Here is a 476,600-nt window from a genome sequence, read left to right as displayed (position 1 = left end):
GACCTTAACTTTTCCCAGGAGTCTCGCATGAAGTTGTACAGCTGCTTAGGTGGTGTCATAGCAATAACCTGGACTTGAACATAAAGAAAACGAAAGAGCTAATAGTGGACTTTCGGAGACACAGGCCACACACTCACAGCCCACTCAGTATTGATGGAACGGAAGTGGAAACAGTCACCAGCTTTAGGTTTTTGGGAATTCACATCTCTAAAGATCTAACCTGGACTGTGAACACTGACTCTATCATGAAGAAGGCTCAGCAGCGCCTTTATTTCTTGAGGTGCCTCAAGCGATGGGGGATGCCAACACATGTGTTGGTGAACTTCTACCGCTGCACTAGCGAGAGCGTCCTCACCAACGGGATCACCGTGTGGTATGGCAACACCTCTTCGCGAGAAAGAAAGGCACTGCAGAGAATGGTCAATATGGCCCAGAAGATCATCGGCTGCGGTCTCACCGAGATTAAACAGCTCTATGAGGACCGCTGCCGTGGTAGAATTCTGGCCATCACAGAGGACAGTCACCACCCCGGGCATGAGCTCTTCACCCCACTGCCCTCAGGCAAGAGATATAAGAGCATACGGACACTTACCACTAGATTCTTCAATAGCTTCTATCCACAAGCAGTGAGACTGGCGAACACATTTAGCCATCCCCCTCGGACCACACCTACACCATCACCATCTACCTCATTGTAATTTATTAATTGTACGTCTCCAGTCATTGTTTACACGTCTGTATTGTTTACAGTCAAACTGTCTGCATGTTTACTTGCACATTGTCTATTGTTTGTTTGTACATTGTCTTGATGCACTGTTTGCACTTTGTTTTGTTTTTTACACTTGTTTTATAATCGAGAGACTTTCTGTAAGTAAGAATTCCATTGTACCAGTACCGGTTACATATGGCAATAAAGTTCAAGTTCAAGTTCAAGTTCCAGGTACTGGCCAGGCTCACACCTGCTGGGCTCCAGTGGGCTGCCAGCAGTGAGCTGTGTCTCTTGTCAGCAGGAACTGGGAAGCTGGTCATGACTGATGGAGACATAGATGGAGCAAATTCTGGTAAATCATGAAGGAAAACCAGTTTCAGACTTAAAAAAAATTGGACAAATATTCATTTCTCAACGGGACAGTGATCAAAAGCATAAGGTCAAAGCTACACTGGATTGGCTTGAGAATGAGAAAGGGAATGTCCTGACATGAATCCTGTTGTGAATCTGTAGAAGGACTTGAAAACTATTGTCCATAAGAGATCCCCAAGCAACCTGAGATAACCTCAGCAAATCTGCCAAAGAATAATGGATACAAATTGCACCAGGCTAGTGTGTAAACTTCGTAGAAACCCAAAAAGACATTTCTCGATACAAATCTACCATATCAAGTTTTATTTGCAGATCTGGTTACTTTTGTGAAAACAATCGTTATGTTTGTGAAGAGCAATCTATTTCCCCTGAGTCCTGAGGAGTCTAGCTGGTGTCAGTGCCTGGACAGTACGCAGTCTCCTCTGATCAAATAAACAGAAGGAGGAGAAGGTTTGATTGTTCAAATCAATTATAATTGCACTAGCTCACAAGTTCGATTAACTAACAGTAGATATTACGGCTTAGATCTGTCTTCCTTCTCCCCTGTTTAAATCGACTTGTACACATGCGGCCATATAGCTTTCACGCTTCTGCCTATAGCGCCCCCTGGTGGGCATTATACACAACAGTCCGTCAATACTGAAATGCTGTACAGCGCTTGTTACTTCCATTTTCAAAACCAATAGATCTTGACCTTCAAAATAAACTTTTCGCTACATTTATGCATGCATGTAGAAAAAGCAAGTACATGGTTTTGGTTTTTGCATTTTTGGCTTGGTTTTTGTTTGATTATTCGTGGTTGATACACCTCATCACTGAGAGACTTCCTTGGGCACAGGTGCTGTTATTTATTCCACCTGGGTCAGATACCAAGCCTGGTGAGAATCAGGAATGAAAAACACAGCAAGGAACCAGTCTGCACATCCTCTCAAGAGAACAGCGCCTCTATTCTCCTCAGCACAGGGGAGGCTGAACTGTGTGTGTGTAGCTGCTGTGTTGGTAGTCCTCAGTGTGGGAGATGGGGAGGTCCAAGTGTTGCACTGGGCATCACAGAGCTGTGCTTGTAGTGATCACTGGCAGCCTGACTGTACGCCACTGCATTGACGAGGATCGGGATATGATATGTGTTGATATGCCGGCAGCCGTATCACCCTGCAACTCACTGCTGGCAGCCCACTGGAGCTCAGCAGGTGTGAGTCTGGTCAGTACCTGGATGGGAGACCTCCTGGGAAAAACTAAGGCTGCTGCTGGAAGAGGTGTTAGTAGGGGGTGCTCACCCTGCGGTCTGTGAGGGTCCTAATGCCCCAGTATTAATAATAATTAATAATTACTTACACTCATACAGTGCTTTTCTGAACACTCCACTCAAAGCACTTTACAGGTAATGGGGATCCCCTCCACCACCACCAGTGTGCAGCCCCACCTGGATGATGCACCAGTACACTCCCCACACACCAGCTCTCAGTGGGGAGGAGAGCAGAGTGCACCAGTACACTCCCCACACACCAGCTCTCAGTGGGGAGGAGAGCAGAGTGATGAAGCCAGTTCATAGATGGGGATTATTAGGAGGCCATGAAGGCCAATGGGAAATTTGGCCAGATTGCCAGGTTTACACCCCTACTCTTTTCGAGAAACGCCCTGGGATTTTTAATGACCAAAGAGAGTCAGGACCTCAGTTTTACGTCTCATCCGAAAGGTAGCGCCTTTTTACAGTATAGTGTCACCGTCCCTATACTGGGGCATTAGGACCCACACAAACCACAGTGTGAGCGCCCCCTGCTGGCTCCACTAACATCTCTTCCAGCAGCAGCCCCAGCTTTCCCAGGAGTCTCCCATCCAGGTGAGATAAGATAAGATTTTATTGTTCCCTGAGGGAATTGTTTTAGGGACACCCAGCACTCCTGTACATTTAAATAGAATGCAAACAAAATAAAAGAAGAAAAGAAAAACACTGCACATTATTCTATCATTCTAATAATAATTAATTATTATTAATTATAATTATTATTACAAAAAATAAGAAACACATTGCACATCACTCTATTGCACATGTACAGTATAACACATAGCAACATGTAACACTTATAACACATCACAAAATATATCGCACTCAAGTGGGCTGTAAGAGTCAAAATTGTGTTTATCCTTGACATCTGCGTTGACAGCTTTAATGGATAGTGGAACAAAGGAATGTTTGTATCTGTTTAACTTACATTTGGGAACCCTAAAACGTTTGCCAGAAGGAAGGAGTTGATTTTCAGGGCTGATGATGTGGGAAGGATCTGATATACTTTTTCCTGCCTGTTTGATTAGGGATTTTACAAAGATTGTCTGCAGGGAGGGGTGCTGCTTCACTCCCATGACTTTCAAAGCTGTCTGGAAGAGGCGGGTAATTTGCGATTTTAAATGAACTGATAGATGACTAAACCACACTGTAATACAATACCTGATAACGCTCTCGATTACAGCACGGTAGAAGAGTAGTATTACTTCCTGTCGAACCCCAAACACTCTTAGTCTTCGCAGGAAATATAAGCGCTGCTGAACTTTGGAGCAAACACCCTCAACATGAGTAGTCCAGCACGGGTTACTGTCTATGTGTACTCCTGAGTACTTATTTGGATCTACCTGAGTGATAAGTTCATTGTGGATTACTACATGCGAGTGATCACCAACTGCTCCGGGATCAAAAACTATTTCTTTTGTTTATTTAACATTCAGAATGAGGCTATTGTTGTCACACAATTGCACAAGCCTTTGGATTTCTGACATGTATACAGATGAGCTGCTACCTCTATACATTAAGCCCGGGAACAGCTGTATCATCTGAGAATTTGAAAATGAAGCTGCTTTGACTACTGCTTGTACAATCATTTGTATAAAGTGTGAACAGAACTGGAGAGCTCACACAGCCCTGAGGGGCACCTGTGCTCATAGATCATGACTCGGAAACAGTTTTGTTGACCCTGACATACTGTGTACGATTTGTTAAAAATAAATGGTACCATCTTATTATGTTATGGTTAACAGACGTACTGACCAGACTCACACCTGCTGGGCTTCAGTGGGTTGCCAGTGGTGAGCTGCAGGCTGATATGGCTGCTGGCGATTGATGGATACCTGTTCAATAAAATGTCACCATGCCTAATACAAAAAATAATCATCTGCAACCAATTGGACAGAGACTGAGCAAGTTTGGAAAGGAGAACGAGTAAAATCTTACAGTGTACAAACCCAGTGTGCAAAGTCACTGTGCAAAGTCTTCTCAAAAAAACCAACACAGCTTTAACTGCTAGATGTGCTTTTACCAAGTACCAAGAATTGAATTATTTTCTTGGTAATTAAAATAATTTTAATTATTCAGCAATTTAGGTGGATGCTGCACATTGGTGGTGGTGGAGGGGAGTCCCCATTACCTGTAAAGCGCTTTGAGTGGAGTGTCCAGAAAAGCGCTATATAAGTGTAAGCAATTATTATTATTATTATTATTATTATTATTATTATTATTATTATTATTATTATTATTATTTCACCTACAGTATGAAAGTTTTGAAACTGTGTGAAAGTGCATTTAAAGCTCAGGCTGTTCTTGTTACTCATATTACACAAAAGGGTTTGTTGTGGTCCAGACATATTGTCAAAATTGATTCCCTTGCTTCTTCCAAGAAACAGCAGAATAAGCTCCTGGGATCAAGGCTCTTTGTAGTTCCCTCCCGTTGTACGAACTCCAACTCCCAGAACCGCCCGTGTGCGCCGTCACGGCCGGCTCGGCCAATGGGGGGCGGAGGAAACTGCCCCCCTGCTGTGACGTGGAGGGTTGATGTGGCGCTGCCGTTGTTTGCCAGCTGAGCTGGTGGAGATTTTCCAGTGTCGGCCACAGGTAGGAAGATGTCTGACCCGAGCAAGCAGGAGATTTCCACGATCTTCAAGAGGCTTCGCTCCGTCCCCACGAACAAGGTAACAGCTCAGGGGAGGTGGGTCCGGCGATTGCTCGCGTATTACTCTTTTTTTCTCGAAGAAAGCTGTTAGTTCACGGAGGGGTTACAGAGCAGGAAGTCTGCGCAGGAGCCCAGTGGGTTTGACACGTCGCAGTTAGGAGCCGAGGCTCTGCCAGTGTTTGGGTAGCTCTGCGACCGACCGCGGGGGTCCAGGACAGCCGGGGGACCTGCTCGCAGCACGCCGGTGGGTTTTGTGAATGTGCCGAAGCGGCCGCTGGTCTGGACCTGGAAACGGGCCCGGCCGGGGTTCGGCCCCCGGGTGGGGGTGGTGCCGTCAGCGGGCCGGACCCCACGCGAGTTCCGTGCCCGTGGTGGTGGGGGTGGTGAACCAGGTGTCCTTGCGTGACGTGGACGCACAGGTGGCTGCGCATCGCCCCGGAGCTGCCCAGCAGCTGGGTTCGGCCAGCGCCTGACCCGAGCGGGCCAGCAGGTCCCGGGACCCGGAGCGAATCCGGAGCGGCGTGGACGTGGGGGTCGCACGATGGCGCAGTTCCCCAGACAGGGGGGCAGCGGGCGGAGAGCGGTTTCTCTCCGGATCAGATCGGTTTAGTCGCCCCTGGCTGTGGACGGAGAGCTGAAACCGGACCGCTGCCGTGAGGCGGGCCCCAGGCGCCCTTTAGACTGGACACGGACACGCTGGATACGGAGGCACCACGTCGTTGTCACGTTATCCTGAACAGATAGGGGGGTTGCTCATTTGTTTTGAAACAAAAACTGTTGCTCGGTGCTCTGTGTCGCTTTATAAACCTCGCGCCTCTCGTTAATCTGGTTCGCTCGTATATAGAACATGCCCGCTATCTTTATAGCGACTTTTCATCAAAGGGTCCAGGATGGTCAAGCCCAGTGTGTAATTAATCCAGGACAGCAGGGTGGACATCGGTTTAGACTCATCTGAAGGACGGTATCTGGGCCTGCACCTGCTGGTCTTCATTCCAGCTGGCCAGCATGACCTCCAGGCAGCCTTAACTGAACTAAGGGGTCGCTTGATTGGAATACTGGCAGGCTTTATTGTTTGGCATTTTCTTTTGCTTGTGAAATATAGTAGATAACAGGCAGCCTCCGTCATGTTAAAAGCTGTGTATTTCCAATTAAGCCTTTTGTGAAGTCAGTGAAGAGTTTGGTTTTTGTAAGTGGGATCTTGCGTTGAACAGATACCTTCTGGGTCTCCAGGACCAGAATTGATGACCCCTGTTTTATAGCAGTGTGCCTGGTTCCAATAGTGGTGCACTGGTCTGTAAATCTGGCCCAGAGATAAGAACACTACTTACTGGTCCACCAGCACCAGTTACAGCAACAACCTAGTGTTCCTTAGACATCTCCCACCCCAGGACTGAGCAGGCCCAGCCTGGCCCAGCTCCAGAGATCTGGTAGCACTGTGACCGACTAGAACCTTGTTTAGGTGAGAGAATATTAACATGCTATGGAGAATTCTTGCTGCTGAGTATGGTGTTATTAAGCTTTGCTTAGCATGACCCTTATTCTTCATGTCCAGACAGACCTTGTTCGGAGTGACTGACCTATCCACGCGCTCCATTGGGTGTGGATGCAAAAGGAAACCACAGGTCTAATTCTGAGTTTCACAATAAAATTAAAACTATGGTAACGAGAAGCACAGTAATACTGGTTAAGGATGCACCACCCTAAAATAAAAAATATTTTAAGAGTAAATTGTCTCTGTTGTTGAAGAGCTGTCATTATTTAACTAGAATGTAGAAGCCGGAGCTCAGAACAGAGGCTGAAGGTGACCTCTCTCCTTCTTGGGCCATTTTAATAAGCTTCCTGGCACATTTCTGCTGGCACCTTTATAGCTGATGTTCTGCAGACGCAGAAAGCCGACTGCAGAATTTCCCAGTGCCTCACTATCAATCCAGCCAAATACAAATGCTTCAAGATGCAAAAAAAATTCTGAACGTAGTAAGAGGAAGTGACATTTTGTTAGCCGTTATCTTGGTTTATCTTGGTTAAATTCTGGCAGCCATGTTAGAGTCATTGTGGATGTCTTCTACTGAAAAGCATGACCAGTGCCAACCTCACCTGGTGTGACTGATGGAGATGGAACACTCTTTAAAAGCATTACGGAAAAAAAGGCTTCTAAATAACTTTGGGACAGTGCACATACTTGTCATGCGCTTCATACAGACAGCGTGACCTTGCTCTCGCTGACCAAGTTGAGATTTTTGTTTTTTTTAATTGTCACACTTGCTGCTGTACAAATTATAATACAAAGTCATGTTTGCAGGCTGACTTCCTGCCTTTTTTCACAGTGCCCGACTCTTGAACTTCCTAGTGAGTTCCTGTCCGTGTTTCCCATATTACAAAAAGAGAATGCTGTTCACCTCTCTCTCGCACTTGCCACGTCTCCAAAACCTGTTCTGGCTGCTGCCTGACGCCCCTGAGTGCTGGTGTCCTAGTGGCTGGTGTGCAGGCCCAGGGGCTCTCCTGTGCTCTGTCCCGCACAGACCAGGCTCTTTATCCGCCCTGGTGGAGGATGTAGACGCTTTGCGCCTCGACCTGCCTCGCTCGCGAGACTGCGGTCTGTCGTTGTTCTGTGACGTGGTTGGTCCGCTGGAGCCAGCGGTGGCTGATTCTGGTCCGGGAGAGAGAGAGCGGGGGGATTTTCTGCAAGGCCAGCAGCCGGCTCACGAGGTCCGTGCGCCCCAGATAACCGTGTGCCTTCTCTTCCTGCCAGTCATGCTTCGACTGCGGAGCCAAGAACCCCAGCTGGGCCAGCATCACGCACGGGGTCTTCCTGTGCATCGACTGCTCCGGGACGCATCGCTCGCTGGGGGTGCACCTGTCCTTCATCAGGTGGGGCCTCTGCGCTGGTGCGTGTTTGCACATGGGTTTGAAGGGTCAGAGATAGAGCCTCCATTTGCATTTAGAAGCGTCGTTGCAGGCTTTCTGTTTAGCCAATTTGAGTTTTTTTTTTACTCCCAAACTATTAAAAGGACGATGGATTGAAAATGAAGTGACCTTTTGGGGATCTAAAGTTATTCAGCCATACGAACTGGTGGTGGTGTAAGAATTCAGTGAAGTTCAGAATACTTTATTCACCTCCACGAGGGCAGTTGAAGAAGGCTCTGTGTTTGTTAGGGGCTTGGCTCCCTGGGGTCCATTCTTACTGGTGAGCTTTGCATTGTTTTATGTATTTAACAAGCCCTGAAGGAGGGCCGTATAGATAGGGTGTCATAAAACCGAGATGCTGTATCTGCAAGATTCCAGCTGTAAGCCGGAATCATTCCCCTTTAAAAGCCTGGTTTTTGAACGCGGCGGTGCTGTCTTTCAGGTCCACGGAGCTCGATTCCAACTGGTCCTGGTTCCAGCTGCGGTGCATGCAGGTTGGCGGGAATGCCAATGCGGTGAGTATTTGAATCCAACTAATGAGTAAAATACTGGCCCCGCTAACACCTCTTCCAGCAGCAGCCCAGCAACCCCCCAGTCTCCCCTCAGGTACTGGCCAGGCTCACACCTGCTGAGCTGCCGTGGCCTGCCAGCGAGTGACCACCTGGCAGAGGGTCGTACGGCAAATGTGTGTCCTCTTGCCCTCTGGCTATAACGGCTGAGTCCAGATGTGTGTGCTCCAAGTCACAGAGCAGTTCTGGTCTGCAGTCTCCTGCTGGACTGAGGTCGAGACAGGAAGACAGTAATGTGCTCTGTGCTGCGAGAGTGGAAGAAGACTCGTTCGTTCCTGTCCCCTCCTGCACTTTGTGTTTTCAGGGTGTGAGAGGGGGCTAGGGTCCATTTCGCTTATTTTTTTCTGCTTTCTTCCCCGCTAGACGGCTTTTTTCCACCAGCACGGCTGCACGACCAGCGCCGCCAACGCCAAGTACAACAGCCGCGGCGCCCAGCTGTACCGGGAGAAGATCAGGACGCTGGCCTCCCAGGCGACCCGGCAGCATGGCACTCAGGTAGGCGTGTGCTCCGGGCCGGGCGGCAGCCCTGACTGGGGCTGCTCCGGCTGCGTCAGTCTCTGCGCAGATCCTCGCAGTCATGACGGTCCCGTTGGGCCGATCGCCTCCATCCCCGGGGCGGGGGTTGATCTCGGGTCCCGTTCCTCGGGCGTCCCGTGAGCCGCAGCCTGGCCAGGGACGCGGGCTGACGTGTCTGTTCCTTTGCAGCTCTGGCTGGACTGCGGGGATCACGTGCCCCTGTCCCCTACGTCCCCGCACAGCAAGCAGGAAGACTTCTTCGCAGTGCACACGCAGGTAGGGGCCCTCCCCAGCCCTCGGCTGGCAGTTCTCATTCAGGGGGTGCGGTTCATGATTTAATGACGTCTGACTCGAGCTGCTTTCCCCACTAAGGTTTTTTTTCCCCCCCCTCCCATACGTATAGATCACGACAGATGACAGACTGGAGCAAACAGATCCCGCGTTAGAAGAGGACCTCTCCCTGGCCGTCCGGGGTGCAGCAGAGGGTGAGCTCCTCGGCCGCCTTCTGCTTAGGGCCTGCACGCAGGCACCGGGTCCTGGGAGATTTGCGGCCCTGCAAGCTGTCAGGCACAGCCTATCAGCTGGCCGTAGGAGTGATCGCCCCCCTGTTAGAGCTCTTGTGGTCATTGTTCATTAAGGCTGAAAATGCTGCTGTGTTAAACCTGTGATCCCTTTTGGAGGTGGTGAAGACAAGAGCTGCGCTCGGCCGCAGGGGGGAAGGAGGTCCTGCACGCTGCTCCCCCAGCGCTGTGGCTCAGAGGCGCTTCGGGATAGTTTGGGGTGTTTCCTGGCGGCGCCGGGAATGTTTCTGACTTGAGCCTGCTGAAATGTTTTGCAGGCGAGCCGGAGCAGGGCCCTAGCGTGGATCTGCTCAGCATGTCTCCCAAGGCTGCATTAGGTAACCTAAGACAGAATAAGCACTCCTGTTGTCCTTGCTTACTAACGTCTTCAGTCCATTGTTGTGTGCAGTTTGCCTGTGTGTAGTGCGATAGTGTGTGTGAGTTTGATGTCTAAATAACATGGGTTCATGTGGGGCTGAAAAGACAAATCTGCCATATTCTGTCCTGAAAGTTGAACTAATACCAGTCTAGTGCTTATTTGTCTGACTGAGACTTATCTTTCCTCATTTTAGCTGACCCAACATCCACAGGACTCGCGCATAGCAAAGGTAGACTGGTAGTTCTTGTAAAACACAGCTCCCACCTCCAGTCCTGGAGGGTCAGAGTCCAGCTGGGTTGACAGCTGAGGCCTGGCCTGTCCGGTTCAGCTGCCGCCGAAGGGCTGAGCTCTCCGGGGCTGCAGGTGTGCTGCACTGGTGTGGAACTAACCTCTGCTGCTTGTCCCCCTGAGTGGATGGCCCTGCCCTGGGGCGAGCGCTTTGCCTACCTCAGTTATTTTGCATTGACTAACGCACAAGGCACCGTTTTTTTTTTAAAATAAAGGATAATTTTTGCTTATGTTTGTCAGTTTTATAGTTCTTGCCTTTTCAGTTAGAGTATGCAAAAAAAAAACATTTTCAAGGAACTGAGAAGTGCAAGCTATCTCAGTAGAACGCACATTGTGACCTAGAGTAAGTGTTCACATTCGGAGGGAGCTAGGAGAACCGTTCCCTCGAAGACCAGGAAAAGGCAGGTCAGGCTCCTGGGCATTGAGGTTACCTGTGAGATATGGTAGGGATGGGGGCTGCTGTCCCACAGCAAAACGCAGCGCTGTAAAATGCGCCTGCTTCCAACAGATGATGGCACGAGGGGCCTGTGTGGAGCCAGGCTCCGACAGAGGGCGGGACGCAGTGCAGGGCCCGTTGGAGGTGCATTAGGGAGTAGAAGAGTCTGTGTGCATCCCGCCTAGTGAGCCGATTTAAGGAAAAATGAGAAGAGGCAAAGGCTTGCTTTTTTGGCAGCTCTTCAGAGCTATTTGCATCTCCCCGCTGTGTGTGCGGCTCTCCCTGTGTCCCCGTGTGCCCCGGACTGACGCTCTCTCTCCCCCCCTGCAGAGAGCTCCTCGCTCCTCAAGAAGAAGGCCGCCCCCTCCAAGAAAACGGTATGTGTGCCACACTGCGTCACATGACCCGCGGGAACTGAGCGCGTGTATTTAAGAGACACGGGAAAGGGGAACGATGAGATGAATGAGATCGTGTGCTTTCCCTTACGAGGAGTCGGCAGTGCAGCTGCAGGTCGGGCTCCGTGGTTCAGGGTTTGTGCCGCACGGCTCCAGACGGCCGCTCCGGCGTGCGTCTGGCGGTGCTCAGCTGGTTTCGGGGGGCTCTGTTTGCTTTCCTAGCTCGGCTCCAGGAAGGGCGGGCTGGGGGCGCAGAAAGTGAGCGTGCAGAGCTTCACCGAGAGCGAGCGGCGGGCCCAGGCGGTGGACAAGATCCGAGAGCAGGAGGACGTGGGGGTGAAGAAGGCCGCCGAGCAGGACGAGCCCATGTGAGTGGAGCCGTGACGGACGGACAGACAGACAGACAGGCCGGCTTTTCCTCCAGGCCGCGCTGGCTGGCTTCTAACGTTCATGTCTCTGATGTCTGTTGTCGCATTACCTTTGCACCAGCTCAGTTGTCTGACATTATGAAACCCTAATGATTGAGAAGCAGTGAACTGACTGCGAGAACCAGGCTGAGGGAGGACTGGAGCTGACCTCTCTCCCCTCCCTTGCGAGACTCCCGCTTGGCCTTGCAGTTCTCTTCAGTTTTGTTTCACACGTGCTTTTTCGGCATTGTAAAGCGTTTGTTTGTGTTGCGTCTCTAGAGTGTCGTCCATGAGGCTGGCCTACAAGGATCTGCAGGTCCAGACCAAGAAGGAGCAGGAGATGCTCAAGAGCCTGGGGGGCAAGAAGAAGGAGCAAGCGGAGAGGCTGGGCATGGGCCTGGGCAGCAGGAGGTGAGCTCATGGGGAGCTGGAGGTGTTCAGTGTTCATAATAATTCCTTACGCTTACGTCGCACTTTTCTGGACACTCCACTCAAAGGTAATGGGGATCGCCTCCACCACCACCAGTGTTCAGCCCCACCTGGATGATGCACCAGTCCACTCCCCACACACCAGCTCTCAGTGGGGAGGAGAGCAGAGTGCACCAGTCCACTCCCCACACACCAGCTCTCAGTGGGGAGGAGAGCAGAGTGCACCAGTCCACTCCCCACACACCAGCTCTCAGTGGGGAGGAGAGCAGAGTGCACCAGTCCACTCCCCACACACCAGCTCTCAGTGGGGAGGAGAGCAGAGTGCACCAGTACACTCCCCACACACCAGCTCCCAGTGGGGAGGAGAGCAGAGTGATGAAGCCAGTCTAGAGATGGGGATTATTAGGAGGCCATGACTGGTAAAGGCCAGGGGGGAAATTTGGCCAGGACGCTGGGGTAACACCCCTACTCTTTTCGAAAAACATTCTGGGATTTTTAATGAACACAGAGAGTAAGGATCTCAGTTTTACGTCTCATCAGTATAGTCCCCGTCACTATACTGGGGCATTAGGACCCACACAGACCGCAAGGTGAGCGCCCCCTGCTGGCCCCACTAACACCACTTCCATCAGCAGCCTTAGTTTTTCTCAGGTGGTCTCCCCTCCAGCTTTAGTGGGCTGCCGGTGGTGAGTTGCGGGATGACATGGCTGCTGGCTATATGTGGATGTGTTCACACTTCCCCCCCGTTACCTGCCCCCAGGCTCCAGGCTGTAAGTCTGAGACCCGATATCTCGCAAACACTCAGTGGGCTGGACTGACTGGAAGGTACGCGGTCTCCTCTTTGGTTCCTGTTGAAACCCCTGTGACCTGCCCCTGCTGTGCGCCTCGCCCCGGTGGGTGGGTGGGCGGGCTGGCGGGCAGGGGGGTGACGAGCCTGCTCTCTTGCAGCGGCGTGTCCCACTCGGTGCTGGCGGACATGCACACCATCCGGCAGGAGGCTCCGGGCGGGCCCCGGCCCGCGCGCAGGGCGTACGTGGAGGACGAGGACGAGGAGGAGGGCTCCCTGTTCTCCTCGAGGACCAGGTAGGGAGCAGGGGCTCGTCGCTGCGGGGCCCGGGGTTCGCCTCTCGACTGCTTGAGAAGCACCGGCTTCCAAACGCCTTTACCGTCGGTTTGAGTTGGTTTTCCACTCGGCTGCACGAGTCTGTCTGTGAACTTGCGAGCTGGTACAAGGAATGCTGTGATGGTCATACACAGAAATAGTTTGAACTGTATATATATGTCAGATTGCCAGGGTTCAAGGTGATTTAAGTCAGTCTTAAAAAGAAGGCAGCACCCAGTTGCACTGAGACTTGACTGTGTAGGTGTTTGGGTCTGCGCCAGTGCCTGCACTACAGAAGGAGCTGGGCTGGTGCAGAGCTCCTGGCCACAGCTGTACGGAGGGTCCCTTTCATCTGGAAGGACATTAAAAAGGAGAACAGAAGGCACTTCCTTGCACTAAAGAATAGATGTCTAGATGGGCCGATTGGCCTCCTCTTGTCTTGTCTGTCACTGTTCTTGTGGAAGTTGGCCCTTAAAATCCTTTGACCTGGTCTGTGGTATTGAGCCACGCTGCAGTCTCCTTCCGCAATTCTTAAAGTGCTATTAGTAAAACGGCCGGTGCCCGCCTGCAGTTTTTGATAGGTACGTTTCTCATGCAACGGTGTCGGCAGAAAAATATTCTTTGTCCTGACCTCTGTGCACCGGTGTCTTCAGAGTGCCCTCGAGATACACGGACGAGCCCGCAGAGACGTCCAGCAGGTTCTTCTCTCAGTGGGAGGACAGCAGTGACTCGCTGTGGAAGAAGGAGAGCAGAAAGCTGGAGCAAGACATCCTCCTGACGTCAAAGAAGCCGGCGTCTAATGACAGGTACAGGCGTATTTCCCCGTTTCAAGCATCGCATCACTGAACAAGGCTAAATGTCCCTTAGCCAGTGGATACCACAGTTAGGAAATCAGTATTTCCAATAATGTAAGACTGAAAGTCCCTCTCTGATGAGTACTGTATTCTGCCAGTGCTCGGATTGCCTGGATAGGTCCTTGTTTCTTAGTCTGTAGAAGGAGGTGTCTTGCTCTTTCATGGTCTTGACATCTCTCTAGTCTGAGATGTCTGTCCCCTCTCATATGAGATGATTGCAGTGTCTGAAACACTTCCATCTCATCCCTGTTTCCATGTCCGGTTTTTCCTGACTTGGGGGCGTATTGTGTCCTGTACTCCCATCCTTGGAGGTGGCTGGGTGCCCTCGGAGCGAGCCGCTCGTTCAGTGTTGATGTTCCCAGAGGCTGACTGAACGAAGTTAACAGTTGATACCCTATTGGGCCCTGTCCACTGCCTGGACAGGACAGCTGTGTAAAACCTGAAGGTCATGCTCACTGTAACCCTCCTTTGGTAATGGGGGGGCTCTCCTTGGCTGCCCCCCGCGTGCGATGGTACTCGTATGCACGCATGTTGTTGTTCTGTTAATCTGTAAAGGCGTCTGCTTCCTGTAGGCCCACTAATCGAAGGAAACCCGAGTACGAGCACGGCGCCCACACGGACGAGGCTCAGAAGAAGTTTGGCGATGCCAAAGCCATTTCCTCTGACATGTACTTCGGGAAGCAAGACAACAGCGAGGCAGGTGTCCCGCGTTTCCTTTTATCCCCGGAGATCGGAGCGCTTCTCCTTCCAGTGGCGCTCCTGCTCTGTCGCGTGAGTCTTGAGAGAGCGATGTCCCTGTTGTTCGGCCTCTTACCGTTCTGGAGGACCTGCTGCACGACTGCTGGTGGTTATTTCAGGAGCAAACTGCACTGTGGCCTCGCTGTCACCCACACTCCCCTCAGCTGGTCAGAGCACAGCTCGCAATGTTCAAATACACCAATGAGAAAAGGTTTGTGAACCTCCGGTGTACTAACAGGAATTCGTTTCTCAGCCTGAACATCGCTGTTTCAGTTAAACAAGGGTTTCTTATACACCTTAAACGCTGCTGCCTGTCTCATAAGCGCCACGTCCATGTTTTTGTGATGCAAGAAGTAGAAAAAAGGAAATAATAAGTAAGCCCCTAATTTGCTTGATAAAATTAAGGGGGTCATTAGAAATGGGTGGCTAGATAAGTGGGTAACAAATAGACCAGGACTGCATTTGGGCATCTCTGACGGAGATAATGATCCGAAACATTGTGTCTTGGACTTGTACAGGGGAGTGGAAACATGCCTTGATTGAAAGTAATTTCAGAGGACCTCCAAAAGAGTAGTCGCTGCTTGTCATTTGATGGTTACAAAACCACTTCTAGACATTAACAGCTCCTTGCATCCACTGTCAATCAATGGACAATATTCAAGGCCAGAGTGACTCTCCCCAGGACTAGCCTTCCTGCCTGTACCATCCTGGAAAATCATCCAGAAAGTCATCGAGAACCCCAGAGCAACATCTAAGGATCTGCAGGCCTCTGTCACTGCTGCTAATGTCCATATTCGGGCTTCAACCTTCAGGAAGAGACTGATGGGACCGGTTTTCATGAGAAAGATGGGCAGGAAGAATCCTTTGCTCCCTGAAAGGATCATTGCTGCTTGTCTCATGTTTGGCAAAGAGCACCTGGATCATCCACGGGACTGCTGGAAGAAGGTTCTCTAGACAGAAGAGTTGAAAGCTGAACTTTTTTACCACAGTGAGAGATGTTTTTGTGTGGTGAAAATCAAACACTTCCTACAGGGAGAATATTATCCTGAGCGTCAAGCTGGGAGGAAGGAGGATCAGGGTTTGGGCCAAGAGGGCTTGTCATCATTGTCATCATTGGTCCTGAGTCATGGGCTGGTCACCATGAATCCAGTGTTGTATCAGCACTGGAGGCGAATGTCAGGCCAGCCAGTCGTGCGCTGAAACAGACGAGCGGAGAAAAAAGGTCACGAAGCAAGACGGTGATCCTTAACATACAAGCATATCTGCAACAGAACAGAAGGAGAAGAAATGTTGCATTTTCTTAGCTGGATGTTGAAATATTGTGGGGGGATCTGAAGGGAGCTGCTCATGCAAGGAAACTTTCAGCTGTCACCAACATGAAGTAGTCCTGCAAGGAAGAACAGGCCAAACTTTATAGAAACCAATGAGAGAGACTGAGGAACAGGAGACATGTGGCTGAAGTCATTGCTGCTGAAGGACTTTCCACCTGTCACTGAATCTAAGGACTCACGTACTCATTCACCCAACAGTGTTTACTGTTGAATCGTTTTGGTGAATAATCCAAATTTGTCGTGGTGTTTAAGATCAATTTTGATAACGACTTTCATGAAGACCCAACTGGAGGTCTAAAATATATGAAAATTAGACCTACCTATGGGGTTCACAGACGTTTTCTCAGCGCTGTGTTTTACTGTGTGTGGTTGAACTGCCCCTGCCAGATGCCAGCAGTAATATTTTGTCTGCGAGCGTCATGAGTACCAACTGTGCTTTGTCCCGTGTCCAGTACGAAGCCCGCAGCCGGCTGGAGAACTTCTCTGGCAGCTCCTCCATCAGCTCGGCGGACCTGTTTGACGAGCAGAAGAAGCAGACGGGTGAGGAGGGGCCTGGGGGGCGAAGGGCAGGGGAGCCAGACGCTCGTGGAGGCAGGGCTGTCTGAGCAGTTTAGCTTCGCACTGGTTTTCGAACCCGTGTCCATTCGCGACTTTGACAGCTTGCGTGCTCTGTTGTACTTCGAGTGCCATTGAACTATGAAGAGTTGGTCAGATGCCGTTTCCAGAGCCTCAGTGAAACGGATCCCAAACAGCTTTCCGAAGAACTAGCTGTACTGGTTAACCTGGATGAAATCCATGTCCCTGTTAAGACCCGATTCCGCTTTGTGAAATGAAGTAATATTTCATTTCAAAACATGACTTAATGTATTTGACTTAATGTATTTCCACATTTAACTCCCCACATCTTTGATCGCAGAATGCAAACAGTTCTATTGAATGGCTATGGTAAACTAAAACAAAATATGAAAGAAGAAAAGCTAAACATTCTATGAGTATTTCAACTTGTAAACTATTTCACCAATAAATGATTGTCGGGGGGGAGAACTAGTTCTGATGTGGTGTGGGGAAGACGATGCGCTGTTGAGTGGAACGTGGTGCTAGTTTCTGCTGTGTGCCGTTTCGCAGGATCGTACAGTCTGACGAATGTCCTGCCCAGCGCCCCCGACATGTCTCACCTCAAGCAGGGGGTGAAGTCCGTGGCGGGACGGCTGTCTGTGCTTGCCAACGGCGTCATGTCCTCCATTCAGGTCTGTATGGCATGAGCAGGCTGCGGGATCAGTCCCTGCAGTGCCTCCTGCCCTGTCTCTGCGTGTTCCTGTTGCTTCTGGCGCTTGGCTCTACACAGGTCTAAAAACGTCTTCTGTCCTGTATTGACGAAAGGTATCGTCAGTTGTATTGTTAAGCGCCTTGGGGCAACCTTGTTGTGAAAGGTGCTATATAAAAAAAAAATTGAATTGAATTGAATAAACGTTTAAATTCCCGAAAACAGCCGTAATCCGCAGGTCTTCAGCCACTGAGGAACAACCGTGCCAAGTTTTGTAACTCTGTGAATTAATAGCTTGTGCATATAAGTGCATGGCCTTTTTTAGTAAATGAAGGTACCGCTCGTTTGTCGAAGAGCGGAGATTGAGGAATGGTGACAGTCGCCATCGATGTATTTGATAAATCTCACTTCAACATAAAATTCGGCCTCAGAGACTCCTGTGCTTTTTAACCTGCGAGGTGGGCTCAGTTAACAGCAGAACGCACTAACCCGTTGTGCCTCAGAGACTCCTGAGCTTTGTGCAGTGGCCCTGGCTCCGTCTGTACGGCATCTTCACTCCTGTGTTCTCCCTTACAGGACCACTACAGCTCGTGAGCTGCAGGGTGTTGGATACTGCGGTCTGCTGGTGCTCCAGCACGGGGCGGCGGAGCGAGCAGTGTGATGCCACACTAGCGTTACATCTGTGTACAGTGGAGTCTGTGCTCGTATACCAATTGTGAAGGAAGCTGCATTCTGAGAAGCAGCAATTATTTTTTTGATGAGTGCATGTGTGTCTTTCGTGTAAACAGGGGGACAAGGTGTTATTGAAATCTTTGTATTCACACATTGGAAACTGTAGTCCTAGAATACTGAAACTGTCAACAGCTTCTTTAAATATACCGAGAAGGTTATCATGTAAGGTTTGGGTTCAGCCATTGCTAAAAAAAAAGTTTTAAAACATCTGGGATCTGTTATGATGGCCTTACCATTAATATTTGACAGCAGAGGGTTTAATCTTCTGTGTAGAATTAGTAAAAAGGGTGGTGCAAGTTTTCTCTGCACCTTCAAAGAAGTCTCTGGTGCCTTTCAAAGATGAACAGGCTGACTTGCCAGCCAGGATATGTGTAGTTTTAAGTTATCATCAAAGTGCACTTAAGAACTTATGTTGTTGTGACTATCAGAAAAATTGTAATTTGTTAATGCGCCTCATTATTCATAAAAAATAGGACATGAACATTGAAGGACCATATATATATATAGGTAATGTACTGTACAAGGTATATTAACTAGGTAAGACTGATGGGAAGCACTTTTTTTTTGTGTTAACAAGATCACATTCACAGAAACACTACAGCTGGTCATGAGCACCAGCTCATGGTCCGTAAAGTCATAAGATTGAGGTTCCCACTTCCTAACTCTTTCTAAGCAGAATTCAACTCTCTTTGTATGCAATCCAGTGGATTTTAGGTTCCAAGTCAACTTACAATATTGCTTTTGATTGCAAGCTTTTTCTTATACTTACAGTAAGCTAGAATTCCTGCAGCTCGAACCTTAACGCAGGTCCTTTGAGTTAAAAATTCAATTGACTATCTTTTGCATAGGATGTGGTCTGGGGTTAGTTTCCTGGGTCAGGGTCCATATAAGGATTTGCTGGCAAGGTCATGCCAACCGGGGGGTGAAGAAGCCACTTTGTTAATGATCACAGATATCCTAGGGTGTAAAAAACGTACAGGGATAAGACTGATGCCAAAGGGTGAGGAAAATGAAATACTCCGGTTTGGAGTTCCCGCTTGTTCAGAGCACCGGAGTGTGTCTGAGCGCCACTGGCTCTGCCGTGCTGCACCTGTGCCATACTGGTGCGAGGGGACAGCCCCTGGCACACCAGGAAATGGGCATTTCTGACCCAGAGCCGGGCACAAGGACCTGGTGGTGTTGGAGAGACCAGATCCTGTAGTAATTGCCGTTTCTGAGGTCCGGTGTGTATTCAGACTGGGCTCTGCTTCCATAGGGTGGATCAGACAGTAGTAGTAGAAGTAGTGTCCTATTTGCGCAACTCTAGAAACAAAAAAGCAAACTTTCATAGTTATGATCTGCACGTTAATTAATTTGAATTTTTTTTTTGTATTCACACTTTAAGCCTCTGAGGGACAGCTTTTGCTTTTTAAACCTGTTATTTAGCAGCTGGTGCTTCACTGTCATAGTTCTTTTTCTTTGAATTCTTGATTTAAAAGTCAGAAGATTTTATTCCTGAACTGTAGGTTTGGCTGTAATCATACTGTATTTAAATGTCATTTGAAGTGGTTGCAGTTCTTATTTGTCTCTGTGCAGTTTGGTTTTCCTTGAAAGAGCCGACATTCCTGCGTAATTTTAAATTTCTCATTAAATGTTAAACTCTTGATCCTTTGTTTCTGAAAAAGCCGTATGGCTAAAGTATCCATCCTGAAGAAATTTACAGATGTGCTCAAAAACAAAGACCATCTGATTTGAAATCGATTTTGTACTGTTTGCAGTGCCTCTGTATTTTGAAAAAGTACACTAAGGGGCAACACATTAAGGCCTTGATTTGTGTAAAGGCTTCCCCCCGCACCCCCCCAACAGCCAGAAACCATAACAAAGATTATATATTTAAATTAATTACTTTGGGCTAAAAATACTAAAAGGAGCCCATTTTTGTTTCACAAACTGCCAAGAGCAAACGATGTGTATGAGGTTGTATTCTGAGCTGTATCTACCACTAGCCTAATGTGCAGCCCATGAGAACGGAGACAGAGGAACACAAGTTGTTTTTGCACATTTTGGCGAAATGGCTAAACTGATACAAGGATAAGTGCCTTAATCTGCTAGGAGAGGTAAAAAGATCTAGACAAGATGCTATTCATTTGTACCTTGTAATTAAGCTAGGAAGATGATGTATACTGAAAGAAATTTATATGATTCAAAATAAAAATCTGTAAAAAGCTCCAGTGTGTTTTCTTTGTGTTCAAGTGATGGTGTTTGTAAAGGTTTTAACAGTCGTTTTCAAGACCTGCTCTTGAAACGAGAGCAGCTCATGCAGTTTATTGAGCTTGTTTGGTCACTTGGTGGCTAATTGATGTCGCTTCTGCGGAGAAGCCGGGGTATCGCCGGGCCGCTTGTTCCAGACACCCACAACCCTTTGTGTACAGCCGTGCCTCCTGTTCTCAGATTCAAATGCACTTTCCACTCGTGTCGTCGGGTTAGTGTCGTACCGTTCGTTCCCATGAAGTCCTCCGGGCTGGCGGTGCCTCTGTGAGAACTCTGAATGCGCAGATCGGATCTCTTTCAGCCCGGAATTGTTAGGTTATTCCTCTGATTCCGGGGGGTGGGATTAAGTCTTGGGAGACCGGCGGTGGAATCATTTAATTCTGCATCTTTCGATTGGCTGACAGATGGCTGCCTCCCCCCACTTCCCCTTGGAGCCTGGCACCCCGTTTCCCATCCTAACCCCTCTTCCCTGCTCCCAGCCCATTCTCCCAATCTCATCACCCCCCCCCCACTCCCTCATGTCCCTTCTCTGGGCCCTCACACCTGGAGAGACTCCCCAGCCGAAACGAAACTTCCATCTAGTTGAGCCGGGTCACTGTTGGCCATATCATCCGGGTGGGGCTGCACACTGGTGGTGGTGAAGGGGAGTCCAGAATAGCACTATATGAGTGTCAGGGTTATTATTTATTATAATATTTCAGTAATGTAATTTGTGTGGGCAGCACAGGGGCCCAGTGGTTGGCGTCGCTGCCTCGCAGCTCTGGGGCTCTGGGTTCGAGTCCCGGAAGTGCTGTCTGTGTGGAGTCTGTATGTGCTATGTTTGCACGGGTTTCCTCCCACAGGGCGAAGACATACTGGTGTGCTAACTGGCTTCTGATAAAACTGGCCCTAGGGCGTACCCTGCCTTGCGCCTGTTGTTTGAGGGCACAGGCTCCGGCTCCCTCTAAGCCTGTACTGGAAAAAGGGGTGAGAAAATGCATGGATTTTACAAGCATTTCATTCTGACCCCATGCATGTTGTTCTTTCCTCGTTTTTCCTTATTGACTCCTACTCCCTCTGAAGATTCTCTGCCCTTCCATTCCAGTTTCAGGTATTGCTCATTTTCTCTTGAGCTCCTTGTCCCTAGCGGCCTCGGGTGCCCGTTTCATTCGGATGAAACCTGTCGGGTCTTTAATAGTGACCTCCGCCATCGGAAGGTGTCCAGTGGTGCTGCTAGCAGTCCTACAGAACAGGGGCGGTGTGCCGGCCTGCTGCGTCAGCACCGTCCCGGGGGCTCTCCGCTTGAAAGCCGAGAATGATGACGTTGGCAACAACCAAAAAAATGCAAAGGCCCCTTTCTGAGCATTTTACTTCCTCCCAGCATTAGACATGTTGGTATTTTGAAGAGTGTCAGCTTTGTAGCTTTTCGTTCAGCGTTTTAATGATAATATTCCAACTGGAACATTGGGAGAAAAAAAATTGATTCACTATTATCCCGAACGCACAATCCGCTAGCTGCGCCACTCCGCCTGCCCTTTCTAACTGACGTGGTGTGGAAAGCGTACTCCTCTTTCCCCCAAAGTTTCCAAACTAGAGGAACCGTCCATTTTGGGATTCACAAAAAGAGTCGTTCAAAAAAAAAACCCGATTATTCAGATTTTGTCTCGTTTTACATTAAAGATATATATAAACCTTCTGGCGCCCAGACTTTATAAAAATGAATTGGCGTTTGTAAAAGTCAGTAAGTTTTCCGAAACCTCGGCAGGCGGATTCGTTTATTTCCCTGATTTGCGCCAAGGAAGGGACTGGTCTTCCAACGCCGCCCAGAGTTTAGGAAGGAGAAATACGGTACGGGGTTTGGAAACCTCAAAATGCCTAGTAATGAGCTGAAACAAAGGAGGAAGACGACGCAAGGAAAACCTCATGAGCAAACGACCGAGACAAAACCGAAGGCCGAGCCGGGGAAAGGGGCTGATGAGCCGGACCGAAACAGCCAGACGAGCGCGGCGTCTCCTCCGTCGGCTGTGGACATCAGGACCATAACCTGCCTGCTGTCCCTGGCGGTGTGCCTGGTGCTCACTTGGTAAGGTTGCTTTCTCGAAAACGTTTAGGAAAAACAAAGAAACAAACAAGCGGATTCGATCCGAAACTTATTTACCGAAGTGCTTTTCTGTAGTGGGAGATGACAACTGTATCGTTACAGTGTTATCAAAAGCGCACAAGCAGTTCTCACGACAGAACGAAAACACAGCTTCTCCATAGCTGGGGTATTATGGATACAATAAAAAACAAACAAGACCGTATATTTGTTATCTTTTTGCCACACACAAGCTGTATCGGCCTAGGTACCCCTACAATTTAATTAGGGAAATAACTGTAATCGATTTATAAATCTACCCTTTTACAAATGCGTGATTTTTTTATGCGACCATCTGAGCTGGGAAACTGCTAAAATGTAAGACTGACCAAGAGTAACAAGATATACTGAAATAGCTGTGCTAGTTTTTAGTCTGTTCCCTTTAAACTGTGTGTGAGAGACTGAGATTGTTAAGGGTGGAGAGGGGTCGTGTCGTGTCGTGTTGGCATTAGAGCCGTCCTTCCCTTCAGACTGTGTTTCGAGGAGGCGCTACCCGGATAGTGCAGGATGCGTTGAAATGTTGTACATTGTGTATAAAACTCGCTTGAATATGAGGTAGTACGGCCGTATCCAGGGGCAGTAACACTGCATCTCAAGGTGCGCGACCAAGGGCACAGCGGTGCTTCACACACCGGCTTTGTTTGTCGTGCTGTTAGACTGGAACCTGGGTGGCCATTAGGGGAAGGGCTGGGGGATTTTAAACCGACGTCTCTTACTATTATTATCCTCAAGGAGCAGGCTAGCAACAACATTAAACTGGGGAGTCTCCAGTCCCGGAACTGGAGAACCCTAATCGATTTAATCAATTATATTATTATGTTATATATGGCCAGCACCCATATCACTCTGCAACTCACAACTAGCAACTCACTGAAGCTCAGCTGGTGTGAGCCTGGTCAGTACCTGGATGGGAGACTCCTGGGAGAGCTAAGGTTGCTGCTGGAAGAGGTGTTAGTGGGGCCAGTAGGGGGGGCTCACCCTGCGGTCTGTGTGGGTCCTAATGCCCCAGGTTAGTGACGGGGACACTGTACTGTAAAAGGGTGCCGTCCTTCGGATTAAACATAAATCGAGGTCCTGACTCTCTGTGGTCATTAAAAATCCTAGGGTGTTTCTCGAAAAGAGTAGGGGTGTAACCCTGGTGTCCTGGCCAGATTTCCCCCCTGGCCTTTGCCAGTCATGGCCTCCTAATAATCTTCATCTCTGAACTGGCTTCATTACGGTGTCCTCCTCCCTACTGAGAGCTGGTGTGTGGGGAGCAGACTGGAGCATCATCCAGGTGGGGCTGCACACTGGTGGTGGTGGAAGGGAGTCCCCGTTACCTGTAAAGAGCTTTGAGTGGAGTGTCCAGAAGAGTGAGAAGATGATTATTATTATTATGATTGAATTTTGACTGGCCAGGAAGGATAGTTTTCACGTCACTTTTTGCCCCATGCTCCTGAAATCGGCTCCAGGCTGTGCTCCTGAGAAAGGCTTCGGGCTGTTCTCTGGAATACACTCTGGGTAGCTGCTCCTCTCACCACAAATCCTGTGTTTATTCCACAGGGTCGTGCTTCTGCAGGCTGCTCGGTTTGCAGACATTGAGGAGAAGTCCAGACTACTGTATGAAAAGGCAGCAGACATCGAGGGCCTGAGCAACGAAATCAGTGAAATCTCCAGAAAGGTAATTTTCTTCCTCCATTAGGCTGGCTCCAGAAGCCCAGCCGCCTTCATGCTTGGTGTGGAAGGTGTTGAACATGTTTAACACTTCAGGAGGCTGGAGGAGAGGCTGCGCTGTGCGAGAACAGACCCACTAGAAAGCTTTGGACTTCATGAGAGGGAGTTTAGCTTCAAGGTGTTTTTTAGTTTAGTTACTGGAGAAACTCCACACATATAAATCAGTTTTTGAGCCAGGACTCTGTATGTGATTTTATTCCTTTTTATTTAAAACCAAATGCATAACATGAGGCGGACATTCAAGTTTCTGAATTGACTAACAGCTGATTGATTCTACAATATAGGTTCTGTTTCTCAGAAACCCTGACGACCGCTAAGCTGGATCTTTTGCATGTGATCTGATGTGTGTTAAGACATCTCAGTGCTGGATGATGATGAATCGCGAACGACATGATGGCATTAAAATAGACAACGCCTGTTTTATGTTGTGGATGCAGCTGGACGCCTCAGAAGAAGACCTCCAGGGGGCGCTCTCCTCCATGTCTTTGGTGGCCAAGATGGATAACGATGTCTCAGGCCTGCGCAGTGTTATTGCTGCCGTGCAGGGGGGCGAACAGTTCGTGTCGCAGAACATGCAGAGCATCAACAGGAGCTTCCAGAATGCGACGGACGTCTGGAGGCGGAGCCTTGAGGGAATCACCCAGGACATCGGGAATCTGAAGTCGGACTCCAAGGCCCTACACAACCAGGTGACCGCAAAGATAAACAAAGCGGAAAAGACAATGAGGTCCATCTCGGAGAAGCTGGAGGAGCTGGAGGACAGCACCAAGCGGAACGCCAGGGCGCTGGAGCGCACGGAGAGTGAGGACGTGGAGGGCGTGGAGGAGCAGGTGAGGTGGAACCGCAGGGAGATCGAGAGGCTGGAGGAGCAGCACCAGGCCCTGGGCAGCAGGGGCCGCGAGCTGAGCGCCAAGATCGCCGAGTACCAGCCCCGCGCCCGGCAGTGCGAGGAGCAGCTGCCCGTGGTGGAGGACGCCGTCCGCTCCATCCTCAGGGTGTCCTCTGAACTGGCCGGCCTGGAAAAGAGGGTGGAGGACCTGACTGTCCAGGTCTTCAACATGGAGGACAACATGCTCAAGGTCGTCTCCGAGATCTTGGAAATCAAGACCGCTCTGGATGCCCTGGAGGTGGACAACAGCATTCTCAAACTGAGAAACGAGCTGGGTGTTATCAAGGAAAAGGTGAGAGAGTTCGAAAGGGCCAGGAGGGAACCACATTCAGAGGAGCAGAGCAGAGAAGGAGCCGTGGAAAACTGACCAAGGACAAGCACGATCAACCTGGTTTCTACTGGTTACCCGGAGGACAAGTACAAGAGCTTTTTGTGGTTATCACAATTTATCACAACCACCATAAGCAGAGTTGCACTGTATATGCAATATATGTGCTTGTCGTAGTGTAGCCTCAATCACAGCTGAGCAGCAGTCATTTTGCTATGCAGTGTCTTCTTTCTAATAAGAAAATATCACTGGTGTATGAATGTATTGCTCACAAACTGCAATTAGCTTTTTTTTTTACATATTTGCCTATGTACCAGTTTGTAAAACTTTATTTAAAGTCCACAAAAAGTTCGGCAATTGTGTCAGAATCATTTTGGATCTGTGAATTAAAGGTGAATGAATATTACATAGAATTTGCATGGCCAGCTGTTAGACAGGCTGAGCAAGACTGCAGTCTCTCAGTGTTGGAGAGGGAGGGAGACAATCATTCAGGACTGGGGTGCTGGAAAAACACTTGCAATTCCAAAGGACCATCGCATTTGTGTCAAAATAAGCCTCACAGCATAGATATCAGATGTTATTCTAAGACTAATTTAGAGTACAAGTCTCAGTTGTAATTTCTCAGGTCGTCATCTTAAGAGGGACTTGTATTGTTACATTGAATGTCTGGGACAAAAGTTTAAAAGTGTTTAATAGCTGCTGGCTGTCCAGTCAGACTGTACACTGAATTTCAACTTAAGCCCTTTGTGAGATTCTTGAGGAATACTGTGATGACATCAAATCCTGTAAAGCTCAAATAAAATGTTTTTCCTAATTTTGTCTCTCTCTTTTCAACACAGAGAATTCATCCATTGTGTGTTTTCAATAAGTAATAATTCATTGCATTTTGTATAGTTAATTTTTCCCAAAAGATTCCGCGTAGACACTTAAAATACAACAGGAGAGGACCCCACTGACGTGCTGCTCCACCTGGGAGACACACAGCACTGCACTGCACTGCAGGTCAGGGGGAATGAGAAACTTTCACCTCAGTTTAAAGTCTCACACGAAGGATGTAACCTCCTACAGCACAGTGTCCCAGGTCACCTGAGACATCGATTTGGAATTTCAGGTCCAGATGGAAGAGCACCTCCTACTGGTCCACCAACACCACTCACAGCAGCATCCTGGTTTTCCTCAGATGTCTGTCTTACTACTGATCAGCTCAGCCTTGCTCAGCTCCTGGGATCTGAGGAGAACAGGTTACAGGAAGACAGCAGCTGTTCTGTTAGGTTTCAAGATTATTTTAGTCTGTGGTTTATCAGTGAAGTGTCTTCTTTTCTAAAATTGCATTATGAAACGGTTATCTGTGCTTTATATTCTTTTTCCGTTTGTTTTTTTACTTTAAAGTGCCTTCTCTTTTCTCTCCTCTCGATGAAGTTTGAAAGTGCCCAGCACCTTCTGACCAAGCTGAAGGGCCAGGCCAAACCGCCCGAAATGGAGAAACTGAAGCAAGACATCGCCCAGCTGACAGAGTGGTCAGCGAGCCTCATGGCGAAGAGAGAGGCGTCGGAGGAGAACCTGTCTGCGCTGTCTCGGGCCGTGGCGCAGATCGAGCAGAAGACGGCCTCGATCACGAAGGACGTGGCTGTGAAGGTGTCTGCTGTGAAGACGGACCTCAGGAGGATGTCCGGGCTGGAGTCGGAGGTCGAGGCCTTGTTATCGTCCGCCCAGCAGCTGGGGGAAAAGGTCAAGCAGGCCGAGAAGCAGATGGTCCAGAAGATCGGGGACCTCCTCGTCGGCAGCATCGCCCGAACGTCCGAGCTGAAAAGCTCCTCCGAGAGGAACTCGGACAAAGTGGACCTTCTCAAGCGGAAGCTTGCAGAGCTGAAGGAGGAAGACGCCAGGCTTTCAGAAAGGCTTTTAAACCTGGAAAGTGGGCGTGCCAGGCTTCTGAAGACCGTGACGTTCGCAAGCGACCTGAAACCCAAAGTGTTTACCATGAGGAAGGACTTCTCCCTGCTGGAGCCCCGCGTGTCAGACCTCACCCTGAGGATCGGCAGGCTGGCCTCAGACATACTGGAGAAGGAGCGGGAAATCGCTCTGCTGAAAGACACCTTTTCTAACTTGACAGTGGTGAAATCAGACCTCCAGCGTGTAAAGCAGCAGCTCACTGAAGTGCGAGAAGTTAGCGACATGTTTGCTCAGGGAAATCAGCCTGGTGAATAAACTCTTATTTCAGCATCGCGTTTTAAAAAACGGCAAAGAGCTGAGCTCAAGAGAGCTTTTGTCTTCTACTCAGTTCTGCTCCGATCTCTACTCTAAGAAAGGGCAAGTCATGGTGTGTGTTAGTGCTAGTCAGCTAAACGAGATCGATTTAGATTGGCCTTCAAACAGTTTTATTGACTGGTTAGGTTTCAGGTTGAAAATGGTCCGAATTAAAACCTTTTCTTTAGATCCAAGACTGTTTTGTATTTTGGGTTTTTGATAGAATGTAGAATGAATTTAGGTGTGTTCCGTAGGAAATAGCATAATGGTAAAGCGTTTTTTTAGAATCAAATCTAAATCTGAATAATTCTAATAGGTTTTGCACATCACATTACAGCAACAAATTATGAATGTGTGAACTGTTTGACGAGAGAAATATACTGATTTAAGAACTAATGGGCTGTGGATGTACTGTTTTGATTTAATTTTAATTTCCCTATTTTGACTGTGGACAGGTTCTGCTTAAAGACCTTTCAGAATATTTTGGCACAGCTGGGGTTGGTCTTCATGCCTTGTGCCTGTGGCTTGCTGGGATAGGTTCTGGCTCCCCGATGATCCTGACTTGGATGAAGAGGTTAGAAAATGGGTGGATGGGGTTAGTCTTAACCACAGGTGGCTCTGTGGCTCAGGATCTGCGCCTGTGGCTGGAAGGTTGCCGGTTTGTATCCCGCGGCCGGCAGAGGAATCCTACTCCGTTGGGCCCCTGAGCAAGGCCCTGAACCCCAGCTGCTCCAGGGGCGCCGTATAAATGCCTGACCCTGCACTCTGACCTCAAAGCTTCTCTCCCTGTCTGTGTGTCTCATGGAGAGCAATCTGGGGTCTGCGAAAAGACAAATTCCTAACACGAGAAATGGAATATGGCCAATAAAGGGAGCTTCTCTTATTCCATTTTAAGACAATGTCAAAAAACGATATGTTAAAATTGTACAATGCACCGGGGATTAATCATTTTTTATACTGTTGAATGTTACAAAAAACATTGTGCTGCCCAGGAATCAGTCCAGAGAAGTGCAGTGTCCCACACTGACAGGCTGCATTAGCAGAACCTTGAAGTGAAAAAAACAGGACGAGGGAATCTGATCAAGGAATTCAAAGACCTCAAGGGTTTTGTCAGTCCTGTGGATTTATTCTGAATCAAAGTGAAACACAAAACTATATGGATGTGCTGTACATTTTAAACCTAAAACAGGAGGCACTTCTTTACACAAAGGGATAGGACCCTCATTTAGCTTTTAACTTCCAGACAAGCGAGGGGGACAGACTGGCCTTCTCTCCTCTGTAGACTTCTGCAAGTTCTCGCCTACTACTGCAGTAAGCAGTCAAGTGCGTCCGTTGGTACAACGAGAGGCCCATGTAATGCAGGCAGTGGTTAGTACTGTATGTTCTTTTCACTTCAGATTATTGGCAGGAGTTTCTTCGTCCCATTCAGAATGTGATTTGTACTGTATTCAGATTTCTGATTTGAATGGGAGTGGGAGGGGAACTTTCTCTTACATACATTTCTTATAGACATTTCAGGATTTTGGAAAAGGAAATGACTTCCGCCAAGAGTTTAGGCAGCTTTATTGGTTCAGTAATTTGGCAGACACTTTTATCCTAAGACACATTTATATCCATCAATCGGGGGTACAGCAGAAGGGCCTCGCCCGGGTTTCAAACCTACAGCCTTCAAGGTCTCAGTCCAGAACACCAGTCCTCCTCTCGGCCCTCAGCTTCCCCACTGCCCCAGTCTGAGAGCAGCCAAGCTTGTTGGGCACTGACCTGAGACTGGATGTCGGCCTCTGGCAGGAGTATTAGAAACAACTGCCTGTTGTAGACAGCAGCTCAGAGGCTCTGTCTGCTTGAGGTGCCTTAACTCAGAAGACAGGAATCGTTTCTGCCCCCACTGCAGGATGTTGCTCTGCCCCTAAATTCAAACCAAACGATGATTCACAAACATCATGTGAATGGAAGAACTTGGAAATTGTTTATAAAAGAGTAGATGGAAAGGTTTTTTTCCTGGATTTTCCTTGACTGTTCTAGACTGATATTCAAATCCCCAGAACTTCTGTGTGAGAAGGGTAGAGAGGTGAAAGTCATTCCTATGACTATCCTGTGATATTAAAGTGAAAGTAATACAGGTGATATTCTGCACTCTGATGTACATCTGTGTTGGGCTTTATTGAAAACGGCCTTAATGAAAACAGTGAAATGGGTTACACAAGGAATAATGCATTATGGCTGAATAAATGAATAAAATATATCGAAAACGAATGTTAAAACCTGATTGATGAAAAATATATTTGACTGTTGTTTACTATGTGTTTCAAATGTCAGCTCTTTAATTATTGTATGTTGAATCCAGGTTGTGAAGTTATGCCAACGCACACACTACGGTTGTGTACGTGTCGCATGTCATTGCTGTGCAGCCTGTCCTGACACAGGGCTCTCAGCAGCCCACTGTTCTCAGCGTGGAGAGGGGCTGTGACTTGACTAATCGGGATTCTGCTTTTGGGGTACCACACCCCGAACGAACTTCCTCTGTCACCGCGTACAGCGATCACCCCAGGTTCCTCCCCGCCCGCCTGCCACGTAGCACTGCAGTCATCAGACACTCAGCAGCCGGCACCCCCCATGACATTACTGCCCCCTGGGCCTCCTCGAATGACATGGCTGTAGGAGAGAGTACACTGGCCATGAGCTGGTCCACAGCTTGATCTGAAATGGTGTTATGCCACTGGACCGCATGAATAGGAGCATTACTTGGAGATGTATTTTGACTGGAATGAGATGTAAATATCTAAATAATTATAATGCAAGATACTTTAGAAAAAGGTTGTCTTGGCCTGGGAGACTTGTGTGTCTGCTGTTTTTTTTTTCTTTAAATTTTCCAACACCTGAAGAACTGGAAGAACCCATTAAACTGGACAGCCCTGCTACAGACACACTGACCCTCCAGGACCGGGACTGGACAGCCCTGCTACAGACAGACTGACCCCTCTGGGACTGGGACTGGACAGCCCTGCTAGACTGGGGCTCTCCAGGACTGGGGGTAGGGACCCCAGGTCTAAATGTTCCCATTTTGGCATGGTACCTTCCAAAGATAATAAAAGGAATATGAGCTACTCTTGAGCTACCCCAGCCCCAGTCCCGTAGGAACACTGTCTCTATCCTGCTGCTGGAAGAGGTGTTAGTGAGGCCAGCAGGGGGCGCTCACCCTGCGGTCCACGTGGGTCCTAATACCCCAGTATAGTGACGGGGACACTATACTGTAAACAGGCGCCGTCCTTCGGATGAGACGTAAACCGAGGTCCTGACTTTCTGTGGTCATTAAAAAATCCCAGGGCGTTTCTCAAAAAGAGTAGGGGTGTAACCCCGGCGTCCTGGCCAAATTTCCCATTGGCCCTTACCAATCATGGCCTCCTAATAATCCCCATCTCTGAACTGGCTTCATTACTCTGCTCTCCTCCCCACTGAGAGCTGGTGTGTGGGGAGCGTTCTGGCGCACTATGGCTGCCGTCGCATCATCCAGGTGGGGCTGCACACTGGTGGTGGTGGAGGGGATCCCCATTACCTGTAAAGCAGTTGAGTGGAGTGTCCAGAAAAGCGCTATATAAGTGTAAGCAATTAATAATTATTATTGTTATCCCAGAGCTTCCCAGCCCCAGTCCTGTAGGAACACTGTCTCTATCCCAGCGCTTCCCAGTAGGAATTCCTACTTCCCGGTCCTGTAGGAATACCATCTCTATCCCAGGACTTCCCAGCCCCGGTCCTGTAGTCTGTCTGTCAGTCATTAAGGTAAACAGCTTGAGTAGAGGCGGCTTACAATTCTCTATGCTGGAGGTGATGGGAAAAGTTGAACTTGAAGTATTTTTGAAGCACTTCAGAGTGACTGAGTTTGAGGACTGAGTCCAGAAACAAGTCAACCAAAAGTCTAAGCTTCAAAATCAATGAAAAATTGCCGGTTAGCAGTGGGGATTCAGAGAACAGCTAAGCTAGAACACAACCAAACAGTGGTGCCGCAGGACAGGGCTATCCAGTCCTGCAGGGCCAGTGTGTCTGGGAGAACTGGGAGACCTGGGAGAACCTGCTAAATCTGTCCAATGACACTGATTCAGCCCGTTAAGAGCCGATTCTCACTGAAGACCTGCAGGTTCACCAGGACGGAGCAGCACTACCCAGAGCGCTAAAGACAGAACGGTGGCCGATTATGCAAAACAGGTTTTGTGGTAAAACTTTATTTTGTTAGAAAATTGTTGGTACACAGCCTGCAAACTCATCTCATTTTGTTAGTTCCGAAGGCCCTGTACCTGAGCTCATCCTGCAGCTCTTTGCAGTGGCTCTGCATGTTGAGAAACATTCCTTTCAGACAATGCGACAGAAACAAACCTACAGTGCGGTCCGAATGCGTGGCTTCAATTCAAACAACAGTAGTCCACCTTCTAATGCTACTTTAACTGTGTGTGGCAGTGAAGCCCTAGGGCCGTACTAGACCTTCTCCTGGACTAACTCTAGTTTAATGGAAAGTGCCTCCACAGAAGCTTTAGTTTCATCCATGAGAGTCTTGAGGGACCCGATGTCCTTCTCGTTCGTTTCAATCTTTACTGAGTAGGCCACGAGACTGTCTACTGCAGTCCTCAGCATTTGCAGGTCATTCTTGGCCTGGCTGACAGAGGCCTGCAGGTCCCCGACGCTGTCCGCCACTGTCTGCCCCTTCATGGCCTCCTCCAGCGTCGCCAGTCTTTGCCCGTGCTCCACGGCCTGTTGTTTCTGGCCCTCGTCCAGGGATGACAGCTCCTTTTGCGCGCGGTCTAGCGCTGCGACTGCGTTTTGGAGCTCGTCCAGACTGTTCTTCAGCACGCCGATATCACCGCTGAAGGCCTCCTGTGCCTCTGTTATCTTCCTCACTGCGCTGAGCACGTCGGTGTCCTCCGCTTCTGAGCCGGAGGGCCTGAGCGTCTGCAGGTCCCGGCTCAGCGTGGCCAGCGCGCTTTCGTGAGAGTCGTACTTGGACAGGACGGATTCTAGCTTTTCGGACTGCTCAGCGGCGGAGGCGACGAGAGACTCTGCGCTCTCCTCTACAGTTTTTAACCTGAGCTCCCAGTCTTCTCTGCCCTGAGCGGCGCTGGCGGTTTTAGCCTGCAGGTTTTGCTCCAGGGCTCGAAGGGTGGCTGTGGCCTCCTCGAGGCCGTCCTCCAGGGTCTTGACCTGTCCCGACAGAGACTGGAGGAAGGCCTCAGTGGCAGACAGGGACTCCCTGAGGGAGCTGGTCGTGACCTGCACTGCGGCCTTCACCTCCTCCATCTCCTGGACAGTGGACTCGGCCTCCCTGGTCCTCGTCTGAAGCTGTTCCTCCAGAGAGCTTACCTGCGCCTTCAAGGACTCTGCCACCTCGGCTTTACCCTCACTGCTGGCGCGCAGGTCTGCCACCGCCGTCGAGACGGCCAGAAGCTCGTGCTTCAGCGCGCTCAGGCCTTCAACGGCCTGCACCTTCTCCCTGAGGGTCTGCACCTCGCTCTGCGTTTCGCCCTGCACCTCGGTGAACGCCACGACGTTGTCGTTAATGGACTTCGTGAGCTCCGTCAGTCTCTCCTCCACGGTCTTTTCCAGGGATGAGAAGTCTCTCTCCCGGGCCTCCTTCACGTCCCGAATGCCGTCCGACAGGTCCTTCAGGATCTCGTTCTGCAGCTTGTGGAGGACCTCCTCGATCCGGCGCGTCTCCGCCTCGCCCTTCCTCACGGCCCGGTTGGTCTTGTCCAGCTCGCTCTGGCCGTCCTTTAAAGAGGACTCGAAGCTGCCGACCGTGAGCCTCATGGTGTCCACCTGCAATGACAAAGAGCCTGTTACTGCGTGGCATCCCAGACCGTAGCGGGCATTCAGCAAGCCTGTGCCTGACCAGCGAGCACTTGTATCCCAACGGTCCTGTGAAGTCTTAGCAGGCATTTTGCAAAAACAAAAAAAACAACAACAGTGGAAGATTACAAAAGAGAGGAGGCCCCTCAGCTCATCTAGCCTGTTAATTAGCTAATTAGTCTCATTTCTTGATCCCGAGATCTCACCTGGCTTCCACCACATGAAAGCTCAAATGAGTGCGAGCCTTGTGGGTCCAGGGGAACCCCTGCTGGCAAACCTCAGCACTGACACGCAGAGAACAGCAGAGTGTGACAGGAGGATTATAAAACATTACAGAATAGTGCAGGCGTTCGCTATTCCTGGTGAAAGATCTACAGTCCCAGTAGGCTTTAACTTCACTTTGTTTTAACTTCAGATTTGTGAGTGCAATGAATTGTTGCATGCTTCTTACACTTTTATACTGGAAGACTTTGTAACCATTAATGTGGTGTGGAGATGTGAAGTCGCTGCTAATTTACTGTTCAGAAAATTGTCTGAAATGTGATGCCAGCACTGTGGTTTGGCTGAGATCTGGCTTTGAGCAACAATCATAATAATCATCCCTTGCAACTTTATACTACACTTTTCACCCAAAAGGATCTCAAAGCTCTTGACACCTTGGGGGAAATTCACTGCAGCCCCTCTGCACAGATCACGTGGAGGAGTGAGAAAATCACTGAATGAGTTAAGGGGAGTTTTAGGCAGGAGCCTAAACAAACCTGGAGTGGATATTTAGTCAGGACAATAGGGCATATCAACCCTGCTCCTCTGAGAGATGCAGAGAAATACATTATATTATCATAGCCCTTTTTTTCCCAGTATCTGAGATAAGATAACCAGGAAGGACTATGGTACCTACAGAGTTGAGTCAGCCATCCCCACCTCGATTTATTCTATCTCTGACGCATTCAGAACCGCACCAGGTCACAGCCCTTGAACCTGACGGTGAATACACACTACTTGATACAATTATTTCTTCAGCAGGAAACCTTTTTCACCTCCTGTGATAATCTGAACTCCATTAAACAGAACGCATCGTTCTAACGGGGAGAATCGTCTGTCTCTACAGTACACTGCAGTGCGCTCTTAATGCGCATTGCTAACGAAGTCAGCTCAAGACCACAGTCAGCCCGAGTAATACAGATACCCCCCTTCCTCTGCAGGCGCGTTTCACCGTCACTCGGTTACTTCCACGATCTCGCTTTTTCCACCGTGATTTTAGAGAAGACAGATGGGAGTAATAATGATATTAGTGCAACAGACCTAAATCCACAAATCTACTGTGGGGAAGAAGATGTGAAATTAAGAGTGATTACATATCGCACTGGACGATTAGAACAAAGTTCAGAGACAAGAGGGGCTGGTCGTGCCGTGTAGCCGGTTCGTTAGGCAGTAGGTAATCGATCCAAGGACCTCTTCCAGCCGCCTAATTGATGATTATATAAATCCCTTTTAAACAGAAACAATCTAGACACCCGAGAGGTTTGTTGTGTATATTATTTCTACGCGTAAATCTGATTAATAGATCCCTGGACTTGCTTTGATGCAGACGAGGAAAATCGGATACCGACCAGCCCGCATTCCTCCCGTTACTCAGAAGTCAGTTTAAAACACAATACTTAGCGCACATTAACTCAGTGAACGTTTAACTCGGATAACTTTTATAAATTGCACAGATTCCACTTTGCAGATACCGGAACAATTAATACGGTATACATTTCAGTAGGCTTCACTTTTTTTAACGCATTTCTCAAAATCCTCAACTCGCTTCCGAGCTCTCTCCTCCCACGTTCCCCAGATGACTGATCCCCCTCAGGCGACCTCTTGTTTGGTTCGGACCTGATCCAACCCGCCTGTGCCCCCTTCAGTCAGTACCTGGTCGGGACGCGGCGGCAGGAGTCTGGGGGGGTGGGGTGCTTACCTGCTGCAGGACAGCCTCCACCGTCTTCGCCAGCTCCTCGGTTCTGGCCGCCGCCGCCTCCTGCCTGCGGCTGGTCTGGCTCAGCTCGTCCCGGACTCTCTGCAGGTAGAAGCCGGCGAGCCCCGCCGCCGCCGCCACCAGCGCCAGGTAAAAGGTGGCGGTCAGCGCCCGGCCCAGGAGCCCCGGGCCGGCCGGGCTGCTGACCCCCTTGGCCGCCTTGGGGCTGCGCTTCGCCACGTCATCAGGCGGCGGAGGGGAGCTCTTGTCGCCGGCGTTGGCTTTGGTCCTCTGCTTCGCGGAGGTCATGGTCGCTGGGCAGAGCGGCTGGGCTGCGAGTCGGCGGGCGGACCGAGCGGGTCGGGCGAGTCTCGGGAGGGACGGCGGGCGAGTCGGCGAGCGAACGTGTCGTCTCTCGTCTTCTGCCTCCGCAGCTGGAGTGTCTGCAGAGGAGGGGCAACAGCGGCCCGGAACGCAACCCTCCAAATTCAACTGGGCTCTGAGTCCGACTAGCCCCGGGGGGTCTCCACGGCTGCAGAGCTTCCTGAAGCCGAAATGCGAGCTGTATCCGTGGCCGGGTCTGGCCGTGAGAAATAAAGTCGCACAGATTAGCAAATAAACCTTCAGTCTTGATTTCGTGACATTTCAAGATTTTATGAATGGGAGTTGTCTCTTGTTTGCAGAGAACTCCTTCATTACATTCTGAAACAAAACAAACCTCCATTACCTTCCGTGCAGAACAAAAATCACAACCCTGGTGTCAATTTTTACCTGCAGCAGTCGTTTTATTACTAGAATTCAAGGTGTGCTTTTTGTGATGTTTTGTGGCGAGTATTAACAGTTTTATTTATTGTCAATAACAAGGGTTAGAGGCGACGCCTCGCTTGATGACAAAGGGTTAAAACAGCGCGATTTGTGTCAATCCGCAAGCAGTCCGTGAAGTTTCCGTCTCTCAGTCGGCTGCTTTATGAAGTTTCAGTGCCGGGGTGGAGCGCAGATGTTACACCCCTCCACCCCTCTTACGTGGCAGCGCGGAGACAGGAGCAGGGAGCTTGAGCGCATGTCGCCGGCCGAAGCGGGTGTTCCCCGGTGGGTTATATTGCTGCTTTCTGCCGAGAGGTCCTAGTGGGTCAGTTGCAATGTAGGAAAAGCAGCGTATTAACGGGGGGGTCGTCCCGTAGCGATTTTGTTGGCTGCTGAAATTAAGCTCCGCACTGAAAACCTCCTCTATTGCAGCGAACCCAGAGCAACAGCTGCAGCCCTCAAAATACGGCACTGGGTACACCTCCCGCTACAGAGACTCAGCAGTTCGGTGGAGTAGTAGGAGGGACTCTGGCCCGCACGGGAAAGTTGGCAGAACCTCAGTTTCATGTTTGGTGCCGTGCCGTGAACAGGATCAGCTGGCCGGCCTTTTTTCGAGGCGATTCAGCGAGCACCTGGGGAGGATCCCGCGACAGGGCCGTACTGACTCCGTGCTGGTTCGTTGCCATTGACCCAGCGATACTCAGGCCCCCACGTTGTGTGGGGAAGAGGGGAAAAAATCTATTTGAATGTATCGAATGGCATGATGGGAGGATGAAGGCGGGCATTTTGAAACTCCTAAAGAACGGGAGATTCCGCACTGAAAGGGGCGCGTTTTTTTTTTTTGTGCAGACGTGGACATTTAATCGAGAACCACTTTTTGGTAAAAGTCCCAAATTCGACTTAAGTCTTAAAAAACAATACCTGCCTGTAAAAATGCTAAGAAATTACAGAGGGTAAAATTACAATTACAAAGAAATGACAAATGTAGGTGTTAGAGTTCCAAATGTTTTGCCCACATTTAAAATCACCCAAAATAATGTCACCTTTTCCTGATAAGTACAAACAGTAAATTAATCATGATAGTTTTGGCCTGGTAGCACAATTCCAGGAAAATAAAGGAATACCCTATCAAAATAGCTTGTACCCTTGTCATTCATTTCCTGTAGTCTCTAGAATAGTTCTCAGGGCTTTGCCCTAGTGCTTCAAATTGGTGCCCCTAAACCATGCAGGTTCCCCAGTAAATGAAATGGGAATTTCCTAATATAAGATAAGCAAGCTCTAGATTTATCAGATATAATACTTATCAGATTACCTATCCAGAATCCTTTGCACAATGCAAGCTTTTGAAGAAGACGAGGATGATGGATGATGCTCATAATGTTCCTTCTTTTTTTCTATTTTCTCCTCCATTTTCTCTCTCTCATCTTCTAGTCTGTCTTGTAATCCCTATATTTATGCTGTGGTCAGTGTTATGGAAGCTTCTTAACAATGGCGCATCAGAGTTGAATGCTTATTCCCTAATATGGCAAACCTAATGACTCTGAGTAAAGTCAATCAGCAGGCACCCTTTGATCATTTGTCTCTTTCCTGTTTTTACTTGACAGCAAAATACACTTTGTCCTAAAAACACATTTGTGGGATTTCCCGTATGTATTCTGGTTACACAAAACGTAGAATATTTGCAGAACATGTATGTTGCAATTAAACTGGACATAGTTTAATACATATATGGTAATCTGTATGAAGAACCCAAAGGATAATTTCTAAATACAGTATATACTGGCCCTGAAATGCTCAAGAAGCTTCCCTACAAACTGACATTTCTTGGTGATTTTGAGCATGGCAGTTTTGCACTACACTGGCTGGAGAGAGACTAAGTAGCCACAAGTAAACCCTGCAGTGCAGGGCGCTGTGGAACAGTAAATAACAAATGGAACTAAAATATTATCACGTGTGAGAATGTGTGTGCTTTGACCTGCCAAGTATCTCTCTGCTTCACTTCTGTCTTCCTCAAGAGTTTCCGCAGATTCTTATCATGAGTGTTTGCAACAAATACTGAATATCCATCAGTCCAAACAGGGTGACGAAATAAAAGCTGTCAAAAGTCCGCACCTAGAATCCATACAGCACGAATCTAAAGTGAGCCGATGAGATTTTGTTTCCACATAAATGACTGTATGTGTAAAACTGTAATAAAGTTCAATTTGACTAAGATTAATATTTTATTCTCTGTGGCAACTTCTGTCCACTGCGACAGGCTAGAACATGAAACGTCCCCATTCGGCAAGGAACTGGGGGCGATTCCTTCCCGCGAAATCGTGCAATACTACAGCGATTCACTGATTTCACAGTGATTTGAACAGTTCCGCAACTGTGGACGCAACTGAAGCGCTCGTTTGACAGTTTCAGTACAATACTACGTCTGCAGGAGCAGAAGAGCGTCCGAGTCTGTTGGTGTTTACCTGGTGTTGCACAAGGCAGCAGCTCCCTCTACTGCTGTATCTACACAGGCTGCTGTGAAGAGGGGGACTTACACCTCCCCGCCGCAACCCATCCCTGGGTTTTACGCGCACTGTGACCAAGGGAAGACCCATCCTGCTGCACAGTTAAAGCGGTGAATTGCAGTACTATTTTATTTTGAAAAGAAGAGCAAATAAATAACTGTTAATACAAAACACCCAGCTACTCAGCAAATGTTGAACAGGGTTACAGGGGTACATTGTTCCTGGATCAGAGTGGTGTCAGAGTGAAAGAAGAGGGAACAACTTGCCACACACTTACAGGAAAATACTATTGAGGCCACTGTGATATGAGGTATGACCTGTGCAGTTTTCACATTTCGCTTGCAGCCATGACACGGTATCACCTTATTGATCAATAGAACAAATGTTTTTATAGGCAAAATAACAAAGCATTAATCAAAAACATAAATATCTGCATACTGAATTTTGCATTTCAGAGGCATCCTCAAACTAGGACATATTGTATTTAGTCTGAGGAACTCACTACAGGATCTTCCCCAAACCAACAGGACTGCAATATCCCTACAATCATGTCCGGATCACTGAGCCAGACTCTGGTGTCCAAGGAAGATCAGGACACGGCCCTCTCACGTTGCAGCAGCTCAGAGAAAGAGAAGGGTGACGATGTTCCTTCTTTCAGCGTCTCCTCTGTTTCTCGTTCACAGTCGAAGAGCCTGTTTGGCATGGCTGGTGAAGGACATTGTTACTAAAGTGAAAACAATTTACATTTCATAACACTGGACAGTTAATAAAGCATTACTATCTAACAGGCTCCTTGTCTGTTCCTCAGGCTGGGATAGGAGTTCACACACTGTATTATTGAGAGACAAGCTCTCTGTTCTTCAGGCTGTAACAGAAATATACGAACATACTGGGATGCAGCCCAGTTAAATTCCCTCCCCGCTTTCCCAGTAGGACTGGGAGTTGTTGTGATTCTGGCAGGTGTGGGAATTCTGGATTTAGATTAGTTATTTAAGGGAAGAATGTTTCTCTAATCCCAAGGTATTTCTCACAGTGCAGTAGGAAGTGCATCATTGTCACTGAGAGCACAGCCTGTCTGGTCTGCCTGTGTCCAGTTCCTTTGGCCAGGCTGTGGTCACTGGGCCTGTCCTCTCTGGACAGCCAGGTCTGCCTGTGTCCAGTTCCTTTGGCCAGGTTCCTGGTCACTGTGTTTTGGAGATGACCAATGTTTCTTCTGTATAATCACTGTTGGTGATTGGCTGTGACTTCATCAGGTGTCCTGTGCTTGCCCACCCTGCAGGTCCTTCAACGTGGCTCTGTTGTAGAGTATTTCATCTCTGGAGGAATCAGGAACCGGCTCATTTAAGAATGTCCTGGTTTGTGATAGTAAGGACCTACCGCTCATCATCTCAGATGCATTCCTGAGGGCTTGAATAAAAGAAGCAGTGCCAGGGTTATGGTTCAAGGCAACATATTTTAAATAATCTTAAAATCCTAAATCTTTAAAAGCTGTAGTAGCTTTTCTGCTACATCTAATAAATAACTAAATTGTACATACAGCTTGAGGTTTTGTGAAAACACACAGATTCATTTTTTTCTCCTTCAAAATTACCGATTCAGAATCAAGTCCTTCACTTTTTCCAGTCCAGTCCCATTCACGTTTTCCACTTGTTCCGTTATGTTATTTAAAAGATCCTGAGGGGTTGTGCGTACTGTCTACTCCAGCAAGTACCTGTAGATCTGAATGCACTGTCTCCAGCCCCCAGCTGTAATGCGAAGCGTAATTCTGGACCCTGTGCAGACGGTATCATCCGGGAGCAAGTGGAAAAGGACGACATGGATCAGGAGGGGGTGACAGACAGGGGGGCGTGACGATGGTGAGCTGGTGCTCGGGGGGCGTAGCCAGGGCGAACAAGTCCAAGGAGTCCAGGAGGGAAATCCGGGATGAAGTCCAAAAGTCCAAACCTGGGTGATCCAATCGAGATGGGACAAAACAGAATTAAAAACTGAAATGGGACCCAGTACAGGGACAGGGAAATAAAAGCAGGATGACGAGGCCAGGCGCTCTGAGTCAGGACGGCGATAGGAGGCCTGTGCCCTTAGGCCACAGGCGTAGGGTGGTAGGCGGACCTCCAGGGGTCTGTCTTCCAGTGCAGAGCCCAGAGAAGCGAGAGTGCCCGGCTTAAATAAGGAAAGGCAGGACTGGGGGCAGGTGCACGGAATTAGAGAAATACAAAAGAGCCGGAGCGCCCTTAAAAGGAGGGATTACGATCATGACACCAGCCCTGGAAAGATGCAGGCTCTTGAAGTTACTGCTTTAGTCTGGACAAGCTTCTTTAAAGAACCGGCTGCAGGAGGGCTTCAGAACAATTAGCTTATTGTCACGATCGCAAACCTCTCCTCTTCAGGGTGCTCCAGCCCTTCATCGTTTGCCTCTTCCCCGCACCTGTTCCTTGTTTCCACCCTGTTTCAGTTCACTCACTTCACTCGAGGCTCTGCACCTGATCTCCGCGTCGTGCGAGCCCGGGTCCTCGTGGCGCTTGGCTCCATTATGTTTTTAGCTCCCTCCGCCGGTCCCGACCCGGCACCTGTTTTTAATCCCTGGTTTTCGGATGGATTACACGGCCATGGACCTTTGCTTTCGTTTTGGATTCCCCCTTTGGATTTCTTCTGGACTGTTTGCCTCGGCCACACCTCCCCCGTGCACCAGCGCACTTTGGACACCCCCCCTGTTTTCATTCCCATATTCCTGCATGACTTTTTCCCCAGTGTTTCCTCACAATTCTGGATTGTGTCGTCCGCACAGGGTCTGGAAAGAACTGATCGTGACACTTATAGCAAGTAACCCAGATAGCCTGGACGAATGACCCTACCTGTTTGTACGATGACACCAAATTACTGCATGTCCTTCCATCAGTACTCACCCTGCCTGTCTGAACTTGTTGAATGTGACCAAGGACAGCACTCCAATAATGAGCAGAACGGCAACCACACCAGCAACCCACAAACCTGGAGAGAATAACGACAATTCCCATAATAACATTAAACATGACAAAGCACAGCGTGAGACATTCATGCATTAACATATCATACCATTATATATATCATCATGCATTCATTGAATTTAACTTGAAGTGTCTTTTATGTCAGGGAGATAACTGTTAAATATGAACTCTCTCTCCTGATTGTGAGCCAGGTCTATTAATGCTATTCGGCAGCTGGGGTGCAGTCGTCAGTTTCTGTCCCTTTTAAGATTGAAACAGATATAGGAGGAACAAACCGTCTGGATTACCTCTGGATTGTTTGCCTCGACCACACCTCCCCCGTGCACCAGCGCACTTTGGACACGCCCCCCTGTTTTCATCCCCGTATTCCCCAGTGTTTCCTCACTACTTCGGATTGTGTCGTACACATAGGGTCTGGAAAGAACGCTTTCATTACAGAGGGAGCCTGGTGTGCTCACCCCAGGGCTCTGATGAGCTCTCGCTCTCCTGGCCTGCACAGTGCATCCTCTTTCTCCTCTCTTTCCTTTAGTGTAGACTTTTTTTTAAAGATCACTTTATTGGTTACATACAATTTCTTGTATTATGAATTTGTCTTTTTGCAGACCCCAAATTTTTGCTTAATGGACAGAAAAAAATGTCCATAGTGAGTTTTCCCATCAGTTTCCCATTTTATTTTGCTGCTTTGAACAGAAAATTAACAGCGTGTGAGAAAACAAACCCCTTTTAGTTTAGGTATTGTGGGTAACAGTGCATCATAATATTAAAATTACCAATGCAAACAAGTTGATGAGTCAGAGAACACAAATTTGTGCACATTTTACTTTACTGAAGTACATGCAAGTTTGCAACATTAGTAACGGCCAAAGCTGTGTGCAACAAATCAAAGAATTTATCGTTTCTGTAAACTAGGTCAGAATTCTGTGCTTCAGTTCACAAATTTGCTCTGCTTCAGCATGAAGGCTACGATGTCTTTTATCACAATCTAATATTTAAATGAAGGCTATAGCTACAATACAGCTAAAAGCTAGACTGTGCTTTACAAACTTTTTGCAAACTTATGTCTCGTTTTCCAAACTTTTCCAGATCTAAAAGTCAGCCACTTTTAATTCCAGACTTTTCCAGACTTCCCAGACCTGCACAAACACCCCGGATAAACAGACATTACAAATGGTAAAGTGCACACAAAACACACAAACAAAGGCATGTTAGATGTGCAGGGGGCTCCAGTGCTTTTAAAGGGTTTAACTTCCATTAACCATACAAACCTAGTGTGGCAGAGATGCAGTAAGCCCCCTCCTCTATGTGATACACAATTTTAATCAAGAATTATTAGAAGGATACGCTTCTGAAGACTAACATCTCGAAATCTGTAACTTACCAAGAAAGCGTAGTTTCCTTTTGGGCTCTTCAGTGACTAACAGAAGAGAAGAGGAGAAAGATGACTGAAGGTATTAGATTGAAAACGAATGATTGCCATAAAGACTGAAGCTGTTCCTTCCCAAACAAACCTTTGCTTTCTACTGTATACACTTCTTAAAAGACCACCCTACTGATGCAAACAAACATCACACAAAGTACTTCACACGGATAGAAAGAAGGCAAATCTTTATGCTATTGTGTAACTTCATTCTAACTAACTCCCCTAGAGCTTGTCAATTAAAAATGTTCAGCTATTTCTGCTCGCCAACGCTGCTCATGAGCACCGAGGTCCTGTTTGGGGCAGAGAGCACGCAATGCTGACCAGACGAACAAAGCCAATGTTCAGAGACAGCAGTCTGACGGGCAGACCTGCCAACGGACATACTGCACCATGGCAAGCAGGGAAGGTTTCTCACTTACCTAAAAAGCGGAAAAAGTACTCCTTCTGCAACAGAAAAAAGTCATTTGTTTTTGTTTTGTCTTGGAAGAACTGTGTATAGGCAGTTGCACTCATACAGCGAGACCTAGGCCTTAATGAGTTTGATGGAGCATTGAGCAGCTCAGATCCTGCTGGACATGGGCAGGTGGCTCTGCAGAATGGAAACTGCTCACCTTGTTGCACTCGAGGTGCAGGGCGATGCTTACGCACGAATCCAGGACAATCTTGCGCTGAGACAGCTGCACCACTGGGCTCATGAATTCTGCAGTGGAGTTGTAAAAATAAGCCAGCTGAATGGAGTTGTTCTCTAAGGCCTGCAAAACAGGATTGTTTGACCAGGTTCAGTCTGTAGCTCTTGGTAGGTGTTAAAGGTTCAGATGCACCTAGTGAAAAACCAGTGGATCAAGCTCAAGTACCTACTGTACTGTATGAATGGAAGGTTTTTGTTCTGCTGAATGCAATAATATAGTCATGGGTTAATTGTGTCTGCAGTGCGTAACTTATAAACACGGGTTCAAGCGGGGAGCTGTCAGTGTGTGAGCCGTACAGGAACAGGAATTCCTGCTGAAAGGTAAAAAGGAAATTAAAAAATCATATTTTAGCTGTTGGGCCTCTTCAGATGCGACAACCCACAAAGCTTCTGTAGATACTTGTTCATTTTAGCATGGAATGCTTTTAAAACATTTTGGAGATATATGCATTTCAAATGAATGGTGCTCTCGGGATTTAAAGTAACACTGCAAGATCCCATTTTTTAAATGACCTGGAAGCAGAAGGATGGTAAAAAAGAGAGAGGTCACTGAAGAAACTCAGGAAGGCTCCTGGCCCAGACTCCGTTTCTCCTGCTTCAATAAAGTACTGTGCAGATCAACTAGCACCACTTTTTACAGACATTTTCAATGAGTCACTGGATCTTTGCACTGTTCCTGCTTGCTGTAAAAGTTCCACCATCGTACCTATTCCGAAGAAGTCCCAGATCAAGGATCTAAACGATTACAGACCGGTTGCACTGACTTCTGCAGTCATGAAAACCATCGAAAGGCTCATGCTAGCCCACATTAAAAGCATCACAGATCCCCTGCTGGACCCCTTGCAGTTGGCTTACAGAGCCAATAGACCTGTAGATGACCCAGTCAATATGGGCTTGCACTACTTACTTCAACATCTGGACCATCCGAAGACCTACCCCAGGATTGTATTAGTAGATTTCAGCTCTGCCTTTAACACTATTATTCCAGAGCTCCTACAGGCTTAGCTCTCCCAGCTGACCTTGCCAGAACCCATCTGTCGGTGGATTAGGAATTTCCTGACAGACAGTAGACAGTGTAAGCACACGTCAAAGACAAAAATCTTCAATATAGGAGCACCACAGGGCTGTGTGCTCTCGCCTCTGCTTTTTTCCCTATACACCAATGACTGCACCTCAAATGCCTGCTCTGTGAAGCTCCTCCAGTTTGCAGATGATACGACACTAATCCGTCTTATTCATGAAGGTGATGAGTCTACATACAGACAGAATCAACTGGTAGACTGGTGCTCTCAACACAAGCTGGAGCTTAACACCCCAAAAACTGTGGAGATGATAGTAGACCTGAGGAGACGCACCCCAACTCTTCCTCCAATATTCATTCAAGGCTCAGCAATCACCACGGTTTCGTCTTTTAGGTTCCTGGGTACCACAATTTCTCATGATCTCAAATGGGAAGTCAACGTCACCAAGAAAGCTCAGCAAACGATTTACTTCCCGAGACAATTAGAAACATTTGATCTGTTGCAGGAAAGGATGATCCAGTTCTATACAGCTCTCACTGAGTCCATCCTTGCTTTTTCCATTACTGTCTGGTTCGGCTCTGTAACCACACAGGACAAGAACAGACTCCAGCATGTCGTTAGGACAGCTGAGAGGATCACAGGCTGTGACCTGCCTACCCTCCAGGACCCAGACGCGTGCTGGCAGGATCATTGGGGACTTCTCTCACCCTGGCCATTATAGTTTTCAATGTCTCCCATCAGGGAAAAGATTTAGGTCAATTGACACCAGGAGCACAAGACACAAAAACAGCTTTTTTCTTCAGCAGTGACTCTCATTAATCACCCCTATTAATCACTGAACATGACTTAAATTGTGCTATCAAAATTGAATATTGATTACATACTTTACAACCACAGCATTACTTGCATTAATAATCTCATCTGTATATGGATATTTATTATGGATGGTTTATTTATCATTTTCAAATATCTGTATACATGTATATGGTTATCACACGTAGGTAGAGTTCTGACACAGTCTTGAAGTTCTGAAATGTATATCGTGTGTTACGCGTCTATGTCTATATGGTATGTCTGTATGTGTATAGTGTATGAGCGACTCACCAAGTCAAATTCCTTGTAAGTGAAAACTCACTTGGCCAACGAAGTGATCTATCTATCTGAACCCATCTGGCCTCATCCCCCCTGCAACACTCCTCGTTCTCCCCCGTCTCTCTCCTCTTCCTGTCTTACCGACACCGAAGACCAGTCTTGGTCACAGGAGTCCAGGCCCATGCCAGCCTCCTCCTCCGTCCCGATCACATACACGTCCCCCTTCCTCATCTCCTCACACGACTTCTGTCTCACCACAGGACTGACTCCAAACCAACCTAGGAAGACAAGGCCTCGTTGTTAAATTATTCCTTTTTGGCACGAATTCGTAAACTCGGATCCAAAGCGGGTGCAGTTATTGCACAAGTGAAAATGTTACAGTATATTGAAAATACTCACTTCTGTAAGCAACGGATGTTGCTGGAGGCTAGGGGTGATTGAGGAAAGAAGTGTGTTTTCCCCCCTCAGAGTTATTAAGGCCTTGATTCCCCTCTGTGCAATCTACATTTTCAATTTGAGTTGGAGTATTGCACCTTCTTTGGTACAAATGGAAACACTTACTGTACATTTCACAGAATGAAACCACCTGGTACGCTCTTAAATTGTTCAAGGATGGGTCAGAGTTATACGGGTTCCTCCTGGTTATAACGACCGTGTTCACATGAGCTACAAACTGTAACGTTATCATGACTGAACCCCATTCTGCAGCGCTGGACTCGGTCACCAACACTGGCCGCTGTTCAGCTGAGCTCTCGGTAGCTTCTAGGTGCTGTCAGTGCACAGCATGATACAGATTGTTCATACACCCACATGACCATTGGTATCTCGCAATTATGAGATCATTTCCTGTGTCATAATTATGAGATACCACATGAAATACATCAGATGAAAATAATATTTTCCCTGATGCTAGCAATGCAATGCCGCACACTTGTATATTTCCTTACTTAGGCTTTTAGATTATTGCTACTTGTCGACTGTTTTGTTTATAAATTAAATGTTAAAACTACTTAAAAGTTTTAATTTACAATTTCATTACATTCAGTTTCATTTTAAAAATTGTTTAACATAATAGTTTACTCTTATTTTTTACTGATTTTTAGATTTTATACTGAATAAAGTAGAGACTAAGACAATAAAGACATTGTGCTGATTTATTTATCAACCATGAGACTTTTTCCTTTTGTCTCTGTGCGGAACTGGAAAGTGCAGCTCGGGGAACATTACCTCACTCAGTTTGCCTGTCTTGAGGCACCGAGACATAATATTATTATTCCTTACGTTTATATCACGCTTTTCTGGACACTCTACTGAAAGCTCTTTACAGGTAATGGGGATCCCCTCCACCACCACCAGTGTGCAGCCCCACCTGGATGATGCACACCAGTACTCTCCCCACACACCAGTTTGGAGGAGGGAGGAGGGTAGTAGGGAGGAAAGCAGAGGGATGAAGCCAGTTCAGAGATGGGGATTATTAGGAGGCCATGACTGGTAAAGGCCAGGGGGAAATTTGTCCAGGACTCCAGGGTAACACCCCTACTCTTTTCGAGAAACACCCTGAGATTTTTAATGAGAGTCAGGACCTATTTTTATGTCTCATCAAAAGGATGGCACCTTTTTAGAGTACAGTGTCCTTGTCACTATACTAGGGCAACTGGACCCACACAGACTGCAGGGTGAGCACCCCCTGCTGGCCCCACTAACACCTCTTCCAGCAGCAACCTCAGCTTTCCCAGGAGTCTCCCATTCAGGTACTGACCAGGCTCAAACTGCCGAGCTGCAGTGGCCTGCCAGTTGTGAGTGGCAGGGTGATACAGCTGCTGGTTGAAATACAGACTGCTTTAGTCCTCACATTAAAGAAATAATATAATTTCTTGATGCATTAAGGATCAATAAAAAACACCATCTTTTACGTGGAGAGCATATGACTACACACAATTAATTGATTTTTCAGATACAATAAAACAATACTTTTGCACTTGAATGCTTATTTATTCTGCCATAGTAGCAGTACTAAGCTATTCAGTAAAGAAATAGTGTGTCAAAAAGCTCACTCCTCATAATTTCTATCCTTTTATTTCATTTTGTTGATGCGGTTTTGCACATTACCTGTTACCTTTTTGTTGTTTTGCATATTGCCTGTTGTTTTTGCACACGACCTGTTGTCCCTTTCTTTTATTATACAATTGTATTGTTGTTGTTTTTTGTACTACTTATCTGAGAGCTAGCTAAATAGCATTTCATTAAACCATATACCTGTATATGGGTATAATGACAAACTTGAACTTGAATGAGTCATTGCTTTCACATGTAAACGGATTATGAATTGTAAAAGGTCACAGCAGCTAACTGGGAATGTCCCTCTGCCTTTAACCAGGAGAACGAACTGATGCTGTGTAGACAGGAAAGGCAGCTCTTGAGTGAAGAACCCACAAATTACACAAAGAGGAAGTGCTTGTTTTAACAAAAATTAGTTTTTGAATGCATCGCTGACAAACAAAGGTGGGACAGAGAGTTCCCGTCATGAAAGCTCCTTCCAAATGAAAGCAGACACCTCTGAGATGCACATTCACCCAGGTCGTCTGATTTCAGTCAGACACTGGAGATAACAACTTTATCACTTCATCGCTGGCAAACATAACGAACCATGTCAGCTGCTCCCCAGGTGTATGTTACTCCACATGTGAATTAAATCACCACTGACAGAAATAGACACAGGGAGGCTTTATGAGCGACGTGAATTACTGTAATCAATCCAATATTTTTGCATTCACATTTAAAGAAAATCATGACGCTTTGGGTTATATGCAAACTCCACACGAGGTGTACAGGTTGAAAAAGCAGATGCTAATTTTGAAAGAAGCTGTTGTTTTTTAAATGCTGTAAAAGACCCTCCCTCAGTGCTCCGGTTCATGAGCCCTGCTCTCTTGAAAACCAGGCTCCTCTCGTTTACAGTCTCTTAATTGTGTAAATCTCCCACCAAGGCCTGTGGCCTGTAGAGGTCGAATACACCACAGCCACAATCCTGCTCCTACTGTACAGGCCTGACCTCAGAGTCAGGACACCTGTGTGAGCAAACCGGAGGAAAATGAAAAAGGGCGTTTTGAAACCTCTTTGAAGAGAGGGGTTTTGAGAAGAGGCTGCACAAGTGAAAAAGTGAGCTTCAGGCTCAGTGAGAAACAATCAGTCTCCTTGTCTGGGCTCAAGGTGAACGGGGAGGTTAGGGCCCTGGGTTTAAAACTGCAGAGCTAGGGGTCCCAGCTGCAATGAACACATCAGGCTGGCTGACATGCACTGTTACAGAAGCCACCCTAGATCAGTCCTGCTCCACAGCCTGTCCCCCCTCTGGGCCTCCGGCAGGGCAGTACCAGGAGATGGTGTGAGAGCCGTCTTCAGGCTGAAACGGTTTGCAAAGCACTCAGCTTACCCAGAGTCTTTATTTTTCAAGATGCACCCTGCGCTATTCCGGATCTATCAGTACTTGTAAGCTCAAGGCCCTGTAGCTGAAAGGTAGGAGGTGACCCAGCTGTTTTTCTCTTTATTACAGAGAGAATCATTCCGAACCTCTAAATCATGGTGACGCGCCTCCATTCTTGCTGAATTTGGTGGCGCTTCATAACCCCAATGCAGCCTCTTTATCACAGCCAGGTTTTCCTCGAAGGCTCGTCCCCCATCCACCCGCACCAACACGCCGCTATTTCGCGCCTCCCCGCCTCAGTCAGCAATTAATAGAAAATCATTCACACGTCTTTACAAAATAAAATATGCAAATACCAAAATCTCATGGTTTCTTACAAACGTCTCTCCCCGGCTGTTACCGTAAGCACCTCGTTCAGTGTGCAGCGATCGGGCGAAACCGCGCAGCAAACTTGTGAAACTCATTGACATTGATGAGAGGGCCGAGTGCAGCATAATACAAATAAATCTCTCGCACAAAACAATTGACAAAACTGTGCTTCTGTTTTGTCCCTGTTCCAGTCTAAACAAGCAAGCAGCTGCAATATGCCTATCTGCACACTTCCCACGGCGAGAGGGCAACGCTTTTCCTTACCTGAAGTACCGCAGTGGAGCACAAGGAAAAGTAAAGACCGACGCAAGAGCAGGCTCTCCATCGCGAATGAAAGGCGATGTTGTGAATGAACGACAGAGCACCGATCAGACTGTACGCCCGTTTCACTGTGGGACAGCTGAACAGGGCAGCTTCCTAAACCCCAACCTGACCATTATCACTCCTGTCCTGCCCCTCACCGCGCTGCCCAGGGCGAATCCGCTACAATATACAACCTGACTCTCATACAAAGCGGCGTTTCTTGCGTCTCAACTCGATACATGAACACAGTGTTTTTTTGTTTTTGCCCTGATCACTAACTCAAGACGAAGAGTCTTCAGTCAGGTGCTGTGTTCAACGTAAAGGGCAACCAGGAAGTATTTTTCTTTGCTTAAAAAAAATGAAGATTGCATCATTTAGGCTACCTCTATTTTGTTTGGAAAAAAAAAAACGCGCTATGGTATCTCGCAATTGCGACTAAGTATCTCAGAATTACAACCTCATATCTCGCAATTGCGACTTTTTGAAAACCTTTTTTAAAAAGCCCACCGTCCACTATTCCTTCCGGGTACTATGGAAGCCTCACTGGCGGAATTGGGATTCCATAAAAAAATCGTTTAATTAATTTGAGTTTTTAAGTCGCAATTCTGAGATATAAAGTCGGAATTCTGAGTTTTTAAGTCGCAATCGCGAGATACCATAGCGAGTTTTTTTTTACTCCCTGGCGGAAACGGGCTTCCATAATTTTGTATGCAAGTATCAAATAAAATAATAACCCCTTGTGTTAAACTGCATGATTAGAGTGGAATTTTCCACCCATAATTCAGAGGCATCCTAGCGAAGACCAGTCATGGAACTGTTACTCTGACTACAGAGCCTGGGTGCTGGGTTAGAGACTCTGGACTGTTGACCTGCAACATGTCCTGCCCGTGTCCTCAACCTGCTACAGAACCTGTGTGCACACTGCCTGCCGTTTCCCTGTCTCACACGGAGTGCGGGTTCACTGTACAAAAACAGACCTCTGCTTACACCACCGCAAGCAGGATGTGGCAAATTTTATTATATAATTAGAATTGTCATATAATTATTCCAACCAAAAATCAGCTGTCAGCAATTTTAGCACTGAAATCCATTTTTTTCCATGCATCCATTCTGTAACCACTTCATCCGATTCCGGGTCACAGGGGAGACACGGCGGAGCGGGAGCGATGGGCGCAGAGCAGGATACACCCTGGATAGGACACCACTCCGATGCAGGGCAAACTTTTCAAATAGGAGGAAAAAAATCACTCGTCCTAAACCTGACTTGTGCCCAAACTCCAGCACTGAGCTTAAAAATTGTCTAAGTAGTGTGTGAATGTTAACCCTAACCCTACCTGGGGTGTCAACTGAGCATTTCCGCTAACTATATCTTAGCCTCTCTGGGTATCGTATTTTTAATATTCTTTTTATTTGTTTTTAATAATAACAGTAATTGGTGTTAATAATAATAATAATAATAATAATAATAATAATAATAATAATAATCAGTAACAACAATTCGATCTACCTGGGTATATCTTGTGCAGACGGACTGGGGTTAAATACAATTTATTGAGAAATCTGAAATGGAGCATTGTGGATACTGCTTCTCACAGATTGTCAGCCAGTATTCCTCAGTAAATGAATGTCCCGAGTCTCAATACCAGGTAGTTTTCAGTGGTATGTATGATGATCTACAATTATTAACAAGCACACTATATAACTTTGATAACATGTTCCCCAAACCTAAAGGTATGAGAGGGAAACAATCAAGACCGTTAATCAATTAAATGAGATTCAGTAATTGCAATTAAATGAGATTCAGTAACACCTGGTGACTACTTTTAATAACTTTGACATTCCTCTAGAGCTACAGTACCAGGACCAGGACCTCTGCGGGCCTGTCCAATGTCTGTAATTTTGTCCGAGGGAAAATCTAGCCATTTCGGTAGCACTGACTGGAGGAATGTGACGAGCGGTGTAGAGCCGCCCGAGCTCTCCGGCAGGCCCAGCGTTTTCATGTTTTTTTACGCCGACCCCCTGTTTTCCAGATCATCAGTTTTATTTGGCATCTTCTCGATCTGCCGTTTCCAATTATACACCTGGTCTGCGATCGTGGAGATCCCATTTTCGGCTCCCGCCGCCCATCGCCTCGGTAGCGCTAACTCGCTCTGTTAAATGAGTGGGGGACCCGTGCACTGAGCTGACTGAAACAGCAATTGAGTCGAGTCGACCGTCGATAAACGTGTCTAGACGTGATCCGACGGCCCTGATCTCGGCGAGCACTGGGTCCGTTTGGGTGGCAGGTGGCGGCGGGCTTTCCTCAGCGACGTTTTGTCCTTCTGTTCTCTTTTCTGTGAGGTACTCCTGTGCGCTGGGAAAAAAAAAACTGGAAAATCTTGCACCTCCTGCGTCTCTGACATGTTAGAAAAATGTATCGGTGGTGAAACTATTAATTGGAAAAATGAAACGGATAAGTTTTCATAAAATAAAGAAAGGGTGGAGCGGATCTCAAACTCAAGCGGCCATCTTACCTCGGGTCACATGAAATTTAGCTTCTTTCTTGCTGAGCTGAGATTCAGCACTTTAACCGAGTATTTCAATTGTAAGTTCATCTGCCAGTGTCACTGTCAGAGACAGGAAATGTCCGGCCCTTTTTGAAAGCTAGCCTCACACTCAATTCATCAAACCAACTATCGTGACTTTAGAAATATAGGGGTCGCTTGAAAAAGTCTGTAGGAATGTGTTGCTTGTAATTTGTTTATGTATCAATCTCTTGTTCAATATTGACCCCAAATAAATGTAGTGCATATATTGCATCGTCTCTCCAGGTCTGTCTGAATAAATGAGAGCTGTAATTTCGATTTGAGAAGACACATGGGTACTGCTGTAATTATACGTCCAGCAGGGGGTGCTGTTTAACAGGAGCCTAGAGCAGCTTGCTGAGATTCCGGAGTGCAGAGTGCTGCGTAGCAATTTAATAATAGTAATAATTCCCTACCCTTATATAGTGCTTTTCTGGATACTCTACTCAAAGTGCTTTACGGTTCATGGGGATCCCCTCCACCGCCACCAGTGTGCAGCCCCACCTGGATGATGTGATGGCAGCCAGAGTGCACCAGTACACTCCCCACACACCAGCTCTCAGTGAGAATAGAGAATACAGATCACTGAACAATGATGAGAATTGATATTGGAGATATGCAGGGCGATATGGCTGCTGGCACATTTTTGACACTCCTCATTCATGCTGCGGGGAAGGCTTGTGCTGGTAGAGTAATCGTGTTAGTTTCATACCAAGCTGTGGGTAGGGTGATTCAGGGCTTTGTTTTTCCCCGAACGTAAACATCAGGTTTCTCTATGAATCATGTCATTCTTACACCTATATGAAACAAGCTTTGCACAAAGACCAAAGCAAAATGCAGTGATAAATGGAGTTTTAGCAACGACAGTATCAGAGTGATACCTCCCTGCCGTTCTGAACCTTTCATCTTGGCGTAACGGTTTGGTCAGAAATCTCTCTCTGTTTGATCTGTAGCCATTCCTCACTGCAAACCCTATTTGTATTGGGCGATATCTAGACATGTTGCCACTATTATACCTTCACGTGTGAACCCACAGATTCAAACTTCTCATTTGCTCTCATTCTCAGTTTAGAAATGCAGATATTGGGAATATTATGCGTCAGCGTTTGATTTCTGCCTCGGCTCTGCGGCACCTTCGGGGGTTTGCGGTGTTTGGCGCTTTTTCATTGTCTTTATCCACAGTTCTGTTGCCATCAGGATTTCCCACGACTGAGCCCCTCTTTGTTTTCATCTGACCGGGGTCTGTGAGCTTTTGTCATTGCCAGCAGAGGGTGTTATGATAGTAAGAAAATGCACATTGTTAATATTAAGAAGAAGCAAGATTTATTTTATTTTTTAACTCTGATGTTTATTGTGTTCAAACATTCAAGAATCACACTCATAAATAGGATTTGCTGTCAGTATTGGAAATGACTGCCTACAATACAGCACACCAGTTACTTACAGTATATCCATATCACTGTATGTACTGACGTCTTGCTTTTCCAATGTTTATTAACAGAGGTCATACATAGAATCCATCCATTTTCTTACCACTTTATCCAGTACAGGGGACACTGGAGCCTATCCTGGCAAGCAGCAGGTTCAAGGCAGGGTACACCCTGGACAGGAAGCCAGACAGTCACATGGCAGACAGACACAGACGTATACACACCAAGGCCAATTTACCTAGAAGCCAATTAACTAAACCACCAGCATGTCTTTGGGCTGTGGGAGGAAACTGGAGCACCCAGAGGAAACCCATGCGAACATGGTGAGCACATGCAAACTCCACACAGACAGCACCCCAGGCCTAGAATCGAATGCAGGGCCCCAGCACTGCGAGGCACCAATGTTAACCACTGCGACAGCATGCAGCCCTATTGCCGGTTATTGTTGGTAATAATTAGTCCATCCGCACAGAAGACATGAGCCTGTGCACAAGTTTTATTGAGCTTCGATATTTAAACGGCAGTGTATGTAAACCTTTAGCCTCAGAGTAAAAATGCATGAAGATACTGAACATTCACACCACACAGTCCCAAACAAACAAAATAGTGCTGAAATGAGCATTGCAGGCGCTTCATTACAGAATGCGGTCATCACCGATGGGGAGGTGGCCTTGTACAAACTGTACCAAAAAACACTGAATTCTACTTGCAGCGCCTTCAGAAAGAATTCAGACCCCTCCACTTTTTCCACACTTTTTTTGTGTTGTAGAGTCCACAACTTTGCAAATTCATTAAAAATAAAAGACTGAAATCTCTCATTTACATAAGTAACTTTACTCTGACACTCCAAATTTCTTTTGATCGTCTTTGAGATGTCTCTAGAACTTGACTGTAGTCCACCTGTGGCAAATCCACTCGATTGGACATGCTTTAGAAAGGCGCACCCCTGTCTTTAGAAGGCCCCACGGCTCACAGTGCATGGCAGAGTACAAACCAAGCCATGGAGTCCAAGGAACTCTCCGGAGATCTCTGAGATAGGATTGTGTCAATGCATAGATCTGGAAAAGGGTATTAAAAAATTGGAAATGCATTGAAGGTTCCCAGGAACACAGTGGCCTCCGTCATTGTCAAATGGAAGAAGTCTGGAACCACCAAGACTCATCCTAGAGCTGGCCGTCCAGCCAAATGGGGTATTCGGGCAAGAAGGGCCTTGGTCAGGGAGGTGACCAAGAACCCAATGGCCACTCTAACAGAGCTTCAGAGTTGCTGTGTAAAGATGGGAGAAGCTGGCGGAAGGACAACCATCTCTGCAGCCCGCCATCAATTAGGTCTCAATTCAATTCAACTTTGTCATTATACTTACACAGGTGCGTAGTATAATGAAAAGTGTTTCTCATTAGTCTCTCAGGTGCAGAATATATACAGGACAGCAGACAAGACAATAGACAGAAAATGCAATAACAATGTAAACAATGAGTATGGTACCAGTATGACAGTACCCATATCTGTTAAAAAACCGTGCAAAAGTACACAAACGGAGCAAACAGTGCAAAATAATACAGCATTATCAAATTGAACAACTCAGTCAAGTAAAGTTTTATGTTCCAGTCTGTCTTACATTCAGTTGTCGGAGGTACTGTATGGTGCATGTAGTGGTGTAGGAGTACAGGAAGAAGTGAGGAGAGCTCATAGTTTGGTGGGTGGGAGTGGGGGGGTCACCAGTTTGACGGCTCTGGGGAAGAAGCTATTTCGGAGACTTGTCGTGTGCGACTGGATCATCCAGAACCTTCTACCAGATGGTGAGGGGCAAACAAGTTGTGACTGGGGTGAGTGGGGTCGGTCATAGTTTTGGTGGCTTTTTCCGGACAGCTGGTGTTGTCGATTTCCCGGATGGGTGGTAAGGCACTGCGGATGAGGTGTTGGGCAGCTCTGACCCCCCTCTGCAGGGCCTTGTGGTTGGATGCGGTGCAGCTGCCGTACCAGACTGTGGGGTAGCTGGTCAGTGGCTGGACTGAAGCCACTCCTGAGTAAAAGGCATGTGACAGCCCGCCTGGAGTTTGCCAAATGGCACCTAAAGGACTCTGAGAGCATGAGGACAAAGATTCTCTGGTCTGATGAGACAAATGGAACTTTTTGGCCTGAATGCCGAACGCCATGTCTGATGAAAATCAGCTGCTCATCACCCGGCTAATCCCATCCCTATGGTGAAGCATGGTGGTGGCAGCATCGTGCTGTGGGGATGCTTCTCAGTGGCAGGGACTGGGAAACTGGTCAGTTTTCAGGTTTTATTTTTAATAAATTTGCAAAAAATTCCTAAAAAACGTGTTTTCGCTTTGTCATTATGGGGTATTGATGGCAAAAAAAGAATCAATTCAATCCATTTTGAACTGAGTGTACAACCCAACAAAGCTAGATATTACTGTGCACATAGAAGGTGCCCGTTTCATCAGCTCTCATACAGTATGTGACTGCAATAAATATGCTCAGAAAGCCTGCAATGATTCATGTCTTCACACAGTGAGTTCTCTGTTGTAATTCATCATTCATGTAGTGCAGGAGAACACATTCTGATTGAGAGAATGAAGTAATATCTACCAGTAATACAATATTCGGTCTCGTGCAAAACAGTACAAGCAGTAGAAGGTCTCATGTCTGTGATCTGCTCAATTTTATCACAGATACTTTGCTACAGCCCTGTGAAATGTCCTGGTCTGCACTCTGGGCTGGTGTCGGCTTCTTTAACAGCTGATTCTGTCGATATGTGTTTAATGGCTTGTTTACTCAGGACCTATGACTAAACCAATTATTTTTTGTCAGCCTGTATGTCAACTCCCTTAGTGTTTATCAGCTCACTGAGGGTGTATTCAGGCTCTGAGGTGGGTGGACCAATCGAGTTTTTGCTCCTTGAATTAAAATTGAAATGACTCAAAGAATTGAATCATAAAAATGTTTTAAGTCCAGGAGACTGGAAGTAAGTAAGAATCAAACTGCCTGTGACACTGAGAGGCATTTGGCTACCCTCCAAATACAAGTAAAGGTTTATTCCGTGCTGGAAAAAAAAGGCACAACGTTTTGTCTGAAGGCTCCACGGGCAAAACGTTGTCCCTTTTTTTTTCCTTTCAGCAGGGAATAAACCTTTACCTGTTCCTTTGCAGCCTATGCATGCTGACACAGCTCCCTACTTGAACTACTACAACCCTCTAAATACTACATATAAAGAAAATAATTTAAAATCTTGTACATGTAAAATAAGGATGCTCAGAATAAATCATTACTTGTATGAAGGGAACCTTGTTAAAAACTAGTACTAAATGGAGCATAATAGAGTATACATTAAATAAAAAAGAGAAACACAGTATTTAGCACTTTATTCCATTCAACTCAAACGTGATTGTCCCATTTGGGGAAATTCACTGTACGCTCTCAACATAACACGATGAGATTGATTAGTGCAGGGGCAGCCATACATAGAGGCAGTGGCAGAAAATGGCCTCAAGCAGGAGACACAGAAGAAAGTGATACGTTTTTCCAATATTATATACTGTACATTATCCCATCCAAGCAATGGTTTTGTCAGGTGCTTTCCCAAGATACTGAAAATAAATCCACCTGGTTTACTGGTTTCCTTTCGCTGTGGACTCTTGGTCAAAGCTGTTAAGGGTTAATGCGGCACACTTTGATGACGCTTTGACATCACACTTCACACCGCTGTGAAGATGATGTCATTGCCAGCATTCCTGTGAAGATGATGTCATTGCCGGTGTGCGTGAACTCACATGACTCGCAGCGCACTATCCCCCAGGAATCGGGGGCAGTACAGCCTCACCTGCTCCACTCTCGTGCTTTTTAATTGTTAAGGTGATCATTGTTACTCACCTGGGGAACACAGGCACACTGCTGGTCGGGCAGCCCTGCTCAGTGGTACAGACCTGACTCTGATAACGCCTGATACAGTTGGCGTTAGATGCCAAGTCAGATGTTAAGCCATTTAAGAGTATTAATTTGATCTGACACCCGAGCATCCGTTCTTTCGATTTAGAGTGGTTGTTACAAGCCTTGACAAGACCTGGTGTATGAGATATTCCATCAGTATCGACAGGAAGTTGTTGTGGGTACTGCTGTACAGTGAACTCAATGTGGAATTGGATTTCTACCCACGCTGATATGTTGGTGGTGACAGGAGACAACCCCCACATATTCAGAATTCTCTAAGGTACCGACAAAGTCCTCACAGCGGACTTCGGTATCAGCACCAAAAAAAAAAAAAACGGTCCAGAGGACACGAGCCGAAATGATGTGGAAGTGCATTTAAAACATGAAGGCGCGTCTTTACACAAAGAGTGGTGGGGGTCTGGAAGAAGCTACCCAGCCATGTGCTCAAAGCCGGTACTTTTGCTTCGTGCTGGAAACAGCTGGAAGAGATTCTTGGATCGATTAGCTTCCAATCGGGCTAATCGGGGTTTGGTCCAGACTCGGTTGTAACCTCTCTCAGGGTTTTATTAGGGAGCTATGATTGTCTGTCGGACCTGCTGGGAGGTGGATGGAGTGTCTGAAGGGTATCGAATGAGCAGGAACAATGTTCCGCTGGCCTGCCCCTCGCAGTATCCCACAGATATCACATGGGTGCAATAGAAAGGGATTTTTATGGCGTTCTGCTCCGTGCGAAGGGAGACTGTGAGTCTCTGCTGGTGAACTGACAGTGTTTGAAAACCAAGCCATTGCGGGTCGCTAAAACCACTTGACTTGGATTTTTCTGTAGTGGGGGTTTAGCACAATCTGTGTAAAGTAATGGTTGTTGTTGTTGTTATTATTATTATAAGTAGTAGTTGTTGTACACTCCGCTGTAAGATGTGTTAAAGACAAGCGGACCGATGGAGAACTGAACGATAACAGTAACTGCTCTTATCTTTACACCAAGTTGTTATTGCTGAAATCATACACAGTAAATAGGGAGGGGGTGGGGACAGCCCAGCCGGCTGGGAAGGGGAACAAGGAGACGAGGGCGAGGTCTGCCCCGCTTCAGTCAAACCCCGGCTGCCCGGCTGCCCCCGCCCGCCAGCGTGGTGCGCAGGCCGGGCCGGCGCTGGCACTCCGCGCCGGCAGGGGGCGGCCGTGTGCGCGGAGGCGGGGCCACGGTTCCGATTCGCGCCGGCTCAGGCGGGGGCAGGGACGCGTCTGCGGCGCAGGCCCGGTGCCCAGGTGGCGGTGTAGCAGCGGGGAGGAGGGATGGGGCCTCACGGAGAGCGGCGGCGGGTGTCGTGCCGTCAGTAAGGACGCGCTGCCAGGGAAGGACGGGAGCGGATTTCTTCTTCTTCTTCTTTTTTTTTTTAGTTGTTGTTGTTGTTGGTGTTTTTTTTTCCTCTCTCTCTCTCTCCGAGGGAGGAATAGGAGTCGGCGAGCCCTGTCTCAGCGATGACACCGGCTGCGGAGCTCACCTTGTAAAAAGAAAAAAAAAAGAATTAATCGCCGGGACGCGTCGCCGAAAGGGAGGCGGTCATGGCGGGACTCATCAAAAAACAGATCCTCAAACATCTCTCCAGGTCAGGGGTCCGGGCGGCGTGAGCAGGCCGAGCCTGTGCGGCGTGATTCACCCCCGCGGTCCCCGGGGTGTGCGTGGGGTGCCGTCGTCTTCGTGGCGTGTAATGGTCCGTGACAGTGTCCGCGCCTCGGACCCCTGACGGTAGCGAGGCGGAGGGCGGTGGGGTCAGCCGGGCCGGGGCTGCGTGTGACAAGACCGGAGGAAGCGCTTCTCCTTTTGGGGGTTTCGTCCACATTTTCCGCTCGCCCCTGTGTGTGTGTTTGTGTGTCTGTGTGTGTGCGTGCGTGGGGCTGAGCTCCGGCGTTATCTGCGATCACACAGTGCCCCCTGAAAATCTTGTTGTGTTTTTTCTCTTGTTGTGATCCCCCCCGGCCGCACACAAAAGCAGTCCTCGTTTGCGGTCCACCCGGGCACAGTCCACAGCCGTGCTGCGTGGGCAGCCCCGGTGCAGGGGAGGCGGCCGTGCCGGCGCTCGGTCTTTTTCACGCCTGGCTGCGCGTAAAGGTGACTTCTCTTCGTCCTGGGGGACGGGGGGCGCCTTCTGGCCGCTGGCCGTGGTGTCCGTGGGAGAGGTCCCCCATGGTCGCTTTCTCCCGTGACCCCAGCTGCAGCAGGCGGGCACCCACGGGCGAGCCGACTGCGTGTGCGGGATGAGCCTGGCTAAGACTTGACCGGCGGGGAGGCTGACTTTCTGAGCTCTGGGCTCTGGTGCCTCCTGTTGACCACGGGCTCTTGTTTTCCACGTAGTTGTGTTTTAAAAATAAACTGCAGCGTGTGTGTGTGTGTATGATGGCGAGACACTAAGGAGACGAGATGGATGACTTGTTAAGCAGGCATGTAAGAGGACCTTTTACTGAGCCGTACCGCTGAGCAGCAGTCGTGTGGGAGCCGAGCCTGCCCAGCCTGTGTCAGCTCGCTGTCCTGGGCCCAGCCCTGTGGACTGGATAGGATGAGCGAGCAGTGTTGCAGTTCACACGGGACAGGTGCCTGTTGCTACGGAAACGGAGACACTCGTAGGTCCCAGTGCTGGCCTTTCCGGAGAGCGTGACCGTCATGGCGTTGTTCTCCCGTTGACCTGTCCCACGCAGAGCGCCCCGGCGTGGCCCGGGCAGGGGGAGGAAGGGAGCTGCTGAGTCACAGAGCCTGTGACCAGACCGCCGGAGGCTGGGAATGGAGCCGGAATCGGAGCAGATAAGGGCTTCTGCGGAGCGGCGCCCAGAGAGGCGCGGGGCGTCCTGGGTTTTCCCCCCGGTAGGAAGTGCAGGCGTTGAAGGAGCTGCCCTCTCCTGAAGTCCAGCAGTGCACTCGGGACCGCTGCCTGCTGTCTGTCCTGCTGCCCGGCGTGTAATGAGTCACCCCCTGCGATTCCTAGTCGTCTCATTTGACCGCCTCTAGGACAGAAAAGGCAGCGGGATTCAGCAACTGCAGTCGTTCAATTTGACATGCTCTCCGACTAGAAGCCGTGCGGAGTCCTGCAGTGTGACTCCAGCTTAAGATGCTGCCTCATTGCGATATTTGCATTTTGTTTCTAGTCACAAGTGTGGGATTTTATTGCACTCACAAAATACAACGAGTTCAAGCTCTTAACATGTTTTAGAGCTGGCAGCAAACAGTTCACATGGCTGTGATTGTTAAGCCTGGAAGGTAAACCCGCAGGCCTGCGTCACCTGGACTGGGGCATGGAGCTGCTGTCGATTGAACAGCTTGCTCCCCGGACCGGTCGAGTCCTCCAGGGGGGCTGCTGAAGCTGGCAGTGCCAGCGGGGCTCTCTGGGGTCTCGGATAATGACACACAATCCAAGAGCGAGTCCTGGCGCTCCACAGCTCTGGAGGAGAAGTGTGTCCTGTAGTGCTTCAAGGGACGTCTCTGGCAGCGAGCAGGAAATGGCAGGCTTGTGTGGAGGGTTCAAATCCTGAAGTCAGGGACGCAGGCATGAGCTCAGGGAAATGTGGCCTGCCTGAGTTTCCTGGTTCAGACTTGTCTTTATCCTCCTTTCTCTGTGTGGCCCTGCACTTTGTCCCAGCTGTTGCAGGGAGAGCTGTGTTATTCGCGGTTAGTTGGGGTGTTTATTGAGGGTGTTTTTTCTGGGATTCAGATTAGCCCTGTCAGAACACCACTTGGGAACAAAGGCTTTGAAGCTGTTGGCTGTTGTTGGTAAAGTGTTCTTGACCTTAAGAACATAAGACCCTTGTTTCACATCTGCTGGCAACTTTTATTCCTCCAGACCACATCCCACTCAGTCGGCCCAGTGTAACACTCCCAGCGACCATAGGTAATTCCTGTAATCCTGTTCCAGGCAGTGTCCCGTCGGCACGCGGATAGGTATCGCGAGATTTCCTCAGCTGTGCTGAATAAAGGTTAGAAATGGACAGCAAAACACGTATCCTCGAGAAGATAATAACGGTTACAAATAAGGAGAGGTCAGTCTGACCCATTTGTTAGCAAGTAGTTTAATGATCCAGGGATCCCAGCTGTTTCTTGAAAGAAGTCAGGGTCTTGCCGTAAGTAAGTCTGAGTTTGTAACGTTGTCTTGAGTTTCACTAGATGGGTCTTTCTCCTCCTCTTAATCTCTGATGCTTACAGCAAGACTTCCTCACACCCCCACCATATTGAGGGAGTTATTCTGCAGCAGGAAACGTGCAGCTTGGTTAGTCAATACTCTAATTAGATTCCATCTCGCATGGAGAGGGACCTGTTCATGTTTGACATTTCAGACTCTGCATTCAAGAGCTTTTTCTTCCTTTGGTGTTTCTAATTAGACGTAATGGTGGTTCATTTAATCTTTTCCGCCTGGCAGCCCAGTACAGTGGTAATACAGGAGAGGTGTGACCCTGCCAGGCCGGGTGCCGGCAGCTCCTCAGACAGGCTGCTTCGTGATGGAGACTTGCCCGCAGCTCTGAAAGATTTCACAGTGGGCAGCAAAGCGTCCAGTGCAGCTGCCTGTGCTCATGGAGAAACTCAAGGGCTTACGACAAGCGTGGGTTGTTCCTGGTATGGGCTGCGACAGTCGCACAGTGACAGGAAAGCAGTCTGATCATTTTCTGGTTCGACTTCCGTAAACACCTGGGGCCAATTTCATTCTGTCTGGATTTATGATCTGGTCTAAATATAGAGCCATCGATTTTCTTTCCACTGTTTTCTGTGGAATATCTTCTGCTGGTGCCCCGGGTCTCTGGGCTGCTGTTGGTTGACATGCGAGCTGGGTGTTGTTTTCCTCCTGTCTGGAGACGAGCGGTTCTTGACTGTGAGCCGGGAGGCACTGCTGTAGGTGTGAGCAGTACTGGTGTCATCGGGGGTTCGAGTGGATTGAGATTGTCGTGCTGTTGTTTCAGCAGGCTGTCCTAACACAGGATTACCATTATGATATAGAAAAAAACATAGTTCCCTTAGTTCTCAGGAAGCTGAAAAATGGTCAAAAACGAAACTTGACTGTATTTAGGCGTCTGTTAAGTAAAGCACTTCCATATTTTAAGTTGACTTGTGGTGTCTCAGATAAACTGGAGGATTTTTTTTTGCGTGTCTGAACTTAATAATTTATGGTTTAATAATTCACCATATTTAAATAGCACTCTTCATCCTTATGGAACCCAAAGTGCTTAACAGACCCGAGACCCTCTTCATCCTCCACTGACGTGCAGCTCCACCTGGGCGACACACGGCTGCCCCAGTGCACTGCAGACCAGGGGGAGGAGAGAGGAACTGCCTCGTCGGGAGAAGCTGTTGAATCGGAGGGGGGGGAGCCTCAGGGAGGTCAGGTTGTGCTAGCCCAGGACACTGGGATCAACGGCGCTGTTGTGTACAGTGCCACGGAGTCACGGGTCAGTGACCGAGCGGCCAGGCCCTCATCCAAACATCTCATCTGAAGGGCGGCTCCTCCCACAGTGCAGTGCACCCTGTCATACAGAGGCATGAGACCTGCAGGTCTGACCGGGCGGGGGTCTCGGACTGGGCCCGGCCCCGCTCAGCTGACGAGATCGTGCTGCAAGGTGGGAAAGCTTCAAGACCAGTCGAATACCGCTTGTTCCCGACTGGCAGGGCTGCAGGCCGAGTGCGACTCTGTCTCCCTGCCTGACTTACGAGCCGTCCCGTCTTTGTGACAGCGGCCCCGGCGCCTGTGTGGAGTGGCAGGACACACTGTGGCACGCTGTGCGACTGGACCCGCACCTAACGAGCAGAATGAAATCAGCCCCCTGCGGTGGGCTTCCTCCACAGCCTGTGGAAAGAGGAGGAAGACGTTCGAACAAATCTGTTTGCAGGTCGTCTTGGGCTGCTGCTGTGTGCTGTAAGTCTGTGATCAGGCAGGCTTATCTAATGGTTTGTACACAAGGGCTATTTGTCAAGAGCTTTGCTTTCACAAGACTTGTTTATCTCACCTGACAGGCAGGACAGGTACCTGGAACACCAGCTCTTCTCTGAGATTGTGGTTCGTTTGAGCAGGATAAGCTCCTCGCCAACATTTTTCGGAGGTTTGCTGCAGTAATTGCCTGTCTCGCAGGGCAGCCCGAGTATTCAGCCTGACCTTCCCCTCCTGACTAAAATTTCCGTTTACACTATACTGCAGCTTCCTGAGGTTTCAGCTTCAGGGTGTCTGTAGGGCTGCTGGAAACAGATTGCTGTGATACTTTTTTTTCCATAGCCTGGACCTTGAACTTCTGGAAAAGGCCATAGCTGGGATTTCTGTGCTCAAGTAGTTAGTGGCTACACTTTTAGATATCAAAGTATTATCGACACTTTTCAACAAGTATTGTCAGCAATCTTGAGACTTATGCACACTCATTCTCCTGTACTTGTTTATGTTCAGTATCCATATTTTCACACAACTCCAAGCCTGTTGTGTGTTTGCAGCAGGGTTTATTTTGAAAATAGGAACAAGATTCCCAGTTGATTTTGTTCAGCGTTGTTTTACAGGCCTGGGACATTTCTACTGTTCCCCTCTGAATTGACTGGGTACTGGTGGACTAGCTGACGTTTGAGCTGTTCCGAATCTGGCCCTGTTTCGCAGAAGCTCACTGGCCCACGGGCCTTGTCTGAGGCTGTGCTGGGTCACCTGGGTTCTTCAGTGTTTGAGCGCTTCAGCTCAGTAAGGCGGTGTCACGTTTCATCGTTTGCCCTTCCCCGTGGGATCGTCTCCACACCTGGCGGTTGCCATGTCCTGACACTGAGCCCTTTACGCCCAGCCCAGCGGTACCTGTGTACTGTATAACAGGAGTGGCCAGTCCTGGGCGGCTCCGGCCCGGGAAGAGTTCGTTCCGATCCCGCGGGGCCTGTGAATTCCTGCACGGAGCGGGAGAGCTGCTGGAGTCGTGAGCTGCTCCTCTGTAGAGGCTTGTGAAACCGGCTGGACAGCGCCTCTCCACAGCCGATAAGATCCCGTATCTCCAGTTTGTCTGCCCTCTGCACAGTGGAGCTGCACGCCCGCCCTGCGACCCAGGCGGGCCGACGCGAGGAGGGGGCTGTGCTGCTGTCCTCTCACAGTGGGGCATTGTTTGCCCTGACCCTCCAGCAGCTTCCCCTAATAGAGCCGCACAAACATACGAAGCCATCGGTGTCTTCCACACCCAATGAACAGATGCAGTGTGAATGGAACGCAGGAGACAATGTTCGCAGTGTTCGATGGCTATAAAAAGCTTCTCGCGTCTTGTTTCCCGGGCGGATCGCACTGTGTGGTTAATCGCTGTAGACTCTGAAAGGTTTCCGGGGGCTCTGCAGAAGCTCCTCAGTGTTTCTGGATTGCAGTGCGTTGAGGTCCGGGAAGGGCACAGGGATCTCGCAGGGGAGCGCCTGCAGGAATCTGGAACAAGCTGCCCAGCCATGTGGCTGAAGCCCATACCCTGGCTTCTCACAAGAACTGCCCAGTTGAGATCCTCTGGTCAATTAACTAATTAGCAAAAGGTCTGAATGGCCTCTCATAACCACTATGTTTTTACGTAATGCTGTATATCTGCAGCAGGGGGGACACTACTACCTCAGAGAGATATGAAGGACCTCCTCTGTGTTTTAATTGTTGTGAAGCTGTGTTGGTATCTTTTTGACAACACACACTTGTTTTATTTGTGTCCCAAAGGTGTTTCCAAGCCTGTGTAAATTCCTCCTGGGCTGATCTGTGGAGATTTCCGCCAGAGCACTGACACCGGACACTGTTGCTATACCTGTCTGGCAGACATTGGCCGCGGGCTCGAGTTTCCAGATACCTGATAGGAGTACAGAGCTATTGATTCCTTCCCCGTTTCACGTATATAAATTTTTAAGCGAGTCTGGCGCAGTGTGATGCTCTCTCTCTCTCAGTCTTGCTGAGGACTGTGCTCTGAAGTTCTGACTGTGAGTTAGTCTTTATATCAGTATCTTGACAATGACAGGGTGCTCAATGAAATAAGGAAATAAGAATAAAACAAAATGGGGGAAAAAAGTTCCCTATTTCTTTGAATAACAAACAGTGTAGTAAGATTAAATTTCAATATTCTTGAGTTAAGTTTGAAAGTTGATTTTACAGAAAGATGTTTTCTTTAAGCAGTTTACAGTTAGTCATTTTTTAATTTGAATCATGCATGACCCTGAAATTGAAGACTTCTTCTTGTTTCTGTGCCGAATGGAGGCAAAATTCTAACCAGCTCACACACACAAAAAAAGTTTGATTATCTGGGTTTGTTTTGATGAGGTAAATACTAATTTTTGTTGTAGGCAAACTGACTTCCAGTTTAGCCACTCTTAGTTCTCTGTGTGGTTGGCAGTGAAAATCGTGCTGTTTGTGTACCGAGTTCCCCAAATTGACTCTTGCTCCTTGTTCATGAAATCAGAACACAGGGTGGGCCCTAAAGTTGGATGCAGAGCACAACTTTTTACTTCAGAAAATAAAAAAAACCCTTAGAAGCTGTCCTGATCTCACAGAACCAGTATCGAGTTACTCACAGGATGGAAGCCAGACACTTTCTAGATCGTTCAGAGGAATATGAGGTCTAAATGTGGCTGCCTTCATTTCGAATCCTCCTTCTGGGAATGATATCGACCAGTGTTTTCAGGCGCAGCTGGTTCTCGACTGCGTTGTGCCGTGAGTGGCCTGTTTTGTGCGTGGACATTCCTCTCGCAGGCGGTGTTCGTGGTGTCGTGGGCCGGTGCTGTGCTTTGGGAAGGGTCTGTCCTCTCTGCGTGGCCTTGGGTTGAACTGGCTGTGCCCATCAGGTACCAGCCAGCGAGGGAATCGATGCAGAAGGATTTTGAATTCCAGTGTTGATTCTTGCCGTTAACCACCATCTGTTATTAGCAGTAGTATTATTACCTTATAGCTTGATCTCATGAGACCTCAGGTGTTGAACAAACCAGGCCTGCTCAGTGCTGGGGTGGGAGATGTCTGAGGAACACTAGGTTGTTGCTGTAAGTGGTGCTGGTGGACCAGTAGGTTGGGCTCCTCCTTCTGGGCCAGTTTCACAAACCAGTGCACCAGTATGGTGACCAGGCACACAGTGCTCTGTTTGGTGCTGTCTGTCTACTGCTACAGGTCCTGATTACTTGGTCATTAAAGATCCCATGTCAGTACTTGTGAGAGTAAGAGTGTGAGTAAATACTAATTTACAGTGGTTTTCCGGTTAAACTGTACTCTTGATTTGTACAATCCAGCCTTTTTACAAGTGCCCCCTCCTTCAGTTGGCGAAGCAGTTTCTCAGTCAGCTGATCTGCTGTGCAGTGGGGCTGCAGGTGCATGATGACTTCTAGGGAGCTGAACGTCAGTGGGAGATGAAGTGGGTCCCCCCTTATATGTAAACTCTTTGAAAGCCTTTGGGATGTGAAGTGCTTTGCAAATGCAAGGAATTAATGATCTCATCCTTCACTGTGGAACGCTGTGTCTCTGAACAGCCGAGGGGAAGTTTGAATGTGTTTGATTCGATTGCTGAGAGGAGGAAACGCAAGTCCAGGCTGTGGTCACTGACCGCCACCCTGACTGTGCGTTTATTCGCTGTAACAGATATAGTCCAGAGGTCACTGGTAAACACACACCATACAAGAAGCGTTCTGTAATTGAAGATTCCTTATACGCTCGTGACATACACTGACGTTTTTGAAAGTGTGAGTTAGAAAATCAGGTGTGCAGCACTGCTGTAGGATGTACTGTACAGAACGCTAGCCTTAGCCCAGTGTAGAGCAGCTCGCTGTCCTGGGATGGCCTCGCACGCAGGCTGGGCTCACAGTCGGCTGGAAGGCAGGTGGACTAGCAGTGCATGACCTGAGGCCGGCTGCGTCAGTAGTACTACAGTGTACTGTAGTGTCTTCTCTGTGCGCTTTGGCTCGTGTTGAGTGGCTTAATACTGAACCTGTATGCAGAAACAGCTCTGGTTAAGGGCTCATGGCCAGACATGCTTGCTGCTGTTTCGCTGTGCAGTGGCGCCTCTGGGCGATGGGGGCAGGAGACTGTGCCAGATTGCTTCATGTTGAGCAGTCACAGCTCTCTGTGGACACATGTCCACGCCGGGCAGGTGCTCCTCATAGCCTCTCTGTGCATTAAGGAGTCAACTGTCCACTGTGCCTTTTCTCTGAGGTGTGGAGAGCTACTAGGAACTTTATGCTCCACTGGTAGCATCTGAGCCCAGTACCCTGCAGGCTTCACTGGTTGACCGATTTGCCGGTGTGCCGGTTTGAATGGCGTGCGTTAACAAAAGATGAGGAGAGGATTGGTTATAAAATGAATCATTTATAAGCATCGTGTGTCATGTAGATGCACAGCTGCATTTGTAGCTATAATGGAGAGTTTAGAACAAGCTGCCCAGCTGTGTCCTTGAAGCTGATACCCGGGCTTCTTTCAGCAAAGATCTGGATGAGATGTCCTCAGATCCTTCAGATACTAACTGCCAATCAGACCAGATGGACCGAAGAGATCCTCTTGTTTCTTCCATTCTTCTGTCAACAGGCTATTTCAGGTTTTCATGAAAAGCCAGCAATGTCCATAACTCTCATTAGTAGCAATTTGTATATCGTCATACAGAAAACTCACTAGGACTTTCATTGTAGCACATGGCAAGAAAAACAGCTTTCAGTCTTCAGAGTATCGCCAGTCTTCCAGCATAATTAATCTGGTCAGTGGTTATCCTCATAGTCACAGACCTAAGCTGTAATCTAATAAAGATTGGAGTAAATTTCCCCCCTGCGATGTGTTATGTGGGTGTTGGACATGCCTCTGTACCTGTGCGAGCACCGCAGCCCGTCGGCCTGGGTTTGAAATATAGACACATACAGTACGTGTGCAGGAAGTGAACTCTTCAGGTTTTGTTAGTGAATTAAAGGGGATCTGCAGTCCCAGTTTCTCAGACCGGTTATTAACTCTCAGTAACAAAATAGATTCATTGACATTATAGAAAAAAAATACAAATTTCGAATTAAGCACCAATCGTGAACTTTGTGAAAGTACTGTAAGCCGCCATGTTGTCACATTCGTTTTCCTATGAATTGTGACTTGAAGCAGCCCTTCCTGCTCACTAGTCGCTGTAATGAGTAATGTTGTGTAGCAGCCTTTTCACCTCGGAAATATCTCAATGTGATCTGCATGCTGAGTCAACAAGTGAGTAGTATTGTTGTCAAAACATCCATTGTTGTTGTGAAAACATTGACAGCAATATTTCTAGATTGAAAGAGGTGTGTTCCCAAGCCTGCGGGTTTATAATGTTATACAGCTGAAACATGCCACTGTGAGTGTTGCTGCCTCGTTCTGAATCACAGAGCGTGGCGCCGCGCATACCTGGAAGTTGTCTATTTTGTGATGTGATGTAACTTTGCAACTTATTGTGAACGTTTTACTTTCATTGTGGTTTGAAATGCCCTCACCGATGCTGATTCTTTCTAACTCCAAAGATATGAAAATAGCGCTGCAGATCCCCTTTAAAATAAACTTGATTAACAAATATTCAGTTATGTACCTTATGTGAGCTAGGAAGCAGTTTTTAAATTGGTGGAAAACGATTGCAAATATGGCCTCTGGAACAAAGTTCTCAGCAAATCTCCAGGCTGCCGTTTCTGTGGGGCGGAGCGGTGGCCCTGTGGCTCAGGATCTGCGCCTGCCTGCGGCCGGCAGAGGAATCCTACTCCGTTGGGCCCCTGAGCAAGGCCCTTCACCCCAGCTGCTCCAGGGGCGCCGTATAAATGGCTGACCCTGCGCTCTGACCCCCAGCTTCTCTCCCTGTCTGTGTGTCTCATGGAGAGCAAGCTGGGGTCTGCGAAAAGACAAATTCCTCATACATTAAAATGTATATGGCCAATAAAGTGATCCTCTGTGAACAGAGAAGGTTAGTGGTTTTGTCCAGAGGAAGGTGCCATGGTCTGCTGTAATGAAACAGACCTGCAGTCTGTGGTGGGATCTCTGAGTGGTGAGAGTCTCCTCCACGAGCCCCCGGCACGGCGCCGCCGTCAGTGTGCTGTGGGACCGGACCGGTCGGGGGTGTCTGATAGCGCTGGTTGAAATACAGCATGGTATGCCTCTTGCAGTAGTTTGCAATTGTTGAGGGTTGTGACAAGATTTCCAGTAAAATCTGTTGTTGATGGGGCGGTGGTCACGATTTTGATTCATAGTCCAGGGTTCGATTCTGGGGTGGCATTTGCATGCTTTGCTCACGTCCAGGTGGGTTTTCTCTGGTGGGCTCATTTCCTTCTCCCTCCCTGAGACTCGTCCAGACTAGGTGAACCGGTGTCCGTCTACAGACTCAGGACCTGTGCAGAAACGATGTAAATGACTGGCATGGAGACGGGTCGCTCTTGCTTTTGGCTGCAACAGTTTGCTGCATAAATAAGGGAGGTGATTATAAAACTGGCCCTTCACAATCAATATCCATCAACCTGTCTCCTCTGAAAGATAAAGAGGCTTATTCTAAATATTCTAAATGTAGTGTATAGAATTATAAAGGGCTTGGGAACGCTGATTTTTAGCACTTGAGGCTTTAATGTTTAAAGTCAGACATTCAAGCGCTGTACCCGAGAGCCCGACATCAGTGACGTGGGCGGAGCCTTTTAACCTTGATTTGAGTTGTCACAAAAATGGAAGTCCTGCGTCTCAGCGCCGATGGTGGAAAAACACGGGACCTGCTGCTTCGCATGTGTCGGACAAAACCCACCTGCCTCGCCTCGCCTCGCCTCTCTTCGGGACGAGATGGCTAGCCGGCCTCCCTGCGGGGGTCCAAGGACCGCGAGGAGTTCTGTATCTCCATCAGGACGCGAGAGGGGTCACGAACAAGGGAGGCCCGTCCGCTGGCTTGGTGGCTAGCAGCTTCCCCATTCCACCCTGTGACAACTGCGACACATGGCAGCATGATGCCAGCCATCGCCGCCTCGGCGTGGCGTGACTGCATGGCTCATTACTGCCCTGATCTTTTAATAGGGTTCCGCTTTAGAGCAAGTTGCTCTTTTAGTAAGAGTGAGATTACGCTTTAGTAAGATTTAAAGGTTAAGTCCATGCAAGCTTCTGGAACAACCGGATTAAGATTTTATTGGCAGTTCTTTGAGGATCTCTAAATATGTGGGGGGCACACCTCAAGCAGAAGCTGTTTTTTCTCATGAGCACCTTCAAAGGGATCTTCCATGTCTGGAAGATATTTCTTTAGGAATATGATGGAATGGGCACGGGGTATACTGCCTCAGCGGTAAGAGTCTGCAACTTGTGTCCGGTCCTGCTCCTTTGTTTGGTTTGCCGCGATGAGTACTGGGTAGCCTTTTCGGATTGCCTGCGGACCAAAAGCTGGGAAAAGGAGATCCCGAGTGTGTGACGTGGAAAAGGAAATCCCAAGTGTTTGAGGCGAAAGAGGACTGGTGCTTGTGTGGGCCTCACGTTGCCTCTGAACGCCTTAACAATCAGCGTTTCATGCTCAATGTGTGTGTCCTGTCGTGTTTTGTTCTTGCTGGAAATATTACTAGAAATATCTTGGGAAATGGAACACTTTCATCCCGAAGAAATCCTAAGATATAGCAACCTTCCAGCCTCCGTCTATAAATAGAGTGCCTCCTCAACTTCAAGTGTGTGGTGTGGCTGATGGAGCAGCTGATTCCTCTGGGATTCCAGAGCCCAGATATTCTGGGATTTTATGCGCTTTCTTCCTTTCAGCGCTGTCTGCAGTTAACCTTCAGTTATAGGAAGTGATTACGAGCGAGCCCAGGTCATTTGGGGCATCTAGCCCGTTGGTAGTTAGTGCAAATTCAGTTGCTGTTGCCATCCATGTATCTGTTTAGACTGCCAACTCATGCTTACAAGCACTTTGTAGACTTGATCTGTAACAGAACCATTTGCCTCGTTATGACTCAAATCTGTTGCTGGCACTGTGGACCAGGAGAGAGGGTGGAGCAGACTGTCGGTCTGTAGGGTAGGTACTGTGGACCAGGAGAGAGGGTGGAGCAGACTGTTGGCTGTAGGGTAGGTACTGTGGACCAGGAGAGAGGGTGGAGCAGACTGTCGGTCTGTAGGGTAGGTACTGTGGACCAGGAGAGAGGGTGGAGCAGACTGTCGGTCTGTAGGGTAGGTACTGTGGACCAGGAGAGAGGGTGGAGCAGACTGTTGGTCTGCAGGGTAGGTACTGTGGACCAGGAGAGAGAGTGGAGCACACTGTCGGTCTGTAGGGTCTGTAGGGCAGTACAGCTCTCCTCCTCCTCCTCACTGCTGGTATTTGAGTGCAGTCTTGCTCCTAATACAGTGAAGTGACTGTAAAAGAATTCTGTTTGTGGGGAAGCTCAGATTTTCTGGGAAACCTTGCTTTTACAGACGGTATATTCATAATGGCAAGTGTCATTGACAGTTTGTGTGGTGTTGAAGGAAATCAAAACACAGATGTGGTGATAGTGTACTCCTGTGTTCCACCTTAACACGTGAGAGGGGACTGAAATATTTTTGTCATGTGTCCTCATCAGCATCCTGATTATGGTCTGAACACACCTCCACAATTTGTTTGCTCTTTTCTTTTGTTGAACAAGTTGTGAGAAAAATGAAAAATATTCAGTGTTACAAATATACAGTGATTAGCGCATTGCGTTTGGCCCGTGGGTAGACTTGTACTTCTTGTGAGCATTACTGTGCCCTCAATTTTAAGTTTTGATACTTAGTTTTAATTTAGCAGGGTCCTTTTTTAAACACTCTTAACACCATGGAAAACACTTGTGTTTTTTATGTCCTATTTCCTGTTAATGAAAACTCCCTGCATGAAACACTGTAGTATTGTCCACAATGAGCTGTTTACCGAGGAGAACAAGATCATTTGTAATAAAAGACATCTGTCCTCTCTCGTATGGTGTTGGATGATTAAGGCGAGAGTGGGCTCAAATTTGTCTTGATGTTCCACTTAACGGTGCAGTGCCCAGAATCAAAACTGTTGGATTAGAGTTGAGAGGTTTCTCTTTTTATATCACAATAGCTAATTGTGAGACAGTGCAGGTTCTGGCACCAGCATTACAGAAACCTCTTCTCAAGTATGTCGACTGTCCTGATTTTTCAGGGTGTTGCTGTTTGATGTTATGGTTGCCTAGAGATGCAAGGAGAACGGCCTTTATTTTACCTAAACGAATGAGATGAGTAATTGGGTTACAGATTTGGCAACAGTGTGCCAGTGTGCTGCACTATGAGCTGTGATCTATAGTAGGGTTTCTTTATGCAAACAGTAACACAAATCACATACGTTGTGGGCAGAGTGTCTCAGCAGATAAACCACCCAGCAGCCTATAAATAGCACCCTGGGTTCAAACTCCTTGAAGGCGTTGATAAATTCAAGACTAAGCTGTCCAGTCCTGCTCCCAGGGTGCCGGTGTGCCTGTAGGTCTTCTGTGGCGCCAGTGCCTGAGCTGGGAGAAGCTATTACTCTTCTCCAGTTAAGCCACTAATGAGCTGATTTAGGTCATTAAGAACTGAGCTGGAATGATCACCTGCAGAAACACTTGTCCTTAAGGGTCCAGATTGGACAGCCCTGCTTTATAGCCAGTGAAAAGAGGAAAGTACCCACTTTGGCTGTTAAGGTTCCTGCATATAAGGTGATTTAAAGGCTGGGCTTTGTTTGATTCTTGCTATTTTGGGGGTTTTGCGTTGTTAGTACTTCTGCGTGCTGTAATAGAAAAAGAGAATCTAAATGGCTTCAGATGTCTCTACGGCACAGGGCACTTTGGGTTGGCCACCAGTAAAGCTGGTTAACTCGAGCACTGCCAGCCCCAACTATATCAGTAGCACCAGAGGCAATCGCATATTTGGACATGAAAACAACTTATGAGAGAAGCAGCTTCAAATCCTTCATACAAAACCGATTTTATTGGTGGAAAAGTAAAATGTTTTAGAGGCTTTTACCGTTCGTCGAAGACTGACCTTGGCTAATGAAGTTGTGTTGAAGAGAGGTCGATCTCGCTTTCCCAGCAGCCTCCCTTCCCTGCTCTTCCCCCTGCGTGGCAGTGCTGGAGTGACGCCCCAGGAGGTCCTGTTCCAGTGCACGTCTGTGGCATTAACGCCAGCCCTCTCCGAGACTGTGCTGCCCTTCCTGTTTGCCTATGGGCTTACTCTGAAGCTGCCTGCCAGGATGAACGCTCCCCTCAGACACCCCTCGACCCAAATCTCTTCGCCCCACGGCGGGGTTTGTGGATGAAAGTGTTTTTTTCTCTCTCTCCTCGGTTTCCTGGTGCTCGCGTGAAGGCTGAGGCAGCGGCACCCTGAGTCACCCCTGCTCTCGTCTCCTCTTCCCGCCGCAGGTTCGCCAAGAACCTGTCCCCCGACAAGATCAACCTGAGCACCCTGAAGGGCGAGGGCCAGCTGACCAACCTGGAGCTGGACGAGGAGGTCCTGCAGAACATGCTGGACCTGCCCACCTGGCTGGCCATCAGCAAGGTCTTCTGCAACAAGGCTACCATACGGGTGAGGCCCCCCCTCGGCAGCTCTCCAGCCCTGCAGGTGGCAGGTGTCCTGCAGGTGTCCTGCAGGCTGTGCCGGACTTGGGCAGGGTTTGATTCAGCTCATCTGGAGTCTCTTGACATGCCTCCGCCATGCGTGCTGTTTTCTTCTTGATGCTTTTTTCCGTTTCTCCTTCTGCCTGTCAGGAAAGATCAGGTTTGTGTGGTGCATTCAGGGGCTGAACCAGAAAGCTCACCTGCTCTCTGGAGTGAAGGTCTGTACACCTGGCTGAGGTGCCCCAGTTACCTGCTCTACAGCGTTTCTCTTTACAGATGGCTTTTGGGGGGTGGGGTGGTTCCGATTTTAGGTGCCACGGTATACTTTCTCAGTGTGAATGTTTTTTTAGTTCTCAGAGGAGAATCATCCTAGGAGTACCAACTCAGAGTGTGGAGGCTTTTTATACAGCAGTGCAGCTGATTAGCATATATTATCTGAGGAAGGGGAAGGTCAATGTTGTTGAGCCTGTAAGACTCAGCTGTTTTTTTGCAGTCAGGTTTATCTTAATTTTTAAATCCACCACTGTTGTTAGAGCATAAGTTGGAGGTGAAGCAGTATGTGTTTCTAAGCACTTAACATTTGATTTAATTTTCTGAAGTCTCATGTAACTGACCCAGGTGTGGCTGCGTTCATACCTTAAGCTTATTGATACTTCATTTTATGCTTGTACATGTTCCCTGCTGTGCCAGGGTGACCTCCTTTTCACTTGGGTTGAGTAGTAGCAGTTGCCTTTGGTTTAAGCCCCTCGAACCTTCGCCTGCACTGGGAACTGCAAACCCCAGTTACACTGTTTGTCCCTCTTCCCTGTGGGGCACAGTCCTGCAGCACAGCACTGGATTTGGGCTTTGATCAGTGAGGCGGAAGTTTGGAGTTGTGAGTGCTTATTTTTGTTTAGCTATCAATTTTATTTTTATTGGTGTGACACCTGAAGAAGGCTCCACGGCCGAAACGTTGTGTTTTTTTTCTTCTTTTTTTCAGCATGGAATAAACCTATTGCTTATTCCTTTGTAGCCTACGCATGCTAACGCAGCTACCCACCTGAATTTTATTTTTAGTTATTCTTTTTGCACACAATATTAGTATGTCGTCTGTGAAGAGCTCTTAAAAACCCCATCGTTTGAGGTGCTGGCCTGAATTTATTCTCCTTTTCCGTGTAAGAGAAATGTGTGTGATTTCTTGCACTTATTGAACATTTATTTTGTTGAGCAAAATAAACCTTTTTTAACCTTATTTGCTGCCACTACCCATCACCTAAACATTTCTAGCCCTACAGTATGGGTTGCAGCAGTACAATGATGTGTGACTGAAGATAACCAGTGTGTGAAAAGATTGCAGAGCTGTTCCTGTTGCCGTCACTGGGAACTGTAGCACGTACTGGGGCTGGTCTTGTGTCACTGTGCTGTCAGATTCTAAAGCTGTGTGCAGTTGAAAGATTTTGCTAAAACCAAAACCGTAACTCATTTGAACAGCGACCAGAAATGTAAAATATGGTCGGTCCTCTTTAATGTGCATTATGTTTCTGAATGAAATGATTGTAAATCACTCCCAAATAACACCCACTTTAAAAGCTGTAGTGTACTTCATTTCAGACCATTCGGGGCGTAATTTTAAAAATGTTCTGTGAAATGGATCCTAGAAGTGTTCTGACACAGAAGCTCCTTTGTCTAGAGAGCTAACTGGAGACTCAGTCACGCTGTCGAACAGAGCTGTTTGTTGGTCCTTAGTGACAGAATACAGTTTATGGTTGATGCTACAACGTTATACGTTTTAATCAGGCACACCTGTGAGTATTTCAGGTGGTCGGTTACAGCAAACAAAGTAATTCTCAGTGTGATCTGCTGACATGAGAATGTGAACTGCTCTCCACTCTGTGAGCTGGCGAGCCTGCAGTGCACACAAGGACTGTGTCCAGCAGCTACCCAGCATGCCTGCTGCGTTGTGCGTGTGCCTGATATTGACACCCGTGGCAGCGCACAGAACTGCATGGCGGGAGATACTGCCAAAGGTCACTGCTCCTTCCTGCATCCTTCAGGTTGCGACTAACCAGAGCAAAGACTGCCTTTGTCGCGACCTTTCTCCCCGATGACAGGCCGGTGAATTTGTTTTTTCCAGTTCTGTTTCTGGTGTATTTCCACCCGCTCTGGAAGTGCCGGTGGTTCAGCTTCCCCTGCCGCGAGTGGTGTGGGCACTCGGGGCACTCGCCCCACACGCCTGGCGGCGGATCCATGACCCGCCTGAGAGGAGGGCTTGTAGACAGCACCTCTCTCGCTGACGTCGCTGCGCGCCTGCCTGCAGGAGGCGCCGTTCCCCCCAGAGAGCCCCAGCAAGCCCGAGCCCGAGCTGTTCCAGCTGTGCCAGCTGTGGGACGTGCTGGACCGGGCGCTGACCCCACCCGCCTGCGCTCCAGTGAGGGTTCTGCCCCTTGGGAGACCTCGCAGTTTTCTTTCTGCCTTAAAGATGCTAATGCATGTTTTCAGGTACCTGCTGATGTGCCTGAGGAGCCTCAGACAGTATTTCTCCCCCCTTAGGAAGCACGCACTGAATGAGCTCTTAGTGTAGTCTATATCCTGGGCCATTTCTAATTCGAATGTTTCGCCACGTTTTACTCTTGTGGTTGTGCACAAATAGACAGTTTCTCTCTGGATTTTGTCATTTGCTTCCTTTCTAAAACCACAAGACTTGGTAAATCAAGAGAGGACTGGTTGTGCCTTTTTGACATTTCTGCTCCGAGGCTGTGGAAGTGGGGGCTGGGGGGTTTCTGGGTGGGTCTCTTCAGGAGCGAAGGTAGAGCCTAAAGTCTGGCACCATCCTCATCTCTCCAGGCTGAAGGGCCATCGCGTTACATTCAGTGATTCCAGACTGGGGTTTGGGGGTATAAAAAGCAGATGAACTGGCGATTTCATTTTTTGTAAAGCTCTTGGCCTTCAGCTCTGCAGGGGCCAGTGTCCTGGCAGGCTGAGCTGTATCACGACGTTTCCCCGAGTCAGACAAGGCAGAACAGAACGTTTCCACTGATGCTCGCGTGCGCAGCTGTAGGTACACCTGGCGCAGGCCGCTTGTTTACTGTTGACTGGATTGTCAAAGGCAGGCTGTGCTTCATGCCTTGCTTTGTTTTCTGAAACCATTGCAGGCAGCGCGTTGTCTGAACAGAAGCAAAACCATTTCCCTTCCTGCTTTCACTTTCAAGAGCTTTCCTTTCCTCAGTGAGTAACTGCGGAGCTCAAAGACAAAAACTGCTGTAAATTTTTTATTGTCCCTTGTACCTGAAATATATTCTTAATCTTGGAATAAAAGGAAAGAGAAGGAAAGCTTGATGTTTTCTTTGATTTAGCCCGTTGGTTATACCACAGTGTTATTTGGTATGCAGTTATATGCAAAATTAAGCAACCCCTGCTAGACCAGTACACAGGCTTCTCTTGAGGACCTTATACACTGCTAATACTGAGTAATAAATCATTGTGCCACGAATACTGTCATATGAAAAGGTTCATTTCCATTTCTGAAAGCTCTGCAGCCTTTGAACTCTGTATGCCTGGAAGCAAGTGGACTCCTGCAAGGATTTTTGGTGAAAGAGGCCCAGTCTTGCTCATGTTAGTGTGACTTGTAAAGTGTTACTAATGGTTTTATCAATACTGTGGATGTTTTCAGTAGAATGTTTTCTTGGATTGATTAAGGATTGTAAAATACCACGTGATGGTGAGAGGAGGTGAAGGAAGCAAACATTTTTGATTACAAGATAAACCATTATATGAGTTTAATGAATTTATGATATGCTGTTAGAATGCAGCCTTTGAACTGAAAGTGGGAGTAAACCTGTTATCCTTTTGTCTTGTACTGTGGTGCAACTTCATCATAGAATTTCAGTAGCTAGTTTTGTTTCTCAATATATGTATATGTAAATGCGTATTTATGCACAGTATATTTATATACCTCCACACACATCTTCATTGTGCCGTTCGGAAATCCTTAGTGTTGTCTTACTGCAGTGTGACACAGTCCTGCTCTGTGCAGAGCTGGTTCTGTGGGCACAGGCAGGCAAAGAAACGCGTTTAGCGGCCATTGACCAAGTCAGGTCCAACTGCAGCCCTGGCAGGAAAGGTGCCAGCTGACTCATTTTTCAGTGAAGGCAGCAAGGAACCTTTGACGTGCAATAATGAGAAAAACTGCGCTTTGGCTGAGTGACAGAACAGTGAATGGAGCAACTGATTCTTTCCCAGCTCCACTCTCTGTCAGGCGTAGGGAACAGAAAATAACTTCTGATTTCCGTAAGAGGTTTTTTTGTTGGTTAAAATTGATTAGTAGCATTAAATTGAGCTATTGTGGCGAAGAGGTAAGGGTGTCACCAGTGCTGTTGGGGGTGCTGTGTGTGCATACTGTACCTTCTCTCTCGGGCTCTCTTGGACCACAATGGGTGACTGAAACCAGAGCAGGCTTCCTGCCCTTATCTGTGAAGAATACATACCCTGAGGGGAGAAACCGTACAATAGAATTACAAAATGACTAAGCAACTGGGCTTATCGATTAAACACATTCTCTGTAAAACCCAGGGAGGTGCGGATGGAGAAGTGTATTGCTGTAGTGTAGAGTTTCAGTTCCTTGTACATTGACTGTTGTCTTTTAGAGCCCATTAGTAACTGGGAAATTGTGATGATGGACGAAAATATAAATGTAATCACGGGCTTCCTGTCACGTAGGAGATACCCCATTCCAGCTGTTTTAAGTTATAGTTTCCCCAGTTGGATCTCTCCTCAGATGTCTGTTACAGTATAGGTCTGTTGTTCTTCCTGATCTGCAGGGGGCGAAGTAGCTCAGATTGTGTGGGATACAAGAATCAGGGGAGTGGCACAGGAGACAGCTGGGAGAGAACTGCAAAAAGTCTTGGGCCAAGTGATGGATTCGGCAAACGAAACTGAGCATTGGTAAACACAAAAATTATCCCTGAAGGAAGTAGGGAAACACCCTTTTCCTGCAATAGCCCCGAACCTGATGACTGTTTTGTTAAAATGGTTCTCATTGCAAAGCAGGTGAACGTGCACCGAATCTACATGGGAAACACTAGATGCCTGCCCACAGACACCTTTGTCAGTGGGTCTGTAGATGAGAATTTGTCCTCCATTGACTTGATCTGGTTAAAAACACAGGAATACAAGAGTGTGCCAGAGAGTGTTCTGTCTCCAGATCAGTGGGGTTGACGTCTGCTGTCCTGGCCGAGGAGTCGGACTGATCTGCGGGGAGAGGAGTCACTGCGGAAGAGCTCTTCTCCATTGCCGTATCCGCCTGCCTGGTGGATTTGCGCTGCGCTGCGTTCGCGGGGCACCGTCTGCTGACGTCCCGCGACGCTGGCGGAGGCGGCAGCTGGTGCCGGCACCCCCGTGGGCTCGGTCTCCACGGCGCCCACGTTCCTAACGAGGTCATGGCAGATCGCTGTGTTCATTAAGCTGTCGCTGCAGCAGCGGGGATGCTGGAGCCCTGGGGAGGGCACAATGAGCTCTCGGCGCCGAGGCCCTCCGCGGCATCGCTCGTGTCAGAATGTCTGCTTTCAGTCAAAAGGCTCGGCGTATCTGAATTCATTTTCTGTTATGCGTTGAATGGGATTTTATTTTCTATTTCTTCCTGTTTGTCTTTCAACGTTTGCTTGAATTCTGAATGAGATGTCACCCAGAGTAAAGAGCAGAACACTTCCTATACAAGTTCAGAATAGTGCGTTCCACTTAGTGGTGATCCAGATGAGAGCGGGTGTGTGTTTTCGGTTCCGAAGATGCCGGCGGTGAGGTACAAGATTGATGTGCGAAAAGCTTGCAGCGGCTCACGGTTTTATAACCTGCTGTGGAAGTAGCCTCTTCATAGATTTCTTAATTTCAGGAGGAGCAAGAGGGCCTGGAAAACATTAATTTCTGGACGCAACTGACAAATGAAGTTTTCAAGTAGAAATGTATACATTAAATAAAGAGATCAGGATCTGACTTGTATAAGATGTTAAGCCCTGATTTTGAAAAGTAACTTAGGAAAAGAAACTGAGGTTTCTGTTTGCATTGTCTTAATCTATGTAAAGTAAGACTTCAGAAGTTGTGTAGGAATGTCACTGCATGTTTGAAGATCATGCAGTGTATTAACTCCTCATTCCTAATGCTGTTTATAATGAATTTGGCCTTTACGTTATGAAAAACATAGGTGCTCTAGAAGTGCAATTAGATTAGTTCTTGACCTTAAAGGAATATCAGACACAGACGTGAGGATACAGGTGCGGATGTTTAAGATTAGTGGCCCTATAACAGGAGATGCTTCTGTACACCATGATGTGGACTGCGGAACAGGCTGCCCAGTCGTGAATGTTGACGCCGATAGCCTAGCTTCTTTCAAGTAACAGCTGGGGGAGATCCTCTGATCAGTTAGCTCGTAACTATCAGAAAGGCCACATGTGCCAGATGGTCTCCTCTCCTTTCTCCTTATCATAACAACAGATTCCCCAAGCTCCTCCAGTAAGTGGCTGGTAGAGATACTCAAATCTGGAAGCCAATTACAGCCAGGCCTACACAATGGGCCGTATAGCCTCCTCTCTCTTCTGTTTCCCTTTTGGGCTCACTGGAGTGCTGGCTGGGGATTTGAAGCATCCTGACATCAGCTGGGTATGACTCTTCAGGCGTATTATTTTAAGTGCCAGCAAGCCCTGACTAAGGAGCTGTTGTAATTTGTAGTTAACCACCCCCTTTGCCATAAAATTATCTTCAGTAGGTTTGGTTCTTCTTTTACAATTAGATTTTAATTTTTACACACTTATTTTTTTTTAATTTGCTCTCTTAAGGACTCCCAGTGGTCGTATTTAGTTAAGCATCATGGTTCAGGCAGTGTGAGGAGGAAAATGAAACCGGCTGTGAAGGTTGTAAGTGCTGTCACTGGACAGTGAAGAGTTTTTTTTTGTGTGTGTTGATTGCTGTGAATTATGCTGCCGAGCAGGGTGCAGATCTGTGTTGCGCTGTCTTTCACCCACACAGCAGTTATTTGTGTAAGTAGCTCTCCTGCAGTGTATGTTAATTCATGGCAATTAGTCCAGGAGTCAGTGGATAGCTGTGCCTAAGAGGGATTACCATTAAGACATGTCATTAAACCAGCAGTGTGATTCACATAAAGATTAGTTGTTGAAAGGGTTTCTGTGCTCCTGAGATAACAGCACGCCTAATGAGGGAGGAGTGATATGGTATTGGGCTCTAGAGGCTGTGCATATTCTTACACACAGACAATAGCGGATGGAAAACCCTCTTCTAGCTTGACATATTTCCTCACCACTGATGCATACAATTCGTGCATTTCTTTTGCACGGGGTCAGAATTTGCTTCAGAGGAGTTTTGTATGTCTCTGTGACATTCCTATAACTTTATGTGTGATGTGACTTTTTCCCAGCGAGCTCCAGTCTCTCCCCGAAACTCTCCAGTCACTCAATGAGATGACTCTCCACTAACGAGCTCCAGTTTCTCTCCGAGACTCTTGTTCCTGTGGTTGAGTCCCTGTGCTGACTGGGGCACAGAGGATCTGCCTTCTATCTCCTAGACAGGCTGCCCACTCCCCAAAGGCCTCTGGGAAATCCAGCCCAGGCACTCTGAACCGGCCATGCTGCCCTTTTACAATTATACAAGAAAATAGTCCTTTTAAAAACGTTTACTTTTTGGCCCATTTGAATTGTTAACTTATTTAATATACTGGTACTGTTCTGCCGTGAACACTTAGCTTTTGCCCATTGAGTTCTTACTGTGGCCAAGAAATGTGCTTTGATTATAAATGCAGAATACCTTTGCGCATTTAAATGCAAATATGCACTGTTTTTTTTTCTGTTAATAATAAACTAATTCCTCAGCATAGGTATGATTGCGTACCTACTGTAACATTCTTCCTGTCTGTTTTCAGATACCATGGACGAAGCTGAAGACTCACCCCATCTCTCTGGTAAAGACAGTTTCCCCTCATTAGAGGGTGCCGTGTTTAATTCTCCTAAACATTTCAGTAATCAAGGGTGATGTCCTGAATCTGTACTGTAGAAAAAAATAGAAAATCCAATATTTTTTTTTATGGCACCGGTAAGACACTTCACAAAATCCTGCAGCTTAAAACAGTAATACTCTCAATTTGTAATACTCTCACTGTTGCAGGTGACAGAAAGTGGTGGCTTGCTTTTCAAATCGCAGCATGGTGCAGGCTTAGCTCTGGTTCAGATCCAGTTGATAAAGCTAATTACACCCTAGGTGAGTCATAATTTATTCTAGGAGGCAAATTCTGTGCTAGCTGATTCAGTCTTAGGTCATTTTTTTCCGCTGGTTTGCTCGCTGGTTGAAATCCTAAACCAGGCCTTTGCATGTCTCATTGCAATTCTGACCCACAATATAGTTCTGGGCAAAGACAGCTCCTGGCAGATGGTTAGTAGTTAAGGGCTGTCTTACGGTTTTTCTAACCATACTGTTATCTGTATAAACGCTCATGTGGTCTTCACTACCTTATTCTCTGGCACTTTTTTACTCCTCCCTCCCAAAGTTTTGGTGTCCAGTTAGTCTTTTTCTCTGCCCCGCTGTGACCCCTGTAGCAGCCCGAAGGGGTGAAGGGCCTTGCATGCTTCCCTCGGGGAGGGGGGGGTCACGTGTGGCCGGAGCTCGCGGCCCCCGGTGTCCCACAGGGCCTGCAGCAGAGCCAGCGTCTGCTCGCTGGAGGACTCCTGCAGCAAGCCCAGGGCTCCTCTCGTGGCCTGATCCCTGCAGCGCTCGGGCGATCCCGCGCTCAGCCTCCCGATGACAGAGCCCAGGCTGGCCTCAGTGACGTCCGGACTCCATCACACCACACCAACCCCAAGAGCGTTACTTCGTTATTGTAGTGTTGCACCTTGCATGCACTTCAGCCAAGTGTCCTGGAGAGCGCCAGAGCATTCCCTTCCCGGGCCTTGCTGTTGTGCAACCAGGTCACGATATCATCTGTGTTTGTTTCAGTACCTGGATAAAGTTGTGATGGAAATGAGCACCTGTGAGGAACCGCGGCCACCGAACGGGCCTTCCCCTATTGCTACAGCCTCAGGTCAAAGGTGAGGCTCATGGTGTACACACCCAGTACCCACTCTCTGCCTTTTAATCCCCGTCTTTCTGTCTTATTACTTGGTCTTTTCCGTTTTTTGTCTGGTACGTTAGGTAATGGATTGTAAAATGCTCTGCTTTGATGCTATCATGTCTTACACTTTCTGCTCCCAAGGAAAGCAGAGTGATGTACCCCATGTTCTCCAGCCATGTTGTTGAAGCCGATAACTCTGGCTTCCTTCTGGATCCTCCCATCTCTGAAAGCCTCGCAAGCTACAGTAAATTAGCTAGATGGCATGAATGGGCTGATTTGTAACCTTTCTTATGTTGTTCTATTGAATAAGCATTAACACACCCGCTCTGTGTGGTTGTTGGGCTCTGTGTTTTGTCTGGTAATGCATTTCATCTACAGTGGATATAAAAAGTCTCCACACCCTTATTGAAATTGCAGGTTTTTGTGATGTAAAGCCAGAAATTAAGATAAATCCATCTCTGACATTTTTTCATCTCTAATAATAATAATAATAATAATAATAAACTTTATTTTATATAGCACCTTTAAAGGTGGCTTCTCAAAGCGCTTTACAGGATGACAATAACAATAAATAAGAAGACTACAACAATAAATAAGAAAATTTCACAAGACAGGACACAATTATAATTACAACAATACAACAATAACAATAGAGGAGACCGTGGAAGATGGTATTAAGAAGAGCAGAGGGGTGAAGAATGGAAGCAGTTAAGTAAAGGCTTTTCTGAAAAGGAGGGTTTTGAGTCTGGATTTGAAGGAGTTTAGAGAAGGTGACTCTCTAATATCCTTGGGCAAGGAGTTCCAGAGCTTGGGGGCATAGCAGGAGAAGGCCCTGTCGCCCATACAATGTAGACGGGCTTGGGGGACAGTAAGGAGGGCAGAATTTGAAGAGCGGAGGTTGCGAGGTGGGGAGTAGGGCGATAAAAGTTCAGACAGGTATTGAGGTGCCAAGCCATGTAAAGCCTTGTAGGTGAGCATGAGGATTTTAAAGTCTATGCGGAATTTGACCGGAAGCCAGTGCAAGGACTCCAGGATAGGAGTAATGTGAACACTTGCACTAGATCTGGTCAGGATTCTGGCTGCTGAATTTTGGACATACTGCAGCTTGTTCAGAGTAGATTTAGATACCCCAGGGAGCAGAGCATTGCAGTAGTCAATTCGAGAGAATACAAATATGTTGATCAGCTTTTCAGCCACAGTTAATGATAGCATAGGGCGTAGTCTTGCGATATTTCTAAGGTGAAAAAAAGATGTTTTGACAGTATGCTGTACATGTGGGTCGAATGTTAAGCCAGAATCGAATATAACCCCAAGGTTTTTCAATTTTGATTGGAGCTCAAGTACAGAGCCATCTACAGACAGGGTTACAGGACTGGCTTTACGAAGTTGATGGGGGGTACCAATAAGCATGACTTCAGTCTTGTCACAGTTAAGATGAAGGAAGTTTTGAGTCATCCAAATTTTTATGTCAGAGATGCAATTAGATAGAATAGAGACAGCCACATCAGTGTCGGGTTTGGTATGGATGTATATTTGAGTATCGTCAGCGTAAAAATGAAAGCTGAGGCCATGTGATCTTAAAAGCTGACCAAGTGGGAACATGTAAATGCTGAAGAGCAAGGGGCCCAGTATTGAGCCCTGAGGGACACCAGACTTGACAAGACCAATTTCAGACCTGTACCCATTGAGAGAGACAAAGTGACAGCGATCAGTGAGGTAAGACTTAAACCATTTGAGGGCAGTGTCAGAGACTCCAAACACAGTCTCGAGACGAGAAAGCAAGGTGTTATGGTCAACAGTGTCAAAGGCAGCACTGAGATCAAGAAGGATGAGTATGGAAAGAGAACCAGAATCAGAAGCTATTAGGAGATCGTTGGTGACTTTGACTAGGGCGGTTTCTGTGCTGTGAAGTTGACGGAAGCCAGATTGGAGGGGTTCGAAAAGGTTGTTTGTCATGAGGTGGTTATGTAACTGAAGTGTGACAGCACGTTCTAGAATTTTAGAGAGAAAGGGTAAGTTGGAGATGGGGCGAAAGTTGTTAAGATTGTCGAGAGCCATGTTAGGCTTCTTTGGCACTGGGGTAATAGCAGCAGTTTTGAGGACCGTTGGTACAATGCCGGTGCTCAAGGATTCATGTATTATATTGAGGACAATGGGACAGAGAGAAGAGAAACAGGACTGGAATAAAGTGGTGGGAATGGGATCTAAAATAGATGTGGTGGGTTTCATGCGCGTAACTAGTTTGTTTAGGGATGCTGAGTCAAGAAGAGAGAAGCTGGAGAGACGGGAACCAGAGAAGTTGGATGAGGAGGGAGGAGGTGTGGAAATTATATCCGTAGTGGAGAGAATGTGATGCCGGATGTTGTCAATCTTAGAACTAAAGAAATCTAAGAATGTGTTGCAAAGTTGTGATGAGGCAGGTAATGTGGTGGGGCAGTTTGGCTTGAGCAGTCTGTTGATGGTGGAGAAAAGATGTCTGGGATTGTTTTGGTGATTTTCAATGATGTGAGAGAAGTAGGTGGATCTAGCAGACTCTATAGTAACCTTATAATCAGATAAGTAATCTCTCCAGGCCTGATAATGTACATTTAGGCCGGAAAGACGCCACCTACGCTCAAGTTTGCGAGAGGCTGCCTTCATGAAACGCAGATGGTCATTGTACCAGGGGGCAGGGCGAGAGAAGGAGATGGTTCGAGTTTTTAAAGGAGCAAAGGTGTCGAGGGTAGATAAAAGAGCATTGTCAAGTAACTGTATTTTGTCCTCTAGAGGGTCAGAGGAAGAGAAACAGGATAAGGAGGACAGAACAGTAATGTGACTAATGTGACCTTGCAACAACAAAATTCAAGAGAAAAACAAATAGATCCTTTTGAGGAAAATAATTGTGTAGACTTTTTATATCCACTGTAACTGCATACGTAAAAAAACTTTTAGGTGTTTCGTCGTAGATTTTTTTAGATCTAAACCCTGCTTTTGCTTTGTGTTTGAGATGGTCATTCAGAACCCATGTAGTTTCTCTGATCGGTATGTGAGAACAGACACACGACTGACCTCAGCTCAAACCTCCAGACCTCGCCCAGCGTTTCCTTCTGTGCCTGTGAGATTTGAGGGCCAAGTTGTATCTCTGGGGGTTTCCTCATCTGTCTCTACCAATTCGGCAAGAAGCGTTCCATTTTTTAAAGCACCCTTTTGAGCGTGACCCTGGCGGCTCTCGCCTTTCTCTCTCCTCGCAGCGAGTATGGCTTCGCCGAGAAGGTGGTGGAGGGCATCTCCCTCTCGGTCAACTCCATCGTGATCAGGATCAAGGCGAAAGCCTTCAACGCCTCCTTCGAGCTGTCCCAGCTGAAAGTGTACAGCGTCAACACCAGCTGGCAGCTGAGCGACCTGCGCTTCACGAGGATACTGGACCCCCAGCGAGGAGAGGTAACCGGCAGAGAGGATATGTGTCAAAACGCAGAGCACGCCATGGATCGGCCACAAACCCCCAAGCCCTGTACATGCTTATGGGGCTTGCTTTGTAACAGGACCCTGATATTTGTGCCACTGGTGTGAATGGCTTTACACCAGTATTTACACTTTACACTTTATTTTGAGGGTGCTCATTTTCATCTGTCAGGCTACTGCACTAACTTAGGTTTTTTTTTTAATTCCAGTCCAGTCTTTGATATTTCAGTGCATAAGAGGAGATCTCCCTTGGTTTGTGTTCATAGCCACAGGAGCAGTGTTGATCTGAATTCCTGGTGCCTGCTGGGGCCTGGAATCCAGGTCCGTTTCCGACTGGCTGTTGGGCCGACTGAAGACAAACGCAGTCTGCAGCGTGAAATAAACGCAGCGGTCTTTAACTTTGCAGGTACTGACGTTTAAAGAAATCAGCTGGCAGATGATCAGGATAGAGGCGGATGCCATCCAGAGTGGCGATCACGAAGTCCTGAGCGCACCGGTGCGGCTGATCACCAATCAGTCCAAAATCAGAGTCACGCTCAAGAGGAGGGTAAGCTGGTGAAGAAGAGAAGCAAAAGCAAAAGAGAGACTATGTGTGTTAGCAGTAAGGTTTCTTAAAATCCTTTTCACACAGAACAAGAACGTCTATGTAAAGTTTTTGGTAGTGGTCTCTTAATCTCTGTTTGAGAATTAAACAGACACACGCAAACCTGCTGAGTCAGGGTGTACGGTATATTATAAAACTAAGTTGAAGTTGTTCAGACAACCTGTTAAAATGTCATTAGGAGTCAGTGATGAGTCCCGTTTTAGGCTGAAACATTAAGCATTAAGTTTCTGTGCACTCATTCTTCGGTTTCAATAATTTATTTGTCTGAGAGAAACTGAATGAGCAGGTTTTATTTGCTTGAAGGTCGTTGTCTTTGACAGCAGTGCAGCAGTTATCCCTCATAGCTGATTCAGTTTTGGGGTGCATTCTGTGTGGGGTTTGCATTTTCTTCACGCGAGGTGAAGTGATATCACCCTAAGTTTATCGCATCTCCTACCAGTAATAAGCAGCTTTGTAATAATGGATCAGTTGGTCTCCAGTTTCACAGCAGCCCCATGTTTCTGTTCCTTGTTGTCTTGCCATGCAGTTGAAAGATTGCAATGTGGTGGCATCGAAGTTGATTCTGGTCTTGGATGACCTGCTGTGGGTGCTGACCGACTCTCAGCTGAAAGCCATGGTCCAGTACGCCAAGTCTCTCAGCGAAGCCATGGAGAAGTCTGCCCAGCAGAGGAAGAGCATGGCGTCCGAGTCCACGCAGGTAGGGCTGTGTCCTCTTACGGCCCTCAGCAGACACGCGGAACAGTCAATAAAAGCATGACAAGGGCCTCAGTTATTACAGTTGATTAGTAGAAGCACGCTATTCATTTGTGTTCAGTAACATTGTATTCTAGAGCCTAATTACACACTGGTTCAGTTGGGAGGTGCCATTAAAAGAGAAGGCTTTAAGTCAAGGAATGTTGTGGTAAAATTATATAATCCACAAGTAAGAATATCATGTACAGGCTTGGTTATCACCTTTCAAAAACAATATTGGTACTCTAGAGTCAGTGTAGAGAGGAACAACTGGATATGTTCCTGTGCTTAACCACTGAAACCTCACCCAGAGCAGAGTTTCTCTGGCCTGGTCCTAACTTGGTCCTTAATCGCCAGTGTCAGTATCTGAATCACGTGCTAGTTTAGTCTTCTTTCTACACTCAGTCCTTGGTCTCTTCAGCACGCAGACCTTTATGCAGTATCTCTTTAGCTTGCTCATTAAGACGTGTAACAGACATGCTCACAGTGAGCCAGTGTGCTGTTGGACCTGTTTTTTCTTCTCGTGTTAGTTTCAGCTGACAATTGGGTGACCTAACATTCTCCTCCAGAATCATCTGGTACAACACTGGCTTCATGGTTGTGTCAATGATGACAATGACTGGGACTGCATTTAGGTTTTCCCTGACCTATATAAAGGTCAGAAAAGTTGTGTCTTGGTCTTCACCATACAGGTGAGTGGAAACATCCCAGATCAAAAGAGATTTCAGAGGACCTCCGAAAGAGCAGCCGCTGCTTATCAGCAGTAATGGATACAAAAGGATTTCTAGACATTAACAGCTCAGATAGTCAACCAATGGAAAATATTTGCAAACAGAGTGACCCTCCCCAGGATCAGTCTTCCTGCCTGTATCTCCCCAGGAGTAACCTGGAAAATCATCCAGGAACCCCAGAGCATCATCCAAAGATCTTCAGGCCTCTCTCACTGCCGCTTATGTCCGTGTTCATGCCTCAGTCTTCAGGAAAAGACTGATGGGACTGGTATTCATGAGAAAGATGGGCAGGAAGAATCTGTTGCTTTCTGCTTTGCTGCCTCGGGACCTGAAAGGCTTGTCATCGTTGCTTGAGCCACGAGTTCCAGTGTTGCATCAGCACATTCTAGGGGACAATATCAGGTCACCCTTTCGTGAGCTCAGGCTGAGGCAGTAGTGGATATTGCCCATTCCTGGTTGGTGTTCAAGTCTTTTTGTAACACCTTTGCTGTTTCTAACTGCTGGTGCTTAAAACTGTAAGAGCAGACTGAATCAGTTCCAACAGGTGAGTGATTGTCCTCCTACAGTTTAGAGCTCAGTCAGATTTCCATGGTGCATTTCTGATTTTGGTGGTATGCACAGAGATATGCCCAAAGGAAAAAGCTGCAGTTCTGTTCTGATGACTATTAAGACTTTTTTACGCTCAGCTATGCCTGTATTTTACGGTTTGTGCCTAAAACGTTGGAAGATTGCCAAGGTGGTTACACCTTGGGTTCATAGAAGAGAGAATGTCTGAGCCCCACCTGTGATTTTTGTTAGGTGAAAATGCTTCTGAAATTTGAGCGCTTTCACTGTTTCTTCTATGAAACGGTACTTGTACTTGCTTGATTTTTCTTTTTGAAACACTTGTATATCATCTCTTATAATAACCCCATATAGTTGTTTTATGCAGTGGATGGCAGATATCAGAAGCTAGAACCCTGATTGGCCTGGTCGGTACTGGGATGGGAGACCTGTAAGAAAAACAGGTTCCTGCTGTAAGTGGTGGTGGTGTACCAGTAGGTGGCACTCTTCTCTGTGGGCCAGCATTTTCAATCCTATATAAATTGACAGGGGGCACTGCTGTCAGAGGAGCCGGTGTTTAAACGAGACATTAAAACGTGGACTGTTTGGTCATTAGATAACCCAGAGATGCCCCATGTTAGCACCAGTGTTCTGGCTAAACTCCACTCTGTGCTTGTACAGTTTGGGCTCTTGCGTCAGTTCATTTGGTGAAACAGTTTCTCACGCCTCCACCTGATCAGCTGTGCAGTAGGACCGCTGTGTCTCCCAGGTGCTGTGCTCTACTGGTGGATGAAATGTGTCCCCTGCTATATGTAAGATGCTTTGGGATGAGTAGCATTATAAAATGTATTAATTAATGACATTGTCATTAATTAATATAAATATTAATGACAGTATTAACTGCAATCGTGCAAATATGTTCTTTGTTTCATTAAACTCAGGTAGTTTGGACATTCATAACAGCTCAGAATTAAATTAACAAGGCCGCATGGCTGTTTTGCTTTTCTTTCATGTAATGTGTTATTGCAAAATGCTCTGAACAGTGCTGCATCCAGGACAGCTGCTCTGTGTGATGACACCTGTAGCTTCACTGTCACACTGACTGCCCTCAAGCCACAGCAGCTGAATGAGTCACATCTGGGCTTATTGCTTTTGCTCAGACTTATTACTTTTGCTGCAGTTTCAGTCCACACCTTGGCTCTATTAAGGGAGGTTGTAATAAGTACTGAGAGCATGATTGCAATGTTAAAAATTGATACGTTTTCAGGAGATTATTGACTGGGTGTCTTAGACTTATGTATGACGTGCAGTTGGACTTTGGAATTGAAGATGCACAGTACACATGAAAACAGCCCTGCGCCTCAGAAGAAGTGTGTACTGTCCGAGCCCTGTGCCGCGGTGAGCTCTGGTGTCTGAGCCCTGTGCCGCGGTGAGCTCTGGTGTCTGAGCCCTGTGCCGCGGTGAGCTCTGGTGTCTGAGCCCTGTGCCGCGGTGAGCTCTGGTGTCTGAGCCCTGTGCCGCGGTGAGCTCTGGTGTCTGAGCCCTGTGCCGCGGTGAGCTCTGGTGTCTGAGCCCTGTGCCGCGGTGAGCTCTGGTGTCTGAGCCCTGTGCCGCGGTGAGCTCTGGTGTCTGAGCCCTGTGCCGCAGTGAGCTCTGGTGTCTGAGCCCTGTGCCACGCTGAGCTCTGGTGTCTGAGCCCTGTGCCGCGGTGAGCTCTGGTGTCTGAGCCCTGTGCCGCGGTGAGCTCTGGTGTCTGAGCCCTGTGCCGCGGTGAGCTCTGGTGTCTGAGCCCTGTGCCGCGGTGAGCTCTGGTGTCTGAGCCCTGTGCTGCGGTGAGCTCTGGTGTCTGAGCCCTGTGCCGTGGTGAGCTGTGTGTTTGGAGATGTTGTGTTCTTGTGTGTTCTTCCAGGCTGTTGCCTTGACACAGTTGCCCATGAAATTACCATTCTGTTGTCTCAGAGCTCTTATGAGAAGCCATTCCTGTTGCCTTGATTACAGTGTACAGAGGCAGCGTTCAGGGTGTGCTTTGCTCTTACTGCAGAATTGGCACCTGTGATTTCCCTGTGTCCACTGTGGTAATCTCTCCACCCACTGCTTTCCAGTGACTTCATGTGGTGGGTCGGAAAAGAGCAGTGATTTCAGCCTCTAAACCCTTTTTCCTTTGTATATCCGCCTGGCTGACCGTGTGCTTAGCTGCGCTTTGTGCGATTTCAGAGATTGAATGCTTACCCAAGTGTTGAGAAATGTAGGACAGCATCTGCCAAGTGCAGGGGATAGTTTTTGGCCTGCAGTTTCATATTCCTGGCATACAGTCCAGGCCTTTTCACCCATCTGCCAAACGGCAGATTTGAATTCTGGCCTTATAAGGTCTCTCGATTTACCAGCAGTTTGAAAAAGCATTGTATAGTTTTTTAAAGAACTGATGGCCATTAGCCTGATACGGCTTTATCTGGAGTGTCTAATAATTGTCCTCATAAGCCACAGTTTATGCATCTTTTCTTGTTAAGAAGCACTGTTTAGATAAACCAGACAAAGCTACTTTGGTAAGGATCCAAACAACTGACGTGCTCGCTGTGGTTATTACAGTGGTATCTTGAGAATACTAGTCTGAATGTGATATTAATGACTCAAAAAGAATTCATCTGTAAAACAATGAAGTCCAGGACTAGGGAAATATGGTGTAAATAGTTTACTGGAGATATTTAAAAACATTCATGTGAATAGAATGATTTACAGACTGTGTAGAAGGACCCAAGATTCAGAGATGGAATAAGAATATACCAGGCTTCAGGAGCAGCTGAAAAAGATAGTTCCCAAGTGGGAGACAAAAAAACAATATTGCATTAGAGGAAAAACTGTTTTTCTTCATAGCTGCAGCACTAAAATTCTAATAGTAAAGAAATAGTAAACACTATTTCACTCAATTTTTTACAACCAAAATCATCAATAAAATGTCTCTGTAATAGAAGGAGTGTGTGTTACAAGCTTCGTCAACATAACTGAGATTGAGGTTATGACTAGGACAACTAAAAACCAATAACCTGCAAGGTCCTGATGGTATTTTCCCAGTCATTGTCAAGGAGGCGAAAGGATGTTATTTATAGATGCCTAGCTCTTACTTAGATTGTGAGCAGTACCTATAGGTTGGAGGATTGCTGATGTAACTGCAGTTCATAAAACTGTACTGAACAGTTCGTAGAACTGAACCATGAAAGTATATGCCAATCAGTCTTATTTCTGTCACAGGCAAAGTTTTGGAATTGACATCGGATAAATTTGGAATTGTACAGGATAAAGACATTAGAACATGGATGGACGGAAAATCCTGTTATCTAATTTGATAGAATTCTTCAAACGGGCAATGAGGAGGTAAAACTAAAGCAGACAACATAAAATACAGGAACAAGTAATAGGTTTATTCCATGCTGAAAAGAGAAGAGAGAAAACACAACGTTTCGGCCGCAGAGCCTTCTTCAAGTGTGAGAAGGCTCTGCGGCCGAAACGTTGTGTTTTCTCAATTCTCTTTTCAGTATGGAGTAAATCTATTACTTGTTCCTTTGTAGCCTACACATGCTGACGCAGCTACCCACCTGAACTGCTTTAACATAAAATACAGGTATTTACAGTTCCAGAAGGTGTTTGATAAGATACCTCTGGAATCCAAGGTAATGAATTCACTTGTATTGGCCAGATGTAAGCAGTGGTGTGCCACTGGGAACCATTTTAGGGCCTTTGTTCTTTGTGATCTATACAGTATCAACAACGTTGATTCAGCTAGAGTTGCCAATATAGTTAAATTTGCAGGTAGTACTAAAATAGGGGGAGTGGCACACAGACACAGAAGCAAGGGAATTACATGTATATTGAGACAGAACTGTGGAGAAGGCAGACACTTGGCAAATGAAATTCACTTTGACAAGCGCACTGTGAGTAGGTAGTAGGCTCATTCACTCTATGTTTGGCATGGCTGATTCAGCACCGCAGGAAGCGATGTACCAAACGGACCAGCTGTTTGTGTAGACTCGTGGGGAAGCAGTAACCAAAAAAAATAACCGTGGGCCTGCAGTATGGCTCACGTAATCAAATCGTTGTTTGTACCGAGTTAAGGCTGGGGTCTCCGAGTGGTGTCAGGTCAGTGGCGGAGCGTGACCCCGGGGGTCGCTGTGCCTCAGAGAGCCGCTGATGGAAGGCTGGGTGGGATTATTGGGCCAGGGTGTTCTTGGCTCCCTGTGGTACTGCTGGCGCGGGACTCCTCCTTCCACCCAAAGCTGAACTGCCCTGGACGGGCCAGTGATGCCCGTGACGTGGTGAAGGACGCGTGGCTGAGACTTAGCAGCCGCTCTCAGGAGGCTGGTCTATAGGACAGGATAGGGAAGCTCAGTCTCTTCAGTTTAGGAGGAACAAAGCAGGTTGGGAGGTGATTTCAGGTGCTGTATCTGTGATCTTAGAGGGAATAGAAAAGTTCAGGCCGGGGCACGGTTTTACACTCAGCACTGAAACAACAGCACAGGGTCACACCTGACAGCTAAGCAGGAATTCAGTAAGGATGAAGAACAGGAGGCCTTTCTTTTCATTTCTCAAGTATATGAGTTTCAGACTCTGTGTGCTTCTAAGAAATGGCTGAGTTAAACTTTACGTTGACTGTCAGACTGCCAAATGAGCAAAATGGGTCTAACGGGTCCTTTCATTTGCATTCTTTCTTAAACATCCTTCCTTATGTTCTTGAAATCTTAATCATTTTTGCACCGATTCCTTTTGCTCATGTTAAAACATTTGTGCTTCCATCTCGATGACTTGTGTTGTTGCACCACCTGCTGGTGGGAAATGGTGCTGCATGTTGGGGCTTCTATTGTCATCTTTAGAGCTCAGACCCTCAAAATCACATCTGCAGTCGTAGACTCTACAAAACGAACAAGGCCATTAGAAGGCGTTAAGAAGATTAGAAGGTAGTAACAATATCTGAAACGCCCAACCCCAGGCTATATGTGTATATTTGCCAACATGTTTTCTGTTTGTGCGGCATTGGTTTCTCAGATTATGGCAACCACAACAAGCAGTGGCATCATGAACATGCACCCTTTCATTTTAGTATTAGTATTGTGAATATGCACACTTAATTCAGTTTTCCATTGTATGGAAATCTCCGTGCTGCTTCTGTTATCATTGTTGGATTTCATATTTATGACAGCAAGGAATTGCATAAATCAGCATTTTAATACTCTGAAACAAGAGTATTAAACCCCTGCCCAGTGTTTTGCCTATGGGTCTACTCTACAGCTGCTCACTCCAAGCCTGTTTTCCCGTCCTGTTGCCTGCATGCTGCCCCCTGGTGTTTCCGCGCTGAACTGCGGCTGCGTTCCCCTGCTGTGAGGTTGCCCTTGTCTTGCAGGGCGCGATCCCGGCCCCGGCCTCCCAGCAGGTGCGCGCTCAGCAGACGCCCGCCGATCAGAACGCCACCATCGCCAAGCTCTTCAGCTCCTACGACGTCAGGGAAACCTCCCACCACCTGCAGATCACGCACCTCGACCTGCACATCTGCGACGACATTCACTCCAAGGACAGGGGTAACGTCCTGCGAGACGGGGAGCCGCTGGCTGCCGGTCAGCGCCGCGCCGCTCTTCTCCATTTCAGCTGCTGGGAGTGGGATTCTGTTCCGTTGTTCAATATATATCACCGTGATCGCACTGGGAGCAGCGTGACGCTGGTTCAGTGCCAGCTGGCTTAAGTTCCAAAGCGAGTGCCTGAGGGTGGCTTTTCAATGCATTTTATATCAGCAATCTATATTGCAATGCATTACTCCGCTGTGCGTTGCCAGGCGTACCTTTTGTACATTACCCCTGTAGAGTGAGGAAGTCTCTTTACTGCCCTGCTGTGCCATTTTTGTCAGGAAGCCGAGCTGTTCCTCCTGTTTGTATCCAAGGAGTCTTTTTCAGCCCACACTGCAGTGTTGCACGGAAGTGTACTGAATTGTAACATCACGCTGCAGTGGGATATAATGACTAGTTTTATACCCTGTATTCTGTATGTATGAATATTAATCAGCTTTGGCCAGCTCTCAGGGCGGAGTTAGATTCTCTTTAGATAGTTCTGATCTGATTAATATGCATACCCATGATTCAAAGCAGCTGCCTGCTCGTATTGCAGGCCATCATCTGGAAGGTGTTTGATGTGTGTGTGTGTGAATAATGGCAGCTGCAAAGCAAAACCTTCTGCTTTTGGTTCATGAAACATTTTTAATGTTTTATAATGTTTTGGAGGAGTCAGGAGTCCTGACTGTGAGATTTTACTTGTCTTAAATAACTTGAAGCGGGCTGGTCACAAGCTGATTTTCTGAGGGTTGAGGTAAGGGGCGGAGAGGTGGCTCTGTGGCTCAGGATCTGCGCCTGTGGCTGGAAGGTTGCCGGTTCAAATCCCGCAGCCGGCAGAGGAATCCTACTCCACTGGGCCCCTGAGCAAGGCCCTTCACCCCAGCTGCTCCAGGGGTGCTGTATAAACGGCTGACGCTGCGCTCTGACCCCCAGCTTCTCTCCCTGTCTGTGTGTCTCATGGAGAGCAAGCTGGGGTCTGCGAAAAGACAAATTCCTCATACAAGGAATTGTATATGGCCAGTAAAGTCCTTACCTTATCTTAAGTGCTTTTAACCATTGTTGGACCTGCAGTTCAGAGAGAGCTAGCTGTGAGGGTTCTAGCCCTTGGTGATGTTTTTTTTCTTTTTCACTGTAGGAATCAATAAAAGCATCACTGGGGGAGCGATGCAGCTGTCGTTCAGCGAGGTGACTGTGGATTACTACCCCTTTCACAGAGCAGGTGAGGCACACCAGCACTCGCACAGGGTGTATAGTCACAGTACAAGCAGGTCCTCCTGACTTTTCCTGTAGGAGGTGTTGCAACTGTTTTCCTTAATATGGTGAGAGAATTATGGACAGAAAAGACTTACAGTGCCTCTGAGGCAGTGGTCTTCAGCCTTAGACCTGGAGAACCAACAGTTCTGTAGGTTTTATAGGTCAACCTGAATCGCCACGCAAGTTCATTATAAATATAATAGTCTAGTTTCAGGTTGGATTAGATCAGAAGTGGTCAGCTCTGGTCACTAAGGGTGTTGGGGGATTGTTTCTGATTTTTATTTTATACAATCTCTAAATGACTTAATCGATCATTGAGCAGTTACTTGGCTGGCTAAGGTGTAGAAACCTGCTGGACTGGGGCTGTCCCAGAGTGGATCGGTCAGTCAGGGTGCTCTCTGGGAGTCTAGCAGTGCTTGTTAACCCCTGCTGCTGAGTAGTCCAGAGCCAGAGGGTCCTGGTGACGGTCCTGGGTCCGAGTGCAGAGCAGGTGACCGCTGTGTGGTGTGTAAGCATGCCCAGGCCTCATTCCTCTGCACTGGTAACCGCCTGGTAGTTCCACTTCCAGAGGGTATAAAAAGCAAACTATCAGATGGCTCCAAATTAAAAAAGCACTCATTTTTATACTTTGTAAGAAAAGATCTAAGAACGCAGTAGTGTTGCTACTTATAATGCAAGTCCAGAGGTGTGCATTCTCGTTTTCCCAGGTTTGGTGTATGGGGTCTCCCAGCACAGTACCTTCACGGGTCTCTGGACTTTTAAAGTCAGCCTCTCAGCCTGCAGTGTAACTAGCTCACCTCACCTGCACCGGGCCCGCCCGTGGATGTGTGTGCCGTGAAGTCAGCGCGGTCCTGTCCTGTCTCCCTGCTGTGCTCAGGTGAGAGCTGTGCGCACTGGATGCACTACAGTGAGGCGACGAAAGCCCGAGAAACCTGGGCCAAGAGCATCCTGGATGAGTTCCGGGCCAACGTGGACATGCTGAAGAACGCCGTGAAAGACCACCGGGTCTCCTCCCAAGCTCCGGCCTCAGCCACATCGCAGGGGTCTCCACAGCACGGCGCCACAGGTTCCTGGCTCTCCTCTGTCCCGACACTACAGAAAGTGCTCCGTGCAAATATTCCTGCAAAGCCTTCCTAATCTTCAGTTCTTATTCATAAAACTATCGTTGCCAGACTTATGGAGAAACTAATTTGCCCCCTTAGTCTAAAATGTCATTAACACTTCAAATCAAAACTCGATACAATCAACCTTTTATGGAAGAGCTTAGTATCTTTCTTATCTGTCTTGTTTTGGCTCGGTGTGTTACTCTTCGTGGATGGAAACTAAGACTCTTTTGTAAATGAAGGTTTAAATTGCTTTCTTTCTACAGGAAAGATCTCCACTACTTCAACCAATGCATTCTCCACACCCAGCCAGCAGCCCAAGACCCAATTAATATCCAGCTCCATTGTGCTAAGGATGGCAGACTTCAGTATCTACCAGGTCATTGTTCAGCTTGGTACCTGCTTGTACCTGTTTTTTTATTTCTGCACAGGAAACCTACTTGATAACGTTAGCCTGTTTTGAATATGGTGCTCAGTTTGATCCATCACATATATTGGGTTGCAGATATGAGTCATAGCTCAGCAGGTGTGAGCCTGGCCAGTGCCTGGATGGGAGACCTCCTGGGAAAGCTAAGGCTGCTGCTGGGAGAGGTGATAGTGGGGCCAGTAGGGGGCGCTCACCTCACGGTCTGTGTGGGTCCTAATGCCCCATTATAGTGACAGGGACACTACTGTAAAAAGGCGCCATTGTTTTGATGAGATGTAAAAATGGAGTCCTGATTCTCTGTGATCATTAAAAATCCCAGGGCATCTCTCAAAAAGAGTAAGGGTAATATTCTGGTGTTCTGACCAAATTTCCACCCGGCCTTTACCAATCATGACCTCCTAATAATCCCCATCTCTGAACTGGCTACATCACTTTGTTCTCCTCCCCACTGAGAACTGGTGTGTGGGGAGAGTACTGGTGCATCATCCAGGTGGGGCTGCACACTGGTGGTGGTGGAGGGGATCCCCATTACCTGTAAAGTGCTTTGAGTGGAGTGTCCAGAAAAGAGCTGTCTAAGTGTAAGGAATTATTGTGATTAAAAGAAGGGGTTATCTGATGTTTGTGTGCTCTGGCAGTAAGATAAAGCTAGGAGATTTGATTCTGATCTTCTAAGTCTACTGTACGTAATTCCATCTGAGGAGCTCAAATAGAGTTTACCTGTCCTTGGGTGCATCTTTTCAGATTAATGGGCTGTTTATGGTAGTTAGGTTGCTCTGATTCTGATTTGGAATCAGTTGAATTGAAGGAATATTAAACGTCTGTACTCATTATAAAGTGATCACTCTTGGGCAGTTCTTCCGGAGTCGGGTCTGGGTCTGGGCTGTGCCAGGACTTCCCCTGCACTGCACCAGAACAGTAACAGCTGCCTAACTTATCGTATTTGTGAAATGCACGTTTCTGATCATCCTTGTTTTAATGTGTTAGGTGTCCACCGCGGAGCAGCATCGTTCAGTCCCCAAAGCCATGGTCTCTTGCAACAAGAGGACTCTCTACCTTCCCCAGGAAATGCCAGCCGTTCATCTGGAATTCACAGAGTACTACTTTCCCGACGGAAAGGACTACCCGAGTGAGTGCCCAGTGTAGGGGTCACTGCGCAGTCCAGTGGAGGTTTGACACGGGTTTGTGATGAAAGTGGCCATATCCACTGGACATTGGGAGAAGACACACATCCCCCATAGTGTCCTGAGCTCCAGCAGTGTTGCAGACGGTTTTATAGTCTGGGACCAACCATGGTCGCCCTATGTTATCACCATGAATGGGTTTGTAAGAGTGACCACCATCAGCCCTATTGGGTCATAGGAAATATTTCCTCTCATGGCCCAGTGGCTTTTCCTGATGATGTTCTTCCCACCTTTCAGCTATTCCTAGGGTGTCATCTACAGCACGTATCGCAGTGACATGTCACTGAGAGCAGTCTGTTCACAGTGCATTCAAGCCAGGTCAGGAGTAATGACCCCAGGTCAGAGTCAGATTTCTATACCTGCAAGGCTTTTCCTCAGAATTCACGCAGATCTGTTCTTGATGCATGTAGTGCCGACCTGTCCCCCTTTTAGGGGGATTCTGACTTAGAGGTGTCCGATCATAATCCCAAAGACGGGAGCTTCACACGGTTGGCTCCTCAGTCAAAGACTTCCAGTGTCAGAATCTGCAGTTCCTGTCGTGCTGTGTAGGGTTACTACTGCAACAACACATCATCAGTGGGGTAAAACGAACCTTGATCATCAAACTAATGCATCATGAGTCAATTGAAGTGCTCTGACCATTTGTAGTAACATTGCCAGCATAACAGGACTAGTGCATCATAGTTTAGCACAAATAATGAGTGCTGATTATTCTATGTTGATTTATAGCTTAAGTTATTAGGGAAAAAAGGCAAACCACAATTTGGTTAAAATCATATCTTTGCTGTCACATCTGTGCTAGCAGTGGTGATGTACTGTACTCATATGCAGGGAAGTATAATAATAAAGCTGTGAAAATCCCAATCTAATTTCACAGCTTTATTATTATTCCATTTGCTTGATGCTTTGATCCAAAGTGACTTCTGTTTGTACCCATACAATATGTACTGCTGAGCAGTTCATTTCACCGGAGCAGTCTTGAGCAATGTACAGTACTCCAGGGGACACCAGCAGCTCCCCACCTGAGCCCCCCCAGTCTCAAGACCTGAGCCCTGAACACTTCTCCACTCTGCTGTCTTAACGTGTGAGAGAAATGGAACAAAGGCACACCTGCTAAATACAAACCTCGCCAAGACTTCAACTTTCCCTCTCTCGCTATGCCTCAGTGCTCAGGTGTTCAGTCCCTAAGAGTGTCAGAGAGCCACCTTCCCTGAGCGCATTCAGGTCGAGACTCAAAAGCCCCCTTCTTCAGGAAGGCTGCCCCTTGCTTCCTCCTCCGTACTCCCAACCCTTGTTTTCCAGTTGTGCTAGTTTTGGTACCTCTTCTCCTTGTTCCCTCTTTTTCTTACTGGAAAGCGCTTTGAGACGTAACTGTGAAAGGTGCTGTGTGGAGTGACGTTTACAAGCAGCAGCAGTAGTGGTGTTGGGGGGGTTATTCAATGTGAAGCGCTCCTGGTGTCTGAGGTCTCCCTCGCTCTCTGCAGTCCCCTGCCCCAACCTGTACGTGCAGCTCAACGCCCTGCAGCTGGTGCTGGACGGCCGGAGCCTGGTGTGGCTGAACCAGTTCGCGCTGGACCTGCGGCAGAGCCTGGAGCAGTTCATGGCCCTGTACAAGCTGGACGACCACGAGAAGCCCGACGAGCACGTGGACTTCAGAGTGGACGGGCTGATGCTGAAGGTGCGCCGGGCTTCACCAGGGGGCGTCCAGTCGAGATCCAGCTGCCCCGTTGCCGGAGCTGAACTAAACATCGCCTTTCTTAGGACACAATATCCTTGTAAAGGCGCAAAAGCATTTTGTAAAAGTTGATATGAAAGCAAACATTTAGAATGCAATAGGAATTTTGGTTCTCAATAGTCCCTTTTTTTGGGTGGGAGAGAGTGATTGGCTGTGTTGTGCTACATTGCAGGTTCTTCCGGACTTTAAATCTATTCGGTTGTTCCCCCTTAAGTTATGTTCATTAAGCCTCATCACTGCTTTTTTTTCCCCCCACTTCATCCGTGTCGTTCTTGTCCTTCTCCCAGCTGATCGTTCCCTTGGAGAAGGAGCTGAAGGGCCACCCAGACCTCCCGGGCTCCATCTCCGTCCAGACCTCGGAAATGGTCGCCACCAACACCAGGCACTCCTCCAAGTGCACGCGCTCCAGCCTGGAGGCCGTGCTGCAGGATTTCAAGGAGCAGGAGTTCTTCAGCAGCGCCTTCACGAGCTTCCCCAAAAGGCCGGACAGCTTCAGCGTCCTGCACCCGGTGTTCCAGAGGCACGCCCACGAGCAGGACACGAAGATGCACGACATCTACAGGGGCTTCGTCACGCCCAGCCTGAGCACAAACGCACTGAAGACCTTGGCTGCCACCGACCTGTGGGCTGTGCATTTCTCGCAGTTCTGGGTGGACTACGAAGGGATGAAGAGCGGGAGGGGTCGGCCGGTGCCCTTTGTGGACTCCTTTCCCCTCTCCATCTGGGTGTGCCAGCCTGCCAGGCACGCCCAGAGCCAGGAGCACCTACACGCCCCGTCGGGCATCCCGAAGAGCGAGTCGGCAGAGCTGAGCAGCCGGCTGCAGCGCAAGAAGCTCCTGAAGGATTACTACAGCACGGACTCCGAGCCGGTGACCAACGGCATCAGGAAGCCGCACTCCCTGGACGGCCTTCCCACGTCTTCCCAGTCCGCCCCCTCTCCCGGGGAGGCGGGCGTCCACGTCCTGGTGCACGTCCAGAAGCACCTGAGCCTGCAGGTCAGCCACTACCAGTACCTGTTCCTGCTGCGCCTCCAGCAGTCCCTCCGGACCCTGCAGCAGACCCTGCAGGGGGACCTGGAGCCGGCGGCCGGGACGCACAGGGGCCAGGGCGACGTCTGCGTGGGGCTGCTGCTGAAAAGCGCCGAGGTGGCCCTGCTGCTTCACCCGGTTCCCGAGGCCGAGACGGGGGGCAAGTTCCCCGGGTCCGACCACGTCAGCCCCGTAGACTCCGACACCTCCCCTTCCGAGAGCCGGGCGCAGCCGGGGCCCGGGGGCGAGGCTCTGGCGTGCGCCGGGAAGGGGGCGGGGGCGGCTCTCCAGAGCTCGTCCTCGGTCGACGACTTGCTGTGCCACCGGGGCGGGGGGGCGGCGGCACCCGGGCCGGCGCCGCTGCAGCCCACTCCGGGCTGCGGCACCAGGAGCTGCTCCGAGGGGTCGGACGGGGAGGACGGCACAGGAGCCGCGGCTGGGGACTCGGAGGACGCCTGCGGGGGTCCCGGCGACCCCCTTTCGGTCGGCGATCGCACCCACGAGGAGCAGGACAGCCTGGCGGCCGGGCGAGCGCCCCAGAACGAGCTCCCGGGTGCTGCAGACGGGAGGCTGAGGGCGGGAGACTCGGGAGACTCTCCATGCGACACCGGTGCCTCCAGAGCCGAGGCGGCCTTGCCCTCCAGAGACTGCAACGGCAGCCGAGAGAGACCGGGGACCAGGATGCCTCAGTCGATGTCGAGGTACTGAAAGGGTCCTTGTTTCTGCCGACGCTGCAGAGTGTTTGCCGGCGGCCACAGCCGTGTGTGGCGATCGAGGCACAGGTCAGGTATCCCAGGGTTTGACATCAGCCTGCAGGTTGCTTAAAGCTCTTATCTTGTGCGTTCCAAATTAAGCTCCTTAAGACTGGCAGGCTTGAAGTGAGCTACGTCCGTTCTTGACTTGACCTATTAAGTGCCCTTTAAATTTACAGACGCCTGTTGTATAGTTAGTAAACTTTTGGGAATAACTGAAAGGTGGGATAACCTGATTAGAAATTGCCACCATGCCATGTGCAGAAATATTTTGGATAGTTTTATTGCAAATGCACTGATCACTTCTAAACACCTGTTCCTGGTGAGAACAGAAAGTGACTGGGGCTGTACGTAGCTATAGATCTTTATGAAACGCCGCTTGGATTCAGAGCGCTGCAAGGGATTCACTTTTGTGTGCGTCTTCTTAAGCGTTTTCTGGGAAAATGGCCTTTTTCATAATGAATTAAAACTTTTCGAAACCTTCGCTGAACTGCGGCGTGGCATCTTGCATCCTCTGGTGTCTTCTGCTTTTTCATCCATCCGAGCCTTTCGTGACTTCATTGAACCCGGAACTGTGCTGTGTCATCGGCTCGGTTACCCCTGTGAGGATTCCCTGTTCTTTCCGTGTTGCGGATGTCAACTAACGCACAACGCGTTATGCTGTGCTTGCTCCATCTATGGAAATAGTTTAGATAGCCTGGTGAAGAGCACTTCAGTCCAGTTTGTTTAATATAAGGGCACAGCTGCAAATAAACCTCCTGAAGGCCCCTTGACCCAGAGCCATTACGTGGTTCTTCACCTTCTGTGGCCCTGAGAACGATGTCTTTATTCATTTCAGATTTTATCCGTCTCGTACTGGCAATCTGCAGACAGTTTTCATTCCATTCTGGGGACGAAAATCCCATTTTCCGCAGTGAAGAAAGGATACTATTGGTCGCTAGTATGTGATCAGTTTGTTGATCGTGTCCTGCTGGGTGTGAGCTTTGAAAACATGGCAGGGTAGCTTGTTCCCAACTCCTACAGCTGTGCAGGGTAGCGCTCAGTGGAGAGTGTACAGATGCAGCCATTCAAAATGCGCGGGCGATACCGCATTATTTTCCGGTACGCTGTACGCAGTCTACCGCAAGCTACCGGTAAATACGCGAGTTACCGGTAAATACCGCTAGTTACCGTAAATTCTCCTATAATACGACAAGCAAAATAATAGTATCCAGAATTTCCGCAAGGTGGAGCTAATAAAGCTCAACCTCTCATGTTTGAGCTGTGGCCATCAGTCTTTAACGACGATATTACTAATAGTATTAATAATGAATGACCTTGGACAAGCTGTAAGTGTAAATTCAAAGTATTGCCCTGGTCAACATTCTTGTTTTCATTGACCGTCTTTGTAAAAGTAACACCACAGCATTTCGCAATCACGCATTTGTTTCCAATCATGCAAAGTACAGTGATTCACCATGCCTTTCACATGCTCATAAAAGAGATTGATTTAGGAACATAAACATATTACCGTATGCAAACTGTACTGTATACAGTATGTATATGTATATTTAATGTCTTAACTGTGCCCGTTTAAGTATTGAATATTCATATCTAATTTTACCACTGAAGGGAAATCTTAGTAGCTGAGCATAAAAAGAATAGGAGCATACTGCAACGCGTGTGAAGGCCATAAACGATATTAATTTTGGAACATAAACATACAGTATATGGCTGGTCTCGGTACTTTAAAGAAAACATACACGAAACATGGTTTCATTATGACCAGAATCGGTCTTGAGATATTTTTAACTTGATTTATAGTATTTGAGAGGTATGTCTTAACACCGATACTACAGTGCGTAAATACTGCTCACGTATATGTTTCTAGGTTTATATTATGCATTTCATACGGTCAAATTACTTTTGAGCAACTAATAAGAAGCGCGAAACGGTATGCGTTTTAGTTTCGTTTTGTGCTGGGACTCTGCTTTTAACAATGTCGCCGTGGATTGATTAGAGATATCAAGTACATACAAGTCATTTTTTAAATGTTGTAGTTCGTCTTGTAAAAATGTTACGAGTACATCATCTATCAACAATTACACAGGTTCTGTTTCCATATTGCGGATTTTGGTTACGTAATATTATTTTCTAGATTTCACGTTGTGAATATATGATTTGGGCAAACAGAGCCGCAAAGAAGTACATTATGGGTTGTTGTTTTGTTTTTTTTTGCAGTTTTATCTAGAACAAGCGATGCTTAAACCTTTGTCTGATTCTTGTGAAACTATCCACACGACAGTTACAGTACCTAGGAGTTGACTTCAGTGATGTCACTGATGGGATGTTTCTAAAAATCCATCCTCTGTAAAACGTCTTCTCTAGTTGTCCTGCATATGTATTCGCTAATGAAACTGTGTGTTCTGAGCCTGGATCTCTACATTTCTGTATGAACCAGCTTAGAGGGCTAAAGACAGCTTGTGTTTAAATTGAGTGTAAGGTAATTTATGCTTCTAAAGTCATGGTCAGCATTTATTATTGTACTGTGCTGTAAACTTGTTCTGTGCCTAGTCACATTATTTTATAGCGTTTTTATAGCGTTGTCAAATCTGGTGGCGCTGTGTGTTAGTTTCCTGACTCCCATGTCACATGGTCTGTGATTGAATCCCATGGAACTATGACTTTATTTTTTAACAAACATTTCTTTGAAAAAATGAAACGTTTCCCTTGGTCAGAGATTAAATAAAACCTCACTCGCACCAAACAAATTTATATTTCTAAATATCACAACATGATCGAATTTAAGTCTTTTTAATAACAATGAATAGTCACCTATGCGTTACAAAATAAACATTTATATTGATTTGAATCGCGTTTTGATTTAAATCGTAAACGCGTGTTTAAATATGTGTTTAAAAGCGATATACTGTATAAAAGCGCTGATTCTTATGGAGTGTGTTCCGCGGGGGATTCAAAAAATTTTTTTTTTTAATCGCGTATCTAAGGAAAATTGCAGTATAACTTTGTTCATGCACAAACAGTGGCATGTTACATTATAATTTGGGTGTCTCCTCTTGCCAGAAAGCTCTAAATTGCAACGTAAATTGTAAAAATGCACTTGGAATCTGTCCAAGCCCTCCTACGAAAATTATTTAAACTGCGACACTGATCATTCATCTCTAAATAAACTTTATTTTATATAGCGTTTTAAGCGAATAGGTAATTAGATTGCTCATAAACCTAATCACTTTTTCTACATAAACACAGCGTGATTGCTCTCTGAAAATGCTTTTCCTTTATATTTAGGCTCAGATTTCAACTATAGATCGTATTATTATAAACTTTCTTGGAAAAATGTATTTTATGTAAACCATGTTTGCTATTAATTCATTTAGGGCTAAAATACGTTCATTGTCTTCCAATCGAGTCGAGTTGACATTGGAAGCTTGCCACTCCCGGACTATTAAACCAACGCATTAGCATGTTAAAGCGATTCTATTGAGGAGCCCAGCTACCACTTAACACTGTACTTCCTACTTTGAAAATACCTGTGAAACCGGTTTAATTCGTCACAGCCAGCACTCCGGCAGAGAGGGGGTTGTACTCGTAAAGTAGAAGCAGGCGAGATTTCCAGCGAAAGACCCCTCCCCCCCCCCCCCCCCCAAAAAAAAACCCAGTAAGCAGTAATGCTTTAAGTTGAAAATCGAGGTGGATTTTGAGGATGATAAAGAGGATAAACTGGGATGGGAGGAGGGTTTGGTTTTGCATAAGGGGCGGGATTATGATAATTGGAGGAATTAGCGAGAGTATAATGGTTTGATATATTTGATTTTGTATTGTGGTCGTTATCTATGTTTTTGGTTGGTATTATGTTTATATGGTTGTTTTTGTTGGTTGGTTGTTATTATGGTTATTAATAATACGATCTATAGTTGAAATCTGAGCCTAAATAAAAAGAAAAAGCAAGTGATTAGGTTTATGAGCAATCTAATTACTTATTCGTTTAAAACGCTATATAAAATAAAGTTTATTATTAATTTGCTAGACAGAGCGGTGAACATTATTATGCATAAGACAAAGATGACGAAATCTGTGTACGCTGTAAGGTTTTTACTTCTTAAACTTTTAAAATACACGTTTCGAACAGAAAGAAATCCTCTTCCCGGTACAGTACTGTATGTATAGCAAACCAGCACGTCTTTTTTCTCCAATCAGAGGGGTGTCAGATGGTGTCAGCCAATCACCATTCTGAAGCCCTACCATAATCTCTGGTATGGGGAGACCCCAGAATTCTGTCCCATAGTTTAGACAGATGATAGATACTTTTATTGATCCCGTGAGGGAAATAAAGTAAATCATTTTCATTTTAGGAAATTATTAAACGCTCGGTTAAAAGCAAAGGAGATTGTCTGTTATAGTGGACATAAAAACAAGAGTTCGCTGGCATTATATCCTAGAAGACACAGACCAGGAGAATGCCCGCAGCGTAAAAGAAAATGCCTGATGAACTAGGGATTGGACAGTTTCCAAGTGCTTGTACAATCGATGGAAATGTTCAAATAAATGTGCAAAAGAAATAAACAAAATAATCATTTATTTCTTTATCATATTGGCTAGCTAATGTCCTCTCTTTGCTAGTTAGTGGCTGTGTTTCTGCGTTGGGTAGCAACGGGTGACTGTTCTCAGGCGGAAGATGTAAACAGCTTAATTTTCGTGTTAAATAATTTTTAAAAATTAAAATTCATTCTATACAGCAATCACATATTTGGGTACCGTTTCATAAAACTTTCATGCTTAAAATGTTTAGGGAGAAATGGAAGACTGGTGTGTATTTTTTCTTTAAACTGTCAAGACCAGCCATACACAGTACAGTTTATGTACATACAGTAATGTTTATGTTCCTAAATTAATATCGTTTATGACCTTCAGATGCGTTATGCTCCTCTTCTTTTTATCCTCAGCTACTAAAATTTCCCTTTAGTGGTAAAATTCCATATAAATATTCAAAACTAAGCGGATTAAAATGTGCACAGTAAAGACATTAAATGATTAAATCTTTTCACTACCAACCAATGCACCACGAGTGCCCCTGTCGGTCATTTTGGCCAGCCAATCGCTTACCGCGGTGCCCTGCGGGTAGGTTACTGTACCGCAGGTTTTTACCGCGCATTTTGAATGGCTGCATCTCTACATCTGCTGTATTTGTTAAAGGCTCAGAATCAGGTCCTCTCTGTTCATACCCTGCGGTGATGTCAAAGCCTGTCCTGGGCACTTCAGACGCAAACATGTTTTGGCTGAGCGGCGAGGGGCTGATGAGCACCGACAGGGCCTGTCTGGACAGTAATGTGCGGAGTCTGTGTCCTGGCACATCCTGCAGCCCAAGACCACTCAGGGCTCCGCAGAAATCGGATGGGTTTGGACCTCAGGCGCAGAGATCGGATAACTAAAGGGTTCAGAACGAGGACTAAAATGGTCTTCTACAGGTTGTGCCTGCAGCCAGTCCCTTGATACGTACCAATCGCTGTCAAACAATTTACCCGTCGTGAAGTGTTCAGCATCGTTCACAATGCCGAGGACGTAATTCTGAAGAGGGTTTTGTCTAAATAAAGGCCTGTCTCATAGTCCAGCTGGAATGTAGATGGAGGAAATGTGCCGTGTCTTATGTTTGTGACTATGTGCTGGTCCCTTCACTGCAGAGAAGCACCTCTGTACTAAACTCTTGCACACTGTATTGGTATAGGAAAATGACTGAATCAGGAAGATTCAGAAGTTTCAGTTTATATGTTAGTGCCTTCAGGATTTTTTTTAGCCTTTTCTCACGTTATTTGTACAGTCATCTCCTTCACACTTTCCCACGCCTTGGCTCTGACGCCCCTCTCGAGCTGCCCAGCGCAGAGCCGGGCAGATGGGTGGCAGACGGACAGCCGAAGGAGGTCCTCCAGCCTCACCGGTCAGCCGCAGGCCTGTGTCCGGCGCCAGGAAGGCCCCACCGTGTGTGGACAAGTGGCTGTGCTGCTGTGTCCGTCCTCAGTCCGGCCCCGTCTGCTGCTGTCGGTCAGCGTCGCTGGCGTCAGAGATTTTTAGAATGATGAGCTTTTTCGTAACTGACAGTGCTTCTTTAGCAGTTCGTGTTCATTAAGCGTGTAGTCTCCACTCCTCTGTCCTTTGGTTGCCGTTTCGCTGTGTTCATTCTGGAGAAGCCCACTGGGTTGACGTTGTCGATGTCTTCAAAGATCTTGAACACAGCTGGGTCTCGGCATTAGCATTCAGTGGCGCAGTGCAGGGAACTTAATTTGAACTTCATTTCCTTCGGCCTGTCAGTGGACATTTCTGGACCAGGTACGTGTCTGGTCACCTACTGCACAATAAAAACTCAGAGTGTTTGGCTTTAAAACTGTTTGCCTCCTAACGACCTGGAGATGTAAGAGGCATGCACTTGAACTTGGCCTGCGTCAAGATAAGAGCGCTGATCATGTTAAAAGCCATGCAATAGATATAAACTGTAAAATTTAGAAAAGAACACTGCAGGTACTCCTCAACATATTTAAGTCCGACTTTTCATGAGCGCTTGCGTGCGGCCTCAGTCCTGTCTGGAACGATGTCCACCTCGTGTGCAATGTTGCTCCTCTTGTCAGAGCTGAAAACCAGCCAGCGCTGGGCATTAAGATACAGTGTGTGAAGTCGTTTTCTGCAAAGCCCTTTGCCCGAATTCATCTTTGTTATTAGACTAGCGTGGTGGGTGTCCCTTGAGTGGGGGGGTCAAGGCAGGCTTGTGGGGTTTTACTGCCCTGAATTAACAGGAGCCCCTGTCACAGAGAGGGGCTCAGAGAGGTCTTGCTCACCAGCGCCCCCTGGGATAAAAGGCAGGCGAGGCTGAAGGACAGTACTGTGTAGTGCACAGTGATAACAACATTGTATAAGTGCAGGAATGACAGTTTTATGTGTGAAGGTATTGTATCTGAGTGGGTTCTGCCTTACATTAAGTTCTCTTGGCTGTCACGGGGAGCACCCTACTGTATTTTTCTCAGCGCATTAACTAAGACCTGATTCCGACATCAGTGTTTTTTACAAGGCCGGACAGCAGAACCAGCAGTGTGTCAGTCCGGGCAGTCACTGTGTTTAATGAGCCAGGCTTCCACAAGGCTGACGCTGTTTAACCACTGGTGTCTCCCCGCCGGACAGCTGGGCCAGGGCCAGGGTCAGGGCCAGGGTCAGGGTGAGGCGACATTTGACAACAAATTTATGGACCCAAAGGACGTTTTAAACCTTTATGACGGATTAGAAAAGACCGCTTTCAGCAGTGCGCTGCAATAGAGAAGGTGTTTGTCGTTGTGTTTTGAAGCGGGAGGCTCATGAAAGAGAGATCGCAGTCCAGCTTCTCGGTGTCCTACAAGACCCTGAAGAAAAGCCCGTCCCTGCGGTCGCTGGACAACATCTCCATCGACAGCAGCCTGCTGGAGGAGAACATGCTGGAGAGCGACAGCAGCGACGGCTTTCTGCTCGCGGAGAGAGGTAAGGCCCCCGCGGCCCGGGGTTCGAGGGGCGGGGGGCTCTCAGTGTCGCGCTCGGAGACACTCCAGTATTGGTCTTGAGAAGATGAGGTTTCCGTATCTTCTCGGCAGAAAAGAGGAGGCCAAACGGCTGCCTGGTGGGTTTGTTTGTTGACATTTACATGTTGCTGCTCAGTGTGAAAATAGAGGTGACTGTGGGCTAATTGGGCTAATTGGCTGATTGTGACTGACGTGTGGGTCTGCTTTACCTTAACATGCATGTAGACTCTTTCCCGCAGGTTCCACTAGATGGCAGTAGATCCATTAAAACTCTTCTGCAGCAGAACTGTGGAGATTCAGGAAATGCTGTCGACTTCTCTGGTCCTCTGCTGATGTGCTGTGTAGCCGATTCTTCATAGAGCACACCAGCAAGCGTAATATTTTAGTACAACGTTTGATTTTTCCAGTAAGGACAATGAAAAAAGCAGCAAATGCAGGTTAATATCTTAGTGTTGTGAAGAAAGTATTTTTTACTTGCCCAGGTACTATAACTAGCAGTGTTTTAGCCCTGCATATTTTCACTGTATTTTTATTAGGAGGAATGTGTTTGTTATAAAGTATAAAAAATAATATGTTTGGGAAAGGAGTCTAGAAAAGAGAAACTGAGAAAATGCTTTGTTTGTGGTGAGCTTGGTTTGCTGATGTGTAGAAGAGACATGCTTTCAGCACGGACGTTGTGTCTCGAGATGTTTAATCAATATAGACGAGGCCTTGATTGCAGCAAGTGGTTTAATTAAAGGAAAACGTCGAACTTCTTGCCACAGATGGGCTTTCTGACGACGCGTCGGTGGCGGGCTTCAGAGACGCCTCGAGCGAGCAGAGCCCCGCGGAGAGCGCGAACGAGGCCCTGGGCCCGGAGCACGAGCGGGGAGAGTCGCCCGACGCCGTCAGTGCCGCCTCCCAGAGCGCAGAGGAGAGCTCCCCGGACCTGGTAACGCGCCCCTCAGCCCTTCCTGCGACTTGACTCGGTCCCGCAGTAAAGAGTGTGCGTCTGCAGCTTCCTGTCTGTCTTTCTAGTACCTGCTGTGTAGATACAAGAGTGGCTCTGTGTTGGGGGTCGGAGAGCTGGAGCCGACAGACAGGTGCCTGAGATTTCAGTTGATGGTTCGGCACAGAGAATTGATTCAGCGGGGCTGGCTCTGGCTGGAAGTAACGCCCCTGTGTTTGGGCACAGGGCAGCAGAGTTTCGCTCTGTATGTTACTTCAATTGCATTTGACTCGGTGAGACTCCTCACTTCACGTATAAGGACACCTATACTGTGAGATGCACCTCAGTAGGTGGTCTATAGGTCAAATGCTGCTCACTTAAAACTGAACTTTATAATCTTGTCTATTCAGTGCTCGTCCAAGATCCCAGCGTTCCCAGTGTAAGGTGCAACCTGTTGTTCCACTTGCCTGTTGGCCCTTCAGCTCAGGGCCTTTTCCGTGTCCTCGTCCCGTTCAAGGTGTCGGTGGTGGTGTTTAAGATATTTGGTGCCAACTGCGGCCTGGACATCAAGGGGGAGAGCCTGGCCGTGTACCTGGAGGTCAGCGAGCTGGTGACCAGTCAGCTGGGGAACGTGAGCATCCGGCAGTACCTCAGCAACCGCAGCCTGGGTAGGAACCGGCCGCGGGAATCGGGGTTTATCTGGATCCTGAGCTTTTTTCGGGATTCTCTGTGCCTTTAATCCCAAGATCCTACAGGAGCTCCAAAGCTTTTGAAGAGCCCATAGTCTCAGCTGTAAAATGCAATTCCCTACACGTGTACAGATGTCTTCGTTTTGAAACTTAGTTTTGACATGGTGCCTTGAATTGCATCTGTTTTACCATTTAAACTGCTGTCCACCAAATATCGTGTGATAACAGGGTTGTTTAAGACCGGCATATGATGTAGACCTCTCTCTGTCAGGGGGTGTCCACCTTGCGGTCTTTATGGGTCCTAATGCCCCAGTATGGTGACAGGGACACTATACTGTAAAAAGGTGCCGTCCTTCATATGAGATGTAAAACTGAGGTCCTGACTCTCTGTGCGTTTCTTGAAAAAGAGTAAGGGGGCTACTCTGGTGTCCTGGCCAAATTTCCTCCTGACCTTTACCAATTCATGGCCTCCTAATAATCCCCATCTCTGAACTGGCTTCATCACTCTGCTCTCCTCCCCACTGAGAGCTGGTGTGTGGGGAGTGTACTGGTGCACTCTGGCTGCCGGTGCATCATCCAGGTGTTGGCTGCACTCTGGTGGTGGTGGAGGGGATCCCCATTACCTGTTTGAGTGGAGTGTCCAGAAAAGTGATATAGAAATGTAAGGAATTATTGCGATTAAAAGAAGGGCTTATCTGATGTTTATGAACGAAGATGCTCTGGCAATAAGATAGGAGATGGGAATTCTGATCTTCTAAGTCTACTTTATTCTTATTCTTTTTCTATTACTTGTCATAGTCCTTGGTTGTCTTTTTGGAAGCAGCCACGGGTGTCTTTGTATTCCCTCAAGCCTTCGTGTGAAGAAGAGCCTCCTCTGTCTCAGCTGTGAATACGCCATTTCTCTGGGGTCCTTCCAGAGTTCGAAGGTCCATTCAGGAGGTCCATTCACTGGCTTCGCTTTGTCAGTGTCTAAGGGTTTGGGAGACTTGGTTCAGGTCTACTCAGTGTCTTTTCTGTTCAAGACTAAGGCATTTCATTTTCTTGGACCTCTGTGTGTAGGATGTTCCTTTAAGCTTAGGAATGCATCTAGGCTTTCCTATCTGAACTGATCCCAGCGGAATTCCAGTTCTGTTTTTAATGTAATGCAGTGATCACAAATGGGGTCTTGCTAGTGCATTTCTATCTTAACCTTCCTTTTATTGTATGATCGGCATTTGGTTTGATAATCATACCAAGGTCTACATCTTTAATATTAGAACAGTTGCAGTGAGGGCTTGGTAGTTAGCAGCTAATTGAACCAAGGATCTCATCCATGTGTTTCTTGAGAAAAGCCAGGCCTTGGTCTCCAGCTACATGCCTGGGCAGCTTGTTCCATACTCCCACAACCCACAATAAAGTTAGGAGGAGCCTCAGTCTTAAAATAGTTCCCTGAAGTACTGTTAATTATTGACATTAACAAGTGCTTGCATCACCTCAATTTGAGTGTTTATTTGTACCTTTTTCCTGTCCATTAACCTGTTCTTAATCCCCATACTGTACATGTTCTAATTGTAGGTTTTATAACCTTAATTGTAAAAAGAGCAGGACTTATTGGTCTTTTCCATTCAGTTGTCACATGTTTTAATGTAAAGGCTCTTTATTAGCAGTTGTCCGCTCGGTGGATATGACCACTGCCTCGAGAGGCTGCCAGAAGAGTTGAGTTAATGGGCAAGGAAGGGCATTTCTTCATTTCTGACGTGCCATTGGTAGAATGTCAATATTGGAACTGTTGCCTGAGCATTAAATTGCCCCATTAGTGAGAGCTGATTGAACACAGGTGATGAGCTGATCAAATCTGCGGAATGTGGAGCCTTGTGGAAGTCAAGAAGGAAGAGCACAGAAAAAACAGTATGTCCCCTTATCATGAGAATACCTGTGTGTCACTGGTGTGTTGGAGGCTGGACTATAGTGCCTTCAGAAAGTATTCAATCCCCCAACACCATACAGTATACAACAGTTTAAGGGGGAAAATATTATTTTATCGTGTAGCAAAAATGTATAAAATATCTTTACTGAAGTATTCACCTCCTGAGTCCTGAGTGCTGTGTAGAATCGCTTTTTGCAGCCGTTAGAGATCTGAATCTTCTTGGGTGTTTCTGCATCAGCTTTGCACATCTGGATTTGGGGATTTTCACACATGCATCTTTGCAGATCGTCATAAGATGATGCTGCCACCACTGTGCCTCATGGTGGGCATGGTGTTGCAGTGATGTTCACTTTGCACCAGAAAACAGAGACATTCAGGCAGAGAAAGTTCAGGTTTTGTGTCATCAGATCACAGAATGTTTTGCCACCAGGTGTGCCATGTGTCTCCTTGCAAACTCCAGGGGTACCCTGAGCTTCCGTCTAGCCACGCTCCCATAGAGGCTGGGTCTGTGCAGCACTGAAGAGGTTGTCATCCTCTGGGCAGGTTCTCTAATCTCAGCCATAGAGCTCCGTAGTTCTGTCAAGGTGCCCACTGGGTTCTCGGTCAGTGCCATCACAGAGGTGTACAGACAGCTCCATAGTCTTCATGGCTTTGCAATCCTCATGCACTGTCAACTGATGGACCTTATGTAGACAGGTGGGAGTGACCACAGCTGGACTTCACTCAGGTTTTAGAAGTGATCTCATGGAAGATGTTGATATAATCTGGTTTAATTTGGATTGTCGTAGCAAAGGGGGTGTTATTTTGGTGCTTCCTTTTAAATTGCATGTTCAAATTTTGACATTACTTTATAGTACTAATAGAATACTAATCAATAATCAATTGTATAATAGTAATTAATAATCAAATCAGTCATACTTGTAAGTCACTTTGACTTTACTGAATTTGTGTAGATCAGTGACAAAAATCCAATGCAAATGTATCCCTCTTCGCGTGGCAACATTAAAAATTGTGGAAAGATCCAAGGAGGTGAATTTCTGAAGGCACTCTAAGACCTTGTGAGCTATTTCTGCACCTTGGCTTGTTGTCTGGGGTGTTTCACAGCCAGGCGTTTCCAGCATGGCGAGATGTCCCAGCCAGATGTAGTGTGTTATTGTCTCTGAGATCAGTGGGCAGGCACGAGTGAGGCTCAAGCTGCTGCAGGGCTGATAGACATCAGAATGATGTGTGTGGCTTGAGGGCTCATTCGAAAGTGCCAGCTGTCCCGCGGGGCAGTGTGTCTCCGCATGCTGGTCCCGTAAGAATGGCGATGTTGCGGGGCGGGGATGTGACCGTTACTGTGTGCTCTGGATAGCCCTCCCTTCCAGACGTGAGCCCCACTGAACAGTGGTGGGATGGGAAGACCCGAGGCTCCCGGGGCTCAGAGACGGGTTCGACAGGAGGAATGGGACAGAACCCCACAGGCGTAGGAAAGGAGTTTATTGCCATCTGTTGGAATTCTTACAAGGTGCGAACTGCAAGCCAGGGCGGGGCTTGTGTCAGAGATGTACAGCTTGTAGCCCTCCCAAGGCTGCAAGCCCACAACCCCTAGTTGATCGAACTCGTTTAGAGCAAGTGTCATGCAGCATAATGAGCTCACCTGCTCCGGGCGAGCTCCATGTTGTTCACCAGCGACAAAAGGTGATGTTTGTGGTTGAATTTTAGGTCTGATTTCATGAGAGCTAATAAAATTCTGATGGTCATGATAGATTGATGGACGTAGTTGTGGAAGACAATTGTTTAAATCGGTCTGGCCTCCCAGACAACTGACTCCTTCAAATATCCAAGTTTGAAGATTAATAGTAGCAGTCAGTAAAGACAGCATTTTTGTTCATTGCCATACATTAATGTTAATACTTTTTAACAGCAGATGCACAAAAGCAGCTTATGGTACTTTTCCACAATAGGAGAAACAAGGTTGATAGATAGCACCTGATTGCACCTGAGTTGCTCCGTGTGATTCAGTAGCCTTTCTTGCCATCCAGAGTGACCTTCGCTGTGCTGCTGCCCTTCACAAGCCTCCCGTTCGGCAGAAGTTAATTAAAATGCCAATCCCAAGCCATTCCCATTCACCGCTGCGCTTTTCTCCACTTGCGGGCGTCGGAGGCGTGAGGGGGAGATGAGACATTTTGTGTTAAAGAAAAAAAGGGAATTATTTTTATGAATTGAATATGTACATTTTACCTAGTATGAAAATCAAGAGCAGGTTTGTAATGAAAGCCATAAACGGGGAGGCTCCTCATGCTTATTAATATTATTTATTATTATTATCGTATTATTAATAAAGAATAGAAGAGTTAGCATTTTCAGTTGGAATTCCTTTACTAGAAATTGCAACGTACTGAATCTTAAATCCTGTTTTCGGTCTGTTGGGGTTTATTTTACATGTTGTCTAGCGTGCTGCTGATGTAACTGGCAGGTTTGCTATTGCGGGCCTTTTGTGTTGCTGGGCTTGCTTCCCGAGCCCCACTGAAAAGACGTGTGGCTGTGTCTCGCAGGGGCAGGTGCTGCCACAGACCCCCGGCGCAGGAAGTCCACCCCGGAGGTCAGGCTGCGCCTGGACAGCGGGCCGAGCACCGCGGCCTGCTCCCCGCTGGCGGCCCAGAACGGCTTTCTGCAGTGCGAGATCAGTCGGGTCAGCTCCGACTTCCTGCTGTCCTCCATCAGGAACCTGGGCCGGCTCGTCGAGGACAGCTCCGCCTCCCAGGTGCTTCCTATGAAGGTCACCATTTCTGACACCCGGATTAACCTGAAGGTGAGTGAAGCACACAGTTGCCCCTTTGTTGCAGCTTTTTAACGCAGTAAAAGTTCACTTCATACAAATGTCCGACGTGTGCTGCAGCACTGCTACAGTTAAATAGCTTTTGAGCAGTCAAATGAGAATTTTAATTTGGGGAAAAAAAAAAGTTGTTATAGCCAGTCTCCCTCTTTATTTAAGATACAGGAACAATTTTGATTATTTTCAATTACATCTCAAATTAAAGTACAATAGATAGGGAGGTTAAGGTGTATTTTCTTCCACATCGCAGGGTGACTTAAGTGTGTGCATTTTAATTTCTCCAGTGCAAGTTCCATCCCCTGCAGGCTCTCTTTCAGGAAAACCCAGTTCAAGAGAACACCAGTCTTGTTGTGGGAAATGCTGGCGTTATTTTTATCCTCCTGACCGTGGAAGGGATTTTTCTGTACCTCCTGAGAGAATGTTGTGAAAGCGAGGCTGCTATTATTGCCGTCTTTATCCTCTTCCAAAAAGAAATCAATTTCACTGAGACCCTGTGGAATGATATTCAAAAGGAATAAATCCGGCTCTCTTTACAATAGGGGCTTGCTGGTGCTGTTTTTACAAATTCCATTACCATCAATGAAAAGAGAGTCCTGCAAGCACAGCCTCATTGAATAAAGGGAGGAGAGTATGGCGCTGTGCAGCCTATCTGCCTTTTATGGCAGCTGAAAATTGCACGGCAGATTTTAGCCTGAAGTCCTCCTGGTTCTCGCAGAGCTGTGTGTGAGAAAGCAGTGGGAGGCTTATAAACAAGAACTCTTCGCTGTACTCTGCTGTTCTTTGAAGCACTTTGGTGGTTATACGGGACACCAAGCCGAAACCGAATTATAAAAGGTGCTCCTCACTAAAACTTCAGTGCATTATAATTGTGAGGCACCTCCCATGCGTGAAGCCCCTAGTTTGCGGTTTTTCCCCCCGTTCTCTAAGCAGCTGAAGGTGATAACACGCCCAGGCATTGGGCTGACTTTCGGAAGGAGTGCATTTGCGGGTTCGAGGCAGCAGAGCCCCGTTTGCGCTGGGGAGGGGAAGTTTGAAGGGCGCCCCCTGCAGGCCCCTGGCCGCACGGTGCCGTCGAGCCCGGGAGGAAGGCCTTGCTGCAGGGCCCAGTGTGGCGCTGCTTTCAGCCCTGTGGTTCCTCAGGCTCGCCGAGATGGGCTTCTTTTTCCCGCCATTGTCGGAATGAGACATGCCAGGGGTTAGGAGTCTGCACCGGGGGAGAGAGGCCCCTACTGAGATGTGTGCAACTTTTCTCCTCGCAGGACGACGGCCCCCGCGGGAACGCCTCGGACCCAGAGCCCTCGCCGATTGCGGTGCACCTCGACCGGCTGCTCATTCACAGGAGAGACGATGGCTCCTTCTCTGTCGGAGGTAGGCCAGTCCTGGGAGCGGGACCCACTGGCACCAAGAAGGCAGCAACAATACAAGCACACGATGAATACCCACATTAAGATAACAAAAATATATATTCTTTTAGTCTGTGGTCAGAAATCACCTTGCCTGTCAAAAATGCGTGTATTTCACGCTATCTTGCACTGTGGCAAATCAGCTTAAGCAAGAGCTCCAGGCCTCCAGTCTTTGTAAACAGCTACACAGTGGGTTTTCATTAGGCTATCGATTAGATTAATGGTGCCGGGTATTTTCTGCACATGCATGTAGTTAAATGTGTTTGGTTTTTAAAGGGAGTGCATGATGCTGTTTGGTGGCTGGGGATATTTGAGTGCTGTCTTTTTCTGGTAAATCCTGGACATTAATTCTCTCGGCCACCATGAGGTCTTGTAAGCGCAGACGGATGGGATTTCCCGGGTTGGGGTAGGGTCATTCACATCCTTTTATCATGCTTTTTTCTGATCATGATCTTGATTGTTAGTCTGATTCTTTCCTCCATCTTTCCGTTCTGTGTAACGGTTTCTGTGATCACCGTAAACTAGAGACGAACCAGACTACAACTCCCAAGACTGCATCCTGGACGAGATGCCAGTCTGTTGCAGGATACACACACACCTGGGGCACTTTAGAAACACAATTTACCTAGACGGCATGTCTTTGAACTGTGGGAGGAAACTGGAGAGCTGCCTGTGACTACATGGGCTGACATGCAAACTCCACACACAAGGCACGGTGGTAGTCTGGCTTAGGGGAGACACCCGTGGTTCCGGTGGGGACCACACCGGTGCTCCCCCACCTTCCCAGGGAGTCAGAGAGCTGCCGGCACCAGGAAAGGTACTTGGCGTTCAGGAGTGTCTCCGGAAGAGCTGGGGTTACTGCTATAAGCAGCAATGTGCTAAAGCAAGGCAGTGGACAGATACTGGGGAGTGAGAGGGCAGTACTGAGAGGGCCATGGAGACGGTACAGGGAAACGCTCAAGCTGCGTACTTCTCCAGGCCGTCCCACAGCCGTGAGGGTGTGTGGGGAGCTGCCTTCTTGCTTCCTGCACCGAACCATAGCTCCGGGGCCCAGCCGTGGTGGTGACCAGGCCGCTGAGAGCTGAGTGCTCCACACTGACAGCGCCTTTCCCCTCCGCCAGCCAGCCCACTACAGGAGGTGAACCAGGAGCCTGTCTCCGGGGGTAGCAAGGGCGAATCAGCAGGTGGCGCTAGTGAGAGGGGGAACTCCTGACTGATGGAAGGGCTGCAGCTGTGGGAGAAGAGACTCCCACAGGGGCCTGAGACTGACGGAAATCCGCACAGAGGGAGTGTTTCCCCTTCCCCTGGACCTGGAGCCGCGGGTGGAGTCCTTCTCTGTGGGCTGGAGAGAGAGGAGCTGGGAGAGGGGAAGGAGGTCAGCCCAGTGGCTCAGGGAGAAGCAGAGCATCGAGGGGAAAGCCCAGCAGGTGACATCCAGCGTAGAAGAGTCACCCAAGCCTTAACGATTCGTTCTTCGAGTCTAGCTGCAGGTCCTCTTCATCACGAACCAGCAGCCTGAGTGGGAGCAGAATCAGGGCGCGAATGGAGATATACCTCCAAGCAGCCTATCAGTGGTGGCCCTGCTGCACAACCCAGGTGATCGTACTCGAACCAGGGACACCGGCGGTGAGACGGCAGTGCTTAACTTCCTTGGGAAGTGAAAGGCAGAGAGGGCCGTATTCACAGCAGGGATCGGCCTTGGAGGAACTGACCTGGGCCTGCCTTGCCCAGCTTCTGGAACTGGTTCTGACCGGTTTCCAAGGACGTGCTGCAGCCTAGCCTGCGAGTGAGGCGTGTTCTACAATCTCGGCCGAGGCGACTGCCACGGTATCTACTCTCTTCTCTGGGCACCGAATCGCACGGTGGAGATGAGATTCAGTTCATAGACATTGCTTCTCGCGCCACAGCCTTTTCATTTTTGGAAACTGGTGCTCACTAAAGCACAGGAAAGATGTCTTTGTCTTTAGCTGGTGGCGATGAGGACGGCTTGCAGCCCTTCACCAAACTGCCAGCGTTCATTTGCTGCGCTCTTGACAGTTGTCATACTGTCATACGAGGTAGCTGAGATACGAGGTAGCTATAGGCTGAAAACAGAACTGCAGGGAAAGAGGCTGTTGAAATGTGAGCCTCTTCCGTTGTGATTGAATGCTCGGTCGTGTAATGCGCAATGGTAATGTGCGCGTGGTGGTTAGGAGATGAAATTGTGAGGTCGCGCAGGCTGGATGTAGTGGTGGCCTCCGAGCGCTCGCCTGGTCCGCGGTGCCGGCGTGTACGAGGGGCTCCTCGAGTCCCGGCCTGACGGCCTCGCGCCCCTCCCATCGGAGTCGCTCCCGGTTCCCAGGCCTCCGCCCTCCCGCCGAGCGGCTTCTGGGAAGCAGACGGGTGTCTTTCAGCTGGAATCTGGAGGGACTCGTGAGCCAAGACCCGTGGCTTGGCGGTGGGGACCTGTCCCGTTCTCACGCGGCGCGTTTCTCGGCCCTGCAGCAGCGGACGAGCCCCCCGGGCCAGGAGAGCCGGAAGCGAGGAGCGGAGGACGGAAGTTGGGGGATGTTCCCAAGGTCCCCTGGGTCCCCTGCAGGTCCCAGGCCACTCAGACGACCCCGGACAAGCCCGACCCTACGGCCGCTCCACACGACCGGACGCCGGGCAGCGCCGCCGACGCCACGGCTCTCGGCACAGAGCAGGTGAGCAGAGCGCCGCCCTGCAGGAGGCTCGCAATAGCCCTGGACTGATCTGCTCCGAGCGCCCCATGAGTCAGCGTTTACTACTGCGCTACCTTAACGTGCCACACAGGTATTTCCGCCCGCTCAATGGCGATTACGAAAAGCAGCTGTTCGGTTTCATCCGGTCACTTTACGGGTGGTGTTGATTCCTCTATCAGGAGAGAGCGTGGTCATCTTTAACGCAGCGTCAGTCTTGTGTGAGCGTGGGCCTTACTGTCTTAGAAGTGTTGGAATAAACGGGGTCTGTGTGAAGATAAAATGTGAAAGAAAATACAACTGTAGTCGCAAGCTGTTGGTTGCCTGTTTTTAAACCAGTTTCCGCTTCCTTGTGTGGGATTTGGAATCATTTTATATTTGCTTGTCGAGTATTTCCCTTGACTTCCTCTGGTCAGTCCATTGGGCACGCTGGCTGCTGCTGGCACTAATACCGTACGAACAGAATTACTTTCAAAGCACGCTTTATGACTCAAACGAACAAAAACTGAGAATTTTAGAGTACAAACTTGTGGGGGGCAAATAAATAGCAGATTAGGTGAAAAGTTGATTAGGTGCAGTGACACGGACACTGCTCTAATATATAGTCGGCTGAATCGGTTAAGCACATAATCCTTTCCACATACTCGGTGTGTTATGTGAAACCTCTGCTTTTAGAAGAAAGAAGTGTCAACATTTTAAGATCTTTGAAAGAGATTTGGGGTTCTGTCATGTGCTGAAACACCTGATGGCTAATTGAAAATGTGTAAGACGAAGCGTCCCAGGAAACTCTGCTCATTCTCCAGCCTCCCTCCCTGTTCGGTTTATCTCGGTTGTATTTTTTTTAACTTGTTCTTCTGCCCACACTTCTGCCTCTGAATTACTCCTGCCAGAACTCTGCCTGCCTGGAGGAGACCCAGTGTGTGATGTAAAGTTGATAATGGGCAACAGCAAACACTTTTTACCTAACACGAATCCATTAAATAAAATCTATTTTTTCAATGAAAACATGCATTCATTATTCATACGAGTGCCCTACTTCTGTTGCCAGGAAACATTGATGCAGAAGAAAACAGAGAAGCAAGAGACGTACCTAAATACACGTTTGCATTAAAGAGGCTTAATTAAAATGGTGAAAACCAACCCATTAGAAGAAGTAACGAATCACAGGTGTTCAGTAATTAGAAATGCAGAGGCTAAAGCTTTGCTCTCCACGCTGGGGTGATTAAAGAAAGATTTCGGTCTCAGTCACCTGTCACTACAGCTCATTCCTTACTGATTCTAAAGTGACTTCAGACGCCAGGCCTGTGTCTGTCTGGAGCTGGGTTGCAACATACGTGTTCAGTTGTGCTTTTTAAACAGTCACAGTTTAATTTGTGGAAGACGGCATGTCTGTGCATCTCCCTTGGTTTTGTGTGACCTGGAGCTTTCTGGTTTACCATGCTTTTCTTGAGGTCCACTGTGCAAAAAGTGGTGGCAGTTGAATTGTACAGGTCTCACTGTAGCCTGCAAACACAGCCATCGCTTTCACTGGTCTTGTCTGTGAGGGTCTGTACCCAGAGAGTGGGGTCATGGGGTCGTCTTGTGTTTTTGTGTTTCTTCTGTTCTGCCGTGTTCTTATTGGAACGTCCGCTGCTGTTTCAGCTCATGGAAGAGAACGAGTGTCTGAAGCTGGAGCTTTCCAAAGCCAAAATGGCTCTCGCCGAAGCTCAGATGGAGAAGGACAGCTTGCTCCATAAAATCAAACGCATGGGCACCGGCAGCTAATCCCGGCTGGACGTGGCTCCCGGGAGCACCGAGGAGAGGAGACGCCGCCGCCGTCTTCCTGGAGAAGCCACAGGGGAGCCGGCAGCCCGCCTGGCAGCAGGAGGCAAGCGCAGCGCCGGGCGACGCTTGTGCAGAGAGCGCGCGGTTCATTCCGAAGAAACCTGTTCTCTGTATGTTGTTGTTACTTTGGTTGTTTTTGAATAAAGTTTTGCAGTAAAACTGCTACCTGGACAGCTGGGCATGGAAAAGGCTGCTTCGGGCTTGGGGATTGCCAGCGTCAGGCCAGAGACTGCACTGTACTGTACTACATCTCCTCATGTATTTAATACTGAAAAAGTATTTAGTTCATGAATGGTCTTTTAACCAATGTATTAAAGTGGAACTTTTGTGCAAGAGTGTTTTATAAAGAGATTTTTGATTGTCAGGCAGTGTTTGTCAGGGTTTTGCTGCTTTGAAGACAAAATTGATCATGTCGTTATAACAGGCATTTCATGACATTATTACACTATACTGCATTAAGATTAACAATAGTCTAAGACCTGGACTGTCTCCTATTTTTCTAAGTGTATATAGTCGTTCATAGATTTACCCACATAGTAATTTTTTTAATTATGCAATTGTAAATAACACTCCTGCGATGAAGGAGAATTCTGTAGATGACAGATTAGGCTTGAGTTGCCTCGTGTCTTATTTCAGTTTTTGTATGTATATATTTCTGTATTTTTTTCTGAGGGAGGAGATTCATGTGCACTTTTTCTTTCTCAATCTTTGCCCCTGTTTGTGCAGACTGACCGCCTGTTTCAGACCAGCTTTGCCTACTGCAAAGGACAACAAAATGTTGGAAGCTGCTGGAATACGTTTGGGTCTTTTAGGAAATATTTGTTTTCACTCGCACAATGATAAAAAGTTCCATGTTTACAAAGACTCCCATAACTTGTATGTAGAAATAATTTTAATAGTGCCTGATCTCTTCTGTTTCTTACTACAGCTGCTCGAAACACTTGTTGAAGGTTATCACAGGCATTGCCTCGGAAAACACAACTGTGAAATTTACTGGTGCTTGTGTGTATGCGTGTGTGACAAAGTGCCCACACTGGGACGATGGTACGGATCATCCCAGGTGTCCCCAGATTTACTGTGATGCTTCCGGACAGCGGCTTGGAATAAAGAGCCACACCACATTCGGAGCTGTCCGTGTTTCTGAGCAGACTTCACTCGGGTGCGTCTGATGAGTGTAGCTGTGGTTCATCATTTTCATTTCAAATGCATGCGTCTCTGATTGGCGTTCCGTTTTGGGGACAGGGCAGTGAGAGGCCAGGCTCGAGCCTGATAGTTTTTTAGCTGTTTGTTCAAAACTGATCTGTCTGGCGGCAACTGTAGTGTTTAAAAGATGAAAGATGAAATCCCGTTGCTGAAGCCTAAACACACCTGGTAAATGTGAAGGCAAAAGCTATTTCCATCTCGACCAGAATGTTATCACGTAAAACTTCCTGAGTGCCTCACTTATATGGGGGGAATTTTAATGGGGTCTTTCCCTGCTTTTCACGTAAACCCAAATTTCAATGAATGTCTGCTCAAAAAATAACACTTCTGAGCTTTATTTTGTATTTTTCTCTTCAATGGACATTATTAAAACATCACATTTTGTGAGACCACGAAACTTGAGAAATGCGATTGTACAACAGCGAGAGAGGCCTTTCATCTGTGCTCTGTGTCCTGAGTCCTGTCCCTTTCTGTTTGGCTGGCCTCCTGGCGAGATTTAGAACAACAATAATATGTAAAGGTCTGTTAAAGCTGCTTCAATGCTGTAAAATAAAGGGGGTTAAAATTGTGTGTAGGGTGCATTGTTTTTCTTACATTTCTTTTTTAAATTCAGTTTACTTCTCTTCAGGTAATACCCTGCAGAAAGTGTTTTTAAGTTTTGCTGTAAGAAAAAATTCAACTGCTGTCCACAGCTACAGCCAAAATACGGCTTCCGAGCTTCCCCACGAGTCCTGTAGAGGAGCGCTCATTGAGCACTGCAGAAGGAATGTGCGCTGTTTCTCCGGCCCACGTGTACGAGGTGTTCCTGCCCCCTCCGTCTCACCGGGGCGTGCAGCGATCCTTCCCGTGCATCCGCCAGCGCGGAGCACAGCAGCAGAGGCAGCCATCTTTGACACCGGCACAGTGACATCTATGGGCGCAGATGAGTAACGCGCTTCTGAGTGAGGTCTCTTTGTTACGGGCATTGCGTAACCAGAGGAGGCCCTCGGAGTGGCCAGCGCAGCGTGATCGCCCCTGTAGCTCACGGCTCCCCTGCTCCCTGACTGATGGTCCATATGTGAACCATCCTGCCCTCCAGGCGGTCCAGAGGAGTATTAAGCTGTGTCTGGTTGCACTCAGTGCTGTTCCCCAGTGTCCCACTGGGAATCAGGAGTCTCGCCTGCGTCCTCCTGTTGTTTTCGCCTGCCACACCTCTGTATTGAAAGCCGTTGATTTATTCAGACAGCCTCTTTGATCTCCCCTGTTTGTCGTTCCTTCGGGACAACGGGTCACCTCAGAGGTGGGGCAGCAGGTGGCAGATGGAAGGCCCTCGTTCCCCAGCCCAGCGCATGGCTCTCCAGCCCTCCCTCTGCTACAGCTCGCGCTCACTGATAATAATGATAATAATAATAATGTAATAATGATAATGTTTCTTTATTAGCCCTATACAATTTCTTGCATTAGGAATTCATCTTTTCGCATACCCCAGCTTTTCTCCATTGAGACACAGACAGGGAGAGAAGCTTGGGGTCAGAGCGCAGGGTCAGCCATTTATACAGCACCCCTGGAGCAGTTGGGGTGAAGGGCCTTGCTCAGGGGCCCAATAGAGTAGGATTCCTCTGCCGGCTGCAGGATTTGAACCGGCAACCTTCCAGTCACAGGCGCAGATCCTGAGCCACAGAGCCACCGCTCCGCAATCCTGTGCCCTGCCACACACCTGCCTGCCCCCGGGCTCTCCACCACTCCCCCTCCGCAGCGGTTTTCAGCTTTCCTGTAAAAAGTCAGCAGCCCTTCGCTCTCAGACGCCAGGCGCTGCACGGACACGAGACCTGCCGCCCTCTTCCAAACGGATCTGTATTCCGCGGCCGTCTCGAGCTGCCAGTGGGCCTTGAGGAGAATTGGCAGTGACTCTTTGCCACCCCGAAGTGCAGGTGCTCCGTCCCCAGAGCCCTGCGGCTGCGAACAGAGGGCCCCTTCAGGAGGAGAGGAGGAGCCGAGGCCGGAAGGGAGCTGGGGGACACAGGGAGGGGGCGTGCGGAGGACAGGGGAGCCCGCCAGCCGGACACCGGACACCTGTCCGAGGTGAGGGAGGCGGGAGCGCTCGCCTGCGACACAGGGCCAGAGACGCCGCTCTTGAACTGCCCTGAATCTCCGGAGTCTCAGCTCACATTCTGTCCCTGGAAAGGGGCCCCGCCGCGGGGGAGGACAGAACTCGTGGGCAGCCAGGGCGCCACCTGTTGCTCCTGGGGGCTCTCCCGAGAACCCGTCCCCGCAGCTCGGGGGCGAGGGGGCGGCAGGAGACCCGTCCTCCCAGCGGCCCCGCTGGCGCGGCCCGGCCCGACGAGGAGCACCATGGGATGTGTGCCTGCCTGGCAATGCCAGGGTCCCTGCTGCCCATTCCGCCGTCACGTGGGGGCTGGAAGTCATCGCGGGGCGCGTCAGTTCTCCTGGGAAGACACGTTCGTGGGGTGTCGCATAATAAAAAAACGACAATCACTGCTTTTTAAGCAGGGAGTCCCTTTCCTGTCATAGACTGAAGTCCCCCTCTCATTGTGCGCAGGGCTTTGTGCACGGAGCGGTCCCGTCACCGTGTGCTGTCTTTGCCCTCTGTGATAAACGCTCCAAATACTGACATTTCGTCTTCGTGTTCCGTGGGTGATAATTACTGCCCCGTTCGGCGATGGTCTTCCGCCCTCCGCAGCCCTATAAGCCCCTCTAAAACTAACAAAGAAAAATGACACGCGTGGGGGAAACCGTCGCTATTTGTTTCAGCCTCATCAGCAACAATAGAAAGGGGGCTTTTCGCCTTTTTTTTGCGATGATACACGCCCAAAGCTGTCGAGCGCTATCCCCCAGCCGAGAGAGGGGAGGGGGGCGGCAGCGAGTAGCGGGGAAAGGAGGAGGAGGAGGGAGGAGGAGAGAGAGAGAGACGGGAGCGGAGGGATGGGAGGCTCGCTGGCGAAGCGGCACACCGAAGCGAGCTGAAACAGCGTGAATGTGGATGTGTGCGGGAGAGAGAGGGGGGTGCGTGAGTGTGCGTGGACGCGCCAGCCAGGAGCAAAGCAGGAGAGAGGAGCTTGTGACAGTCCGACTGGGCAGTGTTTCCAGGCAACCGGAGGGGCGGACGGCTTGCTATCCCCCACTGCTCGCCCCGGTCCAGCGATCCGGTCCACCGGGCTGGCTCTGCGCTAGCTCCGGCGTGCGGTGGTGTCCGAGCGGCGCTCGCTCCACCATGCAGTAGGAGTCTGCGCAGGGCTCCCCGCCCGGGGCTGGAATTGGATATACACGCTCGGCACTGAAGAGAGGTCTCTTTTTATTTTTATTCTTTTTTTTTTTGGGCCGTCCTCCCCGCGCTCACTCACCTCGCCGGCATGGGGAAGGAGCAGGAGCTGCTGGAGGCAGCTCGCACGGGGAATGTGGCTCTGGTTGAGAAATTACTGAGTGGCAAAAAGGGATTACTGGGCACCGCGTCCGGATCCATACCGCTCCCGAGTTTGCTGAGGTATGTAAACACGGGCGAAGTATTTCTGCTCTTCTTGCTTCGTGCCGCGGTCCGGCTAGGCGGGGGGGGTGGCTTATCGGAGAGGAGCCAAGAGCTTGCGTGTATTTTAATACCTCTCCGTAAGGAATTTAAGCTTAGTGGAACAAAAAAAAAAAGGGAACTGACAAAGCGTGGTACAAAGCCAGGCGCGACTTGGGCTTTAAAGTTGTCCGGCGATAAAACAGGTCGATTTGACAAATTGCGTTAACAAACTGCAAGTCTAATGTGTGTCTTGTACTGATGGTTAGAGATTAATGAGGCAGCCGAGCGACTTTCTAGCACAGAACTTATGAATAATAAGCCTTTCGCTAATTGGCCAAACAATTAATTACAGCGTAGTACAGTACATGACTTGCCGTGTCCCTCTCCTCTCCTCGCCGGGAGTCGAGGTTTGAAGTTTTCAGTGGCTTCCCAGAGGAGACGCAATAACAGTTAAAGGCGAATTAAAAGGGCACGTTTTATTAACGATCTGAAATTCAGGCAGGTTCCGGGTGTCTAAAAAACACTCTTGTAGAACAGAGCCTTTCTGGTTTAAGTGCACAGGGTGATGCACATCAAGTCTGGAAAGTTTTGACGCGGTGCAGTGGTTAGGTTGTGTACAGTATATTTCCCCTTTTTTCAGTAAAAAAAAAAAATCCTTCTAGGACAGTACTGGAGCGGCTACAGCAGGCTCACCGGGTCTTTGACAAGCTGTGTGGCTTTGGTGGGGTGCGTGGGCCAGGCGTGACGACGGTCTCGCAGCAGAGCATCCCGAACTCTTCCACCCGGCTGTGACAGCTCTGGCGGCAGCCCGGGCGTGTGTGCTGGTGTTTAAGGCCGGGGGGAGGGGGCAGGCACTGGGGCCCTCGGTCTGTGCGAGGCCGGTGGGAGGGGGGGGGAGGCAGCCGGAACGGAGGCTGGCTCGGGCAGTCGGGTTACAGCCCCTCCCGGGCTGGCAAACCGCCCCCCCCCCCCGGAACGTGACTGTGGCAACGGCGTAGGGCAGGGCTGTGCAGTCCTGGTCCTGCGTGGCCAGCGTGTCCCCAGGCACCTGCTGGGTTAGCTGCTGGACGGGTGCTCTTTGGGTGCTGGTCCACTGACGAGGACTTGAAAACCTCCAGTGGCCTTCCAGAGCCAGGACTGGACCAGCCCGACTGAGGCACCTCGCTTCCCACGGGCTGCAGACCTGCACGCCCTCGGGAAAGCAGGGGCAACCCTTCCTGTCAGCGGACAGACTCAGCTGGGATCCTGCCATCCCTAGAAGCACATGTCTGTGCATAAGTATCGACCCCAGTTTGTGGTTTCTTAATGTCCGCTGTCAAGTTGCACAGTGTGCTGTTCTTCCGTGTGTCTTGGGTTGAAGCGTCACTGGGGCTGTGTGGCTTTCTGGGATTAGTGCTCTCTGTGCCGGCGGAAGCCGGCGCTGTGGCGCCTGTGTGAAAGGTGCATCGCTCCTTCTTCCCCAGCAGGGGTCGCTAACTCCCCCAGGACTCCGTAACGCCGCCGTCGTTGGGTGGGCCGCCTCCTACCCCGGGGGACGGTGTCAGCAGGAGCTGTGTTGGAGTCCGACCCGAGTCCCCGCCGAAGTGTCGCTCAGCGAAATGTGAACGTGGCTCAGCTGTGTCTTTACTTATCGTGCGCTCTATCGCCGGCCTTGGGACACGCGTCCGTTGCCCAGCGAAGGAAAGAGGCAGGCTGTGTGCCCACAGGGGAACTGGGAGCACAGTGTAACTCCTGGGTCGCAGGCCTGAGCCGAGCGCGCGACCCATGGGAGAATGAGGCATCGGGTCGTTTCAGGTCAGTTCGAGCAGGCGCTATGGCCACACGCCTCCGATCTGGGTGAAAATGGACACAACGTGACACAGTCGATTTAATGGAGAGTCCTGGAATTTGAGTGGTCGGTTCCCAGCAGTTCCTGAGATGAGACTCAGGAGAAGGGATGCAGTTCTTTTTTTCACATCTGTGACCGCACGTTGCGTGGAAGAGCTCACGCCTTTTGAAGTACGTTATGGCTGCTCAGATTCCCCCCCAGGTTCTCAAATTTTCATATTTAATAGAGGCTAGGTGAATAAGAGAATTTAACAGTGTCAGGTGGCTAAAAATGTGGCATCCACAAAATGATTTCTTTTCCAGAATGAGATCAATGTTCTGACTTTCCCTGTGAATCCTAGTACCTGTGGCCCATTTCTGTGTCACTCATCTGACACTGCTAACCAATAAATCCCTCAATAACCCATTGAGCCTCTATTGAACCGTGACTAGTGTGTTGTGCAATTATTTCAACGTGATCTTTCGAGCCTCTGACTGAAAATCTATTCGGCTATGAATTTTAGTGGCACTAATGTTCTTGTTTCATCATTTATTAGCTTTTAAAAATACTTTGTGCATTTATTCAGCACAAAGCAAAGTGTTCTTTGAAGGATAGACAGCCGCATCACAGCAACTACTAGGAGTAGATTGCACAGATTTTAGATTGTATTTACACAAAATCTTGTTTACTTGTTTACATAATGTTTTCTCCAAATGATCTTGGTAGATTTGACTTTGAACGGCCCTGATTTAAAATATCCTTTGCCTAGTTTTGGGTTGAGGGTGTGTCGGACATGCTACATAGCTATACTGTCTATTCTCACAACAATTAACTGCTAATTAACAACCCACTTTGTATGGTGTTGGGTTGGAATGCTGGCTCACTGACTTGGGGAATGGTTTGGGGCATTTCCCAGGAAGCAGTTTATTTCTTTTCTTTCAGTAGTGAAGTATCTGGACATCTGCTACCACCTCCCTGCTCGCATGCTGTACAGACTGCTCTCAAATATGCTGATGAGCTGCTTTCCAGGGCTGGAGCTGTGCTGAGGCTGGAGCGAGACTGTGCTCCCTGGAGTTTGTCACCTCGTCTGTCTGTCTGCTTTATGATTTACAGATGACGGTGAAAAGTTCAGAACTGCTCGAGTGGAATTTCAAGCTAAATTCGCTTTTGTGTGCGTCATTTGCTTTAAGATAAACAAAAGAGCTGCTCGCTGGTTACCACTACCATGTGGAGGTGACACACATTGCTCACTGCAGCTGAAAATCAATGCCACTCTGATGGTTTGATTGGATTATCTGTCAGGTTCAATCTCAAAATGCACTGTACATCATAACCTAAACATATTATGTACCTTAAGGCAAATTAGCTTAATAAGTAGCACACAAATGTATTTGGTTGTGTATTGATACAACATGACGTACGTTTACTATGATATACAGTAGCTCCGTTCAGTCCCAGACATCCTGATGTACTTTCCAAGAAATAAAAACAAGGCAGATGAAGAGTCATTCTTGAGCCTCGGGGGCTGTGCATCGAGAGGAGTTTTCACAAAGGCAACCTTGGCAGCTGAAAGCTTTGTGTCCAGTCGAGTTTAAATGGTACTGGTATGACCGGCCACTGAATGATCTGGTACATGTGCAGTAAGTAGCTCACGAAGGTAGGTGTGTGCTGAGCCACGAAGGGCTTTGTGTGTTTCTGCAATGAAGTCTGCTTGAATATTAATGGGTCACCAATGCAACGACTTCAGCGCCGGAGCAGCGTGATCAGGAAAACAGGTGCAGGTCTTCGGTATGACAGCAGCATTCTGTACAACAAGGAGAGCCTTTTGAGTTAGCAAATGGTCATTACAATAATCAGGACAAGGGGTTCTGGATGCTCGAACCCATAACTGTGCATCCTACGTATCCAGGGAAACTTGACTTCAGTGTTTTTCAGATAGTGAAAAGCAGCTGTAGTCACAGTCTTGAAATGCTGGTCAAGTGAAAGCCCAGAGTCCACAGTAACACCCTAATAATTGAGGACAGATAGAACTGCGGTGAAAATGTATCCTAGGAGGCTTAACTGCCTTTATGATTTGTCTGGGTTTAATTTCCACCGGTTTAGAGGTGGAAAGTGACGGACTTTCGGTCGAGCAGCTTGTGTAGACAGGCACTACAATGTCAGCGTGGGCTGGACATGACACAAAGGTCTGCGTTATCATCGGCCTAGAAGCGAAAGCCTAGATTACAGTTCCTGGTATTAGTGTGTAGACACTGACCAGCAAGTGAACGGTGACAGAGCCCTGAGGGTCACTGTACTTACCAGCAAGGGAACTGACAGAGCCCTGAGGGTCACTGTACTGACCAGCAAGGGAACAGTGACAGAGCCCTGTGGGTCACTGTACTGACCAGCTCATGCGACGCACTGACACCAGCGAGGGATAAGAGGACACAAACATGTCTAAAACTCTCTCAGACAGGCCAGAGTGAGAATGCAGCCATTGTGTAACAGTGCTGAATATAAATTAATTACTGGTGTAAAATCTGCTCGGTTACCAAGTGCAGAGTGTGGGATCCTGACTTGTGTTGTGCGTTTCTGATCTTAAAAGTATGCAAGACATGATTCATAGAAACTGTTGACATGAAAGTCATCCACTGGAGCTCATCTGCTTAAAATAAGAATGTAACATTTGCCTAAGAGACCATTCAGCTGTACTCCTTTTCCTTTCCAGTCTACTGTTTATTTCTTACCATAAAGGCTGAGAAAGGCCTGTGAAAATACAGCTTTGCCATCCTGTGGAGAAAAGCGCAGTGCCTGGTGGCAGTGAATGCCGCTGTCCTTTCCTTCCTCCAGAAGCAGTGATCGCATGCAGACCTGCGGTACGTGCTCTGTTGTCCATTTCTGCTTCTTTCTGAACTAGCTGGTGGACACGGTCACTCTGCGACGCGGCCTGTTTGCTGCCTCCTCCAGCGCTGCGCGCACAGGGTCACGTATTGATAATGCGCTCTGCTTCAAGGTCGCTCACAGGGTGAGGGGGATCTGCTTGCTTGAGCCCTGTGACAAGTGGGCTGTATCCATGCAAGCAAATGTTCTGTGGTGTGTTGTGGAATCTGCACATTTCCCTGTGGCTCGTACTGGAGGTCTGTGAGGCAGATGTGTGATGTCGTGTTCTGTTTGGGCAGCAGCACTTGGAATGCGACTTTTTGGAAAGCTTTATTTTGGAGGAGTTTTTATTTCTACGTTGTCCTTGTTCACGAGGTCAAACTGACATGCCAGCTCAAGCACGGGCGAGGTGTCGCTCTGCACGGTCTTTCTGAAGGCTGGACCTGAGCGCAGTTGCAGTCGTTCACCTCACGGACGACAGTGGTTCCAGAGTTTTGGGGAAATGCACACGGGGCGAGCTGAGGAAAGTGCCGCTTCTCCCTCTTGTAGTGTTGCAGTCTGTGGACGTGCGGAATTACACTGAAGCTCGGGACGATAAAGGATTCAAGAATTTCACCCATCTAGGTGTTTCGAAAGGTGGCAGAATTCAGGATCCTGAGACAGACCTGAACGTCCTAATCCCTCCAGTTCCACACAGGTTCGTTTAACTGCCCGCTGCTTGCTCTGAGGCCGTACAGTGCACATTGAATCGAATCATTTGTAACGTTAAACCATAGTTCAAAACCACAGCACAATGGGGCATGATTCATCTCCCTCGCAGACAGTCCACAGACAGAAAGCCAACGATTTAGTGACCCCAAGGACTGCGCCGTCTCGGACGCGGTTATAATTCGAGGCAGACGGGAAAAGTATAATACGTCTTGATCGTGGCATCGTGGCTGCGTCTCCCAGAGATATTTCACACCAGCTCCTCTGCCTCCCTCCCAGGAGCTCCTGGACAGAGTGGCACCAGCAGAGCCTGTCAGCGTCGTGCAGCCTGTTCGCAGGAGCTGACGAGCTGCTCTGTCGCTGGCCGGAGGGGCGGAGGCCTACAAGCTTAGCAAGATAACCTGGGCAGATAGTGGGGGGCCAGAGGCCTCTGACAATGCTTGAGGTCACCCTGAAGCAGGATCTGGACAGGCTAAACCTCTCTCTCCTCATGGAGAGCAAGCTGGGGTCTGCGAAAAGACAAATTCCTCATGCAAGAAATTGTATGTGGCCAATGAAGTGATCTTCTCTCTCCTCTTAAACTATGAGTGTAACTGGGTTAATAAACAGACACATCATGTCAATCAGTTTACCTTTACTGGGGCAAATAAAAACTTTGCTTTGAATTTGTTGGACCTTTCAGTATGTATGCAAATTAATACTTTTCTAGTTAAGAAGTTAAAATGTACAGTGTCTACGTTTTTCTGTATTGTTTTGGTAGTATTTTGTCTTGAGTATTTGAAATTTCTCTGCAGTGCTGTTTGAAAACATGGCTTTATTTGCTCCTTTGAACATATATATGTGTGTATTTTTTCTCTTAAAATGAGAAAATGAGAGCCTAAGAAAATATTCATACCAATAAGTCATTTCAGGATCATGTCAGTACATTATTTGTGTAGGAAGGACTAATTAGAAACATCCTGAGAAACCTGGATTGTTGAGAGCTGTGACCCCCTACTGTGTATCCATAGTTTATACTCTATCCATTCCCATTCCTCCAAACCGGAGCTGGAAACTTTAGGGAACACTGGGTTCTCTCCAGTAGAGCGTTATAATGAAAATGCGTCAAAGCAATTATTGCTGGAGCTCCTTCTAATTGTGGTCAACAATTTATCCATTTTCAGGCAGCAGAGTAATTGGTCACAGGAGCTCAGTCCGGGAGATAGTAGCTGTTTAGCTGAAGGATTGTTCTGTTATTGAGCTGTGCTGTGGGGTCAGTGTAGGTATGTGAAATGTGAACCAATTCAATTATTTTCATCCCAGACTGAGTCTGATAACGTCTAGGACCACAGAAGGTAATTCAGCCAATGAAGCCAAGCCTGTGTTCATTTTAACAGGACTATGAGCTGAAAAGTCCCCTTGTAATCCTGTGAAATATTCCATCTCTTCTGTCACAGCAGTAGACAAAATGTGCACCATGAACATAAGACAGTTATAGTCAAGAGGAGGCTACTCCTCCCATCCAGTACGTTTGGTAGTTTAGAGCTTATTGATCCAGATCAATCCCATTCTCCATTTTAAATGCACATCCTGCTGGTTCTGAGATAAAATCTCTGACTTGGTTTTGAGTTCCAGATTTTCTGTGTAGATGCACCATTTTAATTATTCTTGGACTTTACTGTCCCAGTTAGTTCTCCATCAAAGAATGCAAATTCCTCTTATCATTTAGAGTTAAATGGCCTTTATCATTTTAGAGGTATTTGGAGGTTAAATGATATACTTGTATTTAGGAACAACTTCAGGTGAAGCTGAAGAAGGCTCCACGGCCAAAACGTTGTGTTTTCTTTCATCTCTTTTCAGCATGGAATAAACCTATTACTTGTTCCTTTGCAGCCTACGCATGCTGACGCAGCTCCCCATCTGAACTACTTGTATTTAGTAGCAGGTATAACACACTGGGTGTCTGTTTTGGTTTGGTTAAATGTTGAAAACAGTTGCACTGGCCATCAGGACTTGCTGGTGAAGTGTTTTGATGAATTACAGTCATGTGTCTTGCACAGCCACTTCAATCCTGCATGGAGTCCGTCATAAAACAGGAAGACTACTCCAGTTTCCCTGCTTATGCTCTCATTTAGACTGGTGCTTGTGGACAGGATCGGGGGTCCTGGACTTTGGAAGAGAGGAGATCCTGGGAAGAGGGATCTGGTGGGCTCCGTCCGCCTCGGTTGTGAGTTCTCCACAGCTCCTCTGTCCCGCTGGCTGGGATACATGGGCTGCCCTCTGCCAGTCCCTATAGATGGAATGACAGCTTGTTATTCCCAGCTCCTGCAGGATTTTGCCAGAGTGATTTGTCATACAATAAATAGATGGTGTTTCAGAACTGGGCCATCTCTTTGCTGACTCTATAAAATATATAATCTAAAATGCAAATACTGTGTATATATAGCGAACTAAAGCAAACTAGTTCAGCACATAATCCTGAAAATTACTTTCACAAGACATGCATGTATTTACCCTGGGGCTGTGGACTGAGGTGTATGAAATGAGGCCTTTCTAAGCTAATTGCTGATTTGATTGTCTGAGTTGTAGAATGACAGCTTTTTAAATGACACAGAATACACAGGCTGTATAGAGGAAGTTCACAGCACGGTGAACAACCTGCTGCTTAAAGCTGGTGTCTGTATCCTCTGAAGGAGAAAAGAGGTTATCGATTCTGTTAAGTGTAACCTGCAGACTGAAAACGAATATGACACTGACAGTCCTTCCCATACTCTTTCTTTTGTTTTTAAAACCTGAGCGTGGATCTGAACCTGAGCTCGAGCACCTGGAGAGATGGAGAGCAGGTGACCACCAGTGTGTCTGACCCTGTGCTTCAGGCACTGAGGGAGTTCTGATTTGATTAGAGTGTATTAACTGTGCTAGTAAGGTGGTTTTCATGATGTTTGAGCGAGGAGTCGTGTCAGTGAGTGCTGGCTGGAAAGGAACAAATAAAGGTTGATTCTACACTGAAAAATACTACTTTTTTAATGAATAATTTTATACTGTAAATCTGAGCAGCTGAACTGTAATTAATTGAATCGGGGGAGTCTGATCCTGGCTTTGGGATTGATGTGTTTGCAGGTGTTCAAGGTTCAAGGCCTCTATAGCGAATCAACTTAATCCAGAGATATGATGTGTAAGGTCACCAAGAGGTGGTATGAGTTGGAATGAAAAGCTGCAGATGCAACTAGGATTCATCCTTCCAGTCCACTCAATTGCAGAATTGAGCTACACCTTTTCTGTTAATTAATGAATAATGACCAGGATCAGTATCATAATTATTAATTGTATCCTTGTAGTGCAGTATATTAGATTGGAAAAGATTTTTCGTTGAGTAACAATGATGTTAATTACTGCTGCTGTTTAAAAAATCAAAACTGGAACTCGATATAGTTTAAAATGTTTTGTTAAATAGGGGATGCATGCGAAATGAAGTTGGACAAGCCGGTTATTCAGACTTGCAGCAGCATGCAATTTACTCCACAAATGCCGGTTTAGAGAGGTCATCTGTGCCAGAACGCATTAACCTGATTTACAGCGTAACAGTTTTGAGGACCAGCATATGTTTTAAGAAACTCGATTATATTTTGTTCTAGAAACTCTTGCCCTGCAGGACAGCCTGTTTAACCGCAGGCGCGTTTATCCAAATCAAAGCTACTGTTTTGACACCACACAAACAGCAGCTAAAATAATGGGGGCTGTGATCTCTATTATGCCCTCCATTAGCCTCACGCCAACACCGACAACTACAACATTGTAGATCTTCAGGCCTGGACTCGACATTCAGCTCGACACATAACTTACCACAAAAAGTGTGCACGCTGCCAGGGAGCACAACAGAGTGGTTTTATTTGTGTGCCGGGAATAAAATTACCCCTAAATTTGTATTGATCATTGTGCTTTAAATTTATGCTATTAATAAATGGAGCTTCAACAGTCTCAAGCACTAGGATTTAAGGACGCTGTTGCTCCAGATCTGTGAGCAGAATGATTAAGCGCTTGTACATGCAATTTAGCTTGACAGCTTTTGCTATACAGCTTCATTAGCTTCCTCAGTTAGAGCCAAATACCCAGGGCAGAGCTACACCAAGAGCCACAGAGGCTGGAGTTTAAAAGCAGTAGTGGGAGTGGTAAAAGCAAACTAAAGGTTCCAGACTCAAACAACATCTCATCTTGCACACTAAAAGGTGGGCACTCTAAGAATGGAGAGATTTTAAATGTCAGAGATGAATCGCTCTTCTTGTAATGAGCTAGTTTTTACTGTAATCAGCATAAGAACAGGGTCTAGTTTCTTGGCTCCCCTGAGCATTGTGAAGCAGAGGTCTGTTCCTGTTCATGGGGGGCACACCTGTAGGCCCAGCTGTGGTCTCTGTCGCCCCCTGCAGTCTCAGATTGTACCGGGGCGATGGGGCAGTACTTCATTTGCTGTGCTTTGGAGTTTATGAACAACGGCTTCCAATTTATTGGACAAGGTTATTGCACTTCAAGTGCGCAAGACTAATGTGTTACGGGTGCCTCAAAAGTTCCCTTCTTTCGAAAGAGCCTCCCAGGAGCACATACCCTCTCCCAGCACTTTGTCAGTGCTCAGGAGCACTCTTTGCAGAAGATACTTGCTGGAGCACCACTTTCCTGCTAGAGAGATGAGTTTCTAGTTGCAACATCTCTCCAGGCCAGATAGCCATTTAATTTAACGTGACTCTTTCTCAACATGCTTTCCCCTGCTGTAGCGAAACATGACTGTGCGCACTCTTCATGCAAGTGTGCATTGAACATCTGCTCATAGCACACATGATGTAGGACTCAAAAGAGACACAATCCTGCCACCCACAGGTGAGGGGCACTGCGGTTTCATGGAGTCAAATGTTAAGTAACAGCAGTGTTGCTGACGTGCAGTGTGATCAGATCAGGTTTCAGCAGCTCAGCAAGCTGGGCCTGGACAGTACTGGGATGGGATCGAATACGGGCTGCCGCTGTGAGTGTTGATGATAGACCAGTAGGTGGCGCTCTTTCGTCTGGACCAGAATGTCCAAGCTCATGCCGCTGTGCAGTGGGGGCCAGTCTTTGTGTATGAAAATACATTAAATATTCCAGGACCTTTCCTGTACCCTTCCTGTAACTTTGAGTGTGTGTATGTGATATGTATGAAGTGTGAGTGGTACTTTCCTCCCTTTTTTCCCCAGATCGCTGCAGTGTTTTTTCCCTCATTCGTGGGGTGTGGTATTATTGATGTAACATTTCTGTTTCATTCTTATACTGTCTCATCAGGTCTCACCAGCAGTGCTAGAATGGCTGCTGACCTTAAAGGGAAAGGTTGCTGGTCATCTTCAATTAACAAACATATGTACTGTATATCTTCTTTGTTTAAATGTACTTTGTGTGTGTTTATAGCTTGTAAAAGATGTATTTGGATTTGTATTAATTTATTTCATTTGTTTAACCAGTATGATATAAATTTGCGCTGGACTGGAAGAACTCAGGAGGGAGTTGGGTCTCTGGGAGGAAGGTGGACTGAAAGAGCCTCTGTCAGTTTTTGGTGCAGTACAGCTTGTATTATTTAGAAGGAAATCAATTCAGTTTTTTTTGTAAATGAAGATTGCCACTAAACCCAGTCTACTGGGCTGGTGAGAAGGTGCCGTCCTTCAGACGAGACATTACCAGGTCCAGTGGCTTTGTCATCAGAGATCCCTTGTCACTGCTGAGAAGAGCAGAGCTCTTCACCCTGGTGTCCTGGATAAACTCCACTCTGTGCTTGTTGCACATTCTGGCTTCACCGAGTTCCCTTTTAATTCCACTGGTGAATTCACTTCTCACTTTTCCATCTGCTCTGTGGATCTGCTGGCACAGAATGGCTCTCAGGCCGTCACTCAGGTGCAAATGACTAAATAAATGCAAACAATATTCATCAATTAGTATTAAATTAACTTGGGGCATGTGATTGGCAGCCCTGTAAAATCTTCATTAGTAGTTGATTGTGCTGCTGGAGGACAAGACAGCTCCTCTGCTGCCCTGACACTTCCCTGCTCTGGTCAGGTTTGCACAGCACACTGTCACTGGCGTTAGCTCGGCTCTCTCGCATTCCAGCCTGGCTTTTTCAATAGTGCTGCATAACACGTTCTTCTTTTCTCCATTTACAGAAAACACCTGGCCTAAATTCCACTGATCCATTTCGATTTTGTGTCTCTTATCCCCACCTGTGTTTGGCAAATAATGCTACAGTATGTAGCAGAAAGATTGTTAAAACTGGCTTCTGCTCTGTGAAGCACCACCTTCTGAGACACTGAGGACGTTCCACAGGCAGGGAACAATGTGTTTTTTCATGAGGGAATTGACTTCTTCTTGCTCCGGGGGAAGTGTGTTGTCTTTAAAGGTGCTGCGAACTCACTGGCCACCAGCTTGAGGTGGAAAAGGGTGTCAGTCTCTGTCCTCTGGTCTGCCTGGAGCGACTCCAGAGTCAATTCCATCAGCACAGGAAGCAGGACGCCGTGCTGGTCTGGGCATTGACAGCTGTCCACAGGTCGGACCCACGCTGCCAGCAGGCCGATAAATGGCTTCCTGGAGAGGCACAGCGCACAGCAAGGCTCCTGTTGGAAAGACGCCCCCCAGGCTTGCACAGGGGCAGGCCCGGCCTGCAACGCCATGGCCGTGCAGCAGAGGCGAGCTGAGCTCTGCATCCCTGAGCCCATCCCAGAAATCAGCGCAGGGAAGGGGACTCGCAGCGCAGCTCCCTCTGTTGCGTGCGATGGGGACACCGCTGCAGGAGCGGGAGGCAAAGAGTGGGAAAGCATCCCACCATAATGACGGCAGCTGTGTCTCCAGGGAATTCGGGGAGTGTGAATGAAATTCAGCTGTGCGAGTGGCAGCCAAGCAGCTTTGCCAGATACCGTATGTATTTTAAATGATGTGCCTTCTGTTTCTGCAGTCTTTTAAGGAAAACTACCAGAGGCACCTTGAGCTTGGGGTGGCTCTGTGTCAGTGAAACCCGTCTTCATGTCCCAGTGCTCGCCGGGCTGTGGGGCCCGTTTGTTTTGCTTGTTTGCCGTTGGCGGAGCCTTCCTCTGCCCTGGGCCCGGAGCTGGCCTCGTGTGGGGAAAGGCAGTGCTGTGCTGCAGCCGCAGGGCTCAGATGGGGACGGGCGGTCCCGTGTTCCAGGCAGCGTGCGCTGCCGAGCCGGGATTGCTGGCCGAGAGTATCCTGTGTCCCCGGGATATTCTCACTCTCCCGAAAGACTGGCAGGAGTTCTGACTGCCTCCGAAAAGAGTCCTCCTCTTCACACCATGAGTAGTGTTGCTGCTGGGGGCCGTTCTTTAACCTAGACTGCCTGCTGTTTACGCACTCTGTTCAAGAAGCGAACAACTCTGGGTCGTATGACCAGAAATATACCCCTTATTGACTGCGTAGGTTTATTTCTAAAACGGAGTTTGTACATTTGAGCATAAACTTTAACAGCTGAGGTGCAGCGCATATGAATTTGAATAAACCTGTTTCTCAGATTGGAGCCCGCAGTGCAGTGTTTTATCGGAAGGCACTTCATCTAGATTAATTATTCTATTTTATTGAAGCGTTTTTGACTGGTGCAAAATCAGGCAGTGAATTAGCCAGTCTAATAAGTAGCAACAGGAGAAATATTTGTTAGTTCTGTCCTTGATATCATCAACACTTCTTTTCCAGTCTAAATAAGTTGAAAGATGTTATAAATATTTTACAGTGATGCTGGTGCCTCGAAGTCTAGCGCTTTATGTGGCTTTTCACACAGAGGGCCATAAATTATTACTGGAGCATCAGGCTGATATAGTGGATACATACTTGAGGTTACTGCGATTGTGAAAAGCAGGAGTCAGGACAGATTGATGAAGGCACTTTTTTGCTTTATTAGGCTGACCTGCACTGGTGAAATTCCACTCGCTCGAACTGCGTTATCTAAAAAATCTCTCAACATTTCAGGCTCACTTGGTCACCATTACTCAACTTTACTGCAGTTTTAAATATTTTGGAAATCCAGTCTGCTCGCATAGGTTTTCATTTACAATTGCGATAAAACTCATAACTCCCAGACTCCTTTTAACTATTCCTTCTTTGTGGGAATTACAGGAAGTCCTGAACTTCAGCCTGTGTGGTACATTTCCCCTAGAGTGCAGCGATGGGCATATTGCTGGGTTTTGGGGTGTCACAGCGGAGGGTCCGACCAGTCGCATGTTTGGGGGGGTCATGATGAGGTGATGCAGCTTGCTGGCGAAGGTTACGGTACGTCTCTTCAGAGAGGGTGTGAGCCAGTTTAATCAGCTGTGAACACGCCTGTCTCACAGACGTGTGGGTTTGCAGCCTAGGAGTGGCTGTGCCAACAGCTAATAGGCATTGAGCAGAAATCATGTTAGTAATGGCCTGGGAGGTATCAGCAGCACAATAGGATAAGTTGTTTATTTTGTAGCCATTTACCACAATGGTGTGCCTGCACTGTCTCGCCTTAGTTGCCACAGTTATGCTAATTACTAGCTTAGTGTGGCTCTGGGTTGCTCAGTCCTTGCTGTGCCAACACCAGAACTTCCCAACAAGCTGTATTCCCCAGTGGAGTGGCATTGAAACCTCTCAGATCCTTGTCCGTGAAGAGACTAGGCTGTGACTGAAGGGAAGGAACTGGCTAGCATGCTCTCTTCTCAATTGGTTTGCAGATGGCTTTGGTTTCATTGCTGGGTGATTTGCTGTGGCAGACCCTAGATTCACATACCTGCACTGTACTGCTACAGGACTGCACGGTGCTGAAATTGCACTGTCAGCTTGAGGTTGCATGTTGCACAATTTCTCTTTGCAAGTCATGCACTGTCTGTACTTTTGTTTTTTTAAATGACTTTTTTATTTAGATTTTAATAAGGAACTTCAGAACAGTAACAGTAACAAGAAACGATACACAAGAAATAACAGATTTCCTCCTCCCTTCCTGCATTGGCTGTACTTTTTACATAAAAGAATCATTGGTGCATTCAGCTATCACACCCCTTGTGTGGTACCCACATGTGCAGTCCCATAGGCAGTGTTTGCAGTAAAATAATCATTAGCTGTTTCCACCAATGGGGATGGAATCTGGGACAAGGCCAGTTTTATCTGATGAGAGTACAGTGGAGAGAAGGCAGTGATGCACCAGTTGTGCTGTAACAGGGAGGTTGAGATGTGAAACCTACACTGATCTCCTCTCAGGAGAAACAATGTCTCTTCACTCTGGGGCATATCCTTCTCTCCCTTTTCAACAGCACATGTACAAGTTCAAAAGTGCATGCTGTTGTGTTGTCCTGACTTGTGTACAGCAATGATCCTGCTTGCCGCATTGTAGAAAAACACTTTACAAATAAAGACATTTTCAAGAACTGGCTTGATGAGATTCTCGGATCAATGAACTGCTAACTAGCAAATAGGTTTGTCACATGCCTCATGTTCTTCCAAATTTCCAAATTCCACACCATGTATTCATCAGCAATCTGGTTTTCCACAGAGTTCTGTTCTAGTACTGATCTTCAAGTAGACTAGAATATCAGGCATTTTTCATTTCATCTTCTGAGGATATCCTAAAGTGCAGAATATGGATCTCGGGTCATTGATCAATCAGCAGTAAGTCAGGTTTTACTCCACCTTGGACAGTGCAATGCTGGATCCACCCTTGAACATCAGACCAGATGAAAGGTTACAAATAAGGAGGAAGCCATTTGTGTCACTACTGCCCAGTCGGTAGATACTGGATACTGCAGTGCTCTGGACTGGTTAGCAATTAGCTGACACCAGAAAGGAACGGCTCTGGACCACGCTGGGCATATGGCTCAACCCTGCAAACAGACCCAGACTGAGCAGGTGAACTCTGTTGGCTCGATACAGAGCAGCGGGCTGATCTCAGGGCATTCGTGACACCTGAAGGACAGGACATGGACGCTCTCTGCGCTGCAGTGTCACCCATGAAGATCACATGACCAGCACTCGTTTACCCGAGGAGCAGAGCTGTACCACCTGTCTCCTGCCTGTGCCTGCCTGTGCTTGCCAGAGGTGATTCTGACTGGTCTTTGGATCAGCAGTGTGGTGTGAGCGATAGCTTTCACATGTTTTTGTGTTTTGTCTCCTTCTGTCCCTTTTTTTGTGTGCTTGAGGCAGCTCATTAACATTTTTGAATTCAAGCGATTTGGCTTTCAGATTTGAGCACCCTTAAAGTGGTCAGCCAGTTTTATGTATAATTAAACAGGAGTCATTAAAGCATTATCTAATCTCAGATAGAAATCTCAGGATTGCAGTTAACATTTTTTCATCAATGAGGCTTCAGGCAATTTTACACGGCTGTTTCAAATGTGTATAATAAAAAACTAATTAAAATATCACAGAGATCCCACAGGCAGTAGAATAAAACTATCAAGCATTTTTAAATATTAAATCATTTATATGCATTCTTAGTAAGATTCATATATTACGATAGCCTATGTATACCTGAACAGTGTCTTTAAAAATAACAAATGCCTGTTGTCACTGAACTGTTTCTCAGCACAGTAGGTACAGCTGACACATTGCCGTTAGTGGCTTTATAACACAGAGAACTAGAAAGATCAGAGTTTGAATCTCTCCCGGTTTATTGCTCTGCAGTAGAGCGCACTCAATCACCTCTTCTCCAAGAGGTCTGAGCTCCCGGAGGTTAGGAACTGCTGACTTTGGAGAAGGAGAGAAGAATCACTGCACTGAGTCACAGCGGCTCTGAGAGCTGGAAATTCCCCATGTCAAGAAGCGTTTAAGTCTGTGTAAATATGGGGGAGGGTCATCTCGCTCGATAGTTAGCGTCAGGCTCTGCTCTGTCACCCAGGGCAGGAACATTCTTCCAAATGTGAACAGCCAGGATGGGAATATCCACAACCTCTGGGTCTCTTCCCAGATGTTCAGCATCCAAAGTCCTTCCCAGAGCAACAGATAATTAGGTACTGGGCTGAGATTCGCACCACATTTCTTTCGCTGCTGCCATCGAGTTCTTCCTTTCGTGTATGAGAGTAAGAGTGTGTGTACGCTGCTTGTGAACTCCGACCCCTGAGGAGCAGGCATGGGGAGGAGCAGCGTGGAGGTCATTCAGGGCAAATTACTCTTTCTGGTCAGCTTTCATACTACTGAGTGCAGTAAGTGAACTGAGAGTCAGTGGGAGATTCTCACAAGCAGAAGAGTACAGATGTGCACACACCTGGACCTCGGGACCGGGAGTACAGATGTGCGCACGCCTGGACCTCAGGACCGGGAGTGCAGATGTGCGCACGCCTGGACCTCAGGACCGGAAGTGCAGATGTGCGCACGCCTGGACCTCGGGACCGGAAGTACAGATGTGCGCACGCCTGGACCTCAAAACTGGGAGTACAGATGTGAACACACGCCTGGACCTCGGGACCGGAAGTACAGATGTGCGCACGCCTGGACCTCAGGACCGGGAGTAGAGATGTGCACACACCTGGACCTCAGGACTGGGAGTACAGATGTGAGCACCTGTAGAAAAAGAGATGCTGTAGCTTGGCGGTCTGCACCTATCTTGTGGTTTCTGACAAGAGCTCAACAATGTCTGTCCCAGCAGAGGGGACAAATGTGCAGTGGAAACGCTTCTTGTCTCATAGCTGAACCAAGACTGCTAGATGAACTGTCCCAGAGGAAGAGTGCCAGGTCAGGAGGCAGGAGCCAGGAGGGCTGGGTGCATGGAGCCTATGAGAGCATAAATCCTTCTACTGTGTTGGCCTTGTGAGGCACGAGGAGGAGAGTGCAGGGGCTTCAGGGGAGACCTTGGAAGAGCTCCTGTCACTTATATACAAGAAGAGGCTGTTCTCTCCGTCCAGCCCATTGGGTAGTTAGTAGCTAATTCATCCAGGGTTCTCAAGCAGCCGATTCTTGAAGGAAGCCAAGGCATTCACTTCAGCAACATGGCTGGGTAGCTTGTTCCATGCTCCCACAACCCTTTGTGTAAAAAAGTGCCCCCGTTATCAACTGGATTGCACTTGCAGGTAGTTTCCACTGGTGTCCATGTCCTTTCTGAATAAACCCGCTGGATTGACTGGTCAGTTTCTTGGAGCACTATGAGTACTTGGATCAGGTCCAGCTCATTGGCAGCTCCGATGCAGAAGTCCCCGATGAGTGTCCCCGGCTCGCCAGACAGCAGCCAGCGCTGGGAGCAGGAAGGTCCTCTGGGTCGGCTTTGTCGGAGGGCCATATTTTGCCCTGAGGATTTAAAGGTGTACCTGAGTAAAAGGTTGTGTTTTGTGTGGTGAAGCAGGCTTCACATTACACTAGAGGAGCGTGTGGGAATGAGTGCCGGCCTGTGGGAACAGGTAGGGGTTGATTCCTCCAGTTATACTGATGTGGCTCCACCAAGCTGATCAGAACATGCATGACACTCACTCCAGCTGTGACCAGACATGGGGCCTGCTGGGTCTGAAACAGGCACTGGGGCTCTCTGCTTGTATCGCTGGTTTCAGTCAGCGGTTCGATCGCAGGCGCTCCACACTGGTGCACTGGGCAGAGAGAATGGGTCTGGCGCCTCTCTTTCCTTGAGGCACGAAGCACCCTGGTGAAACCAACAGAAACTTTAGAACTCAAATCCAATGTTGAGGAGTCCCTTTCTAAAACACTTCCTCACATTTACAGTACATCCTGGGCAGTTTCTAGATACTTCTGTTTCTTCAGGGCTGTCCCACAATACTCCTGATGTCCTGGTGTTCCTCCAGGGCCCTTCCACAACACTACAGAATCGGTTCACAATGCCAGGAGTGTTTTGGGTGGGTGTTTTGCACACCAGCCTGAGGCAGCTCACTAGTGTGTGTTTCAGGTTATGCGTGCTTTGGCTGGATTTAGGTATACTCTTCCTGTTGGGGTTGTGCTGGTTTTTTGAAGTAGCTCTTAAGAGGGAAGAAAAGGAACGTTGGGTTCTAATTTTCACAACTCAGGAATGTGGTGAAAAAACAGAATTTGGCAACATATTTTCAATTTGTTTTTTTCTGCTAGTTGTTGAAGAGCAGTCAACAAATTGTTACCCAAAGGGGTGTTTTGTTTTTGTGTGGCAGTTGCAGATGGAAAGCCTGGTGTGCTTCCTTTTTTACTTAGAGGATTAAATAATTACATTGTCAGAGTGGTGATGAGGAAGAATTGGAGGAGAGGCCTGAGCTTATAAATTCAAGGCCAGCGCTGAACAAATGTATCTATAGTTTGCAAAATAATGCAGTTATTACAGGTAGGCCTGTGTGACCCTTTTTCTAAGCTTGTGGGCATCAATGCCTCACACTTTAAAAATACGTATTAAATAAAAGATATAGCAGTGGTGTGCTGGGGCTCTGGAATTAGAGCAGTGGATTCTAAGAGGCTGAACAAGCTCATCAGGAGAGCAAGCTCTGTCATTGGGTCTGACCTGGACCCCTTGGAGGTAGTGGCTGAGAGGAGAATGGTGTCCAAGCTAGAGGTCATCATGGACAACATCTCCCATCAAAAATGTTTGGGTGGTAATTCAGAATGCACAGATTTGTTGCACAGCTTCCTCTCCTGACCTGTAGTGAGACGACGACGGATGGTTTCTGCTAGTACCGCTGGTACCCAGGATGCGGCTGGGCTGTGCTAGCGGCGGGCGGATGGGAACCATGTGGCGCCCTGCGGCAGACAGCACACGTGATTCATGCTGGCCTCGACCGAGCCGAGGGCTGCTGGACATGGAAGAAAGCTTGACAGCCTGTGTTGTTAGCAGATCTGAGTGTGGGTCTCAAATGGCCAAGTTAACCGCGTTTTGCTAAATACTGTAACGCAACGGGGGCTCAGGCGGGCGCCCTTGCCGCATCAGGTTGGCCCCATCCCGACTGAGGCTCGAACCCGGGACTCCCGCGTCTCTCTGCAGCGACCCAGCACGGTGAGCTAAAGAGAGATCTCTCCACACCCCAGTAGCTGTAGTCCTGCTATCACAGGGAAGGGCGGTTACATCACCTGCTTTGGTACGCCGGCTCTTACACAGTGCCTGTCGGCCGTAAGCGTTACAATACTACACCATCATTTTTGGAATGAGAATGCTCTGAAATTTGTAATGTACCTCCTTTATACTTGAGCTTTTGGAGGCACATCATAAAAGTTTGGTGATTTATAGATCATGTTTCTGTAATGCATTTAGCAGGTTGTAATTAATTTGCTCTAGTGGTTCTTGGTGGTTCTGAAAGTTGCCAACTACTGTATGTGCTCTGAATTTGGGGTTTTACGTTATCTGGTGGAGTACCGCACGTGATGATCTTGGGTTCCAGTGTTTTTGTTATTTGCTTTGACTGATGTCTTCCACAAGAATAACAACCAGGCTCCCTCATGGTTTCTCTTTCATGGTCTGTTTCAAATTTAAGGGTGTATAAAGAATACACCCACCAGCTAGGGTAAATCAATTCTGAGACCATCTCTGAGTTGAGTAGTGTTTATCCAGTGACAGTCCACAACAAGTCAGTTAGAGCTCTGTTATTGTCTGTGGGAGCATATCACTGACAAGTCAAATTGAAAGATACCAGCTTTATTAATTCACATCCCTGCCTTTGAAATGGGCTACACAAGTCAAAAAGCTAAAATTTGTATTTGTATAGAACATAGTTCTTTTTAAAGAGCTGAGCAGTCGTCTTCGTTTTTCCTAATCTAATTATTTACTGTTTTTTTTAAAAGGGACATCCTTTTCTAAGGAGTAGCATGGAACTAGAACATTTTTAGTACAGAAACACCTCGTACTACAGATTTGGAGAACTGGATTCCAAATTACTGTAATGAAGTAATGAAGTTTATCAAGGTGCCCACAAAGAATAAAATACACACTGCCGTTTGAATTGCATAGTACTGCAAAGGGACACTGCTGCATAATAAAACAGAATCCCATCACGCTCTTCTGCTTGTATTTCCTCCCCCTGGCTGCAGGGTCTGACGTGTCTTAGAATTAGTTTAGTGCATTTGTTTCATTAATACAGCAGATATGTTGTAAGAGAACGGCAGCAACAGGCTTGCTTAACATCAGTTTTCTTGTTTTTTGATGCTACTGTTTGTGCTTTACTGGGTTTATGTTTAAAACATGAGTGGTACTTGAAACGGAAGCATGGATAGTTGAGGTCTTTCTCGTGTTGTATATTCCTGAGACTGCACTTTGTGTTTGTCGGAGGATAAGCAAAAAAAAATGTTTTCAGTATTGTACCATTTGCAGTCCTCATTTTTGCAAACTACCCAACTTGATCCCATCTTCTGCAAGTCAGAATCAGCCTCCCTAATGCAGTTCTTGAGGCAGGAGTGAAGGGCCTTTTTTACACAAAGAGCTGTGGGAGTATGGAACAAATGACTCAGCCATGTTGTTGAAACCCGAACCCTGTATTCGTTCAAGAAAAAGATGGATGGAAATCCATTGGTCAAATAATTAGTAGCAATCATATGGCAACTCTGGCTGCTGTCGCATCATCCAGGTGGGGCTGCACATTGGTGGTGGTGGAGGGGATCCCCATTACCTGTAAAGCGCTTTGAGTGGAGTCTCCAGAAAAGCGCTATATAAATGTAAGCAATTATTATTATTATTATTATTATTAATCAAATGAGCTAGTTTGTCTGAATGACATCCTCTTGTTTGTAAAATGTCTTATTTTCTTATGCTCTGTAGCAAGAACTCAATTTAGACTTTTTCACCAGTTCAATCATTATCTTCTGTAGCGACACTTGTTCATTAATTGTCCGAACTTCAGAAATGCCGATAGAATGCCTGTTGTGCCTAAGGGCTGTCTAAAACAGGGGTACCTCCTTGTTCTTTTCATGCTTGTGATAAATTAGAATTCAGATGTTTCATTCTAATTTCGCAAGCAGGGTTGGAAATAGAAAAAGGTTTCAGCAGCAGCTTCACTCCTCTAACAGAGCTTCTGTTTCAGCCTCAGTGCAAACGTCTTCCCTTGAGAGAAGTGACAGAAACATTGTGGTGGGCCAGTGACCAGGTTTCTGAGCTTGTGGAAGAGTTTCAGGAACCTCAACAGCATTATACCTGTACAGTAAGAAAGTGTGAAGCCTCAGTATTTTAACAGAGTCCCTTTAGAAGGCAGAATAGAGGTTAGCGGTGATTGTATTTTCTTGATAGATACTGTACTGGTCTTCATGAGCTCACCTTTTGAAGATTCCCTTAAATGTCAGGGTTTGCAGTTCCTCATAACCTCTCGGTGAATTCTTGATGGGCCTTTGTTAAGTGAGGACTGGTCCTTGACTTCTCCTTCTATCTCGTCTCGCAGAGGAAGACTTGCACTTGTACATTGTGAGGGAGGGCAGTCCCATGTGGGGTTAACCTGTCATCAGCCAGAGTTTTTTCATTTCTACAATGCTCTGCCTTGTGGCGGCTGTGACTGATGTTGCCAAGGAGATGGAAAGCATCGATCTGTGAGCTCCATCAGCAAACAGCATCAATACTTTGCCATCGGCCCTTTTTTCCATCGAGAGCTGTCCTCACAGGCATTCTCCAAACCTGCTGTCTCTGCATTGTGTGGAGCATCAGAGCCAGGGAGTGTCTGTGAACAGCGCTGTCTAGCCGATTCTGGGCGGCTACTAGCAATGCAGGACTTTGCAGGCTAAATCCTGACCCTTCGCAGTGGTGTCCTGAGCAGGTGCAGAGCTGTGACATGCTCACTCTGCGTTTCAGATTCCAGACGGCTATTTAAAACTGCATTCTGAGAATAAGAATAGGCTGCGCTGCAAAGTCTGATCTCACTCGTATCTCATTGCTTGACTTTTTTCTACCAACCCTTGTTCAAAATCCGTGCGTATCCTCGAAATGTACATTTGCAACAGTCAGTTCTCTTCCATTATTACCACCACTACAGTCTGAACGGGCATTTTCCAGTGCTCAAGAAACCTTATTGTTAGTTGTATCAGTTTTATGCCTGAGGAGACAGCAGAAATGCTCTATATGAAACGTGTGCAAATTGGTGGCAACTCTAAAAGCAAGCAACCATTCCTTCAATGTTCTTGTCAAAGTGAGCGTGGTTATTTCTACAGGGAGCTGTCAAAAAGCTTTCAGAAAATTACACTCCCTGCCATTTTCATGGTAGTTACCCCAGATTATGAAATTGGGCTATCCAGTATTTACTGTTAACCTGCAGCATGCCATCCACATACAAGAAGACAGTTTGCCAGTTCTGTTATCGTCCATCCATCCATTTTCTAACTGCTTCCTGTATTTTCGAACTGTAACTGTGTTCCTGTAACTGTATCGGCCACTTCTGTTTGGTCCTGAACTGAAGCTAGTACACAGAAGAGTCGACACCGTACAGTACTTACTGTGAAGAGCAGGAGAAATGTCACAGAGGAGAACGAGGGGCCATCTGCTTTTGTTAGGTTGCTGTAGGCTAATTAATCTGCACATCTAGCCCAGCCTCTTCTTGAAAGAAATTATTGCATCTGCTTTGATCACATTGCTGGGCAGCCAGTTCCATACTGCTTTAAATACCCCCCCTCCCCCCCCCGCTGTTTCTCCATGTGTGTCCTCTGGTTTGTGTTTCCCTCTTCATTCTGAGGAAGTCCTGGGGTTGACGTTGTCGATGCCTTTTAAGATTTTAAGAACTTGAATCAGGTCCCCTACTAGTTTCTTTCTTCTGTTAAAGGCTTGATAGTTTCAGATCGTGCAGCCTGTCAATGTAGGTCTTTCCTGTGAGCTCAGAGCGTATCTGCCTGCTCATGTCTGAACTGATTCCAGAGCAGCAGTTTTTTTTATCATTGTGACCACTTGACCGCTATTGTACACGTTATTCTGAGTCAGGTCTTGCTCCTGCGTGTTTAACATGCCATGCCTAGATTTAAATTCTACTGTTTAACTTACAGCACATATCCTAATATTCTGTTTGTCTTCTTAGTGCTTCTCCACGTACTCTAGATCAGGAAAATGGTCACCGCGAACACCTGCCTCTTTTCTTTAGTAGCTTCTTCAAGTTCAGTGTTTACCACCTCATATTTTTAGATTGTGTTTTATCACCTGCATGTAATACTTTGCACTTGCATTAAATGTCACGTGTGTGCAAGCAATCTACCCGGACTTGAATTCTAAACCTTTCTTCCTAAAATTAGCTCTTCTACTTCTTCAGGGTTTGTTCATCCTTCTATTTAGTAGATGTGGGAATTTGACTAGTTTAGTAATTCTATCAGAATCAAGATCATTGACATACAGTAGAAAGGCAGTGGTCCTAGTACAGATCCCTGTGGAACTCCGCCAATGACTGTTACGATCGTGTATTATAGGTCCCACAATCTGTAGTCAAAAGCCAAAGAGAGTTTGTAAAACCAGGAATCTGATTAAGTAAGCTAAGTGAATTAAGTCCAAGACGATATCCACAATCCGTAGTCAAAAGCCAGAGTTCGAGAAGCCGGTTATCTAATATCCAAAAAAGCTGAGAGCAACAAACCAGAAACAAAGTCAGCAAGCCGAGGTCAAAGGGAAGAAAGTACGAAAAGCCAGAAAGAGTTATCCAAGACGAAACGCAGAGAGTAAGCAGTTTAACAGGAGAGAAAGTCCAATGCTGAGTTTGTGTTCTGACAGTCTCCTTAAGAATAATAATTAATAATAATAATATAGTTATAATTGATATAATACCTGAAGGCCCTGGAGATTGATCTTAAGTGCTTTTGGTAGCTGTAACACTTTTGTCTTAAACACACCAATGTGATTTATTATAGAACCTTCCTCAGCCTGAAGCAGACTGTCAATTTCTTACTTAGTAAACAGCCCAGTTTATTTTATTTCAGACTCATTTTAGAAACTTTACCCGAAGAGTAGATTTGGAATATCATAAAAATGTTTGAGACATAGAAATAAAATAATTGAAATATTAATCTTAAATTATATTAAACCATCAACTTTAAGTAACAGCTAGCGTAAAGAGGTAGATAGAATTCACCGTGACACACAAATGCAGATGAATGATACGTCTCTGCTGACAGATGCCTCTGTTAACAATTGTTGTTAAGGTTTTTATTGAAAGGTGAGTTTTAAATTGTTCTACTGTTTTCTAAGATGAGGGGGAGATCAGTGATAAAATGAGTCTTATTAGATCTAGCAAGTCATTTGCAATGTGTCTTTCTAAACAAACGGGCTTTCAAATGAAGCCAAAATGAATTTCGTTGCAAATTTTGAACATTTACATTTAATGCTGTTTTATGGAGCCAGCGCACCTCGCCAGCATTGTGCCTGAAGTGTCCTGGTGTGGAACATCTCAGTGGTCCTCCAGCCATTAATTATGTCATTGTACTCGTTAGAGTTCCTTCCAGTCCATTAAGGAAGAGGGCTGGAGCGCAGACGAAGATGTCTGCAGCCGCTAATACAGAACTCTTGTATGTGGCTGTGCCAGACGGCATGACTCACTACAGACGCATTTATTTTAAAGCATAATTAGATTTTTCCGTTACTTTCTTAGAAATGTTCCTGGGGTCATATATAATGGAATATTGCGGAGAAGCAGCAAGTCAGCTGACTTAGTCTGGTGACCTGTTCCTTTTAGGAAAGCAAGGTGCGGTCAGTAGCCTGCTGATATCTGGCTAACTGTGCTCTGTGTTTTTTCCGTAAGGGACCAGAACTCTTCCTTGTCCTCTAAATAACCCCCTGATCAGGCAGCGGGAATGAAATATAGCCAAACAACGGCAGGATGCCCACTGACTGCCCTGGCAGCGCTTAACAGTAGCAGTGGGTCTGAACAGAGCGAAGCCTCAGCTTCCCCAGGAGTCTCCCATCCAGGTACTGGCCAGGCTGAGCTCCAGTGGGCTGCCAGTGGTGGGCTGCAGGGTGACATCCAGGTACTGGCCAGGCTCGCACCTGCTGAGCTGCAGAGTGACATCCAGGTACTGGCCAGACTCGCACCTGCTGAGCTCCAGTGGGCTGCCAGCGGTGAGCTGCAGGGTGAGAGGGTGTGTGTGAGACAGGTGAACCAGCACACCCCACCTGTATTCCTATCTGTGGTGCCTTAGGCGTTTAGGTGTGAGTATTATCGCAGGGAAGATGACTCCTCTGATCTGTGTTTAACAAATGGCCACACTTGCAGAAATCCAATGCAGACCTCGGCATCTGGCCACATTGGCTCAAGGCCAGCTATCTTTAAACCTAGGGGGTGCCTAGGACAGGTGGGGCTCTCCAAGGGGCTCATTTTGACACCTCTCACTCCTCAAGACCCACAGCTTAATAAAGAAAACTCCATGTTTAGTGACAAGTGCTGCGATTGCAGTAAGGGCCACATTTAATTTTGTTGTGAATTGTTTGCAATTTAATCTTTGATCATTTTTGATCATTCATCATGGAGTTGGGGGGCTTTAGGTCCAATGCCTTTGCATAACTCAGTTGTTTTATTTTTGTCACATGGTGTGCTATAGTTAAGTTGCACAAGAGAGGGACCTAATCCTTATGTTATTACATAATCCTTATATACAGTACTAAATGTATAGTACTGTATTAGTCACCTCTTCATATCTGTTTGAATGCCGGAAGGGCATAAATTATTCTTTCCTTTGCACTGAGACATACTTTTAAAGAGTGTTATGAAAGCTCACAGCATTAAGCAATAATGAGACATACTTGCAGTTAATGGTTCCTGGTTCATTACTAGGTAATATGCTGGCGGGAGCTGAGAAGCGTCTGCTTTAATCTTTTTTCACATGCTCCAGATGTGGCCACTTCGAGTTCATGCTGTTTCCTGCAGTTTGAGACTCCCAGACCATTTTCATCTTTGTATGAATGAAACATGCCTATTTATAATAAATAACCCTTATATTTACATAGTGCTTTTTTCAGGGCCAACCCTAGGACTGGGGCCCTAGGCAAGACCTTGGAAAGGGGCCCCGAGGTCATGATTTGCACATTATTACAGTGACTGGATTTGGCGTGCCTCTGTACCACCTGAAGGATGCGATGCCAGTACGCTCACCACACACCTGTTATCAGTAGGCAGGAGAGCAGAGTGATGAAGCCAGTTCTTAGATGGAGTTTCTTAAGAGGCCTTCTCCGAATGCCCACTTGGAAAGTTTGCTTCCCAAGAACAGCCAGTACCTAAACATAGTTCAAAATCTAGTTTGATATCCTCCTGAGATCCTGAAGAACATCACATATAGGTGATCACATACATGTGGTAGCCATTGTGCACCAGCAGCCCCAATGCACAGTAGGATGTTCCATTTCAGCATGGTGATTTTTGATATATTTAGTCTCTGCAGTTATTTTAGTTATATATCTGTTCCATTGGAATAGCAAATCGTACTGTACTGTATGTTGTTCATTTTTTCACATCTTGGCTTGGAGCTACGGAGCCTGTGACCGCACATGGGGGAGAGTGAGGAAGTGAAGGTAAACTCCTCCCACCCTCCCGCCCATCTTTGAGCTAGAGACTCAGTGCTGATTGGTTGAGAGGCACGCCCCTCATCCAGCAGCACCGCATGCCTGCAGGCGCCTGGGGGAGGAACCGAGGTCTCTGTGTCTCCGGGAGCCGAGCCAGCCCTGGTCCAACAATCCCACCCTCCCCGCTGGGGGAATCCAGGTCACTGTTGGCTCTTGACATGACCCAGATTGGAACCTGCAACCACAGAGGTCAGTCGGCGCTCAAGTAACAGCCCAGCAGGTTGTTGATCAGCAGCTCCGAACTACAGCCCTCAGCCTGTGCTCGGAGAGAGCAGAGAGCCTGGCTGATTCAAAATTGCAAGGAGCTTTTTTCCTGTGCCGTGTTGATCACTTATAGCTATCAGACTTCAGTGATTTACAAGCTGGCTGCATAAGCAGGCTAGTGGGTACGTTATGATGATTTCTTAATTTGGTTGGTAATTGATTTCCCATTTGTACATTTCTTGTTCCTCACTTACCGTAAGTGCAGGGTGAGAGAAAGGGAAGTGAATTACTCTGAATGATTACATTTAATGGCTTCTGATCTGGCTGATGCTGCGGTTTTTCGCAAGATCATGGCCGTGGCGGAGCAGAACTTTCACAGCACTGACAGCCTGTTGCAGCAGCTGCAGCTGAAATGGGGGACAAGCGAGGAACAGGCTCCTCCACCTTCTTTTAACTCCCCAAAAGTGCAGGATTTCTGCCGTCAGTGTTTACCTGAAAGCCGTCTACCTGAGCAGGTGTCCTGAAGCTCGGAGCCGCTGAGCGGGGGGCTCACGAGGACGTTTGTCGTTGTGGTTCAGGAGTGCCCAGGATAGCAGTGCTGCCTGGGGGTACAGTAGATCCGCACATTTTGTCCTTGTTTTAATTTATCATCCGGTCACCGCAGACACAATCAAATCTAACCCATCTCACGCATCAGGCAGTGGAACATACAGTACGCCATATACACCCTCTCCCCAAAGGTGTGAAAGATAAAAATCAGAATACATCAGGGAGAAAAATGAAAATACACAGGAGTCGGAGACATACATCCTGGGAATTATTCCAGCCTATTCTGTATTCTGTTCACCGTTAGGCAATTACTGTGCTGCCAATGCAGGTTTTCTTATTTACAGCACGTTCTCAAGGGGGATCTCCATCTCGAGACCTGCAGGAGGAGGGCCGATGAGCTGTCCACTGAATGAACAGCAAATTAAATTTGATGTGTTTACACACTGAGGTTAAGCAGCCAACAAAATGCTGAGCACGGTGTCTGTTCAGGGGGGACCCACTTCACCCACCGATGAAACGCAGCCCCCCCACCAGCGTGAGGGGTCCATCCAGCCGTGACTGACGCGCCGGAGGCGGGACTGCAGCCTGGACAGGCCCGGCTGTCAGGCCACAGCGTGGTCTTCGAGAAGCGCGTTGTCTGGCACCTCGTTTGCCCTCGGGTCTGGAGGGGGGATGAAATCAAGAAATCTTTTTAGCCCCCAGACTGTTTTGAGAGTCTGGTGTGCCTGTGAGGTTCAGGCGGTGGATTCAGGCAAGATGGAGATCCCTGTTGTTTGTACCACGTCCCAAGAAGCGTGGTGCAGACAAGCCTCCGCTTCCTCGAGTTCGAACAGTCACCTGACAAACCAGCCGGTCAGGCGGCTCATGGCGGCAGCTCATCCCGCACAGCGTTCTGGGGGATGTGGTCCTTCCTGTCTGCATCGACTCTTCTCTCGCCATGCCTGTGGATGTGCCAGTGGATCTGCACTGTGATGTCCATACGGACAGCAGGGTTGGCTGAACCTCCTCTGATAAACGTGTGCTTTCAGACGTGGGGTTGAATTGGCAGGGGAGGTGAAAAGGGAGGGTGAGGACGCTCAGTGCTGTTGCGTTTAAGTGTTTGGCCCATCTGGGTAGAAACCTCTGTGTTGTTCAGGAAGGGTGACTTGTGTTTCTCAAGCAGCGTCTCCCACAGCTGAAATTCCACAGGTTTACTTGGATCTCATTTGTTACAACTGGCAGCTGAAATTAGAGCATGTGACCCGCGCTGTGCTGCACAGAATTAAATCAATCAATCAATCAATCAATCAAGATGATCAAAGGAAGAAGCCTGCCCAACAGAAAGGGGAGCCTGCAATAAGCGCAGACTGAGAAGTACCCGCTTTCCCATTCTAAAGTAATGTAGCTCACAGCTGGACGCCTCTTTCTCCGCTGGCCCTGCAGATCAATTGTAAGGAGATTATAGACGGCTGTTTCTTGTGCAGGCTGTCGCAGAAAGAACACAATCAGGGCAAAATCTCCTCGCAAAAGGGTGCTTTGTTATCATGATACAATTAATGAAAAATTAATGAAAATGTTCATTCTACTGTATTCAGTACATTATTCCTGACTACTGTGATCGTGTCGGATCTGATAGGGTGCTGCCTGAGCACTGGCTGAGCGCTTTCTGTTCCTTTGTGTGGCGTGCCGGTGTGCAGTCGTCTTTGGAAGTGACTGTTCTCCGGTATACGAGAGGATACTCGACGATCGAAGAGAACAAGTCCTCTTGTGAATAGAGCACTCGGTTCAGTAGCCGGCTCGTGAACCCACTCGGTTCTCAGCTTGAACACCTGTCGTCGTGCGCGTGGGGATCTGATTAGGCTCCGGTGTGGTACAGTAGCTCCGCGTTCCCGCGCGCCGCGGACTGGGGAGTGCAGTGGGGGGTGAGATCCACTGTCACACTACAGAGGGACTCTTTCTCAGGTCTAGAAATGATGAGGTGAATTAGATTGGGGTGTGAGAACGAGTGCTCTAATGTCTTAGTCCCTGGAAGGATATTGTGTTGCTGTGCCAAGTCTCACCACTTATCTTGGAGAAGGGTCAAGGATAAATGTATTCCCATTATTCATCGTGTTACGGAGGGGGAGCTTGAGGGAGGCCAGGCTGAAAAAGCCCAGGGTGGAATCAGTGCTTACACCCCATACTCTTACAGTGTCCTGGGATCTTAAATAGCCAAGTAGTAGGAAACCCCATTTAACATCTTATCCAAAGGACACCACCTCCTGCAGTACAGTGTCCCAGGTCACCATACAGGGGCGAAATTTTGGGCCACAGAGGAGTGCCACCTACTGGTCCCCCATCACCACTGACAGAAGGTACCTGGATTTCCTTCCCAGTTCCTTTCCTACTTTTCCATCCCAGTCCTGCCCAGGCCCAGGCTAGACGAGCTCAGATGAAACTGTAAAAATTCTTTGTTGTCCTGTGTGTTAGTGGAGTCAGGGTAGAGGGTAGTTAGTGCCCAGTGGAATGTATCCAGTTTTTATGCATTTATATGTGAAAATGAGGTTAGCTTTTTAATTACCCTGTCTATTCTATTGACTCAAAGGCTGTTTACTGAGGTGTGGAGAGTGGAGTCTCTTGCACTGCTGTGTTGTCAGCGTTTCTTTTGTGTGCTTAAGTTCAGACAGTGATGCTTTCTGGTTGTCTGTTTTTTTCTGTGACACTAACAAACATTTATCCCGTCTGTTCTGTCCTGTTTCATTTGTTATGAAGCAGTATTAGGATAAGTAGAGCTAATTTGCTCGTATGTCAATTCTTATTCAGTTAAAAGGCTTCTTTATCTGCGTGGTAGCATACTGCTTTTCATCATATCGGCTATGGGGCCCTCTAACAGTAAAAGTCAAAACTGTTAATTTTTTTTTACAGTCAAGCAGTTTGTTTGTCGTAATGAGATTAATATGAATGATAGACAGTAATGTAAAACAATGGGTTCTGGACTTGGACTATAGAAGGTTGTGGCTTCAAATCCCTTGTCAGGCACTGCTGTACTTCAGTTGAATTGTTCCAGTGGCTTCAAGTGACCACACAGTATGTATTTGGAAAACATTCACTTTCAGTAAAGTACATTTTGGAGTGTGAAAGTCAGTATTTGCTTGCCTATCCCTTTGTGACCTGTTGAACCCACCGAATGTTGTGGAACCTACAAGATGCTCTGAGCTCTTGCCTCTTCTTGAGGTGCTCCAGCTTTAGTTTTTTCTTCAGCATGGGAAATGCTGCTCAATTGGATTAAATCAAAAGAGTGTTTTAGTCCACTACTCTACTACTTATAAACACTTGGATGCACTGGGCACTGTTTTGGGCCACTGTCATGATGTGTGGCAAAGTGCCATCTGATAGGTACAGAAACATTTCCTGTACATAAGCAGACAAAGTGTGTCTGCAAACCACAGAGTTCTTTCAGCAGCCTCTTGAGGTCGTCATCCAGCAGTCATATCACCCTGCAGCTCACCGCTGGCAGCCCATTGAGGCTCAGCAGGTGTGAGCCTGGTCAGTACCTGGATGGGAGACTCCTGGGAAAAAGTAAGGCTGCTGCTGGAAGAGGTGTTAGAGGGACCAGTAGGGGGCGCTCACCCTGTGGTCTGTGTGGGTCTTAATGCTACAGTATAGTGATGGGGTCACTATACTGTAAAAAAGGTGCCGTCCTTCAGATGAGACATAAAACTGAGGTCCTGACTCTCTGTGGTCATTAAAAATCCCAGGGTGTTTCTCGAAAAGAGTAGGGGTGTAACCCCGCCGTTCTGGTCAAACTTCCCATTGGCCCTTACCAGTCATGGCCTCCTAATAATCCCCATCTGTGAACTGGCTTCATCACTCTGCTCTCCTCCCCACTGAGAGCTGGTGTGTGGGGAGTGTACTGGTGCACTCTGTTCTCCTCCCCACTGAGAGCTGGTGTGTGGGGAGTGTACTGGTGCATCGTCCAGGTGGGGCTGCACACTGGTGGGGGTGGAGGGGATCCCCATTACCTGTAAAGAGCTTTGAGTGGAGTGTCCAGAAAAGCACTATAGAAGTGTAATTATTATAAATGATTATTATTTTATTTTCAGTACAGATGAGTGAGCTAGTTCCAGAGGCAGCCATGGATGCCCAGGCCATGACATAGCCTCAGAGGTGAGTTACCTCTGACTGGCCTCCTTGTTCTTGTCCATTGTCAGAATGGAGTTAGGAAATTTAATGTTAGTTCTTATGGCTTAAGGAGTAGAGCATTATATGTTTATAGAACATGATATGTAATGTATGTGTAACATTATATATCAAACATTATATGTACAAAAATGAGAAATCTCAGGCATCAGGGTGACAGATAGCCAAAGTGTACCTCAGTGCAGGCCGAATAGTTTTCAGCAGATGGTCCTTTAGGAAGAATTAGCATGAGTTCTCTGGAACTGTGGAATCTGCTTTCTACCATTCCTCTCTGCAAATTAATATGGTAATTTCGTTTCACACGGGCAGGCATTCCCAGGCAACCGTTCCATTTAGGTAAGAAAAATGCCTGCATTGAAACTGTTTGTAAGAAGCGTTGTTGTAAACTGGAGCAAGCTTCCACTGCAGCTGTGTGGTTAAGATTGCCCTGCTGGGTCCTGAAAGCTTTGTCGGGCAGGATATTAGTAAAATAAATACTCAGTGCAGCTCCAAGAAGATGGAGCTCTTTGCCACTTTAAGGCCGCAAGCTATCAGAAGGGTTTAGCAGCTCGCTCCACATTTGTTCATGAGCCAGAATGCTTGAAATCTGCTGTCACTTTTGTGTTTGCTCTCTCCCAGTGACAGTTGCAGAACCGTGGGACTAATTAAGAGAGAGTTTGCTGGCTGTACTGAGGAGCTCCAGCCCCAGCGCACTTGAAGTATGTGCTTGTTACACAACCTGGGGAACAGGCCGTGACAGTCGGCACAGGATTTATTCCTGAGCCTCCCACAGCTGTGGGGAGGTGATTTGTGGTAACAGTTCAGTAGAACCCAGAGAGTCCAGATTTATGTGCAGGAGCAGCTACAGTCGGTAAGTCATTTCCAAACGGTATCTTTATGGTGAAAGAGAGCAGTGTCCGGCCCTCTCTCTGATCCCGGGGAGTAATCCAGCCGAAGAGCCTCTTGCTACTGCGCCATGACGCTCTGTCCGGCTCGTTGCTCCCGACACTCGCTCAGCTGATCGTTTCGGCTGAGCTGCGGCGGGGGGGGCGGGTGGGAGCGGTTGAAGCCTGCGCTCCGGTACCCCACTCCCACAGTGCCTGTTGTGTGGGGTCCCTTCGGATTCTGGGGGTTCTGGGGTCATTCTTCCCTCACTGGGGGGTCAGTAGCACACCTAAGGTTCCTATAAATAACTGCGGCCATCGGAGCCACAGTCGGCAAGACCTCCTGGGTGTGGAGTTTCCCCCTGAACTACAGGTGTGGCACCAGTTAGAAGGGTATTATTATCGATACAGTGTAGAAGTATATAGTGTGAGCACAGTCTGTGCAGGGCCCAAGCAGTTTTTTAATATGGTATTAACCGGATAAAGAATTGAAAGTCCAAAGCAAAGTACAGTCTTGGAGTCCAATATTCAGCACACATTGAAAATGCCTGAACCGGAACAGTACCTGCACTTTGAGAAATGACCATAATAACACACTGTTCCTGTGTCACCACATGTTTTGATAGGAGATTTTCCTGTCATAGACCAGGTGCGTGCTGTACAGAGGTGATTCTTCCAAGAATACATGGTTATATTTCTTCTCCACCCTTTCCGAGAGCATCCTGGTGTAATTCTTTCTCTGTGGTTCTAAAACAAACTTTTCTGAACCCGTAGGACACTTTGCACGGAGGCAACGCTGACGCCAGCTGCGTTCTTCTGCTAAAATGAAAAAAGTATTTTCGGTGCTTCGAATTTTAAAAAAGGAAATATGTTGCACCTGTGTTTTCTGACAGTGCCTGTGCTTCATTAACCTCCGGAATGATGTTACCCATGCAAGTACAGGGACAGGGACAGTGCTCTCTGTATAAACCTGTGGACCAGAAGGACCTGCCCTGTGATGTATACTTCTTTCCCCTCCACATCACACGTCCGTGAGCACCTATTGGTACACGCTCTTAGTTCCGCACTTGGAAAGCACTGACAGTGCGTCTGGTGGATCAGGATCGTCACAAGACCCCTTGAGATCTCTCGTTTCATGTTCGGGCTTGCTTTGGATAACCATCCTTCCTAGCAGGACTTTGAATTCTGCTGCCTGATTGTGAATTTCGCTCACTGCTGCTCGACGCAGACCTCGAAGACTGGCCAGTGAATGGAGCTCACGACACGACATGAAGTGCAGATGAGTTTTGCATATTGATGTTCAGTTTGAAATTCATGTTGCAAGTCAAGTGCAGGGAGTTGATGACATTTAGTGTACTGATGTGTTTGGATGTGGAAGCCCATGAGCAGATAATTGCGGAGTTACTATTTCTCTCCCTGCTTGCGCCCAGTCGTGCTGTCTGCTTCATAATGTGTGCATGTGCTTAAATGACTGGAAAACAAAACAGCCCCAAGTACTGAGTGAAACGAAAGGCAGGTATGTTTGTTTGTTTTTTTGGAAATGAAAAAGAAATTCGGACAAATGGAAAATAATGACATAATGACATCTGAAGTGCTCAGCTGGCAGTTAGGTATTTAAAACACATGTATTAAGCATATATAATCTGAAATAAATAATAGTAAAAGAATAACTTTTCAGAATGTGCTGCTGGTCTTAAATCTTTCCTACAGTGTCTTGCCAAAGTATTCAGATCCTTCATATGGTGTCCCCTTTCGTGAAAGGATGCATACACATTATTTTAAACTTAATATTTTCAATTGATAACTGAAACTTTGATAAGATACATTGCTGTAAATATTAGCAAAAACCAAAGAGAAAAAAACTGAAATACAGTATATTGATAGCATAAGTATTCAGATCCATGAACTCGGTATTTTGTGGGAGCGATTCCAGGTCTTTTTGGATCAGTCTCTAACAACTTTGCGCTGCTGTTTGTTATACTTTTTGTCCATTCTTTTTTTCACGTGCTCAGGTTCTGTCGACTTTTTTGGGTTAGCTCATAGACAGATTCTCTTTATTATTCACGTCACGAACATTCAAGGACGTTCACTTTCTTAATGTTAAGCCACACCAGCATACCTTTGACCTTGAGCTTTGGATCATTGGGTCGTTGGATCACTGCCCTGTTGAAAGTGAATTTTTGTCCCAGTTTTAAGTCTTTAGAAGACTGTAACAGGTTTTCCTCTAGTATTTGCCTGTACTTTGCACAGCCCCCTTTCCCCAGAAAATTCCCAGAATTTTCCCTTCATTCCTGACAAACTCTTTCTGAACCAGGCATTCAACTGGAACAATAGGAACGTGAGCCTTGTGTATCTGGAGGCTCAGGAATGGGAGCACCTTGCTGCAGAATTGTCCCCTCACGCACTGTGTAGAGACTTCCTACTGCATGCAGTTCCTCATTTCAGCCACGCCGTCAGTGAACAGAAACACTGAGGGGAAAGTTTGACAAGAGACTCTGCAACAAATGCTTAAGCATGAAGTCTTTCCTCCAACGAAGTCTTGAACTTCCCCTCAAGAGCTATGAGGCAGTGCTGTCGTAATAGTTTTGCACTATGTAAAGGCCTTATAACTTATTAATACATCCATTATTTAAACTATCTTCCTGTGTTTAATAGAATATAAGTCTTGTATTTTATTTGTTTGTAATGCGTTTGGCACAGATGCTTGCCAAGTTTTCACATCTGTTGGTTTTAAATTACTGTTCACTCTCGGCAAAATGATTGAATTGGCTGAAACGCAACATCTAACCTTGTCGGACACATCGAAGAGAGTGAGCGAGCCAGGACACTTCATCAATACTCACAGAGGCACCTGGAGAGCTGCCCGACACAGGATTCCAGCGGATCTGCAGGACAGGAGCTCAGCTTTCCGGAGTTTTCTTCCGGGACCCTCGAAACACACACGGTCCTGAAAAAAATTTAATTTGAAGTGCTGTACTTTAATTACTGTGTTTTCGACAAACTCTTCTCAAGTGAGGTTCTTCTATGACCAGTTCCATCTTCCTTGCTGGATCTTAAATTGAGCTCTACAGGACCTCTTCACAAAATCGCTAGCGTAACGTGTTTTCAGGCTTGGCCTTGAGAAACGAAGTGATGTGTGAGAACAAATACAGTGGAAGTAAAAATGTTAGCTCAGGTGTTGACCTTGACAAGAATGGATCACACGTTCTGGAGTAAAATAGAGTTTAAGCAACTTCGTGGCTGTGTTCAGCAGTAGAGCCCAGCTAATTTCTGTATCATCCGGAGGGGAAATCAAACTTATGTTTTAAAAAGAGGGAGTTTGCTGTAAGCTGCTGAGTTTTCTTTTCGGATGTACTGTGCGGGGATCTGATACCAGCCTTCAGAATAATCAAACGTCAGCTCAGCAGACGTCTTCAGAATGAACTGTGAGACACAAACCAGAGGACACTGGTGGAAATGAGCTGGAAGTTCATTTCAAACAGAAAACAAGACATACTTCTTTAACCAAAGGGTTGTGTGAGTCTGCAACAAGATACCCAAGTTGATGACCCTGGCTTCCTTCAAGTAAGTGGCTGGATGAGATCTCTGGATCAGTTACCTACTAGCTGTGGGCCAGATATGCTGAAGGGCTCCTCTGATTTGTAACTGTTCTTGTGTTCCTATAAGAGGCATGGCTTAGTACTTCAGTGGAGAATCTTTTGTTATCCAGTCTTTGAAGTGGATCAATTAGTTTTGAGCCAGAGCAACGTACTGTCTTCCCTCTTCCTGAAGAGTATTTTCACATGAAATGAGAGGAAGGGAGTTGACTGCTGTTCTCGTGTCATTTTGTATCTAATTAGCGCTGTCACTGCAGTATTATTTACACTCATCACAGTTACCGCGGTACATCGTGTCATCTCAACAAATTAGTTTTTGTGCAGCGGACTGGCAACATTAATGATCAAAGGATCACTTTTGATCTTTTTAATTATTTCTGGCACTTCTTTTTCAAAGCCGCTGAGTGTGAGGTGACTTAGTGTGCGTGGGGAGAAGGCTGTCCAGGAGTTCTGCTCTCACATTCCCCGCCCCACAACCTTCACTCTTCTAACTCTGGTCTCCCGTCTGCTCCCCAAGCCCGTCTATACTCTGGGTGGCGCTGTTTTTGAAGACATCTGATCCCCAGTGTGGGGTCTACAATGTGGGTCACTAAAGGGGTTCATTTTAGCAGCCTGGAGCTCTTTTATTTCCATTCAAGTGTGTATCTGCCTACCCCCGCATATTTGAGCAGCTTAGCTTTTCAGCCTAAGTAGCATGGGAACACAGTTCTGACTCTGACATTCGTTCATTTCTTTGATTTAAAGGAATGTCATACAAATCCAGATTAAAGCAGGGATGGATACTCCTAATTCTAGAGAGCTGGTGTAGATGCAGGTTGTTCCAAGCAGAGGCACACAAAGAGCAAGGAGAAGCTGTTTATTGGACCTGTTAAGCAATAATGAGCTGATTTAGATTAGGAGTCGAACTGGAATGAAACCCTACAGATACACCAGCCCTCCGGGACCAGGACTGCCCACCCCTGAGCTAAAGGAGCGGACTGCTCTGTGTTTGAGGGAGTTTCATTCCCCAAATTCACACGGATGATGTCACTGGTGGACGCGGAGAGGAGGTACCTGCAGATCTGCGAACACTTCTTTGCTTAGTTAAAGGGGGAACATGGAGAAAAGTACCCTGGCTCCGGATTCGGGGCTCACACTGTCACTGTCGCAAGATGTGCTGATTTGTGCTTTTCAGATCTGCAGTGCTCCAGTGTGTTGTGTTGCGTTGCGTTGTGTTGTGTTGTGCTGTGCTGTGAGGCTGTATGGCGGGAGTTGACAAGGCTGCAGAGACATGCTCATGCGGCGGAGTTAAGCTCGTCTGCCTACTTGTGAATTATGAAAGCCAGAGCCCTGCAGTGAGAGAGCCTCACAGAGAGGAACACAGCCGATAAAAACCTATTTAAAAAATCAGCAGGTGAATCCCACTGAAGGAGTGTTCATTAATATTCCATTCCTGGATTAATCTCCCCTGGGATTGATCATTTCCCCACCTCGTTGTTTGTGGTTTGCCGGTTTCCAGATGCAGGTTTCCTGATTACAGGTGTTCACTGTCAGGGCAGGTACCGTCACCCCTCAAGAAGAGGCAAACGGGTCATGAGCCACGTGGGGCGCGATCAGGAAGTTCTGTATGTTTAAGAAGAGAAATTACAATTGCAAAACTCTATCCTCCATGCAAATACTTCCTTCAGCACCTTAAGACACGCGATTCATGTTTTCATAATCCTGGAAGGTATCTAAATTCTTAAATTAGAAGCATCCATAGCAGAAAAAAATAGAAATTGCACAGAGAGCTGTGGGGATCTGGAACACATTGTGGTTGAAGCTTGCTATGTGGGAGTCATTAAGAAATGCCTTGACTTTATTCTTGGGTCATGAGGTTAATAGGCACGTGAGAAAGATGAGAGGAGTACCCTACTCTCATTTGTAAACTTTCTTACAATCTTATTTGTTTGCACTGAATGTGGTGGTGTGGTGGGAAAATATACAAAAACAACATAAACAGAAAGTTACAGAGAGCTATGAAAGCCATAGCTTTCAATACATGTTATAAAATATGTGCTATAAAAGGTAATCTTAATTAGCAAGGAATAGATCTTGAAGCCCCCATTCCTGAAATACCTGAGCCCCCAATGCTGCACAGGGAGGGGTTCTTAATCACTCAGCTGGAGTTTGAGCAGAGTGCTTCTTCTGCCAGTTTTCCTTCATTATTTCAGGTTGACCTGATAGGCAGAACAAGAAATTCAGCACCACATTGTTATGAACAGTGACAGAAGCAGCAGATGGCATTCTGCTCTTCGAGCTGATCACTGAGGAAATGATGCAGTTTGAAGACTGCTGGGGTTATTTGCTGCTGTGATGATTACTCCTCGTGCCGAGAGCTGATGTTGTGATGCTCACTCGATATTGGCTGCAGCCAGTGACACATCTCACCCAAGCCTGCTGTTCGCGAAGCAGTTTTTAATTTGCGGAGAATTTAGCGTCTCGTAGCAGAATCAATAATTCTTAATTTCATTTTAAAGGTTAGCCTGCCTTTAAAACAGTCCAAGGTGTGAATGCAACTCTTGTGACTGTGGAGTTCATGCACTCGTTTGGGAAGCTTGTGTATCCACCTGAAGAAGAACACTTTAACAGTAACAGAATTCAACACTGCAGAACAGGTTTGTACGCTGTGAAAAAGAGCTCTGGGAGGGGAATGGTGCAGTGACCCTTTCTTAGAAGACAGAATCAGTGAGAAGGCAAATGCACAGTAAGTAGCTGAACATCTGTGTTAAATAAGAGCTCTGAGCAGCATTGTGAGAGATGTGAAAGCTCTGTATAGAATACTCTGGGAAGTCCACTTTAAATCCTTCAGTAGGAGCCCTGTGAAAGGCAGAGGAGACAGAAGCCTCTCTGAAGTGCCGCAGTCCTGTAGGTGTACAGGTCTGTCCGCATCATCGGATCCTAAGTCTCCGGAACAAATAGTGTTTGATGAATTTACCCACGAGTGAAGCCACCCAGGCTAATTCATCAAGGGCGCTGGGCAAAAAAAAGGCCAGTTGTGAGATTGTGAGAATACACGGTTTAAAAATGCAATTAAGGCTGTACTGGGGCTGTTCCTTCATGCAGTAACGACCTCAGTTGCACTAGTCCAAGAAGCCCGAGGCTGCTTCGCTGCTTCTGGAGGTATGCACAGAGCCGTAGCGAGGCATGTTCTGGGCAATTTACAAATCTGAGGAAGGCTTTCGGCCCGTCCAGTAATTACAGTGCGTATTACTGCGCTGATTGGACCATTACAGGTTACTGAGCACTATACTGCATCGGCTGGATCTGTCCAGTTTCACTGAGCCTGGCCAGTACCTGGATGGGAGACCTCCTGGGAAAAACTAAGGCTGCTGCTGGAAGAGGTGTTAGTGGGGCCAGCAGGGGGCGCTCACCCTGCGGTCTATGTGGGTCCTAATGTCCCAGTATAGTGACGGGGACACTATACTGTAAAAAGGTGCCATCCTTCAGATGAGATGTAAAACTGAGGTCCTGACTCATTAAAAATCCCAGGGTTTCTCGAAAAGAGTTAGGGGCATTACCTCAGCGTCCTGACCAAATTTTCCCCTGGTCTTTACCAACCATGGCCTCCTAATAATCCCCATCTCTGAACTGGCTTCATCACTCTGTTCTCCTCTCCACTGAGAGCTGGTGTGTGGGGAGTGTACTGGTGCACTCTGCTCTCCTCCCCACTGAGAGCTGGTGTGTGGGGAGTGTACTGGCGCACTCTGCTCTCCTCCCCACTGAGAGCTGGTGTGTGGGGAGTGTACTGGTGCACTCTGTTCTCCTCCCCACTGAGAGCTGGTGTGTGGGGAGTGTACTGGTGCACTCTGTTCTCCTCTCCACTGAGAGCTGGTGTGTGGGGAGTATACTGGTGCACTCTGCTCTCCTCCCCACTGAGAGCTGGTGTGTGGGGAGTGTACTGGTGCACTCTGCTCTCCTCCCACTGAGAGCTGGTGTGTGGGGAGTGTACTGGTTCACTCTGGCTGCTGGCGCATCATCCAAGTGAAGCTGCACACTGGTGGTGGTGGAGGGGATCCCCATTACCTGTGAAGCGCTTTGAGTCCAGAAAAGCACGATATAAGTGTAAGGAATTATTATTATTATTATTATTATTATTATCATCTAAATCGGTGTTAATTGGTCCCAGGATCTTATCCAACCATTTCTTGAAAGAATACAGAGCATCAGCATTAGCCATTGGGTAGCTTGTCCCACTCTCCCACAGCCTTCTTGACCATGATTATTTTGTCTAAATGTCACTGTGCACCTAGAGAATGGAAGAAGTTGTCTGGAGCAGTGAATGGGATGGAACCAGCTCGCTCTTCAAGAGGAATAAAGACAGCCATGGCTCTGCAGGATTTGTGGAGAGCTCATTTTATGACATGAGCGCCTCCTCTGCTGTTTCTAGCTGTCAGAGAGGTCTAAAAAGTCCTCTTGGAAAAAAGTCATGTGGAAACAGCTGCTCTTTATCAACGCAGAGAGCAGAAGATGTCGTTTTGTTTCTGCTGTGGTCTGGGAAAAATTCCCCTTTCTTCGCTACAGTCTCTGGTGTTTAGGAAAGTAGCCTCCTATATATATCACAATTGAGGCAGGGATTTTCCATTTTTAGGCATGATGTAATCTTATCAGTGAGCAAAATGACAGCAGTAGCTTTGATATCATTCAACTGCAAATATTTTTGTTTTGCCCTTTACTTGAATTGCACCATATTTAGAGATGGAATCCCTTGTGTTAAAGAGATTCATTGTGTACCTCATTGAGTGATATAATCCCCTAGAAAAATGGGATAGGGTTGAATTCTCCCCCAAGTGGAGGCCTGGCCCTTCGGCAAGGTGTTATTCAGCACTGTCTGAGAAGGTGTGGCTCTGAGCTAGGAAACAAACATGATTGAATCTCTACAGTGGGCAGAGCTGCACACTTCACAGTGGCACAGTAGTTTCAGACAGCTGGTCTTTGCTTTCAAGTGGTTTATGAACCTCACATGTTGCAAGGGTGACTACACTCTAGATATCTTCACTTCACAATGCCTGCAGTGCTTGGGCTAATTTATAAGTTCTGCTAAGCAGTAAGTGTTTTTGTTAAGTGAGTTTGAACTTTTCCTGACCAATTCTGCTAATCACAGCATTGCTAAGAACCTGTGAGTGTCTTATGGTATATTGAGGATTGAATATCGAGGACAGGACAGACAAAAGATGTTTGCTTTCTGAGCCTGTGCTGAGTTATGAGCAGATGCAGCTTTCTCTCAAATACATGTTGACATTTTGTGTTGTCCATCTCCTACTGTATACGAGTTGCAGATCCACAGAGGCAGTGAAGACAGTTCAATTAGGAGCCGTGGTGAAAGGCTCCAGAGAGGCTCAACCAGTAAAGGCGATTGCATGAACTCTTTGATCACGGGTTCGAGGTTGGGCCATGTCACTAGCTGACCGTGACCAGGATTCCCCGAGCAAATGTGCACCACAGAGGGGAGTGTGGGATTAGTTGGCATCTGTCGGACACCTGCAGCTCTTCCTGGACAGGGCCGCCGTGCCTGTGATGTGTTAAAAGAGGAAAGGCTTGGGGGAATCTGGCAACACTTCCTTACTCTCCCCTGTATGCATATACAGGGTTGTAGCCGTGCTGAATGAGACAAGATGTCACAAACACATGATGGGCTATTCCAAATTGAATTGGCCCACAGCAGAAAAACTACTAGAAATTCTTGGAGTTTTTAAAAAAATAATGATGAAATTAGACAAGAAAGACCGTGAGGTGCACAGATTCCAGCTTCGATGGATTTTCCAGTTCATTTATGCAGAAAAGCAACATGGTCTTCTACTTTCCTGGCCCAGGATTCTGCTGGTGTAACCACTCCTGCTGTTAAAGCCTGATTGCAGATCAACCTCATAGAGCTTCTGTGCTGTATTCTGAGAAGCTGATGACACAGGCTCATTGCTGGGCTGAGACAGGTGACAGCTGAACAGGGTCGCCTCTTGTACAGTGAGGGGCTATAGAAGAAAGCTTAAAGGTTCACTTGCTAATTCCTTTTCCTGAGGGACAGGGGCTGCATGATATAACTTGAAGGAGGAAAGGAAGTCTCTTAATTACCCTTTCCAGTGTTCCCATTGATTTTAGAATTAAGCCGCTGGCTATATCACTGGAGAGGAAGGCAGGTCACCAGGAAGGCAGGTCACCAGGAAGGCAGGTCACCAGGAAGACAGGTCCACAGGAAGACAGGTCACCAGGAAGGCAGGTCACCAGGAAGACAGGTCACCAGGAAGACAGGTCCACAGGACGGCAGGTCCACAGGAAGACAAGTCCACAGGAAGACAGGTCCACAGGAAGGCAGGTCCATAGGAAAACCAGGACTGCAGGCTTGGGCAGGACGACCTGTGTCTGGGTCAGTTTGCTGAGGGACGGGAATCAGTTAAAAAGAAGGCACAATAAAACAGATCTGTTTTTTTTTCCAGTGTGCTACAGGAACAGGATATTGTAACATTCAAACTGTTCCCCTAGCCATTTAATGGATGCTTTTACCCCAGGTGACCTCCAAGGACTAAAAGGTGACCTGTGAATCAATAACCACTCCTGGCGAGTTTCTCACAGCAGGACCTTGGTTTCATCTCAGATCCCAAGGATAGGGCACAAATAAGATGCATTATTTGGTAAGACAGGGCCAGGCTTGAACTGGGACATTTCTGGCCACAGGGCCTTAATCACAGCTGCGGCCCACCTGCTGAAGCCTCCTGTTGGTTTTCTAGTAACCTTTACTCCCACCCTTACAGAACAGGCGGCTCAGAATTATAAGACATTTTGTTCTTGAATATTTATGTAAATAATTTTCAAGTTATGGTAGAAGGTCTTGCCCAATATTTACTGAATGTTTTATTGTTTTAATTTGGTAGAACGTCTTAGTCAATAGTTTTTTATTTCTTTTAGAATCGGCGTTTCCTTGCTTTCACAGCCCAAATGAAGGATTTTGTGGTGGTTAGAAATTTTACCTTGAGAAAATCTGGGCTTCCAAGTTGTCACGCACACCATCTGAGGAACCCAGTTGTAGTAATCAGGAATGCGGGTGTAGTTACTGTACTGTATATTTTTCAAATGTAATCTAAAAATATAATTGAGTTAGCTTGTTTTACAATAACACAAGCTTTCTTACATTCTTATTGTAATCCACACCGCGAGACAAGTTCATTAGGAAACCATTTTATAGGGGAATTGTTCAGCTTAGCAATTCACATTGCTGCATGAACTTGCCCTAACTTTTTTCATTGGGACGCGTCGAGATCCTTCCCGTGAGGACAAGCAGGACGAGCAAATGCAACGTTTTCGCTGTGGAGGCTCGTCCAGGTGTGAGAGAAGGGCTCCAAAACCCAGACACGCTGGTTCTTCTCTCATCAAATCAATTTCATCCACCGAATCTCGCGATCAGACTTGACCTTTTTTTTTCCTCTGCAGCCACAGCCCTGGGGCTCCTCTTGCCTCTGTAGATTCAGAAGAGATTCGACTGTAATCGATTTTGTCAACGTTCCCCTGTTGACAGGTGAAACAGGTGGCTCTCCAGGACTGGTTTGGTCCTTGTCTGGGCTGTTTGAATCGTGGGGGTCAAGGGTGTGTCTGTGATGATGGCTGGAAGGTGGGGTTTGACCTCATTGTCTGCAGTGGGACTGAGACTCTGATCTGTGACACAGGCATTGCTTGCAGGGAAAGAGTGTGATCGGTCCTATATGGTAAAACAAGACTTTTAAAGCGACATCTCTTCCTAATTAACACGGGCTTTCATCTGGTGACCCGGGCTTCCAAAGTCAAGTTCCCAAGCCCCGACAGAATTCAGGTTCGTCACAGGTGACCACGGGTTCAACCTTGGTTGACTGTGACTGGGATTTTCAAAGAGGCGCTGCACAATCGGTAAAGTGCATCTCTTCAGATTGGTGCCGATCTCCCTGTTGCTGTCTGTGCAAGTGTTAAAGGGCGCTTGGCTCAAAGGTGGAAAGGTGGGAGGAGTCACTGTTTCACTCTCCCCTGTGTGCAGTCACAAGGTTTGTAACGGCGAACTGCGATGTGAAAAACGAACATCTGGAAATTCCAAAATCGGGTGGGTATAACAAAATATATTGTCATTTCTGAATTTAAAAGAATTCACAAGACATGCGCCTCTTTGGAAGGCATGTGGATTGATTGTGGTTTCCATCAGCAAATAAACTGAAATTTAAGACCCAATTTAAATTGATGCAAGAATAAAATAAAGCCTTGGGTTGTTTCACCATTGAAGGGAGTGCATGAGATCTCTTTTGGGAATCTTTCCAAATCAGAACAGTATGCTTAAATTTAGAAAATATATGCCCAGAATAAACAATCATTCATTCTGTTTTTAATCTAAAATCTTAAAATTTGGGGGGTTTGAGGACTGAGCAGTTAATCCCCTGAGGTCGTTTGCCTTGAGTGACCTGCTGGAATAGTTTCTCAGCTCTTCAGAAACAAACCCGCTGGAATGACTTCTCTGCCTGTTGTAACCAAGTGCACCTCCATGTGCACATTGTAAACTACACAGAGGATTATGGAGAAGGCAGGCTTAGCCACAACCAGCGTTCACCGAACGAGCCAGATGGGACTAAAGACCTCCTCTCGCTTTTGCAAACTTTCTTATACTGTTTTTGGCTCTTGAAATAGAAGAACTTCATAACAAAAGGCTCAGTTTAGCAGCATGTGCTGTAAACAAGAAAAGAGACCAGTTTTATCATTGGGACAAACTGGGATTAATCTGCAGGGTGTTCAGAAGGTGTGGCATCTGGTAACTTCAGTGCCTCAGAACGTTTTGAATGTCGCCGTGTCAGGATGAGTGAGATGAATGTTTAATTATCTTAGCACAATTACTATCGACTATTTTTTTTGTGTTTTCTTTTAATATTTAAAGCTGGCAGCCCTTATATGTATGAATGTTGGAACATATATATATATAAAAAAAATTGTATTTATTAAATACCAGCAAAGATCCCTTTTGATGTGTTGTACAGCATTACTTAAAATGTATAACAGAATATCATTTACGTCTCTTGTTAATGCAGTTTCAGTTCTGTGGCCTGGGCGGAAACCAGATTGGAATTTCTCAAGTATATTTTTTGAGTCCAGATATGATTGAAGTTGGGCCACAACTATTCTCTCAAGAATTGGAGATAAAAAATGGGACGTTTGAGACAGGCCTGTAGTTGTTAAGAACTTGTGGATCCAAATTTGGCTTCTTAAGGAGCGGTCTAACAACCGCTACCTTAAATTGATGCATCATTGTGTTCATCATACTAATTATAGATCCTGCCAGTACTTCGAGGGAATCTTTGACTAGCTGAGTGGGGATGGGATCTAGTGGGCAGGTGGTTGAGTTTGTCTTAATAATTAATTTCTTGAGTTCTTCTTCATTAACTAATTGAAAAACACTAAAGAGGTGCGCATATTGTTCCTGTACCAGACTTCTTTGCGGCTTATTTGATTGTGTTTGAAGTCCGATGGTGTTAATTTTATCGTTAAAGGAGTTCATGAAAACATCACTATTAAAGTGAGATGGTACTATAGAATCGGTCTTCTTTTTTAGATTAGCTATTGTCCTAAATAGGTAGCGAGGGTTATTTTTATTGCTTTCTATAAGTTCAGAGTAGTAAGCTGAACGAGCTCTATATAGGGCTTTCTTATATTGTTGCAGGCTATCAGTCCATGCTGACTTTTGCAGCACCCCTGTTTAAGAGATCATGTGTGATCATTAAGCCACGGAGAGTGTCTAGTGGTTTTGACTGCCTTAGTCTTTACCAGGGCTGTTTCATCGAGGGCCTGTCTGACCACTGTGTTATTGTTGTGTGTGATTTCGTCAACATTATTACAGGAGATGAAGCTAGCATTGTTCATCGTGTTCATGAAATTGAATGAAGTGCCCCCACTGATGTGTTGTGTTGTAATAGTCTTCTCCTTGGCAGCTTTCAAGGGCAGTCGAATCTCAAAAGTAATTAAAGAGTGGTCAGAAAAAAGAGTTATTGATGGGATGGACTAGTACATGATGAATATCAGCTCTGTGAGTGATAATTAAATCTAGTGTATGATTGTACACATGTGTTGGTCCTGTTATGTGCTGACTACAACCTACAGAGTCAAGGAGAGACAAAACATTTTTACTGAAGGTGTCCATATGTACAGTATGTCAAAGTTGCCTAATATTACATCTTTGTCTAAATTAATAACTAAATCAGAGAGCAGTTCACCAAACAATGCATATGGTCCTGAGGGTCTGTACACTGTACTGTATGCATGTAGATGATGTGGCTGCTATTTTAAGAAGCATTGCTTCAGATGTGTGAAAGTCATTATTCGTTTTTAATTCAATTCTCAGAGACTATGAGGCCATGAAACACCAGCAAAGATCCCTGTTGGTGTGTTTAATGTCTTTCACAACTGGAACCTGAATAATAAGAATTAACGTAAGAATAAGAGGGCTCTGGCATGCAGAGAGCCGCCAGAGTGGGGAGGGGGAGTTGATCTTCAGATTGTATCCCTGCCCAGGCCCTGCACCCTGGAGATCCTAGGGCACACAAACACACAAGGAGGAAACTGGAGCACTGGAAGAAAACCCACGGAAGCGCTGGGGAACATGCAGGCTCCACACGGAATGAGCCCCAGCCCTGAACCAAGCCCGAGATCCATGGGGCAGTAGTGTTAACCCCCTCGCTATCCACTGACATGATCAAAGAAAGAAATAAAACTGAAATTGTATTGCTCTTACTTTAATGGGCAATAATGGGTGGATATTGGTATTCTAGCTTTCCGATGCCAATTAAATAATGTTTGAGGCGCCGTTTGCAAACATGCCTTTCAAATGCTTGTGCCCATTGGTAATACCAGCAATAGAGTGAGTAATGCTTTGGCTGTTCGCACTGTAGGCCCTGCAGAGGAGGCGATTGTGTTGACCTCATTTTAGCTGTAAGCTGTGAATCGTATTTTACTCTGGTTACTTGCAGGAGTGTTTTTCTTCAGGCTGATCCTGTGTGATTTTCAGAAACAGGCCAGCTTTAAACAAATCCTCTTTTCAACAAGGGAAAGACTCCAATATGCCCTGACAGATGACAAATTAGGTGCTGCTAATATTTTGCTCTTTAAATTAAAGTAAAAAACTACAACCTTCTAATTAGAAAACAGTGTTACAGATAACATGCCCTTTCCATGAGTGCTCCTGTTGTTTTGAGATAGGCTACTGCTGGGTGAGATTTTATTCATTACACAGGAGATCTTCTACTGCAGAATGAAAAATATCTGCACCATACTGACCTGGAGTATAAATCACCATACCAAAAGATTTCCTCTTCCTTGCTTTTTGAAAATGGAAAGAAAAATGCTGGATGCAATGGGTCACAAGATGAGGTTGCCAAAGTCTGTGATTATTTCAATCCCCATATCAGAAGTATTTGAAATAGGGAGTCAGATTCTGGTTTCTGAGCACTTCAGCGGTGCAAGGCCTTAACCTTTGAGCTCATTCTTTCATTTCAAAGATTGCCAGAGTCTCTCATCCGACTCGCTGGCTGTTTGTGTCAGATGCGTAAGAAAACACAGTGATCTGCCTGGAGAGGTCTGGAGTACAGCTGGACAGTGGGAAACGACCCAGAAACAGAGTCTGCTTGGCTGTAGCTGGCAAGCTGTTGCTGAGCAGACTCCAGTGAGTTAATAGAAAAGGAGTTGTGCCACTTGACTGTAATTCCATTTGAGTTTTGTGCAGTGCGCAAATATTTTAGTTCCCATTTTACATTTGAGGAAATTCACCTCTAACCTTTTGCATTTGTGTGTAACTATAATAGTTACAATGGAAAATGTCTTTTCTCCAGTGTGGTAGCACTACTGTTCAACTTCATGTACAGTGTGCTCCGTGTACTCCTCATGTGCGTTCTGGTATGAAGAGATTACATAAGAGCATAGGAGAGGTTACAACCGAGAGGAGAGCACTGCGCCTGTCTAGTATGTTTGTTAGCTAAATGACCTGAGGATTTCATCCAAGAAACCTGGGTATCAATTTTAACAGCATGGTTTAATTTTAATACTCACTTTAGAAGCCCCTTTAGCTGACTAAAAATGTTTTCTTTCTCATTTTCATTTCATTTCTCATCATTCTCACATTATTCCCATTTACTTGTATTTGGGAAACAGTAGAACAACCTGTGAGCATCTAAAAAAATAATTGTGGTCAAAGTGTAATTCCTATGTACTGTCAGATTATTATTATTATTATTATTATTATTATTATTATTATTATTATTATTATTATTATTATTATTATATAGAGTCATGCAGGACTAAACAGTTTAACTCGGTTTCCTTTAATTTCAATTACCAGTATTGTAATAGATTTATATAAAATACACTTATCAGATATCTTCTGATTAATCCACGTTTTAGCACATCGTAGGGCTGACACGAGAGATCAGGGAATTTCGCTGTAGCAGAGCACGTGCTGTGCCTGCCGAATGGAGCTGAGTGATGAATTGGAGAAGAAGGTTTTGTAGTAAGAGACTCAGGGTGTGCACACCGTCGCAACCAGTTCACGTCTGGCAAGGCACCGTGGGCCGGTTAGTGGTGTGGAGCTTGCCAGCAGCACCAGGGCCTGGGGTTCGATTCCCAGCTCAGCCTGCCTTTCAATCTGTGGTTTTACTTTGCCTGTCCGGTGTAAGATTGAGGGAGGTCCGCCCTGTGTTCACAGGGACTGGATTTTGAACTTTCTCTATGATTGCAGGTGGGAGAATTGTATTCTCGGTACACAGCCTTTGCCAGGTTGTGATAGACACTAAGCAGTCGCCGTTTAGGAAATCCTAGCAATGCTGTCTGGTCCCGAACAAGAATGCGCAGCACTCGGGCTCATTATTCTTTTGCTTTCGGCATGTAGCGCCAGAAGCCTGTGTTTTTCGGATGCCTCACTGACGCCCTGGTATTTCAGCGATTGAATCGTCTGAGTGCTTAATGAACTGCTGCTGCTTTAGGTATTTTGGGAAAGTCTGTACTGCTTTTTTTTTGTGCTTGAGTAGCTTGTGTGAGAAAATGTGGGCGAAGCTGAGTAAAATATCAAATTAAAATCAAAGGGTTCTGTTCTTCACGGCCTGAATGTTAGTGCTCATGTATTACTGGAAGGCTTACTTTGATGGAGAAATGACTGGCAGTGGGACATAGATGTTGTGACAGGTCCCTCCGTACCCATGCTCACATTATACTTACGTTATACACTATTAGGTCATCAAAGGCTTGTATATATCGTTCTATCGTTCTATTACATAAAATTGTTTGTTTTATACATTTGTCAAGAATGATGAGTGAGCACATTAATAGAATAATGATCCAGCTCAAGCACTGACTCAAGAATTCAATGAAAAAAACATTTTATTTATATGCAGTGAAACAAACAAAAGCAGTACAGTGGAATATAAAACCCCATTGTTCAACCAAGGATAACATCAGCTGACTTACTGAGGTGTTTTGATCTTATTTTAGTGATTATCTGTATTAGTCTTTGCCTTGAAACTCTGAATCATGCATTATAGCTGTGCCTTCATGGTCTTGATTTAAGATCAGTCCCAGGGTTTCATGAAATAAACTAGTTAACATTTACAAGCTTGTAAATGAAGTTGAAAAGAAGGCTCCACAGACAAAACATTGTGCTTCTTTTCTTCTCAACATGGAATAAACTTTTATCTGTTCCTTTACAGCTTACACACGCTGACGCAGCTCCCTACCTCAACTTCTACAAAATTAACATAGCTATTATTGATCAGCAAATCATTGTTGTGTGTATTTTTAAATATTACCTTAAAATGTTAAAACACCATAGAAATGCTAGAAAAAGACATGAAATCAATCCATAAAATATTAATAGTTCTGATTTTGTTTTTTTCAATTAGACTCTTTTCCTGAGCCTTTGAAAAAGAAAATGATGAAAAACAGTATTGTGGAAGGGAAGGATGATACAAAAAGCAGATCTTAACGAAGGAGACCTTAACTCTTGTTGGAATATTTTGTTTAATGTAAGAAGCTAGTGGCTGTAATCTTCAAACAGCTTAAGAAACAAGCAAACAGAAGCCCCCCAAAAAGGTATTAGTCTCAGGTCCTGGAGAGGAGGGGTGGGATCTGCTTTCCTGCCTCTCTCTGGTGTACCAGGTCTTCCAGGTACCAGGAGGCGAGTGAGAGAGCAGAAGAACTGGCGCTGGGGATGAGTCTATTTTAAAAAAGGCCAGCAGCAACATCATCCTGCAACTCACAGCTCACCGCTGGCAGCCCACTGCAGCTCAGCAGGTGTGAGCCTGGTCAGTACCTGGATGGGAGACCTCCTGGGAAAGCTGAGGTTGCTGCTGGAAGAGGTGTTAGCGGGGCCAGCAGGGGGCGCTCACCCTGCGGTCTGTGTGGGTCCTATACTGTAAAAAGGCGCCGTCCTTTGGATGAGATGGAAAACCGAGGTCCTGACTCTCTGTGGTCATTAAAAATCCCAGGGTGTTTCTCGAAAAGAGTAGAGGTGTAACCCCGGCGTCCTGGCCAAATTTCCCATTGGCCCTTACCAGTCATCGCCTCCTAATAATCCCCATCTCTGAACTGGCTTCATCACTCTGCTCTCCTCCCCACTGAGAGCTGGTGTGTGGGGAGTGGACTGGAGCATCACCCAGGTGGGGCTGCACACTGGTGGTGGTGGAGGGGATCCCCATGACCTGTAAAGCGCTATAGAAGTGTAAGCAATTATTATTATTATTGTTGTAATAATTATTATTATTAAAAGGATGGGCTTTCATGCTGCCCCAAAAAGACCGAGCCATGCGTGGCTAAAATGATTAGGATCCTGCCAGAGCCGCTGCTCGTACCCGAGTCGTTGCTGTAGCCCAGTGAAAGGAAGCCGAGTGGAGGCTTGAGTAGACGTCGCTGAGCTCTGTCCAGTGGCCAGGCCCTGGATGAAGGGAAAGCTGTGCCCATTGTGAAGAAGCTGAGTGTGGGAGGCGTGCCCGGTGTTAGAAACCCCTTTCACTGTCACAGCTGTGAGAGCACGAGCACCAGGCTGGCAGGGTGCCGTGCCGTGCCCTCTCATCAGGTTTCATACTGTCAAATAAGCACCTTCCTAAACGCAGTGTAGCCGCATGTGAAGTATGAGGTAAGTAGCCTAGAATGTGCGCGTGACGTTTGGTTTTGGAGAAGGGTGATTGCAAAATGCAAATGTAGCCGAGGGCTGTGGAGCAAAATGGATTTGTCGTGTTGGGATGACAGACAGCTGGCGGTTCGTGTGAGCCCTGCTGAGAGCCGGAACGGAAGGGGTCTTGGGCCAGATGTCATTGGACTGTTCTGCTGGATAACATCCGGGCTTAGGTAGAAACTGAGAAACGGACAGGTTCAAGCGGGATTAATGCTTCCCAAAAGCGGCACGATTTTCAGAAGTATTGCTTTTACGGATTTAATCTTGTTTGCACTGTGTATATGCATGTATAATTCATCTGTGTCTCACAAATAAACTGAATGAGTCATTGAACCAGTTTGTCTCTCGGATATTGAGGCAATAATTATTACAGGACATCTCTGCTTTTTTTATCCTCTCTGGTGGGTGAAAACTGCTGTTTAGCATCTTTTCTGTTGGTTCGTTTTTTATGGTAATGTAATTACAGTATATTGAATCCTCTTCCCCAAAGAGAATATGAGCGCAAAGTTTTGTTGATTTTGAGCAATAGAGTGTGGTGATTGTTTAAGGTGAAAGTGTGTCGTGACTGGTTTATGAGCAGTCTCGTTGGTGATGTAGTCTCATTGGTGTGCAGTAAATTCGCCACTCGGGCTGCCTTCTCCGTTGAATGAATACAGCCCGCCAGCACTCTCGGTACTTTCTCTTCACTCTTCCCTCTGTCCACAGGGCGACAACTGCTTTCTTACCAGAGGCGCCCCTTGTGTGCTGTGTGCAGAGCGCCAGCTCATATAGGCGGGATAATTGTCTGGTGGCCGAGTCAGTTCCGGGCGGGATGAAGGCATGGCCGCGGGAGGCCCCCTTGTTCCCTGTCCCTAGGGGGCGCTGCTCTGAAGAGCGTGTGCAAGGCCCAGCTCAGCTCGGGAAGGTTGCGCGGGCCGGGATGAGAAGTATCATAGGACCCTATGCGGTACTAATTTTTGGCAGTTGAGCAAACGCATCTGTTAACCGTGAACCGAGAGTCGTCGTCGGGGCAAGATTCGAGCCCAGGAATGGAAGGACACAAAGCTAGGAGTCTGGTGGCCGCAGGAACTATAGCTCTTTTTGGAAGACCCAATACTGAGCACAGGAGGTCTACTGAGTAGCCCTTAAGTACTCTGGTTCAGGGGGGTGTGGTTGATTAGTTCCAAGGTTTGTGCCTTCTCAAATGAACCTGTGGATGAGCGCTCCTGGTCGCGGGCCCCTGATCTCCTAGCACATGGCTGTCGATCGTTCAGCCCTGGTGTCGTTTTGATCAGTTTCCCCACGCATTCCTGTATTCTTCTTGATGCCCAATATTTTACCTCATATTTGGTGATATCTTTCAGGTGTTGAGGTCTTTTTTTTTTTCAATGTTCAGCTGACGTCACAGTTAATGATGTCGCACATTTGTGTTTCCCAAAGTATACCCTAGACATGTTTTGGAGTCCTAAAGCGATTTACACGCAGGAGGGGGCCCGTTTCACTCACCCCTGGAGCGGAGGAGGGAGAAGCTGCTTCACCAGGTGAATGAGGGAGGCTGGATTGCACAAACCCAGCAGAGAATTTAGCCACTTGACACCCCTACTGTTCCAGGGATGAGGGATCTTTGGATAACCCTGGATTATCGTCTCATCCGGAGGACAGCACCTCCTAGAGCACAGTGTGCCTGATCATTCATTTGTGTCTCACAAATAGACTGAATGAGGCATTGAACCAGTTAGCAGAGGAACAAGTAATAGGTTTATTTCATGCTGACACACGTGAAGAAGGCTCCACGGCCGAAATGTTGTGTTTTCTTTCTTGTCTTTTCAGCAGGGAATAAACCTATTGCTTGTTCCTTTGCAGCCTACGCATGCTGATGCAGCTCCCCACCTGAACTAATCGAACCAGTTTGTCTCTCAAATATTGAGGCAATAATTATTACAGGACATGTCTGCTTTTGTATCATACTGGTATCATACTGGTATCATACTGGGCAATTGGTCTGGGAAGGAGTACCCCCTCCTGGTCCACCTCTGGCAGCGATAACCTGGTTTTCTCTGCTTACTTACTGACACCTGACCAGACCAGGCTGCCAAGTGGTGATAAATCTAGAACAAGTGCTGCTCTGTGAGGCTGCACATGGGTAACGGAAAGTGACAGCAGGAACCGATTTGAAACGGCGACCGCCATCCGAAGCTTTTTTGCTACAGTCTATTTTTTCCCTCCTTTTTTACAGTAGCAGTTGGATAGAATATAATTGGGACACTTGCACTGTCAGGAATTATATGTTTCTGTGAAGAGCAGAATCTAAATGTAAGCAACACGTCTTGATCCTGCATTTCTTCAGCCAATGAAACAAACCTGTTTTTTTTTCTTGCCACTAGAAATGTAAGTAAAAAAAAAAGCAACTGAGGGCTGATTCAGGAGCCTAATATAGACCAGATCTGGGGAGAAGATGCAAGCTAGATGCTCAGTAAAAATTTCCATTCAGATAGGCCAAATTAGTTCTGGAACAAAATGTGACTGAGGCAGACACCGGAAAAACAGAAACCAACACAGAGCTGTTCTCATGAAGATTTAAAGGAGTAAATAAATCTTGCATGTGGAAATCGCGCTCTGCTGTGCTGGTTCTGTGCTTCTGCGGCTTCACTGCTCGACGCACGTCTAACAGGCCAGGCCGGGGGTTACAGCCCCTGCCAGTGTCTGAGCGCAGTGCCTGTACACTTCCTTGGACTGCTGGACAGTGCTCCCAGTGCTGGGTCAGTGTTGAACATGACGATCAAGTGGCCGAATGACTCTAAGCTGGTTTACACCTCATGTAGCTGCAGACTTATGGGAAGCTGAGGCGATTCATGTATCTTTCAGGGTCATGTGAAAATGGCTTGTTACTGTAATTGCACACGTACAGGGCTCTACTCCTTTGGTGGATCAGAGTTCTGGCCTTGTGTGTTGGTGTTGGTGTATTCTGCTATACTTGAGTTACGATGAAGTGAGACAATGCAGTTGTGTAAGTTGGCCAATTGCTTCAGCAGGTTTTGGTGTGTCAGAATCAGTGATGCGCCGCTGTAAACTGTGTTGGACCGGGTCCTCTGCTCTGTGTAGAACCTTGCTCTGTCTAGGGCTCGGAGGGGGGTGGAGCGACGTCACTCCTGCAACTGGCTCAGCACAGGCGTCCTGCAACACCTGCTTGCACTCCGGGTTCAAAACGGCACAGACACAGGCTAATTGGCTAATTGGCTAATCAAACAGCACAACAGTTATGTACGCTGCAATAAAGGCTTGAAACATTCAGCATGTGGTGTACTGTAAACTTGTAAGAGTCAAAGAAAGCTGAAAGTCATTGTTATAGTTGTTGTGAGTTATCGTAACCTAAAGGTCAAAAGTTGTTTGACCTCGGACCCGGATCGGCCAGTTGTCCACTCTTCCAGCTGGTGAAGTGAGTGTAAGCAAGCAGACTGTGCTGCTGGTGTAGAGGTTGTTGCTAACTGTTCATGAACGTACAGTAAAGAGTGCTGAAGTTCATTAACGTGTGCTTATTGAAAGGGACCACAGTCGTTGAGAATGTTGCCTCAAGTCTGAGGTGTGCAGCGAGGAAGCTTGGGCGTTCCTGTGGTGCGCCGGTACCGTGGGCACAGCAGAGCGTGTCGCCAGCCTGTGGGACCTGGTGTGTGAACAGCGGATCTTAAACGGGCGGCTGGTGCCTCTGGAGACCCCTGGGTGAAGCCCACAGCCGGCCCCCGGCTCTCCGGCCAGCCCTGCCTGCCCGCTGGCACACTCGGGGCGCAGTGGCGGTGGGGTGATGGATGAGGACGGGCAGAAAGTCGCGTACGTCTGGGGCCTCCCCTACGCCAACGAGCTGTTCGGCGGTAAAGTGGCAGGCCTGCCTTTTCTTTAAAAGAGCATCTCCCGGCTTCTGAGCGTTCTGTGTTTAATTAAAGATCAAATCGAGAGGCAATTATTCACTTCCTCTTTGTTCTCCGCGCAGCCACTCAGTCGTGCTCACAAACGCGCTCTGGAAAGGTGGCAGTGAAGCCCTCATTCAGTGGTTTTCATTGTCCAGAACACACAGCATCTCTGAACACAAACCCTGCGCTCTCCCCAGCTCTGCAGCTGCTTGTTTCCTCGGCAGGGGCAGGGAAAGCCAAAGAAATATGGGATTATAATTTACTGTTTCTAAATCTTGTTTAAGAATTTAATCCCTGAGCTCATTAATTACGTAGTCCTGGCAGCGACAGTCACGTTTGGAAGGGAGATGTACAGAGCGCTCCTACTGTAAAGAGGTCGTTACTCTAGATTCTCAATATAAAATCAGAAAGCGTTTGCTAAATGTGGGTGGAATTTACAGCAATTCAGAGTCCATGAGTTCCCAAGGCTTAATCTAACTGGACTTGCTGCAACCATGTACAGCAGATGTGTTTGAAGTGCGCTATAGACTATTCCATATACAAGTATGTTTTAACAAGGCAATGAACAGTAAATATTGCTTTATTTCTAAAATTACTGCCAGTACTGTTAATGGCTACACCAACCTGTCGTAGATGTATCTTTTTTTTTTAAAAGGAGATTGGAAAACTTGGGCAATGAAAAATGTCAGCCTGATTTAACCTTCCTTCAGGACTAAAGTTAACTAGTTTATAGAGTTAAAGCTCATTAGTGATAACAAATGTTTCACAATCTGGTAACCAAAAATGTGACGATAAAGGAAAGACAGAAATAACTTTCTTTAGCATCCCAGCATCTCTCTCCACCCAGTAATACTGTACTTCTCCTGGGTTCTTTACTGTAGAAGTACTGTACACGAGTCAGGAGTAACAAAACTGATGCACTTGGGAGTCCTTTTAACTTCTAGCGCAAGTTACACAGTATCTAAAATGAGCCGGTTTGTTTCCGGTCATTATCCAGAGATGGAGTGCAAAACTCAATAAAATTACGGAAACAGTAATGAAAAAAATGTTATGAAATTAATTCAGAGGTTGGCAAATACAGCACGTCTACAAAATATACTGATATTTGCCCTTCTATAATCTAAATTGCTTGTCTCTCCCCACCTTGAAAAACTTTAATTTGATTATCTCAGGGAAGAACATTTTATTCCACGCCTTGCTTATAGTGTAGATTCTGCCTATTAATGAAAAGCCGCTGAAATGGTCGGTACATACAGAGGGTCCCATGACAGGATGGTTACATATAGAACAGGAATCCTGTGGGTGGTACCTGCTGAACTCGGGTGGTCACGTGAGCATGTCTGACCATATTGCACTCTGCAAGCGCGTGCAGGTGTGTGTCTGTTTTTAAATAAACTGCTGTGATTCCTCGGTATCACACATTTGATTGTGGTCACCTGTGAGCGATGGAACAGAACAGAACTGCAGTTCTACAGACAGTGTGCCTGTCAAAAAGTATTGGCTTGTGTCCTTACTTTGTTTTTCCAGTGTGGTACAGGACTCAGATGGCACAGTGGTTAGTATTACTGCCTTGCCACTCTGCGTGGAGTCTGTATGTTCTCCTTCTGTTTGTGTGGGTTTCCTCTACCAGTCCAAAGCTGTACTAATTGGCTGCTGGGAACATTGGCCCTGGTGAGTTTGTGTGTGTTTCAGTGTGCCCTGTCCAGGGTGTGCCCAGCCTTGTGCCCGTTGCTTGCTGGGAAGTGCCCCAGCTGCCCAGAGACCTTGAAACGAATAAAGAGGTTAGTAAATTGATGGATTTTGGTTTTCTTGCCAATATGAAATAAAGCAGTGATGCAGAAGGTTGAAAAGGGCATTTTTAAAGGATTCGACTTCCTTGTTCTACCTGACCTTCAACAGCGTGCCTTGGTTACATGCCTGTCACCGGCGAATACAATTTCATGACATGTTCTGGCTACGCGAGTTCCCAGTACACAGCAGAGAAATTCTGATGTGAGTAAAAAATGTTTGAAATTAGTTTTCATTTATTTCCCTCCACAATCTTCGCACATTGAATTTGCTCAAAGAAACCAAACCGTTTAGAAATGATGACTACACTCATGGCTGATAGTGAGGAAGCGTTCTCAGCTCAGCAGACCGACCAGCTCTTAATTGAGTGTGCTCATTTTCTTTTTTTGTTGTTTAACATTTTTTTATCCATTTAAAATGTCTGAGAAATAGCAAGAACAAAGCAATATCGCAGTCTAGTCCAGGGGTGACCAGATATTGTGAACAATGAAGATACAAAGAAAAAGAACAAGCCTGTTACCTGCACTGGGACGTTTCCAGGAGTGCACAGGTGCTTAGCCCCTGGATATGCTACAGGGATACACCAAGGACGAGGGCCTAGTTTGATATAATAATGCCTACGAGCTCAGGTATACTCTGTGAAGAAAACTGGCTGAATCATTTGATGACTAGGCACTTTGAAATCAGAATTTAGATTGTCCCAAATATCGTCCTGTGATTTTCCTACATCTGTAAATATAGCCTTATTCCAAGCTGTGAAGTCAACTAAAGGTTCGTTTGAAGTCTTTCAGAGAGAGATGCTTGCAGGGGAGACAGGAGTTACTGAAGACAGAAGCCAAGCGGGTAGTAAACCCAGTACAACTGTCCTAATCTTACCAGGAGCCTGGATATTATCTAGGAAAAACCGAGGCACAGAACCCTGTGTTTGCTACTCTGCCCATATATACTGTATTAAACAACCAGGTATTTGTCTAGTCTTGAAGTTTATCTCAATCTTTTTGCATCTTATTTGCTACTTCTATAGAATTGGCTCATACTTGGTACCATCTTGTGCACATGTTACGCTTACTACCTGTGCCAGAATTGAGATCATTGATGATTAAACCAAGAAGGCCATAAAAACAACATGATACAGGCCTTCACTGACCGGTCTCATTTGCCTGCCATGTAGTTACCGGTCTGGAGATGATTAGTGTTTGGACTCTTGTTCGGGTTTCCCAAAAGGAAGAATGATCTGGGAACCAGTAAAAAGTTTAAGGTCAGGACAAATGAGTCACAGAATGATTGTGGGCTGCTTTATCTGCTCAGCACTGGAGAAGAAATGTGTTCGGCGAGAGTCAGATCGTTCCTCATCTCAGCTGGCTCACTGGGGGACTTGGTGGACAGCTCCCGTGCACATGTAGTACATTTCCGAAACCTTAACGTCCAGGTGAAGCACAGGGGGACATCGACCGCTGTTGGTGAAGATTGCTGTGGCATAGCTCATGTAAAAATACAGAGCGAAGGCAACGCCCTGACCTTTTGACAGGATATCTGAAAAGGCTTTCAGTCCACAGAATGCCAAGCAACACTGATGAAGACCGATTTGTGACAGGCGTGTCCAGGTGGTTTCAGTTCAGAAGGGAAACTCATGCCTACATTTCTGTAACATCCACGGACATGGTGATAGTGAGAGTCACTATTTACTTCAGGCTGTGGATAAGAAACAGAAACATCTGGAAGAAAGGGAGACATCTCAGCACTTTGAAAGCAAGGTCTTCCACATGGGTGTGGTTCATGTGTTAGCCCCTGGATATGCTACAGGGATACACCAAGGACGAGGGCCTAGTTTGATATAATAATGCCTACGAGCTCAGGTATACTCAGGTATACCCAGCATGCTGAGGGTGATGTAAGGAAATGCTGGAAAGGCCTGGTTTAAGTCTGCAAGAGGAGACCTCCGTGAATTTGAAAGGGAGGGGATTGTGGGCGCATGTCTGGCAAGTGACCGAGATGGTTAAACTTGTTGATGTTTCACGAGCCCCTGTGTCTAAGGTGACGACAGCGTGAAGCTCGGAGGGAAAGGCACGAGCATGGAGTAGTAGTGGAGGAAGCTCATCCTCATCCTCCAGGATATCGAAGTGTGAGGAAAGACAGGCGAGCAACTGCTGATCGATTGACTTCAAATTTCACCTGGATCATGAGTAACCAGTTTAATCCAAGTTTAATCCAAGCCAGATGTGCCCAGAACTCCACAGAGCTGGATGCCATAGTCGGGCTGCAGTGTTCAAACCATGCATCACGCCTGGAAATGCATGTTTGTGAGTCCACTGCTGCGGTGACCACAGGCTGTGGACTGGGCAGTGGAGGAGTGTGATGTGGCCAGATGAGTCATCCTTCACCGTGTTCTCGCCAAAATAGACTAGTGCACATGTGGCACAGGCCTGAAGATCCCTTCAGCCTTCAGTGCTGGGTTCCTACAGTGAGGGGTTCTGGTGGTTCTGTCATGCTGTGGGGCCCATTTGTTAACATGGTTTGGGTTTTCTCATTCCCTTAAGAGGCAAGGTTGATGCTAATCACTACTTAATGGTCCTGAGGAATGGGATGACAGCGCTCCCGTCCACAGTGCTCACATGGTCGCCCAGTGGTTTGATGATCACGACACTCATGTTCTCTATAGGTCATGGCCTTCTCAGGCTCCAGATCGGAGCCCAGCTGAGTGGTTCTGGGATAGTCTGGGACAGTGTTTCCCCCCTCCATCACCCCCGAGTGAGTTGGTGGACTTTCTTGTTGCAGATTGGCGCCTCTTATCTCCTGCAGAATGCAGGAACGCTGGTGGACTCTGTGCCCCAGTACATACAGGTCATACTGGCCTCACATGGTGACCCAATGCCTTGTTAAGTGACTTTACATTGGTGTTTGCATTGTTGCCCACTAACTGTAGTTGCTGTACCATGAAGTTACTGTACCCCCTACCTTTTGTGTGCCTTGTTATTGGATCGTTTTTAGCTGTAAGTCCAGCATTGATTGACCTTGCTTTCTTATAGTTACATGCTAAAATATAAAATAGCAGGAAATGAAAGTACCTTGTGCGTATCGTGCTTGAGGATCACTTTTAAAAGGGAGAGAGAGAGTTGGAAATATCGTAGCTAGTCTGTCTTGTGTTTTAGTAGCATGTGCTGCCATCAGTGCTTTATTAATGACACAAAGTTTTTCAAAAAGCAGTCCAGTTCCCACTATCTGTGGTGATTGAGAGAAGTAATTACAGGGAAAGATAGGAGAGCAATTTCAGTGATTACTTAGCGCAGATCTACAGCTTCTCCAATATGGATAATTAATGAGTTTTTTCGCTCTGGTTCAGTGTAAGAAAACAGGCGTGTTGTCTCAAGTTTATCTCTTGCTTTTGTTCTGGCTCCAGGAATCAAACAGCCTTTTCTGGAAAGATGGATGAGTCATTCTTTTTCTCAGTTATGAGAACTTGGAAAGAATTCATTTTTCCCCATATTTGAAAACAAAGTCAATGTCCTGCCCATGTATTTCCGATCACCTTCATCACCCAGGAAGCCCTGAAATGTTCTGTGCGTGAAGCAGAGACAAAGGATCCCACACGGAGATCATTGTTAATGATCTCCGCATTTCCAAAGCCCCGTTTAAGCCAGGAAATCCTACTGTCAGAGGGGCTACACCGGATCTTTTCTTTTCCTGTAGAAGTTATGAGGATCTTTTCTTAATAAGAGCCTCGCGAGAGGACTTGCTGTTTGTACTGATGCTTAACTGAACATACAGCATCTGTCTCTCTTCACATCCTATGCAGGATCTAGGGAAATGCAAATGACTACCTAATTCATTTTTAAAATATATTTAATAGAATTATGAAGTGCCGGCAGTGTATAATTTATTTATAGATACTAAATTTTAACTGCGACAACAATTCAAAGCAACGAAACAATCAATGTTTCAGCTGTGGAGCCTTCTTTGGCTGCTCTGCTCCTGAGGAGGCAGTTGTACAGTATGATTGTCTTGTTTTGCCGCAGTTCCTGTTTCTTTCTCTTTACATGATTATGATTTCCTGTTTGGCAGCTATTTGCTTCTTACCACCTCTCTCGATTAGTGGCTGATGTGCAGTGTAATTTTTCAGCCATGGCTGTGAATGCGTTCACTGCCCCTTTAACTTGCAATCCATGTGTTTCTGGGATGACTTCATTAAGTGGTTAATTAATTGCAATTATATTGCACTTTTCGTCCTGGAGAATCCCAAAACGCTCTACATGTTCATCCACTGCAGAAATGCTGCCCCCCCGCGGGTGCTGCAGCCTCAGCCCCCCTGCACAGCAGATCAGGTCGAGAAGAGACTCACCACTTCGCTGAATCAAGCGAAGTGGTGAGGGTCCAAGCGTGCGAATGCAGAAAGGAATGTAGGACACCGAGATGTCCCCTGCTCTGCAGTAATGTCATTGGCTCTGTGATGACCAAGTGGTCAGCATTTGGACAGCATTTTCCACAGCTCAGTGTCCAATGTCCACCATACTGGGGCACAGGTTTTGACATCCTAGTCCAGTGGTCCTGGAGCCACACCCACCTGCTGGTTTTCTTTAATTACCTCGTTGAAGCCTTAATTGAAATGGCAGTTGCTTGGTGATGGGAATGCCTGGGGCTTTTGTTTTTCTTATGAAATGCAATGGTCAAAAGGTGACCTCCTTTAGACTTCTGCATTTTTAAAGAAATGAGCACAATGAACACAAGAGTTTAATATAAATTATTAGGAAGGTCTAGGGTTCGATTGTGTTCCTGCAGAACCGTGGGCCAGTGTGTATCTTCTGTGTCATTTTCCTTCTTGGCCCTCGTCATGCCCCTGATCCGGGGCAGCAGCTACACATCCCTGCTTGTGTAAGAGAAGAGAGCAAACAGTGACCGCCGTGCACTCATGGTAGCCAGCCTGCAAGTAATTACCCCTTGTCACCTCTTTGCCGGCCCTCTGGTGTTTACAAAGGCAGAGAAGGTGATGTTATTCCCACCCAAAACATTTCTTGTACAGTGATACTGTACCTCCTATCTCAGTCAGTCTCTGCACAGCTCAGCAGAGACATGAGTAAACTGTTCATCCAGCATGAACAGAAAGACGAGACCTGGGAGAAGCCTTTCACATCATGGCCTTTCAGAGGGACTCAAACAAGCCTTTGTTGCTGTGAAGAATGCAGCTAAAATTAGCTGTTTATCACATTCCTGCTATTATAAACAGCCGCACATGATGTGCAGGGATTAGAGTTACATTATTCTCGACCTTAATTACTGCATTCAGCACTGCAGACTGGCACACTGATGTGGTTCAGTGCTTCTAATGATTGAGAATTCGTTTATTTCTGCATATAAACTAGAAAAAAAGGAAACCAATATATCATATGGTACTGTGCATGTGGAAAAAGGGAACAGTCTGAAGTAGAGGGTTGTTACCGGATAAAGACACTGTTTAGATGAACAACTGTGCACAGGATACTGTAATTAAATAAGGAGTCTGAGTGGTGTTGTACTGGCACGTTGAAGATAAGAAAAGGAGAACGTGACTGTGTCTATTTTTCTGTCTCTGAGCTTTACTGGGAAGAAATGGTATCTAAAAATAAATCGTGTGACTGAAATCAAAAGATGTGTGCATTCCATTACTGTGAAAGAGCCTTAAAAAATTCAGGGGCATGGCCGTTAACAGATCAAGATTAAGAGTGTACTGTAGCTCGAATGGGTTACTGCAGCAGTCGATTCCCTGCGGTTGTTTTGATATTTAAACTCTTGGCTACTTTTCTTTAAATATTTGAATTCCCTTTCACATTTTTTTTTCAGCAGCACTGCTGTTCGGTTTCTGGTTCAGGAGAATTGTCAATCTGCTGTTTCATTCCTGCTGCAGAGCGGAGTGTGGTAATCGCTGTGTTTGCAGACGGCTCCTTCAGATACAGAGCTTCTCTCGCTCTCTTCTGCCTCTCTTTAACCACATGAGCAAACCTTTTCCTTGGTGCAGAGGAAACATGTGAAGATATCTCTTTTTTAAATCTGTGAAGCACCCAAAAATGAAATTATTATTACAGTACATTCCATTTTGAAAAGATTGGAAGTTGTTGTGCTGCTGCCATTTCTGAAGTGACTTAGGAAAGTTCTCAGATGTATTCCTTCCTCTACCGAACCTCGTTAGGCAGGGAACTGAAACTGTTAGCAAAAACACATCCTTTGTGATGGTATTTTTAGACTTGGTGGTGAGGGAACTGAGGGACGTGTCTTTGAGTCTGTGAATCCCGGAAGGGGTTAGATGACAGGAGTGCTCTTATGACGGTGCAAAGTCATTGTGAACCTGCTGTTTCGCAGCCATAAGAGAGGGCTGTCAGAAAATGAAAGGGGGTGCTGCTGGATTCAGCACAGCACTCACACTGGATTGGAAGAATGTGCTTCTTGTGCAAAAGGCATTTCCATTCTGGCTCCAGTCAGGATTGCCCTGTCTGTGGGAGTAAAAAGAAGATGTGAAGCTGACTTCTCAGTTGTCAACGATATGTTGATTTCAAGGATTAGCCTATTGATACAGATAAGGTTGAGCAGAAACTGTTAACAGAGAACATAATTGTATTGACATCCACGTGGGTCAGCTCATCTATAATGGGTCCTGTTGTTTGAGCACGTGACGGGATAGAATATACATAAGGGAAAGAGAACGGTTCCCAGCAAGGAGTGTCCATTCTGCACATCTACAGTAGTTTGTTTGGTGGCTTGCTTCTGATTGAAACCAGGAAATCGGCATGGTTGGGCAGTTTGCTCCAGCCTCCCACTGCCCTTTGTGTAAAGAAGTGGCTTGTGTTCTGTTCTAAATGCTCTTCACTGGAGTTTCCACTTTGGGCCCTCTGTGTCAGACCCTTTAAGAATTGTTCATATTTGAATGGGGTCCTCTTGTATTCTTCTCAGTTCAAGACCACAAAGGCTCTGCTGTTTCATCTTCAGTCTGTGTAGGATGATTTTTTTTTTTAAGCCCGGGAATTCTTGGGCTGTAAATATGTAACCCATTCTTTAAATTCTCTAGCTCTTAACTTGTGTCACGGCTGTGTCAAAGCTCCAGACTAATGGGTTTGATGAGCTCTTCGGACATCTGTGTGTGTGGGGTTTGCGTGTTCTCTCCTTGCTCATGAGGGTTTTGTTCAGGTGCTCCAGTTTCCTCCCACCTCGAGTTGCCTCAGACAGGCCTACCGAAGTGGCCTCTTGCTGACTTTGGTCTTCTGTGCGCAGTTTGTCCTCTGAGGGTCTGCAAGGCAGGCAGAAGGGGAACTGGGTTCGTCCCAGCTTGGATATTCGGGGTGTCGTGGCCGTGGGAGGTACAGTTGTCCCATCAAGGGACACAATGCTCATGTGTCCCTGGGCTCTAAGTCTCACCTTGTGCCCTACGCCTCTTGGGGTTTTTGTGCCGGCAAAATTAAAAACCGGATGCTCTGTAAGAGCTGTCATTCTTACAGTGTACGACTGTAGGTACATGACTCTAGGTACACATGGAATGTGGCTGTAAGGGCGCCACAGGCAGCAGGAAGGGGGGTAAGACTTGCCCTGTGATCGCCACCTGCTGGAAGCCGTGGTGCACTACAGCAGGTGGAAAGCAGTGTGTCACTGCCTTGCCAGGTCTGGGCCTTTTGTCCGCTGCAGTGACCTGGGAGCCAACCCCTGGCTTGGACTGCCCACCCCTCCAGCGCTGCAGTGCACTAAGCTCCAGTTCTGGAGCTGGTAGCGATTGCATTGGCATCTGGAATATGTACAGATGTAGAACTTACAGCGGGTGGTGGTTCAGTGAGATATACTGCCAACAAAGGTGAATGCATTACCTGTAGAAAAGGAAATCCAGAAATCTGAAACGATGTGCATGAGTCAGGACTAAGGCTGGGGCTGGGCTGAGGTTCTGGGATGGGCTTAAGGGGAGGGTTAGTCTTGCCAGGGGGTCTGGGGTTTGGGCTGGATCTGCGCTAGACCCGGGTGAGGTTTGCTCCAGCACACGCGTGCAGAACAAGAAGGCTAAAAGAATGCGACTAGGATGGCTCTGGCTTCTGGGAGAGCAGGTGTGTATTGCAGTATGTTACTGCTAAAGCACATTTTTACACTGCGGAGCTGGGGAGCGTTCAGACTTGGGGGGAAGAAAGGGGTCGGGGGAGAAAGACCATGCTCATTTATGAACAGCGCTGCAGACTGGTTAGGGAGACTGGAAGAAGGGCAGGAACAGTACTGTACATGCAGCCTGTCCTCAGTGGTGAACTGGGAGCGCTGAGGGAGGCACCTCCTCGACCTGCACAGTGATTTAAAGGCTTTGGGGAGCCTTTTTTTTCCCCTCACGAGGAAAGTCAGCACAGACGGTGTCTTAATGAAATGATCACTTTCATGATGATGTTCGAAGACTCAGACCAACCGGACGTTGTCCTGCTTTGCCTTTGTCTTCCACTGGGGTGTCTTGATTGTTTTGTGGAATTATTGTTCTGCATTTCCAGAGTTCCTCTGTCAGGAGGTTGTGTGTGGCGGCTGTAAAGTTTGTGATATAAAGCCAGTGAAGGCGGTGTCGGTTCCTTCCACAGAGACCGGCTGTGACAGAGTTTTGGAGCTGAATCCGTGCGGCAGTCCAGCGTGGCCTGTGAGTGCTGGGACGCAGCGGGCATGTTTGATCTCGACTAGCTCGGTGCCCCTGTGTGAGAGGGGCGTGCCTGCTCTGGGCTGGAACAGCGGCTCTGCTGGTCTGTACGACAGCGCGGCAGGCACCCATGTTTCATGACTGGAGGCTCCTGAGAGAAATGGTTGATAATGGAAAAGAAGTCGCTATCGTACCCAGTTCCTCATTCACGGATGGTGCATTTATGGTCGTTTGCGTATTTTTCAGGATTTCTTCGTGAGATGGCTCGGGCCAGGCTCATGACACTGAGTCTTTGAGCCTGTAACCATGTATTTACAGGGTTGCTTTTCATACAGATGTGAACTGGAGAATAAACACCTCCCTCACACCTCAGAGAAGACCGTTTGAATACACACTGCCACTACCATCATTTAGGAGATACACGGTTGGGTTGTCTATATACTGTTTGAACGATCCTCTCAGCACTTCAGTTGTTTTGTAAGACTCCTGAACTTGAAAGCGAGACATGTACAGTAACAAAAACATGAAGAAGGCAGGGAATAAACCTTTACCTGTTCCTTTGCAGCCTATGCCTGCTGGCGCAGCTCCCTACCTTGAACTTTATCAAAAAACATGACACAGATGAACTATCTTTTTGAAACATAATAACACACTGTGCACTCTAAACAACAGTGCAAGTGCATTAACATGCTTTGAAGGGAAATCACTCAATAACTGATAAATGATTAAAGTAAATTAAATAATTGCTTAGAGGGTGTTTTGGTGTGTGTTTCTCAATTGTGTGCTGTAAATGGAGCAGTGCACAGATAGACTGTTTATCTGCTGAGAGCACTGGCAGGAGTTCTTTGATGATTGTGGTGGGCAACCAGGCTGTTTCTTTCTACATTCGTTACCAGGTAACTCAATGGAGAAAAAAAATCTTATTTAGGGTAGATGACCTGAAAAACTATATTTTTACAACCCCTCAGGGATGCAACAGCAGCTTCCCACCTGGGACTCAAACCCCTAACCCTCTGGCATGGGGTCCAGAGCTCTAACCACTTTTGTGGAGCTGATGCTCATTGCTGTAATGTCTACCCAGCATGCTTCTCTCCTTTGTAGCATAGTGTGGGGTGGTGAAGTGCCTGTCGTCAGAGAGGATAGAAACGCTTGAGAAAGACAGTTTGCGGGCCGGGCTAGGTACAGTGTAAGACGGATCTCCTGGATTGTCTGTGGGGCTTCTGTCTGTGTTTGGACCTTGTAACCACAAAGGCAAAGAGAAACCCACAGGTGGCAAAGGACTTTGTGAGAGGTGAAAAGAAATGGCTCTTTACAGAAGGAAGTGAGAACACGGGGAAGGTTAGAAATGAGAGGTGGCCATTCGGCCCATCCAACCTGTTGGGCAGTTAGCAGCTAATTGATTTCCAGGATCCCACCCAGCCATTTCCCGAAAGAAGCCAGGGTTTCGTCCTCAACCGCACAGCTGGGAAGCTTATTCCACACTCTGAGGCTCGAGCACAGCGCCTCCTGGGCAGGCTCCTGGACAGGGTGAGCCTCAGTGCTGCTGTGGACCAGAGTCTCTGCCTGCAGCTGTGTTTGTCATAGGTTTAGCCAGCTCTCTGACATGTTATTTTTTATTTTGTCTCCTTGTGTACGTTGAACACTGGCTGAGGCTCTAACCTCAGTGACTGCACACGATGGGAACCGCCGGCAGGGAGCCCATGTGCTGGGGGCTCCTCTTCATGTGGTGGGGCCCATCTCTGCAGTGGGGGACGAAGGCAGGGATCCAGAGACCCAGACTATACAGTATTTCAGGGGCATATCAACACAGTTCAAGTTATTCATTTCACTACATTTTCGTATTTCTATATTTCTTGCAATTTTCTTAGCATTCGAACATACAGCATGTCTAAAATAAACTCCTGTTTATGCTGATTCTTCAGATATATGCTGGTAGCTACTTCTGCATCATGTACAGTAGGTACTAAACACACTATTAGATTACTCCATGTTCAGCAGTATACTGTTTACACACTGTGCGACGGAATGCTTTATGTAGGCAGGTTTTTCAATAAAAGCCTCCTCTCTGGGAGTGACAATATAATTACACTGTGTTGTCAGTCCCCTGCTTCCTGTTTGCATGTTGCTTGACAGTGTTGTGTCGCGCTAAACGGATTAGTTTCGGATTAAGTGTGAGTTGTGACAAAGGGCTCCTACTGCAACGTGCGTGCGCACTCTAAATGGGATAGTCAAAAGGCGTTGATAGAAAAACAAGCAAGGCTGGTTTTAAATTTGCATTAGAAAATGTTCTAAACTAATTTCTATTATGTTATCAGTGGACAGCTTGAAGAGTCTTAGAACTGTAGAAGAACATTTGGACAATAGGAGTCTCAGTGTGAGAGCTCTCAGCTGTGTGCTGACCCAGTGGGAGAGCTGAGCCCCGAACAATTCATCACACCCAGGCCTCTCAGTGTGAGAGCTCTCAGCTGTGTGCTGACTGTGGCCCAGCTGAGCCCTGGACAGTTCATCACACCCAGGCCTCTCAGTGTGAGAGCTCTCAGCTGTGTGCTGACCCAGTGGGAGAGCTGAGCCCCGCAGTTCATCACACCCAGGCCTCTCAGTGTGAGAGCTCTCAGCTGCGGGCTGACTGTGGCCCAGCTGAGCCCTGGACAGTTCATCACACCCAGGCCTCTCAGTGTGAGAGCTCTCAGCTGTGGGCTGACTGTGGCCCAGCTGAGCCCTGGACAGTTCATCACACCCAGGCCTCTCAGTGTGAGAGCTCTCAGCTGTGTGCTGACTGTGGCCCAGCTGAGCCCTGAACAGTTCATCACACCCAGGCCTCTCAGTGTGAGAGCTCTCAGCTATGGGCTGACTGTGGCCCAGCTGAGCCCTGGACAGTTCATCACACCCAGGCCTCTCAGTGTGAGAGCTCTCAGCTATGGGCTGACTGTGGCCCAGCTGAGCCCTGGACAGTTCATCACACCCAGGCCTCTCAGTGTGAGAGCTCTCAGCTATGGGCTGACTGTGGCCCAGCTGAGCCCTGGACAGTTCATCACACCCAGGCCTCTCAGTGTGAGAGCTCTCAGCTGTGTGCTGACTGTGGCCCAGCTGAGCCCTGAACAGTTCATCACACCCAGGCCTCTCAGTGTGAGAGCTCTCAGCTATGGGCTGACTGTGGCCCAGCTGAGCCCTGGACAGTTTATCACACCCAGGCCTCTCAGTGTGAGAGCTCTCAGCTGTGGGCTGACTGTGGCCCAGCTGAGCCCTGGACAGTTCATCACACCCAGGCCTCTCAGTGTGAGAGCTCTCAGCTATGGGCTGACTGTGGCCCAGCTGAGCCCTGGACAGTTCATCACACCCAGGCCTCTCAGTGTGAGAGCTCTCAGCTGTGTGCTGACTGTGGCCCAGCTGAGCCCTGAACAGTTCATCACACCCAGGCCTCTCAGTGTGAGAACTCTCAGCTGTGTGCTGACTGTGGCCCAGCTGAGCCCTGGACAGTTCATCACACCCAGGCCTCTCAGTGTGAGAGCTCTCAGCTGTGTGCTGACTGTGGCCCAGCTGAGCCCTGAACAGTTCATCACACCCAGGCCTCTCAGTGTGAGAACTCTCAGCTGTGTGCTGACTGTGGCCCAGCTGAGCCCTGGACAGTTCATCACACCCAGGCCTCTCAGTGTGAGAGCTCTCAGCTGTGTGCTGACTGTGGCCCAGCTGAGCCCTGAACAGTTCATCACACCCAGGCCTCTCAGTGTGAGAGCTCTCAGCTGTGTGCTGACTGTGGCCCAGCTGAGCCCTGAACAGTTCATCACACCCAGGCCTCTCAGTGTGAGAACTCTCAGCTATGGGCTGACTGTGGCCCAGCTGAGCCCTGGACAGTTCATCACACCCAGGCCTCTCAGTGTGAGAACTCTCAGCTATGGGCTGACTGTGGCCCAGCTGAGCCCTGGACAGTTCATCACACCCAGGCCTCTCAGTGTGAGAGTCCTCAGCTGTGGGCTGACTGTGGCCCAGCTGAGTCCTGCACATTTCATTGCATGGAGTTTTCAGTAAAATGTGTTCTGACAGGCGTCTGTTGCATTTCCAGAAAGGAAATTAGAGATGAAGGGTTGTTGGTCAGTGAAATGACAGCTATTCACCTCAGGCTTTTTCGGCATCTGTCCCAACTGCCTCTGAATTCCTGCTTTTCATGTGCAACAACAAAATAGAGGGGAAAACATTAGTTGCATAGATGACTGGAAAAAATAATGAATCAAATGTTTAAATTTTAGTTGTTTCATTTTTCATAAATATTACAAAGTCATATATGTTTCATATTATGTTATAATGGTTAAAACATAGAACAAATAACTGACATGCTTTTTAAAGTGTTCTTTTGACTTAAATTTAACAGCTTTTCACTGTTTTCTGGCCTTATTCATGTTTGTGGACTCTTGAGTGTTTGTCAGATGCTTAAAACCCAATGGAAAACTGTTTGGAAGTACAGTAGTCGATATCCGCCAAGGCAGAGACAGCCTGCGCCTGTAAGAAGAGCTGCCCTGTGGTTTGTAATTGTGCGCAGATGTAGGCTGGTCTGTAGGGGCATCAGAATGTGCAGCTCACTGCTCCACATGGCTTTGTGTTGCCGCCAAGGAGTGGGTATCTGACTGGAGGAGTTTATTATTAATGTTTTTTGCTGATGACTTTTATTCAAAGTGAACCACATATTGGTATCTTGCTCTATTGCTGAGTGAAGTACAGCAGTGTCCCACCTGGAATTCGAACCCACAGCCTTCCCGTTTCGAGCCCAGAGCTCACGACCACCAAGTCTTCAGGAGAGCAGTCTGAAGGTGAGGGGTTGTGGCCGTGGAGATACAGGCAAAATCTTCCAGGTTTCAGGCTTCTCGCCCGTTTCTGTCGGGTGCTGGAAACACCTTGGTCCTTTTTTTCTAAACCTTGTACTTTCAAAATTATTTTGCTTTTATTTTGTAATGAAGCAGAAGCAGAGACTAATGGAATGTCCTCCATGCCTCCTCACATTTCTATCCTGTCCTGCCCCTCTGTAAAGAATGAAAGATCACATCTAGGCTGGAAGCAGCTGTTGGGCAGTTTCACTGTGGAGGATGAAGTGGGTCTCCTCTTACATGCAGAGGGTTTTGAGATCCATTGGGATGGAAAGGGGTCTTTAAATGTGCAGTTATGTTCTGACTCAAAAAGCATTTTGTTATAGACATCTAATTCAACATAATGGTCAAGAGCATAAAATAACATGAAAAAAGCAGTAAGCAGTAAGCCATTTTTATTCTATTGTAGCGTTGAATTTTGAAAGAGCTTCATGAGGATGTGGATTGGGTCATAAAGGCGAGAAGTAATTGCTTGCATTGGAAGGGATCCCTAAGCTCTTTGCATATAGGAGAGAGTTAGTGTCATGCAGCTCCACCTAGGAGCTAGTCTGCACCAGCAGAAGAGAGATCATTGCAAAGCCGCTTGAATTCTTCTGAACTTAATCTGGCTAACGCTTTAACCAAATCGTTTGTATGAATTGATACAGCTGGGCTTTTTACTGTGAATTATTTTGTGATGGAAATGTCACAGGGCCACGCAGTAAGAGGGGTTCTGTAGACACTGTGCAGGGCTGCAGGGTGAGCTGAGCTCTCGGTCACTTCCCTCTCAGGGGCTTATTTGGTATCGCTTAGCCTTGTACACAGACCACAAGGCTGGGTTTGTTTAGATGAACTCATACAGGCATTTATAAACACAGAGTTACGCTGTCCACATTTAATATCTGAACAAAACGCAGAGCCAAGTAAAGACTGGTTTTCAGTAGTTTGCAGAGCAACAAAATTGTATGATTTTTTTGGGGCTTAAAAGACAGCTTTCCAGTCTGTCACATACTTTGCAAAGAAACAGAAGGTTAAAATGTAAAGTGTAGCTAAGAAAAACGTTTCTTTTCATTTCTCCATCCCATTAGCCTTCGCTCTGCGGAGATTGAGCTCCTGGGCTGCTACCAGATCATCAGGCAAAGCCCCATGGCTCATAGGAAGTTATTTGATTTCACATTCAGGCATCGTTTTGTGTCGGTGCAGGAAATATTCCTTCTGCTTGGTTAGGTATTTTATTTCCTTTAAGAGGTTTTTAAAAAAAGGGGTTTGAATGAACTGAAGATGTGTTTGCGATAGAAGCTCAGCACTACACACGCTGCTGGCAATGAAGCCTCACAACCAGTGCCAGGTGTCAACAAGTGGGCCTGCTGTACGTCCGAATCACGCTGAGACTGAAGGTTTGTGATCGGTTCCTGGAACTCCCAGACCAAAACACCTGGGGAGGTGATAGGAACGGCCCCCTCTTGTTTCTAACCTTTCTTCTGCACACGTGCAGCACAGCACAGGATTCTCCCCAAAACAAATAGAAATTTAAAAACAGGCAGTGGGCTCAGAGCAGTGGCTGATGTAGGACTACAGCCCCCCACCCCCTGTGCCAGACACACAGGGCAACTCTAAACAAAGGGACCCAGAACCGGAATCTTGATTTAGAAAAAGGTGCAATTTTGATGATCTCAGATTTCGATTAAACATAAAATATCCAAACCGTTTGCAGTAATTAACGTGTTCTGTAGTAAAGTCTTGTAGGTGACAAGAGTGAATATTATGTTAGAGTTGGAAATGCTGCATGGTATAGCATGGTAACAGAGCAACCTAAGGCAGGGAGAATTGAAAAGGGATTTTGTTGTTATAGCTGGGATTTCTCAATTGAAAAAGAAAGTGATGGTAACTCCATGGTTAGTCAATAGGTGCAATTGGAGGGTTGCATTTATTATGATAACTCTTATGAGATTTTTCTCCTCTCTAGTCATTTTAGAATTCCCTCTACTTCAGACAGTCTAGTCTTCACTTGTCTTAAGGCCTCTTCATGTTCCTGAAACACTTAATGTATTTGCTTTGATTTTAAATGATGTTGTATCCATGATCCATCGGTCAAAAGAATTGATTATCTTTTACAAAATGTTTTACAGGTATTATACAAACTTTGATCAAAGTATGACTGTTTAGCAGTAAAAAAGAAGATTATTTCCGCAAACCAGCAGGTTATGGATGCAACACAATCCAATGCAGAGCATTTTGAAATATTCCATATTTTAGATGTCTCAGATGCATGTGTGATGTGTTATAAGCGTAAGCTCATGCCTCTCATTGGGTTTCAGCTTGGCCACGTGGCCTACTGGAGCTCTCCTGTTCTTCAGTATAGTGCTAAACAGTTAAACAGAGACGTTTTATTTCACATTGATTTTTTAACAAGAGAGTAACTATACAGAAAGCAGCTTGCAAAAAAAAAATCGAGACACTTAAGAGCCAAGCTTCTTTAGAAGGCTGTCAGACAGTTGTAAAAAAGCAGTCACTTGCCCACAGAAGAAGCCTAGTTCCAGAGTCTTGTTACACAAGGTTACACAGTAGAATCTAAAAGAAAACCACAGAACAAATCCCGTGTCCCTCTGGAGATCTGTCTAGACTTTCATCCAGTTCCCCTGCCTGCTACAGCACAGACTAGATCCCGTTCCTACCCACACACCAAACAAGCCAGAATCACGAAACAGATCGTTTACCATGTAGGTCAGGCCTCGGTCTCTCCCTCTCGCACACTCTCTCAGTCTTGCCCTACAGGGCTTACACGCCTCAGGTGAGTCCTGATTTTCAGTGCCTACTCTGGGACTAGTTTTGGTTTGGCAGCAGTGATTTTAGCTCTGGGCCTGCGACTGGTCCCCATGAGGGATGAAGTGCTATCCTCCAGTGGAGGCCCCAGGCCCCACTCCCTCATTGTAACAGGATGAGAAACCACTTGTGACATTATTGGTCATTTTCTTTGATGTTTTTTTTCCGTGGGTTGCATTTAATGCATTGTAAAGTGATTGGAGATGGTTGCATGTATACAATCCGGTAGTTTTACTATGCGACGGCAATGCTGGACTGTCTGTGCAAGGGGTCGAGAGTTTGGCTGAGAGCCTCTCACCCCAAACACGTGACACCAGGGGTCTGAGCCTTACAGTTTTTACAGCGTGGGGCACCCATGAGGCCCAGCCTGATGCCAGGGGCACCAGGGGCTCAGAGCAGAGACTCTCAAGCCAACTCATTACAGCGTGTTTCCGCTGCAGCGTGATCAGCTGCTGGAGAGGCCAGAGCTGTGTTGTGAAGTGTAGACGTAGAAGAAGTATGGGGAGGGCAAGGAGTGTTCTCAGGATATATCCAGGGAATATAAAAGATGTCAACATCACATTCCCTAAAATGCGTTGAAAAGTGCCCACGGCGCCCTCTGGCCAAGGACGTACACGAGGGGCAAGGGACACATGGCGGGTTCGCTCAAGAACATTCAGGTGAATTGTGCACGGACGAGGAGTTTTGGAAGCCAGATTTCGATGATTGCAAACGCCATCACAGGATTTTGTTTTCATGTGTGACTCTGAGACCTGTGTTCCAGATAGTATCAACCACTGGCGGTTTCTGTGCTGTGTCAGGCAGAAGGACGTGAACAGAGGAGGCCAGTCCCTTTGTCATTCCCCCGAAACCCAGCAGATTCCGTGTTGGGTGTGCACACAGCCTCGCCCCCCAGGGGGCACCATAGGCGGACTGGAGATGGCAAGGCCTAAAATGAGCAGAGGCCATCCTCAATTAAAAGAGCTGCTAGAATGTAACTCCCTGTATTTTCCAAGGCATGGAAGAGAAAGGAGAGTTACCTGTAAGGTGTTTATGATTATGGAAAGCTGGAGAGTACTCGACTTCATGGATCAACCTACCACGTTTTAATTAAGTATGCAGTCTTCAATGTCTAATAATAATACAATTTTATTCAAGAGTGCTTTTCAAGAAATGCAAAGTACTGGGGAGCACTTGTATAAATTAAGCGTTGAAGTATCTGTGGAGTGATTGGATGTTCATAAGGTGAATGCCAGGGTACAGAAGCGTTAGGATTAAACCAAACAGTCAAACATAACACAAAACAAAATAAAATATGCAGAGCTAGGCCCACTAGAGACCATTCAAACTGCCGAAGGAAACTATCTTCCTTTTCCATATGGATTTAGAAATTCTAACATGCAAGCCACCCCAATACCCTACTGGGAGATTAAGAGGAAACTCAGTGATGAAAGAATTCAACAAAAGAAGCGCAATCATTTTTATTACGGAGACACTACTTGAAGAGAATTAGAAAAACGTGTTCACCTGTTTAAGACAGCACCAGATTGATACTGAAGTATTCAAATTTTTCACTGCATGAGGTGGCAGGGAGGAATTGATCTCAATAATAAAATATCTAGAGTGTTTAGCCCATGGCACTATAAAATGTAAACACATTTTTTCCATTGCTAAATTGCAAGGCTGAAATGCTGATTTTAACCAGCTAATTTTGCGCTCTGATAGAGCACCCCACTCTTGAACGCAGCGAAAAATACAACGCTTGAAGAGTCTATAGATCAATGCAATCACTTTTCTTACAATGCAAAATTGACACCCTCCAAAGCCAGGCTGTATCTTGTGATTCCACGTTTCAGAATAATTGATATACTTTCAGGTTTAGTGCATCTCGCCTTGAATGCCTTACCTCACTGTGTTTCCTGCCGGCTCTCCTTAGCAGTTGTCTGAGATGATCACTAAAATCAATCCCACCACATGTTCTGTGGATATTATTCCTGCTGCCCTGCTGTGTTCAAATTATGAAATTCTCTGCCTTGTTGTCATGCATATTACCAATCAATAATTAAAATCTGGAGGTGTTTTTTACCTTAACTTTCAATTATTATCAACTTACACTGAATTATACATGCTTCTAATTCTGCTTAAGTTAGCTGATTAATTTGTGTTTTTGTAGCCTTGTTGTTGCTTTTGTCTTGTTTTAATGTACAGCACCTTGAGGTAATGTATTTGGAAGATGCTACATAAAATGACTAACCGTGTTAACAAAACGAGATCCCATACCATAGATAATGCCACTTAATCCAGTCAAACACTTTTCTCAGTAAAGTTATTTATTATACGGAAGAGGCAGCAAACACTGTCAGATGCAAGATGCTGTTTGACAAAAAACACAGCACAATACTCCACACAAACTGTGTGATAAATATAAACATAAATATAAGCATCCCTCTAAAATTAACCTCTCTGACTGTTCTCATTTCAAAGCAAAAGAGGGATCTAGATGGGGCTAAAAATATCAGTTATTATTAGTAATATAACCCTCCAACTCACAACCGGTAGCCCATTGAAGCCCAGCAGGTGGGAGCCTGGTCAGTACCTGGATGGGAGACTCCTGGGAAAAACTAAGGTTGCTGCTGGAAGAGGTGATAGTGGGGCCAGTAGGAGGCGCTCACCCTGCGGTCTGTGAGGGTCCTAATGCCCCAGTATAGTTACGGGGACACTGTATTATAAAATTGTGCTGTCCTTCGGATGAGATGTAAAACTGAGGTCATGAAAAAGACCGCAGAGAGCTTCAGTGGGTTGCCAGATGTGAGTTGCAGGGTAATATGGCTGCTGGCTACAATCCACAGGGGTCAAAACTGAGAAGCTCTCTCTGTTTGCAAAGGGACGTTTGCTCTGCTTTAGAGTTGAAAAGCTTTAAAAAAGCTTTAAAAGGGTAAACTCACAGACCCATCTAATACTTACCTACTGTACCTGCTTTTGATATCATTTTTTAATCTGAACTAAAAAAATGCTGGGATAGGCATAATATAATATAGACCGTGGTATTATGTAAGTTGTCACAAATCATGAACTGTAGGATGCTGAAAGCCTGAATAATTTCTGGAAGCTTACATCATGCAACATTCTTTAGGATGTGACTCAGTGTGCTCCACCACAGCAAGCCAGCACCGATTCCCAGGTGGAATTGACAAATGCCTGCTTTTGGAGTGAAAATTCTTCATTATTGTATATTTTATAGTTCAAGATGAATTAGGCTACAGTCCTTTACAATATGTGCGGTTTTTATTTTAGGTATTTATTTTATTTTTTATTTTTTTATTTTATGTGCTAAGGATCTGCTCCTGTGGCTGGGAGGTTGCTCATTTGTATCTCGCGGCCGGCAGAGGAATCCTACTCTGTTGGGCCCCTGAGCAAGGCCCTTCACCCCAACTGCTCCAGGGGCGCCGTATAAATGGCTGACCCTGCGCTCTGACCCCCAGCTTCTCTCCCTGTCTGTGTGTCTCATGGAGAGCAAGCTGGGGTCTGTGAAAAGACAAATTCCTCATACAAGAAATTGTATATGGCCAGTAAAGTGATCTTATGCCTGTGGAACAAACCTATTCAGGTACAGTAAAAGGAAGAGCAGATCTCACCATTCCCCTCTCTCCCTCACGCCTGCGAGGCTCTGCTGCCAAAACCAACGCCGCAGCGCTGAACACCAGGCTGCCGGTGGGCTTCCGAACGTGGGGAAATTAAACCTGCAAATCTCAGAGCTGCGGGACTGATTGAAGAACATTTTGATTTATAGTAGAAGGGAAGTTTTTAAACGAATGAAGGCCATAGTAATTCTTTGATCCATTTCGCTGCACTTTATAACTTGAATATACTGACAGGTGCTTTAGATTATTGTCTTGCTGCTATCCAGATTTTTGCTCTATTTTTGCTTGCTCCTTTTTGATGTTGAAACTATAATTTTTCTGTGCACACAATACTGTTGTTAGGCACCAGCCTTTAGATGTTCACATTTTCTGTTTATCATTTCTGTTTTGTTTTAATGTGATCTTTAACTTTGTTAGCTATTAAAAGCATTAACATTTAGCAATCTAAAATATTATATTCACCTTTTACAACTTAACATATGGGTAAACCTGAATGTAATATTATGTAATGTAATTATGTGGGCTCTGTCACACTGTGTGAGTCTGGTCTTGGGCAGAGAGGGGAGACTCTGTCCCACTGTGTGAGTCTGGACTTGGGCAGAGAGAGGAGACTCTGTCACACTGTGTGAGTCTGGGCTTGGACAGAGAGAGAAGACTCTGTCCCACTGTGTGAGTCTGGTCTTGGAAAGATTAAGAAGATCTTAATCAGTAAACATTGTATAAAGAGCTGGACTATACTAATGTATTATGTAAAAAAAATATGACTGTGCCTTATACATCAAGAGAGAACCTTAAAGTCTAGTGTATGTTACATTGACTTGTTCAAGCTTTATAGCTCTGTAGCCATAAGATTTAGGGATTTTTATTCTCAACTCCTGTATGACTGTGTAAATATTTCTGAACAAAATGTTTTTTTATTTATTAAGAGGTGTTCACATAGTCATTCATGAATCATACAGGAGCTTCAGCAAGAAATACTTTCTTAAACTTGTTGATATTTACACTGTATGACTGGATTTTAATAAAGTAGTAAACACGGTTTTGTATTCAGTAGAATTCTTTTTAATGCATGTCTAGATCAGGAAAAAAACCTTTAAAAAATGCTGTAATATTTTCCCAGGCTTGTGTAGTGCTGATTTGTGTAGAGCAGCTCTGTGTTATATTGACATGCCTGAAGCATGTACCAAGGTGGCCGTCATGGCTGACAGTGCTGGGAATTTGGGATGGGCTCAGCGCACCTGACACTAGAGCGTGCACACTTTGGAAACCCAGCCCAGTCCACACTCTCCGAGCTCAGCTCTGAGCGTGCACCAAGCCCAGTCCTGCTCGCGACTGAGGCAGACCCATGAATATTTCATCCGACAAACCCCGGCGCTTTGAAAAGAGGGAGGCCGTTTCTTTTCTCGGCGCTTCATGTCAGAAAAGTTTTTAAAGACGAAGAGTAGAGGAAGTGTAGCACAGACAAACACACGGCACTGACATTACCTCCGCGCAGTTAGAAACGCCCCAGCTGCTTCAGCATTGATTGTCTTTAGAAGGCTGTGATGGTAGACGTGGCTGTGAGCGAGATGTGGAGCCTGACGAGATTAGTATTAGTGTTAGATGACACAGGAGCATGGTTGCTCTGGAAAAACGTTGACGTTATTTGGGGCGACGCCCTACGTTGCACTTCGTTGTCAGGTAATATAATTTGTTTCGATGTGTAGTTCAACTCTACATGATCCAGATGGTCTGCCTGGAGTTCCTGAACACATCGGACCACTTACACGTGCATTGTAACCATACCTGAATCACCTGCGGTTTGACTTTCAGGTGCAGTGACAGTCAGCAGATATTTCCCTGTTGAACTCTTTGATCTCTCTGCCTTTGATGGCAAAAAAGAGAAAACGTTTTTTTCAGGGGAGCAAAAAACCAAGCCCACCCCAGCAGCTCAGCACTGCACCTGCTCACAAGAGATCTGCTTCATCCAAGACAGTCCTGCAGTCATTACAGATTCAGCAGCCATTATTTTCTGCACCATCAGAGCATGAAGGAAGCAAACAGTGTCGCCTTGCTAGATTTGAACATACAGTATTGGCGAAACTGGAAACCGGAACGCACAAATTGCATTAACTGTGTTATTACTGTTTGATGTACTATGGTGCTGAATTCTCGTTCCCATTATTTCTTTCACTTTCTAAAGTTATTACTATTTTTAGTTTCCATCTTAATCTTGCCTTGAGGGAATGAATTGCAGCTGAACTTTAACAATTGATTTTTGGAACTTCGTGTGGAGAATTTATGATTTGGGATGCATGACAGTTTGCCCTCATTTAGGTGGTCTAACATGATAAAATGGAGAGACTGCTGTGGAGTTTCTAACCCACACTAAAGTGCATTTAGCACCCAGGTCTTCCCAGGTGTAGGTGCTCTTAAGTTGTAAGCTGTATGTATTTGGTTGGATGACATATCGAATGTCACTATCCAGAATTCTTTTGAAAACATGTACATGGAATTATTAAGTTTAAATTTCATTTAAAATTTAAATTTGATTAAAATATTTCACAGTTTTGTTCCAGTCCCGCTGAAAGGCCCAGATAGTGGCTGTTGTCATGGCTCGTTCTCTCCCTTCTCTGGGGGAATCTCGTTTACTGTGTGTGCAGAAAGCGTCTTCATTCTGCAGATAAATGACCAAGCACTCACGGCCCTAAACCATATAACCCCTTTCTTGTCACAAGAAGAGTATGTTTTGTGCGGTGCCTGTGAAGTTCTGCTTGTAAAATGCATTTTGTAGCCTGCTGAGCTGTGCTGCACCACTTTGTCTTACATACTGTGCCCAGATATAGCTCAGTTGTCTCAGCTTGCATGCCAGGTGTCTTATCCTTCCCTTGCCAGTGCTGTTTGAGTTCTGATTGAGCTGTTTATCACTCAGTTCCTGGTTGCACAGAATGGCAGCCCTACTGTAAATTTGATTTCCTGCAGTTTGTTTGGGTGCATCTGTTCTCAATGTGTAAGCCTTTACCATTGAAATCACACTTTACTTCTGAACCTTAAAGTCCTATTGGGGTAAAAAGTAAATGTAATGTCTGCGTCTCAACAGATAAAAAGTGTTCCTGGGGCTCCTCTTCTTCTTTCCATTTTCTTCCTTCAGAGCTGTGCTGCAGTGCGATTTAGGGCCTTATATGCATATTCCTATTAAAAGACACAACAGCAATAAATCATTGCAGCAGACAGCCCAGGAAACCAAAACAAATACTGTAGGACCGCATCGCCACCTCTCTCCTGGGGTCTGCTTTAATGATCTGAATAGCAAGTTGATTTGAATCCTGAATCCTGACTTCCCTAATGTAGTAATCCTCCTTAATATAGCGTAACTTTGCAAAAAAACACATACTGTACCTGTATACAGATATTAGAAGAAAGGTATATCTTGATTTTTTTCTGCCCTCCAGTATGTGGCAGTGGGCTTTGTAAACCTTTGCAGCAGCAGAGCCCCTAACTGGCCACCAAGTCCACATGGAGCCAACTGGCATCGTTTTTAGATAGACAGTCGCCCCAGGAGCCTCTTCAACTCCCCTCTTTCAGTTGGTCTGCCTAATCCAGCTACTGTGTTAGAGACCTGTGCCTTTCCTGACTGTGAGTCCGTTCACCACTGTGGGGGCTGCTGGGCAGCTCTCACCGTTGGGTAGGGGACCGTGTGAGCTGTCATCATCGGTGGCCCACTGTATATGTGTAAATCTGAGTCACAGAGTTGGGCTGCTACATGCTTACTGTATGAATGAATACATGTACTTCTTATTTTAATTGTGTGTTTTCAGTGCACAGCAGCCCATTGGTAATATCAGGAATCTTACTTTAAGACAGATGTGGTGAGGTAGTTATTTAATGCTGCTTCTAAATTGGCTCTTAGAAACTGAGCGATCTAAATCCATACTTAAACATTTCATGGATCCCAGTGCATGCCGTTTTCATTCCTGTGAATTTGTACACTGCACCCAGACTGGCAGCCAATGGGAATTCAAGTACATGTAGGTACAGTAGCTGCGTCAGCAGAAGAAGGCTCCACAGCCGAAACGTTGTGTTTCCTTTCTCCTCTTTCCAGCAGGGAAAACACCTTTGACTTGTTCCAATGTGAATTTTGACCCCCTCATTTTGTCTCTCTATGAAACAAATTCTTAGAACCTGGAAAGTGACTGAAGAGCAGGAGCAGGTCTGTGGTTTTCACAGGGGTCCTGTCTGCACTGTTCCTAGGTGAACAGCTGCAAATGGCCACATGGCTGATTCAGGGGTGAGCTGGAGCGGGACATCTGCAGCACAGTCCCGCAGTACGGAGATGGCAGATTACAGAGACGGGTCAAGGTCGACCTGCATCAAGGGTCTTCAAAAACAATCACACTAGAATGAGTGGAAGAAGGAGGGCAGCATGGTGGTGCAGTGGTCAGCAGTGGTCAGCATGGCTGTCTTGCAGTGCTGGGACCCTGGATTCAGGTCCTGGGTGCATATATTGTAATTCCTGATTGTGTCTATGATGCCTAGGTTTCTTGCAATATCTAAGGCGGTATATACAGTGAATATCCTAAACTTTATGTATTACATGTTGATATATGTATAGAATACTAGGTGGTACAGTAGCACAGTAGTTATCACTGGGTCCTTGCAGCTCTGGGGCCTGGGGTTCAATTCCAGACCTGGGGTGCTGTCTGTGTGGAGTTTGTATGTTCTCCCCATGTTTGCACAGATTTCCTAACAATACAAAGACTGGTAGGTTAAATGGTTTCTGGGGAAAACAGCCCTTGTATGAGTGTGTGTGTCTGTGTCTGTATTCTATATCTACAGGTATGTGTGCTCTACTGGGCATAAACATAAAATATATAGACCAGTTAAAATAATAGTGCAAAAAGTGTTTCTTTACTGGAAAGACATTGCGTGCCTGAAACATATTTAATAAGACATATTTAAAAAAAAAAACAGCATACTGCAGTTTATTTGAGAAATTTAATTCTAGCAGTTTTAACTTTTTACAACACAGACACTCCACAAAGACTTAGAGCAGCCTGACCTGCTACACACCATGGGGGCCAGGTTAAATGCTTTAAGCCCCGCCCCTAGGTCCTCCTGATGGACAGGTGAGCCTCCATTTAAACCAGAGGTGCAGCAGAGTCTGTAACCTTATATATAATGGTGGGCAGGCAGGCAAAGATAATAGTGTGGATCCCCAACAGGTAAGACAACAATACATTGATTAAATTAAGAAATATTTAATTCCAATTGCCACAGTATAATTACAAACTTATAGATACCGACATGGTTATTTCTTTGTTTTGGAATGACAGAGCTGACAGGATAATGCAGCTGGAGGTTTGAGAGATCCCAGGTGAGGTCATGTGATGAGTGCATTTAAAATCCTTCTGTTGCAATAATGTATTAGACCTAACTTTGTTGCTGTGCAATGAAATTGGATTGAAATGGAACCTACTGTACAGCAATGGTGTTAGAGAGCAGAGGCTGTACAGTGTAAACCACATTATTTCAGAGCGTTAAATAACTTTCAGAATTTACATTAGACCTGCAGTATGTGTAGCTTCACTGCATGGAGGGTGGGATGTCTGTGAGCTTGTGCAGTGTCTGAGCTTTCTTGGTCTTGGAGCATCACAAACCTGAGGTGAAATCACTCATCGGATCGCGGAGTGGATGTTCCGGAGCGGAAAATAAAGCAAGGAAAACGCTAAAGCTTTTCTGCTGAGCCAGCCAAGTATAAGGCTTTATTGAGAATTGTCCAAGGCAGATCACTGACTGTAACTGTGTACAGATATTTAATTATTGGAAATCTGTGAACTAACTTCTTGTTGTATTGGGTCAGGTAGGAAAGCTTCCGGTTCTTGTTGTACAGCAATGTTTGTCTTGGCCCTAGAAGGACTGAAACCTGCTCGTTTGGCTGTTCCAGCGCTCAGGAATGGGAGCTCCTCTCAGGAGTGGGACGCTTGAGTAATTTACAAGGGCAGTTAAAGGGTAGACATACTGACTGCCAGAGCTTCAGTGAAACTAATCTTGGCTTCACTGCACAGGCAAACTGACCACATGGAAAACTGTTGCGTTTGCTTGTGATGCATCCCATCTGCTCTGCTAGTGTGCACATTTGAGTTCATGCTTTAGCCATTTTCTGATTAAAGACAGTGATATGTGCTGTGCAAACTGTAACATCTTAAAACTGTGTTTTAAAACTATTAAATATACAGCAATCAAAATCACAGTGACATTATTTTGACCTCTAAATTAGTCCTTTTGCTTCCTGAAGTTGTACGTGAACAGTATTTGATTGGCTTGTTTTGAAGAGGCCTGGTGTTGTGTTGTGTCAGTGGAGATTTATCAAGCTGTGCCAGAAATGCTGTCCTTCTCAGTTTATTCCAGAAATGAGCTCTGTAGTTCATTACACTCCTGTCAAATGAGTAACCTAGGCAGACAGATGCTGTAATAGTGAAACTACTGTATAAGCTTTCCATCTGAGGGATACAGAAAAGAAAAAAAAAGTTTTCATTGCTCAATTCAAAGCTGATTAACCAAATTCCTTTCTATGACCTACATATCCAGGAGTTTCACTGTGATGGAGGGGAAATTAGTGTACGTTTTCAGCTCTCCTCTCTTCATTCCACATGGGTATGCATGAGTCACAGGGAGTGAGTAAAAGGACACATGTTTTGCATTAGCACACTGTGAATCGACAGAGCCCTATTGAATGTTTTGATAACATGATGACCTTGCTCATGGTACATGACAGGACAAATTAGGTGACCTATTAGATTAATGTTTTCCACACAGTGAAGTGACCCATTATTCTAGTAACTCCCATGGACATGGGTAATCAATAACAAATCCTTCATTCATCTGATTTGAAAACATGAAAAAAAATTAAACAAAAGATCAAAAACTCTTAATTTACGAGTTGAGGAGAGACAGTGGCGACAATATGCTTAAAGTATGCTTTTTCTTTAAAAAAAAAGAGCTGAGTGCAGGAACAGGTACAGTAAACACAGGTCTAAACATCAAGCTTATCAAGGCTTCAACTAGCACCGGTGATCACCAGCTCAGCTGGAGTGAAAACCCATAGAATTAGGGGTCCCCCCAGAGTAGTGTTGGGTTCCCCTGATCTGCGATATGCTGGAATCCCTGACTGGGAGGTTTTCTTGAGCTCTTTAAATCATCAGCACCTGAAGATCTCTGTGAAGTGCTACACAGGCCCAGTTTAGTTAGTTCTGATGTTCAGATCAGTCAGTTCAAACTAGTGGCTCAAGTGAAACAAAAATGTTTCTGTAGGTGTTGGAAACCACATGTACTGTTCTTGCTCCAGAGGCTCACAGTGCAGAAGGCAGCGTGGTTTCATTGTGTCTGAGTCTGCTTTGCATGTGCTCAGTGTGATTGCTTTGTCCAGAGAAATGGGAAATGGCTTCTTCTGGATAAAGTTGTCTCTGCAGCCAGCGGGGCAAAGTGAAATTACTTGACTGTAAATTTCCTCACAGACTGCAGAGTCTGTGGGCTCTGCAGCTTGTTGCTGCTGCCATCCCTGGAGCCTGGCGGTTTGTTCCAGTGCTCTGTCAGGGTCCCTGTGTCTCCTCCCCCTGTGGTCTGCAGTAGCGTAGGGCCTGACTCAGACACTGCTCCCTCCGGTGCTTCAGTCCTGTGCGACGGGTGGATTGGCGACCATTGACCCCGCCGTGTAGGTGAAGGCTTTATTATGGCGCGTTTGCCAGAGCTCTGGTCTGCCTGGTAGGGCACGGCAGCGGGAATTGATGAGGAAGGAAATGGATTCTGCATATAGAAGCTCCGCTTAATTTACCCAGCTTTGTTTACATGACTGCGCACATACAGTACCAACCTGACATGTTTACAGCAGGGCCCTTAGTGTGTCAGGAAATCGTTGTGAGGGATGGGCATTGATTGTCTCGTTACAGACTCTGGCCTCAGTGCCTGCCTTAGGAATATTGTAAGCACTATTAGCCTGGAGGGAATTTAGCCGAGCTTGTCTGAGGCTGACTGGAAGAAAGTGGCAAAAAAAAAACGCCCTATTATTTTGAGGAGAATTTTGCGTCTGACCTGCTGGATGAAGTACAGCTCAGGTGCTGTTGGGGGGGTTCCTGGTGTTGGCCTGGTAGGCCTGGTGTTGTGTTGGAACAAGCTAGGCTTCATCCCCTGCTGAAGTGCAGCTCCACCTGGGAGCTGCTCTGCACCAGCAGCCTCACTTGTTGAATTAAGAGGAACTTGATGGAGACCAGATCATACAAACCCAGAGTGGAATTTAACCAGGAGTTTGTCTTGAATTCAAAGGATAACCCCTCCCACAACACAATGTGCCAGACTGGGGTGTTGGTTTGGGTGCCTCCTACTGGTCCACCAGCAGCAACTGGGATTTCCTTAGAAGAGGTCCCTCATCCCAGTACTGACCAGGCCCTACCTTGCTTAGCTTCTAGTGTGATCGGGCTGCAGGATGATTTTACTACTGCCTACAGTAGTTATGATTTTAAGATCTTGCCAAGATGGTTTTTTTTTACACTACCCTGTAAAAGTGAAATGAAACTGCATTGGCAGTGAAGTACCACTGAGGAAAAAAGAGTGTTACAAAGCAGGTTCTGAGATCGTTGAATTTAAAAATACTCGATGATATAATTGTGTAGGTAGTCAAATGCTCGTACAGTACGTAGATTAGCTCTTTTTCACTAAGAAAGAGGAGCCAGTTTGTCAGTCAGTTCTCAGTGAGTGCTCCCTCCTCCTTATGCATCTTGTGTGTGAAACCGATAGAAGGAATGAAAAGCTGGTCTGAGCTTTGTTCTTGGACAATCACTGTGAGGTTAATGGCTTGAACCACGGAGAGGGCTGGTGCAGGTGAAACCAGCAGAAGGTCCAGGTGCAGAAGGTCCAGCTTGGACTTCAGGTGAGATTGAGTTCAGCAGGTGCACTTTTTATCAAAGATGTGTTGTCTCTTTGATTGAGGAGGTAGACTGGTGGACACACGCTGCTACTACATTCATTCCCAGAAATGGCATTACATTGACTTTTTATACATATTTTAAATGAAGAAATTGTTGCATTTTTCAAATGTTTCTGTTTAGGTGATATACAGTACATACTGTATACTGTATTAACCTTAACAACTGCCAGTAGAGACGGTTCTTTGGAATGGAAATATATACTGTAGAGATGCTTTGAAAATGCAACAATCGATTCCAAACCACATTTTATTTTTGTTTTTTATGCCTCAGTATGTAACTTGATAGTATTTTAGGAATGTAGTTTCACATGTTAATGGAAGAGTGATTTCTCACCAGGATGTGCTGTCTGATGAGCTGTGCAGTGGTTTCTTTAGTAAATAATAATAAAAAAAGATGACGTCACTGGTGTTTTTTGTAGTCCTGTGCTGCACGTCTGCTGTGGTTAATGTTAAAAAAGATCATCTTTCAGTCAGGGGCCCTGATACGTCATGTCTATCCCCAGTGGCCTGTGAGCTTTGCCATTCTTCTGTGGGGCTGTCATGCTTTGAAAGGCAGCAATGATTTATTGCAAAGAAACTTACTCAGAAGTTACTCTAAGTTCCATTATAGTCGCTGTTGAGATTCAAGCTTGTTCAGGTTTACTGTCTACTGTCCCATTCATGCTGTGATCCGCAGCTGAACTTGGGCAGTGACTGAAGTGTTTGCACTGACACTGTCCTGTCTGTTTACTGCTGAAAGGGATTAACGAAATCCATTTTCAGCCTTTGCTTGGCTTTCCTGGAGGCGTGTTGAAGTCTGTTTTTTCTTGCAGTTTTGTGAACCTATCTGTGGAGCTGCACGTTGTTGGCAGTAATGATTACTGCAGTAAAATCAGGGCAGTGCAATTCAGGCACATAACTGCAAGTGTGAGATATCTAGTTATTCTTATGTCAAAGAGGCTGTAAGTGAAAGAGTACAATGGTCTGCTGGCTTTAGCAGCCTTACCTGACTTACAGTGTGAGATACATGTGCAGTGACAGAGGGAGCGGTGGGTCATGTTGACAGCACAGTTCCAGCTGGGCCCGGCTCTCCTCTGGAGGGATCGCGAGGCTGTGGGCTGCTCTGGTGCGCTGTGCCCAAGTGTGTACTGCTGACTGCCGCAGCCGCTCCATGTCGTTCACACCTTACCCAGCCCTACCTGGCATTGAAGGGCTCCGCCACTTGCTATGCTGTTGTTCCCCCTCTGATCACTTGTGCCTGTGGAGAGTCTGTTAATCCCTTGTCATGCAATGACTGCAAAATGGGATCGGCGAAGAAGACCTTTGTAGTCCTGGCCTCTCTCCGCTCTCCCCGGGAGCCTCTTTGATGTGGGCCATTCACATCCCTGGCCCTCTGTGCTTTTGACCTAATCACATCAGAGCAGCAGACAGACGTGGATCAGCTTCTTCAGAGGGCCGGGACGAGGCGCTTTCAGCTCTGAGCTGTTCATGACATTCCAGGGCCAGGATTATTTACAAGAGCTTCAGTCTCGAAAAAGGTGCCACTTCCCCAGCATGAGTCTCACATTACCTTTACTCCTCTCTTCTCCCAATTCACGCGTTTTCTGTGCAGTATCTCCACATGCAGCTACAGGGGTATTCAAGAATAAAGAAGCCTTACTGAAAAGAGAAGAAAAGAGACACAGCGTGGAGCCTTCTTCGGGTGTGTCATCCGAAGGCATGGAGTAAGCCTTTACTTCTGTCTTTGCAGCCTGCGCATGCAGACACAGCTGCTGCCCCTACTTAAAGAAGCCTTACTGCTCTCAGAACATCATACAAGGCACATCTTGTATGGACACTGACCACCAGATTCCTCAATAGCTTCTACCCACAAGCAGTGCGATTGGTGAACACATTTGGCCACGCCCCTCGGACCACACCTACACCATCCACCTCAGTTTTATTTATTGCACATCTGCAGTCATTGTTTACACGTCTGCGTTGTTTACATTCGAGCTGTTTACTTGTTTACTTGTCTACTGCTTGTTTGTATATTGTCTTGATGCACTGTCTGCACTTTGTGTTTTTACACTTTTTTTTTGTAACAATCGAGAGACTTTCTGTCAGTAAGAACTCCATTGTACCAGTACCGGTACATACAGTATGGCAATAAAGTTCAAGTTCAAGTTCGTTTGACAGACTCTACCTTGGGGGAAACTATTTCCGTGTCTGTAAAAATGGTGTGATGTTCATAAACCATCTCTCAGGTACTTTGAAATATACCTAATAACTCTGGAGTCTAGTCTCCCTCAATCAGCCACGTACCTACTGCAGAAGCACAATGCATTCCACATATCCAGAGCAGTTGGCCATGTTATGGACTGCTTTGAGAGCACTCTGCTTGTCTTCTGTAATTCTGTATTTCATCAGAGCTTCTGATTTAAGATGTTCAGAATCTTTGTAAGCTTTGAAGAGAAGACTGGTATTCAAGTATTTACTGTAGACTCTTCAGTGGCAATGATAAAGTGGGCCTAGTACGAACATAACAATGGGTCAGAATCTTGGTGCGTTTCTGTGATTGTTTTTAATCTACACAGCTTCAAGTAATAGAGCCCTGAACAGGAGGACTGAAAAACAATTGGCCTTCATTTGGATTGATTGTAAGTATCGTACATGGAATTTTACCATGTATAGAATTTGAGGTTCCCAAGACAAGATCTCCAGTCTAAAACGACAATACAATTTTAATTCCCTGAGTTTTTGTATAGGCTGTCTTTATCTGACTGACTCACCTGAAGCAAATCACCGTGGCCAAGGATCCAGGTGGTACTGATCGGGAGCTCAGACTAAACTGATTTTCTGTTAAGTCATTAAGTCAGTCCACTTAGAACACCAATATTGAACAATGAGTGCATCGTACTGAGGAGGTCATATGGCCAGCTTTCATGTGGATGGGACATACCGTCTAGTAGGATGACAAGACCTCCAGGCAGGATAAATAGAGCAACATGGTGAGCAGGGAGGGTATAGGACCTCCACCCCCAGTATGTGTTCGGTAATTTGAAGACTACAAGGACCAGAGTCAGGTCTTAAGAGAGGGACTTGATCTCATTTAATATTTGTGTGATCCACAGGTGAAATATACCTCCCTGTTCAGTCATGGACAGTTTTGAACATCTGTTTAGCGAAATTTAAGAGGGAGGTTTAATCCTGCACAGAATCTTCGTTGGACTGGTCACAAGATCCCTCTTTCGCCCTTTATCGTGTTTGTGTCATCATTTCAGACAGTTCTGTGATTTCTGTTTCTGTTGAAGGCAGGAACCTGGAATCTGATGCCGGTAGTAATGTAAATAATTGTAGTGAAATGTTGAAGTGTTGTGAAGTTGTGTAATAAATCTTTGTCTTATTAGGTTATTGAAACGCCTGGTTATTTCTGTTTTACCAAGCTGTTCTGGAGAAGTCATGAACACGTGCAGTATGTTCCGTGACCCTTGGTCACTCTTCACTGTAGGTGTAATTATTATTAAACTTTATAATTTGCTTGTATAACAAGCTGGTATAAAAATCTGATGTTTGGTTTTATTATTGATTTGATATGTTGTGATTTTACCACAACTAGTTTGCAACAATACTGTATAACACGTCAGTTTGTTTTCAGGCTTCGTTTAGTTTGATTAACCAATATTTTTCTGGAACAAGGCCACTCTACTGGACCTTGTTAATCAGAATCTGCCCAGGTAAAGGTCTAATAAGGTCTTAAGGTGCTTCTTTTTCTCAGGCTAGATTAATTAATCTGTTTATTAATTGCATTTGCTTTCACATGGCTGAGCACTATTTCACATTTGAAATGAATAAATACTGCTGTATATTCTATAACAATGTGACAAGCCTGTGCACAGTGCTTTCATGATTGACACGTTTTCTGAATGGAATGATATAGTTTTCTGGTTTTTCGGGGGGAGTTCTTTTTCATAGCTTTGAATCTTGCTTTCAAAGTGCACAACATGCCAGTTTTTGTTAAGCTCGTTATTATGTGCATTTGATTTTTGAAAAATGACCATATAAATCAAGCCGCACACGATCGATCCCAGAACGCAGTACCAGCTCCGAGTCAATGCAGCTGACTTTGGAGTTTCAATGACAAGCTATTGGCTTACGGCAGGAGTGCATTCCATGGAAAGAGCTGACCACTATCCCCCAGTGAGCTGCTTTAATAAGGACCATCAGTCAGCAGCTTTGAGCTAGGGCTGTGCTACCATTTACATGACACCTGGTTCAAAACTGTACTGCTGCAGGTTGTGCCTTTGTCTCACTCTCTCCTTGTTTGTTTCACCCGGTTGGGTGGAGTGTGGCAGGAGCATTATAGGATTATAGGAAAAGTGGGGCTCCTGGCCGACATTCTGCCTGCTGGCTGTGTTTGCGGTGGGGGACTGTGAGGTCCAGCTGGCATGTACTTACAAAATTAGAAGCCAGCCTAGGAGCAAAATACTTCAACTGGCTCGCAAGCTAGAAACAAACTTCCCCGGCCGCATTAACATTCCAGGATATTGGGGTATCGGCCACAGAAGCAGGAAGCATGCCCACCACCGACCACAGGCACTGTAATCTAAGGCAGGAGGTTCCATTGTTAGTCTCAGTGGGGGACTGCTCACCATGGGGAAGAAGATTCAGGCTTCCTAACACTCGCCTTCTGTCTGCTGTGTCTCTGTGATGAAGTTAGGCCCATGGTGCTACCTGACATGCTGTTTCTGTTGTTAACCCTCCAGTTTGATGTCACGCTTGTATGCAGTATAAGTTTACCCCACCTATCCCAGCTAACTGGCGACTCTGTGCCAGCTGTGCCCTTCACCCCAGGAGATCCAGGAAGTCTGCTCTCCCGCCTCAGGGCTAAAGGAACCATCCTGGAAAACTTGCTCAGGCATTTGAGAATCTCCTGAATGTTTTCAACAGTAGCACAAACATGTCCTTAGAAATGCAGTTGTTTGGTTGTTTCCTCTTTCTCTTCTTTCATGTACAGAGTAATTCAAATCTGGCAGGGCACCCTGTTCTTCTCTTGCTGTCTGTCAGCACACGTGGTGAACATATTGTGTTCTGGGCAGGAACACCTTTCTGTTCAAAGACAGGACTTTCATCAGACTGAGAGACGCCGGCCACACCTCCCCATCCTATGGGTCTGGCCTCCCCGTTCCTGCTTGAGTCAGACGCGCTCGTAGGTGTCGCACTGTCAATAAACCGAATAACTGCCTGGGACACCATTCCTATTGCTGCGGCCTCAATGGTTCAACCTTCAGGGCTCAGGTTTCGTGAGTGTTATCCATGGCATAACTGTCACATCCTCATCTCGCAAAAACATTGTTCCACAAACAGAGGGCGGCCGTGGGCTGTCCTGCTGTAATGTTGTCACATCCGGAAGCTCAGACCTCCCAGGACTTGGTCTGTGTTGCCTCATGCAGTTAGGTTGCTGTCAAACATTAGAAGCGGAGCGCTGTAGTTGTCATTCCAGCCCGGAACATCACGCATGGCCCCCTGCAATTGTCTTGGCAAGGTGTCATGACGTCTGGCTCCCCAGATCGTCACCTGTCTCTGACAGGTTAGATCAGAAGATGATGGCTGTGAACATTATTCAGTCTCTAACCTACTGGTGGCACAAAGGTGCTGTTCTCTTAAGTCAGTCCATATCATTTCCTTTCTGAACTTCCAGGCTCCTTACCTGTGCCCAGTCAACTATCTGACTACTGAGGTGATTTAGTGATGACGCAACAGTCAATGCAAAAGTCCTAATAATTTAAAACCTGCAGGGCATTCCATTGATGATTTACACGGACGAGCTTGTGCACCCCCTAATGGAAGCAAAAAAGTTTTTTTTTAAAAAGAGCATTTTCAAAATAAGTTAGTAGAGATTTAATGAAGGATTTTGAATTTCTTGTGTGCAGTCCAGTTTGTGCAACTGCTTTATAGTGCAGACTGAGTGATGTTGGTCTCTTTGCCAGCCTCTGGATCCGTGCGATTGCCCACATGCAGGGATGCCGTGCCTCTGGTTTGCGAGAGGGTTAGCACCATGTGCGCTGAATGAGCAGCGCTGCAGAGATGACTGGTTACATGGGAGTGAACACCATGCTCGGGGTTGTCAGCTTCCTGCTCTGCCTGAGCGAGACTGAACACGACAGGCATCTCTGAGATCAGTTCTGGTGTGATGACCCCTGGTACGCCTCACAGACTGGAGTGTGTATCCGACACGACTGCAGTACCACCGGGGGGCCGAGGAGTCGGAGGGAGAGAGGGCTGTGTTTTGACGGGGCATGCAGTTTCTCTTAGTGAAGAGTGGTTCTGGACTGGTGGGTTAGTAGTCAGGCTCTTATGGCACACTTTAAGTCTTCTGTGGGGGTGTGACGGGGTGTGTGCTTGGCAGGAAGAATGTGTAGGAAGAACACCTGTAGGAAAGTCCTGGGAGGTGTGTTTATTGGGTTGTTGTTTTCAGCTCGACTGGTTCAGAAGAGCCCACAGCTGTTCAGTGGGGTTGGCCTTTGGGTTTGATCCCATTGTCTATAATCTTAGCTGATTGACCATGATACAGTAGGTCCTATGGCTGCTTCTTGTTTGCACCTAGAACCTGCAAGTGACCGGGGAATCGCCAACACCCCCTCCGGCATGCGAGAGTGATCGACACCCTCCTGTGCCTCTAGGAGAATCTCACTCCTGCTCAAGCCACGCGGTAGCTCCCCAGTAAACGTTTTGAACAGGTTGTGCAAGAGTAAAGCCTAGCGCCTTGCGCCTACTGTGAGAGTAGAACCTTTTACAGTCGCAAAGGAAGAGCAGCGCTGTGCACTGTGCCCTGTCTACTGCAGGGGTATCTCTCCCCTCCAGCATGGAGCCCAGCAGACAAGAGCCACATGGCCAGCTTGTACAGGAGGAGCAGTTCCTGCCAGTGTGCAGAGCAGACATCCCTGCTTGCTGTGGCCACTGCTGTTACAGCTGGCCTTTCTTCCCATTCTTCACTCGTGCGCTGGGTAAATGAATAAGGGAAACTGGAGAATGTGAGTACAGCGAAGATTTCCTTCCTCCCTTTCATCAGTGTCAAGAGGCCTGGAAAGATCATCCCATATGCATGGCAATTAATCCAATCACTCCATCCTCTCGATTGTTTTTATTAAAAGGCTCATCAGGGGCTGCTGTATCAGCGCCCTTGTACAGTAGGTACAGTATAAGACATCAGTCTCTCTCAAGCCTCTGTGCTTTATTACACTTCCCAGTGCAACTGTGGGAATGCAAGTGCCTCCTTATTAATGTGAAATTCATGAGCCTGCATATGGAACTGTTCTTTCCGATCTGGAAATCTCTTCCTACATGGAGAGAGAGATGCAAATGCTGTCTCAACTTACTTCAATATCCTGTGTTTTTTCTGTACTGTGTCTTTCCGTGTTTCATGGGAATAAAACATTCATAAAAACCAGATTTCTATTATACAAGGGAAATAAGAGTGTGGTCTTCTCATACTGTAGATGGCCTGATCAGAATGAGAGTGCTTTCTCCCCGGTGGGCCACAGGCTGTTAAATTGGGCAAGAATGTTTTTGGCTGGTACTGTACCATTTTGTTGAACCAAGCTTTTGAGTGGCAGAGAATCCGGTCATTTTTGACCTGTCTGTAAAAATACGATAATGCTGGAGGGTAAGTAGTTTGAACTATAAAATCAAACCCTGGACACTTAGCTGTCTGACTCACTACTTGTCTTATGATCTCAGTAGTTACCGACCTCAGTTATTATCCAGTTATTATACTGCACAAGGCATTATTTGACCGCAACAGCTAGTGTAACTTTATGGGATACATCAGAGTTGAGGCGACCCATGGTGCTGCCCGAGGAAGAGATTTGAACCTGAAAGGTGTTGCTTTTTGCTGTTTTCTGTCTGCATCAAGCCATCATTGTGTTCTTTGTGTTGTTGAGGCACTGTTGATTATTTTGCGATCATTGAGGTGATATGTCTTTCTTCACTTTGGAAATTAAGTGGCAAACGACAAAGGAACACAGTCTTTGTCTGTGATGGGATGGAAGCCCTGTGTTTTTTAAGGGTCAAGCTCCTCCCCATCAGCTGTAGTGCATGCAGGTGTCCAGTAGGTGGCGATCATATGGTAGTAGCCTTCCAATCACCCACTATCACAGCCACCCACACCCATGTGGATAAAGCCTTTGAATATATTTACATTTTAAATTATTCATGCTCCTGGCATGCAGAACAGGACTGCTGTATCCTTCACACAACCCTAGATGTGGTCTTCTGAGACTTATTTCCATTAATAAAGGATTTGTACAACTTCCAGCTTGATTGTATTTTATGATCTTACAGTGCTACAGTGTTCTGGGTAAGATGTTTAGAGAAGAAAGAATTCGGTGTCTAGCAAGTGGAATATTTCTACTTCTGTGGCTGTGTGCTTTAATGTGTGCGCGCTTTGTACTGTAATTCATTAAACATCAAACAAGACTACTCAAGAGGCCTGGTGAGATAATCTTGAATTATACTCCAATACTACTGTGTGTTGATATACTGTGTATTTATAGATGGAACTATATATTTTTAAATAATATCAATGCAAGGCATCTGGGGAACCATGGTCAGTTACAATAGCATCAGAGTTACAACAAAAGTAATTCTTACTGAAATTGCAATAGAAAAGGGTATTTCATTCTATTACAGATTTGCTCCGGCCTTCCGAGGATCAACAAACAGTCTTTTAGCTGCAGACTTTACGAAATGTCCCATTTCTCATAGAAGCCATTACTATAAAGGTGTGTCTATACAGTAGGTCGTTTTAGGAATGAGAAAATAATATTTATTTCTTCGTCAGTGTAACCTTGCTCGGCTCAGACCCTTGTTCTGTGACTGTTGTTATTGACAGTTAATTTGATGAGGAATAATTGAATCAATCAGGATTAGACTACTGTGTTGCTTTACTTCATAGGCTGCAGTATGTCCAGAATTCTGTGACTCGTGTTGCTTGCTTAAAAGTGCTCTGCATCGGCCCCTGAGTCCTGTCCTCTTCAAAGTGCACTGGCTCCCAGTGGAACAGACTGGGCTTTAAGGCTCTTCTGCTCACATAAAAGCTGCTGCTTGGCTCCAGTTACAACTTTATTTTACTCTTGGTTTTACCTGGTCAGCTTGCCGGGCTTTTTTTTCCCCTTTTGTTTTTACTTCCGCCTCATTTGTGTTACTCTGTAGCTATTCTACAGCGATGTGGGTTTCTGGCTTCCTGTATGAGCACAAATTGCATTATAATAGGCAATATGATTTGCCATGCATGAAATGAGCCATTAGGCAGCAAAGCAAACACTAATTTAACATTAGAACAAGAAAAAAAAGAGCAAGCTAACAAGGAAATAAAACCCCAGTGTGCCTCAGTGCTGGAAAATAAGCCCTCTTGCTGGTCTGGCGATGCTCAGCTGTGTCAGAGTACCTGGGTGAGGTCGTGTCCAGGCTGTGGTACATCTTCATCTGAGCAGACAGAAGCTCCTAAGGGGGTTTGAGCTGGGTCTGGTGAGATGGGATGATAGGAGATGGGGAGATATAAGTGATCTGCATGCTGCAGTGCAGAGTCAGGATTCATGACGAAGCACGGAGTCAAATCTATATCTAATCTAATCGATGAAGTAAAGCCCATCCATGAAACAGAACCGTGGAATCACAAACCAAAAATGTCTTATGTCTGTTATGTGTAAGGTTATGGAAATAATTCGGAATAAACTACAGGATTATCTGTAAGGCAGACGGATTCTAGGAGATACTCAGCATGCATTTTAAAAGGCTACATCTTGCTTAATTAGCTTGTGAGGATTTGTGGATATAATATACCATACAAATGAAGAGGTGTCTGAAATGTATAAGGCACTAGAAAAATCCCATTTAGAATATCATTTACAATTTGGGTCACCACGTCTCATAAAAGAGAAGCCAGTGTTCAGCACGAGCAGTGAAACATGAACTACAGGACACGAGTGGGAGCACGTTTAAAACGGAGACTTGGAGGCACTTCTTTACCCAAAGAGTTGTGGGAGTGTGGAACAAGTTATCAAGCCAAGTTGTTGAAGCCGATACCCTTTCAAGAAACAGCTGGATGGGAGCCTTGGATCTGCTAAATACTAACTACAATCCATCCATTTTCTAACTGCTTCATCCAGTTCAGGGTTGGGGGTCAGACTCGGAGCCGATCACAGCAAGCAACGGGCATCAGGCAGGAAACACCCTGGATAGGAAAGTGTTGTGGAAAGACACACACACAAATTCACGCCAAGGTCAATTTTCCCAGAAGCCAGTTAACATACCAGTAAGTCTTTGGACTGCAGGAGGAAACCAGAGCACCTGGAGGAGACCCATGCAAACGCATGGAGAACATACAGACTCCACACAGACAGCACCCAGGTCCGGTATTGAACCCAGGGCCCCAGCGCTGTGAGGCAGCACTGCAGAGCACTACGCCATAATAGTGATCTGGCTACTAACTACCAATCAAGCTCAGTGTCCAGCTCTTTTGTGAGTGTCAGTAATGTGTGGTGGTGATGATAACTACTGTATATGACACCGTACAGATTGTTACTAGTCCTAGTAAGAGCATTGCATTTCCAACGCCGATTTCAGCAGTGGTCCTTCTCTGTGTGACACAGCCCCCTGCCATGTCGATGGGTCGTTTCAGACGTAAACACAGGGATGTGTTTTTACATGCTGAGAAGAGCACAGCATGGTTTTTTATTTTTAATTGCAAATACTGTATTGAAAACGTAGAAAGTGTTGATAAAACAAGGTGTTTCTTCGTAAAGGTCGTGAGTGTTTTTCACCTGAAACACTTGGGTACATATTGATGGAGATTTTTACTTTCTATCTTAACATTTGGAAAATGAGTCTTCTCATCGGCATGCTTCTTAATCTTCACTTTCTTAGTACACAGACACACATGTGCAGTACATTAAAATAGAAAAGACTTGTCCACTTGCCTACTAATATTGACATATGAAGAATGTTTTTGGTATCTGCTTCTTCCTCGTTACAATTAGGGAATCATAGTTTAGTTACTGTACATTGGAATACAAATGCAGATATTAGGAACACAAATCTGCTTTGCATGTAACTTTTGCCCGGGTAAAGCTTTTCTGCAGGTGATGTAAGCAAACATTGATGTGTTTCTGTCTTTGCTTGTTTCCAGCATCTGGCGGGGACTTAATGTAAACTGCACAGACAGCTCGGGGTACACGCCTCTGCACCACGCCTCTCTGAACGGACACAGGTAAGAGTCCAGCAGCCCCAGCCTGTCACACATGTTGTTGCTTCACATTGCTGTCGGTCAGGGGGCTCTGTAAGTAAACTTGGAGGTTTTTCTTTTCTAGTTTAATCCCTCCAGGGACTGCTTAAGATACCACATTTCTCCTTGTGTACTACTACATTCCTACTCCACACAATGAGTCCAAAGGTGTTGCCTGTCCAAAATCTCTTTTTTCAGGTTGTGTCCACCCTATTTTTCGAATCCGAGCAATAGTCTCAGGCCTGCTGTTTTTTTAGAGGAGTTGGTGCAGAAAAGACAAGGCCCTGACTTGTCAAATCAGTCCAGCAGCACTCTGTAAGACAAGCAGTCCATCTGGACTGCAGGAGAGGTGTAAACACTTAATGTTGTTTATTCTTCTGCAGCACTGCTGTTGTTAAATGAATTTGTCCTGTTACTGTGTTTAATGTGGTGTTGTGACACGCTGTTCTGTTAAGGGCCAGGCGATTAAAGGCAGTGGATCCAGATTTGGGGAAAGCAGTAATGAAACGGGACCCTGCATTTGGTGGGATTCCCTGCATATTCTTCATTTTAAAGGAGGGCTGAACATCTCGGTTTTTTACTATCCAAAGAAGAAAAGTTGAGTGGCTTCCACGGACAGATCTCTGACATTGTTTCTCTTTAGTGTTTGAGCACAAAATTAAAAGAAAATGGTATATTGTATCTTTTTGTATCTGACTTTTTTACGGATGACAGACGACACTTCTACATTGAAGGATGTGGTGGGTTGTAGCTTGGGATTTCTGGAGTTGCCTCAGTCCAGAGGACGCAAGGAAGCCTGAGTCTCTGAGTCATGTCCGAGCCAGGGCTTTCTCAGCACAAGAGACAGTGACGCATCCTGGAGGATACAGTGATGGGTGTGCTTTGTCACAAGGGTAAAATCCCACTTGAGCAGAGAAACGCTTTTCAGGTGGCTTTACTGCTGGCCAAGCACAGCTGCATTGTGGGGGAATTAGCCGGCCTTTCCTTGGAACATGTGATAAAAATCTGGCTCAGACGTGTGTGCTCCAGTCAGAACCTGGTGCCCCCTCTTGCGGTTCGGGTGAGCCCTGGCACAGATCCCAGGGATGGTGCCAACAGCAAGGGGGCAGGGGTGGCGATTGCTGTGAAACCTAACTAGTTATAAAATTCAGACAACAGTAAGGAAAGAATCTTCCTGTGTGTCTGCTTAAACCTATGCCTAAACCAGTGATTCTGTATAAAGACACACTGTCCCTAAAATATACACAAAGAACTGTACATACAGTATAAACAAGGGAACATGAAATCGTTCTGACTAATTCAGCAGGCATCACACCAGAGCTTTTATGGACTGATAAATGTGAAAGTCCCTGATGCACTGTGCTAGTCTGTGCACTGCTGGTAACGAGATACATTAAGAAGTAAATGAGCTGGAGGCTTTTTACAGCTCAAATGCCAATGGCTCCAGTAATTCTGTCTGAAAATAGTGGATGTTCATTTATCAAACTGTCTGTCTTCTTTCTAGCTGAAGTGCAAGACTATCTGTTCATCTCAAAATTAAATACTGTGCATCCAGCTCACACTTTTTTTCTTTCCAAATTCTTAATTCAAACGGCACTTTTGTCTCTGCCTGTCACGCTCAGGGGCTCTTCAGTTGGCGGGATCTTGCAGCTCAGACTCAGATTAATCAGCAACTTGTTTGTTTTCTGTGCATGTTCCACCATAGATCCACACAGCTCAGTTTTGTGGTGTTCCTGCTGTTCGTTTGCTGTGCTCCCCGTTGCTCTGTCCTGGTTTCAGTTTGAGTCATTTTTTTACAACAATTTCTGTGTTTTACTATCCTTTGGTACACATTTGTGTTACAATGGCTGTCCTACAGTACTGTACATATAGACCTACCAGACGCCTTGGAAGACATACTACTATTAGATTCAATTCAATTGATTTGTATATAACGCCTTTCACAACAAGGTTGCTCCAAGGCACTTAACAAAGCTGTGTGACAAAACATGATGTTACAATACAGCAAGAGAAAAATCCAGAAGACAACGGAGGAGAGGAACCAAAAACTCCTCTGTAAGGAGAAACATAAACTCATGAGGTCCAAAGTCTACTGGCTGCCCAACCCCTCTGGGCATGCTAACATTATACAATTCTAAACAAGTACTAAATGTGGAGTATTAGGTCTTCCATCATGTCTTCTGTGTGCCAGTACTCCATGCGGTGCTCTGTTCACCAGCAAATCCTCCTAAACGATAGCTGTATCCATGATGTCCTCTTGGATCCATGGCAGTGATGCAGCATCCAACTCAGTTGGTGCCCAGCCCGGGCACCATCCGGACATGTGGGGAGGAGAATAGGATAGTTTGGTCAAAACAGTTGTACCTACCTGGTGGGCCAACACAGAGACACATAATGGCGTGTACAGCAGCACCAGCAGCCAAAGTGTAGTTGCAATGAGCTATAATGTAAGGTGTGAGTAGGCTAGGCTGATGGAATAGGTTTTCAGTCTGGATTTAAATCCTGAGATTGACTCGGCATCCCATATGTAGGCTGGTAGACTGTTCCGTAAACTAGTGGCCCTGTAGCTAAAGGCTTTACCCCCAGCGTTTTTTTAATTAATATGTGGAATAAGAAGAAGACCTGTGTTCTGTGATCTAAGTGGGTGACTTGGATTGTATACATTGATCAGCTCCATTAAATAAACAGGTGCCTGATCTCTGAAAGCCTTATAAGTAAGTAAAATAATTTTGAAGTCTGTCCTGAACGCTCCTTAAGCCAATGGAGAGAGCTAAGTCTAGGATTCATGTGGTCTTGCTTTCTACTGGTAACAATTCTAGCGGCCTCGTTTTGAATTGGCTGTAAGGTGTTGAAGCTGTGATATGTGCTCCCTGATAGTAGGGCATTACAGTAATCTAATCTGCCGTATACAAAAGCATGTATGAGTTTCTCTGTGTCTCGAGTAAAAATACCTAAGTTTTGCAATGTTTCTGAACTGTAGGAAGCGATCCTTTGATACTGCATTAACACGAGTTAAATGAAAGCCTTGTCTAAGATGTCTAAGTAACAATATGTGCCGAATCTTTGAGGCAAAATTTTAAACCAAAGAAATTCCAATCTGGTTTCTGCCCAGGCCACAGCACTGAAACTGCATTAACAAGAGTCGTAAATGATATTCTGAAGGCTCCACGGCCGAAACGTTGTGTTTTCTTTCTTCTTTTTTTCAGCAGCGAATAAACCTATTACTGTTTTCCTATGCAGCCTACACATGCTGACGCAGCTCCCCACCTTTACTTCATTAATGCAATTAACTAAAGTGACAATTGACGAGATGTCATTGGGTGTAAACGAACTGTATATTTGTGTGTCATCAGCATAGGAATGAAAGTTAATGTTATGCTTTAGTATTATCCTACCTAGCGGCAACATGTACAGAGAGAACAATACTGGTCCGAGCACTTATCCCTGTGGTACCCCAAATTTGACTGGTGACAGTGACGAAGCATTACAAATATTAGATGTTTGAACATAGTGAAAACGGTTAGTTAAAGAGGAGGTACTGTAAACCAACGACTCTTGTTAATGCAGTTTCAGTGCTGTGGCCTGGGTGGAAACCAGATTGGAATTGCCCAAGTATATTATTTGAATCCAGATATGATTGAAGTTGGGCCACAACTATTCTCTCAAGACTTTTAGATAAGAATGGAACATTTGAGATAGGTCTGTAGTTGTTTAGTACTTATGGATCCAAATTTGACTTCTCAAGCAGTGGTCCATCAACTGCTACCTTAAATTGGTCAGGTACAACGCGTGATGTGAGGGACATGTTCATACTAATTATAGGTCCTGCCAGTACTTCGAGGGAGTCTCTGACTAGCTGAGTGGGGATGGGATCTAGTGGACAGGTGGTTGATTTTGTCCTAATAATTAATTTCTTTAGTTCATGTTCATTCACTGTAATTGAAAAACACTGAAAAGGTGTGCACATTGTTTTTGTACTAGACTTCTTTGCGGCATGTTTGATTGTGTTTGAAGAATATATGGGGATGATTCGGAAGCATTGCCTCAAATGTGTGAAAGTCGTTTATAGTTTTTAATTAAATTTTAGAGACTTGTTGAAGATGGCTGCTAGGCCACCTCCACGCCCTGAGCAACGAGGTTTCTGTAACAAAGTATAGCCATCAGGTGAGGCTTCAACTAAAGGAATAGTGTCAGTGGGTCAGAGCCAGGTTTCTGTTAGTAGGCACAGGTCAGAGTTGGTGTCAAGCACCATATCATTAACCAGAACTGATTTGGTGCCTTATGAGTGAACATTTAACAGTGAGCATTTTAACAGTAGCTTCATGTTTTAATTGATTTGAGTTTACCAGTGGAATGGAGATTAAATTATCAGGACAAGAGCCCCTAAACACTCCGAAATAGCTTCTTCCCCAGAGCCATCGAGCTGGTGACCCCCCACCAAACTATGATCTCTCCTCACTTCCCCCTGTACCCACAACGGCTGTACTCCTACGCCATTACATACTCCATACATCCGACAACTGAATGTAAGACAAACTAGAACTTAAAACTGTACTTGATTGAGTTTTACTATTTGATAGTTGTACTGTTTGAAAATCGACATATTATTTTGCACTGTTTTGCTCTGTTTGTGCACAGGTTTTAACAGATATGGGTACTGTCACACTGGTATCATACTGTTGTTTACACTGTTACTTTTATTGTATTTTCTGTCATCTTGTCTGCTGTTCTGTATATATTCTGCACCTGAGAGACTAATGAGAAACACTTTTCATTATACTATGCTCCTGTGTAAGTATAATGACAAATAAAGTTGAATTGAATTGAATAAAGGAACGTCTGAATTCTAGTCTAGGTCTAGTGATAGTTGCTGTGCTCTGTCTATCCACAATCATTTCTGGTTCTGGATAGTTATGGGATTTATGGTATGCGGTGTAGCAGAGAACCAGGGTCAGCGCAGGAGGTGAACTAAAGGTGGGAGTAGAGACAGCACGCGATTTAAGATCGCCAGGCTGAGGCCTGGGTGGTGCTCTTTGTAGTCAAGCAGGCAGTTTGTCTGCTATATTTTGGGATAGAATTGATGATCCCCACCAGTTTGGGTGGAGACTGTCCCGTTTATAAAAGCCAGGCTGTTCCCCAAAAACCATCCCAGTTATAGATAAAGGTTATTCTATTGGATGCACACCAAGTCTCTAACCTGCGATTTAGAGAGTAGAGCCTACTATAGGTTACGTCCCCTCTGTAGAGGACTGGTAAGGGACCAGACACAATTAAATTCTGACACTGTCGTTGTGCTCTTGTGTACATAGAAATGAAGTTACTCTTTAACACCCCGGATTGTTGGTGCTTTATATTAGTTCCAGCGTGAACAACCAAGGTGGGGACGTCGTTGCTGGAAAATGTGTCGAGTTTCGCCTCAATGTCAGAAACTCGGGCCCCGGGGAGGATTTTTACGGAAACCGCTGCTTCATGACGGTTAGGAATTCTAACATTCCTGATTATCGAGTCGCCAATTATAAGCCCCCTATCCCCGCTGCCGAGAGCAGAGAACCTGTTGCTGAGTCCGATTGTTGACTGGTGTGCAGGGGGTCTAGTCTTTGAGCTCTTGGACCCCCGTCTGCCCGTGACCCAGGGCTGGCGTGTGGTTGCTGCTGGTGCCGGCACGAGCTGGAGACAGCTGGGCCGGGAGGGACTGCAGCCAATTCTGGGTCGACTGAGTGCTCCGACGGAGCTGAATCCATCCATCCCTCAATCTGTTTCATTTCAGAAGGTGTGCTACTGCGCTCCTCCAAAACACGACTTCTGTCCTCCCACTCTACTGTAGCTAAACTTTTCTGGCATTTAAAATGATCCACATTGTTGGTGGAACAGTCTCCGCTGTACCTGCTGCAGGACTCACAAAACACAGGTGTGCCCCTGGTGGGAGGCAGAATCGCAGCTCTCCCTTTGTCAGAAGCGCTGTCGGAGATCGTCCTTGCCCAGGGCCAGATGGCCAGTCCGCCTGTTTCAGCAGTTTTTCTTGCGGGGAGAAGCCGAGTGTCTAAACCAGTCGCTTAAAAACAGGCGCACTGCTACTGCTACTGCTACTGCTACTGCTACTGCTACTGCTACAGCTACAGCTACTGCTACAGCTACTGCTACAGCTACAGCTACAGCTACAGCTACTGCTACTGCTAACGCTGCTACTAGTACTGCAACTGCCACTACTAGTACTGCTGCTGCTACTACTACTGCTACTGCTACTACTACTGCTACTGCTACTGCTGCTACTACTACTACTACTGCTACTACTACTGCTACTGCTACTGCTGCTACTAGTACTGCAACTGCAACTACTGCTGCCGCTACTACTACTACTACTAGTGCTTCTACTACTACTATTGGTACTGCTGCTACTAGTACTGCTACTGCCACTGCTACTGCTGCTACTACTGCACTATTGCTGCTGCCACTACTGCTACTACTGCTACTACAACTGGTACTGCTACTGCCAGTACTGCTGCTACTGCTACTGCTACTGCTACTGCTACTGCTACTGCTACTGCTGCTGCTACTGCTACTGCTGCTGGCACTACTGCTGCTACCGATGCTACTGCTACTACTACTACTGCTAGTGCTACTGCTAATAATAATTCCTTAAGCTTTTATATAGAGCTTTTCAGAGCTCTATCTGGACAGCACTCAAAGCACTTTACAGGTAATGTGGATCCCCTCCCCACACACCAGCTCTCAGTGGGGAGGAGAGCAGAGTGATGGAGCCAGTTCAGAGAGGGGGGTTATTAGGAGACCATGGCTGATAAAGCCCAGAAGCCAATTTGGCCAGGACACCGTGTTAACACCCCTACTCTTTGAGAAATGCCCTTGGTTTTTTTAAAGTCTCATCCAAAGGAGGATTTTACGTCCCATCTGAAGGATAGTGCCTTTTTTACAGTATGGTGTCCCTGTCACTGTACTGGGGCATTAGGACCCACACAGACCATAGGGTCAGTGGAATTGTGCTGTGTTGATAAGAGCAGAAGAATGGTTTGAAATGAGAGGAGGCCATTCGACCCACCTAGGTAGTTTGGTCGTTAGTAGCTAATTAATCCAAGGATCTCATCTGGCTGCTTCTTGATAGACACTAGGGAACCAGCTCATACAACATGGCTGGGCTGCTTGTTCCACTGCCCCCCACTCTGCCCTTTGTGTACATATTTTAATAAAGTCCTCTTAAAACATCCTACCTATTTTTAAATTTCTTCCTTTGTTTAATCCTCATGATTATCTGTATGTATCAGGTACTACAGAGCAGCAGGGGCATGCACTAGGAACATCCAGATAACAGGTGCCTGTTGAACGGTATTACAGTATGCATTAAGTTTTTGTTGTAAAGGGCATTTTCACACATCCATGCAGTCGTCTTTGAATAACCCAGGGACTCGTATCACACACTTGCTGCAGGTCAGGCAGAGAGAGCAGGGAAACCCCATTCACTTGAATAACTGCCTGCCAACGTGTGTTGGGAACGGTACTCTATTGTAGCAGATCACCCCCAGAGAATGGAGAAATGACTCAGCTCTGTTTCAGTGCTATATTTAGCCTTGATAATCTGCCTGGTGAGTCAGTGAGGGAGCCTGTCAGGGTGGCTTCCTGGGAAAATCTTGCCAGTCATTTTTTTATTATGTCATTCCATTCCACTGTGTGGTCATTGTCATTGTAAGGGTGATATATAGTCAGAGGTGTGTAAGAAATGTTACAGACAAGAGGAGACCATTCAGCCCTGTCTTATCCATTCAGTGCTCGGAAGTTAAGGTCTCATCCAGCCTTTTCTTGAAAAAAAAAACAGGACTTCAACAAAGTGGCAGGCCAGCTCGTTCCGTTCTTCAACCACTCTTTGTGTAAGCCCTTTGTTAGGTACTATGAAAGGTTGTGATCTTTTTAAGGTGTATTGATCATCACCTGTGTTAAAGATGACTCCTTCTCCAAAATAAGTATTTTTTTGGAGATCCATGTGGAACCCTGACAAGATCATGACGAGGCTGGTACAGTATTTGTTGGTTCTCTCGAGACCCCAGAGCAGGAGTATATCGGAGGTTGGCTGATGTTGACAGCACCTGTAGGCTAATGCATGGCATAATTGTCAAGTAGGCTGTCCAGGTGATGCATTGTGGTATCATTTGTAAGCTCATAGAGATATAACAGTTGCAACATGTAGTGTACATATCATACATCCTATAAAAAGTCCATGAATTGTATGGCATCGTTTAGAAGTGTTCAGAGATCAGCAAAGGTAAAGCCTGCTGGGCAAACTGGTTCACGGTTCATGGCTTGGACATTGTGTCCAGTGTGTGTCTGCAGGTCTTCTAGGTCTCTTTAAAGCATCAGTAACTGGTGAGAGGAGCTGTTCAACTAGTCAAATTAGACCAGTGATGTGCTGACTCACTACGAACCCAGCTGGACTGAACACTGTAGATACACTGGTCCTCCAGGACTGGGACCCCTGCGCTAACTCATGGTGAAACTCTTCCCACCCAATGGAGACAATAGACGAGGGGGCTGAAAGGAAGGGGATTGGTTTAGGTGAACAGGTCAGCTGAGGCTTCCCCAGTCGGTCATTGTGGGTGATCAAGTGAGAAGGCCGAGGCCCTGTGTGAGATTTCGGAAGACAGAAACTCTGGGTGACAAGACCAAAGCTCCGTGGACTGCCCAAGGGCCTTGGACTCGAGAAGACAGGAGGAACTCGTGAGTGCTTGACTTTTGTGTGACTCCAAAGCTTTGTTAACACTGAAGCAGGTAAACGGCCAGCTGGATAGTAGTTGACTTAAAACTTATCAACAAAAAGCTAGGCTATCGTTTAGTTTATTGTTTTGCTTTGTCATGACGGTTTTGATCTTCCTTCAGCTTTGGAAATAAAGAGCACCGTCTGAAGCTTGCAGCTTGTGCTTGGGGTGTATCTGTTGGCTAGGGACCTGCCTTAAACAACCCCCCTTGTGTGGCCCACCCCAGGCGGCATCTCAGGACTTTATAGTTTGTTTTTATTACCTGCATGTAAAACCCTGCAACATTTAACATTTGCCCGGTGTTTTGGAAGAAAAGTTAAGACTATGACTAAGAGTGGTTGGCAGATTAGTCAGATTGCCAGTTTTGATGGAGACAGAGGTGATGGGCCAGTGAGTTAACCCACAGAATGAGTTGTGTGTTTCCTTTATAACACCAGGATTGGTTAGGATGTTATAAGGTGTAGTCCTGGTATTCACCCTGCAGGTCCGTCATTGATGGATCATTGTTTGAGTGCCGACAGTGACCTCTGATCCGTTGTCTTGGGCAAAGGGGCATAGCGGGCTGAAGGGATCTAGGCTGCACCATGGTGTTGTGGAATGAACACAGCTTTACAATGTCCTGCTCTGTGATCTATACGTGGAAAATGCCTCTTATCAGAGGGTCCCTTTTAGCTGCATTTCTCTGCTTTTACAGAGGCCCAACCTGCTCGGTCAAGGCAACAGAAGGATTACTAGAAATCTTTAATGAAGCTTAATTCTAAGTGTAATAACATGCCTTGCTCCTACACAACATCAGGCCTGGGGGGGTTCTAATCTTCAATGCTTCTAGTGCCCAAAACGCTCATGGCTGTTTTACGCTAATACTATATAATACACAACTTGGTCCTCCTGCAGCTTGGGGCATGCTGTAGACTTATTTCTTAGTGAATGAGTGAAATACTCTCATACATCAGCCATTTCTCTTTTACTGTGTACATTTTTACCACTTTAATCGCAGATATATTTTACTTCATTCCTAATGGTACATTTTCTGTTGTAGTTCAGAGAGAAATATATTTTAGCCTCCATTGCAATATTCCTTTCAGTCTCTCTTTTGGACTTACTTATACCCTTTTTTACCTCTGCTTGCAATTCATTGTGCTTTATGAAAAGAACTTTGAATCCAGCTGGGTTTTAATCATTAATAAATTGTTTTAGCATGTTTTTTGACAAGCTAATGGTTCTGTCCTCTCTTTGCTTCACCCTGTCTTGGTTGTTTGAAAAGTTGAGGTCAATACATTTTCTCTTATAGATGCTCTGACACACTGGGTAGGAAAGATGTCATTAACCATACCTATCTGCCTTTGGCTGCTGATATTCCCATATATCTTTCCCAGTCTATGTTTGAACAGTTGAAGTTTCCCATAAACCTTACCTCTTTTGCATATAGATTCTTCATTTTTATACATGAATTAATTTATTAATTGTAATTAACATGCCCATTTGGTGGACTAGAGCATGCTCCTAATATCTTTGGAATGTTTTTAATGAGCCTGGCCCATGTGTCTCTGCAGTTGAAGTGTCCTGTTTGAAACTGCTGCCTTCAGCTCAATCATCTGATTCCAGTTCTGGGAGTGAAGCAAATTTATTCAGCTCTTTGTTTAGACAGATCTTATTTGTTCTCGCCATTATAAGATGTTTTAACTCTTCTTTCATTACTTCAGATTTTCCTCGGGCCGCCAGATGATAAATTATTTGCAGTACTAATGTAATCCTGCCTGATTTTTGTAGGTGTCCTTATAGAATAGTGCAGTAAGGCAGATGTCTATGAGGAGGCTTTAAAGGTACATGAAGGTCATGTATAGACCTCACAACAGCTGGATTGCCAGACATGCACTGTTAGGTCCATACAGTGATGTTCTTACAGCCCTCTGGTCCTTAGTCTGGTTTGCTCCTCCATCGTGTCACTAACTGAGTGTCACCAGGGGTTGCCACAGTCCCACTATTAACACCACGTGCCACATGGCTTAGGGGTCCCACCATTGTTGCTGCGCCTGCAGCCTGCGAGCCTTGCCTGCGCCTCTTGCCCTTTCCCAGCTGCGCAGGTCTCCTTGCCGAAACCCAGAACCACCTGCTGTCTTCAGAACTAGACTTCCAGCCTGCGGGGTGTCACCCTTTTCAAAACATTATCATGACCTTAAGGATTTAAAACCTCCTCCCAGACACTGAAACTCATTCAAAAGGCTTAAAATGACAGCTGCCTCATTATAGACTCTATCCTGCGATGCCAGTGAACTAGAAGAAAAGTCAAGCACCCTCCGAATGCTGAGGGCCCTGTGGAGTTATTTAATGTGACAGAAGTGCTTGTCAAGCATAGCTGACATTTTAATTGGCAAAGGAACAAGTTAAGGTTTATTCCATGCTGAAAAGAAACGCAACGTTTCGGCTGTGAAGCCTTCTTTAGGTGTGTTTTCTCTTTAATTGTTGGCTGTTTCTTTTGTTTAATTCCTGTCCCCCAGGGATGTTGTCCTGAAGCTACTCCAGTACGAAGCCTCAGCCAACATTGCCGACAATAAAGGCTGCTTCCCTCTTCACCTGGCTGCTTGGAAGGGAGATGTGGAAATAGTGAAGATCCTCATCCATTACGGGCCCTCGCACAGCAGAGTCAACGAGCAGGTACTGGAAAGGGAATCTGTGTGCACAGAGGACTTTTCGTGTTATTTTCAGATCGTGTCATGTGGTGAAAATCAGATCTTGAGGATCATCTACTGTAGTTTTAATGCAAAGGCTATTTGGTGTTATAGAAGAAAAGTCAAAGTATGTGCTGGATTCTCTGTTGCTTCAGCTCAAGGGACTATTCCCATATCTGTGTTCTGGTGCCAGTAATCATTCCTATTCAAGAAGGTGCAGTCTTAAGAATGTTACTGATTGTCAAACAAACATCTTTGCTAGACAACTGCTCTTAATTTCCTGTTCATCTGAGTGGAAGCTCAGGCTAAATAAAAGCTTCGATCATGCTGACCATAGCGACTTACAATTCCAGTACAAGACGGTGGTATTTTTTCATCCAGATGTTTCAACCAGTAGAAACCTGCCATTAAATATAGGGTTTGTAATTTTGCTGCTGATGGCTGGATTGAGGTTTTAATTTAATCAATGCCTTAAAACAACAGGTCCGTAATACTACCAAACTGAAGTTTAAAATGCAAAAAGTGTTTTTTATTAGTGGTCCGGTGATAAAAGTTTTTTTTTACTATGCGAAACAGTGACTTTCCCTTATGGTGCCATCGGACTGTTGTGTTCCTTTCACATCCAAACAACTGAAGCCATTGATATCATTTATAATTACAATTCTTTGAATTTGCGTAGAACGTTTTGACCAAAGAGTTTTGACCAAAGAGCACTTTGCCTTACTGCACTGAAGAGCTGCTGAACCTAAGTGACCCACAGCAGCCTTTCTGCTCATCGGGAGGAGTGAGAAATCACTGGACTAGTACAGTATAATGGAGGGGGAGCTATAGGAAAGGATTATTTCTCAAGCACAGAGTGGAATTTAGCCAGGACGCCAGAGTTAACAGCCTTGAGAAATGTGCCCTGAAATTTTTAATGACCAAGTACTTGTTATGCAGTGATATATAACATAAGTTACATTCCAAGCGGCGAATTCTGTCAACAGGTAAAGTATTTTTAATAATCTTGTTGAATAAATATACATTTAGCTGTAATTATGTTTAAATCTATCACTATTCTGAATTATTATTTTATTTCTTTATCTGAATAATTTTTATTTGAGCTTTTCAGCATCGCATCTCTAATTATTGTGTTTCACTGTAAATATTTCCTCTCTGTATCAATGATGAAGGAAACAGAAGGTAGAAAAGGTGTTTAGCACGAGAAATCCACTGCTCTTCCTCAAGACAGAACTGAGGTTTAGGGGACAATATGTTTTAAAGGCTTTCAGATGTTAACAACCTCCTTTAAATTCAGTGCTCTAAGCGGATGATTTGTTCTAGCTCACAAATACAATAACAGCTTTAAGTATAAACATGATGTGAGCCATTTTATTTCTTTCTTAAGTACTAAACCTTCTGATTAAAAGGTAGTTTGAATTATAGCAGTACCACTGCTAATTATACTGGAAAAGCAGAGTGTGTTCTGAAACAACCACTTTTTAAACTGCTTTATTGAGTAGCTGATGCTCTATGCCTACTTAAGGCTGATGCACACTGGACGAATGCTGATGAGCAATGAAATGGTTTGACATGATGTGATGGGGATATACTGCATACTGCATTTTTTTAAATGAATTGAGAAAATGTTATATTTGGAAATAAAAGATACAGAGTTTTGCACCATTTTTCCTAAGACTGCCCTGTTATTCTGCACCAATTCATTGCATTTGTTGTAGAGAAGTGTTGTGCCACAGAGGCGTGTTTCTCCGCGATGCTGGAACCCTGAACAGCTGTGCAATGAAACGTATTTGTTTTCCGCCCAGTGAAGGCTGGTGGATCTCGTTGCACATTTGCAGAACCAAAATGGAAGGAGATCATATAAATATACTGTAAACATGCTGTGTAAATAGACAGAGTATGGCTGTCTGATGGGCTGCGATACAGCAAGATTCCTGTTCAGCGCTCTGAAAGTCTGGAACAAGCTGTCCATCTACTGTATGTTGAAGCCAATACTCAGGCTTCCTTCAAGAAACAGCTGGATAAGATCAGTGAGCTACTAATTAACTAATTAACGAAACAGGCTGGATGGCTGAATGACCTCCTCTTGTGTGCAGCTTTTCTGATGTTCTCAGTCGTAGAACTGTGGAATTAAACTAGACTCAGTAATATAAAAGTGCACAGTGTAGCACTTTGAAGGCTTTTAGTTATACTTTGTCTCTTCAAAGTGCTACACTAACTAATGTTGTGTAAAGCATATTTGAATGTGTATTTCAGCATTTTCGAGTAGCAATATGGTCAAAGCTATAAATGATAAAACACTTTGCAGGCATTCAGCGCTGGGCTGGGGCTCAGCGAAGAGAGGTGTTGGCTTGTCACTGCTGTGCAGGCTTCAATCTGCAGAGCCCAGTGAAGTTTCTTCTATAGTGTTGAGGCACTGCAATCACCCCGGTCTGGGGCGACTCTGAAACACTGTACAGCAATCTGTGACCTGGATTCAGAAGTAGACAGCTGTTAGATGGCTAACAAAAATAATAAAAAGAGGGTTTTCGTATAATAATGCTACAGCTTAGAATGTCCTTAGTGAATGTACAGTATACTGTGTCTGAATACAATCTGTCACATAGCTGCAGTTTAACAAGTTCAGAATCACTTTATTTGTCAAGCACGTTACATGTACAAGGAATTTGGTCTGGTTTCTTGGTGCAAAAACATAGACCGAGCAATTCAATAACACTTGTCCACTTTGCACAGAAAGCACACACAGGTCCTCCATTACTGTATATCCAGTACAGTACAGCACACAGTACTGTACATCCCATATTCCTGTGTCCTGACGAAGCAGGGAGATGGCCATGACGAAGAAGCTGTTCAGAGGCTAGGGGGGCGTTTGTTTTCATCCGCCCGAGGCCTGTTTTTGAAACAGATGGTGTCCTGGGTGAGAGGAGTGATCGACAATCTTGTCTGCTCGCCTCTGAGCAGTGTGGTGGCTCAGTGGCTAAAGATCCCACGGCCAGCAGAGGAATCCTACTCCGTTGGGCCCCTGAGCAAGGCCCTTAACCCCAGCTGCTCCAGGGGTGCTGTATAAATGGCTGACCCTGCGCTCTGACCCCCAGCTTCTCTCTCCCCATCTGTGTGCCTGTGTGTCTCATGGAGAGCAAGCTGGGGTATGCAAAAAGACAAATTCCTCATGCAAGAAATTGTATATGGCCAATAAAGTGATCTTATCTTATCTTTAGTCTGAGTTTGTACAGGTCTTCAGTAGATGGCAAGTGGCAGCCTAGGACTCCCTCTTAAAGGGGACAATGCACTGCAGTTTCCATTCAGAGTGGACAGATGTGTTGCCAAAGTAAATGGTTAGAGAAGCTGTAAGAATGCTCTCAATAACGGCTCTAATAAAACTGGATGAGAAGCATTGAGATCATTCAGTTGAGGCAGGAAATACAATCTCTGGTGCACATTCCTTGCTGATAACATTTGCATACCGTCTGAAGTTTTCAGAGACTGGTTACTCCTAAGAACTGGAAAGACTGCACCACACTCCCTGCGATCCTGTCAGTTTCTTGGACATGTGTTTTGGAGGGTTTTTCCTAAAGTCAACAAACACTTCCGCTGTTCTGAGATTGTTGAGCTTAAGGTTGTTGTTGACACACCATGTCTCCAGACGATCCACGTCTCTTCTTTACATTCAAATGAGACAGTGTGTTGTGGAGGACATCTGGGATGATGGTATTGAATGCTAAAGTCAACAAAGAGGAGTCTCACATATGATCCTGGAGATTTTAGATGTTGCAGGATATAGTGTAGGCAAACATAAACAGCATCATCCACTGACCTATTGGCTCTTTATGCAAATTGTAAGCGGACAAGATATGAATCTGTGATTGTTTGGAGATATCGGAGTATCAGATGCTCAAATGTAAGACTCTGTCATAATATTTCATTTACACCTCTGAGTGTTCTTGCAACATGAGTGCACTGCTCTAGAGACTCACTGATGCCTGTGTCTATCTGAGTTCTCCTGAGGGTAATATTAGAAAGCAGTTGTAGAAAACAGAAACACTGCCCTTCTGTAACTTAAACAGGCCTCCTCAGACAACAGCTGCCAGAGAGAAAGGTGTTTTTATTAGTAACAGAAGTTTTCAGCATCGGCTTATATGGAAGATTGCCCTGATGTAGGATCAGAGAAAGTTGATGTGGTATTTTTTGGCAGCTCTGAAGAGTAATACGTTTTGCAACAATTTACTCCACAGAAAAGTGTTTGAAGAATACATTTCTCAGAACAAAAGGTTTCTGTTTTGTCAGTGTCCATGCCAAGAGAGCTGTTTAATGTGCCTTTAAGTTTTACTTTGGTCTTTAGGATGGTTACACTGCCAAACTGTAACCTTTTTTGTGTAGGATTATTTAACTCAGATAAAAATTTCAGTTCAAGTTAGGCTTTATTATCTCCTGGGGAAAATTTGTTCTATGGCAGAGTCCAACACAACACTACAACAAAAACATCATCAACAAAGAATTTAGTACAGCCATGTTTCAGGAGAGCCACTTCACATTGTTTGAGAGTGAGACTGCAGCTTTCATCCCCTAGTTTTACACCTGAAGACACAGGAGGTTATTCCCAGATGGGAGGGGTGTAAATTCACAAGGGAGGGGGTGAGACACACAGACATAATGCTCTTGGCCTTCTTCAGCATCCTTTGTTTGTAGAGGTCATTTAAGTTTATTGTTTCTTTGTTTCTCTTTTTGTTTCTTTTTTAAATCCTTTTATCATTTCATATCCCTCACTTAAATATAGTGTGCAGAGTTGCCTGCTGTACTGAGTGGATTTTTTCACAGTGAATTATTTCAGTCTGGACACAGAGAGAAAACAGTGCCCCTGGTGGAGCACAGGCATATAGTCAACTCTTAAAAAGACCTGTGGGTCATGTACTGTACTTACTTATTGTCCCAGATGGGACATTTCTGACGCAGGGAGGTGCATGGCATAACACAAAACACAATATATTCAACACAACATGAACACGTTTTACAATAAGACAAATAAGACAAAATACATAAATAAGAAAAGAAAAAGAAGTTAACATCTTAAGTCATCTTTACTAGTTAGAATAAACTAAACTTATTTTTCTATTTTGTTTTGATATATTGGAGTACAATTGCACGGGTCTCAATTTTCCATGCAGTATGACTGCATAGGTAGCACTCTTCCTAAACTAAGGTCTAAGACCGATGAAGGGGTTTGTTCTAGGCCAGGAGGCCCAACACAGAATCACTTTCTTGTTAGAGAAGAAAGTTATCTTTGAAGAAAATAAGTGTTTTTTTTTTCCAGCAAGACTCAGTGTGAGCACAAGGTTTTCACTGAGCACAAATACTGAAGCTCTGGGCTTACCAGGGACCCTGGATTGGAAGAAACAGCATGGAAATGAAATGAATGGATGAAAAAAACTAAGCTGACAGAGTGAACAGTATCTGTGTATCTGTGTATCTGTTTGTGACAGCCCCATCAGCTGAAAGCTGAGAGGGGGTCCACAGACCCCTTCCATCCTCCAGCTCCTTTTTTAAACTTCTTCCTTCCAATAAAATATTGAATTGGACTAAAATGATCAAGTGAGGATTGAAACACAAATGGTCATAGAGCAGTCCGTTCAATGCAGAGCAGTGAATTACCGATGAGAAGGAAGTGTGGGTGGGGATGCGTTTTAATTTTGCTTAAAGACTCAGGGAAGGCAAACATCTAATGAAACTGGTAGCTGACCGGTCTGTGAAAACAGAAAGATGGGAGGGTTGAATCCTGCATGAGTAATTCAGCTCTCAGTTTGTGTTAGATCACAGTGTGATTGAATGAGGAAGAGAGGTTTCAGAGGTTGATTTAGTCTCTCCTGTGTTGGAGTCCAGTCCAGTGCTCTAAATATAGAGATAAACTGAGTGATATTAACATATATTCTGCTTTTTAATCCTTGTTTTTTTTTATATAAAACATTACACCAGAAATGTAACAGATCTGTATTATATTTTCAGATCCCCACCAGCAGTTCTGTCACACAAATCTTTTCATTTGGAAAATAATTGGAGATAGATTAGGATTGTTTAGCAATGGGAAATGTGAATAAATTCTCTGAAGTATTGATTTTTCATTTCACTCTGGTCTTTATGGAAAAGTATTGTAATTGCAGTACAGGAAATAAGAATAAAGCACTTTCAAACCAGGTCTACATCAATCTCCCAGAGACAGGCAAGCAAGGATAAACAAATTCAATAAGAGTGCTCTCGGCTCCTAGTCAAACACAAGGTGTTATTTAGACTGAAGCTAATTGCAGTGTTGGGTCAGTGGGCCTGTATCTTCACACAGCACGAGGTGAATCATGATTCGCTATTCAGCTCATGGTCTGCCGTCGGTCATGGGGTCAGGACAGGGCCAAAAATATATGCGAATGAGACAAAGTGTTAAGAAACTGAACAAATCATAACGAGACTAATCAATCACATCTAAAAACAGACAATTAACCTCAACAATCCCTCGTTATTCTTCCTGAATGGGCCCGAGGCTGGCTTAATTAACACTTTTTTCCAGCAAGTGCAATTAATGAATGTCCTTATAGGAGTCACAGTGCCTTCTCTCTGTGTAGTAAGGCAGCTCCTGTAACGATGTGGCTGTGTAAGCAAAGGTCTCCCCTGTGTGAGACAACAATCACAGAGATCTGGGTAGTGTCTTCAGATAGAACTCTTTAGCTCCCTTCAGGAAGACGAGTTGTGGTATTGTAGTCAGGACTCTTTTAACCAGATGGTTGTGGACTCACATTGCAGATTCACTGCTGTTTTTTCCTTGAGCATGGTACTTGGGTTATCATTATAAATGATAATTTATTCTCAGTTGACTTATCTGGTTAAAACCGAAATGTTTTTTTTTAAATATCTGTATGGTCTCTTTGCATGTTATAATCATTTCTACAGTGGGGTGATTGCTGGAGCAGCTTTGGGTGAACATGCTTGGCTCAAGGGAGTGTCTAAATATAGTGCTTCACCCAGGATTCGAACCCACAACACTGTGGTCTAGAGTCCCGAGTAGAGACGACTACTGCTTCAAAGATCAATAAAATGTGCTCTAGTTCCAAGGTCTGAAATTGTAAAGTTCCTGCTGTAAACAGATGAAATAATATGATAAATCACATGCAGATATACTGTAAAGAAGAAATTCTTACAAGCACTTGTGAAAAGAATCTGCTAAATACAATTTAAGTTACTTTTAAGAATTGGTTATTTACAATTCTTTCCATCCTTATTTTCTTTCCCATTCCCTCATTTCCTTGCACGAAACTGGGAGAATGCCATCATCTACATCTACCTGTTCCTGTTCCCTGTTTTCTGTTTTTCCTACTTGAGTCTACTTTCCAAAAATATAGTCCTAATTTTAGACTGAACCTATCTATCAAGGTTTACCATACTTTGATCACTACTCCTCAGTTCTTTGATCCCATACATTTCTTTAATTTTATCTTGGTTGTTAGATCAGTAAAACTGTAAGTAGTTGTCTGTACAAACTGTGTTAATTAACAACTCAGCTATATCAGTTTCAGCTGCTTTGTTCCCCATCACCAGTCTATATTTTGGACAATAGAAACCCAGTGCTGTAACACCACCTTTGCTACATAGTGTTCATTCTGTATTTGATCAGACAGTAAGCAAGCTGAGTTCACGTCTGCTTGTACTGGAAGCCTGTAGGAATGCGTGTGTTTTTGAAGCCGAGGGGAGCTGCAGATGGGCAGGACCAGACCAGCAGGTCTGTCCTGTAAGCAGGCTGGTAAACCAGCTGGAGGGGCCTGCTAGGACCTGCAGTAGAGCTTCAGTGGGTGAAGCCAGAGTCCAGTAACAGGGTCTAGTGGTCACTGAGCACCGAAGGAGGAGACGTACAGTTGTGAGAACAAGTTTGTGAACCCTTTGGAATGAGCTGGATTTCTGCATGAATATGATGTGATCTGATCCTCATCTCGGTCGTAATAATAAATAGAGACGGTCTTATTTAACAAACAACACACACGACGTCTGACATTTTAACACATCACATTTTAGGAGCCATTCATGCAGAAATCCATATCATTCTTAAGGGTTCGCAAACTTTTTCTCACGGCTGTGTAGCTGTCTAGCTGGCGGGAGGTAAGCTCAGGAATGACCGAGCACCGGACCAAAGGCGGGGTGAGCCTTCATAACTGGAAATGATTGTTGAATTAGTAGATTGGCTGCCTGAGTGAAGGCAGCTGGTTTCATGGATGCGTCCTAACTAACTTGGCTGATGGAGAAGCTCTCATGGGGATGCTGTGGTTGTCCCTGGCAACAGCCGGCTGCCTGCTGCTCCTAAGCAGGGTTTGGCATCGCCCTGCCAGTCCTGCAGCCCTGAGCCATCACTGCGCTGCCACCGACTCATCCAGCCACCCAGGCAGAGGGGCCCCTAGATGAGTCCCTCAGGGGCTTCATGACCTTATTATCAGCTCTGCGCGTTCTATGTGACACACTACAGCTGGGTCATATTAATATTGAACAGGCCACAGTCATCGTTTTGTAAGATGATTGATCTTCCCTGAAGTCGTTTGTTGGCCTAATTAATGATCTTTAATTACACAAGTCTCGCCAGATCCACATGTGGGAGTTGAGCGATCCAGGAAGGCAGCCTACGGTTACACTTCCAGGTGTGAAAGAGAGGTGCCTTACCTGCGAAGAAGGTTGAAGAATGTACAAACCGATGTACAATGAGCACATTGTTTCTGCTTGTTGAGCTTAGCATTCACAGAGGAGGTTAAGATCCTCATGTTGATAATGTCAATGCAATTGCAAAATATTAAAAAAAAAATAGTTTTTGTCTAAACCCCAAAGTGCGGATTGGTTTATTGAATATCTGATTTGTTTTTATAGCATGTTTGCAGTCTTGCAAAACTGGAAGTGTTTTGGCTTAGGATATTGTCTGTACCAACTGTCTTAGCCTACAGAAGTAACTCTTCTCACATCTAAGTTCTTAAGGGAAGATAAGAGCAAGCCAGCTACCAATCCAAGTATGATGAGCCTGGAGAGGAGACAAGACATGACCTCTTCTTACTGCAACTGATAAGCCCAGGTTATTTCCTCATATTAAGGGGTGGTACAGTGGCTCTATGGCTAAGGATATACGCCTGTGGCTGGAAGTTTGCCGGTTCAAATCCCGCGGCTGGTAGAGGAATCCTACTCCGTTTGGCCCCTGAGCAAGGCCCTTCACCCCAACTGCTCCAGGGGTGCCGTATAAATGGCTGACCCTGCACTCAGACCCCAAGCTTCTGTCCCTGTCTGTGTGTCTCATGGAGAGCAAGCTGGCGTATGTGAAAAGATGAATTCCTCATACAAGAAATTGTATATGGCCAATAAAGTGATCTTATATAAGAAGCTATTTTTCTGGAAGCAATGAGATGATTAAATAAAAACTGGACACCTGAGTCCTCAGTCCCAGTCTTTAAGAGCCAACAGGCTGTCTCCTTGACCTCAGTCCCAGTCCTTAAGAGGCAGCAGGCTGTCTACCTGAAATTTAACACCTCAACTTTTGTAGATACAAAATGGGAAATTCTGAGCTGGAAGAGGTATTTGTGAGAAAGCCTTAGGTGTTTATGTTGACCCATCACTGACATCTAAACTAGACTAAAAATAATCATTTTTAATCATATAGTGCCTTTTCAAACCCAAGTACATGACATTAGTGATGATGAAAAATACAATAAAAACAAACATACAAGAGAAACTGTAATGCAGTCCAGCAGAGGTCTTAATAAAAAGGTGACGTATTAAAAAGTGTCAGAGAAAACATGGTCATCAATAAGTCAGACATTTAGTCCCAGATACAACAAGCAGTAGAGCAGCATCAACTGAACAGGGCCTGTGGGAAGGAATGTGTACATGAAGGAGTTCAGAGATGTATGATGGGGCCAGGTTATGTATAGCTTTTTAAGTCCTTATCAAAAACAATTCTGTGTTGAATACATGACTTGACAGGCAACCAGTGAAGATGTAGAAGGGTCTAGTCTAGAAGGGAAGCAATTGAAATTTAAACAAAGGATGTTAGGATCTAGGGGGTCTGAGCATAAGTGTAGTGTAGAGTGTAGAACATAGAACAAGGGATGTTAAAATTCTAGAAAGCACGAATAAGACCTTATTTAGAATATTGCATAGATTTTGGTAACCATGTTACAAAAATATACTACTGTTCTGAAACCATTCTAGAGCAGAGCAACCAGGTTCATTCTGGGGATTATAATAAAGATTTGTATCAATTGGCTGCTATCTACCAAATGAAGTTGATGGACAGGTTTCCTTCACTGATTGCATTGCTCTTGTAGCAGGTGTGAATCTTGCATTTTTGAAAGTGCCCTTTCTTATCTCCCAATCGTTTCAGCGCTTCCGTTCCCTTGGTTTGTGTGTTTTTTACTGGGGCGCTCAGTCCCAGCTGTGCTGGAGAAGAGCAGAAGCAGTGTCTGTTCAAGCGGTGGTTTTGCTCTGTTCCCTGTGTGGAGGATCGCAGTGTGCCTGCCACTACAGATCAGCTGAAGTCAGGCAGTGCACCGATGCTATAATGTTTAAGCAGTGTGAGCGAACCCGGTTCATTTAGTCCCTTCTGTTCTCCCTGTGGCTCCCTCAATTTCTGCTGCTATTTCCTACTTCTTAGCCGTGTCATACCTGCCTGGATTCTGTTTCCTGTGGCAGTTACGTCCTACAGCAGTATTGGCTAAAACGTAAGCATCTTAACAGCTAGAATGATTAATCAGCAAAGAGGCCTTCTGTAGTTGTAACCTTATAGGTACTGGCATCTAAAGGTCTCATCCAGAGGAAGTTAAGTTGTATATTGGAAACATCTTCCTCTGTGAAAACCTGCGAATATGGTTGACACTGTAATTTCAGCTTCTTTTTCTAAAGGTGGTAGTGTGGGGTCAGCCCCTGATGACTGAGGGCTGTTTCTGTTTTGCTGTGCCGAGGTCTGATGTGCTGCCAGTTACATTTTAATGCTCCTCCGCAGCTCCAAGACTGTGAGGAATGTCGATGGAAAAGCGGACTGGTTTGGCTTCTGAGGGCTACTGGGATCAGGACAGCTCCCTGGCTGCGTTGCCTGTGAATATCTGGTCTTTGGACATGTGAACGGAATGTTTTGGGTCTCAGGAGAGACCGCGTGGTCAATTGTGAAACACCACTGGGACAGAGGAAGAGGGACAAGCAGGAAGCTGTTCCTTCTGTACCTTAACTATCTGCTGCGTGCCCCATACCCGTCCTGCTGTGTAACTGAGGAGCTGGAGTCAGCGTCGCCCAGCTGTCTTACCCTGAAGCGTGGTCTGGTTCAGCTCTCAGGAGCTGTCCAAGCTTGGGCCAGGTGCACCGCTGAGGAGAGTCAAGCTGGTGCTGTCTGCAGTGTAGAGGAGCTGGTGTGGTGATGTCAGCGCCCTCCCTGCGCGCAGCAGGGTCCTCAGCTGCCTGGGCTGAGGGAGGTCTCCTTTAGCTCACGCGGTTGGTGCCCTGCTGCGTTACGCCGGAGACCCGGGTTCGCGCCCCAGGTGTGGCAGGGGGCACGACCCCGCGCGGAACCGTGATGATCACAGCAGCATGGGTGGCCAGTAGGGCACCAGAGTAATTCATCCGCGGGGACAGGAACCGAGGCTCCACCAGCGGTGTAAAGAGCTTCCCAACCCTAACTGGGGTTCAAAGGTCAAGCTCCTGGAAAACCCACTTCTTCCTTCAACCCTGTGGGAATATGAGCTTTATTATCGTGGTGATTAATAATAATAATAACAATAAAGGAATGGATATAGAGTCATTTCATATATATTACAAGGGAAACTGACTCAAGTATTCAGCATTCTCCATGGCACTGACAGAGGCTTCCTCTGAGAAATTGTTGCATCAGGTAGCTAAGGACAACAAAATGAGTTTGTTGGGCTAAGTGACCTCTTCTCGTTTGTACTCTTTCTTGTGTTTCTACACAGCCGTGAGACTGAGATGGAGGTGACGAAAACACATCACTAGTTCTGAAACGTTCAAGATCATCTGGAAATCACAGAATGTGGTCACATACTTTTTTTTGAAGGCTGGAAAAGAAAACAGTCTGGTTTGAAGAGAAAAATAAGCACATGGTGTGTGTGAGAAAGTTGAGCTACGCAAGGATGAAACAGGCACATACTTTGAGGCTGCAGGGAAAAAACATGCTGTAGCAATTAAAGGCCAGATCTGCATGGGAACCTCTTCCATTTTCAGGGCTGTGACAAGTTCCTTACATTCTTTACAAACAGCTTCTCCCTGAGGGGCGAAACAATGAACAGTACAGCATCCTTCTGCTCTGCATTCACAGGGTCTTGCAAAAGTTTTCAGACCTTTCCAATGCTGTCCCCATCTGTGAGCTGCAAATTTTGAAATAATAAGTTGAATTAACTTGTTTTATTCAATTCTTGAGTCTCCACACCGAAGACTTCTAATGACAAGACATGTTGCAGTGAAGGTCAGCAAAGAGAACAAATGAAATCTGAAATGTTGATTGGGTATTTATATTCAGACCCACAAGCTCTGTATTTTTTACTTGCCCTGTGAAGTGCTTTGAGAGGCATACTTCTAATTGGAAGATGGATGGATAACTTTTGAACAATGGCAGCCCAGTGTTGCAACAGTGAACACCGCTGCTTCATACTGTACATCCAAGGTCCTGGGTTCGATTCTGCACTGGGGCACTTTGTAATGTTCTCTGTGCTCTGGTGTCTCTACACTTTCCAAAGACCTGCTGGCTTGGTGAATTGACGACTCTATGTTGACCCTATTAATATTCATCAACTGAACTCAAGTGGTCTAGAAGAATAAATTCCTGCGCCTGTAGTGCACACAATACATGTGAAGTAAAGTTCAGCAGCATGACTTTGTCAAACCAAGAGGAAGACACAATTACACAATAAAAAAAGCTTTTATGACAAGCTAAGTCTTTAAGCATTCTTGTTAATTATATAAAAAAGTTCCATTTATGTATGTAATAAACTGTAATAGTCATCTGCAATACAATTCAGTATATTAATTTTTAATTTACTTTATTGATGCAAGGTCATCCACGGCATTCAAGGAGAATTACATTAAAAGTAATCACCAAGCTATAAAACAAATAACGGTTTGAAAGTTGCATGGATTAGCATTCAGATGAATTCCACACGATGCAATAAATCAAACATAACAAAAATCAATACAGGACATGGTTATTAGGATGATATGAAGGATTATAATTCCCCTGGATAGCAAATGTGTCAGAATTAAAAAGAAAAGAAAACCTGTGTTTAATCTGATATTCCAGGGTGGGAAATGTGACTTAGTGCTGTAGCAGTGATAGTGATGCCAGGTGCAGACTAAGGTCATAAGATGATCAAGGTTAGACTGGATTCCCAATTCACTTGAAGCAGCTTGTGTCTTGCTCTGCAAGATGCTACTGAGGATTAATTAATGGTCAAAAATGCAGCTACCGAATATGCACTACGTATTAACTGATTAACCCCTGGGTGTGCTGTACCTTGATTATTCTCTCTTCTTTCTCTTTCCTGACCCGGAAGTTTGTGTTTTATCATGGTGAGGTGAAAGAGACATTCTCTCGCCCCGGACCGCATGTAAAGTCCCAGTGTTAAAGCCAGAGTGGGGCTTCACATTGCTGCAGCCCTGGCCCCGTGTGGCTCAGCGCTGGCCTGCAGAATCCCAGCGCGCTTCCTGTCTCTTACTGGTTGTACATTACTGGCCTCTGACCTTGACCACAGGCCCCCAGGGGACAGCGGAGCAGTGTGATTGGAAACATGTGCCGTGCGAAAGGGAGCCCATTCCTGGGAAACTGCTCCTGTGTTGACGACAGCAATGGATGCCTGTCGGTGAATGTGCATGTGTGCACAGGCTGGGTGAGCCTGTGACTTTTCCCCTGGTGCGTGGAACAGGAAGGGGGTGACAAGACAGATCCCCTGGTCCTCCGTGATCCAGGCTGGGTCCAAGTTATAGTCTCCCGCGGGGGCTGTAGGTATCACTAAGGAGTCCCAGCTGGAGGGAGGTCCTTCGGGGTGATGGTCTGCTTCCTGTTGACCTGTTGAACTGCCCGTTCTGCCTCTGCTCCGCTTATCAGACTCTGTCCTTCCCTCAGGCACTGAGGCTCCCCATCTCAGTGGGTACTCTGCCTTTCTTATTGAGAATAGCTTTCTCCCTCCATGTCTCCTGCATGCCCCAGGGGTGCGCTTCTTCTTCAGCTGGTTTATGTGATACAGCACAAGCAAGTATGGGGCTACTACTGCCTAACACTCAACATTTACTGTACATTTACATTTACATTACAAGCAGCACCTTTGAGGATTAAGAAGGCTTTCTAAAAAGCATGCAGTTGCTGTATATTATCAGTATGAATATGAATCAGCATTTGCCTTTTAACAATGCTTAGGAGAAGGAATCACCTTACAACTTCTTATTTTGCCTTTTGTATATATAAAATCAACATCATCAGCTAGAACTTCTAGCACAATCAGAGAAGCAGTAAAAAAGCTATTTGAACTGTATTTACCAAGTCTTGGTCTAATTGATGAGGTACATGTAAAATTAAAATGAATGATCAGTTGATTTTCTTCAAGTTACACTCCGATTATTGTCCCAGGATACTGTTTAGTCATTTCAGCTGCACAGGTGGGATTTTATACAGTATTATTGCTCACTCTAAAAAACAAAAGATGCCTTTAACGGTCTTTGCGATGCAGAGCCTTGGGTGTTTATTGCTGCTGTTAGATGCCCACTGTGAGCGCCACTCCGCCGTTGCTGAGAGAGTGGAAACTGACAGGCTTGCTGTGGCTCATGGTCATGGCACATGTGCTCCTTCAGGCCTTCGAGGTGAATAATGTGCAGCAGAGGAATCAAAGGAAAGACGCACTCCAGGTTCCAACTCGTGGGGAAATCTTTACCTTCTGACTCCCACCTGTTTTGGGCGAGAGGAGGCTGCCAGGAATCAGAACAATTACAAACATCCTCATGAGCTCAATGGGCTAAATGTTTGTCAGCAGTTAGGTTTTATGCGATATGAGATAATATCTGGTCTTGTGAAAATCTCATTCATTAAAGAAGCAGTGCGAAGTCACGGAGAAGAATGGAGTGTTTTTGTTGTGATTATGTGGGCTGATGGTAAAGAAGGATGTAGTCTTTTTCTCTTTCACTGGAAAGGCAGCCAATTGTTATCTGGAATAAATCCAGTATTTGTTTTCTGTCTATCGGTCTTTTCCATAATCCTAATGCCTAATCAAAGAAAATGGAGATTTGTTTCTTGCTCAGAGCCGAGCAGAGCTGGGCCTGGTCAGTTCTGGGACAGGAGACCTCTGTGGAAATTCTGGTTGCAGCTACAAGTGGTGTCGGCGGACCAGTAGGTGGTGCTCTTCACTCTGAGTGAAAATTTCCAACTAACCCAGTTTGACTGCTGTAGTTACGGAGAGTTAAACTGAGGTCCTGAATTCTTTGCCATTAACAATTTCCTGTCCATAGAGTATGGGTGTTAACCGTGGTATCCATGTTATCCTAAAAGTTTCCCTTTAATTCGTCTGGAACAGTAATTTTTCTCTCCGTCCCCTGATCTGCTCTGCAGTGGGGCTACTGTGTGTCACCCAGGCGGAGCTGCACTTCACAGAGGGATCCCACCTTCACGTGAAGCACGCTGGGATTGTTAGGGATGAGCAATACCACATATATAACACCGTTTATTTCTATGAGTATCACTACTATGCTCTGTTCAATTGTAGGTTTGTTATCTTGCAGTATCTTGATGTACTGTAATGAATGATTGGAACTGTTTCTTTTCTCATTTGCATTCTATTTCATTGCAGTGAAAACCACAGGAGATTCCTGCAACAATAACAGACAGTAGAGTAGAGAGAGTCTATATTATCCCCAAGGGGCAGTGTGTTTTGCAGCAGCAGGCAATTTAAAGAAAAAAACACCCTAATAAACAATACACACGTACTGTACCTGCGCAGTTCATATCTGCTGTATCGATCTGCAGTTGGAGGTTTCTTGACAGCGCTCTCCCCCTCTCTCTCTCTCTCTGGCCACAAGAACAACGAGAACGAGACGGCGCTGCACTGTGCGGCCCAGTACGGCCACTCGGAGGTGGTGGCGGTGCTGCTGGAGGAGCTGACGGACCCCACCATGAGGAACAGCCGGAGCGAGACGCCGCTGGACCTGGCGGCGCTGTACGGCCGGCTGCCGGTGGTCAAGATGCTGGTGAACGCCCACCCCAACCTCATGAGCTGCAGCACCAGGAAGCACACCCCCCTGCACCTGGCCGCGCGCAACGGCCACAGGGCTGTCGTGCAGGTGCTGCTGGAGGCCGGCATGGACGTCAACTGCCAGGTGAGAGGCTCCGGCCCCTCCGGAGTGGGGCCTGCGAGTGGACGCACGTTCAGACAGACCTGCAGCCCTGCAGAGCTCTCTTGCCCCGGGGTCTGAGGGTGAACGCTAAAACCCTCTGACAATGTAGCCGTGGTCAAACCTCAGCGAAGCACAGGGAGAGTGTGGTAAAACCTAAAGAAGAGAGGGGACTGGCAGAGCAAGGCAAACTGGGGAGTACTTGCATGGGAAAGGCATGGGGAACCTACTGTATGAATACAGCATGCATACACATTCACCTGGGTAGACTTACTGTACGTACATCCAGGACTTTCTGGAGACCTTTGACCTGTTAAATGCATCCTGCCTCTCTAAAACCACGCTTCATAAATTATTCATCTGAAATAGAGACCGACTGTTACGAACAGGCTCTATAGTCCGTGTCGGGTGTTATGTCAGACCCTTTGCGAAGCGGTAAGAGCTGAAGGAGACAGGAGGCGGAGTACGGGAAGACACACAGGGATTTAATGGTGCAGTAAAGTAACAGTGATAGTCGGTGGGACGGTGAACGGGGAGACAAAGAGAGGCTTCCAAGCAGGTCCGAAGGCAGGTCAGGGCACAGTCCATGAGTCCATCAACAGTAGATCCATCCTGGGACACAAGGTTAAAATTCCTGGGAAGGGGGAAAAAAAACGAACACACGGAAAACATGCAGGTCTTGGGATGACGGGGTGAGTTCCTCCAGACCCCGGGCTCAGAGAACGGGAGGTGTCGAGGACGAGGCCTGTGCCCTCAGGAGACGGACGTAGGGTATCCTGGTGCTAGGCGGGCCTGGTGACATCCGTACCCTAATGCTGAGCCCTGAGCCCTGGAGGAGCTAAGAATAAATAGGGGGAGACACAACAAGGCACTCCTGGAACACAGGCGAACGATCACAGGGGACTACTGACAGGAGCAAAAGGGAGTGCCCTCTAGGGGAGTTAACCCCAAACCTCTGGCCTCGTCACTTAATCCTTCACGCAGATATGGCCCTTCTAACCGATAAAACTGAAATCAGGAGACAGAACCTCAGGTCACGCACGAATGATCTACGAGGGAAACCCAGACTCAGGCCACACGAGGGCGAGAGTCTCCTGCAGCCCCAGGGAAACGCGTTCTCTTACTGCGCACAGCTGCGAGCACAGTGCTGCTGCTCCAGTGTGGACGACTCGGGCCACAGCAAAGCAGGAGGATACATCACAAAGTCAGAGATGAACTGGTACATGCTAAAACATGGAGCGCACAGGCTGCCGAGCAGAGAGTTATCAGGGCAAATGACAGCCGGACTAATCGGGAGAGATTATCTAAGTGGAAAAATATTTAACACCTTGGCGTGAAAGCTTTTCTTTAACCTGAGTCTTTGTAGATCTTTCTGTTACAATGATCTTTGCACTACAAAAATAGAAATCACAGATCAGGCTTACTTTTAATGAACTAAAGCCGTGACATGCTGGTGTAAGTACAGAGCAGACTTATCTGCACTGTAATTACAATGAAAAACAAAACTCACGTCACCCTGCTTTGTTCTGTGAAATTCCTGGGAAATAAAAGGGTAAAGTAAACCAATTAAAAATGCATACAGAGCTGAAAACATAAACAGGAAACCAGGTCAGAACTCATTCAGAAGTTATATTAGACAGTTTGTTAAACTATGTTTAATGTAGGTTTCTTTAACAACTTATCCCTGCAAAAGTGCAACTCTGATGTTGATTGAGTCAAATGATTTACTGTAAGAGAGAGCGTGCCAGCACTTGCATCTGCGATTTTGTAAAAAGTTTGTGCTGAAGACAAAGAGAGGCTTCCTTTGAGTAGGAGTGACCAGAATGAGAGAGTGATGCCAGTGCATTGTATCAGGCTGAATTCGGTTTAAATACTGTAGCTCCCGCAAGTCAATCTGTGCACTAGGCATGTGAGTGGCATGAACATAATGATAATTGCAGAATATGTGAGGCAATCCATCCTTGCACGAATCTGAATTATTAATGCATTTGCATCAGGATGTAGTGTTTCTTCAGGACGGCCCCAGTCGGAGAACTGCTGTATTCCCAACAGAAGCAATTGCAGTGGGGTTGGAGTGGAGAAGCCAAGTGCACTATGCATGCTGGGAGAGAAGCATTGTAACGAGGGCTGAGAGCCGTGCCTGGACTGGAGATCTGAGCAGCAGACACGAGCCGAGTGTGTTCTGAGAGGGCACAAGAAAGCCCAATAAGCGGCAGTTTTATTATGGGAGAATTATTGATGCTGTGACTGTTCCCATATAACCCACATATCTCATATACTTTATAATGAAGCCACTTCCACTGTGTCACTTAGTTATCAGTAAGTGGGAAAAATTGCCAGCATCCGTATTTGGTAACGTGGCAGTCTGACTAGACAGCAAGCGAACATACTGTACAGTGGCAGTGAATGGCTCGAGACGACACTGTTACAGGACTCTCAGGAGATTAAAAGGAACAAATGAGGAGGCCATCCATCCCATCTAGACTGTCTCGTACTGTGACAGAAGGGAAGAGCGCAGCTGCAGGTGTCTTTTTTCCTAATTGGAGTGTTAACAACACAAAACACCGAGACAGACGATTAGGTAAAGAACTGGCCTCTCCAGCACTTTTTAGATGAATACTTGTATCAAATAAGGCACAGCAACATCAACTAAAAAAAATAGCTCTTTCTGTTGAGCACTGGCTCCTGCGTCTGTTGGTTTGCTGCCTGCAGCTGAACAGCCAACCGGTTTACCAGCCCATTAAAGCCTCTGTCACGCCCTCTGCAGCCAGAGGGCGCTCCTTCTCTGTCCTGTCCCTAGTTTCCGGTCTGCTGTCCTTCCTGTCCCTCTCTTTCCCTTGGGCTATATATTTCCGGGTCTTGCACTCTGTCCTCGCTCAGCATTGACGTTCGGATGTCCTGAGACCCGCCTAGCACCAGGGCGCCCCACGTCCGCTCCCTGAGGGCATTGGTTTCTATACGGCATTCCTGAACTCTTTGCATTATGAGCCCGGGCCTTTTTCCCGTCTCGCCGCTACGCATATGGGTCTTTTTCCGCTCTCCTGCTCCCCACGGTTTGTCCCCTTGGACGTCCGTGACAGAATGCTGAGCCACCTAATGACCCCGCGAGCGGCGCTTTTTTTTGTCTTGCCGCAGTTTTTTTTTTTCTCTGGGCTGTTTTTTTTTTTTCAGTTCCTCTATTCTAATCACTGGATATCACTCCGATCTTCCGTGCCTGTGAGCGGGTCCTGTACCTGGCTTTCCTCGGGTAGATCACTCCGATATCAGTGATTGAATGTTGAGCTGGCTTGCCTATTCTCATTACTGGATATCACTCCGAGCTTCTGTGTCTGGAGCGGGTTCTCGTGCCTGGCTCTTCCTGTTCTGGCTCTCTCCGATATCAGTGATAGAATGGTAAGCTTTCTGCCGTTCCTCCATGCCTTTCGCTGGATATCATTCCGGGCATCTGTGTCTGTGAGCGGGCTTCGGTCTGGCTTTCCTCAGGTTGTCCACTCCGATATCAGCGTTAGTATGTGAACGTGCCCATTCGCCGTTCCTCCATTCTTTTCGCTGGATATCATTCCGGGCATCTGTGTCTGTGAGCGGGCTTCGGTCTGGCTTTCCTCAGGTTGTCCACTCCGATATCAGCGTTAGAATGTGAACGTGCCATTTGCCCAGTCTGCGGTATTTTTCCCTGGGGTTTTTGTGTTTTTTTCTTTCTTGTTTTTTGCCTTTTTGTTTTGATTTTTTTTTCTTCCTGGTTTCCCCTCCTTTTTGGTCCCCCCTGCTCTCTGTGTCTCGGAACTTTGGTTCCTACCTGTTTTTGGTTCCTATCTGTCTTGTGTGGTTTGTCTCCCTGGTCTTTCCCAGGTTTTTGTCTGTTGGGTTTGTGCTTGTGTTCTGTCTTGTGTGGTTTGTCTCCCTGGTCTTTCCCAGGTTTTTGTCTGTTGGGTTTGTGCTTGTGTACTTTTTTGTTTTAAGTCTCCGGAGCTCTTCTCTATCCCCCCCTTCCTCCACCCAATAAAGGTGTATACCCCGGAGGAAGGGGTAGCTCTCAGCCGTGGATTCCCGGAGGTTTCCTTTCAGTTAAATGAGGTTTTTCCTCCCCCCAGTGCTGTGCAGCTTATTTTTTTGTATGGGCGTCGGGAGCCGCCCATGAAGGGGGGGGTACTGTCACGCCCTCTGCAGCCAGAGGGCGCTCCTTCTCTGTCCTGTCCCTAGTTTCCGGTCTGCTGTCCTTCCTGTCCCTCTCTTTCCCTTGGGCTATATATTTCCGGGTCTTGCACTCTGTCCTCGCTCAGCATTGACGTTCGGATGTCCTGAGACCCGCCTAGCACCAGGGCGCCCCACGTCCGCTCCCTGAGGGCATTGGTTTCTATACGGCATTCCTGAACTCTTTGCACTATGAGCCCGGGCCTTTTTCCTGTCTCGCCGCTACGCATATGGGTCTTTTTCCGCTCTCCTGCTCCCCACGGTTTGTCCCCTTGGACGTCCGTGACAGCCTCAAGACAATACAGAACTATACAGATTAAAAGAAAAATGGTAACAGAATTGTCTGTTCCAATCAGGGGTCAAAACACAATGGGAAATTTCTCTTCTAACATTTTCAAGAGTTTCCAAAGTTAATTACGTTCTTCAAAACGTTCCAGTTTTTCTCTCTTCCTTCAGTGGTATATTAACCTCTCCTCTAACACTCTCAAGTAGCATTTTTATACCTGTAGTAATTACTGCAGTACGGGTAAGCGAGTTCAGCTGGCACTCATTTCCTTTTCTTGTAGCTAAGGATTCTGGACCTTTTAGTTCCCAGACTGCTCTACTCTCCATTTACAGGAATATACACTACCTGCCCTCTCTAACTCTTCTCTTCACTCTACCATAGTAGTAGACTACCAGTAGGTAGTCTATAATTATTTGGAACAGTGGATTTCTATTTCTATCTATGAAATTATATGACCCTGGAGTAGATTTCAAGATCCATACACAAGGCCGTATCACATTAGTTTTGGGCTCCTGAGCATCTCAGCCAGGGACAGCCTGTGCTAGCATTGCTGTCCAGGTTGCAGGTTCAGATTTGGGGTTGGTCATAAGGACATAAAGAAATAAGAAAGGTTACAGATGAGAGGAAGTTATTTTTAACCCATCTAGTCTGTTTGACCCAATTATCTGATCCAGACGTTTCTTGAAAGTATCAGCTTCAACCACAAAGCTGGGTAGTGTGTTCCACGCTGTCACAACCCTTTGGTTAGAGAAGTGCCTCCTGCTCTCGGTTTTAAATGCACTTCCATTGACTGTAGTTTCCTCTTGTGACTTCATATGATCTGCAGCTGTGAAAGTGAGCACGCACCTTTCCACACTGCATCACGCTAGGCCTGAGCGTGTTTGAATAGAATGGGTGTTACAGTGTAATGTAGAGTCAGCTTCGTGCAACACACAACTTTTGCACTGCAGTGATCACGGAATATGTTCAATGGAATGAACAATGAAAATTCAGGAGGTCAAACCCCAGATCTTGGGAATTGCCAGTTTATTTTAGGAAATACAGTACGAGGCTCTAGTTCACTATTTCCCAGAGATCATCATGCGAACACTCATCCCCAATGGTGAAGAAATACAGGAACCTCTTGGAACCTTATGGCCAAACAGTCATCCCTTAAACTATGAGAAGTCAAACTATCACCAGAACCTTCTGCAGTCCTATTGTTGGGATTTGTCTATATCTTCTGAAAAAGAGCTTGACGTTTGCCAGAATGCTCTGTGATGTGCCCAAGGATGCCCTGCTGTTTGAAACATGCCTTCGACTTCAGAGGGGCTGCTTTTTAAAGTCAAACTCACGGGCACTTTCACCACATCAGGGTGTGAGAGAACGACTCTCCTGAGCTCCTTCTGCACTGCAGCGAAACCCACAGGTGGAGCTAAACTGTCCGGAGAGCACATCCCCACATCTGTTGAGTTGCTGGAAAACCGTGCCGAGTAAATCGGTTCCCTTTGTGTGATCAGCCCAGGAAACACGACAGGAGGAGGTCCCGAAACAGACCAGCCTCAGCGTCCTGTGCTCACGATCGGGCGCCCCTTCTCTGTCACAGAGACCCCGGGGTTTCAGTGGCGCGTGCGTGGGCGGAGGGCGGGGTCTCCTGCTGTGCTGTACCTGCACTGGCTTGCAAAGGAGGGTAGCGCCCAAGGAGAAACGGGCTCTTTCTCACTCCTTCACTGGACGGGAGCGATCACATCAGCGCTGATCCACAGACTGCTGGGCGTCTTCGGTCGTCTTGCTGTGTCCAGGGAGTCTCGTGGTGAAGGTACTCATAGCTCTGTCATACATCTGCAAGGACCTGGGCCTGACTGAGCAAGTTTCTGTTCTTATTTACACTTCTGTTTTACCTGGCTGAGGCACATGCATTCAGAGCTCAAAACACAGCTATAATGACTCGGCTATCAAAGAGGAAATTTCCAATATTTTCACTTTATTTTATATACGGTAGTACCTTTTAAAAGTTCCATCTCGAAGTGCTTTACAGTAGGTGTAATCAACAAAATAAGTACATATAAGTAAGACAATCAGAAGCGCAGCAGAAGTTAGAAAATGGAGCAGACAAAGACACTAATTAAGCAAACGTCTTTTTAAACTGAAAGGTTTTGAGTCTGGATTTAGGGTAGCTGACTCAGTCTGGCAATCTTTCTGAGATGGAAAAATGATGTTTTTACAATCTTCTGCACATGAGTGTCAAAAGTCAAGCCAGGATGAGATATCACGCCTAAATTCTTCAATGTGGATTGAAATTCAAGCATAGTGCCATCCACAGACTGCATTTCTTACTTAGAAATGGCATTAATCAATTAGTTCAGAAAGATACTGTATGTTCTGTGTCCCTTTGCAAAGGAAAACTCAGATAGTTTGCTTTTAGATTTTTATATGAAGAAAGATATGAAGCCGTGTTTTTTTCACTTTGAAAGGGGCTTGTGGTGTATAATCATGTAGCTCATCTATGTACCAAGCATACTTATGTCGAGCTGTGGGTTAGTGATATGAATAGAAAATATGCTGGCTGGCTATTTTAATGCGCTCCTGTGTATCCTCTTAAAAAAACTCCTTATGTGAATGTAGCTGTCATGGTGGCATCTGTGAAGATCACAGGTTGAGATTAAGTCCGAGTAAAACAGAAAACCCGTAAAAAGACAAAGCTGTGACTGGGAGACACTGCTTAAACCGGTGAGCAAAGCAGAGCAACATGTCTGGTCTGGAGATGTGTAGGCTGCTGGAAAGGAAAAACGTCTCTCACGGGGGTTAGGCATTTCCAACCGGTGTGGTTAAAATGGTTTTTAAGAAGTCACGCATTCACACATTCACACATTCTGCTACATGACACTGCAGCCCAGGTTCTGCAAACGCGGCGGCTCATGACCTCGAAACGGAGTCATGTCTGAAGGAAGGTGAAACACCACAAAAAGTTTTTTTTTTAAAACTTTGAGTAACATCTCTGTTTTCCCAGCTGCGCAGGCACCAGACTCAGCTCTGCTAGTCCTGGCTGGGGGAGGGGGGGGAGATACAAAATAAAAACCTTAATATTCTGTGTTTCTCTGACCGTGTCCTTCTGTCCTGTTTGTGGTTGCAGACGGAGAAGGGCAGCGCTCTGCACGAGGCGGCCCTGTTCGGAAAGGTGGACGTGGTTCGACTCCTGCTGGAGACAGGTGAGCTCCGGACACGCCGCCCGCGTCACGTCGGGCACGGCCACACTCCCTCAGCGCGGAGAGGGGAGACTGAGAAGGGGGGCTTGGCTATCCTACCGCCACCCCCTGCCTTTTGTGCGGCAAAGTCCTCTTCCACCAGTTCCTCCCCTTCACCCAGCTTCGAGCTCCGAGGAGACTCGGCTTCCTTGCAGGCTCGTCATTTCGAAATGCTGCACGGTGCAGCTGCATGCTTTAACTGCTGTGGGCTCACGCCGCGGTGCCCTCCACAGATACTATCAGGGTATCCCTCACGCACACGCCTGGGGGCTGCTTTGTAGTTTTCCAGTTCTATAGCAATGGAAATCGATTTGGGGGCTTTTTAATTCGACAACGTTTACGGCGAGGGTCTTCCCCCCACACCACCCCGAGAAGAGGGGAGACACGTATAGACATCCCGATAAATGAATGAAAATCTCTCTCTCTAGAGCAGAACAAATCCAGTATGCAATGTCCATGATATACAGTACAGTATATAGGATTAGTATAGTAGGGATGAATATTAACCGTGCTGTCACCGTTACACAACGCTAAAAGCAGAGCCGAACAGACTTTGATTCTGTTTTGCGTGTATGAAATAAAAGTTAGCATCACAGACCGCTGCTGTTTCGCACTTGAGAGGGTACGTTAGCTTAGAGTAGCTAATTTTGACCAGGGTGGCGAGCGCATATACCGTCTTTGTCTTAGAGTGAGACTTATCGAAAAGCTTATGACCTGTTTTAAGAACAAGTAGTCGAAAAAAATAAGACGAATTGATATTTATTCCCATTAATCATAACGCTGACAGGTGTTCCTTGGAAACCCTGTATTTTATGCTTTTTTATTTCATATTTTTAACTTTTTATGTTTTTAGTCAAAGTAGGTTGTGCCCTTCTGGTGACAATAGCTGTCCCGGCTGCTGACTTTGTATACACCCATCATATTTAGACAACATTGACATGTTGTTATTTTCATGTTTTCTGTGTTCTGAGACACTAACAGTCAATTATATTAAATTAAATTTAGTCCCAACTACTGTAGGCACCACAAGTGCGTGCTCTTCGATTCGTTGTAACCCTGACAGGTGGTCCTTGTAATATATTTATACTGTATAAAGCATTTAGAGTAGGTTGAACTGCAGCGTGCAAAATATTTGAAAAGGAAAGGATGGTTTGTGCTGTGTACAAGATTACAAGGATTAAATACAATAATGTATTTTATGATCATTTAAATCAGTATATATGTATATTTTAGATGTACTATACTGTATAGCATATTATTTTATGTATCTGTTGCATGTATTCAGGATCTCCTGATATATGGTTATCGGAGCTCACAGCTCTTGGGTCCTGGTTCAATTCCGCCCTGGAGTGCCTGTCTGTGAGGAGTCTGCATGCTTTCCTTGGCCTCGTGGGTTTTCTCCAGCTGCTCCAGTTTCCTCCCACCTTCCAAAGACATACGTAGCTCATTTTCATCTACTCTCAACTTCAGGCCTGAGTCTTTTTTTTCCCGTTTGAGGATTGTTCCTCAGTGTTGTTCCTTGTCCCTGGGCCAATTCACAGTACTCGCTCCACGAAGATCCCCCCTCCCTCCCGTGCGTGCTTGTACAGTACGTGATCCCTGCAGGGTCGCAGTTCACTAAGACGCCTGGTCCCCGCTGTGTCAGGGCCGCGCTGTCTTGGTCTGGCCCAGGGCCGGGGCTTAGAGAAGCAGTGCTCATCTCTGTTCCCATAACCCTGGCGGGTCTGCTAGCAGGCTCGTAGCTCCTGCAGAGATCTGTCTGCTCGGATTTGCAAGAGGGGCCTGATTTCTGCCCCCTTCTGCTGCCCGGTAATGGACTCTGTTTCAACAGTGTTTGTCCGATCCGCTTCAGTACGTGGCTTCACCCGCTGTGTTCGCCGTAGTAAAAGAATAATTGAAGTTGTATTTCCATCGGATATAAAATATGCTTTCATGTTGAAAGTTGAGTCATTTTTCACACATTCCTGGGAATGCAGAGAAAGAGGCTCTGACAGGAGACAGTAAAAATACTGCACTGTTTGCAAAGGGAGAATTCCGTAACATGCTGAGGTGCACTTTTCCACAATTATAAAGATACGCTGAAAGACCACCATGAAGGAAAGCTTTCTGGCTGCAGATTCATTTCTTCTTAGAGAGATTTCAAAGAGCCATTTATGATGCTGCCTTCAGGTTTCTCCAGTAGGATTCTGGGGCCTTGATGTGAAATGCTACGACAGCTTTACAGGGGCACGAGAGCCATTAGTAATACTGTACACCTTACAATTTTTGTACTCTGCAGGTGACTGGGAATTAGACTACAAAGACAGTCAGTCAGTAAACCTACTGGGTGTTCAGCAAAGCATCCTCACTCTACTGACCCTCTTCTGTGACCTGAAGCAGTACTGTTTCTTTCTGGGGTGAGATAAAGTGCTCACACCCCCAGGGGCGTCTGTGCTTGCGGACAGAGGGGCAGTGGTTTAGCCAAAGCCCTCTCTTTTCTCCGTTCGGGTGAGAGAGAGTGACCTGGCTTCAGTCCTCGGGGAATGTGAGCTGCAGCAGCCTCGAACAGCTCTTTCTCTCCAGTGGACCCGTTCGTTTTTATTTCAGGGGTTGTGTTCGGTGTTGCCTCGGATACTGAAGCTCAGCAGGTGTGAGCCTGGTCAGTACCTGGATGGGAGACTCCTGGGAAAGCTAAGATTGCTGCTGGAAGAGGTGTTAGTGTGGCCAGTAGGGGGCACTCACCCTGCAGTCTGTGTGGGTCCTAATGCCCCACTATAGTGATGGGGACATTACACTGTAAAAAGACGCCATCCTTCCGATGAGACGTAAAACCGAGGTCCTGACCCTGTGATCATTAAAAATCCCAGAGCGTTTCTCGAAAAAAGTAGGGGTGTTACCCTGGTGTCCTGGCCAAATTTCTCCCTGGCCTTTACCAATCATGGCCTCCTAATAATCCCCATCTCTGAACTGGCTTCATCACTCTGTTCTCCTCCTCACTGAGAGCTGGTGTGTGGGGAGCAGACTGGTGCATCACCCAGGTGGGGCTGCACACTGGTGGTGCTGAAGGGGATCCCCATGACCTGTACAGCGCTTTGAGCGGAGTGTCCAGAAAAGAAAACTGATAATTGGAAGAATCTAAATACAACCGTATAAGTGCAAGGAATTATTATTTTGGTAATCAGGAATATTGTCCTGTAGGAGGTTGTATCCTTTGGGCAGGGTGTTAATCCGAGATCCCAGCTCCTTAGTGATTAAATATCCCCTGGCTGTGCTTGAGAGCCTGGATGCTGACCCCGGTGTCCTGGCTAAAGTCCACTCTGCAAAATACAGTAATTCATAAATGATATTGTTTCAAATGCAGTTTGTAGCACAGGTAAATAAAAATCCCTGAGGAGCTGATGTGTGTTTGCAGGTACTGGGGCTCCATCGTGACCTGTGTGTGACATGGTGTCTCTTTTGCACATGATCTCAATCGTCACCATTTGTCATTTTTATTTTCTGCGGTGGCTGCACTGCTTTTCATCCATCTATTTTCTTAACCGCTGTAATCAGTACAGGAACACAGAGCAGCTGGAGCCTACCCTGGCAAGCAATGGGTGCAAGGCAGGATACACCCTGGACAGGATGCCAGTCCATTGCAGAGCACTCACACACACACTCACAACAGGACCAGTTTTCCCCGATCCCGATTAACCTATCCTAATAGATAGGAAACCAGAGCACCTGGAGGAAACCTCAGAGAGAACATACAAACTCCACACAGACAGCATCCCAGGTCTGGAATTGAAGCCAGGGCCCCAGCACAGTGAGGCGGAAGTACAGAGCACTACGCCACCGTGCCACCCTGTGACAATACTTGAGTGGCTTAAAATTGAAGTTACACTGCAGACCACTATAATGTCTTCATTATATAAAAATATTAACATTTTAATTAACCATCCAGTCTTCATACTTTTCAAGGCAGTCTTTAGACTGTGATGGATGTAAAGGTTCAAGCAGTTCATGCTTGTTCCTGTGCATTCTTCAGATCGGTTTAAGGAGAAGAAGCTCCTGACTTCACATGCAGACAGTGCACACAAATATCTCCTTCTGAATAACACAGGTGCCTCTGGGAATCAAGCAGTTGGATGTATTTCAAAGAACGGGGAGATCTATCTGTGCAATTTGAAAAAATATATATATATATGTCTGTCTTTGCAGAACTTAAATATCTGTTGGATTCCTTTCTAGGTATTGATGCCAATATTAAGGACAGCCAAGAGAGAATGGCCCTGGATATTCTGAAGGAGCACCCATCACAGAAATCCCAGCAAATCACGGCTCTCATTCAAGGTACTGGGGACAGGGGAGCTCCATTCACCCATGGGACCAGCTGCTGTGACTTCAGTAGGGCTTTATGATTGATGTCCTTCTGTGGGGAGTAATTGGAGAAGAGAATAGTGTCTGAATTCAGGGCTCGAGCTTGTAATAGCTATTAATTAATTAAATTAAGCACCCCATCAATTGATACAAAATTCTACCTACCTACCAGGGTAGGAAAAATATTTTGCACTCCAATAAGTGGTGTCATGCAGGATAATAAAAGTTGAATGATTTGTGTTTTTAAGGATGTGAACACCATCTGCTCTGAGTGTTGAGTGCCAAGGTGCAGGGATAGATTTTGTTGTGCCCCCTCTCCGATTAGAACACTAATAATTGTTTCTGTCAGAGAACACATGCTAAAATGACAAAGTGGTTATTTTTGCTCATTTTAAATAAGCAGAAGATATTTTGTAAAGAAGTCTAATCTTTTTTGGTTTTGCTATTAATTTGATTGTGGAATATTCTTTGATCTATGTAAGATACATTGGCCTTGTCCTCCTGTAACCAGTTATAATTATCTTCTGATTGCATCATATAACTTATTTTTAAGTTTTTCATGTACTCACTCCTTGTGTGTATAACACCTGTTAGGAATGCATCAAATCAAACATGATTTCATTCTGTAAAAATATTTTAAAAACTCCTGGAAAAGAATTGAAAATTGCATTTTCTTAGTTAGTAAAAAGGACTGTGCATAAAAAAGAAATAAGACAGCTCTTGTCCTGACAATATTCCAAGCACAGCATGGCAGAAAAATCAGATTTGAGTGGATGGAATTTGGCCTTTACATTTTTGTTTCAAGAACATTTAGGACCATCAGACGAGCGTGCCAAGATTGAAAATAATCCTGTAGGAAGTAGCCATTCTCATGGCTCTTATCCTGTTTACTTAGTCATCCATCATTTAGACATGTCATAGAAGAGATAAATGCAATTCCATCTTTAATGCTCAGCAGGGTTCGAGATCAAACCACCAAATTCCTTTATGCACAGTGAGTAAGAGTTCTGCGAGGTCAGGAAATGACTGTGAGCCTGTGGGCCAGCTCTGCCCAGTAGTGGCTATATTCACACGGAGAAGCAGATGAGGACTGACGAAGCATTTGTCTTCTGTGACTTTGGTTTTTCCTGAAAGCTGACACATTCTTCACCGAATGTTCGTACACTGACACCCCAGAGGTGCAGCAGTATGTTGTGTCCATCAGTGTGGAGCAGAGAACAGGGAGTCACGGGTTCAGATCCACAGGGGCGATACTGCTGCTGTTGAACCCTTGTCCTTCACTCGGATTGTATGAACAGGTCTCTGAATGTCATTGTGAATGAGAGTCTGTTCTCAGCTAAGAGAGCTGGTTTTATAAAGGATTAAGCAAACACCTGTAGCTACATTTTTTTAAACCAATGACATTGCTCAGTTTTGTTTATACTTTTGAAAGTATTTTTTGATACTGTGTGCCTGGTTGGCGTTACAGTATGTACAGTATATAGCTCTTTTAGAAAGGAGGCTATCTGAAGCTGGAAGCACAACGGGCAATGCATTTTGCAGTTCAGAGCTGCTTCAGCTCTGGAGATTATCTTGTTTTCTGCTGAGCGCAGGTCTGTGCTCCTGAGCTCTGTACAGAGAAGGCATTTTTTTTTTTCCAGTGGAACTTTTTTGACTTATTTGTGAACTGTGACTGAAAACGCTGATGTGTGCACTTCCCACAGGTTCTAAATACCTTATACCTTATAAAAATAACTCAACAAAGTTTGAACCTTTGAAAAGATTCCTAAGACTGAAAACCACGGCTGCACAGCTGTGCCACTCCTCCCCCCAGAGTGCGGTCTCTCTCAGTATGACTGCGATTGCTCAGCGATTTCAAAACTCCGGGGGCTTCACGGAAACAAGGGTGGGGGGAGAAACTGCTTTCTTGGTTTCTTCATTTCCGAGTCAGTTGTGACGCCCGTTGTTCAATTTACTGTTTTTTTTGTTCATTTAAACTCTTTGGTTGTGATTTTTTATTCCTGTTTTTTTTTTTAAAAAAGGGGTCTCTGATCGTTTCACCCCCTTCATATCTCGGTTTAGAAGTGCCGGTCAGTAACCGGTACCGGCAGCTGCGCGTCTCTTCTACGGCATGCGTGAGGGCATTCGTCTTTACTGCGCCCCGCAGTCCCACGCGCGCCACCGGCTCGCCGACGCTGGCTGTGGTCGGGCAAGCTGAGGAAACTCGGGCGGCGCCTCCTGCGTCCGAGCTGCGGATGAGTTGAAACCCTCAGAGACATTAGCCGGTCAACCCAGTGAGACCAGAGTGGAAACAAATCGATTACGGGGGGTACCTCTTTACACAAAGGGCAGTGGGAGTGTGGAACAAGCTGCCCAGCCATCCCAGTCAAGTCACAACTGAATGTGATCATCAGTTTGCTTCTAAGTACCACATGTGCTAGACAGGCTGGCCATGCTTTGGTTTGCAACCTTTTTCTCCTCTGGTGCCCTTATGATCAAACCCGAATGGGAGTCTGCAGCTTGGCAGCTATGCCTGCACACGCTGTCACTACAGTAGCTGAGACGCTCAGGAGCCCCAAGCTAGTGTGATAAGACTCTGTACAGATCTTCAGTTCTGCTTTTGGTTCCTGTGTCGAGTAATTATAACAAACAAGAAAACCACTGTCCCGAAGAATTGTAAAAATGTAAAAATAGAAACAATCTGCTGATTTGGGTGATGTTCTTAAGTACCTCTTTCTAATGTGTCGCTTGCATTTCTGCATCCTTAACCAGGCCCCAGATTCTTTCTGTGATTATGCTTTTAATTTGTGTGTCTCTTTGCCTGGTTCCTTGCCCTGAGTTATCCTGCAGCTCCCACGCTCCCACCCCCGACCTCTCGTTATAGATCCCTGTGGGAGTGTGTGTGTGGTCAGCTCCCGGGCTACTCTCTATTCAGCAAATACAGTACATCGCTTTCTGTGACTGGTGATGTCTCTTCCTTTTCCAGAGAACATGTCGGAGAAGCAGGAACCAGTGAGTGTGGAGGAGCCGGTGAGACCAGTCCCCACACCTCGGTCCTCCATGTCCTCACCAGCCGCCTCACCATCCCATAAAACCAAAAGTAAGTCCCTCTCCTGCTGGCAGCCTCCGAGAGAGGGGCTCTCTCAGCCCGGAATGTGACCGGGAGCAAAGATTCTTCAGAACCTGAATACTCACATCAGAACCTTCAGAACCTGAATACTCACCTCAGAACCTTCAGAACCTGAGTGCTCAGACAGCCCTGGGCAGTGTGAGGGTCGTCTGAGAAGACTGTGGTGAGGCCTCAGTGGAAGGAGTTTCCACACTCCTTCATTGATAGATAGATAAGATTAATTGATTAATTAATTGATCCCGAAGGGAAATTGATGTGTTACAGCAGTCCAGCCCAAGACAAGCCGAAAAACAGACATCAGAATAGACGAAAAATTTGAATACGTACAGTAATACAAAATAAATATAAAATAAATAAATAAATAAAAATACATAGGTGTGTGCAAAATATGATCTTAGTCACTGTGAAAACAATAAAATATGTGCAAAAAGTGCATAGGTATATACAGATTGAGTGTCCCAAAAAAGTACAATGGAGCAACATGCTGTCCATAGACGAGCAAATGAAGGGCTAACAGTCCTAGCCTAGGGCAGCGTTAGAACTTAACGCCCAGGTGCAGCTAACTTTACGCAGATGAGCTTAATAAACCGTCGTTCAAGCGTTTGTAGGAGTGGGAGCGGTTGGCTTTAGCATGTCAGTTCAGGGAGAAACGCTGGTTGAACCAGCTGCTGAACAGACTGGCTGTAGGGGTCGTTTTGTATTAGTTTAGACCAGCAGCAGAAACGTGGCGCCGTGTGGACATTTTTTTAGAGCGATAATGAGAACAGAAGCATGTGATTGTGGCACGTCTGGGCCGTCCCCTGCCAGGATGGGAGGCCTGTGTTTTTGAGGCAGCTCCTGCGAAGCCCAGCCAGCGCCAGCAGCTCAGGGCGGCTGTGTCAAACAGAGCAGGGGACGTTCCCGGAGGGTCACTTCACCGTAGAACTTCATACAGCCGGGCCCTCCCCACGTCCAGTCACACGCTACCACGGGCAGCCTCTGCCGTGTTGAGTTGTACCGCATAGCACATGGAACTGCAGCGGGTTCACAAAGATATTACCAGCACACTGACAGTCGTCTCTGTGGCAGGGGCGCTGATATTTTCTGGAGCAGACCTGACACAGGCAAATTCACGATGCTGATTAACATGCGGCATCAACGGGGTTGGACATCGGGGATCGGTTGTGAAAGTAGCAGGCTTCGCACCAGGTGCACGTGCTGTCTTATGGGATTGTGTGCCACTGGTCTTGAAGAGCCTGCCGGCTGGTCTCCGAGCCCTGGGAGCCACACACCTTCCCAGCTCGTTCAGGACATACCTGCCGTGATCGCAGCTCACAGGAGAGCCAGTGTTAAAAAAGAGGAGCACGAGGACGAGTGCTGTCCTGCTGGAATATTCTCAGGTCGGGATGAGCCTACAGAGAGCAGCTAGTGAGGCCCCAGGTCTGGGTCAGTGTGGCACCATGCAGTCAGGCTGCCATTAATAACTACAGAACGGAGGGGCTGTTATCAACTGGACAGTCCAGACAGAGAGCAACACTGTGTTACTGGTCCAGCCGCCAACATACTGCTGGCAAAGAGGCGTTGTTCTCTTGATACTCACGCATATTGGTTCCTTTCTGGTTTTCCTTTCCCGATTTTTACCAGGTCAGACCTGGTCAACGAGTTAGCTCCCCTCCTCACCTGGGCCCACTCTCACTGCTGAAGTGCTTCCCCGCCCACACAGCGGTCACAGTCACTCAGGTGTGCTGCGGTCACCCAGCAATGATCAGGCGATAAAAGAAAAACCCAAAACATCGAGTCAATATTCAATCCTTATCTTCTTTTTCTAAAAACATGAATCTAATTTGAGTGATACAGTACATTTCTGTTGATTCCCAGTATCATATTGTGTTTTTGCATTAAAATACAAGTATGTGTGTCAGCCTTAATGATCATTCTGCACCTGCAGTACAGTATGTGGGCAACGTGTCTGTCACTCAGTGACATTGAGGCAGGAAAGACTGAAGTATGAGTTTAAACTTGAGTCTTATTCAGGGATAAAGTCAATGATTTTTTAAATACATACTACAAGCTTCTTCTGGTGCTCATCTGATTACCATACATTAAAACAGGGCATGAGGGTTCATCTGAAAAAGAATATTAATTTTTGTTTTTTTAACAAATGTTTTCTTTTTTAAATTCTTTGTTGTGAATACTTTGTATAAAGGGGCATGGAAGCCATATAGGATGCAACAGAAAGGGTAATTTTCATGCAGGAACAGAAGTTATAGGATTTTTATTTCTATCTAGTATATTTATTTCTATAACTTCCTGTCTGTGTTTGTCTGAAATGTACAGTATATGAATTTCTGTGTTTGTACTGCACAAACGTGCATGAAGAAGCTGACTCATTTTCCTCTTACTATACTCAGGGTAGCTTGAAGTTCTTTATTCTAAAAAAAAAACATTGCTTTGAGCTTCTTGTGAAGTTTCCATAAATGATAAGTCTGTTTAAGGTTGTTGTGAAGAGCCAGCAACACGTGGACTGTTTTGCTGAAGTCTGCAGTGCCTCTAGTGGCAGGATTTATATAACATTTCAGAGTGCTGTTGCAGTGTTATTAAAAGCAGTTATCTTTACTAAATGTTATAACATCAATGCACAGTGACTCTTAATTATTTAAATTTAAGGGAAGTGAAAACTAATTCAAGAAAGATGGAAAATATGAATGTTCTTATCTGTTTAGTTATTTAAATACTCTGCCTCCTGAGGGCAGAGGAACAATAATATTAATAATGATCGTAATTCCTTACTCTTACTGTATATAGCGCTTTTCTGGACACTCCACTCAAAGCTCTTCACAGGTCATGGGGATCCCCTCCACCACCACCAGTGTACAGCCCCACCTGGATGATGCACCAGTACACTCCCCACACACCAGCTCTCAGTGGGGAGGAGAACAGAGTGATGAAGCCAGTTCACAGATGGGGATTATTAGGAGGCCATGATACTGTAGGTAGAGGCCAGGGAGAAATTTGGCCAGGACACCAGAGTAACATCCCTATTATTTTTAAGAAACACCCTGGGAATTTTATGACCACAGAGAGTCAGGACCTTGGTCTTATGTCTCATCCGAAAGACAACACCTTTTTATAGTATGGTGTCCCCGTCACTATACTGGGGCGTTAGTGCCCCCTACAACAGGGTGAGTGCCCCCTACTGTCCCCACTAACACCATTTCTTAGCTTTTCCAGGAGGTTCCCCATCCAGGTACTCCAGCCATCCAGGCTCATACAGTACCTGCTGAGCTCAGTGAGTTACCAGTGGTGAGTTGCAGGGTGATATAGCTGTTGACTATGGAGCTCAAGGGTGTCCCAGACCCAGCAGGATCACTGGATTACGTCAAAACAAAACAAACATCTTTTGCACTTCTGAATATCCTTGTGCAGCAGTCTCCTAGTCCCTCCTGAGGTATTGAGGTAGCAGGGCATTGTGTGTCTTCTGGTGGGGCTGCTGGGGCAGAATGGCCACTGTGTGTCTCCCAGGTAGGGCTGCTGGTGCAGAATGGCCCCTGTGTGTCTCCCAGGTGGGGCTGCTGGTAAAGAATGGCCACTGTGTGTCTCCCAGGTGGGGCTGCTGGTAAAGAATGGCCACTGTGTGTCTCCCAGGTGGGGCTGCTGGTAAAGAATGGCCACTGTGTGTCTCCCAGGTGGGGCTGCTGGTAAAGAATGGCCACTGTGTGTCTCCCAGGAGGGGCTGCTGGTGCAGAATGGCCACTATGTGTCTCCCAGGTGGGGCTGCTGGTGCAGAATGGCCACTGTGTGTCTCCCAGGTAGGGCTGCACTTCAGTTAGGGGTGAAATGGGTCCTCTCCTGTATTCTGTAGATGTACTGTAAATAGGAGTTTTCCCTGTTTGATCTACATCCTGATGTCCATGGAATGGAGGACATGAGAGCATGTGACTTCCCCAACCCCGAATGGGACATTAGTCATATTCTATAAATATAAATATTTTTAATTAGCATTTTGAACACAGTCCTTTGATTTTCAGTACCAGAGTAGGTGATTGAAAGAACGATGAGCTCTGTTATTTTCTGTAAGCAGTTATGATGCGGTATGCCAGTCATTTCCTCTGTCAGCTCAGTGTCCAGGACGGGGACTGGTTACCTCATCTTTCATGAGGTCATTGTCTGTGCACAAAGCACCAGATGCTCTTTGTTTCTGCCCCTGGCTTTGATCTTCCGAGCTGGATGTAATCGGACGAGGTCATAGTGGGGTCTCCTGGGTGTTTCTTCAGATGAGCTTGGCTTCTCTGGAAATGTAATTGCTCCTGTGAAGTGATTGAAGCTGAGGTTTACACTCCGACACTGTATTAACAATTGAATAAATGAGCACTACACACACATCAAAACAAACAAAAACGTCCGCCCAACCCTTTTTATCCATAGTACTTAGTCTTGTTTAAAGTTAATAATACATTTCCTGTCTTACACAATGCATGTAGGAGACAGTACAAAGCTAGTAATATAATATTTCCTTCTGATTACAGTTCTGAAATATGTTCTTCAATGAAGGAAAACAATATTTGCTCCCATTCCTTCTGGTAAAGAAGTTCAGCCCTTACAGTTCAGTTTGAGTGACATGATAGAACTTGTTGGTCTATTACATTGTCTCTCACACCTCAGTGTCAGAATAGTCAAAAGATTTTATAATCAGGAGGGAGGGCCATAGCAATTCAACAGAAAGTTGAATCACTGCAGCTAAACCTTGTGCCAACTTAGCAGATGGGAGAATTTGACATTATATTCTGGCCTGTGTCCCTTTCCAGAGAAACCTGTTTGCTCTGTAATTTGTCCCAGTAAATACAGAGGGTGGGTGTGAGGTGACTGAGCTACAAGGGAGAAAGTGCATTGTAACAGCATATCTGTACAGCTGGCCATAGTTACTTACAGTATAATCCATCCATCCAGTTCAAAGTCATGGGGGAGCCAGAGTCTATTCCAGTAAGCAACGGGCGCAAGGCTGGGTACATCCTGGGCAGGACACCAGTCCATCGCAGGGCACACGCACACACAGACACGCATCACTGAATCCCTGTACAGAGCAAGCACATGAGGGCTGTGTTGAGAATGCTGCCTCCTGGTGAAACAGAGCCAGCTGTTTCCTCCTCTGGCCTGCGAGAGGCCTCCCCGACCCTTCGCAACAGTCCCAATGGCTATTTTCAGTCGCTGCAGCACAATCACAAACTCTCTAAGCGCCCGTATTACTTTATTATCAATCATCTGAGAAATAACGAGAGGTCTAACGCATCCTCTGATCTACATTTCATCAGTGTAATTGCTAGTGAGTGAACTTAATTGCATGAATAAAACGTACATGCGAGGCCAGAATAAAGAGCTGAGATAATCAGCTTGAAAGCAGCGGACGCACGATTAAAAAGAACATTTTGCTGCTGCTGATGGGGATCAATCTGCCGAAGCTGAGTTGGGTTTTGGAGTGTGTCAGTGTGCCAGCTGCCTGGGTCACTGTAGCAGAAGAGAGTAAGGAACTGCGCTGTGAAATCAGACCCCCTGTTCAAGTTTTACAAGGAGCAAGTCAGTACCCAGCTTCAACGTCCAAACCCTTTGCAGTGGATAGGTAGGACGGGGTCTCGTATCTAAACAAGGTTTTCCGATTTAGGTTTTCTTTTTAATCTTTTTTCCTTTTCTGGCCAGTTTAAATAAATTAGAAGTCGCCCTGGTGGGGGAAGGTGATGGTCGGTATCAGGTTTCTTTAATGTTGCAGCTGTAAGGAGATTTAAAAATAAGCACTGGCGACAAAGACTTCTTAATCATGTTGCACTGGCCGGACAGAAACACAGCCTTCTTAATCCATCCAAAGAGACGCACTCACAGAAGTGTTTTTTTTTTTTGTTCTCTTGCAGATGAAACGGTGACGGGGGAGCTGTCAAAATTATTAAACGAAATCAAAATGTGCAAAGACAAAGAGTATTCTTTCGAGGATCTGTGCCAGACCGTGGCGTCGCACTCAGTGGAGAGCTCTGGCAGCACCAGGCCTTCGGAGGAGGACAGGAACGGCAGCCTGACCAGGACGAGCAAGGTACAGTACCCCACTCCGCGGCCTCCTGAGTTTATCTCCCTGATGAGCTCTGGGCTGCATGTTCTGACCTTGAGCGCTCACGGGGTGAACTGGAGACAACATCTTCACAGGACTGTATTTAAATAAACCGCTACCCCAGCTGTCCCAGGAGATTTACTAGAGTGGATTATTACCGACCTGCTTGTGGAGCTTCGAAAATCTGCATGCTGATGTCCAGGAAATAGGACACAGGTCAGTCATCTTCGCAGAGGGACACTGACAATTTAGTCCACACTACGAAGCAACATAAGGGGAAAAGCTCCTCAAGATTGGCTTTTTAAACACACTATGAGGCATAGGTCACCACTGGCGTTCCCCATCGTAAACAGCTCACAGAGCAAGCAAAGATATAAATCTTTTTTCAAGAAGATGGCCTGTGGTGTATTTATTTTGAAACACTTGATTTTTGTCATTAAACTCTTCAATCACATACACATAGGCATAAAGTTTTAGCTGTTAAAAGCAATGCTAATGTCATGTCATACACATGAGTATGCTTGGCTCTGAAGTGCTGGGAAGTTGCCGTCAACTACTGTACTGTACATAAACTGTATAATCTGGGCTGTGCTGATGAAGTTGACACCATTGATTTGTGGAGTAAGATGCTGTTTCCTAAGAAGATGAACACTGACAGCCTCTTCTTTCTGTATTTGGTTTAACATGAATTCCAAAATTAACTTCACTGGTGAATGAAGTAAAGGAATTGCAGTATAAGCTCTTACCAAGTGTAATGCTTTTAAGTTGCTTGTCTCATGCATAGCGATGATGGGAGGGCAGCGTGGAAGGGAGCTCTTTAATGAACAGTGAGTAGTGGGTGTAAGAGATGTTGCCGAGCAACATCCTCTCTCTGTGCTGTGTATGAAGACCCTAGATGCAGGCCTAGCTGCTTTCTGATGGATATGAATCTGAATGGCCTCCTTTTATTTCCATCCTTTATTGATCTCATGGATACAGCCGGAATGTACAGCACATTCAGTACAGCCAGAGCTCATCCATATGGTCCTTGTGATCTTTATTCAGAAATTGAAGCTTCATGACTCAGTACTGAACCCAACAGAAGCCATAAAATTGCATTATTGTACTTCATGGTACAAGGAGAATATTCTCCTTGATGTGCAGTCTCAGAATTGAGTTCCAGAGATGTGTTTTAACCGCAGCTTGTGATGTTTAAGTGGATATTTTCTTAGCTGAAAGGTGCTGTGTTGCATGTAAAACGCATTGTGGAATAATAGGACAGTGCACTCTCAGAAGAGTGGGTTGTGGGTTTAAATCCACCGTGGGAGTCCCCTGTTGTACCAGTAAGTTCCATTGCTCAGACTGGTCCTGAATCGAATAAAAACTTTCGTTCATTCAAAAGAGCTAATCATGAATCTGAAATGCCTTCTTAGATGCTTCCATTCATCCATTTTCAAACCGCTTCATCCAATTAAGGGTCGCGGGGGAGCTGGAGTCTATCCCAGCAAGCAAGGGGCGCAGGGCAGGATACACCCTGGACAGGACACCAGTCCATCGCAGGGCAGACTGGCAGAGTCTGAGCAAACTAGAAGAGCACAGAACGTGAGAGACGTGTTCTGAATACGGTCTTGTAGAAACATGCCAGCTCTCACCAGGACCATGTTTCCCAGAAGCAGCATGTCTTTAGGCTATGGGAGGACACCGGAGAGCCTGAAGGAAACCCACACAAACACCAGGAGATCATCCTGGCCTGGTCTGTCCTGTCCTGGGCAGATTTCCCCCTGGCCTTTACCAATAATAACCCCCATCTCTGAACTGGCTTCATCCCTCTGCTCTCCTCCCCACTGAGAGCTGGTGTGTGGGGAGTGTACTGGTGCACTCTGCTCTCCTCCCCACTGAGAACTGGTGTGTGGGGAGTGTACTGGTGCATCATCCAGGTGGGGCTGCATACTGGTGGTGGTGGAGGGGATCCCCATTACCTGTAAAGAGCTTTGAGTGGAGTGTCCAGAAAAGAGCTAAACTGTATAAGTATAAGGAATTATTACTATTATAATTGTTGTTGTTAAAAATGGGGATTAATAGAATGCTAATCACAGCTCCACCGTGCCGCCCTCCTTAGCTACTTTTTAATCTTGACTGGCTGCAGTTAAAAGGTCATGTAAAGCTGTAACATTTTGTTTAATAATTACAGATGAGTAAATTGCTTGTTAACGGACCTTAACATATTAGATGCGATATTCATCATAGAGATTAAATCAAACAATTAATTAATTAATGTTGTGGAATCCATTTGCTCAATATTCCCAATACTCTGCTTATACTCTGTATTCTATTTATACTAGTGAAAGGGAAAACGTGTATCATGTAACATTAAGAAAGTCAAAATGAGAATGTTTCTGTTTTATCGGCTGGTACGTTCTCATGCAGAGGAATATCTGACCATTGTGATGAAGTCTGGATCATTAATGCCTGAAGCTGCTGTGCTGATGTGGCTGCCCTGCCAGCAGAAGATGTAGTTGTGTATCTTCTATACTGTACATCCTCTCACAGTCGAAACTAAAAGCTCTCCCTGCTTGAACGTCTAGTTTTAGTTATTTCTATTTTAACCAGCAGAGGGCAGTCTGTGCAAACAGGCTAGACCAGGGTGTCTTCTCTCTTTCCATTAACATTTCATTTCATGGCACAGTAGCTTCTTTCCTGCTTGACCAAAAATGTACATTGACATAATTTTCCACAGAGAAAAATAAGTCTTGTAGGCCTAAAGCTTTGTGCTCTACATGACATGTGAAAACACGATTAATATTAAGGTACAGAATTTGTTTATGTTTTCTGTTGCCAACACTTTCGTAGTGGCATAGAAGATAAGATTATTTTATTAGCCATATACAATTTCTTGCATTAGGAGTTTGTCTTTTCGCAGACCCCAGCTTGCTCTCCATGAGACACACAGACAGAGAGAAGCTGGGGGTCGGAGCGCAGGGTCAGCCATTTATACGGCACCCCTGGAGCAGTTGGGGTGAAGGGCCTTGCTCAGGAGGATTCCTCTGCTGGCTGTGTGGTTGTGAACCGACAATCACTCACAGCCCTGAACACCACAGTACACACCCTTACACTGTCCATCACTCACAGCCCTGAACACCACAGTAAACACCCTGACACTGTCCAACACTCACAGTCCTGAATACCATAGTACACACCCTGACACTGTCCATCACTCACAGTCCTGAACATCATAGTACACACCTTGACACTGTCCCTCTCACAGCCCTGAACACCACAGTACACAGTGATGGACAGTATCAGGGTGTGTACTGTGGTGTTCAGGGCTGTCCAGGGATGTCCATCAACTGAAAACAAGGGTTCAAATTTGCCAATTTGATGTCAGAAGGAAACAATCATGTGTTCTGGGGAATGGCAGTTAAACTGTGCTCCTGAATTTGTTTAAGGTTTTGCTGCAGTGATTCTGTGACTGTGAATATTAGTGCCGCACCTGTTAAGCTGCACTATGGCCATTTACAAAAAGCGTTTTAATTGTTATCTTTTATTCCTCCAGGCTAATGGAAGCCTGGTTCTCTCTGTACTCACACTGATCACCCCCGGCTAAATTGTGCTTTCTTCTCAGTGCAGTTCGAACATCGGAACACGCGTATTTAAAACCTGCAGCAGTGACGAAAGTGAGAGGCTGTGCAGCAGGAAGGATAATCACATTGCCAGCTCGCATTGTTGAGGAAATGAGCTTTGTGCTCCGAGGTGCTTTGATTGTATTGATTCTTTTCACGCAGTGCCTTGCAGTTCTGCCTTTTACTGTGAGCTTCGTCTTCCCTTATTACTCTCTTGAATTCTTCAAATAATTGAACAATTATCCGGTTATTTAGCACACGAAGAGCTCAGATGAAGCAGCCCAGATGCTCTTGGTGTTTGGTTGTGTGCACCTCTTAGGATCCTTCTGGCTGTCAGTCGGGATGCCACAAGACAGGAACAGCCTTAAGTCCCAGGTCTGGTCCCAAACAGTAAAGCATTGAGCTCACCCCAAAGTCTCAGAGGCACTGACGGAGTTGACCCTGCGTATTTCTTCAGAGTGAGTCAGGAGTAGAGAGGAACAGAGTGAGATCGAATGTACTGTATGTGGTAGTGCAACCACCCACCAAAGGATGGGGGGGTGTGGAACAAGCATACCAAGCCCTGTTGTTGAACCTGACGCCCAGTGTCATGCAAGAAATGGCATGGATGAGATTCGTGGATCAATATCTGTAACTACTAACTGCCATAGGGACTGCATGGGCCAAAAGGCCTCCTCTTGTTTGTAGCTTTTCTTATCTTTCTCATCTCAAGCTCTTAGGACAGGACCTTGTTTGACAGCATGTGTGTTGGACAGGACCCACAGTTCTAGAAGAGGGTGAAGATTTATTCATTAATGACAGTGAATAGTGAATGTACAGTATTTATCGCGAAAAGGTTTGGAGGGCCTGGTGTACTGGGAGGCACAGAGCTGGATTTGAGAAGCATCTGACTGCATGAGGAAGTGAACATTGGTACTTACCCCTGGCTCAGATGGACACGTACAGATGCCCATTTGTAGGGTCCTGACTGCTCTCCCCTACCCAGGCCTCCAGCCAGTCCTACATCTCTCTGAAGGCCACAGAAAGAATCAGGAGCAGTTACTGTATGTCATTACAGTACATACGTTTCTTATTAATTCAAAAATAACACAGCCTGTAAAACAATAATCAATATTGTAACAGGCATTCACTCTTGGGCGCAGGCCCAGGGATGGTACTAATAGCCTTTTATGGCCTGCTGGAAAGTCTTGGCCTTCAGGTGATGGAGAGCAAAGCTGTCCTGCAGTTACATTGGGCTGCAATGCCCTCCTGCAAAACACAGATCAAAACAAAGGGAATCTGTAAGTGTTGCTGTGCACATCAGAAAAAAATGCTCTGTGTTGACTTGAGAATGTGACATTGTTCTTTTGAAATATAGCCTTCCATTTCTCCTGTTTCCCCCCTAAGGGACACAGTAATCAATAAACTTTAAACTGCTTGGTACCCTACTGAGGCTGTTGAGCCTTCTGGTATTATAAGGAATGATGGATATGTTGGAGAAGGATTCCTCAGACACTGTCAATCAATACAGTGAAGAGCAGGGGAGAGAGTCACCAAGTTGTACCACTATAGAATTCTAATTTTTGTTTTCTTATTAAAAATGTATTTTCCCAGAAGAAGTTTGAGTGGGGAGCTGCACCAGTGGAATTGCTGCAAAAGGTTTTACTAGAATGTTTTTGAAACCCATCTTTTTTCGTGATGAATTGTAGCTGATGCGAATTCATGTTTGCAGTACAAAATGCTCTTCCTGCTATCAAGAGTGTCGTGGGCCTCCGTTTCGTATTTTTAATTTTAATGCTTTGTACACTTACAGTAGTGACAGGCTAGTATTTCTGTCTCAAATACAAAACCTTCTGGTCCCCTTTTATGGCCAAAGATCCTTCAGAGTTTAAGGAGACTTGCAGGGAAGAGTTCGGAAGCCTGGAGTGGTGAAAATGCTGAAGCACAGTGTTGGGGAGGGAATGATGTGCAATGCAGACTTGAAATGAGTCTCTCTTGCTTTGGGTTTTGTAGTCACCCCTTGCTGCTCATCAGATGTGCCTGCTCTTCTCTGTTCACTGGATTATAAACGGTAGCAGCAGCTTGTGAGAGAAGTACTCAAGTCAGCCTAGAGGGCGGCAGTGTGAGGCAGTTGCTAGGTGTCTGGATTTATTACAAGGAAGTTGTGGGTTCAAGTCTAGGTAGGACACTGATTTTAAACCCTTGAATGAGGTACTTCACGCCATTCGAAACATTCAAATTCTAAAAAAGTTATGTTCCTTCAGCCTGTCATTGTAGGATATTCCCTGTTCCCTTCAGCCAATATAATTTGTATAAACTTGGACCACATTTATCCATGAACTGGCTTCATCACTCTGCTCTCCTCCCCACTGAGAGCTGGTGTGTGGGGAGAGTACTGGTGCACTCTGCTCTCCTCCCCACTGAGAGCTGGTGTGTGGGGAGTGGACTGGAGCATCACCCAGGTGGGGCTGCACACTGGTGGTGGTGGAGGGGATCCCCATGACCTGTAAAGCGCTTTGAGTGGAGTGTCCAGAAAAGCACTATATACAGTAAGTGTAAACAACTATTATTAATTATTATTATTTAAGATGTGACTGGAATTAGGGTGTTGAGATCTCCATTTCAAAGCAGCACATAATGAAGGACAGTGTCAGTATCAGATTGATTAATAAGGGTGACCCATTACAGCTGCTGAATTAAGGCTCTCCGGGACCAGGGTTAAACTCCTTAGTCATATAAATTAATAAGAATACACAGAACCATGCACCTTTTGCTTCTGAAAAAGACTTCAGATTGTACAGAAATACACATAAGTACTTTGTGCTTAGGAGTGAACAACAGCAAGTTAGTATTTTATACGTTTGTATCTATGTAATGCTTGGGACGGATTTGAATAACATTTGTTTTTGGAAAACCCTTGGCCTTAAGTGCTGTTGCAGAGGTGATCTGTTTGTTTCTAATGGCCATGCTGCACCCTGAACAAAACCACATTGAAATAACTGAAGTAAAAATCCAGTGAAAAGTTTGTCCTGTTGTTTTTTGTTTCCGTTTTAGAAAATAGGGGCTCCTACAGTATAATTCATGTACAGTATGCAGAATGTTTTCCAATTTCTTTGAGATTGTCCAGCTGTCACAAGTTTGGTAATCAGCATGAACAAATACATGCACATATATAATTTGAACGATTATTTGTACAGAAGGTTTGCAGTCATACACTTGGATGTATTGATTGCTGCTTGCTGCGATTCAGCCAGCTAATTTAATGCGTGGGAAAGTAGTTGAATTTTTTTCCCTCAAAACAAAAGCACTGAAGGAATGAAAATATTTTTTAACAACAACCAAAATATGGACAAAGGCTTGTACTTGCTGGTGGCCGCTTCAGCAATGCAGAGATGACAGTATGAAATATATCATATTAATCCAAGTGAATTTACATAACTCATATTTTTAGGGAGAATGCATTATATGTACACTATTCTTTATTAAATGAATTAAACATAAGAGACAGTCAGCTTGCATTGTGTACCCATGGGGCAGCGCAGTAACTTTTTAATGCATCTTTTGTTTTTAAAAAAAAATTAAAACAAGTATTGAAAAAGCCATTAGTATTCAACTGAAAGGATAAAACAGTGTGGAGCAGAGGTTAGGAGTTTTGGACGTTTTGGTAAGTGGAAGGTTGTGGGTTCAAATCCACTGCTGTTGTGCTTTTGAGCAAAGTACTTCACACAGATTCAGTCCAAAATCAAATCAAGCAGCAGCCAGCTCAACCGTCATCACAACGTACAGTACATACAGTATTATTCATTGAAGTTCTTTCCTTTTGTTAAGACAGGGAGCCTGCTATGATTTAGAAAGGGCAGCGTTTCACTCCAGAGTTCTCTCCTGTCTTCAGTGCTTCATCCTGCTCAAGGTGAGCGGTGCTCAGCCTGGTGTTTTAGTCCCCTCTGTATCAGGGCGCCAATCTGACCCTCCCCAGCTCCACTGCCACACAGCGGCTGGGCACGGAGCCATGGGCTCCAGAGACTTCACGAGAGGAACAGCCTGATGACCTCCTCCCTTTCAATGTGTGTTAGTCAGGCGTGAGATATTCGCAGAGGCAAGGAGAAGCATCATTATTGCCTTTCTTTAAATATTGGTTAGAGAAACTTACAGAGCTGAACTCATGACAGCGACAGGCCCACGGAGTAGCAGCAGCAGCACCTTTCTAAATCAATTAATGAGGAAGGCAGAAATTCTACCCCGTATTTGATGCTTGATTGCAAGTGTCTGCTGCAAGAGTCACATTTTAACTAGCAGGCTGTTAGAAGGAACTACTAAACATTAGAATATGACAAAGGTCATCCTGACTCCTACTGTTTTTTTGGACCCTCATGTGTGTGGCCATCATCCTTCTGCACAGTGTCCCGGCAGCCTGGTCTCAAAAGGACAGCCTGTCAGAGAAGTAGCCCTTTGCTCAGTCACTGTGCTGTAGGGGGTGCCATTCAGCTGGGGTTCCCTTTTCTTGGTCCATAAAGATTCCCATTCGAAAACGTTGCGGCGTGAACCATGGTGTTCTGGCTGAATTCCACTCTGGGCTTGTAATGTCCAGCCCCTTCATTGAATTGACAGAGCAGTTTCTCTCTTCTGCACCTTGTGTGCTGTGCAGTGGGGCTGCTGGAGCAGGTTCGGTACTGCGTGTCACCCCCGCAGTGACAGTCTTCTAGACCAGAGGGGCTCTCAGGTGGAGATGCCCTTCAGTGAGAGGATGAAGCAGATCTCTTCTTATTTATTGTATGAAATGCTTTGCGATCCTTTGGAATGAAAGGAGCAATATAAATGCATGGAATTATTCTTCTGTGATTTTACTGTGAAGGTGGATATTCTTTTATGTCAGTTGTATTTTTTTTTTACTGATTCTTCTTCCGTTTACTGCATTTCAAAGATATGATTTCTGCTGCCAGTGCTGTGCAGTAAATGTTACCTCAAGGGCTTGGCTGAATTAATTCAGTTGCAGAGGATAAACAGCACCAGTTAATGGGGTCAAAAACAACAGTAAAAGTTCGGAAGACTGATTTATATAAACACAGAGTAAATTCTAGTGCACTCGCTATATGAAACAAACTTTGCACGATGACCAAACATGCAGTAATAAATGGAGTCTTAGCAACTGCGTACAGAATCAGTGTGATACCTTCCTGCCTGACGCCTACACACAGACTCGACACTCTCCACAGCTGAGTGTGGCGAGAACTTAAATTAGCTGTAGGTGTGTTCCATGTGTTTATGTAATTGGAACTAATAATTTAAAAATTAGATGCCATCATTTTAATGATCAACAGCCAAAACATTCACAGGCACCCTCCAGTGAATAAAGTCTGTTCTAATGTGTCTCTGGGGCACTTTCCCTTTCTAGATACAAGTAGGCAAATTGTTTAATTCAAAGGAGTTTTTAATTATTAGTCTTAAGTGCAATCATGATAAATTGTAAGTACACTGAGTAGTGAACCATTTAACATTTTTTGAAAACTAAAAAGAGAAAAGAATAAATAATCTGTGACACACACCTGAAGAGGCACCGCAGCCCAGGTGTTATCTTTCTGCTCCTTTCTTTTTGCTTTCCAACCTGGCATTAACTTCTGCTTGCAGCTCACACTCTGTTGCAGCTCCCTGCTCGATAAATAAGATCTACTTACCTAACAAAACTTAATGTTTCCGCACTTAACTGGGTGAAACGCGGTGGGACTGAGGACAAAGATGAAGAGCTCAGACAGGTGGTTATGTTGCAGGAGTGTGTGCACAAGTCTTCATTCTCCCCTTGCTAAATCACTGGAACTAGCAATTAGAACTGAGAATTGCTAAATTTGCAAATCCAAAGTTTGAAAGCCCCTCCAGCACTCTTTCTCACTGAACCCTGCTGTGCTGTGGATTGGACAAGGCTCCAGGGCGGATACAGATCGTTCAATGAAATACACTTCATCATCAGTTTTATTACAAACGGTAGAAAGTTCCAAAACATTGTGTTCAATTTATGGCTTGATACTTAAAAGGATGCATCAATTCCTGGTCCTCTTTTTTCTACGTGCCTGTGGTTACACAAACCTTGAAAAGGACGTTTTGCGAACTCTGGGTTCTGAGCTGGCGCTTGCTGTAGATCCTCTTGATCCAGAGCTGTAAAGGGCTGGATTCAAGCACTGTGGCACCAGGCTGGGCTTGCCTGATGCATGTGAGGTGTCTGAGGTGGACAGTGCTTGACTACTGCTCTGGCACTAGGAGAATGCAGGAGGAAGGCACTGGTTCTGTAAGGTAGCTTAGGTAAGGAAACTTGGTGTAGATTTGAGCCTGGAGAGTGGGGTCATCCACTTACAGTAGCTTGGTGACCTGGACTTTCGCATAGTTGGCACCTCAGATCTTTTGGCACAAGATCAACGGTGACCCTGAAGCCCGTTTCCTTCTCAGCAGAGAGTCAGGAGGATGTGTCTATCAAGACAGTGTCTCTGAATAATTCATTCCTCTGTCAGACTCAGACAGCTCACCCAGGGTCATATATCCGAAATTCGGTATAATTTCCAAGGCTTTACCACTGATGGAGTCAATAATTCAATTTTATATGCCTCTGAAGCACTTGAAGGGGTCATTAAAGCTGTCACAACTAAGAGCACATTAACACTGTGGAAAATGTAAGATGGAGACGTGGTCTCTCCGTGCTTTTTCAGGGGAAGACAAACTGGGATTTAAGGAAATCAAATATTTAAACTTCCAAGAAGTGAAAATGATGAGTAATATCAGTCCTCCCTGTGTAAAGTTAAGATGTGATTTTTAATTTGATACAATTATACTACTTTTACCATGCCTTTAAATTGTAGTTTTAAAAAATCTAGCAAAGAGTGCTTTTGGTTTTGTGCAAAGGAAAAAGTGAAAATTTTCTTTTCCAGTTTTAAAACTGTATATCTACTGTATCTGTAAGGGATAACTTTATACAACGCATGATAAGATCAGATCTTATCTTATCTCTTACCTTTAAACAGCACATGAAACCTGACTCCTGTCATTTCGTAAAACAAGATGTACTGTATGAAACCTTAATTAGCGTACCTCATTTATTAAATACAGTATAATAGTTGGAAAAATAAGTTTAAAAAATCTGAATGTAACCTTTATGAATCTGCTGCTCCTACTGCATGTGCTGCAAGAGCGTGGTAGATTCAGACCAGATGGAGGTCATTGTCTGGACCATATGCCCCAGAATGCAGTGGGGATGAGCTGCTGCCCTCAGTCACCTGACCAGCTGGGAGAGCTTAATTGGATAGATGTTGATTCACAAAATTAGAACGGTGGGATTTCAGGCATATGTGATGTTTGAAAAAGATAACAGATCCTGTGCTAAGCACCCCAAAAGGAGATCATCCACCCACCTGTGAGAGTTTGGTGCCTGCAAAGTTTTTTAAAATAATTTCCTCTCCAATTGAATTTTATGGCTGATTTTCTTATTTTCTTTGATCGTCTTCCTGTGGATGTTTAAGAATGAATCGTGACTTGATTGACGCTGCAAATGTGAAAACCAGGTTCTGCTTGTGCTGGTGGTCTACATCTGCACTTGTGTCCATCTCTTCCTGTGTTCATGCAATGTCCTCAGACAGCTGTCAGCTACAGTATGTTGCTGTCTGGAGATACAGCACTGTATCACTCTGTCAAGCATGCCAGACTCAAAGAGGAGGATGAGGTGATTGCCTTCCTAAACCCCCACCAGCCAACATACATAGTTGTGTTTATTATTACAAATTATTGCTCTTTAGACAGCGTAACGTAAAACAGCACTCCTCACAAGCCCGTCTGGCTGCCTCATTAAAACAATATCGCTGATTCAACAGTTCATTAATGTCTGAATTATGGATGCCACCCATTAGTGCGAAGTGTTTCAGTGAAAGATTTTTTTTTTTCCCTCAAAGCACACTATTTCCCTAATGTGGATCTTTTAAATCTCGGATTTGTCGAGTTATTAACTGCGTCTCTGGTTCGCGGCTGCACAGCGCTCCCATCTCATCATATTACACGGCTTGCGATCCGTGGGGCAGGGTGTTGGCGGAATCGGCCAGGGAGACTGAGGAGAAGGACGTGCGGAGCGGGGCTGGAGCAGTCCTGCGCTCGGTCCTCGGGGAGCTGGGGGTCTGCGTTTCTGTGTGGGCTTGCAGTTCGGAATGTGGAATTCCCGTCAGGAATGTCACCTTTAATGTGTGTTCGTGGAGAGATCACAGGAGACATCGGCAGGCCAAGCTTGAGAACTTTAGAGATTCCCAACACCTACATAGAGAAAAATGAGACCCCTGGGTTGAAAATCGGAGCTCGCTTTTTTATGTGCAGTTTCACTAATATTGGGAGGTTTGAGGTTTTTTTTTCCGAAACAGTCTTTCGTTTCTGAAAATGACTTCAGGGAGGATTTTTTTGTATTTCCCCTGTAATATATATTTAAAAAAAAGATTGAGTTGTTTATCTGGAGGTGTTGCTATTTCAGGATGCGGACTTTCTTGTTGCCAGCCCTCAGACAGAGCACATGTTGGCTGAACTGCGCGTCTCACCTCTGAAACAGACAGATAGCTGAGTATCAAAGCCCACATAACGCAGCAACAGTTGTTGGGCAGTCTTAAAATCACATCCTTCAATTCTTAAAACACCATATTTTGATGGTGTTTGTTTTCAAAATTCAGGAAAAAAATGAAGCAATGAATTTGTCTAAAAGCACACTATCTTCAAAAGACTGGAGGAAAGAGGCTCATTAGGCAAGTTCTGCGGATGAAAGAAAGACCCTGGCCATGTTTTTACACTGTCTAAAAAAGATTGAGGGGAATCTACTGGTCATAGTTTTGACACTAGCAAAATGTAGTGATGTTCTTCTGTCCATAAGAGTAAATCATGTAAATAAAGACAAACCCTAAATCGCACATGTACCTCACTCTCCACTCAGCCTTGTAAAATAGATTAAGTAGATTTTCTCTCTGCAAAGAGTAGTAGAAGCTAGTGGGTGAGAATATGGTGAGAATAGAGCAGTCATGTTGCCAGAAGAAAACCATGAATCACTCCATAACTCACGTCCGGTCTGGATGTGCAGGGCGTACATCCCCGTTGGAGGGAGACCTGCACATGGCTGAAATCCATCGAGACACATTTAGATCGCAGATAGTTTTAATGTCTGAGCTAGAGATTTCTAATGAGGTTCACAGGCCAGCAGTAGTGATAGATGAGTTTCAGCTGAGTGGCCCCTAGAGCCCGTCAGGGCCTCAATCGCTCGTACGCTAAATAGATTCACATGGGGTGAATAAGGTCATTAATCAGTTAATCAGTGAAGAGTGAGCGTCACCCTGTCACATGGGCTTCATTTAGCCTAGGTCCGATCTACAGTATCAAGTATATTGGTAAAGTAGGTTTCCTTTTGGGTTCTGTATATTTCAGAGCTTGACGTACAGTAAATGAATTGATGGAAACCATGTCTCTGTTTCTTCAAAGTTGTTTTCCCCCAGTTATGGTCTGTCCATGTACGCAGGCCTCACGAGCTGCCTTGAGCAGAGACAGCCCTGCTGTAGTCTCCCCACCTTATCTAAGCAGGAACAAAACCAGAGCTGATTTGTGTGACAAATAGATCAGTATGAAAGGGCCAGTTTGACCCCACAGCACCGGCACCAGCTCAGGTGGAATATTATATCAGACAATAGACAGCTCTTCCCCGCAGATTGAACAGCTGCCCTTAACTCCAGCAAAACTATAAGAGCATTTGGAAGCTCAGCGTTCCAGACCCCATCCATTTTCTGACTGCTTTATCCAGTTCAGGGTCATGAGGAGGCCGGCTAAATAACAGATAAAACATACTGTAATGTGTTTTATTTCAGAACGCTCTGTTTTATGAAGCCGATTCCTAATGTGGTGCTTGTGTCTCCACATGCTTTAATTTGTACGAAGGACCTCTTTGTTTGAAGAACTCCTGCATTGAAAGCATCCTGGCTAAGGTTCATCACCTGAACACAAAATTGTACATTTTCTTTCGGTGCTCATTTGAGCCGTCTGCTCTGGACATGATTTTTGATGTATTAGTTTAATGTTTCAATAGCTCCATTTATCAGGGCTTTTGTGTTCGCCACTTATAAAAGGGGCTGGAGGATACAGTAGCCGAATGGACATCCCTGTCCCTGCTCTGTGCTCCTTACTAGTTTTTCCCTGCACATTCTGGCCATGCGTACAGTAGCAATTGTTTGCAGCTGACTTAGAGAGCAGGCATGGCTGTTGTGGATAATTAGCGCAGTGTGAACCATTACAGTATTAAATTATTGAGTGTCAGCGTTCTGGGAGACATTAATCTGTGCTGGCTGTAGGAATTCAGCACTTCAGCTGAAGAACAGCTGTGAGAGTGTGGAACCAGCTCCCAGCCCTGTAGCTGAACAAAATACCCTGTTTCTGTGAAGAAACAGCTGGATGTGATCCTGGGATCAATCAGCTAACTGTAGTAACTCCCAAACAAACTAGAAGGGCCCAGTTGTCTGTTGCTTTTCTTGTCTTCTTATGAGCTCTGAAGCTGCTGTGCTGCAGAGCTCTCTAGGTCCACACGACACAGACCGAACTGTGAGGGTCAGAAAATCAGACAGGCAGCTCTTCAGCTTCAGCGGTGGCCAGCCTACGGCCATTATAATCACAAACAAAACGCGAGAATAAAACATTCTTGTGCAGTTAGTGCGTGTCTCTTTTCCATCTTCCGAAGGACAGTTCTCAGTAACGTGCTGTGCGTGGCACGTGAGCGTTCCCCCCAAACCGCCCAAAAGATGTCGGGACTTTGGATATCGCGCGTCCCGTCCGCGCGGGAGGGGGCGTGTACCTGCTCGGGTTCTCTCTGCGCCGCGAGACCCAGGCTCCGCAGGCCCTGAGCCCTGACCATGTGCTTCCTCCCTGCAGAGGCCTTCGCCGCCCCTGGCCCCCGCCGCGGAGGAGGAGGAGGGCGAGAAGAGCTGCGGGCCGGCCGGCCTGTGGGAGGCGCTGACACCCTGCAACGGCTGCCGAAACCTGGGCTTCCCCGGGCTGTCTCAGGTAGGCGCTGGCTGCTCTCTTCCGGGGCCCTGCACGCTCCAGGTTTTCACCACGCGAACAAGCCTGGCCGGAGTGCTCTGAGCTCTCGGAGGGGAGAGGTGGCTGGCGGAGTGGAGAATATGCAGGCGACACCGGTGCTCAGCCGACTTCCCCTCTGTTCTGTAGCTGTTTTTTTAGCTGCTACAAGGATTAACTTTCCTGAAATGCTAACAAGGTGGTGCCGTTCTGTATTGTGGCTCAATGGTTCTATGAGATCCGAATGGTGAAGTAATTATTGCCTTAAAATGCATTTTGCCTGATAAACTGAGTTTCTATGGCAATTTTTGCATTGTGTTTCTGTGGGTGATGAACAGTGATGTGCCCTCTGGTAATCCTGCAGTACCTATGAGGGAGCTGATTAATAGGAGAGAGAATCCAGTTGGTCCAGATTTATTTGGATTTTTCATCACAGTGGAAGAAACTACCTAATTCAGCAGCAGATTCTCGAGAAAACAAATAAACAAGACCCCTTGATATTCTTCTGTGTAGGCTGCCAGTCGAATGGTGATGAGGGGTACCAGCTCATGATGCGTTGGCACAACTTAATCTCCTTTGTATCAGAGCTGGTTACCATGGGAACGTTGTTAAGGAAACCAGGTCTGATTTTCTTTACAGGCAGCTCTAATATTTTCTACAGTATTACAGCCAGAACAGCTCTGCATTACATCAGTTAACACTGGATGCTGCTCCAGATTAAAAACTTGAGGAAGCTTTAGTGCCTCATTCCTCCCCGTATCAAGGGGTGGGGCTAACAATTTCAGGCCGGGACTATGATACGGAGTTCACACATAAACACACAACTCTAAGTACGCGTCAACCAAGGGGTCAGTAAATCAAAACTGTTTCTGGGACAAACGCCTGTATCGTTTAAATATATCAAAACCAGAAAAAAAAAACTGGCTGCCCCAAATGGAACAGCCTGGAAGAACAATTTTAAAAATGTCAACCAATGATCCCAAATACAGAAACATTATACCAGGGCAGTATTATACCAAAGCTATAAAAGATAACCACCAACCCTTAGACTCCCCTATCAGAGCGCAGGCGCTACTAGACAAACTCCAGGCACTCATAACACAGAAGTCCAAGATGGGGTCAATAACTTGATGCTGGAACACACCAGCTCAGGGCTGCAGTAATCCCTGCTCAACCTCTGGGTGTTTCCCCGAGCTCTGGAATCAGGACGGGTCACCCCCATTTCTAAAGGTGGAGACAGGCTTGATCCTAATACGGTAAACCGTAGCCCTTTGTAAGGGTGGCATGGAGGTGGAGATGATAGTGTGGCTGCCTTGCAGCGCTGGGGACCTGGGTTCTGCTGTATTTGTGTGGAGTTTGCATGTTCTCCCTTTGTTTGTGTGGGGTTGCTCTGGTTTCTTTCCACAGGCCGAAGACATTGCTGGTAGGCTAATTGTCTTCTGGGAAAATTGGCCCTGGTGGGAAGTGTGTGTGTGTGCCTGCTTTGTGACGGACTGATGTCCCATCCAGGGCGTACCCTGCCTTGTGTCCGGTGCTTGCCGGGATAGGCTCTCGCTCCCTGTGACCCTGAATCGGTTGAAGTGGTTGGAACATGGATAGGTGGATATCCCTTTTTAAATCGCCTCTGGCTGATACCAATTCCCAGTTTGAAACAGTAAATTTCTGGTAATTCCAAAATGAGGTGAGCTGCTTTTCAATGAACAGCAGCACAGCTGCTGATAGTTTTGCCTGAAGCAGAGTGTACAGGTGATGCTGATCACTAATCCCAGAGCCCTTTAAATTTGCATTTCAACCCTGCCGTTTATTGATGTGTGCCATGATTGCTCATTAATTTTCTCCAGTCGTTGAATGTGATGTCCGGACAATATTCTTTTCATGTACTGGAAGGGGTGTGCAATAATCACAGTAGTGATATTATGAATAATTCTGGTTAATGCTGATAAAAACAACCTATACTCAGAGGATAGAGAATAAGTTTCAATGTGCAGGGATCTAGTGAACACACAATGACTGCTAATTGCATTTTCAAAGGAGTAATACTTTAAAATAAAGAGCAAAAATGCAGAAAGCAGTACTAGATATACCGCATATACTTACCTCCATGCGTTTTTCCATTACTGTGACATGGCCAGACAAGAATGAGCACTGAGTCGATGTTGAGGAGTGGAGATTCTAGCCAATGTCTAGAACCAGCTTCAGGGTTGCATTTATTGGGCTCAGAGAAGCATTAGTGACAAAGACCGCGTTTTCTCTTGAACTGATGTTACGTCTTCATCTTGAAAAGGGGAGTCTCTCTCTCTCCGACTCTTTGCAAGGTCCCAGTGAAGTATTTTGAGTCAAACTGAGGTGTTTTAATCCTGAACAAACACTGACGTTTTGTAGAAAGCAAAGACTTTGCTGGCACCCAGCTGCTGCAATACAGCTTCACAGAACTCCTGGCATCCGTACTGTGTAGAACATTTCCATGCCAAGAGCAGAAATCTGGAGGCGAGCAGTATTGCTGGAGGTTGTTCTCCACCCCTGGAGCGATGGAGAAGAGGGAAGACAGCAGGAAGGTGGAGATGGACAGCAGCAGGGTTTCAGGGCAGGACTTGGACCTGAAGCTAATATAAAGGCTCCTGGAGTGCACAACCAGTGCGCAATCAGATAACCTAAATAATCGAATATCCTAAATAATAATATGAATAATTCCTTGGAGGGCGTCTAGCTCCTGACCGGAAGGTCCCGGGTTCAATCCCAGGTAGGGGCAAGCCAGGGAGCTTGCTCTGATTCCTTCCAGACGGCTCCTAGGTCCACTCTGCCTGCTTTCCAAATGAGTACTGGGGGTTAATCCTTTTCGGGGGTAATAGGAAAGCTGGAGTGTGATGCTGAACACATCACCTCCATCTCCAGTGTCAGAGTGTTGAGAAAAATTCTGGCCCTTACCCCCCCATTCCCCATGAGCCTTGATGGCCTGCAAAGGGATCTACTGTACCTACCTAATAATAATTGGTTACACTTATATAGCGCTTTTCTGGACACTCCGCTCAAAGTGCTTTACAGGTTATGGGGATCCCCTCCACCACCACCAGTGTGCAGCCCCACCTGGATGATGCGACAGCACCAGTCCACTCCCCACACACCAGCTCTCAGTGGGGAGGAGAGCAGAGTGCACCAGTACACTCCCCACACACCAGCTCTCAGTGGGGAGGAGAGCAGAGTGCACCAGTACACTCCCCACACACCAGCTCTCAGTGGGGAGGAGAGCAGATTGATGGAGCCAAATCATTGGAGCCATCTGAGATCTCAGCTGTCTCCCCACTGGCAGGGTGCTGTCAGGATGAGGTCAGTCCGGCCAGGGCTCTCTTGGCTCTCAGAGATATAGCGCCCCCTACAGTGCAGTTGGTGAGGAGGGCTGGGTATAGGGCTGTGTTGCCCGTGATGGTTAAAAGATGAGTGGCTCGGGGGTTACAGGCATCTGTCCACACTGCCTCACTCTCTTCCCTGTGCAGTTACAGGGGGCAGTGAGAGTAACCAAGAGAGATCAGCATCATTCTGTAACTGCCACAGCTTTGATTTAGCTCACGAGTTCCTCTTTATTGAACGCCTGGGTGATGTTTTAATAGGTCCTGTGTCACAGTGAGGGCATGAGGAACAGGGGTCCTGTGTCAGACTGAGACTGTGCTTCAGGCTGTTCACCTGCTGTATTCTTTCATCACTATTAACAGTTCAAACTGTTAGGGGAAGCAATTCAAAACAGAATGTCAGGAGATGTAGTTAAAAGTGTAGAATTTAAATCAAAGGATGTTATGTTAAAAATATACAAGGCACTAATAAGACCTCACATAATGTAGAATATTGTGTACAGTTTTGGTCTCTTAGCTTAAAAAAATACCGTATTCCTGCTCTGGAATCAGTTCAAAGACACGGCTGACACGTTCTTCGGCTTAAAGGAAGAATATTAGAAAGGAACAAGCTATCCAGACGTTATCGAAGCTGAAGATCCAGAAGAAATGTCCGGATGAAATCCTTGGACCAGTTAGCTACTAGCAAATTAACAACAGAGTTTCGCTTAATGGCCTTCTCTCGTTTGTGAACATTCCTATGGACAGCCCAGCGGGCAAATGTCTCACTTTACTTTATCACCAGAAGTCTTTGGCATTGATGAAGGGCAATATATGACCAGTGGCTTTGCTTAGGCACCTTTCTCTCTCCTTGTCTTTAGCTTACCGTGGCTGTACTGGTACTGACATGATTGCTTATGAAGCTAGCAGGGAGCTCGGGATTTGTAAAAGAGGTTTATTTTTGAGCCTCACTTCCACATTGAAGAAACATTAGGAGCCGCGTCAGTGCGGCTGTCATTCCTGTCATACCCAGCTCTGTCGGAGGTTTTGTCAGCAGCATCCACTGGCAGTGACTGGTGATGCCAGGATCTCCTTCTTCAGAGGCTTTTCCACTTGGGCTTCAAACAAAACTGACATGCAGTCATTGGATTTTTCAGAGGTTCTTTCCTGTTCTTGTTATTTGATTTGTCTTGTCCTTCTGCTGCTGAAAGCAGACTTGCTCACAGCGTAGTACTGATCACTGGCTTGGCCACATCGTCCACAGGTTTTGTCTTCACTTGTGCAGGTGTCTTGACGCCAGCGTACCAGATTTTTCGCTGAATTTCTTACGGTATATACTCAGCATGCTGGGGAGAGAAGTACTGCATGCAAAAAACTCAGATTTACTTCTCTCTTTTTCTAAATAAGTGTGATTTTCATTATGTGTTGACATTTTACACAAAGAACAGGCATCAAATGCATGAAAATGTCTGAAATGTGTTATCTAGTACTCAACTACTTGAAATTAATGACTTCTGCCACAAAAATGTGTTATTTTGGAAAGGGTTGTAGACTTTCTACAGGCAATGTATACGTATTTTTAAGGATTATCTCTATCCTGAAAGCCCCGCTCTGGTGTGAGAAGAGAAAATTTAAAAAATATATATTTTTAATAAACTCTTTAATTTATGAACATTGAAAAACTGCTGTAGGAAAAAAAAAAACATTGTTAGTTTTGTTTGACTAGATTCTGCACAGTTTTCCAAACTCTGCAAGAACTGAGGCTTTTTTCTGTGTGAGTTCTGCTCTGCTGCGACCCGTGCCCGTTTCGCTGCCAGGGTGTGGCGTTGTGAGGGGGGCTGATTCCCCGTCTCCCCCAGATTCGGAGAACACTGTGCCCCAGCCAGGCACGGGCTCCTCCGCTGTCGGGGTGAGATGGCCGTCACTCACAGGAAAACCCCACTTTGGCAGAGAATTCCGCTACACCGAACATCCAGGCCTCCCAGGGTAGGAGCATTAAGCACGATCCAGATTCCTGGCTGGGGTTTCGTCACCTCCAACAGGCTCAGTGCTCACAGTCCCAGTTCGTAGGCTGTGTGAAATCGGCTGTTTGTGTTCTTTGTGATGTCTTCTGTCTCACTGCCTGTTCCACACCTGTGGAGATGCCTTCTAGAGCTGGAAGTGAGGAAATGGGGGAGGATGCCAGCAGAGAAGTTTTCTTAGTGTGATCTTGCCCAGTTTGAAAGCCTTTCCTGTGTCAGGTCTTGGCTGTGCCCATGGGCGATATTGACAGCGCACACTCATCCCCGCAGTCCTCTCAGCCAGCGTCTTCCTTCAGCCTGTGTCATCTGTGTCATCGCAGTCTAAATGGAGCTCCTCAATCTGTTTTGCTTTTCCTATAACTTCCTATTTTATCCTCAGGTCCGGTTGCGTAATCATACTGCTGTCAGCTCCCATATGGAGCTGACTCCACGCCACAACAGAACTTGCCTACACGCGTTATTTTTTTACTAAAAATGCAAAAATGTTTTTCCTCAGCTATTCAAGGAGACAGTATGACTGTAAATCGCTGGCTGACAGGATTACCGGTCTATTTCTGTAACCCAGATGAACTTGAATAAACTGTACGAGACTGCTTTTGCATGAAGAAATACTGTATCATTTGTTTAAGTTCAGCTCTTGCTGTAGACTTGAAGAGTTTCTTTGTTTTATACAGGAGATAACAGATTGTGAATTGTGTCTTTCAGACATGAAGTCTCTTTAGCTGACAGAATTAGGTTGGAAAGCAGGAGGGTGGAGTTGTGATTAGCGCTCCAGATCGTTAACTGCAGGGTCATGGGTTCAGACTCTGGTTGAGCTGCTGCTGTTGTGTTTTTGAGCAGGAGCATTGCAGTCCCATCATTCCACTAGATGGCCTGCCGTCTAAAAGGGTCTCCGGATCATTGTTGTCAATGAGAATTTCTTCTCTGCTGACTTGCCTGGTAAGCTAAAAAAAATGATGAAAATGTGTTTTGAACTAGGTCTAGTAATTCTTCTTTTTGCATTTTGAGCAGGATCAGTGAAATCAAGGGACGAAAAGTGAAAATAAGATCTGTCAATGCAGCCTTGGGATGTCTGAACATCATACTGTAGATACATCTGACAAGGCTGTCATTGCTGAGCTTCAGTGTAGTATGTATTTTTTCTGGTAATTAACAGGGTTCTCATGACCTGATTGTTGAGAAGCATAGATTTACCTGCTGTGTGTGGAATGAGATTAAATACATTCCGTATTCCTTGCAGTCTCCAAAGTATTCATCCTGGCCAACACAAAATAACCTTGTCAGGAGCAGAATTATACTGCAGCTCTTTGACATTTTGTTGTATTTAAGCATCAAAGGAAAACCCATGAGCACACATTTTTCCTGTCTGCTGTGTGAGGCTCATACAATTTTATGCGTTCAAGTGATGCCAATAAAACACTTTGTTTTCACGCATGAATAGAGATAAACTGTTTTTCGCACTCAAGCACATCACACATTTCTTCTCTGCAAGTGTTTGCCTTTGAGAGGAGGCAGTTTGTCCGAATTGGGACTGACGTTCTTGTTCTGGGATAAGAACTAGACACACAGTGGAACTTTATCCTAATCCTCCTCATTACACACATCTTTCCCAAGATTGGCTACTGATCATTTCTCACTATAATAATCCCAGTGCCGACCCTTTCTTCAGCCACATCCCGCTAAACCCTGATCTTTGGGAACAGTTCCAATCCCACACAATCCCGCAGTATTACCTGATTCAAGAACAGACCACCACAGTCCCTATGTCTAATTGAAGATCTCAGGTTTTTGGTTGCTTTTAATTTAGTTTACAAAAACAAAGATCAATGGTAAGTAATTTAATTTAACAAATAAAATGAAACCTCAAGTGGTTCCAGTGTAAATCGTGCAGAGTGGGTTTTATTACTGTGAGTCATTGTCAGTTAACTACAAGGTTTATACTGTAGATGTCAATTGCAGGAAGTGAGGAAACTGCGTTTGTTTCATGCGGGTGTTGGCTCATTGTTAACTTCTGCATGTTTATTAGTAGAAAATACCAGGACCTGTGGTATGTGGAAGACCCCATTTGCTGAAGCAAGGGCTCAGGGGACTTTGACGCATAAACCACTCCATGCTCTGTATAAATAAATGGGACAGGAAGTTTCCTTGCTTTATGTAAGTCTTTTAGACTAACTGGAGCAGCTTACACTAGCGAACCTGAACAAAACCTTTTCTAAACTCTGCTTAACTAATACAGCCCTAACCCATCTATATTGTACACAAATTCCAGGTTAAAGTGGCACGCTACAAAACATCACTCAAACATTGCAGGTTAAGTGACTGTATGGTGAAATTAGTCATGAGGTCGTTTTGGCGTCCTCTGATGGCAGGCCTGTTTTTCGCCATGCCTCTGATCAGAGCCCTCTTTCACAAGTATCTTACGCATTTGAGCTGTTTTCTAAAGGTGTACTTTTGTGATTTTGTAGGATGGCTGTTTGGGAGTGCTGCGATGTTTATATTATGGGGGGGGGGGGGGGGGGATTTTTTAGAAGCTGCTTTGAAGCTGCAGATTGATTTCTCCCTCGCTAGCATCATTTCTGGTTTTGCTTCGATACACGAGTGAGGGAACCTGATCTGTCCGTAATGAAAAAAAATGGCAGCAAAAATGGAGAATTAGAGCCCAGCTGTAGTGAGCCTGGCGGATCCGCTTGGCCTGCTGGGACTCAGCAGGAGGTGGCGTGACCCTCAGTCCCTGCGGGCTGTGTGTGGGAGACTCCCCCTGTGGCAGAGAGAGGGAGCTCGTCACACTCCCTTATCTCATTACAGCCCTCATTTGCACACTCGAGTCTAATCAGATTTAATTCTCCGGAATGAGTCAAGGTGTTAGAAGAGTGTGTGTGTGTGTGTGTGTGTGTGTGTGTGTGTGTGTGTGTGTGTGCGCGAGGGGAAGAGGGATTTCCTAGCTACAGCAGGCAAAAGAAAAGGGGCTGGAACTTCAGCACTGGGCCCGGAGAAGACAAGTGATAAGCTCATCTTGGTTGCTAGGATACGCCAAATTCATAAACGGGAAGACGTGGGATATGTTCCCACTTTCCATTGACAAACCGGCACCTGGTCAAATAAAGGCCGATCAGATGTCCGCTGGCGACCAGCTCCGTGGGCGGCGAGTGGGAATGGCGCCGGAACGCAGGCATGGGATCAGGGCCAGCTCCAGTGCTGGAGCGCAGCCTCGGTTAGCAGCAGCCATCGCCTGGCACAGTAGGTCCCCCTCACCCGCTAGCCAGGAGTGGAGGGCCGGCGCACACAAACCCACTTAAAGCACGGTCTCCGCGCCTTTAAAATAATTTCTGGGGACTGATACCAACTGGGGACCAAGCCAGGTGTAAAAACCCTCCCACCCTGACTTGGTCTGTAACCCCTGTGACCCGGATTCCCCTGCAAACCTACTGTATTTCTCAAATGTCAGGAGAGCAGCGCTCCACTTCTGCCCTTAACCTTAAGGGAAGACCGTGCCTGTTTTACTGTTTAAACTATGAACCCCTCTTGGAGAGCTGGCGCTTTTCTCCTGCAGCTGTAGGGGGAATTCTGGCTCTCCTTTGCCTGGTCTAACCATAACCATTCAGCTGGTCTGCCTATCTGCCTGGTCATTGTGCTTCCTCCTCCTCTCCATCTGAAACTGTCCGTTCAGTCAGGAGTCACTCAAGGCCTGGCACCGTCCAGCCGGAGTGGTTTTGAACTTGCAGTCTGTGAACGTAGCGTCCAGTCGCACAGGGGTCAGCATTGCTGCGTCACAGGGCAAGGGGTCCGGCGTTCAATTCCAGACCCGAGGTGCAGTCTGTGTGGAGTTTGCATTTTCTCCCTGGGTTAGTGTGGGTTTCCTCTGGGAAAATTAGCCCTGGTGTGAGTGTGTGTGTGTGGGTTTGAGTGTGTGTTTGTTCTGTGTCCTGTGATGGCTCTGACTCCCCTGTGAATCTGGATTGGATGGTTTAGCTTGTCTATTAAGAGTTAACGCAAAAGACACATATCGTGCTGTAAGCTAAATGTGACGTTTCTATGCGCATCGCATCTGTTTTGTCAACTGTGTTATCTTGACGGCATAGACAATTTTAACAACACCTCAGGTTGCTTCTGCAGACAAGGCAGAAGGGAACATGATTTTAATGACACAGTCCTCGTATTTCACTTGTCTTTTTGAGGTGGAAATCATTGTGAGCTGCACGTAGAAAATAGATACAGATATTATATCAATACTTTACATTAAAGTTTTTACAAAATGCTGGTAGAGTGAAGTCTGTTGACAAACTTCGAATATGTAATTTGTTATATACAATAGCACCTTTCATAACAGCGCAGGAATATATATATGTAAAAAAATTGTTATACAGAAAATCTTACACAGCACCGGGGAGGAACCGAGATAAAAATGACATCATTAGATAAGGTAAGATTTTATTGTCCCCTGAGGGAAGATTTTTATGGACACCCAGCACACCTGTACATTTAAATAGAATGCAAACAACAAAAAGAAGAAAAGAAAAACATTGCACATTATTGTATTACAAAAAATAAGAAACACATTGCACATCACTCTATTGCACATGTACAGTATACCACATAACAACATGTAACATTTATAACACATCACAAAACATATCGCACTCAAGTGGACTGTAAGAGTCAAAATTTTAAATGTTTGTATCTGTATTCTAATAAAATTAGAAAAAATTAGAAAATTTTACATACAGTACATGTATGTTAACAGATCCCAAACCTCAAGCTCAAATGTGTCTTGGGAGATTGATCCACAGCCTATGACAGGCAGTATACTGCAGAAAACCCAGTTACAGTTCACTGTATGAACAGTTACAGGCTAGAGAAGGTCATTCAGCACATGTAGCCTGTCCATTGAAGCCTGTGTTTTGGCTTCAATAACATGAGCGGGTTTTTTATTCAATGTTCCCACATACGTTTCATATTCCCTTTGCATATACTGTAACTGTGTGTCCTGTCCTCAGATTTAAATTCACCTTCACTGGTGCGCTCCAGTTTGTCAGCTTCTCCACTGCGTGACTGAGGAAGAGCAAACAAGACCTTCGGAAAATGAGCCGAACATGTGCTTCAAACACAAGATTTGGATCAAAGATGATCCCAAAATGCCTGACCAGACTGCTTGGACTGATTTCAATAGCATCAGTCATCAGATTGAAGTTACAGAGCTGACAAGGACCACTGGTCAGTGTTACAGTATGTTGATCTTGTCTGAATTCAGATGTAATCAATTTTATCACTAGATCAATTTTTCCATCTAGTTTAAGTGGAAATAAATGTGAGATCTTCAATCCAATACCTCATCAAAAGCTCATCTTAGCAGTGTGACAAAGCAGAGAGTGCATTAATGTAATGTTAAATGCGAATTTCAATTTGGATCTTATGAAGACTTAAATTAAAACTGATGACATGTCTACATAGGATCTGACTTAGAGATACCAGAACTGTTCTGTTTCACCCCAAATACAAAGCAGAAAACGAATATCACAATTATTCATCTTATGCTCTCCTAAAAGACATTGTTATGCATTTAGTGTCTGATTAGACTGAAGTTTATTGTTGAAGCTAACCTCATTATCCAACATTGCATGTGGAGAATTTTAAATTCATTTTCTCTAACTCTGAGTAAATATTTATCCACACAGATTGCTGACATCTGTAATCAAATATCTTATATTTCTGACAGTTTCATGGGTGCACATGGTAATTTGCTGAATCTGTAATAGCTTTTGCAGTCCACCCCCTAATAATTTTATGCGTTCAGTTGCCTAATCAGATAATTCAAGGGGGACTTAAAATTAGTAATTACAGATGCAGTTCAGAATAAAACAACTGTAATCACACATCCATTTCTGTGCAGCAGTGAGATTGAAACACTGTCCTGGCAGAGGTATGGGCATGTGGTGGACTGTGACATGGGTGCACACCAGGTGTCAGGGGTGGGTGGCTCCAGAGTCACTGTTGAGCTTTTAATCTTCAGGGTCTTCACTGAGCTCCTAATGTGTTCTGCCTCTTCCGGAAATTTCAAACAAAAGCATATATATCTCACTTTCCTGTTTGACTGGGGATTGTTTTCGAGGAAAGACGCTCAGCAAATGTGCTTCTGATTTATACTGCTCAAGCTGCAGCAGAAAAAATTATACGCCTTTCAGAAGTGGTGGAGAAATTGAGACCTAAGCAATGACTGGAGGGAACAGTGATGTGGCCTTTCAAGCTCTGTGAGAAAAATGTGAGAATCTAAAATGTTGCCTTTGTATCCACAGCAGAATGAGCCAAGTTAGAAATTGTGATACCGGATATCTTAAAGCAACTTTAAGAGCGAGTCAGATATCCCATTGAGAAGAACAGTTACAAAGGAGAGGAGGGCAGAAGTAGATACAGTAATTGATCTCATCCAGCTGTTGCTTGAAAAATCCAGCGTATGGATCTGAAAGTCGTGGTAAGGCAGCTCGTTCCATACTCCCCCACACATTGGGTGAAGATGTCCAGTACACCCTGTTCTCTGTTTTGAATTCTGTAGGACAGGTCCTGGTGACTTATGTTTTAACGTCAACATGCTGTAGGAAAGGCTTGGCTCCTGTGTGGTCTTGTGCTGAACTCTTTCGATACATGCAATACTATTAATCAAAAACCTGGATTTATGAGTCTGTAGCGGACTGTGCCTCTTAATTACAATATTGCACAACGGGGAATGGAACTCTTTGCACTAAGCTGCAGTAATGCTTTGCTTTGTTTTCTGGATAATTATTATCAACACCACTGCAATACGTACAAGGAATAATGTAGGGCCTCACCCTTTGGACTGCTTTAGGTCACACAATGCTAAAATACCTGGTTCCTCCCTACTGTCTGTGGTCTAGAAAGAATTCAGCTTCTGTCCTGACGTCTTCAAAATAATTGCTTGGGCCAAGGGGCTTTCTTATCTGTTGGAAGTGAAGTTTGAAACGGCATTTAACGTAAGGCTAGGGTTACTGCAAACAGCAGACTATTGCCTTCAGACTTTGATGTGGAGCAGTGGCTAAGGACTCAAGATCTGAAGGGCTGTGCATTCAAGTTCTTGGTGAGCAGCTCAGTTACTCAGCACAAACCTGGATCTTCAGGTCATCATTGTTAATGAGAATTGGCTTCTGATTAAATAATGGATTACATTAAAAATAATTGCTGCTGAAATTTGCATAATATAACATAAAATGGTCTGTATTTTTGAAAAGGCACAATTAAGATGATTATTTCATTTTCTTATCGTGTCATATTTTCAAGTTCCTTTGTTATGCTGTGTGTCTTGTTATGTTATGCATGTACTGGGAATCTGTATTACTCTGAGGATTTACTGGCTAATCAAGAGCAGTAAATACAAACTACAAGTAAAAAATACATCTTTCAGCTCTAATTACATAAATAAAACAATAAACAGACTTGTTAACTGAATGAGAAGCTAGAAGCTTTTATTTCCTTGCTCCTTAAGGTCTTAGTTATTGGGACTGATTTGGTTTTTAATCAGCTGAGATGAATTTCTATGAAACTGATATTCTGTGAAATGCGTTTGTGCCTCATTTACTGTATATGTGTAGCCAATGAGGTTGACCTCCCCACTCTTTCTAAAGCAGTGTGAATTCCATTTAAAAAATCCACCCCACAAAATCCCCCCCAAAAGCTATTAAATTAAATACTGAGTTTAAGAAATTAGATTGTCTACTATGAGAAATAAGGCAAGTGCAGCAAGCACTGAGCAAGCCCCTTAACCCCAGCTGCTCCGGGGGCGCCATATAAATGACTGACCCTGCGCTCTGACCCCCAGCTTCTCTCCCTGTCTGTGTGTCTCATGGAGAGCAAGCTGGGGTCTGCGAAAAGATGAATTCCTCATACAAGAAATTGTATAGGGCCAATAAAGTGATGTTAAATATGAATGTTTAGTATGCCTGGGTGTGCTTAACCACTGGGAGGGCGTATATTTCTAAGATACAGCATAAACAGAGCTGTAGGCACTTTCAAGTAAGAAGTTTGTTAATTATTTTTGTGTGTTTTGTTTCTATATATTTCACAAGTGTGCTTTGATGTAGTAATTATTAATGTTGAGTAATTTCTGCGCTGGGGAACATTCATCGTGTGTGATGCCGTGAGGGGCGTTACTCTCTCCAAGCTTTTCACCTACCTTAGATGGCACACCCGAGACACGGCTCACAAGAGATCTGAATGCTGGCAGTCACCAGAACAGGGATCAGCTGTGCTTTAATATTTAGAATAAGGCCACTTTTTGTGTTCCATCACCTCATTTTAGGTGAGCATTAGTATTGGGATAAATTAAACTAGAAGTAAAATAAAGTACTACACGAAGCTTAGTACTGTATTTGGTTGTAAATCCTTTGCATGTAATTACTGCGTCAATCCTGTGACCCACTGACATCACCACACTCTTGGTTTACTCTTGTGAGTTCCTTTGCAAAGCCTTTGCTGCAGTAGCCATTTTTAGCTGCTGTTTTATTTTGGAGGCTCTGACTTCTTTCTCCTTTTCTGCAAATGAAATCCATGCTTGATTGGATTTGAATCAGGAGATTGACTTGGCCTGTCTAAAACTTTCCACTCTTTTCCCCTAATGAACTCCCTTGGATGGGTTGTGTTTTGGATCATTGTCTTGCTGCATGATGAAGCGCCAGCCTGTGAGACTGGAAGTGTTTTCTTGCACATAAGCAGACAAAATGTTTCCGTACACTTCTGAAGACATCCTGCTGCTACAGTCACTGTACATTATTGCTGAACATTATCAATGACGATGAGTGAGCCAGTTCAGGGGCAGCCATGCCCAAGCCTCAACACCAGCTCTGCCGTGTTTCACAGGTGAAGTGGTGCTTTGGATCATCTTCACCTGCCATCGTATTGCTAGAGCTTTATCTTGGTGTCATCTGTCTATAAACCTGTTTCAGAACCCAGCTGGCTCATCCCTGTACTTTTAAGCAAATTATAATCTGGCCTTTCTATTTTTGGTGCTGATGAGAGGTTTGCATCCTGCAGTGTAGACTTTAGTGTTCTGCTGTTGAAGTCTTCTGCAGACAGTAGATTGTGATACCTTCACCCCTGCACTGTGGAGGCTGTCGGAGATTTCATAGACAGTTGTTTTAGACCTTTTCTTTACAGTTCTGGTACATTTTCTATTATCAGCTGCAGTTGTTGTCCTCAGCTGATCTGGCTGTTGCTGATTGCTAAGCGCATTAGTGGTTTCTTTGTTTTTCAAGATATTCCGAATTGTTGATTTTGCTATGCCCAGTTTCTGGGCAAAGGTTCAGATTAAATTATTATTTTCTTTCAGCATTCAAATTGCTTGCTTTTCTTTCATAGATAGTTCTCTGGTCTTTGTGTTGGTTTAGGCCTGCTGACTCCTGCAGACACAGAAGAGAAGAGTAAATCCAGTTCACAGCTCTGTTATGTGCACAATCAATGCAACAAAAAACAACTGACCAATAAGAAATTCCTGGCAGCCAATTGTCTCGATTGCTATGCTCATTTGAGATGAGGTGATTGAACAGAAAAAGTGCTATTTTTCTAAAACTGTACATCATACCGTATAATCACAGCAATACCCAGAAATAAAAGGTAACATTCTGTACTTTTGCCTTATATTCATCTTTTAATCTCAAATCAATTTTTTTTATAAATTTCGACTTCATCACTGTCCCTATACTTATGGAAGGCACTACATACACACAGCTCTGCACACACAATGAAGCCCTGCTCCTGGCTGTCTGGGTGTCGCACTGCGCTGAATTCGCAGACAGCTCTTCCAGTGCTGGTGTTTCTCACCAAACACAGCTACTTTTTACTCTGCTGTGATCCCTGTTCAAGACTTTGCCAATACTGAGCTGAGATGTCTTTTCTGGCTTGAGAATTTAGCGAGCAATGATCCACTCAACAGCCAGTGTGCTGTTCACTTGGTCCAGCGCATAACTGAAAGAATGAGGAACAAAGCAATAAAGAGTGTGACTGCTCTGCTTTTAGATTCATAAGTCTGTCCAACAGATGGGCGTGTTTTTTATTGTGCAGCTGCGTCTTCATACATGCCTATGGATCCTAACCACAGGATCCTCAAGTACTTCACAATAATGAGCCCCAGGTGAACCAAACATCATTCACAAGTAAGAACTTCCCCTGTAGAGCACCTGGGTTTCAGGAACATCCCAGATTTTCTCAGCCTGGGAAGCAGTCTTAGTCATGTAATTATTGATAAGGTGAGACTGTTTTCCACATGCATTTACTTGCATTTATTTTGCACTTTTCACCCATAAGGATTCCCAAGTGCTTTTTTTCTGCACCAGCAGCCCCACCTGGGAGACACACAGAGGCCATTCTGCACCAGAGGCCCCAGTGGAAAGCAGATCAGGGGAGGAGTGACCTTGAATAAAGGGGGAACTTTAGGGAGGGCAGATTGTGCAAACCCAGGATGGAACTTAACCAAGACGGTGGGGTAAACACACTGTCACACAGTGCCTGAGAATCTTTGTTGGTCACGTAATCAGGACGTGTCTCATGTGGGGTAGCACCTCCTCACAGTGCCAAGTGTTCTTAGACACTGTAATGAGGCAGTGGTTTTGAATTTCTGGGCTAGACTTAAGTCCACCAATTACTGGTCCGCCAACACCCACAGCAACCTGGATTTCTATAGAGGTCTGCAATCCTAGGACTGCAGTCCCATCCTTGCTTAGGTTCTTGGGTCTGAGCAGGTCTGGGTACAAGGGGGAAACTCCCTAATGGGTTTCTCCATGACCGTGAGATCAGCAGCCAGTTGAATTTTGAGATCTTGGACTTTGCAAAAGGCTAGCTGTCACCCTCTTGAGCCTGTGAAGGATGAGAAACATTGTGCTAGACAGGAAAGACAGCTTCTGTATCTTTTACGAGAACCTGAATGCATTTGATGCCTTGACAGTAGTAAAACTGTACTTGCACTCTTGCAACATTTAAGGTGAATATGGAGACTACGTGTCTTGGCTGATAAGTGTGAGTGGTTCTGCTAATGCTCCAGCTCTCCATGTGGAGAGTGTTGGGTTAATGGCTCTCTGTCTTTCTCACAAATAATGGTCATCTTTACCAGCAAGAGGAGTCTTGTGAAATTGTATTCACCTTGTGCTTCCTTATTGTCCTGTGTGTCGGGAAGTGCCAGTATATGAGAACTCTCCCGATACCAGCTTTTCAATGTGCCTCTTCTAATGAGAGAGGGGATGAAGGAGGAGCTGTCTCGGAGCTTCCTGCTTTTGTGGAACTGGAAGCCTCGATATTCCTACATGATGTTGGCTGAATGATGTTAAAGTACCTTTATGGTTTGTCCTAGCTGTAAAGCATTACACATACTGTACACCTTCATTCAAGCTCACGCATGCTGAAGTTATCTAGGACCGATGATGCAACTTCAGGAAAAAAAGATTTCCTGTTTTGGTTTCTGACCTAACATTGGAAATTGCATGAGACGCACTAATTAGGGGTTGGAGTTAGTTTGTTTGTGTCTCTAGTGTTACAATATATCTTTGAAACTTGAAAAGCAAACAGATTGAAGCTTGATCCATTGACATGAAAGTCGTCTTAATAGGATAACATTTTCATCTCTCAGAATACAGAGAAAAATATCTAAGAAATCAGGTAATTAAAATTTCATTCTATTCGCTAGTATTTTAATTTTAGATTGGGCTTAGACTCTTGCTTCGTTTCTGTTCTGTAACAAATTGAAATTAATTAGAAACTAACTAGATTTTTCATATAAATGCACACATGTACTGTACATATCTAAAATACATTTTACAGTTTTTAGAATATTAACCTCTATATTATTATTTCTGGTGGAACAAGGACAAACCATTGAAGAGGATTTTGCAGAGAAATCAGAATTATAAATTATATATATATAATATCATTTGCATTTGGTGTTAATGTAACATTAATATAAGTGCTACCATTACTGTGCTATATTTTACCAGCAGTTTCCAGAGTTGTCTGTTCATTTGCTTATGTCCATTCTCCATGATTCTGACCTGACTGTGCTTCATTCTGGGTTTTGTCTGGCTGTGGCAGTTTCCACATGGTCTCAGCTCCTGCTGGAGCTCATTCCGATTCTCTCACAGGGAAAAGCCGGAGTTTTATTCCTAATTGACAGTGGAATACCACCTGGAATGCCACCTGTACAGTACGTGCTGCAGTGTTTGGCTCCTGATCTTCGCAGTGATAAGATTTTCAGGGTTTTACTCCCTATCTTATCCACGCTTATTTTCAATTCCACTGGCATCAGATTCCAGCTTATCGTACATTCGAGATCTTTCCAGTTCCGGAAGCTGCATATCCATGTAAATTGTTTCCTACCTTCGAGCTTAATCTCTAAATCCTCGCAACAGCTTGTTAAACTTTGCCAGGGTCTCGTCTGATAGTTCCACACTGCAAATCACTGTGATTGTTAGTACAGTCCACAAACAGATTTTTAACCATGTTATAACACAGCCAATATTATATGATGCTAATCGTGTTTGATAACACTGGCAGGCTGCTGATGTGATTTTATTTTCTGGCATCAGTACTGAACAGCACAGGGGTGCTGCTGTCTGTGCTGCCAGTGTTTTTGCAGTCTGGAGGTGAACACCAGGCACCCGTCTGTGCATTAACTATCTAGCCTTGCAGTGACTGCTCCTCTGAAAAAGGTTTCCTGACTTTTTGTTGAAAACATTGACAATGGTTACAACTTGTTGTCCCTAGGGCATCTCTTGGAAGTTCAGACTTGCAGCTCTTATGATTTACTTCAATTCGGCCCCTAGTACAACCGACCCTGGCCTGTGGGGTCTTGTCCGTGAGTCTTGAACTGTAGCCGGGCGCGGTGCGTGTGGAGCTGTGCACAGGACAGGAGCGCCCAGCAGGACGGGCGGTGAAGAGTGGGCACGGCGCTCCAGGTGGCGGGGGTGCGTGTGGAGAGGTCAAGCCCAGACAGTGGCGGTCCGGTGGCAGAGGGGAAAGTGACCGGACACTGGTGAGGTTTCGGCACGCCTCTTCGCTGTCCTCCTCTCTGCTGTGGTGTCGACTAGCTGACTCAGGGCTGTGCAACAGTCTTATTGAACTATTTCTCTTCCTGTATGGTGTTGTGCAGGAAGCGAGCTTGCAGGGGCATGAGCTTTTTTGCTCAGGGGTTGCTGACACACAAGTCCATTGTTAAACTGTTTCTTGCATTATTATTTTTTTTTCTGTTACCCAGATGGTTGAGTTGGTTACCCTGGTTATTTTTGGTTTGCTCTTTCTGTAGCACCTGAATTAATGTCTAGCAACTGAAATTAATGACGTTTGAGCTCTCCTGAACCCAGCTGAGATTCCTCAGTTTCGGGAAACATTATTACCATTGGACGGATCAGCGCTGCCTGTGAAGAGCTGCTAGGGCACTTTTCTTTCTGAATGAGCGTTTGAACAGTTTACTATGTCAGAAGACATGGCCCTTTGCTGAAAGCATGTTAAAAACTGGCATTGCCCGGGCGTCCTCTCTGTGATGGCAATGAGCAACAGCTTACTTTCAGACGAGAGGGACCCCTCTACAGCCTCTGCGTCTTCTCCTTCAAAAGTAGTCAATTGAAAAAAGAGACATCTTCCTCTTGAAGCACACGGAGGGATTTCCATTAATGGCCTGCTGTGTTGTCACTTGGAGACTTCTGATCAATTGAAAGTACATGTTTTAAGTTGATGATTACTAAATAACTGTTTATCTGCTTGGCTTTGACTGCTGACTGAAACTTTGTACATTTAGGGTTGCTATTCACCCTCTTATTCCTAGCTCCCAGATGTTCAGCAGATCTGCAGTGTTTATTAGGGAAGTGCTGTATAGAGTGTCACCAGACAGACTCACTTTCACTATGTTGATATGGTTCTCTGTAACCTTTGCTTTGTTAGCTGCCTTCAATGTCTGTTTGCAAATTGCACAGCAGATGTGAAACGTCCATTCTGGTTTGCAAATTCTTCAATCGTGTTCAGCATGGACCCAATGGCCATTTACAGTCATTCTCCTTAAGTACAGTACTGTGTATGTTTGTGTTTACGAGGGACAGTTTGCATGAAGTTGTTTTGGAAGTATCCTATTTTGTATTTGAAGGGAAGTTTAATCTGCTCATAATACAGTAGAGTGTAAGTCACATCTTCCTGCAATTTGTCAGGTGACTAAGGATATTTCTCCACTGCATTCTGGGAAATGTAGTTCTGTCAAGAACTCTTCCCATCTTTCCATCTTCCTGCTTCAATGCTGTTTCAGTTGCTGTGCAGCTTTTTTTCCTTTGGGCCAAAAATAACACCAGTTGTTTTCTTAGAAGTGTACTGTATGCGTATAACGGATTCAGCTTCTTCTTTATCAATCTTCATTCACAGTACTAAACGCTGCTGTCAGGACAGTCCAGGTCTGAGTGAACATCTCTTGTGAGTTTGTGTAATTAATATAATACACAAAAGTGTCAAATGAAACACAGCTATTGTTCAGAACAAATGCACAAAACTGCATCTGTTGCTTAAAAAGCCCCCCCCCCCCTCCTGATAAGAAACAGCTACTTGTATAAATGGGTGCAAAAGATCTCTTTCAGCAGCAAGAGGATGCTATAATGCAATTGTTGAAATGTTTATCTTTAAACATCTTGTCAAATTGAGGAGGTGGTGGTGCTTGTGATATGTCACACTGTGATATTAAGGCTTTATTTAAAGTCTCTGTAAGTATAATGTCAATTATTACAGTGAAAATACAACTTTGGTGTAGCTCCAAGTATTGATAAAGCAGCATCATCAATGACACGTTACTTATTTCTTTCTCTCTTTCTTGAGAGAGAGATGGCGGGGTGGCGGTAGGGCACGGTATACGGGAGATGATCCCAGTTCTTGCTGGAGACAGGAGGGGGCACTGGCAACCTGGAGGAACAGAAAGAACTGATGGACCCCAGGGAATCCAAGAGCCTTCACCCCACAGTAATAGTACTGAGGTGCTGACAGTGTGACCCAGGTGTAACGAACAGTTCTTTCCGGACCCTATGCGGACGACACAATCTGAGGAAGTGGGGGAAACACTGGGGAAACGTCATGCAGGAATACGGGGCTGAAGACAGGGGGGCGTGTCCAAAGTGCGCTGGTGCACGGGGGAGGTGTGACCGAGGCGAACAATCCAAAAGAGTAATCCTTAGAGGGTATCCAAAACACAAGGGTAAGTCCAAACCCAGGAGATCCATCAGAACAAGGAATTAAAACACGAAGGCCGGGTCGGAACCGGCAGACAGGGAACAGGAACGGGAACAGAGGTTAAAACCTTAACGGGACCAGGCGCTTCCAGGTCCCGGACTCGCACGGTACGGAAACCAGATGCAGAGCCCGGATGAGCGTCAGCGCCTGGCTTTTAAGGTGGGCTGGGAATAGGGAGCAGGTGCATAGAATACAGTCTTGAGTGAAAGGGCTGGAGCACCCTTAAGGAGGGGGGACTATAATCGTGACACCAGGGGGGCTCACATCCAGTGTGCTAGAAATTGCTGAAGGCTGAGTCTAAAATTAGGATGTGCAACGAAATTCTAGAAAAGCAGACGACGAAGTAACAAGGCTGGGCTTGCAAACAGTGAACTGGGGCGAAGGGATCAGTAGAAGTCGGACGGTCACACTTGAAAAACACAATCGTAAAGGATCAGAATAAATTAATTCCTTCATCAATTAAATCCACATGTAGGAAAATTAAGCCTAAATTATTTAATGGAGAAATTGAGAAAAAAATGTAATAGAGGGCTCCACAGAGTGTGAAAAAGGACCCAAGGTTAGAAAATAGATAAAGAGTATACAGTAAACTTCATACATTTCAGGCACAGCGGAAAAAAATAATATTTGGAATTGTGGAGGGGGAGAAAGTAAAGTGAATGATTCAAAGTGCTTTTTTAGAGGTATAGCAGTAAAACAATTGTAAGAGCTGTAGTAGAGAACTAGCTTTTATTTGTGAAATGGTAAACATGCTGAACGTGATGAGGATTTTGCAAAACATACAGTACAACTGATAATGAGGAGCTGTGGAGTATGTGGCTGCTTAAAACTAGGAGGCCACAAAGGCCTGCTGGTATTTTCCAGCTATACTTAAAGAAATGAAGGATGTTTGCTGTGTCTTGTGTCTTATCTTGTGTATTCTTCTTATTTATTGTTATTATCATCCTGTAAAGCGCTTTGAGAAGCCACCTTTAAAGGCGCTATATAAAATAAAGTTTATTATTATTATGTTATTCCTAAACACCTTTCCAGCTCTCAATTGGAAAGGGAGCTGCACTGCAGTGACCACATAACTCCTTTGTGACAGGATGCATTTTAAAACAACCCTTAAACTGTAGGACATGAATCTGTAAACTTGGCATGTCAGTGTTTGAGTGTAGAATTCTGATCAGCTGTTCAATATTAACCTGGGTCCAGAATCCAGCTTTTGAACAAATCTGTTACACTGTCCAGCTGTTCACACTGTCAGATACAGTAGTTGGCAGGAATAGTGTTTATATCGTCACCTTAATCTGCACCCATAGATTGGAGAACTGCAAATTTGACACCAATTCATGAAGGGAGACAGAACTTAATCTGACTAAATGAAGCTATAGACCAATCAGTCTTACTTTTGTTGCTGGTGATGTTATGCAATCAGTAGTTATAGCTAAACTAGAAGGATACTATACTTGACAACAGCATTTTAAGAGACATCAAAGACGGATTTAGAAAGCCACGATTTTTTAAACTTTGTTAGAATTTGTTGAATATAAGACCTTAGATAACACCATGAAATATATTGAGATTTCCTCCTCAGATTAAAAGATAAAGGATCCAAGATATTATATGGATAGAGAACTGTATGATAAACAGGAAACAGCACAAGGGCTGTAACCTCTTATGGGTTGGATGCAGTCACTGATGTGCTATGTTTTAAGCCTGTTGCTCTTCCCGATGTATTTCAAATATTTAGATTCTGATGTAGCTGGAAAACTAGTTAGATTTTCAGATGATACCACAACAGCTGGAGGGGTAATCTCAGAAGCACCAGCAGGGGAGTTACAGTACAAAGAGACCAGACCGGGCTCAATCAAGGGCAGGCACCGGGCCAGAGCAAAGTGATCCACACAGTTAGTGGAAACACGCGCTGTGCATGTTGCCAGGACTCTGGACACGAAGAGGGTCTGGGTGTTCACAGTTTGTGCATTCTCATGCGTCCTTGTGACAACACCGTGGGGATGCAGTTTACTGGGCGGAGCGGTGGCACTGTGGCTGGAAGGTTGCTGGTTCAAATCCTGCAGCCGGCAGAGGAATCCTACTCTGTTGGGCCCCTGAGCAAGACCCTTAACCCCAAGTGCTCCAGGGGCACCATATATATGGCTGACCCTGTGCTCTGACCCCAAGCTTCTCTCCCTGTCTGTGTCTCATGGAGAGCATGCTGGGGTCTGCGAAAAGACAAATTCCTCTTGCAAGAAATTGTATCTGACCAATAAAGTGATCTGATCTTATCTTATGTTATAAACAAAGCAAACGGAATGCTTGCTTATAGAGCAAAAAGTGTCAGATTCAAGTCCAGGGAAGTTAGACTTGAGCCTTCCAATGTAGACTACAGTTAAAATTGTTGTGCTCGATCGTGGTCATTGTACCACCAGGAAGATATTACGGCTTTCAAAAGACTTCAAAGAAGAGCAGCGAGGATGACTCCTGGTCTCAGGGGATTGTTGCAGACAGAAAGGTGAAGGGAGCTGATTTATTCCGTCTACAAAGGGGATTATGAAGAGACTTGATCTATGTACAGCACATGAAGTTCTAATGAGTACGGTCAGCCAAGGGGGACTTTTCTGGACTCAGTAGGAATGTACAATTGGAAACTAAACAGATATTTTTAGAACAGAAATTAGGATGTTTCTCTATGCATTTGTGTTGAGCATTTTGGAAACAGGCTTCGGACCCAGAAGGTTGAAGCCCTAAGTCTCGAGCTCCTTCAGGACATGGATACAGTTTGGATTGACATGGCTTTAAAACTAACAAATGAACAACAGTTCCCTACACTCACTGGGGCTGGGAAGCGCTGGGATAGAGACGGTGTTCCTCTGGGACTGGGGCTGGGAAGCACTGGGAAGCACTGGGATAGAGACAGTGTTCCTCTGGAACCAGGGGTGGGAAGTGCTGGGATAGAGAAGGTGTTCCTACAGGACCGGGGCTGGGAAGCGCTGGGATAGAGACAGTGTTCCTACAGGACCGGGGCTGGGAAGTGCTGGGATTGAGACAGTGTTCCTACAGGAAAGAGGCTGGGAAGCACTGGGATAGAGACGGTGTTCCTACAGGACAGGGGCTGGGAAGTGCTGGGATGGAGATGATGTTCCTTTGGGACCAGGGCTGGGAAGGTCTGTTTAACCTTTCCAATATTGCTAAGCCAGGATATTATACAGTAGATTGTAGGCGACAGACTCGACATTTGCGCGCCCCACCCCCACCTAAAGCTGAATTTGTTTGAGAGCTCACAGGATTTAAACAACTGTGTTCTCCGGAATTGTTTCATTAACAATAGTCCCTTCCCAAAGCAGACAGGAAGCGCTGTGTCAACACTGCCGTTCTGCGTATTGTCGGCCTCGCGTTCTCTCCCCGGCCCAGGGTTCTGTGTAATCATCTCCAGAGTGCATGACAGGTCTTCCTGTGTTGTTTTCCAGGACAACCAGGCAGTAGAGATCGTGCCGTCTCCCTCGCTGGACGTCTTCTCTCCCGAGGAGGAGGACAACCCCTTCGAGTTCGTGGCGACTGCGGTCACCAGGAAGCCCTGCTCTTTAGACATCTGCAGACTGTCGTCTTCCAAGACCGGTGAGTGGACCTTCTCAAATCACGGCTAGGCCGGTGGCCTTCATCACTCCTGCTGAAGCGAGGGTGAGAGAAACAGGCTTGTTTTCTTTGAAAAAATAAGTGGGGTACTTCTAAATAGGAGTCTAAAGCTTGCGGGCCAGCAGTAACTTGGGCAGTGTTATAGATTTGAGAAATTATGCCTTTTTCTACAGAGCTGTGCGAGCTATCTTCAGCTGTAAGTGAAGCAGCGATGTTTATGATTGCTGTTGCGAAATGTACAATTTGTACTGTTTATTTAAAATACACGTTTGTCACTGTGTTTCTCGATGGAGTAGAGTGAGTAAGTTCACAGAATGTGCTTTACTGACATTACTAATGAATGTAGATAAAAATAATATCAATACTTAAATACCAGCATGGGATAAAAAAACGTTTTGTTTTAGTGTCTGGCTGCCGTGCCTTAGTTACGACTTATTGAAGATTTTTGCTATGTAGAAACTTTTTGCTGTATTTTTGAGGTCGAGTGTTTAAGATGCTAGAGGTTTGCTTCAATAATGTAAAATATGGCAGTTCGAAAAACGCTATGGTTGGCGTCGATGTTCCTGAAAAGCTCTTGTAAGCCTTGTTCTGGTAAGGAAGCGATGAGTTGCTTCCCTGCACCGTCACACAAGGAAGACTGGTTTCTCAGAGGAGCACTTTCACAGGAAGCACCCCTCCTCCTCCCCCTGTGAGCGCCAGCTCTGCGAGTGTGGAGACCTGCACACGTGAGACAGCCCAGCGAGTTCTGAATCCCCCCCCCAGGGTCACTGGGGGAGCTCAGGGTGCGAGCCTGTCTCTCTCTAGGACTCCCTTCACGCTCCTTTCATTTCCCGTTCTTGTGCTCCCTGAGACGGGTCGGTCCTCCTGCTCGCCAGTCCCCGGGGGCTCCTCCCCCAGCCAGAGAAGAGGGAATTCGCTGTGCAGACGTCCTCCTTCCACGTTCTCCTGGGAGAGGATTGCTTGATGGGCGCTTGAGGAGCCTGGCAGAGCAGAGGGTGGAGCCCCCGCCAGTGGCTCGAGGTGGCATTTCGGTCTTTTCCCTGCGCCTCCGCGAGGCAGGAAGGACATGCAGAAGCAACCTGGGTGTGAAGGACTGGGGAGGGAGATCCTTCCCGTTGCTGTTCATCAGTGTCGTGTGCTTCCAGCATCTACTGTATCATATTTCCAAAATTCAGCAGCCAGAATCCTGACCAGGTCTAGTGCAAGTGATCACATTACTCCTGTCCTGGAGTCCTTGCACTGGCTTCCTGTCAGGGTTTGTGTCGACTTCTGAATCCTCATGATCACCTATAAGGCTCTGCATGGCTTGGCACCTCAGTACCTGTCTGAGTTACTATCGCCCTACTCCCCACCTCGCAACCTTCGCTCTTCTAATTCTGGTCTCCTGTCTGTCCCCCAAGCCCGTCTACACTCTGTGGGTGACAGGGCCTTCTCCTATTATGCCCCTAAGCTCTGGAACTCTCTGCCCAAGGATATCATGAGAGTCACCTTCTCTAAACGCCTTCAAATCCAGACTCAAAACCTTCTTCTTTAGAAAACCTTCTTCTTTATACTCCTACTGTATTCAGTACCCTCATCTACTGTCTCCTCTCACTGTGTATTCTCATCGTGCATATCTTATGTTTTTTTTTTGTCATTCTCTAAAAAGCGCTTTGAGAAGTCACCTTTAAAGGCACTATATAAAATAAAGTTTATTATTATTTTTTCTAAATCCGTGTACTTGGAAGGGTTCTGTTCTTGTTGAAGCATACAGTACTTGTCCTTCAAAGTATAATGAGCCACCCAGTTTAGACTCACTGTGCAGGGGTTCAGCAGACTGTGTGGGCCTGACCTCTTTCTGTAAAAATACATTGCCCGCTGTACTGAGCAGCCAGTGAAAAGAGCTCCCATAGTTAGCACTTAAACTAGGCAGTCTGAATAGGGAGGGCTGCTTTCCTGGCCCTGAACTAGGGTTCAAACCATGAGTATCCTTAGTGTGTGTATTTTTAAGTTGGATGATCTGTTTTCTAATGCTAGGCTTAGTTTTGGGAGTCCATTGGGGATTGTTTTCTGTCACCAAGTGTTGCATGTGGCTTGTGGTTCATTTCAGCAACCTCTGCTATATACTGCAGTTAAACTTTGATTGACAGTTGACAGTAATGTGACTACAGTAACGTTATTTGTCCTTAGGCATTTCTGTGACGCCTTGACTCCTTCATGCTATTTAAAGAAGTTTGCTCAGTTAACTCAACTTCTTGTTTAAAATTTTGCTCCATTAGGTCAAAAGATATTCTTGTCAGTCTCCAGCTCCAGTAATGTGTTCTACCTGAATGCGCCCATGAAAAAGATCTTTCGCTTGAGTTATGTGAGACACACGGTAGAACATGTCTCCTTGAACCTTCAGCGGCTGAGACTCTGGCATTTACATCTCCAGCTGGCAATGCATTAATGACAAAGTAGCTCTCTAAAGATGAACTCTCTCAGACAGGAAGATCTTGTTTTCTGGAGGCCTAGGATTTATGGTGACTGTTCTTTCCAGTATTTCACCTGGCTTCTACGTGAGAGATCATTAGGACTTAAATATAGTATTTAGCAGGTGGTAAATCTAAAGAAACAAGCTAGCTCTGGACTGGATTCATCTTTGTGGTAATAGAACCCAGGGTCACTGCTAGGGGTAACAGATATACTGGCACAGGGCCATGTGTGAGCAGACAAAAAACTGTCAGCATAAATAGAGACATTTCTACCTTAGGATACATGTAAAATGCCTGTTTTATCATTATATTTCTGTTGTTGTAAGGTACAGTATATTTTAATAGTGTTTTTTGTTTCTGTAAAATCTCCATTTGCAAACAGTTGCTTTTACTTTGGGCAGTGTTCCGTGTTCTTAACTCAATCTTGCAGATACTTTTGTTTCTTACGTTTAAACCCTCCTAACAAAAAAGCAAAACCGGGGCAAAAAGTTTTCCACACAAAAGCAACCTGTTTCGATACTGTATGTTCTCAGCCCCTCCATCAGGGGGTGGAGGAAAGTGTCAGCACCAGCTGACGAGAAGCGTCATGCTCTGGAATCTTGTCACCGGCCAAGTGACCAGGCTTGGCTCAGAAGAAAAGAAACTCCCACAAAGCAGTTTTCAAATGCAAACAAAACTGGATTTATTGCCCCCCCCAAAAAAAATAGAGATAACAAAAAAAAAAACCCTTCACAGGAGTTCTCTCCCCACCTTTCCTCCAAGGCACCCTCCTCCATACTGAGCTCTCCCAGTCCCTTTTATAGCCCCTCCTATCCCAGGGCCCTTCTCTCTTAAAGGGACTTGCCCATCTCTGGTGGACAATTTTTAAACAAATAAAGTACTTAGTACAAATCCAGAGTAACCTGTAAAGTTTAACAAAGTCATGCAACAGCTTTTATACCTTTAAATCAAACAAATAATCATACATTAGTTATTTATAGATGGCCTACTAGAAACCTTTCCCTTTAAGATCAGCAGTGTTTTTAGTACTGCTGATGTGGCAGTGTGGGGAACTACAAACTACAAACAGAAGGATACTGGTGGCCATGTTGTCCAACACAACACAATACTCCAACGGGGAACACTGCAGTGATTTTAGGGGAACAACAAAAGGGTAAGTATCATTCACACTTCATTCGTATCACATACACTCTCTCAAACATACCAGAAGGGTAGAGGGAAGTACTGGAGTATTTCACATTCAGAAAGAAAAAAATAACAAGCACTCTGTCACAAATCTCCAAAGGGTGGAGACTGAGCTGAGCTCCCTCACCTGGTGGCACACCATCGCCTGCAGCAGATGCAGCTGCTGGTACAAAGCCCCATCTTCCTCCAGCATGAGGTCCAGCCTGTGGCCTCACAGTGTCTTCACTCGCCCACACCAGGAGCCCCGTCTTGATCGCTTGTGGCTGCAGCATGCGTGGATCCACAGAGCCGCTGTGACCCGAAAGCATGCAGGGTTGATGTGCTAGCGATCATGCCTGTGACATTTCCACAGCGCTGTTTCGAGTTTAGACTGGGGTTTTTTCAGGAGTGTGGAATTCCTACTGCAGAAATTGACAGTGTGCTAACAGTGTCTCCTGGCTGAGGTCTGTTGCTATCAGGCCGTGCCAGAGGCGCTTCCTGGTTCTGTCTCCTCCTCTTGACTTGGCTCATGCTTGAGTCTCCACACCACTGACAACACCTGAACCTGGGCGTCTGTCTTAGAATTTCAAAGTCCTTCATTTCTCCTTCTGATTCGCTTGAAGGCAAATAGTGAATAAACCTCAAATATGTCTTTTTCTGGGGGGGTGACCGTGGTGGGGGGAGTTAAACTGAAACTGCACCAAAGCAAAGTGCTACTGTCTCAGTATGTTGTGTGTGACTCAGGTAAGCAATCAATACACCACCCCTTCGTAATTCATATTGACTGAGCTGAATAATCACTGAAGTTTATTGTTCTAGTTCTCCTTGAGCTACAGCGCCTTTGAAAATCCCCATCGCAATTAAACATCCGCCTTTGAAGGGAATCCAACGGTGATTAATAAAACAGTAATAAAATATTCATCACTTCGCACACCTCTCCCTGTAGAAGAGAAGGATGCTACCAGAGAGACAACTGTGATGAACAAAACCCCAATTTGTGCTGAAAATGCTTACCAGCTTTTGAATTTTGTCATGAATTACTGAGTGGTGAGGAGTAAAAGACCAGGAGTAACTGGGAACTGGATACACTGAAATCCCTGCGGTTGAGACTCTCATGCCCAGAGACTGAGAACAGTGGAGTCACTGGGGTTGAGACTCTCGTGCCCAGAGACTGAGCACAGTGGAGTCACTGGGGTTGAGACTCTCATGCCCAGAGACTGAGCACAGTGGAGTCACTGGGGTCGAGACTCTCGTGCCCAGAGACTGAGCACAGTGGAGGCACTGGGGTTGAGACTCTCGTGCCCAGAGACTGAGCACAGTGGAGTCACTGGGGTTGAGACTCTCATGCCCAGAGACTGAGCACAGTGGAGTCACTGGGGTTGAGACTCTCATGCCCAGAGACTGAGCACAGTGGAGTCACTGGGGTTGAGACTCTCGTGCCCAGAGACTGAGCACAGTGGAGTCACTGGGGTTGAGACTCTCATGCCCAGAGACTGAGCACAGTGGAGTACCCTTTGGAAACTACAGTATTGAAGAGAGAAAGAAAGAAGATGAGGAGGAGAGCTGGATGACAGAGTAATCTTTAGTGGAAGAAGAGTCCAGTGTGTAAGAAAGAGTTCAGGGATGAGCTGAAGAAGGAAAGATGTCTGGTCAGACTTTCTTGGAAGAGAAAGAACAAGAGAGCCGGGATCTTGGTGAAGTTCCATACATACAGTAAGAGTTAGGGGAACCAGGCCAGTAAAACACACTTAGTAAGTGACATAAGCTACTGTAGCATTGTCATACTTGAACCATTTTATTGTGGCTCAGTGGAAAAGCCATGTAAGGTGTAGGATATAAACTCATGTGTTAGACATTCATGTGTCATCACAGACAAAAGCCGTGTGGGACAGTAACAGCAGGAGCAGCTGTCCAACTCTGACATGAATTGACATGAATTGAGCCATGACTTAAGAATAAATCTTCCAGCAGATTCCTGGAATAAGAATGCATGAAAATAAATGAAATGAAAGCAGTTCTATAGAATGTAACAGAAGTGTGATAGGGGAATATTTTGACATAGTGTGCCAAAAATATAAAAATTATGACAATCAACAAGTAACACAGAGTACAAACTCTAAAATTAAAAGGGAACACGCTTTTTAAAATGTAGGATTTTTATAAATCACAGCCAGTTGCAGTCTTTCCTCCAAGTTGTAAGCAGGAATTTGCTCTTTTTTAATGATTCTTGGGATATGAAGCTCAGTTGCCCCAGACTATTTGGTGAGTATATAAACAGGAAGCCTGTTCAAAGGATGCAATATTCAAGCAGTCCAGTACAATTCTTCATTAGGCACAGTATTCAGGCTGTGGCTTCTTCTACTATCAACCCATTCTACAGAGGTTTTGGGTGAAGTGAGCAAAATACAAAAAGCTTTTGTATTAAATCTGAGGACCTTGCACACAGATAGAAATATCTTGAGGATATCCGTTTTTTACTTGACCTTGTACCTGAGCATAAATATTTCATCATGTTTATCCTTTTGTGTGTCTGCGTTTACATGATTCACATTCTGTTGTCATTTCCATCTGACCAATTTTATGCTCTTATGCCGTAGTAAATGAAAAGCTCTGTGCTTGTTTTAGGTCACCTTATGGACACATAAGAGCAAAGCACAGGAAATAAGGGAATGCATGTGGACTATCTGTAAAACAACAGTGTAAAAACACTTCTCGCCATCCGTGAGTCAACAGGAATTATGTAATTTGTTGCAGTTTTGTTTTTAAAGTTTGCTGCAATGCTGAGCTCCACACCTATAACCACACAGAAGCCTGAGGTTTATTCATAAGCTGTTTTCCAAGGTAGCAAACTGCTTTAATGACGCGTGTTGCGCCCTCGCCCGAAGTGTAGAGAGCAGCGAGCCACAGGAATGATTGCCTATCGGGAGCAGGTGAAGGTCTCCGTGCAGGGACCGCGCAGGAAGGAGTTTCGTTTTCTCCTTCGGTCAGTGTGCGAAGCTGAGGAAATGATCTGAGGTGAAGGGCTGTAGGAGAGTATGTGGATGGTGGAGGAGGTCTGTGTGGATCTGGCCTGCTGGTGGACTGGCAGCTCCTGTGTGGGTGAACAGACACTCTCTAAAGCTGCTCACTTTATCACACCAGCTGAGTGTCCAACAATATACAATACATCATTTCTGTACCACTGTTTGCTTCAGAGTGAGCTAGTTACAGTATGCACTGGCTATAGTAAAGAGCGAATCTTTCTGACCGTTTTATAAGTCATTTTCTCAAGGAATGACGCATCTTAACCTGTCTGGGCTCCGCACGTGAGACCAGGACAGCAGCACTGCAGAAGTAAGGGGATTGCTCATCTGAAATGCCTTTTTGAATGTGGGGTATTTTTTGCAAACTGGAATATGGCAATTTCAGTCAGAACGAACTGACGATTTTTACAGGGGTGTTGATTTGATGTTTGATAAAAACTGTATACCCTCATCCCCAAAGTCTGCCAAGATCAGCTTGTTGGTTGTTTCTCAGTTTCTGGCAGTGCAGCTCATCCAAGCGCTTGAGAACAGATTATGCTGAAGGTCCCCACAGATCCCCACAGACTAGCAGGTGGATCCTGTAACACATCTGAAGCTGAAAGACAAGCAGTGTCAATGTTTCGCACTGATTGTCATTTCCTGCTCATTTCAGTGCTGCTGAGTAACCCGGGGATCTACTGGAAATTCATGCACATCCCTTTCACTTTCCTTAATCGGGGATGAATGGACCCCTCAGGAACTTTCAATGTCTCCTTCCCTTTGTAATCCCACATTTTTAACTTCTGGGAGCAAAACAACAAGTCCAGGCCTTTAAATCAGTGCCATGATTCATGTACTGTTGTTTAATTCCAGTTGGAAAACCACCTGCCTCACTCTGTTAATTGAATCTGACCAGTAATTAAAAAAGACTTCTCTATTAGGCTATGATCATGCTGCTTATTTCAATCAATGCTTCCTGTTGTTGGTTTTCTTTTTGCTTGTTTTTTTTGGGGTGTTTCACTGGATTTGTGTCATTTTTCATTTCTATCCCACAGCTCTTGGAGTGCTCTAAATCTGGCTAGTGAAATAAATGTACTGTAGGTAGATTAAGCTACCCCGCTGACTGTTCTATGCAGAGAAAGTGGCTCAGAATTGAATTGTTCCAACCAGCTCTATTCTTCAGTGCTATCACAAAACCCCACTCGTTTTTACTCCCTTCAGGGGGTAGAAGGCCTGTTTTTTAAATGCCTTTCTCTTCCCACTCTTAGCTCGGACCCGCAGTCGTGTGCATTATAATTTTCTGTACTTTAGGTTTTTTTTCTGCATGTGATGCGAGAAATTGAGGCACTTTCCTAAGTCAGAAGAAAAGGGTCGATTCGGCTGCTGTACTGTAGCTTGTCCACGTGGTTGGCAGAGTAGGAATCGCACTGTAGCCTGTGGCCCTGGGAGGTGTGTGTGTGTGAATGGGAGGTGTGTGTGTGTGTGTGTGTGTATGGGAGGTGTGTGTGTGTGTGTCTGTATGGGAGGTGTGTGTGTGTGTGTGTATGGGAGGTGTGTGTATGGGAGGTGTGTGTGTGTGTGTATGGGAGGTGTGTGTGTGTGTGTGTGTATGGGAGGTGTGTGTGTGTGTATGGAAGATGCAAGTCTTGGGTGAGAGACAGTTTAAGAGCTGTGTTTTGCTTTACGTAACAATTTAACAAATTTAACAAATGAAAAAATGGCTTCCCTGTCTGAAATCCTTAGAATCCAGGAATCCATCTTGTAAAAAAGCTTTTAGTTACTGATGTATTTGGATGATGCCTTTATCCAAAGGAACTTCCATCTGCACCCAGAAATACAGCTGGGTGTTTTCCTGTCCAGTCTGGGGGAGGTACTGTGCCTCAATCACGGCTACAACAGCATTGTCTCACCTGGGCAGAAGTCCAGAACCCCAGCCACAGCCAGCTGCAAGCAATGGTAAGGTAAATAACCCAATCGTGATGAACACGGAGGTAAAGGAATGTAGGAAAGTGCTCGCATTTTCTTTAAGCTCATGAATCTTGCTTTCGAATAACATTTGTCTAACGCTTAAAAAATTGTGCAGCTCAGTATCTACCAATTATTTTGCTGGTTCAAGAGTCAGTCCGAAGCCACCTAGTGGCTGATACCCGTAACGCAGGTCCTGTTTGATGCAGGAAGAAGGAGAGTTGAATCCCGCACTACGGATCAGAAAGGCGATGCGCGGTGTTCCGGCGGAGAGGGAGAAAGGAGGGTAGCGGGAGGATCGAGCTCAGGAGAACACAGCACAGCCATGTAGGTCGTCGGTGCGAATGCAGGTTTATACAGTATCTCTGCTACCTTCCTCTCTCTCCACCACACTGGAAGAGGCTCAACAGGCAAAATGTTGTACTTTACCTTCTGTTTTTTAGCACAGAACTTTTAACTGGTTCCCTTGCAGCCATGGGACATGGTGGCTGTTTGGCATCATTAGTACAACTTTCATTAGCTCTTGCATCAGCTGACCCCCTGCCACGCTGGTCTGGTTTTAGCGATGGAACACGAGGCAGACCGGAGCTGGAGTCTGGCAGTGTCCCCATACTTAATCCCAGAAGCCGCTTAGAGCCCAGTGATGTAACTCATTCATGCTATTGTTTTTTTATAAACAAAGTTACGGGTATTAATTTTTTTTTTCTTTAAAGGCTATAGAGGAGCACAGGCTTTCAAGTAAATGACCTGGGGAGTTTCATTTTTCCTACACCTGGTTAAGTGCTGGGTTGCTATAGAAACAGAACCGTCTTCTGTTTGCAAAGGGCGATAAAATCCGGTGGCAGTGCTGGAAATCTCAAACACTGTATTAAAAATAGATCTTTAATATTTTAAGAGGTGGGTAACTGCAGTGTGGTCACTTTGGAAAATGTATGAAGTTTAATATCATAATCCCGTATTTTTCTGATGATCCCTTTCCCTGAGCGTGAGCTGTCTCCTATGCGAGGAGACACAGGGACACTCTAGTGCATGTGACATTTTCACATTGTTCAGCTGCGCACATTGCTGTTTTCCGGGAAGGAGTGGGAGACATGTTGCTGGCAGTATTAGTGAGGCCGGAGCTCAGACTGAGCAGTTCCAAAGGAGAGGAGCCATCAGCCCAACTGGCCCGTCTGGGAGTTAGTACAATAGCTAATTGATCCCAGGATCTTCTCCAGCTGTTTCTTGATAGAAACCAGGGTATCAGCTTGAACAATATTGTTGGGTAGCTTGTCCCACTCTCCCGTAACCCTCTAGGTAAAGAAGTACCTCCTGTTCTTGGTTTTAATTGAACTTCCACACAGTTCGTGTTTGACTGTTCATTCTGGAGAAATCCGCCGACATGACTTTGTCAGTGTGTTGAAGGATTTTGAATAATGTACAGTACTAGGTCCTCTCGTAGTTTTCTCTGTTTCGGTCTAAAAGGGTTCAGTTCATTCAGCCTGTCAGGGCAGGAAAATGACAGGTGTGTTTGTGTGCCCTGTATGTGGGCTCCGAGCTCTGAGAGCACGCAGGATGGTGCTCTCTGTACACAGTACACAGTGCTGCTGAACCTCCTGTCCAGCTGTGGGCAGTTTGGGACTCTCCTCTTTCCTCTTCCTTGGGGCTTCCTCCTCCTCCACGCCAGGCTCCATCTTAGAAGCAGATTCTAAGAGCCAAGATGCACAATTTTGTTTTCTTAGTGGTAATTTGTTTTCACTTTTATTATGCTTGATTCCCATATCTGACTTACTGTACAGGCCCTAACTGTCTTTGTTAGTGTGCAAGATACAGTAAATTGCAGCTTTTTTTCCCTCTGTGTCACTTCCTGCTTTGCTGGCTTGATCGGCCTTTCCTCTCCAGGATGAACTGGCCAGTGGTTTCAGTACACTGAGTCCCAAGACGAGAGCTTTCAGTTCTGTTGACATAAGAATACTTTTATATCTCATGACATTTTCCTCTGAGTTATAAATGCTTCTCCAGAGAGATTAGGTGTCTGGATCTGAGCACTGGCTGTATTTCTGAAACTGTGGCTAGAATACAGCCTGTTGCTGTTTAATTCAAATGTGAATCAATTTATTACCAGAGTAGGTTTTTATATAATAGATGTGTTAATTATTCCATGACTTAGAATAATTTCATTATATGATTTTGAACTTGAGATCTACAGTAAGTATCATCCTAAGAAAACACGTTTGTTTTGGCACTATCTTTTTATTAAGCATGTATTTGCATCAGTGGTGCACTGGTTCGCATTGCTGCCTTGTGCAAACAGTACACTCCAAGTGGCAGGAAGAAGTAGCCACTGTAACTGCATGATCATCTAGGCTCTTCGGCATCTGAGCCTTTCGGTGCCCTACCTGCGTTCTGGTATGTTTTCCCCTGGAGGGGGGGCTCTGCGTCGCTGAGTGCTGCCACACGACTGCAGCGGTGAGGAGATTAGCGCAGAATGATTTATCAAGCAGCAGCATCTGTTACCTGTCTTTAACCCTGCAGAGCATCACGTCGGCCCCTGATGGATCAGGAAGAGCTTCTAATCCTCGCTCCGCCCAGACACCTGCCGTGTCCAACGCCACAGGCAGACTCTCGGGGCGCCCTGCTTCCCGCTGGGATTCCAGGAGCCCTTCGGAATCCCATCGGCTGGGGAGACGTCACTTTTAATTAATCGATGCACTTAATTAAATATTTAATTTCATTAAAGTCATCTTATTCTGTCCAGAGGGAAAAAAAATCTAATTGAGAGTCACACACGAGAGCTTTGTCTGATCAGAGTTGGAATTCTAGATTGGTATCAGGCGCCATCACTCGCTTCATGGAATAATCCAGAGCAGATACTGTTTTGCAAACATTTGCGATAACAGATTTTGTTTTGTGCTGGCTGTCTCAGAGCTGGCTGATTGCCCAGGTGGACGTGAGCATACCGGCACTGCAGACAGCATGGCCTTGCGAATAGGACCGTACCTCCGTTCAATAACATCTGCCTTCCTCTGCTTCCTTCCCACTGTCGATCTCGCAGGCATCGAGGTACTCAGGTTTATACAGCTCCTTTTCCAGCGCCTGTTGTGAACAGTCACACTGATGCTGTTGAACAATACAATTAGCTGGGAATGCATCCTCTATAATGAATCTCATGCTCCATTGACTTCACGGACATCGTTGCGAAATAAAATTAAAGGAGCGTTTTCGCTTTATGAAAAGAAAAACATTAATTATTTGCTTTCAGATCAGGGCATGAAATCTCCCATTCTATCATCACTGCCCTTGTTCATGCATATTCCACGCAAAACAAGAAGCATTTTAACCAGAAGCGTCTTGCGTTGTTATTAGTTCCAACGCAGCATTACTCATAAAAACAATTCTAATTAAGGGAAAAAGAAGCAAGATAAAATCAAATGTGCTAAACCGCCGTCATACTTAATTATTTTTATATAATTAGTTGCAGGGTGAGGCAAGTTTTCATGAATCTCTCGGTGTATTTCACTTTCAGAACAGGAGCTGAGGAATTTCTTCTTCTGCCTTCTGGCGGGTATTATTTTTTTAAGGTAGTGTCAGGAGGCAAGTCCGCCATTTTTTTCCATTGTCATCTTTGGGGAAAAAACAATGTGTGCTCAACTGGTAAAGACTCATTCAAATTCTAGATCCGTGCCATGAGCTGACGTGACCAGGGTTCCTGGAAGCAGGAAATGGCCAAGTGCCAGCAAGGCCTGATGGGTCTGAGTCAGCCAGGGTGTCCACGGCTGGCAGTGTTGTCAGCAGTAGCTCCTGTACATCTGTCCTTCTGTTAATAGAACCTCAGCTGTAGGTTCAAGTAGGGAGCTACTTCAGCTTGTGTAGGCTGCAAAGGAACAGGTAAAGGTTAATTACAGTACGTGTTGCAAGGAAAATAGAAGAGACACAACTTTTTGGCTGTGGAGCCTTCTTCAGGTGCCACAAGTAAAGGCTGAAATGCTGTGTCTCTTCTTTTCAGCATGGAATAAGCATTAACATGGTCCTGTGCTGTGGGTGCCATGTGACTCACTATGCATGTCTCTCGCGAATTACCATTCTTCCTGTGACCCACACGGTCATACAGTAGGTCATAAGGTCATAGCTGTGCATAACGTTGATTGACAGCTGGTGATTCGTGCCAGTTTCATGTCAAAATTAAGGATACTCTCCATGTGACACAGTGCTGTAAAATGACGTTTACACTTATCCAGCGTTTCTTGTATAATCCGCCTACAGTATACCCTTTTGAGATGACTTGGAGCAGCATGTACACATAACTAAATCAAGTTATACCTAAGATTTAAGCTAAAGTATACAGTGATGTTCTCTGGAATTCCCACGGTATATCTTCTTGCTTCTTGGGCTGTTTTTCTCTTTCTCCTTCATCTGCTCTGCAAGACCTGAGAGGACTGTAACTCATTCCGACTATGAATGCTACAGCTGCAGGTTTTTCAGGAGTCACGTACAGCGGATATAAAAAGTCTCCACACCCTTATTGAAATCGCAGGTTTTTGTGATGTAAAGCCAGAAATCAAGATAAATCATGTTAGACATTTTTCTGGCTTTAATGTGACCTTAACAACCAAAAAAATTCAAGAGAAAAACAAATAGATAATTTTTAGGAAAAATAATTGAAATGAAAAAACATGGTTCCAAGAATTAAAGCTGATTAGGTCCTCATTTAAAAGAACAAAGGCATTATTTGCAGGCATCCTTGTTCAACAGCCCAACATAAGAAAGTGAAGAAGACCCTCAATGGGATCTCTAGCTGTCCAGTGTCTTCAGGGGGGTTTGCATGTCGGGTGTCTGAAGTTGTGCAAACCCTCCGAGTTTCGTCAGAATTGTGTCAGATTGCAACCTTTTTTTTTTTAGAGGTTCGAATTTCTCAGTATGTGACCTGCTGAGGAACAGGTAGAGGTCAATTCTGCACTGAAAATTAACAACATAGAACTAAGACCACACGACGTTTCTTTTTTCTTTAAATTTGTGTTTTTTTCGGTTCGCAGTCCTGCATAGTTCTGTGCGATTCAGCCGCTGCTGAGATCTGCTGTTGTCGTGACGCCCGGAGGTTCCCAGAGTGTCCTGGGAGTGTTAACGATCTCTTCCTGTGATGTTTACTGTATGTTGCTCCAGCAGTAAAGGTTCCCAGAGCTGATATTTAACATTCACGCCGCATGGCCTGTCACAGCCTGTCTGTGCGCCACCTGCCTGCTGCCTCTGTCAGTCCTTGACCTTGCTGTGTGTCGGCTCACAGCTCGGCAGGCGCGACTCCCTGGCCTCTGGGCAGAGCTGGGGCTCCTGCACTGATAGTCACAAGTGTTCCTGTCACTGCAGCCTGGTCGGACAGCTTTTATCCTGGAAGGTTTTCATCCATCGTCTTGTACCCATAGCCGGCATTATCATGGAACAGACCTCAGGAAACTGCAAATACTGAAACAAGAGAATGTTGATCAAAGCGCAGTTGTAGGGGGCTTTAAAATCATAGATCAAATCTCACCTACATTTTCCAAACAGGTATCAAGAATACAAACTTCAGATAAAAAATAGCCATTTGAAATACATTTTCACATGTCGAAGTAAACATCCATCCATTTTCTAAACTGCTTTATCCTGTACAGGGTTGCAGGAGAGGCAGGGCCTAACCTGGCAGGTTACACTCTGGACAGGACACCAGTCCATCACAGGACAGACACACACAAACACAGATACACACAGCAGCGCCGATGTCACAGGCGCCAGTTAACCTACCAGTATGTCATTGGACTGTGGGAAGAAACCGGAGCATCTGGTGAAAACCTTCTTATTGTAATTACAATAGTCATTTTAATGTGACAAGCTTGTTTGCTAAGGGGCTTTGCCAGTTAACTCTGCTGCAGGACACTAACAACTGCAAACTGGCTAAGGTGTGCTATTCGTTAAAGCTGCAGTGCACCTGATGCTCATTTTCACAACACTGGCAGTTTATATCTCTAGAAGCAGATCTTCCAATGAGACCTTTTATCTCTGCATGTCCCAGATTTGGTGCAGGTGCACCATTTACATTCCATTTTTTTTTGCATTCCTTGCAGAGCTCAGACTGAGTGCACTGGAACCCTTTAACAAGCATTGCTGTTCAGGTACCCTGCAAAATGAGCTGTGGTTCTGCTGTCAAAAACATGCTGTGCATTGTCATTATCTAACAAAAAATTAGAATGAACAGTAGAGGGTAATGTTTTTTTCCAATTAATAAGCATGATTACCCTTCCGAATGTAGAACAGAGGCATATTCCTGTCAATTTTAAGAGCACTATAATAGCAGCACTGTGCTGGTTCACATCTGTTGTGGAAGGCACTGTGTGTTATTTTTAAAGTGGAGCTTTAGCTGATTCTAAAAATAGCAGTAGAGTCACAAAAACCTTTATAATACTTATTCTGTAGTGATTTCTATTTTAAAAACTTTTATTGTTTTCTCAGAAGTCTCAGCTTTTTTAAATCCAAGTCGGTAGTGACCCTCGGTTTAGAGAGATGCTGTGTGGAGGCAAAGTTCAACAGAAATAGCAGAGAACCAGAATCTACTGGTGCCGCACTGGTCTGCAGTGAAGTCAGGAGCTCCCAGACCTCTCAGAGAGTCAGAGCCGTGAGCTGGACATTAGCAGGTCCAAACTGGAGGAGTTTAACTGGGAAGGGCTAAACAACAGCAAAGCAATTGATAGCTATTAGTTCTAAAAGACAGTAAACAAAACCTTGTTCTTCTCTGATCCAGAAAATATTAGGGTATGATCTGGAAATTATTAGGGGGAACACATAAAAAAATACCAGTGTGTATAAGCATCAACGATGTATTCAAGGTATTTTCTAGCTTAGTTTGGGTGAGAATAAATCAAGCTTGTCCATTAGCAAACTTTTAATTAAACACTCATATTGATCACAACAATTCAAGATACTGTACAAGGTACTGTAGTAGCTAAACCCTTACACTTACTACTCAAATCTAATTGGACTCTTTGTCAGCTCAAATTCCTCATCAATAACATCATTTGTTCCTCTCCACACATCCACAAAGCTAGAGCACTAATGTTTGTACATGCGATCAGGGTTTACAGTCAATTTATAATGAAATGGCAAAACATTCAGTAGAAATTCACAAAGAATAAATAGCATTTATTGTGTAGCGTGCAGTAGTGTGAATTAAATAAACTATGGCTGACACTGCATTGGGTTTGCTGTTGTGATACAGCTGGATGTCAATAACCCCCTATGTGTGAGATAATAGGGTTTGTTGTTATCGACCTTCTGAATTCATTGCTTATTATAACAAAACATTTCCACAGCTCAGAGCTAAATCATTATTTCCATACAGTATGCAATACTTTTTAAGTGAAGGATCTTTAGAATCTTAGTCTGGCGGATGTTGTTTTAATCATCAGCCTGGTTGGACCTTCATCACACTGTCCCTGCATGTTTTTAAAAGCTAGAAGGGCCCAGTATCATTGGAATTGATCTGTGAGTGTGAACTATCTCCACAGTTCAGGGGCTATAAATTGCTGTCGTAGCCAGGATCTTCAGAGCCTGGCGTGTCAGTACCTTAAGAGCGTAGGGATAGCGTTTCTGATGAGAGCAGAGGTTTAGCGCACAGTCATCTCTCCCTTCACACACGGTAGTTAGAAGAGAATGAGTGTGGCAATTTAGGCAATAATTAGATTACCATGTGCAGTTTGTTTTTTTTTACTACCGTGCAGATTTCATTATGGGAAAAGGCATTTCCACAGACGGTATTCCGGGATAATTACTGTACTGACTTTTGTTATCACTCGCCCGTCTTAATCGCCACGATCGACCTGCTGCCACCGTCTCTCTCCCCCAGGAGAGCAGCCTGACCTGTCTGTCAGTGGCAGATCTGCCCTCTGGCACTGCCCGTCCTGCAGGGTGATGCCCATTCGGCAGTTTGCCACGCTCACGGTCGTGGTTGGTGATTGTTTCTGGTACTGATCAGCGGGAATCCTTCTTGCTCTCTTCAAGCGGGTATGGTCCTTGGGGTAATTTGAGCAGCGTTCAGTCTCAAGTGCTGTAATGACTCTGACTTCGTGCAGCTTGCTGTCCTCAGCCAGGCCCTGAGTGCTCAGCTTGTTTCCTGAGCTGTTCGAGCGTCTTGGTTCCGAACTCTGGGAGGGATTATCTCGTCAGCGTCTGAGTTATTGAGACGGATTGCACAGGTGGTGGAGATATTGTTAACTACATGATACAATTAATTTTGGATCCACATGGCATGAGTCTCTCTCTGCTTCAAGCTTATTCTAAGCCTTTTTAATTTGCCTTTTAAAACCCTGAGCGAAGGTTGATAATTCTGCTGATGTGTTCTTGTATATTTGCCAGTTTACACAACTTAAATTATGTATTAAACATTTATTTCTCATTAGTCTCAGCCATAGTAGCACTGCTTAACATTTAAATACGACACCATTAGGAGACAATGTTCTTTAAAAAACATGTTGGAAAAAAACAGTTGATTTGTTTTATACAAGTACTTTGGGTAACCAAAATGAGCAAATACCTTTTTTGTGTGTTATACATCTCTCCTCGATGCATTGGAGTCCTCAGACAAAAATCATGTTCTGGACCAAAATGTTCTCCTGCCTTGATACTTAGCAGGGGAACCAGGGGATGTCAAATGCCACAGTAACAAGATGAGGGTTTCTAAATGAAAATGCAGAAAATCAGATTTTCAAAATATCTTTGTGTCCAAAGAAAATATCTTTATGTGTCCTACTTCAATCCTGTTTTTAAGAAAAATATAAAAAAAGGATTATACTTAGAAATCCTGAGAATGTGGATATTTCCCATTGCACAAGAGTCATAGAGCTGGACTAGGTCAGTAGGGAACCAGGCTTCATGACCTTGTATCCACAGTAAGTTCCTGAAATGGGACAAGAGATGTGTGATCCCTGGCTTGACCCGCTCTCACAGCTGAATAATTACTTAATGACAAATTAGTTCTCTCTTAGCATTTCTGCATTTCTTCCAGTGAGACAGCAGGAGCGAGTGCAGGGCAGAGGCAGGGGACCACGACAGCACCACAGAAACCCAGAGCAATGCTAGGGATCGCAAATAGCACAGGATAACCAGAAGATGAGACTTTTAATCTTTTTATTTGCTGCACGCATCTGATCCCACTTGCGAACAATGAACGTTTCAAGAGTTTCAAGAAAAAAAACACCTACAGTGTGTGGCCTTTCTCCTGCTACTACCTTTATATTACGTTTATTCAAGGATTGATCATGATGATGGTCTGACCATGAGGACCAAGTGGACAGAATTCCCTGTGGGGACCGAGACAAGGAGCTGTGTCAAGGGAACTGATAGTGCTAGCAGAGCAATTCTGGGAAGGATGAATGTCTTTACACACGGACAGGAAGTTACGTGGTTGGCACAAGTTGGGTTCACACAACGTGCCTTCTGTTTCTTAACTTATCTGAAATCTTGCAAGCCTATAACACTGTCTAACATTTTCACCTACATGTCAGCATGGCCTGGACTAATCCAGCCCTTATCCTCCATGCCCACCAGCACCACTCACTGCCAGCGTTTCGCCTTATCGTCTGGCTAAACTGTTTTGTTCAGACTCCAGGATCCTCAGGTCTCTTGCGCTGTTCTTCTTCTGGGGAAGACTGAGCACACAGCTTCCACCTCCAGATCTCCCCTGGTCTCTTCTCAGACACACACACACACCCCGACTCATCACACTCTCTCACACTTTGGTTTTTCTGTAGGTCTGTCCACCAGTCAATGGTGTATTCACTCTGACTCGCTGTGCAGCTGTGTTTCACCCGAGCTCTAACTCTTCCTCACTCTGCCTCTCTTTACGAAGCACTAAGTTCTCCATCCAACTTCCACGATCTTCATCTACCTCACACTTTTCGCAAATGTTCTTCCCCCAGCTCCTGTCTGTGGAAGATGAAAGTGTCATGCTGTGACATTACAGGACACACGTTCCTTTCCCTCTGCGTAGGCACTTGCTCTACAGCTTTGAGAGACGTCTTAGTGGCTATCTAGACCTCTAGCCATTACCTGATCGTCTCTGTTGCCTTTGCATCTGTATCTGGGATATTCTGTCAGAGATGAATGATCTGCACTTTAAATCCAACCTGTTATTTGTGTTGCATGCAGGCCTTAAGTTCTGAGGAGGAGGAAAAGAGCAGCAGGCCCTGGGGGAATCTGCTCATGCAATTGAAACATCTCAATTTTGTCTCCGTTGGATGTGCACGTCTTTCTCTTACCCTCATTAATTGATGAATATGTCCAATACTCTAATGTCACATCAATATGCAAGGGAGATATGCAGAGGCTCTAGCAGTGCTTTTCCAGTATCTCGGATATAAAGTTTCTTCCAGGCCGACAGCGATGAGAAATGAGCTGTGCAGGTCAAAGTGGACAGGAGTGACCTTCCACTGCCAGACTGAAAGCACAGCCAGTGCAGATTAAATCAAAAGTTCTATTTTATGGAACTCAAGCCAGGCTGTTCGCACAGGACACATAAATGTCTATCTGCTTGATGTGTGTCTGTCTCCCTGTGGTTAATAAACTTTGCATTCATTCTTTCAGTGTGGAATGAGTACCTTTGTATCAAACTCTCGCTGACAGTGCTCTCCCCTGGAACATTTCTAAACTAATGGATAATCTCCTGATCTATTTAGGTCATGCTCTTAATTCTGCCCAAATTAAGATTATTTTATGATAAGACTGATCATATTAATATTGAAGGTTAGTATTTTGGTAATGCCGTGATACATCTGCAGACACTGAGCGGGACGTGTTTTCTTTCTTTCTTGAACCCACTTCAGTGAGTTGGAAGGTTTGCCAGATGCTGCTGTATTCTCATACTGTTGACTGCTCATCGATAAATTTGCACCTCTGCCGTGGCTCAGTGTAAGCACTGTTTGAATAGCGGACATCTGGACACAGCTGTGCAGAGCAGGATTGCTTGTGAAGACCGAGGGAGACAGACTTAGTGTAACGAAAGTGTTCTTTCAGGACACTATGCAGACGACACAATCCGGGGAGGAGTGAGGAAAACACGGGGGAAATAAGCATGCAGGAGTCGGGAATGAAAACAGGGGGCGTGTCCAAGGTGCGCAGGTGTTTAGGGGGGTTAGTCTAAGGCAAACAATCCAAAAGGGAGTCCAAAGGGAAATCCAAGATGAGGCGAATGTCCAGAGCCGGGCGGTCCATCCGAGACGATGAAAAACGGGATTAAAAACCAGAGCGGTGGAGGAAATTAGCGGACACATCCTGAAAGCCAAAAGATACAGAATGGAAATAAAGCTCTTTGCAGTTAAATGCTTACTTAATTTGTTTCAAATGGGTGAGACGATTTCCCTAGAGTTAAGAGTTTTAAATAAAAATGTAATATTCAATAGCTGTGCTACACACTGAGGTTCCAAAATCCAGTGTCTGTCTCTCATTTTAAATTCATAGATAAATTCAGTTTATGTGATCAGCATAAAGTCATGGACATTAATGCATTAATCTGGAACTGATGTCATCCGACTCTATCTGCCAATCTGTTAGCTACAGTATAACGAGTACTCTGGCTAATATTACTCTTGCTCTGACAGAAAACTCTAACATCACAAACGTAAAAAGACTGCAGGTAAGAGGGGTTCATTTGACTCACCTTTTTCATTTGTTTAATTTAGTTTAGCTAAGCGAATCTAAACTTTCGTTCAGCCGTTTTTAAGTTCAATTTGTCAATTGGCTTTTCAAGGAAAAGAAAGAATATAACTGTACATGGTACAGTACCATATACAGTACCATAATGACAAATGTGAACAAGCATCATGGCATGAAAGACTTGATACCCAAACAAACTGTGTAAATCCAAGAATAATATCAAAACTGGAATAAATGAGTCGAAAAAGGAAACCAGATATGTGGAAGAGATATGGAAAGGAAAAAGAGAAAGAGAAATTAAAAAGGTAGAGAAAGGACAGTCTTCTGGGTCTGTCATGTGTCTGGGTGGAGCTGCAAGCTGTTTGTAAGGAATTACCCAGCGTCTGGGCCACAGTCACCTGTCTAGGGTGCCTGTTCTGGATATCCTCACTTTTATACTCTAGCTTTTACTTCTGTTTTAATTCGTGCATGCCATACACAGTCAGCATAGCTGTCTCTTTGGTTTGATGGTTTTGTTGTACAGCACCTTGAGGTGGGATACCATGAAAAGCCCTACATAAAATGAAAGTTGTTATTCTTATTATTAAAGCCAAAAAACATTTTTGTGAATGCTAAGACAAAGACATTGTATAAGAACCTGTTGCTGAGATTTCAACACAAATCAATGGCTTTCAAAACATTTATTTTCTATCACAGGGTTTGATCCTTAATAAGTGCCTTCCCCAGAGACCATGCTACACAATTAATTGCACCCCCAAGTTCATTTTGCACTCTTCATTCTCTGTGCCTTATTAAAATGAATCACACACCTGAGAAAACAATACGCTCCATTCGCTGCTGCCTCTGAATTAAAGTCCTTCACACACCAGCATGTCATACAGCTATCATCTGAGATTCGTTTCCCCACAAGAAACAGGTGATTTCATCAATTTAACAGCAAGCTCAGACACAGTAACCTGTTTTCTGTTCTCTTCAAAAATATAAAGAGACGCCATTATGTTTTTGTAACACATAGGGTGGTCTGTGGTTTTCAAAAAGTTCCACAAACTGCTTTAAAAAATCTTGTTTTGTATTGAAGTCGTTTGGGAAGGTTCGTCCTGCTGGTCTATTGTGGTGAGATGGCCATCTAATTTACTGTATATATACTGTACCATGGAGTTTGTCATTTGGAAAACTAGCAGACAGGTAAAGGTTTATTCCCTGCTGAAAGGAAAAGAAATGAAACACGGTGTTTCGGCTGTGGAGCTTTCTTCAGGTGCAAGAGGCTCCACATCTGAAGAAGGCTCTACGGACGAAATGCTGGGTCACTTTTCTTTAGCTTTCAGCAGAGAATACTCCTTTACCCTTTCCTTTGCAGCCTGCGCATGCTGTACCCACAGAAAGAGAAACTTCTATTGCATCTTCAGGGTACAAGCCCCTTTCTTTTGATTGCTCACTTCCCAGCAATACATGTAGTTTGCCGTATTTTAAAGCCTTTTTCACTGTAACTACAGATGCCGATTATGTACCGTACGACTGCGATAATCATTCTAATAAATCTCTGGGGGCTGAAGTGGAGCCACAGGTTAGCTTGTTAGCCCCTCTATTAAATCTGCCTCATCCTGCGGGTGAGCTGAGACAGTCTCCCAGAGGACACTGCTCTGCTCCGCAGGGCGGTGTGGTGGCTCTGTGGCTCAGGGTCTGCGCCTGTGGCTGGGAGGTTGCCGGTTCGTATCCCGCGGCCGGTAGAGGAATCCTACTCCGCTGGGCCCCTGAGCAAGGCCCTGAACCCCAACTGCTCCAGGGGCGCTGTATAAATGGCTGACCCTGCGCTCTGACCCCAAGGGGGCCAGAATTCTCCTCTTGAGAGCCAGGGGACCAGGTGTGGGTAGCGCTCCCGCGGACATTGTGATGTTGAGCTTGTGGGCCCAGAGGATCACACCACCCCCTGGCTTTGTGGGAAAGGTGCTGTGGGAGCAGATGGAAGGGGGCACTTGAGAGGGACACCACCAAGCAGTTTCTGCTTTATGGAAATGCATGCGCTCGTCCTAATGAAGACGGAGGAGGACAATGTCGCATGTCAGCCGCCAGATAATTTTTGATGTGTCATTTTGCAACAGCCGAGCTTGAATCTGCGCCTAATGGAGAAATCATTTACAGAGCTCGTCTCGCTGTGCGCTCTTGAGGACAAGGAGTCAGGGGATATCTCAGATTCCACAGCTGGTTTTACAAACAGAGTGCAGAGTAGGAACTATCACTGATAATTCCCTTAATCGCCAGCTCTTAGGTCCTTTTTACTGTTGTTCAGAAAACTGTATTGTTTTGCACCAAGGTTTTGCAGGTGATGACAGGATTAGCAAGTTTTACAGGTGCACAGATGAAGTAAGAAGTGTGTTAGGAGTTTGGGTTTTCAGTGCCAGTGTCACCTTTGCAGCAGGAGTGATGCCTTGCATTTCAGCTTTGAGGGAGATGTGTACAGAGACATGTTGTAGGAATGTGTTCAATTCAAATAATATGTGACTTGTAGTTTTTAATCTTCCAGAATGCAGCCAATGCTATGAAGCTGGTCTGATGTTCAGTGACATTAATGCACCGAACAGCTAAATGTGTAAATTTTTAAACTTGTTTTTATTTTCAATTTCAGACAATACACCCCACATAGCCATCGCTGAGCCTGAGCTCCGTAACCATGGAAACAGCTCCACAGGTCCAACTCCAGACTGCTCCCCTCCCTCTCCAGACACTGCACTGAAAAACATAGAGAAAGTCATTCGCCCACAGGTGAGTCTGAATGCACAGACAAATCTCTGTCCAGGTAACTGTCCACAGGTGAGTCTCAATGCACAGACAGCTCTCTGTCCAGGTAACTGTCCACAGGTGAGTCTCAATGCACAGACAGCTCTCTGTCCAGGTAACTGTCCACAGGTGAGTCTGAATGCACAGACAACTCTCTGTCCAGGTAACTGTCCACAGGTGAGTCTCAATGCACAGACAGCTCTCTGTCCAGGTAACTGTCCACAGGTGAGTCTGAATGCACAGACAGCTCTCTCTGTCCAGGTAACTGTCCACAGGTGAGTCTGAATGCACAGACAGCTCTCTCTGTCCAGGTAACTGTCCACAGGTGAGTCTGCACACAGACAGCTCTCTCTGTCCAGGACTGTCAGAGCTCTGGGCTTCTTATATCCTGAAGTCAGAAAGGAAGTTTCAAGTGTGTAAATTTGGAAAACAGAATATGCATGTATTTTTCCCCTTCGAAGATACGGTAGTTTGGTGGAAATCAACTAGAATTGATATATTTTGTAGAATAAGCCAAGGTACAGCTGCTTTAATCAATAAATGTTTAGTGACTTGGTCTCCAAAAATGGAGCACTTAAAAGCTGGTCTTCATTGCTGACCTGAGATGTAAGCTTGTTCAATGTTGTTTGTGCAATTTATTGACATATTTTTTATCATTAGAAGCAGTTTCTTAATATTAAGTAATTAATGTCATCCAAGGACATACTGTAGCAGAAGCTGGATGCTCCTGCATTTTTACTTCTTTAATTAATAGAAATATTCACAAATGAAAGTGTCAAAAATGATTGTGTCACTGTGGTACAATTAAGAAAAAACTGAATGTCTGAGTGGATTTCACGGCTCAGCAAACACAGATATTAAACTTCAACAATGTCATTAGCTGGTAATTTTCTGTTTCACGGAGGTGCTTTAAAGAAACAAATGGGCCGCAATCCTGAAAGTTTAATTTGCTGTCCTTTAAGAGCACATTGTTGATAATTTTTTGGACCATGCAAGTGTAACTGTGTTCAGTTTGCACCACTGCAGATAGCCATAGAGCAGGATGTTCCCACTTCAGCTCGGCTCGCTGTTGTTTTCTCAAATAGGTGAAATAACTCAATTTAAATGCCAATTTAATTCCACAGCCCACACCTGAGCCGGGGAGTCTCTTGTGATAACAGAGCCCCCACTGGCCCCTGTATCTTTGAACCCAATCAACATGCAGTTCTGAAACACTGCGTCTTGCGAAGGTACTGCTCACCCTGGGTCTCTGGTGTCATCAGGCGCCAGCGTATACAGGCTCTCTGTGTTATTGTGAGCAAAATCTGATGTTTCCATTCTTTGCTTTCAAGGGCATAACACCTAGAGAGATGAACCTCTGGGACCACGGGGCCGGTAAACTAGTTAAAGGTTAAATAACATTCTGGCATAGAAGCAACTTTTAAAGAAAAACTATTTTTATCTATCCTCACTGGTGGTGGTGGAGGGGATCCCCATTACCTGTAAAGCACTTTGAGTGGAGTGTCCAGAAAAGCGCTATATACTGTACTGGAAGTGTAAGCAATTATTATTGTTATTTTGGAAGACACGTGCACTGTCAATCCAGTTCTTCTGCAGTCATAATGACTGGCTGACACTGAGCTTTGTGGTGGGATCAGACCTCCACATTTCACACCAGCAGCAGCAACTTTGCAAGGCTCCATTCATAAAGAGCTGCACAATCCCGGGGGCAGGAACACAGGCCAATAAATGCTTCAGAGCATGCCCTCCTGTAAAGGTGGGTCATGCATCTTATTGTAGACACAGCCTCTCAAAATGAGACTCCTGTCATCCTTATTAGAGCGTTCCAGGAACGCCGTACGGTATGTGGGGGATTTGTGGAATTATCGTGTGCATTGTATAGGAAATTGTGTAAAGGAATGTGGTGATTCAGTGAATACATCCTGAAGGCACGCAGGAGTTGACCTTGCAATATCTCTCAATCAAACATGGTTGGAATTCATGCCTTTACAACGTAGAATATGTTTTTTTTTTAAGTGAACAGAATGTCTCGCTCCTGGAATTCAATGTAAGTGATTAGTGTGCCTTTCATTCTTTTCTTACGCTGTCTTCTCTGGGCGCGTGCTGAGCCTTGCGGTGCAGGTCTATTCTGAGAGCAGGCAGATGCAGTTCTTGCAGTTCTTGACAGAAACATCGGGCGCTGGAGAGAGCAGTTCACTCTCTTCCTAGCCCCCTGCACCTGAGCGTGGGGGTGTCGTCTTCATGACCAGGCAGCGTCAGCATTCTTTTCAATCCTCTTTCAGAATGGGTTTCAGGGTGTGAACTGGTTTATCCTGATGTTATTAAAGACAAGTGAGGTCAAAGCTGACAGCCTGCCTAAGCAGTTTTCCCAGGTAATAATGGAATATAATAAGCAACTCACAAATCTAATCTCACAATTCTTTTAAATTCCTTCATAATCTCCCTCAACAAGTTATTCTAAGCCTAACAAAGCATTTAAAATTCAGTCACCTACCTCTAAGAGCTCCCTGGGCTCGTGTTAGCAGCTCTGGGCTTAGTTATGCTGTTGTTTTTATTTTTTTCTTCAGATTAAATGTCTGAGGGAGATTACAGTATATTGCTTTCCTTCCTCTGCTACCTTTCTTTAATTGGAAGTACAGTAAGAAAACCTCTTCTTCCTCCGTTTAAAGCATCCCTGTATTCCAGGGTATAACAGCTGTGGTGATGTTTATGATTTATTGGAGTTGGCCAGCAGTCAATGATGCTGTTATCTGTTTTAGTGATTTTAATTACACCAGCTTTTCTTATTGTCTGGTTGGTATGACTTTAATTGCTGTTTTTCCAGAGGGGCTGTTTAACCTAGTGCAGTACTTGCCAGTAACGCTGCTGGCCTGTTTCATTACACAGGTTATACTGTGCTGGTACAGTGGAAATCTACAAAGCATACCTAAACATAGAACATCCAGTTCTGTCAGGATGGTTTCTCAATGGAAATAAGCAAATTGCAAATCTGGGTCTGTGTGTAGGTTGTACAGGGGATAATGTTAATAATAATAATAATAATATGTTTTATATAATATAATGAGAACTTTTATTTAAAAAGTGTCTTTCTAAATCCCAGGAAGCTATACATACAGTAGTGATAGAAATAAAAGACAAAAAGTACAGGTTCATACAAATAGAATGTAGGGCAATCAGACATACTGTAGGCCCAGTAAAAGGCTGAGTTTTAAGTTTGGATTTAAAGGGAGTTTGGGCAGTGCAGTACAATTTGAGGAAGGGCAGTCCATAACAGTGGGGCAACGACAGGATTTAGTCCTGGTACAGTGAGCAAAGGACCAGTCTCAGTTGAGCGGAGCTTATGAAAGGGAGTGTAGGCATGGAGGAGTTCAGAGATGTAGTATGATGAAGCCAGATTTGTTCAAGCCTTAAAAGTCGGCAGCAGGATCTTCCAGTGTAGTGGTAAATGGGCTTGTAGATCAGCACAGCGGTGGCCTGTGTTTAGTACTTGTGTATTTTCTGCAGAATGTTTGCTCCGCCTTCCGCATCCCTCGCAACCCCCCTGGGCCCAGCGGTTGGGCTTGCGCTGGGCTCGGCTGTGCCCCCTCTTGCCTCTGCCCTCACACAGCAGCTCCAGGGGCTCTCCGCCTGCCTCCACACTCCCTCTCCTGCTCTGGCTTGTGACAGGCCTGGGGGTACAGTGAACAACACAGGCTTCGAAACAGGGGGTTCTTCACTTCTCATAAGATACTTTTGATTTTAAACAGGTTTGGGAAAGATTCTTCATTCTATAATGTTAGGTTTCTCTTCGAACCCCCTCCCCCGGTATTCTCTGGGAGGCTGGTGTCAATCTGCCCACAGTGAAGGTTCCTGCAAAGACACATTGCTGTCCAGTGAAGACACCAGGGACCCCAGGCTAACCCCCTGATGCTGTCATCACTAGTTTAAAATCTACTATCCTTCATTTATCGCAGCTGTTTCTCCAAAGGCAAGGGCTTATTTTTACTCTGTTATGGGCTGCGGTCATAGCTGTGGTCCAGGGGCAGCGAGATTTCAGGGACTGCTGAAGGTTCAGGCCTCGGGACTTAAGATGTAGCTGGTAATCTCACTCACAGCGCAACGTCTATGGCAGGGATATAAGGAATGTCATTACAGATGAAGATAAAATCCATATTTTAGCAGTACAAGAACTTGATGAGTGTAGATGATAAGAAAACTAATAATGATATGACTTCTCACTGAGAAACAACAGCTTTCTGTGTTTTCTATTATTTGATTATTGTTCTGAAGGATCTTAAAGTACTTCACACACAGGAGGGGGCTCACTTTGTCTTTTGAAGTCGTGCCCCACCTGGGAGACACACAGTGGCCATTCTGCACCAGGAGCCCCACCTGGGAGACACACAGAGACAATTCTGCACCAGCAGCCCCACCTGGGAGACACACAGAGACCATTCTGCACCAGCAGCCCCACCTGGGAGACACACAGTGGCCATTCTGCACCAGCAGCCCCACCTGGGAGACACACAGGGGCCATTCTGCACCAGCAGCCCCACCTGGGAGACACACAGGGGCCATTCTGCACCAGCAGCCCCACCTGGGAGACACACAGAGGCCATTCTGCACCAGCAGCCCCACCTGGGAGACACACAGCAGCCATTCTGCACCAGCACCAGAGAAGAGATTGTGAATGTCCTATACGTAGGTTGGCTTTCCTGCAGGTTTAAAATGGGGAAACCAGGGTTTGCTCTTCCTGGAAGTTAATGTTAGATGGGGGACGCACAGAAATGTCCTCCCATCATTTCAAGATAAGGTTTAATGTTTATAGAACAAGCTACACAGCCATGGGGTTAGTCAATACTTAGGAAATAACTAATGTAAAATGTTGTGTTGGATTCCAATTTAAAAATATTGGGTTGAATTGTGCTCATTGTACATTGGTTGGTACTACATTGTAGTCTTAATGAGAGATCAAAGAAGAGTAACTAGGATGATTCTTGTTCTGAGGGTTTTGTTGTATACAGCATAGAGAGGTCAAAGGAACTACTGTAAATCTCTTTGGTCCAGGAAAAAAGGAGATTGTCTTTATACGAGCTGAGGATGTCTGGACCAGTCTCCCCAGCGGGGTGGTTGAGGTACAAACTCTGGGCTCTTTGAAGGAGTGACATGTTGACATTTTCGATTCAGCTGGGCGCTGAGCTTCTGAACAAGGCTGAATGACTGAATGGCCTCCTCTCGTTAGCAGTCTTTCTTATATTCCTTTGGCTGTAAACTTTGATCTAGGGGAGTGGTGACTGTTTAACCTTGCGTTCACATATGGCGTGCATCTAAGGCACATCATATTCTCTTCCAAAGAAGAGGAGCCCAGGGTGTGTGCTTCCAGTACACTTCCGACTTGTCAGAACTAAAAGAAAAAAATAATGATGTCCCCCTGAGCCCTGGCCGTGCATCTGCCTCTGAAAGAATTGCCTTTCTCTTTCTGTGGTTTTACTATTATAGAGAGAGCTGCACACAGCACACCTTGTGTCTGGAAGTCAAAACCGTCAGTGTGAGGGCTCTGTATGGGGCGCTGTTGACAGCAGCAGCACTGTGAAAAGCCAGCAGAAGGGGGGCACACGCACCCAAAGCAAGAAACAGCTACAGCACATTCCCAGAAAGACCCCTGGAGAAATGGGCTGATTCTGGAAACCTCAGAGACAGCTGTGTTTCATCCAGTACCGGGCCTTACCCTGTAGGCTGTAGACTTCCCCTGCATCCAGGAAAGACACCTTTGCAGTAAAGACACTGAACTTTTATTTCATTAAGAAACACCGGTTATGGATTTTTCCAGACTTCTGTGTAGCACCAAATTCTTAATGATTTCCATTACCGTTAAACTTTGATGATGAGATATTATGTACTATATATATATTCCTCCTGAAGGGTTTTAAATATTGATGTTTTTAAGGCAGTCTCCTTTCCCCCCAGCTCTCAGCTTGCATTGAGTGACTCTGACTCACGTCTTCAGTGCAAGTGCACACAACCTGCCACCTCATCCTTTTTAATTCTGCCTGGTAACGTCTGCCATTGAAACATTCGAACAATTTCTGAAATAGCCGCTCAATCAATATTAACAAACAAAATTAACCCTTTGCTTCACTGTGCGGTCTGTCAATAGCACACAAGAAAGGAGAGGAGGCGATTCGCATCTTCTGGCTTGTTTAGTTTCTTGTAGGTAAATAATAATAATAATAATAGCTTACACTTATATAGCCTTTATCTGGACACTCCAATCAAAGTGCTTCACAGGTAATGGGGATCCCCTCCACCACCACCAGTGTGCAGCCCCACCTGGATGATGCGACGGCAGCCATAGTGCACCAGTCCACACCCCACACACCAGCTATCAGTGGGGAGGAGAGCAGAGTGATGAAGGCAATTCACAGAGGGGGATTGTTAGGAGTCCATGATTGATAAAGGCCGATGGGGAAATTTGGTCAGGATGCCGGGGTTACACCCCTACTCTTTTCGAGAAACACCCTGGGATTTTTAATGACCACAGAGAGTCAGGACCTCGGTTTTACGCCTCATCCGAAGGACGGCGCCTGTTTACAGTATAGTGTACCCGTCACTACATTGGGCATTAGGCATTAGGACCCACATGAGCCACAGGGTGAGCGCCCCCTGCTGGCCCCACTAACGCCTCTTTCAGCAGCAACCTTAGGTTTTCCCAGGAGGTCTCCCATCCAGGTTTTCCCAGGAGGTCTCCCATCCAGGTACTGACCAGGCTCACACCTGCTTAGCTTCAGTGGGTTGCCAGTTGTGAGTTGCAGGGTGATATGGCTGCTGGCATAATGATCTGAGGATCTCATCCAGGGTATCAGCTTCTGCAGCGCAGCTGGGTAGCTTGTTCCACACTCCCCCAGCCCTTTCTGTGAAGAGCCGCCTGTTCTCAGTGCGTTTTAATTGAGTCTTCTAGGCACTTCTTTAGGTGAAAGTTGTGGGAGTGTGGGATGAGCTACCCAGCTACCCAGCCATGTTGTCAAAGCAGACACCTTGGCTTCTGTCAAGACCTGTTAAGCCTTCTTCAGCACACTTGAAGAAGATATAATATTAATAATAATAATAATAATAATAATAATAATAATAATAATAATAATAATATACATTATTTTATAGAGCACCTTAAAGGTACTGAAGAAAAAAAGTACACAATGAGAGGAGACAGCTGGAATACAAAATCACAGTAAGGTTGAAGGTTTTGATTCCTGCTGTGAAAGCGCTCAGAGAAGGTGACTCTCTGATATCTTTAGGGATAGAATTCCAGAGGTCTGGGGTGCAACTGGACAAGGCCCTGTCACCCATAGAGTGAAGACGGGCTTGGGGGACAGATAGGAGAACAGAACGAAGGTTGTGAGGTGGGGAGTAGGATGATAGTAAGTCAGACAGGTACTGAGGTGCCAAGCCATGCAGAGCCTTATTAGGTACAGTAACATGAAGATTTTGAAGTCAACAAAGTGAAACATGATGCAAACCCAGTGCAAGGACTCCAGGATAGCAGTAATGTGGTGATTTGCACAAGACCTGGTCAGGAGTCTGGCTTCCAAATTTTGGACATGCTGTAGTTTGTATGGGGATGTAGTTTGGCAATATTTGTGAGGTGGAAGAATTGTGTTGTATGTGTGTGTCAAACGTCAAGCCTGGACTCAATATCATCCCCCATGTTCTTCAGTTTAGACTTTAACTCAAGTACAGTTCCATCCTCTGATGGGATTACTGCATTGGCTTTTGATGGGAGGTGCTGAGAAACATGATTTCACTCTTGTTGCTGTTTAAATGAAGGTCATTTTGAGTCATCCATGTTTTGATGTCAGAGATACAATTTGAACAGTGTCAGGTTTGGTATGGTACAGTATGTAGATTTGAGTATCATCAGTGTAGAAATGATCATTTAGGCCATGTGATCTTAATAGGGAACATGTCAATGCAGAATACCTCTCCTTGTTTCTTTCGGAGCCCTAGACTTCCCACCTGAGCCCTGAGCACAGTAAATGCATGACGTACAGTACAGTGTAAGACTGCTACAACCCTGGGCAAACTGTGACAATCCTCAAGTCAGCTTCCACAGGGGGAACCCACTGCATGAGTGTGGAGAAGACTGAGCTTCTCCAGGATAAAATCAGGATGTTTGCAGCATAGCTACAGTATGTTGGAATGCTTTAGTGCTTTCCAGTTTTTGTGGCCACCCAGGGTAGAGCTTTTCTTCTAATTAATGTGCAGCTTATTAAATCCCTCCTCATCCACAGTGAGTATCCCCATTCTGTGTCCACAGCCCAGCTGAGCTGGGGAGGCCCTTACTGTACTCTGAGAGGGCTGAGAAAGAGGGAGGGAGATGTGTTACAATCGCTGAAGAAGTATTTCAATTTAATTATACAGTATATCGTATTTAATTAATTCCCGATATGTATTTTTTCTCATCCCATGTGTTGCAAGAGAAGCTTTGCGTAATAAAAGTTTAATGCCTTATTAAATCTGCCATAAACAAAAAATAAATCAACATCAAATCCAATTATTCAGGTTTTACATAAGATGGGAAATCTTGTGCCCAGTTTTTTTTTTCATAACAAAACAAGAATAATTTTATAGTACGAGTAAAAAGTACAGCTTGTTCATGAAGACTGTGAAGAGATTCTCATGTAGGATTTTCATGCGATTCTTTTTCATGACTTTTTATTTGTGTTTGTGTTGTTATATTTGGACAACCTTCCTAATGTTGTATAAGCTCATTACTGGTTTTATGTATGACATGCTTAAATGCCAGAAGAGTATCAGTTGAAGTGCAGAGTGAAGCTGCAGTTGTCTTACCTGGGGAAAAGACCAGAATGGGCAGTAAGACTGTCCAAGCTGGATCCTGGACTGGAGTCAAGACCATTACGGACAAGCCTGTTCACACTCTGCCTAAATCCCAATGTTGCTTGCAAATTAGTAATCAGCTGCAAGATGCATCTCTGCAAGGCTAGCAGAGGGTGTGCGCGTTTCACTTCCGTTCCCTCATTTGGTGCACAACCGAGGAAGCTGAACGGGAGAATCTTCATCCCACTTCTCTGACACCAAGGCAAGTGGAGGAACTTCCTGGTTGAGGTTTTTCAGCTGCTGCATGCGTCCTTGCATCTCAGCCAGATGCAAGTTATCCTCTAGCAAGAGAAGTGGAGTATGTACCTGTATTTCAACAGCAATGAGCCTGAGCCAGTGACAGGCGGGATCCACAGTGTGGCCGCACTGCTGATGTCTACCTTGGATGAAAACAAGGTGACTGAGTTATTCACAGGCACTTTGTCAGCGTGCCTTTGTCTGTGAAAGGCTAATAACTCTGAAATTGTGTTGCACGCTTGAACTGCATCTGCAGTGTTTTAACCTCCTTCATAACAGCTCACTGCACCTCTCTTACATGAGAAGGACCATTATTCTCCGTAAATAAGAAATCAGCAGAAATCAATGTTCCAAGCCATTCTCTTCAATGCCGATAGGCTTGCCATTTAAATTCTCATTAATCTTTAAACTGCAATAAATCATTCCTCCCTGCTTTTCTATTTACAGCCAAGGGTGCTAAGCAACTTGTTTTTATTGAAAATCAATGACAACTGATTATCTTTGTTTTCCTTTACTATGTGAAGAGAGGAAGCATTTTTCTATTGTCTTGACTGATAAAGGAGAGGAGGAGCAGGGACACAGTGTCTGAGGTTTTCTTCCCCTCTACCAGAGGAAAGGTAGAAGTAACAAGAAAGAAACAGCGATGGCATTTTCAGGAAATAAATACAGGTGGATGTGTTTTTAAAGTCAGGAGTGCTGAAGCATTCAACAGAATCAATATTGCTGATCTGTTCTTCATGAGTAAATACAGTAGGAAATACATGGTAAATGCAAGTTTACCGTGCTAATTAAACCCTCTGGCTCCTTATGTCTTTTTAACAGGAAAGCAGAGCGGGCAGTTTTGGAACGCTAGGAGAAGAAACTTAAAAAATTAGATATCTCGGCCCTTGCTGCCATTAGAATTTCCCTAGTCTAATTGCCCTGTGCTTTTCCTAGCGGAGAATGTAGATCGTATAATGCTGATGTAAAGCTGGTGTAATTGTGGGTGACAGTCTTTAGACTCTTATTGCTCAGTAGCCCTGATCGCAGTGTGATGGTGGCCGTGCAGGTAGGAGAGGAGAGTACCGTGCTGCCGGGGATGAGAGGTGTGTGTGTGGAGCTGTGTCTGTAGGCAGGAACAGTCAGGATGTGGGTGGCCTTTGGGGGCACCTTCCTCAGAATCATGCCTTCAAGCTAAAGCCAAAGAGAAGGTAAAGCCATCCTGCGTTTGTCTGCGGCCTGTACCCGGTGGGGAACCTGGGGGTAGAGTGGCCGTATCTAAACCGTGAAGGCGGAGAAGTAAGCAACTGCCTCACTGTTTGAACTCAGAGGGAAGATTAGGAGGACCAGGCATTTATTCAAGACAAAGGGTAAAACGCAAACCAGGAAACAGGAAGCCCCATGTGTAAGGGCATTTAAAACTGAGAACTGAAGGCACTTCTTTACCCACAGGGCTGTGGGCTTAGGGAATGAGAATCCAAGCTCCTGCATGTTATTCAAGTCTTTAAAGTCTTTCACAAAATGGCTGGACGAGACCTTTCGATTAATTACCTGCAATCTACCAGAGGGGCCGATGGCCTACTCTAGGTTTTAGCCTTTCTTATGTTCTTAGGCACATAACCAGCAAAATGTTTCGCAAGGACACCAGGATGAACACCTCCACCTTTACCAACACTGCTCATAGTTTCAGTGAATCATCTCACCACGAAGGGTGCCTCCTACACCACAGTGCTCCTGGTCAGTAAACTAAGGCAGTAGTTAGGACATTCTGGTCTCAAGAGAAGAATGCTACTGTACCTACTGGCCCACCACCACCACTCAAGCAGCAGGGACTTCCTCCTCGAAAAGCAGACCGAAAGAGAGACAAACTCATTGCATGAGATGATTTTCATAAAATGTGCACATTTGCAAGGATGACAAATGAGGGATTTCAGTTTTAAAAGAACACATTCTGTAGCAGAATATTGCTGCTTCATTGAGAGTTTAATGGAAAAGTAATGAAAATATGAAAAGCTTCAGCCTTATTATAAAAAAACAACAGGCATTGCTGCTGATTTTTGATGACAGTCCATGTCATCAATCCATGTTATTCCATGTTCTGCTTTGGGTTGAGGAATTCTTTTCAGGATTTCAATCCCTCACATTTAGATAATGATGTGTAAAGCTGTTTGGCAACAGATTGCTCAGCTTGATCCCCTCCTGCCTGCAGTACATCCAGGGGAGGGACCCTGAAAGGTGAGATAAGATAGTGACTCTCTCCTGTCTCTTGTGGGCTTTGTTTAATTTCCATGACATCTGCCATTGTACAGGTCCTAGAAAGACTGCTGGTGGTATTGATCCTTTCGGTCGTGGGTATGCTTTAGTGTCTAAAACCACGATGGTTTTCCTCTGAGATGTAGAAAATCCATTCTGTTTATTTTTACGTGGCAGTTAATAACTACCGTCGTGTTTCATGTCCTTCCATGTCATGCACTAGAGAATTAAGTCTGAGCACCTTGATTAATTTGCATTGTAAATGTTTTTATTTTCGCCATCATTGTGCAGTTCAGCGGAGAAGCGCAGTCTGGGTTTGTTGTCACGGCCCCTCGCCGCGTGTATTATGCTCTGTGTTGTTCGTTGCCTAGGCAACGGTATTTGGAATTAGCAAAATGAAAGTCCACGCTAGGAAAACGGGAGCTTCGGAATAACTTCCAAAACATCCGCGTTGTTGTTCTTTGCTGTGGAGAATTTGGCAGCAGTTGAGGTCACAGAGAGAAATGTGCTTTTTATTAAAAGTATCACTGTTATTATCTGTCATTTTGTACGGCGGTTAACTTTCATCTACTGAACTGTCTCTTACCTTATCTGTTCACGGCCGAAAGCGCACTAGATTAACACAGGAATTGCAAGGGTTAGACAATCTTGGCAAGAGACCCGAGCTGGGATTCGAAATTGCAACGTCGATCTGCCAGTGACTTGAACAAACCTGTGACTTGAAAAAAGAAAGTTGAAGTTGCATGTATTGATTCTTTTATTTTTCTTCAGTGCTTTATTAACAAATGGTGTCGTTTAACAGAAGTTCAGGGGGAGGTCAAATTGTAATCTTGCACTACTGCTCTCCTACAGTACGTATCAATACTTGCAGGCTGCCCACAGCTCTTTACTGCCACACACGTCTGTTCCAGCTTCCCTTGCTGCACTCTTGCAGCTGCCTCCCTGACTCATTCCTTGTGTGAGCTGTGACACGGATGATCTTCGGCCAGTGCTGTCATTTCTTCAGCCAGGCGAGATAATGCCGAAGTACTGAGTACACCATCCCTTTACGTTCGTCTACTCGTTTTGTTTTTATTCGCATTTGACCAAACTACAATAAATTAGCAATCACAACAAGTTGCCAGTACGGATGGGTTGTGCCTTGATCAGGGTTCAGTCGGAGCCACTGCTGGAGCTGCTCCCTTATCCTGATTGCCGAGAAGGAAAAATCCTCTGGGAGAATCCAGTCCTGAGTTTGGAGTCTGTCAGCTGCAAATGACTAGTGGAACAACTGGCCAAATTCAGACAAGCCTCCATGAGGTTTTAACTGTAAAAAATACATATTATCTGACCTAAAAGCTATTTAGTCTTGATTCAGTCTTCCCTGTACGCACAGTGTCCGTCAGCTGAGGGCTTAAACTGCGGCCCTGAGTTGGTCATTAATGATTCCAGGGCACTGTTCATAAGAGCAGGGGGGTTATCACCGGTGTCCTGGCCAGATTCCGTCCTGGGCTAATGCAGTCTGGCCGGTTATCTTGATTTTTAACTCCCTGTTCCTGTTCCGGATCCCGTTCTGGATTTTAAATTCATCTGCCTCTGATGGTTCTCCTGGTACCTGGACCCTGGACTGTGCCCCGGATTTCCCCCCCAGGGCTGTTTGGACTTGTTTGCCTGCACCACGCCCCCCCGAGCACCGGATCACAGTCGTCACGCCCCCCTGTCTGTCAACCTGTCCTGATCCCCTACGTCTTTTCCCTGTTGTCCTTCTCCACTTACTTCCGGATTATACCGTCTGCATGGGGTCCTGAACTATGCTTCACGGGAGCCCGGACTGGCTCCCGTTACAGTAGAAGAGCGCCTCCTGTTCTCATATTGCGGTCTTCTCCTCTTACTGGGATTGCACAGGTTTCTCCTCCTGATTCTGATGCAGAGGGGCCGCGGCGTGTCACCCAGGCTGCTTCTAAATGTGAAACACTTCGGGGTCTTCCGGGATGCAAAGTGATGCGTAAAATGCAAGCCGTTGTTATTTCTGCTACTACTCTAATGATTACAATTCCGGCAGGAAGCACAAAGCTGAGCACAACCAGATAACACCGCTGCTGTAAATAACAAACTCTTAAACAGCAGTAGTAGCCATTAGTAAATCAGTAGCTGCATTGGCACCAAAGCTGCAACTTTAAAAGTTCGCTTTCAGCGGCTTGATTCTTTCATGTAATCAAAGCACTTCACAGCTTTCAAGAACGGAAGACTCATACTGTATGTTCATATTAGAAGAACACTTCATTTCCCTAGAATTTTCAAATCATTCTTCATTATGTAATTAAGCTTTTCATGTCATCGCAGGCAGAACATTAAGATAAATGCAAATAATAGCTAGAAAGGCTGGTAGCTTTGATTATAAACACTTTTTAGTTATTGCCATTGATTGCCTGCGGAAAAAAAAGTCACCGTTAGTTCCCAGAGCTGATGGATATTTATCACTTCAAGCTACATGCAAAGTCTACATGCATTGTTCAGCCTGAGCACATCTGTAGACATTGATAAATGTTTTTCCTTCTTTGTGTTCCTGCCTTGTGATGCAATGCAGTTCCAGTAAAACACACCAACAAAGAACTCCAGAACTATGGGAATAATTAATATCCATAAAATTAGCACATATTTTACACATTGAATAATTTGCTAACCTAATGAGCCTGCCAATTAACATACTCAAATTGTGATCTCATAAAGCTTCTATCCTAATGCTGAATAAACTGGTGTAAACTTGCGATTTACTTTAATTCCCAAAGGGCAGGAATGCAGGTGGTATTAGGCATAGCAAATCATTAGTGCATTATCACAGACTGTAGACAAAAACAAAAAAGGACAAATTTAACTGTGTAAATGAATGACTTGTCACATATCACAGCGTTTGGTAACAATGCAGTAACAGAAACAAATCGTTGCTTTTTAATGAATAATTACTGTTACAAGACTAGCGGGGTTTTAAAAAAAAATGCAACTTTATTGTTTATGTTTCAGAATAGTGTGAAATAGTAATCCTGTCTAACACATTACTGCAGTATACCACAGTAGAAGGTGAAGGAAATCACTGAAGAATGATGTAAAGTCTTTAAGTGTATTGTGCACCGTGACACAGAGATGGAGATAAAATGTATGAATACTGTATATCATGGCATTTACTGCAATGAAGAGCTATACGTGTTAACTGTGATGAACTTTAAGAACGGTCATGCATAGCCTATAGTACTGTTCTGTGCATAATGTACACATTCATACTTCTTGCGAACTGAGACTAAATGTCAAAATGGGATTCAGTGAAGTGTTTTGTTATAAGAGGTTTGACCATTTGTGTTAAAATAGCTTTGACCATTTGAGCATTTGTGCTCACCCAAGGTATTTTTAAACTCTCCTATTTGCAGCTGTAAATTCCCTCCTGCAGAGTTTTGCAGATGTTACACGTGTAAAAAAAGTTCGCGTAAGAGAAGCATGCACTACTTTCTACAAGACATAAATAGAAGGATTGCAAGGCTTTTTTCTTAGAAGATTAATCCACATCGGGGGCCAGGGTGGCTCGATAGGGTCAGAGATCTCGATTTTCTGTAAGATTATTTTACAGGCGTGTGCATTTGGGGTATAAAAACATATCATTCGCCGCTCTGTACACACCAGGACTGATGTTTTCATATTTAATGAGCACTTAAAGTGTTGAAATACCACAAGCTACAAGCCATCACAAATGTTTCTGATCAAAGACTGCTCATCGACAAGCAAACCGCTCTGTTTCTTAAGGGGAGTTAGAAGGGTTGAAAACAGTGAAAGATAACGAAATGTTGTTTAGTAAGTCTGTAACCCGGGGAAACGAATGCTGGATTGCTGCCGGTGCATGTCTCTGATGAAGATCTCAGAGCAGAAACCCTCACAGCATGTCCTCAGTATCAAACAGCCACCTCTTCTTCTAGGCTAAATGGAAAAATAAACCCCATCTATTTTCACATTTCTGTCTTGCTCTGACAGCTTAATACTTTAAATTCATTTCCCCAGCATTAAGACTGCTTTATATGTTTTTGTACACATGAAGGATTTAATACAAATGAGAAGAGGCTGTTCGGCCCTTTTGGACTAATTAATAATTTACTCGAAGTACTTTAACTCGCCATGACAGGTTCCCACGATTGCCTGTTTAAGGAATTTACAGCACTGGTTTACTAATCTGTTGAATCCACAGTACCACGTCTAAACTTTCTGCGTTCTAATTTTATCCACTGCCCGGATTTCTGGAGACTGGTGCTCTATTAATCAAGGCTGATGGACTCCCGGTCTGCAGCAGTAGTGTTTGGCGAGATGAGTCACGGTGTAGTCATCTGAGTTCCCTGCCCTTGTCGGGAGAAAACCGCCTGCTCACCTGCGCACTAATGCACCCAAAGCTCTCCCAGACACACTGCTCGGCCTGCTCTCCCTGGCGTTCGGCAGTGAGGCCGTTCCTCAGTACGTGCTCCTGGGCTTCGATCAGATCAGTGTGGGCGCATGAACCGCCGTCACCTCCTGGCCTTGAGCTGCAGGAGGACTGCTGGCAGGACGGCAGGATCTGACGGGGCGGAATCGCCCGACGGTGATGTAGGTGACCGGGCCTGTTGGCGGAAGGATGGTCCGTGTGTCTCCTGCCACCTGCCCCAACGGCGGACAGCAGACAGTAGCGGGCAGTCCCCGTCTTCGGGAGTGTGTGGGCTCAGAGGTCACCGCTGCCCTGTGAAAAACTCTGTTCCTTTCTTCACGCCTCCTCCCGCAGGTTGGAGGTTCTGTCGTTGTCTCCCCCGGTTTGTGTCGCCCCTTCCCTCCATGCAGCCATGTGAGTTCATTCTCTGTCTTAAAGTGAACAAAATGTTTTTCACTCATTCTAAAACTTTCCAAATGAGTGTGTAATTGGACTATCTTTTTTTGCTCACTCTACGGTGACCTGAAAGCTCATTCTACAGTGTCGGTGAGCATCCCTTTGTGTACAGTATAGGAAACAATGTAGGATTTGCTGGTGCAATTCAGATTATAGTCTATTACATATAAAAGTATTTCATCTCGGAGAATTGTCTGTATTTTCTTTTTTAATCATGTCCTGGCCTTTAACTATTCTGTTTTTGTGTTTTGATTTTACGCCAGCTATAAAGTAAATTACTCATCTTATCAAGACTTTCATTGCTACAGCAATTTGAAAGGATTTTTTAAAGTGAAGTGTGCAGTGGGTATTATTTTATCTTAATACATAAGTACTGAGCAATATCCTTAATGCCCATTGTAGTGGAGAGGATATTTTAAAGTATTATTAAGTCTATTGTTAACCACAAAAAGAGATTACACGGGGACTGTGTAAATATAAACCTAGAATTCTCCTGTGAATCAGAGGACACAAATATAAAATAAGGGGGGAAATTGAGAATAGTAGTCAGCAGTTGAAGTCAAAATCTTGTCTTTTTTCAAAATTAGCTGGAGGTGATTAGTGAATAGCTGGATGGTCCCTTATACTTAACAAAGTTCATCTAACATTATACGTCTTTAATTTTCGTTCGGGATTTTGCATATAAATGAATCAGATAATCAAAGAAAGAAGAAGTTATGAACCTGATGTCCTTTACATTATGCACACGAGTTTAAAACACTGGGGGCTGCTGAAATGCATGCAGTTCTTGAACATTAAAGAGCTGTGTGCATACATCATGGCAACACTGAAAGATGAGCTCTAGGCCCTTGCCATCAGATATTCATTTTCTTGATCATTTCGGTTTTTCAGTAAGCTACAGGCAAAGTAAACGCCTCAGTTACTGCCCTCATTGCGCAGAATGAATACCTTTTGGGCGTGTTTGTCACTGTCCCATGCAGACTTTTCAAAATTAATTTTAAAATGTGAAAGAAACCCTGCTTTTTTTGCAGAAACAGCTGGATGAGATCCTCATCCAGGACCAGTCACTTGTCTAACAGCAACGAAACTAACTGAACATGCTGCGAGACCTTTTCTCATCTGCAAGCATTCCTATGTTCTTTTGTTCTGAAAAATGACTTTGAGATGTTCTTACAGTGCATTGCATTGTTCTTCACAATGGGCAGTGATACTGTATATACAGTACAGTGGAAGATAAGTACAGTAACGATAGTTGCTAGCATTTATGATCATAAATTAACAGTGTAGTTCATGGTGCACAACTCCAGACTTGGAGGGCTATGTTCTCTGTACTGTATGTCTTCATTAATAATATATCTAATTGTTGGCTTAACTAGACCCTTTCAACTAGTCCAGCTAGACTGCAGCTCTCTGGGCAGGAGATATAAATCCCTGGCATGACTGTTCACCATACAGTATGTGCATTAGCCTGCAGGCTGTATGTAGGGCTGAGAAAGGGTTTTGCCATCTCGCTGGCACAGAGGCTTGTGTCCAGGGATGAGGATGGCAGTAGCAGTGGCCTCTGGAGAGCGACTCCATAATGTTTGCATGACGTGGAAAGCAGGTCCCCAGTGGCTCAGGCTCAGGGAAGTTCCGGTCACTCGTGTCGAATGGTGTCAGCGCTCCTACTCGGTTGAGTTTCTTTCATCTCAGATTTTTATGCAGGACGTTGGCAGTTTCTCAGAGTAAAAAGCATTTCCTCCAACATGAACGTGACCCACTCCAACATGGCTTTTATAATTTTTTCTTCCTGGACCAATTAACGGTATAGCCTGAGTGGTGATACAATCCGAAAATCACCTGAGCTTGTTCCGCACTCACAGGCTGTCGCTTTCTCTGTACCTGGCTGGACTCCAGCTGAGCTGCCCTCAAGGAGGTTAAACCATCATGCTGCATCTACTAACAGGTGTGAAACTCCAAGTGGTTGGGGCGCTGAATCATGCAATCTTTTGTAAAAGAAAACAAAAGCAACCTCAACCAGTACTTTTATTTACAGCGTGGGGAAAATCAAGCAGACCACCAGAAACAAAGACCTAAACTCCACTTTTAACTTCTGACTGACTCCCTTGAAGTCCCTCATGATCAGTTACTGGATAGCTAATAAGCTGCTTACCAGCTGTACAATAAAGTCTTTCCCTGAGACTGAGGTTTCTCTCAATCCTCTTCCAAACATTAGTCTCCCTCCAAGGCTCTCATGTCCTGACTCGTCTCTCTGCTGAATCTGCACACAGCACCTCGGCCCTCTGTTCCCGGATGTCACAGGGCACGATTGGAAGACTCTGCTTCCTGGTTATTGAAGGGCAACCGCAGCGCTATCTTTATGTTTCAGGGTTAGAAAGAATCAGCGTTGATGAGTGCCTTTCCAACCACAACAAAAGTCAAATGTACACAGTTACACTGTTAAATCTTCCAATTGACATCACAAAATAGACACCATTTCCAGGTACAGTATGCAAGGCGCAATGCCCTATGATTTAGAAAGAGGCAACAAAACTTCTGGTCACAGAAGCAGGCTTGTGAACACATCTCTTTTAATCCAATAGAAATAATAATAATAATAATAATAATAATAATAATAATAATAATAATAACATCAATAATTGCTTACACTTATATAGCGCTTTTCTGGACACTCCACTCAAAGTGCTTTACAGGTAATGGGGATCCCCTCCACCACCACCAGTGTGCAGCATCCACCTGGATGATGCGACAGTCCTCTCACACACACCAGCTCTCAGTGAGGAGGAGAGCAGAGTGATGAAGCCAGTTTAGAGATGGGGATTATTATGAGGCCGTGATTGGTAAGGGCCAATGGGAAATTTGGCCAGGATGCCGGGGTTACAAATCTTGCGATTTACTGACAAATACTAATTGCAAATTAACTCTGCATGCAGATCACATTGGAAACTTTATGCAGAGAAATATCTGCTGCACAACCTATACTTCGCTTGTACTGTACATCACATTGCATTAGTCATTACAGAGACTATTGAGCAGGAAGGGCCACTTCACATTGCAATTTGGGAATTTGAATGCGAGTTTGTGACAACAGGACAACAGTACTTTCACCAATTTCAGGATTTTGTTTATTTTGAAATTTGTACAATTCTACAAATGACGTGAATGAATTTATTTTGTTACCAGGATTTAATGACTGGCCTGAGAAATCTTCACTGGGGTTCTCCTTTAAACTATCACCTGACGAATCATATTCGCAGAACTGGTCAGGTGGCTGGGAGCAGCAGCTCTCTCAGTACAGCATGCTGGGTAATGTGGTTCAGACAAGGATCTCCTCCCTGCGTGTGTCTGCTGCCCTCTTACAAGGACACAAGTTGTGAAAATGTGCATTTCACTACTGTAGGCTGCAAAGGAACAAGTAAAGGTTTATTCCACGCTGTAAAGAGAAGAAAAGACACACAACGTTTCGGCTCAGGAGCCTTCTTCGGTTGTAGAATTTCAGTATGGAATAAACCTTTACTTGTTCCTTTGCACTACTGTATATCACAAAATGTGCAAGGATTTATTACAACTATTATTCCATCCATCTCAGGCCGCTGTCAGTTTCATTCAGCAGTAGCAGTATAGTGTGGGGGGTGAGGGTGGGGCGGCTGACTGCAGCTGTCATTTAAATCTCAGCTTGCTGCTTCATTTTGTTTAGATGCCTCACCTGCTGTTTTGCCCCTCTGTTTTGTTTTTCTTTGGGAAGTTGGTAACAACAAGCTTTGCAACACTGCTTTGCCGAAAATCTGCCAGACAGAAATCAGTGTTAATGGTAAGAAACAACGCAACAGAAATCAGTGTTAATAATCAGAAGTCATGCAACAGAAATCATTGTTAATAATCCTAATAATTAATGAAGTGATTCTAAAGGCTCAGAATGTTGAATATTCAGTTCACCCTCTGTCCCATGACTTTTCAGAACACTATGCTACCTGCACCAGGACAGTAAATGTTGCCCCCTGTGTCTCAGAGATTACACTACAATAACATCATCACTTAATATCAAGGAACCCGAAATACATTTGAGACGCGGCTTTCCCAAATTGTGTTTTAGTGGCATCTACGGTGCACTATCCCTGCCACATTCATTGCTTGTCTCTTTTTAACTAGAAACTGGTGTTTAAATTGAATTCCCAGACTGCCAGACATTTCAGAGGAAGTTGCCTTTACTGTTCTGTGAGCCAGTCCGATTCTTGCAACCCAAGCTAAAACTTGTTTACAGTGTTTATTAAATGTCCATGGTGGGTTGCCTAAATATGTGGGGATTTCGTTTTGATTGCAGGTACAGTGACTGTGGAGCTCTGGGTGAACTGAGTGAGGATTTTAGTACACTGTGCTGATCAATGTGTTCTTGTTCAGCTCATTAGTGAGGAAAAGACTAAACAGTTCCGGCAACAGAATTACTTGACACACAGTAATCTAGAGTGTTTTGTGCAATTTATTAAAGCATCTATTATGGTTTCCCGTTGAATTTTTTCACATTGCTGCTGTTGCATTTGCTCGATGTCAAGATGTGTTGCAGTTTTCAATGTATTTGCCTGATGCTTTTTTCGGAAATCGGTTTATATTTGCAAGCTTACTGTATATACAGCTGGGTTTGATACAGAAGCAATGCAAGAGCTACCTTAAAAGACACAGCAGCAGTGTTTCACCCAGGATTTGAGCCCACAACCTTCTAGTTATTAGTTCAAAGCCCTAAGCACTGTCTGCGACACTCAGCTGCAGTATATAATCGTTTTCCATTGACAGGTTACAAAATCAGACATCAGGGCTTTTATAAGAATTGCTTCTAGGCAAGAAAAAGTGTTTTTAACTAGAGTGCAGCTGAATTTCAATTAGAGTTTTATATTCACTGATTACACCCACTGTTCGATACCCTGATCTTTAATCATTTTCCTTGCCCCATCTCTTCAAATGAAATAGCCCTAGCAGTTAGTTATTGATTCCAGGTGCATGCTTACCAGTTTCACCGATTCTGGAGGCACCGAGACAGAAACACAACACGCCTGACTTCATCCCCTCCTGACCTCAAGCACTCTTATTGAGGCAGCTTGCTGTTGCTGCTCGGCTCAGCCTTTCTTCGGGGGTTGTGTTTCGCGTGCTTGCGGGGCCTGAGCAAAGCCGCAGAGGGAGATTGCCTTGTTTGCACACGGTCGAAGTCACTGTACAATCCTGTAACACCAGTGCGGGACGTTTACCACTGCAGTATCCACCCCATCAGGCCTGTTACCTCAAGTTAGGAAAGTATCACACAACCGTCATGCTATAGACAGGTGCATCATTACCTACCGCTGTAGAATCAGAGGTGATAACCCTTGATCTATCTATTGAGCATTTCGAATGCCTTGCATGGATTCATTGGTTGAAGCTGTGGAAAGCTAAGTAGTTACCTCTTTACTGTGTCAGGAACTGCGGCATGTCTGACTGTGTATACGGTGTATGGTATGGTGTGTGGTGTGTGGTCCCTGTTGCATTCTTACACAACAGTGAAGACACTGTGACTTGAGTAGGGATTGATGGAACATTGCCCTTTTCTCTATCCACATCAATTACTGATTTTTGTTCTGTGACTCCCCACAGGTATGTGCAGTACTTTGCACCCTTCAGAATATTTGCTACAGTTGCTAACTTCTGCTCTGCCCGCAAGGTGCTTAACGGTTTGAGGGTGACTGGGTGACACCTTTTTGTGCGTGCTGCCTAGAATCACTTATGCAAATGAGTATGTTCATACTGTATATATTCATATACTGTATAATTATTTAGGTTCAAGCTCTGAAAGTCTCATAACAATCTGCCCTATATTTAACACTGAGCATATGCTGTGCCTTTCAAAGTGCCAACAAGATTCATGGTTTTTCTTCTTCAGCAAAGCTTAGCAACACAAATGTGACCAGATCTGTGTCTTAAGCTTTGTGCTGTGTGATTAAATACAAAAGGAGCCAGGTTACGATGCACCAGTGTTAATCATTTTTCAATTAGTACATGATTGATAATGCTGTGCCCTTGCCATTTGCTGTGATCAATAAGAATAAAAAATTTAACGGATGAACTGTCCTGGCAGCAAAGGGAATCACATTAACAAAATGCAGGGAACAGATTGTTATGTAATATGTAATATCTGAGACTGCAGTATTTGTTTCTGATGCATTTTCTTGTTTTTGGATTTCCCCTGTAACTGTGAAGAAAAGAAGAAAATGATAGACTTGTCTTGCCCACAAGAGTCAGGGACTGAAGTCCTGTGCTAAGAGCACTAGAACAGTGTGGCTCACATGCTGCTGTTTATTTCACTAATAAAGGCTGTCAATTTTCATTACGCAACCTGATCAGCCTGACTGAATGCACAGAGCTCTGAGAGTTTGGTTCTTCCTGCTGTGATTCACTTAGCGTGCCATCATTGTGTGGTTTTAATTTTCCAGACCTTTTCAGCTTCAACTTGCTGGATTCAGTACAATAAGAAACAAAGCCGTTCTGACAAATTATGGTAATGAGTTCATGAAAAGACTGTTTTTGCATCAAAATCATTTCCACCAAACATACGCTCTCACAGATTAATTAGTATGACACCTGTTCTTAACTGATGCAACAGGAAGTGGATTTCAGAAAGAGAAACAGTTATATAATCCATCCTGTCGTTATGCAACAGTTTGATTCTGTTTATACTGCTTGGTTTCTTTTATAAACATGGGGGGGTGTTTAAGAATGATACATCCTGCTAATGGAACAAATCTTCTTGACAATTTGTGTGTTGCAGGCATTTTTATTATCCAGAATCTCCTCTTTTATCATGACAGATAAACACACATCTCCTGGCAGGGCGTTGTAAACGCACTATAATGTATGCGTCTTTGGGGGAGGATTCTGACTCTCTTACCACCTTTCTCCCTCATTGATACAGAAAAGATGGGGCACAAACACTTCTTCTGTGCTGCATTCTGCCTCTTTGGATTCCTTCCAACAGCACTGAGGGAGAATAATGCCCTTCAGAAGTGAGCACTCTGTACACACCTGACTGACTAAACACGTTGCTGGTGCCATCAGTAAACCCGCTCCCAGCTGACTCATTTCTTTAAAACTCCGTTATAAAACACAAGTAAGAAATCCAGATCGAGTCAAACCCTCTGGCCCAGCCCTTTAACCAGAAGCGATGGTTACCACCACGACTGAACAGGTGCAGTTCCGGAGCTGGTGTTTGGGGATGCAGCGTGCCGGTGCCTCATCGCTGTCCTCTTTTCTGTCCCCGGCAGCCCAAGCAGCGCACGTCCCTCGTGTCCTCCCTGGAGGTGCAGCGGCCCAACCACAACTACGACTACTCGGAGGTCAGCTCCTCGCTAGGATACGCCAGCTTCAGCACCAGCCCCCCCATCAGCCCTGCCAACTACTCCATTGGCTCCGTCGAGGACTGCGACCTGACAGGTAGGACCTCCGCGAGGCGAAATGACTGAGCAGACAGGATGTAAGCTGCTTGTGCTTTTGAACTGAATGAAATTGAAATCTTCCCAAGCAGCTGATTTTAAGCATTTGTGGACCAGGGCTACTTTCCAGTCCAGTCGCTTTGCATGACTTGAACGCAAGCAGCCCCTTGATTGCGATATTGATCCTGCTCCTTATTAATTAAATAATCATGGAGCTGGTGGCAGGGGATTGTTTTTTTGTTCTAGCTGAGTACTCAACTAAACGGATTGTATTGATTAGTATTTGAACTTTTATGTCACCAAATAATAGGATTAACTCGAACGGTTTAACTGCTCTCAGTTTCTGCTGTACGTTTCATTTAGGCAGCCTTTTATCTGTCGCGTTTCATAAGTCTACTTAAAACTTGCAAAGGTTCCAAACGGGCAACACGTTCGCCCAATTGAGGATTGGGTTAAGTTAGGAGCTCGGCTGGAACGAAAACCAGCTGGTGTGGGGGTCCCCAGGAACCGGTTTGGGAACCCCGATTCAACAGCCGCTGCTGGCTCACAGGCAGGTACAGCAGGCAGTGGAAGAGTTGAGCGGGGCTGATTGCATCGCAGTTCAGAAATTGTGTTTGTCTGAAAACAATCACCTCAGTCAGAAAGGCTCCTGAACTGGCCTTCTGTGAACACGGTTTGAAAGCATTTGCGCACGTTTACTTGTAAGTCCTTTTCTCCTCTGCACACCGTTATGCAGACATTAAATAGACTTGTTAAACAGACGGGCCCAGAGCTGCGGTCTCATCTGCTGCTAATTGGAGTGGTTTGCAAGCTGTGCTGAAGCCCTGGCTGAGTCACCACACACTGGTCATGGTCACGAGCCACCAAGGGCCATGGGGCTCCCATGTGCTGCTGTGTTGCACAATCATGGCACGACCCTCCCCGGTTGTCTTGACTGGCGTCTGCGCCGACTTCGATATAGCGTCCAAGGAAATAGGACAGCCCCCGTTCCCAGAGCAGAGTCCAGGGCCACCTGTTACTGCCATCACTCTTGGCAATAGGCTGCGCACGAGCTTTAGGGTTACAAATGAAGAAAGCATCCTTGTTTGTCTTTACATTTTGGCAGATATTTGAAAACAGTGTGAAAATCAAAGAAAAGAAGAAAATGACCTCTATTCCATCCCTCCTAGAAGACACTTAATAAAACACTGATGTTAAGTTACCATCCCTCTTACTGCACATTAGATTATTAGACCGCTGTAACAGTTGAGCAGTTTTCTCAGTAAGTACTTAATGCTCATTATCCAGACAGAAGTCTGTAAAATCTCAGCACAAAGACAGATACGTTGCTCTTGAAATAGGCAATTTGAGTTCAAAGGATTTTTTATGGAGGTTTGTTGTAAGGGCAAATAAAATACCAGCGAGTTTAAGAAGCTGGTTGACAGACACATGGCCTGAAACTTCGCAGGGTGCTGATGACACACTGATTGCAACACAGAGGAGGCTGGAATCAGTGGACCATTATTGTGAACACCTACAAGGTGCTCGCCTGTGTGCTTGTCACTAGTTTTCAGTGTTGTTTGCATTAATAACTGAAAGAGTGTTATTAAATCAAATTTGATTTATTCCAGAAAGGCAAATTCTCCAAATTTCAGATACACATCTTATGCAGTATGTACAGTAAATGTCTGATAACTTTTCAGACACCAGTCTGTTCAGGAAACTGCAATTCCCCAAGGTGTCTGGAAACAGATGTTATCTGGGGGAAAGAAGAAGAGTTTTAGTTTGTCACAGTAGGACAGATCATGCATAGTGCATTTTGCTGCGAGGGAATGTTGGTTTGCTTTCATGAGAGTTTGCGAAGTCTGAGTAAATTTAAACTATTCCTGATTTAGAACTTGAAGCAGAGCGGTAGGACTGTATTATACACTGACAACGTGAAATCCGTTTAATCTGTAAGATATTGTGGCAGCTCATCCTTTGCCGATAGAGTGATGGTGGTTAGTGTGCATAGATCCACCACCAATAGCTGGGCCTCTGCGCTGTTTCTACTCTGGAGTGCAGCTGTACAGGGATTCTCTGAGCAGGTCTAGCCCTGGTGTCACGGAGTCACTGCCCCTCACTGATCTGGTCCCCAGCCCACTGATCCAGTTTCCCCCAGATTCCCCTCCTGTGCAAACCAGACAGGTCACCCGTTGCCTTACCTCTGGGCAATACCTTCACAGTATAAACATATTGGATTTAAGATGTCATCACCAGACCTTCTCCTGTGTTCTTTCTGTTTTGTATAGTAAATATATTTCTAGTCTTATAGTTTTTACAGTAAAACCTGACTGGAGCTACAAGTCCCACTGACACCTGCATGCTAATGCCTGCATGTTCCTCCTCCCTACGTCGCCCCCTAGTGGCTTAAACCAAGAACAGCTCGGGGAGACAGCTGTACTGCCACAGGTATCTATCTACAAGCACTGTCTAGTACTGATAGTCTGAAAGAGGAAAGTCTAGTTGCTTGTGGTTAAACCTTGAGAGGTGCAAAATGAGTCTGAAAGAGATGCTGAACAAGACAAAACAAAGCCATATCACCCTAGTCTACTGCACACAGCAAGAGCTTGCTGACAGTGTTTGTCAATGGCAAAACTCTTTCAGAAAATGAAATATACTGTCCGGCTTGACAGCGCCATGTTATTCCCAGGGTCCTCTACTGCTTACGTTAACAGCGAGTGATGCTCATGTGGCTGATGGCCAGCAAGGTCAGCGGTGTGAAAGAGTCCTTTATGAAGGTTTTTGTGTGTTGTTCTCTGACAGCAAAGTCTAAAACGTTGGCAAAAATCTCTCCACGGAGTGGGAGCAGGCAGACATCGGCTGGCCCTGGGTGCCCACAGGAAGTCTTTGCAGTGTCTCTCTCGCTGTGTTTCCTCCTGTCTTGCGCCGAGGCTCAAGGCGAGATGTTTAGCAGGTGTTCTCTTGGTGCTGCTCCGCCGTTTGCTTCTGGAGGTTGCTCATTCCCTGCACAGAAGCAAGGGGCTCCTCGTGTTGTCAGTCTGCCGTTCATCCCTGCCGGCCCGGGCCCGGGCCTGGGGACCCGCTCGTAGGTCACTCAGAGGTCAGTGTGGAATTGCTGGACGTTCGGCCGGAATGCCTCGGGGTTCATCCTCAGAGGCGCAGCGACAGGCTGAGCTGACTGGGAAACTCGGGTTCAACTGCTGCTCGTGCCACATCACCGGTCGTCTGGTAGTCTGTAGCCTGGGTGTGTTACTCCGAAGACCTGTGCCCTTTACCGTATCGCTGCGCAAAGCCCTGGCTCCTGTTTGACACTTCTGGAAGAAAGACATATTTCCTGATCCACCTAAAATCTTTTTGGCTGTTTATACTATAAAGACCTTTGCAGACAAACCTGACCCTGAATGATTTTTTATTGCCAAAATATAATTGTATATAGAATCAAATTGGTCTAAACTGGATATAAATAATTCCCAAAAAACATAAGACCAAGTCTATGAAGTGGCCATCCTATCCCATTAAATGTAGAAAATTGAAAAGGATAAATTAAACAATTAAAAACAAACTATGTAATCAATTTCCAAATTTAAATTCCGAGGTGTTAATCCTTCCATTTGAGGAATCTAGTGATTGATTTTTTTCTAAAAGCAATTATTATTATTTCTTGTCAAAATCCTGGTACTCTCACCTGCAGGTCTGTAGCCCAGCCCAGCTCTCAGTTACACAACTGAGCCTTTATTTCACATCTTAACAGAATGAATTTGACTGTTCCCACCTCTTAAACATGCTGGACACCACCGTTTAACCATTGTGTTAAAATCCAAAACGTATGTGCTAGGTGATTATTATTATTATTCCTTACACTAATATGGCTCTTTTCTGGACACTCCACTCAAAGCTCTTTACAGGTAATGGGGATCCCCTCCACCATCACCAGTGTGCAGTCCCACCTGGATGATGCACCAGTCCGCTCCCCACACACCAGCTCTCAGTGGGGAGGAGAGCAGAGTGATGAAGCCAGTTCAGAGATGGGGGTTATTAGGAGGCCATGAATTGGTAAAGGCCAGGGGGAAATTTGGCCAGGACGCCGGGGTTACACCCCTACTCTTTTCGAGAAACACCCTGGGATTTTTAATTACCACAGAGAGCCAGGACCTCAGTTTTACTTCTCATCCGAAGGACAGCGTCCTCTTCCAGCAGCAGCCTTAGCTTTCCCAGGAGGTCTCCCATCGAGGTACTGACCAGGCTCACACCTGCTGAGCTCCAGTGGGCTGCTAGTTGTGAGCTGCAGGGTGATATGGCTGCTGGGCTGTGCACTAATCAAAGGTTCCGTCATTGTCTGTCCACTAGTCTGTCTGGAGTATTTTATCTGCTGGCCCCTCTAATACCTCTTCCATTAATTAAGCAATTAACCTAATTATTTTCTTAATTAGACACATGCAGGTTTTTTCTTAAGGTCTGTTATAGTTGATTAGTGAAACAATACAGTACAGTAACCTATGAAAGACCTTCAAGCAAGATTGCAAGTATCAATAGTTATGCTTTTAATTAAATAATTAGCCCAGCTACTGTACAGTATGTAACTGAGAGCTGTGGCGGAACACAAACCAGCTTCACACTCCTGGGTTAGACGTTGAGTTTAGACAGTTCAGTTTCCTTAGATCCTTAGTTTCCTTAGTAGATGGTGGGCGACGAGTTCTAAAATTCCAAAACCAAATCAGTTTAGGTCTCTGTCGTGATTACATTTATCTAGATGTTATTTACCGTGCATCTGTCTTAGATTGTACTCTAGATTAGTTACTGCTTTTGGCCAGGAGAAGCCTTTAAACCAATCCCATTACCATCTTTAAATCGAAACCTAATGTTCTAGAAACAAGAGTGTTTCTCAAATATGGATTATAGTTGAGGCTGGAATAGGAAAAGCTGTGTGACCCAGTGAGAGCTCAAAGGATACGTGTTAGAAAAGCTAAAAGCTGGATTATTTTCCTTTCAAAATGTGTAAGAATTTACTCTATCAGTACATTTTCTGCCAGGTATTAAAACTGCCTGTGCCGCATCCATAAATACTGTTTCAACTGTGTTTTTCTTTTTTTTTTTGGAATAAAGAGATTTAAATGGTAAGTGGTTTGTTTTGTCATGCAGAAATATACAGCATTTCAGAGCTTTGAAGTCCTTTATCTTGTAAATGCAATGCCGTTTTCGCTGGCATGTCATTAACAATTATTAGATTCTCATTTTCAGATACTGTACTGTATGTGTCTTATTTACCTCTCCGGGCGCAGTTCATATGACTTTGCGTGACGGCCCTCCTGCGGGTCCACGCGGTAACACTCCTGAGTTCCGGAGTCCGGCGTGGCGTGAGAGGAGCGCGTCTCCAGTGGGGCTCGTGCTGCTGCTCAGTCTCGCCTGCCTTCCGCGCGCGCCTGGATACCCTGCGTTTTCACTGGGACTAACCCGTTATTGCAGTCACATGGGGGAAGCACCAATGTTTTTATTATTACTTGCTGTGTATTTAGTTTTGTGTTCTATTTCTGAACGCTACAGCAGAGTGGAGGCTACAGAAATGGGACGTTTTTAACTGTTCGTTAAAAGACCATTCTAATTTATTCACTACAATGCAGATTTTGTATGACTATGTGATGAGGGGGGTTTTCCTCTGTCTACCTCAGGGACTGCTAGCTGTAGCCTCTCTACAGCTCTCTATGCTCCTCTGTGATCAGCACACACACCCGTGTCCATTAAAGGACAGCAAACCCCTCCTCACGCACTCTCAGAGCTGGGGTGGGTAAGGGAGGGTTGCTGGAGGAGGGGTCATACATGTTCACACAGCGGTTAAGAAAGGGTCACTTCTGACTGACGTCAAATTCAGGTGATGGAAAGACTTGCAGAACAGTTACATGGTGGGACAGTTAAAACCAGACTCTCATTTCCAGCGCTGAACTGGAAAGTTATGTGTTTATGCAGCTGGGCATGATCCTGAAGCAAGCCGAGTGAAGTGTCTCACCCCCAGCTTTGAGCCCACAACCCACCAGTTAAGAGCCTTAACCACTGACGTCCACACTGCTGCTAGAAAGAAACTCATTTTTGTCTGAAATGGATGACGGAACACGGTTTTCCCTCTATACGCACTGGATTTTTCTGTATCCTGGCCCTGCCCTTTCGTAAGCCTTGTCTGGGGGCCCACACGACACGGGACTGCTCTGGTGGCCATGACTCTGACCATATACAGTAGCGATATACAGAAATATACTGACGCGCTGGGAGCAGTTTGGTATTAATACAACTAAAATTAACGAGGAAAGGAAGTCATTCAAAATAGGTAAATAAAAATGGTTAAGATTGCCATAATTCCCATTTACCGCAAATAAACTCTGCCACGGACAATAATAACAGATTTCCACTCATTTTTCTCTTTCTTTTCCCTTATTCCCTATGAGCTTTCGTGAGGTCTATTGTATTGTTGCCTTGGCAACTGGCAATGCACAGAGAACTTGTAGCTGTGTTAGAGATGGCTTGCATTTATAGGTGGATAAATCAAGCGATGCAATTTCTCAGCCGCACGGGGAGAGCTGTGCTGTCTTCCGGCTCGCCATATAAGGCGTGCACTTCCTGCTCCGCTCCGCTCAGCGTCAGAGCAGTGCCCAGAGTGGCACATGGGGCAGGCGGCTGGCGCCAAACGAGGTGCCGTGCGTAGTGACAGCGCAAAAGCTACACCTTCTGAGGAGACTTTGCAGTTATATGCCAAGACAAAAGATCAACCTGTGCATATGTATTTCATCAAATAGTACAGTACGCAGAAGTAGTTGTTTTTTTATTAAATGCTTGATGCAAGCTGAAATCATGCTGAAGTCACAAGAAGCAGGAATTGCTTTTCTATTTATAGAGTAATATCGTACTCGGGACATGTGTGCTGTATATATCTCGTCATCTGTATGTATCTGTGCAGAGACACGTGGGGAGACACATGACGTGCACCTGCAGTGTCTTTCCAGAAAAAAATGCCATGAGTCTGGTTGGTAAAGGTATCATTTCACACGTCAGATAATAAATGACCAGAGAATCTTCTTTTTATTTGTAGGACAAGACACTGGGCTCTCGTGAGCAGAGCACGGAGTGTTTTTTTTTGCAAAAGAAAACAAATAAATAATTCAATAAAATGTATAATAAGAAATGATATTTGTGCTCAAAATAAATATGTGTAACTCGACTTTAAAAAAAATAGCCGGCGTGTCATATCAATGATTTCAATATCGCGCGCTAATGAAGATCCTTTGGGATCGATTGATCATGAAAGAGCTGGATGAAGGAGATCCTTGGATGAACAGCAGCCAAACGAGCAAGCCATGCTGAGTGACCTTGTCTCGTCTGTAACCTTCTTCATGTTCGTATGAATTTCTTGAAAGCTCCTCTTGATTAACTGCAAAAGAGAGCAAAGAGGATGAATAATGGACTACATTAAACGTGGGCACACTGTGCCATCTGGCTCGTTCACAATCAAGGAAGGAGGAATGTGCCAAACGTTCTGCTTCCTAAAGATGAGCTAAGTGGTATTTAGATGTCCCTGCACAGGAAGCAAAAGGTACAAGTGATTCCTGGCAGACTGCACTGTTTTAGTCTTGGGGGGCGATAAGCTGTTTGCCCCTCACCCCCACTGTTACTTCAGCATTGCTTTTAAAAACTGAAAATCCAAACTCCCCAAACTGGACTGGACTCTGTCAAGAAATGTCTTGCATGAGACTTCAGGATGAATAAGCTTTGGATTATGGCCACGAAAGTCTATTTTTGACTCATTTGTCCAGAGCATGTTCCAGATGTCCTGTTTTTCCATCAAGTGCTGTTTTGCACATGTTCTTCTTGGAGAGCTGGGGTTTACTCCTGTCTATCCTTCCAGGAAAGCCATTCGTATTCAGTCTTTTCCTGGTGGTGGAGTCATGAACTCTGACACTTACCATAGCAAGAGAGGCCTGTAGATCCCTGGATGTGTCTCTGGGGTTCTTGGAGACTTCTAGGAGCATCACACGGTCACATCTTGGAGAGAGCCTGGTAGGATGGCCACTCCTGGGGAGATTGGCAACAGTCAACAGTTCCCACCGTGTTTTTACTGTGGAATGATGGACTTCATATTGTTTGGATAAGCAGCAACAAATCTTTCCCTAAGACAGACAGATTTCTTTTGATCTGGATACTATGTGTGGTGCAACCTCCTGACCAAACTGGCAATGTTTCTGTTTTGATATAGAAATGGAATCTCTTCCTGATTTGCATGTATTTTAGTGCATCTGATTTTACATACCCTCTTAACTGAGGTGGCGCTCTTACTTTTTCACATTGTAGCACCATCTCACATCATGTCATACCAAGCGCATCTCCTTTCTGAGGCATGATGGCATCACTTGCCTCTGCACTGTGCCTTGAACACACTGTAGGTACTCCACACCCCTTTTAGCAACCAATGAAATAGCAGTCTCCAGCTATGGCATTTAACTCGCACCTCGAGAGGATCATCAATTTGCTTGTAATGACTCCTCTGGTGGCCTTCAATCATTCTGTTTGTACCACTTGACCCAAGGCTGTCTGCATAATCAGCTGAGAACCCTTGACGTCATCCTTCCCAGTGGTTAAGACTGCATGACTGGAATATGCTGCTGGGCTTGTGAGCACTTTCCCTCAACACAGAACTCCTCTACTTGAAGTTGAAAGCTCTTTTTGTTTAATTTTGCTCCTGGAACAGCCTTTTTTTCAGTCTCCTCTGTTCTACAGCACAGTGAGGCCTTCCTTGTTCTCTCCTCCAGATCCCAGAATTCCCGCTGCGCAAGAGTAAGAGCAGGCCACACACTGGTTAAGGCAAGCTGAACTGCCATGAAGCTCACAAAGTGTCACCCACTAACTCGTGCTTGGGAAGATTGAACAGGGGGTTTACTCTGAAGTGGGATATGGAACAGTTCATGCTTTTCCACACTATGCACTCCTTTCAGTTGGCATTGAATGTCTAAAATACCTCAGTGTCTTAATTTCTGGAGTCTTGTTCCCCTTGCTGACTCACCCAGGCTGTAGGTGTTTGTTAAAATGAATGCAATGTGCCACATCTCTTGTGTATCCTAAAAACAAGCAGGAATGTGTGGGAAATGGAGAAATCAATATATTTCTAAATCTATCACTGTTTTTCTCCAGAGATCATTATTGAGCACATTTATTGATTCCTTTGCATTTACAGTAGTTCAGTGCCATTTAAGCCTAGACTTTATTTGGATTGATTAAGTCTGAATGGAGACTTCAGTCTGACTTTTGCAGAAAACTATGACAGGACCCTAAACAGTTAGAAAAGAAAGTCATTCACTGATTGGATGTATTGACCTATTAAACTATGAAACGCCTATTGAAAAGAGAGGAAATTGAATGGTGAGCTGATTCAGAATGTGAATTATGTCAAGAATGTGTCATCAGGTATTTCATTGTAGAAAACAGGAAAGAGCTTGAAATGTTTTTCAAGGCTATGCAGAGCTGGAATTTGGCTTCTAAAGGAAGCTGTTATACTGTTCCTGCACAATTCACCGAACATAGTATTGTTTTGTGTTTAATGTTTTTCAAAAAAGCCTGTTTCTACTTTGTTACATTCATTAAATTTCAGATATTTTAAGTTTTTCTTAAGCTGTTTGTTGTTAAATATATAGAAGCTCTTTGAGAAGATGTTCTGTGTTAATGGCTACTGTAGGTTCATTGAAAGTTGTGCTCTTTGCATTTCTTGTTATTATTATCAGGAATCATTACTAATGTATTGAAATATATTGCTCAAACAGCACATTCTAGAACAAATAAACTTTCACTATAATAGTGAAAATGCGGTATGTGGACAGGGTCTGGTAACGGAAGCGTTCTTTCCGGACCCTATGCAGACGACACGATCCGGGCATGAGTGAGGAAAACACGGGAAAAAGCATGCGGGAGTCGGGGATGAAAACAGGGGGCGTGTCCATGGTGCGCTGGTGTTCGGGGGAGGTGTGGCCGAGGAAAACAATCCAGGAATAAGTCCAAGGGGGAATCCAAGAGAAGGTGAAAATCCCAAACCGGGCGGCCCATCCGAGACAAACAGAATAAGAACAGGAACCGGGTCGGAACCGGCAGGAACAGGAACTTAAAAGCTTGACGGGACCAGGCACTGCCAGATCCCAGACTCGCCTGGGACAAAAACCAGTGCAGAGCCCGGAATAGCGTCAGTGTCTGGCTTTTAAGGTGAACTGAAAAGGGGGCTGGAACAGGGAGCAGGTGCGGTGGATGAGTAAAGAACAAGGAAGGGGTGTCCTTAAGAGGAGGGGTTTACGAACGTGAGAGGTCTATTCTCAACTTAGCTGTCCAAAAAGATTTCCACTGTAGGGTTCTTTTACTCATTAAAGTGTTCACCTTGAGGATTCAAGTACTGATAAAATTATTACACCATTGCTCAACACAATGGACATCATTAGAAGGGGGTGGATACTGTTGCCATGTGCTGTGTGGAAAGCAAAAACATGGTTCCCATTGGAGTATTCCTATGGAGTGTTGGACATCCTGTTGAGTATGGACATGTTCATATTGAGTGTTGGACATCCTGTTGAGTATGGACATGTTCATATTGAGTGTTGGGTATCCTGTTGAGTATGGACGTGTTCATATTGAGTGTTGGACATCCTGTTGAGTATGGACGTGTTCATATTGAGTGTTGGACATCCTGTTGAGTATGGACATGTTCATATTGAGTGTTGGACATCCTTTTGAGTATGGACGTGTTCATATTGAGTGTTGGACATCCTGTTGAGTATGGACGTGTTCATATTGAGTGTTGGACATCCTGTTGAGTATGGACATGTTCATATTGAGCGTTGGACATCCTGTTGAGTATGGACATGTTCATATTGAGTGTTGGACATCCTGTTGAGTATGGGCGTGTTCATATTGAGTGTTGGACATCCTGTTGAGTATGGACATGTTCATATTGAGTGTTGGACATCCTGTTGAGTATGGACGTGTTCATATTGAGTGTTGGACATCCTGCTGGGTATGGGCGTGTTTCTGTTATGTGTTGGACAACCTGTTGGGTATGGACATGCTTTCCTATTCAGTGGTTGGCATTTTGTTGTGTATAGACATGCTGTGAGGTGTCTGTCTGCATAAGAAATTTAATTCCTAATTGAAAAATAAGACATATTTTAAAGAAGTGTTATTTCTTAAGAAAGCTCACTAATTACTACTGTATGCCAGTAATTGTATTTTTACCCTGTAAGCACAACATCCTTACCCATTATTGAGTAAAACGGTGTCATTGAAGCACTGATTGGCTTTCTTTTGTAATTACCAAATACAATAATTTACTATATAATATACAGGCATTTTTCCTGTAGTTTTGTAGTTTTTTTACGCTTAAGAAATCATTAAAATCTCTAAAGCACTGTAAATTAAAAATGTAAATCTATCAAGTGTTAAAGAACAATCTTCAAAAAACCATTTAAGCTTTCTTTGATGGTGGTGTGGCTATCACATTTTCATTACAGATAAATTCCACACAGGAATTAAGATTTGAAAGATGCTGACTGGCTCTAAGTCAGATGTAATTTCAACATGATGAAGTGCTTTTGATTGAGGGTTGTAATGCAGAATATTTCTTTGTTATGATATTAGCGATTTAGGGGAAAACATAACCATACTGATATAGTCTTTGGTCTTATGATGGTACAAATGCCACGTTTAAAGGGTTTTTTCAAATACTTTGATTCATTTGTCGATAGCTACTTCTTCCCAAGCTCCCAAGAATACACACTGAAACACTAACCAGAGGACACAAGTGAAGTCCAAGAAGCACTTCTTTACACAAAGGGTAGAGAGGGGAACAAGCTGGTCGGTGATGTCGCTGAAGCTGATATTCTGCTTTATATATATAAAAAAAAAACAGCTGGATGCTCCTTTAGGAACCATTACTATCCTTCTTAAGACATGTTCAGTAGTAATAATCAGTCAGATAACTAAATAATACCTAATAGAGGCTGGGCTGCAGCTGACCAAGTATTAAACTCTTAACTAATAATCCTTATACTTATATAGCGCCTTTCTGGGCCCTCCACTCAAAGCTCTTTACAGGTAATGGGGATCCCCTCCACCACCACCAGTGTGCAGCCCCACCTGGATGATGCGACGGCAGCCAGAGTGCACCAGTACACTCCCCACACACCAGCTCTCAGTGGGGAGGAGAGCAGAGTGCACCAGTACACTCCCCACACACCAGCTCTCAGTGGGGAGGAGAGCAGAGTAATGAAGCCAGTTCAGAGATGGGGGTTATTAGGAGGCCATGATTGGTAAAGGCCAGGGGGAAATTTGGCCAGGACACCAGGGTTAAAAACACTACTCATTTAGAGAAATACTCTGGGATTTTTAATGACCAGAGAGAATCAGGACCTCGGTTTTACATCTCATCTGAAGGACAGCACCTTTTTACATTATCGTGTCCCCGTCACTATACTGGGGAATTAGGACCCACTCAGACCACAGGGTGGAGCCTGGTGGAGTCTGCAGGTCTAGTCCAGTTTACCGTAGATCACGTTGAGATATCTGATATTGGGTGTCAACTCCGAAAGAATGCCCTTGGCCTTATTCAATAAGAACCATGACCATTATAATCTGTGTAAAACTAGGTATTTTCTCAGGGCTCTGGATTTAGTACCCTGCTTATCTGAGTAGTTCTAGGGCATACTGTATTTGATCACTACTTGCAGTCTGGAACCTGGTTTAATGTCTCTAATATAACTCGTGAAAGGTCCAGCTTCAAAAGCACAGTCCCCCTGACGCTAGGGTGCTGTCAGGAAAGTTACAGACCTGGAAGAACAGTTCATTGCTGTATCTCGTGTTCTGGGTGTTTTTAAAATGTATCCCCCTTGATTAGAGGGTCTTTATTTTTGATTTAGTACTTCATTAATGACTTTATCAGGCCGACACATAACAAGGTTCTGTTTCTAAGGGTAGGGCACTCCCTTAAGAACCAGAATGTGTCTGGTGCTCTTCTCTGGAGCTGAAATGTCTTTTCTATGACATGGTGACTAAAATTGAGATTCTACAAGACGTCTTAACAGTGTATTATACTGTATGTTTTTAGTGCAACATCCTTTGATTTAGATTCTATGCTGTATATCGACATATTCAAACATTTTGTTTGCCTTTTCTGGTGCTTCCTCAAATGGAGTATAAGACAAAAGATCGGCCAAGTTCAATCCGACTCAGCTGTCAGTAATTTGCAATCACTGTTGATGTCATTTCCTTACCTAAAAAAACATTATAATACTGTATGTGATCCCCCATCTCTTCCTCGCGAGCGTCTCTTTCATCCTGCTTCCCCCCACCTCCCTCTGCGGGGGTCCCAGCCTCCTCGTCCTCTGGCCAGGAGGTCAGCCCCCGGCCAAGCAGGTTGAGCCAGGGTGTGACTGAAACACTCCTCAGCCCTTTCAGCATGCTTAATTCCCGGGTGTTGTTCTTCCTAATGAAGGTACTTTGGGATTCTTTGGGGTGAAAAAAGCGCAAACATTTTTCCTTGTTACGAAGCAGTATTCATTCAATATGCTGTTTTTATCCCCAAAAAGCTTCATCCATCTATTGGTGTTCTATTGAAAAATATATTATTCATTCTGCCATCCATCACAGTCTTCTTCTCTCTTAAACCTTTAATATCCTTTTTGCTGGTTCATTATGCCCCCTTTTCTTTTGATTATTTTGTGAGGTGCTTTACTGTATGTCTTTATGTTCTTAATTGCTTTATGGAATGGCTTGAGCCTCGTCTTGCTAGCCTCCGAGGTGCTCACCGCAGGATGGACAGGGAGGTGTTCTTTGACCTCCTGTGGGTCGTGACTAAGGTTACTTACAGAGGCCTCTGTTTTCCCAGATGACACAGGAAGTACTGTATAGGATTCCCACATTGCTGAGGTTTCAGTAAGCTGATTTTTTATTTAGACTGTTTTAGGTTTTCTGGAAGGGTGAAGAGTGTTTTATTTATGATCTTTACATGGAAATGAGGAAGAACATTTCATTAGTTTATTTTATTTTTTATTTTTTTGCACAACAGTGATTTGCTGGTGTGTACTGCTAAAGCTGTATTTTTTGGAAATTTTGGTTGAACAACCCGTCTTCATCCGTACTTGTCAGGTGTTTTCTATGTGCCCCATCAATGTACACATCCTTTACATGTTATAGAAGACGCATGCAACAGGTGCTCAGATGCATTGGAGAATGATCGTTCAAATCATTTTAGGATGATACCCAATTCTTACAGTTGGTTTTATTTGGGTTCCCCATTGCAAGTCTTTACATTACCCACATTGTACAAACTGTACTGTAAATCTAAGCCCTTTTGTGCTGAATTCAGAATGTGTCACATTTTGTGATACCGCCAATTAATTAATTTTTTTACCAAGATTTAATAAATGGTCTGAGAAATTGGGGCAGCAAGTCACCTTTAAAGAACCAACATGGTGCATTTAGTGTCTGCATACAGAAAACTCAACCAATCATAGCGTGACAGACCCCCACCCTAAGCAAAGTGTCTCAAGCAGTCTGAACACAAGAAAAACAAAGACTTACAGTAAGTTCAGTGAAGGAGTCTAACCACTGTCTAGAATCCAGCCTCCAGCTAACCCCTTGAGTCCCTTTTTATACTAAACAAACCATTCATCACCCCTGGTGAGAATGTGTGCTCTAAACCCACCGCCAATGATCGAATCATTTAACTAATTATCACCTGCTGTGTCTATTTACAGTATGTAGGTACCTCTAACGGGCTCTAGGGGCCGTGTGGCTGTTGAAACAGTCCTCACACAGACCCGGATGGTCACACAGAGCACCAAGTCTTTAATCTTGAGTTAGATGGAGGGAACACACTGGAGGCCCCACAGAGAAGAACAGGAGTGAGGGAGATGATCAGACACGAATCTTCAAATCAATAAACAAAACAACATCCCACAGAGCAGACATCATGTGGAAAAGTTTGCCTGTCTGCACCTGTGGCTGCCTTTATAAGCTGTCTGTCTTGTATTTCCATGTGTCCGTCTGTTGACTGGTGTTTTCACAGCTTATCCTGGGAGATCTGCAACTGTTATGCGTGTGTGTGTGTGATGGGGGCTACAAGGTTATTTTGAGTTGACCGAATGAGCAGTCCTCCTTCATTACTGAGCAACAGTCGTGATAGAAGAAGCTTGCTGGTGACTTTTGGTTAAAATCTTAAAACACTGTTGAATGTCCAGGGTCAACTGAACTTATCTGGAAGCCCTCAAATGACTCCAGTATAAAATAATGATTGACTCCCAGCATATTTTAGCAAAACGCATCGTCATGGCAACAGTTCAAGGAGATTTTTCCAGAAATGATATCTTTTGGCCACACGTTCAAAGGTGACATTGAAATATTAAGAGAACTCTGGTCTTTGGGGACTAGAGGTACTAGGGATTTGGTTCAGAATGATCTCTGAATTACTCCATTTAACAAATCACCTACTGAATTGAGCACAATAGAATTGTTCCAAAAATGTAACCCCCCTTAGAGGTTAGTGGCTTAGTATACAGGATATACTAATATATACTATACTATACTATAATATATGCTGGGCTGATTTGGAGACTCCTTTATTAGATAGTGTGTCTAGACCCAAAATGAGGTTTTCACATCTTTAAGAACAAACTTCGCAGTGGCATAAGAAGCTAAATTTTTTATTTTAATACCCAGACTGGGTTCTCTTGTCGTGTGGGAATCACTCATTTCACCACAGGTCAGGACAATATCAGCTGCGTCACTTATTTAGAGCCATCTAGAGTAGAGTCTGGAGTTTCCTACATTCTCCATATGAGAAAACCGCCAGCACAACCCCAAGATCTGCCTGGGGGCCTGGTAATAAAATCAGGTCTTTTTTCCCATGCTGAACTTTTCCTCCAGGGCCGGAATTGAGATCACCGCTTCGGCTGGGTTTGCATAAGCTTCTACTTTAAAAGCAGCGCTTCAGTTAGAAGAATCCTTCCTCTTGGTTGGCAGTGCAGTCTTCTAGACTGAAAATGCACCAGCTGAAAGAAAAGTGCATTTTCATTTCTGGTTTTGTTGTTGTTGTTGTTGTTGTTGTTGTTGTTGTTGTTGTTGTTGTTGTTTTCAGGTTGCCTCATTGAAAAAGCACAACTCTCTTGGAACATGTGCTTGTCCTTAGTTTTTAATGTGCCATCACAGAATGCCATGAACCTGAAAGGCAAGACACATCTCAGCTGAAAGGTTTTAAAGGAGGAGCTCAGGAAGAATACCGCTTTAGCGGAGTGTCAGCGGGGCTCTGTCTGACTCATCCAGATGCCTGTGGCAAACACAGGGCGTCAAAAACTTTGCGAGGGTTAATTAAAAATGTATATCGCAAATACAGAGCCAACAGCCCCCTGCTTGTAAATCTGAGTCTATCAGAAGAAGAGGGAGGTTAGGATCCAAGTTCAGACCTCAAATGAATAAATAATGAAGGCGGAGGGAGGGAGCCGGCCAGCAGGCAGGAAGGGTGAAATAGTGGCAGAGGGGTTTGCTTGCTGAGGAGGCTGGTGTGGAGGTGGGGAGGCTGGGTGGGAGGAATATTCATCGGCACAGATCACATTAGAATCCCACAGTTGCTACTCCTCATGTGTGAAATAATGATTCTGACATTAAAAATCTTTTTGCATTTCGAATATGACTAATAAGGGAGAGATGCTTTTACAAGTGCGCTTTCTCCTCCAGTGCTGTGCAGCAGCCGGCACACCTGAAGGCTCCTGCAGTCCCGTTCATTGTTATTTAGTGTTCAGTGTTTCTGGGGGGGGGGGGGGGGTTGCCCTCTTTTCTCTCTCCTCCTTTAAGTTTTTTTTTATTCTTTCTAAAGCCTTGTCGGGTGTTGCTGAGTCATATTGGAGAGATGATCAGCTGACAAAAATAAAAAAAGAGAAAGTCATGTTACAGAGGAGAGATTCTGTCTGTCTCCCCACCTGTCCATCCGTCTACCTGTGCATTTCTGTTCTGGGGAGCAGTCTGCAGACAGAAGAGACCTGGGGATACAGTGTCTGCCTGATTCGCACAATATGATTCACTGTTTACCTCTCCTGCTCTCTCTGTACAGGCATTCTCGCATTCACGTGCAGGAGCTGTGTATCGGTTGTGTTTGTTACCCAACAGCTTCCCACACAGTGTTTCTGTCTCCTTTATGCATCAATGCAGAGTGACGAGCACATCCAGTGGGGTGTTCTTCGTCACATGAAAGGCTTCTTATTGAAACCCTGCAGGTTTATTTTAAGAACATTTGGCACTGCAAGCAATCAGCTTGCCCCTCATATCAGAACCAGACCCCCTCATCTCTTTGAAGTGATTTGTTTGTCTAATACGGTTTCCGGGATGCCTTCCTAACATCAATGGTCATGTTCAGGTACTGTACTTCTTGTGGAGCACTTTGTAAATGTCTCGAACACAAGGCTAATTCACAGAAGGTGCTGAAGGATAAAGGATGCAGATGCACGTACTGTAGCCTGTTCTTAGTAACAATAGATGCAATAATATCATGATAAACTTCATTTACATCCATAGAACCTTTGATCTCAAAGCATCTCCAAGCATTTACATCCAATCGATTCAACTCAACATGCAAAACGATGTATGTACAGAAGGAATAATTAGCCAGAAACATACAGTATAACAGTAATCAAAGATTAAATTAAAACCTGCTGGATAAAAAAAAACCAATTCCATGAAGAAAAGGCTGTATTGTACAAATATGTTCTTCAACTGGGTTTTAAGGTTTCGGGTGAAGGTAAACCAAGGCCACAGCCTCTCACTCAAGGAGAGGACCTGTGTGGTCTGGCACCAGTGTGCCTTACGTGTACACCCTAGCTGATATAAACTCTGCCTTTCAGCTACATTGAGGTGGTGAAAAGCCGAAAAATAAACATATAGGAAAAATCAGTATTATAATATCAAGCTAAAAGTTGTTCCAAACCTGATCCATACTGTATACTGTGTGTGTATGTATATATACTGTATATACTGTACAGTGCCTGGCAAAAATGTGCAGATTCTTCCTGTAGTGTCCCACATTGTGAAATTACACAGTGATGCATGCACATTTTCTCAACAGACCGGAAATATGACAATTACACAAGTATCCAGCCCCATGACCTCACAGCCCCATGAAACACTTTTAGCAACAATTCCAGCTGCCAAGTCTGAGTTCTGCCCAACTTTTCAATTTTTTCCCCATTCTTCTAGGCAGATTCCCCTAAACTCTCAGGTTGCTTCGGATCACTCGTAGACAGCAGTCTCCCCGCAGATTGTCAACCCTATTCAAGTCAGGACTTTGAGTGGGCCACTGTGGGGCGATGACTTTCTCTTTCTCGAGCCATTCCATTGTAGTGTTTTGTTGTACTTTGCCCAGCTATGTTCCCATCAGTCTTGACACTCTTCCCAGTCCCTGCTGATGAGAAGCAGAACTGTGACATCATGCTGCCACCATGCTTGACAGGGGAATGACGATGGAGGGATACATTTAGACCAGAAAGTTCTACTTCTCTCTTGTCTGAACATACTGTAACACCTTTTGCTACGTTTTGGCTTCGTTGCCAAACCTCATACGTGCTGTGTTGCAAACCTCATGCAGGATTTGAGATGGTTTAGTTTTCAGTTCCATACAGAGAGTTGTGGAGTGACGGAGATATTGTTGACTTCCGGATATTTTCTCCCATCTTAGACACCGAGGTCAGTAACTCTTTCAGAGTCACTGCTTGCCTCACAGTGGCGTGTCGAACCCGTTTCCTCATGGCCTATTATATGGCCGTTTCCTTCATGTTTGAAGGGACAGCCTGATCTAGGCAGTCTGGGTGCCTTCCACTTCTTAAAGTCTTTGACTTCACCATACTAAAATAGATACTCTGGGTATTTTAAGTGCTTTATGCAGTATTTCTCTCCTGATCTGCGCCTTTATCCCTGTGTTGTTTGAAAGCTCCTTGGCCTACATGGTTGAATCTTTGCTTGAAATTCACTTCCTGACAGAGGTAACTCACAGTGAGAGGAATATTTACTCTGAAATCATCTGAACCGCTGTTATTGAACACATACAAGGGCCTCTAATTGTGTGACTCATTAAGGTCATTTTCTGCGCCTACATTAATTTAGGTTTGCCACAGCAAATGGTTTGAATATATAGGCAATCATGGCTTTTCCATTTATCTTTCATATTAATTATATATATACTGTATCTCTTCATACTTACACAATCAGTTATTTTCATTTTTTTATTTATTAATTTAAGAGGATCTGTAGAATTGTGTTTTCACTTTGAAATTATTAACTGCTTTGTGTCAATTAATGGGAAAACTAATTGATTCCTAATTAAATACATGATGATTCCATATTGTAACACAATAAGATGTGAAAAAGTCCAAGGGGATGAATACTTTTAACTGCCAATTAGACAGGTTACAGGCTTGACCTCTTCCACTGAAAACAACTCCACCATATTGTAGTGCAGATTTCATTCCATTGCTTTTAGCTGCCGTTCCCTACCTGTAAAATGTTGAGCCTGTCTGACCGACAAATTAGCCAGGTATGCTGCTACCATCAGTCACGCATCAGGGTCACATGCACCAACAACCATGCATCTAGTGCTAGTGAGGGCACTTACATCAGCGTTTATTAACAATTATAGCTCAGACATCAAGACTCATTACATACTGTATACTGTATTGTGCGCTGGAGAAGAGGGGTCACTCCTATGGAATATACCATTCTTATATGGTTAATTGTAATAGTGCAGGAAAGACTGATAAATTAATAGGCAGATGTTTCAGCTGAGCGATTTCTTCGAAGCTTTTCTGGATCCCAAAGTATAGCGAAAGTACTATGCGTGCCGCTCAAAGCAAACCTCCTTGGGGTTAATAATGGCTCACAATAGGCCCGTTTTGTACGCATGTGTATTGATTAGCTCTTGCTGTCTCACAACACAAAGATAGCATGCTCTTAAAGGCAGCCATAACCCTGGAGGGCACTCCTTGTAAGAGAGGCACTTCATCTTCCAGTCTTTTTGAACTACTTCCTTTTAAACTATTTTTTGAAGTTCAAAAGTGTCCTGACGGAGATGTGCTATATCCTAACCTGTACTTCAAATGGGATCTTATCTGCAGGCTTCCTGAACACAGATACCACACACAGGATGTTTCTTGCTTGGTTGTTATTTTGATGAAATTTTCCGAAACTGCGGAATTAGTCTGCAGAAGCTGAAATATAAAGAAATCTTCTGTTCAGTTATAACCTAAATATAGACCACAGAGAGCAGGAGGATGAAACTATTCAAAGCTCAGCTGTACTTCTGCTGTGCAGTAATGTTCACTTCAGACGTTTGCACAGATCCTAATAAGTGGAGTATAGAGGTGAAATGTACGAGAGGTTGTGTGGCATAAGGCTCCGAACAGAGAGAACAGCTGGCTTACTGTAAGGAGGAGGGTGACCATGTCCCCCTCTCTTTCAGGAGGAGTCAGCTGGGGACACACTCCCACAACCCATAGTGTAAAGGCCAGTTGTAGGTAGTTGTGTTAGTTACTGTAAATGCTTCTTTTGCATGCACGATTCTTCTATGTCTATTTTTTGTTTTCATTTCAATTTCTCATCGAAATATCCCTACAGTATGTACTGTATCTTTAAATTCTTGAAGCAACGTCTTAAGAATATGTAAGCATTTTTTATACTGTATGTAAGTTTTTGCTCGAAGAAACATGTAACATGCTTGTTGACAGTAACAGTGACCTTTTAAAAATGACGATATTTTACTAAATCATCACTGTGATTGTAATTTTCTTTACTTAGTACAGAAGCTGGGTAATGTCTTCTGGCAGACTCGAATGGTGAACTGCTGAGGCAGAAAAATCCTGATTGGCATGCGTTTATCAAGAAATAAGCTGATAAATATTTATGTAGTGCTTGATGAGTGAGGATTTTTTCTTTAGTTTTGTTTTGCTTTTTTCAACTTTAATCTTGGAAGTGACTGGCAGATCTGATATTGTTCTGTGTTTTTAATATCAAGTCAGCCGCATCACAGGATGGAACGACCTGGAATTTTTCAATTTTTCTAGTGGGTTCCAGATGAAGCAGACATATTAAATAGATATCTGGAAGGGAAATTCATTAAAAGAGCATTTCATTTTTTTCTTATCTTTATGCTTCCTTAATTTGCTCAGTTGTCTTTGAAAAGCAACTTTGTTTAATAACCATAATAGTCATGACATGGGTATTATGACTGAAATCCTTTAAAAGCACCTTTTATTTGCAATGTTTCACTCTAATGGGAATAAACAACAACTAGTCCCAGATGGGTCTGTTTTTCCCCTTTTACTCTACATTAAGGAGAACATCTCATCTTACACCTGCGCGTTGCTCGGGACAGATGACACGTCTCGGACCTTCTGTCCACGCAGGCGGGTCTCATTTCTGGGCACTGATTTGGAAACACATGGAAAACAATAGGTAGTGTGAAATCAATCCGTGTTTGTTGTCTCGTGAAGTGATCAGTGAGGGAACGGGGGACTCCTGTGAGGATGCTGGAGAAGGAAACACTCTTTTGATGGCCCTGGCAGTCGGGGGTCCGCAGTCTGACACCTTCCAGTTACAGTGCCCACCGCAGTGCCCCTGGACACAGCGAGAACAAACTGCGGATACCGCATCACAGCGGGGAATTCTGCGGCGTTTTGTTCTCCTTGGCAAAAATCGGCAGCCTCTCATTCAGCACATCCTTTCTCCTGCCTGGTTTTGTTTTCCTGCTTCAAGAGGGATTTGAGCTTGGGGAGTGCAGCAGGGACACGCACTGAGCGAAGTAGCGTAGGACTATCAAAGGACCCCCCTCGCTCTGTCCTCCCCTCCAGCGCGGCAGGGGGCGGATTCAGCCCACAGCCGGATCGGAGGAGCATTCATTCTGTGAGGGAAGTCCAGGAGGCGGTGTGCTGTGTGTCCCAGGTTGTTCTCTGATCGCAGGGCAACGTGCTGCCTGTTTCTGCCAAGGCTGCTGGAGTGGGCTGTGGTTCACGGGGAGGGAAGGCTGCAGCGAGTGATGTGGAATGATGTTCTGAACACTCACCTCAGTCCGAAGTAAGATGGATAGAGTAGCGCCAGTGTTGGTTATTAAAGGTCTGATTTGTATCGAGAATGAACATCGTATTAAATAGTTTTACTGTGATATGGCAGGTATAAAGGCCGCAAAACTGCTGTCACCTGAATATTAAAATAATAAGTTACCCATAATCAGAAGAGGGACTTGAGGGTCATCCATTAAATTCTTTGCCTCTTTAGATCAATGATGAAGTTTCACACTTATGCAGTTCTTTTTCACTTAAAAGGAATGTCACAGAGGAACGTGTGACTGATTTAAAGCCTAATGGGTCTTCAGATGATTCTCTATCCTATTCAGTCTTACTTGTTACCCTGCCAGATGAGGTAATCGTTTAAAAAATGCACTAGGATTTAATCCATCCCAAGTTGAATGCGCATACTGCTGTTGAAGACCTTGTCAGAAGAATTATGTCCCTCCTGGGAGATGTAAATAAAGCTTTTACCTTTATTGCACGGTCTCTTTGGAGAACAAAAGCTGTGTCTTTTGATCATTGAATAGGCAGAAGCCGACATTTGTATGTTAGTATTGTGCCTTGGTGCACGTGCTCTTTCTTTGAAACAGATGTTGAATTTTTACCACCTCTAACATTCTGCTAACCTTTTAATTGCATCTCCACATTGTCCAGAAGATGTAAATGTTGTGTCACTGTTCTGCTCACTATTCTGTTCCATTCACTTTCTTTTGTCTGAAACCTTTGGGTTTCATTTGCTTCTACAGTGTTTCCAAGTCTTCCTGATTTAGTGTCATCCGCAAGCTTGACTAGTTTACTAACTATACCAGAATCTAGAATTGCTTCACCCCAACTTCAGCTTTTACCCTTTATCTGCACGGAAGAATTGCATTAACTTCAATGTTACTGCTTGTAGATTGAGAATTAATCTTTTAAGGTTAGCTGTATCAAAAGCTTTATAGTTTTCATCACGCAGCTAGGAGTTTAGCCTGTGAAGGACCAGTGCCTGTTGAACCACTGCTGTAGAAACAGGCTCTTGATTTACACAAATACATTAATCTGAAGAACCCAGCTCTGATTGAGCTCTGATTTATCAGCATCATCGGAGTTGGTGCAGTAGTTCAAGTGCGCACCACAATTATCGGCAGTGAAGGCAGAATTATGGTCCTGTCTGTGGGCCCAGAAGCCTTACAGAACAAGTCTTCCCTCACCCTCTTCTCTAACAGGTTCTTTCTCACACCAGAGCTGCATCAGTCCTTGATGATTTTTTTTTTAACCCATCATTCCAGTCCACAAACGTTATGATGTCCTGAAGCTTTTGGCGAGACATCCGGAGACACGAGCAGGGTCTCCATGGCAACAAGCACACCTGTTGCTGCAGCAGCTGGGAGGAAGGATGTCTTGTAGGAGTCAGTGACGCATCTGAGGAAAGTTGGTGCAGAGGCAGCCATGGCATCGCAGGGTATTCAGCACTGACCCTGGCAGGGAGACTGGGGGTTGAGGACATTCACCCATGGTTGGATTTTCTCCTCCTGTGTATCAGTGCGGCATCTGGGGCTAACGATGCAAAACAGAACAGCTTCATCGGGTTTTCCTTCTTCTAAATGGCAAAACACGCCTGCGACAGACTGTGTGTGGTCGAGAAAACAGTTCAAATGCTGCAACCGTGTGCACTCGACCACTGAAGACAGAATGTGGACTCATTCCCCTCTGCCATAATAATAATAATAATAATAATAATAATAATAATAATCAAGCTTGTGTGAGTGTGCATTGCAAGGTTATCTGACCAGAAACGTTAAAAGACAAGAAGAGTATCTGGGCTGGAATAGTAAGAGACCCACTGTCTCACCCACGATTTCATGTTGTTTTTAATAATGTACTAAGTGGTATGTCCTTTTCTGGCAGTCTTACCTGAAGGAATATATTTGTACACATACTTGTTTTTAAAAAAAGGTTTAATGTTGTACTTTGAGCAGTAATAGAAATCACTCCAGTATGCATTAAAGTAATATTTTCCGCATTACAGTAATTTATACTAGTAATGAAGTAAAACTGCCCCGTTTGTTTTACTTGTGCTGTAGAGAGATCAAAATTGGTCTGGTATAGCAAAATCAAAGATGCTTCTCATGTTTATTTTTTTCCTGGCTGTCTGCAGTCCAGCTGTAACAGGTGCTTCTCGCTACACCTCCCAGGTTATTGAAGTTCAAATTTTAAAATTTTCCACAATCTTCATTGTGTGTCCTGGTACACAATAATCTTGAATCAGCCAGCTTGCGTTGAGGTGTTTCTGACTGGAAGACCTGCTGCCCCCTGCTGACGAGGAAATTGGGGTGACACAGGGCGGCATGGCGGAGCTGAGCTGTCCCAGTCTTTTAGGGCTTGTTAGAAGTGCCGTTGTTTTTGCATGACCTCAGGAACTGGAGAGAGAGCCTTTTACATCCAGTGAATGAGTTCATGGGGCGAAGTTAGGCCCAGGCTTGACATGGTGAGCAGGGTGCTATCATCAATTAATAAGATTCCTTTCTTGTTTTGGAGAGGTTATGTACAGTAATTCGGGCTGTCAGAAGGCTCCTTGTCATTGAAATTAATTGCAACCGTGTGTGCACAGCCTACACCCACTGTATTATTTTTTTAATCAAGTCCTTCACAGAAAACAGAATGCAGTATGCTTGCCGTTTGAAATGTGAAGAAGAATGAAAACTAGGGCAGCGCGTCACCTACGGTGTCCTTTGCAGTTCCTCTTCTGTAAAGAAGGACGTGTTTAATTTCTCCTGACCTGGGGTGGTTCCCGCTGTGCAGTGAATGCAGTGAGTGCGCCGCACTGATGAAGATATCTGAAAACAAATCTCCACTGACCAGAGCATTCTCACAGTCGTTTACCAGGCGCCCGCAGGCACCCCAGCGAGAGACACTGGGCACTTTCTTTATCTTAAAGCAGACAGTTTGAAGGGCACTTTGAATAATGATGTTAGTTTTGGATCTGTGTTTAACCTCTCCACACCTGTTTAGGTATTTAATATTATCTCCGCCATCAGTGGCTGCAATGGATTTCCTGTGAGATACTGTATGAAATCCTAAAATTAGCTGCATTTCACAAGAATGCCTGTCTTCTCTTTTCACTTAGTTAATAAAATATGGCCTGTCTTGAAACAAAACTGCAGTGATAATAATCTTTTCTTTCTTAGATCATTGAGCATTTACAATGACAACCTGGAGAATTCCCATTTTTACAGCAGTAGATAATACCGGAGTGATCCTAGTGAAGTCTCCTGTTCAGGATCTCAACAGCAGTGTCCCACTGGGGATTTCTAAAGCTTCCTGATATGAGTCACGAGGCACCATCCTGCTACAAGACGTTTAACAGCAATCAGCTGAAATTTGAAATTGATAAAACCACTCATTTAAAGAAACCAAAAATAGTGTAGTGTATGTGGGTGAATAGTTAGGTAACATAATACATTTCAGGAAGAGCACAAGCCTTTGAGCAGTGTCTTAAGTCCAGTTGCTCATATCTTGTCTAATGTACTGTAGCTGTTGATTTAACTTTTGTATTTTTTAGTTGCATTATATTTGTATTTTGCTATTTACATTGTAACATCAAGTCAGGTCCCAAGCTATGTAATCTTTTCTCCTCGGAGTGTTGCTGATGAGGCAACACTTCTTTGTCTGCAGGAGAGCTTGCAGCCATGAATGACTTTAATGTTTTGATTGTTATTCCCACGAACTCAGATGCGGTAGGTTTCGATTGTGAGTGATCTAATTCCAGCTTCCAAAGGGGCTCGGCTGCAGCAGAAACTTAAGGAGTATGTGCTGTAGCTATTTGCAGCCTTGCTGATGGGTTACATAAATACATTTTCTTCCAAATGAATGTCACATTTGCGATTGAATTTGTTTTGGTTCTGATGGGCTCTTGCTTTTAGTCTTGCCTAGTCAGTTTCTGAGCAGTTAAGCCAAGCTAAATTTTATATTTCTAAAGTCATCTACATACTGGAGCATCCCAAAGCACTGCTAACAGCTGCAATCCAAACATACATGAGATATAAAAGATGACGTGCAAGAATAAAAACGTTTACTGCTTTGACTTTTAAGAATTTGGTGTTTCGGTGTAATGCCGGGCAGACAGGGAGCATAACAATCGAATGCTCCAGTGGTTTTCTGGCAGAGATCCAGAGAATAAGTGACTGCAGGTCTCCGAGAGCATAACAGGACATGAAGCCCAGAGCTCCTGGACATATAAAGGATCTTGATCATGATGAGATTCGTAGTTTACGTACATATTAAAATCAATAATTCAACAGTAACCAGTGTAATGACTTTAGAAGTGGAGTGATATGTTGCCAACATTTAATCATCACAAGTCCAGCACAGGTTTGAGCGGTATATTTCTAAGATCGTGGAATGCCATTTTAACAAGTAATATTCAGCAAAACTAAAAAGAAGGCTTAGAGTCCAACGTAACAGCAAAATGTTTGTTCTAGTACAGTGGATTAGTAGTACTGCAGAGTTTCCATTGGGCATTACACCAGTGGAGTCACGGCTTCACAGTTTCATTTTGGAGCCAGTTAGCAAAGTTTCTGTTTTGTCATAATTTATCTTTAGCCATTTACATCTGGACATCAGTTAGGCATCGAGTGAGAGTGTGAATGCACAACAGTGCCTATTCACTCTCAGCAACTTGGAATCATGCGTGAAGCTCTGAGGAACTCCAGATAACACAGTTCCCAGCCCAAAGACCCAGTCACGCATTGAGACAGTGCACCAACTGGGAAGATAAGAAATAAATCCAAATCTTTGCTACAAAGGCCAACTAAAGACGAAGGACAATTTAGCAAAGCAATATGACCAATAATGTGAAATGCTGCTGAAATATGTAACAATGGTATATTGTTTTCTAGTAACTGCTAGAAGAACATGAGAAACGTCAATCACAAAAGCCCATCTACAGTAGCTTGATTGGGTGCTATCAGCTACCGAATCCAAGGATCTCTTCTGTTTCTTGAAAGCAGCTTGGGTTCTTTTATGAACCTTACAGCTGGATAAATGGAGTTTATAACAAGTGCGGGAGGGAGTTTTGCATCCCACCTCCACCCCAGCTCCACCTCTGCAGCGACCCCTTGGTCACCCTGCGTGGGGGTCCTGGTCTCCTTGTCCTCTGGCCAGGAGGTCGGCCCTCGGCCCTCAGCCTCAGTCGGCCTTAAGCCAATACCCATAATCCAGAATAGTTCATCGCGCTTTGATCTTGGGTGTTGTCGTTCCTAGTGAATGTGTTTCAGGTTTCAGACTCCCACAACTTCTCACTGTTAAATGTGCTTTCTCTTAGTTCCTTTTACTAGATTCCAATACTGATACATAACATCCCTTAACTTAAATTCTCTGCTTCTGACCTTGTATCCTGTTTGCCTTTTTTAATTGCTTCCCCACATTGTCTAGAGAAATGCTTTCCAATTCTGGAGAACTCCTGTTTATGTTTATGTTCGAAATGGGCTCTGACTCAGTAAAGCTTATTGAACTTGATTTTTAACTGTTTTCTGTACTCAGGTCTCACAAATAATCCCCTCTATGTGTGTCATTTCCAGGAAGTATAGTGAGCAGAATTCAGCCTGGTATTAAATTGTTGTTCCCCTGTAGCATTCCTGTGGTTTATCATCTAATCCTCTGCAGACACAGGTGGGAATGACACTATCAAACACTCTCATAATGAGACTTCTTAGTGCTGTATGAGCCCATAGGATCAATTCAACCCACAATCCACCTGTGTAAGAGGAGAGCTGAAGTCCAGGTTCAGACACAGGAGTCATGATCACTTCTAACATTTAAGAAGTGAAAACAGTAACAGTTCAGTTTAAGAGCTTTTTGATAAGGTATAGCTAGAATGAAATATAGTCTTGGATTTGTTGCATTGAAACTGAAATATTCTGATTTGTTTAATGTTTATTTGATTATATGTATTTTTATTTAAGAATAGTATTTAAGAATTAGTTACACTGAATAGTGAAATGAGCAACCACTTCAGAAGGTACATCTAAGATTAGCAGGTTGTTGTTTTTCATTTGAAATTGTTCTAAAACCAAATTGTTTAAAAGGTAGCCCATTAACATAAGAAATTAGTTCCATTAGCTTCTAGCAGCCAAAGTGTCTTGATGGGCCTAAATGGCCTCTTCTCATTTGTACCTTTTTTATATGCTTCTGTTCTCTGCTTTCAAGTGCTGCAAGGGCTGAGCATTTTTCAGTGAGACTCTTGTAGCTTATGGGCCTGGGTTGTTATGCATATACTGTAGATGGTCGCCCTGAAAAGGTAAGCGCTTGATAGCTTTGCCAGTTCAGAAAAGCTACAGAAGGGGAATACACACTGCCTTTCTTTCCAAATCTATTTACCTCTTCTTTAAACTCTTGTAATTTGATCTTTATCTCTTGTAAGCCTGCTCACGGTAACTGTTGCTTGCCTTTAATACCTCATGACAATATGAGCCCACAGTGGGTGAAAGGGCCTAAGTATCTTTGCAGTAGCTGGTGTTCCTTCCTCAGTGAAGCTGGCAGCTGATGTTCTGTCTGCTCGTGTCTCTCTCTGTAATTCTGTTTGGATAGCATATCTAACCATTACCATGTCCAAAACAGCATTTTCTTCCGAGTGGAACTTTAACATAATCTTTTTACTTTGACTAAAATGAACAAAACAAAAAAGTAGAATGATACTGTCGTGATTCATCACATTAATTCAAGCCAAACTAGTGAGGTGACGTTGAAATTAAAGGATGGCCTGAAGAAATGTGCTGTGGAACCAGGGAGACATAGAGGCAGAAGGAACAACAGCAGATCAGGTTCTTGATAATGACCATTTTGCTGTAGATCGTACAGCAACCAGTAAATTACTGTTTACAGAGAGCTTTGCTTCAGTGATGAATAAAAAACTATTTTCGAATACATGGTCTTTGATATTTGTTCGTATTCTTCAGTTTGTACTAGCAATGCGCTGGACACCTCATGTTTCCTGTCCATGGCTAGAATATTCCCTTGTATACCTTCCTCCATCGGGTAAAGACAGGATCCCCCTGAAATAACAGCAGTAAGGAGCCTCAGCACTGGTTTTTCCAGAACAGGGATAGGGGATAGCTCTCTGTGTCGGCTCGACCCGAGAAGCCAGTGAAGTAGAAGACTTGATCTTTGAAATTCTTTTTGGACTTCAGCCACTTAGTCCTGTTAACATTTATGCTGGATCCTGATCCCAGACCCCTGAGGATTGCCTTCCCCGAGCTCTTCCTGTATCCGGCTGAAGGATGTACAGTATCCCAGAATTCTGTGGGTCTTTCTCCCAATCAGTGGCAGTTCTGCCTGTTCAGTTGGTCCTTGCCTGAGAGCAGACCGGAGCTGCTTATAGGCTTTCAGGTGGCTTTTCCATGCTCCCCTCTGACTAACAGTGCAGTGTAAGTATACACCAGGGCTCAATCATCAAAGAAATGGTTAAGCACCAATCCCACTAGGGAATGTCTCCCAAGGTTAACCAGAGGGGTCCCAGTGGATTATTACAGTACATTCCTTAATGAATTATGGACCATGCTGTGCCAGGAGATGTTAGATTGTACTAATCTTAACTGCTGCCTTCAAATTAATGTAAGTATGCTAGTAAACCAGTGCAAGAATCAGACAAAGCCCTGAGTCTAAAAATCAACTCAGAGCCCCTTTTCTCAGCAATACATAAATTGGCACCTGCCAGTTATTTAGAAGTGTCACCTTCTCAGTATGAAGAATTCCTTTCAAAGGGAAACAGCATGAAGCAATGAAGCAAACTCCCAGGTGCATTTCAAGAGAAAATACTCCAGACAGACTAGTGGACAGACACTGACAGAACCTTTGATTAGTGCACAGCCCAGCAGCCATATCACCCTGCAGCTCACAACTAGCAGCCCACTGCAGCTCAGCAGGTGTGAGCCTGGTCAGTACCTGGATGGGAGACCTTCTAGGTAAACTATGGCTGCTGCTGGAAGAGGTGTTAGTGGGGCCAGTAGGGGGCGCTCACCCTGTGGTCTGTGTAGGCCCTAGTAGCCCACTATAGTGACGGAGACACTGTACTGTAAAAAGGTGCCGTCCTTCAGATGAGACGGAAAACCGAGTTCCTGACTCTCTGTGGTCATTAAAAATCCCACCAGCACCACCCTCTTCCAATGATGTCAGCGCTTCACAGAACATATTTACAGTTTTTGAAAATATTTTTAATCGAAACTTCAGGGCTCAAACTGGCAGGCACAGGGCACAGGGTGGGATCTAGCCTGGATAGGATGCCAGGTCTTCACAGGATAAATGCACTCTCATTCACCCAAACATCTCTATTCACTCCTATTTATCCTGTGAAGACCTGGCATCCTATCCAGGCTAGATCCCACCCTGTGCCCTGTGCCTGCCAGTTTGAGCCCTGAAGTTTCGATTAAAAATATTTTCAAAAAGTTTTCAAAAACTGTAAATATGTTCTGTGAAGCGCTGACATCATTGGAAGAGGGTGGTGCTGGTGGTGCTTCTGCGTGGCTCTGCAGGTGTGTCTATGCTGTACCCAGACAGGGTCTCTCTGTGTGGAGCAGGTTGCTGTTTTTTTGTGATGGGAAGTAGTCCTCTGCTTTACACAAGACAACACGGCTTTTCCTAACTGTCTTCAGTTGTCTTGTGCCGATTGATCTCCTCAGTCTGGCTTGGTGTTTGAGAGCCAAGAGGCCCAGGTGTTGAGAAGGCAGGGTTCAGTGATAACAGTAAATGACTGCTGGGGGGAGGGGATTGCTGGGACTGGGAGGTATTGTAGACAATTGTGTCACGGCACCGCAGGCCCTTGAACTGGAGTGCACAGAGGACGACAGCATAAGGAACACAGCCAGTGAGACTGAAAGACACGATGGTACAGGAGACCCTGACTGGGTCAGCCTTGTGTGGCGCTCTGTCACCATGGGAATAGATGCTTTCACTGCTGGGGGTTTTCCATCTTTCATTTTTATTCAAGGGGTGAGTGAGCTTCATCCATCCATTTTCTAAACACTTTATCCAGTACAGGCTGGCAGGACACATGTCTGTCTTTGTGACAGGGCAGTCGAGCACAAACAAAGACACACATGTACTCACACCAGGGCCAGTGTGCCCAAAAGCCAATCCACCTGCAGTAAAAGCATGTCTTTGGGCTATTTGAGGAAACCCAAGCAAATGCAGGGTGAACATACAAACTCCACACAGACAGGACCCCAGGAACTGAACCCAGGGCCTCAGTGCTTCAAGGCAATAATACTAAACTGGGCCACCCTGTGTCAACCTCTTTTCTTCTCAAAGCAGGTTGAAGAGACTGGAATCCCTTTCCAGAATGTACATACAGCATTTCACATCATGTTTTATTTCCTGTGGAGTTGCTTTAAATATTCCCTTTTGTCCTGGCACCTTGTCGTTAACTTTAATTTGTAAATCATTAAAACCAGCCACCATAATATGGCTACCAACAATATCGCTTATAATTAGAAACCGAAGTGCAACATAAAAACGGTCATTTAGAAAATTTAACTGTAATTCATTTCGCCTTCTATATACTAGATTTGTTTCTAGAAGAAAAGCACTATTTGTGATCCACCAAGAATTCTGACAGATTTAATATTGCATATTTCTAAATAAAGCATAATTCTGCCTATGGCGGTATTGAGCCCCGGGTTCCACCGTTTGTAATACTAAGAGCCGAGACCTCAGTCGCATGAAAGGCCATCTGCCTGGAAGGGGTGTGTCTTTAATCAAGATGTTGTCATTCTTGTTGCCAAGCTCCTGGTTATTAAAGAGGACACATGCAGTAAATGACTCTGTACCAGAGTCTTTGGATTCCTTTCGCTGTGCTGTTTTTGAATAATGAAGGCCTCCGCTTGACCTCTGGGCTAAATTCATTGGCTATTGTGGCCAATCTGCCTGTGTGGCCTGAGACTGCTCGCACCTTGGGAGGCATCCATCTGTGTATTATTCCAGTCCACCTGCCTCAGTCAAGAGCGCGGCCGTGAAAATCACCTCGGGTCGAGCGCACGATGCGAAAGGGGTCAGGTGGCATCCCTCGATACACACGCAGGGGAAGGGTGTCACGCCCTCTGCAGCCAGGGGGCGCTCCTTCTCTGTCCTGTCCCTAGTTTCCGGTCTGCTGTCCTTCCGGTCCCTCTCTTTCCCTTGGGCTATATATTTCCGGGTCTTGCACTCTGCCCTCGCTCAGCATTGACGTTCGGATGTCCTGAGACCCGCCTAGCACCAGGGCGCCCCACGTCCGCTCCCTGAGGGCACAGGTTTCTATACGGCATTCCTGAACTCTTTGCACTAATGAGCCCGGGCCTTTTTCCCGTCTCGCCGCTACGCATATGGGTCTTTTTCCGCTCTCCTGCTCCCCACGGTTAGTCCCTTTGGACGTCCGTGACAAAGGGGCTTCTTCACTGGACGGGGAGTGTTCTCGGAGTGCCTCCGTGGCCGGGCTGCTCTCACACTCTCCCCTTTCTTCCTCAGAGGACATCCTGTGTCCGCGAGAGGCCCCGGCCGAGGTCGACATTCCGGACGGCCAGATCCCGGAGCAGTTCGCCGGCCTTCTGCACGGCTCCTCCCCGGCCTGCGAGTCTCCGGACAACCCCTACCAGCTCTACAGCACCGTGAGGAAGCTCAGCGAGCCGGAGCCCGTCTCCATCTCCAGCCCCGGCCCCGGCGGCCTCCTGCCGGCCTCCGACTCCAGCGCGCTCCTGCTCCGCTCCGGCAGCGGTGCCAAGGCGCCCAAGCCCCAGGTCGTCTACCGGACCGTCTTCCACACCAAGGTCAACCAGGCCGCCCCCGGCCCCTGCCTCGGCTCCCGCAGCGTGAGGAATGGGTACCAGCGGGTGAGCGGCGCCGCCGGGGGCTTCGAGGAGAGAGCTTGCACTCTGGGAAGGATGCGCTCCATCCCCAAGAACGTCCTGGACCTGCAGCTCTGCAGGAACATCTCCAAATCGGACTCCAACCTCATCTCCTGCTCCCCCATCGAGGAGGAGTACAGGGCCAGCCGGGTCGAGCCGGTCGCCAGCAAGCCCATCCCGGTGAACCACCTGGAGAGAACGCCCTCCTTCACCGCGGAATGGGAGGAAGTAAGTGTCTCCCGCAGGCTTCTAGGAAAAACGCCAACCCAGGGGGACCAGTGGCCTCCTGTCCTCTTCAGAAAGTAGCAGGACGTCTGCCTGAGTTTGACTGCAGAGCAGGCAGGACGTTGGGAATCGAGTGGGAGAGGGGCTGTGGGCCTGGATTCGGTCAGAGCTGCTCCAGCTGGCCAGCCTCAAGCTGTCTCGTTTATGGGATCGCAGGCAGGTGAACTGTGTAGCATCTTCTGGCAAGCTTTCTTATCTCCCAGGGCAATAAATCGTATCTCCTCTTCTTCTGAATTGCATTCACAAAAAAAATCATTATGCTAACTTTCACTTTGTAGTCTGCTGGAGATAGCTCTTGAAATAGGTGCCTGATATCATACAGTATGTTACTGCTCAGGGGCTGGTCAGTGTACAAAACAGATCTGGTCCAGATAATGAGCACATCATGTTTTCTGCTCTGTTCAGGAAGCCTGTTAATAAGCTTTCATTTAGCTTTTATATTTTGTTCTCTGGATAGGCGTATATAACACTTAAATAAATGAATTGCTTGTGCGACAGAGCGGGTTTTGAATTTAATATTAGGGTTACTCATTTGTGTTTTAAGAGGTAAGCACATCTTCCGCCCTGCAGGCTCCTACATAAAGTAATATGTAATCTGATTGTTCAGCTGACGTGACACTGAAGGTCATGTTTTGTTCCATTCTGTCAAACATTTTAAGCCGTTAGCCTTTACTTATTGTTGTGTAGTAAAGATGCCTGAAGCTACGATGATACACACACACTCGGAAAGTATCTTTCGGTTATTATCTGGAGCGCAAAAGGAAGAGAAGGCATAGAGATTAGAAGCCCTGTGTGGATTTTCAGAAAACGAACGGGCACATTGGAATACCAGCGTTTACTTAAAAACTGCGAACTTTCTTGCCTTGAAAACATTAGCGAGGCACCGTAAGGATCAGGGAAGTGGGCCTCCTTCAGGCCAGAACAGCACAAAGTACTAATGCGTTCCCACTCTCTCCGAGGACACGGCCACAGAGCCCCAGCCCCTCCTGCTGTCCTGAGAGCCCCTTCCCAAGGGCACACATCTGCTCCCCCTCGGCAGGCGGGCTCTCTGCTGCCCCCTGCAGCGCGGCCGGTTTACTGTACATCATGAGCTCGATCCCGACTGCAGCAGAGCCCCCTCTTCTGGGTTTCCAATCCGTGGAATTTGCCGTTTGCACATCGGGTCATTTTTGTAACGTTCGATGTTAGCTGTTTAGTGCTGAGCGGTTTGAAGCTCTGAGTCGGTCAGTCTTCTCTCCGGTCTCTGCTTCTGCGGCTGCTCATTTGGCTCAGCCAGGTGTTTGTACTTCCGGGGGCCTCTCGGCACCCGTGGGTAAGGTCGGGGTGTCACCCCCCCAGTCCTGTTGTAGGCATCCCACTCTCCCTGTTGCGGGACCGAGCGAGTCTTCCTCTCCTGCGCGTGTCCGCTGTGCTGCTGCTGTTCCCCGCCGGGCCAGGCGCCCAGCAGGTCCCACAGCCTTGCGTCCTCCTGGTGGTTCCGGAACAGGACACTGGAGACCCCCGGGGTGTCCCCAGAGGCTGTCCAGGGTGGGGGGGGTCCCAGAAACATGGGCGAACGTTTCATCGCCATTTCACTGTCTCACGGTGGGTCTGCTCTGGCTGCACGGCTGCTCTTTTTGCCCTGACACTCAGCAGCAGGAACGCTGTGGTCATTGTTAATAATCATCGCGTATCTCAGTGTATCCAGAGCCATTTCTTGAAAGGGGGGTTTTCCTGCCACCACCTTAAATGGACCAGGGGCGTGACCATTCTTTTTATCTTCTTACGTGCAGGGTGTTTCTTGGGGAGGTTAGTGAACACCGTGAGAGCCCACTGGGCTTTGTTTCTTTTCTTGGGCCACCCAGGATCATTACTCGGCCAAGATCCAGAACCAGTCATGTGACACACTTCACGAGCTGGGCCAGAGGAACTCTGGGATATGTAGTTTTTTTTTATTTTTGAGAAAGAAAAAACCCGTTTTAGCTTATTAAACTCTGTCTCTTGTTTCTCCAGATTGACAAAATCATGAGCTCTATAGGAGCAGGGATCAACACGGGCCTGGAAGGGATTAAGGAGGACATTCCAGGTAAATCCAGTTTCTAAAGCTACAGTAATTACTGTGTCGGTGTGGGTGCTGGTTTTGAGTACGGTTTATCGAAATTTAGTTTATTATTGATGTTATTATTGCTTTTATAATGAGAGCTTTTGAACCTTTGACCATTTAATTCAGCTGCTGCGGTGAAACCTGCTGCAGAAGTCTTTACGGAACTATAACTTTTCTTTATAATCGATCCCCAATGACAGGGGTATGAAATTCAAACCGCTCCTAGTTGGCTGTACGTTAGGAAGTGTATAATCCAATATTTAGTGTCGCCATCGCAACTGGCTAAGACCCGACGAAAGGACTGCTGTGGTTCGGCAGAGGGATTTACGGGTTTGTGTTCTATCGTAAATGGGGATTAAAAAATAATTAATGTAACAGTGCACTTCCATCTTTGTATTTTGCCATTATTAGCCTCAGATTTATTTAAACAGCCTCTTTAATTATGCATAGAGAGTCGACTGCATGGAGCTGTAAGTTGTAGCGTCATTTGGAAGAGCGAATTGCATGGCATTGCAAATACAGGCCCCTTTCTGGTGTGACGTCTTGACATGTATCACCTCAGCAGACCATTTGATTGCGCTGTAAACTGCATGTTTTACTGTCTTAAAACTGGACAGTGGTTTTGAATGAAGCCTTGGAAGATGAAAGCTTTCTTTAGTGGCTGATTGTCGGCGACACACTGTTAGCGCAAAGAAGGAAACCATGCTTTTCCAGAGACAGTGAAGAGTCGCTGCTGAGAAGCAATTCTGTAGTGGCTGTTTTTAGACCAAACATAATTACTGCCGTAGCTAAAAGATTTGAATGGGTGTCTATAAATACAACACACATTACATATTTTTAATTAAAATCTAAAGGACTTTTAATATGACTGATACTAAGTGTCACAGCATAACCAATTGAGGAATTGAGAGAATATGTATTCATACAGTACTATATATAAAAGTGAAGAGGGGCAGGTTTTAAATTTCATTTGAATTATTTAGCATTTCTTTAGCTGCTTTGTGCTGTCCTTGTACATCATTTTTTTTTTATTTTCACCAGTATTCTGTCAGAACAGACGGCAACACCCAGCTCTTTTTCCCACACGCAGTTCTATTTTTAAATCGAAAGATGCCACTTCTTCATCCCAGAGAACACCGCTGCTGTTACTTAATGAAATTCCATTCTGCTAATATACGGCAGGACTCGTGGATTCCAGAGACTCTGAACTGTTTCATTTTCCCAGTGAAACGGGAGGCTGTGAGGCACTCAGAGAGCCCGGAGAAGAGTTGGGGAGGGATGAGATGAGAAATCATTATGTATGTAAAAGAGCTGGGGCTGTTTCAAAGCATCGCCAGAGGTTACGCTGTCAAGAAGCATAAAGATTGTGACGAAATCATCGCTCGGGCAGCACAGATCCGCGCCAAGATTTTCGCGATGAGAAAACAGCACACTTTTCGAATCAGATGCAACGTGTTATCTGGAGCTGTTGTTCTGGGACTTACTAAACGCCGGATTAGCGATTGTCAATGAAGAATCTGCATGTTTTACAGTGTTGATCTTGCCATCCATTTAAAAGAGGCTGAGAGGCTTCGCTTGTTGTAGCAATTAGAATAATAACTGTGCTGTCGATTTTAGGTGCTATCTTGAAACCGTAAACTTTTACTTCTCTGCCATGAGTTTTTGATTTGTCACTTAACTGTTTGTGCCGCCGAGTCTCTGGGCTGCTGTGGTGATGTGGTGCTCATCGATGACGGGTTAATTGGTTCAGCAATATCTGTTCGTTTCTCGCTGCTACTGAAACAGCAGGTGTGACGCTGCGCCCAGGGATCCTGCCAATAGCTCACTATCGGGGGGGGGGGGGGGGTCTGAATAATTATTTTAGCCGACAGGCGAGTCTTGAAAGACACAGGTGGTCCCAAACGGCAGTCCACATCCTGCTCGCGGTACAAGCCTCCCCTCTCCCCCGCAGATAAACCCTTCAGCTCCACGCTGTCAGACTCTCCTCTCCCGTCTCCCCGTGTGCCTGAGCCGCGAGCTGGGGCAGTTCTTCACCACGCTGGAAACACCAAAGGCCATTTTACTTACTTTATCACCCCACCCTACCCTAACCCCCCCCCCCAAGCCCCGCAAACACACACAGACACCCCACTTCATAAACCAGCACCCTCATCCCTGGGGGGGTGAGGAGAGGTGTGTGTGTGTGTTTTTTTGGGGGGGGAGAGGGAGAAAAAAAGAGAAAAAAAAGGCTTTTGAACTTTGCTATTTTCTGCATCTGTTTTGACTGCTCTCATCATTCAAGATTGGTGCTTGGGTGGGTGTGTAGGAGGGAACAGCAGCAGCGGCAGGCTCCCAGCTCCCAGACAAAGAGATCTGCCTGATCTGATGGCTATTATCGCGAATGCGAGGTGTAGCCAGGGCTGGGTAATGAACAGGAATGAGGGGGAGCGGGGAGCGTGGTGCAGCATACTGATGAGTGTAGGAGTACTTGATAAAAAGAATTCTAGCTGCCAGCGAAGCACTGCTCACTGTGGAGTACTCAGACAGCAGAGACCTGGAACCAGCAACAGCTGACAGCGTTCAGCGTGCGCTCCCCGTGCGATCAGTGGCTATTGATAACAGATCGATGACTACAGTTTAAGATGGTGATCGAATACCGGGCAGCACCTTGAAGTGGACTACACTCCAAAGCAAGATTCTTTTTCCCCACCCCCCCCCACCCAACCCACCCTCCCCTCAGCCCCCTTCCGGTTCTTAATTTCTTCTGGAGGAGCGGCGAACACTAAGATCTGTCAAGCTGGCCGGCTCTTTCGACAGCCACTTCTCCCGGAACGTGATGTGGCAGTGCCAGCTCTCCCAGCCGGACTGCCGGTGCTACCGGATAGATGGTTACTCTCTGCTCAAAAGACTCCCTCTTCACCCTCTCATAGGACCGCGGTGTCCCGTGCAGTCTGTGGGACAGTGGCTGGACAGCATCGGGCTCGTGCAGTACGAGAACCACCTGCTGGCTAACGGATTTGACAACGTGCAGTTCATGGTGAGTACAGCCCCGCAAGTTTCTCCCCTGGCACCGGCACGGGCGCGCGCTGCCTCGGGAAGGCACTGAGACGCCACAGCACTTGGGAGCTTTCCCCCTGTATGTTTGCTTTGCTGTTGTTCAGAAATGGTGACTGTGTGTGTTTTTGCCTGTGGGTGGTGGCGGTGGGGGGGGTGGGGGGTGGCTTTTGAATATTGTCATTTCTCTCGGACGGGGCTTCCTTCTTTCCTTTTCCTTATTTTTAATTGCATAATCACACATCAGTGACAGGTTATTCCATAGTTTGAGTTTAGATTCGCTATATGTTTATCCTGGAATAACATTCTCAAGTTCCTACCTTATTTGTTATGTAATAAGCCATGGGTGGTATAAAGAGCCTGTGGGTGCATTTTCACCTGCCCATTCCAATGTGCCCACCTAATTGTTTCAAATGCCAATGGATCGCATAGGTGCCTACACACGTCAGACTGAACATCTTTCATTTTCTCTGGTTGGTGGCGATGTGCTTTGCTCACTTTGCGGTGCAAAACACAGCTTTTAAAACACAGCATTTCTAAAAAGGATAGATGAGAGAAAACATTGCTTTTCTGAACAAATGTAACAATCTTTTTTTTTTTCTTTTCTGATACTTCGCTGTTGCCCTCGTAAGAATTCTAGCGATTATTGTAGCAGCAGTCACATTTGTGATCCTAACAATAAAGCTGGGAATGATGAAAGCTTTGTAGCTGGTGCTCCTAAAACTTGTTGGCGCGGAGTAATATGGATGCTTTTGAGCAGCGTGCGTTTCTTCACATTGTGCATTGTTTTGGTTTTAGGGGTGCTATCTGTGCGGAACGTCACATGAGCCTCTTTAATTAAACCCTCTGCCAATTATTTAGTGCCACCATTCCCTGCTCCTGCATGCTTTTCCCTGGAGCAGTGCACAACATGACCTGCATCCAGTCTTACTGTTGCCAAAGCAACTGGCTCACTCCTGTGGGCCATTAACCGTGATGTAGTGCCTCGTTCTGGGGTTGTTCAGTGCTGGACAGAAAGAGGTTTTGGGCTGAGATAATCAACGCTGGTAGAATTACACATTCTCACATTCATTAAGGGTCAGTCTCATTGTACTGTACGTGTGTAACAGTGCGGTGCTGTGCAAGATGATGTTGCGAGCATCTGACAACTTGGCTGTGCGTGTTCAACATATTCTTCTTTCCTCGAGGAATAGCTGGAGAGGGCGATCACAAAAATACAGACGAACGAGACAAATACCACATGAGCTGAACATGTCATGGTTTTGAAATCAAACTGTTATGTGGGAAAAGTGTTGAAAATGTCACATACTCTACCTGCTAAGGACAGTTTATTTCAGTTGTTTTGCATGCAGTGTCAGTTTCAATATGAACTTTCCTTCCACTGTCCTCATTCTTGCAATGATCAGAAGTGTAAAAACTTGAGATTTATTGTTTGATTACAAAGTTTCTTTTGTACAGAAGGGAGATGTAACACTTAGGCAAAGAAAGAATCAGTTCTTTCTCTCAGCTTCAGCTGTTGGTATTTTACAAAATGTTTGATAACTATTAATCCCTTTTTACGTTTTTTACACACTAAAGATGAAATTGATTCAATAATGTGCTCTCCATAAATAAAATGGAAGAATTCACATTTTATTCAAATAGAAACCTTGATGTATTTCGAGACATTATGGTTGCTTAAGAGCAGAAATTAAAATAGACATCCATCTAAAAAAAAGCTTCTGTCTTCTCTGCGTTACTCGGCAGGCTTCACGACAAGAAAATTATCATTTTTACATAACAAGCTTAGACATCAAGTGCTTTTAGTATTGTATTTCACAAATGAATGTTAATTTCAGTTCTTTGGCAGTGCTTCAGATGTATACATTGTCCTTATCTACCAAACAGTTCTGTTTTTAGCTGAGTCTTTGAATGTTTCCCATTTATCTAACCTTTCCCTTTGCTTAATTCTTATAAAAAGGGTGACGGAGTGGGGGAACATACTGTATGTTACAGGTCCGAAAGAAATAATGGGTTACACATTCAAAGTGAAGCATAAGCTGGACTTCTGAGATTTGGAATCAGAAGTGTCCAGACGTTCAGAAATTCCCCATGTCGGTATTCCCAGCAGGAAGATGCGATCGCTCTATTGATCCTCACATGAGTGTAGTCACCCAGTTCCCAAACACTTACCCCCTCCTCCCTCCACTCCATAGATTGATTAATGGCTGTGCTTCCATGTGACGCTGTAATTACTGTACAGTACATGTGCCTTTTTACTGCAACAGCAAAAGAAGAGGTGTCGGTTTGCTTTTGAGGTGCATCTACAGTAATACTGTATTAGTGGATACCTGCCAGTGTTGTCATTCTTAGCTCCTTCTGATGCTCACACCGTTATACATTTCCAGCTTTATTTATTATCTTAAAATTTATTTTTTATGTTAAGACGCAAGCGTCAATGTCCCACTGTAAGGGGACATCTGAAGTCACGTATGTTCGGATACACTGAGGGTCATCACATTTGGTCACAGTTGCCTTTGACTTGTGCTTTCCTTTTTCTCCTGAAATTGGAGTCCTGTGTTGCAGCAGGCACACTGAAGAACAGGGGATGGAGAGAGCTCTTTGTAAACCAGTTAAGGAGATAAGTACGAAAGAAAGGCTGCAAGTGAGAGAAGGCCACTCAGCCCATCTGGGCCCCATTGGGTCATTAGTAGCTACAGGAATGGATCCAGTTCTTCCAGTCACCTCTTGGAAGAACCCAGGGTTTCAGTTTCACCAACACGGCTGGTCTTCTCCCTCTCTCAGCCACGCCCCGGGCAGAGTTCACTGCCCTGTTCCAGTTCGCTGTCAGGCACAGTCCTGGGCAATGTTTCCATTTAAACAAAGTGCTCACAAAATAGAACTGGACCGTGAGACTAAAACCACATACAGTAAAGTCCGTGAAGGCTTGTTCCATGTTCCCACACCCTATGAGTAATGATGTGCCTCCTGTTCTCGATTCTTGGTTTAAAATGCTTTTTTGTGTAGTTTTAACAGTCTTGGCTTTCCAGTGAAACTATCGGAGCCAACAAGAATAACAGGAAGGCTAACCTGTTCACTAGTAGAAACAAAATCTGGAGAGGGCTTCCTCACTGACAGGGGTGACCTACCCATACTGATTGTCCCATTAAACATGTACCTGTATCTAATATTTCTTACTGAGCCAGAGACAGCCGTGTTTTGGTTAAAGCACTGAATCTCTCTTTATCTCATAATAATATTACTTCATAAGAAGGAAGACAGAAAACTCCCTGTCTTTTTCACTCAGATATGAAAGGCATTTTGTTGTAGTTTATTTGGTAACCCTTACTGAAAAAAATAATAGAATGCATGAAGGGTATGGGATAATAGATACAGTGGTTATTCTGTGAGATAAGAGGCTCAATTTAATTAGATTTCAAATGTGTTGAAATAACATTGACATGCTATGTTTTGCTATGATTGAACTCTAGTGCCATTCAGCTGATGTAAGCACAAACCTGCTGATTGCACCTCATGCATTGAACAGTCCCTCTGGGTTGCAATAGTGCATGTTTTCACATTGCTTTGTGTAGTTATTTGCTTATATCTTCCCTTTCACGTGTTAGATGCAGTCTACAATGGAGTTTCAGATTGATGTGAAGTGAAGATCTTAAAATACAGTTGTAATTGTGTGAAAGTTTCCTTTTCTGTAACAAATTTTCTGTGTCGCCGACAGTGTCTCCTAGTGGAGTAAAATAGCACTGCCCGTGCCTGCTATTAAGGTGTCTCAGTGCCTGTCAGCTTAGATCTTGCGGATCAGCAATGGAGTATTAGCTGTTTTTAGTCTCGCCTTATCTCTGCCTCCCTTTATCATGGAGAGAGGGCATCTGGACTTGTGCCACAGGACCAGAGACAGAGCTGGGTGTTCCTCCTCGCCTCCTCACCTTCTTCCTCTGGAGTCTGTCCTGCTCTCCAGCCAGAGTTGTGTCTGTGTGTGTGTGGTCAGGGTTAGACAGGCCTGTCCCTCTCTCCAAGCCACACCCCCGGCAAAGTTCACTGCTCCCTTCCAGGTCCCAGTCTCTACAGCCCACCTGTCGGAAACAGCCCCAGCACGTGTTCAAATTCAAACAACGGGCCCCCGAAAGAGAACTGAGCCAGGGATTTGAAGCCACAGATACTCTGTGAAACTGGGCAGAGACTGCATGATGTTTCAGTGACTGGGACATTGTAGTTAATTGAATACAAAGGCAAACTACCACAAATAAGAAATATCTGCAGTATTCTGCTAATCAGGTTAAGTACAGTACTAAACACAAGATAAGCAAGACCACAAGGAGAATAACCTTATTACACATTCAGATACATAGAAACCTTTACCTCAGATACACAGATACCCTCATAGTTTCATTGCACATGAGAGAGTGTGTGCGGCCTCACAAACTGTCTGTGACATCCGCTTCTTTCTTTGTCCTTCCAGGCCTGCTTAACCTGGCATTATCCAACAGAGCCAGAAAAGTACATTCATAGCAAGTGACTGGATGTCAGTTCTGTGTTTAGCGAGCTCTCCCATTTCATATTGTATGTCTGTGCTGAAACTAAAATGTTTTAAGCATGTATGAGCAAGGGTCATTTATTGTGTTGCACAACTTCCAGTAAGCTGCAGAAGCTTTGTCTGGCATTTGTATGATTTGTGGAAGACCTCATAGCTGCAGTTATGCAGTTATAGAGGAGATGAGACCGGACAGACAAGGCAGAGGCCATAGCTGTTTGTCATTAAACAGATCAGACTGCTGCCTCCAGCCATTGTACAGCGCCTTGCGAACATATTCAGGCCCTGGGACAGTTTTCACATTTTGCTGCCTTAAATTGGAAGTTGCAATATTTGTTTTATACACAACCGTCAGCCTACTCCACACATTCAAAGGAAAAAACAAGTGAAAGTAGTAAATAGAGAATTAGCATGAAAGAAAAATGGAAAAGTCTTGATTGCATAAATATTCAAACACCTTTCTGTGGCAAAATTAATGTAGGTACATAAAATTACTGTAATGAAACACGAAATGAGTTGTGTGGCCCCTGTCTGTGTTCAGTAATAGAGACTCAGCTGTTTTCAATGAAATTCACCTGTCTCTGTAGTTCCTTTAGTCAGGCTGACTCCAAGCACAGATTCAAGCATGAAGACCAAGCAGCTATCAAGACATCTCAGGGGTGAATAGGGACCCATCAGGAACAGAGGATCAACACATTTCAAAGAGACTTCATGGGGCGGAGCGTTGGCTCTCTGGCTCAGGATCTGCGCCTGTGGCTGGAAGGTTGCTGGTTCGCATCCTGCGGCCGGCAGAGGAATCCTACTCTATTGGGCCCCTGAGCAAGGCCCTTCACCCCCAGCTGCTCCAGGGGTGCTGTATAAATGGCTGACCCTGTGCTCTGACCCCAAGCTTCTCTCCCTGTCTGTGTGTCTCATGGAGAGCAAGCTGGGGTCTGCGAAAAGATGAATTCCTAATGCAAGAAATTGTAAACAGTATGGCCAATAAAGTGATCTTGTCTTATACTTCTTTGAACGTGGTGAAGTTAATCAGAAAGAGGTGCAAGACTCCCCAGTGTTCCTAGATCCAACTGAGCAGCTAAGCAGTAAGGAAACGGGCTCAAGACACCACTGTGAGGCCAGCAGTGACTTCAAATGAGCAACTACGCCCAGTGGCTGAGATGGGAGTCCAGGTCCATGGTTCAGCAGTGTACCACAAAGGAGGCTTGTATGTGTAGAAACCAAGAAATTAGAGCCTGAAGTGTTCGTTCGTCCAGCCAAGCTTTATTGTATGCATACAAGGAACCACAATAAGCACCATAATAGTTATAGTACCTATCGTAGCTCAAAGGGGATATGGTCCTACAGAACTTATATATACACGTTTCCCCCCCTCCTGTCTTTGATGTAACTGGAGGAAATAGAAACCTTCCTTTGTCATCAGGAGTTTAGTGTAAACATTTACCATTTGGGTAAACATTCACCATTTGGGGGTCAGTACAGGGGCGAAACCCTCTGTGATCAAGCAGGCGTGATGGTTATAGTTCAGCATGTAAAAGCCATTAGCAGGCTCCATCATATGGAAGTGTCCTATTTTCTCAAATCCCAAATACGTTTACAACAAAAGTCCTGACTAATACTGTAAATGTATGAAAAAAAGGTTTAGTGGTCAGTGTTTGTGTTTTTGGTTGCGTTAAGTTACAACTGACTTACACACAGTATAGTCCATCTCTCTCTGACAGCATCATGCCCGCTGTCAAGCATGGTGGCAGCATGATGTCACAGTTCTGCTTCTCATCAGCAGGGACTGGGAAGAGTGTCAAGACTGATGGGAACATAGCTGGGGCAAAATACTGACAAAACTCAGCAGAACACCTGTTTCACACCTAAAACTCGGACAAAAATTCACCGTTCAGCAGGGCACAAGGCCAAAGCTATAAAGACTGTAATTGCTGCCAAAGGTGTTTCCATCAGTTATTGAGCTCACAGGTCTGAATACTTATGCAATCAACATAGTTTAGTTTTTAGGGTCTTTTTCCTTACATTTGCTACAACTTATCTTACCCATGGAAGTCTGCAGCTTGAGACGTCTGGTTTTAAATAAAATCCTGAGCTTTAAGAAAATGTGCACACATCAGCTTGTAATTCCAATAAATGTGATTCAGTACCATCAGAAGGAGCAGAATGTTTTTGTAGGGCACTGTAGATACCATAGCGCTGTACTTTAAAGGGTGCAGATCGCACATGTCAAATGTAGTTGTTAGCACTACTGTGCTACCAGGTTACTGAAGCTGCATTCGTGTTCTCATCATGTATTACAGGTTATAAGGATTTTATGCAAGAATTTGCAGCCCCTGTGCTGAAGTGTTACCACTGCTGTTCAGATTTCTCACCATATTTATGGCTATTTGAACAGAGGGCGCCCTGTGCTAATTGATGCTGTACACCAGGTGTTGCTCACCCAGAACGCCCTTACTGGGTAGAGGACAGGCAGTTATTGCTGATTGATTATACCAGTGCTGGAGAGATCCTAGTCCGCTAGAAATTGCGGAAGATAAGCTCTATGACATATTAGCACAAACCGCAAGCCAGGAGTCAGCAGTTAGAGGTACTTATGGCTGATTTTCTCTGGCTGCTTAAGATGAGCGGTAGATAAGGTTGCCCATGTATTGTGTTGCCTGCCTGTGTGTTCATGCATGATGGAGGTTAGCCCCTGCCATTTAAGCTCCTGGTATTCAGTAGGTGGGAAGGAAAACCTCCACTAGCATAGTCGCACCTGCTTTTTTTGTTCCATGTCATTTTAATTTGTTTTCCATTTGTCTCGTCATTCTCTTTCTGGACTCCTTTGTCAACATGGGACACGCTTCCTGTTTGTGACACTGGCACGACAAGCACTTAAAGCGATCTCTGTTCCTTAAGTTCATTTTACGCATTTTCTCCCCTAGGCTAGGAAGAACTCGGGGACTGCATTTCTTCAAGCCATATTAAGTAGCATTCAAGTCAAGGCTGAAAAAAGAGTAAGGATTTTGCATGGTGCAGCCAACATTTTAATTAAAACACAAGTAGTAGCTCCTGCTTTAGGTCATTTTAGGATTGACCTACCATTTCTGCTCATTTTTCAGCCATTGACAATGATAGAGTACCACAGCATCCTCCTTCCAAACATTAAAGACTTGATCTTCAGCCAAGTCTTTTGCTTCTAAATAGAACTGCTACAGTATGTGCACAGTGGTAGCTATGGTAATTACAGTCAATTTCCAAGGTACAACAGTCATGCCAGTTTCATAATTACTCCAATCTCCTTGCTATTCTAAGATCTTTTCAGGGTTTTAAGCTTTGGAAAACTGATAAATGAACACGACCCCAGTTCTGTCTGAATTGTGTCAGATAATTTCCCTGAAAGGTGGGTGCAATCTATTGTTGTAAAAAAACAGAATGGGCCCTGCACCATTCAGTAATCAGTCAGTTTGCCTCGTGTTGCAGCAAAGTCACGCCAACAGGTTTAATCCAGAACAGAGGCCCCGGCTTCAGTGTAAGGAAACTGACTGAGAGCTCCAGACTGGGGTGAAATAAACCTTCTTGTGCTGAGAAGACTGGGTGACTGGCGCAGGGCGACTCTGCGAGGGAGTGTCGTGCTGTTGCAGTGATATGATGGTGCCAGTAAAACCTGACTGAAACTGACAGGGGGACTCATGGCATGAGAGTTGCACGTGCCTTGGAGAGCATCATGGGACATCACAATGCTGAGAGTCTTGTCATCAAGACGCGTCCACAGGGTAATCAAACACACTTGACAATGTTTTGTGCACTTACTCATCTCTGGATTTCCGTAAATCTTTATTACATTTATAAACCTGTTTTTTAAATGACGTTTATAAGTTCTGGAAGCTTCCCCACTAGTTGTTTCCAGCACAAATTTGCAAGGCATCTTTTTTTTTTTTTTTTTTTTTTTTAAATGATGTCTTTCAGTAGCAGACCATGCTAGACCAAGCTACTTGTACTAACAGTCCTGAAGATTAGAGTTTGCAGTCAGACAAGAAGGATTATTAAACCGTTCTGTGGTTAGGAAATGCATTTTTTCTCACGATAATCTGCCAATAAAAAACAAAAAAAACAAAGTTAAAAACACTGAGACTGGTACATGAATTGGTATATGAATTGATCAAAAAATAATCTATCAAAGAGGCAAATGGTGCTCATGTTTTACTTAATTAAGACCTGTATTTTCACAGTGTAGTCCGTGAAACACGATTAAACTCTTCTGCTTGTGACTGATCAGTGATGATTACACTACTATAGGTGTTAGCACCAGGTCATTCCCCATGAAGAGATTTTGCCTGATGAAGGCTGTCCTGCTTGCTGGGATCTGCTCTGGCTATCCCTCGACGCTGTCTTGGATAAACAGATCTTATAGAACTGTAACACAAATCATGCCTAGCGTTTTAAAATCGTGAATGTTAAGCAACGGTGAAGTAGAGCCATGATCTGGATATATACAGTAAACACAAAATATGATACCATTATCAACTTTTAGAATAAAACTTGAAAAGCCCAGAAGAACTAGTAATGTAAGTACAGGACTGAAATTATCCTACAATATGTACTAATTGCAAGACCATGACAGGCAGGTCATGTTTTTTGGGGAACTTAAGATCTTTGATTTCTGCATACTCTTTACAGTACACAGAGAAATTCACAGGTAAGAGATTAAAAAGAGATAAAAAAATAAAGCCAGGTGTTTATCTCAGGCTGTAGGGGAGCCCTCATCCTTCCTACCAGTGCAACAGCTGCTGTGATTTTCGAGTTTTCTATCAAATAAAGTACACTGGTGCTGTAGGAATCATATGGTTTTTATTTACTGTGATACACTTGCAGTCAGCAGTTCAAATAAAGAGAGTAAATGTTCTTCATCACACCCTCATGACTGGGCTGAAATCGTTCTGCATGCGATTTTCTCTGAAACTGAGCTTCCCGTGTTGGGCTGAAACCTGCCTCCTGAATTCGCTCAGATTTGGACCATCCTCGTGCTGTGCTGTATATCAGGACTGGCACTGATTAATTCTCTCCCTTCTCCTCTACTCCTGGCTTCTGTGGTTGAGTTCAGAATATCTCACACTTTTGTGCTTTGTTGTTTGTAATCAGTGGAATAAGTGGCTCACTTGTTCAACATGAACAAGACAAATAGTGGTTGTGTACTAGTGATAGTGCCTGAACATGACCTTTCCACCACTGAAAAGCGTTAGATGACAACTGAGAGGAGCCATTCAGCCCATATAGCCCATTTGGTAGTTAGTTCTCCTGTGGTTTTAACAATACATCTTAAACATATGTTTACCTTTTTTTATTGCTTTCCCACATTTTATTGATATAAATGATGTGTCAACATAAACCATTTTCTAAATAGCCTCTTCTAACTCCATGTTTCTATTTTGTATTTATAGTTTTTGTTTTTGATACCTGCATGTTATCAGTATACTGTATACAACAGTATAAAGAGTACTCATTACTGTTGTTAGTTGCCGAAAAATGTCTAGCACGTTAATTATGCATGATCTACCTTTTCCAAACCCATGCTGACTATTCTCTAGGATCTTATTTATGCATACTGTAACTTATTCTCTAATTTAATTCTAAGGTTTATTTCCTTACACTACCTCCTGTACGTGTAATAGAATTCAGCCCCATTGGTCTAATAAGTACTGTACTTGGTTCAGTACTTATGGTACTTATGGATGGGCAGTGGTCTAGTCTAGTCTAGCTATTCTCTAGTCCCTGGGCACAGCCCTGCCTTGAGAGACTGCTGGAAGAGTGGTGTCAACGGCTTCTGGGTGACATTTCCTTGGGTACAATTGGTAGGATTCCATGAGCCTGCTCCTGTTACAGCCATTATAAATGGCTGTGCTGGTGCAAGAGGTGTCCGCAGTGTAAAGAGAAGCACTTGCCAGACAGAATAGTATCACACCCCAGCTGCCAATTAAATAATTATGGACTTCTCGGAATAATTCTATTTACATCCACACTGTAGACGCCAGATTAAAAGCCTGCCTGAAGTAACATTGCTCCCCCAGCCCACTGTTCCTGCGAAAGATGACTGTTGCATAAGCTTGTGTAATGTGCTCAGTTTCCGCAGAGCCTTTATTTGAACTTGGTGAAGCTCTTGGTGCTATAGTGTTCAAGTATGAAACAGTGTTTTTAATGATTTTGAAAATAAACCTTGTTGATATGGAAGCAGTATTGGACAAGTGGTGCGTTTTCACTTGTGTGCAGTCTTGTCGTTGCTGCCAAAAGTGGGGTTGGGAATCTTCCTTCCTGTACTGTATGTATTCCCAGAATACCCCCACAGGAGCTAAGATTAGATATGAAGACACACATATGCAGCGTACAGATGGAGGCCTAACACTTCAGCTCTCTATGAACAGAGCCGGGCGCCTGTTCCTTAACCATCATCTGCCAAGGCTCTCGCTGTGGCCTGCCTTGTAACACAGCAAACTCTGGATAAATCAAAGGCATCTGGCATAACTTCTGCAAAGAATAACAGGCAGAAGGCACAAGCTCTTTCTCCCCCTGAAGCAGGGACGAATTGCTGCATTATGCATTATGCTTTCCTAAGACAGGTTTTAAGGGGTTGATTCAGACAGGCTCAGGTGGCCCATATTAGATGTTAGGTGTGAATCCACTGCAGAGTCTGCTGTCTTTCTGCTTACTTCACTATTTCTTTAGATTCACTGGTCTGTAATGAAAGTTTTGTAAACCCGGAAAGGGTAAAAACAAGAAGAGGTAATTCAGCCCATTTATAGTCCGTTTGTTAGGTTAGCTGGATGAGATCCCTGGTTACTCATGAACCACAAAGATCAACCCACAAGAGAGCTAACCAGTGCCAGCAGCAGGTTAATAATAACAAGCGCCGCCACACATGTTAATTCGTCAGCACACGGTCTACCGTGCGGCACGCAGCGCTATTTAAGCCATCTAGACTCGCTGTATTGTTTCCTCTCCTAGAGAGCTCCTGCCACGCCTTGTTTGAAACTTCCTTTCACCTTTCAACCACGAACTTGCCTTACGTTTTGGATTGGACGTCTGTTTCAGTATCTCTCGGCTTTCGAACTACCTTTTGACTCTTGACTACAAACCCGCCTAACGTTCTGGATTGGACATCTGCTTCAGTATCTACGTTCTCCTTCATCTGCATAGGATCCTCATACCTCATACCTTAAGAAGTGCCTCCTGTTCTCAGTTTGAAATGCGCTTCCACATAGTAATTGACTTGTGTTCCCTGGACCATGCATCTGCCAAGCCCGGGCAAGACAGAACTCACAGCCCTCAGCTGCCTCAGAAACCAGGCCCATTCCCACTCGGAGGCGCATTCCACTCGGAGAAATTAGGACTTACTCGAGTGGATTATCCCAGCCTCTGTCGTCCGGTTAACGGGTCCTTCAATCATCAAACCCCACCATTTAAGCCCTGCATTGCCACTGGTGTGGTGCTGTGTCATTGAGCTGCTTCCAAGACTATGATAGCGCGCTTAGTAGTTCTGCATCACCCAAGTTTTCTCTGCCTGAATCTGCCTGAATTCCTCACAGCAGCTCAGCCTCCCTGTCTGCTCCTGCCCTGAACACTATGTTTGCTATCAGACCAGTCCTGCTCTCAGCACCGCTGTTGAGTCCATATTGAGTCCATGAGTCTGTATCTCAGCCCCCACCCCCTTTCCCACCTCCGTTACTCTCTGCCCTGCCTCCGAGCTCCGCCAGCCTCCGGGAATCACCCAGCTCCTGTGTTTGGATGAGCAGGGTGTGGGCAAGACGCTTGTCACTTCCAGCTGGCCACGTCATGATGGTTTCACTGCAGAGTTTGAAAAAGTCCACAGGGTTGCGTGTCTTGTCTCTTGTCTCTTGAAATAAAGAGAGACGTTATGAGAGACTACTAGAGATTGCAGGTCCAATCCAGGCCTGACCAATCAGAGATCGACATTCTCTTAACAGCATTGGCTGAGCACAAGGTTTTGTCACGGAGCGTCTTTCAGCACCCTATACAGACAGCACAATCCGGAAGGGAGTGAGAAAACACAGGGACAAAGACTAAGATAGGGGCTGGAAGAAGAACAGGAGGTGTGTCCAAGGTGCGCTAGTGTTCGGGGGGGTGTGTTCCAAGGCAAACAAGTCCAAAGGGAGTACGTTAGAACCGTGGTTCTCAAACTTTTTGGACCAAGTACCACCCCTGATCAAACCAAAGCATCCAAGTGCCACCTACAAGTCATCATCTCATAGGAACGCCAGAAATTCTCAATGAACAACATGAGCGCGCGTGTGCACACACACTCACACACACACGCATATAATAAATATTATAATAATAAACTTTTTTATATATATATTTCCTTTTAAGGTGGCTTCTCAAAGAGCTTTACAGAAAAAAACAGGAACAACAACAAATAAAAATAAACAATAAAAAAACACCATTTCAGTGAGAGGAGTGAGCCTGTTTAGTCGAGCAAAGCAGATGTGAATTCATTTTTCAAGCCTTGATACAATTCACAACAGAGTCTAACAGATTTTAAATCGTCAGGCATTTTCTTGACGGCAAAGGTCTCGCGGTGGATGCTGCAATGCGTCCATTCATTTCTGGAGCAACCTCTCTAATTCGTGCAACTACACCGCTGTGTCGGCTTGTCATCGCTCTAGCACCGTCTGTACAAACTCTGACGCATTTTATCCAGTCGATGCCATTCTCTTCGATAAATTCATTCAGAAGATGAGATATGTGCTCTCCTGTAGTTCCTGTGGGTAGCGGCTTACAGAACAGAAAGTCCTCATGGGATGTACCCTCAAACCTGTATCTAACGTAAGCGAGCAAATTGGCCAAATCGACTACAGACTCATCTAATTGCAGTGAAAAGCATCTGCTCATCTTAACGCGCTCGATCAGCGTACTTTTGATATCATCCGCCATTTCAATAATTCTATGAGTGACTTTTTAAAATTATTTATTTAATTCGCGCGCGCTGTATCATAGTACGTAGGCTGCCTACATAGGCTGCGTATTCGACACGTATTAAAATAGAAAATATGAAAACCTGTCCCGATTTTCCCGGGGTCATATGGGGACCAGCTGGCGGCCCTCCACAGTTTGAGAACCACTGCGTTAGAATATCCTGAGTAAGCCCATGTCCAAAGCCGGGTGATCCATCCTGACACGAACGACGAACGAGGTTAAAAGCCGGAGCAGAATCTGGGGAAGGGTCGGGGGGGAAAAAGAGGGTAACAGGACCAGGCACTCCCAGTCCCAGACCCAGATGGTCAGGACGCCGTTGTGAAGCCTGTGCCGTCGAGCCCCTCCTGGACTCGCGGGTAGGCGGCCTTCCGAGCGTCCATCTTCCAAAGCTGAGCCCAGATTGGCAAGAATGTCTGGCCTTTATAAGACAGGGGTAGGAACCGAGGGCAGGTGCAGGAGTTCAAGAATACACAAGGAAGGGCTGGAGTGTCCTTAAGAGGGGGGGGGTTACGATCGTGACAGGTTTAAGACAAATACGGTGTAAATGGGATTAATATGAGCAGTATGAAACTTTTTTTAACTGAATTCTTCCCACCTGCTTATGGAAAGCGGTGCACAGTAATTTTCATATGCCGAAAGTAGATTGTGATTTAAGTGCCTCAATGTGATGACACAGATTTCATTTTTGAAAGAGGTGTGGTGATCGAGCTGAATTAAGGGTTACCTTAATATCCTGTCTCTGACTTTACAGGCCAGAACAGCTAGTGCACTTCACAGCGATAGGATCGGGTCATTACTCACCCCACTATACTGTATCTTTTCCACCACCAAACAGGAATCTGACAGGAATCTGGTAGCACCATGCGTCACATCTGTGGTGACTGTGGTGTGTTTTCTCTTTTGCGAAACAGATAAGTGATGGTGAGGTGATCTTCCAGTTGCTTTACTTAAACTGGCACAGGTGGTTTCAAGTGGAGCTTATGAGCAATTCTTTTTCTGCTAACGTGAAAAGGCAAGAGCTCTGTCTCTTTAAAAGGAAGGAAGAAGGGTCTTTGTGGTAGCTGTATGGATATTTTATTCTGCTAGGTCAAGGCCGTGCCTTGTGATCCGACTCCACTGTGATGCGTTTTTCTAAGATCTGCACAGGAGAAATGAATGTCACTCTCAGTGAGTTACTGTACCTTCAGCAGGAAGCTTGCAGGTCGGAGCAAAAGGGTTACACATTTGCATACAGCAGTAGCTCAGTGGCCATTTGTGGCTCTTTGTGCAAATCACAACAGAAAAGCTGTGGGTGTTTCAATAAAAGAAGGATGGGAATCGAAAGGGTAGAATTGTGTATCTGGGCGATCGCAAACGGTAAGAACATAACAACACCAGGAACACTAGAGGAAGCCATTCTGGCTTTTTTCAGCCTGTATGGTCATTAGTGGCTAAATGATCTGAGGAAACCTGGCAGAATCCCTGGGAGTGGGAGGGATTTGTGATAAATCACAGATGTACTGTACAGTGAAACCAGAACAGGCATTTCGCAGGCGAGATCAGGCTCATCGAGGTGAGCTCACCCCCAGGGAACACTTACTTACACAATCGCTTTCCTTCAAAAGTCAGATCCAGTCGATTTCTTATTTTTCCTGTCCAGACCCAGTTGTAAAGATCTGGGTCGTAGAGGTTATCATTGTGGGAACATTTCATGCATAACTTAGCAAGGTAATAAAATGTTACAACTTAATTGTACAATGTGTGGATTGAATGTCTCGAAAATGTAACTGCATCTGCAAACAGCAGCATTATCTGTAATTGACATTTGGAAGCAATCTTCCCCAAACACACACTTTATTCATTGCACAGCATGCATTCTGGCCTGCTGCTGTTCACCTGCTGCTCCCTAACTGGAATGAGCTCCGGTCTGACAGAGGGGAAGCCACTCCGGGAGTTTAAAACTGATTCAGCCTTACCCTTTCTCTTGTCCTCTTTTTCCATCTTCTCTAGGGCAGCAATGTTGTTGAAGATCAGGACCTCCTAGAAATCGGGATCCTAAACTCTGCACACAGACAGCGGCTTCTGCAGGCGATCCGGCTCCTTCCCAGGGTGAGTCCAGTCCTGGAGCAGAACGGGGCACCGTTCCAATCTTGGACACACGTGCACACGGACACATGGATATACAGAATGGACATACAGCCACATGGACACATGGGCAGAACACAGGCACCAGACTCAATGAATTTGTCTTCACTGACTTTGAAAAAAGAGCCATTCTGAGAGCAGCTGGCTAGTGCTGAGCTAATGACACTGCAACCAAGATACCTTAAGAAAGATTTAATGAGGGGAAGTTAGAACGAGGGGTGTGCCCCTTTGTTCAACCACTTTAACATTTGCTGCCCTTTGGAAACAGCGTGTACTGTGCAAGGATCAAATACCTGAAAACATACACAAGACACTGGGGGACAGTGGAAGGGCGCCCACAGAGTTTGCACACTTTTCCTTTGCAGTGTACAAGAGTGTGCAGACAGACAGGCCTGAATCGTACGGGCAGCGAGGTCAAATGCACTCCCTTCACTGTGTTAACTGTGGACATCTGGGAAAGCTGCGTTATTTTGGGGTCCATCTGAGAAATTAAAGTGCTGTATACTTTACAGTGCGTTGTATCAAATTATTGATCAGGTGGGAAGGTGCTGATCACAACTGCTATTGGGTTCTCTTTTCTTAGATGAGGAATGATGACTTTGGGGAAAAAAGAGTGAGGTCACCGGCCACCCTAGGGAACACAAACAAACGGCAGTCTTGCAAGCATGAACACAGCGTTCTGTCTAGGGAAAACAGATTGATGTTTTAAAGCTGTGGTACTACAGAGAAGCCGTTGCCTCAGAGCAGTTGTTGTTCATTTGTGTATTGGCTTGATTTTTGCAACTTCTTACTCAATGGGCTGCCTAACTGATACTAGACCCTGACAGCATATTGCACATACTGTACACTTCGGTGTCTACATTGGTTGCCTATAAAGTCTTGTATTCAATATGCGATCCTGTTACTGACAGTTTAAAGCTTTAAAGAATCAGGCTCCATCATACATCTCTGAACTCCACCATGCCTTCACTCAGCTGAGGCTGGCCCTGTGCTCACTGTACCGGGGACTAAATCTCTCTCGCAGGCTGTGACTTTGCTCTCGCTGCAACATTGTTGTGGAATGCCCTTCCTCAGACCCAGAGAGAGACAATTCCTTGACTCTCTTCAAATCCAAACTCAAAACTCAAATCTTTAGTAGGACCCTTGTCTTATTAACCTACTTTCCACTTGTATGAATCTGTATGTCCTTTCAATTTTGTTTCTGTACTTTACTTTTAATTGTCCTCAATAATAATAATAAGAAGAAGAAGAAGAATAAGAATAAGAATGACCCCTGACTGCACGGACACTAACACTGGCACGTTCTGGTGTTTTTTTCCACTCCTCGGCTCTGACAGTGTGCAGCAGGGCTAATACATGTCAGGTTTAAACAGCCTCTCAGGAATAGATATTTAGAATAGAATTTTTCTCCTACCTCAGCGTTTTTTCTCCTAGGCTAGATAACATATTCAAAGACAGCCATAAAAAACAGAACATCATTTTCTCTCTGTCTGTCTCACTCTCGGTGTCTCTCTCCCTCTCTTACTCTCTTTGGTCTGCATGAACAAAATGATGTGAATCGCCTCTATTATCTCTTTTTGAGATGATGAAACTACATATGAAACCTCTGCAGTTCAGGAGTCTGACAGAGAAGTGTTACATTAAAGCACATTAAAAATGTGAAAGTAGAGTGGGAAGCACAGTTTCTGTATCAGAACAAACACCAGATCTGTAGTGATGCAGGAATGGTTTTCTCTCGCCTTAGATTTAAGATTGCCTTATATTGTGTTAATATTTCCCAAACACTTTTTGTGTTTGCGTTGCATCGGCAGTAAAGATCAAATTAAGTGTGATTTTTTAAAAGAGGGCAGCCATTGTGGTTGTTAGCAGTTAATTGATCCCAGGATCTCATCCTGCTGTTCATCTGGTTCACCCTCCTTCATCTGAAAGAAACCACGGTATCGGCTTCAACTACACAGCTGGTTCCACGCTCCCACCACCCTTTGTGTAAGGAAGTAGCCTCCTATACTCATATATAATTTGTGAAATGCAGAAGTGTGGATCTGAGCCCCAGTGTGATTTGTTAAATAAGGCACTGTCCTGCAGTGCCCTTCCATTTTCAAAAAGATGACCTAGGTGTCCTTGCTTTAGCATGGCGATTAAAAAGGAAATAAATCTTAATGCATTTCTTTCAAGCGATCGTCTGCTGAGAGAATGTCTTCGTTCAGCGTTCTGTCATGTTTCGCCTCATTCGGCCTCTTTAAATAGCATTTCCCTCCACATGTGCAGCGCTGAGAGCTGAGAGTTTTACTACAGAAGGCCGTGTGACTCCGTGTTCGCTCCCGACCTGCCCAGCAGGACTGGCTGTGATGTACTGTGGACAGGATGAGGGGCAGGGTGGGGCTTGTGACCGCAGTGGACTTCGACGTGCAGACCTGCCTTGTTCAGTCAGGTGGATCTCCATCTCTGTTTGCCTGGCCATTCAGCCAGGGGCCTGGGAGTCATTAAGACCTCCTGTGCTCCTCCTTGCAGGTGAGACCGGTAGGCTACGATGGGAACAACCCCACCTCAGTGGCGGAGTGGCTGGAGTCCCTGGAGCTGGGCGACTACACCAAGGCCTTCCTGATCAACGGCTACACGTCCATGGACCTGGTGAAGAAGATCTGGGAGATTGAGCTCATTAACGTAAGTGGTGCGAAGCAGCTGGGGACATGCCTGACACCTGAAACTCAGAGGCGTGTCTCTTACACGCTGTTCTGTTTGACCTGTGGTTGTGTTGCTGTCCTTATTCAGGGAAGTCTGTTCTCAACACAGTTCAGCTAGGATTGCACAGAGCAAGCTCGCGTTCTTTAAGAATCAGAAGAATAAGCTTGTTCGACAGATTCACCTTCTATCCCATATCCACTGCCTGCTGCAAATCGGAATGTTTTCTTCAAAAGCATAATCAAAACGGTGATTTCACTGTTCTGAAGCATGCAGCTTTCCCTATGTCTCATTCTGTGCAGTGGAACGAAGACGGAGTGTGAGATGAAGTGGCTTTTGTTCCCTCTAGGTGGCACTAGAGAGGACGGCCGTGATGTACTGCAGGATGCTTGAGGCGAGAAACTCTTTGCTGCAGATTGCCACCGCTGAGGCACAGAGCCTCAGTGAGAGAGAATGCGCTGCCCAGATTTGTCTAGATAAGAATTCCATTGCATGACCAGGAAGAAAAGCCTTGCGTCGTTGATGATTGTTGTACATGCAGTATGTATGAAGCCTTCAGCTTCTACATTGATGAAACACAGTGTGTCGAGCTGTCTAAATGAGTTCTGTGCTGGATTAGTTCGTGTCTGTGGGGTCCAGTTCATCCCTGTGCAATGGTTTGGGCAAGCTGAGAGGATGTTCCATAGACTGGAAAAGTGGCAGTGGCAGCCTGTATTTACAGCAGCAGGCTACCCAGTGCATTCTGAGACTGTGAAAGCTGATAACGTGAGGGTATTCTAAAAATGCATGGGCATGACTGAGGCTGAGTATTTCTGCGATCATTTATCCCACTCTCTTCCTAAATCAGACATCTGAGGTCCCTGTGGAATGGCCCTCATATATTTTGACACAAACAGAAATAGCCCCCCTGCATTGTTCATGCAGCCCGATTCAGATAAAATAGGTCAAAGCTTATATGGAGATGTGTTAACGTCACATGGTAATGGTTTATACCTTAGACATAATTGTAAATGAAACATTGTGGTTTGGGAGTTTGGTTGCTTTGTACAAAGTACTGTACATGTACAGTATATGCAGTATACTATACGCAGTTGTTTTTTATTCTGGCATTAAGTAACAAATTGAAATTGATGGCTAGAGGCTTAAATGTTATTGGGGAATGAGTTATAGAAAGGTTACTGCAGATTGAGTAGAGCAGATTATTCTGACAAGCTTTAGCTATTAATTAGCTGTACATAATTCCTCTCCTCTTGCTGTGCTGGACCTCTTTAAAGCTGGAAATACAGACTGCAGGAATGCCCTTATAGGGCTGAGAAAAGAGATTTGATATGTTCTTCAAGAGCTACTGTACATACACTAAACACTAGTAAAGCTACATTGTACACCTTGTGTCACTGCCCAATCCTATTCTGTCATTGATATTTTTGGGACGTTTTCAAACAAACAAAAACACACACCGGCCTTTGATACTGGTGTATGTCCAGTGTGGGGCTTACTGTACCATAGCAAATATTTCATTCATTCATTTTCTAACCAGTTTATCCTGTACAGGGTCATGAGGGAGTCAGAGCCTATCCCAGCAACCTGTGGACGGGATGCCAGTCCGTTGTAGAACACACACACGAACACAGACACTCACTCACACTAGAACCAATTCTTCCGGAAGTCAGTTAACCTGCCAGCCTGTCGTTGGACTGTGGGAGGAATCTGAAGCACCTGGAGGAAACTGGAGCTCTGTGGCTCAGGATCTTTGCCTGTGACTGGAAGGTTGCGGGTTCAAATCCCGCAGCTGGCAGAGGAATCCTACTCTGTTGGGCCCCTGAGCAAGGCCCTTCACCCCAACTGCTCCAGGGGCGCCGTACAATGGCTGACCCTGCGCTCTGACCCCCAGCTTCTCTCCCTGTCTGTGTCTCCATGGAGAAAAGCTGGGGTATGTGAAAAGACGAATTCCTAATGCAAGAAATTGTATAGGGCTAATAAAGAAACATTATCATAATTATTATTACCCACACAAACATACGAACTCCACACACACAGTACCCTAGGGATTGAACCCAGTGCCCCAGCGCTGTGAGGTGTGCCGCCCTCCATAGCAAATATTACATGTTATTTTCTGTGCTGTTTCTTTGCAGTTATTTTTGCAGGCAGACAATCAAAGAAAGACAAGGCAATATTTCTCCATTCATGGAAAACTAAATTCCATGGATCCCTTAGGTTACTCTGCAGAAAAAAGAGCATTGCATTCCCTTACTTAAAAGACATCCAGTTAATACATGCAGATGCCTTAGGCAACAGATGCTACAGAGACAGTTACAATGAAACACAAAGCTCAATCTGTTGCGATTTAAAATAGTATCAATTATGTTAGCCTGATTTTCCATAGCTTCAGTAGAGCTTTTCATAGCTCTAGTATGATGGAATACATACTAGAGGTTCTTAGAAACAGATCCTTAAGCTGCAGAAGGTGATACAGTTTGACTGCTGTGTTGTATTTCCCAAACAATAGGTAAACCAGGGTCAGAAATGCTGAACTCGATACATTTCATTGAAAATTAAATATATAAATGCATTTTTCAAAAATGATCATGGTCAAAGCTGTAATAAGATATTGTTCCACTAGATGGTTCTAGTGTTTCTTAGATTCATTTTTTTTAAAGAAAGAATGCAAATTGGGAAAGAGAGAAAACGCTGTGTGAGTGTTCTGAAAACCACTTCATCTTTCATTACTGGAGGGTTGCGCTTTTATTTCTGTGTTACAGACATGTAATGGAGGCTTCATTTCAATTGGATGGCACAATGGCATGAAAGTCAGTGCTCGCTTCTCACAGGGCCCCGGGTTCAATTTCAGACTGAGGCATGTTCTGGATAGAGTTAGAATAATCCTTGTGTCCATGTGGGTTTTCTCCAGACGATCCAGTTGCTTCCAAACCCCTGCATGCTGTCTGGGTTAATTATAGTTAAAGAAATTAATTGTCTGTGTGTATACCCTGTAATCCTGTCCAAGGAGCAGTCCTGCATTGTGCCCTATGTTAAACTGGTAAGAGAGTGATAAACAACCAGGAATGTGAAACTGATATTGGATAGAAGTTCTTCAATCTAATAACTCAAGATTTATAAAATAGTTCAGAAAGTCTGCAGAGGTACAGGCCTGCAGCCGAGAATGAAGTCTTTTTATTTTATTTTTGTTATTTTTTATTTTATTTTTTAAATACACAGAACATCTTTTAACAGAAGAACGTTTTCAGATGAGAGGGGGCCGTTCAGCCCATGAAGCCAATTGGTAGTTATTAATCCAAAGATCTCATCCAGCTGTTTCTTGAAAAAAGACAGGGCACCGTCTTCAATCACATTGCTTGTTCCATACTCCCACCACTCTTGGTGTAAAGATGTGCCTTCTGTTCTTGGTATTAAACATTCCTCCATATCATAGTGACTTGGACTGATACCTGAGCGGCGACTGTTTTAGAAAATAAGGTCCATCACGAGGCTATGGCATCCCAGATTGAAGAAGATATAGAACAAAGGCTAATAAAGGAAAAGGTTAAATTGTTATTCTTTCAAAATCACAATGTATCTGAAAAGTATATGTTAGTGCTTTCTGGTTTCCCCTTGTCCTCTGGTGTGTGTTTCCCTTTTTGTATACTTCTTTATTCCGTTGGTCCCCTCTTAATCATTTCTGTTCAACAGTCAAAATGTAAAGTTACTTCAGTGTAGTTCATTGCTTTAAACTCCAGAGCAGCAATATCTTTTCTATAATGTGGAGAATAGAATTGCACTTTGTTTTTACTACCTGCATGCAAATCCCTGCACTTTAAATGTCATCAAACAGCCAGGTATTTGCCCAGTTATGAGTTTTATCTGTTCTAGCTTTGCACATGGATTAGCTTTAACACTGATTTTACAAATGAACATGGTCTGTTTGCTTTTATTTGGAGTTTTTTTTTAAGTAACACAAACTATATTATATCCAATTCTATTGTCAGTGTTTGTTTCAAAGTGAAAGTACTATCCTGTTAAGATGTTCTTCTCTCTGTAGGCAGATGACACGGTACTGTGTCTTCACTGAGGACAGATCAGGCTTATTGCATGATCGTGGCTTAGATTTCAAGCAGTTAATTCTATATCCTCATGTAATTAATTGAAGGATAATAATACAGCAGCACATGGCTCAGAATTACCTGCATACAGTATATATTTGGCATTTATTATCGTATTTGTGTTTATGGTAGTCATACAGACTATCGCCATGTGAACTCTCTACAGTGCCCAGATCTGTTTATTTCACTGCCTCTAGGTGCAGAATGCAGAAGATTCCAGTAGCTGTGTGGCAGCGTGTCAAGAAAAGAGTTTGGCAGATACAGAAACTATTCCGACATGAATAAACATGAATGCAGGCTTTTAATTATTTTTTGCCTGCAGTGTGAATGTGTTTCTGTGTTTTATAGAATTCCACAACAGGCAGTCACAGTGTTTTAATAATAATAATAATACTTATTGTATTTTTATAGGGCATTTCATCCTGAAGGTAGTGGAGGGTTTTACTTGAAGTTCCATAATGGGGAGAAATTGCTTCATCAGCTGAATTAAGGGGCCACATTCCGCAAGTCCACATGGAATTTAGTCAGGACACTGGGATCTGGGATAAACAACCCCTCCTCCTTCGAAGAAGCGGGTTGTCGGAGGTCCCGTCTTTCAGATGAGGGCCTGCTTATTGGGTCATTAAAAATCATGGAAGTTGCCCCGATCACCATTCTGAGACATTAGGTTGGAATTTCTGGTCTAGAGGAAATGGATCAGTCTGCCGGTGTTGATCTTATAACACCTTAAGAGGAGGCAACCTAATTCAAAAATCTTATCCAGCCTTCTCGCAGTCCTATTTGCATATCCTTTTCATTTTCATTTTTCCTCAGTTCTTTGTTTCACTATTAGAACGGTAGCTCTTTTCAATGGTCTTGACACTGTCTATACTGTATGTAAAACAAAAAAGTGAAATGAATGAATTCATGATTTGAATGAAAACAAAATATCAGCAACGCAGTGACATGTTTTCTTTAAACTCAATGTTACCTCTTAACGTATTCGCATTGTGTCATGGTGTTTTCTTATTAAACATAATGTACAACCAGATGGGAAGGAATTACAGCCCCTGTCTCTAGGCCAGAACACAGCGGGAATGGAAGGTCATTATTATTCGTGTTATACTGCTGTTACGTACAGCAGTTATTCTGCAGACCCCCTGTCCAGGGAAACGTGCCACATTCCAGTGTGTTATCTTTCATAAAGGCAGGAATGTTGTGGATCAAAAACAGACACATTTGTGTTCAGGTTAGCTGTCTTCAGGGTGTGTCCTGAACAACTGAATTAATTATTGCAGTGAACTACATTTGTTATCCATAATATGTGTAAAGACAAGGCTACTTTACTACAATATTTCATCAGTACGCTTGGCTGACAGTTTTATTCAAAGCAGCGTGCGTTATTTCTCGTTTGCACAGCTGAGAATTTTACAGGACGAGCTGGTTGAGTGAAGCACCTGGCTTAAGGGCACAACGGCGGTGTCCCACCTGGGATGTGGACCTGAAGCCATCCGGGTCAAAAGTCCTGACTTAAGTTTATAAAGGGGAACTTTTTAGACTTTACAGAGACCAAGTGGAAAATCCGTACATCTCACTAAAAGCTAAGACCTGTCTTCCCTTGTCCTGTTCCCTGTAGCAGGACAGAGAGAGGTGTCAGGAGAGGTGCATATATTCTTCCTTCAAGGCTCTATCAGCACATCAACACGCCGACATTTTTGTGGAATTCGCTCTTGCGGCGTCAGCTCGGCAGCATGAGGGAAAATTCTGCAAACTAAAAAAAAAAACCCTCTGCCAGTTGGAAGCCATGCTGTTTCTTCCCGGGATGTGTAGGTCTTGATTTGCAGGGCACGTACTGCTGCTCAAGAACATACCGTACCCATGCAGGTATAGTTCGCAGGCTCTTTGTTCAAGTCCTGAAATGGATGACTAGTATCTCGGATATGTCCAAATTTAGACTTTGTATCTGTGCAGGAAGTGAGTGTGAAGATTGCAATGAAAAGCACGGTAAAAGGCACCAATTAAGTAATAACAATTTTACTTCTGATGACCAGTAAGTTGTTGCCATGACAGCTACTGGTTGCCATGGAGACCAGAGCTGTGTAGAGAGCAGTTTCTGTCACTGTATATATTCAGCGGTTGTGTTTGTTCCTGGGAACTGTAATTTTATTTGAATCAGGAAGAATCAAATACACAAAGCATTTAGATTTGTTATATATACACACACACACACACACACACACACACACACACACACACACACTGTTTTGAATAATTGGCAGTGTTATGTTCTATTTCCAACACCATCAGCCTTCCACAATGACCCTCCTTTACATTCTTAAACCAAGATTCATTTCTCCTGCCTTAACCACAGCGGCTCCTAATTTCTCTGTGAAAGCACAAATTTTCCTCCACATGAACAACTGAAATGCACACAGACATATGAAGCATTTAATACTGATCACAGTCACGTACCATGGAGTGAACTTGCCTGTGGGTGAGCAGGGCGAAGCGCAGACATACAGCACGAGCCTGAGAAAGGCGACGAGAAGGAGCTTGATGGTTGTGTTTGAAAGAAGAGGTTTCGGATAGGACAGTGCCCGTTTAAAATAAAGGAGATGTGTTTTTCAAATAGCCCACATAGGCACTGGCAATGTTTAATTCATTGAAAAGAGGCAGACTGAATATAATCGCTTGCTTTTGTCTTCCCAGACATGCCTTCGAGAAGGCTAGAATTATGATTGAGTCTCGTCCAGCTGGACTCCATCTCCGATGAGGAAATTTGAATTGCGCTGTTGCCCCAGCTTCACTTTCCCTCCCCTGTAATGCACTAGCTTTGGTCTGTCTGTGCTTCCAGTCGAACCCCAGCAGATTCAAACTAAGATTGTTTAACCTTAACATTACTGACTCCTATATTGATCGCTGGTACCAGTCATGTTGTGAGACTACTAAGTCACCCCCGATATTCGGAAGGTGCAGCAAATGTGGATTCGCAGATGAGCCAGCCTAACACTTTTCCACTGAGACACAATACGTCTGGTGTTCGTACTGACATGTGGTACTACTATACAAATCCTAACAAAGCCAATTTTTCAAAGACAAATAAAAATCACTCCTAGAATTTCCCCTTGGGTAAATGTCAAGACCCACCAATAATCACCAGCTCGAGAGAGAGGGAGGCAGCTAGCCCGTGTCTTTGTGAAGACACCCTGCAGCACACCCAGCTGTCCAGAGGTGCAGTCCGGAAATGGAACCTGCATTCTGCAAGCTGCTGGACCTGATCCCAAAGTGTGGAGGCTGTATGTGCTCGGGAAGCCTTCTTCTTCACATTGAACTGACCGGGAACAAGTTCCTCTGCAGTCTAGCGTGTGTTTAATTGTGCAGCATTATAGGAGAAAGAGCAGAATATTCCTGCTGGCACACTTAAACTAATCAACCATGGGCTTGTATACAGGGCTGTAGAATGAAAATGGTGTTATTATTCGGTGTTACTGCAGGTTACATCAGTTCTCTCAGTTACTGAGTGTAACGAACAGTTCTTTCCAGACCCTATGCGGACGACACAATCCGAAGAAGTGGGGAAACACTGGGAAAACGTCATGCAGGGATACGGGGCTGAAAACAGGGGGGCGTGTCCAAAGTGCGCTGGTGCACAGGGGAGGTGTGGCTGAGGCGAACAATCCAAGAGAGTAATCCTTAGAGAGTATCCAAAAACACACGAGTAAGTCCAAAGCCAGGAGATCCATCAAAACAAGGAATTAAAAACCATGAACCGGGTCGGAACCGGCGGACTAGGAACAGGAACAGAGGTTAAAACCTTAATGGGACCAGGCACTTCCAGGTCCCGGACTCGCATGGTATGGAAACCAGATGCAGAGCCCGGATGAGCGTCAGCGCCTGGCTTTTAAGGTGGGCTGGGAATAGGGATCAGGTGCACAGAATAAAGTCTAAAGTGAAAGGGCTGGAGCACCCTTAAGGAGGGGGGACTATAATCGTGACACTGAGAGAATGCCAATGTCAAGTAATAAATTACAACTGAGACCAGCCTGATCACAGCCGGATCAGGTGATGTCCAATGACTGATGGGATAAATGAGTGGCACTGTTCATTCGTTGAAGGACAGCATTCGATCTGTGTATTCAAACTCGGTGTACACCAGAGAGTGTGTCGTGCGACCGCGTCCTCGAAAGACAGGAAGGAGCGAACCTTCCAGCGTGGTCGAGCTGTGCAGCCGGAGCCTCAGTGCGTCAGCCTGAGTTCCCTGCGAGTTCGTTCCGCTCTCTGCCTGCCTGACTGGCAGTTTGGCAGCTGTGGCGCCGAGCTGTCAGAGAGACCCCGCAGGAGCAGCTGCTGGCCACCCTCCGGGCTCCAGCAGTGCCCCCTCACAGCAGGGATTGCCTGTAATATCAGATTGCCCGGCTATAAACGGGCAGTACTAATGTTGGCGTTAATCTGCTGTGTGACCTCACCCTTGCCCGCGAGTGCTTATCCCTAGATATCCAAATAAATGTCACTTTGAAGGGCTTATACTCATTCCTGGGCTCGGGCAAGAAAACGCTTTCTTCAGGGACCTGGTGCAATCTGATGGCTCTTGTACACCAACGGGCACATCCGGGCGGCCCGCCCGCAGAAGCTGATCGTCACGAAGACAGACAGGCGTGTGGCCAAGGCTGCCAATCACACAGTATGATTTCAAAGGCGAACACGCCCCAAGCTTCACCTGTTCGGCTTAATCTCACCGTTTGTCACATCCGTAGCTGGAAGACTTGGCTCCATGCAGCCCCAGCTCAAACATCCCCGCGTACACGTGTGTTTCCCCATCTCTCTGTGGACTGCACTGTAGGTGGTTGCCACCTGGTTAGGACTTTTTTGTTTGTAAATAATCTACTTTATATCTAAGGGTTATCATCTAAAATACAGGAAAATATGCAGAGTCAACAAATTATTGTGCAGGATATATGAAAGCCTGGTAGTGATTTTGTTAACAGCGGCCTTTGTTTTGCAGGAAATAGAGAGCACTCATTCAAGCTCGGCCCTTTGCTTGCACATAACCTCAAACCGATTCATATTTTCATGCAGGTCGAGTCCTAGATCGGTGCACGCCAGTTTCTCGTGTGGCTCGATGATGCCTGCAAGACAGCTATAAAGAGATTAGGACTTTCCATTCTGGGCTGCAGCGGAGCTCTGGCATTTCCAGCTGCTGCTGCCTGTCAGGCTGCAGTCAGCGCTGTGCAGGGAGCTGCGTCCCCAGACAAAGGGAGCCGCGCAGCGCTGAAGCAGTTAAATCGTTGTAGGGCTGTGCTGCCTACAGAGAAGCTGCAGCACAGGCAGTGCACAGTGCACTCCCGTCACCTGTGCTGTGAGGGAGCGTGCAAGAGCTTGTCTCTTGATGTGGCAGAATATCCATAGTAACGTAGATGCAAAGAGAGAGAGAGAGAGAGTGTGTGTGTTAAAACACAAGAGCCTGCGCTACTGCTGACGGAGTTATTACTCTCATCACAGCTCAGATATTGATGCAAGACTCGCCCGAGTATGAGCTTCTCAGCGGCGAGGAGAGAGCAGCGTTTTAATTTCCCGAGCTGTCGTCACAGTCAAAACAATGGGAATCTGATTTCGAAGTGACGCCTCTCTTTGCCTGCGAGCCCGCGCTGTCGTGTGACTCATCCGTGGGAAGGAGAGAGGTGGCCGGGGAGGTAACAGAGTCTCAGCTGCAGATGTTCGCTCTTTGTCTGTAGAAGAAATAAAAAAAAGCGCCGAGACCCTTTCCTGGCTGAACTTCCCTGTGAGCGGACTGCTGGGCGCAGGTGAGTTTGAGATGCTGCAGCCTGACAGTGAGCACACCGCCTTGCCGTTCAGATTCACAGTGCTCCAGGTGAAGGAAAGTGCCAGGGTCCTGTTGGATCTCCGGCGAACGGCGACCGTGTGAACATCTCTGCACTGGCAGATTGTTTTGTTTTTCTGAATCGTGTCTTTCCTTAGCTCAGATGTTCTGGGGTTTTTTCCGGAGTCGTAACATTGTGCTCCAGCTGCCATCTGTGCAGGAGAATGCTGTTGAATGAGCGGTCGAAAAATCTGAGGAAAGGATAGTGCAGTGGATATAGTGCTTTTGGTGTCATGGCTGGCATGTGTTTGATTTAAAAATCATTTGCTTTATCCAGAAATGTAGTACTTGTCCCGTGTGATAATTGTATAGAATCGCTGCTCCTCATTGATTGTGACAAAGCCCCAGTAATCTGCAGATTGTTCTGTGCATGGTACAGGAAACAAGCAATAAGCAGGATATTCTAAATTTATAGGACTGGAATGCTCTGCACTAAGTATCGACAGTAGATTGACAGTACCTTTTGCAACACATCCCCCACACAGTCTAACAGTAGCATGTGGGCTGTATTTTTTTTAAGTATTTTTTTTAAGTTGCACGGCAAGAAGATGAATTCATTGACTGCTCTTTGGGATAAATTGCAAGACAGATGCAGCAAAGTTAATTTGGACTCAAGATGGAGCCACTGCATCACTCGGGAACTCTCTATTGCTGTCAGCATTCCTTATTAGGCCACAGTGCATTTATTAATGAATTACAGAAAATAGTAAAGGATGGTACTCTGTCAAATTGTAACAAGAACGGCAGTGAAAGTAATGCCCGCTCTTAAAAGGCAGCCGTTTTTATATTGCTGGTGTTGGTGCTCATCTGCACCCAGTTTTAGTGGCGCTATCCAGTGGGTGATATTTCGGATTAGAGTCGTCCTCCCAGTCTTGGGGTGGAAGAAGCGAGTCTTCTCCTGAAGGACACTGGGCTCAGGACCGGCGCGTTCAAGGCGACACCTGTGTGAGAGCACAGCCGCTCTCTGAACACACTCACGCGTCTTTCCCTGCAGGTGAACCCCAGAGCTGAACTCTGCTGACCACATAATCGACACAGCACATAATATGTCTGAAGGCCTGGTGTCGTGGTGACCGCTATATTGTGGGCTTGTATATGCATTCGTCTGTAAATGGGTGAAGAGAGTGAAAGAGCAGGGTGTGCTTGTAAGCATGAGAAGCAGATTTTTCCTCTCTTTCCGAGGCTGTGTAGGGTATTATCCCAGTTATCAGCTTCCTCGCTCTCCCTCTTCACACTGTGTCTCCTTATGGCTTTTCCGAGTGGGAAGCCGCTATGTCGAGCAGCGGGAAGAGGCACCGTCGGATGTGAGCTTGTGAATGATTGGTTTCACGCAGACTTCAAACAGCCACGTCTGTTTACGTCCCTCTCTGAGATGCGGTGGGTGACAGACCTCGGACCTTTCCTGGGTTTTCTTCCACAGCGAACGGCTGATTGAAAACGGTCGGAATGAAAAATTGCTTTCTAGGAACTTTCCTCGGACGCTATGGTGTAGTGGGATTGAGCTGCGGATGAAATGTCAGGATCTGACCTCGCGGGAGGGAGAGAGCGGCAAAGTTTGCACCATCTCTTAGAGGACACTTAAATGTACCATTTGCATTTCCTGCTCTGCACAAACAGAGAAGTAGACGTCATTAACGCAGGTTTCACTAACAGAGAAGTATAAATGAGCTTTGACAGAAAACACAAAAAATAGTTCTTGCAAAAAAAATTAAATTCCTTTTGCCGGCTCTGTCAGCTTTGTCTTTCGGATTACAGTATATTTACTGTATAAATCAGAGCTTTTTTGAGAAGACTTTCATGTTCCCACCAAGAAACATGACCCTTCAGCTTTGTGGTCAGAAATCCTCTGAATGAATTCCAGATTGCAAACGTTATTCAAGTCACTCATGTGATGCGCTGTGATGTCATCTTCATTGCGCTGCATCTATTCATATTATATCATTTTTTAGCCAGTTTGACCAATTTTCTGCGGAATTATTGACTGTGAGGCAATTGAGATAAATAACTTTACAAGTTAGTGTATTTCCTTTAACTTTAATCCAAAGCCAGCTGCAGTTTATGCATAGCAATAGTTCTGTACATGCTGTAGTTGCTAGGTAACAGAATAGCTCTTTTCACTTCAGTTGTCTTTGCATTACTTGCTGTTTAAAAATAGATTACAGGGAAAAGGTTTTCAACTCCGACCATAGAGTAGCTTGACTCTCTTCTTTTTGTAGTGCTTTTTTTTGTTTAAATATATGTGAATTTAGATTTTTTTTAAATCCTGCAAAAAAGTCCAGGAGGCTTCGTTGTCTATCCTGTGAACATAAGAACATAAGAAAGGTTACAAAGGAGAAGGGTCATTCTGCCAATCTAGCAGGTTTGGTAGTTAGTAGCTAATTGATCCAAGGATCTCATCTAGCAGTTCCTTGAAGGAAGTCATGGCATTGGCTCGGTGCATACTCCCACAACTCTTAGTCTAAAGACATGCCTGCTGTTCTCAGTATTAAATGCACATCCATATAGTTTCTATTTGTGTCCTCCTGTTTGGGTCTCACTGCTGATTCTGAAGAAATCTGCACAGTTGACTTTCAGTAAAATATTTATATATTCCTATTGATCAAAATGGAAAAGCAGGAATAAAACCACTTAAGAATCCATACGGATGTGTAAATATTAACACGTCTCTGAATGCAAAGCAATCCTTGAACGTAAATCAGAAAGGTTTCAAAATGGGATTCATTAAATCAAGTTTAAGGGACATCAGAAGGTTATGAGCTTTATTAAAATTTATTTTTGAAACATATTTATTAAAAAGCCCATTTATGGATTTATTGATTAGTTATTGATATGTTGCTGTATACCCACTTGTTTGAGTATGTTTTCCAAAAGCCTGAAGAATATTGAACAACAATAATGGCAGTTGTGCAGTGCAGTGGGCTGCAGCCAGCAGTTGCTCACACTGGGTGTCCTTGGAGTCGATATGGGAGGCTGGTCACTCATTTCCAGTCTTCCTGTCTGATTTCTGGCCATAGTTTGAGCATTTTTCCTAATACAATACACTTAATATAATTGACTCTTTGTGACAATGAGTAGCCCTATAATTAAACATTATTAGGATTTGGGTACTGTATTCTAGGTTTAAGATAGATAGATACTTTATTAATCCCGTGAGGGAAATCCTTTAATAAGGATGGTTTGATATTTCATATTGCCAGTGTTGTGCATTTACTCATCCGTTATATGTATATATGTATTAAATGGATATATGGATATGGATATATGGATATATGTATTAAAACACATACAATTCTCATTTTCACAGGTTTCAAGGCTTGTTGAGCAATTCATACTCTTCACTTAAGGGAAGCCTCTTCACTTAAGCATTAAATTAGGCACTGTTGGATTGTTCCCTTTTCCAACCCAAGTGAGGACAGTGAGTAGGCAGTCAGGTAAAAAGAATGATGCCCTTTCCATTAGGAGTCCTATGTGTCTTGACTGACAAGCCGGGATTTTGAGAGTCCATGTGAACTGCAGCCTGTTTCCATTAAGCTTTGCTGCGCGCTGTGAACAAGCAGATTCACCCTTGTGCACAGATCCACGTTTCCCTGCCACCGAGGGCTCACAGCTGACATACTCCTCCCCTCCTTCGAGCCACAGTTAATGGGAACGTTTTCCAGTTGTACCATTTTTTTTCCACTCGCTCAATGAAAACATCACACGTACAGGACGCGCCGTTCTAAGCAAAATGCCACTCGCACATCCCCCTCAGTGGAAAAATAGTACATTCCCGGCAGTCTGCAGTTCTGAACCCCTCCTGGTACCGTTTTGTGAGAGTTCACACTCTTAATTAACGCAGAAACAGTGCCAGTCCATCCCCAGTCTTTGGAGAGAAATCACAGGGATGTTTCTGGATCGCAATCCCCATAAGGCCACCTTGCATTTCTGTTCAGAGCACACTCGGAGTGCCAAAAATAAAATATTTGAGGAATGAGTTAAAACCCACACTTCAGCTGATGCTTTAGAATTTGCTGAGGGGTCCTTGAGAAATCAATATTGGAGTTTTGCATGAGAAAATGAACTGCAAAGTGAAGACAAAACTGATTTTAATTACCATCATTTGGTTTCCAGGGACACTGACTTCAGGCTGCATGTGCTCTCCAGCTACATTGAGCCTGTATGTGTTTTCTCATTTCGCATTGTTACCCACGCTGCAGTGAATACGCCATGCTGCTGGCACAGACTGAGCACAGAGAGTTCTTGATGTCCACTACACTGCCCTGATGGCATTGATTGTTTCATGATGTCATTAATTCAAGTATTAGAATGAATTAACTCTCCAGAAGAGTACGTCCTGCAAGGATCTGAATATTGTATGCCCATTCAGGCTTATAATTTGATATCGCACTTCATATTTGTAAGTCAAACAAGCTATGTTTCTGCTTGAGAGGGATTTGAGAGTATTCCAATTTGTGGGTTCATATATGACAAATGACACCTACAGTAGGTATGCATGCTACAGAGCATTCTGACCAGCAGGGATCTCTCTCACAATTTCCAAGACTACTTTAACTGGGCAAAGGAAGTGGCTTTGCACTTTGTTGGACCTGCTGGCAGAGGAGAACCACAAACAAGGCTCAACAGCAAAACAAAGGAGTTTCTGCAGTAAGTGTGATGTCACTTACATCGGACATCTTAGTTTTTGTACATGACCACAAACTGCACATTTCTTCATGTGGAATGTGCACTGGAAAGCTCTTAGTTTTCATACACTACAAAGTGATATAAATGCATAGACCTACGCACACACCTGTGGTTATACAAAGTCTCATGAGGCTCGGAGTTAAACATGTAGTAAAAAGCAGTGAAAGCAGTGAGTTAAACGTAGTAAAAACTGCAGAATTGTGTGAGAATTAGTGACTGTTAAAACAACAAGGCAAAGTGATTTCAAGCAGTCCAAGAATCAAAAGACATTCCCATCAGAGTATTGGATACTGACACAAAGTAATCCTGATGCTTTTGCAGAATTTCATTCATAGAACATGAAACATATACATCTCTGTTAGAGACAAAAGTAGTTCCAAGTGGGTAGCTGCGTCAGGCCCAAAGAAGGCTCCACAGCCAAACCATTGTGTTTCTGAATAAACTTTTACTTGTTCCTGTGTTAGAGACCTACAGTAGCACATGTTTTTTATTGCTTTCCTATTGGTATGACGGCGTTGTTGTTTTCAAGAAGCAAGCGATCATGGCTCTCCAGCATCTGCGAGGGCTACAGTGTGAGCTCACGGGTTTCTCACTGGTCACTCTCTCCACACACACTCCACCACTGAGCCTGTTGAGGAGCAGTTTGCTTTCACATGTGCTCTGCACATCTCCGGCCAGCTCCTCTCCAGCCAACCTCAAACCGAAAACACGGGGAAAGGCCCTTGAAATAACGTGACAAAAAAAAGGCTCGTTTTACACATGCTCTGTCTACATTTACACTACACAGTGGCACCTCCACCCTTGTAGAGTGAAGGACAAGCTGCAGTTTCCCATAAACTTCAGGTGGGGCGTTGGGAAGCAGGTGGAAATCCAGAGGTTTTTGGGTTGTACATCAAACAGAAGATGATGCTGCTGTTTTTTTCCCTTTCCCTTTCAATCTTGGTGTCAGGACACCAGTAAATAGAAATTATTAAAGACCTTGTGCAGGGTTGGGGTAGAGGTCGTAGAGAGAGAGGAGTACAAACACTGTACAGTACGTGTGTGTGCAGCTTGGGTTTAAAAAACCAGAGGCTGACAGAAACCATATGGGCTTGTGGGAATGAAGCCTATTATGTAACGGCGATGTAACTCACAAGCCCACCTCCTAGGGCCACACACTTCAGTGGCACAGACAAGGATTCTAGCTGGAGTGCAGAGAGAAGGTCGATGGGGTCCAGTCGTACAGAGATATTAGTATATCATCTAGAATATTGTACTCCAGAGGGAACGACTGGACACTGTGTGGAAGTGCATTCAAAACTGAGAACAGAGGGCACTTCTTCACCCAAAGACTTGTGGGGGTGTGGAAGAAGCTGCCCCATTAGTTGAGAGTTGTGGAAGCCAATACCCCTTTTTGTATCGGATTACATCTTTGGGTCAATTAGCTACTAACTTCGGCTGAAAGGCCGCCTCTCATTTCTCGCCACTCTCGTGCTCTTAGGAGGGCACAGTGGAATGGAGAGGCTTGTCTGTCCATGCCGAGTTTTAAATGCTATGTACATGGTGGATATTAAATAACAAACCATTCCACCTTTGTAACATTCGTCTGCCTCACTGCATTTTATAGAGATTTGCATGTTAACTAAATTAATTCTACCTTACACTGCTAGGATCCTGTACATACTCGAATGTTTTTATATTTACTAGCAGAACACTTCTTATGAAATGCTATAGTATGTTTATAATAGTATATTTTTATTTTCATTCATTTTAGTAGTTTATGTAACTTTTGGGACATTCTTAATCTGTTATAAATGTTATCACTGGAGTTTTGCCCCAAGATTTATTACAGTTCAGGACACAATGACAATAACTCCAACAATTGTCTTCCATGAAATGAAGACCTGGGAATTTGCAGATAGGGTTCCCGCATTGGTGTTAATAGTGGGATTGCTGGAGGTGCACTGACGCAAAGAATGTTGGGTAGGGAGTCTGAAGTTCCCGTATGTCTATGCTAGTCAGCAAGAGACTAAGGGGAGTTGGCACACTTTCTCCCAAGCTCTGAATGCGAACTATAGCATGACATACAGTTCACATAGGTCTTTGCTTTCTGCTTAATGAAAAAATGGTGATGTTGTTTGAATGGCCTTCATCATCTCAACAGCTGCTTGGTGTGCTAGGAATCCAGCTGGTAGAAAGTGGCAGGTAGTCAGTGAGAAGTAGGAAGGGCAGCAGAAGACACACATGAGATTCTCATGCTGGACACAGCGACGACGTTCCTGGAGACAGATTCTCAAGGGCTTTGAGGTGCCGTGCATGTCCTCAGGTAACTGAAGTGATCGTTTACAAAGACGCCATGAATGTTAGCTATGATTTAAATCTCATATGACCAGTAAAACACAGAAATGGTTGCAAGCAAGAGAAGCAAGACCATTGTAATCCCAAATTCTCATCCACCCCTTTCATGAAAAACACAGAGTATTGGATTCAGCAATATTGTTTCATACTCCCACAACCCTTTGAGTAAATAAGTCCCTTCTGTTCTCAGTTTTAAATGTGCTGCCATGTAGTTTCCATTCTTGCCATCTGGTTTGTCAGAGTTAAGTCATTGTTTTGATACTAGGAAAGAATCTGTTCTCTTTTGATTGATGCCAGAGTATCAATAAGGTTTTTTAGAAATGCGTGTACAGTATATTACCTCTTAATAGCATTCCAAATAAAAAAAGCTATAGAACAAAGGATATATTAGCCTGTCTTGTTTATGTTGAAGAAAAGGCAAGATCTTGTCAGAGGGAGGAACAGAAACAGAAACCTGGTTGGAACTGCAGGTTCCATCAGTTATTTTCTTTGGTGACCTGTGGCTTTTCCAGTCTAGACCGTATCCCACTGACCCCACTAACGTCTGTGAAGAGGGAGGCTCCCAGCTAGCTGGACTGGCAGCACACTGCCCTTGTACTGTAGCTCAAGACCACACTGCTCGTGTGGTCCTAGTACTGACCACACTGCTCACTGGCCTTGTGCTGTAGCTCAAGACACTGACCACACTGCTCATTGGCCTTGTGCTGTAGCTCAAGACACTGACCACACTGCTCACTGGCCTTGTGCTGTAGCTCAAGACACTGACCACACTGCTCACTGGCCTTGTGCTGTAGCTCAAGACACTGACCACACTGCTCACCGGCCTTGTGCTGTAGCTCAAGACACTGACCACACTGCTCACCGGCCTTGTGCTGTAGCTCAAGACACTGACCACACTGCTCACTGGCCTTGTGCTGTAGCTCAAGACACTGACCACACTGCTCACTGGCCTTGTGCTGTAGCTCAAGACACTGACCACACTGCTCACTGGCCTTGTGCTGTAGCTCAAGACACTGACCACACTGCTCACTGGCCTTGTGCTGTAGCTCAAGACACTGACCACACTGCTCACCGCCCTTGTGCTGTAGCTTAATAATTTTTTCACATAAATTATTAAGGTGCATTTTGGTCTGGAGTACAACCACTTCCCAGCTTGCTCTCAGATGCATTGAATATGATAATTAATAACCTCGGTCATGGCAACAGGTAACAGGACCGAGCCAGTTGGAAACAGGAATTCTGGAACCTGCAAAGCAAAATTGTGCTGCGGGAGGATTGCTTGAGAAGTAAAAAGTGAGCATTAACCCTTAAAACTCTATAGAAATCCTTGTGAAAATAGCCAGTCAGGTTTAAGGAGCAAAGAGCTATGCCAATGAAAACAGATCAAGTGATGTACAGTACTGTAAGCCATTTCACCTGTTCTTTAATCCAGTCTGCGCTTCTTTCTAATTTCCGCACTGTAGATAAAGTGCCGGCTCAGCTCTTAATCGTTATTCTGGGTGATATCCATGCGGGTATCAATTTCGGTGTCAGGGCAACCACAAAATGATGCATTCCTGTCACGTACTGCGAATCCACAGATTGCTGTCTTGCACATGTGCTGACTTAAAAGCAGAATCGGCAATCGGAATCGTAAGCCACAGTACACAGTATGCTACACGCTCTCGGAGTGGTGCTGCAATTGAAATGGGCTACATATGAAATATGAAATCCATGCTATCCAAGAGCTGTTTTGGGTCACTGCCGCTGTGAATGGGAGGTCCGGGTCATCGCTGTGTGGTTGTTGCCCTCACCTCAGGTTTCCATTCAGAGAGCTTCCTCCATGGTTGCCCCACACCATCGAAAGGGCCGGATGCAATGCTTAGCGCAGAGCTCCTCTCGGCAGTGCGATATTGAACGGGACCCCGGGGCTGGTGCTAATTGAGTCAGACTTACTGTCAGCCCAGCGCTGCCTTTTGGAGACAGTCTGGCCACCTGTCTGCTGGCCACAGGGGCAGAGCTGGCTGCCCAGTGGCGGGCCTGCAGCAGAGAGCGCAGGAACGCCAGCAAGGCTGTCCCAGCGAGACTGGGCACGCACAGCTCTGCGCTGCTCCGAAGACACGCAAGGCGAGCGCTGCAGGGGAAGGCAGCAGGAGGAGACACAAAGGACACAGCTCCCCAGAGATCTTATTCCAAAAAAGCCCAAGCAATTACACTGTGGCATTTTCTAGGTTTGTTCACTGTCCCGGGCACTAGAACAGATTCCACGTTTTGCACTCCGATGTTTTAAATCTCTTTTAATAGACACCACCAAACCCTGTCTTATCCGACTCCTTTTCATGCAGTCCAATTTTCAGTTTTATCTCCGGCTCCTGGTTTGCATTCTTGAGTCTCCTAGACTGGATTTTCTGGCCTTGAAGCGTGGGGTAGTCCCATTTCAAATTCAGCATTCTCACTTGCTCCATTCCAAAGCTTTAGGAATAAGTTTCATGATGTGTATCGTTTGAGATTCAAAAGAAGGGGCATTTAAGATGTTTGCAGGGCTTTGCAGTATTTTTGCTTATTTGGTGACATATGTGGGGCACGTGTGACGAGTTGCATTGGGGAGAGATGGAGCACTCTTTCGGAGCACACCTGACGTGGGCTTGGGTTCTGGTTCTGATATCTTCATTGAACATCAACATCCTGTGCGTTTCTTCTGGTTCTGCGCCTTGTGCTCTGGAGAGTAAAGCTGTAGTCTTTCGGTTCTGCAGTCGGGGAGTGTTTGCACACAGAAGATTGCTTATAAGCTTAATCTGTCTTTCAAATTAACAGATGCCTTCATGTAATTGTCAGGCAGGCCTCTGAGATGAAGAAAGAGATTAGTACTTCAATGGCATGAAGATGGAAGTGGCAGTTTGTCCCTCTGCAGGCTGTCTGCTGCTGTGAGACACTCCTCTGTGCGCAATTAAGCTCACAGCAAAGCAAGAGGTGCATTTGATTGTAATATCAGTCCCTGTTTCTTTGTTTGGTTTTACTGAAGTCTGGGTTCATTTTTATCTTCTTGTTGTCTGATTCTTGTTTGCGTGAACTAAATTCCGCAAGGTGCAGACTGATGCTGTTTTTGTGTTGCCACTATAATATCACCAGTCTGAGCCAGATCCTAACTCTTTCTGTAACTCCCTCTTCCTCTTGTGCACATTGGTTTATTTTTGTATCTGGGACGCACAAAGCAGGTTCCTTTCAGTTTACATAAAAATTTAAGAAGCAGGAGGAAATCGGAGTGCCGAGTGATGGAAGGTAGACTGTGATCCTCAGAGTTCAGTCTACTGTATGTAGAGTCCTGGCAAACAAAAAGGATGTCACTGCCCTGGGAGCTGGGAGACCTGCAGAAAATGTAGACATTAAATAAGAAGTAATAAACCACTTTTAAAAAAACCGACTCCCCACGAGCATGACATACTGTATGTCATGAACTGTATGTGTGAAGTTAACGAGAGATTTTTACAGTGCGAGAAGGTCACCCAGCCATGCCGGTCGATACCCTGGCTTCTGTCAAGAAACAGCTGGATGATCCTTGATCCCTGGATCAATTAGTCACTAACAGCTTAACCAGCTGAATGCTGCAGATGTCGGCCGCCTTTCTTATGTCCCTCTGCTCTTTCCTTCCCCATCTCAACCCTCTGAGCTTTCCCCGTGCTGGACCTCCAGACGTTGGGATAGCACACCTAGAGGACTGCGTTTGCATTTTGACTTTATGAGCGCGAAACAAGAAAAACACAAAGAGCAAGTCACCGGTTTTTGGTTTGTCTTTGGACAATCAGATTAGAATCTCGGTGCACTCTGGACAAACAAAAAGTTACGCCAACAGGACAAAAAGATGATGGGACGTGTTGAGTTTTTGTTGTTTTACTTGACCCAAAAATAGGGACGGATTTTTATCCATTTCCTTTTTTCTCTTTAATTGTGTAATCCACGTAAGGTGCCTGACAGAAAAAAAAAACAGTTCCATATGTTTCAGAATAATCTGACCTTATTGTTGTTTTTAACGGCACAGTACATAGATTCAAGGTGATTTCTTCATTGTTGTCAACAGGTCAATGGACATGAGTTCTACGATGATTTTGCAGCTCATAACAGTAGTTGCTTAGGTGCAGAGAAGATGTATTCTTCTCTGAAAACCAGGCCGGTGTGTCTGCCTTACAGACGTGGAGCGTGAGAAGTCTCTGTCGGATTTCTCTCCTCCAGCGCACAAACTAAAACTCCCACAAGCCTGGTAATGAAGACATCTGTTCCAGTATGAGTAGATTGTTCAGTCCTTTGTGGTCTGTTTGACTTTGGATCAGTGGTGAAAGAAGCGTTTACCAACTCTTTCTGCGTTTACCATTCTTTCGAGATCCTCTGATTTTCCCTGTCATGATGACGTCTGTCTCTGGCTGAGACACACTCCAGGTGGGGAGGCTATTGCTGACAGCTGCTGAACGCGGGGAAATGGAAAAGCTCTGATTTAGCCAAAGTGTCTAGTAGTATGTGAGCAATGCCAAAGCAGCCTGTCTGTCAGTGAAATTAAAGCTTATTAACTGCAAGGCCCGGGCAGCCCTGGACCTTCGACTGATGTTCTCGGGGATGCTGTCTTAGCTGAAATCTCCGGCATCCCTGCGAGCAGAGAAGCAGGGATGCAGAAGAGCTGTGGGTGGACTGAGGCGAGAGGAGAGGAAAAAGAACATTCCTGGTGGTTATGTAGCTGTTTAATTGTCAAATTAACATAATCACAACCCCAGATAAGTCCGGGGTAAAATGTAAAGAGCTCAGCCTTGCAGGGTGCCAGCGCTGTAGGTATAAAAGCATGCCTGGGTCCTTAGCAGCCACATGCCACTGGAAGCACAAAAGAGGAGAAGATGGGGGATCTGTAGAACGGCTGATACTTCATACCCGCGTCTGACTTTTCATCTTGCTCTGAGCAAGCAAGCAGGCAGTGGGTCTGTACAGTATGTATTTTTTCTCTTTCTGCCTCCTTAATCTCTTCGAAGTCAACAGCAGTAATGAAGTCTGTGCAGTAGGCTCAGTGCCACAGTAGCGCAAGTGGCCCCTGTTTTACAGTCACTCTGTTCTTTTCTTGTTGTCTTCAGGTGCTGAAGATTAGTCTTCTGGGACACAGGAAACGAATTTTGGCGTCTCTGGGAGACAGGCTACATGACGATCCACCACAGAAACCTCCGAGGTCCATCACCTTAAGAGTAAGTCAGCTGATAAAGGGGACTGCTGTTATGATGCTGGTATTTTCTCAGGCTGTGATGGATTTCAAACACAAACCTTGACGTACACCTGATTCAGTGCTGTTTGTTTTTAAAGAGCAAAAATCTAATTAAATAACTGTTCCTGTATTGCACAGATTTTGTTAAAAAACTGTTCTCCTGCTGTAAGCTCATACATATGGACACTATATTGAATTTTTTTTATATTTTTAAATATCGCAACATGTTGGAAGCTAAGTCATTTATTAATAATAATGAATAATTCCATACTGCTACTGATATTATTACTGACAAATATTATCGACACTATATTGTCATTACAAACATGTACTGCATGTAATGTCGGCCATATGGCGTACGCATTACTGAAGCTAAAAGCTTTTGTCACTAATGTAACCACTAAATAAAGACATAAATATAGAAATCCCTACATTACTACATTACATTACAACGTTTCCGAAATAACCACATGTAAGACTTTGATGCTTAAAATCTTTAGGGAGAAAGTGCAATACTGGTGTGTATGTTTTCTTTAAAATACCAATACCAGCAATATACAGTTTACATAATATGTTTGTGTTCCTAAATTAATATCGTTTATGAGCATGTGAAAGGCATGGTGAATCGGAGATTCTCAAGACTTACTTTGCATGATTGGAAACAAATACGTGATTGGATCAACGAAATGCTGTGGTGTTACTTTTTGAAAAACTAAAGTCTTTTCGTTTACAAAGACGGTTACAAAGAAAGTGGACCAGGGTAATACTTTGACCTTACAGCTTGTCCAAGGTCATTCATTATTAATACTATTAGTAATATTTTCGGTAAAGACTTTGATGCATAAAATATTTCTGCATAATTAAAATATTTATGATAAAGGTGGTAGGTTGAGTACTTTTGTCCAACTGAGCAATATTACTTTAATTTTAAAATATACCAACTTTTTAATGTATAATGATTAACATGCTGTAATACACAGTTTAAATTTAAAAGTCTAAAAGTATACAACTTAAATTCTTAATTGAATAAAGATTGTCCCTCAGCAGTGATCGGGATTCGAAACTGGGTGTTTTCTGGCGACAGCTCAAATGCTATACATGAGAGGTTAAGCTTTATTAGCTCCACCAGGCGGTTTTACAAGGCCATTCCAGATACTATTAACATAAATAAATTTGCATGCGGTATAATGCGGTATGACGCGATAGGACGCAATATGACACGTTGTGATGCGATACACCCACTGCGTTGTACCGCATCGCATCTCGCTCGTTTTGAATGGCTGCATCTGTATAGAGAGAAATCTGTTACATCCTTTGATTCACATATTCACAACTTAAGAAATGTTATGCAAGTGTTTATGAACTGGAGTTAACTTGGAAAAACAAATCATGTTAATTGAAATTCTGCATACAGACTGTAGTGTAACATGCATGCTAAATACGAGTTGCAGTTTGGGATTTTCTGGGGGTTTTTTTCTTGCTCGTTCTTTGTTCCCCTGATTTTCAATTGTAGGGAATGTTTGATAATGTAGTGCAAACACAAAAGGAGATTGCTAAATTAATAGGAATGCCCCTTGGCTGGCTATATCGCATTTTCAGGAATAATAGCGCTTTCTACAAATTCTTCCATCCCTGTCCCAGCGGGGGCTGTAATCAGCCGCCAAAACTCCTGTACCCCAAGCCTGTTCACATATCTGGGAAACCAGAGCACTGGTCTCTTGTAGACCCTTCTGCTCTGAACCGTGGTAGAGGAACTGTAACGAACAGTTCTTTCCGGACCCTATTCGGACGACACAATCCGATGAAGTGGGGGAACACTGGGGAAACGTCATGCAGGAATACGGGGCAGAAGACAGGGGGGCGTGTCCAAGGTGCACTGGTGCACGGGGAAGGTGTGGCCGAGGCGAACAATTCAAAAGAGTAGTCCTTAGGGAATAACCAAAACGCAAGAGTAAGTCCAAAACCAGGAGATCCATCAGAACAAAGAATTAAAAACCACGAAGGCCGGGTCGGAACCGGCGGACGGGGAACAGGAACGGGAACAGAGGTTAAAACCTTAACGGGACCAGGCGCTTCCAGGTCCCGGACTCGCACGATATGGAAATCAGATGCCGAGCCCGGATGAGCGTCAGCGCCTGCTTTTTAAGGTGGGCTGGGAATAGGGAGCAGGTGCATACAGTAGAATACAGTCTTGAGTGAAAGGGCTGGAGCACCCTTAAGGAGGGGGGACTATAGTCGTGACAGGAACTTGACATTCTGCCAGAATCAGGCACCTTCACATGTGTGTCAAGCATGGACATAAAAAAAAACCAACACCACAGATTCTCCAGCTGTAAAATTCAAGTATTAAAGGGAGAGTGTTATGTGTTCTCGAGTCAGCTAAGATGCTTACAGTACGTAATGTTACAGCGATGTTTGCCACAAGTGGATTTCTTTGTCATCTACTGTACTTGTGCAGGAAGGAACACGTTTTCACTCTTCCCTCATCAGAACGTTTTTTGTTCTTGTTAAGTGGAAGCCAGGAGCCTTGTAGGAAGAAACATCTGAGAATAAGTCTTTGGGCTCCGCTGCTACGCCTCAGCAGAGCCAGAGCCTCACACCTCAGCTCTGTGACTGTAACGAAAAGTTCTTTCCGGACCCTATGCGGACAACACAGTCCGACGAAGTGGGGAAACACTAGGGAAACGTCATGCAGGAAAACGGGGCTGAAGACAAGGGGGCGTGTCCAAGGTGCGCTGGTGCACGGGGGAGGTGTGGCCGAGGCGAACAATCCAAGAGTAGTCCTTAGGGAAAATCCAAAACACACGAGTAAGTCCAAAACCAGGAGATCCATCAGAACAAGAATTAAAAACCACGAAGGCCGGGTCGGAACCGGCGGACGGGGAACAGGAACGGGAACAGAGGTTAAAACCTTAACGGGACCAGGCGCTTCCAGGTCCCGGACTCGCACGATATGGAAATCAGAGCAGAGCCCGGAAGAGCGTCAGCGCCTGGCTTTTAAGGTGGGCTGGGAATGGGAAACAGGTGCAGAGAATGAAGTCTTTAGTGAAAGGGCTGGAGCACCCTTAAGGAGGGGGGACTATAGTCGTGGCAGTGACTGCTGGACAAAAGAGCTCCACTTTCTGGAAAGGGCAGGGAGCAGTTATTACCAGCCTCAAAACTGCCATGTTAAAAAAGTCCCACTGGGCTGTGAGCAGTAGCAGAGGCTGTAATGAATGTATTGGGAAAAGAAACTGTAATTTTCATTATTGGGTGTGAACTAAGAATGAACATTTTACAAAGGCCTAATCTGGAGTGGTGTCAGCACCTTTTTTCTCTCCTCTGTAACGAAATAAATAATTGTTAGTGCCATAAGTCAAGTTTAAATTACACAGGAGTACTCAATTTGCCTTGGAATTAAACTGTCACGTTATTTTTTGTTTTTGAAACTTCGGGGTGCCTGAAGAAAGAATCACACACAGTAAATACTGTTAGTGGATCGAGGCCATATGCAAATATCTTCACAGTGGGTGCTGTCCACCTGTTTTGGGCTTTATTATGATGGTATAACTTGCCAACAAAATTGCATTGCTTTATCTGTAGTAACTCAGTGAGTCTCTAATATATTGGGTTAAATATAGAAGATGTTCTGAAACGTGGCTATAATATTACAGTATATACTGTACGATTCTGTGCTGGTATACCAGTCTCAGGAACATCACAGGTATCTCCTCCTGTGTAAGCACTTTTACTGACAATTGATCGACAGCCTTTTGCTGATCTTCAATGTCATTTGTAATTTTACGTATATTGAGAAATAATAAATGACTTATCTTAGCACAAGAACACCAATTCTTAGCGTTCCAGTTCATGACTCCGCCAGTGTCACAGCTCATTTGTTCCACAGTGCAGCTGGTTGCAGTCCTGGTGCAAAACCCCTTCAGATGTGTACACACCAAGCAGGACAATTAGAGTACGTGTCATAATTATATAATGGAACAAGTATAGGTTTATTCCCTGCTGAAAAGAGAAGAAAGAAAACACAAGGTTTTGGCCATGGAGCCTTCTTCAGGTGTGAGCATAGTCTCATGACACGTGCCATGGCAGAGATGGAACCACCTACTCTGAAAACACCATACCTGGTGCTCCCTGGAAATCCATTATAATTATATAACCCTGCACTGTATGTTCGTAACAGACTTGGTGTGAAGTATTAATGCTACAAAAGGAGCAACCTTTTGCAACTGTTTGCAGCAACTGTTAAGTGTCTGTTGTGTTGAAGTAAACATGGTGATGCATGCAGAGATCTATCTATATGCAAAAAAAGATGGTTTAGAGATATAGAGATTTTAAGCTTTCTAAAACCGTGATGAAAATAATGTCTGTGATGTGCCCTTGATCAAGGGCCCTTGTAATCAATTGTAATTTCAATTATGGGGTCAAAGCCTGAGAAACTCCAGTCGGGATTCGAATTGATCCATTTTTTCTGCTTGAATACTGATGCCCTCTCCAGTAATTACATTTTCCTTTGAAAGGGCACAGGGTTAAAAGACCGACATTAGAGTGTTACGGTAAAACTTCAAAACAGGACGACTATTTAAAATCAATGCACACATCGGATTGTGTTGAAGAACATCAGCTGGCTGAAGAAGAGGACGTGTACTGAAACAGTACGGCTGAGGGCCTTGACAGATGGCGCAGTCTGGGGGCACCGCTCGCCTGAGCCCCCTCAGTTAGGAGTCCTGGAACCCCAGTGCACCCCGGGCCTGTGTGTTGGACTGGTATTCAGGGAAGAGGGTTTCATATGCAGATGGGGGAGGTGTGTGTGTGGGGGGGGGTACTGGGGACTGCAGCAGAAAGTGAAATGTGCAGAAATCCAAATAACAGAGAAAAATATCAGCCTCCTTTCTTGTTGTTTTTTTTTCCATGCGATGCCGGTGATGCATCAGGCCTTTTAACTTAGTGCATCATTAAAGCAAGTGACCTTTTACCACTTACTGGTTAATTGGCATCCAGGTGGTTCAGCTCTTTAGGATTACGGACGGATTTCTCACTTTGCGTTTGGAAGCAAACGAAGGCGCTCAGTGTGTTAGAGATCCTGCAGTGAAGCTGTGTGTGTGTGTGTGTGTGTGTGTGTGTGTGTGTGTGTGTTCTGGCAGGTTAGAATTAGCAATGTTTTTAAGATGGTTCTAAGGAACAGGTGTGTGTCTCTGATACACATCTGTTCAGCGCCGGGCAGAGAGATCTTTCCCAGATGCGGTGTCATTGTTCGGACCACCTCCTGGGGTTTTACTTCGCTGTCTCACATTTGCAACAAGATGACACTCATCAGATCTCGATAAAGGTTGCTTTCTTGTCGAGTCTTAATTTAATGCTCTGCCGTAACGAACAGTCCTGCCGGTCTGAAGGCTGTGCTCCAGAGTACAGACAGCTCCATCCCAGAGGGAAAGTTACTTTCAAGTCTGGCGTCAGACTGAGCTTGCTTGGGAAGACTCCTCTGTTTGATGTGGCTGTGTGCATCACTATTTGTCTGATTCCATTTAACAAATTAGTGTAATGCGAAACAGTATCACTTTTCCGATGCTGAAGGAGATCGATTTTTACTTGAAGCTCCCAACCAGAGGCTCAGGGCATAATGGGATTCGTCTCCCCAGGAAGCGGAAGGGAACGTGTCATTGATCCAACACTTGCTGGCTGCTAATATGAGATTTATTTATGTCTGGAACAGTGCCTCCGATGCAGGAAATGTTGTCCACAACCACTGAAATACATGATTGCATTCTTAAGCTAAGGCTGCTGCTGGAGGAGGTGTTAGTGGGGCCAGTAGGGGGCGCTCACCCTGCGGTCTGTGTGGGTCCTGATGCCCCAGTACAATGACTGCAGAGACTCGTGGCTGTAGTACTCTGATTCTAGTTTCATCTCTGTCTAGTTGACTAGTGAATGGTGCCGATTCCTGCCCTGGCGGGTGTTTGCCTCCTGTTCAGGACGAGACGCCGGCGGGCCCTGCCGTCACGGGGGGGCCCCTCGCCCCAGGGGTGACTCTGACGTGTTCCTCGGCTCCTTCCCCTTGGCAGGAACCCAGCGGAAACCACACCCCGCCCCAGCTCTCGCCCTCCCTCAGCCAGAGCACGTACACGACCGCCGGCTCGCTGGACGTCCCGCACATCATCATGCAGGCGGACGCCCGGAGGAGGCGGAACGAGAACTACTTCGATGACGTCCCCAGGTCCAAGCTGGAGAGGCAGATGGCCCAAGTCAGCATGGTCAGTACCCGTCCCCGGGGGTATCGGAGAGCCGCCTTCCCTGAGCTCCTCCATTGGCACACTCAAAACCTTCTCCTTTCGAAGGGCCTTCACTGAGCTGGATCTATTATGAACCCCTCTGCTCCTGCTGTACTCAGAACCCCGTCTACTGTCTCCTCTCATTGTGTATCCCCACTGTGTATTTGTGTTGTAGTCGTTCTGTAAAGCGCTTTGAGTATCCACCTTTATTATTATTATTATTATTATTATTATTATTATTATTATTATTATTATTATTATTATGCAAAGCAACAAGTAATGGGTTTATTCCATGCTGAAAAGAGAAGTTTCGGCTGTGGACCCTTCTTCAGGTGTGAGCTTCACGGCCGAAACTTTTTTTTTTCTCTCTTCTCTTTTCAACAGGAATAAACCTTTACTTGTTCCTTTGCAGCCTACGCCTGCTGACGCAGCTCCCCACCTGGCTTATTATGATTATTGTTATCATCATCATCACTACTTTCACTTCAGAAAAAAAAGTGCGCTCGGGTTTAGAAGCACAAACACGTCTTTGGGCTTTTGAAGTCGGCCTCTCTCCTGCGGGTGCTGGAGAGGACTGGGCTCAGACCACAGCCTCCCTACTGGGCGAATAACAGAGCCTCGGCCCCTGCCGCAGTTTCGGTGAAACAGAGCAGCTCAGTGAAAGGGGGCGGAAGGAGTCATGCCTTTCTCGCCCGGAATATTTTGCGAACAGTGTGAGGAAATACGGAAGCGCACCTCCGCCGCCAAGGGAAAAAAAAAAATCCTCGCCCTTATCTCGTAATTACGACAAAGTTATCTCGTAATTACGAGAAAATTCCCTCTAAATTGCGAAATAGTAAATCTGGCGTACTTTAAGTGATCACGCAGCAGCACAATTGTCGTATCATACAGTACCATATCGCTACACGCGGACTTGACGGTTTTAAGCATTGGGAGTCATTGCATGTACTGTATAACTGTTCATAACGGACCCACCATTGCTTTGATCTCTAAATCCCACAACACTGGTCCTCGTGCTTATAATGATTCTGTTCATATTTGCTAAAAATGGCCAGATTTCATAATGACTAAACTACAGTCGAAAGTAAATCCGTACACTGTATTCTGCAGCGCTGGCTATTGACAAGACCATGAAACCGCAAGAGCCAGCCAAGCTCACGGCGGCTTCAGCGAACAACGTAACAGGTTGTGCATACTGTACACTGGTGTGATCATTTCTATCTCGTAATTACGAGATAAGGGGGCGATTTTCCCCCTCCTTGGTGGCAGCAATTCGCTTCCGTAAGGAAAGGCTGTGAAATGTCAGTGTCGGGAGTCTTTGTTTGCTTCTGATGAATTAATCCATTAAACACAGACCCGCGGGGAGCAGAGTATCCATCTGGAAAGAGCAGAGCGTTCTTCAAACCTCTTTACCTTTTGTTGTATCAAATCGGAAACATACATTAAATAAAACGAGAAGATCGATCCCTTACATACAGTACAGTACAGGGGATCAAGTGAATGTTCCATAGTCGGACAGAAATGTCATATTTTGTATGTAGAGCACGATGGTGTTGGCCAGCCTGATCATTAATTGTGGTTGTATTAATTATTCTGACAGTATACACTATTGCGGCCCACTATTGTGGGTTGCTTTTTTAAAAAAATATTTTAAAAATCCATAGTCGCAGCTGGGTAGACGTGTTAGACAAATTAAAATGGCGGCGACGCTTTCAAAACATGGGGTTATTAGTTCCGTAGGTCCTGTCGATTCACATTCAGCAATCAAGATTTTTTGTTGTTGTTATTGTTGTTGTAATTTTCTCGTTTTCACCCCTGAGGTGAAGCCCGATATCGAGGGGATATCGGAGGGGCTGCCTTGCCGGACCTGATGTAGACATCGCCTGTAGCTCTAACCCCGCCTGGTTCTGGGCAGCCAAATGCATTACAGGTCTGTGCCCGTAGTGTTGCCACCGCTTGCCGTTTGACGACCCCGATCTCCCGCTTGTGATTTCAGCAAGGAGAGTGGTGCGAGCCCATCACTCTGCGGCCCCCCAACGAGGCCACCTCGTCCACGCCCGTGCAGTACTGGCAGCACCACCCAGAGAAGCTCATTTTCCAGTCCTGCGATTACGAAGCATATGTAAGTAGTACGGGCTCCTCCTAAATCCTTCGGTGTTGCTGAGTCGAAAACTGCTGCCCCCCCCCACCAAAAAAAGTGTGTTTTAATCAAAGTTGCTTTATCTATTTTGCTCTGATAAACGGCAAGCTCGGTCTCTTTGTTGCGCAGATTGATGGGATGAAATGTCTCGGCCGCTTCCCAGAAGAAGATACTGTATAAATATCGTGCAGCGGCCGTGCGGCGCCCAACGAAGCCCCCAGAAACCGAGCCGCCCGCCGCCCCCCGCTCACACCTGTCCGGCGAGCTGTCCGGTGGCGCACAGCGCAGCCCCAGAAACCGAGCCGCCCCCCGCCCCTCGCTCACACCTGTCCGGCGAGCTGTCCGGTGGCGCACAGCGCAGCCCCAGGCACCGAGCCGCCCCCCGCCCCTCGGTCACACCTGTCCGGCGAGCTGTCCGGTGGCGCACAGCGCAGCCCCAGACACCGAGCCGCCCGCCGCCCCCCGGTCACACCTGTCCGGCGAGCTGTCCGGTGGCGCACAGCGCAGCCCCAGAAACCGAGCCCCCGCCGCCCCCCGGTCACACCTGTCCGGCGAGCTGTCCGGTGGCGCACAGCGCAGCCCCAGACACCGAGCCCCCGCCGCCCCCCCGGTCACACCTGTCCGGCGGCTCCGCGCACTGACGCAGCGCGCTGCTCGCCAGACTCGTTTCCCACTTCCTGCGGCTCCGACTTCGCTTCCCAGCCTCGCTCGCCACTGGCAGGACCCTGCCTGAGTTTCAGAGGGGCTTCTCTTCACTTTGGTTTAGCTTTAAGCTGGAATGACGGGGCACAGTGCGGTGTGTTAAGGGCATTTATCTAAACATGTATCCTTAATATTTAATAACGTACGTGTGAGAATGGTGTTATTTCCCAGGTTAAGGAAGCTGATATATCCTTCATATTTTAAGTTCAGTATATCCTCTGTAGATCAGGGTTTTGCCCCAACGCTGAAAGGAAAAGTCAGCGTTTTTGAAACAGTTTTCCTGAGTGTGGCTTGAATAATTCAAGCAGAAAGCTGTCCGGATAAACTGAGCAGATAACGCAGAGAGAAAAAATAGAGACAGAGGTGCACTTCCCACTGCACTGTGACAGATACTCTGGGATTAGAGAAACATTCTTCCCTAAATTCAGAAATCTAATCCCAGAGTTCCCACACTTGCCAGAATCACAATGGGTGCCAATCCTACTGGGAGAGGGAGGAGGGAACTCAGTTGAACTGGCAGCCCAGTATGTGATCTCCTGTCCCAGCCTGAGGAACAGTGAGTCTGTCTCCCAAAAATGCTCCATTTGTCTACAGTATATGTAACTATTTTATGACATGTCTTTGTTGTAAATGTCTGTAATATGTGTGTAGATTTTATTTTACTTTTATTTTTTGTTTTGTTTCGTGTTAATCGTATTATTTTTATTTGCTTTGGCGACACTGCTTGTGCCCATCGGTCATACTAACGCACCTTGAATTGAATTGAGAAAAAAAACATCTAATAGAAAAACTGTGCCTTTAAATTACCGACAGCCCCTGCTCTTGTGGTCGAGAGGTCACAGGCGAGCATGTCCATCTGTGTGCCGGCCTGAGGGGCTGCTTTACACTGGCCGCGGGTCTCCAGCCCGATGACTTGCATCGCAGTGGGGGACAGGCCTTTCTGCCAGCAGTGAAAATAAAGGGCGATCCCCACAGGAAATGTCAAGCTGATATCCCCCCCCATGCCTGCCTTCGCCCTCGTCCACATCATGACGTTCAGCTTCTGTGTGAATAGGGAGAGTTGCGCTGGCAGCCGAGAGGTAACACCCAGGCTGCAGCGCTGGCAGGATGCTCAAGATCTCACAGTAAACACAACTTGCTTTTCTCACACTTCACCGTTGTGAAACGTACCGTCGGGGAGTTCGATCTTGCGGAACGGGCGCGCCTGCGAGTCGTGGGTTTCGGCTCGTTGTGTTCATGCGCGCTTGGTGGTGAGAGGCTCGCCAAAGCAAAAATCACCACAGGGGCTGTTGGAAATAAAGTGGCTGAAATTTCCTTTTAGCGGTGTAATGACTGGATCTCCTGTGCGTGTAGTCGTGTGAGCTGTGCTGTGGTCGGCTGGGGTTTCAGTGTTTTGAAGTCTTCTATGCTGACTAATTGCACTAAGGAAGATAAATGAGCTGGTGACAGACAGTATGGGTTGTAGATGAGATATTGATGTGTGAAAATTTACAGCGTGTCCTGAGCGCTATTCAGAGAGCATGTGTTGTATATAAATGTTTTTTTCTATAACTACAATGGATTTGTGTCTTTTTACCATTTTGTGAGGTGATCTACTGTACATGTTCTGTGTGGGACATGCTGGTACAGTACATTGTAGCGGTCATCTGACCAAGGCCTTAGTTCAGTGTCTGTGACTATACAGTATATGACTGTGTAAAGGCAGAGCTTGTCTGTGTGGTTGTTAGCATCTGAAGGACTGTACATTCTGCACAACTGAGCTTGTCAGGTCAGTGAATCTAAAGAAAAGGTAACTCCTTTCCACTGTCTGTAGTGAAATGGCATGTGTTTGTGGTTCCTCAGTTAAAGAAACGTAAATTGAACAATGGTAACAAAAAAAACTATAGTAACACACCTTCCTAGATCTTTCTTCCTTTCAATCTTGGTCAGATATAGGAGTTTAATTGGAATAATTGACATCCCACTTGTGCAGAACCTTGATAATTTTCTCTCTATTAGCCAGCATAGGAATGAAAGCACAGGAAATTAATATTTCCTTTCTGTGATCATTGTGGGCTTTGTAGAACAGTCACTTTTCTGTGTGAGACATCTCGCTTGAAATCCCAGATGTATCTTGCTGTTTCTGATAACATTGCTAAGTGACAAAGTTTTCTGCAGTGCTGAAACTTTGAAGCTACAGCAGACATGTGATATAGTATTCTCTCTAGCTACAGCCTTCAGAGTTAATATTTTAGCATACAAGAAGAATATGTTTTTGTGATATTCCGTACGGAATATGACCAAAACGTAGTGATCAGCTGATCTAACCCGAGACATGATAAGAAGCAAAGATTGTTTTTTTGGTTCAGACTCTGCAGCGCTTGTTGTTTTAGAACTCAGTTCTGTCTCCAGAAGCCTCTGTGAAATTAAATAGCATAACTATTAGCACGGTTCAGCTCTTTGTGGAATAAGAAGAATCTTGCTCAACACCTATGTAACACTTTTTTGTCAGCATACTGTATAACCAAGCAGAAATGCGCTGTGAAAAGTCTCACCTGTTTCCATCTGGCTCTTTGTCCTTCTCTTCTTCAGTACTTAGGTTCTATGCTGGTCAAAGAATTGAGAGGAACAGAGTCCACGCAGGATGCTTGCGCTAAAATGAGGGTAAGAGTCAGACTCCCGGTCTCTTGTTTGTGAAGCTAGGTCTGCTTCTTACTGCTCTGCTGAAGATTCTTCTTCGGCGTCTGTTTATACAGTATACAGTACTAGGACAAGGCTGCAGTACACTGAGCCACGTTAATTAGGTGTAAAGGTGGGTTAATGAGAAAAAATCAGCTTATATTTGAAGTGATTCATTGTGAATGTGTAAATAAAAGTTGCAGAAAGATATGTTTCTAGAGCAATTGTGGCCTTTCATGGATGTAAATAAAACATTAAAATATTTTCCTGGTACAGATTTTAATAAAGCTGAGATATCTAGGAATATATTTAATCCAAGACCCTTCTGTTTACTGTATTTATATTTCTTGTTTGTGTAATCAGCATCAAGGAGCTTCACTCTTGCCGAATGGGTTATGTTGAATGTTTAATTCATGTGTGGAAAGTCTAACATATCTGTTTAAATTTGAATTTAAAATATGTTCAGTTTTCTCACATTTTCTATGCCTGTCAGAGATTGTGGTGCTGTTGTCGGCTTTGTAGCACCAGTTGAAACTTGAGGTAGAGTCTGACAGGCATCTTGGACAGTAAAAAATGCTAAAGCAAGCAAAAGTGTCTGCAACAACAGCAAAAATATTGGAAACGTGCTTTGCATTCAGTGAAGTTACTAGAGGCTTACTCTGGAAAATAAAAAAAATCTACTGTCGTGACTTTGGCCCCTGGTGATGTGTCTATACCATCCCTGGCCTGGACAGTCACTGTCCAGGAGGTCTAAAAGGTAATTTTTACACCACCGTTCTGTGAAGACTTTGAAAACACGGGAGTGTTGATCAACTTAGTCAGCGAACTAACTGAATTAAGTAAAAAGTGGCCACCTGTGGCCAGTGGGAGGTACAGTACCGGATATTGTGGGTTTTCATTGCAAATGATCTCTAGACTGCTTCAATGAGCAAATCACCTGCTTCAGTGCTTAACGTAAGCTTGTTCCAGGGTTTTGAAATTGATCATTTAAAGGGGGTATGTGAAACTGGCTTGTGGCCCTGCAGGTATTACCACCCCTGTACTACAAAATACAACCTCCCTGCCCCCAACCTGTTTGATACAGTGATGTATTCAGAAGGACAGGTCATTTAAAGATCCATGCTCTTTGCAGTAGAACACTATGGGTTTTGCAAAAAGTAAGATGTGATAATGGGGAGGACCATAGTGTTGTGAAAAGTTGTTAACCTGTTTATCATATGTGGCGGGAGATAAGAAACTGGCCTAACAATGTCAGGTTATCAATGGATGTGTTCATAACTGTTATTATCATTGTGGGGCGATGCGTTTTCTGTCCATTTTTTTTTTTCACATGCAACCAATAGATACATGGATTCAAGCAGAGATAAAAGCACCTTGGACAGGTTTTTAGCTGCAGGTAGCAGTTTTTGTTGATGGAAATACAGGTACCTTGTCGTAAAATAAACCAAATGCCCTGTGATTGTATTGCACCTGATGATGGTTTGTTCATTGTTTTCTGATCTAATTTTCCCTGTTCTGCTTTCCAAGAAGTCTACGGAACACATGAAGAAAGTTCCCACCATAGTGCTTTCGGTTTCATACAAAGGAGTCAAGTTCATTGATGCCTCAAACAAGGCAAGTCCCACTCATGGCTCGTCCAGGGCAGTGAATGTACTAGCACCCACCCCTGCTTTCAGCACTTCTCAGTCCACTGTGGCTGCAATGGCCGTGTGTCTCAAGCACCAGTCAGAATGCCAGTTTGTTCACGTTGTGGATATTGATCGTGACATAATGTTGTTCCAGATTCTATTCCATTCCATTTATGTGTTCAGATAATACAGTTGAGGCTGTAATTCGATAGTGGGGATGAAGGACGCTGGTAAAATGTCATAGCTGTGTGGTTTGCAGAACAATCTCTGTAGGAACATTCCGTAAATGAAAGTCAGTAAGAGATTGATGTGTAAGAAGAATCATGTTAATGCCCCCATACCATCAGTACTGTACCTCTGTGACAGCAAACCACAGCAGCAGAAACTTGCAAAACCCACACAAGGGTTTTATATCAGTCCAGCCAGAATTGCATTGATGCTCTCCATTCTGGGTTCCTTTCTTGCCTTTCCTGGAGCATGTTAAAGTCCCAATCCAGCAGAGGGAAGAGAATAAATTAGAAAACCATACTTTGTGCAGAAGCCTGAAAAGCAGAATTGTGCTCCATGCTTGAGTGCAGGCACAGAATAGGAGATTTTAAAACGGAGTAGTCATAAAGAAAGCAAAAAGGAGAATCTTTAGTTTGGAGATAAGGGTTGCGTTCGTGCTGCAGAGGCTTCTGGATTCTCCTCTTGAAGCATCACACCTGACGCCGCACTCTGATCTCATCCCCCGCGTGTCCCTTGCTGTTGGCAGAACATAATCGCCGAGCACGAAATCCGCAACATCTCCTGTGCCGCTCAGGACCCTGAGGACCTCTCCACATTCGCCTACATCACGAAAGACTTGAAGTCCAGCCACCACTACTGCCACGTGTTCACTGCCTTCGATGTGGTGAGCGTCCGGCGCCCGCCGACCTCGCTGTGCTGCTGGGGGCCCGGGCCCCTCCCCCGCGGATTCCTGCGGAGCAGGGCGGTGTCACACCGTGGGGCTGTGTCACAAAAGCTTATGCAACTGAATGCACATTAAAGAATGAATCAAATGAATAAGGATGGACATAGCATAGCCTCTGCAGATGCTGCTTAATGGCACACCTTATAAAATCTCAATACCATAGTTCCAGGAATATTTGATCTAAAGTTTTTAGTTGAGCAAATGCACCATATCAGACCGAAACTATATTCATACAGAGTCTTTCTTTATATATAGACTTCTGCCCTTTTCTGTTGTCTTTAGCATTCTGCAGTCAGGTTATCATTATGTGTTTTAGCCCATTGCATTCAATTATAATATGTTTAAAATCAAATTAGTTAGCTATTGAAGTTAGTTGTCAAAACCTGACTTTATATATCTTTCAAATGCATTTTTTGTATTCGGCATTTAGCATTCTGCACTAAGATCCTTTGTCTTCTTGCTTTCTGAAGTATATTAATCCTCAGAAATAAAAATTACAGAGCGTGAATAAAGTATCTTATTTTAGACTTATCAAAAAAATTAAATCACCATCTCTAGGATTTAATTCTATTGTATTATTATAATTCTAAGGTTCTGAAATCAGTTAGTGTCTGTGTAAAGCATGTATTTATTTAATATTTATACACATAGTGTACTGGGAATCAGTCTCATAAACATATTATGATTGGTATTTTTTATGAGAAATTTGAATTAAATGCTAGAATGTTATTGATATATTTTAACTGACCACGATTACCTTAAAGAATCACTTTTAGAAATGGCAATTTGTCCCTTAAAATGTGTTGCATTGCAAAGTTTTTAAGCAAAGGAAAGATCTTTATGCCAATTAGTTCATAAAAGATGATCAGTTTGTTTTCGCAGAGCGGATAGATGTTTTCTTTCTTTAAATGGGTTTTAGTGTCTGTGATTAAAGAGATGCTCTGAGAGTTCAAGCACGTTCGGTGCACTGTAATGAACAGCTGCAGTCTTCAGGGACCTTCTCCTCACGGATAATGTGCATGGAATTTTTTCATCCTTCATCCCAGTTTTAATTCTAGGCAAGAATTTCTAATTAGAATGTGAAAGACTAGTAATCGAAAATGTGCGTGTATAAGGTTACCGTGAAACTGGTCTTTGCTAGTCTCTGCAAGTGTTTCTTCAGTTTAGAGTCCAAGTCTGTGTGGCTAACACATCAGTATTATTAGGGTGCTGGTCTGGTTCCATATATGAATCTTAAGGGCTCATATCTACTTGCTTTATTTGGTTATTCTTAGTTTCCTCAGTACCAAGGCAATATCCGTAGCAGGTAAATGGCATGCCGTGATTCCTCACTGACAAACGGGAGCCCTGAATTCTCCCTGTCCTGGGGCAGACTGCTCCTGCATTGATCTCAGCAGCTCCCCCAGACTTAACGTGTCTTTTGTCTTTTTTTGTTTTCCCCTGTGCAGAATCTGGCCTATGAAATTATTCTGACACTCGGGCAGGCGTTTGAGGTTGCATATCAGTTGGCCCTTCAGGCCCGAAAGAGTGGGCATGGCTCGTCCACACTGCCGGAGAGTTTCGAGAACAAGCCCACCAAGCCCATCCCAAAGCCACGAGTGAACATTCGGAAGTCTGTGGTGAGTAACAAGCATCTGTCTGATCATCGCCCCGGTGACACAGTCTCTCTTTCTGTGGAAAAAAACACCAGAGCTCAAGTCACAGGCAGTATTCTGGGTTTTCCTACATAATTAACTGTAATCAATGTCCAGATTTCCGCATGTTAGGTTTGTTCTGAAGGCAGTTAGAACAATCAGTTGGCCTAACAATAAAAGCATGTTTTAAGATCCAGTGTCTGCTGACATTATTTGGCCACTCTTAGTTTCCTCAATAAAAAGGCAATATCCTCCAACAGATACACGAGAGATTGGGTACGTTCCTTCCTGACCAACAGCAGATAACAGGTAACACTCCCATTGCACAGCAGAGAGAACAGCACCAAGTAAACAGTATCTCAAGACTCTTGCCTTATTTCATGTAAACTTATAAGTTGAGGTTAAGATGTGAACTCGAACAGTTTCCCGTCATGTTTCATGGGTGCAGTTTCTGCAGGAGCCCTTGAAACCTAAGTCAGGAGTCTTATATGTTACCCTGATCGAAGAGCTGCCCACCTGCATAAACTTTAATGTGTCTTTGTCCATCGCTGGTGTTCGGTGCGACACGCAGCTGTCGGTAACTCTGTGGAGGAATCTCAGGACCTCGTGGTGAGGTCTTCATCCTCGCCTGTGGTCCTCAGATGTACCAGGAACAGTAACACGCTATTGCACTGGTTTTTCACAGGAAACATCTTTCCTTTCCTGTTTTCCCCTCTTGTTGCGTTTCATTTTCACTCACGCCCCCCCGTGTCACGTGTCCATCTGTCTGTGCTCGTGTGGCTGTGCTCCGTGTGCTGTGGAAGCACACAAGTGGTGTGCGGCCTGGCACGCTGACCTCTCAGTAATGTGGCTTTCGGGACGTGAGGGCCTTCTTGCACCAGTGCAGAACCACAGTTATTAGATTTGTCAACTAACAGGAAGGTCACCTTTAGCGATTTCAAACGGAATCTCTGTTGTGGATCCAGGCCGTTTTTGCCCCAGTCTGCAGTAGCAGAGTAACGTGCAAAATGACTTTCAGTAATAATACTGTTTCTTCGCGCCTTTCAAGTTTTTCTCACCAGAGCTCTTTAACCTCCTATGTCTGGTATCTTAAGCACTTAGGATGCGTGCGTTTCTGATCATCCGGGTGTCGGAGTGGGATCTCTTTCTTGGCCGGGCTCCAGTGCATACGCCCTCCTCGTTTTTCTGTTCTTTGTCTTCCGCGACTCCCTAACTCCCTGCCTTTTCATGGTTTTCTGTTCCTTCCCATTCTTCTGTCTCATTCCTGGAAAACGAAACACGTTATCGAACATTCAGGAGTGGGTGTGCCTTCCTTAAAATGGTGCACTCAGTCTTGCTCTCCCACCAGTCGTGCGAGAGAGGGATGATTAATGGTGGCGGGTTTTTTTGCTAGAGAACTGTCTGTTCTGGCCTCCTTCACGAACCCCTGCTAGCTATTAATAGATCCCGTCTGTGGGAGGAGGGAAATGGCTGCTTTTCCCAGGATGCATGCGATGTGTCAGCCTTGTCTTAAGTGGCTTCTACAAGGGAGAGCGGTATTTTCTAATCACTGCATGTTACACAAGAAACCCCCTCTTTGACACCAGCGGTCTCTCCCGAGCTGGACTGCCAATTGACACCTCTTGTCACGTTAAAATAAAACTCTTTCTAACCTTGCAGTGGCAAGCACAGATGATGTGTTTAACATTTTCTCTCCTGTTGCTCAGTGATGAGAACCGCTCTTTTCAAGTCAAACCCTCCCCTGAGGGTTGCATTTCACCCTTACCCTGTTTTAACATTGCTTGAATTTTCTGCTCAGCTATTTCAAGAACTGGTTAGCATGCATGCAAGTCAGAGAATCTCTGAGAAGTCAGAGATTTTAGCATGATTGCTAATTTTGGTTGACAGAAGCAAACTAAAGGGTTATAAAGCATGTGCTGTGTAAGTGCTGATTGGCTAGCTAACAGGATATTAAGTGAAGGTGATTTTCTCTGCAGCAAATAGAGATATGCCAGTTTAATGGCTGCAGCAGTGTAGATCTGAGTGCCCAACACCTTCTTCTGAAGGAGATGGTTGTTTCCCTGGATCAGCATTCAGGAGGCCAAGCCTGTTAATGAGGAAGAGGTTCATCTGCATTGGTGGCTAAACTATACGTTGCATTCAGTTTATTAAAAGCAAGAAAATGTTTCTTGGAGACAAATTCCTTTTGAGAGCACATGACTGAAAATAACCCCAGACTAATGAAGTGGAATTCAGACGGCTGCCCTGCAGGAAATGTCATCATCATTTCTCTAATACAGCAGCCTGTAGTAGATGTTAGCGTTGCGATTCTTGAGGGTTTTCTGTGCTACACTTCATAGATTTGATTGAGTTCCTACTTCCGCGCATTCAGCAGAGTTTTGCTGGATCTCAGACAGGTTTGCACCCTGTTACGGGTCCCATGCCTGGCCCTCCGTCTGCAGGGGCCGACTAAAGCACGTTTTTGTTTTGATTTGTGATCTTTGAATTATTCTAATCTCTTTCCCGCTGGGAAATCTGCCACAGCTTGGCAGAAAAGGAGAAAAGCATTAATTGAACTTTACAAAGCTATTTCATAGGTCCATTGATTTTAAAAAAGGTTCACAAAAACTATTTATGCTTTATGTGTGTTAATAGTGCAGTGTTGTATATTGCAGTTTTGTAATCTTTCCCTAGAGAGCAATGGTTTCAGTCTTTTGAATACCTGTTTAATAATATTATATCTCCATGCCACTTGGTAATTTGTAATCTAATGAAATGTTCATATGATATAAAAGCACTATACATATATACAAAATGCAATTTATGACTTTATGATGTTTATATGCTACAAGCAAACCACAGTTTTAAATAGAGTCCTTTCAGCACTTTCCAATAGTGGGACAACCTTCTCCAAAGGAAGTCCGACTAAACGTCCAACTAAATTCTAAAAGACATTTGTAGTTTTCATCAAATTCAATTACTCTTGGCATATTTTTCCCTCTCTCTGCTGAATGCAGATGGGCGGCAGTCTGGCGTCTGAGTCACAGGAGCATTGTGGCCTCACTAGTCTCCCTCATGACCTCATTATCCTGAGAACTAGTCTTTGGAATCAACAGAGAAACTGCTCTTCACTGACTCAGGCCTCTGTCGAACTGCTGGATAACACGAACGCTCCCAAGTGGTAGCTTTCAATACAACATAACACGGCTGGGACCTCCCTTGGAGGGCTGATGATCACTGTGTTGGGGATGCTAAAACATAATTCTCCTACTGCCGTTGTCAAGTCAGTGCTAAGCCTTCTGCACAGTTGGGCTGCACTGACCTGCTCTGTCCGATCCTCAGAATGACCCCTTCTGCTCTGCACAGACGCCAGCCTTCTCCCCATAAGAGGGTCAGTAGACTGAAGGGACTTTGGATTCTTTCCAAATGGCTGTGCGTAGATTTTAGATAAAAACCATAAACAGCACATCTCCTGCAGCGTCCTTCTGAAATAATAGCATATAAAAATGAGTGCAAAAACAGTTCATGGCATATAGCTCGTTATCCTTAATATCTTTTCACAAAGGCAGAGATGCATTTTGAATGCTTGTTACCCACATCTTAAAATATTATGGTTACATTAGAGGAGACGAGCACAGTCAGCCAGTGTGTTGTGTGTTCTAGGCTTTTTTTCTGAAAGTGCGTTAATATCAAAACTGTAAGAAAGACCGTTTTGATTTTAATTAATGCATCTGCAGTAAGTGCATAAACGCCTTTCAGTGCACTGCCTCTGCAGAGGTGAACGCCAGCTGAGAACAGATTATTCAGCAGCTTCACTCCTGAATCTGAGTCTTTCAAGTAAAGAGCAATATTTAAAAGGTGGGTGAAGTTTGTAGATTTCAATGAAAAATATGAAGTGTGAAGAAGGAAATTGCTTATTGTACCATTGTGTATTAATGGAATTGGTAATGTGAGTTCTGGTAGTATTCATATGAACTGGAAAACAAACATTGTGTGTCAGTAGCAACCGTGAAGATATCACAGGACGTTTTCTACCTGTAGCACTGAGGAACAGGCAAGGTTACAGAGCACTTGGAGTAAAGCTTGCAGTGCTCACAATATTCTGTAACGAAGCCTGAAACCTTCAGATTTCTGAGCATTTTTTGTTTTGTTGTGCTATTGTTTTATCATTTTTTTCTCATGTCGTATCCTTAACCAAGTGCAACAATCCAACTGTTTTTTTTTCCTTTGCAGTTTCTTTCTCTTTTTCTTTCTTTCTTTCTCTCTCTCCTGGCTGTGTCGGTCTGTGCCCTTTGACCCTGTGCCCTTGTTCATCCCGTAGGTCATGCCCCTGTCTGGCCGCTGGTCCCTGGGGCACATTTACACCCCCCACAGGCCTCCACACCCTCCTGTTCCTCCTTCACGACTCCATCCTCACAAAGTTCACTTTCAGGTCTCCTCCCTTTTGCTCTCTGCCGCTACTTCTGTGGGTGCTGCACCGCGTGCTGCTTTGTTTCCCTGTTTCCTCTCCTCTGCTCTCCTCTGAAATAGACGCAGGAGATTTAGTGTTTCTGCCAACCCTGGAGCGTTTAAGGAAGAGTGTTTGTAACGTACTGATGGGCCCAGTCTTCTTTTAATTTCTTGAGTAAAATAAATAGTGTAATTGAGTGGTAGATAAAAGATAGTTGAAAATATCTAGAGAAATTATTAACAGGCAATACTGTAGCTTGAATAGATGGTTATTTGTATTTTTGTTTCAGGGCATTAAGGTCCTGTTTTTCTCCATACAGTATAGATGAGGTACATACTGTAGTGTGCATGCTTTCATTTTCATGGTCATATACACCAGTCACTCACACAGTGCTAGGCTAGCACAACAGGATTGAATGATATTAATTTGTTCACATGTGACTCATTTGATAGAGGAACAATTCCACAGTTAACCGTTATCAAAGCGATTTTGGTAACTTTGGTTACCAAACCTGTCATTCTGCTGTGCACCAGGGAAGAAGTTAATAAAATCAGAAAATTGAGTAGGAAAGCCAGCTTTAATAGATCTCTGTGAGCTTTGTTGCCTTTTTTTAAAGGATTATTCCGTAAAAGGCTGCCCCGTATTTGTGGGGTAAAGAAATTTATTTTTCTGAAAAAAAAAATTAAAACACCTTTTCAGGATCCCACGCTTCGAATAAACGAAAAGGTGTTTTGTAGCATTCAGACTATTGATGTTTTTCCTTTAGGGATAACAGTTTTTGGTTTGTGCTAATTCTGGTTATTCTAAGGCATAGTAAGGATAAAAAGTGACTTAGCTACATCAATTTGTGTGTGACGCAGAATGTGCAATAAAGCAAGTAATGTCTCCCGCAACATGTAGAAGACACTACCTGATCAGGGAATCAGGCACATTATGTGGGAAAACCTGAGCACGTCACGGGGCAAATCGGAAATTGGGAACACAGGGTTACATTTCCAAATGAGGGTATAAGAGGAGTATCAGTTCTCAGGATCTCTAGAAGGTGGAGGGAAGAAACAAAACCTGTAGAGTACAAGTCAGCGCCGAGCCCCTGGGAAAACCAGAGGTGTGTGCATTTGTGTGTGTGTGTGTGTGTGTGCGTGCGCGCTTTCCTGTGCTTTGAGATTGCAGAAGGATGACCTCACTGTTTCACTGAGTTCCCCCTCTGTCCTTCTCTTTCTCGCTCTGTGCCCAGCAGATCGAGCAGCCGTCGATGGAGCAAAAGGGCCACGCTAACGTGCCGTGGATTGTGGAACCCGGGCAAGAAGCAAAGAGAGGAATCAACACTAAGTATGAGACCACTATTTTCTAATATACACCCAATGTCCACTCTCCTCTCTGTGTGTGCCTTTGCACTCTGAGCAGTCTCAGCACAGCGCTTGCCCTGTGGAGACCTGTGGCCCAGTGGACAGGGAGCCTGCGCTGTCTGAGTGACCTTACATCATTTCCTCTGCTGCGTCCTGCCCCGACATTCCTCTCACAGTAGCGCAGCGGTGTCCCAGACGCATGAACACTGTCCTGAGATGTCTCTGAGGCAGTCTTGTCAGGAGGGCCTAACTCAGTGCAGTTTAGACTTGCTCTTACTGGCGACGTTGATGCAACACTTGTATCTGTCCGTTTTATTTTTTCGTTCCTTCTGTTCCGATCTTTTCTGAGCCCTTTTGGGATTTCCGAAGCCCTCCCCGACTGCCTGAATGAGAATAAAACCTAAATGCTGCTAAGAGCTGATATACTTTAAAAAGTGTTTTTATGTCCTTCACTAATGTTCTACTTTGTTTTCGGTTACCTGTGGTGACGATTGGAGAAAATCAAAGGTGTTTCGATCTGTTCTCCCATAATGCTCACTGTAGGGTGATCTGGTTGAAAACGTAATTGCTGTACCCTATGTAGCAAATCCGACTTTCTAAAACTACATGTTACACGTCTTTTACAAAACCTTCATTTAATATTTGTCCCTTAATTTAAAGCTGTGTTGATTTCTTTGTGGTTTACGCAAATTTCTGCAACCAGCACATTGTTTACTTGATAAAGATGTTTATTTTAATCTTTCTTATATAGAAAAGTCATTGTGTCCTCGGAATTTAAAAGGAGGCTGTTCATATGGTATACTATATTGAAACATTAATGAATACAAGAACACTGTGTATGAAAGTAACAAATAAAAAAAGTTCTTTTACAATGAAAAGGTTTTGAAAGAAACTTTTTGTTTTCATTTTGAAACTCTGTAGCTTAAAATATCCAGTGTAGCCAAAAGCTTGGCGCCCATGTTGGATTTGGGGAAGATGGCAGTCTTCAAAGCAGCAAGCACAGCATCCCAGCTGAGGCAGTGAATTTTCGGGGATACACTGGATAACTTAGAGATTTTCATATACAGGACAGTGCCAGACCACCAGTTCTTTAACTGTGGATGCAGAGAATGTAGCCAACCAAAAACTTAATTTCTTGCTCAAAGTATTAAGGACTGCAGAGTAAAATCAGTTTAATGGAAATGTATAATTTAATGCAAGCAAAAAAAATAACATGACTCGTCCTGATAAAGTAATATTGGTGTCTGGGTTAATGAGCCTGTGTTTATACAATATTAATGAGCCTACTAAAAACGGCAGTGAGGCTATGAGCCAGTAACTTTTCCAGTAACGGGACCTCGTGACAAATTTGTATCCACGATTTTCTTCTTAAGGATCGAACGGGACGTTTTTATCTGCGCATGACAGAGACTTGTCTTTCAGCCCTATTTTTTGTCAGGCCAATGGTATGAATATGCATAATGTGAATAGACACCATCCAAGTCTTTACTGAGCCAGGAACAGCTGTGCAAAGCGCACGGTCTAATGTAATCGGCAGTGGTCACCAAATAACTGCAGTGTCATCCATTTAGATATTCATATTGTGAGACATTTTAATGTTTAATATAGGACTATTATTATATTGCAATTCTTATTATTGTGTAATTATGGTCTAACGTTGTCTTAATGTTACATTATTTTTCTATGATATGCTGAACTAAGCTGGGCTTAAAAATAGCAGCCATCCAAAAGAAATGAATGTCTGGGTGGCAGAATTTAGCTTGGGTTAAAACTGAAATTGAATTGTATAATTTATGGTTGGACTGAGCCGTAATTCAAGGCAGTTGTAATCTTTTAATACAGTATTACAGTACTTGAACAAATGCAGTCCTCATGTAAATATTGTGCCAATTTATTGTTCATACATGTATGTAGTAAAACTTCGCAGTAAATAGCACTGGAAACATGGTACCAAAATTTCAAAGAAAAAAGAAAAATATTGTATGAGGGGAAATTAAATAGTGGCCTCACTGCAACTAATAAATGTAAATATGCTTGGGCTTCCAGTTAAAACAATTTTGTAATTTTAGTCATTATTTATATCCTTGTAAAAGCACATGGAATAAATAAAACTTGTACAACCATGAACACTGCGCTGTTTTTTGGTGTTAGCTCTGGCCTGTTATGTGTTAATGAAATGAGTGGGAACGTGTGCAGCTCCCCCTGTTCCCGCTGGGACTCGATCCCTGTCGCTGGCGGGCTCCGAGCTCACACACGCGCACGGCGGCGCTCCCGAGGCAGAGAGCCCGGCCCGGAGTCTCCCGCTGCCTGGAGCTCAGAGGGGGCAGACGGCACTCCTGCCACTGGCTCGGCGCACGGGTGCCGTCTCCCAGTGCCGAAACGGTTCGACACCGACCACGTCTTCTGTGAGTGAGTTTCAGGACGTCCTGCGCTGTCTGCTGCCCTGGCTGTGCCCCTGTAGAGTAGCTGCTTTTCCAGAGCACTGTGGTCTAGATCGGCCCGGCCTCCGCAGGGCTGACCCCCACCTCACCTCCCCATCCCGACACCCAGCTGCTTTCCTTTCAGTAGGACGGCCGGGCTGCTATGGCTGAAACATTACTAGTTTCCCAGCCCCGGCACACGGTAGAATTCAGTATCTCGGCAGGATTCCAAAGGCACTGAGGCGTGAAGCCTGAGGTGTTTCACCTCCCTCCTTCCTCAGAGAGGCAAGTCCATGGCCTGTTGGTGGCACCTGTGATGTTTTATGTGGGAAATCCCACTCTGCTGCACTGTGCACAGCTCTGTACCACTGTACAGACCCACAAGCCGCAGTAAAAATCCCAGGACGAACATTCATAGCTGGCACGTAGGTATGACCTCGAGACGTCACAGACGACGCGGGCACCAGCGGACAGTTGACCTCTTCCTTGGATTTCATGCCTCTTTTGCTTCAACAGTATCAATGACGTATGACTGAGTGACGCCTTTCGTCCACACTGCCTTTCCCTACCTGTAACTCCCTCTTCCTCTGCGGGCTCTTCAGGACGGTGTTTTCTCTGTGGCTGACGAGCTCCCAGAAAGAGTGGCAGAGGAACCACAGGCCGCATCTCGTCTCACAGGCATGGCCCCATGACTCAGGATAGCTGCAAGAGCACGCCGGCCAGCTTGAGAGCTCACCTTTTAGAAATTAGAGGCTTTGCTGCTCTGGGGCTTTTCTGGTCTTCCCAGTTCTCTCCCATGCTGGATTATTGGCCCTGAGCAGCAGCCCTTCTTCAGTCCCAGGTAATGTCAACCTGCGCTCTGAAGGTCACAACAGGCTCTCTTGTGGGGAAAACACTGGGGTTGTCACTGATGTGGGGATGGTGTATTGTATGTGTTGAACCAGTCATACCGAATGTGATGTTTATTTGTGTATGTGTATCTGTTGCTGTATGTGATGTTTATGTGTTACTCTCTGTACTGTTGTATGGTTTGCTAAACTAAAGAACACAGATACTGTGAAGCATTATGTGCTATAAAGATAAAGCGGAAACTAATAGGTGGTTTAAAAATACAAAACTATAATGCTCTATTAAAATATAAATATCCCATTAAAAATAAATACCATGAAAACACTACAGAACAGAGACAAATTAAGTTTCCTCAAAGGTACAAATTAATTCTTTACACTACTCCCGATGGCTTTTAAAAAAAAAATGAAGCTCATTTTGTTGCTATTGTGGAGACAATATTTTCTGAAATTGTATGAGGTACCTTTTAATGGGGTCATTTTATGGAAATACAGATAAATTAATACATATATCAAATTATTTGCCGCTTTGTCTTAGGCCAGGCTACCCATAGCACTGACTGTAAATAGCCACACCGGTTCCATTGCCCAAACTCAGAAAGGAATTTTATGAACAGGATGGTCACTAAAAATGCTGGTCTGTCAGTCTTAATTGTTCATATTTCATATGTACTTCTTATGTTAAAGCCTGGCATTTTAGCTTCCCAAGGTAATAAACTGTATATCGTATTGCATTAAAACCTTTCCTCCGAGGGGGTGCCAGTAACAGCTGTGTGGAGCAGGTGCTAAAGGTGTAGCCATTTCCTGTGCAAAAGCAACGCAACAATCTGATGGGCTGCCCATCGGCACTCTCAACACCTTCCCTTGCTACAGAGCGAGACCTTGTGTCGCCGTCCTCCATGATCCAGCCTCTGTCCGAAGATCATGGCTTCATGAGGATTTTCATGAGACTGAATGCACAAGAGCTCAAAAGAGCGGAATGCTTCTCCTAAGAACAGGAATCAAACCGAATGAGGGGCTGTCTCCTGTTTCTGGTTTACTTGCCCTTCTGGCGTTCTGGCGTGGGCTGTGAAGGAGGCCCTGCTCACAGTGGGCCCAGAGCTGAGCCAAGCCTTCCTGCAGGACCCCAGCAACAGTGCAGCAAAAAACGTGATCATGGGTGTGAGGAGGACAGTGCGATTTGCCTCTCACGTGAAGATCTGCAACACAGCTTTGGTAACTGTGAAATAAAAGGATTTGTCTCTTCAGCAGATAAGCAGGTTAAATACTCTTTGAAGCTTAGTCCCTGTGCTATACCAGACAAGTTAGAGAAAGTTTCTCTGTCATCCACAAGCTTAATATATCACCAATGTTTAAATCTGTGTTAGATGTGTCAAAGATGTGTTTTTTCAGCACAGAAGAGCACCTGCTAAAGTGAGATACCTCTGGTAAGAGACAACATGGGCAGGAAATCTCGCTGCTCTGAAACTGCACAGATGAACTAAAATAAGCAGGCACCTGTCTCCTATCTGGAGCGGAGGTCTTGAGCTTTTTTATCTGCACTCTGCTGCTGCTTCCGAGCTGAAGCCGTAGAGTCAGAGTGAAGCTGCATTCAAGCCCGTGGCAGTGTCTTAGAGCTGGAGTCAGCTGGATTCAAGCCCATGGCAGTGCCTTAGAGCTGGAGTCAGTTAGATTCAGGCCCGCAGCAGTGCCTTAGAGCTGGAGTCAGTTAGATTCAGGCCCGTGGCAGTGCCTTAGAGCTGGAGTCAGCTGGATTCAGGCCCGCGACAGTGCCTTAGAGCTGGAGTCAGCTGGATTCAGGCCCGTGGCAGTTGGAGCTGGATTCAAGCATGCCCAGTGCCCCAGAGCCAGGACTTTGCTCTGTCTGAATTCACCTCATTTATTCCCAGGAATGTACCTGATTTTTTTTCTGGACTGTTTCCAGAGCAGCAATATAATTCTCCTAACATGGTGACCCAACGTGTACACAATGTTAAAATCTTACTGCTGCAATGCAAGATTTGACCCAAACATCCCTAAAATTTCACACTTTAAATTCCATCCATTATCTACCTGCTATATCCAGTACAGGGTCACAGAGAGCTGGAGCCTATCCCCTCAGGCATTGAGCACAAGGCAGGATACACCCTGGACTGGGACACCAGTCCATCGCAGGACAACCATACTAGGGCCAGTCGTCCCAGAAGCTAATTAACCTACCAGTATGGCTATGCACTGCGGGAACCAGAGCATCTAGAAGAAACTCATGTGATCACAGAGAGAACATACAAACTCCACACAGACAGCACCCCAGGAAATGAACCCAGGGCCCCAGCTCTGCGAGGCACCACCGCGCCACTGTACTGCCCCTCCAAAGTTTATGTAATGGCTAAAAGTAAGATATCCACAAAAAAATATGCAATCTGATTCTAAATCTTTTATTTAATAATCTTTGCATTCCTATTAATTACAATGCAGGATACCAAATTAGCCAGATGGACTGCATGGTCTCCTCTGGTTTCCATCCTTTCTTCCTTGTGTTCTTCAAACACCGCACGCTAGCAAAACCAAGCAAACTGAAAACCATAACACAGCCTCTTGGCAGGTGAATATAATCAAGGAAACAAGGTACACAATATAAAAATTGCGCTCACGATGAGCTGAATTTGGAAACTAGTTTGATTTTTTTTTTTATCTTAGCATAAAGCACCCTACTGAAGTACTCTATTGAAAATAAACAACAGCATGGGTACTGTAAAAATGTATTTTCTAGTATTTAAAAGTTACTATGTAATCAATCAAACTTAGAATATAGTATTTTAAATGGAATGCAGAAAACAGAAACTTTCACCCTTTTATTAAGTAGTTGATTAAAAAGACCCTATTAGTTTAAGCAGTATAAAACTTGCATTTGTCATGTTAATTATCAGATAAAAGTCATATTTTACATCTAACCACTTTTTTACCGTGAAGCAGAGAATAAAACTGTATATTTTACAATCATTCAGATTTAGTTACATATTTCTGACACTATGACTGCCTCTTTAATAGTAATTACAGTGAAGAATTCTTCATACTGTACGTAGTTACTTATTTTACAATTCTAAAAGTTGTTCTGAGCTGCAGATGAAAGATTTTGTAGACAGTGATGCAGGGAACTGGGCGGCAACCAGGGAGTCCGTCTGAAAGGCTTTTCTATCCAGGAGAAGAGCCACCCTCAACAAAGCCATTTTCCAGAACTGATTCAGGAATTGCAGACTCAAGATCACTGTCTGCGACAAACGATGCCAAAACAAACCCTAGGATGAGAGGAAAGAAATACACTCTAAACAGGGGGGTTAAACCCAACCCCACAACAACAGGATTGTATCCATAACCAGATGACCAGAACATGCGAATTCTGAGTGCAATCGAGAATGAGCAGAATGTGAGAGCCTTTCATGTCAGAAAGCAGGTCAGGATGAGCACCATCTGGGGGATGGTTTTCAAGTATATACCTATACTTGTATATACCTATGCACATTTTTGCACATATTTTATTGTGTTTACAGTGACTATGAGCAAATTTTGCACACACCTATGTATTTATTTTTATTTTATATTTATTTCGTATTACTGTACGTATTCTAATTTTTCGTCTATTCTGTTTTTTGGCTTGTCTTGGGCTGGACTGCTGTAACACATCAATTTCCCTTCAGGATCAATAAAGTCTTATCTATCTATCTGTAGATAACTGTTATGGAGCTGTTCCACAAAAAAAGCAAGCTCCAGATGGCCGTGGAATGCAGAATTCAGCAACGCCAATGGAAACTCGTGAAACAGCTGCGATACCTGATAAATTGCTTGTTATGACATGACAGGAAAAATGCCATCGCCCATTTCTTACTAGAGTGTGTGTATAATAACTAAAATAAAATGAATAAAGTGTAGCTAGTCTAAAAATATGTTTTATTTATTAAAGCTGACCTGGGAGAACTACAGTATTTGTGTTTTGGTGTATTCAATGAAGAAAAGTGTATATATGTCTATATCAGCTTACAGACTGAAATGTAGAGCAGAACATTGTAGACATTTTTGGACACAGTTTAACAGAGACTTCTTCAGTATGAAAAATAAGATTGCTTTAAGAAAGATAGTATTACTTTCACTGCATAAATCCACTTTTGTTAATTGGATTTTAAAATGTAAAACATCAGTTGATCTCAGAGATTTTTCAACACTCATTAACACAGCACAATCTTGGAATATTTATAGTCAAGCAAAATCAATTAATAAACAACTTGTCATGCTCTTATTATACAGGATATTCTCAACACAATGTACAGTATCACAGTAGCGTGTGTTCATAACTTCCCCAAATCAGCTAGAAACGTAAGACACGCATTTTTCCCCAATAAGACTCCACTCTATAAAGATATGTACACATTTGTGAGTCACTGTAGTCTTATCTTCAACAAACATAGAAAACATAGATTTCTATCCCTTTAACAGAGACACAAAACACTTTAAAGGGGAAGAGAGGGATCATAAATCACTAAATCACTCTAAAAAAGTGTTAAATGAACAAGAACTTATTTCCCCATTCCACAATATTGAACATTTAAGTAATGAGAGAAGTCTTTTAGTCTGTAGATTGTGCAATTATTCCAACAATACAGTATAATATTAACATGCACCTCTCCGAAGAATGCAGTACTCTTCCAGTGCTAAGATTACCTGGATAGATTCTGGTTTCTTAGTCTGCTGAAAGAAATATCTCTCTCACAGTCCAATCAAATCTCATTTCTCTTTGTCTTACACTTTCTCTGTCTTTTTATTTCATTTGTGTGTGTGCTTTCTATCCTTTCTTAAAGCTGGTTTCCTTCAGTACTCTGTGTTCTCTATGTTGGAGCAATGTGTGGAGTCAGATCTCTGTGTCAGAGCAGTGAGTGAAGTCAGATATCTGTGGCAGAGCAGTGAGTGGAGTCAGATATCTGTGTCAGAGCAGTGTGTGGAGTCAGATCTCTGTGTTGGAGTAGTGTGTGGAGTTAGATCTCTATGTCAGAGCAATGTGTGGAGTCAGATCTCTGTGTCAGAGTAGTGTGTGGAGTCCGATCTGTCTGTCAGAGCAGTGTGTGGAGTCAGATCTCCGTGTCAGAGCAGTGTGTGGAGTCAGATCTCCGTGTCAGAGCAGTGTGTGGAGTCAGATCTCTGTGACAGAGCAGTGAGTGGAGTCAGATCTCTGTGTCAGAGCAGTGTGTGGAGTCAGATCTCCGTGTCAGAGCAGTGTGTGGAGTCAGATCTCCGTGTCAGAGCAGTGTGTGGAGTCAGATCTCCGTGTCAGAGCAGTGTGTGGAGTCAGATCTCCGTGTCAGAGCAGTGTGTGGAGTCAGATCTCTGTCAGAGCAGTGTGTGGAGTCAGATCTCCGTGTCAGAGCAGTGTGTGGAGTCAGATCTCTGTCAGAGCAGTGTGTGGAGTCAGATCTCCGTGTCAGAGCAGTGTGTGGAGTCAGATCTCCGTGTCAGAGCAGTGTGTGGAGTCAGATATCTGTGTCAGAGCAGTGTGTGGAGTCAGATCTCTGTGTTGGAGTAGTGTGTGGAGTTAGATCTCTATGTCAGAGCAATGTGTGGAGTCAGATCTCTGTGTCAGAGTAGTGTGTGGAGTCCGATCTGTCTGTTAGAGCAGTGTGTGGAGTCAGATCTCCGTGTCAGAGCAGAGTGTGGAGTCAGATCTCCGTGTCAGAGCAGAGTGTGGAGTCAGATCTCCGTGTCAGAGCAGAGTGTGGAGTCAGATCTCCGTGTCAGAGCAGTGAGTGGAGTCAGATCTCCGTATCAGAGCAGTGTGTGGAGTCAGATCTCAGTGTCAGAGTAGTGTGTGGAGTCAGATCTCCGTGTCAGAGCAGTGTGTGGAGTCAGATCTCCGTGTCAGAGCAGTGTGTGGAGTCAGATCTCTGAGTCAGAGCAGTGTGTGGAGTCAGATTTCTGTGTCAGAGCAGTGTGTGGAGTCAGATCTCTGTGTCAGAGCAGTGTGTGGAGTCAGATTTCTGTGTCAGAGCAGTGTGTGGAGTCAGATCTCCTAATTCCTCGCTTCTTCAAATGTCACTGCACCCAAAGCAAACTAGAAAGGAACCCAATATTGCTTGAGAAAACCCAGAAACTAATTTTTTACACTGAAATATTAATGACAGTGAAAACAGGTGAGGGGATGCAAGCTTGGAAACATTGTTTTCATGTTTTCGTGGAGGAGGAGGCTCAAACAGTATGCTTTCCTGTCTCCCACAACTGTATATAAATAATTCAGTCATATTTATGCTTATAATGGCAGGCTTTTTCACCTCCAGCAACTGATGTTGAGCTAATTGGCTTGATTAGTTATCAGCTCTTCTTACAACAGGTACTGAAGATCATGTGCCCGCTGTTCCTAATTTACATGGCTGCCACCTGAAGTCTACATTTCCCACTGCTGCAGAGTAGCATCATCTATTCTGAACACAGCACTGTGTACCTACGGGCGTTTTGAAACTCAGGGAATGAAAGACCTTAAAGATCTTCCAAATGAGTAGAAGGGACTTAAAATGTCATTAGCATGCACATTGGAGACCTCCAGGGCTTATGAACAAAAATGTTCACAGCTGTGGGGGAAGGGGGAGGGGGGAAGTTGGAGCCCAAATGGGATTTTTGTCAGCTTGTCCTTAATTATTTTACTCTCTATTTTTACTGTGTGTGGTTCAGTGGGCAAGGGAATTGTTAATGTTCTTACCAGCTGACTTTCCAATCGCACTCTTCGCTCTGCTCCTCTGTGCTTCAACTGGCGCGGGTGAAAAGTGCACACACAGCACAGTCTTATTATGTCGGCGATATCAAAGTAATCCCACCTTGAACCAAGGCCCCTGTTCCTCACCAGTGTGGGCACTGAGCAAACCTTCCACTGGTCATACTGACAGATCTCCCAGCTTCAAAACTATTAGGTGGTGTTTTAGCTGGCCTGCCCCTGGACTTTCTCCTCTCAATGTTTCACGCTTTCACTGCCAAACTGTACGATCCAAAGTCTCCAGAAGTGAAGGCTCTAGGGGAAGTTTTGTTTCTCTCTACCCCTGTGTTTTCTCTCTGCGCAGCACCTTTCGCAATGATCGGTAACCAACCTTCTTCTCCCCGAGAGATTTTCTCAGTTCCCGCACTGAGACAGGGATTCCCTCTCCGTAAGCAGCAGTCTGGGAGCTATCTCTTCCTCAACTCCATATCCCAGCAGTGCTCCCTGCCTACCGTCTCTCTTTGGAACAGGGGAGTTATGCCTGACATGGAGCTGCTGTCTCCCTGCCCCTAGTCTGCCACCGTCTAGAAGCCTCAGTACCTAAACCCTCTCTGATATCAGCACAAACCGTAACCTACGTCTTTGGAGAGGGAGACAAAGCCATGCCCTGGTCTCTCCTCTCCTTCATCTTTCATAATCTGTAATGCTTTTCACGTGCGCCGCTGATCCCGTTTGGCCATGGATGCTCCCTAATAACCAATGCCAGCGCCTCTGACACAGCAGCAACCTTGAGATCCTGTGTGATTTCTCCAACACAACTTAGAGGCTGCAAGCACAACCCTTTAAACTGATCACTCTGCTGCCCCTTGTGCGAATCCATGCACTTAACCAACTTGCAAATGCCTGCATCTATTTCTCTTTCCGAGCTTAATCTCTCCAGATGCCTCATCCACAAACGGCCACTCAAAGCAACAGCCGCCCTTATTAGTGACACACTTCTTGTTGTTGTCCTTGCATCATCCACAACACAGAAATATTATTAGAGTACTTTAAATTCAACCTTGCCTGTATTCTGACAGGACAGTGGAGCTGTATAGCAAGTGCCATTAATCTGCATTTAAATTAATCTGTTTCAAATGCACATTTCTACATCAGAGCCTTCTATTTAAACATCTTTAAGGCTGGCAGCTTTCTCTAAGCTCTGGCACTACTTGTGAGACATGTTCCGCACAGGGGCTCCCAATCCCTGCCCAGGAAACCCCTGCACTTGCTGAGCAAGTTTGATCTCGTGAATCATTTTCACTTCCTAAACATCTAGCAGGCTAACCTTTTGACTATTGTGTGTTTTTCTTCAGTGACTTTAAAGTCTCCAACTTTTGAGTAGTAGATAAAACTTGCAAAAGATTCCGCCCAAGTGACTTGTTGGTTCAGTTAAGGAGTCATTTACAGTAAGTCGATATCCCAGCTGGGATGAAATCCTGAAGGTATGGGAGGTCCCCAGAACCAGGCTTGGGAACCTGTGTTCCATCCCATTTACATGAGTGCCTGTGTGGGCCTTTCATAGTCCATAGTAGTTGTCCTCTGGAGCTTTATAACAGACCTTTGGGAAGGAGATTAGATCTTATTCTCACATTCTTCTGCTACTACGTCTACTGTACGTACATAACTGTCGCACCCAGGACCCTTCAGGTATCTTTCTCACATCCCTCACACCTCTCCATCTACACCCCTGCAGCAGCTCCCCAGCTCATTCCTTGCAATAGTGAGGGGGGTCCGGGCGGCCTTACCCTCACAGCTGGGCTGCCATTCCCCCAGCTGCACGAGTCACATCATTCATTAGGATCTCGCCAAACTTCTGGAAGTCCAGTAGCAGAAAGCAGTTCAAGTCATGGTCCTCTTCACTGAGCAGAATGCTTTGCCTCAGTTCAGGAGAGGTCCGTGAAGGATGGGCCTTTGTAGGGAAGTTCTGGGCTAAAGGTGTTAAGTATGTGCACAGCAGTACAATGGGATTGTCAGCTGAATTGCTCATAGCAGTAAAAGATACTGCCAGATTGCAGCCCTATCCAGGCTTTGTGGAGAACATTGAGAGCTTTCTTTGTAAACAGTAGTAGTGCCGTTTTCACGGTCATGAAAGCAAGATTTCCCAATCACCTTTAGCTCCTGCCTTGTTCTTTTTTTAAAAAAACTGTATATTTCCATCACCAGGCTTCCAGGAGGCTGTGTTTGAGAGTTTCAGATTGTCTTTCCTTTATGGTTTTACGGCATGAAGTACTCAAATTTCCATTCATAGATGAGTTATAAAAACTGAGAAGCCCAGGATTGTAAGAAAGTAAAATTGATATCTACTGCATGTCCCTCGTTATGTGTTGTTTAAATGTATTGTGAAGGAAAGTGTGAGTGTCAAGGTCACACCAATTAATATGTATGACCATTTCTCCATTGCTTAGTGTAGTCTAGGGTCCCTCAGTGGGAGCTGAGTGAATCAGTGATGGATTTATCAACAACAGGTTGATACACATCTTTGTCGCAGGGATTGACTGATGTCAGCCTGGGCGGAGCTGGACTCCTCTTATGGCCCCTGCCTTCTCACAGCATTAGGAAGAAGAACACACAGTGACCAGGTGTGTATTTACCTGTATCGTGGAATCGTTCCACCACGATCCCAACGTATTCCTGTCTGGATTGGTGCGTTTGCACTTGTGGTGTGTGTTCTAGCTCTGGAATGTTTTTGAGGAGAGTACAGAAGATTTGCCTTTAAGAATGCACGTTTAACAGCTTTCAATTGAAATGTCATTTTTTTCTTTAGAGCTTAAATTCCACTTCCCCTGGGCACACTCGTTTGCTTACCTGAATATCTCCTGAGGGGACACAAAGCACAGAGCCAGACTTGCAGGAGCTTCAAACCCTGACTGAGGGAGGCTAATGATATTGAAAACAGCCTGTTACTATGGTGCTTACTAAGCGCTAATTGGTGTTATAATGTGCAAATACTGGTGCTGACATTACTTTTCTCCTATGGCAATGTGTGATAATGAGGTTAGCTACTGGCCTGATGGCCAGATGTGGTATAATTGCAAAATATACTGGGTGATCCAAAAGGAGAATTAACTCTATCAACAATCCATGCTTTGTCAGAGCTGTGAAAAAACTGATTAATAATTACTGACACTCCTATACAGGTGTAATATACAAAAGGCCTGTGCACCTGGATGATTTCCACCTGTCGAACATGATCAACTCTAAGCCAGCAATGTGGAGGAGTGGCTAGGCTCTTGGCTGAAAACTGGAATAAGTGGGCTCAAATCCGAAAAATGCCCGTTTGTAGAAATGTAAGGAGCTTTGGATAAAAATGTCTGTTTAATGGACTTCACAATGAAACATCAGGAGGAAAGGACAGTGTCTGAGTCCTCTTATCTCTCAGAGGCCCTAATTTGCAATCATCGCTGATGTCATTTCCTGGAAGCTTGAAATGGAAGTTATTAACTGAAGTTGGGGAGGGACAACAATGACAAGTCAATCTCACACAGCTGCTCCTAATCACCATCATTACGAAACAAGCTACATAAACCAGACTCAGACACCTCCCTTCGCATTCATCTCCAACATATATATATATATATGGAGGCTCGTCTTAATCACTGTCACAGTCTTGTCCTTCAGAAGCTTAGAGGTGTAGATGGAATGCAGCAATGATGAAGGCACAGCCACAATTGCAAAGAAGTGCAATGGTGTTTATTGTGAGGAACTGTGTTCCCAAAGTCCACACCCAAACACCAAAGTGAAAAATACAAACTGACCAAGGGGGAAAAAAAACACAAGACTCTAGAACAAGAATATATTCATTAATTGATTTAAACAAACAGACCGCTGCAGACAGCTTCTACTCTACACTACTATCAACTTCCTCCTTTCTCCTCCTTTTCTAAGTTAAACCCCTCCCCCTAGAATATTCCACTATAAAGCAAAAACGAATTCTACAAAATAATAATCAGAATTCTGATATACACCTTTCTCCAGTACAGACACAATTAAACAATTAACATATTATTCACAAAAATAAAATGTCATTACTCCTTTTATGTACATAAAAATGTTAAGAAAATATTACCTCTTAATGGTATCTTCTTATAAATCGATCCATGCCTGCGCAACCCTGGACCAGACACACCTGAGGCAGCAGAAAATGTTTTGCCGGTGAAAAAACAAAACAAGGTATTTATTTAAAACACCAATTTAGTTCATTTCACTTACAAATCAAAGAAAACCGCGTGTTTGGTTTGAGTTAATGTTTAGTTTTGACTATACGTAAACAACCTTACTTTTCTCTGTGTGCGCCACAGAGCACGCAACGCTATCCCCGGAATTCCAGACTAGGACAAATTTGTTCACGTTTTAAACCAGTTTTAGATACCTTTGTTCAAGATAGTGAAATGTTTGCGTATGTCTGTGTGTGTGTGCGCGTACGTGTGGATAGCTCACGAGTGCCAGGTGCGCTGGAAACGTGAGTCTCCAGTCACAATCCCATTTCCCAGAAGCCAGTGGGACCAACTGGAGGAACTGGCACTGAAACCGGGAAGTGGAAGCTTGCGGTGGAGCTGTTGACCTCGGCAGGCTGGGGAGATACCGGAGCCTCTGTTAGGGGCTGCATCTGAAAAGAGTGTGAGAGGACAAACAACAACAACAACAACAACAACAACATAATAATAATAAAAGCCCTGACCCAAGCTGAGGCTTCCTGAGGAGAGACTTTGGTCTAAGGGGGAGACTTCATCACGAAGCTGCTATGCCGCTTAGCTGCCTGGTTGTTTCCAGAGAGGGCACAAGCTGTGCAGGTAGACCTGCTAACTTTTGCTCTCATGTGTGTTTGGGGGGGGTTGGGTTCATCTCTAGCACCTTGCAAGTAAAAGGAGCTTTATTTTTTTTGTTGTTACGGCTGTGTTTTTGTCAGCACCCTACCCCTACGTATGTAATATACTTCAGAGCATATCGTAACACGATCACAGTTCCCTGATCGTCTCACTGTGAATGACATCAGTCCAGGCAAGCCTTGTCAACCCTTTCTGCTTCAGCTGCTGTCTCTAATGGGCTTCCCAGACTATGTGAGGAACACTAAAATGCCCCCTGATAACCACACCTTTCTTTTACGCAAACATTCCTGATTTTCGTATACTGTATATGGGTGCAGCCGAACTGTATAGTATAGCATGCAATGTAACTGTAGTCTTTAGCATACCACTATCAGTATGCCTTTTCAATGTTTTGTCTGTATATATTTTCAGATCCTGGATTCAGACAGAAATACGTTCCTCTGCCTGAATGCTATTTTTGCTAGATAGTGCTACACCTCTCCCTTTCTCAGCCTTCCTGTATCTTGAGAATGCTGTGTATCCGCTAAAACAGTAGCTTCAGTAGCTTCTTGCATTTTGTCCCAGATATCCCTAACATTCTTGTAGAAGCATTTAACCACCTGGTCCTCTAACGTTTCTCTTTTCCCTTGTATTCTCTTTCTGACTCCACTCTTTGTGTCTCCTCCTTGCACATTTATTCCGGTTTCTTTCCCCTTCCACTCTAGTTTAGAAAACAAGATTGCCTCATCACACTAGCCTTAACTTGTCACTGGCCCTCGGTACCTTGACCTTGTCCCAGTACTTCAGTACCTTGCTTTGTCTCAGTACCCTAAATGCCCTGCAGCCTAGAAAAGCTCATCAGCTTAATTTCTCTAACTCCTCAATAAAGCCAGACTGTCCCCTGACTCCCCTTGTCACTCAGACACAGAGAATAGACAAATGAGGGATTATGTGTTTGGTAGTCCATTAAAGTTTATCTGGTGTACCAGACTGGGGTTGTATTCATTCGTTTTTTAATGGACATGATAATCCCTCCTCTACCGCCCTCATATGCTGACTCCATTTGGTTTTATTGAAAAAGATGTGCATTCTATATGAGAAAAGTACAGTATGCAACTGCCAAGCTGGAATACAGACCTGCTTTTCTTTTTATTGTTTTAGTGTTCGGCACTCTTATCCTGACTCACTCCAACATTCTTATGAACTCCTACTTTGTGAAGATTTTTTGTAACAATATTAAAAATAACTGACAGATTTATTAGCAAAACATCATTTGTAGTGTATTTGCAAACTGAATTTACAGTGCCTGATGAATCACCAACTTTGGATTAGAGTATAAAGGGTTTATTATTGTTTCATACATTACCTCCACCAAAGGTGACCTACAGAGAAGTTAGCTTGCACAGATGTAGTGGCAGAAGATAAGACCACTATGTGGTAGATGAGCTTCTCAGGCTCACATTGAGCCCAGAGGAGTGAACAGCACAGTTAGTAAGAGGGGTGTATAATGACATCAACTGCTTTGCAGCATCTGTGCGCCCTTCCAAAAGTGCTTTAACTTTTGAAACTGATGTGCAGCTTAAACAAAAATCATAAGAGAAAGTTTTACAAGAAGGTGAATGCTTCTAGGGCTAAAGAAGACATTAGAAGATTTCAAGCCTCTAGTACATATCCACCAGCAGCCATCCTGTAGCTCACAATGGGCAACCCATTCAAGCTTGGCAGGTGTGAGCCTGGTCAGTACCTGGATGGGAGACCTCCTGGGAAAACTAAGGCTGCTGCTGGAAATGGTATTAGAGGTACCAGTAGGGGGTGCTCACCCTGCAGTACTAATGCCCCAGGAAAGTGATGGGGACACTAGACAGGTGCCGTCCTTCGGATGAGATGTAAAACCGAGGTCCTGACTCTCTGTGGTCATTAAAAATCCCAGGGTGTTTCTCAAAAAGTGTAGGGGTGTAATCCCAGTGTCCTGGCCAAATTTCCCCCTGGACTTTGCCAATCATGGCCTACTAATAATCCCCATCTCTGAACTGGCTTCATCACTCTGCTCTCCTCCCCACTGAGAGCTGGTGTGTGGGGAGTGTACTGGTGCACTCTGGCTGCTGTTGTATCATCCAGGTGGGGCTGCACACCGGTGGTGGTGGAGGAGATCCCCGTGACCTGTAAAGAGCTTTGAGTGGACTGTCCAGAGAAGAGAATATATAAGTGTAAGGAATTCTTTTTATTTACATTATTATGACACCTTGGTCACCTGCTCACCTCCGCTTTTTGATCTTTTGACTTTTGAAGCATATTCAAGTCATTACTCACCAAAGCTATTGGTTTTACATTTATCCCATTTTCCTCTGTGCTTAACAGAGCCCCAAACTAACCCGCACTTATCAATTCATACCGATAAAGAAAAGCTGTTTCACCTGCCTCTCTGGAAAATTGGTTGGTTCATCCACTCACCCACTTCTGATGAATCAACAATACTTTCTACAAGAACTCTTCACCTGATCATCACTTGTCCAAACCAGCATGAGTCAAACAATCTGATCTGTACAAAAAGAGACACCTACAGTATTTCTGTTTGTTTCAAGTTTGTACTGTAACTTGAAAACAGGCCATTATTGCCGACACCTGTGCTTAATC

At 45.4% G+C, this 476,600-nt stretch overlaps 6 protein-coding genes, 5 long non-coding RNA genes and 1 pseudogene across 17 annotated transcripts in view; 7 read left to right on the top strand and 5 right to left on the bottom strand.

Annotated features, from left to right (window-relative positions):
- The first annotated feature begins 4,878 nt into the window (after positions 1-4,878).
- On the top strand, positions 4,879-20,129 carry arfgap3 (ARF GTPase activating protein 3). Of its 2 annotated transcripts, XM_088646023.1 has the most exons (17): positions 4,879-5,038; positions 7,769-7,887; positions 8,366-8,438; positions 8,856-8,987; positions 9,198-9,284; positions 9,412-9,493; positions 9,847-9,906; positions 10,141-10,176; positions 11,002-11,048; positions 11,289-11,434; positions 11,753-11,884; positions 12,851-12,985; positions 13,658-13,810; positions 14,431-14,554; positions 16,380-16,467; positions 17,053-17,174; positions 17,768-20,129. In XM_088646023.1, exons 1-17 carry the CDS (start codon positions 4,970-4,972, stop codon positions 17,783-17,785), a joined length of 1,623 nt encoding a protein of 540 aa, XP_088502149.1. In that variant the 5' UTR covers positions 4,879-4,969; the 3' UTR covers positions 17,786-20,129. The 2 variants fall into 2 exon arrangements, with proteins under 2 accessions (XP_088502149.1, XP_088502150.1); XM_088646024.1 differs by lacking the exon at positions 10,141-10,176.
- Positions 20,130-21,482: 1,353 nt separating this feature from the next.
- Positions 21,483-29,719, top strand: ikbip (IKBKB interacting protein). Of its 2 annotated transcripts, none has more exons than XM_088646019.1 (3): positions 21,483-22,235; positions 23,832-23,949; positions 26,639-29,719. In XM_088646019.1, exons 1-3 carry the CDS (start codon positions 22,024-22,026, stop codon positions 27,425-27,427), a joined length of 1,119 nt encoding a protein of 372 aa, XP_088502145.1. In that variant the 5' UTR covers positions 21,483-22,023; the 3' UTR covers positions 27,428-29,719. The 2 variants fall into 2 exon arrangements, with proteins under 2 accessions (XP_088502145.1, XP_088502144.1); XM_088646018.1 differs by lacking the exon at positions 26,639-29,719 and adding an exon at positions 24,440-26,033 and having other exon boundaries at positions 21,491-22,235.
- A 1,948-nt stretch (positions 29,720-31,667) lies between these two features.
- ckap4 (cytoskeleton associated protein 4) lies at positions 31,668-36,182 on the bottom strand. Of its 2 annotated transcripts, none has more exons than XM_088646017.1 (3): positions 36,027-36,182; positions 35,259-35,835; positions 31,668-33,268 (listed from the first exon to the last, which is right to left on the bottom strand). In XM_088646017.1, the coding sequence occupies exons 2-3, from the start codon at positions 35,562-35,564 to the stop codon at positions 31,934-31,936; spliced, it is 1,641 nt and encodes a 546-aa protein (XP_088502143.1). In that variant the 5' UTR covers positions 35,565-35,835; positions 36,027-36,182; the 3' UTR covers positions 31,668-31,933. The 2 variants fall into 2 exon arrangements, with proteins under 2 accessions (XP_088502143.1, XP_088502142.1); XM_088646016.1 differs by having other exon boundaries at positions 35,983-36,116.
- A 100-nt stretch (positions 36,183-36,282) lies between these two features.
- Positions 36,283-37,193, top strand: LOC148655400 (uncharacterized). The gene is made up of 2 exons (XR_015941266.1): positions 36,283-36,344; positions 36,492-37,193. It is a non-coding gene; the product is annotated as an uncharacterized LOC148655400 (long non-coding RNA).
- Positions 37,194-38,665: 1,472 nt separating this feature from the next.
- LOC148655399 (uncharacterized) lies at positions 38,666-50,854 on the bottom strand. Of its 3 annotated transcripts, XR_015941265.1 has the most exons (8): positions 49,821-50,854; positions 45,911-46,047; positions 43,579-43,719; positions 43,387-43,411; positions 42,926-42,961; positions 41,467-41,551; positions 40,275-40,507; positions 38,666-39,970 (listed from the first exon to the last, which is right to left on the bottom strand). XR_015941265.1 is itself a non-coding variant. In XM_088646020.1 (7 exons), exons 1-7 carry the CDS (start codon positions 49,879-49,881, stop codon positions 40,384-40,386), a joined length of 609 nt encoding a protein of 202 aa, XP_088502146.1. In that variant the 5' UTR covers positions 49,882-50,854; the 3' UTR covers positions 38,666-40,383. The 3 variants fall into 3 exon arrangements, 2 of the variants coding, with proteins under 2 accessions (XP_088502146.1, XP_088502148.1); XM_088646020.1 differs by having other exon boundaries at positions 38,666-40,507; XM_088646022.1 differs by lacking the exon at positions 40,275-40,507 and having other exon boundaries at positions 49,821-50,851.
- Positions 50,855-54,943: 4,089 nt separating this feature from the next.
- On the top strand, positions 54,944-59,064 carry LOC148655398 (uncharacterized; annotated as a pseudogene).
- bltp3b (bridge-like lipid transfer protein family member 3B) lies at positions 58,997-124,037 on the top strand. Of its 2 annotated transcripts, none has more exons than XM_088646014.1 (21): positions 58,997-59,393; positions 74,072-74,234; positions 82,167-82,205; positions 83,234-83,325; positions 86,579-86,768; positions 87,196-87,336; positions 87,920-88,090; positions 94,789-94,963; positions 96,123-96,206; positions 97,119-97,307; positions 97,611-97,723; positions 98,756-98,897; positions 100,437-100,630; positions 100,975-102,416; positions 109,792-109,961; positions 110,764-110,930; positions 111,445-111,595; positions 116,060-116,316; positions 117,600-117,708; positions 120,228-120,427; positions 122,084-124,037. In XM_088646014.1, the coding sequence occupies exons 1-21, from the start codon at positions 59,350-59,352 to the stop codon at positions 122,204-122,206; spliced, it is 4,356 nt and encodes a 1,451-aa protein (XP_088502140.1). In that variant the 5' UTR covers positions 58,997-59,349; the 3' UTR covers positions 122,207-124,037. The 2 variants fall into 2 exon arrangements, with proteins under 2 accessions (XP_088502140.1, XP_088502139.1); XM_088646013.1 differs by having other exon boundaries at positions 94,789-94,999.
- A 2,329-nt stretch (positions 124,038-126,366) lies between these two features.
- On the top strand, positions 126,367-461,269 carry anks1b (ankyrin repeat and sterile alpha motif domain containing 1B). The gene is made up of 26 exons (XM_088646015.1): positions 126,367-126,950; positions 223,939-224,019; positions 235,292-235,448; positions 251,525-251,821; positions 259,426-259,501; positions 263,747-263,848; positions 266,841-266,954; positions 272,864-273,039; positions 287,544-287,675; positions 311,730-311,877; positions 334,755-334,891; positions 358,400-358,568; positions 391,132-391,736; positions 393,786-393,858; positions 396,786-396,892; positions 412,391-412,489; positions 415,037-415,189; positions 437,269-437,376; positions 443,447-443,635; positions 445,650-445,775; positions 449,067-449,138; positions 450,681-450,767; positions 451,536-451,673; positions 453,182-453,352; positions 457,668-457,778; positions 459,034-461,269. The coding sequence occupies exons 1-26, from the start codon at positions 126,820-126,822 to the stop codon at positions 459,145-459,147; spliced, it is 3,873 nt and encodes a 1,290-aa protein (XP_088502141.1). The 5' UTR covers positions 126,367-126,819; the 3' UTR covers positions 459,148-461,269.
- LOC148655396 (uncharacterized) lies at positions 434,441-444,924 on the bottom strand. The gene is made up of 2 exons (XR_015941264.1): positions 444,752-444,924; positions 434,441-435,525 (listed from the first exon to the last, which is right to left on the bottom strand). It is a non-coding gene; the product is annotated as an uncharacterized LOC148655396 (long non-coding RNA).
- LOC148655395 (uncharacterized) lies at positions 453,271-456,788 on the bottom strand. The gene is made up of 3 exons (XR_015941263.1): positions 456,669-456,788; positions 454,426-454,631; positions 453,271-453,404 (listed from the first exon to the last, which is right to left on the bottom strand). It is a non-coding gene; the product is annotated as an uncharacterized LOC148655395 (long non-coding RNA).
- A 3,544-nt stretch (positions 461,270-464,813) lies between the features above and the next one.
- Positions 464,814-473,592, bottom strand: LOC148655393 (uncharacterized). Its single transcript, XR_015941261.1, has 3 exons — positions 473,439-473,592; positions 473,228-473,287; positions 464,814-465,688 (listed from the first exon to the last, which is right to left on the bottom strand). It is a non-coding gene; the product is annotated as an uncharacterized LOC148655393 (long non-coding RNA).
- Positions 473,260-476,600, top strand: part of LOC148655392 (uncharacterized) — a 5,542-nt gene continuing 2,201 nt past the window's right edge. Inside the window, exons 1-2 of the long non-coding RNA XR_015941262.1 lie at positions 473,260-473,331; positions 473,652-476,600. The exon at positions 473,652-476,600 is cut by the window's right edge and continues 2,201 nt beyond it. This is a non-coding gene — a long non-coding RNA (uncharacterized LOC148655392). The remainder of the gene's footprint in view (positions 473,332-473,651) is intronic.

Source organism: Lepisosteus platostomus, chromosome 9 (genome assembly GCF_059453375.1).
Source record: "Lepisosteus platostomus isolate fLepPlt1 chromosome 9, fLepPlt1.hap1, whole genome shotgun sequence".
Taxonomy (NCBI): domain Eukaryota; kingdom Metazoa; phylum Chordata; class Actinopteri; order Semionotiformes; family Lepisosteidae; genus Lepisosteus; species Lepisosteus platostomus.
This window is presented reverse-complemented; position numbering and strand designations above follow the sequence as displayed.

What these genes read in the sequence shown, in the direction of transcription:
- bltp3b (XM_088646013.1), top strand. Translation starts at nt 59,350, where the DNA reads ATGGCGGGACTCATCAAAAAACAGATCCTCAAACATCTCTCCAG. An exon ending in ATCCTCAAACATCTCTCCAG is followed by an intron (nt 59,394 to 74,071) that starts GTCAGGGGTCCG and finishes TTCCCGCCGCAG; the next exon opens with GTTCGCCAAGAACCTGTCCC. An exon ending in ACACCCGGATTAACCTGAAG is followed by an intron (nt 116,317 to 117,599) that starts GTGAGTGAAGCA and finishes TTCTCCTCGCAG; the next exon opens with GACGACGGCCCCCGCGGGAA.
- ikbip (XM_088646018.1), top strand. Translation starts at nt 22,024, where the DNA reads ATGCCTAGTAATGAGCTGAAACAAAGGAGGAAGACGACGCAAGGAAAA. An exon ending in GTGTGCCTGGTGCTCACTTG is followed by an intron (nt 22,236 to 23,831) that starts GTAAGGTTGCTT and finishes TTTATTCCACAG; the next exon opens with GGTCGTGCTTCTGCAGGCTG. An exon ending in TCAGTGAAATCTCCAGAAAG is followed by an intron (nt 23,950 to 24,439) that starts GTAATTTTCTTC and finishes TTGTGGATGCAG; the next exon opens with CTGGACGCCTCAGAAGAAGA.
- ckap4 (XM_088646017.1), bottom strand. Translation starts at nt 35,564, where the DNA reads ATGACCTCCGCGAAGCAGAGGACCAAAGCCAACGCCGGCGACAAGAGC. An exon ending in TGGAGGCTGTCCTGCAGCAG is followed by an intron (nt 33,269 to 35,258) that starts GTAAGCACCCCA and finishes TTGTCATTGCAG; the next exon opens with GTGGACACCATGAGGCTCAC.
- LOC148655399 (XM_088646020.1), bottom strand. Translation starts at nt 49,881, where the DNA reads ATGGAGAGCCTGCTCTTGCGTCGGTCTTTACTTTTCCTTGTGCTCCAC. An exon ending in TGCACCTCGAGTGCAACAAG is followed by an intron (nt 43,412 to 43,578) that starts GTGAGCAGTTTC and finishes TTTCTGTTGCAG; the next exon opens with AAGGAGTACTTTTTCCGCTT. An exon ending in AACAAGTTCAGACAGGCAGG is followed by an intron (nt 40,508 to 41,466) that starts GTGAGTACTGAT and finishes TGGATCACCCAG; the next exon opens with GTTTGGACTTTTGGACTTCA.
- anks1b (XM_088646015.1), top strand. Translation starts at nt 126,820, where the DNA reads ATGGGGAAGGAGCAGGAGCTGCTGGAGGCAGCTCGCACGGGGAATGTG. An exon ending in CGAGGACTGCGACCTGACAG is followed by an intron (nt 358,569 to 391,131) that starts GTAGGACCTCCG and finishes TTTCTTCCTCAG; the next exon opens with AGGACATCCTGTGTCCGCGA. An exon ending in TTGACAACGTGCAGTTCATG is followed by an intron (nt 396,893 to 412,390) that starts GTGAGTACAGCC and finishes CATCTTCTCTAG; the next exon opens with GGCAGCAATGTTGTTGAAGA.
- arfgap3 (XM_088646023.1), top strand. Translation starts at nt 4,970, where the DNA reads ATGTCTGACCCGAGCAAGCAGGAGATTTCCACGATCTTCAAGAGGCTT. An exon ending in GCTCCGTCCCCACGAACAAG is followed by an intron (nt 5,039 to 7,768) that starts GTAACAGCTCAG and finishes TCTTCCTGCCAG; the next exon opens with TCATGCTTCGACTGCGGAGC. An exon ending in CGTCCGGGGTGCAGCAGAGG is followed by an intron (nt 9,494 to 9,846) that starts GTGAGCTCCTCG and finishes AATGTTTTGCAG; the next exon opens with GCGAGCCGGAGCAGGGCCCT.